Source organism: Lichenostomus cassidix, chromosome 20 (genome assembly GCF_008360975.1).
Source record: "Lichenostomus cassidix isolate B80296 chromosome 20, HeHo_3.0, whole genome shotgun sequence".
Taxonomy (NCBI): Eukaryota; Metazoa; Chordata; class Aves; order Passeriformes; family Meliphagidae; genus Lichenostomus; species Lichenostomus cassidix.
The window spans coordinates 11,581-580,727 of NC_139500.1; the positions used below are offsets into that span (position 1 = coordinate 11,581).

Below are 569,147 nucleotides of genomic sequence, written 5' to 3' on the forward strand. Positions count from 1 at the left end.
ACATATACATATGGTGTATATATATATTTGTGTGCATACATACATATGGGCATATATATACATATGTGTGTATATATATGGGTGAGTGTATATATATGTGTGCATGTATATGTACCTCTCTGTATATATATACATATGTCTGTGTATCCACACATATGTGTGTATATATATGATTCTATGTATATACATGTGTGAGCATGTATATATATGTTTCTCTGTGTACATATATATGCTGTGTATATACATATGTGTGTATATATATGGGTGTGTGTATATATATAAGTGTGCATATATATATGTGTGAGCATGGATATATATGTCACAAAACAAAAAAAAAACCCAACATGTGTGTGTACATATATATGGTGTCTATATAAAAATGTGCGTATATATCTCTGTGTGTCTATATCTATGTGTAAGTACATATATATGGTGTCTATATACAAATGTGTGTATATATCTCTGTGTATCTATATGTATGTCTGTGCATATATATATGCGTAAGCATGTATATATATGTGTGACTGTGTACATATATATGGTGTGTATATACATATGTGTATATATATGTCTGTCTATATATATATCTCTGTGTATATATATATATGTGAGCATGTATATATATGTCTCTGTGTGTACATATATATGGTGTGCATACACATGTATGTATATATATGTGTGTATGTATATATATATGTGTATGTATTTATATATGTGTGTGGCTATATATCTGCGAGTGTATATATACATATCTATGTGAATACATATATGTGAGTGGATATATATGTGTATCTCCATATATATAAATGTGTGTATATATACATAAGTGTGCATATACATATGGTGTATATATATATGTCTCTCTATATACACACATATGTATATGTCTGTATATATATATGTGACTTTATATATGCACGTGTGTCTATACATATATATGTTTGGCTATATATGTGTGACTGTGTATACATACATATGTGTATATATACATATGTATATACATACATATGGTGTATATATATATTTCTGTGTATACATACATATGGGCGTACATATACATATGTCTGTATATATACATGCCTGTGTGTAGATGTACGTGTGACCAGGTATATATATGTGTGTGTGTGTACATATATATGGTGTATATATACATATAGGTGTATATATATATGTGTGTGTACATATATGTGTCACTATATATATATGTGACCATGTATATATATGACTGTGTGTGTACATATATATGCTGCATATATACATATGTGTGTATATATATGTATGTGTGTATACATATGTCTATATGTGTATATATATATGTGTCTGTATATATATGTACTTGTGTCTATATATGTGTAAGGGTATATATACATATGTGTGTGTATACATAAATGTGTGAGGATATACATGTGTGTCTATGTATATATACATATGGACAACAAAAACAAAAAAAAAAACCAACAAAAAAAAAAACAAAAACAAAACAAACAAAACAAACACAAACAAAAAAAACAAAAAACAAAAAAAACAACAACCAAAACAACAAAAAAAAAAACAAAAAACAACCACCAACAAAAAAAAAACCAAACCAAACCACAAAACAAACAAAAACAAAAACACGTATATATACATCTGTGTGTATATACATATGGTGTATATATATATGTCTGTGTATACAGACATATGGCCATATATATACATATGTGTGTGTATATACATATGTGTGTGAATATATATATGTATGTATATGTGGGTGTATATATATATATATATCTGTGTGTCTATATATATATGTGTGTGTATATATATGTCTCTATGTGTATATATATGTGTGTGTATGTACATATATTAGAGTATGTATATATGTTTCTGTCTATATATACATATGTGAGTGTACACATATATATGTGTGCACATATATGTGTGTGTGTATATATACATTTCTGTGCATATACATATATGTGTGTGCATATACATACGTGTCTGTATATGTATCTGTATATATACATATGTCTGTATACATACATATCTGTGTATATATCTGTGTGTCTAAATATATGTGTCTGTGTGTATATACGTGTATATATATACATATATGTCTATATATATGTCCGTGTATATATATCTGTGTGTGTGTACATATATGGTGTGCATATTTATATCTGTATATATATGTGTCTGTATACATATATCTGAGTGCATGTATCTATATGTGTATATATATACATATGTATGTATATATATGTGTGTATATATATGTCTGTCTGTATATATATAGTGTGCATATATATATCTGTATATATATATGTGTGTATATATATGTGAGTGCATGTATCTATATGTGTATGTATATACATATCTGTGTATATATATGTGTGTGAATATATATATATGACTGTCTGTATATATATAGTGCGTATAACATGTGTGTATCTATATGTGTATATATATATACATACGTAAGTATATTTATGCAACCAAATACGTGTGTGCATATATACATATGTGTGTATATACATATGGTGAATATAAATATTTGTATGTATACATACATATGTCCGTATATATACATATCTGAGTACATATATCTGTGAGTGCATATATATGTCTCTGTATATATATACATATGGTATATATAAATATTAGTCTGTATACATCATATGTGTATAAATATACATATGTGTGTATATATATGTATCTCTGCATATATATGTCTGTGTGTGTATACATATATATGGTGTGTATACACAAAAAAATATGTGTGTGTATATATATGTGCATATATATACATATTGTAACATATATACGTGTGTATATATATGTGTATATGTGTATATATACATCTGTGTATATATACATGTCTGTATATACATATGAAATTTATATATGATGTGTATATATATATGTGTGTATATATATACAATGTCTGAAACAAAAAAAAACAACAACAATGTATATATACATACATATGTCTGTATATATATATGTGTGAAAACATATGTCTGTATATACATATGTTATATACATACATGTATGTGACTATACATACATATGTATATATACATACATATCTCTGTATATATACATGTGTGTATATATACATATGTGTATATATACATATGGTGAATATATATATTTCTGTGTATACATACATATGTCCATATGTATAAATATCTGTGTACATATATGGGTGTGTGTATATATATGTCTGTGTATACATATACGTGTGTGTATATATACATATTTGTGTGTATACATTCATATGTGTGTATATATATGTATGTGTCTATGTATCTGTGTGTGCGTCTATATATATGTGTGTGTGTATACATATATATGGTGTGTGTATATACATAAGTGTGTATATATATGTGTGTGTATATATATGTGTGTGTGTGTGCATATACATGTGTGTGTATACATATATACATGTGGATATATATGTGTGTCTGTGTATATATACATGGGTGTATATATACATATGTCTGTATATACATATGGTATCTTTATATATGTATGTGTGTATATATACGTGTGTGTATATATACATATGTCTGTATATACATATGGTAAATTTATATATATATGTGTGTATATATACGTGTGTGTATATATACATATGTCTGTATATACATATGGTAAATTTATATATGTATGTGTGTATATATACGTGTGTGTATATGTACATATGCCTGTATATACATATGTTATATTTATATATGTATGTGCATATACATACATATGTATGTATACATACATATGTCTGTATATATATATGTGTGGGTATATATATATATACATGTGTGGATATATACATATGTGTCTGTATACATACATGTGTGAGTACATATATAGCTGTGTGTATATATATGTCTGTGTATATATATACAAGTGTGTATATATACATATGTATATGTATACATACATATGTGTGTATATACATATGTGTATATATAAATGTGTGTATATATATATGTGTGTATATATGTGTGTATATATACATGTGTGTGTACATAAACATACGTGTGTATATACATATGTGTATATATACATATGTGTGTATATATACATGCGTGTGTATATACATGTGTGTATATATACGTGTGTCTGTATATAAACATATCTGTGTATATACATATGTGTATATATACATATGTGGGTATATATACATGGGTGTGTATATATATACATGTGTGTATATATGTCTGTATATATACATATGTGTGTATATATACATGTGTATATATACATATGTCTCTATATATATATGTGTCTGTATTTATGTGTGTGTATATATACATGTCTGTGTATTCATACATATGTGTGTATATATACATATGTATGTATATACATATGTGTATATATATACATATGTGTGTGTATATAACCATATATGTCTATATACATGTCTCTGTATATATACATCTGTGTATGTATATATATGTCTGTGTAGATCTATATATGTGTGTATCTATACATAGGTGTTTATATATACATGTGTGTATATATGTCTGTATGTATATGTGTATAAATACATATGTGTGTATATATACATCTCTGTATATATATATGTCTGTATATATATGTGTGTGTGTATATATATCTGTGTATATATACATGTGTGTGTATACATGCATATGTGTGTATATATACATATGTGTGTATATATACATATATGTGAATATATACATATGTGTTTATATATACATGTGTGTATATATGTCTATATGTATATGTGTATAAATACATATGTGTGCATATATATGTGAGTGTATATATATGTCTATATCTATGTGTGTATATATACATGTGTGCGCATACATACATATGTATGTATATATACATATGTGTGTACATACATATGTGTATATATATACACGTGTGTATATATATGTGTGTGTATATATACATCTGTGTATATATACATATGTGTATATAAACATACATGTATGTCTATATACATATGTGAATATATATACATATGTATGTGTATATATATGTATGTGTATATATACATGTCTGTGTTTAAACATATGTGGTATATACATATGTGTATATAAACACATATGTATGTATATATATGTGTGTGTATATATACATATGTGTGTATATATACATGGGTGTGTATATACATGTCTGTATATATGTCTGTATATATACTGCACGTGAATATATACATGTGTATATTTACATATGTCTGTACATATATGTTTGTGTATATATACATGTATGTGTATATATATGTGTGTATATATACATGTGTGTGTGTAAATATATATATGTCTGTATATATGTGTGTGTGTATATATGTGTGTATATATACTTACGTGTGTACACATACATATGTATGTATATATACATATGCCTGTTTATACATATGTGTATATATATACATGTGTGTATATATATGTGTGTGTATATAGATGTGTGTATATATACATGTATGTATATATACATGTGTATATATGTACATGTGTGTATATATGCATGTCTGTATATACACGTGTGTGTATATATACATGTCTGTATATATACATGTGTATATATAAAGATATGTGAGTATATACATATGAGTACATATACACATATGTCTGTCTGTCTATATATATGTCTGTATATATGTGTATGTGTATATATATGTGTGTAAATATACATCTGTATGTATACATACATATGTGTGTGTATATACGTATTTGCGTGTTTACATATGAGTACATATATACATGTCTGTATGTATATATATATGTCTGTATATATATGTGTCTGTGTATATATATGTGTGTAAATATACATGTGTGTGTATATAGATGTGTGTGCACATATACGTTTATGTATATATACATGTGTGTATATATACACGTGTGTATATATACATGTCTGTATATATACATGTGTGTATATAAACATATGTGTGTATATACATATGAGTACATATCTACGTATCTCTGTGTGTATATATTATGTCTGTATATATGTGTAAGTATATATATCTGTGTAAATATACATCTGTATGTATACATACATATGTGTGTATATATATATATGGGTATGTGTATATATGTGTGTATGTGTACACTTATAGTATGTATACATATGTCTGTGTATTTCTATGTAGATATATATACACATGTGTGTATATATATGGGTATGTGTATATATGTGTGTATGTGTATACTTATAGTATGTATACAGATGTCTGTGTATTTCTATGTAGATATATATATACATATGTGTGTATATATACATATGTGTGTATATATATGTGTCTGTATATATACATATGTATATATACATATCTCTGTGTATTCCTACATATGTGTTTTTATATACATATGTGTGTATATATATGTCTGTGTATATATATGTGTGTGTGCATATATATGTGTGTGAGTATATATATATGGTGTGTATATAGATATGTGTGTATATATATGTATATATATGTACATATGTGTGTATATATATGTGTGTGTGTATATATATGTCTGTATATATACATATGGGTGTATATACATATGTGTATATATATACATGTGTGTATATATAGATGTGTGTGTATATAGATGTCTCTGTATATATTCATGTGTGTATATATACATGTGTGTATATAAACATATGTGTGTATATACATATGTATATATATACATATGTGTATATATATATGTGTGTGTCTATGTATATGTGTGTCTATAAATGCATATCTATGTATATATACATGTGTGTGTATATATATGCCTGTATATATATGTCTGTGTGTATATATGTGTGTGTATGTACACATATGTGTGTATATATATATATGTGTATAGATACACATGTGTGTAAATATATATGCGTCTCTGCGTATATATGTGTATGTGTATATATAGGGTGTATACAGATGTGTGTCTATTTCTATGTATATATATATATATATATACATATGTGTGTATACACACATATGTGTGTATATATATGTGTCTGTATATATACATATGTCTGTATAGATATCTCTGTGTATTCTACATATGTGTTTAAATATACATATGTGTGTATATATATGTCTCTGTGCATATATATATGTGTGTGTATATATACGTCTGTGACTATATATATATGGTGTGTATATATATGTGTGTGTACATATATGGATTGTATATATATGTCTGTGTACATATATGGTGTGCATATATATGTGTGTGTATATATACATATGTGTGAATATATATGTGTGTGTATATATACATATGTGTGTACACACGTGTTCATATATATATGTGTGTGTATATATACATATTTGTGAATATATATATGTCTGTATATATACATATGTGTGTACACACATGTGTTCATATATATGTGTGTGCATACACACATATGTGTCTATATATACATAAGTGTCTATACATATGTGTGTGTATATACATGTGTGTAAATATATACATATGTATGTATATATACATATGTGTGAATATATATGTGTGTGTATATATACATATGTGTATATATGTATATATGTGTGTATCTATACATATGTGTGTATCTATACATATGTGTATATATGTCTGTATATATATGTGTGTGTGTATATGTATGTGTCCATCCATACATGTGTGTCTATATACATATGTGTGTATATATACATGTGTGTGTATACATACATGTGTGGGTATATATACATATGTGTGTATATATACATGTGTGGGTATATATACATGTGTGGGTATATATACATATATGTGTAAATATACATGTGTGGGTATATATACATGTGTGGGTATGTATACACATGCGTGTATATACGTGTGTGTATATATGTGTGTATATATACATATGTGGGTATATATACATGTGTGTATATATATATGGGTGTGTATATATATGTCCGTATATATGTGTGTATATATACATGTGTGTATATATATGTCTGTATATATGTGTGTATATATACATGTGTGTATATATATGGGTGTGTGTATATATATGTCAGTATATATGTGTGGTGTATATATATGTGTGTATATATACATGTGTGCGTATACATACAGATGTGTGTATATATACATACGTCTGTATATACATATGTGTATATATATACATGTGTGTGTATATATATGTTTGTGTATGTATACATGTGTGTATATAAACATATGTGCATACATACATATGTGTATGTGCATATATGTGTATAGAAACATATGTGTGTATATACATATGTGTATATATATACATATGGGTGTGTATATAAATGTGTGTGTATATATACATATGTGTGTATATATACATGGGTGTATATACATGTGTGTATATATATGTGCATATATATATATGTGTATATATATGTGTGTATATATGTGTGTGTATATATATGTGTGTCTCTATATACATGTGTGTATATACGCATGTGTGTATATATATGTGTGTGTGTATATATACATGTGTGTATAGAAACATATGTGTGTATATCTACATATGGGTGTGTGTATATATATGTGTGTGTATATATACATGTCTGTGTATATATACATATGTGTGTATATGTACATGGGTGTGTATATACATGTGTGTATATATGTGTGTATATATACATATGTGTGTGTGTATTTATGTGTGTGTATATATACATGTCTGTGTATACATACATATGTGTGTATATATACATGGGTGTGTATACATACATATGTTTGTATATATACATATCTGTGTATATACATATGTGTATATATATACATAAGTGTGTGTATATATATATCTGTGTATATATACATATGTGTGTATATATACATGGGTGTGTGTATATATACATGGGTGTGTGTATATATACATGGCTGTGTGTATATACATGGGTGTGTGTGTATATATACATGGGTGTGTATATATACATGTGTGTGTATATACATGTGTGTATATATACGTGTATATATATATACATGTGTGTTTGTATATGTGTGTGTGTATATATACGTGTGTGTATAGAAATCTATATATATGCCTGTATATATAGATGGATGTATACAAGTACAACCGTCTGCTCACGCTTCCGGACTGAAATTTTATCCACGCTTTCTAGTACCTCTCAAACCTCATACCTCGCTCGCCTACGTTGCATCCCTACCATCAAAAATGCTCTCGTTTCCAATTAGCAAATTAGCAAATTGCACCGCTACCAAATGCTGAAAGCGAATACCTTGCGGGCTTCTCGGAGGATTTCCGCTGCGCCTGTCCTACGCCTCGCCGTTTAGCTTCAAACTCTTTACATTGGCCTTACGGGAAAAAAAAAATTAAATGCGACGCTCTCCTTTCTTATGACACAGCGCCTCGCCGGGCGCCTTAGCCGATCTACGATCCTGAACGTTACCTCGGCCCGAAGCGCGCCTCTCCGCGTCTTCCTCGGCCCCGCTTCCGTTCCGCTTTCAATTATTATTAACGCCTGGGAATTACAATTATGCCTTTCCATGCCGCTCTGGGACTACCGTCCCTTCCCGGCAATCCCCGTGCTTCTTATCCTTCCCTCGGCCCGATGACGCGTCTGCTTCCCTTAAGATGCCCTTTAAACCGTCTGTAAAGCTCCTTTCTTTTTCTATAGGCCCTTTGAAAGCCCCGTTTCTGTACCCGCGCCTTTCGGGAGGTGCGATTCGCTAAGGCTCTCGCGTTTAGCGTCCGGCGTTTGATCGAAAATTTCCGAAAAATGTTTTCCCGTCGGCGGAGCCCGGCGTGTCGTCTCGGAGGTGGTGGCGCCGTCGTCCCGTCCCCCGAACTTTTTAACGCTTTAAAGTCACGTTCGATTCCGATGGATACGGGCTTGATGGGACCATTTTTATATCTATTCCGACACATTTTAAAAACCTGAAAAATGTTCTCTAACGGCGAGTACTACCTCAACTTTTTACTTCTACCCGCGCCCGCCGCTTTCTACGGCTCCACGCTGCCGGCTTCTGGCCGGATTCTGTCACGTCATGACCGAGATAAGGAACTAACGCTTCACCAGTCCTACCTCAGTGTACACGTTTACTACCGTGGAACGGAGCGATTCCGATTCCCGGGACCCGACTTTGCAAATGCGGAAATGGCTCAAAACCGTAAAATCCATTTTTTTAATTTCGATCGGGCGCCTAAAGTGGTCACCTAGAGCGAGAGGTCCTGATTTTTTCCGTACAAAACATGGCGGCGGCCGTAAAGGCGCGGGCGCGTCCATTATTATGGCGGCGCCCGTTTCGCACGTGCGCGGTGCACTGGACTACCAAAATGGCGTCGGCATCGCTCGAGCATGCGCAGTGCAGTAGACTACCAAAATGGCGGCGGCATCACTCGAGCATGCGCGGTGCACTGGACTACCAAAATGGCGCCCGCATCGCTCGAGCATGCGCAGTGAAGTAGACTACCAAAATGGCGGCCGCATCATTCGAGCATGCGCAGTGTACTGAACTACCAAAATGGCGTCGGCATCACTCGAGCATGCGCAGTGCAGTAGACTACCAAAATGGCGGCGGCATCACTCGAGCATGCGCGGTGCACTGGACTACCAAAATGGCGTCGGCATCACTCGAGCATGCGCAGTGCAGTAGACTACCAAAATGGCGGCGGCATCACTCGAGCATGCGCAGTGTACTGAACTAACAAAATGGCGTCGGCATCACTCGAGCATGCGCAGTGCAGTAGACTACCAAAATGGCGCCCGCATCATTAGAGCATGCGCAGTGTACTGGACTACCAAAATGGCGTCGGCATCACTCGAGCATGCGCAGTGCACTGACTACCAAAATGGCGGCAGCATCACTCGAGCATGCGCGGTGTACTGGACTACCAAAATGGCGTCGGCATCACTCGAGCATGCGCAGCGCAGTGCACTGACTACCAAAATGGCGTCGGCATCACTCGAGCATGCGCACTGTATACTTCCAAAATGGCGGCCGCGGAGTCCCGACCCCTAAAACGGCCATTCGGCTGCTTGGCGGGCTTCCCCGGCGCTGCGGACCGGTGCGGAGTGGCCTTTGAGGGCCCATGGAGTGCGCGCTGCGGTTTGGCGCGGCCGCCGTTTTGTCCCGAAACCGATCGGCAAATTACGTTCTTTTTCCGCCTCTCGCGCGGTTGCCGCCGCCCGTGGGTGAGGCGGACGGCATATAGGACGCCTCAGCAGCTGTTTGCGGCGAGCAGAAATGTCCCAAAAGCGCGAAATCCGACTTTTTAATTTCGATCCGGCCCCTATTTCGCACATGCGCGGTGCACTGGACTACCAAAATGGCGTCGGCATCACTCGAGCATGCGCGGTGCACTGGACTACCAAAATGGCGTCGGCATCACTCGAGCATGCGCAATGTAGTGGACTACCAAAATGGCGTCGGCATCATTCGGGCATGCGCAGTGGAGTGGACTACCAAAATGGCGTCGGCATCATTCGGGCATGCGCAGTGGAGTGGACTACCAAAATGGCGGCGGCATCACTCGAGCATGCGCAATGTAGTGGACTACCAAAATGGCGGCGGCATCACTCGGGCATGCGCAGTGCACTGGACTACCAAAATGGCGTCGGCATCACTCGAGCATGCGCAGTGTAGTGGACTACCAAAATGGCGTCGGCATCGTTTGCACATGCGCAGTGCATTGGACTACCAAAATGGCGTCGGCATCGCTCGGGCATGCGCACTGCACTGGACTACCAAAATGGCGTCGGCATCACTCGAGCATGCGCACTGCACTGGACTACCAAAATGGCGGCGGCATCACTCGAGCATGCGCAATGCACTGAACTAACAAAATGGCGGCGGCATCACTCGAGCATGCGCAGTGCACTGGACTACCAAAACGGCGTCGGCATCACTCGAGCATGCGCAGTGCAGTACACTTCCAAAATGGCGGCAACGGAGGCCTGACCCCGAAAACGGCCATTCGGCTGCTTGGCGGGCTTCCCCGGCGCTGCGGACCGGTGCGGAGTGGCCTTTGGGGGCGGGTGGAGTACGCGCTGCGGTTTGACGCGGCCGACATTTTTTCCCGACACCGATCGGCAAATGCCGGCTTTTTCCGCCTCTCGCGCGGTTGCCGCCGCCCGTGGGTGACGCGAACGGCATACGGGACGCCTTCGCAGCTGTTTGCGGCCAGCAGAAATGTCCCAAAAACGCGAAATCCGACTTTTAATTTCGATCCGGCCCCTATTTCGCACATGCGCAATGCACTGGACTACCAAAATGGCGTCGGCATCGTTCGCACATGCGCGCTGTTGCCGACTTCAAAAATGGCGGCCGCGGGGGTCTTTTCTGAGGGAATATACGTCTACTGTGCCGCCTGAACGAAATGCCGACTCCGAGGGTGCCACCGCCGCATTTTACGGGCTTTGCGGGCTTCTGCTGAAGCATGCGGTGCTCTGGACGGCGCGGGGGGCTGGCGGGATCCGCCTGTGCCGGGGCGGGCACCGCCGCCGTCGATTATACGGCGGACACGCCCCCCCGCCCCCCTCGGCACCCCCCCCGCCCCTCCAGGCCCCTTAGAAGGTGGCCCTCGGCACGCAGCGGATGGCGGCGGCGGTGGCGGTGGCGACACGGGTCGGGGCGGGGCCGCCGCGGGAGGGGGGGCTGACTCGGCGGCCCCCAGCGCGGGGAGGGAGCGCGGCGAGGGAGCGCGGCGCCGCCGCCTCGGGGCCCCGCGGGACGCCGCTCCCCACGGACCGCACCCAAAATGGGGTGACGTCCGGCGGCGGGGGAGAACCGACAGGGGAGGGAACTTGCCACGCGGGACGGGGCCGCCCACGTGCCGCGAGCGACGCTTTTTTCCGACTACAAACACGCAAATACCCCAAAATTCACCTGCTTCGGAACGCGCGACCCCCTCTCCCTTTTAAAGCCCGACGCAAAACTGCGAACGACCGCCTCGGCTAACACCGCACACACAAATAACATATACTACTTACAAAATACACATACCTATACTCCAACATATTATTACATAGATTATACACTAGCAACCAGCTATATTGCTCTGAAGATTTATTTTTGCATACCCTTTTTTTCCTCTTCAGGACACTACATTCATGCCTGCAAAAAGAAAAAAAAATGTACAAACCCTTTCACATTGGGTCAATTAATATCATTTCTTTCTCTTCTTTAGCAAGTCAAACCACCTGCTTCTACAGCGCTTCTGAACTCCATTCTGACTCTTGGCAAGAAATTCTTACGGGCCTGACATTGTGGCTACAGCTCTGTGATGATCCACGTGAAAGGTGGGTGCTTTCTTCAATTATCCTTTCTTCAATGCAACACTTCCTTTTTACTATCTATCTAGGTCATCTCCTTCATTTTCATAACTATATTTGGAAGGCACTGTGTACTGGGCATTGCCCATAAATGTCCACCCAGAAAGGTAGACAACAGCTTTGCTGCAAGGCAGATAATCTTTTCAATATTCCTGCAAGAGCTGGCTTACCTGCATTTGGTAATTATGGAACATGCTTCAGCTACTCCAGCGACAACACGTGAACAATTACTTCTTACTGATAGTGAGGCTCAAAAACGACGCTTCTGAAGCAACAATGCACTGCAGGCACCTGGACACATGTCCTTCCCTTAGGAAAAAAACCTCCAAGTTCTTTCCCTCTTCCCTGCCTTGCTGGTACCAAGCACAGAAAACTGCACCTGAGGGAAGCTTGGAAGCCTGTATCCTCTGACATTTTGCACTTGGTTAGAGCTTTTTTTTCATACCTCTGCATACTTCTGAAAATTACAGTTCCTCTTTTACAACATAGCCAATGTCCACACTTACCTAGAAAGAGGCACTGGGATTTGTTTTCTGTAAATTCATTCAGGAAACTCCTTGTTCTTTCTCTCTCTCCTTCATGGCCATAGTTTCCCAAAGAATATTTAGCAGGGCCTTTTTGCTTTGATACCCTCTATTTCATTTCCATTTCATTCCCTAAATTCTTTACATCCTGAAACTTTTTCTAGTACGTGGAAGAGCACAATCATAAATGGACAACAGAAAAATTGTAGAACTTCTCTAGCTCAAGATGTTGTTTTTCACTCTTTATCTATTTGCTCTTCCCATCTCATAGCTGCTCTTTTCCATGCACCTTTAAGGGCCTGCAATTCTCACTGCTGCGGAAGGACTTGTGAACTGCTACTTCCCTACCTTGCTCATCGGAGCACGGAATCCGGTCGGAAGGTGCCGGTCCGTCGGTGCGCAAACCTCCAGGTATGGCTAGAAAGAGTAGAAAAAATTCATTAAATACTTTCCCTTGGAGAACAGTTACCATGCTTTGCAAATCTGGCTTCATACATAGAAATATTGGCACATCGAGTCTGTATCAATTTCAATACAGAACAGCATCGCTTTAAACTCTTGAAAACTTCAGGGTTTGGATGATGTTGCTACCACTTCCTACATTACAAATGTGGCTATGCGGATCTCAAAACTGGTACACATGTCTCCAAATATTTTATCTCATACTGGACGGTACATAAGGTGCTTAGCCTTATACCTGCACATGCTTATTACCTGCGTGTGAACTGCATACCACGTGCATAGCCTGCAGAAATACACTTCAGGATTAATTCTGATTCGTAAGGCTCCCTTACGTGAGCCTTACAGAACTGCACCTCATCCATTATCCATGTACAGAAATTTGGCTTTCAAATGGCCTAAGAGAAAAAAAAATAGTTTTGCTAACTCTTTCAATGCCATGTTAAAGGAATAACATAGCTCATGTTGATGAGGAAACAATAACTGCAATAACCATCCTCCCCTGTTCCCTGTATGACACACTGAAAGATGGTTCAGAAGGTTTACTTCAACCACTGTAGGAAATGCCACACAGCTCACATGGTGGCCGATTCTCAGCCTCTGTTCCGCTCACTGTATCACTCGGCCAGATCAGAGAGAAGCAAGTAAAAAAAAAAGGAAAAAAAGTTTAAAAAATATTATCCCAAAGGGAACATTTGCAGGTGGTGGTTGTAGAATTGTTCCATCTGAACGTGTGAGCGGCCCAGGCCACGCTTCTGATAGAACTGTTTGGTGTGGATGAACTCATGTCACTGTGACCAAAACATATGAGCGATACTTTGCTTCCCTTTATGCAATTAACACCTCTCTGGTCACCACAGTTCTGGTATTAGGTTAGCCTGAGATGCTGCCGTCTGACAGGGATCCTTCTCAAAACCTAGGGAGAAAACTCAGGTTTATATGTCAGCACCTTCACTGATGACTTCTTTACAATTCAGTGGCAAGACGTCCTTCATCTATTTTTGTTATTTGCCACGTAAGCCACACAAGATATTTATTCTTTGAAATAGGACTCTGACATCTCTTCCCTGAAAAGGTTTTCATCATTGCTCATAAGTGTGATCTCCCTCCCTCTTCCTGCTGATCAAACCTGGCTCAAACCACTGCCTCTTTTCAACAGCTAGGAAATCCTTGCACACACTGGGCACAACACACCCAGGAGTCCAAGGCCAGCCTCAGGCCTAGTTCCTAGCAGCTCCTGTCTGGCACAAATCCTGACATTTGCACAACTTTACAATACAAAATCGCACATTTCCCCATGGGAACCTGGGGGCAACAATGGCTCTTTTCCACGGGAATGGCACATCACCACTCTCGTGTAAGATAGGCAGTTTGGAGGAATCCAAGTGCACACAGACCTCTGCTTCTTTACACCTTTCATCTGACAGGATTCCTGCAGCATGCACACTTTTCAGGTACAATACCACATTTGGAACCTGGCTGCAAACGGGGCCTCTTTTACACACGTAACAAACTTTTCCACCCTTCTGACCTGCACACCGTGGCAAATGCCTCCTCACATCATAAAAACCATCTGACAACACTTCATAACAAGCCTCAAGATACACTATATCGCCTCTGTGTTACCTCACTCCACTCAGTCAGGTTTTCTGGGAAAAAAAAGGACTGTTTGAACCTTTTACAAACCTGCTGTGGGACTAAGAACACCGAGCTATACTGAGAGCAATCATAACAATCCATTCTTTACATTCATTTCAATTATTCACTACCCACAACAACACCTGTAACTCCTGCTTCAGGACACCACATCTATAGAAATACTGCACCACTGATATTAAAGGAAGTGAGGACAATAACCACATCAAATCTCTTCTTCCCCCACAGCAACGACCGTGGCCACATCTCCTTCTCTCTACCTCGAGGACACGCTCTGGGGAGTACCTGACAGCATAAGAGCTCTCAAGAATCTTCACCACTGTCAAGACAGCCACTTGACCCCAATGAATGCAGCATCTCCTGCAAGGACTGATGCTGCCACCACTGCAGCTTCTCTGCTTCCACACAGGGAACCCGGCAGAGCACGGCCACGACACCCTCTGCACGCTGCAGCTGGCCACAGCAGGGCAGGGTGGAGAGGGAGGCAGCAGCACTTTGGGGAGGCAGCAAAGAAAAGCCAGGAAGAATGACCTCTGAGCCAGGACGAGGCCAAGGCCCGTGGTGGCAATGACAGCAGCAGTGGAACTCCCCAGGTAACCGGTGGCAGCAGATGCACCCACGATAATCAAAGCGCTCCGGCTAACTGACCTGACGCCGGGTCACCCACGACCGTACCTCCAAAATGACCCGCTGTCACCACACCCTGCTGTCTAATTGCACCGGCACCGGATCACCCACGGCCATACCTGCAAACTGACCCACTGTCACCACACCCTGCTGTGTTTGCCAGCCTGGTGCTTTTTTCCATATCTAGAATGTGGAATTTCCGGACAAGGAGGTTGCTTTTTCAAAATTCTACATGTGAGGACGCTCCAGTGCTTTTCCTCAACATGAAAATTATGGCTTTTGGATTTTCTTTATGCCCCTGACAATCTGCACGCTTTTGGATTCTGGCTGCGTCGGTCTGTGTGCTCTATGAAAAACATTCTACCGTTTGGACCTTCCGAGAAACGGAAATCTTCCAGGATTTATGAAGCGATACAACGAAACCTTTTCTCAAAACTGTATTCTTATTCCCACCCCCTAAACTTTTATATAATTACACTCATCTATTTACATTATATCTATTTGCACTTATTATAGAGAAAATACTTACAAATCCATTGACACTTATGGAACCTCTCCTAAGACATGAGCCACATATTTACAATGTTCAGCTTGTACATTTTGACACTTCAATATCACATCAGACTTCTACACTCCAACCGTACACATCTACTCATATCAAACCTCTCTTTACATTAATATCTAATATCTGATTAGACTTTGTACAGAACAGCTAATAGATCTCTTTATTCTTTTTTTACATTCTGTCCTATATATCATCCTGCCTTATAAGTTAAGCTCTTTCATTGGTTCATTTATATACACAACACTTGTGTTTGCACTTTAAAATCTTCTATCTGCTTTGGCCTTGCATGGACAAGCTTATGCAGGACACACATTACTCTCTCTGTCTCATCTGCATGGTGCCCCAAGGAAGATTTTACAAGATCATTGTCTCAAAGGAACAACAGAAAAATGGCAACACCTCCCTAGCTCAACATTTCTTTTTCCTCTTTTCCTAATTGCTCTTCCCATTTCACATGTTGCCTTTTTAATGCATGTTTAAAGGAGTGCAATTAGCACTGCTCCAGAAGAATTTGGGAAGTGCTGCTTCTCCCTCTGGCTCACCGTGGAACAAAATCCAGACGCGAGATGCCGCTCTGTAGCTGTAGAAAACCTCCGGGTATTCATACGAACAATACACTAAATAAATGAAATTCTGTGCCTTCAAAGAAATTCCCCATGTCTGGAAAATCTAACAAAATACATTAAAAAACTCTCCTCATCAAGTATGTATCCATTTCAATGCTGAACAGACACACTTTGAACTTTTAAAAACTGCTGGCTTTGGTGCTACCCCTTCTTGCATTACAAAAATTGCAAATTCTGACCTCAAATCTGGGTTCTGGGGGACCATAGGCAACTACACCACAGCTGTCACCAGCCCAGATCCTACCTAGGCCCGTATGGGATACAGGTTCACCTTGGGGTTACACACAGCTGCTCTGGCAAAAATTCCTCCTGCAGGCACAAGATTACACGGCAGATGTTCTTAGGCACACCGTGAAAGGGGGAGCTTTCAATGGCACTCTGGGATGCAGGGGGCTGCATCACCCACTGCCCTCAATACCTCCAACTCATCCTTCCTTTCAGCTAACGGGCCACGGCCCCCCACCCTCTCCACAGCCCCCTACAGCCCTGTGGTGCCGAGTGCTGCCCTGGACAACACGACACCTGTCAGCTCTGGAGCCCAAATCCTGGTTTTGTAAGCCTGTGGTGGGACTCGGCAATAGGGACTGGGGACTGCACCTCTCCTGGGGTGACCTTTGGCTCCACTAACCTTGTGTGGTGACAATTCACACGGTAGCCAGGACTCTGCCCGTGTCACATGGGTTCACCCCCCATGCCAGTTAGGGCTCGCCGCTCCATACCCCACCTGTCCTGGACACGCTCTCACTCCCCCAGCAGAGGCACTACCCTGGGGCTCTGCACCCTGTAGACATTTACCTGTATCTCTCTGACATCCCCTCCTATGCCACCGCCAGCAACCCGCCTTGGGACCGGGCTCTGTCTCCCACACCCTTCTCCCTTCTGCTGCTCCCCATGCCTCTCCCACAAATGTTTACTAATGCATTCTATTGCTGATCAAACAGAGAAATAATTAACACATTCACACTTTTCATTAGGAGTTTATTTATTAAAGGAATCATGGGGAGTAATAAGCAAAAATAAATCGCATCAGCCTGCACTTACCATGCAGTTTTTCCTTGCTTAATAAGGTGATGCTGAACTCTCTCAGCAGGACTAAAAAATCCAGCTCTCCGGTTTAATAAAAGCCACCTTAGACCCACTGGGCCCAAAACTGTAAGAAATGTCACACTTGTTTTATAGAGCTCTGCAACTAGTCACATTGGATACTGCTTTCGGGACTGCCACAATGACAGTCTTGCCATCCTGGGAAGCTCTGGCTCTGAAGAGCCTGCTTGCTGGCAGCTCCCGCAGCCAAAATTTATCCAGTATCTTCAGCACCACCTTCATGCCACCCTAGGCAGCTGAACCGGGACACCCAGGACATTCCAGGCAGAGGTCCCTGCAGAACCATAAAAATCGTTCAGTGCTTTGCAAAGCAAAGCTCAGAGGGATACAAGGCATTTTTCAGGAAAACCCACCAAAAACCCAGAAATTTTAGTGACCGAAGAACACGCTTTTTGGAATGCAACTGCAGCCCGGCTCGTACCGAACGCTACGCCTATCCACACTTTTAAGGGTGTGGAAAATGCCTTCAAAAACAGGTTATCCCATGACCACCTCCCACTGACAGGATCCTTGGGGCAACTCTTAGATTTTTGCATGTTCAACTGACAATAGGAAAACGGGACAGGTGTTTGGGATTTCTCTGAGCACAGTCTAGCAGCTGACAATACCCTTTGGGCTTTTACTTTGGTATTTTTATAACCTGGGGTTTTAATTATTTTCTGACCTCTGCTTGTCATGGGCCTCAAGCATCCTATTCCAGCCTCTTGGCTTCATTTGCCGTCTTCCACCGCATTTATCCTCGCATGGAAACTGCTAAAAAGCACAAAACAATGACACACGCTTCACACTTCAAACGCAAATAAATTACAATTACGAAAAATCTCGCTGCCACTTTTCTAAACTATTCATCACAGACTTTAGAAAAAGCAAAGGTGATCTGTCCCTGACAGGACCCCGCTGGGACACCCGAGCGGGCTCAGCGGGGCGCGGGGAGGCAGGCGGCTTTGGGGACGATTCACAGACGCGCTGCCGCTGCCCGCAGGGACACAAGCCGTACCACCGGCTGCGGCTCCGCTCCCGCCCGCCCCCGTGGCCGCAGTGCCTCCCCCGGCGCCTCCCCCGGCGCCTCCCCCGGCGCCTCCCCCGGCGCCTCCCCCGGCGCCTCCCCCGGCGCCTCCCCCGGCGCCTCCCCCGGCGCCTCCCCCGGCGCCTCCCCCGGCGCCTCCCCCGGCGCCTCCCCCGGCGCCTCCCCCGGCGCCCCCCCCGGCGCCTCCCCCGGCGCCTCCCCCGGCGCCTCCCCCGGCGCCTCCCCCGGCGCCTCCCCCGGCGCCTCCCCCGGCGCCTCCCCCGGCGCCTCCCCCGGCGCCTCCCCCGGCGCCTCCCCCGGCGCCTCCCCCGGCGCCTCCCCCGGCGCCTCCCCCCGCGCCTCCCCCGGCGCCTCCCCCGGCGCCTCCCCCGGCGCCTCCCCCGGCGCCTCCCCCGGCGCCTCCCCCGGCGCCTCCCCCGGCGCCTCCCCCGGCGCCTCCCCCGGCGCCTCCCCCGGCGCCTCCCCCGGCGCCTCCCCCGGCGCCTCCCCCGGCGCCCCCTCTTTGCCGGGGCGGAACCCGAATGCGGACGGGAGGGAGAGCCAGGGGTGGGGCTGTGCGGATTCAACAGTCACAGCACAAACGGGCTGCTCGGAAGGGTGGCTGTGAGATTTGCGGGCTTCCAGGGCTCTGTGCTTGTGAGGCGCGGGCAGGGGAGCGCGGAATGCAGCGTGGGAGGAGCTCGGGAACAACGCGAGGGCGGTGGGCGAGTCTGGGGCGAGAGCGGGTGGGGACCGCCTTTGGAATTCCCTGTGTATCGTTCCTCGCCTTTTTGGCTAAGATCAAGTGTAGTATCTAGTCTTATCAGTTCAATATCTGATACGTCCTCGATGGGAGGACTTTATATTACAGGATTTTTGGGCTCGGGAGTCGGATCCGGAGCTTGCTCCCTCCGCTCCGCGCGTGGTCCGGGTATTGCGGTGCCTCCGGGAACGGTGCACCCCGCCGGGGACCTCTGGTCGGTTAAAAACACATTTAAACCCGAGTAAACGTGATTATCCGCACTTAAGGGTAAACCGCAGCTCTCCGGACCCCTGAGAAGCTGCCAAAGCTCGGGCGGCTGTGATTCTCTCCTCCCTTCTCCTCGCAGGGTGCCGCGAAATGGCGGCGCTTCCCCCGTGCTTTTGCGTGCTATTTGGGTTAAACTCCGGGATCTCGCCGCTTTCTGAGGGGGTTTCCGATTTATATCAGGGTAATAGAGGACATTAATGTCATTTAAATGAATCTGGGAGGGGATTTGGGGCAGTTTTGTCACATAAACACGTGAAGGAGGTGAGCAGCGGGGCGGGGGAGCCGCACGGCTTTCTTTTTGCAGCTCTTTGACCGCGGATGTTTCTACGATGCAAATAAAAATCTCAATTCTTTTTAAAAACACCGATTTTGTTTATTTGTAAAGTAAAAAAGGTGCAGAGCTTCATCACAGCCGCTTCGGCAGCGGCTGGGAGGTCCTGGGGTGACCTAGGAGATCCCGGAGTCCCCAAAGCCGGAAAATTCCCTAAAGCCCCTCCCGACCTTCCCCGGTTTCCTCAGCAATTTTGGGGGCGATGTGACAATTTTGGGGGATTTTCGGGCGTTCCCCGCGTCCTCCCCGGGATTTACCCCCTCCCCTGCTCTTACCGCAGCCCCGAGGGTCCCTCTGCTGCCCCCGAAAAGCCTCAAAAAGGGGCAAGAAATCCCCGATCCCCCCTGTCCCGAACCTGCCCGGCAGAGCGGCGTTGGCCCGAACCGCGCCTCATGAGGGAATATGCAAATTAGTAGACCATGGGCGGGGTTTGGGGGGCAGGCGTGGTTATGCAAATGAGAGAACGCCGGGAGGGAGTGGCTTCATGGGAGTAAAGGGCGGGGTTATGCTAAATAGATGACATCATGCGCGAACGGCATCTTGGGAGAAACGGGCGGGGTTATGCTAATTTAGATTACCTCATGCGCGAACGGCATCTTGGGAAAAGGGGGCGGGGTTATGCTAATTTTGATTACCTCATGCTCGAACGGCATCTTGGGAGAAAGGGGCGGGGTTATGCTAATTTTGATTACCTCATGCGCGAACGGCATCTTGGGAGAAAGGGGCGGGGTTATGCTAATTTAGATTACCTCATGCGCGAACGGCATCTTGGGAGAAAGGGGCGCGGTTATGCTAATTTCGATTACCTCATGCGCGAACGGCATCTTGGGAGAAAGGGGCGGGATTATGCTAATTTCGATTACCTCATGCGCGAACGGCATCTTGGGAGAAAGGGGCGGGGTTATGCTAATTTATATTACCTCATGCGCGAACGGCATCTTGGGCGAAAGGGGCGGGGTTATGCTAATTTAGATTACCTCACACGTGAACGGCATCTTGGGAAAGAAAGGCGGGGTTATGCTAATTTAGATTACCTCATGCGCGAACGGCCTCTTGGGAGAAAGGGGCGGAGTCATGCTAATTTAGATTACCTCATGCTCGAACGGCCTCTTGGGAGAAAGGGGCGGGGTTATGCTAATTTAGATTACCTCATGCGCGAACGGCATCTTGGGAGAAAGGGGCGGGGTTATGCTAATTTAGATTACCTCATGCGCGAACGGCATCTTGGGAGAAAGGGGCGGGGCCATGCTAATTTAGATTACCTCATGCGCGAACGGCATCTTGGGAGAAAGGGGCGGGGTTATGCTAATTTGAATTACCTCATGCGCGAACGGCATCTTGGGAGAAAGGGGCGGGGTTATGCTAATTTAGATTACATCATGCGCGAACGGCATCTTGGGAGAAAGGGGCGCGGTTATGCTAATTTAGATTACCTCATGCGCGAACGGCCTCTTGGGGGAAATGGGCGGGGTTATGCAAACTAGCCGAAACGCGGCGCGAGTTGCAGTCTCGGTAAAGGGGCGGGGTCATGCAAATTAAAGCACAATCCCGCATGAATGGCGTCTGGGGAAAAGAGGTCCGGCCATGCAAATTAGATCACTGCGCGCAGCGATCGGCGGCATCATGGCGGATGAAGATCGGTGAGGCAAACTCGAATCCTTAGCGGCGCGAATGGCATCTTGAAAGCTTTATTGGGGGATTTGCAGAGTTTAGGCCTCGGTGCGCGGGGGGAAATGGGGTTTCAAGCCTTTCCTGAGTCCCCGAAAAAAGACCTTTTTTCCATTTTTCCCCACACAAATAACCGCAGCTCCTCTCAGCCCCGGCTCGGCAAATCCAACCGCATGGTCCGAGCGGCCAAAAGCCCGAGCGCGGCACCTTCGCCGTGCCTCTGCCGGCCTGTCCGGCCCCGCTGGCCGCGCCGAGAATCCATGAAAAATCTCCTGCAGCTCCCGAGCCTTTCCGCCTCTCCCGGAGCTCCCAGCGCCTCACGAGCTTCCCGCGCGGCCGGCCGGAGCGGCGGGGTGATGCATATTAGAGACACAGAGCACCGCCGTGATTTCGGGTCAGTGCTTCAGAAACATGTGCTGACAGTGCGGGAACACAGCGGGAAAGAGTCTCTAAATTGCTGGAAAGGAGGTGCGGGGCGGCGCGGGGGAGACAGCGAGGTGTGTGTTTGTCGAGCGGGGTGCCGCCGGGAGTGGGGGAAGGAGATTGTCATCGCCGCTCGGCCGTTTGGCTAAGATCGAGTGTAGTGTTTATAGTTATTTATTCGGTTTTGGGTACGTCCTTGGTGAGAGGACTTTATGTTAAGCGGGTATTTGAGCTCGGGAGTTGGGTCCAAAGCTTACTCCCTCGGCTCCGCTCATCGTCCCGGTATTGCGGTGCCTCCGGCAGCGGTGCATCCCCACCGGGGACCTTTCGACTGCCAAACGCAGACTAAATGCATTCGGAAACACTAAACATCACAAGTCTGTGGGTATTCCTCCCGCGAGTTCCTGGCAGGGGCTCGCTGTCATCCCGGAGCTCGCTCTCACGCCCGGTGCATCTTCCCGGCAACGCGGTGCCTCCGGGAACGGCGCACCCCGCACGGGGACATTACGGTAGTGAAAAAGCACAAGGAGAGAGCGGTTGCTTAACTGCTACGTATATTTGTCGCAATATCAGACGTTATTGTGTGACAAAAGGTTTGTGGCGCTTCCGAAGGTGCCGCGAAGGCAGCGCTGTAGGTTGTGGATCCCGTCCGTCCTTCTGCCTCAGCGCCCGCAACATCTCGTGCCTTAGCCCCGCCTGTCCCAGGGGCTCTGTTATAGGGCGCTAATAACGGCGAGATTAATAAGTAGGTTACAGTGAAAAGGGACACCGCAAGTCTGCTTCTGCAGGTGCTACCGGAAATACCCGAATGGTGGAGAGAGCGAGAGTAAGTATGTCAATTCATAACGTATCTTTCTATTCTTTAGCAAGTCAAACCACCTGCTTCCACAGCACTTCTGAGCTTCATTCTCGCTGTTTACAGAAAACTCTTACAGGCCTGTCTGTGACTGACGTGATGGCTGCAGCGCCACGATGGTCCATATCAACAGTGGCTGCTTCTTTCAATTCTCTTTTTTCTGGTATACTTTCTTCTTACTAGATACTTAAGTCATCTCCTTCACTTGGGTAGCAGCATTCGTAAGGCACTGGGTACTATACTGTGGCTTGGGAATAAATGGCCGGCCATAAAGGTAGTAAACAGCTTTGCTGCAAGACAGAAAATGTTTGCAACATCTAACAAAAAGGTGGTTTTAGCCTGTGATTTTGTAATTATGGAACATGTTTCAGCTACTTCACATACAACACATGAAAAATTATTTATTGCTGAAACTCAAAAAGGCCGCTACTTCTGCTGCGACAAACTGCGGCCACCTGGATATGTGTCCTTCCCTAAAAAACAAGAAATGGACAACAGAAAAATTGCAGGAGTTCCTTACCTCACGATGTTTTTTTTTTTCTCTTTTTCTTCCTGCTCTTACCTTCTCATATCTTCGTTTTAATGCACATTGGAAGGACTGCAATTATCAGTACGGGGGAACGAATCCTGAAGTGCTGCTTCTCCCTCTTGCTTGTCATGTCACAGAATGCACCCGGAAAATACCATTCTATACCGTACAAAGTTCCAGGTATGGATACAAATAATACAAAAACTTCATGAATTACTTTCCCCTACATAAGATTGCCCATGCTTGTAAAATCTGTAGGAATACATAGCAAAAATTGCAGATAAGGTCTGTATCAATTTCAATCCAGAACACCATCATTTTAAATTCTTTAAAAAATACAGGTTTGGATGATGGTGCTACCACTTCTTACATTACAAACTTTGGCAATACCGATCTCAAAACTGCTACACGTTTCTCCAAATATTTTCATAAATACTGGACAGTAAATAAGGTGTTAAGCTTTATACCTGAACTTAGTTATTACCTGTGTGTAGACTGCGTAACGCACACGTGGCCTGCTGAAAAACACTTCAGCGTTAAACCCGATTCTTGCGGCTACATTCTGAGAGCTGCTGTGAAGTGCACCTCCTAGAAGAGGCACGTACAGAAATTTGGCTTTCGCGTGGCCTACAAGAAAGAAGTGAAACCTTACTGGTTCTTTCAATGTCATCTGAAAGAAAGCACATCTGTAATTTTAAATACTGAAGGGTAACTGTCTTGACCTTCCTCCCCTGCACCCTCGGTGAGGCACTGCATGAGGCTTCGTAGGGTTTATCTCAGCCTTGGCACAAAATGCTGCATGGCTCCTATGGTGGGTAACTTACAGTGTGTGTTCCACGTGCTATTCCGCTTAGCCGAGTCACACATAAGCGAGGAAGATGCTCTAAGGGGTACTTGGGAGGTACTGGTTGTGTAATCGTTCATTCTGAATGGGTCAGCAGCCCACAGCATGCCTCTGATGGAACTGTTCTCTGAACATTAAGTTGTGTTGCTGCGACCAATACACCTCAGCGATACTTTGCTCTACTTTGTACATTGAACAGCTCTCTGCTATGCACACTTCTGGTATTGGCTTAGCCCAAGAAGCCGTGGTCTGAGGGAATCCTTCTCGAGGCCTGCTGACAGCACTTCAGTTTAAATGTCAGCAGCTTCACTACTCATCTCTTTAGAACTTAGTGGCAGGAAATCACAGATCTGTTTTTCTTATCTGCCCCATACAACAGGCAGTATATTTATTCTTACAAATAGGACGCTGACATCTCTTACCTGGAAGGATTTCCCTCTTTGGTCAGCAGCGTCTTCTGTCTCCCTCTTCCTGCTGCTCGCTCATCCCAAAACAGAACCTGGCTGTCACCGGTGTCTCTTTTCAACAAGTAGGAAATAGTTCCACCCTACAGCCTTGAAGGCAGTTTGGAGAGAGGCCCCAGGACTCCAAGGCCACCCACACCCTACTTCCTGGCAGCTTTTCTCTGCAATAATTCCCACAATGGTCAAAATTTTAGGAAGCGCAATCCCACATTTGCCCGTGGCACCTGCCTGGGAACGATGGCTCTTGTCCACACAAATGACAGATTTCCAGCCTCATCTCTTGCAGGCACATTGGAAGAGCCTCTGGGAGTCCAAGCACACACAGAGCTCTACTTCCTGGCATCTTTCATCTGGGAGGAATCCTGTAACATTCACCACTTTAACAAGAGGAATCCCACATTTGGACCCTGGCTGAAAACACTGCCTCTTTTGCACAGGTAGGAAACTTTTACACCCTACTGTCCTGGACTCGCTTGCAAATGCCACTTGACGTTATGACAACCATCTCACAACGCCTAATAATAACCCACAAGATCAGGTATATAACCTGTGTCTTACCTCACTACATTCAGGTGGATTTTGTGGGAAAAAACCTCACTGTTTGAACCTATCTACAAACCTGTTTAGTGGGATTAGGGACAGCAAGCTATGTTCATATAGGTCATAGAAATCCTTTCTTTGCACTGGTTTCAATTATTCACTACCCACAACAACAGTTCTAACTGCTGGTTCAGGACACCACATCTGAAGAAATATTGCAAGCATGATATTAACGGAAACAAAACCAATTACCACACGAAAACTGTTATTCACCCAGGACAATGAACGTGGCCACATCTCCCTCTCTCCACCTGGAGTACAGACCTTGGGGAGTGTCTGACAGCATAGGGACTACATAGAAGCTTCACCCCTATGCTGACAGGCACTTGACTGCAACAAAAAATGCTTATAATGCATGTATTAATGTTACTTTCTCTACTGCTTGACTTTTCAGGTGCTCTCCACGCCAGACCCCACCAACACGGGACAATGCAGCATCTCCTGGAAGAACTGATGCTGCTACTGCTGCTGCTGCCACCGCCACCACCACCACCACCACAGCTACTCTGCTTCCCTGGAGGGAACCCAGCACAGCACAGCCCCGACACCACCTCTGTGACACAGCTGGCCGTGGCAGGGCAGGCTGCAGTAGGAGGCAGCAGAAGTGCAGGGAGGAGGCACAGAAAGCCAGGAACGACCTCCGATCCGGGCCCAGCACCGTGACCGGCACCGTGCTTGGGGATGAGGAGCGCGAGTGGATCTCCCCAGGGTAACCCCTGGCAGCCGATGCACTCATGGTAATCTGTGTGTTCCCAGTAACCCACAGTGCACGGGATCACCGGCAGCCGTGCCTCTAAGCTGCCCGAGTTTCACCACAAACTGCTGTATTTAGCAGTGTGGGGCTTTTTTCTTTTCTGCTATGTGAAAATTGGGGTGATGGGGGTTGCTTTTTAAAATTATCCATTTCAGCATTTTTCCACTGCTTTTCCTGAGCATTACAGCTACTAGTTTGGAATTTCAGTTTAGCCCACAACAACGTGGAGAGTTTTGGATACTGCCTGCATCATTTCATGAATGACCCACACTGCACCACTTTGCACACATCTGTTGCTCAGTAGATGCACTCACACTGGACAACTTTGCAAACAACCATCTCCCATGGGAGAAACAACAGGTGACCGTAATCCCCGTTCCCTGCTGCCCTGCACTGCTCCGGTAGGTAGAACAGAGGGGCAGAAGGAAGGTGTTTGTAAGGTTTTATTTCACTTCTATGCTCGTTTGCTTAAAAATAGAGTACATTAATATCTATACTTTCAGCCTGTTTTGCCATCGCCCTCCTCCTCCTCCTCTTATTTCTGCTGTATAATTAGGTATCTGCCCTTAACTACTTTTCTGTGCTTCTGTTAAGGATGCAGCATCGTTTCACCCAGACATTAGGTTTGCTGTTTCATTACTCAATATTGTTCTACACCACTGCTTTGGTTATGGCTATGAGAGAGAAAAGCACAATTCCTTTTTTTTTTATTTTTTATTATAGGACTCATAAGTGTGCCACAGCTTTGCAGAAGCAGGCCACAGAAGAAGAGTGAGTCAGAGCAACTGCTGCCCGTGTAAAGCCACATGACAATGGCACACTGGAGGACCCTGGCCTCTTTAACAACTCATGTGAGTACTCATTCACCATTTTCAAGGACTCTCAGATGCCTAAATCATACCACAAAAAAATGAGGAAAGAACCCAAACAGGAACATCCTACTATTTACCACAGGCTTTCTGCTCTCATCCCCTCTATTTTATTGCCATTTCATTCCCTACATTCTTTACATCCTGATACTTTTCTTACATGATGGAAGATCAAAATCATACATGGACAACACAAAATTTGCAGGACTTCCCTTGCTCACAATGTTCTTGTTTACTCTTTTGCTACTTGCTCTTCCCATCTGATATCTGCTCTTTTTGAATGCAGCTTTAAAGGCCTGAAATTATCAGTGCTTACAAAGGAGTTCTGAAGTGCTACTTCTCCATCTTGCTCGTCGTCACGCAGAACCCAGCCGCAAGATGCCGATCCGTAGCTGCATAAACTCACAAGTATGGCTATAAATACGAGAACAAAAGCTTCATGAAATACTGTCCTTTAGACAACATTTCCCATGGTTTGAAAATCTGGCTGAATATATAGAAAAACTGGCATATCCAGTCTGTACCCATTTCAATATAGAACACCATCGCTTTCAACTCTTAAAGTGTGTGAACGCCATCACACCTCGCGCTGCTGCACCTTGGAGTGGCAGGCGGGGGGCGAGGGGCGGCAGGTGGAGAAAGATCCTACCGGTGCTTTCCTCCCCTTCACTGTCTGCCGCTGAAACATCGGGGTGCCGGCTTTTGCTCTCCGTGGTAAAAAACCGGCCTTCTCGTCGGGTATTGTGAACTTTGCTACTTTGCGACTTGGTATCCTGGTGTTTTGAAACTGGGCAACCCCAGGCAGGGGAGGAGCGGGGAGGCGGCCAAGAGGGGCAGGAGCCCGCTCCGGTACCGCGCGGCGCCGGGTGCTCCTCGTCCGCGACCAGGACAGAGCCGCGGCCGGGACAGGCCCCTGCCCGCGCGACTCCCACCCGTCACCGGCGCCGGGGACCCCACCACCCGTGTCCCCGCGCTGGAAAACGCCGCGTAAAATCACGTTGATACAGCGGCGTAGTCCAGGTCGAGTCAGGCAGCCGAATAGCTGCCCTTCTGAACCCGACCGCGACTCTGACGCCGACTCAGCTCCTACACCAGCCATGTCCGCACACCGGAAAGCGCCGCGCGAGATCATGCTGCAAGCGCGGGGTCGGGGTAAGAGTCGGGCTGAGGCAGGCGGAAACACGGCTTCCTGACGAGACGGGTCCTGCCGAGGCACCATTTTGTCCTTCTCCAAAGCGCATGACCGACCGCTCTCTCGGGAAGGACGGCAGTTCCCGCCGGGCGGCTGCAGTACGTCATTCTCACCACCAGGTGGCAGCAGCGCCTTAAGTACCAGCCAAGATCCCAGCCTGTATCACGCTGAGACGGAAAGAACCTCTGACTCAGAGCTGTGTCTATCGCCTTCATAGAGATAAGATTTTCTTGCATTTCAAACCCCTTTATTGTTTAATTTCTAGATACGCGAGAGTTATATTTGCATTTTTAAACTCTCTATATCTATATTTACAATTTCTTATCCTCTAAGGGACTGTATATAATACAGTAGATACAAGGGTTGCATTTCAAAAGCCAATTTTTAAAACAGTTGCAACTACCTATCTATCTATCTATCTATCTATCGAGAAAATGCAAGCTACGTTTCTAACTTGTTTTTCTGCACAAACATACCTCTTCAGCTTGAAAGGATTTGGGAGCTGTAAACTCCCTTTTTTTGCAAGGACCCCACCTAACCCCTCTGATACCCTACTCACCTTCTGCTCCACTGCATCTTCACTCTCCGAGTGACACTGGAGTCCCCCAAATGACATTATCACCCCCTAGACTCCAACTTCTTCCCTGTTCACTCATCCCAAAAGAAGGCAAAAAGGAATCAAACTAGCCCGGACGGCAGCATATTGCTTTAATAATACCATTTACGTACATATATCCCACCTCCGAGAGGGGCCTCTGCTAGGAAAACAAAGGGAGGACAGCCCCCCAAATGGTTAAAGTCCCTCCCCGGCTCCTGTCGTGCGAGATTGTGGCTGCCCCACAGCAAAGGGGCAGTGTGTTCCACGACGGTGCCTCGTCACACGCTCAGGCTCTTCTCTGACTCGCTCCTCCTCTTTTCTTGCGCTCCAGGCAGTGCCAGATGCCGCATCCCTTGCCCGTGATGCTCCCGCATGAAGATCACCTTGCGCGCCTGGAGAACACGGGTGTATGGCGATCGGAGTCTGCGCTTACAGACCCACCGCGACCGCTCCAGCCCTCGCGATGCTGCTGCACGTCTCACTGGCACGGTCGATGAAGCCCAAAGGTAAACTCTGAAAAACTGAAGAGTCACACGAAAGACGATTTTTTGGTCATCCGGTTCTCTCACGGCTGCGGCCACACAAAGGGCGATTCCAACATGCACGAACACACACTGCGCACAAACAAAACAAGAACCGAACACCCCCTAAGAACCACGCCAACAGGACCAGAGATACAATCGTTACCCGCAGCTGGAACCCGCCACAAACAGGGGGGCATCACAAGACCCAGGTCTGCTACCGAACCGTATTTTGAACTCTGGTGCGCAGTAAAACACTCCTTATGATAGGGACGCGGCATTCTGTGACCTCAAGGCGCACCGAGCAAGTGACGCGGGAACGTGCCCGGGAGTGCACGGGCAGCTTCTCCTGGGACCGCTTCCTCCTCCCCGTTTGAGCGCGCTCTACCGCGAGGAGTGCGGCGGTGCGGAGGCGACACCGCAGCGCCGGCGCCGGCCCGAGCCTCACGGCTCCGGCAAGGAGCCCCCGCGCCGAGAGGAAGCGGGTCCCGTGAACGCATGCGCGGGGTCGCACTACAGCTCCCACAATACCTCGCGCCGCCTGGTGTCTCCGCTCGGGTCCCGATTTAAATCCAGGCACCGAAGAAAATGGCGGTGCGGAGCTGAGTGTGGGGGAGACGGAGATGTAGCTCAGCTTTGGCTCATTTCCCAGGTGAGTGGGGTTTGGAGGGAGGGAGTAACGAGTGGAGGGAGGAGAGTTCTACTTCGCGTTCCCCTGCTTCTGCTGCCGGAGTGCGATTGGGATGGCGGAGGGAGGGCTACGCCTTGCCGGGGAAGGGAGAAGCCTGGGGGTGGCCCTGAGGGGCGGCTCTTTTCTGTCTTTCGCCCCCCTCCTCAATAAGAACGTGGCTCCCTCAGGGGAGGAGGAAGGGGAGCGGCGATGGCTTGCGTGTGAGGAGTGTTCCTAGCGCTGGGGATGAAAGGATTCCCGGGGCAACGTGTGCCTGCCTTTACCTCCTTCTAGCTATTGTAACTACCGCTGACTTCAGTTCGAAGGGGCATTCCTGAGGCGGTGGCGAGGAATTGATGTGTGGAGCGAAGACTTCCCGTATCGCTGTGCGATGCGTGTCTAAGTATGGTGATTTTGGGTGGAGGTTCCTCGTAGAACACTAGGAGGCTCGAGGTCGCTGTGAACTTGGCTTTAAAATCGTCTGACCCACGCTTTCTCAGCCTGAGCAGAGGCGGGGTGTGGGTGAAATACCTCGGTTACAATGCCCCCCTCTGCCATTCTTCTGGCTTTCACTGGTACTGAGGCGATTGCAAAGACCTCGATAACTACATTCTCCTGGTCATCCTGTAGCCTCGGTAAGTTTCACAGCTGACTTCTCTTGTCTCCTTATCTCTGGTAGTAAGGACAGGGATGGAAAATACTGCAAACAGAAGGTTGATTTCCATGCTTCTTCATCATTTCGGCCTCGTAGCTCTAATGAAACTGTTTTGTTGAGGGGCGGAGATGAGATTCCCTCCCCCCCCGAGGTCGCAGGCCACTTCAGGTGTTACTCTTTATGGGACATCAAGGAGGTGATTTTGAGTTAGAAGGTAGCGTGAGGTACGTTACCTCCGATCATTGCCACAAATTTCTTTCTCCGGTTCCACAGTGGATTAGGTTCGTGGTTTCTGCTCCTACTCCTAAACGTAGTCAGGTTCTCTTTTAAGAGCAAAGCTTCTCCGTTTGTGAGCTCATATTCGAACTCATTTGAATCCTCAGTATCTCCTTCCTCTTTTACGTAGAAGTACACGGAAAATAGTATTTTGGGTTGTAACTGGAATAACGACACAAAGCAAAAGGAAATATCAGAAGTGTGAGGGATGGTAATATCTACCTATAAGGGACCTATAATAAAGTTAAGCTGTATTATACAACAATTAAACTTGCTACACTGTGAGATGGATTCTTTACAATACGACTAAAATTCTGTCATCATTGTTGTAAAAATAAATATTTTCTCACCAAATATTTTCAACTTCAAACGTGCTGCTTCCCATGAAACAGAGCTGTGTGTTCTGAATGTAAAAGGTAGCTTCATAGAAACAAATAGTATATCAGTGAAAAGGAGAGAATCAAGCCTTGTGTTTAGAGCAAACAGTTTAGAGCAAAATTGGGTGCTTTTTGGTTTTATTTCATTTTTTGTTACTCTTGTTTGTTTTGAACAACGCTGTGCATTACAGCACATGCTTATTGTATTTACTGTTACCTGTTTGACCAATGGTCAGTTCAACTGAGTGTTGTAAACAATGCCTTTCAACTCTCTTAGTACTACTGTGGATTTTTTAAACTAGTGCCGGTGAGTTCGATGCATTCGCTCACGGTGATGTGAAGATAGAGGCTGTGGGATGCAGTAAGTGACAGACAGAATAAACTTGACATTCAGCACCACTTTAAGTACCTCTCCCGATTATGGTGCGTCGTTTCCACTCCGATTTCGTTTGGAATATCGCTTGCATGCATTTTGGCCTCGCTCATGGCTTTGCGTCTAACTGTTCATTTGAAGCGCTCGTTCATCCTGGCGTTGGATTTATTAACTCAGAAGTTTCGCGTTGCCTACTTATCTTTTTTGTATTGTGTCGCTGACGTATACCCTAACGTACACCTGAGACAAAATGCAGATTAGGAAAGAGAAGCGAATCTGGTTGACAATGGAACCGTACCTTTTGGTCGTGTTGCATTTTGTTCATTAATAATGGACAAGAAATCGCTGTTGCAAAACATTCAGGATTGAATTCATAGAAAAGGGTGGGTGTGACTGTTTTTATTTTTCAAGCACCCTGGGAAAGGAAAGGTGTCTAGATTATGTTTGCCTGCAAAATTAAACCATTCGTAGCGTGTGCCAAGGCATTGGATGCTACAGTCTGACGCTGGAGGTTGCTTCAGCTCGTGCATTTAAATTAGTTTGTCTCAAAAAGGTGATCTTAAATGACCATATGATATGGGATCTTCCGTGTTTTATGCTCAAGCTTTTAAAAATATTTAGAAATACCTTAAATATTCCTCTGACTTGTTTTAGTATTAAAATAAAATTGAGGATGGGGGGAGGGGAAGTATTGTCTTCTTTACAGCAAGGATACAAGAGGGTGCTGAAGAATATCTAACCCGAACGCTGGGGGAGCCTGCCTGTTTAGTTTTTTCATATGTTCTTCTCCCCTTCCCCTCTGTCTAGATCTATTGATGTTTCTACATGTGTAGTAGGAAAGAGACAATTATAAAAGACTTTAACTGCTACGGATTTCAGTCTCCAATGGAATATGTTTTCACTCACTCTTGATTTTTGTATGCTGCATTTAGTTGAGCAAAGATACATCAAATTATTTTTGGAACCGTATAAATGCGAGGTGTATTTCAGATGGACGCTGTTATCTTAATAACAATTGATTTAATTGGTGACTTCTTCAAATTTACATTTGTCAATAAAAATGATTTTTGAAAAGTGACGCGAGACAAAATTGCCTTGCCTTCAGTCTCATGAGGGGTTTTTAGTCTTTTTTGTGCACCGTGTGTAATAACAGAATGCCCTGCCTCACTGAAATGTCACAAAGTGATTGAACACGTAATGCGACAGGGATTGGGTTGGGCGACTTTTGTAGCAGTGTCTTTTAATGCAAGGGTTAAGCAAAAGACGGAACTATGCAATTTACTTGCCAAAAAAAAATTAATTACATGTTCTCTCCAGTTTTGGGGAACCTATTGTTCAGAACAGTCAGTCAGGAGAAGAATTCTGCGTTCGTTCGGTGTGAGTCTGGAGAACTAAATAAATCTAAGTCAAAGGTAGCATTCTTCCACTTTTGTCCTGTGCACTCAATTTGTAAGTCTAACACCTTGCTGATTGCCCTATGGAGTCTATTAACATTTTAACATTGCTGGTTTTTTCAGCACATTCTCTGGAGGCTAGTAAGTCACAGACAAAGGTAAACTGCTACTTGCTTTTGGCTCCTATATGTGTGTGTAAGGGGGTAGCAGCTATGCATATAAACTTTTTCTAAAACCTTTTAGACAGACGTTAGGAGCATACGTCTGTGTGTGTGTGTGTGTGTGTGTGTGTGTGTGTGTGTGCACGCACGCGCACACATCACCAATCGGTAGGTAGAAATGCTGTATTGTTTTTATTTTAATCTAATGGAAGAAGTAGTAGGGTTCAAAAATTAATTTCTCCTATTAACAATGACAACTTTAGGATGGTTATTAATTTCTGGCAGCTTACATCTTAAGGAGATGATTTCAAACAAAAATATGTCATTTCTTGGCCAATGATTTGGATACACTTTTCAGATGTCTTCCCTTATAATAATTTTTATTTTCCCATAAAGGCTAGGCTAGAGAGGTTCAATGGAAATCTTGGTTTGTAGGTTTTCTTGTGCTCGGTCCTTCTTTGCTGCCGCAATGAACTGAAGCAGATGTAGCAGCATCTTTTTGTTACTGTACTCTCCTGGGTTTATCTTCTGTGGCAGCCTTTTGATGTTCAGAGTGGAGATTTCTGGCTCAATGGGCAGATGTCAGCATATGGCTTAACATTCTGAGGTAGTAATTGAAAGAATCCCCTCCTAATCAGTGTTTCAAGTATTTATCTAGTCACAGATTCAAAGGTAACAAATAATGGCAACAAAAGCAAGGGTACTTTATCTGCAAACTGTTCACTTGATTAAAATAGAACTAAGCCAGCATCACCTGTTAACCTAGAATGTACATTTGATCCCTGCTTTAAAAAGGAAGGCAGTTTCTCGAATCAGTGCGCAGAAAAATGGATGAAGAAAGCATCTTCACTGGCAGAAGTTGCTTCCAAAGACTTTTGTATTACAACTGTAAGTTTTGTGTTGAACCCCCTGATCTTCAGCAATGTACGTTTGAGGCTGATGAATAACATTTGTAGAGGTGAGGTGCAGAACTAGTGCTTACAAACTTGCCAGACTCTTATCGGTTGCGCAAGACGGTAAGCAGATAATAGGGACGATGCTTGGGATTCAGGAGAATGGAAAATGAGTGCAAATATGAGGAAGTTGAAGGACAGACATCACTCGATAGAAACAGAATGGCTTGTGTTGTCATCCACTGTCACTGTCATTTCTGTTCAAATGTACAGCTACATGGTAGCTTTATCAACTGCTTTGTCTTCTCTTACCTATCTGTCTGTCTGGAGCTGAACCTCATGTGACCTCTATCAACATTAATACACAATATGATAATATTTCAGATGGGCCAAGCCATGTTTTCAGTTTATGATCAAAGTTTTTCCCTTCCGCCTCATTTTAGCCCTGCGTTATAACAGTGAAACTTTTGCTTTAACCTGAAGAGTCTGTCTAGGTGGAAGTGGAAGCTTGTTTGAGCAGTATATTTGAGAGAGCTTTTCAAAAATCTTTAAAAGCAGTGGAATATTTTCTTTCAGGCATATTTTCTTTCTTTAGAAAGGAAAAAATGTTTTAGGTTCTGGCTTAATAACTGCTTTGCAAGAAGAGAAATATGAAAAGGAACCGCAGACATTCTGGATGTCAGCCTGAGAAATTTTCCACTATTTCCTTTAATAATATGCAGGCATGCTTTCGCTGCTGGAATTTCAGTTAGGAATCCTTTTCTGACTGAAACTTCAAGCTGTTTGGTGAGCAAATGCTTGCTGAAAATCAATCATCAGTAAATAAATACGCAAATTTATAGGACACAGTTTCAAATATGGCCATCTTACCTGCAGCTTCACGGAAGTGATGGAAGTGGGAAAAGTGGCACGTAACAGTAATTGACTTTTTTTAAGCTCACGGAACAGTGTTTCCTAGCCTCCAAAAGAAGCACAGCAGAACCCTCTTGTTTGGTAACGGCACTGTAACACACAGCTGCAAATTTTTATTTCTTTTTTCCTGTTTTATGTCTGCCTCTATGTTACAGTTGTGCATGTATACAGTTATGACGAGCTCCTCAGTGATTCCTCAGGGCAGGTACTTGATTGAGTTAACTATGGATGAGACTCTTTGAAGAGTGGACTGTCCAAAAGTCTAATTTCCAGTGTGTGACTTAAAACTGGAATTGCATTTTCGCTGACACGCAGGTTTCACTGGTATGGAAGTTCAGCAAATGTTTTACTTTATGCTACAGCAAACCCGTGACGTGAGCTGACTTTATCAGCGGCAGAACGCTCCTAACATTTGTTTCTGATAAGAATCCACAAATGTTCTACCTAGAATAGGATCTCTTGAACATTAACTGACTATGAAATGTATGTGGTTGGCCTTTCCTGCTGATTTGAGTTTAAGGAAAAAAAATGGGGTCTTGAAAATGCAGTTTACTTATGGAATAAACTTTAATGTCTGACTGCTAGTTTGCTATAATTAACTATTAACCTTTTCGTTAATCCGTCGTCTTTAAACAGAACTGGTTCTCCTTAGTGTTTCTGTTAACTAGCACTCTCCAATTCTGTATGTTTCATTCTTATTGACATTTCAGTAATGAGTCATTTCTTTCTTCCTCTTTCATAGCTCATGAGAACTGTAGCACACTGTATAGAGAGAAACCCTTTGGGGCGACACTACTCCTTAGTGCAGACTTGACTTGAAAGTTTTTTCGAGGTGATGAGCTTGCATGTGTGAGACCGGGAGTATTCTGGCACACCAAAATAATTGTGCCTGCGTTTTGCATTACGTTTGCATTAAGCTTCCATTAACTTTACCTGTTTTAGAGAATCTGGAAGAAGATGCCAAACTTATTTTCCTAGTTATGTGCTATCGCAGGGTTTCTTTGGTAGACTCATTTCCTTGACCGACAACTGCCCTCTGGATTAACACAATGAGTGAGTTAACATTTTTTAATTTTAACATTTAGTAATACATTATTTTAGGCTACTTCATTTACCGCTATGTGGACTTGTGTATATGTAGCCTTAATCACTTCATTTCACACCCAGTATATGGTGCATACCACAGGGCAAGTTTTTTAAAATATTTCTAAAAAACCCCCCAATCTGGTATCTTCTTCCTTAAATATTGAGATACTAATAGAGGGCAGATGTATTTGTTACAGATCTGTTGCACCAGATTGGTGGTGCCAGCTGAGGATGTACTGCATTTGTGGTGGTGTTACTATGGCAACTGCCTCGCAAGAGCTGTCTCAAGGTCACTCATCAGTTGTAGCCGGGGGTGCTTGCTGCTTAAGCAAAATATCTACACCAAAAAATTCAGGAAATTATAATTCTGCTTTGAAAAAGCAACAATACCGGTGCAAAGCAGTATTTTATTTTTTGGGTCAAGGGAGAGAGTCTCTTTCATTACTTTCTTTTAGGAACTATCTTAGAATTCATGAGAGAAACAGACTGATACTCCACGGCTCTTAAAGATTTCTTGAGGATGTAGCTAGTTAATATCTTTTAACAGGAGCAGGTCAGCTAAGATCATAGTGGGAATGTTTTATTCTAATATATGTACAGGCTATAGCCAAAACAAATTCGAGCTTAGGTGTAATAATTGCCTTGGCAGCTTTAAAGGCCTTTCTGTTTGTTTGTTTGTTTGTTTGTTTGCAGTACCAAGGCTGGTTCAACTTTCTAATGTAGTATTTTGAATATAAGGTTGGATACTTTACTATGGTCACACTCACTGCCCTGAAACTTTTCTATTATGGAGCCTTGATATTTAGTAACTCCAGTCTGGTCTAGGGTTTTTATTTTACTGAAATAATAAACTTGAAAATCAACACCCACAGAAGCCACACCCACAGAAGAATACAGCTGAAAAGAGGCTTGTTCTAACTCGCCTAGTATACTAAGGTAGCATTTTTAGCATATTCGTGCTACATTAATGGACTCACCTCTGAGCCAACAATTTCAGAAACTCCTCTGACTTTTCTCCGTGTGCTTGCATTGGAAATCCTCGTGCGTTTCTCACTGTTCCGGTAGCAGTCATCTCAAAGGGTTTCCGTGTCTGCCATATGTATATAAATGTGCCATGGCATCTGCTGCTGCCAAGGCTATGTCTATAAAAAACAGATAGTTATATGCCCATCTAACTTCCTGACTGCTCATAATACTTTCTCACATACTAAGTTACTGTTAATGAGAAAGCAAATGACTAAAGTTATAAATGGACCGTGTTGAACTTCATGTGAACCTTAATACCTTTTCCAGCTTATGTGAGGATTCTATTGTGAATTGTGTATTGTCTAACTGGTTTCTCACTGATTTAAAGTACTGAAATTACTGCCATTGCTTTGTATGCCTTTTAGATATCTAAATTTGTTACTTCACAAATTTGATGCAAAGTTAAGGCTTGAGATGGACTTTCTTAGTCTGAGCGAGATCTTTTTCTTCCTGGCGGCAAAATGCATTGCTGAAGACATTAAGATAACTGAAATGTGTTTATTGTCAAAGCCTAAAACAAACTTGCTGTGTTTATTTGGCCTTTGAATAAAGCTAGGGTGGCAGATGAGGTATTTTGCTGTAGTGTGAGATGCTATGGCCTTACAGAAGTTTCCAGTGTTCTTTGAGCTTGGTTTTATGTGTATCCTTTTTCTGCTTATTGCAAACTCTTTTATTGACTTAAATGGTAAGTTTGCTAAATACTTTTTAGAAATAAGGTGGATCTCAACTGAAACAACTCTGCACTGAGCAAAAGCTTAATGCATATAGATTTGGTCAACTTCAAGAAAAAAACCTCAAATACTTCTTGTTCTGGTGGTAGTTTCTAGTGTGGCTTGGTTACCTCAGTATTTTTTTATTTTTCTCCTCTACAAATTTAGATTTGGTAACTATATGCAATAATTAAAGTCAGTGTGGTGATTGAAGAAGAAGCCATTGTGACTTAAGAGAACTTTCTTTTCAGTGTGACTGACTGGATCTATCACTAGCACTTGATTTAGGAGACTTCAGGAAATTCCTGAACAGTAGATCGTAAAGTTTGAAGGTATGCTAAAACACATTTGTATGCTTTTTCTTTCTAGGCATTCCTACTGGCTTCTGTTGGAGAGAATACTATGCTAGGTAAGTTATCAGTCAGAACTGCTTTGTTTTCTCTGCATCCATTCCCATAAACCACTGGTATTTAGGGAGTTAATAAAAGGAGAAAATAATTTCAGTTCCCTTAGAGAAATAAAGGTATTTTCTTATGTTCCATATTAATACGGTATATCATTTGCTCTCTTCCGCCTCCCTTAAACTTGAGGAAATGCATGGTGTGAACTGGCCTTGACATGCGTCACGGTCTCCAATGCTATTAGGCTTTTGGGGAACACTTGGACCATTAAAGGATGCCCCTCCTAAGCTGTGGGATGGAGTGGTAGGATCCTTGTGTGTATATATCTGCATTTGGTTTTTAATTCTATCACCAGACCTAGAGTTTTCTTATTCCTGAAGTAACCTGTAATTGTTCTGAGCAAAGAGTTCACATGATTTTGAACTTTTCACATGATTTTGATTTTGAAAGACTAGTGATGAAATAGGATTTCTTAGCTAAATCTGTTCGGGGCTCGATACAGATATAATGCTAATCGCTGTTGGGTATTGTCTGTTTGAGGTTTGGTCATCGCTTATGGGGTAACCAATTCAGCCTTGAATACTCGAATAGACTATTGTGTCAGCTGCTACACCTGTGGCTGGAGAGTAGTCTCCAGCAACAGGATGTTGTCTGGACATTCTCTTCTGTGAGATTTTGGTATCAAGAAAGGAAGCTGCTCCTCCTTTGGAATAATCTCTTGTCATAAGTTCGGCCTCTACGCTCAGCAGTTTACCAGGTGCCCTGAAATAAAATTCAGGTGAGCATCGGAGCACTGGTGCTATGCATGGAAAACTTGAACTATTTTGATTTCCTTTCTTCATTAGCTTCTTTTGGTTTTAGTAGTTTTGGATCTTGTACTCTCAAATTGGAGTGTCTAGTTATGCCAAAAAATCATAAACTTCATTGACAGGGCTTTATTATGAGATGAGAGGATACCAAGATTTAAGATTAAAAACAAAGAGGATGTATGGTTTTCAATACATTTTTAAAATAATCTATTTTAGTAGCACGATGGAAAAAGATGGAAAGTAGGGTTCTCAAAAGCACTCTTAGGACACCAGGCATTTAACTCTCCTTAAAGCCAGATTGTGGGATTCAGAGTACACTCACGCAGTAGGAAACCCTGTAATGGATAGATGCCTTCCCCCCTACCCTCTCCCCATAGCACAAACACCTTATCAGAATATGAATCGACATTTTTAAAAATGTAATGTTTCCAGCGTAAAATAATACGCTTGCTGACATTAATTCTACAACTTAATTCTTGTGCAAATGCAGGAATAAACGTTCGTAAGTACTGCATCTGCGAACTAGCAAAATGTCCCTAACACGTGGCAATGTGATCTACGGAGCATATTTCTTTCATGCTCGTGGGCCCACCCTTATGGATGGGTGTAAATATTTTGCGACAGTTAAATCAGTGATTTAAATGCCAGTTTAAGGTCTGCTCTGAAAGAATGTTCTTAATCAGAAGTTGAGATCTGCCATAATATCAGTGTTGTCATATCTGTCAGCATATCAGAGTTGCTTACTCTTCTTTGGCAAGGACCCATGTGTCCTAATTTGAATGTCCTTGGAACTCCCTGAGTACCCGTGCTGGGCAAAGGCCAACTTAAGATACAGGTCCTCAACAGACTTCAGATTTCCATTTATGAGATGATTATCTATTAATATATAGTAAATTGAAAGTGATTGCCGTGTAACTGCTTATGAGACTCCGTGGGACTGGTACCCATCAGTTCACAGGAAATACTATTATAGCCTTATTTGTGTGTTGTATAATCGGCTTAATTAAGAATGTGCAACATGGGTTAAAGAAGTGTTGATAGTTGGAGCTGACAATACTATTTGAAGTTCCTTGAATGACCGCACATCCTTAATATTTCAGTGTAACTTTTTATATGTCTTTAAAGAGCTTATGGAAAAAATAGTATAATTTGCCATAAGGAAATTTCTACTCTGTTTGCCAAGCAAGGCAGTAGTCATCTGGAATCCTGCAGAGCGGGACGCCACCTTGGTCACTGAACTGAGTACCCCTTCTGCGTGGCTTACCCCTTGTTCGCGTGGGCTCTTAGTGCTGTTGGCTGAGACGTCCAGCTACCGTTTCAAATGAAATCTTGAATAAGGAGGAAGTGTGGCCTTTGCTGAGGCCTTGATCCTGCTGCTGCCTCATGCTTTGTGGATGTTGTGTATGGGTGTGGCAGTATAACTGAGAAAAATGTCCCCATTCGCTAGCTGCTGTGATGGCAGGCACTTTAACTGCTTTGTAGCTGGCAAGTTTATAGAGAAGCTGCTCTAGGTCTTGCTAACGTAGTGATAAAGCGTGTTCTGTCCTGTCAGCGTGGAGGGGCTGTGCGGCAGTAAAGCTAACTCAGTTAGATAAAATACTCGAGGATCTTGGCAACTGGTTTAAAACAAAACTGAGTGTGTTCGAGTACTTTAAATAAGGCACTCACCAGCTACACAGATATCTTCATCAGAGCAAGATGAAGTTCAGTTTATTTAGCCATTCAGTCAGATTATCTTCTAAAGCTTTAACTTCTTGGACCAAATGAAAGGTTACGCTTTGTTTAACAGAATTCTCCACTCGGTTTTTTAAATGTCTGAACCAAAAAGTAGTTCTGAGGGGTGTGTCAGAGATAGGCATTAGAAAATTACAACAGGCTGCTGTGATGGATAATGTTAGGCATCCTAGGCAACCACAGATGCAGTTGTGCCTGAACATCCAATGATAGTTTATTTTTCTATTGTAGACAAAGATGGTCACCTGAAATCAACAAAGTTCTTTTCTTTTTAGTGCACCTATTTGTCAAAATTAACTTTCATTTAGTAGATCATCCTAATTTCAGCCTGGTATGAAACATCTGTCGCGATGTTGGGTGTATCAAAGCTGTTTTATTACAGATGAAGTATAGTAAATTGAGTGAGTGGGTGAGTGTGTATATGTCTGTGTGTCCCCAGATGTCCTGGTGGGAAAGTCTATTGATGTACAATCTTAAATGTTTTCCTGCAATAGATTCCTTCCACCCTGCTGCCAGTGTGGTACTCCAAATCATAGAAAAAACAAAAATAATACTATTTCTATTTGAGAGGGTCTTGTTTTAATGATGTGCTGGTTTTAACAGGGGAGGGAACAATACATCTGATTAGCCTCATGCGTAATGCCAATGTGGCGTGTTTTAAAAATAAGTTATTTTAAAATACCTTTACGGCGCTTAAAGTATCTTTACACATTACAGGAGAACACGGCGAATTTCTTATTGTTTTCGTAAGCTAAGTACAGTCTTCAAAAACTGGAAAAATGCACGCTGTACGTAGACTTCTGTAAAGAACTCGCCCGCTTTCCCAAAGTGGGTTTTTCCTAAATGACTTCGGAATAGGACATTGTGGATTGGGTGGAGCCTTGGTCTCAGTAGTACTGAGACATGCTGTTAATTCAAGGGCAGTCTCTCACTAGCTTCACAAACTGCATAATAAAACATACATAGTTTTTTTTTAAAAAAAGCATTTTTGAGGAAATTGTATGCAGTTTAGTAAAGGGTCCTCGGAATTAGTCATTTTTTGTGGGCTCGCTGGTACATCATTGTGAATCTTGTTTGCTTGGAACAATAATTATTTGTAGTTATTAGGTTACTTATGTAGTGATCTAGTAAAAAATTCTGCATTTTACTCAAGTTTTGTAAGAGGTATATTTTTGGAGACACTGCCTGCAATTGACAGTATTGCCTTCCCATCCCCCAGCTTTCAAGTCTAGTTTGCTTGCAGCTGCAGTAGTAGGCATCTTTCTTTCAGGAAGTGACCTTGGCTTGTATTAATCAAATTCAGAAAACATAGAAAAGCTTCTTGGTAACATGCTGACTCGATATAAAATTTTATAGTATTCATTTTCTTTTAAAACGAGGCCATTTTACCAACAGGGAATTCATTGATGATATCTTACTTTAAAATAATTTCTCTAAAATGACATGGTATTTAGAGAAGGCAAAACAACAAAACCAAACTGCACTTTTTATTGAGAGGAACGCACTGAGAGCTTTTTATAAAAGTAATTAAGTTTTGCATTGGCATTGTCAAAACTGTACTTTAACCTAGCTAAGCTGTGAAAATACAGCATTATTTGATAACATTTTCTTTGTTGTCTTTCCATTTTTGAACTAGAGTGGAAAAGCTTGGTATTAGGGCATGAACTCAATCGGCTCCGATCTTGAGATGTCTTCAACTTTCTGACTTTATGTATTTTAATGTCTTCCTGCATCTTTTGTTAGCAGCCCTCAAGGCATTGAACTTAACCTCATAGTAGGTGCATTAAGCTGCCGCTGTGCCTATTTACAGAGATTAAGAAAGGCGTCTACCTGTGTCTGTTCAAGAAATCACTGTTTTACCTTGCCCACTGGCTGGAAATTGGTTTTCTTTGGCTGCTTTGAAATGGAGTGGCTGACCGTTCTTGAAGCAGGTTTTAAGAGGTTTTGCATGGTTATCTTATTGCCTAGAACTATTTTGTGAATTGAGTTGCAAAAGTGTAATTTACAAAAGTATGATTGGCAGTGTTTTCAGCTGGCATAGCTGTTTTGTAAGATTCTTTTATCCTTTTTCTGGACTTACATAGAGGTCTGAGACCAAAGCATCTTTCACCATTGCAAAGTGCCCAGAATGCCTGTAAGGGTCTGTGTAAGATAATTTACTGATTTTGAAACTGCATATCGATGGAAAATTAGTAATAGCTGCCAACTGACTAATGTTTTTTTCACCCTTAGGCCATCATGTGCATTATCTTGAACAATCTACCTTGGCGTCAGGGTTTGGAAAACCGAGTCATATTTTCACAGGCATCTTTAGCATGAACCTTTTCTGTATGTCATTGGCATATTTAGTTGTTTTACCTCTTTGCAGTATATTCAGATTCTTGTTGTTCTTTCTGCATGGTGTCAAAGATCAGAGTATGCCAACATATATGCTTCCAAGTGTTTCCTGATTTGACTGCCACCTGCTTTAGAATGGTTAGTTCAATGTTGTTTACTCTGCAAATGTATCCCATGACTTGCCATTCTACGTGGTATTGCATCAGAGCTGCTCAGATCTCTGAGTGAGCCTACCCCTTTCTGCTGGGTTGAATCATACTGTTAGGCAACGATGCTACAGAATTTGCCTGAACTACATGCTTTATATACTTCTCTTTGTGATGCCTTGTATTATATTGTCTGTTGCTGCACCGAACTGAGAACTGTATCTGCATATTCACGATTGCTTTAGTCCTCTTTCCTTGGGGTCTGCAAGACCAATAAAGGGGTGATAAATCTGTTGCTCTCCTTGCTTAAGTGTAGTTGACACTGAGTTTTTTCAAGTTAAAGTGGATGCCAAAATATAATCGTAGATGGTGTCGTTCAGATTTGCTGTCATCAAAATTTTCACCAGTGTCCCAGAGAAAAACCTGGTGCCAGCACCGATTTTGGGGTACCCCACCGTGGACCGATTCAACGAGTCTGTAATTCCTGAGGTCAGACTGCATTATTAGTGATGATACAGTGCAACAAGAAGCCTGTTCTATGTTCATGCTCTAGTTCTGTAATGACATGAATGAAGATTCATCTTGTCTTTTTCAGTGCTAAACCAAGACAAGTCTATTACAAGTCTCATGTCCAGACCATTTTTTACTTTAGTGGCTACGCACTACTTGTTTTCCTTTGGAAAGCTATGAAGTCCTGAGGATTTCTGTAGCCGAGAGCACAAATTCCACGTACATCCTTCATGGAGTAGATGATGTCCTGTTTTGAAGTCAACTTCTAGAAGCAGGCAATTGTTACTGGTACTATGTAGACTGGGCAGCTGTGTTTCTTGGGCTGCCCAGCCTTACGCCACAGCACTGTGTATTCCTCGTTTGGCACGAAGCAAATAAACTACTGCAGCTCTGGATTGCATACTGAGAATCCTTTCTGACAATTTTGTATTGGTGTTCTCCCTCCCCTTTGTCAAGGTCAGTCTTTCCTGTTCGCCAGCACAATCTCATAGCTGTAACATCTCCAGAGTTAAGTGATGCCTTGATAATGACTAGCTATAGGTTTTACCACTTCGATTACTGCCGTGGTTTTCAACTAAAGCAGGGGAAGGGGGCTGTACTTCCGCAGGTCTCAACTTCTCACTCGCTGCCATACTGCTTCTGATGGCTCCCCCTTTCCATTTATTTCCATGCGGAAAGCAATGCTCGGTCCGCAGGAGGCTGCTGTGCGTTCTGCTGCTCGTTTGAAGGGAGGGGAAAGGGAGAAGAGGCCTTTCTCATTCACTGCCTGCTCCCTGGCGGGGGCGGGCCGGGCCGCAAGGAGTTAAGGGCCGCTGCCGCCCGCGGTTCTGTCTGGAGCCGCCGCACACTCATTGGTTGCAAAAAGGTGAAATTGAAACCACGGTAAACTTTTGACCCTGTAGCGGTTCTTGTGGAACGCCTTCCCCTTGCCAAGGGCAGAGGGGTTTGTTTAATTTTTTTCCCCTTCCCTTTTCCTGTATTTTTTCGCCGTGATCGTGCTGTACTGCATGCGGCCTCTCCCTGGGAGGAGGAGAACGAGAGCAAGCGAGTGGTTTGCTTGTGTGCCGCTAACGGCAAAGCTGGAATATGCCTTAGCGGCTGGTACCGGCCGGCTATCTTCTCAAACTCCCATCGCTAAACAAGTAGGAGTCCATTTTTTAGCTTCCAACGTGCTTTTGTATGGTTAAAGGGAAAACAACCCGACAAAAAGTAACCTGCAAATTGATGCTGACGATCAGGGCCAATTAGAAAGTGGGGAAAGGAGGATGAGTCGGTACTCTGGTTTCATTGAGCTGAGTTGCTTAATAAACGCGTTGAGTTTTTTAAAAGATTGAAGTGGTGTTTCCTTACTGAAACCAGATGTAGAAATGTCTCAGTATTACTACTTAGTACATACGTCCATGAATTAAATATGTATTTGCCTAAATAACTTCTCTGTCTGGCATCTTCCTTAAACAAGAAAACTCCCACCACCTCAGTCTGGGAGAAGAGTAGTGCCAGCTGCACTTCGCTGCCAAATTGCAAAGTGTCGGGGGCCAGGAGTAGCCAGTGTTACGAACTTTCAATTAGGGTGGGCGACTCTAGCACATTCTGGACCTAATTAAAGTGTGTGTCACTTTCATACTACGCAGATTTTATCGCAAACCCAAAATATCTGCGGCCGAGAAAATTCTCCTCCCTTGTGTAGCTGTGCCAAACCAGACAAATTATAGCAGCATTACGTTTTCAGTGAGGTATGAGTACAACATTTGGTTATTCCACGTTTCTTTCCCCTTTTAAACGTGTGTCTTCTCACTGACAAAAGAATAGCTGACTTAATTACTGCGTCAGCTTCCACTTCCTCCTTGACTAGCTCGCAGGCACAGGTATTGGCCTTCTGTTCTTGCTGGAACATTAAATGTACTGAATGTTAAGTGCCACTTAATCAAGGAGTCACTCGCCACCTTACCTAGAGATAACATTCAAAACTCATCCTCAACGAAATAAGCTGGTGCCTGACTACTTCAGGCTGTTGTTTTCACATTGCTCGTGTCTTGCTCCTGCAAATAGTTGCATCAGATTTATATAGCGTGTTCATTTTCCTGATTAGAGATTAAACTGGAGAGGAACTCCCCACTGCTGTGATTTGGTCTGTTTAAAAATTCAGTTCTATAAGCAGTTCAGTGGTTAAGAAGTGTTTTGTTTACAGCGGCGTTAATACAGTGGGACAAAATCGTGGCAGTTCAATGTGGGCTGTTCTTGTAGCGCTGCTGTTCTCGATGCAGCTTTTTCTGGGGATTGAGGGAGTCTTCAGAAGCATTGCCAGCAACATCAAGGGACCAATGAATATTAAATAATTAATAGTAGATCCCCTGCACCCTCTTGTGTGCAGTTCTCCTTGCAACTGCAAAAGAAACATGCACTTACAATGATAGTTTGTGGCCTCCCTGTTTGTTCCGGCTAGTGTTTCTAAGCAGCAGCTATTATATAGGTTTTTTCCCCACTCCCTGTGATTCTTTGTTCTGTCCTCCCTGTCCCTGTCTTCCATTCCTGTGTACATAATGTCTGCTTCTCATGGTCCGTTTTGTGGCAGTTCATCTGCATTTGCAGTGGAGCTGTGGTGAAGCTGCACATCGTGTTGCCTGTTGTCGTGAAATGGAATAGATACTCTTCTAAAGGAAAGAAGAGTGAGTAACAACTGTCAGAAATTAGAAATCACTTCTGAACTCTATTTCTGAAGCATCGTTTTATGTGTCTTATACTTCTCTTGAACAGTTGCATGATTGCATGGTGCTAATGTTGTGTGTATGTGCCTTTTAGTGTTAGAAATCCACAGTCTCTAAAATTGTTGCTGCACGTGCCAGCAGTAGGCTGGGAAACTGGCGAAACAATGAACACTGACACTGAAGGTACAGAAGCACGCATTTCCTTAGTTTTGGAAATCCAGTAATTTCAAAGAACCCTACTGGAAGGAGTGTTTCTGAAGATTGTTATTGAGAGCTTACTGCTGGAAAGGAGGATATCAGGGATACTGTGGAGACATTTTGTAGCCCAAAAGCATTAAATGAACAGTTCCAAACTGAAAATGTATGTTGCTGTTATATACTGTTTTATTCTGTGTGTCTGTTCGCAGTAGATCTTGACGTTGGTTTCATCTCCCTGTATTCCACGGTGGGGACTTGCCAGGTGCTTTGGAGTTGCCCTTTTAGAATTTTCTGCCTCCACAGAGGTTTTCACACAGTGAATGAAAAATTTAAGAAGCTCAAGCCACAGTGTTTTCACCTATTTTTTTTCTGTCTAGAACAAGCAGTTTTCTATCTGCTTTCTTCTAAGCGGAAGCATGGAAAGGTGACCTAGAGTAAGTTCTGGAGCACAGCCTCTCAATATGGAAAGCTATTATATATTCTGAAGCTCATGAGGACTACTACTGCATGCCTAAAACTTCTGCTGCTTTATTTCCTTTCAGACTCCTTTTCTTTCAGGTAAAACATAGTGTGTATTGGTTGGCAATGCTGGCGTTTATCATTGATAATATGAACTTTACTCATTCTTGCGTTTTCAAGCAGCTTTCAGAGCTGTACATGTATACAACTGTTCACATGAACTTTATTTAAGCTTGCATTTTTAGGCAGCTTTCAAAGCTTAAACATGTATACGCACGTGCAGCATGTCTTGTAGCTTTGAACATTTTGTTCTAGAGATGTGAACTCTTACTAAGATGAGAATACACCCATAATGATTTTCATTTATCAAATTTAGTCACAATGTAAGCATTTTATAAACTGGCACTATGATGTGAAAAAGAGTAATGTTTAGAGATTAAAAATACTTTTAACTTATTCAATGTTCTAGTGAATTTTAGGCCGGACTTCCAGTATATGGGATTATACTAAATGTATGATACACTTTCAGAGGCATACATTTTCTAGGAATCATAAAATTAGATACAGTAAAAAGGCTGGTTCTTATTAGAATAAAATGCTAAAGCTTCTCTTTAGGTAAATGGAAGCGCATCTCAGATAGAAGACTCATTTGCTTTCCAGGGATCACCGGTTTTTCAGGGAGCCATTTTGGTATCGTTGTTAAAACAGTTTGCGTTCATTGGCCAAATAATAAAAAAGCTTGTCTTCTTTGCTTTAGATGTCATAAAGAATTATGTGATTGTTTTGGAATGTTAAAAACTCTGCATGTAATTATGCTTGCCTAATAATCCTCTTCTAGAGAAAAATGTCTGGAAGAAATAACTTCTTTCATGTGTGTCACATTTTCTGTCAGTCTACATAGCTTGTTGGTCTATTTTTAGACGTACAGTTTCCTGTTACTTCAGTAACTCAGTGTTGTGCTGAACAGATCACATGTGTCTGCTGCCAGGTAACTTGAAACTGGAGGTGACTTAAAACTAAAATGGACCGGTATGGTTGTGATGATCATAGTTTCAATTACTGATGAATGGTGAAAGATGCATTTTTTTGTACTTACTAATATGCTTAATAATAACATCATACTAACATTACTAACACTGTAAAAGAAAATACATAAATATTGACAGTTTACCATGAAGTCAGACAGGAAAATAGAGAAGCAAGAGACTTAATCTGGAAGTCACCGTTTAAAAAAAAAAATTTAATAAGAGACAAACTTGAGTTTTAATTATATGTAGTTGTAAAGGGGAAATCAAAAAAAGCCAAACAAAAAAACCCCACCAAAAACCTGAGTTGCATAGTTCAAGGTTTCACTGAACTCTCTTGACTGGTCTTTCTTTGACCTCTGGCTCATGAATGGTTGAAGCATTGACTTTTAGAAAATACTGGATGTTCAGAATGATAGTGCCATATTTATCCTGCTAGTTTTTCTCAGGCTTAATATTTTACTAGGGAAGTCTCCTGGCAAAGCTCTGTCAACAGACTTCAGTAAAATCAGATTTCATACTGATAAAGAAGTCTTTATACACGTTCCCCTGAGTAAAACAGATTATATGGGAAAGTATATTTCTGGTGCTGCACTAAAGCAGTTCAAATATTTAAAAACACTTTTACAAGTTTTAGCAAATGTAAAATGACAAGAAATATTAGATCAGTATGAGGATCATATAGGTCACACTAATTCTGTGCAACTTTCTTTTTTTCCTTTGAATTAACTTTCCCTATTCAGAAGTCATGACATGTTGGCTTTTTTTTTTTTTGCAGACTGTTTATTCGTGTGCTCAGTGAAAAGATTCTTTAGCACAACTTCTACCATCTTACTATGGATGGAAGTCAGTCAAAGCATGACTGTCAGATTTGCTGGTCCACTGCTTTTGAGAGTCCCTGCAGATTCCTTTGTCAGTGGGAGCTGTGCCGGTCACTGCCAGTTCGCCAGCGCAATAGCTGCTTGTAGTGACAGCTTGTGCACTTTGTCCAGCGATTCCAAAGATTCACATTTAACTTCCTTCTTGGATGAAGGGTATCCTGGTAACCCCTGATGTGTCTCTTTGGTAAAATCTTCCTCTGTAATTCTTTAAAATACATTTCACTTCTCCAGCCAGTTTTTTACAAAGAAATGCTGGAAGTGAGAATCTCTCCAGTGTCTTCAGTGGTGAAAGCCAACATGAAGAGATTTTCAGAGCTACGGCTTCATCCTCTCTGATTGCCCGGTTTTTCCCTTAGTCCGCTGTCTCGCTAGCTGCTTTCCCGCTTCTGATATGTTGCTTAAATATCTGTCTATAATTGGCTGTAGTTCAGCGCAAGGTACAGTCTTCTCTTTTTTTCGTCCTGTATTTCCAGTTTAAATTAAATTTCAGTTCTTCCCATGTAAACAAGCTTTCAATTTTTTAAATGCTAACCTTTTCCCTGTGGCATCCCCTTTAACTTTCTTATAGAGCCATGTAGGTGGGGTTTTTTTATGTTTTTGTTCTCTGCTTCAAAAGCTATGTAACAGCTATTATCCAGAATTCACTTGGGAGACAGCATCTTTTCTTTCCCTTTCTCTCTCTCGCTGTTATTATTACGATACAGTCATAAGAAGGCCAGTGTAATCACTTTTCTATCTTGAGTGCTGGGGATGTGTGGTGATGTCCTCACATCACTCTAGAGATGTGTAAATTAATATTATACACTGCTTCTAAGCTGTGTGGTGTTTTTTTAAACACAACTAACTTTATAGGACAATAATACAATCTTTCAGAATTTCTTTAATCTGTGTGCACAAGCAGTAACTGAATAATGTGCTGACTTCCCTTTCCTTTTTCTTTCCCTGTTAAAACAATTTGATGAGATACCTGGTTTTAATAGTTTGAACTGGAGCGACAAATGATGTGATGTAATGAAGAAATAAATGCAACATTTTAATGTGCTAGAGACTCTAGAATATATGTCTCATGCAGTGTATATGTCTTTGTCTATTGTGAGAAAATATTTCACAGAATTCTAGGTAGATTTGCTTCATTCAATTTGTGTAATGTAATTCAATACTTCTATGTTTTAAATGGAAATTTTAAATTAAAGATTAAAATAGCTTTGAATTTGTGATGATTCTATCACTTGGTCTTTTTAGTGTGTCACTGCATTTTCCCAGTAAAAAACACATACTAAAAATGAAACATAAGGTTTAAAAGGCCTGTTTGAACTTAGAGCAGGTGTATTCAAAGCCAATCGATTTTATTCTGACTAGTAGTCCTGTTGGTCTTGTAAAAATACCTAAATACTATGTCAAATTCTGAATGAAATTTAGAAAGTCGGCATCTGTAAGAATTTGGTCTTTTCTGTTTTCTGCAACCTTTATTCTAGTATTTTTATAAGGGTCTGATTTACCTTCTCTAATGTCCAGGCAGTAATGATTTTTGCGGTCCGTAGAAGTGCTAAGCATTATTTATTACATGGATTTGCCCTTTTTTTAGGTTCTTTTTATAAAATGTGTCCATCATACATAACTGGTTACTTTTTCTTCTCCTCCTGCAAAAACTCATGTTTTCTTTTCCTGTTTCTGTGTTTGCTTCATGACAGCTGCCTGGGTCGTCTAAAAATTGAATTCATCAGAGAAATCCAGCAAGAAATACTCTAACTCAGTTATAGCGCACAAGGCTTCCTAACTGCATTTAACAAAATTATTCACGTCTTCGTGTTACAAACAAAAAAGGCTTGCGAGCGTTCCTCCCCCACACCCTCCATTATAGCTGCATAAGGCTCCTATTGTCTCTATTCATATTGAGATGTCACAGATGTGTACACTCTTCTGGGTTCTTTTTTCACATGAAACTCTCATGACCATTCCTCTTTTGATTCCTTTCTCAGATAAATTGTCATGGGCTATATAAACCAAAATTTAGGTCACCAATGATTTTCAAATTATTGTATTTGAGTGAATGAAAGATTTAGCTGGCAGTATTTGTATGTACTGGAAATTTATGGCAAAATATTGCAGAAGATCGTTGACCTTAAAATATCACCAAAGGAGTGTGCGGTTTTAGTTAGAAATGTAAGTGTGCAATTGAGTTGTAAAGCTATATTGGTGCTATCCTGAAGATTAAAGGCATGTGTGTTCACCTGTGCTGTTAAAATAACTAGGAGTATTAGGAATAACTAATTTTAAATAAATATTTTTAACGTGTTATATTTTAATTTCAATAAGCATATAGACATTTTTGTTCTATGGTGAGATTAGCTACTCTGGATACCATATTCCCTGTCAGAACCGTGAATAGAGATTTTCGTTCTTAACATAGATGTAGATATCTTTGAAGTGCATGGAACACCACGTGTGTTTCATCTCTTGATTTTGTACATTGAGGTGTCACAGTAGACAATTTGTATTTGCTCGTGGACCGTATTAGTTGCTCAGATATGCAGATGGTTTAGTTGAGCAAGCAGCAGCAGTGGTCTTCCATTCCTTAAAAATGATTTTGGTGTAAGCAAACTGATTTCTTTTTTACATGGTCTTGAGATATGCTATTTATGTGTAGAAAAAGCCAGGGTTTACAGAAACAGGAAACTATTCTGATTTTTGCACTACATGTCTTGTACCAACATCCTTTTATGTTTGACTGCTTTATTTCCCAGCACTCAAAATGTAAAAAAAATCTGTCGGTGCAGCATCATTTCTAGTTGTTTTATAGGATGCTGAGATTAAATTAAACGTTTGGCTAAATTATTTCAGGTGCTTCTCATTATTGTTTGTCATGTTGAATTCAGTTTCTTTAGATGCACGTGCCCTTGAAAGTATTATGTGTTTCAGCTGGCTGCAAATTCATGACAGCGTGCCACCCAGTTTCTGGCACTTTTTTTTCACAGGGTAATCAATGCTTCTGTCCAGTATTGGAGGTTTGGTAGTGTGGAATAGTATGTTTTTAAGAACTGCCTTTCAGTATTTAGAAAGAGGGACTGAAATTACTGTGAGCATGTTTTTACAAAATATAATAGTGGTGTTCGGTCGTTTCCTACCAGTTACGTAGTTAGAAGTCCCACTGTGGTAACCCAGACATGACATCCTGTTTCTTTCTTTGTGGTATTTGAGCTAGAGATTTTTTTGTTTCTGTATATCTCTATATTCAGTAAATTTTAAGTTGTTTTTTTTCAATAACTGTTTACTGCCTCCTTTTGGATACCAGTCCTTAAGGACTTACCTATGTCAAAAATACTCTAAATATATTCTAAAACCACTCAGCTCAAGCCATCAGTTATAATGAAAGCCCGAATTTCCTCTAACAGTACAGTGGCTTGGAAATAAGTCAAGATTGAAGACCACCTTCAATATTTTTTTTGCCTGCTGTATTTGAGCATACCAATTCTCCCTGCTGGGATCATGCAAATAAGTGGCACAGCTGTGTTATGCCCAATTGCCTTTTCCTTACAAAAGCTATATCCTGGACAAACACATCTAGCCAGATAAGTTAGTACCTGTTCGCAGCTGGATTCTGAGAGGAGCGGTTGTTCTGAGGCTAGAATGTCGCTCACATATCTTTGGAGCTGTGGTGAGATGCGGTGACCACTTCACCACAGTGCTTTGTTTGGAAGCTGACAGGTTACAAATTCTTACGAGTCTTTGGTGGTGCATGGTGAAGGCACAAGGATAAAAAATAGTTCTTTTTATAGCAGTGTGTTCACTGGGGCCCTGCTATTCCGTTTCATATATTTTGTTTCCTGTAACGTGGTCCTTTATCTGTTGCAGTGACTGGCAAACAGGGATGCATAGGAAACAAATTAACAAGTAATGACATTAAAAAATAGATCGTATGCATTATTTATCGGAGGAACAGGAGATGAACTCCAAGTGTCTTCCACCTCTGACCACCACCTAACTAAGTGTCCTGTCATATTAATGTATGCAAAGTGAAAAGGCTCAAGTTGATTGTCATTCTGGAATATAGCCCAGGAGTGCATGGTGTTTACTAAACATAAACATTGCAGGGGAATTGGTAAATGAAACCTGACAAGGTCTGAAAAATTAGTCTCCCTAGGATGGAATGTATAATATAAAATGAATGTGCACCAAATGAAAGATATTTAACATGTTGCAACAAGGTGTGTTTCACTGGCATTAGAGATGGCACCCTTTTTTTTTAAAATTTATTAACTGAAAGTCACGTATCAGTGAAGTCTCTGAGTCGTTTATTACCTAGCTAATCCCCTTCTTGTCTGTCAGAGGAACGTGGGAGGGAGAAAGAGTAGAGAATGAACAAATGCCTATATTTTGGAATAGTATTTTATTAGTTACTGTGCTGATGGGAGAAGTGCTGGATTACCATAGTGGTGTATCAATACAACTGATATAATTTCCTGTTTGCTTCATAATTTATGTATAGCTGCTTTCTTCTTAAAAGGTAACAAAAGACTTTTTAGTGTGAAGTAGTTACAGTACACAAAATCTTCTTTATTTACTCTGTACATGAGTATCTGTTTAGGTAGTTTGTTATATTGCACTTTCAGATTCACAAAGTTCTAGTAAAGGTTCAGTGGCATTTTTTGTCTGCTGCATTTTACTCCTCCCTCAGAGGTTTAAAAATGTGTTGGTCTTGTGAACTGTAAATTAAAGTGGTTTGGATTGGGATTCTTTTTTTAAAAGGCACATTAATTATCTCTGAAACATTTAAGGAAGGTTGCAAATGATTGTTATGTCCTCTTTTAAAAAGCAACTGTTGCGTTTACCGTATCTGCCACATTTGACTGTGAATATGTATGTATATTTTAAACCCAAACATGGTGTAGCTTTAGCTGTCCGTCATATTGTTGTTTGTGCCAGAGGTAAGAATATGGCTTGTCACGTAGCCATCCCATCCAGACTGTAATTCAATGATCTTTCATTATGTGTTTTAAAAATGGGATACAAAACCGTACTGTGTTTAAACATAAATTTGGTAGCCAGGCTGTGTTGAATGCCTAGTTTCTCTATGGTGTGAATTAATTATCTTTGTAGCTCATCTTGAGGGTGAGGAAATCAGTCAAAGTATGTTGAGCTCCCTGAGATCAATACATGCCGAATGATGTTTTTGTTTAAGCGCTGTTGGGTTTTGCTTGAGCAGGTTTTAGACAGGAAATTGTATGCTCACGTGTTGTAGGTAGTATGGTGTGGTGAGATCTGATGGGGAAGATGACTGCACAGCCCCAAATGCCAGGCGCTACTGAAGAGTAATACTGACTCTGGGACTAGCAGTGGCTTAGTGCATGACTGTGTTTTGATATAAGCACCCTAATAACCTAAACTAATTCATGTGAAGCAGAAAAGAACACAGTGTTAAAATATTGTTTGAATTTAAGATGTTAAGCAGTTGTCTGATACCTCTGAACTCAGAATGGGAGCACGTGGGTTTAGGGTAGGGACAAGAAAGTTGAATGGTCAGCTTTCAATATGTAAGAGTTTTGGGCTGTTTTAGCAAGGAAAAGACCAAGTATTATTAAAAAGGACTGGTTTGTTTTTTGGTGGTTTTTTTTTTTCATTTAAATGTCGTAGATCATAGAATGCGCTGAGTTGAAAGGGAGCCATCAAGATCACTGATGCCTGGCCCTGCATACCTCAAGAATCACAACGTAATGACTTAGTGCATTATAGACTATATATCCTGTTTTATTTGTGGTGGTAGTAACTTGAAGTCTGATTTACTTTGGATATATTACATACTTTTGCTGTAGCATATTTGTTGTTAACGTTTTTGTTCGCCAGGAAGGGTTTTCATCCCTAAATCAGGTTATTTTAATATCATTTTGGTCTGTAAAACAGAACTGAGAATATGTGTCTAGGTTACCCTGCCAGTTGACAGTTCTTTTGGAATGGTCCTCTGCGGTGTTTGGCCTGACCAAACAAGTGCAAATGCTGCTCTAGTCTTCCAGATTCAGATTATTCAGAAGGGTTTCTTTTAGTTAGTTTACTGCAGTACTACTTTGTAGTGTTCATGGTCTGGAGTTGTATTCTATCTGCTGTTTAAACAGCTCAGATATTGGGAATTATGGAATAAGTATTTACTTCAGAGGAATGTAAAGGCAATATTCTAAAACTAATTTAAATAGTGTTAAGAATTTTATGTGGCCTTCAACTTAATACATTTTCAGAATTCTTTTCTGTCCCCTTGCATTTCCAGTCATACAGAATCCTTTTCAGACTTGTGCATCCACCTTTAAATGACTTTTTATACCGTTCATCTCCTGCATGGGTCGGCTTCCCAGTGAGATGCTTGTTTAATGATTCTGTCTAACTAGTTCTCTTCTTGCACAGGTGTTTTGACCAGTTGATCAAGCCGTGTTTCAAATTTCAGGAAAAAAAGCTGCACATCAGACTGAACTGTGACTGTAATTTATGCTACGTTTCTGTTTTATAAATTCTTTCAAGTGGAGACATCAGAAAATAGCCCTTGTTGGGTATAAAGACTATCCCAGGGAAGCTAGATAGCAAGCTATCACTGAGTAAAATACATCTTGTGTAATATTTTTTACAGAAATGAAAAGCTGAAGGATTTGATTTTCCTTGACCTCCAAATGTTTCTGATCCTGTATCTTAAGATTTCTTAGGTTTTTCTTCTTTTTGTGTGTGTGCGTGTGTCTTTTTGTCGTAGTTTTCATGATTAGCAGGGGTAGATTTAGCATGAAATGATGTTATTGAAGTCTTTAATTAGGAGGAAATTTACTCTTGATGCATACTCTTACGTGACTGTAACCTGTTGATATGAAAATCTTCAGTTTAATTTCTTAAGAAATTATCTACTTGAATAGAACTCCTTTACCTGCCTGCTAGTGATTACCTATTAAGTATTCTGCATGTAAGTATCAGTTTTTAAACTCTTCATGTTAGTTAGGACTATGGCTTGCTTATGTGTGAATGTCTCATAGGTATTTCCCAAGAGCAATTTGTTTTTCTAATTAGCTTGAACAGGTTCTGCCATACATAGCACTTTAAGCAGTTTTCAGAGGATCACTTCAATCACACAGCTGTTGGTTAAAACTTTTCCCAAGTTACTGTAATTCTCCAGAGTCATAGAATCCCACTAATTAGTACACTTAATGGTACCTTGTATAAAATGCATGATAATACGGATTAATCATTCCTAGAATTTCATAGAAAGACAGAGATACAGAAACCTGGGTGTTCATAGCTCTGAAAACAATTTGTTATTCTCATGTATTAGTTACGTAGCAAGCAGTATGTACAGACTGACGTAGAGTGGCCACACACTTAATTTTACTTGCTGGTCATACGTTGCTTTAGTAGTGCGGCTTTTCATGTTAAGATTAAAAGCTGCTAAGATCAAACATCTATAATAGTTTCACTGTTTCCTCAAAAAAAAAAATTTGGAAGAGAGAGAAACATTGCATTTAAAACAAATACTTTAAGTTCTTACGTGAAGGAAAATTACTTTACTGGATGGCACTTGTGATGTTAAGATTCAGAATTCTGATCTGTTCAGCAGCAGAGTTATTTGAAGTTACATATTACATATTATTTTTGTTTTTCAGGATGTGACTTTAAATGACTTCTGATTCTGAAGGTCCTCTGAGAAGTATGCAGTGCTTGAATGTTTGCTAAGGACTAGTAAGTGACTGATCTCATATTTGTACATCTCATATATGTACCTGGACATTTTTAAAGCTACAATTGGATGTAAGAAACATGTACTTAAAAAAAAGGAAAAGGAGGGGAGGAAAGAAAGAAGGAAAAAGCCCAGCTCAGACCAAAAGCCTTACCGCATGACTGCCGGAAAGTGATTTTGCCGCTTATATTCTTGTGGATTGCTATCTGTGTAACTGGAAACATCAGTTGTTTCTATGGCCAGTCTTACAGCAAAAGAAACTCTGCATAATATCAAAATCATTTTGAATCAGAAGCTTCACTGGAAAGCTTGTTTCTGAGACAAAATGTAGTAATTTTTGGTTTTCTGTTTAATCCTATTGTGAGTGATCTCTCAGTAGATGTTAAACCAAAAATTACATTTCTAAATCATTTAATGCAACCGTGTAACCTTCAAAATTATGTTATAGCTGTCCTAGATCAAATTTTCAACTGCCTAATGTGTTTCAAATGCTTCCTTCTCTCAAATAGAATTTACTCTTGGCTTCATACTTGCTTTGCCCACACCCTTCCTGAGCTAGCCTTAAGACTTACATTTTAAGCTCTTCCTTTCTCTTTCTACATTAGCTCTTAACCCTGCACCTCCATCTGTACTCAGCCTGTAAGTGTAGTCACAGGGAGGGAAGCAGCAGTCCTGGAAGTGTGCGCACATGTCACCTACATCATGACTGAAGATCCAGCCTTAGCTGTGAGGTCTGTAGACAACATCTTGAGTCATATATAATGCTGAGTGTCAGCTTCAGATAATCAACTGCTTCTTGCGTGATCATAAGCTATTTTTGTAATCTCTTTTTTGCAACTGCTTACTTGTTCAGATGAGTAGCTTTTCATTCAGCTGCTTAATTGTAGGAAATACAATTCCTGCAGGTGTTCAGTTCTGTACTGTCATCTAGTGGCCCAACAGTGTATTTTTCTTGACCTTCGCATAAAGTAGGGTACTGTACAGGTATTTGAGAATGTTTTGCCCTGGAGAAATATATGAATGAATAAAGGTCTTCATACTTGCACTTCCATCTTTCTGTATGTTGGGTTTGTCCTATTCATCCTGTTTTTTTGTCTAATTTTCAGATGTGAGACCAAGTTCTTATCTCTATGGTTCATGCCCATAGTACAGAGTTAGGCATCTTTTGTAATTGTTTATTTCAAATGGAAGATTATGTTTGATTGTTGAGTTTAATTCGATTGTCATTTTAAAAACACGTTATCCTTCCTTTCGTAATGCAGATCAGTTGGCATGAGAACTGGTTATGAGACATTTTTTTGTTAAGCATTGTAACATTTTCTTAGCTGCAAAGAGAATTTGTGCTTGAAAAAGATGCCTTTTTTTTTCTGATCTTTGTATGCATGCTAGAGTAATCCAGTCCTCTGTCTCGTCTAGCTTCCAAAGTTTTGTACTGCTGTAAGAAGAACATTCTTTTAAATTCTCCACCTGTAGAATTCAAAAGCCCCATGCTGCTTCCTGCAAATATGTTCTTGTGTGTCTTTGTCCTCTCAGTTTAGACTTTAGAAAAAACTGAAGCAGATTTTTTTTTCCCCACAAGAAGCCAGTAAGCAAAAATTCAGTCAAGGTTAATAACCTCAAAAGTATTACACACACCTTTTTTTTTTTTTTTCCCCTCTTAGATGTCTTGTTCTGGAAGCAGTTAGTTGATTAAGTCCCTTTCTGAGGGGTTGGTTGTCTTTGCTGCAAGGATTACACTGCTGACTTGTGTTTAACTAACTTCTTGTTCACCGGGGTGCCCGTATCCTTCTACAGAGCTGCTTGAGTCAGCTGGCTACCAGCCTCTGATACCTTAACATAAACTTCATTTAGTTCTATCAGTTCCTTGTTTTATCCTTTGTTATATCCCTGTGATATGTGATCACCGGCTCCTAGAAATTTGATCATCCTAAACCAGATTCTTTTAACAACCGTCATAATGGTTTTTGCTTGTGGAGATAACCAACTTTTTCTATGGAAGATTTTTTAGTCCCTAGGTTATGTTATGGAAAAGTTTCTCTCTAATTGACAAGTCTAATGCTATTAACTAAATAACTAAATATTTAGCATCATTTGTTGCCGTTGCAGTATAAGGTAAAGAACTGCAGTCTGAACTAGACTGCAGTAAATTAAATTCTTACTTAATTTGGAAATTGCTGTAAAATGATAAAATAATGCTAAGTTTCTAAGTGGCCAGATCTGTTTTGTCTCATTGTAGTACGAAAGACCAAAACCAATTTTTTAGATTACTTTTCAGTTCTGGTTCTGATCTAAAATGCTCCGACTAGATACAAACCATAGATCCGTTGCATTTCTTTCCTCCCTCAGCATGTTGTTGATTCTAGCCTAACAGGACCTGATACAGCTGTCTTCTCTTTTCTGTCCTGTGTCCCATTTTTCTCTTGGGATTGAGGGGACGTGAGTATCATCTGATCCGCAAGGTTTGTCTACCATACATAGACTTCGACAAAACCACCTGATATTTAATTGGGTTATGGCCCAATCTTTGCTGCAGAAGCAATAGAAATAAAAGACGCTTGATGTCTTTGCTTGCCTTGGTCTCAAAGTTTTGGAAAACTGTGTTCATTTTAGAAGGTTTATCATGAGCGATGAAACCTGTAATAGCCTGTAAAGATGGTAATAGTAATCTGTTGGCTTTATACAGAGCTGGGTGTGAAACTGATGTAAGCCCCCTGATTTGCTCCTACGAATGACAATTATTTGTGTCTACAACTACATTTTGGTATAACATTAATTCATTTCTTTCTTTTCAGGTTGTCTAAGTATACATTTCAATACCAAGAAACTTTTTTTTTAGATCAATTGGAGCTATACAGTGGTCCCAGTACAACGGTGCAAATTTTAAATATCTCTGAAACAAATCTAATATGTTTTTAAACTTTACTTTTGCTTACAATGATACAAAGCTCTATAAACCTGTGTTTTGCCTAAATACAAGGTAGATTTTAAAGAAAGGTAACCAAACATTATTCTTTAGTAGCAAAACAGTTTATGGATTTGCAGTGAGAATACTCTCTTGTAATATCACTTTTAAGTCTGATAAAAATAAATTACTTACCTGGGTAAATTCTCTGTATTTTGAATTAGTATTTTGATAGTTTTATTCACAGTTATTATTTCACTGCTTTTAGTTGCTGATGCATGGTCAAGATGAGTGGATTAGGAGAAAACTCCTTGGATAGTTTGACTAATGAGTCAAGGAAGCGCAAGCCATTGCCCTGTGATACACCAGGTGCAAGGTAGGTTTATATAGAACTTTCCTGGTTTTTAATGAGTTTTTAAAAATACTTTTCAAGTTTGCTTTGCAATTTAGAGTAAGTTCTGACTGAGGAATTTGTTCAGTTGAAAAATTCTCTAGGCCAGCTTCTGTTGTGAAGATAGGTAACTTTACTGTTATGTGTAGATATGCCTAAGTTGAAGAACTGTGCTTTATAGTTACACTCTTTTGGAAGTTTTCATACAGTGAACATATCATAGAATGGATTGAGTTGGAATGGACCTAAATGATCACCTAGTCCCAGTTCCCAGTGTCATGGGTCGGGATACGTTCCGCTAGCTAAGGAATCACTTTCAAAGTTGTGATTGCAAGGCCAAAGAAAATCCCCTTGCTTCACAGAAACTCTAAAGGCATTATCTTGTATCTGGTAATTGATTTGACAGGCCTCATTTCAGGTGGTCATGTTTAGCAAAGAATACTGCAAGAGGTGGAGCTTTTTACTGGTTAGTTTGTACTTCTGTTTCTTCGGACTAGTTCTTTGCAAGTTCATCTTAAATTTTGGCATTCTATGCTATCTTCCCGCTCCTCACCCAGCTATATCAGATACTGTTGTCTGAGGGACTCAGTTTTTTGTTCCCCACAAGCTTCATTGCTCTCCACCATGTGAAGTGTTCTCTTTTATCCTTTCTCGTTCTTCCTCCCACAGAGTGTTAACTTCGATTAAATTCATCTTCAGGCATTGTGTGTACTCATATTTGTCCCTTTTATATACATCCCCAGTGTCCCATGCCAATTGCCTTCATCGTTCAACAGATTGTGTATGAGATCCTTAAATGCTTCCACTGTGTCCCAGTGTCTCTTTATGAGTGTCCTCCATTCCAATTTCTCTTTGCCATTCTACAGTGTCTGTCTGTCCCTTCAGGAATTGTTTCAGATTGTCACCCTTCATTAGCTTTCTTGATCTTTCAAACTCCTGCTTTGTCATGTGTTTGTTTGCTCCAGTATTGGTCTGTGCAAACTTTCCTAATGCTTTCACTTGGTTGCTTCTCAAAGAATGATTATTCTCTTTCAATTAGCTCGATGTGTCCATTCTTGCCCCTGCCCCGAGTCCTTCTTTTCCTGTTCTTGCCATACTGCGCGTATGACATTTATCCCTGTTGATTTAGGCTGTAGATGGTCTCTTTACTCAGCACATTAACCTGGGTGGGAATAGGAATTTCAAAGAGACACCTTATCCAGCAACATTAGGTTGTCTGGGATTCTGCTTTTCTTGGATGTTGAGATGGCATTTAGGTCCCGATGCCTAGAAATTTCTGAGGTATCACCTTCTGTAGTCATCTCTTTGCATGCAAACTGAAGGGAGTTAATAGAATGTTAAAATTTAGTTTAATTCGTCTAATAAATTTTAAGCAACTGTTAAGCAACTTCTAAGGTTAAAATATTCTTTCTGTATGAGTGCTACGATTTTATAACAAGCAGCTGATCTTTTCATTAAATCCGACAACCGAGTAAACACATGGGGATTTTTTTTTTATTAATAGCTTTCTTACATCCTCTTGATATCAATATGTACCTAAAATTCCTTTAAAAAATGCAAACCAAACAACAGTGTAATAAAACACACACATTCACCCTTCAGATTCATGTATGCTGGAAGAATAACTACTGCTTAGGTTTAATGGGTGGGTATTATATGACATACATTACAGTTCACAGAGTGAGCGCCGGTTTTGTATAGGATGGTATGCAAGTATATGAAACAATGTTTTTGATTCCTACTCTGACCTGCAGTGGCGAGAAGCGTCGACGTGAGCAGGAAAGCAAATACATCGAAGAACTGGCTGAGCTGATATCTGCTAATCTGAGTGACATTGACAATTTCAATGTGAAACCAGACAAATGTGCTATTTTAAAAGAAACTGTGAGACAGATTCGACAAATAAAAGACCAAGGTACAGTTCCCTGCTAAGTCAAAATAAATAGTTTAATTTCCTTGTGGTTCTTTTTTTGACACGATAGTTACTTGGGAATTTGAGTAGTGGTTTTCTACTCAAATATTGGTTACAATAGCATGTAACTGTGCAAGTCTTTGGACTTCGACTTCTCTCAAACCTTAAATACGCCTTAATGAAATGTCTATTTAAAAGTAAACAAGTACTTAATGTCACTTTTTATTGGGAATCAGGATTTTAAAACTTTTTATGCCTTTCTTACCAGTTTTCTTAAGCTAGTCCACAGACAAGGTAAAGAACAGGAGATGGTACTTTACTATCTCCTTGTACAATATACCAAATATTCACTGATGTAAAGAATACATGTTGTTGCCTTTCGCTTCAAGGAAATTTATGCTCTTCTTATGGGGCAAGCCTCCAATCAGAGATAGTGATTTTTATTGCTTTTCTTTATTGCTTTTTTGGTGTGGTCAAATGTGCTCAAAATATAGCTAGGTCAACAATGGAGAAAATAGCAATGCATCAAATCTTCGTAATTTCTGTCATCTAGGGTAAACCTAAGTGATATAATACTTTTTTTTTTTTTTTTTTTTCTTTTAATGGACAGGTGAATGCAAAACCCATGTTTTGAAATATAGAGTGAGGGGTATATATAATTTTTTATATATCCCCATCCCCATCCCCATCTCCCAATGATTAGTCTCCCAAGCTTATGTATGCCATTTGGGCAGTGAAGTGTTAGAAAAATGGAATATACTGGGATGTATATCTTACCCATAGTGGTAAATTGCCACATCTTATGAAGACAAGCTCAAACAATTTTAAAAAATCATCTTCTGCTTTTAAGGTTTTTTGTATCATCATCTAGTGCATTCTAATGTATCAATATAAAGTTGAAATGTTGTACTTCTCTTGTGGTCTGCTTAACCAGCCAGCAAGTACCTTAAATCAAAGTTTACTCTTTTTTTTTCTGTAATTCTGCTGCATGGTATGGATTCGCATTCCACCTTCCCCTGCAATCAATTAATTTAGGATATTTTGATTTTTGTGGTTTTATTATATGCATGCGCGCACAAACACACACAAACACATACAGACACACAACTGTTAATGTGAATGAAGGCCTTTTTGTAGGACAGTGGTGATGGCATCTGAAGACTGTGACCAGTGATAATGAGATCATCAAAATAAAAACACAAGAAAGAGATATGTATCTCTTATATATAAAACATGTTTATATATATAAATAAACATGCTTATCTGTATAAATCGTGTTTAATGGCTATTGAAAGACATAGCAGGTATTTATCAGACAGTATCTGAAAAACAACAGAAGAAATACTGTTCACAAAGCAAGTTCATCATGTGAGCTTCACCTGCCAAGTCAGTTTTTATGAGCAAAGAGTCTGGCATTATGTGGCTATGGTATTTTTTCTAGTCATAGCAACTAACATTATATGATCCGTCCTCTCTCATTCGTGCTTCTTTTTGCCTTTATTCACATGCTTCCTAGAATCTGGTTTGTAGTATTCAAATGTGGTCTTCGTGTGAAATGTTGCTTTACTGAAATGTATCTTTTGACTTTCAGGAAAAGCAGTTTCTAATGATGATGATGTTCAGAAAGCTGATGTATCTTCCACGGGTCAAGGAGTTATTGACAAGGATTCATTGGGACCTCTCTTATTACAGGCAAGTACAAACTAGGTCCTAGTAAATCCCTATGGAACGAAATACTTAAGGCAGCTGAAAATATTACAGTTAATTATTCAATCCTGTAGTAATAAAACAGGATGCAATAGCCATACAGAATTATGTTTGCAAGGGCCAGGAATAAAATTACCACAGATACTGAATTTTTCTTCCAATTAAGAACATACAGTATTTGGGTAGATCCTCCTATCTCATCGCTTGCTAGTGGAAGTGTCTTCATATTTATAAATCACTACTTGTTTCTACTGAACTTTTTGTTTCAACTTGCTAGCTATTGAAGTAATGTTACAAATTCATGACCTAGTGTTCATATGGATCAAGAATGAAAGAAGAAGACTGGTTATCAATGTGAAAGAGCTGAATGGAATATCAAATGAACATATTAATTATTGTTATTGAAATAATTCCTTACCTGACACACTCTTCCTCAAAGAAGAGTTTTAAACTTCATCTCTATCCTTGAAAATAAGTGAATGTGTTGTAACTTGACATTTATCACCTGCACAGTTTTTAAACTAAATTATGTTCAGAATTAGTCTGTATGTCTTATATGATATGTTGTCATGTTAATACTTAGGCTTTGGACGGCTTCCTCTTCGTTGTAAATCGAGATGGGAACATAGTCTTTGTGTCAGAAAATGTCACACAGTATCTGCAGTATAAACAAGAAGATTTGGTTAATACAAGTGTCTATGGTATCTTGCATGAAGAGGACCGGAAGGACTTTCTTAAAAACTTACCTAAATCTTCAGGTAGTAAAAGTTGGTTTAATACACTTACTAGGCTATTTGAAAGCAATCAGAGAAGAGAGAAAGATCTCGTAATGGATAACCTTTCAAAATAGATTACTTTTATAAAGAATATTTCACTACAAAAATATCTCAATATCGATAAATATTACTGTGTTTTTACAACAGCATGCCAGCAGAAATAAATGTGCTGGAAATACACACTTTAATTTAGCTGTTGCAATTTGTTTACCTTTAACTTTCAAACAGGGCTCCAAAGGAACGCCTTTCCTAATACCACAAGGCTAGCTGAAGGAACTGCTTATTCTTAAAATATGTGAATGACTTTTCAGCGCTCCTTCAAGTGCCTGAAAGTGTCATGCAAAAGAAAAAATGTTTTTTATTTGATTCTCCAGACTCCTATTTTATACCATGGTATATTGATGGTATATTGAGAAGGCATTTTAAAGTAGTCTTTAATATCTGTAATCTAGGAAGAAGGTATCTGAACTAAGAAGAATCAGTTATTAATTGATTGTATCTGAAAATCTATATACGTTCTTACTGTGTTCTTTTAAGTTAATGGAGTTGCTTGGACTAATGAAACACCTAGACAGAAGAGCCATACGTTCAATTGCCGGATGATGGTGAAAAGCTGTCACGATCTCTTGGAAGATGTAGGTGGCCACCAGGATATACGTCAAAGATATGAAACTATGCAGTGTTTTGCTTTATCGCAGCCAAGAGCTATGATGGAAGAGGGGGAAGGTAGGAGTTTTTGTGGAATTATCATGCACACGAATTTCTGTGAAAAGCTCTTTTGTGTTTTGCAATACAATTTTAAGAATGCAGCAACTTTAATCCTTACTGTCTGTACTTCCATTGTAACAATGGAAGATGGTTCAGCTATTTTGTTAGATTCTTCAGTAGAGTAAAACAGGAGACGATGAAAGAAGAAACATTCTTTTTTAAATACAGATTTGCAGTCCTGCATGATTTGTGTGGCGCGTCGTATCGCAACTGCAGAAAGGGTATTTCCTACAAATCCAGAGAGCTTTATTACAAGACACGATCTTTCAGGTAAGAAGTGTGCCCAGGAGGAAGGTATGAAGGGGTCTACTTTGACCGTGTGCTCTTGTTTTAAGTAAATCGAGTATTTATTGTGCTTATGTAGTGACTAACAGAATTCATACTGAGACTTCCCAGCTGCTTTTTACAATATACCATTGTTGGCAGTGATGTATAATAAAAATAGTGGGAGGCATGTTATTGTTTGGTAGCTTGGTAGAAAGCGTTACTCGTCTTTTAACTAGCATTTCAAGTCGTCATTCTGCTTTCCTTTATGCATAAGAAATATTTTAAATCATAACTGAAGCGAATGGAAGTCTTTTAGAATGCATGTATTTTTATACAATGCACAAGCTAATGTTTAAAGGGGTTCGTGCTGTTTAAATCCAAAAGAGTCATGCAATCTAAATGAGACTTTTTCAGATGCCGGGTTGTGATTTTGGTGTTCATTTGATGTAGTTGGTCAGTATTCTGTAAAATTTTGCTGCATGTACATTCTTTAGGTACGTGTAACCAGAGACTAAAGTTACTGTTTTCTAATGCTTTGACATTGACTTGTGGGTGATTAACTTCCTCTTATTCAGTTATATAAATCCATTTGAATAGTGATGCTTTAGCAAGCACCGTTATATTCTCATATGGAAGATAATTCATAAATGTAACTTCTGCGTGCTCAGAATTTGTTGATTAAAAGGGTGATATTGGAGCCTTATGAAATATACTGTATTTATGCCCAAAGAATTGCTGTAGTCATGAAGAGTGTAATTTGTGTATTTTCTTTACTGTTAAGGCAAACTTGTCAACATTGATACAAACTCATTACGATCTTCCATGAGACCTGGCTTTGAAGATATAATTCGTCGATGTATTCAGAGATTCTTATGCCATAATGACGGGCAGTCATGGTCAAATAAACGCCACTATCACGAAGGTAAAAATGACTTTACAATGTTTTGGTCGTATTGCTTCTCCTAGTGGCTGCATTTTTTTCTGAAAAACGAAAATACTAAATTTGGCATGTGTTCCTTCTTATTAATGGTTTTTGTTAGTGTTAATTACTGTGATTCACTTACTAGCTGAAGGAATATGACCTTCTGAAAACTAGAAATTCTGCTGGAATTTGGTTTTTTTTTCCCCAATGTGTTTGTTTTTGAAAATTTTCATGAAAAATATTAGCTACATTATCTGGGGTCCTGAAGGAAGCTGTTTTTCCATAGATGAATACAGCAATGACAGATACAGCTTTATTTTTGTGATAATATGTCATCTTTAATTATCATTAGCTTGTTATTTTTGATTAATGTTAGTTTGACTTTATTTTGTTTCACCTTTCCCTTTTTTAAAGAACCGCTTTCTGAAAGTTTTCTAAAAGTTGTAAGAGTTGTGTTGATGCCTTTTTCTTATTTAAGACACAGGGTTCAAAATATTTTCAGTGTTCCAGTGCTACGTATTTTGTAATGCTAATTTGATAACCTTGATAGGTAAGTGAAGTACAGCCGCAACCTTCATTAAGAAAGACAATGTTTTCTAAGTGTCCTGGACTCTAGTCTTTTTGAGGGATTTAGAAAGTAATTCAAGTAGAGAGGACGTTAAAAAAAGAGAAACTCGTAGTGGCAGAAGACAGAGTTTCCATTCCATTGGAAATTCTTCAGTGTAACTGATCAAATGAATCCTAAATTAACAAGAGATTTGAAGCTCAGATTAAAACCAATGGTTTCCACAATTCTTTTAGTTGCGACAAACTTTTAAACTTAAAAATGCTTCCCCGGGCAGGAGCCATGAAAACTGTAGTCGAGCCTTAGAAGTCTGTTAACAAATGTAGATCTTTGTCAGTTGTGTCTGGTGAGCATAAAGTACAGCAGCATCTAAATAATCCTGTTTGCTTTTATCTTCCCCCTATTGATTGAGGAGAAATGGTGGAATACTTCCTTTCACTCCATATCTGTCTTGGATCTGTCTATTTATTTCTTTATTAATTAAGTTTTATGGCTTTTTGATTTTTTTAATCTTCAGCAAATGAAGGGTATTATGTCAAAAATATCTTTGAATGCATATTAATAATTCTTGGGATTTTAAATATGGACAATTATTTGTATATTCCCTTTACAGCTTATACACAAGGTCACGCTGAAACCCCATTCTATCGGTTTTCTTTAGCGGATGGTACCATAGTGACAGCACAAACAAAGAGTAAACTGTTTCGAAATCCTGTAACTAATGACCGCCATGGATTTGTCTCTACTCACTTCCTTCAAAGGTGAAATTAGTAGTATCTGCTTATAATTTAAGTGTAATAGTTTTTAAAAATACGTCTGACCTTGAAGATGACCTGAAAAAAATAGAATACTGAAACATTTTATCTAATTAAAACTCAGAAGGGGAATAACTTGGGAAACAGTTGCATAGTATAAAAATGTGTAAACCTAACAGAGTCCCATTTTCAACTATGTAGCAGAAAGACAGTCACAGTCAAAAGAGAATTTTTTTTTTCTCAATGTCTGCATGGAACCTGTGTTATGTTTTCATTATTCTGTTATGGTAACATTGGTGAAACACTGAAAATAGAAGTGCTCAGTTACATGCTTTTGCAGACCAATTTAAAAGTCAACAAAACCCTCTCAGATGCTTAAGCCATTACTGAAATATACCTTAAGTAGCGTTTCCTATGACCTGTTCTTGTTCTTTGCAAAAAAAATTGAAATGTCACTTTGGAGGAAATCTCTCTCCTTCTGGCATTACAGTGCCTCCAGCTGCTGAAAAATCAGTAACTGAGATTGTTCAGGGCATCGTTAGGGTGCACAGTAGAATGGTGTCAGGTATTGACTCAGGAAGGGAGTAAAAGAAGGAGGATCTTTAAACTGATAAATCTGATTAATAATCTGACTGTTGATTAAAGCCTTTTGAGGTGGTGATACTATACGTGCTTATGACTGAAAGCCCCTAAAGGGTGAGGCGTGTCCGTAATGAATAAATGAACATCATGGCTTAGTTCTGCTTTTGTGGAAGCTTGAATTTCCACTGCTCTTTTTGGAAAAAAATATTTGGACAATTATTTAATAATGTCTTTGTAGCACTTGATTCCAAAAAAAGTTTTAATTTGTTTTCTTTGGATTTCTGGGGATGATGTTGAATTTACAGAGAACAAAATGGATATCGGCCAAATCCTAATTCTGTTGGGCAAAACATCAGAACACCTATGACTGGAAACACAAGTTCTGTTGGTGGTTTTATGAACCTGTCACCCGGTCAAGCCATGCCAATGCAGAACAGGAACTATGGGATGGGAGATCCCAATGCAGTGGGTCAGCTCGCCAGCACTCGATATGGAGGCCCTGGGAATATGGGGCCAGTGAACTCTGGACCCGGAATGCAGTCCTCCGCTTATCAGAATAACAGTTACGGGTTAAATATAAGTAGCCCACCACATGGTAGTCCTGGCTTAACTTCCAACCAACAGAATCTAATGGTCTCTCCTAGGAATCGAGGGAGTCCAAAAATGAGTTCACACCAGTATTCTCCAGTTACAGGTATATTATTTTTGCTATAAGCTCTTTTGTTTTTAAGCTATTTTTTCTTTTATCTGAATCCCATCTTCCATCCATTTAAACCTTTCTGTATGACTCTATATGTGTTACTTGAATGTAACCTGACTTCATGGTAAAAATGTATTTTAAAATTATTTGCTCTATGTGGCAGTCATTAATAATTCGAAGGAAGAGTAGATACAGGTGGGACTGTAATCTAATAAATTTAATCTCTGTCACATGATACAGGTATGCACTCACCAATGGGATCTGCCAGCAACGCTAGCAACACCACTTTCTCTAGCAGTTCTCTTAGTGCTCTGCAAGCCATTAGTGAGGGTGTTGGAAATTCCCTTTTATCAACACTTTCTTCACCGGGTCCGAAACCGGATAATTCTCCAAACGTTAGCGTAACTCAGCAAAGTAAAACAACTACCCAGGACTCCAAAAGCCCTTCTGGTTTGTTGTATTGTGAACAAAACCAAGTGGAAAGTTCCATCTGCCAGTCAAACAGCAGGGATCTCCTCAGCGAAAGAGATAGTAAAGAGGGAAATCTGGAGGCTTCTGAAAGTCAGAGAGGACCCTCTGAGAGCAAAGGGCATAAAAAACTCCTTCAGCTACTCACGTGCTCCTCAGATGAAAGAGGACATTCTACAGCATCAAACTCACCTTTAGACTCAAATTGTAAAGAATCTTCTACCACTGTTACCAGTCCTTCGGGAGTTTCCTCATCAACATCTGGAGGAGTATCTTCCTCCTCAAACATGCACGGATCACTCCTGCAAGAGAAGCACAGGATTTTACATAAATTGTTGCAGAATGGTAATTCTCCAGCAGAGGTGGCCAAGATCACAGCTGAAGCTACTGGTAAAGACACGTATCACGATGTTAGTAACGCAGCCTCCTGTGGAGAAGGCACTGTCAAGCAGGAACAACTGAGCCCAAAGAAGAAAGAAAACAATGCTTTACTAAGATATTTGCTAGATAAAGATGACATTAAGGACCCACTTTCCAAAGAGTTGAAGCCTAAAGTAGAAGGTGTGGATAATAAGATGGGACAATGCACAAGTTCTACAATTCCTACTTCAAGTCAAGACAAAGAGATGAAAATAAAAATGGAGCCAGCAGAGGAGGTACAGTGTGATGTAAAATGATGGCAGTGAGCTGGTCAGTATTTTATTATTACAGTGAATGATTAAATATTGAACGTTCTACAGTATGCCTGTGTAAACATTTCTAAAAAAGTTCTGTGCAAATGGCACGAAACAATAAACTCAGGTTTAATTGTGAATGAAAAGGCACTACTAAAAAGAACTACGGGATATGTATATAACCAAATCTGATGTCCTGAAGTCCTGGACTAATGCTATTTTTAAGTTATGGTACGATTAAAGTAATATTTACCAATTGTTCCTTAAAATCAGATCTTAAAACATCTGCTCTTTCACACAGCACATGTTTGTTTTTATGGCTTACTGACAAATGGGGCTGTAACTGCCTCTGCAATTAGTTTGCAATACAAGAGCAAAAGGCAAAACATTATTTAATTTTGAAAATATAAACAGTACACAAAAATGCGTAATACTTGAAATAGCCATGATTTGGAAAAATATAGCTAAATGATATCTGAAGTTCTTTGGAAATTGAAAGGTAGCTCAAGATAGTGTCAGTGAATGAAAACATTTGTCTCCCAGTTACATATTTTAAGATCAGTGAGGAGCTAAGTAAAAACGAAAGTACAGCCAAATGAGAGTAAATAATCTTGGTATTTTACTGCATCATTTTCAGATGAATGGAGACTTGGATAATTTGGATGCAATTCTAGGTGATCTTACTAGTTCAGAGTTTTACAATAATGCTATGTCTGCAAATGGAAATAACCTTGGAACAAAGCAAGCATTATTTCAAGGAAATGCCCTGTTGGGTAAGGAATTTAATCTACTATTTGGGTTTTAAAGTTAGTGGTGTAAACGTGATGCATCCTCAAACCCTCAGAGAATACTTTCTTCATCTCCTGTATCTTCCAGGACAAATGTAATGCAAAATGGCTAATTATGCTTTCATAGGCTATTGGATTATAAGCACTAGCAGCTAGTCTTGACAGCACTCACCTATTATATACACAATGAATAACATTCAGTTCCTTGTTTTATGGTTTATTCTGGGTTTGTCTAATGTAGATTTCTCACAAGTCATCAGGAAAGGTGTTTTGTGAGTTGTAAATTAAAACTGAGAATTTTTATCCCTTACAGATAATATATATGTGGGATATATATAGGGATATAATATATATATATAGGGATATAATACGGGATTGGCAACAAGCTTCTAATTTCTTTCTTATTCTGTGTGAAAACATCTCGTGGCCTGTAATCATTACTCCTCCTCGACATCAAAACGAATGCCCTTCCTTAGTAGGAAGCTGCGTAGGAGGGGAGGATGACTTAGCCAATAGTGCAGCTTCATGGCAGTTGTTGCTTCCTTTTATGACACTGGTCATGTCTTGGATTATATAGGGCAATGGATTGCTGAGGTGACCAAAGAAGGTGAAACATGGATAATGAAAAATAAAAAAACAGCTACAAGAACACCTAAGGCCACTGACGCTATTGGCTGTGTAGCACAGTGATTTGTGGGTTAATTGTCCATGTAGGACGATGTGCTCAGGAACACACTGTGTCTGGATTCTAGATGTTCCAAACAGAACCATTTGTTTCTACATCCGTGTCAGAGTTAACCAAAGTCTGGGCAGTCCACTTATATATATATCAAGGAGTCTGTAATACTAAGTGCATTACAGAACTTAAATTAAAATGAACTCTTTTTTTTGTCTAGGGCCAAAGGGAAGTGCCTTTGACTTTTTCTGGAAAAGGTCCTAACTGTGTGTTCAAGATGGGGATTTTTGTAGTGAGAGCATAAGCAAAATAGCTGTTCCTGGCTTGCTTAAGATCAAGTATATGAGCCCATAAGTAGATGAGACTAATTTAAGTCATTAATGGCACATTTTATTTAAAATGTACAGTTGCATGCATCTTTTGATTCTTCAACAGGTGTGAAGAGTCCCCAGTCTGTGCAGACTACTCGCCCACCTTTTAACAGAGCCTTGTCTTTAGACAGCCCCGTGGGCTCAGGTGCTTCAGTGAGGAATGTCAATGCATTCTCCATGTTACAAAAGCAAAACTTGATGGCTGGAAGTCCAAGAATGATTGAAAACCAAGAAAATTTTGGAGCAAATCTGGGTTTGTTGGTTGTGTACAAACAGCTCTCAGTAAAGGAGAAAGCTTTTATGTAGAAAAGGTTGCAAGACTACAATATAAATTTCAATTAGAAGAAACTTAAAAGAATTCTAACTTTACCATCAGCATATTAGTACTTCTGAACTATGATCTTAGCGAAAATTATAGGAACATAACTGTTTACATAACTGTTTACATAACTGTTTTATCTGTGTGTCATTACCAATACCCTAATTTTTCTAAGTAGTTAAATTATTTTTTTACTATTTTGAGTTTTTAGTTTAACACGTGCTGTTGATATATAGAAGCAAGAACAGTTCACAATGACAGCCAGTCATTGTGAATTTTACATACATTTAGACTATACAGTTCTTGCATGATTTGGACCTTGGCACGGAAAGCTCTAGATGCTTTTGTAGGACTTCAGTTGATTGCTCTGATGTTAGCAGGTGCACTTGGTGAAATAGCGAAATAATTCTGAAACCAAAATATATAATGTACTTCAGATGACAAGTTGTTGTATTTTCTGCTCTTCATTATAGCAAGCACTCCCAACAGAAATGTGGCGATGAATCAGCATCAGTCGGGGGACTGGGGTTTACCGAACTCCAAGGTGACCAGATTGGAATCGGCAAGTTCTGCTTCTATGTTGAGACCAGGACCTGAATTTAGTACGACCCTTCCCAGGCCCCTAGAGGGTGGCTCTATGTCTGGGCTGCCTGTTCGCTCTAACAGCATACCTGGTACTAGGCCAGTGCTGCAACAGCAAATGATTCACATGAGTAAGTTCGTAACTTTTTATTGTCCTACATAGCACTGTCTCACTGGTGTGTTGGTAAGCATTCGTCATAAGAATCCTTTCAGTTTTGGTAAAATGCTAGATTTTCATTGAAAGGCTTTTGGTGGTGTTCTTGTCTTCTTCTGGTCCTGTGTGTCTCATACACAGATAACTTGTTCATACGCAGATAACCCCCTGGGGGAGGCGGGGAGGAGAATAATTTCTGTTTATCTTTTTAGTGCAGTACTTCTCTGCAAAATCCCAGGAACTAAATGGCATCTGTGATTTCATATATGAAGATATTAGTATTGTGATTAATTTAAGTCATCCTCCTTGATATAGGTGCTTTCTTTTTTTTGCTATTACCTTCTTGGTAGTCAATGTCTATTGAAGTTTTTCTCTCAAGTATTTAAAAATTATTTTCACATGGAATAGCCTAATTTTATATAAAATGCATTGCAAATACTGTTTCTCTTCAAAGCATTCATGTGTGCATGAGAGAAAATAAGCTATGTGTCTAAAACAGGAGCAGTCTTAAACCATGTGGGTTTTTTCTGTTCTGTATCTCTGACAAAGCTTTAGTCTACAGCTGAAACTGTCTAGTCTTACTATGCCAATGCCAGTATGCCCAAAACCTGCTGAAATAGACAACATTTCTTTCTTATCATGGACAGTTACTGGGGCTGTTATGAGTTCTCTTCAAGAATGAGACCTACTATTTCGATGCAGCAAGTGGATATATAAGGTTAAATATGGAAGAAATTTGTGCACTCCTGAGTCATAATTTTTCAGCTTAGCTTCCTAGAAATCATTGTTGCTAGGTGATTCATACAGATACTGGGAAATAAAGGGGTGACATAAACTCTCCTATGAAGTGCCATGTGTCCCAGCATAGGGGGACGGAAGTACTCTCAAAGAGCAAAGTGTTACGTACTTTCTGTTTCTTTTGATTTCCACTCTGTATTGGGATTTAAAATGCCAAAGTTGATGTCCCTATGACATTTTATTTATCCGTATGATATTTGCTGGTACCCAGATGTCATTGACCAGAATTTTTGGGTTGTTTTTTGGGTTTTTTTTTCCATTTAAAGTGCTGTATCTATCACGGTCCTATTTTAGGGGCTAAAGGATTAGAAATAGCAATTCTGCTCTAACAGGGTAGGGGGTCTAGGTCACTGTCTGCTGTATTTAAATCTGTGTAATGGAAAGCTGCTTGACAATTTGTGTGATCATGCTAATGTGAACACTAGGAGAGCAAGATGAGGCCTTCAGTTTTTAAAAAATACACAAATGTTTTACCTTGCAGGGCCAAATGAGATAAACATTGGCATGGGAGGGAATCCGTATGGACAGCCTGGACCTTCTAACCAACCTGGATTGTGGCCTGACAATATGATGTCCATGGAACAAGTGTCAAGGGGTTCACAAAACAGGTAGAATTAGGGAAGTTTTTAAGGTAATTCTAAATACAAGTGTTCGCTGTCTGTCAGAAGAATTTAAGACCTGGAAAAAAAATTGTGTAGCATACACAGTGGAGATAACAGATTGGAGTAAAAATTCCATTTCTGGAATGTTTCAGAAATGTTTCCACTGCTGCTGCTGATCTGACGCTGGATATCTTTTAACCTAGCTCCACAAAAGGCATTGCTAACAAAATCTATTAATCCTTGGTTTGGGAGGCGCAGAAAAAAGAGAAGGGAAAATCTGATATTATATCTCTTTGGCATGTGGCAGAAGCCAGGAGAAAACAGAAGTTACGTGTGTTCAAGAATGCACGGAAGGTGACTGGACATTTTAGGACATCTAAAGCTGGGACTTAAGTTGTTAAGTCTTACTTCGGTCTCGTGGGTGACTGGAGTACTTAATCACTCCAAGGACAATATATTATATAAAAACTGTCATTTTCATTGTAGTGGTTGTAATTAATTTCTTCAGTGAAAAAGTGGTCAGGCATTGAAATGGGCTGCCCAGGGAGGCGGTGGAGACACCACTCCGAAAGTGTTCAAGCAACGACTGGATGTTGCGCTTAGTGCCGTAGTGTAGTTAACGAGGTGGTATTTGATCAAAGGTTGGTCTCAGTGATCTTGGAGGACTTTTCCAACCTTAATGATTCTATGACTTTAATGTTTGTTTGTTTATAGACAATTAGTTAGAAGCTCTTTGGATGATCTCTTATGTTCGGCACCAAATATGGAAGGCCAGAATGATGAAAGGGCACTTCTGGATCAGCTGCACACACTGCTGAGTAATACAGATGTCACAGGTCTGGAAGAAATTGACAGAGCATTAGGAATTCCTGATCTTGTAAACCAAGTAAGTAAACATAGATTTGGGCCATTTATTTTCCAAAGACCGATATTATTTTCTTACTTGAAAAGAGAGTGAATGGGGCCTCCTCACTTGCTTCTTCTCATCACGTCCTCATCTTCATTTTCATATGTTTGCCTTTGGAAACCTCTACATTGACTAGTGATTTTCATTGGAGAAGCTCAGTATGGATTAAATTTCTTGTGCATTACAAGAAATATAAGATGGCATATTCTTACTGAAGTTTGTTATATCATGCCTTGGAATATAAAGGTGGGTTTTGGGTGTCATTCATTATAATTCTAGAAGCTGAGAATTGTGTTTGGTTTCTTTAGTAACCTCTTGTCAGCTGAGCTTAGGCTGTGGATTATGTGACTGGCAGTGATGTGGACACTTCTCTCTTCCTCGGTTCCAGCTTGAATTTGCATGGCTAGCAAATAGGAAGTTCTGTAAATAATCTGGAACTTGCTAAGACCCACAAAATGGCACTATCGTTTGTACAAATAGCATCAAAAAGTGCAGAAGGGCTTGTGGTCTGCCAGTGTATGCAGTGGGCAGTAAAATTGATTAAAAAATAATTATTCTTATTATTAAGAATCACTTTCACTATTTCACTGGTCTGGAGACAGAAATAACAGTAGATGTCCATGCTGTGTTTTACCCAAGAAACTGCTGGTTGGTGTATGATGCTCAATTAGTTTTATTGCTTCTTCAGGAATTCTGTATATACTGCTAGTGAAAGCACTTTTGTATCTGTTGAAGGGACAAGCTTTGGAAGCCAAACAAGATTCATTTCAAGGTCAGGAATCTTCAGTTATGATCGACCAGAAGCCTTTGTTATATGGTCAACCCTATCAAGGGCAAGGGGCAGCAATGCCAGGAGGTTTTAGTAACGTGCAGGAACAACAGCCGTCTTTTAATGCAGTGATGAATCAGATGAGCCAACCGAGCAATTTTCCTCTGCAAAGTATGCATCCCCGAGCAAACGTGATGAGACCTCGGACCAACACACCAAAGCAGCTGCGCATGCAGCTCCAGCAGAGGCTCCAGGGACAGCAGGTAATTTTTGACTCCTACATTTACACTTCCTTCATGTTTCAGAATTCGTTGCACACGGAATTATGTTGCTTCACAAATACAATGGACATGGCAGCAGATGATTGAAAGGGTGGATTTTTCATTTTGACAGTGCTTTTCATTGAGTGCCTGATGGCTGTAGGAGAGGAAGAACATTTATTAGGACAAGTGTTTCTCCTTCATCAGCCTCCCTAGCTACAAATTGGATTGGTTCCTGCAGGACACAAAACTACTGCTAGTTAAAACAGTACTTTTGTACAACACATTTCTGGATGATCTCTTTATCCGTGTTAAGATTAGTATTTTTTCAGAACCTCACAGCATTAAATGAGAGCTATATTTCTTCTGTAAATCAGGTTTCACTATGTTTTCTAACTAATCATGTGGGCTTATATATGGATTTGCTTTCCATTTAGTGATTTGATGTAATTTTAGGTATTTTCTGTGGATGAAAGGTGAGAGAATAGATACAGCTACATAGGTTGAAAACACTGCTTCGAAAATCAGTGCATGATTTCAGCATTTAATTTCCCACATGGAAATTCAGAGGTCTTGATATTAAATACAGTGTACAAATAAAACTTGGAAAACTTGAACTGCCGCTGTGCAGCATGGTGCGTGAACAGAATATATGCAGGTAACACCAAGGCAACCAAGACACACAGGTGATACGCAAAGAGTAGAATTATTCCATCATCTTGGATTCCAAAAAACAGATATGCATACTCTGCTAAGCTCATTTTAGCAGGGGCAAAAAGCACCAGGCCTGAACCCTGCATTGCATATCAAAAGGGCCTAGAGCGTGCACAGTCCTTCACCAGACAGTAGTTTTTCATCTTCCAACCCTCTTACCTCCTTTCCCTCCCTTTACAAAGAGGCCCAAGTCTGCGGGCAAGGCTTTTAAGTCTCAAAACATCCTGTTACCTTTTGTGAGAAAATTCCATTTTTTCTCCGTCGACAGACAACATCCTGGAGCAAACAGAAATATGTGAGTTTTCTCACCCAGAGTATTTTCTAGCATCTCCCAGGTGCATGGTTGGTCTTTGAGAGAAAACAATTCTAAAAACAACTTCTTTTTCTCTCTCCTTGCCGATCTTCCATTTTTCAACCCTTCCATCTACACATATGGAATGGCAATGTTAGAAAATACTGTGTTCTCTCTTGGTTTTCTGTGACACTAATTATTTGGAACAAATAGGTAGTCTGATCTTTGTTCCTAAAGAGTGCTAATTCTAAGGGAAATAAAAAACCAAAGCCAGTTAGTACTGCACTGTTTGAAAGGTTTTTCTTTTTGTGTATGTTTGAGCTGCTTAAACAAATATTTTGCTTCTTCAGGCACATTAGACAAGGCAAAAATTAGCCATTGCACTTTATGGATTCAAGAGGTCTGTAAAGAAAGTGTTTTTGCAGGAGTTGCCATTTTTTGTTAAGATACTGTTATTTTCAAGCTAATAGTGCTAAAATGTCCTTTTCCAAGTTTATGAATCAGACCCGTCAAACGCTTGAACTAAAAATGGAAAATCCAGTCAGTGGTACAAACTCAGCGATGAGACCAGTTATGCAGCCACAAATTGGATCCCAGGTAAGTAATTACTACAGTAGCCATCTATTTAGAATTTGAACCTTCTTTCATGGTTTTACAGCGTTCCTCTTTGTTTTTGTTCCTCTGCACAATTAAAAAGAAAAATGGGTGTTTTTACCTCACTTATTCCGGGGATTGCACAGGAATTTGTTCATTAGGTCATGCTGTCAATGCAGTATGCCAACAGTTTTTCCATGTAAAATATTGTTATGAGTTGTCTAACACTAATGACAATTTAAAGAAAGCTTGTGTCTTAATGTTTTGATTTTTTTTTTTTTACTGGCTGTGGGTTTTCCTTAACTTGCTGTTCTGATAATGGATATGCTGGGTCTTAGAAATTAGTTTGATTGACTCTGACATGATTTTATTTGTAAAAGCATCTTCTAATGTGATTTTTCTTTTCTTTGGGGGATAGCAGCAAGGTTTTCTTAATGCTCAAATGGTGGCTCAGCGTAACAGGGAACTAATAAGTCACCATTTTAGACAACAGAGGATGGCAATGATGATGCAGCAGCAACAGCAACCTCAGGCCTTCAGTCCACCACCAAATGTGACTGCCTCAGGAAGCATGGATAGTGCTTTGACAGGCCCTCCAATGGCTCAAGTTCCTTCACAGCAATTCCCCTATCCACCTAATTATGGTACTAGTACTAACATGTTGGGTTTTTTCTCATTTGTCTGGTTTTCTTTTCCCTTTTTTTATTAATCCAAACTACCTAAATACCAATCCAATCATTCTGAAAAATGGAATATACTGCTACCAAAAAAGGATGACTTTTCCCCTTCCAGTCACTGCAAGAAGATAAACTAAAAGTACCTGGTGATGATAACTGTCTCCTTTGTTCTGTTTTAAGGAATAAGCCAACAACCTGATCCTGCATTTAGTAGAGTATCAAGCCCTCCCAATCAAATGATATCATCAAGAATTGGACCCTCCCAGAACCCTATGCTGCAGCATCCTCAGTCAGCCACAATGTACCAGTCCACAGAGATGAAGGGCTGGTCCTCAGGAAGCATGCCCAGAAACAGGTGAACTTCAACATTACAACCTGTTTCTCAAAAACGGTTTTCCATTTTGCTGGAAGTAGAAACTATGTTAAATAGCATGTAGTATGAAAAGGATTTACACGATGAAAAAAAATCTGTCTCTCTAGTGTCTGTATTGTCCTTCATCCTGCTCTAGGAAATAGAGTGATTAGGTGTATTTTATGCTTAGCTCCATCAATTCATATTAGACCTCTTCAATCTTTGTAACCAGAAGCAACATTCAGTCTTGAAACATGGAAAAAATAAAGGGGGGGGGCAGGGGTGCAAGTACAAAAGTTCAAATAGTATTACAATGGATGATACAATCTTAATAGGAGCCTCCAAAAAGGTTACATTAGGCATACACATACAACTGTGCATTTCTAAAAACTCAAAATTCCTTTTGGGAGGGAAGTTTCCATGTTAAACAGATACTAGGTAAAAACGGGTAAATGTGAAAATAGTTTTATCTTTCATGTGTTGACAGCTGGTGCAGGGAAGGCAATACATCAGTGTGTAAACTTCTCATAAGGTAATTTTATTTGTCCTTTTGTGCTTCAGTTCTTTTCCCCAGCAGCAGTTCAGCCATCAAGGTAATCCAGCAGCATACAGTATGATGCACATGAATGGCAGCAGTGGCCATATTGGACAGATGAGTATTAATACCATGCCTATGTCAGGAATGCCTATGGGTCCAGACCAGGTAAGTTGTACATCGAGATTGATGAAAAGATTTGCTGACTCTTTTTCCACTGAGTACAGTCTGCTTACATCCATTGCTCTGGCACAATCTTGCTCTCAGTTATCCTGTTTGTGTATGCACAGCCAGAAACCATGGAAAATTTAGTCCCCTTATTTAAGGTGAAAATGCTAATAACAGGCACTGTAAAGAAAGCTGAAATACAAAATACACTTTCACTATAAGCTTTTCAGAAAATACCAAGGGATGAGCAATACAATACTGACATAGCTAAATCTATTCAAATGAAAAGGACCTCATGAAATTTTGTCCAAGGTACCTGAGGAAGCAGTCAGAGTAATCTGAGGACTTCTGGGGGTAAGTAAAGTTTTGAGGACTTTGCTATAACAAATTCCTTTTCTAAGGATGAGAATGTAAATGTGAAATGTCAGATTTTCCAAATCTACATGACATACAGTAAAGATACCGAAATAGCATGTTTAGGAAATTCTACAACAGCATTTCTTTTCTAGCAATTTATTTCCAAAGTGGAGCATTAAAAAGCTATTCTTCTGCTTATAGGCATTGATACTCAGTAGTTTCCTCTTCCAAATGCAGTATACAGACCATGTTTTTCCAGCAAAGATGGTTTTTTCTCTGATGATTGTATCTTTTCTTTAGCAGAAATACTGCTGACATCTAGAACCACATCTTCTAACAAGAATGGCTGAATGCACTAGTGTCAGAAAGGAAAGTGATACATTCTTCACAGCAACGCATACTGGGCTTACAGAAAGCAGTGCTAAATTTCCTTACCCAGAGGAAAACAAACCAAAAAAACCCCTACCCAACAAAAATACATTTTAGTAGAACCAGTCTCTGTATTACTGTATAATGTGGAGTACAAAAAAAGTCATTAATATTTTTGGCACTCTTCCTCTAGAAATGTGAATTTGGTAATGGCATTTTAATAGATTTGATGGGTAGACTCCTGGTACACCTTATCTGTTCACTGCAGCTATCCAAAGCCCTTCAACTACAGGCAGACAAAAGTGCCTGGAGAAGTCACAGTGGTAAGAATTTCCTGATTTCTCTAATTACAATATCTGACAGAGAATGTAGTTCTTAGCCTTGACTCTTTTATATTAATTCCTGAATATAAATGCTGCTTTTAGTTGTTTACCCCAAGAGTCAGGGATTTCCCAAGCAAAGTAGCAGTGCAAAATTAATTGGCACATGCTAGTCCAAAATCCTGTTCATTGAAGCCAAGGGTTAAAAAGAGAGGATAAACAATTTAAATTATTTAAACACAATTGTGACTAATATTTACATATTGCTGTGCAGCTGAGTGCACTTTATAGAAGACTATATAATGGATTGATGCAATAGCTTTGATAAGGACTTAATATGAAGGTAGGGTATACTCATGTTCCTTCTCAAACACAATCTCTTAAGGATTATTTGAAAAGACTGCATTATGTAATGATTTCTGTGTATGGGAATTAGAGCAATAATCTTTCATCTTTTTTTGAAAATAAGAAAACTCAAGGCAAAACACTGCAGTCAGAATCAGAATTTTGCAGTCTTTTTTGTGAATAAATTTTGTAAATATGATCTTTAAAATAATGTATTATATATATGACTTTTGTAGGTCACTAACTCATTTTTGCAGAGTTTGTGAAGCTAAATATTTAACAAAATTGATTTCTGGAAACTCAGTGTAGTTGACATCCAAGTAGAATTTTTTTTTTAAATTAATGTCTTTGAAGCTGGGTGACTTTGGCCCACATATTTCTCTTCTTTGGTCTTCAACGTCGTTTATTTTTACATCTTTAACATACAGCTTTTTATAAAAAAAAAGACTGATTGTTAAATACTTTCTCCACCTGTGAGCACTTTTGTTACACTTCTTTTTACCTAAGGCAATTTGACACAAAGGCTCTGCACTGTAACATCTTATGACTTGTCAGAACGGTCATGTCTGTCTATAATAAGTTGCCTTTTCAGTTGATAAACCTAGATTGTGTCTTCTTTCGTCGATTTTAATGAACTCTAAATGTTCTTTGAAAATGTTTGTCTGTTGCAAAATATTTGTTGTTATATAACATCCTGAAATCTTTAAGGATATCAAGCCACAGTTTAACCAAATGTCTACACCTCATTGTTCTAATAGTAACGAATGTATTTTCTAAGCAGAATTCTCTCATATCAGTATTTAAGTCTGATTACATTTATTTGCTGATACCACGGGGGGTTTTTTCCCCTTCCATTTTGGGTGCTTGAAATGAAGATCCCTTTGCCGTTTTTGCAATTAGAAAGAATTAAACTGCTAAACCTTCATAAAGGATGACCCAGAAATGTTTAACATGTGTGGTGCTTCTGTTCCGTTGTTCACTGTGTAATGGAAAACTGATTTCTCCCAAGTGAGTAAAAAAAAATGAAAAAAAACTGATCTGTGTTCTTCATTGCTTAGTCTTGGTACTGTTAGCCAGAGGGAGTTTTATCATTCAAAATATTCAGTGATCTTCCATTTTAATACAAGTAAGTTTCAATAGAAATATTCTCCAAAAGTTCATCCTTAGCGCCTAGCCAGCTGTGTTTCAAAGGGAATGTACAGTCAATCAATGTACTTCATACAGCCCTGTCTCTGCCATTAGTACTGAGTATATCGATTATCACAGTGTTTATTTGGTCCAATTAATGTGTATTTATAATGCAAAACTCTTAAAAGCCTAAGGAACTTTTATCTCTTCATTTCTTGGAACATACCTATTTGTTGAGTAAGTGCTGCCTACTGAGGGTGAAAGGCAACAATGCCTTGCTTTTTATATAAATGAATGCACAACAATCTATATTTCATAGTTATTCATTATAGTGATGGAAACTACACACCCTTTGCTTTCATTAGGTGAGCTCTTAGATTATATACTGCTATATACATTTTGCAGTGCATTTTTTTTTTTTAATTAGTAATTCTATTTATTCATCTATAACTGGTGACTACCTGACTGATGTTATAAAGGCTCCTCCTTTTCTCAGCTGTTTAGAACGCTGGAGCTTTCCAGTACTTACTTTTTTTTTCTGAATTAAAAGATTTTTAGATAAATTTGATGAAGGGGAAGGGGGCATTTTTACAATGCATTAATGACATCTTCCGTGGCAGCACTAAGCCTAAATAGTACATCTAGTTTGAAATCTGTTGACATTTAGTTGTCACCATCAATTTTGCTTTGGTCCTACAGCAATAGATTTTTTTCTCAATGTTTCTTTAAAAAAAAACCTGTGTAATATTATTCAGCAGTTAGAAATGAATTAGCTAGTACAGCAACCTCTGATCACTGCTGCATAAATGAGTATGTTTTGCTACATGTCTCTGTTACTTTTGTAATCCCAGAAACCATGTGTTTATTAAACTCATATGTAGTGTACTTTTTCCCTTGGTCTAAAATACTGCTTCTGAAGTGAGAAAATGCAGACCACATTTCTGTCACAAGGCAAAAATTACTTGAATGTTGCATCAATTAGCACGTTATTTTAGAATTTATGTGCAGACTACCAGATGACAATGATACAGCAAGTATGAAACCATGTAATTCTGAGAGCAATATTTTTAAAAATTCTCAGGAGAAGCCATACAGTGTTGAGAATTGCATCTAAGTTTAGTTTACATTATCAGCATTGCTTGAAATATCTGTGTCTTTATTTTACAAAACAGAAAAATCATGAGGACTGGTTTATAAAAGGGTTCGTTGTAAGGTATTACTGCCCTTCTGGTTTTTGTGTTTGAATGTTAATAATAATGTAAATAAACATTTCTATTTAAAATCAGAGCTTGGTGACAATTTTATGAGCGGTCTAATACTTTAAGGCTGGTAACTCTACCCTGCAAAGGTCAGAGAAAATTCCCTGCTATCACTGATGAAAACTGTGAATGATTTACATTTTTTCCTAGTTGGCTTCAAAAGCTGAGGGAGTAACAGCTGAGACCATTCGCTTATGAGACACATATTTAGGATTGACACTGACTAGAATTTGCACCTTTTTCAATTTAAAATAGCAGTCTCTAGAAGAGATGGTATCTTCCCCCAAACTTGGCAACAATGTACCTTTCATTAAATAGCAGCTGCTTCTTGTATCATATACAAGTCCCTCAGCTCAGTACTTTCTATAAAGGGACAAGATAACTTCTGACTGACAAGTAAGAGGAACAGAAACACTGGCCCTGCAGGATTTTGACAGTCACAACCTCACTATGCCAATGACTATAGGCTAAACACACAAGCACGTGCAAATTTAAAAAAAATCTAACCTCATATTCTTTCTGCATGCACACTGGGAATGGCAGATGGCTAAAACTTTTCTCTGGAAAGCAGCAAAAATCTGTTTTTATTGGTGAACTGAAATTCAGTGGTTTACTTACTTGTACGGATACAGGATCTGTATGTATAGATTCTTCTGATAATCCATGAAATTTGTAACAAGTTATAAAGAAAATATATAGCGAGATTAAGACAGACATTCAGATTTTACTTCCATAATTTAAAAAAGCTTGCAAAAAAGTTTTGGGTAGTGTATTTGACTTACCACATGTGAAAAAAATACTCAAGACAAGTCTTACTTAGCACATACAAAGACTCCACTTCTGCTTTTTGAGCAGGGCTTTTTTTCTCACTTTCTAAATTCAAGTATTTTTTTTGAGTATGGGGTTGTGGTACCAGGGATCTAAATGCCAGGATATAGTTCCACTTGATTTTCCTAATTGCAAAACCAGGAAGGGTTTCAAAATAATTTCCATGCTGTATTTTCACACTGCATTTCTACAAGGGCATGTTAAGTTTGCATTTTGAAAAAAATACCTCTTTGTTAGGAGTGAAGGCCACAGTTGGTTGAGTCCGTTGCATGAGCACCCTCAGGCATGTGCCTTTAAACACAGGTAGCAAAGTAACATGAAACATATTGTAAATACAGATCTCACCACTAGTGCCTGTACTACAGTGTATTTACTAATGTCCTTATGAAACTATTCAAATAATTCTGCACACTGTGCTTCCTTAGCAAAATTTCAGGGTTTTTTACCCTTTGAAAGCCTTTGAACAGTAACTGTCATTCAGAACATTTACTTTTTTGCAGACTAAAGTATAACTAGATTATTCTTTATTGACTACAAGTATTGAACTCTCAGAGCTGCCTTTTTTAAAAAATAAATGCAAAAGTTACACTGCTAAGCAAACGCTGTATTCTCAAAGGAACAGTTTTGGTTTTGAACATACAACATAATATTACCACATAAAAACTTCATACAAATCTGATTTTGTAAAATTTAAGACGTTCATTTACTGAAATTTTTCAGTACTTACTTTTAAAAATGAATATATTCTGATGTACTATGCAACAGTAATATTTTGAGAAACGGTGTGTGGGCATTACACTCTTTTTTATTAGCAAATTTCTTCACAACCTGAAAGAATTTCTTTTCAAACAGTATACTGATAAATATTTACACAACCCCTCCAAAAATCTGGCCTCCTGTTAGTCAAGATCTTCTCTAATCTTCATAGAGATGGCAATACAATGAACAAGTAGACGTACAACTAAAATGTATCCTCAGAGGAAATTTAAGAAATTCTATGGTGTTGAGAACAGTCAGTGCTGCTGACTTCAGTTCCTGAATCTTTTCAAAGTTCTTTTCAACCATTACCTTTACCCAGTGATAAGCAAACACATCCCTGTTTCCTATATCTTGCTTTAGAGTCATGGCTTTCAAGTTTTTCTTATGACAACTGAAGATACAGGTGAACTGGAAATTGTTTTAAGGTCCCTTCAACTGTCTGTGTAAACACTGCCACTGCAATGGCATAGCTCTTTGGGATGTGGCTGGGTTTCCTCCTCTGTCAGTTCCCGGATCAGCGTTAGTTTAGTCTTCTTGAAGTAAAATGCCTTGTGAAGCAGATGAGGTATAATCCAAAGCAAAAAAGCAGGTACAATAGTGGATTTTCAGAGACCTGTATTTCTGACAGCATTTCCCATAATTTCACTGTTTCTGTTTAACTCACTCACCAGTGCAAACATTCTATCTATTTCAGCCTCAAAGTTTATCCAGTCCTTCAAGCGAATGGTACAATTCATTTAGTCTGTACATGGATTCAAGTCCTGGCCAGTTTGTGTCCTCATGGAGGTGCAGCAGCTGGGGGAGATTAGCCCTCCCAGCCTTCCCACAGTTGTCCTCTTTAAAATGAAACAAATGCAGTTTAGTGTATAACATTCTAGAAGAAAGTAGCTAGAAAGGTATTTTTAATAGTTCCATGCAGTAAAAAACAACAGAAACACTGTGTACCTGTAAAAGCATAGCAGGTGTGACAGAAACAATCCAACTGTGTTTGAAACTTCAGCCTGTACAAAGCTTGTTAATTCGACCTTCATTTTGGTTCTAAAGCCAATCTCTTCAATTAAAAAAAAACAAAAACCTGCCTTATGCGAGCAAATCCTCTTGGGCAAGAAGACCAGACTGTGCCTAGGAGACTTGTACTTACTTTTTACACTGTACAGTTTGAGAGCACTTTATGATTTTTAATGAATTGAAGTCTCTGCCTTCTTTTTAAGGAGAGGTTCAGAGACAGTAACAGGCAACAGTAACTTTTTCACATACTTAAATTTGTACTTCACCTTTGAGTTCTAGCAGTTTGAGAACTGCCAGATCATCAAGTTTTAAAGGTCAGCTCAGTAAGAAAAAAGCAGTTTTAGATACAAATCTGTCTTGTAGTCTACTTTCTCTCTTAAGTTCCTTTTTCTGCTCACAATGTAAGGCTGTAGTTGGGAAAAGAGCAAGAAAATACATGATACTGCCTCACTACTTGTGAGAAATTACAATCGGCTTTGTTCTTTCTGGATTGTGTGAAAAACCACTAGGTAGCTGCTACTAGTTTACATGTAGACAAAACCCATATACTGGTCTTTAATTTGTACTAGCAATTGACCATAGTTGGTTTCTTCAGCTGAGCACCTACCTTTACTTGTTTGAAATTACCCTGACCTTAATGCCCAAAAGACACGAGGTTTTGTGCAGCAGTAGTTGTAAGTAATGATGGCAGTATCGTATTTTTTGCATAATTTAAAAGACTTTCCTCCTAAGCATTCCATGAGAATAGATGATGATGTTAAAAAAGGTGCTGCATGCAAAAAGAGAAGTGAAGGGAAAAGCTAAGTGAAAGCTAATGCTTTTGGTGAACTGCTCCCAACTCACAGTGACTTGGCAGATGATGGTCTCTTCACATCTGGCCATTTTCGACGCTGAAACTGCCTAATTTTCAAGCAGCAAAAGGAGAAAAAAGTTAACCATCACCAAGAAACAACCAGCACTGCAGTCTGAAAGATGAGGAAGAAGAAGAATTCAGCTGGAATTTTGACTGCTGAGATCACAACATGCTGTAACATTGAAACAAATAGCTCCCATGTTTCAAAGTGACTGGGGTGGATGTTTCAAAGTGACTGGGGTGGAAAGATCTCTCAAATGCCCTTTTAGGCCAGGCCTTTCCATGTGGTTCCCAGTCCCACACTTGCTCTTTCAGCATGACGGTAATACTAAAGAATAATGATATCTTTTTTTTTTTTTTTTAAATTTACCTGTACTGCTCGTAGCTTCCATCTTTAAGTCCTAGATGAAGGAAAAATTAACAATGTTACTAACAATTGCCTGTATGAGGTAAATCACAATTTCCAAAAAAAAGACTCAAGAATTTAACAAATTACGTGATGCCCTGAGTTAACCTGGTGTGCCTTCACATCTGACCCTGCACTGAGCGCAAGTTTGGAGCAGAACTGCTCCAGAAATCCCTTCCAACTTGAACTGACCTATGAGCTTCATAGTGGCTGTTAGGGTATTCTCACCCTCTTTCACCTCTTTCACGTTATTCCTTCCTCATCTTCTGCATCTCAGCAATACTTAAAACTATGCTAGGGATCATTCTTCATCTTAAAAACATGACATAACACAAACTGAACACATACAAAAATCTGAGAATGCAGCTGTAAGCCTCAGCAGGACATTAGTAGTATAAATAAATCCTAAAATCTTTTTGACTGATTCAAGTTTCATAATGCTAAGAACAAGGCCCATGTACTTTGGGGAGTTTGTGAGTGCAACAGGAGAGGCACGTACCTAAATCCATGTTCCTAGTTCTTGGATTGCATTGCTTATAGCCTCTGCAGTTTCTGAGTTCCATGAGCTGGACATGCAGTTGATTAAGAACATCTCTGTCGAGCGTATTCACTGCATTAATTAGCTGCAATAACCAGGCGTTTCTTGTTAGTAACTATTGCTCTGCAATTTGGTAACTTTTAGAATACAGGTAGTTTATTTGTAATAGGAAAGACTCAAATTATACTAGTTTAAATGATACAGGCCTTAACTACATCCTGCAGCAATACTGCATTCTTTCAATTTATTGTTGATAAGGAACAACGATGTCTTTCTCGAGCTGTGATCTCAAGGTCTGTGATCAGATACCTGATATGGATCGGTATTGAGATCAAAATACTCCAAAAATCCAGTGGCAAATTCACAGAACAGGAAGTTGTGGGTCTCGTTGATTGTCCTCAAACACCAGTACGTGTTGTTGTTGGCACTGGTACAGGCACAGAAAGGGCCCACTGGAAATTGAAGAGTTACAGAGACATAAGATACATGCTACTGTCTTCAGTGTGGCAACTTACTTTCTGTTTACAGCATTATTTCATTCATAGACAGTTACTCTCACTCTTACTCCTGACCTCTAAAGCAGAGAATGCCTTCCAGCACCAGTTTCTCATTCTGTGCATACCTAACGTAATGACTAATTAAAGCAACATTTTGTCTAGTTGCTTTCTCTGGTTGGGAAACATTCCAGATGGTGAGATGCTATAGACGTCTTTGTACAGTAGTCAATATCTGTAGGTTATTTGCAGTTGGTTTTACTTCCTTGTCTTTTGTGCAAGAATGATTACAACACTGATACAGAGATTATTGACTATGGAGAAGACTGCATGGCTTTGGTTACAGAGCTAATTAATAAAAGCAGTAACTGCTAGCAACCCAACATCCCAGCACAGTCTAGGCAAAACTTATCCACCTATTCCTTAGTTTACAGTATTCTTACGTGTCCACAGGGGAGCAGTTTGCCAGTGCTGGTTGTCATGGGTGAAGCAGGTCAGACCAGGCATGCTGCATGTGTCATTATTTTTAATTCTCTTAAGCAATTTGCGCAGTTTCTTCTTCCGTCTCTGCTCTCGCAGCAGCCACAGCCTGTCTTTCTCCTGTAGGGCTTTCCTGCACACATAAAACATTAGGGTTGTTCAAACTCTGTTAGACTTGAACACATCTAAAAAAACCTAAAGTAACTAATAAAATAAGCTGCTCAGAAGTAAAAAAAATCATAATTTTTTAAATTAAATGGCATTTCATACAAATGGAGATGACTCTGCAATTCAATAGCACTGAGGGGGAAAAAAGCAGCCAAGAGGGGCTTGTAGGCCTGAGGTTTGCAATGCAGTATTTTTCAAAGCAGAAACCTTATCTCAGAATTTACAGGCATTTTGATATGGGATTAGTTCCTCCTTCAGGTGTCTCTGGGTTTATGCTTTTTAATACAGGAGAAATTGAATACTACTACTTTTGCCTAGTGTGTAACCAGTGTGTACAGACCAAATGTTAATGGCTTTGCACATCCTCTTTCAAAGGAACAGGCCTTCACTTACTTGAAAGGATGAATACTTGCTCCTTTGTGTCTCAGTTTGCTTTTCTGTTTTGAATGGTAACTGGAAAATAAAAACAGCATTGTTGGTGAACAATGGAAAGAAACTGCCGAAGTTTCTACCACATTATCAGACTGGATTTGCAGCAGATTTCATCTGGTGTCACTTCTCCCTTAAATTAATATTGTTAGTGTATGTGATGAATAAAGACAGCCTCACTTGACTGAGTTCCCAACCTCACTGCACCTCTGTTTCCACAGATCCTTTGTCCACAGTGAGAGCCGGTGTGCTAACACTGCACTGAAATATATATCCATGTCCAGCTACAATTTACTATCATTTTAGTTTTAACCAGTTGTTTCCCTACACGAGGCACACAGAAGAAATAGATTTGTAATTAAATTACATTTCTGCAACGGAATATTCACTAATGTGTTCACATAATGACAAGTTTATACCACCTTCCTGTTATTTTCCTTCTGAATGGACGAAGTTCAATACCAACTGTACTTTGTAAGGCTGTGGAGGGTTGTCCTCCACTATTACTAGCTGGAAGTTCCAGCAAAACTGTAACAAGATGGATTGAACTGTCCCAGCAAGAGCAGTATATGTAATATATTCTGACATATATAATTCTATATAATATATTCTGCGAATATAATATATTCTGAGATATGCAGGGTGTAAGAAGACATACACATTCTCGCTGGGGCACTACTGCTTTGCCTCTGTCTGCAGAAACTCTTACAGAGTTTCTAAATTTTGCAGATACTTCCTTTCCGTGGAATTACCAAAGTTAAAAAAAAAAAAAAGAGCAGCCGCAGTCAACGATAGTATTTTCTTATTGATAAAGTTACTAAGTTACTACCTACACAAATCAGCGAACTTATTTTAATAAATGTTCTTTTCTAAACAGTACATCTGAATTCAGTTTAGATGTACTTTATTCTGACAGATTGAAATTCCATTCAAAACAAATCTTTTAAATTCTTAATGCTATTGGGATCTTTCATACATTTAATCAATATAACAAATTAACAAAGATTATTAAAGAAATATCTTCTTCAGATTTTTTATCTTGCGCAGATGCTGGGCATTTCATCAACTAATTCTAAATGATAAATCAGTGCAATTGCAATGCAAAACACTTGACCATATATAACTCAGATTATTAACTTCATCGATTTCAGTGGGATTAGTCATTTTTTTAATGCTATGCACAAATACAAGTGTACCCTATATCAGTCTGAAAAAAACCATTTTTTTTACATTTTCCATGCAACATCCACCAAAAAAATACCTTCATCTTTACAGTATATATGAAATAAGCTCAGTTCATGTAAACTCATTTAATCAGTTTTGAAAACAGTGGATTATAAACCAATATAAACTTTCTGTCTTACTTGCCATCTAGAATGATATGTCTTAAGTGGTTTTTGACATGGGTTCCCATAAACCGAGAAATTTATGTTCTCCATATTTTAGTGATCTGGTGCTGAAAATACTTTGCAAAATCCATATGGGCCACATCCACAATCCAAAACAATTACATACCTCCTCCACAATCCACAACAATTATATACCAACATACTCTGCAGAGTATGCTGCACCTACAAGGTTTTGACCATTACGTTCAAAAAGTCATTCCATGACAGCAGGTGAGATAGAGAAGTTTTATCCACACCCTCTCACAGAGTGTACTTGGTAAAAGGTGCTTTAGCCACAGGTAATAGCACAGCTGCCTCGCAGTTTTGCTTCCATTCCGATACAGCTTGGTTTTGCTGGTGATACCTATTCCATTCTGCCAAAAAAGAGATCTGGTGCAGAGTCAGTGGTGGTTACAAATACAGGTACTCTCTACCAACTGATGAATTCCTGCTGCTCACACCTGATGTAGCTGCTAAATAGTGCAGTGATTGCATCCTAAGAGATAATACTTCCAACCTTGAAAAAAAATTGAATGGGAAAAAATTCTCTCATCTCCTCATTCATATACTCCACACATTACTATTTTTAGAACCGATTTGTGTATCACTCCATCATAATGACAATTTGCCCATGTGAAAGTTTTCAGAGAAAACCCTGCAGCTTAAAATATTAATCTCCAATATCTAAGGGCAGCATCTTCAGTACAAGAGCATAACTAACTGGTTTACACACCGTGTCACATGACCTGTTACATCATCACCACTCGATGTGCACAGAGGCAATTAAACTCCCGCTTGGCAAAAGGTGGGCCTTGTACTTGTGCAGCAGCTGAACTTCCCCCAAATGTGTACATGGGAGTACAGCAAGCACGCAAACACTGAACAGACCAGAGTCTGATCTCTCCTGTGGGGATATAAAATTAGTTACAGTTCCACACTACAAAAAAGTACTCTGATGTACACAAAGAAATACCTTAGCTTGTTACAATCACATTCTTCGGGTCGCTTCTTCTTTAGATGACCTCTCACCTCCCTCAGGTTTTTTATTTTATTTTGCAAAGTTTCAATCTGAAAAAAAAATGGCAAATACAGAGGTTGAAAAAACCAGCAAGATTTAGTCTTTTTCTAACCTTCTCAAACACATTCTACCGTCACCAAAAGCTTCCTCTTCACTACCTCCCATCGCTCTCACCACTAACAAGCATGTTCAAATTATCTACCTTTCCAGAAGGAAACTACAGTAGGAGGGAGCTGGTTCAGTTTGCCTGCTCTGATTCTTGACTGTGAAAGTGGAATGCAGTGCTGAGGGAACAGGGGACACACAGCTGCAGGTAGATAGCCACTCCTGCTTCCACTGTGACTTCTCCTCTTGCGCTCTACAGCACATTTGCAAGAGGAGAAAAGTTGCTCAAATGAAGTCCTTAAATTTCAGCCTGTTCTGACACTGGGAAAGGGATGGGGCGGGAGTGATCTGAAATCCGCTCTTCAGAGGTTCTGAAAAAGCAAAGCAGCAAGGTTCCATCACTTTGTACAGCAGGCTTTAGCAATGTCTGGACACGTGCGATAGTGATCAGCAGTTAATTGTGCCACCCATGTGGTTTATGTTTAACTGCCTATTTTTTTCACTAAATGAAAGTGTGACAGACACACAGACAGTTAGCATGGTCCTATCAGCCCACAGAAAACCACGATAAAACACACACACTGACAACATCACTGACCTCATGGTCAATATGAAGTTTATGGTCCTTCCAAGCTTGCAGTGACCTGTACAGATCTGTGTCACACTGAACGGTATCATTCTCCAGGATGTAGCACCTTGGCATGGAAAAGCAAACAGTGCTTATTACAGTGGATATACACACACATACACAGAGCAATGCAAACAGCTGCTCTTGATAACACAGCTCCATGACAAATGAGACCATGGATTGGAAATGACATGCAGGATTCAAAAAAGAGTGCTCATTCAAGAGAATACAAGCATGCTCTGAGCCACGAAAGAAGTCTGGGTTTGAGTTGTCATGGAAATTTTTAAGTAGAAAAATTCAATGAGAATATTTCTATCAAGCAGAATCTGTTGACTGCTTCATTTCTACATGTAAGTGGTAGTGCGCAGAATTCTTACTTATTCACTAGACTATCTACATAAAGAATCATTACTAATTACCAAGCATTGAAAGCATTACTCAGAGGCGATTTCCCAATGCATAATTAAGTGATGCAGGAGTAGGGGCAAGGATAAAGTAATGGCTTGTAAGATGTATTACTACACCATAAAGAACAGGGAAGAAACCCGAAACAACAAACCAGAAGCAAAGAAATTTTGCTATTTCCTGCAAAAGTGATAAGATTTTTCAAGGGTATCTCCCTGACTTTGAAAGCAAAACACCCTCTGACAATAAAAGACCCTTATGTTTTGCTAACTTCTAGTGAAATCAAATTTTTTTAATTGTTTAATAAAAAAGAAAGCAAAAATCACCACTTGACAGATTTACCTGGAAAGTTTATTAAGGGTTGAATATCATGCAGCCATTTCTGAATGCTTGTTTAAATTAAAGCTAAATATTTGCAATACTCCTTTAGTTTCTTTAAACTACCTCATATATGTTGTCCCATGACCTTCTTTTCTACTTGGGACAGCTCGTGAACAATGCACAACCTTCCTGACAGTCCCTTGTACGAATTTGGGATTCAGCCAAGTAAGGCAGCAAAAGTCAGTTCAATTTGTTCCAGAAGAAAAAAACAAACAGTAATCTATGGGTCCTGAACATTCATGAGAGCTGGGGTAAGAGGGCACAATTCTCTGATGCCTGGATTTCCTCATATGAGTGAGTCTCTAATTCACTTATGTGAACAGAAGTCAAATGGAAAACACAGATATCGACAGCAGCTACCTGGCTCCTGCATGTTTGCATGAGCTAGCCATTAAACAATTCAATGCACGTAATCAATAATGATTGGTGGATTTTCTTATAATTCACAAGTGGAAATGGTGACTTAATGAATTAAAGTACAGCTAAAGAGACATTACCAGTCCTTAGATTCAACACTGACCACTGAGGAAATTGTTTTTAGCTCTTACAGTGATCAGACAATTGCCTTCCCTCTCTCTCATCATGTTCCATTTCCCAATGCTCCTGGTCCATCCAACTTTATTCATAATATATATTTTCCTCTCCTATCATTGGTTACAGAAAGCTCTGTACAAAGCAACCAGTGACATAAAACCAGTCCATGCTCCAGTCAGGGCCTTTGGTCTCCAGCCAGGCTAGGTTACTCACTGCACACTGAATTCCAGGGGTAAGGCCTCTCCCAGTTTCACACACATGTAACACAACTGTTGCAAACGGTTTTGCATGTCCTCACTGGAAACACACGCACCAGTGAGTGGTTACTGTCTCCACCCAACACAGAAGATGCAAAAGCACTGCTGCAGCTCTTCAGGAGCTTTGTGCCCGTCTGCACTGACAAAACTAAAACAAAATTGAAGACTACTCTATGCATGGGAATAAGAATTTTAGTGAAGCTAGACTGGCTATCCGAAAGGGACACAACATGCATAGCACACTTCAACCCACCTATTTAAGTAAAGCAATCACTTAAGGAGCAAAAGCTTTTCAAAATCTACCATGTGCACTTACCTGTGGGTCACTTTGATCAGGTTAGGGGCTGTGTACTCTGCAATGCCACCAGTGCCACTGTATTCCCCCATGTCTCTATCTTCCTCTTCATGGGAAACAGCCCTCTGCACCTTGTGCCGCTTGGTGATGTTTCTCGGTAAGATGGGCTGGTATCCATCCTCTAAACCCAGGCTGTAAGCTGCTCCATCCAGCTCAACAGACACAGAACGGATAGAGCGATTCCGGACATAGCTCGGTTTGAATTCTACATGGAAAAAGAAGTGAAAGAGGGGCAGAAACAGCATGTTACAATTTGCTCCTCTTTGTGGTTCTTGGAAGGAAAATCCCCAGCCTGTAGGGTGCTGTTTGGAGTTAACTGGATGACAGTGTTTGTTGCAGTTGTCCTGTAAGCTGCTACTTTCTTAACTTTGGTGTGGACAGATGGATGGATATCTCAGGGCATGAGAGGGCAGGTACAATGCAAACACAAAAGAATGGCAGAGGGCAAAGAAAACGCTCTAGTCCAGCATTAGTGAGAGCGAACAGCTCATTCAAATGGACGCTTCCTCTTCCCCCATGATCACCAGATGGCAGTCACACCTTAAGCACTAACCATCGACAGTCATGACAGCCAGGCCACAGGTTACCCTCAGGGACCAGTTCTCTGGCTTTTCTGCTATCCACCATACAATGCTTCACTGCTAGGATTCCTGCAACACTTTTTTAAAGTTGTCCCAGTATTCCCAGTGTTCAGCCTGAGCCTATTCCCAATTCTATGTTCAGTCTTCAAGGCTAGATCCTTGATTTTTTTGGAAGGGACTAATATTTGAATCTTTACTTTTATCCACACTCAGTTCTTTTCTTTGCAATTATTTTCCTGATGTACAGCCCAGACAGTCAGTTTCTCCACAAAGCACCACCCTCCAGTGCTAGGTACTCCCTCAAACTTTGCTTCTGCATTTGCAACTCAAAAGCAAAATGAAACATTTGCTGTGAATTGCCACTGCGCAGTACTAAATTCTCACTGAATTTTTCCACTATTACTATTTTCCAAATTTCTCTGTTCCAGCTCAAATCCGCAGAACTCCTCTTCTGTTTGGTCTGGAATGGCACAAATAGAACCTAGTTATGAAATCTAAATCTATATCTAAACTTTCCTGTTATATGATGGGGTCCACCTCTGTACGTATTTCCTCCTCACCACTGGTGACTGCTGAGAGTCACTCATTAGGCACAATCATCTTATTCCTTGACAAAAAAGTACAATTGAAGTACCACAGACTCTCTTCTGCTCCCTGCCCTAGGGGAGCCTGAGGCTTTGCTCAGTACGTGAGGCTGAGAGTTATCTCAGACATTACTAGAAACAACTGAGTCCCCTGGCTCCTTTGGTCACCTCTCATTTAAAGAGACTGAAACACACAGCACACATGCGACTTTCCTCTGCAATCCGATAGGAGGAAAGTTCAACCCGTGTGCCACATGAGAAGATCAATCCTTCTTGCAATGCCAAGCTCCATAGAAATGCCAGCTTTCTCTATGGGATAATCTCTCCAGCAAAATAAGGAGGGAGGGGGGAGAGAAATTAAAAAGGGAACCGGAGGTAGAACAACCAAAACTGACAACAAAGTACCTTAGCTGTTACACTCTGGCATTAATGCAGAGTGACTTTTTTCATGAAGCCTTACATTCATTGCAGATAGATTGCACAGTCTCAAAAGCCATTTTGCAGACTGTGGGAAGCAAAATAAACATCTCCTCCCACCTGAAACGGGGCCAAGCACTATTTTTTTGTCAGTGCCACACACAAAATTAGAATACCAGCTGGATTGTCTGTCTTTGCACATTTTCCACCTGTGGTTCAAAGTTTATTGCTTATATTAAGCCAGGTGAGTCACTGCTGAAGGGATAAAAAAAAGCCACAAAAGACAAGCCCTATTTCAGGCACCCATTCAGGAAATGCTTGAATAAATGAGAAGGAAACTCTCATCTTTTCCAAAGTAGGAGGAAGTTCCAAAAAGCTACACCCTAACAATTAGATTCAAAGTATAAACTCCCATTTCTTAATCATTCCTTCATTTCATCTTGTTCAGCTCAGTCAACTAACAATTTATCTTCCTTCCAAGTATAATACGCCAGTCCGACACGCTGAACCTCACCTCAGTAGGTGGCCCCAGGGAACCGTCAGCTACACATGTGCCTGAACAACTAGGAGCTGGGTTACTCCTCTCTTTGCAACCAAACAGCCTTACAGCTAACTAATCACTCTGGCGAGAAGCAGCTCATAAAGGACTGCTTGCATTGCTTTATCCGAACATGCTAGCCACAGTGCTGACTCAATGCTGTGATTAATATCAAACTCTGAAGTGGATAAAATATTTAAGATCAATATTCATTTGTGCTGCAAAGCAGGCATAAATTCTAATGTTTAATTACTTATTAGTCAATCCTCCCCAGGTTTAAGTTTTACTTTCCAATTGATTTGCCTCTGTACACAGCCTACAAACAGTTGATCCAGGGCTGTTAAATGTTTGGCCAAAAACATCTATGTTCCCTTCTTCAAGTTATTAAAGTTTGGCTTTTTTAAGCTCTGTATCCCAATGCCTCTCTTCCTCAGCTACTGCAGAAACTTATAGATGGTACTGCTGAGAAGTTGCAACCTGAAAATTGAGTCTCGAAATGAGGTCCAGAGGAATTTAAGCCAAGAAAGCCAACTGCTTTCAGAGCCCCACTCATCCAGCTGGGTCTTGGACCACTTGACCAGCATGTTTGTCTCTACTGGAACCTGAAAGGAACAAAGTTTTTCACTAATGTCTATATATTTTGCATTTGGTAGACAAAAGAGCTTTTTTTTTTCAGTAACACAAAGTAAAACTGGGCACTTTAAAGATTTTTTTTTCAAAGTATCTCTAGTGTGTAAAAATATGGATAAAGTTTAGAGGTTCTTTCTTGTATCCCATTTCTCACAACTGCCCTTAAAAAAATCATACTTCAAATGCATTATCTGTTAAGTAACTGATTTTTTTTAGCAACAAGGAATGCTATTAAAAATGTCATTTTGCTTCAGCACTGCAATTACCTCAAAAAAAAAGTGTGTCAAGAGAATTTGAATAAAAATGCACTAGCCCCTTTGTACACACTTCTGTTTGTTTACCATTCAGTGTGGCCTATCATCATTTCCCTATATGCAGCTTAAGAATTCCTTTAATCACATACACTTGCCCATCACAGGAAGAAGAGATCAAATCCACAGCAAGAAAAATATAGTAGGCCACAACACAGCCAAAGATTTTAAGAGCTCACTATTACTTTAAACTTTCTACCTACTGCAAAGCTTTGTTTCATCTTTCTTATAAAAATAAGAGCATATTAAAGAAATAGAGAGGAAAAAAACCAAACATTCTGGACACGTAAACCCAGACGTACCAAGTATTAATGCTTATGTGTTTCTGGCACTTAAGAGCTTTGCAGTCAAGTTGTATATTTTCACATGGTCCAAATGGCAAATATATGACATGACCCTGTTTTGAAACTGACCTTTCTCAATTTAGAAAACATCACGGCCTGCTAAATACACAGGTGCACCTGAAAATGAGTTCTAGACCAGGCCTACACTGGAAAGTAATTATTTTATCAAAACATCTGGTGCTCCAGCCCTTCTACCAGCAATTCAGTCTGGTCTTTTAGACCATATGTTCTCACTATATGTAACTGGTTTCAATCTTTCTGAAAGACCAATCCTTACATGCTATTAGGGTTTACAACACGCTTGATGCACGGCATTGAACCCGGTTTTCTGCAAATAACTGCAGATTGGAATCCACCAAAATGACATTTTGCAATCTATCTCTGCTGTGCACAACAGAGCAGAGTGATCAGGGCATTTCCTTCAAAATGCCACTACCGCTTGGAACTACTGGATTACTGTGGACGTGACCCTTGGTCCAGTTGGAAACTTCGGTTTTCTATTTAGCAATGCTTCAAACTAATGAACAGCATTTACTGGCATTCAAGTAGAGCTGCAATGTAATCTCATGCACTCATCAAATTCTGAGTAGAAGACCCCAAAGGTGCCCTAAGAATTATGCAACCCAGCACAGACCAGACTTTATCCCAGGTCTCATGGAACAGGTCATAAAAACCCAAATAAACGTCATGAGCATCCAGGTCACTCTCTTAGCTATCCACAGTCCAGAAAGAAAGCTTTCCACATAAGCGGTTTAAAAAAACCCTCGGTATGTTACCTTGAGTTGTACTGCTTTGTGCTAATTTGCATTTGGTGTGTGATTTATTAGATAAGTGCATGTAGAAGGACAGCCAAGACCAATTGCAAAAGGTCTCTGTCAATAGAGCCAAGCTAACCTCTTCCCTGTACAGCACATCCTGGATGCAGGCAGAGGGAAAAACAAAGCATCTACGGAGGCAAATACTTAAGACGTAAGCAATGGCAACATGATTTTCAAGATCCCATCTTATGTTGCTGAAGTGTATGCCGTAAGGTTCAATGAGGCTAATGAGCTGAAGGGCATAGCATGAACACTGCCCCTTCTGAACAGAACGCAGAGAAAAACACCATTCTGACCCTTCTGCAAGCAGCAGGAACTTTGCCTTATTTTACCTCACCTTCCTACATACATAAACTAAAGGTAATTATACACTTAACCACCTCCTTTGGATGTTGTGAAAATTAGTTAATATTTAGAAAGCAACAATGAAAAGTACTTAAATAAGTGTTAAGTATTATCAGATAGCGTTAAATTATTTTCCTGACCTCATTAAGTGCCTTCCACCTACTGCTGTTGACTCCCCATGACGTAATTTCCTTCTCTGTGACTTAAAAAAAAAGTAGTTAAATAAGTACAAATTCTAGTCTTGTTTAAAGATTATCTGCTGTGGCCCATATTTAAACATTAAGTACAGTTGATGGAACCAGTGATCTTTTTTTTCAACTAAAAATTAGCTTAGCAGCTACTAATCAGCTTGCAAGACAAACATTATGGGAGAAAATCAATTTACACTTTGTGTTTGAAGTTTGTGCCAGGTCATTATATAGAAAGACTAATCTGCTAAATAATTAAGGCTCTGTATTTGTGGAGTGAGACGAAAGAAACATTACAAGTAACTAATAATTCTGTGTTGCCATTTGCCTCTAATCTATAATTAGACTATATACTTCAAATATAGATGTTTGTCTGACTAAGGTTTAAGAGAGTCAATAAAATGACTTTTCTGAAAAGGCACTAACCTGTGCCAAGGAAACTAGAAACAGTCATCCCCTTTGGTTGTTATCTCTAATTAAAAGTCAGCCTTGTCTCTGTTGACTGAGCAGAAGGAAAGGACGTTAGAAGCAAGCAGCTTCTGTAACAAAGTACACACATCCTCACTAAAAAGAAATTACTGAAGTAACAGCTCCAAGCATTGCAGTAGCTACTGATAACTGGAGTATTTGCTGTAGAATGCCATTCATGTTCCATGGCCTACGTAACAGTGCGCAATTTGCCTCTTCAGTGTGGACACTACATTTCCCAGAATAAAACGTTCTTCCTCCAGACCGGTATTTTCAAGTCTGATTGTCCAATATGAGACATGCTGTTTCACAGCTGAGATACACAGGAAATACGCTGACATAATTTAATGCCTGTGAAAGTCAAGACGATTATGTGTGTTAGCAGACAGCTCTCTAAGGCAGAGATGGAAGATGCAGTGGGTTTGCTTACTTTTCTTGGAGAAGAGTTTCTTTCTCTGTCCGATGTGGCTCAGTTTGTATTCATTCTCTTCACAATTGCAGTCTTCGCTATTCCTGTTGTAATACTTGGGCAAAATATTGGAGGTGCCTTTGCTGCTGCCTGCAGCTGCTAAGTTTGCCATTCCCTTGCACTTGTGCAGCTTGAGCTTTCCACTGGCATCTTCCACACACTGCCATTTCTAGAAGAAAAATTTGGTCATTAAAAATCTATTCCAACTGTGCTCTGTCTAATGGCCAGCTCCAGCAATTTATCAGATATTCCTTGTTGTAGTAAAATGGGGCTCATCTATCTCCTATTCTCAAGCCACATTTTTGTAATCTTCCAATTTCAGACAACTCCTTGAAACACCCTCGCATTTGTTTCTGATTTTGTTTCTTGCTGACAGAACAAGTGAAATTGCTTTTTACAAGCAATACTACAGCTAAAAACATGGAGGTGGCAATTGACAGCTTTCAGAAGTGTAACTGTGGCATAAATCAAGGACATTCAAGCTGTATCCTAATCCTGACAGTCTTGTATTTATAACCGTTAACCCAGTGGGACCAAAATCCTCCAGCTTTATGGAACTTCTCCAGATAGGAACATATACTGGTTTGAGTTGGAAGGGACCTTAAAGACCATCTCATTCCAACCCCCTTGCCATTGGCAGGGACACCTTTCACTGGAGCAGGCTGCTCAGAGCTCCATCCAACCTGGCCTTGAACACCTCCAGCGATGGAGTGTTTTCCAGGATTGCTCTGCAAAAGTGCCTATTACTCTTCCATGACCTTTAAAAGGGTCAGATTGGCTGTGGAAGTCTTCGGCTGCACTCTCCTAATAGCTTTTTCCATTCAATACCCTTGGGCTTGACTTGCCATGGTAAGCTGCATTGGATGTCTCTGAAGTGAGAAAGTGCCCCTCTTACACTCAAACTAGAGAAAATAGTTTCTCCCTTATCTCCTGTTCACTCTGCTACTCAAAATCTGAAGTAACTTGCTCACAATTCCCTTTGTACTGCTGTCAGACCTGCACCAAGGGCAAGGGAGTTTAGGTACCTTTGACCTGGCACGGAAGTTCCCAGGTACACCACAAAATTATTTCGCCTACTCCTTAATTTATCAACACTTTACTAGCTACAGAGGCTTTACGATACGTAACAAACCCCTTACAGTAGCAGCTGCTACTGCTTTAAATAAAGTTTCTCAGAAACACTCAGCTTCTTGTTCAGTCTTGAGAAGAGTTCATCTTCTTCCCTACTACAAAATCCTAAGCCTGTGCCTCCAGGACTCACTGGAATACTGACAATTTTCCAAATAAAAAGAAGTAAAAACAGCAGTATCTTCCAAGGAAGATGATACTATTTTACAGCAGCCTGTAGCTCTATTAGGGAGACTTAGCCGCTTCAGTTTGCATGGCAAGGTGTGCAAAGGCTGGGACAACAAAGCCCACATTTTCTGCTGAAATTCACTCCACTGTCTGCAGGACAGCAAAGTAAGAAAACAAGATCACTGTGCTTTTATCACCTGATTTTAACAGAAGTCGAAAGTGAAGTGGCCAGTTACAGTACATTTACCTATCTTTGTAGCAGAATGTCTCATTTAAAATGATCCGTTTTATGGTGTGCCCACTGATTTCCTCAGGCAAATGTATGCCATGTCTCCTGAGCTGTATCTGTGTTCAACATCCTGCACAGCCCAAACCTTGCTCTGATGCAGGTAAACACAGCTTACCTTTCAGCACAATGAATCTTAGGAAATCAAGAAGAGATACTGACAATAAGACCTTTGCATGATTACCTTCATCTTTAAAGCAATATACATTTACCTCAACTGACATCTGAAGAATAAATTGCTCTCTTAATTCTATAAATGCCTAACACTGATTAATGTACAGACTGAGGTGTGAACTAGAGGTTATTTTACTAGAATAAGCAGTGATTTATTTCACAACTAAAAGAGATGTAAAAATGTTTGTTGCCATTTCCCATTTCATCTGAACTTTATTTTTGAAAATATATAAACAAACTTCATTTTCTGCTCAGCAGAGCTCCAAGCTCTAGGTGTCTAAGACATGAAAAAACGTAGTTTCAACACAAGGCAAGTTCAATGCCATGATGAGAACTACTGCAAGTAAGTACTCTGATGTGTGGCCCAAAAATATTTTTTCACTATTTCTTTCATCTCTTGTCAAGAGACTGATGCTCATTTCTCCCCTCCAGCTGAACTGGAAAAAAAAAATCCTTTAACTTTTGGTGCAGCTGTATGCTACAGTGAAAACACCTCAAAGACTTTGCTGAAGGGCACATTGTATGCATTAACAGGCCCCATTGCTGAATGACTGCAGCGCAGAGCTACATAAATTACATTAGAAGCAAACATTGAATGCATGGGAGCAGGGGGAGCAGGGGGAAGGAAAATCTCAAGCTTTTATTTTTTTCCCAGAACAGATATGGGCATGCGTGTGAATATGTCTGGGATTCAACAGCTTACCCTTGATCTGCTTTAAGTCCAAATGCAAATTCTCTAGGTTGATATCCCGGCTCTATCAGATGCAGTCATTTCTACAAGATGCTTTCAAACTTATGGGAAAAGGGCAGGAATTGCAAGACAACTGAAAACCTCTGTTTAACAGTTAAGAAGCTTTAAACACTGTTAATTCTTGCATTTTAAATTGCTTTGTAGTGCACAGCATACCATCTGCTCTGTGGAGAAGGATTGGGGGGGTCCTGGTGGACAATAAACTGTCCATAAGCCAGCAGTGTGTGCTGGGGGCCAAGACACACTGCTGGCATTAATTTCTTAAGATTTTAGCTTTTTTGTTGGGTTCACCCCTTCTGCTGGTACCTTCTTCCCATTCATGCACTGGCAAAGGATTAAGTCTGGTTTCTTCTACTTCACGTTAGCAGCATATGAACGAAGACCACTGCTTGGTTTTCATTCCAGCATGACATTATTTCATTATGCTGCCTCATGATTTTTGGAGATTCGGTCCTCTGAACTCTCAGTTCAATTTTAGTTGTCATACGCTACATACCACTCAAACCTCGAATTTACAAAACAGATGAACAATTTATTGACAGAATATTTTGAGGGCTTTTTAATGCCTCAAACTGTAGCTGACATGAGGCAGGTGGGACAATCATGACAAGCATGCAAATAAAGAATCAGATATTCAGCTAATTTTAAAATTACAATTGTATAATTCATTTATTATTAATCTAATAATTGGATTGTGGTATCAAATGGTCGCAGCTGCTGTATTAGGCATTGCACAAGCTAAAGGAGTGAGTGCCGTCTTAGCAGAAATTGCATCAGTTGTGAAGGAAAAAAAACGAGCAGCACCAAAAGGGGAATTTATTTGTTTAAGGTTCCACACTGAGCCTGTAACAGCGCTGAGAATGAGGCCAGTTTCCTGACATCCAGTAGTCTCTTAACTAAAGTTCACCACTACTCATATCAGGATATCTTGAAAAGTTGGGTTTTTCTTTTTTTTTAATGTTGGTGTTGATTTTAGCAAGCTACTTACAACAACCAATACCATAATGACAAGGAGTTAAAAATTCTCTTATCCAGAAATGCAAATTTCTTGGGTTTGTGAAGCAACAAGCAAAAAAGTCTCATAAGTAGAATAGCCTCTGGAAATCATTTTAGGCTATTTCTAGCTCAAGAAGGAAAACGGTTTTGTTAATTACAGTTCCTCATAAGGAATACAATCCTTGATAACAGCCATAATAAATCATCATGATCTTAATTTTCATAGTTAGTTGCCTCCTAATTTTATCAGTTTCAGGGCTGATAAAATTTTTAATATATGAAGTTATCAGCAAGTCATTTCTTGCTGCAATCACAGATTAAGAACTTGATCCTGAAAGTTGACCACGTGCAACTTGTTCTGAAATTCAGGAACTCTAAAGATCTGCCAGAAGAGCAATGGGAGTTATCCGGACTCTAGCTGGCTTGATATACTTCACTTTCCAACAGAACTTAAATTCTTTTGTAGCCTCAGGATATCTCTGCTAGCTACAGAAGTACCAAAACCCCCAAAAGATATACAGATCCAAAACTTTCTTCCCAATTTTTAAAGAAATTCCTTTTAAAACCTGACACTGTTTCCTAGGTCCAGTTGACATAACCTCAAGCTACAGAGGCCTCAGAAAAAGAAGAAATAGAAGCAATTTTTTTTCTATTGTTCCTCCCTTGGCACTAAACAATGGCTAATAATGATTGTGCTGGAATCAGGAGTATGATCTAGAGGTGCCACTTATGAACTGCTGAGGAAGGCACATGCTAATCAGAACAGTTTTCATTGCTGGTATGACATGTTATGTGAGAGAAGTGGGGGCACCAAGCAAGTAAGCTATGTGCTTTTTCTTATGGTGCCTTCAGGTCAGTTACAAAAGAAAATATCCCTTCATGATCCTGGTAAAGTATAAAGCACTTGGAGGCAAGACTAAGTCAAAACCTTTCATTTGCAGAACACCTGAAAGAAACAAAGTGCTAACGTTTGTATTTTGTTCTCCTGTGAAGACTGCCATATAAAATGGTATTTTTAATGCTATTTAAAGGCAATTTCTACTTGTATCAGATTTGCCTGTAAATAAAGCTTTGAAAATAAACTGTATTTGAAAAGGAAATAACATGAAATCAGGCAATTGTTTCTCTTCATGAGGTGGCAGTATTATTGTACTATGCCAGGTCCTCCTAAAGAAGTTACTGCCTTTTAATTTTGGGAGTTTTTGCATGTACAGCATAGATTCTCTACAGCAATCAGCACGGCTGCAGATATTGCATATTTATCAAACATGCACAAATTTGGCAACTTACTTGGAGATTTTCTGCAGCAGTTGTTATGATACTCTGGGGTTGCTGGGAATGCTCTACAAAGCAATGCTGGTATAATAATTGGCTTCCACAAAAGCACATTAGAGCGAGCTACCAGATAAAAGTGGGTCAGCTTCCCCTCACCAGCCAGCTTCGAATGAAAGGCCAAACTATACTGAAAAAAATTGTGTGGAAGCCATTAGGTACTAGGATAAATGCTTTTTTATTTCATGTGGGAAGAGCTCATCTCATTTAAATCCTTGAATATAAATGCTGAGCTGCTCTTTCATCTGAGTCTACAGTCACCCTTTGTTGGATGCAAATAACTAACACAGAGCAAACCCTAATAACTGAAAAAGAAAACACGGCAACATGCAGATTCCCATTGCTCCCAGAAGAATTTACATATATTAGTGGTGCCAAAAAAATTCCACATAATAGACTGTGAAACAAGGTTTTAAACACCATGAATAGCCTCATCTCCATGATCTTGGTGCTCTCTTATCAAAATGATTATAGGTTAAGGAGGGTGACAGATTTGCAAAGGAAGATCCTTTTGTGGCACTGGAACTGTATTCACAAACTTGCATGCTCACAAAGCAGAATTTCAAATTCTCAATCTCACATTCAAAGCTTTTTTTACCTCTCCTTTCTTTACCTCTCCTTTAAGCTGTGGCCTTGTCTCCTGTCCTTCACTCCCCTTCTGAGTCTTTGTCCTCCATTTGTGCTTCTGGTCTCCTGCTCACACTTCAGATTCCCTGCGACTGCTCAGATTTCTCTGTGCATGGAATAGCAGGTCCCCAAAATTTGTTTAAGTCAAAAGAAAGAGTCACAATGACTTCAGCAAGCTTTCAACTAATTCTGACCCAGATGTCTCTTTATCTTTCCATCTCAATGTGAAAATTCACTTTTTGTACAGAACGCTCCAGGTACTGTTAAATAGAGCGTCCTGCAGTATCAGGAGACATATGTTAAATAACCATTACATCTGCATAACATCAACTCCTCAAGGCAGCGGTTTGTTATTAATTTGGTCTTGTTCTACTTACTTATGTAGAGCTATGAACAGCACCAGCAAACAGACAACACCCATTTGTCATTTCAGAAGCTAGTCTTGAAATGATTTTTGGGTGCACCATCTTTAGACACAATTTATCCTCAAAGAAGCACATTCATTTCCCACTATTTCTACTGTCTAGACAGACTACTAGGACATATTCTCTAGAGTAGGGGTTAGATAGATTGAGACTCCCTTGAGAGCCTTTCACAGACTTTAATTGACTCGATTGTTTGGCAATTTTTTCCAATGTACAACGTGCATTTCTTTTTTTGCTCAATTTCATCCTATCACTTCCAATTATGCCCGAATGAACTGCTCAAAACAATTCTTCTCCTCTCTGTCTCCTGACAAGGAGGATGCAGCACAAGCATCTCTTATTAGCACATCTATACTTAGGAATTTATTGGTAATTCCGACTATGGAGTTGACATTTTATACCCACTTCTTAAAAAGGTCAAAGATATTTTATCATCCATGGAAGAAAATATAAGCCTGTGAATGCGTGTAGACATTATAGGGCCTTCCCCCTTTCTTCCACAACTGAGACATGTGGTAGCTAGAGTAAGACAGCCTGAATGTAGCTAGGTTACCTTATGCAAAGACAAAGACTCAGTGACAATACGGAATTGGAAAGTCTCTCTTCCCTCCGTTCTTACGGTAACGTTCAAATTAATTGGGAGGACAAAGACAAGAAGTTTAAACATTTCTCAAAGAGAAAATAGTGATGGAAAAAGAAAAGCTGTGTTCTCCATACTACAGTGCTACAATCCTTGGAAAGGGGTTCTCTGACCCATACCTGGGTGAGAGAGCAATGGCACAGACTCAGTTTTGCCAAGAGCAGTGAATTCCCCGGAGATAGCTACACTATGCCTTTGCACTGCTCTGGCAGATTTACAAAATCCTCTTCTGCCCATGTCAAGACCATGTATTAATACAACCCTAAATTTTTTTCCTATTAATTTCATCTATGTAATTTGTATCTAAAGTGAACATATTGCCATACCTACCCAGAACAGTTATGCAACACAGGAAAATGTACGCACAATCAATAAGCTTTATGCCCATATACACACGGACTGCCTCCAGTCGTAATCGCACGTTTTCCCGGTGCCTTTTTGTTAAGAGGTAGGATATGTTGAGTTAAAAGAATGTTACTTTCCCATTGTTATATGTAATTCCAAGTAACAACAACAAAATTAAAGAAAAAATTCAAAGCAAAGCAAGCTATATGTATTTGGAGAAGGCCAGTCTGTTAGGTACATTGTAGCTTCTCCTTGCTAATCGATCCCAAACCACATTCTACGTGTGGAATAAAACGCTAAAACAGCCTAGGCAGTTTTCTTAACAGTAGTCAAGAAGCAATACAGAACACTTTAATCGGCAATTTATTGACTAACAGTCAATATCATAAATCCTGTAATAAAGCTTTAAGCAAAGGCCACAGAATGAGCCAGTTGATTTATATTCTGGCATTGATGATGAGGTGAAGGACATTGTCACAGTGAAGGTGTTATGCTTAGCCCAATTACAACTGCTTACTTGCAGTCAGGGGTACAATGTCCTACCTGGCCAAGCTGTTCACAAGCTGTTTGATACTCAGCTCGCTGACAGAGGTCTTTCACACGCTGGTGTTTGGGTAAAAAGTTTTCTTCTTGGGGATCTACCTTCTCATTCTCCCTTTTATGCAGCAGTTTACTACAGAAGAAAAGAAATTAAAAAATATTATTTATTTTGACATTAATATTAATTCCAAGATACAAATACAGTTTGCTGAAAAGACTCAGAGGAGTAGTTATTTTCCGAGTCCATAGCACCTCTAGTAGCCAAAACTTAATAGTCCAGTAGAAACTAGCATTTAGCCTGTCCAATAACACACAAATGATTCATGTCATGCTCTCAAGGAGCATACAAAAACATACAAAATCAAGACAGCATGCAACATGCCTGAGTGACAGGCAGTGACAACAGTCAACATAAAGAGACAAATCTCATTGTACAGGACTGTGTTTTGCAAACCACTCACGCCCCCATTTATGTATTGAGGCAGAGGTGCAGAGGTGCAGAGGGAATGGGCAGCAGATGAAGACGCAGAGATGCAGGGTTATTCACCACCCCATGATACAAGCAGCAGGACAGGGGGCAGCAGCTGAACACAAAATGGGATGCCTTTCCATCTCTTAGTTCAAGTAAACTCCCCTTTCCCCATCACAGCAGCACATTTATGCAGGCTGTAGGCGGTTGTAGGCAAAGGCTATACATTTCCTCCAATCACACAATCACTGCCATTAGGCATACTGCAGCCGTGTCCCTGCTGGCACAGCTAAATGGCTTTAGACTGCAGTAGAGTGCTGCTTTGCCTTTAGCTATTCAATACCCTTCTATTTAAAAAGACTGGGCTTTGTGATTAACACTTTCCTTACCCTCTTTCCACTAGGAATGAGTCTCTCCACATCTTCATCTTTTTCTTTAAATGAAACCTAGGAGGAAATGAGGAGAGGAAGAAGTAATTTCCAAAAAACCAGTAACCACGCTATGGCTCAGTTTTCTCTCCCACCCCTAATTCCAGCAAGAAACATGCCACATAACTGTACAAGAGGACATCCAGCTCTATGAAGCGCGCACATACGCCTCCCCAGTGAAAACCACAGGACATATTTTTCTCACTGGGACAAAATCAACAACAGGTTTACAAAGTACAATGGCTTCAACACAACCATATTTAAGGCACAAGGGATTTACTGAATTGTCCTTGGTCAGAAAGGATCACTAATTAAATCAGGATTTCCTGACTCAGATTTGGGCTCTTAACCTGCACACTACCCACAAAATATTCTATTCTAAAGCAGCTCCTCCTTTCCCCCTTTCCCTCCACCCAACTACTTGTAAAGCAAATGGATCTCCTTCCCTTTTTCTGCTATTGTCTCCTGCAAGCATTGTCTAGCAAGTCTCATTCTATTGCTCGGTCTTTTCCCAATAAAAGTACTGATGGAAAGTCTTAAACAATAACTGCAGCTTTTAGTGCTAGCCTATCTTTATATTGTAGTCTGATACACCGCCAATGCCTTCAATTCTTCTACTTTTTATTCAATATGAAATGCTTTGTTACAAATGATGCCACAGAGACATTTAAAATCTGTAACTCACATAGCTAAAGATCTTCATGTGTAGCCCTCTCACTTCTACACAGACTACATTTAGTATATACAGATGCCATACATGCCATACATCTAGAATATGAACATGCCAAAATGAAAATTAGTAATTGAAGTGAGTAGTACATGTCAAATAGTCTTCAGACTTTCCAGTGAATGATGTACTCAGATAGATGGTGATTTTATTATATTTTCCTTTAAATTTTCTGCATGCAGCTGCACACTTGTTCAGTCTCTTGTACAAACACATGCATGTTTCCACACATTTCGATTTCTTACCTATTTACTGGTCTCTCAGAATCCAGCAGCTTTAGAATGGATTTACCATCCATATCAGATGGAATATCCAATCCAGCAATATCTAGAATTGTAGGTGCGAGATCAATATTCAACACAATGTGAGGATTCCTGCAAAAAAATATATAGGGGATCACAGTTTATACAATAATACCAAGCAACTCCAGCTTCCACAGAGTCCAAGGATGTGAAAAGGCTTGTTTTGTGACACCTGCAAATAAAAGAAGACACAATCTGATTCCTTTCCATGAAGGGAATTAATATATAATATATAGATAAGTTGCATAACCTCAAGGGGACTATTTTTTTACACTTTAGCACAGAGCATTTTTGAGAAAGCTAAGGAGTTCATAAGGCAAAATTAGTTGATTTTTGCAAGATGGTTTAAAAGTATTTCAAAATGTGAGAAAGTATTGGAAAAACTATTTTTCCAGGGTGTCTTACAGAATCAAAATGTCTGCCAAATACACTGATGACTTTCTTAAAAAGTAGATTTGGCAGGTAGCACATGCTTTACCGGTTTTGAAATCTGGTACAGAAATGAGTACCTCAGTTCCTACCACAGTAGGGATGTTCTGAAGAGAACATGAGAAATATATTGCTAGATGATACAGGAAACAACTAAAAGCGGCTGTTAATTTACAGTGTGAGATAGAAAAAAGAAAGGGATGAAGAAAAAAGCAGCACGGGGGAACAGTTATGAAGAAAAAAGAGAGAAAATAACGGCTTTAACTAAAATGATCTTTCAAAGCGCACAAGTTTGCACATTCTGAAAAAAATACAAATAGCACGCTCTGGTACTTTGCAGAGTATGGCATATGCTCCTCAGCCACCACAGTTAAGAGTACATCTGAGCTCAAACTGTCTTCAAATTTAGTTAAAACACTCGCATCAACAACCGAGTAGTCAGATAGCTTCTATCCCCAAATCCACTGAACCACCACAGCCCAATAATGAGTTCACAGATCAGAGTGCCTTGAACGATGAAAGAACCCAGAATTCAGCAGCTAAATGAATGCCCAAAGTTTTTAATCATGTGACTTGGTTTTACTATAGGTCTGGTTTTGCAGAAGTGTTTTCCATTTATGTTCACAGAATCATAGAGTACCCTGAGCTGGAAAGGACCTACAAGGATCTTTGAGTCTAACTCAGGGCCCTGCACAGGACAGCCGCAAGAATCCTAACATGTGCCTGAAAGCATTGTCCAAAACGCTTCTTGAGCTACAGCAGGTTCAGTGCCATGACTGCTTCCCCGTGGCAGCCTGTTCCAGAGCCTGACCACCCTCTGGGAGAAGAGCGTTTTCCTAATATCCACCCTAAACCTCCCCTGTCAGAACTTCCTGCTGGTCCCTTGGGTCCTGTCACTAGTCGTCAGAGAGAAGGTGTTGCTGCCTACCCCTTTGTTTCCCCTAAGAGGAAGCTGTATACTGCTACGGGGTCTCCTCTCAGTCCCCTCTTCTCCAGGCTGAAAAAGCCAAGTGACCTCAGCTGCTCCTCATAAGGCTCCAGACTCTTCACCATCTTCATAGCCTCCTCTGGATACTCTCTAAATAACTTCATATCCTTCTAATATTGTGGCGCACCAAACTGTCCCCAGAACTCACTGTGAGGCCGCCCCAGTGCAGAGCAGGACAATCTCCTCCCTTGCCCAGCCAGCAATGCTGGGCCTGATGCCCCCTACAGACAGATGCTGACAAGAGCATAGATGATTAATTAAAGTGGTGCACCTGATTTGATTTTAATTACTAATAATTATGATGTAGCCTATTTAGTAATAGAAATGAGACGTTAGTAATGACTTGCTGCAGTGATTGCTATTAGAATTTCCCTATCAAAAGGGAGTAATGACAAATATTCTGCAGGAAAAGCATAAGGTTCATACAAAACATGGATGACTGAAGTGCTACCATTTAAAGAAAATCAGGCAGAGAGGGAGGATCAATTTCTTATCTGATGTATTCCCTTTCCAAGGTATTTTATCCTGTTCTTGCTATTTGCTGTACTGTGACTCTGTTCTGCTAAGACTGTCAGGCTGACTATTCCAATTCCACCAGAAACACGTTTTAATTTTAGAAATCTTTGAAAAATAAAATTCAATGGTCAGCTCTTATGGTTATGGTGTAAGATCCTTGAACTACAGTAGACACAATGTGGCTGGTCTACACTGTACAATTTAATACATTTATGCATTAAATGTTGCAGAAGCATTAGCTCAGTCACTTGGGCCATGTCAGCACTGGCTCTCCAGGAAGGCCAAAAACTGCAGTCAAAGGGAAAGAGTATGTTTTTAGAAGGCTATACCAGCTCATTTGAAATTCTGGGCTGCTGCAGACAAAACTCTTTCAGTGCTGAGGTAATATGTTTAATTCCAACAGAGGACTCCCTCCCCTCTCTTTAGAAAAGTAATATTGTTTTTTTTCACATGCACAACTGCTGAAGATAAATTAGAAATGCAGTGCAATATCTACAGAACTTAACATTTTTCTGCCCGCAGATAATGTGAATCATTGAATTTAACCAGCATACAGAATGAGATGTTTTTCATAACTATTTACTATCATATTACACACTAGATCCACTCCTCTGCAGTAAAGGAAAAATCATGTATGGAAGATTGTGTGTGTTAATTATGATAAAACATGCACACACTGATATAAATATTATATTTATATTATATTTATATTCATATTATATTTATTATTTATATTTATATTTAATTTATACTTAAATTACGGCACTCTGTCCAAAATCATTACTTAAGTGGAAATATTTGTTATCTGAAATAATTGCTTAGAAAATGTATTTACTTAATTTTTTAGCTGATCAATGTTTGACTGTTAATTAAATCATAGTCTGCACACTTGTGTTCATCTGACAAGCAGCCCTAACCATGTACTGTCAAAGAACGAGCCAAAAAGAATATTTAGCGAATGATATCATATGAACTGATCTTTATGAACTGAAACAAGTGAGTCTAATGTTCAGCAATAGTTATCTACTGTGGCATTACACAGTGTATTTTTAACTTTAAAATGACATAGTTATGTGTATAATTTGCACCCCTCACAAGAATGCAAGTAAGTGTCTTTTAGACTGCACACAATTCAAAGTGCTTTTCCAACTACATCCATGAAAGTGCAGTGGCTTGTGTTGCACACCCATGCAAGCAAAAAGGCAATTGCCGTGAGTTTGTTATACCAGCGGCTGCTATCAGTTTTGCTTTCTGAGTAGACATATTTTTTCTGCCAAAGATAAGGAGAAATTGAGTCAGGATGGGCAGAACTTTTTGCCTCCATTTGGCTATCGGGTCAAAACAATTAGAAATGCAAACACAGAGAAATTTTCAGGTCAGAACACACACAATAGCAAAGAACTTACAAGGACCCAGCCTCCACATTTGGTCCTCGGACATAGAATGGAACTCTGATATCAAACTCATATGGCATAGACTTCCCTTTCACCAGCCCAAACTGCCCAATATGATAACCGTGGTCTGCTGTGTATATTATATACGTATTTTCCAGTTCTCCTGTTTCAGTCAACATATTGTAAATCTGAAAAAAAGCAAAGCAAAATATGAAATTTATTCCACTGAGTAGCTCTACATGTGGAAAATTAGATATCACTTTCTGCCAATGTGTAACATACAAATAACAACAGCTCAGGATGGCACTGAGTTATCACAATGAACCACTCTGAACAATACATAATCACATCTTAATTTTACTAGCTGAATATTGTGGCCATTACAAGGCAAACTTCTGTTTTACTGTAAAACACATTAGCGTGCCATTTCAAAGATGTTTGGGTTCGGTATTTTGCATGAGAGCTGTCAAGATAGTACTAAATACATACAGTAGCAGAGATAAAAGTTTCAAGGTGTCATTTTGAAATTTTCTCTCTAACTTTATATTTTTCTTCCAAGAAGCAATTTTAATAAAAAGACAGCATTTTTAATCTCACACATATTTAGGCAACACTCAACAACCTTGCCTTCAGACAAATGAGTTCCCACTAGGCAGAATATTTGCAAAACACCTTCCAGATAAATATCGCTCAGTCATACTCTGTCACTATGGAGAATTACAGGGAGATTTAACTTCTACAGATTTACATGAGAAACTACGTTAAATGTACCAATTTGAGCATCAAAGATCAATTTTTATGTGACATTTTCGCTTGTGAAAGGTATGAAGGTGGTGGGATACCACCAAAGTGGTGCCTCACACAGGTGAAAAACCCATCAGCACAGAAGAAAACAAACTCTGTTGTGGTGTTGGTTTGGGAGTTTATTTTTGGTTCTTTTTCAGGTTGTTTTGTTTGTTGGTTTGGCTTTTTTTAGTTTTTGTTTTGTTTTGGGATTTTTTTTTGGTCATCGTCTTTTGGGGCCTTTTGGGTTTTGGGAGTTTTTTTGTGTGTGCAATATTTTTTCTGGGTTTTTTTCTTTTTAATTTTGAAACACTATTAACACTTATAATTCAGTACAAAAAAGATAAGGCTAACTTGGCAATTAGAACTAAAAAACAACCTAACTGATTTTGCCTGCAGTGAATCACCCAGAGCGAAACCATTTTACTAAACAGAAAATCCAAATAGTGTATTAAAGTCACCAATTTCCACTAATGCATGCATCTGATCCATCTAAACAGGTTCATTAACATAAGGCAGAGATCATACTTGCCTGAATCAGTAATTATAAGGCATTAGTAACAAGCTTATGCAATGCCATCCATATAATCTCATTTTTGCCTTAGAGGACTCCTCTAATTTAATGTTCTACCCTTTTTGAATAAGAATGCCAAGAGATAAGGAGTATATTGCAACACCTTTAAATCTGCATAACCACTCTTTTTCAGCACAGCTTTTAGTGAATCCAGACATTTCTGCTGAAGACACATAGTTTGCATTAAAAAAATCTCATTGTTACATGATGCAGACAATTTAAAAAGTACGAATCTGTGTATTTATTTACTTCCAATATTTAACATCCTAGGCTGGTTTTACCCTGTGATCATTCCAGTTAGGACTCCTGTATCATCACTTTTTGCTGCTGTTGTTTTCTTCTCTCAGAATCTCACTGTTACAGGACCAAAATACGCACACATTTAGGTAATTATTTCCAACAGGTTGTAGGATGACTTGTCTTTGCCAGAGGACACATTTTTAGGATTTATGATGTGTAGTTTTTCAGGCAATCCCTTCCTCTTCCCCTTTATCAGTAGCAGTTCTGTGGCAACAAATCAGTTTGTTCACACCACCAAACTCAGGGTACCTGACTTTAGGAGATGAGGAACCTTACGCATTGAATAAAGAGAAAAAATCATCAGAGGTGAGAGGACTACACACTGTTAAAAAACTGATGCAGTCCTCCTCCTTCTTTCTCCCTCATCTTCATATGCAGGACAATGTGGAGCTTAACTCAAGAAAAAAGCACCTGTTTAGCCAAAAAACGAAATAAAAAAAGCAACTATTAATCTTACCATCTCCATAGAGTCATCCACAGACATGAGCGTTTGAAGGCGCTTCCTCTGTAGCATGTTAGTGAACTCCATGTGTATAGGTTTCATGGGACCAGTATACCTCATTATCCAGTGCTTGTCTGGGTTTGGAGCATAGTTGTAACTGGGAGTGCTAAGGAACAGAGAGAAAACTAGAATGTTTTGGCCAAGTAGAAAAAAGTCATAGTAATGAATATTAATTTCTATTTGATCAACACTATGGGAAGTACTATCAGAGGCACACAAGAAAATATTAAGATTACTTTTGAAATGCATTCTATTGTCATGTTACGAAACATGGCAAAATGAAAACAACTCGGAATAAAATCTATGAAAATAGAAAAAACACTAAATATACCTTGCTTTTCCATTGATTTCAGACCAACAAGAACACATTTCAAGACCAAGAGACTTAGCCTCAGAGGTCTTAACTCCACAAGAATGATTGGGATGAAGCATGTATTACATAGCTCCTACTCGTGTAATTGCTTTGCTTTCACCCAGTCCACATTAACACCAAATACCACGTCCTGTGCAAGCTGTTTAAAAATTACTATAGAACTTGCTGTATAGGTTCCACTATGTTCTTTAACAGCTTTTTGGATTTCAGCATACTGGCTACTTGAATATTTTCACACTTATGCACCAGAGGAGCACAGGCACTTTGCCTACCGCTATCCAATTGCACATGAGCAGCAGAAGTGGATACATAGCCGGATTTTTAAGACCTGCAAAGAAAAGCAGGATGAGGGGAAATAGGGCTGTATCTGAAGACTCATTCCAGTCACCAACTCCTTTACTTGAAGTCCCTGCAAAATCCCAACAACAGGGTTCAACATTCGCCTGTAATCTCACTGCCCCTCCAAGTTCTCATGGTCCCAGGACATCTTTAAAGTGATGAGGAAAAATATTGTCCATAGTTTCACATGGTTGGGAGTCCCAGAATTCACTTTTCAATGCATAACCATATTACTTTAGTTCAGCTGAACCTAAATAAAAGACTTATTTTACCACCATGATGTCAACTCTCCGCATCATCAACTAACTAAAAGCTATATCTTACATTTGCAAGAAATACTGTTTTTACCTACTATATTTATTCTTTATTGTTGAAGACCACCTTTTACAATTCTTCGTCACATGGCTCAAAATCACACACAGAGTCTAAAACATTAAAAACTACTTTTCCTACGTAATTTGGTTAGGCTTCCTTTTTTCATTCAAAGCAATAAACTCGGTCTATGTGAATACGCAAGCCAAGAGACTGACAACACAGGAAAACACAGCAAATAGTCATTTACATTCCTCTTAGCAACACTTAGAATTCCCTGACAAATTCATATTTGGGAAATTTCTAGTATCAGTTTTCTGTAGGCAACAGAGCAGTAAGGTAAGTTATTAAGCTAAAAAATAATGTAAGTTGAAACTTCTCATCCAAATACTGCATATCTAAAGTATCTTTGAATATGACAGGTAGTCTTTAGAGATTTAATATAAATATTAAACTAATCATCTGACAGTGAAATGTTTTATGCTGAAAGCCTCTGTTAGATGCTATCTGAAAAATGCACATAGGTGGCAAGTGGAGGCTTCTTCATATAGGGAGGAACGGGCTGGTGTTTATTCTCTCTGTATTGTTAATACTCTCTTGAATTTCAGAATGTTATTGTAGCTGAAATAATGACATTGCTTCTTTGAAAATGCTGACAGTTATGGAAACTGTTGCTATGTGATGCCCAGAATGAATCAAAAATGCTTTGCAAACTCCTTTTCAGCTTACTTTGTGATTTCCTAGCTGATTTGAAACCTCACACTATTTAATCCAACCAAAGTCCACAATATTCTTTGATTACTACAAATGCAACCCTTTTATCCTTAACAGATTTGTCTGTCTTATGCGAAAAATACAAAAATGTAACATTCCTAAGAGTTAGCTCAGTCAACTTCTTCAAATGTACCCAGAAGGAAAGCCCCAGACAGACTGCATTTGACCTTGAAAAAGATTGATGGTAAAATATAGCCTCTATTGAAAAAACATTTCTGATCACTGTTAAACTGCCCAGCTGCCACATTCTCTGCAGCTCACAATATGGGAAACAAAAGAAAACCAGCCATGTAGCTGAGGGATTTGCTCTGTGAATAATTTTCTCCCAAGACCACAGATGCACAAGGAGAGGAGCTCTACAGAATGAGATGAAGAGAAACTGCAGGATAGGGCAGAATGGTCATACCAGCCAGAATATGGTACAGAATCAAGAGAACAGCAGCATAAATTAGCCACAGAACTACATACCAGAGCTCCAAAGCAAAGCAGCACCCAGACTAAAATCCATATCACTGACTTTTAGCTATTACTAGCAACGCCACACAATGCAGTATGTACACCAACCAATGCCAAGAACTACTGTCCCGCTTTTGCTTGGCTTTTCCACAGAATCCACTTGCAGACTTTACCAATGCTGCCACAAGAAAAGGTGGAAAGTCATACCACATCGTCTACTGCCTTTTGATTTGGGAGACTAGGCAAAGACTTCGTTCAGGGTATTGCTTACTGCTTTAGGGCAATTTATAAGTGTTCCACCTGCATTCTGATCCCTCAGAGGTACCCAGAACTTCCATACTCCAGAACCTGAAAATCAATCAAAGGTTTTGTTTTTTCCTTACATGTGTTGTGAGGCATTGGGAAAGAGCTGTGAGTATTGCGGGGCTGAATCTTCAGGGCCATGAGGAGCAGCATGGCTTATAACCATCAGTACAGGCCTGTGAGGATACATCTTCTTTGATATTCTAAAGAAGGTAATACTGTCATTGGTAATCAGATCGGTCAGATAATCCTGGAAGTAGAAGCAAAAGTATAATGTGACACTTGAAAAGGAATTTCAAACATTGTTAACATCAACCAGTTCCACTGTTCTGCACACTATCATCTATTTATTACTGTAGGTGTTTATTATGCAAGAACATGCAAATTATAAAAACATCTGTATTTTTATCAGTCTTATTTTTTTATTTACTTATTATCAAACTCAGTAAGAAAAACTAAAACAAGTGAAAACGTAAACATTTTCAAGTTTTGCAAACACAAAACAGAGCTGAAGATATTGGAACATAAGCCTGCCGGCTCCTTGATACAATAGAGAAGAGAATAGAGAAGGCAAACAGTGCCTATGAAATCACTTGAGTGACACTGTTCCACATAAGATATATTTCCACCATAAGAATTTAGTACACAGCTGTAAAGACTCGCTCTGTCATTATTCATAGACCAGAAGGAAAATAGAAGACCAATAATTCTGTACACTAGTTTGCCCCTTCCCCTTAGCAGTTGGTGATGGAAAAGGTAACCCCAGAAGACTGTGAAGTTTTATCTCTCGGCACAAAATACATTCAATGATAAAAGGCAAGCAGGGCAAAGGAAAGCAGAAATCAGACAGGAAATCACAGATATCTACCTTTTAAAGGAGAAACTGGCTGTGAACAGTATGCTAATGAAACACAAATATGAAGGCAAGATTTGTTCTCAGTAAGAGAAAGCAAACCAAACACCTTATAAACAAATATACATTACAAATCACTTCAGAATGAGTCAACTTCCTTAGCAATACACTAAAACTAGAGCGGTTTATGGACAGATTTATTTACCATCATACTTCAGAGTCACTTCTGCCCATTTCAGGATCTCACTAAAGCTCGTTCCTTTGGAAAGGAACACTTTAAGCTGATATAAACATAACCCCGACTGCAAGCAGGTATTGAGCTGTAATACGTGTTAGATGAGGAAAAAAACAATACCGCCTTTGACAATGACTATCAAGCATTTTTGTAAGTTTGGTCAGGATATAACATCCTTGAAAGGATATTAAGAAACACACACATCTGTATGCACAGAAATACAAACATAGTAGTTAAATTCTCTATTCATTCAGAATTATAAGAAATTGTACCAAGATTCTATGAATACTCCATCATATTGTGGCTTTGAAGAAAGTTTCATAAACTAAAAAAGTTTCATGAACTAGCAGGAGGGAAATGGATTCTTGTCTCATTAATGCTTGTGCAACTTCACTGACACAATAACTAACGTAGAAAGCACAGACATAATTAACATGCAGAATTTAAGTCTACTTTCATATCTTCAGCTCATAATATCTAATACAGTCTCAGGACATTTTATTTGTTTCCATTGCTGCTAACAATGTTTTCAGTAACACAACCCTTCCAGAATGGAAGATAACAATGTCCAAACACTACTGCTACTAGGGGTTGTAGATAATGTTACACATACCAGCTTTCAAGTATAAAAAGAGACTGAAACCAGAGAGTGCAGATTGCTTGTGGTCATGTCCAAATGTTAGTAGAAATAAATCAATAGTACCTACCCTGGAGTAGTCATATCCATGCTTCTCCTTCACTCCATTTCTACAGAGCGTGTAGTTGTAAAATCGAGAGTTTTTAAGTAATCCAACCCATTCTTTCCAACCAGGAGGCACATAGGAGCCATTGTATTCATTAAGGTACTTTCCAAAGAATGCTAGGGGTAGAGAAAGCAGAGGCATAAAACAAGACATAACAGAAACACCATAGTTAAATAGATTCTTTCCTTTCTGTTTTTTCTTAAAATAACTTTGTTCTCTCCATTACAATAGATTAAAGATAAGAGATAAACTCTGAATTTTAAGCTTGCCTCTCATTTTTAAATTTTATTTTTATCTCCATAATGCAGATATTTTGATTTGCAACCTATGTATAGGGAAAATTGGACCACAATTACCATTATACTTTCTCTTCCAGTGCCTGAAATATCTGGGGTAAGACCAAACACCCATCCTCCTAGACTCTTCATATCCTTCATGCTGCTGAGCTGCATCCATTCACCTATTAGTGCCCCATGAAATTACACTAACCACCAAGAGTGTGAATTAAACTCATGTTTTAAGATATTAACACTCTACATTTAAAGATGAATGTTGTGCATTAAGTACTTTTAAAATGCACTTGGAGCACTGCTTTTCTGACATATTTCAACAGCCAATTTTCCAGATACTGGGGTTTGAGCATGAGTCTTAATTACTCATAAAGATTTATTTATACCTCCAAAATCTTTTACTTCTGTATCTAGTACAAATTTTTCCCAGCTCAAAGTTGAACAATAAGCTACACTTCACCAATCCCCTAATTCAGGAATGGGGGGGAAGGGGGGTGCAGCTGGACAGTTCTGTCCTTTTTTCTCATGTATATCTAGCACAAATTAATTCCAGTACCTTCTGTCCCCTGAGAGACAATCAGAGGAAAGCAGATGAGAAAGTACTCTCAGCATTGCATGGAACAAGCAGTAAGCCCAAAGGTCAACTCCATTTTGCGTTCACATTGTGGCCAAATATAGTCTTAGACTGACAGTGTACACTGGAATAAACCGAGTGAAATTAATGGATTTACTGCAGAAATACAGGGGTTCTGAGATAAAATCCTGTCATTTGGTATTAAATTTGGTTCCATGGGTAAGAATTTTTTCAAGAGGTATCAGTTCTTTTTAGGTATCAAAATAACTGACCAGATTTTCCAAAAATCAGTAACACCTAAGTGCTGAAGCCACCTTCAAAATGGTCAACAAAAAGATCCCAGTCAGTACCTTTTGTGACAACAGAAAACACAGTACTGTAAGGATTAGATGATGTGGCATTAGTATTATTACCTCAGTAACTGCAGGAAATCTAATGGAATGCATGAAACATACAATGAGCTCCTAAATCTTAAGAGATTTTCAAGGATGCAAAGAGAGGCTTAAGACTACATTTTGTTATCAGATTCCTTTAGTTCCATCAGTTTCAAGATGCTAGGAAGACCAGGTTCTGAGTACTTTTTTATTATTTCTTGTCACTTGTATGTCTGCAACAGTGTTTGAAATTATGAGTTCATTGAAGTACTTCACCCGGTAGACTAAGAGGAGGAGCACGAGTGTGTATACACACATTTTAGTTTACTGCACATTGATGGCCAATTTTTCTCTACCTTACAGCACACTGATAGCACAGTGTGCTATCACATGCTCCATCCACCATCACAGGGACATATAAAGAGCAGTTCTGAAGGCAAGAGCCTTTACATGCACAGCTCTTCTCTGTAACTGCAATAAAAAATATCATTCAATTAATGAAACATAATAGTTGTAAAAAACATCCTGTACAGTGACTTGTAACCACTGCAGTTAGAAGAGTCTACAGGTTGTTATGCCACAGGACTAGTCTGATATGTAGCAGGACAAAGGCAACCCACAATAATCTTTGCGACACCTTTGTTCTTTTTCCTGAATTTGCATTGCACATTCCTCACTTGTGGCCAAGGATCAGTGCCAAGATCTATTTACTGAATCGGGGAAATTGGCTGGAGGGGAGCAGATGAAGCCAAATAAAACAAAAGTACTCAAACCAAATACCTTGAAATGGTCAACAAGGAATCAAACCAAAGAATGCTGATGGTGAGCCAAGTCTTGCTTGTCCTTCTCAGATAAGCAAATTCCCAATGGAATCAAAATCCTCTTTGACTAATGCCTCTGGCACAGCTCACAAAAGTTAACACACAACTAGAACCTTAAAGCATAAATATCTTTCTGAATATCCTTCTCAGGAACCCTTGGAAAGTTAAAAGGAAATAAATGCAGAAATGGCAATCTTTATATCACCAATCTTTATCCCAATTGAGGACATGATGTCTCGGTGTATCACAACAGCATGATTCCTACACCAGGGAGCAGAACAGACAGCGGGAGTGCTTGCTGGTGCCACGATTGAGAGCACTGCTTTACAACACACCTCTCTAGTGCTCAGTCTGCTCATACACCTTGTGGGCCAATCCTGACCATTCGGATTTTCCATAAAACATTTCCTAATGTCAAAACCACAACAGTGAGACATTTTAATAAAAATTTACAATGGGCATCCCTCCCCCCTTTTATACACCATGATCACAGAAGAATCTTAACATTTAGATTTATCCTCCTCTTTCCACATCCAAGATTTCTTCCTTCTCTACACGTAAAACCCAAAAATATCCCCAACAGTAGATTGTCAGACTTTTTTAGTAACTTTTTTTAAGCTTTTATACTCTAAGCAAGAGTTTATCCAGCTTAATACTGAATTGTAATAAAAGAGCAAAGTCTGCATTATGCTATTTGGGTGACGCCCCAGAGAATTTAATTTAGAGCCATTTTGTCTACAGGATTTGAAGAAAGCCCAATTGCAAGTTTCAGGGAGCTGCTAGGATATGCTGTACAAGAATAATTATTTGCTGTATTTTAACCAAGCTGGTTTTTTCCCATCTAAAAATAAACCAGGAAGAACTCAACTAAAAGCTTTAGTTCATAAATAAAAACAATAAACTTTTACTGATTCCAGTTAGGGGAAAGGTCCAACCACGGTTCAATATGATCACAGGCTTCCTTTCAACAAGATATATACCAAATAAGAAGTCATCTAGATTGTACAGTGGTTTATTGTCTGTACATTTACCTTTTACTTTTGACAAAAAATATATTTGACACTTCTTTTTGTAATAAATAATTCACCCCTTAAAGTTGTGAAATGGCTCCATCTCAAAAGCGTACCTAGCCCTCCCATGCATAACATACAGGCAGGGATGGAAAGTGCTATTGTCTATTAAGAGTGGTAGCCTGAAAATGTAGTATAGATTCACTAAGATCTTGGCTCTAAATTTAAACATTCAGTTAATGAAGAAAAGCTAGGACATATGAACACCAGGACATTTGCAATAGCTATGCAAGTTAGTAAAAACTGCAGCTTCTTGAAATACAACCACTACATATAAATATTGCTACAATAGACAAAGCTCAGTAAACATAAACCAAATAATCTATGAAGAGTAAAACATTGACCTTGCTTTGGTACTCATATGCTCATCAGTATTGGTGCCAGGAATGATAAACGGAGGGAAAAAGCAACCAATTAATAAGGTTTGTGCACTTCCCCTAATTTATTTCTTTCCAGATTAATTCACGTCTTCATTTTAGGAAAACAAAACAAGGAAATCACTTATTTAAGACCAAGACTTTGAAGCAATAACACGTAAAACTCCTGTGAATAGTTAGAAAAAAATAATGATCTTGTTACAATTATTATTCATATACACTCTATATATAATTACACAAATTGAATCACATTTATGCCTGTTTCTCATCATGACAAAAGGCCTTAGCAAGAAATGTAACACAACCACCGTCACAGGCAAGGACCTAGATCCAATGTTTCTGGAGAAAGCAAGAAGGAATTAGGTGTGAAACACATGCTACACGTTTTCTGAAATCCTTTCTACAGGATATTTGTTCCCGAGGATCACTGCATGCAGAGTATAATTTGTTTCTCAGGAGTACATTTCATCTTGCCAACTATTCCTCAGCCATTATTTATCCTAAACACCTTTCTGGGAATTGACTGTCTAGAGAAATCATACCAGCTGACTGCCCCAAAGCACAAAAGGAGCAGTTCCTTCTCCTTCATTCTTAACTTGCTTAACATATCAGTTTTATGAAAAAAGTCAAAACACTAATTCCTTTTCATAGCATCTTTCTTGGTTGTTCTGCACACTCCAAGTAATTATAGGCCATATTTACATTTGCTAGGCCTTCAGGTCAAGCATGCATAGTATTTTATTCCCACCTTCTGAAAAGAAAAAAGAAAAAAAAGTATTGGGCTTTTTGTCGGCTGTTTGTTTGTAAATAAAAATTTCCTCAAGTAAAAGTACAAGGAAGCTAAACCAACATGGAAGACTGAAGCTCTGGCACTATGCACTGCTGCAGTCAAGACGAAATTAAAAACAATGTATTTTAAACATTAGCCTCTATACTAGCAATTCTAAGGAAGCTTTTGGATGGACCCACCCTTGATCTTACCTGTCCTGTACCCTGTATTGTTGAGGTACACTGCAAACGTACGTATTTCATGCTGAGCCTGCCAAGATGGAGAAGAACAGTTCTCATTGTTAGTGTAAGTGTTGTGGTTGTGGACATACTTCCCCGTAAGAATAGAGGAGCGAGATGGGCAGCACATGGGCGTCGTCACAAAGGCATTGACAAAATGAGCACCTCCATGTTCCATGATACGTCTCGTTTTATTCATCACTTGCATTGAACCTGAAAGAGGAAAACCATTTCAGAATTATTTTCTTGTTTCAGCCACAAGAGCTACATAAGAGCTCAGAAATTATATTACAGACCAGAATGAAGCACAGGTAGTAAGGGCGTTGTTATCTCTGAGTGAACCCAAATCCGAAGAGATTACTCGTCCTGCCTCAGTGAAATTCTTCCATCGTTTCAGTAAGGACTAAATACTGAAGTTCTAAGTAAAGATTTGACTCAAGCATTTTAACATAGATTGTAATGCTTCTTTCATTTCTCTCTCTCTCTCTAAATTCAAGATTTGCTACTGTAACTATCTGCACCTTCTCTCCAGCCTTTCTGGAGCTGCTAGTACTGTTCCAGCAGCTGAGGGTGAAATACCATTTATGAAGCAACCCAGTCCAAAGCTTGCATATTCCATAAGTGTTATTTAATCTTTGGTTTCACAAGAAACTTGATACGCTACCTTTTGTGCCAATCTTACGCAAAAGGCGGAGGGTTGTAACTACAGAATCATTTAGTCTGGAAGACTATTCAGTCCAAACTACTGCTCAAGCAGGGTCTGCTAGAGTTGTTCTCTAGATAAATTGTTCTATTCCCTAATGTGAGGTATTAGGAGGTATTGATTTCTGTAATTGTCACTGAACCAAAGATAACATAAAACTCCCATAATAATTTCCATAACGAGTTCACTGAGTTCTAGCTATCTGCCTCATCGATTCTGGTAACAGTCTTACCTACCACTATCTACATTTTCTTAGGCTTGATTCTGTAGAATCAGATTTTTAGATGGCCACCTGGGACAGGTAACACTATGTATTATATAACCATTGTCTAAAAACAAATAAGCAGGGAACTTGTATAAATTGGGGTAACTTGAATAAAAGTATTTTTGGCAACAATTACTGAATGCTACGCTGCTGCCAAATGGTTTTTCTGTTCATTTAAGACAAGTTTTTGGTCAAAGACTGGGCCTTTACCACAGACAACCACCTAGCTAAATCTGGATCAATATCAGTGCTCTTCCTAAACCCAGAAACACCAAGGATCAAAGGAACAAGAAATTTAGTTTCCCTCTTCTACCAGTGCCTAATAGTCAAAACTGCATCAGAGCAAGTTGTGAAAAATTTGCCTGATCTAGGAAAAATTTCAATTTTCTAAAGAATGTCATGGTACCTGTCACCAACAGCATGACCTAGCAAAGGAGATTAAACCTGTTCATCACCAACCCTCCCTTCTCCTTATGAGCAGAGAAAGCCAATTGACAACATGGAGACGAAGGCACGGGCTCATGCTTGAATAGAGTTGGGGTTAACTTACCCAAGGCTGAGTTGGATTAACAGTTCAGCTTTAATCAAAGCATCCTGCAACCATCTGGCACAAACTATGTTGTTTCTGTCAATAACGGGTTTAGGTTTCTTCTAAGCTCTTTAGGCAGGGATTTCATTATGAAATTGCAACAGTAAGTTGATTGATACAGAGCACATTGATATAACCAGGACTCAAAACCTAGAGGGAAAATGGTCATAAGCCACATACAAAATCGGACTCTCTGGCACCATGAAGGAAGATTAATTGCTTCTATAGGTCATTTTACCTAAAAACTGCCCTGGTATTAGTTTGAGACCATTTTGCGGGAATGAGTATTAGGAAAAAAAAAAATCTGTCTGTGCATTTCTCAAGTCAGAGCACCTGTCAAATCACCTTGTGAAAAAACTAAGGCAGGTTATTGCACTGCCTCATTAGAACTCGCTAAATTTCACATATCAGAAGGAGTTTCTGAAGAAAGCAAGATTTACTTTTTTGTTTCTCTAGCTGTGAGTTAAGTGCTGCTGCTTAAAGGTACTAACAGCACAGCTGACAATTATAACAGCTAATTATATATTATGCAGGCCTGAAAACAGTGGATATTTATTTTGCATTGTCTTATGAGCTAGCCCAAGCATTAACAGGCAGTCTGAAAGAATGTTTTGTCATCCCAATATTGAAATACAATTTAACAATCCCTTTAAATGACAGAGGCATCTGTGCATAAATAACAGTACATGTTAAGACTCCCCTTGGGGACAGTAAGCTTCTCTAATAAAACTGCTGTAAAGACAAGGCCCCATATATCAACAATCTTTAACACAAAAACATATGATCTAATCTGCTTCTCCAGCTTGAGAACTAATACAGAGTGACAGGGCAGTGGAAAGTAAAAATCCAGCATACTCTTCTGTCTAATATTAAATAGGCCAGCTTTAAATATTTTAAACAGCATTAAATCAGCCAACCAAAACTTATTTTCTTCAGTTTGCGTCCAATACACAGACATCCATTCTCTGGCAGATTACTTATGTGTTAATCAGCAACTGGAACCTCACTGGATCACCTTTTGAGCAAGAAAACCTTCTGAAGTTTCATTAGTGGATGTACGACATGAAGTCATGCTTTGAAAGTGTCAGTATTTAATTCACAATATGTTCTGTTGCCCATCTAAAACCACTGATAATAAACAAAAATCTAGCAGTTAAAAGCGAAATTTCTAAGCCATTTAAGAAAATACCCACCGGACTACTGTGAAAATATGGAAGTTTAATCAATTTGATGTATTAAAACTACTCAGTGAACAAAGCTAAGCAAAACTTATGTTGAAATTCCACTTCAAATGTGTGCTTTGCATAACTTTGCATAACTTTGCTTAGAATATCTTCACAGTTCACCTCAGGGATAAGGATGATATTTTGAATATTATTAATGGAGAAAATACATCAATTATTTATTAAATAATACTGACTTCCTATTAGTTGTGTTTTGTCGTCAGAGGTAATAATTTACATGTTTTAGGGAGCTCCAGCTGTTTAAGAACTTGTATTAAGTATCAAGTGACGTGTCTACTCTGAAGCACAATTTCAGAAGTGTTTTCCAATAAACTGAACCCCAGAATTTTAACTGTCCCCTAAAGACTTCTCTTTTTATCCTACTTGAAACTCATTTGACACCCTTTTCATATCTTCATTTCCTTTTCTTCCCCTCACATTCAACAAAGCTCTAAAGTCCCAATCTCCACATATGATAACTAAGAAAAATTACCTTCCATGCTAGTTTTGTACGTTTTCATAGGAATGTCTCAAAACATACAAATCACCTCTCACTCAGATTTCCCTAACATGGTTGAAATAACTCCTAAATTACCAGATCTTTCTCCAACTAGATTATGAAATTACCTGGTTTGTTAAAACCACAGCAATACAGTAGGCAGATCCGACTAAACTAAAGATGCTGAGTCCTCCACAAAGGGGACAACAGCATTGTATTAACTTATTTAAATGGCTCTAATGGGGAAAAAATCTTTGCTCCTAACTAATTGTTTCTCCTTTTCACTATATTCCTCCTCTTTATATTATGCTTGTCAATACAACTCTTTTGATTAGACAGTCTACGAAATATGTAGTTTCAGTAGTTGTTAGTGTTCTCATTTGTCTTCTCCCATTTGTATCCCTTACAATTTACACTCACTCTCCTTTGACTTGGAGATTATGCATCTGATCCATTAGCCCGTCATCAGTATTTTCCTTTTTTCAATAAAAGGCTGAGGTTTGGTTTCCCAAGTAAAACTGGTGATGAAGAGTCATACAAAAAAAAAAAAAAAAAAAAAAAGCTGTACTCCTTTCAGTAAAGGACAACATAGTCTTTCTTGTAAACTCCACCCAGTACTGGCACACTGCTAAACCTATCTGTAAATAAATAAAGGCAAGGCTGGCAAAGGCACTTAAGATTGTGTTATATTCCCTTTCACCTCCAAAGTAGCTACAAAAGAACAATAAAAGCTATAACACCCCTCAGTTACAGAATATTCTTAGGAACAGATGAAATCTTACCCATAGCTTTCTCTGCTACACTTTCATAGCTTCCAACTTTTCCTTAGCTTTTATTTGTAACTCACATCTTGTTTTCATCTTTCTAAAAATGCACTAACCATAATCACCACAAATGCAATTTTGGATTGCCATTTTGATTAACTTGGACAGCTCACCAGACAACAGACAGGAATAAAAATTAATTCAAACAAATATTAGGTCTCCCAAAGCCATTAGTGGCAATTGATGAATATCAAATCTCAGCTTCATCAAATGGATTTTGCTTAGTTAGATCCTAATTTGCATGGACATGTGCCCATTATCTTGAAATTGGAAAGCAGCATATTATCAGAGAAGTGAAATATACTGTCCAAAAGACTTAGACAACTGCATCAGAAACACAAAAGCTAGCATAAAAAAGGAGATGATACATTTTTTCGGACCACCTTCCAAGCCTGCAGGATAATGTACTTAGGTTCTTTGGGATATACATTATTGAAATTGCTTCATTTGTGATCCAAATAACCATTAAAAAAAAAGGTGACAACAACAAAATCTTCTGATTCTACTACTTGGAACTGCATTTAATTTGATGAGATTATTTCCATAGCAGGCTTTCTTACCACCTTGGAGAAAAATGTGACATCTATGGTACCGCAGACATACAGTAATATCAATACAAAGGAAGCATCTGTAAAAAGACTGCCACGTTGCTGTGATTAACTTCTCAACAAGATGAGTAAGTGCATGAGAAGTACAAGTTGATTAATTTTATGTTCTGTTCCTTTGCGAGGTCTGTTTTCCAAATTTTCCTATTCATACTAGAAATCCGATGCATAAAAATTTGGTGGCAAAAAACCCCCACCAGACTACACATCCACAAGTTCTCATTTTTCAGATGACCCAGGCTTTATACACACTTCAGAGTGTAATTCTAATGCAAAATTATTAGTGTTAACTGGCTTGTGTTAATCGCTTCTCATAAGTAAAGGCAACATTTGGTAAATACAAGCTTGTTCATGTAACAGAACAAAACCCAAACTCTGTCAGTTAATTCATTATTCCAAATCATTTGGCAAAGCATGTGTTTAATCTTCATCTCCTTTCTTCAACAATTAACATAGCATTGACAACACATTAGAACATTTTCATTCTGTACCATTTTGGTCAGTAATTAACTACACATCTAAATGGACAATTACAAGAATAGTATGACTGTGTCAGGTAACATTTAAGTAAATAAAATGAAAAATGTATGTGTAATGAATGTCTGCAATTACACAAAAGAATTTGGGTAATTACAAGGTGCAACTATCAGTTATGAATTTAAACCTACTGTTTTGGCACATAGCTTCCCAGGTTATACTTGCAATTGCCAGAAGCAAAGTTTAGGTGTTTACATGAAGACAGACAGGCATGAACTGCGTCTTTCCACAGAAACAGGAAGTTTAATTCGGGACTAGCTTTTGCTGTGCCTGAATTGCAGACAGAGGCAAAGGATGTTCTACAAAAACGCAGGTTTGAACTTGTTCTTCCTCTCATTTTTCAAACTGAAAAAAAATTATTTTGAATGCAAGAATCCAGCTTCAAGGAAAAGCAGTACCATGCTTAATGGCTAAAATTCTCTTTACTTTGGGCTCTTACCAAGCTCTACATCCTGATCATCAGTAAGAACAAGGATGATGTTTGGGCGGATGTTTCTACGGTCTCTTTGAAATCTCCCCTTCAGACGCTGATTTAACAGGAAAGTTGAACTTCCATCCAACAGTGATAAAACAGTCATCATGAATAATCCAAGGACAATACCATGCTGTGCCATGTTGTGCTGATTTAATGTTGTCTCTGAACAAGGTAGGTTAATGGCATTTATTTCTTTTTCTTTGCAGGTCTCCTATAAGAGAGAGGGAAACAAGTATTTATCTATATTTTAACCCCTCGGCACCCCTCAAGGAACAGCCAGGTTCTCTCCTAGGAAGTAAAAAAGCAATGTTCTTGAAATAATCTAACTCCTAAGAAAAAAAATAACCAAACTCCCAAACAACAACAAAGCAAACACATTTTTCTCATGCCATCTAGAAGCAGAAACTTGTAAAATTAAATTCATAAGCTGTTATCAGTGCAGGCAATGAAATTTCACCCAAAGCTCAGCAAGTTCAAGGACTTAGCAGGGTATCAAATTCTTTTGCTTTCATACATATAAATAGCAATCATCTTCCTTCCTTCTTCTTCCTTAGTGTTCTGAGATGTTTTCAGATGACATTTTTGTTTGCATCAAAAATGCAGATGTTGAAGAGAAAAACCCTCATATGTATCATTATTTTTAAACAGGACGATAGCAAAATTTACTGAGCTAACAAAGTATCTGCAAAGTCAGAGAACACTCAGACAGAAGATTTGTTATACGCTGATTTATCTTGCAAATTTCATTACAGAGCAAAGTTGCCCTGATCTTGGAACTACGGTATGATACTGTTTGAAGTCTACTATAGCTTTGATGTTATTGTGATATCCCTTTAGCATTTCTGTTGGCTTCCAAGATTCTATTTTTTTTAATACCATTATTAATAATGAACACATCTGAAGGCCCATTACTGAAAATGTTTGGGAATGGATGCATCAAAGTGACTTGAACTGCCTGTGACTTGATTGCAAAACAGAGCATATGCCCCAAAATTTACTTGATTGCAAAACAGAGTAGCTGGTACTACTCCTGTTAATGAGCCAATAAAAAGTTCTTATCAATTCCTACAAGGAGATTACAAGAAATTAATTAGCATACTGAAGAAATCACAGTTTTGTTCAGTTATCTTCAGAATAGAAAGGAATCTTCTCTTGCTTTCAGAAGTCAACAATATGAAAAAGTACTGAAAATATCAAGTATTAATTATTCCATCAGATCCAGCAATCAAAGAGTCTGTTTTGTTTTTTTAAATTCCCTACTTGCTCCCTGTCTTTTCCTGGACTGGTGCCAATGATCTCTTTTAAGAGAAGAAAAATCAATTAAAAATGACACAAGAGAGATTATCTGCTTTTTGTAAAGACCAGAAATGCCTGAGCAGAAAGAACATAGCACAATGAGTTTTACCCAAAGAAACATGTCAGCTATTCAGTCCCTACAGCCACTTGGGAAAACAGTTTTTATTCCAGCAGATTATTTCATAGCCACATTATCACTTCATCTCTGTCAGCAACTGCTCTTTGAGATAAATTTTCTTAAAGTTTTCATGCAATAGCAAAACCACTGGTCTGAAGAATAATATTCAGTTTCTATGCTCAAATAAGAAATACATACTGAATTTCTACATACGTCAACAGATACATTGCTATAGTACGATGGAATATTTATTAAGGCTACTTTCCCAATTTGCACACTAAGAGGGTTTTGAGGAAATGAAAAATCCTCTTTCATTACTAGTCTGTCCAGTGAGTTTCACAAGAAGGTGAAGTTAACTTTTTTCCTAGAAAATACAAATTGATTTAAAATATCCTTGCACTTGTTCCAATGGGTAGGGAAGGAGCTTTCAAATTTTACAGATGCAGCTTTATTATCTGCTGCTGCTGCTCAGAGATCTGCCAGGCTATAGCAAAAGAAACACTGACAAATCTAATCAACATTCATTCCTTTTACTCAGAATTCCATCTGCAGCAGTACAACCGGGAATATTCATGTCAGAGTCAACGTGCTGCTACTGTCCAAAGTAGTCAAAAGCACCTTGAGAAAGAAACCTGGATCTGTTTCAACAGGGGAGGACAGAATGTTTGCTTAGCAGGCACATATGCCTGAACAGGAGCTTTTTGAGGGAGGAGGTAGAGAAATGCCTTCTGCTCTTCAGAAATTACTACTTACATACTTTTGTTAAAAAAGATAAACTGACAGTATAGACGTTTTCATTACACACACACATTTTTCTGAAGATATGAAAGTTAATGTGAGTTTTCTTCCGTCTATACTAGCAAATAGCTTCTCAAAATAATAGCATTTGCTGACTTTTCTTGCAGCACTTGGAAGGCTGCTCATTCTTGCTATATCTGGTCATAACTACCTTCACTACAGTCTTGAGCATTTAACAGCCTCTTACATTTTTTCTTCTTTAACACAAATGCATGGAAGTAACCTCATGACCTCATTGCCTCTCTCCCCTCAGCCTGTCTTTTCCTCACAGTTTATTGTCCCTCACACATTCCATTTGTAACTCAAACCAGAAGTTCTCCCCAGCTCAGAGAGCGGCTTAGCTACCAATAAAACACTTAAGACATTTGGGGAGGCACATAAACTGCTATTCCGCAGCTATTTTATCCACACTTGTATATTTATGGTTAAAAGAATTAGTGATCTCTGAAAGGATACTGCGAGTGGAAGGAGAATTTCATGTCAAGTACAACAGGCATCTTCCACCAAACCTGTTATCTCTTTCTCATTCCCCCTCCTTAATGAATATTTTTCAGCTATTGTGATGTGTTATGTTCCTATTGTTATCAGAGTACATACTCTGGGGAATCAACTCAAAGTATGTAGTTATGTGCAAAAGTCATACCAATAACTAGGTAAAAAAATTAAAGTCATTTTAGAAAATAACCTATTTCCTAAAGTATGTTTTCATGTGACATACATGCCACAACTAACAGCATATATGCAGTACAATCCAAAAGCTAGCTTTAAGTAGTTCTCAGAATAGCAACACAAGAGTGTCCCTCATGGATTGCCAGTGGCCAAATACAGATTGTTTTTTTAACCCCCAGTCTTTGGTGAACTTCCAGGAAGAAACACAACAAAGTTTCTATTAACAGTTCTTTTCCCATTTCTGTCATCAAGGTTAATCTGCAACTCACAGATAAAGCCAGAACAGTTCCACAGCAGTGCCCCAGTCTGCCTTCACATTTAATACAACACCCTCTCCAATGATGCATTTTGATCTGCACGATACAGATGGTCCACTGCTTTCTGAGCCTCTGCAGGCCATCCTCCAATATTAAAGATTCTTAATCTGCAGTGGCTCTCATGAGAATTACGTATGCCTCTTATTTTCTTCCAGATTACCCATGCGAACTTCACAAGTCTAGTCACTCATGTTTCATATTTTGAAAAGTGCTATCAGAAATTTAGGAAATCTTCTTCAGATGGGGCATCTAGCTGACCTTTATTAAGCCTTTGAAACCTCTTAGAAGGCTGCTATAGAGAAAGTCTGATCCTCTTACTTTCTCCTTTGTGGCAACACAGAATGTTAACTTAACTCATGTTATAAATGTTGAAGAGATGCTGCCAGACATTTATTCCATTTATAAAAGAACTAGGCAGAGGGCTGTTTCCAAGTGGCATTCAAACCAAGGAAAGACTTCTTTATAACACGGCCCTCAGTAATTAATGTCAGTTCTACGGCAGCACAGGCAGAATGCACAGGGATGACTGATGTCAGTTCTATCCCAGATGGTATTTTTAAAATGCTATTGATTACTATTGCTTGGCACAGATGTAAGAGGCCCTGTGTGTGCAAAATTAGTAACTGACAGTGGCTGGCATAGACTGAGTGTTCCCAACCACAATAATGCAAGTTCGAGCACAGCCGTTCCATGTGTAAGCTCAGTGCAACTTCACTGAACTCAGGGAATTCAGTTATTACAACATAATCAACAGTAGCATCTGACTCTTCCTGTAAAAGAAAAGGTGTAAACACGTAACAAATTAATTCTGAATTAAATATTTAAGTCTGCTTCGAGTCTACTTCTAGAAAGCTGCTTCTAGTAATGTTTACATTAACTGGGTTTGGGTTTTGTTTGTTTTGTTTTTCTTTCAAATAAGTATACTACAAAACACTAAATACAGAAATAGTACAACAAGTTCAACTCGCCCAGCAGCCACACAGTAGAATTGCACAGTAAGGGAACACTGCTTAAAGAGAAGCAACACACACCTGCTCTCAATACAGCTGGAGCCAGTACCAGGTATATTATTTAAGTAGACCTAGGTGTGTCATTTGTCCAATGTTTAAATTCATTGAAATACAGGGTGCTGGAGCCATTTCCTAGCAACCAACACAATTAAATCCACCCTGCCAGTTAAATGGATTCAGCTGTGCTGCTGCTCTTTCAATGCAAGTCACTCCTATGCATCCAGCTTTGGTTATGCTAGCTCTTTTTTCACTAAAGCTGTCAACCATCACTTCAAACCATTACATTGTAAGAGATAAACACATTTTTATATGTGGATTGGGAAGAATCTTGTTTGCAATCAAACAAGGTTCCCAGGGGAAGACTGTTATCCACATTACTGCTGTAATCTAACAACATGCTGCATTTGCTTATAGTTTTCTACTTTCTGGGTTTTTTCCCCCCAGGCAGTCAAAAATTTAAAGAAATTAAAAAATAAAATCCCCAGTGCTAAACGTGACTCTTGAAGATTACAGTTGTGCTGATTTACAGTCAGGAACAGCTTCCAGACTTACTAGAGCACTGAATTACTATTCGGACACATTCTTCCGACTTGCTGGTGAACTCTACACCAAAACTAAATATTTATCACAGAGAAGCTTGATCACACTACAAAATCTCATTCATACTTTGTAACTTTATTTTAAATAAAACAGAATTATAAATTAGTAATAAATTTCCCTATAACTTGATATTTTAAGAAATGTTTTAAGCATCTCAATCTACTATTTTTTTTGTCCGCTGCTTGCATCTTACTGTTAGAACTTCCCAGAGACACACAGAGAATTAACTAGTCCTCTGATAGGTTAAATTGCTATTTGGATCCCCCAAATCCGCAATAACACGCTTTTCTGCACCATATGCAACAACCAACAACAACTTCAAAAAACAACAAATTATTTTGCTTTTTTACCTATTATCTTCACATAATTATATATAATAGATGCAGCCTTTGATTTTAAAGATAATTATATAAGCTTGTATAAAGTATAGTAATAACCACAGACTTTCACTTCTGAGAATGCCGTAAGGGAATGAATGCAAGCACTTTCAGGTAGAAAAAGTAGGCAAAACCAGTTACCATTACACAAACAGATTCTACCAAGTAAACACTTTTTTGGGTAGCTGTATGGCGGGGAGGCTCACTGTGTTTGCTTGCAGAGATGCATACACACACAGGCGTTCAGATACACATATTAACCCGGATCCGTCCGGTGATGTGCCAAATGCAAAGCTGAGTTCTATGGCATCAATTGTCTTTTAGGAACTGTTTTCCGCATAGACCCGTAGCGGGGCGGCTACCTCAGCCCGCACCCCCGAAACCCCCTGCTGCCAGGCCGGGCCCCCTCCTCTCTCAGGGAGGGCGGCAAACCTCCCCGCCGGCTCGCGGCCCCCGGCGGCAGCGAGAGCCCGCCCGCCGGGCCGGGGCCGGCAGGGCCGCAGCAGGGCGGAGGAGCTCCAGGGGAGCTCTCAGCACGGCTGGCCGAGGCCGGCGGGACCACAACGCCTCCAGTCGCAGTCCCCGCCCGTCCCCTGGGCCCCCTCACCCAACTTCCAGCCTCACCCTGTCCCTATGCAGCGACCGTAAATGCTCCGCCCTGCTTCCCCGCGATGGCAGCCTGGCTCTGTGGCCAGCAACCCCACATGCAAGGGGCACGGCCGCCCCGCCGTCCCCAGCTCGTGAGGCGAGGCGGGGTCTCCCGACCTCCCCTCTAGCGCTCCCCACTTACCCGCGGAGCCGGCGCTCAGCCGTGCCAGGCCACGGCCGGTGCTCCCACCGCCCGCCCGCGGAGGCCAGCGCCCGGCGGCGCGGGGAAGCGCATCCTCCGGACGCGGTGCCGGGCAGCAGCCGAATCCCGTTACCCAAAGCGTTTAGAGGAAGCGCTAGGGCGGGTGCTGCCCCCGCCTCTTCTTCCTCCTCTCCCTTCTTCTCCTTTTCCCGTTTGAAAAGTTCATTTACCTCGAGGATCCTCCTCCTGGGATTGACGCAATGCCCAGCGGCGCGCAGGGAGGAAACCTGTTCCACCAGCCCCGGGCTTGTTCAAAGTCCAGGGGCAAAGATGATGTGCGCAGCCCCGCACCCCGGCGAGCACGGGGGAACTGGAGAGGTCCCAGAGCCAGCGCCGCTCCAAAGAGAAGGGGCCGACGCTGAGCTCCCGCTGGGTGCACAGCGCCTTTATAAGCAAAGGGGATAGTCCATGGCGGGCGGGGGAAGGGGAATTTAATTGCCCCTCATGGTCTGTGCTCTTCTTGCGTCCTGTCGCTAGCGTTTGGAGAGTGCTGCCAGCCCCACGCAGCAGCTGCCCCCCACCCCCAGCGCTGTGGGGCGGAGGACGGAGGTGGCAGACTCTAAAGGGGCTGAAGAGCTGCGTCCGCCCCGGACCCTGCACCGAGACACCTGTGAGGGAGAGCCCGAAGGCTTCTAAAGGTCATGCGAACACAGACCCCGTTCCACTGGTGCAGGTGAAATTAAGGGGCCTAATATTCATTAGTAATTAACAAGAGCTTAACAAAGCTCTTCGAGGTAGGGACTGTGTTCACAGCAGGTGCTGTCGACACTACCTGCAACCAGTTACATTTTACTCCTGGAACTTGTTTGGGTAACTATCTAAATCAGTAATATCTTCAGTGGATTCTTTGAAGTGGATTCTTAAATAAGTATCATTCAAATATACTAGTAGATTAACATGTTTAAAAAACCATAAGAATGAAACGTTTTCTTCTAGCATTCCTATGCTGCTAGAGTCAGACAAGCCAGCACAGGTTGGTATCTCAGAACTTCTTGACACTTCTTATTGCATCTAATATTCTGCTCAAACCACGATTTATTAGGATTTTATCTTTAAAACAAGCATTGCCTCCAATGACCTCATCTGGACTTTGCTGGAGAAGGTTAACAGTCTTAAATAATTTTTCATTGTTGGCTCTGTTCTTGGCTATGCATAGACAGACCCTAATTTAGCAAACAATGAAATGGGACAATTCCTCCAAACACAAGGATGTCACTGTTAAGGTACCAATTGTGCTCCTGTATGGACAGGAATGAGCAATATATGTGAAACACTGTATGTCACTACAACTGTGTTCACATTAGGGGCTGCAACAGCACAACTATATTGAGATAAATAAGCCACTCCCTAACAGAGAGTTAGAGTAATCATAGACCCATATGATGTGCATAAAATAGGATCTACATCTTGCTAACATGTTGATAAAAGTCTTTTATTGCTTTCTGAGATAACATTTGACCTTTTGCTAGCAACTTTCAACTCACAATGGAACAATTTACAGACAATGAATTTTATAACACACCTGTGAGCCACGATGTTCTGACTCTGCATATTTGAGACATGAATTAGTGTCTAAAGGCAGGTGAGTCACCCAGAGCCAAACAGTCTTTCAGGCCATGAACAGAACGAGGAACCCAGCATTGCTCCGTCCTAACCACAGGCCAAGTTTGTCACCCGCAACCTATACAAACTGCCTCTAAAGGGACTGCAAGCAGTAACTACCAAGCCAAAGAAAGTACTATGTTTGCTACACAGTGGTCCACATTTCACGTTGAAGAGAAGAAAATTGACCATCTCCCTGTATTTCTAGAGCACTGTAAAATGGGATTTTCCATTTTAAGAAACACACGACCTAATAAAAAGCTACAATTTCATTAATGTAAGCTACAAGCAACAAAAGATACTAAGACTAGGATTAGTGACATTAGTATAGGAATCTAAACTTGACTTAACATCACTGGAAAATCTGTCGCAATAGATTGCTCATGTCAACAACAAAAGAGTATGTTCACCTCACATGGAGTGCATGTAATTTCCATTAATGTTAATGGGAGTTATGCAAGTGCATTAAGAGGATAATATACCCCCCGGTCTGAGATAACTCTGCAAAGTGAAAGGTGCTTCCCCTTCAAGAGATGGCATTTCCATCTCATGTATTTCAAAAGAACTTCTTCTGGCACCATTACAAAACAGGATGGCTAACAACTATTATGCACCCAAAGTTAAAGCAGTTTAGTGACTTCAGCTAGTTTTTTTTCCTGTTGTCAAAAACTCAAGGGATACAGATGTATTTAAAATACTGTGGTTTATTTGAAGTCTAAGGCAGTAAAATCATGTGAAATTACTAGTAAAACAAGAAGGTCTGAAAACTTACTAATGCAATGATAAATAAACCGTTTAGGTATCTTCTCTTTAAATGAAACAAAGTCACTTTATTCACTACCTGGAAAAGGATTCCACTGATGTATACAGATCATCATGGCTGATTCAGAATTCAAAAGATAAAATGAAAAAGCAAGATCATTCCCTTTCACTGCCACACCAGAGCTTTTACACCAAATAAACTTCAGATCTCTCCTGCAGCATGCCACCAAGCAGCTTGAATTTATTTTACTGCACCTCAAATAACAAATGTTGCCTATTATCTGAATAATTTGTCTAAAATTATACTAGGACTTTCTACAACATCCCAGGATTACCTATTAAGAGTTAGCAGAAAACAGACGTGCAGTCATTTCTTTAAATATCTCACATCCATCTATTAAATATCTAACATCACATTAAATATGTAACATCATTGTTAGCCACAAAATGTTCTCCAAAAATTTAATCTGTGGGTTCTCTGTCCACCTTAGTCTCAAGTAGTAGGCATAGAAAAATGTGTGGAACAATGCATATTGGACTATTAAGTAAACTATGGAGTTGCATGTAAAGGGGAACCACTTTGATCCACCTGGCAGATAGTGGGGGTCCACCGCATTATCTTTTAATCAGTTCTGAGACAGCAGCTAAAACTTAAGGGTCTATGTAACAAGCACTCAGGGAACCGTCATGAGGAAAGGGCAGCATGTCAATGATACAGAGAAACAACTTCTGGGAAACAAGACGACAGAAAATGTCCAAAAGTCATTGAAAAATACCCCAAAAATAGAAGCTAAGCAACATGCTGTGCGAAGCATGTCTTTTTCACTGTTGCCAAATATATTGTATTTTCAGAGCTTGAGTATCATTCTCATACTACGTGAAACAGAAAAAAAGCTGGCTTTCACACTTCTACATACTTAGGCAATGCCTTCTAACTCTTCTTCAGACTTGCTAATCTTTAGCTTTATAGTAACTCATCATACGCAAACCTCTCATACCATTAGTCATTTAAATTTCTCTTCTCTGCTTTCATGTTTCTTAATGTGTACATACATGCTTTGAGCCATCTTCCAGTAGTACATCTTTTCTTCCCTTCCCTTCTCTACAGTTTCTGCAAGTTCTCATTTTCCCCACAAATTCTCAGTTGTGAGCATGTGGCTGATTAAACTATAGGTACAAATCAAAGATTAAGTGTGAGAATTTGCTGCTGAAAATGTGATTTTAAAAAGTTCTACTGAATTTTAGGATGGCCTTAAAAGGTCAAACCAAAAACAAAAGGGCTGACTTTAAGCTGTTCTGCCAGTTCAAACACATTCAAAAATGTCATTGGGATAACTTCATCCACAGAGACTTCGTGCTACATCAGATATCACTTCTCCTCCCATAGTTAAATAGAATAAATCATCCATTTGGTTCAATCTGGCAGAAAGACAGATCCAAATTTAGTTTATACTTCCAGATAATCCAGCAGTGCACAGATTCAATCTTAATGATTTCACATGCAAACTGCAAATGTCATTCTTCTTGCTTTAAAACAAAGCTGGGGATTGGGAGTGTTAATATTTGCTTATCAGATCTAAACATAAGGTGAAGAGACTGGAACTATTTAGCAGACTGTGTCACAAAGTAGAAGCTTCTTAGACCTTTTCCAACTGCAACCTCATAGCCAGGCTTCTCAAAAAAGTTACCGGCCCATTTTTCTTCATTTGGTTTGCAATGTGCCAATCTCCTTATCCTCTCACTGTTAAGACTCACAAAAATGAATGCAGGAAAAAGTTCATTTCACCTGCCTCAGCAACTAGAATAGCGATGAGTTAGGAGCTGAAGTTTTAGCACCTTGGATCAGGTTAGTGGAAAGGAATAGTGAAGTAATGTGGCAGATAATTATAGAACAGCTACAGATACTACTAACTGAAAATGGATTTTTAAAGCTTATGTTGTATAACTGCTTCTGACTTTAATTAAGATACACACCAGTCCCCACTTTTCCCATTTTCTGTGTCAGCTCTGTGACATAAATAATGTGTTATCTCCACGCTTTTTCCCCCACCACTTTTAACCAAAACAGACAACATGGTATAAATGGTACAAGCATGCTGGCCTGAGGCAGTGTGCAGAAAATTGCAGCAACACTATTACATAAGATTAGGATAACCAACCTCTTTACTTTTTACAACCCGAAGCATATGGCATTTAAAAATAGTCTAACAGGTCATTCTGTATGTGTGATGATGACTCTTTCTGAATATTAGGCCCTGAAATATTTTGTAGCCCATCTGACATATTATCACAGTCTGAGGATTACAATAAGGATGGCTATTGCTGGGGACGGTATCAGCTGCATATGAGACTGATGTTGGTAGCAACAATAACGCATAATACCACCATCTCTACTATAACAGGAGCATTACAAGTTCTCTTGCTGACCTGAAGCTCTAAATACAAACACTGAGTGACTTGAATAGCTTTGCAGCAGCTCCAAAGTTAAAAAGACTGAACTACAATAGACAAATGAAATTGTGAATTCTTCAAGTGTGTAATATGAAGCTTTCATTTTCACGTACTTTCATACATACCAACACTCAAGACAATGCTGCAATTCAATATTGAATGCAAATAAGCTACATGACAAACAGGTAATACTCAGGTGTTACACCATCCTGATCTCAGTGAAGAAAAGTTCCTCAAAAATTTGGACAGTGCTCTCATACATTCAGAAACTATTAAACTTGAATAACTCCATTAATCAACAGTGATACATCCTGAAAAACTTGTAAATACTCTCCAGCACCTTTGATAGTCACAATTTTGTTAATACTTCTTTTTACCTTTTCCAACTTAGTAATGCATATGGGAACAGTCTTATCACAGCTAACCACAAAAGTCAAGCATATTATCAAATAAATAATTCTAGAAAACTTGGATGAAGTCTGAGTGAGCATCTTCAAGCAGAAAGTTTATTATGATTTTACATTATTGCTTCAGGAAAATCAGGCCAGAAAAAGAAATAAATATTCCTTGACAGAGGAGTCAACTCGATTGAGATAAGTAAATATTCATAGGAAGAAGAGACAACAAGATCTAGGTAAGTAGGTAGAGGAAGTAGTTAGCAACCCAAGCTTCCTCTCTCAGTTAGCCAATAAAGATTTTCTGTGAAAGGAAGAGGTTAGGAAAACAGACCGTGCCAAATATACACACAATGTTTTTAGACTACATATAATGTACTAAAGAACTGAATACTTAAGTGCCATCTTAGTTCACATCTTCCATTAGTGCTGCCACAATTTCTTCATTCTTTTCTTCATGTGCTGCAGAAAACACTCACAGAATCTCTGGCCCCTGATGAGAACTTGCCAGTACAACAGTATTGCATAGTGGCATCTAAACTGACAATTACTACGTTCTTCTGGTGTTTAAAGAAGCACTGCTATCTATATATTAGAAATTCACAAAGGATTCAGCGTCTTTATCAAAAGTTCTAGAGGCAAGAACTCAGAATTTCATCATTTGAAAGCTCTGGTCCCTAACAAACCAGTTTAAGCATATAAAGAAACAGAGGCAGTAGAGACCGGCCTAAGGCTTTCAATTCTTAGAACTTACATGCTTCTGCTAATTTACCAGTTAGCTAAGCACCCTCATTATCAGTCCTTGTATTCCTGTGGCTGACCACTCTTACCCTTACTTTTTTCAAAAGAAGCCAGCATAAGAAGGTGGTTGTCTGCTCAAAATCACAGTGTGATCCATTGGAAAGCAACAAGTACCTGACCCCTACTTTGAGTGGCTTAGTAAGAGGGTGCAATGTATTTGCATGTAATGCCATTCATCTAATTTCACATATGTAGCAACATAAACAATGATACACATGCAGAGCAACAGAGAATGAGGTTCAAGAATTCCTGATTACTCTAGTTTTTCTGACAAAACCCTTCTACTGTGAGAAAAATTTACACCTAACTTCCATTAAAAACTAGAGTGCATGTCAAAGTTCTGTTTTATAATAAAATTTTATCCAGTATATCCTTAAAGAAATAAATACATAAATCTACTGAAACCAAGGATTGCATTGCACATCCGGTTCTCTACCTAGACAGGGGATGAGTAAGACAAACAATCTAAAGGACAACTACTTATGTGATAACATACTGAAAAACGCCAAGACATTATGCTGGTCTGAACAGTGCAAGAATCAAGCAGGAACAGAATGGCTTCAATCTAAAATCTCAGTCACTTAAGGTCAGCAGACCTGATGGCTACCAGGCTTGCTATATTCAGGGATATGACAAATTATCTCATCTTTCCAAAACAGTTTCTCCAGAATCCTACACAAGTAATACATTTACAGTACACCCAAAAATCAGTGTACTGCCTGTTTCCAACACAAAGCACATACCAACTCTACCTTCCTGATGTTCTCTCATCTTTATCTGTCAAAGCAATGCCTTGACATCAGATATGAGAATGCCTCGTCAAGCCTTTATCCATATTCAGTCTGGTACTTTCACATTTCCCCCCTCCATTCTTATTCTTCAGTTTTGTCCTTCTTTTATTGTCACCAGCATGTTTGGTACGCTCAGAATATGCTTAATCCAACTTAAAAAAAGATGAAGACAAAGAGTATTCTACACAGAACCCACACTGTGTAAGCTGCTTTTGTTCCAGTCAGACCTGAAGTCAAACTACAGCTTTATAGGAAACACTGTTTTAAAGTTTCCTAAATAGTTGGTTGTCTAATAGGAAAAACTCTGTGCCATCCTGAGCACCTTTGCCCTTAAGGAAAATACATTCCTTTAGAATTATGTACAAATGTAAAACACTTACACGAACTACATACCTAATTCCTAGAATACAAGATTTCATTCTCACTCATTGCATTATGCTTCAAAACTAAGCAAATTTCAAGCCTTTGATACTGCTTGCGCTATTGCTCGGGGGGAAAAAAAAACTCTTAATTTGCAAACTAAGGAGCACCTGAAAAAGAAAAAAATGTAATTGAAGGTACTTTCAACACATCACAAAACTCAAGCAGTAAGGCTGTATTTAGTATTTCATTCTGAGCTCCATAGAGCTTTGCACACCAAGTCTGATTGCATGTAGGAACGCGCTCACCCAAATATTTGCAGAGATGTTAAAATGAAGGTTGTATTAACACCTAGGCAGCAGCATGTATTCATCATAGCAATGCACTCTTCTTAGCATGACTTCAGAAAGACCAAATAATGGTTATTGACAATTCTGAGAAAAACCTTGAAGTTCTATTTCTGTTTACACATTTTCCAGTCATGCACTAAATACAGCAGGGCTTACCCATGCCAGCTTTTTGCAAAAGCCTAACTGAACAGCAGGACTAAGCAGATAGGGTTATACTATTATTTTAAATGGTATGGGAAACAACTAGGTTGTATCCAGTAAGCAGCATGCTACTGTGTCCCTTCATCAGTGAAAAAAGGGTTAAAATTAAAACAGCTGATTTTAAAATTAAAATAGCTGATTTTAATGTGATTGAAAGATCAGCAGCAGACCCCATGGCAAACTAAAATTATGAGTAATAAATGACAAGAGGTTGCTGCAAAAATGCTGAGATGTCACTGGGCAGTGAATCTAGGGATCCAAGACAGCTGCAGCTTCCTGACCTCACTGTGAAAGTCAATTAGATATCAGAATCACTAGATGAAAGTTTCACAGAGAAGATGGAAGTCCTCCAGAACAGATTTGTGTAAGATAAGTGGACGCCACATATTTATGAAAGACATACATATGTATAAGATAAGTAGATTCCATGTAAGTACTGGGGGTAAGAAGAATACAAGAGAAGACTAGATCAGAGTAGGAATTTCTCTGACAAGCTAGTGGGTTATGTGAAATATAAGGCATAAAAAGATCTCAATGTTAAAGGAATTTTTTTTTAATAGGGAAGAAGGAAGGAAGCACACAAGAGATATGGCGCTGAAAATAACATCCAGAACAGTGATGACACATCCAAGAAAAGCCACAGGATGAATTTAGGCATCTAGAATGTAACTGTGCAAGAAGTTGATACTGAAAACCAAGACTATTCTTGAACTCAGAATAGTAAAGTTACCCAAGACTTTTTATGCTGAAGACAGAACAAGTCCTAACACCAAGCTTTATTCAAAGACAGAAAGAAACAAAACAAAGAATTCACCGCTGCTCTATTTTCTTACTGAATGAAGAGCCTTTACAAGCCTTTGGTTTGCCAAAAGCTGTAGCCCCTCATCTATGGAGACGTTGCTCTGTGCTGTAACATACAGTCCCTTCAGGACTCTCTGCTATTATGTCTGCCCCAGGAGGAGATTTCTGTGCTTCTCTGAGCTTGTTCCCACCCACATACCTTTAGAAATGCAAACATATTTTGCTGTGCAGGAATGGCTTTGAGATACCTTAGATACTACTCTTTTCCAAGCTGCAAATATAGAACTCTTAAAATATAGAATTTCAACTGAAATCTATAGCACTGCTTCCTGCAGAAGCTGGACTGTCCAGGAAGGTTTTCTTCTCTGACATGGACAACTTAACTCTGAGAGGCTAAAGCTATAAACAGCTAACAAATTTTTTCCAGTTATGTAATATTGACCCCTCGCCATTTCTGTACATATTCATCTTTGGTGAGCAAGGTAAGGAAAATGGTCCTGTCTCTAGCTAGTCTTCTCTGTTGCCAATAACCAAACACGAGGCATTGTGGAGCATGTATAATTAATTTTTTTCCATTATCCCATAAAAGCTCTAGCTTTTAAATTGTCTTCTTTGACTTATATCCTTGGCAAGTTTCTCTCTCCACTGCTTTAGCAACATTCCTTTATCCCCTGTTTCAGTAAGTGTAATTACCATCTTACAAAACCATACGAACCATATGAACACTAGTATCTTCAAACACACATTCATAGTAATTGACACTAGCTATTTTTTCTTCTCTGCCAACAGTCTTGACAACTTTAAACTGTACAAGAAGCAACCAATTTTAACTATGAAGTTTACATACCGATTCCTTTATGCAACATGTATTTTATACCCAGAATAACTGGCCCACAACAGACAGTGATGAAGAGGCAAGATTTTTTCACTGCATTTTTAACTGGCTGCAGCAGATGCCTTTTTATTGTCCTTGGGAGATTGATGATTCCATTATTTGTAGTACTCAGCAATAAATCTCTGAGTTTAGGCTAAAGTGAGCACTTTTCCCTACTTTGCATCTTCCATTACACTGTTATTAATCATGTTTAATCATTCATTTACCTCTCACTGCTACTACACTTTGGGAGGACTGCCACATTATCGATTTTTGACTTTTACTCTTTAGAAGCTGGGTAAAGGGATTTGCAGCTGCTTAATCAAAAGTGACATGACCAGGGCAGGGGAACTGCAGACCTCAGGAAAACAGCAGCTAAACAACACGCCAAGTTATGATAAAATGAAATTAGGAGTCAACAAAGAAAGCAAAATATAATAAATGAAAATTATAGCAGATAACCTCAGGAGACCACAGAGTATGCAGCACTCCTCTGCCTTGCAAAACACATTGCTAGGAAAGAGGAGACCAAGACTAAGAAGGAGGTTAAAACTACAAATTCCCACAAAAAGAAAAAATGCAAACCCATGCTCTGTTACAGAAGTGTCAGATAATGTAATTTGGCTCAAGTAGATTCTCAGTTGCTTGTAAAACTTTTCCCTCAGAGGAAGCATCACTTCAGCCCTCCACTAGCAACTGTAACAAGAACAACACACAATGTAATAGTTTGATAGCTGGCTTCTTCTCCGCTTACCAAAAACCTGGTATTTTTAAGAAAGACAAAGAACTCCATTCCTACCTTTAAAAAGTGCATACAAACCCTTAATTTCTACAATACCCCAACCCTACAATATCTAGCAAATTATGAAATAAACAATAGGTATAAGTACAGTTATCAACTCCATATCAGCAGCAGTAACATTGGTTTCATATTTTAGAGGAGAGGCAGAAAAGGAAAAATAAAAAAAAGCAAGCATAAGAGTGGCTGAAATTGTGCAGCTCCTTGTACAACCCAGTTAGAGAGGAGCAACTAAAAGCAGGATTTGTGGACTTAAAAATAAAAGAGCTCAAGCTCCTCTCGCTCTTTTCCAGGAATTCTCAGCATCAGTTTTTTCTGACCCTTGACATCATGTTTTGTCCTGTTTATCCTAAGTTATGTCACCCCAATTCCACTAACTGCAGTGTAGAATATGAGAGCCAGAGGAAACAAAATGAAATTATCAAGCAATATGTTTCATTAATGTGCTTACTTTTTTCTGCATATTGCATTATTAAAATGTGTAACACACTGGCAAAAGATATTCTCAAGACCAAACTACATGGACCAGTAAAACTCTCATCAAAAGTCTGTCATGTATGCTGCATCTACAGCACTTAGTTGCCAGTAACTGTTTACACTACACCTACTATGCACTAGTAGGTCAGGTCACATGCCAGTGACCTCTCTAGTATCTCCTCCTAGTGATTAAAATAATGTATTTTGGCAAAGGCCGCTGCAAACATTCCAATATAGCTTTTTTTATCATAAATGGAATGGAAATTTGCAAGGGGTATCATCCACAGCATGACTTTAATCTGGCACGAAGAATGCAGGTAAAGTAGTTCTGATACGAAAGGTGACACTACTGCAGGGGAGCTGGTGTTCCCTAGCTTTGTTAACTGAATGAAGGTCATTGATAAACTGTTTATGAAAGTGAGGTTGACCACTTACAATGTGATACGTGATACAACAAGCTCAAGAAAGGAAACTCAATAATGATGCGTCTTTAAACATAGTACACGTAAGCCTACATATGCGCAATCAGCATGGGGCAACTCACCTGGCCAGATTTTCATCTGTCTGGCAAGACACTGTCAGGAAGAGAGGGTCCTTTGGAAAAAATTTAAAGTTGAGTATTTCAAGACTGTACCATACACACAAATTACTAGTAAATTTTCAAAGCCTTGTCCTGTTATACCTACAAGTTCTCCGTATTGCAGTTTCTCACAATCTGCTACATTTTCATGTAAGTACAACACAGGAAAATAAAATTACAGTTTTGTTAATCAAACATCAATAACATTTACAAGCTCTTATATCAAAAAGGAAAGTATAAAGTGAAAGGGAAAGCATTAAAATTTAGGAAATGCTATTGTTCATACACTGTAATTCATGTAGAGCCCACTGACATTAATTGTATAATCAAAAAATATTTTCACAAATGCTTCAGCAAAGAGAATGCAATAACTAAATACAAGGTTTGTATTTTTGGGGGTGTTCAATGTCTTGGCAAATCAGAACAATTAATGGAAAGGCCTTCTGAACTCTGCTTTGCTGGGTTCACTATTAAGGACAGCATATGCAAAAACTAATTGGTGAAAAAGCAAAAAGAAGAGAAAATGAAATTACCAAAAAAAATGGGACTGTTTTGTTGGGTTGTACTTTTTGCCCCCAGAAAGCTGCTAGGCACACAAATGAAACTATGGATCATATAACCAACCTCAGTTTTAGCTTTCATGCTTGAACAAGGTTGTTAAATCAGAAAGACCCCCAACATCCTCAAGCCAAACTGTGTCCCTGCTCCACATGAGAACAGTTCTTAAAATACACAGAAAAAAATGACAATATTTTTTTCAAAGTCTTTTTTTCATTTTCCTAGTAAACTACTGTATAGTCTTTTCTCAAAATTCAACTACGTCAAACTGTGAGAAAAAGCTCAAAGAGACATTAACACATTCCAAAGTTCTTACAATATAAGGGAGAGCAAGCAATGTGATTACAGGAGATAATCCCTGTTTCTTCTGTAACAAGAATGTGTGCTCTATTTCCTGAGGTCTGTTGTCAAGAGAACTGTAAGACAGTATCCTGTAATTGTTATCAGAATTGTGGTTTCAAATAACATTAAATGAAACTTATCTTTTCATCTATCTACAAAGACCTTATTTGATATCTCTTTCATTCTTAGTATTATCATTATTTACAGCAATTCTGAACAGTAGGGCCTCTTATTTACTCAAACAGAAACATGGTGCTTCATACCTGCAATACACAACCATTCTGGCAGGCATTGCAAAAGTTTAGCATCACCTTCCAATCTCACTTCAATGAAGTCATTTAATGAGGTCTTTTACTTTGTCTGGATAGCCAGACTAGCTCACACTAATGCTGTGACCAACTTCAGTGCAGGCGTTTTGTGGAAATGGCAGGGAAGAACAGCTGGCTCCCCAGCTATAAGCAACCTGATGAAAAGGTTACGGCTCACCAAATACTGACCAAAAGAAGACAAATTTCTCTATAATTTTTCCTTATTCTGTCCCCACCCCAGTTAAAAAACAGTATCGATAAAACAAATGCTTCTCACTAATCATTGTAGCACATAAGTAACCTTTATATATTTCATTTTCAAAATAGAAGTGTCTTCATCTTAATAATCTTACCAATTTATGTTATGCATGATTTTCAGTTCCCCACTAACAGAAAAAAAACAGTCCACAAGCTGACAACAACTGCTTTTCTGATACTGTGGCAAAGCAGTGCCAAAGTCAGATGCTGTGGAGTATAACTACACTGTAATAATAATTCGATTCTTTACATGCTACATTTCATAATTTTAGGAAATTAAAGCAAAATGCTCAGTGCTCACACCAATCAGCAGCAGTAAAATGCCAGTAAAACCAGTTTAATCTGGACTACTATTTTGTATAAAATATGTTAGTGTTTAAGTAATGAAGCATTTGGTTGCTTGGGTTTTATGCAGTTGATTTTACATTGCATTGCAGGAAATCTGAGCCAAAGGAGCAGAGTAGAACATAGCTGAGATCGTGGGCACATATTTCCTTTTTTTAACATCAAACATCATTTGAAAATAGGAGCCAAAACTATTTGCCTATATGACTTAAAACAAGTATTCACCATTCTGGTTCAATTCTAATGATTGACATCATTACAGCTCCAGGCAATGAGTTGCTCACACAGCCTAACAGTCTGAAAAGAGGAGCAGCAATATTAATGGAAGACAGGAATAGAATAGTGGATGTTTGTTAGTTACTTAGGCCCCAGAGACCTTGAATTCCACAATTTCTGGTTGGCATCATGCACTGAATGACTTAAACATCCCAAGAGAACAAAACGAATAATAAACTACACTGCATCATAAGATTTCCACTCTGACTAATGAACAGTTAATTCAAACCAACGCTGTTTCGAAAATGTAACAGCAAAGTATCTAAAGCTAAAATAATAAGTGCTGGATATAATTAGGCCATTTCAGAGTGATATGGCTGAATCATTAAACTTGGAACAAGCACACTCTACTACACCGAACACAGAAAAAGCTGGCCTTGCTCTTGCTGTCTCTGAGCTTACATGACAGATTTTAACCATTGCTCAAAGGCTAAACAGACAAGAGTCATGGCATATCTCGTTCTCTGTACCCAGGAGGATACTAACTGGTCAAAAACATTCATATAGGCAAAAAGGTACCTGTCTAATATAGGCAAACAGGCAGCCCCCCTTAACCTGCTATCACAATAACTAATGCACAGGTGGCTTACAGAAGATGTAGCTGCACGTTTGTATTGCTCTTTCAGTGGCTATACATACATGCTTTTCTAGAGTCCAGTTGCATGCTGATGCAGACTCTGGCATGCAGTTTGGAAAGAGAAAAAAGAAAGCTCATTTTGGCAACAGGAGGCCTTCCTGAAAGCAGAGTAACTGAACTCTGACACTACTCAGATTCTCTGAATCAACAGAGACCATTGAATTCGACATCTGTTCAGCAAGCCTAATCACATTCAGTGTTTAAACTTGAGAGTAGACAGCAAGATGAATTAGAAATCTGAATTCTTAGCAAGTAGAACAGGAAACCACTGGCAAGTTTTTAAAGCAAAAAATTCCCAAGGTTCCCTTAGATGAGGAAAAATTGAGATGTTTGCTTTGGAGTTTTAACTCTCCACCCAGTAGACATATATCATCCCATTAGTTGTCAAAACAAGTACATTACTGTCCTAACACCTCCAGTATTTGAATTTTATTTTGCTTTGCAAATCAATTATTAAAACTGCTCTCTCATGAAAGAGAGATCTTTTCCCCATTTTTTCTGCATTTATAGGACTGTAAGTGAACTATTTTACAAAACAATAATTATTTCCAATAAAGCAAATTAGCTGAGGTAGGTAAATCACTGAAACTCACTGACAAGAAGTTTTATGAATAATTAAGTAGCTGATGTACAGCAACATTACCACGAGCCTTTTACTCAGACTGCTGCATTTCTCAGCATGACACAGGCAAGACTTTGTTTCTGAGGTATAAAGAGACTCTTAATTAAATCTTCATTCTTCAGGGTACCAGAATTTATTCTTTATATGAACTGTGATTATTATATTTAATGTTGAAAAATGTTAATTTTCTGCTTAAATTTGCCAAATTAAAGATGGGGTTTCCTTAGAATTCTTTGTTGTTTCCAACTTCCATAAAATAAAGTGCTACACATTCTTTAGGTAGAAATTAATTGCACAACTATTCCAGCCTTCACAGTAATCATCTGAACATCACCATTCTTAGAAAATTTCCTTTTTAACTATTGTTAGTATGTTGTAGTGATCTTAATCCACAGTTATAAAATTCCGCTATTTTATAACTGCCTGTGTCTTAATGACCTTAGGCTTTGTATACAATCACTGGTCTTTGCACACTGCCTGTCACTTTTAACGCTTGAGTATTGACATTGTATCTCTTTTAGGTTCTTTTCCACCCGTTAATGACTATGCCAATTAATAATGCATCATTCTCTCTCCTCTAGCTAATTTTAATTGCTGTAATTTATGTCCCTAGACAATTTTTGCACTACACATGGAATCTATACTGCTGTAGCTGAGTTAGAAGATCACACTCTCAAGGTCCTTAGCAGATAAACACCACAATTTCAAGTTCACAGACATCATCTATAATTGACATCAATTACTGTTCAAGGAAACAAGTCATGACATTACAGGTAAGAGATCATTTTTATGTTTTGGAGCAGTGCAGATGTCAGCAGTAGAAATTTGACAATTAATTATAGCTTCACAGACATTGCTTTATGAAGATACTCAGATGCCTCGAAAGGGAAAAATCCATCTAAAATTAACAAATATGGAGGTTACACACTTCAACAAGGCCTATACTTTTACACAGATATTCTCAGAAATACATGAATGCCACCTCTGAGGTAGTATGTCACTGTTGAACTGCTAGCAGAGAGAAGAAGTCTAGTCTTCAGTGTGGCAAAATGTCTATTTTTATTAATTAATTTCAATTTATATAGACTTTCAAAAGTCACCAGGATTGGTCAGCTCAAAACCTTCCCCTAGGCTAATTGGCCAAGTTTGAACTGTCCATATCTCAAGAGACCGTTTTAATAACATCCAAACTTTATCTCTGTTCATAAAACACAGGAAGAAGAGAGAAAGAATTCTTACGGGAAAGGTCTGTGCTCGCCACAGTAGTATTAGAAGGCAGCATAAAAACTCAGGTGTGAAGCCTGAGTCAGTGCATAAGATCAACTTCAGCTTTTTATTTAAACATGTTTGCAAAGCTCATGGGCACAAAGAAAATAAAGCAGAAAGAAAAACTATTTATCAATAATCTCTATTCAGCTCTACAGATAGCCCAAAATGAAGGGTATAACCATAACTGTGTTTGTCCCATATTAGATTATTATTTAGTTCATCCCCTTGCCAGTATTAGGGATGCTTCACAAATCATATTCCAGTGTTCCGCTTAGTACAACTTACATTGATCCATAGCCCTGTAACGTTTAGTCCCTGTTTTTACTGTCATTTTTTATTACCTTCAACCCACTCCATCAAAACCATAAAACTCTTTCTGCCAGTTGTTTCCACCTCTCTTCCAAAGCCAAGCATCTTTCTGGTCTAGAACATCACACTGTAGTCTCCCTGATAACTTTTTTTAAGCACATTGGCCCATTCATCTCTGTCCAATGGACAAAGAAACATTAAGTAAGCCTACAACCTGTGTGTGCTTCTAAATGTGCACAGTTTAATCCACTCAATTTACCCAGTAGAACCTCACACTGCACTAGAATACTTTCTCTTCTCAAGTGAGTCAAAACCCATTAAAGATGTGTTACAAAGGTCAGTTTTGTAACAAATCATATTTCCCCTTTTATGGGGAATGAAAGCCAGATGAAAGGTTCAACATCGACAAGGTTAGAAATTAATGGAAAAAAAATGCAATGGCTAAGTTGCCTGCTACTTCAGTAGAAAATATATATGCTGGATTTAATGTACTCTTACTTGGAATTCACTGTAACACTGTTGCAGATTACTTTAAGAATAGTCACCCCTTGCTGGGTTCAGTGGTGTACTGAACGGGACTAAAGATCCTGGATGTAATTCGCTATTTCTGTTATTGATATAAGTACTATATTTCATAGAGGACAAATATTTCTGTTATTGATGTAAGTACTATATTTCATAGGGGATGAAAACATTAAAACGATTGCCTTCAAGCACAGTAATAACTGTAATTCTTACACAACAAATGTGCACTCAGTTAAGCAATCAAATAGATTTACCTGTACAAGTGCCACTGACAGTGCAATTTGTCCCAGTCATCTTTAATTGACCCTTTCTCTTTAAAGACACAATATATGAGATGACTGAATGAAAGATAAACTGAAAAGCAAAACGTACTGTGGCAATGCATATATCATCATTCAATTTCCAAGCACCCACTAAAGAATTTTTGAAACACTACAAATTTTTAACTAGCCTATAGTGAACTTTATTCTTGTATGCTATCCTCAGAACTCATCTAAAATGCTCCAAAAATTTACTGGCACAAATAAAGAGTGGACATGTCATAGGTCTTCAACTTGCTTCCTTTCTCCTATTAGAGCCATGGAACTAATTTGCTTTAATTATTTCTAACAGCCAGGAAGGTGAAAGGCTGATAAAAACAGACAAGTAGGGTGGAACAGCATTCAGGGTCCTTTTAGCTATACCTGCATACCTTCCTCTGGAACTTAAAAGTAAATCTAGAAGCCCTCAGCTGCTGAAGCCCTCTTTCTGTTGGCAAAAGAATATAAAATACTAATTTTAAGAGCTTAGGTTATAATAAGGCTATAGCAAAAGATCACGAGTAAAAGAACATGAATGTTCTGACATTCAGTTTTAGTTGTGGTTACAATACAGTCAAAGGACAGCTGTTCAGAAATCTCAGCATCTTTCCATAATGCAAGAGTACACAGAGTTGGTTTCAAATTGGGTTTTTCTAGAATATGGTCTGGATTATTAGTGTAAAGTTAATTTATATATAAAGCAATTGTAAGTGCAAGATGAAGATACTTTTGCCAGTCACAGAATATTCTGCGTTGGAAGGAACCCACAAAGATCATCAAGTCCAGCTCTCAAGTAAATGGCCTAGAAGGGATTAAACCCACAACCAAGGTGTTACTAGCACCATGTTCTAACCAACTGAGCTAATCAGACTGGGTCAAAAATATAATTAGGGAATTACACTAAGATTATTTAATGTAATTTTATACAAATAGCAACTACAGACATCTATCATTAGCATTACTTGAATCATGTTCTACAAGTATGCCAATAGCACGTACTGCTATCCATGGAGACAAGCATCACCCACTCGAACTGCAACCAGTTTCTGGATAGGCGATTAAAAAAGCACTATCTCAATGGGAGCATCATCTAATCCTGCTCTTGTCGTACTCACTCCAAGTGCCAAGATGCAATATTTTGGAAAAAGGCGAAATCCTTTATCACCCTGATAATACCGGTTCAGCCAAAACATGCCAACTTACACAGGTGACATCCATCATCCTTTTTGAATTCTAGAAATTATCAATTTACATCTGCAGATGAGGTCTACATATAATGACTTCAGCATTATTGTCAAACTAATTTTGAATTATTTTTTGTGCCCTACGCCTGACAAACTTCCTACTGTTGTGAACTATCATAGCAGTTGAGTCAGTTAAGAGGTATAGACTTTACACTCATATCTTACTTAGTACTGCAGTTATTTCTTTTTAACATCATTTATTTCTTTTTAACATTTGTATCTTATTCTCAAGCTGGGTGAAAGCTCAGCTCCATATTCATATTTGCAGTTCTCACAGTTCTGGCAACTCCCTCTACTTCTCCCTCTAAAGCACAAAATGTGCACAGATGTACCTTCTCTCATGTCTTTCAGAAGAAATATTCTTTTCTAATCTCTGCTACCTTCTTTTAACCTCACATACTCACTCCTTCTCCACTTTTCAGTCTCTAATCACAAATGTATGGCTGATAGCCACCTTTCTTTCAGTACTGTACCTGGGAATAGCCAACATGTCAGACCCACAAAATGAAAAGATGTTTTTTTCTTTCTGACTACAAAACTCCCCTTCTCTCAAGCTGACAAATTAGGATCTTTTCTTCACATGCCTACAGTCTCTGCAAGCTGCTAACGTGTCAGTGAGAGCCCAACTAAATAAATCACTCAAAACGAAAGAGCTGCTTAAGCTGTAAGCAACCTGAAACATCTGCTGAATTTTTAAATGCTCACATCCTCCCCTCAAAGCAATGAAATATTCTGTATAAACAAACAGCAGCTCTCCAAACCTGCTGGGCTATCAGAAAACAGGGTTAAGAAGGAAGCATGGGAACTGGGAATCAGCAGCGATAATTAATTTTTCTTGAAGGATTGCAACACTGCCACTAATTGCCTTGAAGTGTACAGAGTGGTGTAGGAACAGCCTCAGTAGAAACTGATGTTCAAATACCAACTGTGTTCGTATTTTAATCACATGCCTTGCATATTGATTTTGACATAAATATGTAATACAGAGTATGACGCTTTTATTGTGAAAAATTTTTAAGAAAAAAGGTATATTTGGGGGAAAATGTCAACATTATTCTTTGGACATTAACAAATATCTAATGTATTTTGCAGCAGTTTTCACAAATGTTGTTCCAACTTGAACAGACATTTTTCTTCCAAAATAGAAAACCAGTTACAGATATTTTTCTACAGGAAGGGTCTGTTATTTTTCATTAATTTGTTATTTCTAAGTTTTAGTTTAAATTGGAATGTGCTTACATTTTAAGACCCAGTGCAGAGCTCCCAAAAGCTTGATACTAAATTATTTACATAACTATTTTATTCTGTGGCCTAGATAAAATAATATTTGAAGAAAAAAAGACAAATGAAATTTGTTACCAGTAATATTTTCATAAACAATTTGTGGACAACATGGAATACAGTATTCTCTGCAACACACCGTCAAGGAAAGGCAGCTACTTTCTAAACTAATGGCAGTAGCAAGAAACTGTAACACAACACAGAAAAAAATTACAGGGGAATAAAAAAGGAATTAAGCTTCAAAGATGCTAATAGCAGGCAGAACAGATTGTTTGTAGTTTTTAATTTTCATTGTTATGATCAAAAATAACCATTTCATTTGAATTCAAACAATAAATCCAAAATAAAATGCACAAAGTTCCCTGCTCCTACCTTCATACCAACCATACCAACCACCACACCCATTCTATGTGAATAACTGAACAGAAGAGACATTCTGGTCTCCTCTCACCACTTATCCTTTCCAGCAATTTCAGCTACAACTCCTTTCTAGGCACCAGGATAAACTATGTTTGATGGCCAAATTAGTAAGTACAAAACAAAGTTTCAACCAGAATAACTCTCTGAAGCCAGCAAAAGCTGAAGCAAAGCTAGTGAAGGAGAATGGGAGCAATCAATGAAACAGCACATAAATTCAAGCAAGAAAAAAGTCAATACTAAAATCAGCAGTCTTTGGCTAACTCTAATCTAGTCATTACCAGTGACTCCAGACAGCCATAACCACCTTAAGCACCTTCCTTCCATCTACAGATGACATGAGGACTCAGTTTGATCCCCTCACATAGTAAACAACAAGCATCCAGCCACACCAAACCAAAGAGCTCACAGGACCCCTGTTTTGCATCCTACACTGCATTCAAATCAGGTTCCTCTCTCTTTTCAGGTTGAGTCACTGCCTCTCTTCTATATCAGGCCATCATACAGGCCACCTCTGCTAGAGGAGCAACACAGTAATATCATAAAACCAAACTGGCTGTAACAGCAGAGATCTCCATATGAGCCACATGGTCTCCTTATCCTCTCTAGCACATGCTTTGGTGAGTGGATGATATTTGCAGCATCTTCTAGACTTCTAATGCAGAAAATGGAGCTATTAAAGAAGTCACGAAGTACTCCAGGTTTCCCTAGTAACTTCTCCAACTTAATGTAATAAAGACATCTCTCCATTGCAGTTGGGTATCCCTGTTGCACTCGCCATTAGCAGAGACATCAGAGATGCCCATCTCCCTAAGAGGCCGACTGGATGGATTTAGTAGGTCAGACAAAATGCTACCTCAGCAGAACCCAGCTTGGAAGGAGACAGCTCATATTTAAACCAGGTGATAATTTGGTGATAATTCAAAATATTTTTTAAAATATTTTCCCTTTTTGCAAATGCACATATTATATGAGAGTCATATTCAGTGAAGAGCATTTCTAAAATTTCTTTCTAAAATACTAGTTCAGAAATGTTTTGACTTTTTCCTTTGTCTGTCTTTCTCATGCTTCCATACCTTCACCTTAAAAAGTTAATCACAGTTCATTGCAATGTGAGAAATTGTCAAGAAATTACTTGCGATAAATGAATGCATGATATCAGATTGCCCCATCAACAACAGGGCAAAATTATTTTTACTCACAAAACTTAATCTGAACACATACCACATGAGAACATTATCCAGAACACAGTACAATAAACTCAGTATATTCTTCTTACCTGGTCTTGAAGGAATTCAGATTCAGCCTTTGATCTAAAATAGTTCTTCTTGGCTTAATAGCAGCAACTCTGTACAAATTAACAGAAACATCAGATATATCTATACAGGAATCACTTCTCTCACTGATTACTTTTTAAACACAAGAGAAGACACAAAAGAGATATCACTGAGCTTAGGATTTGAAATATCTGAAAAGCATATTCCTACTCTTTCAAAAGCTTGCAATCTGGTTCTTCTCAACCACTAACCAAGAGAAGCAATTCCCATATGAATTTATGAATAAGGGAATTACACTGTGTGTAATTCCAATCTTCTCAGTCACAGCTGGTTTTCTCCTCTAGCAGTAGGAATACTCAGAGGTGAAATAGGGAAAGGACCCATGGAGACCACCACCGAGTCTGAAATCCTGTTAAACAGCTAACAATACCAAAACTAACAGACCCTGACAGAATAAGCTCACAAAAAGAAAAGACCAGAGACTAAGCTGTGGGGCACTGTAGCTCCTTTTATACATAGAATTCCCTGTACTCTCTGCTGACTGATAGAAAAAGTTCCCATTTTCAAGATGCTCCAGTCAGTAAAGAGAGACGGATTTAATATCTCACAACTTAAAATTCCTTTTGTTTCAACCTAATTTTCAAGAAAACCAAAACAAGACAGAGGTTGCTATTTTACTTCTGCTGCCATAAGAAAACAAAACAAAAAAAAAAACCCCAGGAAAATACAGGATACATTTTCATCATTTAAATTTAGGCACAAAGCCACATTGTAACAAATAACATAACAAACCACAACTTCAGTATTATTTCTACAGAAACACATTTTTCCCCCCCCTCACAAAAAGGAGAAGGGCTGCAGTGCACAGTAGGATACAATGTGGTGGATCCTTCACATACAAGCTCTTAGAACAGAGGAAAAAAACTGGTTTAACCACCAGTTAGAATATATGTGAAGTCCAATTTGGATGGCAGTGGTCTCACAGCAAGCGATAAAGCTTGTACAGTCCTGTCTCAGGAATATTTTTATTACGTTCGGTATGTTTTACAGGTAACAAAGATATAAGGACAGATAAAAGGGAATGCCAGTACTGCCCAGCTGGTGGAAGTAGCTGATCTCTAGCAAAACTGCAGAACATACCCAAGATATACACTGAGCAAAGACGCTGCTTATTTGGTGTGGTGCTCTAAGCCACCTGACTGAACAGACTAAGTTCCCAAGAATTTGTTCATGGAAATTTCTCCTGCGCCTCTTGATATTGCATATTTTTAACGTATGATCATCAAGAAGCAATTCCTACATCACACAAAGTCCCAAAATAAAACAAGTGTCTGAACAAGTGTCCTGTAACAGGCCAAAATTCCCCACTCCCCTGCCAAACCCATCTGTCTACATGGCCAACACAGGACTCAGGATTGATGTAGAACTGTTTCCGTCTGCTTTTTTGCAGAGCACTCAGTAAGTTGTTTCTAGCTGCTCTTGTTGCTGCCACAGGCAAAACAAAAAATAAGGAAGGATCTATTCCCCAAAGGAAATTTGTGGTAAAAACTTCAAGGAACAGAGCAGAAAGGATTGGCACTAGAACAGCTGTTTCTCAAGGCCTCGCCCTGTAAGCACTCGATGTTCTAATTGTCAGAAAATGCTCAGGTTATTCTGGATTATGCATTACTTAATAGATCTGTGCACAGACAGTATGAACTGCTACTACGAATGGCTGTGAACAATCATTTTGCCTTTTTCAGCTGATTGTTGTGTAACTTCACTTCCTTAAGAAGAGCACATACTTCACAGATGAGCCCACCCAGGTGCCAGAGATGCCCATTTGCATCAGAAAAGTGGTATTCAGATCTGCCCTTAGACAAGACCTTCATTATTATTTTATGGTTATATTCAGATTTATTTGCATAACACAGCCGTGCAATAATAGAATTGGATCAGTTGCAAACTTTCCTACCAACATCTGTACTGATTCTAGTTTAATTTAAAGCATGAAAATGAGGGGAGCTCCTGGAAAGCTGCCAGCATTAATGTCCTCCTGCACTTTAAGCAAATAGTCTGTTTCCTCCACAGGAGACAGATCAATATTCAAGAAACAAAAACAAAATCAAGAAAAGCTAAAAGCTTAGACATGTAAATCAGGGTGGAGGAAAAATGAAAGAAAGCTCCTCATTGGCATTCTACAACTTCTGCAGACCCCCATGGCCCATTAGCTAATTTCTGTTAAAACACAGAGCTCTGGAATAATAAATGCCAGTGGCGCATTTCTAAAGGTTTGCGGTAACTGAAATAAACATGTCCCTGTTCCCAGGACATCAAGAAACAGAAAATTAACCAGAGGTTAACTGGGTCATTAGCTAGAGCACAATATAGGTCACTGCAGATTTAATTTAGTTTGTATTCAGCTAGAGAATCAAATACAGCAACCAGTTCTCACAGCAGGAAAGCAAGTAACTTATCAGCATGCTGATGTATCTTAGATACCAGGGCACCAAGTCTGTCATGATTCATACCACCTTTAACTAATTTCACATTATTTTGACAAAAGAAAGTACAGTGTAAACACACACACATGCATACAACTTATTTGGTTCTGGATCTAAGTATTCGAATACATGCATAAATACTGAATAGTTAACATCATACACAGTCTTGGTTTTTGCTTTTTTTTTTTTTTAAGTACACAGGAAAATATTTAAGTAAGTGTTTCCTCCCAAAACAGGGTTGGCAAGGAAGTAGTTAATACCCAAGTCTAAAAGAAATTTTTGTGGGTTAAGAAAAAACACAAAACACTAGTTTTTTAATGAGTTTGATCAGAACCTAAGTAACACTTATATAAGTATTTTGTCTGAATACAATCTCTTATGAACAAAATACCTCAGCAGCTCTAACGTGAGAAGTCCAATAGTACAAACATTGCCCGAACTGGAAATACTAAATAGATTAAACATTTAGAACTTGTTTGTATCCAACAGATTTGCATTCAAATAACCATGAAAATATCAGATTGCACTTGGCTGTTAGTTATCTCAGCATACATCGTATTACACGCCTTAACTTGGGATTCATATCCTAGAAAAATTTGCAAAACAAACATTCAAGAGCAGAGGTATCAGACATCCTATTCAGTGGGACTGATCCATTCAATTTTGAAAAAAATTGACTTCTGGTTTTGTATTGTGTATAGGTTTTTGGGTTGTTTGTTGTTTGGGGTTTTTTTAATAGGTCTTTAATAAACCTATAGGGTTGCTATTGGCAAATCTAGTTTCCAAAGGAAGGGAAGAAAGATACTTTTGCTAGTTAAAAGTTAAATCTTTCATTAATTCTTTTCTAAATTTAATATAACTTAATTGCTTGTAATGTCTCCATTCTTGCAAAGAATGACGAAAAATTTTGAAGTATCTGAAAATTATTTTTGTAATTTTGAAAATGACAGTAACTATCAAGGCTGTCTGGTTCTTTTCAAACTGCAGCCATATTACAAGATAAAAGCAGGATGAGCTTACAATTTAGCTTTATTAGCTTTATTTGACAGCATGGTAACTTCAGCTGTACCTTTAATGAGATAAACAGCAGTGGTTGAAATACAGTACTCAGTGACACTTTAGAACACTGGTGCAGAAGATATAAAATTAACTTAAGCATTGTACTAGGTAATAAGCTAGTTTAAATGCATCATATTGTTGAAGCTTTTATGTTCTATAGATAGTGATATTAGTACTCCAACGTGACACTACAAATCCTTACTCTGACTTTTACTCTTCCTGTGTCTAGCACAAGGATTATCTGAAATTAGATTAAGCCTTTCCCTAAAGGCCTTCCCTAAAGCCATGCTTAATGCATTCATCAATTAAACGTGTAAGTTAGTACTATGTGTAGCCATCTGATGGAAAAGGACTTAACGAACTAAAACTGTTAAAAATAAAAACATAAGACAGTCTCAAAATTTTGAAGATGATTACAGGAGGAGCTAATTGAAGCTACAACACTTTCCTACAGTGAAGGGCTGGACTACTTGCCTAACAAAACCAGGACAAATCCCAATTCAACAGCAGTGCCTGAAAGAAAGGAAGACAACAGCATACATGTTAAGTATGTAAAATAGTCTTCAGCATTTTTTAGGGAGGTGAAAAGAGATAATGAATCCTTCATTGCTTAGAGGGGAACATTTTTGTCTTGCCAGAGGACAGATTCCCAAAGAATATTCACATTTTTCTACAACCTGTAATTTTCTCATTTATCATTTGTCAGGGCCCAAAGATCTTTACTGCACATAGTATGTTTGCACATGTTTAACAATCATTTTACCAAACAAATGTCACAGTCTGAATAAGAAAATCAATTAATATTGCTGATGTTGCTGATTTAACACCATTAATATCATACTGTGAGCAGTTACAGAACCTACAGGTTCACCATATCTACGCTCCACTGGTTGCAAGTCTGTTCTCCAGCAGACAGCACAGAGAAGATAACCCATGCAAATATAACAGGCAAGGTAATTCAATAGAATTTTTAATGATTGCTTTGATCTAATAGTTAGACTATCAGACAAGTGCAACTAAAGACAGATCATTTGACAGAGATTTGGATGGACTAGTTAGAATTCATTTATCTACACTCTTACAGATACCTCCACTTTCATCAGTATGCTAGGATCTGGAGCAGTCAGAAGACCCCAGTTGGACCACAGAAACCATCACATCCATGATACTGCCAGATGCCCAAAAAGAGCCTAAGATTTACCCAGTGAATTAGAAGGCAGAAGACACATTGCAGTGCTGTCTTCAATGGCAACTATACTGCCTCACCCTTTGGTATGCACAACTAAGTTACATTTGTAAAGTAATTTGTCTCTGCACATATTATCTTTTGAAAAAAGCTTTTTAGGAGCAGAAACATAATTTTTCTCTAAGCCACTCAAGTCTTCTACACTGATTACTTCTCCCTCTGATAAAGAAAGGTTGACATAAAGGAGTCCAATTATTTAGGAAGTCCTTCAAATGCTGCTGTACTGTAAGGCAAGGGAAAATAAAAAATTAAGTTCTAGTACTTTCTTATCATGCACCTACCTAGTATTTGCTGTTGAAGAAGTAGTGAAGCTTTAGCTCTTAAGATTTTGGTAACTTAACCTTCCTTAGAAGCAAGCTGCGATTTCCCAGACTGCGTGTTTTAGGCACAGAAGTAAAATGTATGGGTTTAGGATTCTTATATTAAAGTTATAAAAACAGAGCAACAAAAGCCCCACCCTGAAACACTCCTGTCATTTATGACTTGTGTTCTGTCCATCCACTGAATGGCAGAAACTCTGGGAGACCATGCAGGGATAACACTGCAAAAAAAGATGCATAAAGAACTTAATATTGTTACCACAAAGACAGAATCCAGAAGAAAAATACTAAATCCATTAGCAGATCTAAGTAAATCTATATAAGGTCAATTGATCAGGACTTCACATACTAAAAACCCATAAAAAATTTTCCTTATTCAGTTTCCAGACTGAAAATAGCATCAACTTCTGACACAACTCAGCATGGACGCACAATCTTCCTTTCCAAATACTACTGAAAATCACAAGTTCTTATTTACAGTGATTTAATCTATTAAACTGGAGAATCATAGTCAATGACTCACTCACGGAGATTACGAGAACTGTCAGATCATAGTAGAACCGCTCTGTTTACAGTGCTTCCTACCTCAGAGACCAATAATTTCAGCGTTTCACAATAACTGCTGCTTAAAATCTTCAAATAAGACAGGCAATTCAATTGCTTTCTTTTCATGAACTTGAAATAAGGTGCTGTCCATTTCTAAATTGAACATGTCTTTCAGGAGTAATGAAACTTCATCTAATATTCATGTCATTTCTTGTGAGGTATTGATATTTACAGTTGTTTACCCCTCACCACAAAGTTGCAACCTTCATTTCAGAATACTATATACCGGTTAGCAACAACTAATAGCTGAGAGATTAATTTTATTTTGACACTCTCTCCCAACAATCCATTAAATATGGCTAATCAATACTAATGATTACTCATCAGAACTCTTATTTCACCACTAACTGCTTAAACTCACTGAACTTAGAGCTGCTATTCTGATTTTACTGCAGAAGGTGAACCAAGCTGGAAAACAGAGAAATACAACACAACAAAGAAAACTAGAATAGCATTTTTATGGAATTCAGAAATATTACACATCTTTTTTCTTCCTACAGAGGTCAGACACTAATTAACTGAAATCCTCCCTTATTGAGGATTATAAGTACCTTACTGAACTTCTACTATCATTTCAGAATTTCTTCCCACACACCATTTAAGTGAAGGTGGTGGGGACAGGCAGTGGAGAGGCCGTTAACCAGCAACAAACTACTTGAAGAAAGTCAGACAATTTCCAAAAGTTAAACAAAATCCAAGTGCATAAGAAACTCATAAATGGGAAGTGGGGGGGAACAGCAAAACAAAACAAACAAAAAAAAAGTCCCAAACAAAAAAGCCCACACACAAAAAACCCAACCAAACAAAAAAAAAAGATGAAATAAACCCCACCCATTAAGGTTTTCAGGTTTCACATTAAATCATGGCTTGTACTAGAATAAACACAAGGTATTCTCAAAAACATAAGCATACTGGAACATCCATTTTTAATGTCATTCTCTATGATGTCCACTTCAGCCTGAGAAATTGACCCAGCATATTGATAAAAAATGAGAATATTTTCTGTCAAGAATACTGCAAGAGACAACCAAAAAAGCAAGTTTTATCTACTCTTCATGAAAATTGGCAAAGGCATGGAGCATTCTTCACAGAAGTATGATCTCACTGAAATCTTTAACCAAGATTCTCTGACTGGTTTGTAGAAGTTCTTGATTTTACTTTCACTCAATTCTTAATTTCACAATAAGACAACATCTTCAGGTGGCCAAGGGAAGCATGTTAAGAGGAAAAAAGCAAAAAAATACTGTGTTTCACTGAGGAGTTACAACTATTAAAAATAGTTTAAACATATTACGCTACCTACAAAGCATTAAGTTAGAGATATCTGGCATTCAAATTAATTACTTCTAAAAGTGAATTTGAAGGGAAGAGAAAACATATATTTTGACCAAGTTCCAGAGCTTTTCGAGATTAGATATTAAATCTAGGATCTCAAGAATACATATTTCTATTACACAGCAAAAGTGTTTGCTTTATTTGATCACCTCTCTCACAATAGAGAGGGTCTTACTCATCGATAGACGTAAATCAGTTATATTTGCAAATTTGATATCACCAAGTCCGTTTGAATTACTGCTTGTAGATAAGCAACCATAACTCTTCCAGCCTGAGATCCTCGTAACAGAAATGCTCAAAAGGAAGTCACAGTAGTGAAATACAGACCTTGTTTTTCAAAAACAAAACATGGCCAGAGCAAAACATTGTCTATTCCAACTTAACATTTTTTTAATGAAATAATATCAGCTACTTAGGTAAAAAAAAAGCTACAGACATTTTGCTATCCATTTCAAAGAAGGGATGGAAAAGCTGGTACTGAAAGGCTAAACTAATGAAATGAGTTTACGCAGCAAGGGCAAACACTTTCAACTAGAAATTACCCAAAATAAGACTCCTTGCAAGCAATCTAATGAAAAAAACCCCCACAAAAAACAAACAAAACCAAATACAACACACCAAAAACCCACCAAGTATTATATACCCAAAATATAAGCACAATAAAAAGTGTCTTTTTTTTTCCAATTATGCAGGTCTAGGGAAAAAAAAAATTCCACTAAAACATTTGAGAATAACACTATTTTTTGAATGAGACTACAACAAACATACAAACCCCTCCACATTCAAAGAAGAAAACATCCATGATAGAGAAACCCTGTGATACCAGAAACCTAGCCTTGAACTCCATGATTTGTGTTGAAGAGTGTACAGAATTCACCTAACTCCCTAATACAGATTAAAAATAAAGCTGTCCTACTTAAACTAATATTTTGAGCACTTCTCTAAACTTCTCTCATATTCCTTACCCCACCATAAACCGAGAAGAGCGGCTAAGGTAAACTAACACAGCAGCAGGGACAGTTTAGCTTTTGAACAGTACACTTTAAGTTTCGCTGCTATAGGACTGCATTCGCTGCATTGTATGAAATGCGTGGACTAATCATAGTCTATGAAGAGGACTGACTCTGACTACACTAATAATACTTTTAATCTAAAAAATACCCACATAGGTGTCAGTTTTACTTTCACATAATGAGAAATTCAAAAGAAACACTGAACATTAGCAGGAATAAACTACAGAATGTGTTCTTGCAAACTCATTGAAACTATCCTTGCAGAAGAGAGAGGGAAGGAAAGAGAACTACTATGTATATAGTTAGCACCAAAATAATTACTCCAGTTGCATCCTTTGAAGAACTCAACCACATTATACTCTAGTGCTTAAGTTCTTAAAGCATGGAACCCATGCTTTATATCTCACATGCACTGGGAATAAAAGCTATTGCGCTGCTGATCAGTTTTGGAATGCAGCTGCCACTTAACCAAATAAAGGGCTTTTCACAACTCTCTGATGGCATAAGAAGATATTCACTAATAATAGCAAGAAAAAAAAACCCAACCAAACTTACTGTCATGGCAAAAATTTAGGAAAAAACATGGTATTTTTACCATTAATTTCCTTTGAATATAACATTTGTCACAGAAAAGCATGATCACGCATGCATTCATTCACATGTCTGAAGGATGGAGAAAACAAGGGAGATGACACAGATGCTGCACCTCTGCATGCTCTAACATCCATAATTCTGAAACAAAATAACAACAGAAAAAAGTAGCTAAGTAGAGTCCTACTTACAGCTCAGCCAGATTTATGCCTGGTGCCTTGCGGGGCTGTTGAAGAGCCCAGCACAGGGCTAGAAATAAGAAGTTTTTAGTACAGCACAAGTTATTTGCCAGTGCCTCACAGAGTGACCTTGGGCAAGTCATTTCCCCCGCATCTCAGCTACCCATCTGACAGTCCCGTCCTCCCCCACCACCACCACCACTGAGCGGCGAGGACCAAAACCCGGTAATTACTACAGCGGGCTCTGCATCGACGAAACTGGAATAAAAGGAAAGGGGGAGTGGGAGATGGGAGCGGGGTTTTTCCCTTACTTACAGGCGATAAAAATCTCCCCGGCATGGATCCCGGCTCCCGCCCGGGAGAGAACCCCCTCATCCCTTTCCCCGTGTCCCTACTCCACCGGTTAGACCGGAGAAGGCGGCAGGTCCTGCTCACGCGCCCCAAGCGCGCGCAGCAGCCGCGGGAGCCGCGCCCTCAGGGCCTCCCGCCCCCGAAGCAGTCCCGGCGGCCCCGGTCGGCCGCGCGCGGATGAGGCGCTACTCGCAGTCCCGCTGGGCGCACACTCACAGGCGGCTGAAGCCGTGAGAGACGACGCACGTTCCAGAGCCGAGGTAGTCTCAGGACCCTCGCGGGAGGCGAGCAAACAGGGCTGTGGGCGCTGCGCCGCGCTCCCGCCGCGGGGCCGCCGCTACCGCCCGCCCTTCCTCCGCCCGGGCCGCGCCGCTGGCCAATGCGGGCCGCGCCAGGAGCCGGGAGCCGGCTTGAACCATCTGTTGCGAGGCGCCTCCTCCAGCCCTTTGCCGGGGGCTCCCGCCAAAGCGCAGCCAAGGAGAGGGAAGCCTGCAGGGAGCCTGCGGCCCCTCCAAAGAGCTCTTCGTCCTGCGCATCTCGGGGGCTGCGGCTGTGCCCCGCCTCCTTTCCGCTTCCGAATCGCCCCGTCTCAGGGCTGCTGCTTCTCCCTCAGCGTTCTGCTCCCCTCACAGCGCCCTCAGCGCCCGCCCGGACAGCCAGCCGCCTCAGGAGTGTCAGGTGGGGCAGCGAGAGGGACGGGGATGCCAGAGAGCAAGAGCTGCACCTGGGTCTGATCCTCCTCAGGTGTGCAGGCGATAAAGTCCGAACCTAATAAAATTTTTGCAATTCCCAACTAGTAACCGGGATTCTCCACGTGGCATGTTGCACGGAAAAATCTGACTCATCCTGCTTCAGTGTCAGAAACACTGCTAAAATCTGTCTGTTTCTAGACTTAGACATCTCTTGTGAGCAAGCTGTCCCAAAGAAGTCTCTTTCATTATTTAATGGGTTTGAGTTTTAGCCTTCCACGTTCCCAGTTGGAAGGTTTTTCCACAAACATGAGCCCAGTGTGCCCCATGTGCCCAGTCCCTCATTTTCGGTCTCCGTCCCAGGCGACAGTGGTTGAGATACTTGCAGTGCAGGTGTCAACTTTCACAAAAGCAGAGCGATAGTTCCTGGTTTACTTCTCTTTTTTTGTATTAATAATTTCCTTGTTATAGACCTCCCTGATCATGCTTTATAATCAGGTGCCTGTGTTTTCTCTTGATTCTACAGAGAAAATCTGGGGAATAAGACACTAGCTGTATTCCAACAGGTTCTAGAGTAATATTTTTAGGAAGTCATGTCAAGAAAAAGATGCAAATTTAATCTCAACTTTCAACAACTTAAAGTTAACAAAATAATCTTGAGATTCACACTGTGTAAAGGAAAAAAGGTACATTTCTTTAATGGGTTAACAGAAGTTCTAATTTTGTCCATTTTTTGAGGCTGTCAGATTCTTATTTTCTCCAGAACGGTGTCATTAAACTATGGATTTAAGACCAGAGTGTGGACCAGATACAATTTGCAGGATTTGAGGATTTGACATATGGTATTATGTAAATTCGAAAGTGGGGTGAATGTCAAAGTGGCAAAATAAGATGGATAATCTTGTAATTAAATTAATCATGGCTCCTTTTATTATAAAAAAATACGATTTCTGGAAGTAAAAGCACCCGCCTGTATTTTATGCCAGTGCCATTATGAAATGGCTTGTAAGTGGTTCAATATGTTACTCCTAGTAGACACTTTCAAAGATGGGATCTATTTCTTGCCCACTAAGAAAGTTTTATCGTTGCGTCAAAGGTGCTCAACACAGCTGAGCTTTATCTTATGATTACAAAAAAACCTCTCAAAAGAACACAAAATTAGATTATTGTGATCTTTCTTATGAGACTCCAAATGGATGAAATTTTGTCCTCAATATGCATGTGTTATGCCTCTAAATCTGAAGGGATGATTTGTCATTATAACATATTTTTAAGGAACGATTTCTATATAGTTATAATTACCAGAATGACAAATTGGCTAGTGAGTCTTCCATTAATCTTACAAAGCTATTCTCAGGCCTAAGTTATTTCCGTATATATTGTACGCAAGACTGATAATAAAAATGTTGAGAGATATTGTGTCTAACATTAATGCAAGGTTTTGTCTTACTACTTTAAGAGTGTTATTACTGATTTTATTAATATATAGAAATTCCTTCTAACAGCTTAAACAAATTGACCTAGGTGCCAATTATATGCATAAAAATTGCTCTTCACTGAGTGAAGAGCATGCTGTTATCATATATGAAAGACAAAGGATGGCTGGAAATAAAACTATCTATGGGCACACAGTTGACCTCTGAAACAGTGAAAATACAAATAACTTGTTCAATTGTACAAGAAATCTTGGCAAAATCTAAAAGCATAGGCAGATAAGTGTGTTTCAGTCCACTGCTGTAATAAACAATGCTGTTAAATATAAAAAACCCTATGTCTTAAGTCTCAAAGTAATATTTCTCTATTAAATGGTTTAATTTACAAGCAAAATGACTACTACAAAGGTGGTTGCTTACCTTTTTAAAAATATATATTATTCTGCTTGCTAATTACACTTTTATTACTTTTTTTACAGATTAAAAATATTACTACTCCTGCATGCATACACCATCAGTAGCATGTATGTCATGGATGTTAATAGGACAACATCCTATTAACATCAATCAATTTTGTTATTTGGGTTCAAGATCAATTTTGGGTTTTTCTTCTGTATTTTTACTTGCTATTACCTTGGCATGAACTTGCCTGTGAATTGTTCTTTCATCTGTGAGATCTGGGATAGTCATACTTGAAGAAGGGCCCTTTATTAATAATAGTATTTTGTGAATTTATTTATAACAAATTAACTAGTAAATAATGTATTCAAATGTAGGCATCCAGTCATTATGCATCGTACCACGTGGCAATATGTGCTGCAGCCCAGAAAGCCGACTGTATCCTGGGCTGCACCAAAAGCAGGGTGACCAGCAGGTCAAGGGAGGTGATTGTCCTCCTCTGTTCTGCTCCTGTGGGACTCCACCTGATATACTGCATCCAGCTCTGAGGCTCCCAATACAAGGAGGATGTGAACCTGCTGGAGCCCCTCTGGAGACAGACTGGGAGAACTGGGGGTATTTAGCCTGGAGAAGGTTCCATCTCCATCCTACACCCTCTTTCCACACTTGTGTCAGTTAAGGACTGAATCTCCACTGTATTTGAATTGATACACATTTTCTGATCTTTGTTGAGTGGGCTCTAAAGAAGTTCCTCAGCTACCTCTCCGCAGTGTTTTGCTTTGTAAGCAAGTAGCTTTAATCATCTAGGAGGTATCAAGTGCTTAAATCACTTTGAAATAAAAAAGAAACCTATAGTGCTGCAAATCACATGAGACATGTCAGTTGGTAAAACTCAACTCTGCCTAGAAGGCTGATGTCATTCAAGTCTTCTAGAGTGAGTTGCATCTGCTATGGTTGAAATATAAAATTTTATGTAGTTTTCTTAACTTAACTGTGCTATACAGATTGCCTAATGTTAATACATATCAATTTCTTGGCGCAGGCACTGTAGTTCTGATCCTGTTCTTGGATAGGTCATAGCAAAGCTTTCAGAGCAGAAAGTTAATGAAGAATATTGTTTAAAGCTCCAAATTAATATGAAAGCAAAAAAGTTACTCTTAAATTTTAAATTTTAAAATGTGCATACTCATTAAGTTTGCAGCTCCTTTGTATACTTATTAAGTTTGCAGCTCATTTGCAATAGAATAGCTATGAGCGTTATAATAAAAGTAATTATAAAGAAAGCATTCTGCATCTTATTTATCCCTCCAGAAGTTTCACAGTCAAAACATGTCTGTGAAAGTGTGGAAGTTCTCATTTCTTCAGACATTTGGCACAGAAATTCTGAACCAATGCACAAAGAAAATTTTTTCTAGAGGTGCTAAAAATACTTTATAAATTAATGCTGTCACAACTTGCTCAGTTTTAGGTGCATTTTTTCATAAAGTTTTTTCTTTGGGATCTTTAGAAACTGAAGAAGCTTTTATTAAGGTGTTAAACAATATTTTCACCTGGTCAAATATTGCACTTTTGTGATCTTGCTTTTAACTCACTTCTTACAGTAGTTTAATGTTTTTCCTCAATGACTTTATGTTTTGATGAACTTTTATTTAAGCAAGTAAACACATTCCATGAAGAACATTCTTCCTCTCTGGAGGTGCTTTCAACATGTTTTGATTTGTTTTCATCTTTGTGTTCCAGCCCTAAATCAGTATTGATTTTGATGTGAAGGGTAAGTGTTAAAGGACTCACTGTTAATCTTGTGCTGAGAAAACTTGCTCCCTCTTACCTGCAGGCTGAAGGTAGGTCTTGGGAGGTTGGTGGGTAGATAGGAGGTCTTAACCTTCTTGGATTCCTGTTCTTTAAAGACTCCAGTGATGCACACAGGACTTTTGATACAGATAGGCAATCTGAGGAGGTTACAGAAAGGATATTACCCCTGCCAGGAACACGATGGCTTAACGTTAACTTTTTACCCCTTGAGAAATAATTTACTGCTGAGAAAGGAATGAGGACTGATGACTCATATAGCCCTGAGGTCATCAAAAAGTCATTTAGGAATCTTCTGTTGACTTACTTTGATTTTATATTAACTTCTTCTGTGTGCCTTAGTTAATCCAGCAGTAAAATAGATGGGAACCTGGGGACTTGATGGCACACTTGCAGCCATCCCCATCTGCAAATCTGAGGAGCTGCTCACCCCCAACTACAGTGGTGTGCCCCCAAAGCACCAGCATTAACCTGAGCCCAGAAGAAACCACTGTTATCAGATTGGACCCCCAGGAGCCACGGGGGAAAGCAGGGATGGACCTGCCACCTTTCCAGTCTGCCATGGCAGAGATGCAGGGGAGTAGCATCTTTCCAAAGCCACTCAGCATGTGCAGGGCTCTTGCAGCCGGCACTGCAGTGGCAGTGGGGATTAGACCCAATTCACAGATGCAGTGGATATGGGGACAGTGAGGGGTTACTCTCACATGAGTGATTCCAGCACCCTTCTATTCCCAGTGGGTGGTTTTCCCATTCCCATCTCATGTTGGCTTTTGCAGATAACTGGCTTGAAATCCAGCCTGCAATGCCCTCTGAACTTCTACGCAAACAGGTGAGAAGACAAACGGACATAGAGAGTGATTCACTTCCCTTCTCTCTCATTTCCTAAAGGTCTGTGAACTGTGCTTGGAATTTTTTTTACACATTTGCTTCTTATTAAAAGACCAAGTATCCATATCAGAGGACAAGATGTTATTGGCTGTGACAGAGATAATGACACACACTGGTATTTAAAAAAACAGGAGAAATAAATTTATGTTCATTTCATTCATAATATCAACAGCATGCACCAGTTCTGAATGGAAGCAAAATTAAATTGAATGCCCTGCATTATACGATGCATGGCAAACTTGCCAGGGTTTCAGACAGCTGAACACCTTCGTAGTCACACATAATCCCTCTCAGAAAAATAGACTCAACTACTCTTCTCTTGAGGTATTTCTGCCTGTTAAACATTCTGTTTCAGGAATAGATTATCATGGCTGCATATTCAATTAAGCTGCAATCTAGGCCTTATTGTTCAGTACATTTTTTCTTCAAAGCATGCAAGAGATTTTGGTGCTCATTACCTATTAGCATTGAGGAGAGACAACCAGCCAGTTTATAAATTACTGTAGTACTTTATGTTTAGATCTCTATTTTAATCATGGCAGATTCCCACTATTCCAACACTATTTTCTTGTTTAATCCAAATGTCCCTGTGGTTACTGTATTTTTTGCAAGGCTCAATAAATGACAGAACTTTTATTTAGATGAAGGGTAAGATGCCTTTATAAATACCCAAGTTAATTCTTAAGCAATTATTTTTACTGGCAGCAAGATTAATGTATTGTGAAGGATGTGAATGTGTAACAAGATCTCTGGGGTCACTCAGCCAATCCAGATGCTTCTGGCTCTAAATAGATTATTTAATGTAATTATTTTTCTAATTTATTTGTGTGGGAGTTTGAAGAATCAGGGTGATGGTTTGTAGGAGCTCCGGAGGCACAAGAGTCTGCAATTAATGTTGAAGCCCAGGCTGTGCCCCTTGAAATGTGCAATAGATACTTACAGAGGGCTTCATTCCTTTGCTGATTTATGTTAACTGAAGGATAAATTATTGAAGCCAATGCCCTCATCACAGCTCTGGTCCTCAGACACAGCTTCCCATCTTCAAAACACTTGGCAAACATCAGCCTGCTGCTGCTGTTAACCTTGGCCATTCCTTAAGAGGAGATAACACTCCATATAATCATGAAATTAGTTCTTTTTCTATAGTGGCTGTACCACTCAATCATTGTCTTGCTGTACTTTTTGAATTCTTTTTCTTACCCTCCTGTCTGCTACAGATATTCCATTGTGTGTTACATTAAGAGACACTGCATATAAACAGGTGTTCTGCTATAGCCTGGATAGCCTGCTATAGCCTCAAAATAGTTGGTGTTGTCATTTTAATGCAATTTTGCCAGCCAAAACTATTAATCGTGTCAGGCTGCTTTTTCTAAATTTATTGTATCCATCATATCAAAAAGTCTGGTTTTTTTCCTTCCACAACCTTTTCCCTTCTTTTCGTAGTTTGTCCTCCATCTTGTTTAATGGCAAAACAAATTCTGGTTGTGATCTGATTCATGTTTAGAGAAGGGTGGATTCTGGTATTTATATAGAACTGTTTTAAAGTAGGCAGTTGGGTAAATCAGTTGTCTTTTAACTGTTTTAACTTTTAAAATTTTTTTTAACTTCAGGATATTGTCGTGTTGTTTCCAATTTTCTGTGTATTTTGTATCACTTATCTTTCCTGCTTAATCATTAACTGCCAACTCTGTACATGGTAAATACATTTAGTGTTAAAAATGCTTAGCACCAGTGTACCACCCACAGGAATTTGAAAGAGATTTACAGCTAGTACTCAGTGGAGGTTGTAAAAAGCACTGTGATTCTGTTTAAATTGAAACTAAGGCACAGAAGGTGGAAATGAACTGACTGAAGTCACTCAACCTATCTTTGCGGCATTGAGAACAAAATTTTGGATTCCCAGGCTTGCACACAAATTTACTTTGGGAGCCCATTCCAGTAGTCCCCGAGCCCAGTGAAGGAGCCCATGTAGATCAGAACCTGTGAGGGGGCCATTCGGCAGTGGTACAGCACTGGCTGCTGGGCTGTAAACCTTAGTGCTTCCCACATCTGCTAAGTTGTGAAAATCTTTCCTACTCGTCTTGCCTTGTAAACCTCTCATGTTTCTGTCAATCTAATTCCATTAGCAGCTTTATAATTGTTCTGCTGCTTGTATGCAGTGCATTGAGATGATATGCAGTGTGGCTATATGTCTTGGTCTCTGAGTTTTCTAACTGATTTGGCTGTAAAGAATGATGGACAAGATTTGGATGAGCTGGTGCTGCCCTATGTGCCATATCCAAGACGAAACCAATGTTTCTGTGAAATACTGCATTGTGAGCCCAGGCTATTTCTATTAATCTCATACTATGAAAAAGAAAAAGAAAGAAAAAAAGACAAGGTAAGAGTATACTGAAGTTATGTGCATTTTAGGGATCTGTCGCATTGTGAGGTTTTTTGTGTGCCAAAATCATACAGGTGCTATCATCTAGTACAGAATTCATGCAGTTTTTAGTCACCAATCTCCCACCTTATTGATGTGCAGAAATTTCAGTACCAGTTTGGCCCTTTGAATTTAATTCTAGTGTTATTTACAGCCTTGGGCATACACCAAGTGTTATTCTGTTCTACCCACCTAGTTGCAGGAGATGAGGGAATTACCTGGAACTGAGGGAACTCTCTTTGTTGTGATGGTAAAGCAAAAGACGTGCTCATTCGTATCCTCTAAAATTAAAGAGCTGGTTCTTGCATACATTTCACATGACTCTGCTACTGCTCTCATTTGGGCTTTATATCTGGCTCTCCATGTAGGGAATTTGCATGCTGGGATTTGTGGTCTTACTCTTAGATACGTAATTTCTTAACGTCTTTGTCCACAGACTGCTTGCACTGAGAGTAACTGCCTCAGAACCCCATTGTATGTGATGTTTCTGAACGTTTCCTTGGTGCATGCAGGAAACATTTCCAGGTGTTTCCTGGTTTGTTTTCTTTAAGTGCAAAAAGCAAATAGCAAGCACAACATGCTGCAATTTCCCTGTCTTTTGTGAAAGAAAGGAGAGAAAGACTATGTGAGAAGTGAACTGTTACAAATCTATTTTAAAATACAGCTGAGTACATTTACACTATGGATTTGCAAACCAAAAATTAATTAACTGCTTTGTATTCTGGTAGGATGGGCAAATTTTTTTTCTTTTCTTTGTGATTAAAAAAAAAAAAGAAGGAAGAAAGAAGACCTTTGTTCTTAACCTTGTTCATTGTTAGAGTCTGCAAAGTACACAGCATACAAACTAGGTCATACATGGAGCTGTGTCTCAGTGTTTTATTTGTGAGCATTGTTATTAAACACATCTTTGTATTTAAGTTAAAATAAATCAACAACATAAAGATAAAAATCACCAGCTTAAAGGCTGCGTGAACCCTGATGTTCTGAGTGCAACAAGAGCCAAATGCTGTTTGCAGAAAACCAATGAAGCACAAAATATGGCAGCATGTGTCCCTCCCTGTGTGCATTATTATCTCTCACACATTATCTGAGGCACCCCACCTTGCACAGTGTGTAGCTGAATAGCCCCCTGCTGCTGAGTGGATTCATGCCTGCTGTTCATTTTTGAAAAGTCATTTTGTACAATTATCCTACTAAATATTGATAGCTTTCACCACTCCAGCCATGGCTAATTAAAAGACACACTGTGTAAAATTTTAATTAGGATTCATGTCAGGGTGAATAATAATAAAAAGAGGGGGAAAAAAAAAAGAGAAAAAAAGAAAACTGCTTGGCATTTGTGGGGGGATTTTATTTATGACCTGGTTTGTTGTTGAAGCTCTTTGTATCCTCAGATTTATTTCCCCTCTCCGGTTGTTCTCAACTCCTGATCTGAGGGTATGGAAGAAAAGAGTTTCTCAATGTGAGCCTGTACTTCATACATTCCCACTAGAAGGCTATATGTTTTCTACTGTGTTGGTTGCTTTCCTTTCAATTACACAATAATGATTGCAGGAACCAGGCATTTCCTGGGGATTGGTGGCCACTAAGCTGGGACCTTGGCCCCAAGGAAGAGAAGACAGTCATTAAATTCAACTTAATTCATACTCTATGCATTGGTTTTGGCTGCACGTAAGTGAAAATAGTCATAAAAGGGTAATATGTGTGAGAGAGGGAATGAACCCTTATTTTAACTTACTTGCCCCACATTATTCCACTTGCTTGAAAGTGGAAAAAATTATGTAAAATCTATAAGTAGATACTGCTCATGAAGCAATGTGTAAAATTCTAGGCATTTGATTATTATGTGTCAGCTGCATGGAAGATTTGGAAGTGTTTTCAGGCTTCTCTGATAATGTTAAAATTTAATGGATGGAAGTTTTAATTAAAAAAGTAATAGAAAAGGAGTGAACAAGTATCCATCAAAAGTAATTTAAATTCAAAAAGCCACCTACGTTGCGTAGTGAAATTTGTTTCTGCTTGGTGGCTGACTTTGTCTCCTTCACCACTCTCCTTATGGAGGAGTTTGCATTTAGGTGTTAGGCAATTACAAGTGTGTCTATCATACAAATAATTTTTTCCTGTGCACTGAAATAATATTACTTAGTGTTAACTGTCTAAGACTGCCACTTACTAAAGGCCCTGCTAATTATTTTTTTTGCACCCGTTGACTAACAGACTACATTATGTGCTTTCTTCAGTGAGAAAGGTTAAAACCTAGGAGGGCTTGTCCTCACATACAAACCCCTGGAATCTCAGAACATTAATGAAAACAACAGTTGGCTACAGTGGAGCCTTTCGGCAGAGCGTCTGTGTAATACATCATATTTACAGAAGGGGCAAAGTCGGACAAAATCTTTTAAAGGACCTTTTGTTACACTTGTGCTGTCAATTTATATGTGTTCTATTCTCCTCAAACTGTGAGATAAGAATGTAAATTGTAAGTATTGCTGGCTGGAGTATATGAATGATCCAGATTATGTAATATGAATCAATGAAGAGACTTCATAATTGTTTAGAGATAAAGTTAATTGAGTGGGGAGAAAAGGCGATTTGCATTCATAAAACGCTGAAATTATTAGCTTAATAATATTGGAAGAAGGCATATAGGAAGGAATGCTCCAATGTTAAATATTTGCTAATTAAGTCTTTATCATTTGTCAGTATGTATTTTAGTTATGAGTAATTTATTTTTATTGCTGATTTTAGGGGTTCATTCTCTGTAATTCTCAGCTTGCTGAATTCATCAACTCCTGAAGTTGGTGGCTTCTTTGAGCTGAGATTCCAATCCTGGCCCATTTGATCTGTGCTTTGCCTAACTGTTAATGGAATGTGATCACAATATATCTTTCAGCTCTTTTTTATTTTTTAGGTTAAAATATAATTAATAGAAAAAAAATTACCTCATGTTATATGAAGGCTATGCGTGCACCAATTTATGTATTTATAAATAGTGATTGGATGCACCAATTTATGTATAGGGATTGCAGACTAAATTGTAGCTTAATTTCATATTCTACCACAGTTTGGATTTTTCTTCAGATAATATAAATAAGATGACAGGTTCCTAATTAACTGATTTACAGCTCTTCTGGAACAAATGATAATTAATATTCATAAATGTTTGCAACATTTAAACAGATGTAGAAGCCTGACATGACAAATACTTATACTAATTTGTAAATCTAAAAAAGAAAAATGCTGCTGTGACTCTGTCTTCCAGCATGAAGAATCCTGCTTTTGAAGTGGTTGTCTTCCCTGGCAAAACAACAACCTCTGCTAATGAGCATGTTTGTCACTGTGGTACATCTAGTAATTTCCTCTTACCATATTGTTATGAAGCAGTAGGGGCCTGAGCCATCAAACTCATAATCAGTATGCTGCAGTTCATTTCACTCCATCTACATTGGAGGTAATTTCATGTTACTCACCTTCTGTCCATCAGTCCATTCAGTGGGAGTTGAACAAACACTAGGCGCTCCTAATGCAAAATAAGAGATCAGTAGTCTTTGGAGCAGTCTGCAACAGAATATAATTGGGTTTAGCCCGTAGATCTGTACAGAGCTAACATCTTGTCTACTGAAGAAGAGGATCCCCTCACAGTGTAGAAAAATTTGGCTGGTTTGGCTGCCACAGAACATGTAGGGGTGCAATGTAAATATACCCCATGCCATGGAACCATCTCTAAGCCGTGGGTTGCCACAGGTTCCAGATCCTGCAAAGATATTTCAGCTCAGGCACAGCATGAGGCTGATTTGTCTACATTCACATCATGCTGTTGCTGAATTAAGAATCTGCCAGAACTTCAAGGCAGGATATTAACTACCCTCTAGCAAACAGCACTGAGTATATAGCACACTGCAAACGATACTTCACTATGCCTGTTGCCCTTAATTGTAACTCTTGAAATTCCTGTGGCTGTGAATGGTGTTAGATGGCTTGTCCCTGGGAATATAATACATATTGCATAAATGTATTATAAGGCAGTGGAGTTTCTGCCAAATCCAGATAAATAGGAGCTATCTTTATTGGAAGAATCAAAAGACAGAAGCTTTCCTACTCCCACTACAATCTGTCTGAAACAGAATACACAGCAGGCATTGCAGCATGACCATAAGGAATAGCTGTAAAAAGTCATTCTTTAGAATCCATTTTCTCATGGTGCTGATTTACATATTCAATATTATATGTATGGCATGCATAATCTCACAGTAAACTCAGGGTAAATGTGTTGGTTACTATAATTTCATTAGCATATGTGTCACAGTGAGATTAAATCATATGAACTTCATTATTCACTTAGTCTTACACCAATGTTGTACCATTGAAATAATTAATTCTTCAAAACATTTTTCCCCCCTCCTTGTCATAAGGATGAGTAAATGTATAGTAGGAGGGCCACAATTATGGTGTACTAGGGCCAGTTTTCCAGTTCTCACATTGCTGTTACTGAGCTGTATTGGAAACTGTAAATTACTCCTTGTAGGTAAAATTATGGCATCTATCAAGTGTGAGTTAAGATATTTTATCACTTAGACAAGTAAAATCTAGAAGCATTCTGTGCACTGTAGAGCAATGTAATGCATTATACCTTTATTACCTATCTAATAAAATGTGGTAACTAACAAATTTTATCAGTGAACTCAGTTTCAGGAAATTCAAAAGTTTGGAGGTGAGCTTTAAGATCACGTTTGGTTTTCTGCTCTTCAGTTCCTTCCTGCTGAATATTACAAGCTTCACTGGGGGACCAATGGATAAGATTTAGATTTCAAAGCCCTTTGGTACAAAAAAATCTATGTCTTTATGTTGTAAAACTTGAGTTTTCATACTCAGTATGAACTTTAAGTTTAAATCTGGGACACTCCAGCCATGAATTAATAGCAAAGTCTGTGAAGATACTGTCTGAGATATCAAAAATGGCAGTAGAGGAAAGCACAACTCATACCTCACTTGTGTTAACTCAGATAATGTAATAAGAAAGATGTTACTCTCATGTAAGAAAAAAAGAAGAAAAAAAAGAAAAAAGAAAGCATAATCCTGTTAATACCGCAAACAAAAAACTCAGTCTAAGGGAGTGATGTAGCTGAGAAAAAACCAGCTCAAACTGGTCAATGTGCTTTTAATATCTTTTGGAGCTCAGACAATGCAAATACTAAAATGCCAAAATCGAGTTTAAAAGTGTGCATCACATTATTATCATCTCATTCTCAAAGAGGACTCTAACCAAGCTTTAAACAAAAAGATAATGTAAGAAAGGAAATCCTTGTTATAAGGAACAAAACACACTTTAGCAAGGTTGCCGGCTTGCAACTTTTTAGGTGAAAGCATAGTTAACACTTCAATTAGTTAGCCTGTCAGGCTTAAGTCTGTTCCACTGAACAATCCCAAAATCTTTATTGAAAGAATAAGTAACAACTTAAGTCAAGAGTTCTTCTATTCTCACTCTATCCTGTTTGGAACAATGAGTAGCAGATGCTGTAAGGTCAAATTGGAAAACAGCTCTGAAACATCATTCTTTAATACACGTTAATTGCATGTATTAATTTTAGTTGTGAATACGCTTTCTGACACGTGTGATGTATATATATCTATCTCAGAGTAGCCTCAAACTATTACTAATTTATTTACTTAACCTTGCACTGATATTTTCCATGTGAAAATGAAACTGTTTTGTCCAGGCAAAAACCACTCCAATATTAACATATTGACTCACCATTAAGAAAAAAGAATCAAAGATATTTCAGGTTCCTGACTTAAGAGATTTTCTCTTGCTGTTCCTTTTTTATCAAACATAGACACCGACCAAGACTAGGGTAAAAAGTTTCCCACATATTTCCCATCAAAGCTCTAGTTTACTAGAGCTCATTCTTCCAAATTATAACCCAGTTTTCATACCACTACCATAAAATAGCAAAGTAGTGACTTAATTGTAGTATCAGAAACACTATTTGTCAGTTTTGAGTATTCCTAGGTCTGAAACCAGTGGAGTTGGCTCTCAGCAGTTCAGTGCACTGGAATGCTAATTGCATGCTTTCCGTAGCAATTGTGAAAAATTTAATTTGCTTATCAGGCAGGAACAGGATATGGGAAGAAAGTTGTGCACCAGAAAAATTACATTTAGTTCTGTCATGTCTGCCTGCTCATTGCCTGTTGTATATTTTCGTAGGAGACATTTACATAGAGCTTGCCAAGGTGTGTGAGGGTTCAATTTCATTTTGGTTAAAGGTGAATTTACGGCGCACCCACTTATTGATTAGATTAAATCAAAAGTTTCTGATTCCTAAGTTTCTCTGGAGGAATTTGTATGTGGGTACTTGTTTTCAGTGAAGTCTTTTTTTTCATAATGAGGAATATATCGAAGGCTCTAGAGGGTGACCTTGTTAAACTTGGAGGCTTAGGAACAAATCCCAGTAGAGCTGAACATAATTATTTACCTTTTTTAAATTTGAAAATATGCAAATCAAATAGGACACCTACAGAGGTCTCTACATTTGAGTTTCCATGTTTGCGTGTGAATAAACTGAATAAATCATAACTAAGCTTGTTATTACAACATTCTATATCAGGAGTTACTCCTATGTTTATTCTGGAATTTTACCTAAAGCAGAGTATGAGTTTTAACTAAGAATGATTACATATAAAAGTATGTGCAAGTTGTTGTTTAAGAGAGAAAGAGTAGGCAAGAGGATTGTCGCTGTTGAGCCGCTAGCAGAGAAAAGAACCCAGTTTTCAGTGGCAACAAGGAAAAAAGCTTTTATTGTTTTGATTTCAATATATATATAGTTTTTTCAGAGGTCGCCCCGGTTGGTCAGCCTGAGACCTCTCCCTAGGCCTGATTGGCCAGGCCTGAGCTGTCCAAATCTTGGGACACTGTTTTAAAAAACATCCAGACTTTATCTTTGTTTATAAAACACAAAAAGAATTCTCATGGGAAAGACCTGTGCTAGCCACAGCGGATGGTTCATTTTTTTAAAGTAGATTTCTGAGTAGTTTTCCAGAAGTCAAACGTCAATGTGAAATGTAGGTTATTGTGCTGCGTTGGATGCACTCCATCCTCTCCATACACAATCACGGACTTCACCTGAACCTGCAAGAGCCATCATCTTTAAGAAGCCAGTGACTATAGTTCAGGGTTTTCATTATTACTAGAGAGGCAGGCATATTTTGCTAAACAGTACTGAGTGATGCGTGGTGATTTTATGATCTTATCTGGGGATTAGGGAGTTGGAGGTAAACTCATTTACCTTAGAGTCACATACTGGCCTCAAACCAAGGTTCATGGACCATCCTGATAAAAAGCAAATGATTTTATTCAGTTCACATTAAATTCAAACTTCAGGCCCTGGAGTCCTGCAGAAAGAATGTATTAACACTTATCTTACAGAGCTGAATTCTTCTAGGAATAGCATTCCTTCAGCAGCAGAGCAGAGAGAACGCTAAGGCTTTCTGGAGTATGGCATTTTGTCCTGAAGGAAGCATTATGCTATGAATTAAATTTTGAATTTTGGGGAGTGCAGTTGTCAGGGGGTGTATGCTGTTCCCAAAGGGTCGCAGGAATAATATTTGTACACTCTGAAGTTAATTTAAATCCTAATTATTGCTGAAGATAAGATTGAAAGAGTGAAGTCCATTCCTGTTACCTGAGAGAATCCCTTCATATTTGAGTAGGTTATTTTCCCAGTGGACAGAATGAGAAGTGGGTAGGTGGGGAAAGGGTCTCAGAGGTTTTGACTGCTTCTTAATAATTACACCTCCTTTTCCCCCCTTCCTTAAAGCACATATAGTAGCAGGTAATTTATTGTTGGTGATGTGTTGATTTGGAGTAAAGGAGCATTTGCCTGTCAAGTATGATCCTAAGAAGGTAAAATTTTTGTTGTATCATTATTCAGTGACAATGGTGCACTAGAAGACATTGGAAAATTAAAACCAAATTATGAGACACACAATATGGAAATGGGTGGATGTATCACAGGGAGAAAGAAGACACAGGGAAGTTCTTTCTAATGCTGAATCATGTGGAGGAGTATATTCTGGAACCCAGCAATGAAAGAGAGCACATTTCTCTACAGAGTTATAGGCTCATAAATATCTCCAATATTTTGTAGGTCAATGTTTGAGTATTGTAAACTTACAGAAAGAATAATAATGTACTTGTCGTGGAACAGCAATAACCTGTTTTTCTGCTATCCAAAAATGGGTATCAGCATATACAAATCCCTTTTCCCCCCAACTCTGTGCTAACCAGAAAGAGCTTTGATTTCACAGGTGGTCATCATTACGAACTGAGAACTTTCAGTGAGTTACTGGGCTCTGTTTCTCCTGGTTAGGTAAATGAGTGCTATTCCCTGAAAGGATCAAAGCAGGAGTGGAATGAAATAAAAAGATAGCTTAGTGCCTAACACTGGTTAATGTAACTGGTTTGCTAGTGGAAATAAACTGGTTTGTCTAGGATTTCAAAAAAAACATTAAACTAGCCAATTAATGATAGCATAACCAGCCGGAACACTGGTGCTTATAAGCTTACAGAATTTTAAATGTTGTATTTGTGTTTAAGAAACTTGCTGGCATAACAGTGTGAGTGTAAGAGCTAAGCCTGGCACTCTTTATTTATTTAGTTACAAGAATTAAATAGATCCTACTATATCTGTATGTTTCCTTCATGGTTAGGCAAAGACTTAACAAGGACGTATAAGGACTGCAGCTCTTGCATTAGCTTTCTCTACTGCAGCAGGAACTCTTCCTGTAAGGGGATTTTCAACCCTCCCCCCAATACCCACAGAACCTTCATTTGCTTATTTTCCTTTCCTGTTTAAAAGTCAACGTAAGAGTAAGTTAGAGGCTGATTTCACTGAGACGGATGAAATGTTAACCACATCAAAGAGAGCAAAGCCATTCTCTGAATTACAACAAGGAAAGAACATGCAAAGTGTTGGATAATGCTAGCCATATCAGAAAGTGTTGGATAATGCTAGCCTTGGAATCATCACAAATATGAACTATTTTTGATTACTAGCACTTTAGGGCTACCTCATGTTCTTCTATTAAACTGCCTCTCCTTTGGAAATGTACTGAATGTATTTACTGAATAGGCTTTACAAAGCATAGGAGTGGTTCCTTCTTTATGGACAGTTTTATTTTTATACTTTTAATGAGGCGAAATATTGACTACCTTTTCCTGAAGTTCAATTGGGTTTTTCATTGAGTTGAAGTTAGTAACCTTTTAGATGCATAGCTAATTTTTGCTCTGCCAGTCTGGGTAAAGATCTCCTGATTCTCTGTCCTTAAATTAGGTTAATTTCTGCCATGAAACATCTTTTTCAGGGGCACCTTTTACATAACACTTGACATTTTGTGTTACAGGACATTCTAGACAGTCCCATATTTCATTTCTTCGCCAGTTGTGTCCATGTCTCTTGCTGGTCCTTCGCTTCTGGATTTCTCTTACACCATTTTTTCTCCCAAAGGGCATTAGCCCATGATTCCTGAAAGCCCAAGGTTTAGATAACTACTGCATAACAACTATGCATCATTCTCCTACTTCTGAAGCGCTTAGTTAATTTTATTATTAATGATGTTTTATTACAAAATAAATGGATGTAAAATATATTTATGTATGAAACTAAATATCTAAATTAATTACGTACACAAAAGACCAAAATCAATTATTTGTTCATAGTAATTGCATATTGCATTGGATTGCTTAGACTCTGGGCAATGTCCATCACTGGAATGTAGATATAAACTAGAATGTAGTATATATACTAGAATGTAGTACAAACTAGATCTTTACTGGCCAGATGTACAGTAAATATTCAAACCTTTTTTCCAGAGGTTTGGAGACTCACGTTTTTAAAATTAGTGATACTACAGTGATGACTTTGAATTCAAATAGAAAACTGTCTCAGAGAAGAAGGAGTTGACAAAAATACAGTGCTGACTGCCAGATGGGTACCAAACTGCAAAATGTTTGCTAGAAAGTCACACTGGGCAGGTTTCCCCCAGACAGCAGCTGGTGGGATGCAGCTGTGCAGTCCGTTCTGCAGAAGAGTGCACACTGTTCAGCTCTCTTAAGGCAGAACTAACTTCTATTCCACATGCATCAGAAATATTTACCAGATTTTATTATTAACTGGATGCTGCTTTTGTGCAGGAAGAAAAGGGAAGTCTTGCTTTAAAAACACAATACTCTAGCCAGAAACAGATTCTTGTGTGTTGCTTAACATGCTTTTTTTAATGTGCTTTTTTGAGGAGAGGCTAGTTAGAGGGCCATTTTAAGTGTCATTGTAAGTAGCAGAAGAACTGACACATTTCTATCAGCATTACAAGATGACAGCAATTGTCTTAAATAAGGTGGCATTTGCTTTATGAAAATCCATATCAACTCATATCTACTTGCTCTACAAGTAACATTTAGAAATACTGTGGTATAGCAGATATACTAATACAAGATATTTTGAAACAGAAAAATGCCTTCGCACAGATATATATACAGAAATCAACCACAGTGAGACACCACCAGTCACTGTGTCTGAAGCTTACTGCATTTTCACACTTGAATCTTGGCGAGGTCCAGGAAATGACTGTGCTAATGGGATAGAATGGTTAAGAGTTCTGAGGTATTTTTCTAGACCTACTGCAGTTGTTCCACTCTCTGTGTCCATTTTCCTATTTATGTATGAAAAGACATTGATACATCAGCTAGGTAGGAACAAGGAGAGTGGTCTTTTTGTGTTTCAGTATACTTCTTTGCCGTTTTAAAAATCTGTAAATAGCAAATGTTTGAGTTGATTCCTTTTGAAAACTGGGGAATGAGAAGAGAAAAAGGAAGAAACCACACTGCTCAAAAGATTTTCTGCTCCTTTTACCTAATTTTTAATTCTAGATTTTCCTCCAAATTAATATTATTTTGACTTTTGGAAAGATTGAAATATAAAAACATTGACATGTTGAAATGCTTTAAAATTATCAACAAAATGCCATTTCCTGCATCAATGAAACTTCCAATTAGAATGACAGTTCTCTGTGAGTGTGGACTCTTTTCCCAAGAGAAGATTCCACGGTATATATTTACATAATAGGGTAATTCATCCCTGGGATCTGTGCTGCAAGAGTGCCAGCTGGGTGTGCGCCCAGGGCCAGGCACAGACTTGGCTGCACAGCCACAGCAGAAGGCGAATATCTCCAGGAAAAAGGGACTAGTGGCTTCTGCCCTGGGTGCACGACACTGCATGGCCTGGTGCTGGACAATAAGGAATATTTGTTTTGTAGCTCGGGCATTTTGGCTTCTGTCTTACTCTGCAAAAGCTCAAGGGGAAGTTTTCACATCATCTGGTCAAACAGAGAGTTATAATCTTTTATTATGCAGTCCAAAGACTGACATGTTAAAATCAAATCCCTTTCATGCTATAAACTAATTACTGTGCCCTTTTCACCATAAGTAAGGCCATGTCATGAATTCCTTTGCCAAGTATTCTGAAAAGTATAAAAATCACGGCCTAGATGAAGGAGCTGTGAAATGACTGAGAAAGGGCTCCAGCTTTAATAATCTGAACTGTCCTACCAGAGAACACTTGAGCTGCAGCTGAGACATCCTGCCTATCTAGCTGGCAATTAAACACCTTAGTACCTCTTAAATTAAACACGCTAGTACCTCTTCCTGCCGGGTGTTCTTAGGGCGGGGTAGCCGATAACTTTATAAAATAAATATTGCAAGTGTTGAAAGATAACTGACTGCGAAGTCAAGTCACCCAAGAGGAGAACGCGCGCAGCTCGCGCTCACGACGGCAGCTGTCGCGAGGGGCGCCGCGCGCCCCGCGCTGCTCACAAGGGAGCGTGCGGCGCGCGTGCAGACCGCGAGCGGGAGGTGGAGCCATCGCCGAGAGGGGACGGTGGGCTGAGCCGTTGTGCCCTCAGCGCAGAGCCGTGTCCTCCTCGCTGACCAGAACCATCCGGGAGGAGATGTCCCCTCAGCGCAGAGCCGTGTCCTCTGCAAGGACCAGAACGAGACTTCGAGACACTGCGGCTCTGGATGTGCGAGGTCAGTCAAAACATGATGAGGTGATGGCCCATCTATACCAGAGGTGTTGCTAGGGGCAGAAAGGCCAAACTCTGTGTCTTGGTCAAAAGAAAGACAGGTTATAGTTGTAGGTGACTCTTTCCCTTCTGAGGGGAATAGAGAGTCCAAATACCAGACCCTCTTCTTGGGGAAGTCTGTTGCTTCCCCAAGGCTAGGTTAAGGACTAGGAAACCTCCTGATCTGATATGGTCCTCGGACTATTGCCAGTTAGTGCTTTTCCCTGTGGGTGGTGATGAAGCCACAATGCACCGTCCAGAGTCAATCAAAAGTGTCTTCAGGGTCTTGGTGCAGTTGGGGAGGGAATGTGGAGCACAGGTCACCTTTTCTTTCCGGTTGCAGGCAGCAACATTGGAAGAAATAGATGGGCCCAGTCTATTAATACATGATTCCAAGATGTGCTGACCATGCTGCAGCACATTGGAAGTTTTACAGAGAAGAGCCAGGGGCTTCTAAGATTGTAAGACTCACCAGGGAAACATGGATGAAATATCTCACAGGAGTTAAGGAATGTTCCTCTGAGACGGTGACACACATGTGAATGGGAGACGGGTAATAATTTGTAATGCTGTGAGTGCAATTAGTGAGATAAATATAGAGCTAAATTCATTTTCTCTGAAAAGAAGCAATCTGATTGCTATGCAAAAAGCACCTTTATTTGTGATACTGGCTGCTCATAATGTGGTTAGCAATGCACGAAGTGGCATTTTGATTTGGAGCTTTAAAGAATTCTGGGATGAATAAAACATGAAATTAATTGCCAGAGAAGAACCTTTGCCAGACTAGGTGAGATCTACTGTGCTGAATAGAAGCTATAATTTACGACAGGGTCTGTTCCACTCCCAAAGGAGATTATGTCAATACCAGGAAAGGTTAAAAAGCACTTAAAATAGTTTGCGGTACCAGAAGTCCTTCCTCTTCATATCTGGCTTGGGATATGTACATAGTTTAAGGATAAACATATAGTCATGTGTCCTATCATCCTGCAGCAGGTATTAGAACAGAACTATGTAAAATATCACACTCCATGCTTTGTATTAAGAAATTTGAATGAGTGTTGCAGTCAATTTTGACCTGGAGAAAGCTGTTAAGTTGGGAGAACAGGCAAATTTGGATGTTTTGGTGTATGGAGGTGTTAGCAAAATCCTCTAAAATATTTGGGATAAGACTCTTTGCCCTTTTAGTGTGAGTAAGACAGTATTTTATTCTTGTCCAAGAGGTGTGTGTGTGTGGCTGACAAAGTTCAGGCCTCCACACAGACCCCGGTAGAATCTATACAGTTTTAGCAAACAAAAAAATTAATGTTCATTGGTTCTAAGTTGTATAAGTCTCTTCATTAATTATTATTGTTCTATCCCCTATTGGTTATTGATTTCTCACTCTTCAGCTAACCTGGTCCGCATTCTTTAGTCCTTATCTCTTGCTCATATGGGCAGTCTCCAGCTTTCCAGGCCTTAATCTCGTCTCTGTCTTCTGCTTACTCCAATGTCCTTGAAGGGCAATAAATTTAAAATCCCATATGCCCAATCTTCAAATCCCTTTGGCTTTGTTTATTAAAGCTTGTCAGGGTTAGTTTTAACAAACTCAGGATTTGGATGATTTAATGATCAGCCTAACAATAAATGTCTGTGAGGAAACTTAACTAATGCTGGCCAAAAGCAGGCGCTGCGTACAATTAATTAAAACAACTAATTAAAATTTGCTAGGAAAGTTACATAATTTCCAACAAAGGCCTCTAAGTTCCTATGTGAAGTTGTATATTAAATGTTCTGAGTACTTGCAAAACCCTGCTGAAGTCAGGGAAAACTCCACATGCCAATGAGAATCCCCAGTATCAATTTGGGAATCTCAATTCATGCATGTGTGCACGAAAAGGCTGGAAGACTCTGGTTGTGACTCTCTAAGTAGCTGTTGCTGAAGTGAACTTGCCCTCTCAATAAATGGATTTATAGGGGAAATCTAATTATTCAGTTCTGTGTCACAGTAGAAGTCCAGGAGAAATTGAATGTGCATATATAATTTTAGGAAACATATAGTAATGAATAGTATTTGAGGTCCGTTAATTTTTTACAGATCTATTAAATTCAGCTGAGGTTTGTTGTGGGTTTGCCTTGAGTATAGGACCAGTTTTACTTGGTTTTTTTTAGCTTGTGAACAAGTAAATTCTACTCACTTCATGTGGTCTTTTATGCTTAAAGTACACTTGAACGCCCCTTGAAAGTGAAATTCAGAAAACAAACATGTTTGAAACAAAGTAGGAAAAAATGCTACGGGGGAAATTAATAACCAGGGGAAGATGAGCAACATCTATCTTTCTTTTGCCAGATTCTTACACAAAATACACCCAAACTCCTACAAATCTAGTGCTGTAAAATTTAATATTCCCATACGCTTTTAGAAAGTACATTAAAATGTTGTGTACGTGTGTCTAGTGTAATATGATATGGAGGAGGAAAAGAAGATAATTTTAAACCTCCTACTCTAGTGAATGATGTCAGAAAACTCACTGAAAATCACAATCCTTCCAGAGGCTATGACAGAGGGGATTCTTACTGGTGTGAGTATGGGAATGCAACCTCAGTTACACCTTAATTCTTTTGTTTGTAACCTGAGTGATAATAGATATGGAAGAAGGAGATGAAAAGAAGTTTAAAGGAAGGAATGCATGACTGCAGATTTTTTTTTTCAAAATGTGCATAGCTTTCATTAATTTCTATTTATGTCTATGTAAATTATGAATTAAAGGTAGAAAGCTTAGGGGACTCACAACAGCATCCAGCAGAGGAAAAGATAAGCAGGATATTTAGCTAAAGAGTCTTGAAATTAATAAAAAACTCATACTAAAGCAATTTTTGTATCAATATTTGTTGCACTTTTATTGGTATATTTTAGCTGGATGTTTTCTGCAGATCTGTGAATACTAGTGAGATGAAGTATCTTTAAAAAAAATAGAAAAAGAGGTAGAGATTTCTAATGAGAAACGAATATCCATACCCTGGATATTCAGGGTTTTGTCTGCAGTGTAATTAACTAGAATTTGAGCTCTTTCACATGTAAATTAGGTCACTGAGACACTGCCAGTCTTAATCCTTTTTCACATTGTTTACTGGACTTTTCAGGTTTACAGGCTACCTTTTAGTTGGAAATTCCTAAAATTAAAATATTTGGTCTTTTGTGTCTTTTCAGGATTTCACTGCTATCACATTATATTATATGATGTGAATCATGCCATGGTCAATTTAATTTAGGTTTAATGATTATGCCTTTTCAGACTTCTCCAAGGCAGCATTTAACAGAAGGAACGTTCAAAAAAACCTCTTACTTTAAAATTTCTAGCCTCAAGAGTATTTCCCTGGTCTATGGGTATTGGTTCTCTGCATTTGACCTATTGCAGTTGTAATAAATAAATGAAATGTATTTCTTTATGAAAAACTTCAGTTGCATATCAGAGCAGGCATGACAGATTTTCACATACTAGGATCTCTCTAAATACGAAATGTAATTATAAGCCTGTCTGAGCAATTTTAGCTCAAGTATTGTGGATCAGAATTTCAACTGAGGTCACCACATGTGTGTTGTCTGTGGATGTGTTCAGTTTACATCCAGAGGTATAGAGAGTAGTTTGTGGCTGTTGGATATTTTTCTTGCTGTATGCAATTCTCACATTTAATCTCTGTACAGGTGGTATTTCAAAATATGAAAAAAAAGAATGTGTGCAAACTGTATGTGGGGCAGCTGTGAAACAATCTGATTGAGTCAAGACAGGATGGTTTGGGATTCCCCAGACAATATTATGTGGCTCTGGACAAAACCAGTAAAATCTTTCTCCTGTTCAAAGGCCACATGTACCTTCCTGGGACTCTCATGCTTTCCAAAGACTGAGTTGTTTACACACACAGATTATTATATCAAATCAGCACATGGTGCTGATGCAGCAGTGTGGGTATCATGTTACTTGACATTTCAATAGCTGTTCTCCAATGGAGACAGGGTTTATCATACTGGTAAAAAGATTCATGTATAGTTTATCCCATGGTAGGGATTGTGCGAGTATAACATTTTAATTAAAGAAAGAAAAAGGAAAACCCCAACTCTTTAAGCCATGTACTTAATACTGGTTCAAAAACTGGGCTAACCTAGCATAAAAAACCCTAGAGGCAGGGGAGGAAAAAAACCCAGATTCTTCATTTTAAGTAAAGTTGTGGTGAGTTAATGAGATTTTAATTGATGTAAACTAACTCAGTGATTCTCTAGTTTGTGGTTTCCTAGACAAATAGGGCCAGGAGGGACACTGAGAGACCATCACAACATTTCCTGTGTTCCACACCAGGAATAACTGTCCTTTGCAATATGTTTGCTTGGTCTGTACTTAACAACCATCACAATGTCCACTTCGTGACCTGCCCCTTTGGTTCACTTTGCTTGATGTTAGAATAGGCCCATCCATTCCCCATCAAGATTTAAAAGCTGTTGCCATGTTTCCCTTTAGTCTGCTAACACTGAAGAAAATTAATTTCAGTCTTTTCTAATAGGTCTTTGCTCTGATAATTCTTGTTCTCCTGTCCATTCTCTCCATATTTTTCTCATGGCTCTTGATTTTCTTTGGAAGGAGTGGATATTCCACTCCAGCTGAGGTCTTAACAGCACTAAAGAGCCCAGAATAATTATTTTGCCTGTCTTCCAGGTAGTATTGGCCTTTAGGACACCTGGATATATGGTTGCACTATTTTACAAAAGTGTGACATTTTAAATGTACATTGACTGATTTGTGGGGGTTTTTTGTACCATGAATTTGGCCTACATATAATATATACTTATCATCTGTTTCATTTCCATTGCTTCTTTTATTTCTCCACTCTTCCAAGATTTTTTTGCATTGCTATCCTGTCTGTGATCAGAATATGAAGATATTTGCTGATAATTAATCGTACACCATGTAGTGCTTTTGCCAGAAATACCCACTTGTCTGTCTTTGGTGTTCGGGAAGGAAGCAGATCTGGATTCCACCTGCTCTTCTGTTGGGACTCACACGTGGGAAATAAGTGTATGCATGTGCATGTATGTTCTGATAAATAGGATGAAGGATATGAATTTGTTTCTTGTGGAAGATGAAAATTTTGCAGAGGTGCCATCTGTGTAATGTAGCACTGGTAGCAGCAAAGAACTGTGCATTTTGGTGAACTCTGTTGTAGAGTGACTGTACTTCTCTGTACTCAGACTGATCTGATCTCATAACGTGTGTAGTGCTCTTGCCAGCTCACCTTGCATCTGCTCTAGCTACTAGTGGACCTTATGGCCACACAGCAATTTTTCTCTTTTAAATTTGTTTTGATTATTTTGTCAAAAGGTTAATTCTTAAAAGCTAAAGATTGAAAATTCCTTAGTCTTCAAGATTTGCAGGATGTATCAATACACATCTTAATACTATTATTTGAAGAATGTCAGAGTGAATAAGAAGAAATGTATGTTTCTCTAAACTGAGAATGTGACACTGCTAGAGGGAATTTTTCTTCAGTTCTGACAGTTGAACAAGCCTATTAAGAATAAGTCACAAGCTATTTTGTTTTCAGCTATTCAAATCTGCCCAGTTTAGACACATTTCTTGTTTGCTTTGTGGCAGTTTGAAACCACTTTGTTCTACATCTGTATGGTCATCTTGATTAAATTTTAATGTGAAAGCCGGACGCATAAGTTCTGGTGAACTAACAACCAGGGATAAGGTCACCCATCTGCTCATTTAGTCAAAGCTTGGTGCTTAGAATTGCTTTTTATGTTCAATGACAGGCCCTGAATTGCTCTTATAAAAAGTCAAATGAAACCAGGAAATCAACAGAAGGCACCTCTCCATTGTACAGAAACTTGTTGCAGAGCTTCTTAATGTTTGGGTCAGGCAACACAATTTTTGTTTAAGATAGAACTTTTTCAACCATCTGTACCTTGATTCTGAGTCTCAAATTTATCCCTTTTGTCAATCCATTGGCTTTCCTGAAGCATTCTTGGGGATGTTTTTGGCTTTTACTTTCCTTTCAGAATTTTCTCAGCTCGTTACGTCATTGGTATTCTGTACTGTACTTTCACTCAGCTCAACAGTGTTTTCTTGTGCTGAAGAAGATGGGACTGCCTGATTCTCATGGTAACCCAGCCAGACCTTCCTAAGGCAGGAACCGGGACACTGTTAGGTGTTTTTAAAGTAGCCAGCCAGTTCTATCATTGCTATCGTTCCCTGTCTGTGCTTGGAAAGAGTGACCACACTATCCAGTATTTCTCCAGCAGAGCTAACCACTTATGGTTAAGGTACTGTTGGTATGGTTAAGGTATGGTTAAGGTACTTATGGTTAAGGTACTGTTCCGTTACCTTGTTTCCACCAGTGAATGTTTCAAGCTTCCTTATTGAAGACCAAATATGTTCCTGTCCTACATGGACTTATTGTCATCTGAATATTATTTATATCGGGAGCTCTACTTTCAGAAATTGAAGCCAAGAGAGATCAGATTTTTAGTCTGGGCACTGAAGCCCACATCCATTTAAACACCTGTGTTGCTATTTTATTAATACACTCTTGTCCTCATTTTCTTTCTCTTTTCTCTGTTATTAGGTACACTTTCATTGGCAGCCTGACAATATAAGTGCATTTCAATTCCAGGTTAAACACCTTCCACAAAAGTCTTAGTCTTCTGACACATGGCTTAACTCATGTGGCTGAACACTATGAGCCTTACTTTGCAGCTGGCATTAATGTTATGAGTCTGTTGTACCTAGACACTGAGAGGTTCCTCTAATGAGTGATCTAGAGAAGCACAAGTCACTATTTAGGCTTACTTGTTTAAGATGGAAGTTATTCAGCAACTCTCCAATGACATTTTTAATGAAATGCCAACAAGCATGCATGATGGCAGGTGCCAGGTTTAAATTTTATGCATCAGAGGGTTCTTCCCACTCTTTTACCCCCTGGACAATGAGAATGCTAATGCTGTTGGTTAATACATCTTCCTTTTAATATAATTTGTTTAATATTTTCATGCATTAATTCTTAATTAAAGAAGAATTCAAACTAATAAGATGAGGAACAAATAAGTTGGTTTTCTCCTAATTAAAAATACTTCCTTATGAGGAAAAGCCTCAGAAAATTCCATCTGGACTGGATGGATTTATTCTGTATCTCCCAGGTTAATCAAATTCTTTTAACCTTCTTTATTTATGCAGAATAGGACAAAAGCCTACTTATTTTAAAACACTTTGAACACTCTCTTCAGACCGGATAGGTGGCTGCAGTGAATAAGATTGATGACATGAAAATTTTGCATTGGTGGCAATGCATTTTGAATACTCTGTTAATGTACTGTTGCATATTCATAGGGTTTTTTGCAGTAACGTCTCTGTTATGGTTAAAAATGAAAGCAAAACGATTTTTTCTTCAGCATTGGAATTAATGAGGCCTAGTTCATAATGACACTGTGTTGCCACTCACTCTAGTGCAGCAACTCACACCCCTCCACAATGCTTCCAGTTCCATGCCACATTTCCCTGCTCCTCAGCATGTAGGCAGCATTTCTTCACATTCCTTTTTTGTCTGTACCATGAGAGGCAGCATGTGCTATGATTGATGCTAAATGATGCGTGTGGGAATCCACATGATAAATGGGTGACCACAAAGCAAAATAAGATTTGTAGAAAAAAGTGGGAAAAAAAGAGCAGAAATGGTTCTCACCCCTTAAGACTGACTTAGTTTTCTTTATTCAAGCCTTTAATTTAATGAAGGTTATAGGAACTTCCTTATTCTTAAGGCATCTTTCTGAGTGTCAGTGTCACTGAAATCAGTGCAAAATCATTTAAATTGGATTAAACCAGAGTAAAATACCATGAGATCTCAAATCTGCTAGATTCCAGCCTGCTTGAGAAGCATGAACCAAAATCAACAATATCATAAACTTAAAATGGGTTGAAAAGTCCTGCATCATGATGACACTGTGGCAGTGACCTGGTTCCTTAGTTATCATGATTGCTAATTAATCCGGCAAACCTTTGGCTTGCAAGGATTCCAAAGAGAAAATAATGCTCATTGTCTATTTTTTCTACTTTAGATGAAGATCCACTGCTTCATTTCAGACATATCTTTCTTCCTTGCCTTTCAAATTAACCGCTTCCAGGCAATTGTAAGTTAACATTTTTCTGTAATTTCTTCTTACCTGTGAATATTTGAGTTGAAAAAGCAAGACACATTCCTTGTTTTTACGTTGCTCTGTTGTTTAGGATATGTTATGTGTCCAATGGGAATATGCTCTTATGCACTTACTGAAAAACAGGCAAAGTATGTTTTGCCATTTACCCTAAAACTCTCTTCCTGCTCCAAGCAAAATAATCCATAGAAAAGTGTGATTTCTATGTTCATTTCCACGTGATGATTGGAGTAATGAGCAATGCACTAACTGTTAATGTAACAGGTCTGATTTTATCCTTCATGTAACACCCAACAGAAGCCTGTTGGATTTACATCACACCCTGATTTTAAAGTTTGGGGGTTTTGTTTTGAAAAACAGTTTCACATTGGATTTTTGTTCCTTGAGATGGCTGTGTAGCTTAGGAGTATTGGACAGGTTCACTAAAACCTTGACAATCAAGATCTGATCCCATTCCAGAGATTCATGCTTGCCAGCCTAATAAGAGCACAGTCAATTATTTTTCTTTTAATCCCACTGCATTTCCCTGAGAAGCAAGGAAGAGGGTTACTTCATTGCCTGGCATGTCAGGATTTTGTGAATCTACTGCTAGTATTTCGGTCCTGGTGTTCATATGGAGTGAGAAAGCAAGTCTTGAAAGCCTCGTCTACGGAGCTGCAGAGTGTATACATCAGTACTTGGAAAACATATTCTAACATTTAGCCAAGCCCAGTAAATAAATAACGTTAAAGTACAAAGGAAAAAGGATACAAAAATATACTTTTTCATTATGTTTCATCAATTTATTACATATTTTTCCTGTACTCTGTTTGAAATATGTCATCGTAAGGGCTAATCTGGTGGTAGCTAATCTGGCTAATATGGTACATGTAACATATGTTGTATATCTATAAGAACACAGCTGCTCACAGACAATTTTAACTGTGTATGTATTCATTATGAGAGTGTCTATGATTAAGTTACATAAGTGAAGTTTTAAAAGCTTTCTGTAAAAAACAAATTCTGCATCGGTCAAATGCTGCTTAATGGTCTTTTTATTTTGAGCTTTTGAACAAAGCCATCACCACTGTTCTTATGCACTATTACAAGAATTTTTCATAAAATCTGTCTTCCAAAGCACAGTCTAGAGCATCAGCTCTGGTGAAGGTTGATGAAAATCCTCTTGCTTTGATACCTAAGTAAATATGATTGCTCTATGTGTGAGCATGGTGTAGTGTGGTTCCAAATACATGACACCCACAGCTCTCTTAGAGTAGATTCAGATGATTTGTTCCTTCTTTAGATGCTCAGGGAAAATGGAAATTCAAAAAAAAGAAAGAAACTGTAGACAGAAAGAAACTCCACGGTTGTCTCTCAAGAAAAAATCCCCAACTTCTATTTAACTACTTCATGGTATACCTGTGTCAGCTTCTAGGGTGATAGAAACTTCCTTACTGTTGGGAGATGATATTTGATTAGAAGCTCCAGGGTTCATTTGGTCACCCAGTACGCATGACAGTCTATGCTGGGTATGCTACTTTCCTCAGCTGCCATGGGGAAGAGTTCTTTTAGATAAGGTTTTTCTCACACTACACTGTTGAAAAGAAAGCTACTAATCTGTTTGACAAATAATAACTGGTGCCCTGGCCTCCATCAATTGCTATTGTCGCATTTAATTAAATGAAGCTATTCCAACTAGCATGTGCCAAATATCTCCCTGACAATAACAAAGCAGTAAGGTGTAAAGAAATGTAAGAGCCTTAGATCTTACCCACTCTCTACCAAATATTATACATAGCTTCACTGGGTGTTTCTTAGCCTAATTTTTCTCTATGAAGTCTTTAACAAAGCTTTTTTATTAGGTCTTGTTACTCAGTCTCTTCTCTAACTGTTTATGGTTGCCACATGGTCAAATGTCAGCTAATGAACAACAGTTACAGGTAGTTGTACAGCTGTACATATTTCACAGATTTTGCATCAAAAAATTGCAGTCAGCCGGTTTTTTCATTTAGATTTATATCCGAAATCCAAGGGGTTTTGCCAATTCTTCTATAACACAAATGTTGTTTTATTAAATGAAGCTGTAGCTTTTAAGATACATAAAAATTTGAAATGTGAAATAATGACTAGACCCCAAACTAGGCTTTAAACTATTAATGATCTGCCATCTGGTGGTCTGACTTGTTTGAGCTGTTGCACTTCTAATTCCCCCTGATGTAATTATCAGTGGCTTTAATATGCTCTTTGTGGTTAATGAGCTTGGGCAAGAACAACATCTGGTCTGCTCCTCTCCCAGATCTCATCACTGTGACTCAGGCTAGACCTGTGTGATCTGCTGGTGTTCAGACCATTTGAAAAATCAACAGGGAATTTCCTTTGCTGAAGGAGCAAAACCTGTGCTGACCCTATCTGGATTAAATTTCTCTTTAGCCACCCTCATTTGTAATAAATGATGGTCAGAGGTTATGTTACCTCTTAGGTATTACTGAAATGGCTGATAATTCACTTTTACCCAAAATTTTCATGCGTTATTCGTATTTATAGCTAAAAAGCTTTGAAGTGCAGAAAAAGTGAGATTTGTGTATATTGCTCTCCTGTCCTTTCAGTTCTTCCTTAGAGCCCAAAGGCAGGGCATATTTACAGACTGGTTCAGTTCTTCATTTCTGTAATGGGTTTAGATACATTGTACAGCACCTGATCTAAAGCTATGATCCTGTATTATTCCGGGGTTACATCTTATCCTATCTAAGACTGGAATAATTTAAATGGAAAGGAAGGAGATCAATATGATAGAATGGCTGTATGTTTAATTAAATATTTAGAGGGGATGACTTATAGCAGTGGCATAAGTGAAAATGTAGGTCAAGTGTAGGAATTGTAGCAGAACTGATGTACCATCCTTCTCCACACATCTTTCTTCCTCACAGAAGGAAGACGAATATGTGACCACTTGAAAGTCAGTACTTGCTGCCTCTGAAATATCCTTTAGAATTAGGACTTGGACACACAGTTTTAATAATTCCACAAATGGGCAAGTAGAATCTGGTGAAGATGCTTGAACTTTCTTCTCCCGGCCAGCTGAGAATTCCACTTGTGCAGAAATAGGAAATGAAACGAGAAGGAATGACCTGGAACCAACTGCATTTTATCTGTCAAGGAACTAGAAAGAGGGGAGAGATACAAATGTAATGTACTGCACAGTCACACTCTGTTGTCATAATCCGCTATTATGCAATTACATCAATCATGTATATAAAGGCGTATTTTTTAGGAATTGGTTATTCTGGCTAAAGATTCAAAATTGCCCTTATGTTTCTACCTGTGAAAAGTACATACAATCATAGGTATCAGTATTGCTTGGAGGTTCCATGGGTACGTATACCACTGGGCTAATTTGACATACTTCATTCGTGTCAAAAAATGCACCATTCAAGAACACAAAACAAGAATACTTTTCCAAATTCTGTGAGTGAGTTTGGTTTGGTCTGTGTCCTGTCTTTTTAGTAACTTTTACACTAGCAGCTATTTAGTTGATGTGTTTTCTTTCCATTCCAGTCTAGTATGACTCTTGGGGGGAAGTGATATATCACAACTTTATTGTTTTGATTACCTTTCTACCTGTTAGGGGATCTACCTCAACTGCATAATTACCACCAGCTATTTTTGCACCTCTGTGTACATCAAAGTTGAGCATTAATTCTTTGTTCTTAATAGTTCTACACACATGATAGCCAAATTCAGGCTTTGTTTATACCACAATTCATTAAAGCTGGGAAATTCTTAAAGCTTTTGAAGAATTGTTTGGGACTTCATGGTACACAATGTGAAAGAAGTCTTCCATTTTGTAGTGATTAGATGGTTTGCTAATGTGCAGAGAAAGTTAAGAGGAAGTTATATCCAGGAGCTGGCTCACTCACACTGTGCCACAGATTATCCCTACCTTCTGAAAGAAATATCATTTATTTGAGTTGGTTTCTCAATTCTGTATTCTAGGTTAGCCATCATAACAAAAAATTAAAAGTGACAAATCTATTGGAAACTCTGCTGCTTTCTAGGAATGGGACTGAGACCACCAACTCATTTATGGCTGGCCTCCAGAGAGCTATAGAATGAAAATTAGTTTTGATCATTGCTAAATTCTATTAGTGCTCTACATCTGAACTGAAAAATTCTGTCCAGGTGTCAGCCAGCTGAACAAATCATCCTATATAAATAATTGTTGACATGGGTTATTTTTCACTGCTACAGAAAGTTAAAAAAGCAGTTATATATCTGGGTACTGTTACAAGAATTCTATAGCTTTTATAAATACATAAATAAATAATAAACTCCAATACTCCAAAAGAAATCGGATAAATAAGACTCTTTAATTGCTGATGATTGGGTGAAAGCTTCTCTGATTAAAGATCAAAGCTGGTGGAGTATCAATCACTGCTGGTTTTGATTAGGTACCTCACTAATCTCTGTCACTGTGTAATGATGATCCTGGCAAGCAGAGTCTGATAGCTGCAGGAAAATAATTTACGTTAATCAAGTGAAGTAAGAAGGATTCTGATGTACTTTGCTTTTCAAGAAAAGATGCTGATGTCTCATGCTGAAAGAGCTCAATGGACCATACAGCTTTAGAAGGAAAGCCCTGAGAGAATTAGATTCTAAAAGCTGCCAGTATGAGCGGCCACTTTTGCTCTCACTGACCCAGATCCAGATTTGTAAGCTTGCCATAAGCAGTTCATCAACAAGTCAAATTTAGTAGGTGAGATATTTCAAATGTAAGTAGCAATTAACCTGAAATTGGTCTAACTTAACAGGTGTTAGACTTCATAAAAGGAAGAGACCTTTGCTCTTCTGACCAGACCAAAGAAGCAGCAAATCTTGCCTCCTAGATATCTTTGCTACTTAATAATTTCTGGAGTTTTTTTCTTATTTGGGCATGAGAAACTAAGAACATTTGTAGTAAGTTGTTAAAATAAAGTCAAGACTCAAATCTACAAATACTGTTGCCCTTATACCTCAGCTTGTGGATCTCTGGAAAAGCCTCTAGTTATCACTTCCAGGTTTCCAGAAAACACTGATCACTGGTGGAATTCCAAAACATGCGCTTCTCTGCGGCAAAAATCTCTTGGCAAAAATTAGATTCAAATAAGGAAGTATGTGTCTTGTAAGTGCTGAAACCACCAACGTTCCGAAAGAAATAATTCACAAATTATCCCCGTGGGATTTTCAAACCAGGTTTCTTTTCCGTCTGTTAGTCAGATTGATAGGTGTTTTCAGGGCTCTGTCTTGGAGCTTTGCAGAGAGAGGAGCTGAGTATAAAAATTGGTAAATGTACACCTCATCAAACCCAAGAGCCCACTATAACACATTCATTCATCTACAATGTGAGAGACTCAGCCTGATTTGCAGCTGGGCTCTGAAAACAGCTCTGCCCTGTGACAGGAGAACAGCCTGCCAGCAGTGGCCTTGGCTCACCTTATGGAAATTCCTGCAGTGGATGCACTGGATGCAGAGTGGAAGTAGGGCCTTTCAGCACATGGAGAGTGAGGCTGAGGTCCAAAGAGTTGACTGAGGTAATTCAGTATAGAGTGAAATGAAATTAGATTCTTCCAATCCATAAATAGAGCACCCTAAAAATTGGACTGTCCGTCTTTGGGACATAGAGGAGTTGAACTGTGGTGGTAACTGTGAAAGGGTGATAAATAATCAGGATGTGAGTATACAATTCATAGCTGTTGTAGTGCCATTGGAATCAATGATGTTACCAAGGAATTAATTCTGCCTGATGCTAATAAAGCTATCATCAGAGGTCAGAAAATAATGTTTCTCTTCTTGGCCATGATTGAGTGAAATCCTTCTCCTGTCACGTTGTAAGCAGTTATGTACACAAATAGTACAGTAGAAATAATAAATAACTATCTCTATGAAGGATATATGATCAAAGATTCAAGGAACACAGCAGTTTATTTGAAATAGCAGTATATGATTAGTCTTTACAGTAACAATGTAAGAAAAATGAACTCCATTTATCATGGAACTTACCTGTCTCAAGTATAATATGTATCAGGCCTTTGTATTATGGGTGAACATTAAAAACAAATGATTAAAAACAAAGGTGGTTTGTCAATGATAATAAAGCAAGGCAAAAAAGATTTCATTGATACTTACAATCCAAAGCTTTGCATTCCATCACTTCAGAAGCTTGGCTGAATGGAATTGAGTGTCCAATAATCAAGCATAGTTGCTATAGTTTTATGGGCTTGTTGGACATTTATTCATGTAAATGGATGGGCAGTATTCAATTAGTCTGTACAAATCAATATTCTATTTCTATGTTCAACTCCAGTAAATTAATAAAACATTATGCTTTCAAAAATATGAAAATAAGTTTTAAAGGCAGAGAAAGTTTGGAAGCATGAGAAGCCAGAAATGGAGCTGTCTAGTAGGTATCCATAATTTAAGAAGTTCATCTTGACATTTGAGTTTTGGCCCTGAGCATCATAGAGGCTTTTGCCCAGATCTCCTTGGTAGTTTCAGTAAGCCAAGGAGATGGAGTATATAAAATTAACATGTTTACAGAGTAAACATTAAAGTAAACTACCAGGTTGCAGCTCTGCTGTATTCAAATAATGTGAAGACATCTGCAGGGAGGGCTATATTTCGTTTGTTTATGTGAAGTTTCGTGTGTTAATGATATGGTGAGATTAAAATGAAACTAATTGAATGTAAAAAATTGAACTAGAGGGTGAATTAAGAGATCTAATGTTGTGTAAGTCCTGCATGTGCATACAAGAGAGAAACCCTTCTTTAAATGACAACTTTTTGATTATATCAGCTGTAATAGTCTTTCAATGGGATACTTTGTGACAGGCGTATTCAGATGTGACCAAGGCACTAATTTGCTCATTTTGAAAAATAAAGATGCATCTTCACTTTCCTGTCCCCCAGGTGCTCTGTCCTTAATCTAGCACAAGGCACAAAACAATTTGATTTCTTAGAAATTTTGGATATTTTGCTGAATTTTGAAGATACGAACTTTAATGACTTGGCTAAATCTCCCCTAATTAGCTGTAGTTCAGTTATTGTATGTATTCCTCTAGCAAGCAATAGATATTCATTGGTGCCAGTGTCAAAAACTGAGTAGAAGTCAGTCTGAGGCTCATTTTCTCAATACAAGTCCTTGGTTGCTAATCAGAATTCGATAAAAGATTAGACAGTTCCCTGCTGGCACTTGGTTATTAAATTCCACTTACACTGTTGCCCCACAAATACTATAAATTCTCTTTCATTAGCAGACTGTTCACAGAATTCTCTGAAAATAAGTTTCATTTGAAGACAACTGAGCAAAATGGAATCTAATTAGGCTGGAAGACTCCTAACCACCATAATTTCTCACAGTGTAATAATGGCAAAATAATGCTTTTGAAGCTGTCCTGCTACAGGATTTCCAAATAGATGTGTGCCATTTAATTAGGAGGGCTTAGCAAAGCAAACTGGGATGCATAATACTGGTCTGAAGGGCAAAGATTTATACATCTCTATGAAGAGAGCTGGGATTTTTTAAGTTAAATTGTAGCCGTGGTGCATGGCTGCATTTGAGACAACCATTTCACTTCATAGCAGTTTTAGAAGAAAATCAGTCTTCCAGCAGAAGCTACTGGTCAGCTTTCATACAGACAAACTGGAGGGACACAGTCCGTTTACACAGTATCTGCGGGATTCATTATTGAGTGCGTTGAATATAGGCTGATAAGAACACCTACTGCTTCTTCTGTCCTAGTCAAAATATAAACTTGGGGAGGATGAAAATTTTAGCTTGCTCCTGTTTGTCTTGTATGTAAGAATAAGTTTGCAGAAAGAGATGTTCATGTTTCGAAATTGGTTGACCTTGGGGTTTAATCAAATGTCATACCACAGTATCAGTACTGGTGAGCATTTATCTGCAACCATAGTTTCCTATCATATTTGAAAGAATTTTTGTAGATCACATATAACTCCATATTTCCTTAGTACATACTACATGAACATATTTCCTTGGTATTCACAAGTGGCAATGCTGAATCTCGTTGGCATTTATTTGTTATTGATAATCAGACAAGTGGTGCTGATACCTCAAAATCTTCTGCAGAACAAAGAGATTTCTGTTAATGCCATTAATCTTTCATATCTTTCATTTATTTTCTTATTTTCCTTTTCTCTTCTCTTCTCTGCTTACTCGCCAGTCCTTTTTTTGTGTCCCCTTTCCGTAGCTTGGCCCTCAGGAGACCTAGAATTGTTGAAAAAGTATCAGGTCCTTGATCTTTGTACAAGCCAATTTGACTGCAGATGACCACTTGGCAGCCCTGCCACTGATACCTAGTTTTAATTTCACTGAGGGAAATATTTGTTTGTTCTTCATGAAGACATTTATTAATGTGCTAAAAAATCTTTGTGTTTGGACTCACTGGGTGATGTGTGGTATGGTAAATCTGTCCTGTGAAATTATACATACACACTGCAAGCCACAGAGAATGAAGAGCCTGGCAAGCATAAACGCTGCTAAATACACCTTGCATCCAGGTGCTGCATTCCTTCACTCGGTCCTGTGCTGATCTACGGGATTGATCTTGTTCCATCTTAAGAGCAATCTTGAAACAGTCATTCTGATTGCATCTTTGGATGGCTTAATTTGGGTACAGAACCACAAGGGTATTTAGGGACAGGTTTTCTTTACTCAGATGCAGAGTTCTCATTTAAATTATTTGTATTTGTAAAGGAAAAAGATGAGAACAATTAAGATACCTAGCCTCTCACATAAATATGCTGTAATTTTCTATCACTTGGATATTTAGAAAAATAAAAGGACTGTTAAATTAAAAGTTAAGTGTGTGCAGTTTTAACATGTAAGAAGTGGTAATAATGCATTTAAATAAGTTTACGTAGTTAGATGAGCCACTAAAGATCTGATGCAGAATTGAGTTTGACTGAATGAGCTACCACATGACAACTGAAAACTAGTAAAACTACATTCATCCTTCTGACCTGTTCTAAATATGCACCTGAAAGAATTAAGTCTCCCTCACCAAGCTTGACTTTAACTGATTTATCTCACACTTTTATTGGCTGAAAGCATTCATTTGATAATTGCAGTGTAGAGGTGTGTAATGTGACATGTTTCATGCATAGTGAATATGTAGATCACAGAAGATTGATTCTGTGTCCATGTTCGGAAGAGTGTTTAACCTCCAATACTTATGGAACAAATTGACTCAATCAGAATGACTTTGTCTTTATGTCAAAGTTTGTAAAATCAATGGGGAAACCATTCAATTTCTTCAGTAGCTAAAACTATATTCCCAAAACTTTCTGAATATTTTGCTTGGCATTGCTATATTTAGTTTTGTTCTTTAATAAATACTGTTTTCCAGTTCCCACCTGCCTACCTTGCTCTCTTGTTTTTAGATTCATTTCTACAGTAGGGACAGTCGGAGGGTTTTCAGATTCAGAAGACCAGAAACTGTAGGAACAGGATTGAGAAAATGATGTGCTTCCATTACTCCCCATTTCTCTTAAGTCACATCTTGATGAGGAACCTCCTTTTTTGGAGGTTCAGCATCAATAGATAATGCCATCTTAATTTGCAAGAACAGGGAAGCAAAGAAAAATAGAAACCTCCTCATCCTTGTTTTTTTATTACACAATGACTTCCCACTCTTCTGAAATGAGCTCTGGGCAAGCAGTTCAACTGGAGGAGCTGTTCTGCTGGTGGCATCTCCAATGTTTGTCACATCGTAAATCATTTAGCACCTCCTGCTGCAGAAAGAAACTTGTCATTCCCAACAACTCAAACAGATTAGAGGTTTTTCTATCCATCCAAGCAGCCTCTTAGAACTCAGCAATGTCAGATTCTCAGCATTGCAGCTGAATCATTCAGGGTATTCTGTAAACATTGGGGGATGCTATTCCTACTAGTTTACACAAATTCACAGATTTCCTGTGAAGTTTAAGAGTACAAAATATTGCCAGGAGAATGGTAAAGGCAACCCTAAACAGCTCCTAAGCACTTGAAATATGCTTTCCCTTTTGGGCTGGTTACCTGAAGAGCTGATGTGCTGTTGGAAAAAGGTCTGATAGTATCCTGAATCTCTGCTGTTAGAGAAAGTAAGCTAACAGGCTGCTGAAACTGGTGTTGCATTGTCTCCCTGGGATCCCAGTGCAGATACCACAAATCCCTTCTGTCATTTCATTTCTTGCCTGAGAACTCTTGTTGATGGCCTCTCTCCTCCGTGGTCCTCCGAGCAAGTGTCTTGTGACTTTTGACAGGGAACATCATTATATTCAGCTTATTGCATACAGAAGACTGATCCCTCTGTTCCTTTGGATTGTCCTTTTTCATTCCCCGCAGATAATTCAGGCTTAATTTCAGCAGCATGTTTCCAGGGTGTGGTGTACTCTGGGGAACATACAAGCAGGAAACCAACCTGGAATAGTTTTCCAATACCAATAATAAGTCTGTAATCACCAGAAATTATGCTGCCTCTGACAGCAGACTAAACTTTAGTGATCAAAGGGGCAGAAATTACCAATTCTCCCACTAAAATGGAGGAGTTAGTATGATTTTGTAATCTTGACAGCAGCCACATACGTAAACCAATCAGGCTCGGGAAAGAAAGCAGGAGTGAAGCTGAGGGTGATCCCGATCTTAGGTAAAGGGGTGTCTGCTCAGCCCAAAGGAGGTAGCTGAATTACCACTAGGGAGCTGCCCAGCTTGGCTTGAGAAGCTTTGCTCAGCAAAGCCCTTCCCAGGAAGGCTATTTAGCCACTGTGGAGAGCTCCACTAATACGATTATGTGACTTCTGCTGTGCGGGATTTCTTACTCAAAGGTACGTAAAATCTTTACACAGGATTAGCTCATACAGCATAGAAATACTGTTAAGGAATTGCTTGGCTGTATCTGAGGATGTGAAAAGCAGGTCAATGTCCTTGAGAGCTTTGTAGAGCTCAGAGGGAGCAGTGAACCAGCAGCCAAGGAGTGTATGCAGGATATTCATTCTGCTTTGTTTTGCACTCATCCAGTGAAATAAATACAAATTTTGACATTGAATTTGTGAGCAAATGCCCCCAAAGGGAGACTCTCTTGCTTTATATGTTATACAGCATAGCCTATAAAAATTAAACCTGTTTTTATTATTGGAGCTGGCCATGGTAACACCTTAACTGCTTTCAGAATCTTCAATGCTGTTTTATCTTATAGGCATGTGACAATTTTGACTTGGAATTTTTATACCAAAGCACCTTCTGCCTTTCATTTATCAGCTTGGGTGGTTTCCCAAAAACAATTAATCATTCCTGTATAAAAAGCATAGTCTGTAATGATAGTGTCAGAAGTGAGTGGCAGTTCGTGAAAAATAGAACATGCAGAGGGGATGTCTCTGTTCCTTGTTTACAATGAAATATGTGGCAGGAGGTAAAAGTGGATCATCATGTTCTTGTGCATAGTAAACGATAATTGGCATGCGGAATAATCAGCTGCCAGACCTAAAAATGAGTTTTCTCCACAATCAGAGCCTGTGATACTACTCTCTCCAAATCCTGTTGTGCATGTCTTTCTCATTCTGTAGGAATGGAGGCCATTCCCTTTCCGTGGAATCTTTGGAAATCCAAAATCTCTCATTAGGAAAACCATGACTTGTTGCTCTGCTGAAATCCCTGCCTTTCATTGTGCTGTTCTGTATTGAGTAACTACCAGTGTTCTCATGATGACGAATAATGACTTAGATTATGTACAAATGCATTAATCATATCCCTGATTTTCCTGAGATTTTCCTCTACATGTATACCCAACAGACACATTAACAGAGGCTATATTGTTAATAATTTTCCTTTTCAGTGGAATGTGGATCACTGGTATTACTGTGTATATAGCTTATTATAACATCAGTGTAGCATATCACATGAATCTATCCAAATTTAATACAGAACTGTAACTATAAAAGTATTTATCCAAGAAAAAAAAAAAGGTAAAATTTGGAATAGATATGTACACTGACAAACATATAGATTATATCAAATGGACATAAGTGTATGGCAGCTGGATGCATCCACCCTGTTCATTATATGCAGCTCATACCAGTGTTGAGGTACACTTACGTTTTGAGCTCATGGTCAGGACTGGGCATCTGAAGACAATAGGAAAATTAAGGCTTTATTGGTTTTTCACAGCAGGTGGACCTGTCTTCTGCTTAGAAAAGATCTACCCACAGATATTTTTTGTATAATCATAGGGTGATCATTTTCTGTACGATCATATATCAAAACTATATTTAATACCATTGGTTTTCCACAGGTTCTTGGGAGTGATTTGAATAGGAAGATATGGTACTGCCCTGTTCTATCTCTGAGCTTTTTTTCTTGCCTTGTGGTAATGTCATTATGCTTCTAGTTCTACTCAGACTCATACGCTGACTTCACTTGCATCCACATCAGCAAGAATGCTAATGGCAATAATGCTAAGAACAAATGTAGGTCTGGACAGGATTTTAGTCCACGTATTTACAGGATGAAGTGAACATAAGTCCAGGCTTTCAGCATGTTGATTTTACTTGGTGTTTGAGCAGGCTAACAAATTCTGACTTCTGTTTCCACTTCTCAGACTTGCAGGCAATTAAAATAGTAGCAGACATCGCTTCACAACATGGATAACGAGACCAATTCAGGTCGTAAGTCATTTGAGACTAGACTAATACATGTGATTAGTCACGTGTGAACTAATGCTTCACCAACTTAGGAAGCAGTTTTGCAATACCTAGACGATGGTCACCTCCAGCTCACTGACTCCTGTGGAGGATCGCTAACTGCCTACAGAGCCACAGAATGTCTGTAATTCAGCAATTAAAATCAGAATCCTCCAGAATTAGATTGGTATGAGGATTTAAAATCTGTCCTCAACCTACAAATGTAAGTGGTGCCCTTAGATGGCTTGCTCACCCCAGAAGATAATAATAATTTTTTTTTTCTAATTTAGCAGTTGTAATTTTTTTTAATTATCTAGAAACAAGTAGATGTTTTCTCTGTATTTTTTTTAGATACAAATTTTGAATCTTGCAGGTCTTTAAAAACGCTGTATGAGTCATGTGGTTCCTTCCTTCCATCCCAAATATTTCTAAAAGTAGCATTAGTGAAAATAATTTATTGTTTTTTCAAGAAAAATGCCCTTGCCTGGTTTAAAACATAATCTATGCAGACACTGCCTTTCTTACAGCCTGAGAGATGTTGATCACTTTTGCATTGTCCCATTATGATGTCATCCAAAGAGGCAGCAACTATTGTAGATTAATGCTGCCAAAATTGAAGTAATTATACTGTGAAAGCAGAAGGCGAGTTACTATATCCGTATGGCATTATAATAACTTGGAATAAAAAGCTGGGATAATAACTAATAGGAAACAGCAGTATTTCTAGGACATGAATGTTTGGCAACATATACTTGACTAAGAGTCTTAGTATTACAAATACATGCATTTCTTGCCAAGAAACTAAGGGAATGACCTATTCTAAGAGAGGAATCGCAACTCCTTTCTAGCAACTGAAAGTATTTGTGAATTTGAGGTGAAAGTGACATTTGCTGTCTCTTTTCTGATCAGTTGAGACTAAGATAGATCTTACTCACCTCGCCCTCACAGAAACTGGAAAGCTACTAACTTAAAAACATCCCTGAAAGTGAATTTAGCACAATACCTAAATCTTTCTCTAAGTTTCTATTCTGTTGCAGTCTCAGAGTCCACAGTGTATGTAAGTGGCACAAAATGACCTCCTAATGACCTTCAGAAAACCAGAGAGACGTCCTTGTCCCAGGCAGCTTAGTGAGCTACAGGGACAGAACACCTTTCTTGTGGAATCAGGGCAGCTTTGGATGCAGCACAGTCGTTTGATCTGGCCCTTAGCACTTGTGGAATAAATAAAAGCAATAGTAGCAAGCTTTCCTTGTTTCAGATGGGTCATGCACTGCTCTAAAGAGAGTGCAGCGGGACTGGAGCAAGTCAGGGCTTGTAATAACAGACAGAGCACAGCAAAGGAGAGCTGAGAGGGAACAGACCAGCCTCACTCAGAGGGCACAGCACACTGCGCCGTGAGATTGGTATCGAATTTCTTATGTCTTCCTCTCCTTTTTGTCCATAAAACAGCAGAAAGAGGAAAATTTCAGATTGGATTTTTTTTTCTGTCCTTTGTAGCTGACTTTCATCAAGGCAAGGTATCTTCTGCCTCTTTAGGTAGCCAAATAAAAAAGAATAACTACACCTGTGTCAGACTGGGCACTTGAACTGGCACTTTTCCGCTTGTAAAATTGAGCTAGGTATTTACTTGGGAGTTGTGAGGGTAATTTAATTACCATTTATAAAGTACAGATGAGTTGACATGAGTTAGTGTCGCTGTTGAGCCGCTAGCAGAGAAGAAGAACCCGGATTCTCAGCGTGGCATAGAAAAAGCGCTTTATTATTTTGAATCCAACGTACACATAGACTTTCCAGAGGTCACCCAGATTGGTCAGTCAGAAACCTCCCCCTAGGCCTGATTGGCCAGGCCTGAACTGTCCAAATCTCGAGACACTGTTTCAACAACATCCAAACTTTATCTTTGTTTATAAAACACAGGAGAATGTTCTCATGGGAAAGACCTGTGCTAGCCACAAGTTAGATATTTTATAATCATAATATTAATGACCTTACTACCTTACTCTCCCCAGTCATAGAAATTGGTTGAACTTGTAAAAGAAGAGAAAAAACTATTTCTTGTAATATTCTTTTTCACTGATATTGGAACATAAATTATGAAGTGGTTACACAACTGACTGTGGTTTCTCAGAGCTTCAAGGTATTTTACTGTTCCCTTAGAGATGCCACAATGAAAACCCTTCAATGTTTTTTTGGGAGGTACCTCATGCTACTGGTTTCACCTACAGAATGTTTAGTCGCACTTCTAATGTATTTTTTGGTATACCTTCACTTCATTTCTAGGCACTTAAAATGCCAAATGTTCTAATATTTTTAAATGTGAGAAAATGGAGACAATATACTTTTCATATTATAGAAATTACAGAAGGATGAATTCACAAATGCTATTGCGCTGGAATTTGAATTGAGGTAGATAAGAAACTTAACTTAGACCAAGGTAGCTCAAAAAGTAATACTGGTGAGAGTAAATGTACACAGACAGCATAGTTGGTTTTTACTGAATTTGCAGACCGTGAATTATATTTTTACTCCTATTTGGATATTCTGAGAACCAAAAATGTTTTTTTTGTATCCTAACTACATCCACTTTGATCCAGCATGGTGATCCTGTTGCTCAGAACTGAGAGAGACCATAGCAATTCCTCTATTCTTGGTAGGTCATAGAGGGGAAGGAAAGCTTCTCTGCTGCGGTAGACTTTCAGTCTAGTGAGTAATGAGTAACACTGCTGTTCCACTGGAGCAGGTGGTCAAATTACGTATGTTTCTGTGATGATGCTTCCGCCATAGCTGGTCTAACGCATATGCAACACATGTATTCAAGGAAAATAAAAATGTAATAAAATGCACAGTGAGTGTGTGAGCTGTAAACCCTTGTGCCATTTTTGTGACTAAGGCTGGTGACTTGGGCATTAACCTGTGTTTTCTTAGAGCAGGAGGAGAGGCCTCTGGTGTTGAAAGTTGTAGCATTAGTACAGCCTGGATTCCTGTAAATCAGAAATCATCAGCCTACATGCCTATTCCCTTGGTAATATGGGCAGAGAGACAGATGAACTGTAATGGCTCCAGCCCTAGGACATGTTATGGTCTTTTTGCTAATGCAGACATCTGTGGAAATAAATGGCAAAACCTACATTGCAAATGAGTGGCAAGAGCCTGACTTTGAGACCCAGAAATATTTGAGTGAAGGAAAAATCTCCACGGGCATCTATGAGTTTTGGACAGGTCTTTTCACAAGGGCGTTGATGATTGTTCTAGCTGTTAGCAACTGGTGACCAGAAACTGAGACAGGTGCTCTTTTACAACCCGTATAGGAGCCATTACAGCTGACTGACTCTCTGAGAGCTTGCAAGAGCTACAAAGTTGGGAAAGCTTTTTCTCTATAATGCTGTTCTGCCTTGTCTCTGTTACAGGTTATACTGATACCCTTTATGGTTGAAACGGGCTAACCCTGATGCGATATAAAATCCTAGATTTTTTATTTCACAGAGGTAGTAACTGCACAACAACACCCTCTTCCAGTTAGGTACGAAAAATACTGAATAAGGCAGACCAGCTTCTGCTTACTGTTTGACAGATGAATACTTTGTGTGCTGGAGGGCATGATGAGGCAGGGAGGTAAATGGCAAAAAAGACTGGAAGAGCAAGGACGTCTGCTGCTTGAAGACAAATTTGGTGCAATTGGAGTAACTGAAATGTGGGCAGCTCAGGAAATAGGCTGTAATATTACATTATCCAGATACAGAGTTTAAGGACAGGCAATTGTCACTGAGAACAGAGAAAGAGATATGACAGTATGAATGAGGAAGGACATTATGCTGGAAACAGAATAACATTCACATGGATGGCAACTAAGAGACACCTTGAACTTGAGGCTAAAGACTGAAATGGTAAAACAAGTATAATAGAAAATGATTACTGATCTCTCAGGGCTGGATGAAAAGACAGATCAGGAAATATTTATGCAAATGGGGGACTGTGCTTGGGCAAGGACACTGATCATATGAAACTGCAATTACTCTGACATTGACTGGAATGAGAATTACAGAGGGATTTAGGAAGCTGGAGCTGTGTGTATTGACAGATTCTTTTTACCCTGCAGCTTGACAACCAACAAGATTAGAGGCCATTTGGAAAAAACTGCAATGGCTAAGCAAGGCAGCACATCTGCTGATGCCAGTGCTCAGGCCGAAATGACATTAGCTGAAAGTTAGGATGGGAGGAAATTGAAAAATATCAAACTGAAAGCTCTGGGAGCTGTGTGTCTCTCCAAGAATTTTTCTTTCTTTAGAAAATGAATGAAATAGTAAAGATAGTTACAGAAAAAAAGAAAAATTGCTTAGCTCTGCTACCTACAATGTGATTTTGTTCACTGAGCTCAAGTAGGCTGTTTTCTGCATGTCTTTCCCTGTCCCCTAAGTGCCTTGACTGCAGTTCTCTCATTTTGGAGCGCCCTTATTTCTGCACAGGGAATCACTGCCATCTCCTGGTCAAGAGACAGAGAATAATAAAATCCTTCCACCCACTCGTGAACAGAACCATTGCCTGACTCAGTGGAAGCAGGGATTTTCAGTGGGGATCCCATGGATTTGGTGTAGGCCATTCCATGATTATTATACCAGTTATTTATCTGGACATTCAAGGAAAAAGGGACCATTCATTGTATGTTGGCTGTCTGGTCCAACAGGTCCTGACTAGTCAAATTTGTACTTTTGTTCCATCATTGGTGTAATATGTAAATGGAGATAAGTCAATTATTTGTGCTATAAAAGCAGGACAATTTAAGTACTCTTTCCTTAGACAATACCTTAGACTTCTTTAACTATCTCTTTGCAGATCAACAATACCCCTTTATGTTACAGATCCACATAAATTCAGTCTGTACTCTAAGTTTTGCTTCCTGAAGTGACTGTGTCAGCACTAGTCATTCAAGAGCTTAAAAATCTACTGGAGTGAATAACTAAAGGCAATGCCATCAGTCCTCTCAATTAGTCATATAGTGCAAATAAACGCTTTATTCTTTACTGTTTAAGAAATATCCCTGTGACTGCATGGGAAGGGGACAAAATAATTTCCTTTCATTTATTTAAAACAATTGCTTCTATAAGGCCTTTATGTCTCCCCTAAGAATCTAATTTTCAGCATGACTGAGTTTTTTGTGATCTTTCTTCATCAGAAAATTCTGACTTATATTTAAGTCAGCTTAAATATTTATTTAACGAAATACCAGTTTGGAATGATCATTTCCTAATTTTTATCTTCCAATAACTTGCCTTCAGAGTGACCTCAGAGTTCATAGCCAGAAGTAGATTAAAAAACCCACGCAAGTATAGCCACCTTCAGAATGAATCTGCCAGCTAGTGCTATATAAAGGTTGCATTTCTAAATGCCAGTGTGCATTGTATCTTGTGTATCTCAAAAAGACTAATGAGTAAGGAGGCAAAGCTGGAAAATACCAGTACAACATTTTGAGACTTTGGCTTTTGTTTTACAAGGAAAAATAGTTCTTAACGAATGAGACCAGGGGCTTGCAGCCATTTAACATTTAGATTTGTTGTGTTTGTTCATGTCCTTGCTGTGCTTTAATTCCACAGCTCTCTCAATTGACTACATGCAAGAAAAAAATTTGGCCAGAAGTTGACACCACTTCTCAACACAATTAGGAGCAATATTTCATCTCATTTTTTATTGTTCCTAGTTCCCATTCATACATACAATGAAGGACAATAGTTTTTTATGTAGTCCATGCGACTTTCAGGATAAAGGATTTTGTGTATAATTGTTTTCATCTTCTTACTTCTTAAAGAGCAAAGATTATTTTATGGCATTATTTTCATACTCAGTAGGCCTCTGCTCATTCCATTAACTGTTTCTAGTAAACAAATTATCTCAGAGCATTTTGTTATGCCCCAAAGATGCATATGTCTGTATCACATGCATTGCCAAATGTTAAAAAAATACCATGCAGCGGAACAGATAATTGTAAAAGGCTTCTCACTAGGAAATAATTTAGAAGCAATAAATCCAAAATAAGTTTTGGGGCTTTTTAATTATCTTCAGTAGACATACAAGATGAACTCAGATTAAGGCTTAGACTTTTGATATAAAGTCTAACAGCAGCAGACAGCAAAACAGGAATCATGGCAGATTTAATCATGGATTTTGCCCACATTCAGCTGGCCAGCAGGGCACTCATTTCAGAAACTCACAAGATTATTCTTTCCCTGTGAAATTCTCTTGATGCTTTCTGGTTCACTGACAGTATGTGAAAATGTGTTCTGATCTGATGTGGTACCACTAACAAAGGAATTCTTTCTAGCCTTCATTAATAATGGAAATTGCAAGAGATTTCATTTTTAACCTGGTAAATGATCTTTAAGCTCACTTTTAAAAAACATTTGCCAATCTTGCTGAGCTGTGAGATTGAAAGATTCAGTGAAAGATTTCACCTGTTTTCCTGTTCTCTCCTACAATGCTTGCTTTTCTTAGTCAAAGGACAAAATCCAGTGAACACAAGGAATGCTTTTAATCCTAACAGTTTTCGTGTTTAAAACCTGCAACCTTCAGGTTTACTGTAAAGCCTATACTTTTCGAAATCTATGAACAGTACAGAGCCATCATACATAGTAGGCTCCACAGTGTTCCCTTCTGCTGAAAAAGAAATCATTATTATCTTTTCACAGGGTCCTTCATCTAGCTAAACCCCCTCATATCCTTTTCTCCTTTCAGCTTCCCCTGCCTGAGGTTTGGAACTGAAGGCTGTGATCACTATGCAAAAGATAATAGATGTGACCAGCAGTTTTCAGTGTGCCTTTGGAGGAGGTGCAGACAGAGCTGCCAGGGTGTGTTACCCATCTGTTCACTGTTAGTTTATCACAAAGTCAGCCTGCATTTACCAAACAGCATTCAAGGGGGGGGGATAAAGGGAGCCCCTCCAACTTTGCACTGAAGCAGATGAGAGTGCTGGCATGAGCTGTTTGTTCAGCTGCAGTGTCCCGAGCTGCAGCGGGGAGGCCATAATCCCCTGGCAGTGGTAACAGCCTTTGCTGCAAGCAGCCTTCTTCATGGCGATGATAGTGCCTGTACCCATCGACCAGCCATCAGAAAAATCCTTACTTAGGTATGTCTGTGTCCAGAGTTCCAGAAAGGTGAATACTGGGTTTTACTGAAGTGTCTCAGAGTGAAATTACACTCATGGAGAATGCAGTACAAAAGTTCATTTCTATTGAGAGGACAGTGTGCTTCCCCTGCTCCACACTCTGTGCTTTCCTCCAGCACCTTGTAGTGATTCACTTGACCCTGCTGTGAGCTGATTCAGCTTGCTAACTGAGCAGAAAGCACGCCAGCAAAAGAATGAAGAGATTGTTGCTGAGTTAGCGAGTTGAACCAGTTCACAGAAAAGTGGGATGAATGCCAAACCTGGCCCAGGACATGCCAGAACTGCAATGCTGACTGACTCTCTGTGTACAGGTGTACCTTTGCTCTTAGGCAACCCACCCATTTGACCTTACAGCATGACTGCAGTGCCAAGCAATATCTAGAATCAAAGGAAGAGATTTTTCAGGGAACTAAATTAAATAAAGGGAAATCTTTTGGTTTCTGTAGAAGTTCTTATGTAAGAGAGAAGGATTTCCATGTTACCAGATGTGTATCAATGACATGGGTGTCCTGTGTATAAAGCATTGGTGTTTTGTGGCTCTGCAAAGACAGTAATTTATTAAAAATATCTTCCATTTAAGACAGAAGATTGTGAAGAAACTATAAATAGAAAAAAAAGTTATTATTTTACAGTCTGGCATATTTTCATCTTTGTCCTACAGCACCCCACATTAAATCATGCTGTAGCACTTACTGCAGGACTGAAGCAGCTGTATATAGGGTGAGCTGAATGCAGGGATCAGTGGAGATACATTATAAAAAAATTAACCAAAAGTTTCTTAGATACTGTTGATGGGATTCATTTGCAGGATTAGCTATCGATATTTTAGTGGTGTTTAAAATTTTAATAGCAAGTGATCATTCCACCTGTGAAGAAGCTGGCTTAAATGCCAGGGGAAAAAATGCATTCTGACATGGTTTTGTGAAGCAATCATTTCTTATGGTGTTTCCAGTCAGGAAATGAAACAAAGAATGTCTTAGTCTTTCTTTTGGCTGTCCCATGCTCTCCCCCGTTTTGCAGAAAAGAGGAAAAAAACCAAGTGATTAAAATCCCTTTCAACCATGCTCTTTCAAAGACTCTTATCTTTCTCAGGCTTTGTTTTTTTTGTTGGGGTTGTTTTTTTTTTTTTTTATTACAAGAGCTGATGAACTGTAAGGGATTGGTCAGAGAGAGAATTGTGCATGTGGCCTTACCATCTGACTTGGTAATCTTCCAAAATGCAATTCATCTGAGTGCTAACTGTAGTGAATTTAGTGGAACACAAGGTTGAAATGAGAAACTAGAAATAAATCCACTCTATCTAAAGGCCAGCCAATAACAGAAGGACACTCCCAAATCCTGCCACTTTAATGTAATTGGAGTGTATGGAAAAGACATCCTGTTTCAGCACCTTCTAGCAGCAGCTTCCATTACAGGTGACAGTACTCTGAATATATTCAGGCCATACTGGTGTAATAATGTGAAAGGAATGGGCGTGGACAGTTGTGCAGTCTCTAAAATCTATTCTGAGGGGTTTTGTAGTTTTACACAAATAACAGTTTACTGTGTATATCAGTTTTGGGACACACATGGAAGCTCTCAGTATATTTGAAGATTTTTATGGGCTGGTCTGTCTAAAACTAGTGAGGCTGGACATTTTTGAGGGTAGTTATGGGGAGTCTCTGTAGCAGTCCATCATCTGTGTCCTGTCCAGATGAGCAAAAAAGTGATATTACTGGAGTAGTCTTATGCAACAAATCACGCGAAGGACACAATGTGCAAAAAGATACAAAGAGTGAAATTAATTTTTAATAATCACCCTTAATAGTGTTCATTCAGTAGTATCAGTCACAAATTGCTTTCTGAAAACAATTTCCTGTGGCTGCTGGCATATTTGCTTATTACTCCTATTAATAAGAGGGAAAAAACTCGGGGGGGGGGAGGGAGGGAGTGATTCCCTTCATTTCCTTTGACTTTCAGAGGCAAGAAGCAATTTTGCATGTTTGAGTGTCATTCAACTGCAGTAAAGGACAGTCCAGGAGGAGCAGTTTAGGGCAACTGCAAGCAACGGACCTGTGTCATCATGACAGGGGCTGATGGATCTTTCTATATAGGAAAGCAGAGTTCTACATATCTCTTTTGGAAAGCTTATTGTTTTATGTGTGTGTGTATAGCTGTATGGAGTTTGAAATGTCCTGCTGACAAAACCAGCCAAATTATCACAGTGGAGCTAACTGAATTATCTACTTCTTTTATTTACTTAGGGGATCTAATTACTCTAGACAGCATTGCAAACCTGGGCTACTGTTCTTAATGCATTCTCCTTTCAGCTGTAGATATGGGCAGCATAATTGTTAAGCAATACTGGACATTTCTTTGCTTGATAGAGTTTTTTAGTTTTAATTCTGCAGCCCCTGCCATTTTTCAGAATCTGACAATGGAAATTTCAGTTTCACAGCATTAATTTGGAAGAGGGAACTCTGTCCTTTCACGAGTTTCCTTACGCATGAATCCAGAAGTAGATTTTTGACTGTGATAAAAACTCACACAGTTGTAATGGTTACCTAGTATTTGGTTATTTAGGGAGGATAAAAAGCCTGCATGGCCTGTCTCCTGATCATGAGCAACCTTTGGGAAGCCATAAGCCATGTGGCTTGGCCCAGCAGAAAAAGCTCCCATCTGAGGAAAAGAGGAATCTTATTATCTCCTTTTCTATCTTGATGTTAAATACCTTCTCTGTATTTCATTTCTTCACATGCAAAGAGGGATAAGGCTATTTATAAACCAGTAAATGCACAGCTGCTGTAGTTGCTATGGATTGTTAATGCACAGGTATGCTGAAACTGTAGATTTAACTCCATTACTAATTGGAAATTGGGAAGTTTCCTAGAGCCTTTATCAAAAAGAGAGATACTGAGTGGGACTGTGGTTTTGTAAGCCATAGCAACTTGTCATAAAATCTTTTCTCCTGCCTGATTTTAGTCTGGAAAAGGCTGTTGAAACCAGCAGGGGTTTTACTTACTGCTGTTTATACAGGTACTTCCATGAGATTTAATGTATTTTACAATTTTATGAGTATCCATGAATAAAACTTACCTACTAATGAGGAATTAAGCTAGAAATATATGGCTTCCTACGGGTCTTTTTCACCACTTTGAGACCAGACTCTGATGAGTCTGATCTCAGCTATTACGGCAAATTCTAAACAGTATTTTTGATATTTTTTTAATGGTTATAAAAACCCAGACTGAAGGAAACTCACCTGATGGAGAAACCCAGAGCTTCTCATCAAGAACCTTTCTGGAGTATATACAGAGAGGAAAGACAGGAAGAAAAATTGCTTAATTTTAAGTACAGGTGTGTGGCTAGCACAGTTTTTCCCATGAGAAGTTTTCTTGTGTTTTGTAAATAAAGATAAAGTTTGGATGTTTTTGGAACAGTGTCCCAGAACTTGGGCAGTGCAGGCCTGGCCAATCAGGCCTGGGGGAAGGCTTCTGACTGACCACTCTGGGTGACTTTTGAGAACTCTATATATGTGATGAAATCAAAACAATAAAGGTCATTCCTTCTTGCCACTGAGAACCGATGCATTCATTACTCTGCTAGCTGCTCAACAGCGACACAGGTGATTCAGAGCTGAGAAAATGCCTACACTTCCATGAAACTGAGTTATTTCTGTGCTGCAAAAAAACCTTCTTGTATAGCACAGGGCAATATTGCTTGTGTGCAGATTCTCAAGGTGAATCAAAAGGGTTTCATGCCTAAACTAATAATAATTCTCATAGTGCTTAAGACTCAGGGGCACCATGGATTTTGTAAGGTTTTCAGCTATGGTTTCTTTTCTGTTCCTAAAAATTCTAGTTTCTTTGGTTGTCACAAAATGCTGAACTAATGATTCCAGGGAACACTCCATGGAAACTCTGAAAGATTTTCCAAAGCTTGGATATCAAATCTAAAACCTGACCTTGTACCTCCAGTGCCTAATTATTTATTTTGTATGACCAGTACTCTGCAGTTGCTGATACTTCATTTATTGCCATTAAATCACTTCAGACACTCATTACTGCAACATTCTTCTGCACTTTTTTCAATTGCCTTAGGATTTTGTTATCCTAAATGACATTTTTTAATTTTATTTTTTCCCCACAAGACCATTTATCAGATCATTGGTGAACAAGTCCTCACACATCCCAAAGAAATGTGAGCAGTGTAGTGCTCATCACACCCATCCTGTGTGCAGACTACTGTTTGTTTCTTGTCACTCCACAGTTTTAATGCAGTCATTTCAGTTAGATTTACATTATGTTCTCATTTGCCATCCATAAAGAGGTGAAATAGCTCCCTACCTTATAGTTTTAAGCTACTGTTTAAAGAGTTGAAAACTTTTGTTGGGTTTGAGTTATATGTTCAAACTTCTTGGTTGTTGCTGGTTTGCAAGCAACTCTATAACAGTGCGATTCCACTGAATTTATGGAATCTACACCAGAGTAGACAGAAGAAATAAGGCTCAAGGTTTAGTTCTTGCAGCAAGACACACTATGCGTTGTATCAGCTGTAAAATAGCTTATTATTTCAGAAAACTGTAATAAACTCCCTGAAAAAATAAAACTCAGTTCACACGGAATCAGAGATGAATGATGCATCCTTGCCAAATCAGTCTCTGCCTGCATTGCGTTCATGTGATAGCCACATTAACTTTCATGTGATAATTTGCCAATAAATTACATCAAAAAGCAAATATTCAAGCACTTCTAATAATGTGAATTTGACTTTTGCACATTAAAACTGTGATAAAGCCTTACTAATTATTTTCAACTTTCTCAAGGTGAAAATATGTCACTCATGGAAGTAATTACGTAAATAATTTAAAGCTGGTTAAATAATAATGAGTCTGTCCTCATTGCCTTAAAAGGGCTTATAACTAAATTTAATTTTAAGCAGGATCAAGAAAATAATCACTTGGTTCAAACATTAATTATTAATTTTAGTAGTCCTAATTCATTTTAAAACGGACTGACTTTTTTGCAGACTCTGCAGGGCAGATTAATTGACAATTAATTGACATTTTACAAAATGAGTCATTATTTTGGCAAGGAGAAGTGTTCTAGAAATAGTGAATCATGACAACCAGAAGGGGTTGTTGAAGAGCTCCAAGGGAGGTTTGGCAGCTCAGTGAAAGCAGCTCTGTTTAGCAGCAGTTCGGCTTCTCCAGGATGACTGGAAAAGTTGAAACTCTCTGCTCTTCACACCAGCCAGGGCCCTGCTGCTCTCTGCTTTCACTGCTGGCAATGGCAGAGAAAGCTGAAGAAAGAGTGTCGTAAAGCAAAGAAACAGCTTTACTGAGACATGCTGGAACAGGAGAGAGAACAGTTTAGGTCAGTTTAGAAGTGCAAGATTTGGGAAGTTTACTACTTTTTTCTAATCCAGTTTGAAATGGAGAGAGAGTCTGGGCAATCTGCTCAGGTTTTGACCCAGGACCCAGAGCCTTACAACAGTTTTGTTGGGTGTTTTCTGTCTAGACCCTCTGTACCCACTAACCTCCCTTGACAGGAACTGGGGGAATTGCAAGGCCCTCCAAAAACATGACACGGTGATCAGGACTCCACCTAAGGGAGTGTACTGTCATTTTACTGACTTTTAGCAACATTTACAAGCCAGCCTACATTTTTTATGCTTACCAGCTTCACCTTTCTCACCTTTTAGCTCCTCAGAGAATCCATCTTAATTAGAACTGGAGACAGCTTGCATGCTCTCCTGCTCTGCACCAGGCACTGCTTCAGCCTTTACAACCTGCTTTATACAAGCTACTTCTTTTTTTGTCAGAGCCTGATGGAAGAAAACCTTTCAGACAATATTTATCCCTGATCACTTGTACCCCTTTTTCTCCTCCAGGCTGTATTTATGTTCAGATCGAACTGTCTTTACTTTTCTCATTATTATTATTATTTTCTTACAAAGGCATCTGTTTTCTTCAACACCTAACTACTGCATTTTCACTTAATTATTTAGCCTCAGCAGAGAGGCTTGAATATTTCTCCATCATAACTGACCATTTGTCTCCTAGTGCAGGCTGAGCTTTCATGATTCTATCAGATTGCCTGTGTCATCTTGTGCCACACTCTATGATGTGGTCCCTTTATTATCAATTAACAAGAAATACAGCAAAATATTTTGTTCAATCTTCAAGTGCATGACCTAATATTTTTACTGGAAAATTTAATCCCATTCATTTCATCCTCTTCAGTGTTCAAAGTCCTTCAGGGATTTTTTGCGTGTGTACCAGGATCCTCTGCGAAATTAGTGTCTCCCAAATCAGCATCAGCCCAGCCTGCTAATATCTGTGCTTCAGTGGTTAATGATAATGTTCAGCAAACTCAGTTACAAGACACGTATATAAGAAATTCCACTCACAGCTGCCTGCTATAGTTCCCATGTTCTCCATCCTGACTGTTTTCCACATTCCCACTGTATCAGATGTTCCAAATCTACAAAACCTGCACTTCCTCTGTTGTGCCAGGCCTGATTCTTACTTTGCTTTTAGTCCTGGAAATTCTGCAGAGCTAATCCCTCTTTGCTTGCAGGTTGTTTTGTGCATTGCCCTCTTCTTTTTCCACTTGAATCTGTTCTTTCCCAGCACTGGATTCAAACCCCACAATTTTACACCATGAAACCAGTTTTTCTTTTCTGCCTTAGCAGGAGCCTGTGGTCTCCCCCACAGCTTTAGGGGATGGCACAAACAGGAAGAGTTCAGCTCTACACTGCCAGTGTGAGCTGAAATCAAACCCAGCTTTCCCCTTACCATTTGAACTTCTGACTCCTCCCCACACCATACAAGTATATCAGAATTTAAATCTGCTCATCGGAATGCAGGACTAAGGAACTAAAGGGTGTAACAGAAAATAAGATCATACCTTCTTTCCGTATTAATATAAACCAACTTTTAATAATAAAAACTTCTATCAGGGTTTCAGTGAGAATAACATACACACTTCAGTGTAAAACAGTGCACAGTGTAAATGCCCCTGGATACCCTTCTCTGCACCTCTCATGCTCCCAGAGGCTGCAGGCACAGGCCAGGATCCTGCCCAGGCCATGGCCATTCTGTGGAGCACAACTGATGGGGACACAGCCAGGGCTCACCCAATGGGTTCTTTTTCACTTTTGGGTGTTCCTATGGTTCTTGTAGTACTAAGTTCATTTTAAATTGAGGATTCAGTGAAGAAACATACATTTCTTCTTCAAATAGCAAATGATAAAAGTAACTTTTCCAAAATTAACAAAAAGTGCATTGAAATAGTGATCTGCTCATCTGGCTGCAGTCCAGAACTGACACCCAGTACCAAATCCATGTGCCCCTCAGCTGGCAATCCATGGGCTGTCATAGTTTCCTGCAACAGGTTGCTGTAGGTCAGAGGAAACAGTTAAAAGCGAGAAATAAAGAAAGAGATAAAACCAAACCAAATTCCTTGCCCAAAATTATTGCAGTCTGTGAGAGAAGAAAATAAATATTAAAAAAATTAAGAAACAAGATTCAGAACAAACTGCATCCCCCAACTTGCCATAAGCAATTTTCTGTTGAAGATTAAAAAAATTTAAGAGGCCTTCATGTCGAAATGAATACATCCAATTTTAGTTTTTGAGTTGCTCTGGATGTTAATAAAATAAAATAAAATTAAGCCCATTAAAAAGTAAACAACACAAAACCCCCAAACCTTTATTTTCTAAAATATACATTACTGCAAAGTGCTCCTGGGTCTCCTCACTGCGAGCTGGTTTAAAGGAGGCTGTGGAGAAACAGAGGAATGGGGAGTTTCCTGTACACCTGCTATGTTAGGGAGGGTTGGTCATGTTAAGGCACTCACTCCAAAAGAACATTATTTCTGTCCTGAGACTGGTGACATGCTTTGATTAGTTTCAGCCAGTTATTTTAGAAAAAACTACAGTGCTTAGGGTAATACTGACAGAATGGAGAAAGATTTTTCAAACAAGAAAAAATAAAGTACATTATACACACGATTCCTTTTTTCTTTTAACTTAAAAGCATCCCTAATACATCTTAATAACTGTATTAAAGACTACTTAAATATTGAAGGTTTTAAATAATGTAGATTTTTTCAGTAAACTGGGAGTAGTTGTGTAACTGCCAGCATATTGGTCCCATTTTAAACAATATAATTTTTATTTTAATCTTGTATATATAATAACATGATCGAAAACACATATTATTCCACTCCACATAAATAAGTATAGTTCTTCTGACCTGTTTTAAAAACTACATCTGTCCAAATAATCAGATTATAAGACTCTTTTTTTTCTCTGTAAAGTTTTCTTTAAAATCCTACGCTCCTCTTCACTAGCACTGTATTCCAGAGTACATAATCACAGGGCATTAGTAAAAAGAGTTAATAAAAAACCTGAAAGCTAAAGTAAAATGAAGTAAGGATAAGTACTACGGAATGTATACTCTGCAGCATAGAGAGATTAGAATCTCACTGGGCTGAAGTGGAAAATCACTCCACAAGAAATTTGTATGTTCCTATTTGAATAAACCATAGATTGTGCTGTTCTTGCTCAAAAGTGCAGGTCAGTTCACAGAAAAGAGGTGTTTATGAAGCTACTGCTAAAGGATGTTGACCAAAATCCTGCTGGCAGTTAAATGGATACCAGGTGCAGTTCAGGGGGAGGGAGACGTGTCCATCAGGATTTCCTGAACCAAGCAGTATCTTGCAGTCCACAGCTTCCAGGTGGTTGCAAAAACAAGTCACCAATAAAACCACACATTCTTTAAGAATAACGGTCATTGTCCAGGCATCTGGCAAATGGCAGCAGTGTCCATTCTCGCCTGTGGTGCTTGTTTAAAGAATTTTTTCAAGAAGTTAAAGAAATACACAAATCCCTCATGGGCTACAGGAGTTCAAAGGCAGATTCCTGGTGCCTGGGCCAGCAGGTCCCTCTCCTCCAGAGCACAGCAGCACCATCGGGATCAGTTCATAGGGTCCTCGGCCAGGGCTCCTCAGAGCTGAGTGCTCTTGTGGGGCTGCCAAGATGGGCTTCACAATTCTATAAATCCCCATCTGTAGGCGGCTGGCACAACCTGTAGAGTCTTCAGTGCAGATGAAGAGTAGGGAATTAAAGATCATATGGATAATAACAAAGTTACTGGAATTGTACATGAGGGCCAGCAGCTCCTCTGTCATTCTGCAAGCTTTAGACGTATCAAGAATTCCTCTATTTTTAATCTTAATAACTGCAAATATAAAAGTGCCACTAGCCATTTGTTAACTAAAGTATTTACAACCATTGTTTGCAATAATATTTGAGACTCTCCATCACTTCCTCTTAATTTTGGCTCAGTTTGGATTGTTAACAGTTCCTTCTCTTTTTTTCTATTTCTTTTGGTTTTAAACCCAATTCAGCACTTTTCCTGAACAAAAAAGGAACCCTGCCCCCATACAGGTTTGGATACCAAACACATAAAACAACATACCTTGTTGACATGCTTGAACAAATCTTAAAATTAGTGGTCATCTTTTCAGAGAAGTTTTTTGACTCACAAGATTATCAAATTGATAACAGTGGTTAAGTTGGTTAAATCAAGTGCATGTTGACTTGCCATTCATGTATGACTTTGTGAGCTTTTTCTTGGATTTTTATTCTTTAAATCTGAATAAACTCAAGTCTTTTATGACTTCTCTTTCAAGACAGCTGTTACAGATTTGTGCTAAGAAATATAATCCTGGGAGTTAATATTAATTCACCAGATTGCCTTTTAACTTTGCTCAGGTTTATTTCACATTATGATGGAGCCCAATAGGAACACACATATCTGAGCTTTAATGCCCTAAAATAATTCTGGAATGCCCTAAATAGTTCTGCAATTTATCATTGTGATTTAGAGTGTAATCAAAAGAAAAAAAAAAAGCCTCATTTTGTGATTTGTTTTTGAAGTTGTTTCTTTTCGAACATAACATGCTGTTATTGCCGTAACAATGGAGCCAAAGTAACATATGGCCATTAATAAGGCAAAATAACCACACTGCCAAAACACTGATGAACGGCACCCCGGCCATGGTACAGAAGCCAACACTATTGTTTTATTTGTTTTTGAAATAGCAATTACAATCCAACAGAAGAAGGATAAGGTTCTAAATGCAAAATTCTACTCTCTTAAATGTCTCTCAGAAAAGGAACTGAGACTGTTGGAGGAACCATCATCTGTGTCTCTAAAGGTTAAAATTATTTTGTATAAACATTTTGAGAAGTGGATAGGAGAGGAAAAAGAAAACTGAAAGGAGGGTCTAATTTAGACTAACTAGAAATCTTAATGGGTGAATAAGGTATCAATGTTTAAGGGAGTCTTCTTGACACTGAACCAGTGTGCTCTTTGGAAGACTCTGTCACTAGCAAACACATTTGTTCTGGCTGAAGATAAGGCACAGACTTTGCTGGACCTTTTCTGATGCTGATTTTTGTGGGCCAGAACTGTTTTGCCTTCATGTAAGCAATGCCATAACATCAGCAGAATCAGAAGTTTCACTGGTTTTTGTACAGACAGATTCTTTATGTATTGTCATCTAAACCATGACAAATTGTTACTGCCATTGTGGGAAAATGCTGTGTTACAGTTTATTAAAGAACATTCTTTTCTCTCTGAGAGACAAAATTGGAAGAAACTGATTGAAGATAATTTTCTTAAAAGTAAAGGTATTATTCTCCTGTAGAGAGATGAGTACCTATTGTTCATCATGGGGATGAACTGCCCATTAGGGGCAGTAGGATTCACACATGTACTGTGCTTTTCAAAGCTGCCTTCTAGACAAACCTATATGAAACCCTGGGCAACTGAGGTTCTTTAGGGCTGCATTACTGTGTAGTTACTCTGACTGGAAGTGCTTGCTCTTAAACCTGCTCTGCCAGAACTAAACCATCAGACTCTTGTAAGCATACTAAGATAAGATAAAGATATGTATTATCTTTCAATATCTGCAGTCAAATTTGCTGTTCAGGAATTTTTCTTTCTAAGCATTCCAGAGATGACTGTCCATCACTAGCTTTGCCAACTCATAAAACAGTCCAAAAAAGATCTGCTATGTTTGATTCAGAAAATGCGGAAACCTTTGAAGCTGGTGATCTGTAGATCATAAGCAGCAAAGATGATTAATCTACAGTACACTTAGTTTAGTATAGGGAGAAAAAAGAACAGGATTTCTCTTCCTTTTTTTCCAATATTGCTACTAAGATCATCTTTGATTATAGCAGGACCTCCTGCTATATTGTTACAGAAACATAAAACCAGCACTCAGAGAAAAGGCATAATACATAACAACCTACCGAGGTGCACCCTGTGGCATTTGGTCCATCACTTTCAGATTCTTGGCAGAGATTTCAACCCGTGGTCCCTATGGAAACAGAGAATTTATGGTAATGACAGTATTGATAAAGCAAATGATCCTTAGGGAAAAATAATATAATGGGAGTATGGTTGCTATTTGAGAATCCATTAACTTCTTTAGAAGATTTGGAAGCCATTGGGTGGATACATTAATCATATGTGTTTACTTGAAAGATAAATTAGTCCAATAGCACTTCACAAGCACTGCTGTCTAGCACTATGTAATTTCACACTGTGATTGAGACTTGGGTTTTTTCTGTATAGAAATTGTCTTAAATATGCTGCACAGTCTCTCTTTTCTAACTGTCAAGGCATATGCTTAATATACACTGAGGCATAGATTTTAGTTGCTGTAGGGGCTGTACACGCAAAAGTTAACTTGTTCCTGTCACACGCAGGTGTAGTTGTTCAGACATTAGCAGAAGTTTGGATACGTAGGTTTGTAGGGCACAAAATACAGTGCCACACCAAAATAAACTGGTGTTTGTACCATGAGGTTACTGGAATGCAGATGGGAGCATGCAGCAGACACAGCCAAACACTCACCTGCTTTCGCATGATATCTGTAGCTTGCATGATACACTTGGGCAGGAGTCCATGGCTGCGAGCCAGTATGGCTGCTTGCTCCAGGGACACACTCAGTGTACTCCTGAACAAGGGAGCAAGAGTTAGGAAATCACAGACCATATTTTAAAAGCTATAAATAGGTATGTGCAGGACACTTACCTGTTAAGTATTACTTCTGTTAGCTATTTACATTCATTTAGTTTTTTTAGATTTTCTTACATGCAAAACTATTAAATTACCTCAGTCATGCATTTCCAGTCTTGTTGCACTTGCATACTGCAATTGTTTGAGTCTCCAGCATCATTACTACAAGGCTTTGAGTCTTGTGCATTGATAATTTTAAAGGGATTCACAAATTAATCTTTACCTTTCAGACACTGGCAGAACGTTGGTGTGTTCCGAAATCAATGTGTGTACACACCAAGACTCTAAAGCTATTTTTGAGCAACTTCCTACATTTTCAGTATGCGACCAAAGACAATGCTGACTACAAGTTCTATGCCATGAGATCACTTGATCAGTTGCATTGGTTGATGCGCTGAAACAAACTTTTGTATCAATACTACTTAATAACAAAAGTATTAAAGGTTAGAACCTACCCTGAAGTAAAGATGTCAGCAGATTTAGGTCCTTATTACATTCCCTTAAAATTTACCTTATTTTGCTTTGAATAGGATCACATTTCTAGAAAGGACAGTAGTTCTTGTCACAGCAGTAGCACACAGGTTTAACCCTCACCTCTGCATCCCAGTGGCGCACATGGTGATCTGACAGGCTCCCAGCCGGTAACAGAGCTCAGAGGATATGGGCAGCAGGCCAGCTCCTGATGTAGCACTGCTGGAACATCCTGATTGTGTTGCTTTTGTACTAATGCAAGACTTCATCAGCCTGCAAAGCTCATCCATTGCATTGATAGGGCGAATAAGCTAAACAAAACAATACAAAACTACTCAGTAGCATATTAACACTTTCTCTTTATGCTATGTCTAAGCACAATATTCTACATGAGAGTAACTGCCAGAGTAACAACTATTTAGAATATATATGAAATTTGGAAGTAGCAAAATAAAATTACTTAGGCTTGGGACAATTTTTTATCACAAATCACATAGATTATTTACAATGTATATTGCATTTGAAAAGTTGGTCTCTGGCTTTGTATTCCCTGCAATAGCATTTTAATGCTTTACATGCATATATCCACACATCACCTGCCCAGTTAGACAGACTGCCTATTTGTGAGATGCTGGGCAGTACCATTTTCTTGTTTTCTCTGTAACTGTGAACAGAGTGTAACTTGCAAATTGTTTGTTCATTTTCATGCACCTGTGGGAGAGGAAAATGAGCGCATTCTGTCTGGCAGACACTGTGTTTGGCAAGGGCAGACAGGGTCACACAGAGTTTCCTTAGTGCTGCAGTGAAGGTGGTTTGTGTCTACACAGGTTCTGCACATTTTCTTCTCAACAAAAGAATTGTAGCCAAGCTTCGGAGAAATTCAGATCCTCCTTTAAGTTAGGGAACATTTAAAATGCTGTTTGGGTTTGTACAGATCTGCCATACAGGTATCCTACAACTGGAATTTTAGAGATGTTGAAATAATACTTCTGTGAGAGAATTTATTGCAGAAATAAATGCAGAAACAATACCTGGTCAATCTTCACTGCAGTAGTATTGGAATCAGTGGGCAAGTTTGATCTCTCCAGGTAAAATGTCCTGCAAAAAGGCCAACAAGTACTACATTAGTTGGGTTTGTCTTTTTCAAGCACGTATATGTATGTACACTATCTTGTATAAAACAACTGAGAAAGCTATGCTAACAATCTTGCACTTGAAGATCTGCTTTCTTATTGAACCGTTGTGATTGCAGTAATTTACAGAGTCTGTACGAAAATATTCCATATCCCCATTAAGAAAAATGTAATTTTAGCTCTGCGCAAAATTCTGAGGTCAAATTTGCATTCCTTCTGAATAAGCTAATCTAATGGAAGAAAATTAACAAGTTTCCCAACAATAAGGCTCTCCAAAACTCCTATTTGTACAAAAATCACATCAAAAACAGAACCTCTTTTTAATTAAATTTTAAGGTCCTTAGCAAGGAGTGCTCTGAATGTTTCAATGTCTTTTAAGGCAAAGCAGAAGTATGAAATACCTGAGTTTACGGTAGTATTGCTGCACTTTTTCAAGTGAAATACCGTTAATTTGCTGTGGGAGTTCTTCTAGAGATGAGCCAGCTGGTTGTGATTGCCCCTCTGTGCTCTCAAGAGCTGAAGAAGAAAACACTTTACTAAACATATGTTATTAGTGTTTTTATAAATTCATTTATTTATCTCTCTATCATCTCATTGCTCAGTGGATGACTGTTGGATCATGTCAAAGCTGATTCTGTTACTCCATAAATTTAATGCCTTTCCCAGCGTGGAAGTACAGAAGTGGTATCATAAAGGTGAGCTTCACAGAAAGCAGTTCTGACAGCAATTACTCCCCATTAAAGGTCCCTTAAAGGAAATTTCTGTGTTGTATTTTGGTGCAACTATTTGCTTATCAAGTCGATTTCTAGCCCAGATGATTCTGTCATGGTGTTTGCTTTTTAAAACATTTCTCTGTACCCTAGGCACATCTCCTGATTCCACACTAGATCAGACTATCCAGTATCTCTATGGCTGAGGCATAAAAAAGCCCCAAAGAAGCATATCTTATTCTCATGACTACATCTAATTCTAAAGTCTAGCACTCCCCCAGGGCTTCCTAAAATAGAAATATCTGCTTTCGAAGTGTGTCTGCAGGTCTAAGCTGTGTTCTTTTAAGAGCTTCATGGCCATTCTTTATTTTTAATCTTTCAAAATAAGTAGTTAGCTTATTTTTCTCAATAAAGCTTTTTATAGACTTTAATAGCTTTTTACCTTTTGTAAAGAGCACTGTATGCAGTTTCAAGGTCCCCCCATTCTGAAATCGAGCAGGCAGTTTGGAGAAGTAGTAGCTGTCAAGATAAAAGATAACCTTCAAGGCCTGACGACTTCCTTCAATTTGGTAGAAGACATGAGTATCTGGAGAAATAAAGATAAAACACTTGCTGCTTTACCACAGCAGGAGAATCGTGAAACAACTGCAATCTGAGTGTGGTAGATTACCTAATGACATATCACATCTCCACCATAAGGTGACTTAGGAAGAGCCTTTATGGAGAGAATGCAGGCTCTGAAATACTGTATTTAAAGGATCACAGCTAGTGTGACCTAGTGTGATGTTTAATGCAAATACAATAAATATGGTTAATAATTGGAACCCCATGTTGTTTCATGGCATTTCATAGCCAGTAAACATGAAGAGAAATCTGGCAGGCTAGACACTAGACACTGAAAAGCTGGGAATTCACCACAGGGAACGTGATGCTAATTATCTGTCATACCTCCTCCCTCTGTACATAATCCCACAGATCAGGCACACTGGCACAGGCCACAGCTATGCAGCACAGAACATGCACAACCATTCCACCATGTCAGTCCTGCTTTACGGCCTGTGTGCTTGCAGTGGAAGCTAAGGGAATACAACAGTGCTTCAGAGAAGCTCCCTAGTGCTCTCCAGGTGTGACACAGTCTCTTAGATTTATAATCATAGAAGATATTAATCCACAGAACATACCAAAAAAAAAAAAAAAAAAGAAAGAAAGAAGGAAAGAAAGAAAGAGAATACTCACTTGCTACAAGACTTTCATCCAGCTGCTTGAAAAAAAAGGCAACTTTGTCTAGTTCAGCCAGAGTGACCTGGATGTCTTCTAGCATGGTGCGCTCCTCCTTCTGTAGAGCAAGGCAACAGACACAAATAGGTTATTATCTGCCAGAAGATGAGTGGCAGGAAGTTACTGTTGTTATGGGCATGTTTTGGTTCAGGAAACCTAAGGCAGAGTGCAGAGCTTTCCATTAGCTCCATCCCAGCCAGGTAATTACTAACTGCTCTTTAACTGTGTGATACAACTTTAACCACTCTTTGTTAGATGCCATTTGATGTGATTCACAGAGCAGAGAGGTTTACTGACTGAGTGAGTTTGAAGGTATCTCCTTCTCCAAACTTTTTACCTACAAATGTGAAGAACAGCTGATCAGTTACTGCAAAATAAATATTGATACATTCTATTTGATGCAAACAAATAGCAGTTACATGCACAGATAGTTTGGATTTTTTTTTTTTAAATCTACACACTCAGTCTGCAATATCTGCAAAGTAAAAAAAAAATTTCCCTTCTCTGTAATGTCAGAGCTACTTATCTGTTTCATGCCTCTCTTTTCTTAGCATTTTTACAGTTATGGTAGCAGATCTCCTGTAGCTGTGGGTCATCTGTTCATTAGGTGCAGATGAATTATGCAAGCACAGCCCCTCTCCTTAGACATGGTGCCTCAAGCCCCAGCACCACAGACCTGAGAGAGAGACTGCAGTTCATCTGTTTGTCTGAACTCCTGCAATACTCAGAACTTTCTCGCCCATTTGGGAGATGCCTGTCCTCACCAGGAGATGGCAGGGGACACTCATGCTATCAATAGCTGGGCACTAAAACCTCTCTAAATGCAGCAACATGGTTCCAAATATGAAGATTGACCATTTTCTATAGTGTTGTAGTGTGACAGTGGGTCCAGTATTTGTGAGGAGATGAGTATGACCAGATAAGGAATACAGGCACTTGGTTGTCAGCAGCGGAAATCTCCAGTTTGCTGTAGTGAGAGTCTGAATATGCTGCTAGAATGAAGGGTTCTGGCTGTGCTGTGAATCACAAAGGCAAATGTAAGCAGACCAAAGGATACCACAACTCTTCATCTTACCACGGTGGGGGAGAGAAGAGACTGGTAGTTCACTAAAACTCCAGTGGCTGCTATCTGTTCGAGCCATTTTCTGCTGGCGTCTCTGCTGCTCTCTTCGTATTCCCCATTGTTGTTATATCGATGGTTGAGAGCAGCCAGTAACTGCTCTGAAAAGGTGCAAATAGCAGCCACAAGAGACTGACAGAAGATGGAATCACGTCTCAGCTGTAGCTCAGTATCTGTCAAGAGAAGGGGAGTGAAGCATAAAGTCACGAACATAACTCATCTTCTTTCTCACTGCCAACAAAGCAGTTCGTGTGTGTGCATGTGCACATGATGTTTGGCTTCTGCTATAGCTTTGTACTGACTTAACAGATAGCCTCTCCTTGCTGAGTGACCTGGGTGGATAGACAAAGGTGGCATAGCTGGCACATGTGTATGCTGCAAAAGTTTCTAGTCCACTTGATTGTTCATTACTCCATCTGCCATCTGCGTGCTCCTTCTGACTGGAAAGAAACGAACTACTGGAAACCTTAGTTACATATCAGGACTGATTCCCTTCTTTTTATGTTTACAAAAGCAAGAGAATTATTGAAAGAAGGTCTCTGCCATTACTTCTCTCCTGGGCCATTAGAGATTAACCTTCCGCCATCCACCTGTATTTCGTGGGCTTCCCATATGCTTAATGCATTAACTGGGCCCATCCATACGGTACCAATTGGTTTGTGTCTTGGGATAATTTCACCTGTATTAATATTGCTTCCAGTGTGCCTGCCAGGCTGCCACATGCTGGTCAAATCAACCTTGTCATGCCTAAGGGGATTGCAGGCCAGAGAGGCCCATAAATAAGTTACTTCCCAGGCACCCTCGGCTCCTCCAGCAGGCTCTGCAGTGCTGCAGCAGTGTCTCATTGGCAAGGCACCATTCCCTAGAGAAAGAAGCTGAAGACATCACCCAGAGGCTTTGAAGGTCTAGATTATTTTTATAAGCACTGAACACAATAGATTGACTTACACACTCCTGACTAACACACTCCAATGCCTGGATCACGTCAAAGCTGATTCTGTTCAGCTTAAGGGCAACCATCCTTCTTCCCAGTAGATGTTTATGGAAATGCTGCGGTAGGTGGGGTACACATAGAAAGACACTTTCGGAGACATTATATCTGCTACCAGTGAAAATAGCCTTTATGGTCAGTAAACTGGTACACAGCCTGATTTGGACAGACTCACAGACCAGCACTGGCAGGAACTGAGAGGTAAGTTAGAGCCATACAAATCTCTGATCTTCATTGTATGAAGATCTGAGAAACAAGTCTGGCACAGTTAAACAACAATGGCCTATTCCAGTTATGTATTACTTTATTTTCAAACAAAAAGACACCAAATAAGTACTACAATTACAAAAAGACTGTGCACGGGCTCCTTGTAAACACCTGCCCCTTGCTCTGCAAGCACAGCGTTTGGTGCATGGTAACAGGCTTCTGATGTCCCCAGTGTATTTGGGTGCTCCTTGCACATTTAAGGTCTTCATTTGTTCTTGGCTGTAATTTCAGTATAGACAGTCCTAACACCCCACATGCCTGCTCTGTTTGGAAAGATGAGAGTCCATGGGCTCACAGAAGGTTGTGCAATAGATCTCATTTTTGCTGCATGTTCTCACCACAGCAAGAAGCAGTAAAGGCCATCTGGGAAGGAGGGTTGTACAAAGGGAAAAATTAAGACGGGGGGGGAAAAACCCCAGTGCTGATGAAACAACCACCAGCTAGGTAACACAAGCAGGCTACAGTGAAATGAAATAATGTAAACTAAAGAAAAGATGTCAGACCCATGAAAAGGTTGGCCTAGATAAAGAACAGGAGAAATCTTAGCACAAAATGCTGGGGAAAACATCCTAAATGTTAAGGAACCCATCACACTCTGATGTATGCACATGTAAGCATATAAAACTGTTGTAGGGACTTCTGTATGTATACTGTTGTTTTGTAACAAATGAAAATCCCTTACCTGTGCATTTTAACAACGCCAAAAGCAGCTGATTCTTCCCATCTAAAAGAGTGAAGAAAAGAAATGCTGTAGCTAACATAACACTAAGGTAGATGTGATCGCATCTGGTTAGCAATTTCCTCATTCCCCTGCAATCCCTGGCCCCCACGTGGCCAGGACTATTTACTCTGGTAGCCGTCACTTGCACAGACATCCTTGTGACTTAAAAACAAAGTGTAAAGCAAGGAGTTTTACTGGCTACATGCTCTGTTATCTAACATGAATTACTGGAAACAAATCGCACTTGCAGATAAATCCCTAAGGAGGTGATTTCTACCCTATGCTTCGCACTGATCTGTAAACATCAATTTCATCTTTTTCAGTTCAACCAGGCTGCAACAGTTTAGATGTTATAATATCGGATTAGCATTCATGTCACAGTTCAAAACATACCAAGCATCTCTCTCTCTCTTTAATTTTCTAGAAGGGTTTAAAAAGCACAGGGAGATAGATCAGTCTAACATCAATCTGAATGGGCTGATGAAATAAAATAAGGGGGGGAAGTTCTTTGGAATTGCTGCACAGGTGCAACTTTACCATAAAGCACCAGGACCCTGCAAACCATAAACTGCTCTACCTGGTCCACTCCAGAACCTGGGACAGCCTTATTAGAAATTGAGGTAAAGTTACCAAATCAACTGCTAGACTTGATTAAGGTATCTTCTCCCTGAAGCCAATAACAAATGTTTCCTTATTACAGACCTTCCACATGTTTCTGTATGATGTCAATGAGGTTCTTGATGCGCAGTGGAAGGTTCCATGGATCTTCCTGAATGCTGGCTTGAATGTTATTCCGACACCTAACTGTAGTTTCTTCCTTCTGTTTAAATTCTAGAAAACATGGAGTGTGTTAGTCACTTAGGAAATGCTACATAACTAAGAGTGGCTTAGGAGTTAAAATGTGAATACAGATGAAGGCAGAGACACAGTACCAATAGCAGTAATTGGGAATTAAAAAGGTTCTTAAATAGAACTAATAGGGCAAGACTATTCCCATAGTCCCATTATCAGCAGTCTCTGTACATTACTTTCAGGATTGTGGGCCTGGTTGACATGCATAGTGCAGGGAGCTCTGCTCCACTCACTAGAAAAAGAACCCCTTTCATTTCCTCTGCCTTTAATGACCTGCTGGCAGCTATACCTGGTAGATCTAGAATCAGATCAACTTTTTGGCTGCTACTATCACATCCCATAATACTGATGAGAAGTTCTGAAATATCCTGCTTTCTTTCACATGATGGAAACTAACTTTTTAACTGTAGACTAGAAAATGTATTCTTCATGACTTATGTAGTTATGAGCTATGTAGTTAAGCCGGACACCCACCTGTTGGTGATAAAATGCATAAGCAGACAGAGAAACACTGAAAAAGCTATGCCAAATAATTGCTCCTGGACAGGAACAGGAGAGCATTCCAATGTCCACCCATCACCAAAAGGTGTCTATGGTAGCTATTAAACAGACACTGTGGTCCAGGATTCCAGGTGAGTATAAGCAAGGCTTGTCTGTTCCTCAGTGTGATAAGTGTGGAATCATCAGTTAACTAAAAGACTCTCAGGGTAATTAATCTACTTTTAATAAATGAAATTATGTTTAAGCAAAATAAAATAAAGAAATGTCTGTTATTTCTTCCTGTCATTCAAACAGTGTATGAAAAGACAAACATTCTACACAAATGTGAATATGTTGGTAGAGATGAGTTCCTGTAACAGAACTTCACAGGAGTTATTTCTAGAGTCAAGCAAAAAAAAGCAGGAAAAGATCTCTGGTCCTAGAGTTGGCCACCATAACTAAAAACCAGAACCTCTGAGGGGTTGGAGCTCTCACCTCCTACAGCACCTGAGGTACAGCAGAAGAGTAGAAAATATTTCAGATTTGGGGAAAGGAAATGCAGCAAATATTTAGAAAATAAAATCCTGTGTATTTCAGGGAGAGAAGAAACCCAAAACCATTAAGACCAAAGAGTCATCACACTCCCTGAACAAAAAACATGGTATCATCTGTTTGCTCTCTATGGGAACCAGTTTTCAAAATAAGTTATTTATGTGAGGAGGAGTTTATTCTGGCAGTCACCCATCTGAAGAAAAGCAGTGTAAGTCATTAAGCAAATTAAGGCAGATCGTTTTGGTGCTTTGGAGTGGTCAGTCCCTCATCAGCTTATCAGAGCACTCCTTCACCTTGAATCTGACCCATCCCTACTTTGTACCTTTTGAGATATGTTCACATCAAAGCGGGGTTTTGGAGACGTGTGAAAGAGCGGCAAGAATTGAGCAGCATGTAACAAAAAAGGCTTCTGTGTGTTTCAGGAGGAATTCCCGTGAAAATGACCTCTTAGAGACAGAAAATTTCAGTAGCCAGACATAGTACCTGCCTAATGCATGACGGGGTAGACTGCAGAGTTAAGGAACTCTGTGTGGCCATGACATATATGCATTCATGTTAAGTTCTTAAGTCTTGGAAATCACATTATTAAATACAATCAGTCTATTCTTTACCTTGAAAACTGTGGTCCATGGGAAAGTGCTTGGTTTCCTCAAAGGCTTTAGTTATTCCTGGTCCTTTTAGAAGTGCATTGATTGCATCAACCTACAATTGGAATATTAGCAATTGGTGTCAGTAAGACTTTCAGAGGAAAGTCTGAACAGAACTCTTGGGGGAAACTGCCAAAGCCATTACCCTATTTGTATTTTGGAATGACGGTTGCACAGCAGTCAGACTTTGTAGCCATGAACTGACCTCAAAAGCCTCTCACATTTTATAAGAGCATTTTACACAACAATGATCTACGTGCTGATTAGGTAAGAGAATACCAAAACACTCTCTGTGTTACACTTTATAAACACAGCTGTAGGCTAAACTTGTGAGAACCTCCTGAAATCTGCAAATTTGAACCATTTACATCAAACGAAGTATTAGAAATTTGTTCTCACTTTCTTTTTTTTATGAAAGCTTTTTTCCTTGAGTCTCCATCAAGTTTCCTTGATGCCTTAGGTAGGGCAGGTCAGCCTTGCTTAAATCACATGAGGCAACTTGAATAATGCAGACTAAAGTGATTCCTCAAATTGTCCTATAATATACTTGCTTACACTGTACCCCAAAATCTCCATAGTACGCCTTCCTCAAAATACGATTTCGTAACACAATTTAATACTTCCATTTTCTTGATTGACATTGATAAAGAGAAGGCAATTCTGTGTAAGAATAACATGTTACATACCTGGTTAAAAAGGTGTTCCAGACAGCCATGAAGTTTGTCTTGCTTGTCTAGAGGTATCCTCATATCACTGGGAAGCTCATCTCCTAATAAAGGAGAAATTAAAAGATTTTAACTTACAATCTGTGATGAGGCATGGGCACACTTTCACACTGATGTGAAGTAAACAATGATTGCTGCTTTATCTCCAATTCTTAGATCAAAATGCTCATTATTTTCATATACTGCAAGTAGCCTTGCAGTATCACTAAAGAAACTTATCCCTGCCTAATACCTCTCCTATGTTCCAAATTTAATGTGGTTTATTAGAAAAATTCTTGTGATCAGTTTTGAAGAGACCAACTGTGCAAATGAAATATGCAAGTGTTTATAATCAGCAGACTTCTCAGCACTGCTAAGGGATCAGGCATGAGAAGGCTGTCTGTGTTCTGTGCACACACTCACTCACCTGATCCCATCTCATCACTGCCCAGGTAAGAGCTGTTGCTCCTCACGCTGGTGTAGGACAACACGGAGTCCCGGTTACTGTTACACTCACTGCAGAGAAAAGCAAAGACGGGATCGAACCAAAGCTTGTCCCTGCACCCAGTCCCTGACAAACTGACATTCTGCCTTTATTAGCACTGCCTCCCCAAACCTAATTCTGTGAAAATGAAATGACTGTAACTAATGACGTGCAGAACAGCCATTAAACAAGGACTGTGGGGCTGGACCACCACACGATGTCTATTTCTATTTGCAGTTAATGCTGAATGCTTAATAGATCATCCTGCTTCTGTATATAATGAAAACAGATGTCACACCACGGTCCTCTGCTGGGCCACCTCATTAAATTTGCTCTATGGGCATTGAGTAGGGGATAAATAACTGAATTATATGAGAATGGATCTCCACTAAACGTTTGCTACCAGTTCGCAGGATATAACAGCATTCAAATATAGCATATAGGGAGGCTGCAGTAGCACAGATACTGGAGGTAGGAGAGAAAATTTCAGGTATCCATGCCATCGGAGAATGAAGTTCTGCAGATCCTCTCAAGGAAGCAGAGGACTCACAACAGTCAGCTTCACAACAGTCAGCTTCACACCAGTCTTGGCTCATACATACCTGGAAAATTCTAGTCTGAATCTCCTCTCTTTAAAGTTCACTTTAACTAAAACTTCATAAAAGTAATCAAAAATACTATGGATTTCAGGCTGTCCCTTTCCAATGAAGTGACAGTGGTTTTAATGATAAAAGCCCAAAACAAAGCTTACAAAATTCTCTACCGTCTCTGATTTCATTTTTAACTGAGATGAGAGAAAAATGTAAGAGGAACTGAAAGAACCCTAATTGGGGTTCTTGCTGTCATATTTTAAATCTAGTATCAAAGAAATCTGTTTTTTCTCAAGATGAGTAATACTTCTGGCAACTGTTCTGCAATACAAACCCTTATGAATTACACCTCCAAATGATCCCAGAGAAGGAAGCATGGCTATTGCAAACAAGGTATTTTCTTATCAGACTAACCTGTAGGAGTCTCTGAAACTCATTGTGTCATGTCCAGAGTCTTCCTGGTCCTCCTCAGAAACTTTGAAACAGACCTTCTTGATTCCACCATGCTCAGCTTTGTCAGGATCACTCTCCTCTGTTCCAAGGGAAGGTGAAGATGTCTCCTCAGTAGATGGTGGCTCACAGGCAACACCTTCTGTAGGTTCTGTTATGGTGGACAGAAGCCTGCAGAAGTACAGCATACAGCTCTCAGTCCCACATATGAAGTATCATGACTAAGCTATGTGAAATCAGAGCCAACTTTGCAAGCACTTCACATAGACTACTTCCTAACATCTGATCTGAACACACACTCAGTTTAAAGCCATTCCCCCTTCTCCTGTCACTCCTGCCTCTTGTAAAGAGTCTCTCTCCATCTTTCTTGCAGACTCCCTTCAGGTACTGAAAGGCAACAAGTAGGTCACCCCAAAGCTGCCTCTTCTCCAACTGAACAATCCCAATTCTCTCAGCCTTTTATCATAGCAGAGCTGCTCCATCCCTCTGATCATCTCTGTGGCCTCCTCTGGCTTCTCTCCAGCAGCTCCACGTCCTTCCTGGGCTGGGCACCCCAGACCTGGAGGCAGCTCTGCAGGTAGATCTCACCTGAGCAGGGCAGAGGGCAACATTCCCCCTTGGCTTCACCTGCTGCCCACACTGTGGGGATTAGCTCGGGACAATGTTGGCCAAGGACTGAATGATGCTGCCAGTACACACTGCTGGGTCATGTCCAGCCTCTCATCCACCAGCACTCCCAAGTCCTTCTTGGCCCAGCTGCTTTCAGCCCCTTTATCCCCCAGCCTGTACCCCCCAACCAGGTGCAGTACCTTACACTTGGTCTTGTTAAAGCTCAGGAGATTCCCATGAATCCCAGTTCTCAAAAGGTCCTGGGAACCTACTTCCACAGGTACCCTACTTCTGTAAGGTGTAGCTTAATCACTGTAGCCATGGTGGCCTGAAAGTCCTCACTTTCTTCCAAGACACTGGATTTCTCCTCCTCAGCTCATTGCCTCTACCCAACAGCTACCATCCTTCCATATATACATGTTGGAGCCAAGGCTCCATGTGCTTTCCAGTCAGGTGAAGTTTTGGTCATGTGCTGGTTTTGGACAGGATAATTTTTTTTTCCCATTGGCTGGTGTGGATTTGTACTGAACACAGGGTTGATAACACAGAGATGGTTTTGTTGTTGCTGAGATTACACAGAACCAAGGCCTTTACTGCCTATTGTACGGCTATGCTTCAGAGGGGGCTGGGGAGGAGGCTGGAGTGTGTGGGAGTTTGGGAGGAGACACAACCAGGACAGGTGACCCCAAGTGACCCAAGGGATATTCCAGATCATGTGACACCATGCTCAGAATATAAAGTGGGGGGAGAAGGAGGAAAGGGGGGATATTTGGAGTAATGATGCTTGTCTTCCCAAGTCACCATTCCGGAGGATGGGGGCCCTGCTCTCCTGAAGGTGGCTGAAAAACTGCCTGCCCACGAGAAGCAGTGAATGAATCCCTGGTTTTATTTTGTTTTGCATGTGTGCAGCTTTTGCTTCACCTGTTAAACTTCTTTATTTCAACCTGCAAGTTTTCTCACTTTTACTCTTCTGACACCATTCCCAATCCCTTTGGCAGGGACTGAGTGAGCAGCTGTGTGGGGCCGAGTTGCCAGCTGGGGTCAAACCATTATGGTGCACAATGGGCCGTTCATTTCATTCCTGAGATTCCTGGAAGTGGCTATCATCAGCTTAGGGCATCATGTGGCCTCCTCACACACAGCTCATCCCTGCCACCCCTGCTACCAAAACCTTGCCTGTTAGGCACAAACCACAGACACAATACTCAGTCTTTCATTACTGCTACTAGGAGATCTGTGATGATAAAAAGAGAAAGAAAAATATGAAAAGACAAAAGGAAACCATAGGTTCCATAGAGAAACTGGCGTGCAATCACAAGTTTTGCTTAGTCTGCCTTATGACAGACAAAATCTCAAGGGTAGGCTCAATGGGATTCCAAAACTGCTCTTGACATCAAATAGATTCTTACTTTAGAATATGTAGTAAGCAATACATAGTACACTGTCAAATTCAGGTAGACTTTTAGAAACAAAGGACAATAATACATACACTGGTGGATCTGCATAGAAGTAGATTTGACACAACCAGCGAGGACTTGTGCAAGGGCAGGTGTGAACAGGCAAGTTAAGAGGCTGACAGCTGGGCCCAACACCACAATGTGTTTTCTGAGGTTAATGCCTCAATATTATAAGAATTTCTTTCTCCAGTGTATACAGGATTTTGTACTCACTTATTTATCTGAATGACATACTGCTTCATTTCCTTCACTGCAATGTCAAGTTTGTTAAAAAGGTGCAAGTAGGAGTCCTGCATTTCCCAATCTTCCTGTTTCAGCAGAAAACTGAGCCCCCTTTCTTCTTGAATTGTTCCTCCATTCTGCTGGCCAAAGCTACCATGAGGATCTCCATCTTCTGGGGTTGGACATCTCCAGGATGGTGCAGCCATAGTGGTGATGCAATGTTGAGTATATGAGACTGGATTTAAGGTACCTACTAAACATTAAATGATCTAATTAGTATGGCTCTCATGACTTACCCCACTCCATCACAATGATGATCATTTAGGATAGGTGAAATTTTAACAGGAAAAATTAAAATTTCACAGGTTTTATATAATTACATTCTATGATAAAATCATTTGGAAAAAAAACCCCCAAAGAAACTGGGTTTTTTCCTGGTATGCCAACTAGGTGTTTTTAATTTACTGTAGTTCAGAAACTGGCTAAATTATGGAAGTAAATACATCTGTCCACACACATACAGACAACATAGAAGCTCTTCAAAAGCACTTGTTGAAAAGTTTATGAATTTGGGTTCTCAGAAGTTGGTCTGTGTTATTATTCCAGCTCTACAGACATTTACACTTACACCCCCCCCCCCAAAGAAATAGGGCTCTGTCCTTACAGAAGAGAATGCTGACAGTTTTGGTGCAGTACTTGGCTAACCACCTTAGGTCACACTAAAAATACTATTGCCCAAGCAAGCAGGGCTCCTTTATAGACCTCAATTTGAATAGTTAACGCCATTAGTCAAAAGGTTGGTTAGTCTATACTTCCCTCTTCCAAACATTTCCACACTGTGACCTTTACAAGGCAGTGAATCAGAATCATGTTAGGTGAGATCATGATAAAGAAATGGTGGAATTCAAACAACCAGATTGTAGGAGAAATGCTGCATAGCAGCAATTTAGTAGAAAATAGATCCCCTGAGAGAGTAGAGACTTTCAACTCCAGTACATTTATTTAGTACTGACAAATTTATTTAGTAATGACAGTAGAAAGCAGCACTACAATGTGATTGACTTCAGTTGTCCCCCTGAATGAAGCACCAGCATTGTCATCAGTCTCTCTGCTCACTTTTAGTCAGCAAGTCACCTCTGCTAAGGGCAGTAGTACTCCAGACATGTAACTACCATGAGATGCCCATACTGCTTAGGAAGCAAGAACATCTGACCTGAAGCCTATCTGTGCTTAAGTACCGCTTAAAGGCATTACTATTCCACAACACAAGAAGGCTGCCATTTAAATATAAAATTTTAAGGAGGAAAAAGGGTACTGGCAAGATTGTGTTTCCCTGGAACTTATATTTGACCTTGCTGAGCAGTGGAAAACCACAACTTTTTATACAGATAAGATCAGTATAACTTGACAGTTAATTATCACCTTGTTCTGGATCAAGACCAATAATAGAAGGTTTCCGTCCAATGCGAATACTGAACGATCTCCCTGCTGAGGTAGTGCTTTTGGGGTATGATACCTCCATGAGATTAATATGACAGTTGGTGGGGCAGAAATCCATGCTGTTGAGGGAATGTGGTTCCATAACAGCTTGTTTGAAGGCTGGGTTCACTTTTGTTTTCAATTCATCTGCAAACTGGGAGAAATAAAGTAGAGGTGTGTGCTACTTCACTTCAAAAAAAATATGATTCAATACAGACAATTCTTTTCTCTTCCTGCCTCCTATTCCAGAAATCCAGGAATTCAGATTTCTGCTGCAGCTGGAATAACATTTCAAAAAAGCTCATTAAATAACCAAAGGAAAGAAATTAGCAATACCTCCTAGCACTATCTTTTTCAAGCAGCTCAGGTAACTGCACAAGAAAAGCACACATACTTCATTTGTTTACACCATGATTCACTGTACTTATGTTCATGTTAAATAACACGTGCATCAATCTGCTGTCATATTTATTCATTAATACAGTGGAAATGAACCTGCAGTATGTTTTAACTCACAGCTCTGACAAACAGAAAGGAGTGATTTATAGACAAGGTATTTTTCACTCAAAACTTGCAATTCCAGTAACTTGCAGAACTGTTCTCAGGCCTCCAGGACACCCACCTTGGATTGAGTTTGGATTCATTAATAAAGAATACTAAGACCCACTTAACACAATGAAGTACTGTCACAAGATTTCACCAATTACTAGTAGTGTTGTACCTCTTGGTAGTTTGTGAGCCTCCTGCTAATGCTTTCCAGCTTAGTGTCACAGATTTGCCGGAATTCATACTGGGGCATGGTGGCCACAGCACTGCTTAGGGATATGAGTCTTTCACAATTCCTTACGAAGTGACTGTCCTCTGCAGCAAATGCCTCTAAAATCTAAATAAAAAGACAGGACATCAACGATATGAGACTTGACAGTGAGGGAAAATACAGTTTTCTTCCACTGATTGAGTGGCAAAGCCCCATGGTTGAATAAAGCTGCCTCCAGAACAAGCTGCCTTTATTACTGCCTGAGAACCACTAATGTGTTAAGTCCTCAGAGTCCTGTAACATTCCTCAAAATTTTTTAGAATCATGGAAGTGGATCAGAGTACCCACTGTCCAAGTTACCTGCTCTGGCATGCTTTCATGGGACATAACAATAATATTACGGGGATGTGACAAACACTATTAGCTCATTTTTGTCAGATTACCAAGACACTCAGCACTCTGCTGCCTTCCGATAGCAGCAGTTCTACTCAATTCCTCTAGCAACTCATCCTCCCTATCAGATGGGAAAAAGCTGCTTGATTTTCTTCCAATGTAAAACAAATTCCTGCCTGAAAAGATTAATCTTGAATATCAGCAGAGAGTATGTTACCAGGCAGATAAAAGCAAGGATTCCACAGCTGAGGGCTCCCCTCCATCTGCCTCAACAGCTGAAGTCCTGGAAACAGCTGATTTGCTCATACCAAATGAGCTGTTGTAACTCAATGCTTTCTAATGAACAAAACCCTAAGGTGAGCTGGGAAGACCCATATCAACCTCAACTGAAGAGCCAAGCCCACATCAGAATAATAAGCTATATTTTTGGTTTCCCATTCTGTTTAGGAGTAAAGCTGACCATGTATGGTTTTCAGTACCTTTGCAGTGAGATTGAAGCAACCTTTTGGTTCCACAATTTTCTCCAGGACAAAGGATTTGATTCCTGCACTGCTAACATATTCATACACCACCCCGTGCTCCAGATGGGTGTTATCCACAGTCAGGCTGATCAGAGGGGCTTCTTCACCAATGACCAGTGGAGAAATAACAGCCTGTGGTGTTTGGGCTGGAACCAAAGTAAATCATTAGAGGTGTCTGGCAGCACATGTGAATACAGGCCTGCCCAGGGAAGAGAAGCCTGCTGAGAAGAATTATTGAATGCAGAGACACAACCTTTGGCTCAAGGAGTGTCTCAAACTGTGTACTGCTAGAGACTGAGAGAATACTCTAAGGAAGACATTTGCTGTTGGCCACTAATGGAAACAGTGAGAGGTTTAGATAATCCACATGCTCCAACCCCAGTTCTGATGTTCTTCCATCTATGTGTGCACATATCCATGCTCACGATACCACTTCTAGTTCTGTTCATGGATTCCAGCAGAGGCTTGTAAGGGGAGTATGTTAATCTCTGACTCCTGTTGTCTGCAATAACCTTCTGGAAGACTGAGATGCCAGGGCAGGGATGTGGTGAGGAGATAACATTTTTTACACAAAGCAATTCTATTGTCACTAGAGAACAGATTCAAGTTACAGTCAGATTGAGATTTGCCAGGGAATTGCTCGCACGCTTCTACCAAGGCACTGCTCCAGCTGTTCCACTGTGGAACTACACTGTTTGACCATGAGATTAGCAGCTTCACCATATCTTAGATGGGATCCACACAGACATGCACCTGTTCTTGGAGAAGTTGCCAATGGCATTCAGACTGTCCAGGTGCAGTTCTTTGGATTAAATTTTGCTTCAGTATTCTCCCTTAACATCTACTTTTCAAAAAAAGCCCTCAACATGGAAGTAGAACTGGTTTTTGAGCTATGCTTTCAAAAGTTGGAGGAAATACACCCAACACCTTTTCCTAACACAGTGGAAACATGCCTTAAAAACTTGCTCCAGATTGAAGTAATTTAACATTTTAATCTTTAATCAAAAATAGCAGGAAACAGATTATTCTAGGTGGAGTTACTTGCAGACCTCCCTCTCCACCAGCTACTGCCCATAAATGCCTGGTTTGCAGGGGTTACCAAAAGATTCTAAAAATGCTGAGTCCCTTCATTCCCGTAACTGGGCTGTCTTATAAAGAACAGAGTCATAGGTGCATGATTTCTATGTGTATTTCAATTTTTCTTCCCCTGAATAAACTACAGAATACAAATACTTCCTCTGGCAGACATCATTCTATTACAAAGCTTTGCTAAGGCAAGATATATTCTACAATAATAATTAGACTTTATATTTCTACTGCAGTCTTCCTTCTGAAAGCCCCCAAATTGTCCCTAGGTTTTCATCCCCCATGAGAATCTTTACCTGATTCCTGTTGGCTGCTTTGAAAGGGATCCAATTCTGCACATCCTTCTAGTGCAGGGTTGTCTTTGCTGGTGCATGGGCGACTGCCATTCAAACATGCAGGGGATGCTGCCTGCTGAACTCTGTCCTCTTCAGCATCTTCATGTGTTCTGTACACCCACTGGTACAACCCCTTTCAAGAGATATTAACTTCAGCTAGGACCTCAAAATGCCCTATCTCCAAATGTCTGGACTACAAAGGTGAATCTAGCTATCAGTTATATATATTCAAAGTATGCTAAAATATCAACATTCCCCCAGCTTTTCTCTGAACTTCAGAGAAATAAAATCTAGATGAACAGCTTAGTGAACTTCTATTGTTAGTAATAGTTAAAAATTTTCAGTACCCTATGCAGTGTATGCACAAAATGGTTTTCATATTATTTGTAGGTGTTTTGCAACTACAGGCAACTGGAACCAGGTTCCCCCAGTGATAGCAGGACCCTGGCATAGAAGGAAATGAGTCAAACATGTAGATGTTATTTTTCTGAATATTTAGTGAGCATAAAAGCACAGTAAAAGGGGAGGGCAGAAGAAGGGCAGGAATTAATGTACTTCCTTTGACGTTTTGCATTCATACCAGTGCTTCCTGTTGCCTGGTCCTGTAGGCTCTGAAGTGCTCCAGAACTTCCTTGTAATTTCCATGTGCTGCATTATTCCCATTAACTTTCAAAATACACTGCCCTGGATGAAGGCCTACAGCTGCAGCCTCAGAACCTGAAAAATAACAGGAGAGAATTTAGACAGAAATGCCACCTGCCTATGGATGTGAATACTGGAAAGTTTGCAAAAGCTTTCTGGTTAGAAAGAGTAAGAAGAGCTGGGTCAGTGCTGTCATGCCTTCACTACTAAGCCCTCATTCAGAGAGCTTTGTTGTGTAAGGTAACATCATGTGTCCCTCCTTCATGTTTTCAGTAGTGCTGGGAAAAAGTACTGAGACCTCCTAGATCTAAGTGCATTCATGCTAGAAATTTCTGTGGGAAATAGTTTGGGATGCAGTTCTCTTTAGAGCCTTATTGTTCTATTAGCTGAGGTCTTGCTTAAGTATAAACAACTGTTCTATTTGTTTCAGTCTCTTGTATCTGAAAGACAGAATACTTGCATATTACACCATTTGCCACAGAAAAGGACTAGGATGTCAAATGCAATTTGTCTTTTCCAGGCAAAATTTGCCTTTTCCTGAAACAGGACAATCTTCCTAGCTGGAACTTCCAGCTTGCACTCCAGACTGTGAAAAAGTGGTTATAGGTGCTGCTATGAAAGGGTGTAATAAATGTGTGTCCCTGAGAATGCCATCTGTGGGTGCTGCCTAAGCTAACTGCACTCAGCTGAAGACAGACATTTGTTCTGAAGGAAGGAAGTGGTGTATGTCTAAGAAGTTGTCTTTTCTGCATCTGCTTAACATCAAGGTTAAAGCTGCACTTTGCTTGTAGCTCAGTTAACATGCCAGGTACAGAAGTAGTAAATATCTCTGTAAAATTGTGTTTTTTCCTTTTAAAAAGATCAAGGAAAGCAGTTTGCCTTTGTCTTATATTGGTAATTTGTAGCAATATATGCCTCTGTAAAGGGAGAAGTACTCTCCAAGTGTTATGTCCTATTTTGGGATGTCCAGATCGTGTTATGACTTGTCTACCAACCTGCTGATCCCACAGCACCTTCAGAACCCAGTGACCCAAACTGTGGTTGACTACAGGAAAAATATTGAGGAAGCAACAGACAGCATTACCCCTCAACTTTCTCTCAACCATCTCAGTTTTATGGAGTTTTTTCCCCTGTGGCTGCTAAGCTTTACCTTAGTAGTCTTTACCTTAGAAGAAACAAGGGTAGGGTCACTAAGTGCATTTCTAGCTTGCAAGAGCTCAAGTGATAATGCCTTCTTAAGAGGCCATGGTACTGTGGATTGCAGTATTCAAGTTTCTTCCACTGTAGAATTAAATTATTCCTTGTATTGTGATGATGGGATCAGAGACCCAACACAATTCATAAAAGTGATAGCACTGTCTTAGAATATACTTAGATAAAAAGCACATTGAGGCAGGAAATTTCCCATTGTTCTGCGGTTGTATGAGTGTGAATCTCGTCTGTCTTGGGTTCCCATCACTATGGTCACTAAATTTGTCAGAACTTGTATAGAACAAGTTGGACAATGCAACCTGGATCAGTCTTCATTGAAATATATATACACACACACATTTTATATACATGTGTATATCCATTCAGCTGTACTCCCAACTTAACTGTACCACAGTTTCTACTCACCTCTTCCCACTGCATGAACATATGGTGGTGCTGCTCCCCGTATCTGAAAGCAAAGTGCTTCAGGACAATCTGGGATTTTAATAATCCTGCAGATAAATCAAGGAAAAGAAAAAAGCGTGATTTTAAGTTTGGTTGCCAGAGTTCTGGGCAGTTCTTAACAGAATCTTTCCCCAGCATTCACAACTGGGTCTGGATGAATGAAAGCATCCACAGTGTTCACAAATAAACAATAAATAAACAGACCTGAAGAAATATACTCCATCTTCAATCCTCAAGACAGATGGGAGATTCTATTTGTTAATTAAAATTTGGCACTTCTTAATTTATTACATCTTTAAGTGAATAACACTTGACAGAAACTTTCTAAGGCATTTATTTTCACTTCCATTTCTAGGCAAACTTCAGTGCAGCTGTGTCTATACCAGCAGAGGATATTTTCTCCATTAAAAATTGTAAAAAATAGATTAGACAAGACATTTGGACTAGAATTCAGCAACTAGGGGTTCATTGTGACGTTCAGTTCTATGGCACTTTCTGGGACTACAGAATCTAACAATACACAAGACAGTAACAGGGCCAACTCTCATTTTAAGAAACAATAACAGACTGAAAAACTGTAAGGGCTGATATTGTTAGAGCCATCCAAAAATAAGCCAAGCTTTAATGGGGTGGAAATTGTTTTCCCATACACATATAATAGAGTGTGAGAAGTTCACACCTGAGAGAGAATGACAATCCTTGTGATTCAGTTTTGTTTGTGCACAAGGAAACTAAAAGTTATCTGCAGTACAAAGAGAACACATCCCAACGTCTCCTAGCAGCGCAAGGGTCATCGCTAGAAACAAGCCATGACTTGTGTACCTCTCATTTCTGTCATCTGTTTTCCTGTTAAGTGGCTTCTGCAGAGCAAAGTGTGGACACAGGTTTAACTACTGCAGAAATACTACTTAGTAACTGACATTTCTCAATAATCTTCTCTGTCTGCCCATCTTGTCACTTACTCTTTTGATTTGGTGGCTACCAGAAGCCTAAGTGGCCTTCGGGAGCAGAAGGACTGGGATAAGATGGTTTCCACTTCTGAAAACGGGCGTAGGAATACTAAATCCTCATTGATGGAATAGATTTTTCTTCCTGCTTGCAGGCCAGCCATCTGCAAATGGAACAAACACCACAGAGCACTTTGGATCACTGGTGGCGACTCTGAAAGCTCAGGCTTTGAGGTTGAACTGTTCCCTACTTACAGACATTTCTAGGATTACATTCATATGGAATACTCTATAAATGGTGTTGGTTCCCGAAGTAATTTTTCGCTCCCCCTTTACAGTTTTCTGCATTTACAGAGAACAAAGAGATTTCACCAGTATCCTTAGATATGTATCCTCCACATATGTAATCTTAGTTTGCAGTGGATAAATCTTAGTACTTTTCTGCTACAATTTTTTAAAGGGACTATTGAAAAAGGAGACTACAAAAAAACAAAGGGTGGGGGTACATAACTAAAAACTGGGGGACTATAATAGACTGGCTGTGACACTCATGAGATGCAGAAGTGTGACTTCCCACTCCTTGGGCACAGGAGCCATGGTCAGTTTTCAGCCATTAGCCTTACAAAACCAACCTTTACCCAGTTGTGTCAGTAAATGTGACCTGCTTTGAAGTGGTGGCAAAAACCTGTCTCTACTTTAAGTGAAGTACTAGCTCTTCGTTAGCCTAAAAAGCCACAAGATTTTGATTTTAATTCGTAGTTTTTGTACCTAACTTTAGTTATTTGGCAATGGTCACACAGGAAGTCGGAGACAGATCCAATGACAAAGCTGAGTGGGCAGAGACCCCCTGGACAATAGCCTTAAACATATCCCTTGATGATCTCTACCAGTTAAAATGTCACATAGCAACATTTGGACGAGGTGTCAGGTATCAAGGAACCACTAAAAATTATTAAACCGCCCCAGATTAGAATTACTTCCTATAACTTCCAGGTTCAGTAGCTGGGTTTCCTTCTAAATGAGGCAAATCCTTTTCTGTTCTGCCTGGAGTCCAGTGACAAGTTTCTTGACTTGAAAAAGGAGGTCCACACAGCACTACTTTTCCATACCCTCTGGCTTAGAGAGATGCAGATTCAGTTCTTTGCTGCAGCAGTATTATTAGATCAAGTTTAAAAGATGGGCTCATGGTCACAGATAGTTTGTCTTGAAAGATCAAGAAAAAGATTCCTTAGAGAACGGTGTGCTTCTGTTGTCTTAAAACACAACAGATTTGCACATTATTCCCCATGCTTCCAGCCAAAGAAAGAGCAGAAGAATTATCTGGCAGGCAGTGGTTGACAGGACAGGTTTAGATTCATAACATTTCTGGCCAACCCATGTTGATTTTGAGCACCAGATAAAGCACAGGATGGGTTTCTTTGGTAACCATAAACCAAATGAGAATCAGGAGTACTGAAATAATTTAATTCTAACACTAAACTTCACTTCAAAATTCCTTCCCTTTTGACATTCCCAACTTGCTAAAATCAGTCCATCCACTTCAGCTGTTTCCATCAAGCAAGTTATCCAGGAGTTATTTGTAGTCTAAAGGAGTAAGCCACAAATTAACGTGAACATTCAAAAATTCTGTAATGGTTGTCCTGAACTTTTAATTAGAAGCTCTGTCCTGTGTGCTGCCACAATTTACTGTGAAACCCTGGATGAGTCATTTAGCCATCTCTTATATTAATCAGTTTATCTGTTTCTTATTTTGGCAAATGGAAGATCACACGGTGTTATCCGCCCAAGGAGTCTGTGGGTGATTAATAAATGGGTGATTAAGAAATACTCAGACTAGTGACATTTGGGCCGTCTATGTGCTTCAAAGAAATAAAGTAAATATATTCTGTAGAACTCTTAAAGAATTCTGTGGAGAGAAATGACTGCATGCTTTTTAAAGGAAAAAAAATACATATCTAAAAATACAGCTTTCACTCCAAAAAACCTGTATCCCACTGAACACCTTTGCTATCTCAAAAGAGTGTTACTTTCCCTCCCTCCTTAAATTAAAGTTGCTAAGGAAACAGATTTTAAAAGGATGATTTGTAACTCTTCTATGTATTGAAACATTCTTGAATACCAAAATACAATTGTGAGGTCCTACCTCAGCAGAAGACCCTCGTCGAACTGACTTCACCACAATTGCTTTGTTCTTTTCTTCTATGTCAAATCCGTAGTCATCCTCTTCTGGTAAAATCTTAAGCAGAGCACAGTATTTACACATATTTATGCTTCATAAATATGGAGTTCACAGAAAAGGTGAAGACTGGAGATCAGACTTTTCATTGCAAGCCACAACTGATCTGGACTTCTCTATCTTAAGATGGAAAGGGACTACCAGATCATTTGGTCTGATCTCCTACATAACATAAGCCATAAAAATTAATCTGGTTATTTCTGCATTGAGCCCTTACTATATACCAAAATTTTGTGGGGAAGGGGGAGGGTGCTTAGAGACTGAAAGATAAATTTGACATTTTTGGCTATTTTAAAATTTTCAGAAGCAATGCTAGTAGTGCTTGTTCAAAAAAGGACCTTAGAAAATTGGGTAAATTGCTGGTTAGATGGTTAACTTTTCAAGTGGAATGAGATTCAGCCCAACACAGCACGTACTTTTTATCACTCCAGTAAAGTTGATGAAGTTTAGAATTCCAGTCCAGATCTCCAAGTCAGCATAAGAGTTTTGAGAACACTCCAGAAAATGTACACAGGCATCATCTTCAGAACTCATTAAGAATGTTTCTCTTTTGAGTCTTCTGAGACTCCATCATCACGTGTTCAATTAAACCTCTCACACAAGTTTGATCATGGCCAATCTCTACAGGAAACTCTCCTTTGTCTGGTACTCAGATCCAAGCAACCAGATCTGATTTGTGATGAGGTCAGTTTGGGCTAACAAGTGGAGGTGCTGATCACAAGTTCACAGCACACTGCTGTAACCAAATCACAATGCTTGGAGTCACATCAAAATACAAATTTTCTTCAGCTATGCAAAGAACGTTGTATATTTTTTCAGTTTGTCAAGATTATGTCCTTCAATGAGAAATAATTGTGCAAATAAATATTAGATTTTGTTTGAATTGTGTTGTTCCAGACTGAAAGCACGTTGCTCCTTGGCATTTTTAACAAGTATTTGCCAAGGTTTCTGTTTTCAAGGGCAAACTTCCCTGTGATAGAGCAAACTTAGATGAAGCAGGTAGGGAAACCTATCCACTAAACAGCTGGGATTTTACAGCAGTAGAAGAGCATATTTCAAACGCCAGTGCTGAGGAAATTCCAATAAGCTTCCTGTGGTGTGATCAAAAGATGGGAAGGATAAATGCCCTGTTCAGGAGTGTAGAGACAAGCAGTGATGTTCCACAGACAGCAAAGCCTCAGGATTACAGTAGCTGATAATTGCTAAACACAGCATAAAGCAGAAGTCAGGCAAAATTTTTTGTGGATAAGTGTAATGAATTTACTGTACTGCTTTTGCAAGGTCTTCACAAGTCCCTTCATTCAAGGGGCTGCTAATTTATGCATGCAAATGAAAACAGCTCATAACTTAAGCATGACTACTACATATTTGACACAAATCTGTGCCCTCTAACTAGGAAATTTTTTCCTCAGCATGTGCTGTTCATTTGTTTTCTGTTTGAGATGGGACTGCATGTAGACAGAGGGTGACTGATGCACTTCAGAACTACAATAATAGCATTCATATGGCTCAGAGAATGATGCCCTGAAATATCTGTGTTCTTATCAGTCTCTTAACTTACAACTTAATTTACCACCATATATAAAGGTGTTTGAACCATGTTTCAATTTAAGCTGTGTTTAAACTTGATGGCAAATCGCTTCAAGAGAGTAGAGCCCATTACTTTTTCCTCTACCATGCCAACACTATGGTGCCTGCTAAAACATCTCCATCTCCCAGCTCACTTCAGACTCTCGCAAAGGCTTCTTGGGAATGGAAAGGGCTTGAGCTATGCACTGGAAACAGGCAGGAACTTCCGTGCATTTGCACCTGTGTGAAGTGTACACCCAAAGCTCTCAGTACAGCAGGATGGTCATGTGCTACATAAAGGGGCCTGCAATGTAAGGATGTCCCTTGCTACTAGAGTAAGTTATGCAGTCTGTCTAGCAAAGAGTCAGACCTACAAAAGTTGGAGATTTACAGCAAAGCAGATCAAGAATTAGTAGCCTTTACGCAGTGAAGAAAAAACCTTTCTACAGGTGCAATTGCCCATTTTAATTCTACTCTCTCATAATTTTCCTTCTTATTCTCCTCTACTATAAAACAATACCATTTTTGCAGAAACATCAAGGTTTACATTAACGTATTTCTTACCAAAAGATTCTTTCCCAGGATGTTTTCCACGAGCTTGAAGTCATTACGTAATTGTTTGTTCTTGGAACTGGTGCCCTCCATCTCCTCATCAGCATAAAAGCGGAAATATAAGGATTCATCCTTAAACTCACTTTTCTCCAAGACTGGAAATGATATATATGAAATACATACATGCATTTACATGGAGAAACAAAGAGAGAAACAAAGAAGAAAGTCAAAGGAATTCTGAATATTTCCCCAGTCTTTACAGAACACAGACCACATGCATCCCGATCAGTCAGTTTCCCAGCTCTGTATTTTTAAGCTCATACTGTATTTTAGGACAATAATTTTCTTCACGGTGTGTAGTAGCTCATGACATGATGTGACCTCCCTGGTATGCAGAATGTATATAAAATGCAAAATATCCTCCTGGAAGGAAGTGGCTACTCAAAACCTCATGCTCCTTTCCCACATCCAAATGAATATGGTAAAAGTATAAAAGGAGCAAAGAGGGGTAAAGGGGCTGCTTAAAAGCGTGTAAGGTGTCCACATAGACTAAGGCCTTAAAAAAAAATGGAGACGGAAATGAGATCTATACAATTCTGGAAGGCATGAAAAAGTTTTTTATGAATTTTTCAAGTACAAGACCTGGGAGCTTCAAATAAAAGCAGCAAGTGAGGAGCAACTGCTGCATTCAGCACGTACTTATGCAAAGGTCTTCCTTGGCAAAGGATGCAATAAATGCCACAAGTTTCCACGGGCTCAGAACAGACTAAAGTATTTATAAATACAACAATTATTCTTACATTTTTATCAACTACTATGGAAATTCTCCATTAGTTATTTACACCAATATGCTCTCAAAAACACTATTCAAAATGAAGTGAGTAAATGTTATCTATGACTTAAACTAATGTTTCATTTGACAAACTATGTTTACTCTTAACACTTGTATGTTCTATTTGATACTGATACAGATGTGATGTGTTTACCTCCCCCACTTGAGGATGAGTGATGTCTAACTTGGAAATTTGGCACTTCAGATTTGGGAGCCTCAGCACTGAGGATTATGCTTGTTGTCCAAGAGGCAAGAACTAGGCAATTTTACTTTACATCTGTATTTTTTGGGTGATATTTCAGGACAGTACTTGGCTCATGCATTGCTCAGATGGCTCTGGAAGAGATGCAGTGAAAAAACATGCACCTTCTAGCTTGTCTAAACTCTTCAGTGCTTCCCATAACTATCAGCAAGGGGCTTCACTTGGGAAGGTAGCAGGCTTAGACCTGTTTGTATTAGCTCAAGGACTGTGTTCTAGAAGGATCTGCAGGAAGGTCTGCAAATTGTGTACACAGCATATATGGCACAGCCTAGAAAAACTAGTCTGACTGAAGTAAGAGCTCTTTTAATTGAGCAATATCGATGCATTACCGTGATGCATGAAGCCGTTATTGCAGAGTCCCACACCCAGTGCGACAGCTTCTTCCCGAGTCTGACAGTCTCCCTAGAAACAGGAGAATAATATTATACCTCAGATGATTTTCGGAGCTAAATTATACCCCTTTCCCCACCTCATATCTCATGGCTGTGAAATTAGCAGGACGATCTGTGTAGGGAACAATAGCAAGCCATTAAAACAGGTATTCCATGGCCCAAGCACTGTTCGCTCCTACAGACAACATCTCTCTGCCTCCTACAGGAACCAGAAGAACAAGGACCAGGACTGGGGAAAGATACAGTATTATCTCAATGTAAAGACTTTTTATTTGAAATCATAGTATTGGACTTTAGGATCCCTTAGCCACAGACAATAAAACTCCTTCTTAGAAGTTGAAATATCCCATCCATATCCAGCTCAAGAGAGAAGAACCTGAGTAAAGCCAAGGTATGTGAACTCAAGAGGTCAAACAGGTTAAAACTGCAGTGGCAGTTTGCTTACACAGCAGACTACAAAGGCTTCAGTTTCTCGCTACCTGAAGCCATGAGTGTAGTCATTCAAAAGAGATACCAAAGGTGACATGCAAATTTACAGATTTCCCTGAAATGGCAGTCATAAGCTTTACATCTAAAACTCATTTAAATACAAGAAATGCCTCTTTTTTTCTATGTATCTGCTAATTTGCAGCCACAAGTGAAGACTTTACAAACATGGCTGTACTTTTCAGGCAGACAAGTAAGTTCTAAATAATGCTGGTAAAAATCAGTAGGCAGTACTGGTCTTACAAAGGTTGTTAACACCTGTCCCTTGGTGCAAGATGAGCAGCTACCTTGTCCCAAAGGGACACAGGGGAACGAAGTGTCTACTGTCTCAGAGCAGTTGCTCAGCTCATTCCAGCAGGGAGGGCAAGTGCTGCTGTGGCAACAGAAGCAATTTCAGTGTATTACTTTCAGTCCTGCTTAATTAGAGCTGTATCCTACACAAGTATTACACCTTTTCTCCCCTCCATTCTGGAGAACTAGATACCCAAAAGCCCTCACAGCAGCTGCAGCATAGTGTACTGACTTCATTTTGAGCAACCTAACAAACTCTGATCTTGTCAGCAGAACATCAGTCCTACTTCAAATCCTGCTAAGAAGAGCAGTAGTTATTTGCCAAGCAAATGCTGGCAAAGACCATCACTATGGTGTATAATCATTATTTAAATACAGGATAAAATAGGATCAGCTCTGGCCAATCCACAGCACTACTGGCTCTTGTTAAAGAGGCTGACAGCAGAAAAGGCACAATATATACAATTTAAGAACTAAATACTGTTGTCTTGGTAGAAAAGGGATCAAGGCAGTTCTGAAAGAATTGCATGACTATGTAATCACACAAGGAAAGCCAAGAAAATAGGTTTAATAAATCTGAAGTTTAACTTTGACTGTAAACTAATTTCAAGTGTCACAAGTCTTTCCTCATTTCAACATCCTGTCATGAGACAATGCTGTATGCTCAAGTGTTATTTTATGGGATAAATGGGTAGTTTATTTTACAGAGGCTGGGATTTAAAAATCTGATTTATTCTTTCAACTGTAAATAAACTAGAGGAGAAATGCCTTCTAATGTTACCATCTTAAACCTTTAGCAGTCTACTTTTGTTCTAGGCAACAAACTCTTTGTGTACGAAGGGTCTAAACCAGACTTGGCTACTCATTATGACATTACCTTGGTCTCAAAACATTCCCCTAGCAAAATAGCGTTCTCTAATTAGAAAATATAGCTTTAATACTTTCAGCTCACTAAGTACTTCTAAATGTTATGTAGAAATTTGCCCAAATACAATAAAAGCAGTAACAAAAAACTTCAGAAAAGACAGCTGTTTACCATCATCAGTCTTGACAAAATGTGTCTCAACCTTTTCATACAGAAACTAGACGTGAAACTAGATACCATAGTTTTGACAAGATAATTTAGGTTTATTCAACACAATCCCTTCATTTGAGTCATCAGAATTATAGAAACAGTTTACAGTCAGTACCACAGTGAAGAAGCATGTCCAGAGCACATTACTATTACTCTTAAAACTACTGCCACCATTACAATTATTATTATTGCTGCCTACTTTTGGTAATGATATGATGTCTAAAGCCCTAATCATGGTGGCTGGTTGCTTTGGGATGTGTAAACCCAGCAATTAAGATGGTCTCAGACCAACAATGTTTACAACTCCCTTGGAGGAGGAAATAAAGCAGATGCATGCAAGTAAGAACAGCAACCAAACCCCTTTTAAATTTTCTGTTGATATACTGGGAATGGAAAGTTTTAGGATTATGAAGTGCTCCTTAGCAAAGAGCAGTATCTTCAACTTTTCTTACCTGTGCAATAAGCCAGTCCACTAGTTTACTTGCAGGGATTACTGATTTGTAGGTCTTTAGATGGTAGTCACGGTCTCTAATTAAGAAAGAGAATTCAGGGAAAATCAGGACAAAAAGGTACACATTTCTTCTACACTCTAAACCTATATATACTATTGTGACTTACTGCTACTAAGAAGCAGACATCTTTCTTCTCTAGAAAGTTTTAAACTTTTCTAACAACTTGAATTAGGAAGATGCTTCAGATCAACACAAAGCAGTGTTATTTAAAATTTCTCTAAATGTTGTTTCGAGCGATCTTCAGGGAGCTCACATTCCTGCCAGAGGCAAGCAGGAGATTCTTTTCACAGATGTCCTGAGCTGCTGCTGTAACTCAGGTTAAAACACTGCCACCAGCAGTTCCACTAAAAATCACACTTCTCTGGCTGGAAATTGTCCAGTTTCTGTCCAAAATCCATTCATGGCCAGCTTACATCTTTTGGCTCAGTACCAGCCTCATCTATAAGCTTCAGTACTTCTTCTCTAGTGTTTACTCGTTAATGTATTCATAGAGAGGGACTCCACACATTCTCACCGTGCTTTGTTTTTGTGAGGCTCATGGAATTAGGCAGCTTTTAGTGCGTTTTGTCAAGATGGGTTTTCCTGATTATCCACACTTTGCAGATTTTATTTCCTTTAGTAACATAACACGTAGTAGCCAGACACAAATAGACTACACAGTATCCTTTTACGGAATGAGATAATTTCAGTAACTGAAAATAAGGGTTGTGTTATAAGTGTTAGTTCTTATAACACAACTGGCACCAGCTCCCAGCCAGCCCTTGTAAGACAACAGCACTGTTCCTGAAAGAAGGAAAAGGAACCCTATTGTAACTTGATGCTATTTGCAGTTTCCTTTCATGCCTCTTCTCAAAGCCATGGAGATAATTGATGGTTTTAGCCTTTTGTGAGATACTTCCAGAGAATTTTGATACAAATATAAGAGGACTATGTGGCTCAGGACATTGGGCTCTAACACCTTTCACCTCCAAGGTCACTGGATTTAATCCAGCTCCGAAGAGCATAAAAGCCATTTCAAGGCTGTTTACTGGCCCATGTGAAATAAGTTTCATGGTCTCGATCCAGTTCCTAGTTCCACATCACAAAAGCCATTACCACAATTAATTTGCATTAATTGGCTCCCTCTTGTTTAGAGTCTCACTAGAGGCCAAATGCTGAATGGGCTATGAAGAATTAATTCCTCCCTCACTCTTGGGGGTGGTCCTTGCATTTGAAGCTTGAGCTCCACTGGCATGACTGTGGAAGGAAGCACGGCTACTGTGACTGTTTTACAGTCCAGATGTATCTATGAGGGAGGTCAAGAGAAGACTTTATTCTCCAGTTCTGTCAAATCAGCCTCTTTCATTAGCACCACACTATCTGATATTTCCTTTTTCCTAAAAATCCAAACACCATGCAAAACCCATCATACGCGTGTTCCTTTTACTGATCATCCATAGATACAAATATGTTGTGACTGGCTGTTGTAAATAAATTCAACAGAAATGTCTGTGTGTTTGCAGAGTGCAGGGTGTGAGAAATAAGAAAGAGAACCAGGACTTTCAGAACTTGGAAATAAACAACAAAACATGACAGCATTTCCAGAAATATATGTCCTCAGTGCAAAAGCTTTCCTCGTAGTGCTTACACACAGTTTTCAACTTGTCTTCCAGTAATGTGCTAAACCCAGCAAAAAGCTATAGGAGTTTTCTGGGCAGTTTTTCTCTCTCACACTCTTATCTTGGGAGAATTTGCTTTTGAAATGTCAGCACAATAAAGAAAAGCATTAAAATATTGAGCACTAATGAGTAGGGGGTTCCAGATGAGAAACAACTCCCAAAACTTTCCTACAGATGCTGACAGTTTTGAATAAGCTGCCATCAGTCTTGGTCCAAGGCCCAGTCTTTCCCTGCTTGCAGGTCAGTGCTGGTCAGGATCAACGTTAGTTCACTCCCATTTCTCTCCATTTCAATCCACCCTGAACACGAGCAGAACATGAATCGTAGAATGTTATGCAGAATCATGAACTGCAGATGAACAGTCAAATATAGAGGTGGGAACCATTGAACTTTTGGCAGAACCTTGCTGCCTCACAGAAGATAGAGGAATCGAATATTCTTCACAGGATCTAGCCCAGTGATTTGCTGATGTACTGCCCATCACATACGTAAGTGGGAACAAGCTCTCCCACATCACAACTTGCCGGAAGTACATCAGAGACATATTCAGAATTTTCAAAACATTTTACTTTTTATACTTCAACCCCCAAAGTACCATGATTTGTTGCCAGTGGGGTATATAATCTTCCCTCAGAGTATAAGAGTGTCAGATTTTCTTTGATAAAAAATATAGAGGCAAAGACTTCATGGAAATGTCAAGGTTTCTGGGGAATAAAACTTAAGTAAAATTGTATCCCAGGGTTGTCAACAAAATGATTTTGAATTTATGATTCCTGCAGATCCCTGTGGCACACATACCTGCTACTCCAAGCAACTTTGCCAGTTTTCTAGAGGGAAAGTTGCACCAGAAAAGCCTACAGGAGTGAAGGGATCAGCAGTCCTAAGATTCCAGATAAAGCAGTGATCCAAAGGCACAGCACAAAGCAATGGGCACAGCACAACTAACTTGGCAAAAAGCTAACCCACATAGGGTAATGTAGGCTTGTCAGAGGCAAAAAGTCATGATAAGGAGACATAAAACAATGACAGCCTGAGAGATTAGGTTTTCTAACACGGATATAAAAGGAATTCTGAGTAAGAAAGAGAATGGCAGGAAGAAGAATCTAAACACACAGAGAATTAAGTCCATTCAGAAGGATACTAAATCTTCTGAGAGTCTGATACTTTTCATTGGTTATACACAGTTTGGATTCATGATGCCACTAGCACAGATTAATCCTGATATGATGAGATTCTCCAGCTGGGAAGCTGTCACAAAATTAGCACATTAATAAAACACCACAACATGGGCCTATGGGAGTTATTTCATCTTTGTTGATTCCCTAAAGCATTAGAATAGATCCACTTCTGTCTGTTGGTACCCTGAGGTCAGGGACATCTTTTGATCTTCACTTACCATCATTTCAACTCTGCATGTGAATTGTCACCTTCAGGGGTGAGATGTGTCTGTGCAAATACACACATGCACCTACATAACCATTTTGTCTACCACTGGCAGCCATCATGCTTTCCTGCTCTCTCCATCCTTTTCAGGCTAAGTGAAATCTGTGCCATTGTAGAACAGTTATTCTGGGAAAAAAACCCAGAGCTCTAATTATGCAAATTTATGACTGATGAACTGTAACTACCGTTGCAGCTCCTTTTAGCATGACAGTGGCATCTCTCAGTGAAAACTCTGTTGTACAACTCATAGACAAGAGGTCAGTTTTGTTGAATTTGGGAGACCAGGCATCTCCACTAGAGGTTTTTTCTTCCTCATCAGTTTTTTATTTGTGAAAAATTAAGTTCTCCTAAGTGAAAATGCCTTATTTTCCATCATAAATACCTAAACAGAACACCTACACAGTTCAGGGTGGTTTCATTATAGGCCAGAAATGTTCATCTGATGTCACAGTAAGGTAACACCATCTGAAAATCATCTCCTGGGATCTGGGAAGAGAGTTACCTAGCACTTGCAGACTATCTCAGTTCTTCAGCAGTTATTAATACAGAGCCACGTTCTTAAGATTCCACACAAAACTTTCAGGGTTTCTTCAAATTACAGCTTCAGCTTTTATTCTGCTTCAGACTGGCTTTTGTTTGTTTAGAGTGGTCTGAATGACACAATCGTAGCAGTACATTGGAATCTGTTTGCATCACTTCAGCATCTGTTGACATTTTCTATAACCCAAATACTACAGCAGCTACAATCCCACCACACAATCTCCCTGAATCAGAGTCACTGTAACCTTGCCCAGCTGCTCACTCTCCCTGAATCCCCAATTCCAACATCCCCCAGCAGCAGCAGTGCAACTACGGATCTAAGCTGTGGAGATGCAAGACCAGTAAAAGAGCCAAGAAAATTCAGAAAATTATTTTGATTATTTATAATAAGAAACAAGGAAGATTTCAATAGTAACGTCATCCTTTTAAACAAAGCCAGATAATAAATAAAAGAGGATCATGAAGCAGAACTTACTTTACCACTGGAGTATACAGGCAGTGCAGTCGGCAGTACAGCCTCACCCCCTGAAGAAGGGAAGATGCAAAGCATTAGCAGCTTTTTCCTTTTCAAAGAAACACTTGACTGCTAGCAAAACCTGGACATTTATGTCTCCACTCAGCTGAAATTATCTATTGATTAATACTGATATTCAAAACAGAGAGGATAACACTGTCAAACATTCTTTCTTCTTTCCTTGCTTCCAACAGTCAAAAATCCTTTTTTATCTCTAGTCACCTCCATTCCAACACTTTCTCCATTAATCCTTCCTCACAATTAACCCATGAACCAATGTCCAAAAGAAAAAAATCAAATTTATGAAAAGGTATGTGGGCAAATATGGGATCAACAAAACTCATTTGACAGATAATTATGAGGAACAGTTAAATACTGATTTTTTTATCGCCCTGAACCATCATGTTCAGATTTGCAGCAGACATGTTATCACCCTGTTTTAGGACCTTTTGTTACTCTGTTAGGATTGCAATCAGCAGTCTTGGGTGCAGTCACAACTGTATTGTTATTCATTGCAAAACTCAGCTTCCTCTCCCAAAAGTGAGTATCTCCTATGGCATTAGGATGGACAGCTTAATACAACACAGATCGACAGCACTGGGGATCTCCTACAACAGGCCAATGACATTCAGAGGGAGAACAAACTTCTTGGTGCAAATCACAAAGTACAAACTAAAAATGACAATACATACCTTGGACGTGATGTCTTCCAATTCACTTCTTGGCTTGTATGTTCCATCATCATAGCGAAATCTGTACATCACCTGTTCATTCTTAAACTGGTGCTTATCTGAAACTAAAACATCAGCATGATAATTAAAATTAGTCTTCCCACCATGTTCCTTATAGGCGCGTTGGTAAAGACTGGATTAGGCAGACACTAAAGTACCAGGACACAGTCTGAGATTTAGTCTGGCCCTTGCAGAGTGGGCAGGATAAGTGTTCTGAGGGTGGACACCAGAAATTCTTAAGACTTTCCCTCATTACATAGGACATTCTGGTCTATAATTAAGATTCCTGCTTTCAATTATATTTTCCCTTAATTTCACAGGATCAAAACAAATATGCAGGATCCAACATATCCCCTTTTGTCTACAGCTGAATCTCTAAGCTGTGCAAGTTATTGACTTCTCCGAATGTCTGCAGGCTCTGGATTTATGAATTCCTAAATTAAATTGATTCTGTATTTCTAAATCCAATTGAGAATCGAGTTAGCAGACACTGTCGTCTGTGTCTGGCACACAGATCAGGTTTTGATCGCTTCTGTGCCCTGTGACAGGTACCAGAACTTCCCCATCAGCAGTCTCAGATAAAATAGCCAGAACTAAAGAAGATAAGGAGGAAACTGTGGGATAAAACACATGGTGCTCAGCATTTAGCAATCTTCTATGGCCCAGCTTCTCAGGCAAGCTGAGAGGTCAGCAATGTTATGGCAAACAAAAATGAAACACAAAATATATTGCCTAATGCAGAATGGGGTTAGAGGCTTCATTATGGTGCTTATATATTCTTGCTACATTAGGAGACACGTAATAGGATACTTTCATGCTTAATGGGCTATCAAAATCTCAAGGGGTATTTCCTTAAATAAACACAGCATTACAAATACCTTCCAGTGTTTAACAGTAACTTCAGTTGAAGACATGAACATCAGGAACTCTTAAGATCACACTAAAACCAAACCAGATGCATCTTACTCAGAGCATTTGAATAAGGAGAACAGTAGATGTAACAGCACAGTAGATGTAACTCTGAAGTATAAATTTGTGTTTAGAGAAAAAGAACACTGATGAAAGTGTCAAAGTATGAACTTACGGCAAGGTAATCAGTCACCATGAAATAACAAGTCTCAGAAGAGCCTTCTGCACCAGCCATGCAAGTGTGCACATTCAGAATGTAGGCAAGTAAGAGTGTGAGTGCCAAAGAGCATTCCTCATCCCAAGCGGGATCTGTATGCATTGGAGCCAGAGTGTTTCAGTTCTACAAAACCAAGTACTGCAAAGTGTTTAGAGCTTTTGAGCTCATGCTCGAAACTCTTCAAAGTCTGAATATGCCTGAAAGTACATCTTGGTACATGGGGGTGGAAGTGTATGTACATGAAGGACTATGGGACTGCTTGTAATAGATTTCTCTATGTGCTAATTAAAAGAAGGTAACATACAGAATTTCTTTACAGTGTTACTGTCACCTGAAAGACAAGTTTGTGGTGCTGAGTAGCCAAGATATTAAAGGAAGACTAGCCTAATTAAATGGCTCCCTTATTTAAACTGATTTCAAAGAGACTGTATGGAAATGTAGACCACTGGTGACTTAAGACCCATCTACAGTATTTCATTGATACACATTTTGCAGCTAAACTCACCTGAATGCTGAAATTGGGATATTTGCTGTTTAACTAGAGTAGGACTATGTTACTCTATCTGCATAACATAATATGAAAACAGTAGGAAACAGCAGAACAAATCTGAATTTAAACAATGTAATATGGAAAAAGACATTTTAGTAGAAATGCAGGTAGCACAGAGCTTTTTCAAACAATTATACTTCAAACATGCAGCACTGTCATATGTTTCTAAAACACCCATCAATGCAACAATTCAAGGTTCGGTGAGATGAAGAAATGGGGTCCCTCACTATTTTAAAGAGAGACATTCTTGCCAAATGAGCTGGAAACAAAATAAACCCTCCATCATCTCTTTCATTTGCAACAAGCAGTGTCATTTAAACGACCCATCACCTGTGCCCCAGGTCTAAAAGAGCACTGCTCCACTCTTCTCTGGATTGCTGATGTCTCATGTGCAAAGCCATATTTATGGACTGCAACACATTTTCAAACACAGGTAGTACAAAGGAATATATACCTGATAAAGTCCCCAAATAAGATGTTGCAGAGAAATCAAGCAACTGCAGACATAAACATTTTCTGGATACCAAACAAGTCCTGTTTCCATGGCATAAATTTGCCCACTCATTAATCCCAAAAATCACTAAACATTTTGAGGATTTAATGGGTATGGCAGAAGAAAGTATTTGAACATCATGTGAACAGCTGCAGTAAGTTTTCCACCCATGTTTCCAGGACATTACTAAAATCTGGTATCTTTTTATGGCATGGAACACTCACCATGATGAATTATTCCGTTTTCCAATAGTGCTTGCCCCAAGTTGACCCCTTCCTCTGGTTTGCTTATCTCTCCAATCTCAGTGAGCCAGGATACAAACTCGCTGCAAAATGGAGCAGAACACACACAATTAGCTCTCGGTGGCAGCAGGCACTTGCCTCTGCGAGTCATCAGCCAACCACAGGAGATTCCTTGAAGCAAGTGTGAAAACTGTTGTAAGCAATGGTACCTCTACACAGTGGGCTGATTTCCTACATTCCTGGAGGAAATGCTCTGCAGAAGGTGCAGGCTCTTCCCATCATTCCTCTTAATTTCTACACAGTGTGCACAAAAAGGGAAAGATGACCCAGCTGCATCTATAAGGATGATGCATATCCTTATCTTATGGAGCAATTCAGACATCAGTGGGGGAAAAGATTAGCAAGCAAGATTAACAGATGACCTTAAAAACAAGTTCAACAGTAGGGTATCCTCACTTCCCAGCTATTTCTTCACAAGTTCCCCATCCTAGTAGTGTTCATGATTTGGCTTAGTAATACATGCTCATCTTTCTTCACTGGGTCTGATTTCTGTCCCCAGCCCCGTGGTGTAATTGCATTGGCTTTAATGGGATAACAGTAGGACTTAGGATAGAAGACTCAACCTACTGAATACACGCACAAAGCAGTAACAGAGAGCACAAGTCCCGCTGACAGGTTAATTTAAGGTCTTTTTCTGGAGGTGGTACCTGGCAGATACACACATCATGCTTCTAATTTATACACAAAAGATGCTAAGTCTGTCTGCTCACACAGCACAAAACAAAATTTCTCTGGTGAGGGGCAGAGCTGCACATATGGGCAGAATAAAAGCCAAAAAATGGATAGATATGTAGGATGCTACTCATTAGAAACAGTAAGTACAAGAAACGGCCATAGCAAGTCTGATGAAACCAGCCCTGCCAGAGAGCCCCAGAGGACTGAGCTGTTTGCCAGGTTAACTAGCAATTATACTAGAAATGTGTTACAGTCATAGAGAAGAACAAAAGGATTATATGAAAGTAGAGCAACATATGGGAAATGTGAGTTCAATAAAACACTTGGGTGCTTGCCAACATGGAGAAGGTTGCTCTTTAACATAGCCAGTATCCATGTCTCCACTCATGGGCTCCAAATGAAGTATTTTTAGTTTCTTTGTATTTATCAGCACTGACTGATCTAAGCTGTAGGTATTATTTGCATTTTGCCTTTAGAATAACAGAAACAACGTCAGGACTGAAAATTTTGGTTTGCTGAGGGGCTACTCTGTAGCTGTCATAGTGTAGAAAAAGCAGCAGGATCTACATAACTATGCCAGAAGAATCCCATGGGAAGCAGCAGTTTTGTGAAACACCTAAAGCCAGAGTAGTGATGAATCAGACTATGTCCTGAGGAAAGTTCATTCTCAGTTTCCCAGTGATTCTGAGCTGTTTCTGTATTTAAAAGCTGAAACAGAATATAAACTGGAGAGGGAAGAGAAGTAAGAATGATCCTCCACCCTCACTACAGAGGGCACAAGGCAGGCACACTGTGCAGGACCCCATTGCAGACCTGCTGCCAGTGACCGTAACCACGGGGAAGTAACCCAGGGAGATGCCCCATTGCTCTGGAGTTCCCCATCAAGAGCAATGGGTCTATGGCACTTTACAGCACTCAAATGGTTGCCCAAAACTTCAGTGGAAGCTACCATGTTAGCTTTCCTGCTTCTTTTACTTGAAACTGTCTCTGGAGTTTATGTGGATTGTAAATGGGAGGTAGATATGGTGAGCTGAAAAAAGAAAGTAACTGAATGGTACCCTCAGGGTCCTGAAGCCATGGGATGGTTTTCTTAAGAACTGCTTTAGGATTTCTACGACATTTGATTCAGAAGCAAAATCTGTAAGCCCTGAAAAGTGCATGATCCAAAAATATTCCAAGATGTTCTTAAGGAATATGTTAGACTGTTTCCAGAAAGTCATGAACTCAAAAAGTAGATGGCAAAGCTTGATTTGTTTCATCATCTTGTCTGAAGCAGTTCTGCAGGATAATGGAGAGTATCCTCACTTCCCAATACTGCCACGCTCAGTTCTCATCTGGCATGCAGGTCAGGACACCCTCTCCCAGCTACACCTTGGAATTTAAGGGACTTGGAACAGAGCTGGGTTTCTACACAAGAAATACACAGGAAAATCCAACCCGTCCAGGACTGTGCAATCTGATCATATATGGTTGGAATCTCCTGAGGTTACCAGATCTATTACACACTCAAGGTTTTGCAAAGCTGAAAAGGAGCACGGCCAGTGTATCATTTACACCCAGTGGCACCAACACACATCCTTCCAACTGTATCACTAGTTACTTGCCTAAATGCCACAAGGAGTGATCAGGAAAATGGATTTGCACTCAAGCCAATCAGTTGCTGAAGTTAAGTTCAATGAACAGCCTTATAAATAAATGTATGTGATAACTCTGAAGATGATACTAGGATTAGATCATGGGTTTTTGCCCCAAAAAACCACATTTTATCTCTTGAGTTATGAGATGCTATCTGATATTCAAAAGCCAAGAGAAAAATTATTTTTGTGGCCTTGGTGTTGCTCTCAGCTGCATGTAACAGGAAAACACTAAATACATCTCAGCAGAGTTATCAGTGACTCCCTTAGGCAAGAGTATCTGCAAAAATAAAAACGGGTCACAGCCAACATGTGTTGTTCTGGGAAAGCCCTGGGAATGATACAAAATCTGCCAGTCATGGCTGGAATGTACTGACTGAGTAGCACTCAACTGAGTTTCACAGGACTATACCAAAAAGTGAAGGCTGAAAAGATACCAGCAGTTACTTGCTGCGGGAAAGGCTAGAACACTAGGAGAAATAATCCTTTTGTTAGAGATCAGGATACATGTAAGTATCTCGGTCTGGGCTCAGTTAGCCATTACCAAAGTTAGGTGAAGTCCTCACTACTGGAGTATCAGGCAGCTGTCAAGCAAACTGAGGGCAATGAGCATGACATGCTGTAAGAAAACAGACATTTTAAAAGGAAAAGGAGCAGCAGGTAATCCTGGATAAGACTTGAAACTAAGCATAATATCAAGGAACCCACAAGAGACTCATACATAACAGCACTGGAAGAATCAAAGTTTCTGACCTGGTACTTCTTGTTGCAGGGAAAATAGGAAATGCCATTATCAGATCTAAAAGATTTCAGTTTTAATCCAACAAGATCAACTACAGGGGTGGGGGATGTGTGTGAAGAAGAAAAAAGCAACTACTTCTCCAATATCAAGAAAATTTTTTTCTAGCCAAAATATCACCAACCTATGCTACCAGACTGCCTTCTGTCGGGCAGACAATTCCACCCCTGAGCACAAGCAATGATGCCTGCAAACTGCTGCTACACAGACTGGAGAGGGAAGGGAAATGAATGCAGATTTGCCTCTCAGAACTCTTTTTCTTTCCACAGCTGATCATTTCAATCACAAACAGCTGAGGCGGAAAAGTCTTCTCAGGTCAGCTACTGTGTCTGCCCGTGTGTCACACAGGACATGTTCCTACAGCAGCCCCACTGCTGTCATTGCCAGTCGCCAACCCAAGGCACCCACGGGGTCTCTTCTGCTGCCTCACACATCACCCTTCACAGTTTGTAATTATTTTGTCATATCTAACCTGAATCAAAGAGGTTTTCTCCAGCCAATAAAGTCCTATACTTCTAACAAACATATCAGGTCACATAATGCACAAAATTCCATTTGTTACACTGACAAATGGGAAACTTCTAAATACAATCTTGAGGCTTGGACAGTTCTGCTGGATTTAAATATTACCTGGAAAGCATTTGCTTGTGTACAAAACAGAGTACAGGTTAGGCCCCAAACAGCCTCGAGCTTGTAGGAGTTAAGGTAGTTTTTCTTACTCCTTTTGCTGATCTGAAGCAGCAGTTACACCTTACCGTAAAACAGAGTGAGCTGCCACACTATTCAGCCTGCATATGCTATGAAATAAAAATCAGTTATTATTTTTAATAAATCAAAACTGTAATGGGGATTATGGTCTTTTTAATCAACCTGCATCAAAGCACATCTGATCTGATACTACAATGTCATCCTCAGAAATTCTAGTCCACTAATTGGCGTAAAAGGACCTTTTCAATCCAAATGCCACTTACTTGCCAAGAAAGCACTTGGGAACAGTACTTAATTTTCTTCTCCTATCTTTGATAAGGTTCACTTTCTTGCTCATCATCATTTGGTACAGCTTCTCTCCTTTCTCTGCAATCATGACATATGCATCCCTCTCCATTCCCAGTTTCAGACCTGAATACAAAGCAGAAATTCCTTCAGATCTTTAACACCAAATAAAATGTTTGCTCAAATTCAAAAGCTGAGGCCAAACAGCAGAAGTGGTAAGAACATAAAAATTGACTGATTTAGTGACCTGGTCGAATGGGAGGTGTCCCTGCCCATGGCCTTAAATGGCCATTAAGGTCCCTTCCAATCCAAACCCAGCCTGTGTAACAAATAATACACATGTTCCCTGCTGCTCTCACAACACTGAGCTCCCCAGGCTCCAGTGGAAATGTCAGACTGGATTGCACATTCTCCCCAACTCAGCCTATGCAACTGGGAATCTTACCAAGCTTTCTAATCCAACCACTGGTATTGATATGATTTTGCAAATACTCTGATCCAAAGGATATTTTCCAGTACAATCTGGAATCTCTGCCAGAATAATTATGCTTATCCCAAGTTCCCGTCATCAGCTGCAACACCATAAAACTATATGACAAAAAGCATCAGAAAAACCACTCTTACTACCCAATGCTATATCCTGAGAAACTTTCTCAGGAAATCCTCGAGAAATGTTCTATTAATGAACAGGTCTTTTCCCTTCCTAGTATTTATTTCTGTCACCTCCCTATATTCTCAAGCAAGGTCCTTGTTTACATATGGTCTGGTTTTATAGTCCTGTCTTTTTACTTTTTATTGAACCATCTCTGCACTTACACATTTTACTTGATGCATGGGAAATTCCACAGGACCCTAGTGACCTCCCAAAGCACAAACTCACTGATGAAATGGAGACACGCTAAATCTTTTAGAGAGAGGATTTAGCAGTCTGAAGGTAAAATTAAGAGCCAAGCAATGTACTTTTTAAAAAAAATACCTCAGGTGGAAGATCAGGATTCTTTCAGTAGATCAATGAGGATAAAACAAAACTGATTCTCCCTGCTGTCTTTAGGTAGTTCTTTCAAATTTACACCATGCCCAGTCTACACTTTGAAGGGAGTATCCTTGCTATTATCAAAAGGTGTATTGGAGTTTATATAGAATAAAGTATGTTAAAAATGTTTTCTATTCTGTAGTAACAACTCTGAAATGCACATTGAGTTTAACAAGTAGATGAAAAGTATTCAGCATAAAATGAGGCCTTTACATCTTTAATGGAGTTGCATGTGCAGAGAGGGGAACTACTTCTAAAAGTCAAGCACAAAATGTTTAAAAACAAAAAAAAAACTAATTTTCTCTTGCAATGAGCTATTATTGTTCCCACAGGGGAAACAGGGCAGCAGGTTCACTTGTGAAAGATAGCTCCAACTTTTAAAAGAAGCCAGAACTTTCATCATGCACCCTAATTCACAGCTTTGTGAGCTTGCTTCTGCTGTATAACACTGTTTCAAGATAAGCCTGGTTTGTGTTTCATTCCACAAGAACAGATAAAAACAATGAGCCTCTGCACATATTTGCCAGCGTCCCAAGTCTTAAGTGTGGTATTTCACAGAATCATGGAATCACCGAATGGTTTGGGCTGGAAGGGACCTTAAAGCTCCTATCATTCTAGGTTATTCAGGATTATGTTCAGGTTATTTGTTCTGCCAAGGAACAGAGACACCTTCCAGTAGACCTGGTTGTTCAGAGCTCCTTCCAGCCCCGGCCTTGGAACAGCTCCAGGAATGGGATTTCTGAGTTCTTCTCCAGGAACTGTCCTGTTTATTTCAAGATCATGAAGGCCAAGTTTGTGAGAACAAGTTTGTCTCGCTGCACCTGGAAAAAGGCTGCAAGCTGGAATTTCTTCTTTCCTTTCACTGATAAATTTCATCTTCTTCACAAATGAAGGAAACAAAAAATTCATTTGATTAAATGGAATATTTTCACAGTAATTCAATGCAAAGAAATTGGCTCTGTTAAATAAACGTACTTGATAAATTTACTGACAAAAGTCCATAAAATCCCAGGGTACACATTGAAAAATATTTGTTTTCAATCCTTTTCTTCGTCATTAAGTACAGATTTTAATTCTGTCCATGGAGGAAAAAGTGCAACCTTTTCTCTTTGTCTCAAATACATGTACATGCATATACATTTCTCCTACAAGTTCATTCAGTGCAGTACAAAATACATCATCCTACTTACTCTCTCTCTGCTCCCTTTCCTTGATTATAGCATCCAGCCATTTCTGTTTATCTTCTGCAGTCTTGGCCATACAGACAAACCACTTGTTTTTGGCTGTATTGTGAATTTTCCAGCCGTTTGTCACCGTGTAGCCGTTGCTGTGGTAATCTGCTGCAAAAGGCCAAAGCAAAAAGCACACAGTGAGCAGGAAGCCTGCTCTAGCAAATCACAGTGGGATACTTTCAGTAAAATCATCTTCTTTGAAGACCTTGATTTCTGAGGTGTTCTTCATTGACTGCCCATGGAACCAGGTGGACTTCCACTCTGGAAGTACAAGTATCAATAGGCCATTCAAACTGACTGAATGCTTCAGTCTTAAGAGTGACACTTGCTGATTTAAACTCAGAAGAATAACTAACATCTTTTAAATACAAGGACATCAGTGAAAAATATGTTTGTTCAGGTTACTTGTTCTGAATTTTCTGGGGACACGCTATCTTCTTGCACTGTAAGGATTTCTGTCCACATAACATGGGAACTCTTTACTCTTTATGTGTCAACTGTTTAAAGGACGTAATATTAATTCCTGACTTAGGGGCAGGGGCTGGTGTGGCCTTTATGGATGAAATCAGAAACCCACCCAGTCTTCCTGCCTGTGTCAGGATACAAGAATCAGAAGTGCCATTCCCATATTTTGCTCATGGCCACATTCCATGCTGCTAATCTGGATATTAAGATTAGTATTTAGTAGCATTCTAAATGCGAAGAAGATCCAGAAATTCTGTTATTTTTAGCTGTAAAGGCTTAAGATGTAAATTAAAAAAAAAAAAAAAGGATGGAAAAGAAATAGAAGTATCTTTTACTAAACTAACTTGGATTAGGAGAAAAAATAGACAAGCTTCTGGATACATAAATTCTTCATAAGGTCATTCCAGAAGGAAGGACTAGTGCCTGAAAGCATTTCCAGTCTTTCAACCACCTAAGTTAGTCCAATAATGAAGGCACTACAAGTTCCATAGATTGCTTCAGATGTCACTGAAGGAGATGGACAAGTACTTTTGCACCAATTTCCAGCATGAGATCTGAACTTGCTGTGTTGTTGAAAGGCATTAGTCACTTACCTGTTCCATCTTCCACATTCTCTACTTCCATTACTTCTGTATTTATTCGGCCCCTGAAGATATAAAGGGACCCATTGATTGATTTTGTCCTTTTAGAAGTTTTTTTCCCAGTTACTCTGCAATTAGGATGAAGACTGTTAGAAATACATGAGCAAACAGTCTAACATATATATGAACAAGTCAGTCTGAGATATGACTATTAAAGGAGGATACTTAGGGTTTCTTAGGTGGGATGAGACAAAAAAAAATTACTAGGATAAGAAAGGAAGACAACAAACAGAGAACATGGGCTGTAAATGCTGGTGACAACTTCCAAATCTTCATCTCTTTCTCATTCCCCTGGGCCTGGCCTCTATTTAACATTTGCTTACTCTTCCCCTTTCTCCCTTCTTTGTTTTATATCATTTTTCACATTGCCCTCTTCTTCTTAGCATAACTTAACATAAGTTGGCACTTGCACATAATTCCTGAAGACCCATCTGGCCTAGGAAGCTTTTTGTCTGTAAGGAGTCGCCCTGTGCTTTTGTTGCGCTGTTTTAACTCCTCTTCAGACTGCACACTTCTCAGAAGGGCACTCTGTTACTGCCTGGAATATTTATCCTACCATATAGTGACTTCTCTCTCCTATTGCCCAAGTAATAGAAATAGTCAAGAACAGAGGAAAGTTCTACCTGTGACTCAGCCCTACAGAGCAACAGAGAATACCGTAAGTGATCAGTAACTGATCATGCCTTCAACTTACAAATCTTCTGAATGGTAAACCTGAAAACACAGTGGGACTCACCTGGATTTCCTCTTGCAATAGACCAGGAGGTTATCAAATAGAAAGAACATTCTCTCCTGGATGTTCCCTGCTGAGATTTTTAACAAAGTCCCTTGCAGCAAGAGCTGTGTGCAAATATCTGTCAGATTTGACCCCTGAAATATAAAAAAGAGAGATTAACTTTCTTTTATGAGTGCACAATGAAGGTCTTTTACTAAAACACTCTAATTTTATCTGCATGCCACTGAACTGTGAAATAACTGATGCACTCATAAGGAGGAAGCTCTAACACCTTCCTTTCTTTCATAATCAATTTGTTCTGCTACATTTTAGCAGCAGCCTGCACACTCAAACACTAAATTCTAAACTCCTCAGAGTGATGCTGCTCACACCTTCAAGAGCGTTTACACATCACATAAGAAACAAAAATAAATCCCTGTAACACAGCACGAATCATTAAACTCCAGGCCATTAAACTGTGCAGTGAACTGACTCCAGGGAGCTTGCTGGTTCTGCATCGTACCTCCCACCCTTCAATGTGGGACTGCAACTGTTCAAGGGCTTCCAGTTTCTCCATCTGTCTCTTGGTCTCATTGATATTTGTGCAGACTGTCTTCATTGCCTGCAATGCGTTCTGGACAGCTGGGTGATCAGGATGCTTAGAGGGAGTCCTCTTAGCTAATTCCTTTAAAATAAAGAGAAAACATGGAAACTGAGAAGTGGTTCATGGAAAGGTACGAGCATTAGCAAGCAATCCTGCAAGAAAATGCCAGAACTATTGCAAAATTACAGAGATTTTGGGGGCATTTTACTGTGGATACTGTTCCCCATTCTTCATGTACAGGGTTAGTATGAATGCTATTAAATAAATGAGGCAATTGCTCATGTTAAATATGCTACATTAAGAGGGCTCAAGCCCAACATGTTTTGCTGTCATGTGTTTACGTTTATATGTTTAGAAGGCTGGGGCACGTGTTCTGACATAGAGACAAACATCATCTCTGCTCTGAGGGAGTCAATAAGAGTCTGTGCTTCACAGCACAACAGCCCAGTAAACCCTGCCCACTGAAAAACAGCAGAGGCAAAACTCAGAACCTGACAATATTAACTAGTTTGGCAAAAGGAGCAACCACTGTCAAGTCACAATTAATCATTTTTTTAGACCAACAGTACTTCACGGTCAGCCACACTTGGGTAACACATTAAAGAAATCTAAAATATGGCTGGTAATTTTATATTGATATGTAATATGGTGTTTAAGACTGAAATATTTAATTTTCTCACTATGTTTTGCCTCAATATGTTATTAGGTTTTTAGAAGTCCTGTGCTGCTGAATCATATCATTCTGAATGAGACAAGAATGAGTCTGGATACAGCCAGAGAGCCTGCACAGCACTATGATCTGAATGGAGCTAAATTGCTTCAATCCATCTGTGATTTACAGAGTAACATATGCACAGAAAAAGGATGCTTGCTGCTACAAATGTCAGTTGATATCACAAATTAAATTCCCTGTGGAAGACCTTACTTTTGCTGAAAGTGAGGCCAAGAAAAGTAAACGTTTCAAAAGCAAGAGACAGGTGTTACACTTTGGTGACAGCAGCCTCTGCTCCATGATTGCAACATAGATGACTCTCATTGAAAAAAAAAAAAAACCCCCCAAAAAAAAAAAACCCAAAAAAAAAAAAAAAACAAAAAACCCAGTAAAGTTTTGCAGCTCCAGTGTCACCCACACTGCACTGGAAACAGGTATGTACACACTAGCACTGTCTAAACATCCCTTTTGGAAATACCCCCAAAATACAGAGAAAGCCCTCTTCATTCACAGCAGCATGTTCCTGGGTGTTTTATATTTGTATTTTACAGTTTGTAATATATGCCTATATAAAATTAATTTTCCACTTAATGGAAAATAAATGTTACATCAGGCTTCCTTTGTCTACCTGACAATCGCAATAGGTTTTTATTCCTTATACTGTTAAAATTTATAATTTATGTCAGTGTCTCTGCAGGGTAAATACTTGACAAGCAATGGCAGATGAGAAAACAGATGAGCTTCAATGTGCCATTGAACCCATAACATATGCTAATTTAAAATACAATAAAAACATGTTTCCAGTTTTATAAATATCAGCAGTTATTTGTGATTATATATAATGTGTGTAAGACAAAAGCAGGGTTTATAAATTGGCCATGCTCCTTACAGCTCTGTAGGGAATAGACAATTTTTAATATTATGCTACATAGAGTTGGAATTCAGCCACACAGATAAATATATTCAATTATGGGCAAGTAGAAGGTTTTGGTTTTGGAACAGCTACGAGAGGAATAGAGAGAAAGAGGAGGGATACAGTAAGTTAACCTTCCTTCATCCTGTTCTGCAACCACACCACTGGCTTCCCATCTTTTCCTTTCCAAGTGCAGGCAGTGATTCATGGAGGCCTGTGTGTGCGCCTCACTGCTGGGCTTTCCTTTCCAAGGGGATTCTGACTCTGCTGACTGCTCTCTGCATGCAGGTTTTTCTGCCCCTCCCAGGGCCAATGACTCTTGCCCATATGAAGCAATACATAATTGCTGCCCTAATCATCCATGGAGTTGTGTATACTCCGATATTTTTAAGGGATCAGAGGTGGAATGTACATTTATGGCTGGAGTCTGAGCAAATCCTTAACAGACCAGACCTCAGCCAAGGCCCAAGCCCAGTGAGCTCTGAGCTCTCAGGAGCCGCAGGGTGTAGCTGTCATGTGCTGCACATTCCTCCTGTGCCACAGGAAGGACACAGAAGTGACTGTGCCTAATTCCCACACGATGGTATGATTAACTCATGATCACCACCGCCCCAGGGTTTGCTTCTTGCTGACATAAATGCTTTTTATTAAGGGGAAAAGCGTATTTTTGTTCAGAGACTGGTTTATACAACAGCTGCTTCTACTTTTAAGTAGTAGGGTTGAGACTAGTTAATAGAGTCCCATAATGATCATGGGTGAGACAGAGTTGCCTTCAGCCAAACCCTCCTGCTGGAAGCCTCTGCTCAGCAAGTTCTCCAGCCACTGACACGTGCTGGCTCCCCGTGGCTCACACGGCTTATGCTCTCAAGGTCTGGGTGTACGTTTACCTGTCCTATCTTCCTTCTTCCCAAAAACCAATGCCCATCACAACCAACACAGTTTTGGTTTGCTTGAGCCTAGTCCAAGCCCCTTTGTCAGTTACAAGGAACTAATTTACTGACTGACAAATCCTACACTAATTTTCTTCCATGCTGTCTCAAGCAGACAAGAACTGCATTGGGGCAAAAATGTAAGTATCATTACTTCTCTACTTTTCCAGAGATTATGAAATGCCATAGCTAGGTTTGAGTCCCATCCTTCAAATCACACAAAAGGCTTGCAAGTTAGACAGAAAAAAAGAACCAAACTGTAAAACTCAAAAAACCCCAAAAAAAGCAAAAATAACACACACACAAAAAAAGCCCAATACAAATATACCCCACAACCAAAAACCCAACCAAAAACCTGTTTACAGTCAGCCACTTCAAACCTGCAATGTTTGTGTCACAAAAACTGGGAAACTATAAAGAAAATTGAAATTTGTCAATCACCATCATCTGAATCATTGTTGTCTCCATCATTTGTTAGTTAAAAAAACCCAAACAGCTTCAGCAGAGGATGAGAAATCATAAGGTCACCAGTTGTGGGATGCCATATTTTATTGGAATTTATTGCAACATATGCTTAAAGAGTATCTGCACTTGGAGATATTCCAGCATATTATTCCTAATTAAGCAACCCAAATCAACTCCATGCCAGATGCTACCATCCTAAAGAAGAATACGTATATATACATATATATATATATATTATATTAATCAAAACTAGTTACAGTATTTAAAATACATGCCTTACCCTACTACTTCAGTTTACTTTCAAACACAAACAAGTCTGAATTACCTTGCGCATACCAGCTTTATCAAACTCACCTACTCAGCTACACTAAATACTTATATTAGACAAGGTCATATCAAAGTTACCAGAAAATCTGGATGGTCACAAACTTTTGCTAAGAACAAAGTAAAAGCGGAAAGTAGGCTAGCTCTGGTCTATGACTTTTCTCATCAGTTGGAATACAATAGTATCTGTTTGCCCTGGGAATTAGATCAAGTAGGATCCAATCCCCATGAATACAAAAGACCTATTTCAGGAGCAATAACTGATGTTCAGTAGCAAAGGAAGAGCAAACATTTAATTTGAGGGTTGTGCTATTTTTAAATCTTTTTTCTTCCCAGCTTGGAGAGCTCCGTTTTCCTGGTCAGCACAAACAGAATCTGCCACTGTTTTCCCTTAACTGTTCTCATGTCTGAGATATTTGTGTCCACTCTGTTAATTTCATGCTAGCAACTATCAAGTCTTGAACGGGACACAGCTTATTTGCTATGAATAAACTACCTTTGAAAATCAGAATCAACCATGCTTTATAATGGTCACTGATATTTTCTGAGCTGCACAACTTCTAGTTATGGTGTTATCTCACTGACTGAGGCAGATTTAGTGCCTAAGAAAACCTAATTCCTCTTTGCTTTTTCTTAAAACTTTTATTTTCTGTCCAGGAAGTTTAACTAGTGAACACCGTGTGATTTTTATCAGCAGATTTTTTTAATATAGATTCAGAAAGAAATTCATAGAAAAACGGAATGCAGCATCATGAGACACTCAGTCACGGCTCCTCCCTGCAAGGCCACTTGTTCAACAGGTATACGTGGGTCTGGGTGAGCTGCCCCAGAGCCAAGTGTAGGCACAGGGAGGGCAAATTAATTTTTACCACTGTGGCTTGAAGGCAAGAAACACTGTTTCAGTTTTCACCTTGGTGGTCTTGGCTTCGGCTTTCAAAGAAAGGATGTTTGGTCCACAGGAGTTTTGACATATGCAGCCATACATGTCAAGGAGTGTGGGAAACACCAGTTAATTTCCACCAATATTTGATCCCCAGAGCCCAATGACTTCATCTGCCATTTAACACCAAAAGATTTGAATTATGGCTTAGAATTTTTTTTCGTACTCTTTTGTAGTTCCTCCAAAGAACCTCACACTTCCTGAAAGACTGGCCCTAGAATGGTGCTGAGGAATGGGAAAATTTAAAGTGAAAAATACCAAAATGTCATTGCATCAATTATGCTACTACCTTGTAAGCAAAGCTACAAGTTTCTTTTTGGCGTGTTTCTGGAGCCAGCACCTTTGTAGGATTAGATTAAAAGCCCTGAAATTTCAGAGGATTTTATAGTATTGGCTGCTTTTGTCATTCTAATATTTTGAAGAGCTTTTAAAACAGCACAGAAATTTCAATTTGCCAGTCAAGCTACTGTCAGTATATAAAAAGGTCTACAGTTTATCCAAACTGATAGAATCCCAGCACTCATAATCATGTTTCCCAAAAAACTTGGCAAGTTAGGCAGGCCTAATTAGCAATGAGTGATTTAACAACACAGTAGTGCTAAGAAGAGAAAAAGCAGAAGCATTAAGGTGCAGAAGGAATGTAGGAAGTTCTCTAAGACAGCCGTGTGTGGCTCAGGAGATGTGCTCAAGAGATGACTGCTGGTCCCCACATTGCAGGACCAGACCGGGCACAAGAAACCACATTGACTTCAGAGCTGCTCCCAGTTTATCAAGAACACAGAGCAAAAGATAAGAAATGTGAAGTACCAACAGTGATCTTTTTATTTGATCCAAAAGGTCCAGAAAATTTTGGGACAAAATTGGTTAAAGATCATTTTTAAAGAATCACAGCAAGGTATACAAGATACTGACCACTCTAAACTAAATCACCGCAAGGTATCCCAGATACTGACCACTCTATGCTGGACTAAAATGTCTCCAGCATGGAATAAATGGATAAAGGAACCTGGTCTTCAGAATCTATACCAATAATGATTCTCTTCATACAAAGGGTAACTGTGACAGAAAATCTGCTTGAGATTAACACTTCACCTTTAGTAACAGTATAAATGTAGAGATCAAAATTAAGAACCCAGCCACTATTTTCTCTGGTTGACGTTTCTTGGAAAATAGAAAAGGGATCTCTGTAACAAAGCAAATCCAACTCTCATCTTCAGTCTTGAACACAGCTAAGTAACAGTCCTGAAACACACAATAGAGTGAAAACAAGAAAACAAACACTATCTAAATCTTTGGTCAGGAATGCGCATTTTGAAGCCCTCACATCCCCTGGCCTGATTACTGTATCAGATGCCACAGAACCTCCCTTTCTGCGCACACGGATGTTGCTTGTCACGCAGATCCACAGATTAAACAGGCACCAAATTCTCTCCACAATAACCCCAAATAAACACCGCCTAAACTGAGGCATCATTAGGTTTTCAATTATCTCTACCTAACCAGTCCTCTCTGAAGACAGATCAGAGCTGGAGCCATCTATATGCTTTCCTGATCTAAAAGCTTCCAAGCCCCATCTGGACTATTATTAATGCTGTGGATTAAATATTTGTAGCAGTCCCACACATTAGCTTCTCCTGCTGTATCTAGACTGCTTTTGTTTGTTCAAACTGTAAGTGGAGTCATGGATAGACTGACTGATAAACTGGCTGTATGCACATGGGTCCCAGCAGCTCAGTTCATGAGGAAAGCGCATGACTGTGCTGTGAGGTGGGTTTGTGCCCAGCTGTAAAGGCAACATGATGCCACCTGTAGAAAAGACATATTTTGAAAATTTGGCTCTATAAGCTGCAACTGGATGGAAATAAACCATTTAAACATTTGTAAGATGAAACAGTTTTGAGTGGAACAGCAGATGAGTATCAAGTTAGCCAGCTCGTACCTACGAAACCCCTTAATGGTGCTGAAGGGATGGACACAGCACTGCAACAGCTGTCCATGACATGGTTGATTTATGTGGTCAGCCTGGAACTAAGAGCATCAGATCATCACAGAATTCTTACTTTCTTCCAGAACTCAGAAAGAGACCTCTCTTTCAAAATACGAGGGGAAACTCTTTGTATTTTTTTGTAATAATTTTCTTTCAGTAAACACAGTGTTACTCTGGCTGAGGAAGAGATTGATATCACTCAAGATTGATGGCTGTAAGCCACAGAATATCTACAAGGCCATTGGGTGATGCAGGCTCTCCCAGAAACTGCTTTCTCCTTTTCCTCCCCTTGTCCCCCCCAGGCAGGTGACCGAGCCCTGGCCTGAAAGGATGAGGCAAGCCAGCCCTTTTTAGGTCTTCTGTGCCTTATCTTCCATGGTAAGAATACTACCAAGGGGCCCAATCAGTGCCACATACTGTAGTCATTTCTGTAATGACACCTATGCGCCCACTGGGAACTCAGCTGAGACAACTGAAGAGTTTTCAAATGAGCTGCCAAACAGCTGTCAGAAGATACAGGATTTTGATCATTGCTGACCTGAACACCATCACACTAGAGACCCTGCAATGAAAAACATATCCACTTCAGAGTCCCCAGAGACATCCAGTCCTTCAGAATACTGGCACAATTCTAGCTGAACACAGCTTTACAGGAAGTGGCTACAACAGCCTGCACAAGCCTTAATAAACATCTGAAGAGCACTGAAGTCAAAAGGCTTTGGTTAGTCAGTAAGTCACCCTGTCTGTTCTACCCAGACCATTACAGGACTTAGCAGCCTGCCAGCATCATGCAGCTTTTTGCCTGTACCCATAAAAAGCCATTTTCTTCAGAGAACATCCAACTTTCAGAAGTGTAAATCAGGAAAGCAATAGTGGCAACAAAAGTCAGGGCTAAAAAAATGCAGAATCATTCCAAGAATAAAACAACCATCTGAAGAAATACTTTATTTGGTTTACCTTGAGCAGAAGAGGGTATTTGCAAATCCTCTGAATTGGAGTCAGCAGGTAACCCTCTAGTGGAATGTCTGTTGTCTTTCTGCCTCCCAAAAGCATGCAACCCTATAATCAAAAATGAAAACAAATGTTACCTCAGACACAAAGCTTTCAAATTATTTTTGACATAATTTTGTATTTCTAAAACATGCCTTATGGTCAGAAAGCACTTTACTACACCTAAGGTACAAGAAATGGCACTTCATTCACCACTGGCATACAGCCATCAAGCCTGCAAAGTTCTGCAGGCATAAGGAGAAGAGAAATTGCTGTGCATAACAATGGCTGTGCAGAAAGGTATCTTCTCAGAGAAATATTATATAGCTGATGACTCAAAAAACATGCTAACAATATGATGGCAAACAGCAAACCTAGATGGATTATTACCTGAAATAATTCAATCTACCACCACACCAAATATGACCAGTTGTCTTTGTTTACTACATAAAGTTGTATACTGTTGGTCTAGAAAACTCTTGAAGGCTAAAATAAAGCCTACTAACTAGTAATCATGTAATTAAATGCAGTCCAATCATTATGTCTGAATTGAATTGGAATTGAAACAAATGAGTCATCTGCATAACATCCACCAATTCTCTGGCAAAACATTATGCCTGAACACAGCTGGACAAACAACCTGGGCACACTGGCTGGCTAACCAGCACACATGGAACTTTTCAACAGATTATGGAAATTCATTTCTCAGAATTGCTATAGAAGGGGAGTGTAAGAATAAGGTCTGGCATTGGGGAGGTGAGGGGGAAAGCCCTTACAGTCCTTGATCTGTCCTTAATTTGTTACAATAATCCGAAATCTGTGTGACAAATCAATGCCAACCTACTGTAAGATTTTTATACATTTCCCAGAAGATTCTACTATTGGATGCTACCGGAGACACATAGCAGATTCAGGTGGACTTCAAATCTATTTCAGATAAATTATATTCAACCATGAATATGGACTTTGCTCCAAAAGTCACTCCAGTTGCAAACCTGTCCTGTCCACACAGAAGTCGAACTTTAAATGCAGTTCAGACAAGAAGTCCCTTCTTTGGGGCATCACCAGTAACATTTTCCCCTGCGAAATAGTCACTGTGGCTCAGACATACTCTGAAATTTAGTGGGGCTTTTGGCTGTAGTTCAACAATTCTCTTCAAGGAATGTTCACAGACATACATAAAATCTCATTAGCCTTAACTGGTATTTTTACAGACAATTGTCTGTAAAATAAGCCATCCCCAGGCTATTCTAGATCTGTGGCATTGCCTACCCAGCTCACAATGCTCCCTGTCCAGTTTCCCCGTTTCAAATGATTCAGTCCTTCCCATCTCTTCTTTCAGCCCTCTCTCTTGCTTTGGGCTCAAAATTGCCCTTTAACATCTACTGATTTTTCAAACACATTCCCACATTCTTCGTTTCAGCAGCTGTGAGGGGGCAATCAGGCGAAATCTATCCTCACAAGCAAAGCTTTGTATTTTAACGCTGCCTTCTCTGCATAGTAGCATTATAGCACTGGTTTAGGAGGCAGTGGAGAAAGGAAGGGGGGTCTGGAAGAAATTACAGCAGCCACAGCTAAGTAGACACATCAGTACAGGCTCTCTTCCCATATTTACTGCAGTTTTAATAGTCTCTTGGATTCAGGTGCTGCAGCAAGCCACAGCAGACAATGCGACATCTTTGATGTGCCTTGTAATCAGTTTGCCAGCTGCTGTATCTAACACAAACAGGAGACTTTGTCAATCCAGTGGAAATGGAGAGCATTCTGAATGTTGGGAAGGATGCTGTTGATATGCACCTTCCCTCCTCTTTCTCACTAGTTTCCCTGACCAGAAGCACCCAAAAAAGCTCATGATCAAGGAAAAGGTCACTTAGTAATTCAAAGTAATGGTTTAATAAAGTTCATTAAAACTCAGACATGACAAAGAGACACTGCCTACCCAACATCATGAGGGCAGACTCCCTCTCAGGCCTGTATCTTGTGGCTAAAGGAATGCCCTGGCCCTGCTTGAGACTGATGTTTATGCAGAAGTTTTCTTTTGCTGTACTACATTGGGAAACAACAGACCTTCCAGAGAAAGCAAAAAAAGAAAAGCAGAAAGAAGAACAGAAAGAAAAGTGGGTCCTTTGCAAGAAAGACAGCCTTTCTTTCATTTCATAGAATTTGCTAGGAAAAAAACTAACGTGCCAAATTATTTCCTCACCTATGTGCCAACCCTGTTAAAAATGCCATGCATCCATGGCCAAGAAAACAAGACATTCAAAAATCAAGCAGAATTGGGGTGAAAGTGAGGAGGAGAAACAACCAAGAAAGGAAAGAAAAATAAAGAATGCTGGGTAGAAGGCACTGCCAACTGATTGTTTCTTCTCTCAGCCCAGTCTGTAAGGGGTGTTTGAAGGCTGTATGGCCACAGTCCCTCACTGGATGGGAGTTGGGTTACTTTGGATATAAGCAGCAATGATGCACTCAAAACAATTAATCCAGACTACATTTCTTGCCCACAACCGGACTCATAGGGAAAAGGGTGTCAGAAGCAGGCCACGTTTTTCTGGTGAGCATGCAGATGGTGAGTTGGTCAGAGAACTGACCAGAGAATCAAATCCAATGGGAACTAGCCTCAGTCTTGCTGCTGACTTACTGCATTACTCCTTTCATCATCTGTGCTCATTTCTTCTGTTGCTTCTTAAAAGAAAAAAAAAAATCTTCCTCAACTCATCAGTGATTTCAGTACCCCTCCACCCTGAGTGCTCCATACCTGGAATGGGTAATACCTGCAAAATGCCCAGCATTCCTGGGATACCAGAGAGTAATTATGAGCACAGGGCAAAGTCAGATCATTCAGTCAAGAGTGCTAGAGAAGGTGCTTACCAGAAGGAATGCTCTCACTGTTGGGATCTTGTTCAATTCCATCAGCAGTCTGAGTGCTTTCTCGTGGTTGCTACAGTACTCCTCATACACAAAGAATTTGTCTTTCTGCAAGGAAAAACAAAGTAACTTATTGACTCAGACACCACTAGAGAGATTATTTTGCCACAGTCTGTTACCAAATTCTTTACAGAGGTGCACTCCAAGTGGGATTAGCATTGGAGTTTTCATTAAGTGTATGACACTCCTCTGATGTGAATAATGTATATGGTGTTCCACTAATTCCTGACTTATTCTGTTGTAAGTTAACAGAGGCTTTTCTGAGCACTGAGACTTGCAGCACTTCTCCTCTTAATACTTCACTGAGGTCACAGATATTCTTTGCTGAAAGGAGGGATTTTGCTATCTTGGGAATACTTGCATGTGTGTCAGGATATTCCATGAAAGAAGCGAGGAGCAAAATAAAACCAGGAGCAAGGGGGCTGACCACTCCTGCAGGAGGAAGAAACACAGGTGGCTGGGAAGAACCAAGGCCTGAGAGAAGCTCTGAGATATGGAGGGGAACTGTAACACAAAGCAGTCAGCTGGGAAACCCCTGCCCTTCAGGGGTAGGAGCCAAGCTCCAGTAGGTTGACTGGTTTACTTTGTGTTCTGAAACAAGCCGCAGACAAAACTTAACAGCTGCCCATAATAGTTTCTGTAACTGGAAAAATTTTATCAAATACACGCAAAATAACCACCATATTACAGATGTTAAAGGAAGGGAAAGGTAGCTTCACAACTAGATTGAGGTAGTAACACTGGGACATGCCACACCCACCAGCACATGATGGAATGAAATCACCTATTAAGAAATAAAGGTCAGCTGGCATCAGAGTCAGCAAATTCTGCTCTACTGATGTCCAGATTCAAAGACAGTGCAACTCCTTATATCTAAAATGATCAGCGATGCTGAACCCACTGTAAACACCAGACATCTGGAAACACTGGAATGATTCACAAAAGAAGGAGGAACACCTATTTCCATGCCCAAGCAGATGAGGCAAGAGGTAAGTTGATCCTCTCAGAAGCTGGTGTGAAGGGCTGAACATTCAGCAGCTATGTTCAGAGACTCCAGTATTGTGTTCACCAGAATAAAATGGGGGTCATGAGATTGTCCTAGGCTTTAGGCAAAATGAATTATTCAAAAGCCAAAAAAACCACCATTTTTGAGTGCTTCTCACTTTATTTCCTGGTTCAGGTTGGTTTATATGCCATAATGCAGTGCCATGTAGAGACACCCAGACAAACTAGTTCGCATATCAAAAGTAATCTCAAAGCATTAGTGTGGCACTCCATCACGTAATCTGCAAGGCTTTCCAGCACCACCATCTCAGGGCACCGAGCCATGCAACCAAGGCCCTCCAGAGTTTGCTGTTGCATTCACAGCAGGATTCTGGTCTGAAAACATTCTATCTGAACCTTTTCATCTCCCCAGAAACTAGAAGTTAATTTTTTTGAGTTTTGATTGGACTCGTAGCACTCTTAGAGCTTCCTGTGTTAGCTAAAGATATCTGCAGCATCTAGATACTTTTAAGAAAGCTCACAGCAATCCAAGCAAAAAACTACTGCCAACTAAAGGAGTCCACCAGCATGAATCCATGGGAATACATCTGCAGTCACTGGGTATTCCCTTTGCTATTGTCACATGGAAAAGAAATTGTGTTTGTATTAGTTTAGGGGAATTTGACATTCTGGTCAGATGCGCAATGGTAGATATACATGTTCAGAGTCTGTAAAATGCTTTTGGGTTGGGTTTATCACTAATCTGATTTTTTGCCCTTCTTGTACTTCAAAAGAAAAAACTGAGAATAAATAGATGTATGTCCAAACACAAGAACAATGGTACAAAGCAAATAAAACAACAGCCACAAAGGGTATGGCGTAAAGAGCTGGAATGCAGATGTTCAAGACTTTTACCCTTCATCGTCAGCTGTTCATGTTGCTACTGGGGTGCAATACTGGGAAGCAACAAAGGAACAAAAGCTTCTGACCACCAGATGCAGGAAAAGGCAGGGCTGGGTCCACAGCACAATAGAAAAAAAGGCAATAGGATTGTTGTCAACCATTAAAACAGGAGAGTTACAGAGTAAGACAGATAAAAAAATTTTTCCCACATTTTCTCCTCTCACCTCTCCTCAACTCCCTGGATGCACACAAAGCACCATGCTTGAAACTAAAAACAGCAGCCATAACACAAGATCATCTGTTACATTGGTGCACACAAAATGTCACTGTTCAGGTTTCTGACTGCAGCCTTGAGTGCCTGGAGTTTGGGACGTTATATTTAGATCATGACAAAATCCCTTTGCTAAAGCTCAAGACAGTACAATAATTATAAACACACCAGAGCACTTTCCCCAAGTCTTTCCCAGCTGTACCCCAGGCCGGCGACCCACAAATATGAGAACTATGCTTTAAATTGCTCCATGTCTGAAGTGTTTCATTTCCTCTCTGGGTGATATTCAGTCCTGGGCTCTCCCACAGCCTGGTGAGGAAATCATCAGTTACATAATTACAGATGTTAGCCCAGGAATTCTGAACCTGCAGTTACTCTAGGTTAAAGTGCAATTATGGTCAGAGATGTGACCAAATAAAAATGGCACTTTCTTACTCAGCAAATCTGCTGGATACACAGCTAGACCTTCTGTTTTGGTGACAGAAGTCTGTACTATTCTCAGTTTGGTTAAAATAAGTCTTTAGCCAATAGTTTATGCTCCAAAGTATGTTATTTTGGATCCATTAATACTGCCCACAAATTAGTGCAAATTTGAAAACAGTTTTGACTAGAAAAAAGCAATTTGGAACACCGCAACATTTTATTTGGACATTTCTTGCAAGGAATGGCATTTTCTTGTTTCAAAGCAGGCTGAAACCAATTTTGTCAACATGAAAAACCTAAACAGAAGACCTAATTCTCAACAAAACAATATCCCTGATGACTGAGGTAGTAAAACTGATCATTCATGAAACACTGGTCCAAAAAATGAGCATAACACATGCTTCCCTCAAACAAGTTTCTAGTTACATCCCCAAACCTCTAGCAATATGGCACTATCAGAAACAAAGGATCTGACAATTCTTTGCCCTTCTGCTCCACACAGTCACACCATTTCCTGCCCTGCAAAAGTGAGCCCGGGCTCACGACGTGTGGTCACTCCACAGTCAGTGCATGTGCCCTCTCTGATGTTAGACATGTCCTACATGCTGTTTTGTTTAAGGCTGTAGATTGGATTTTGGATTAATATTTAAGTATGTTCTTTACCATCTGTTACAGTCACACTGAACTGCAGCTCCAGAATAAACTCTAGCACCTACCATCAGACAATGAACTTCTCATCACCTGATCAAATGGGCTACACTAGGGCAGACAATGTCTGTCTTTTGAAGGAAAACAGTTTTTCACACCTGGGTATCACATCAAGCACATTTTGTCATCTCTCATAATACTTCAAAAAGACCATGTGCAGTATTTATTTTTTAATTATTGCAAAATCTGCTTGCTTGTTTTAGGTGTTACTCAAGAGTTGAACCCTTCTGAACTAGAGGTCCTTGGAAGAATATCAGAATATCATAACAACTACCATCCCTTGATCTTTTAAAAAAAGGTGTCAGTGTGGCACTTGAGCACATGGTTTAATGGTGAACATGGTGGTGGACCCAGGTTAATGCAGGACTTAATGGTCTTAAAGGTATTTTCCAACCTTAATGATTCCATGACTCTATAAAAGCAATGTTCTGTTTCTGAAGACTGGTGCACCATTGCCAAGGAAGGCTCTTCTAGGCCAAGACAGATGAGAGGAGTCAGGCCTATGTAGACTAGAGCAAATCAAGGCTACACAGATCTCATAAAGAGCACCCAAGCACTGCAGTCTGATGGAACTCTACATGGTGAATCTGGGGATCGGTACAAGGATATTCGATACACAGAAACTTACAGAAAACATGCTCCACTAAAAAAATGCACTGTCTGGAAAAAACAGTGCTTCAAGAAGTCTCAAGCTATTCAACCAATTTATAAGTATTTTTAACACTGAGTTTCTAAAGAAAAGCACCTGTGCTAACATTTGGCTGCTGACAAGTACTGGATTCATAATAAGGACTAAGAATGACCTTGTCAGGTGATCACAACAGCCAATATACCGATACATTGAAGACTCAGGGGACTTATGTCACTTCCTCACTGCAAGCTCCCCACAGGAGCTGTGATTTGATGATAATGAAAAGGCAGTACTGAGGGTGTTCCAGCACTTCTAAGCACACTGCAACAAGAGAACCTTGCCCAAAATGAAAGACCAAAAAAATGTTCCCCATGGTTTCCCTGGGTAAAATGCCAACAACGTGCTGTGAGAAAAGCTCCTCAGCCCTGTCAGGCTCGCAGCGCTGGCAGCAAGCAGCTGCTTCCCCTCCAGCAAGCAAGGGCTTCTCGTGGCAGTAGAATATGGGACACCACTTAAACCTCTGCTTTCAACACCATGGAAGCACCTTCAGGAGTACTATTTCTGAGGCACTCGAAAATGTGCTGGTTTTTTGAAACTTTTGGAACAAAAGCAGACAAATTCTCAGCAACAAAATGTGATGAGATGGATGAGGAAAAAAAGGAAAATAATTCAATGGGAAAAGGAAGAGTTTCTAAAAATACATTGTTGTTTAGCTCAGTTTAATGTGGTGTCCATTGTTCTAACCTCATTCACAAGTTTTTTCCCACCCTACCTACAACTTTTATGTAAGACACACATTGTCACAGTGTTGCTACAAGCCTTAGAGATTAGGGCTTGCTAAGGGGCAGGAGAGCTTATGAAAGGAAACTATATTTTCAGATAGCATTAAGTCATTGTACTTACAAATTTTAAGAAAACATTTCCCAGTTCATGCTGAGACTGGGGTTCTGGTTGCAAACAAAATTCCAGGGCAGCCAGGAACTCCTTGTGAACACCAAGAATGTCTTCAATGTTAGAAAATAAGATCTGAAATATAAGGAGAAAAACATTGCTAGTTTTTAATATATCTCAGAGTTTTTTGCTAAGTAGTAACGCCAAATTACTGTGGAGCTTTAGACTTACCATGATAGGATCCAAGGTCAGACAGGGATTTGTAAAGAATGAATTACACTGTATTTCCACCTTTCCTAGCCTCCTATGAAAATCTTTATTGCTACTTTAGTACCTGCTGTAAATTAAGGTTATCTTTGCAGACTCCTGAGCATGATAAATGCAAGCAACCTCCTTTAAGTCTTGAGAATATTTCCACTGAGAACAGCCAGGTAAATGGAACCACAAGGACCAAAGTCACTTTGCAGGAGACAGAAGCAGGGAGTAGTTTGCCTTTCCTTCCCATGCATTAGAAATCCCTTTCTAGAAGAAAGGGACTCAAAGGTATCATACACAAAGGTGTACCTGTAAATAGGAGACAAAGTCTCTGCCGTATGGAATCCAGCCTTTCTCTGACCTGAGTATAGAATAGTGTACAATTCTCACAAACCTCAGGAGCAGTGTTTAGAGTTCCCAGTCACTGACCTCAGTGACTCCAAAAGGCACATGTAGAGGGAAGAGGCCCCTCATTCAACCCTGTATTAAAAGGTAATGGTGACAGTTAAATGATCCCTGTGATTACAATATACATGCGCTAAGGGAAATAAACTGCCAGGGTGCAAGACGCTATAAACACATTTTAAGTCTTAGTCATTTTCATACAAAACGTGAGAAGAAAGTGTGAATCCACATGTAGGAGATGGAATGCTACCTAGAGAGGGGAAGAAATCCTGATGTGAGGTGACAGCCATCAGTACCAGCAGCCACTGGAGGGAAGTCTACCTGGGCAGACTAAATCCTAGAGTCTGCAGTGACATACAGGTTGCAGACTATGTTTCTATCACTTTGCTTAACTATGACACTTGCAAAGAGATCTGCAGTGCAGTCAAATGAGCTTTCACATTGGAAGAAGCCTCCCAGGTCTGACTCAGTGAGTGGATGACCCTAAAATGTGCAGTCTGACAGAACCAGCCTTCATCTTCCTGGCATTTGGTGTGGGAAGTGATCGAGCCCAGTATCTCCAAACACTTCCCAAAATGCCCTACTGCAACACTAAACTCTTCAACTTTATGCAGTGGAATTTATTCACCAGATGTGGCACTGATTCAGCCTGGTGGCTGGTGATAGGGCAGCAATTCAAAGAAACAATAATCTGTAAATTAAGTCTAATCATTAAAGATAGCAATGAAACCTCAATTCCTGGCTTTAAACAAGTTCCTCTCTCATTCAGCAGGGGTAGACAAGATGAGGAATTTAAGGTCTTCCTCTCTGTAGGTACCCAAGTTCAACTCTATACCTTCTCTTATTCACAAGGATGGGCAGAGTTTCTCTCAAACTCCTTCAAGCTGGTCGCATGTGCAGAGCAGAGCCTGTTGCATCTTCCTTGTCACTGCTTCCCACCCCCTTCAGGAATTCTGAGATAGGGTGGTGTGCATCATCATTAATGCCCACTTATGTCTCAGAGCTCCTTCCTAGCTCTCATTAAGCTGAAAGATTCCAACACACTGAATTTGCACCAATTGGCTCTAAACCCAAAGAAAAGGCCAGGGAGCTAGGATCCTTTGATTGTTTCCAAAAAACTTCCTGTGCTAATTCAAGCAGAGTGTGCGAGTGCTCTGTCATGAGGCTCAAAGTGATGTGATGACGTGGTAGCCCCTGCCTGCATTGCTTTGCCAGAAGCTGCGCCAAAAGGAGATTAACAACCAAGAGGAAAACATCTGTCAGGGATGATTTTATCCTTCAGGAGCAGTCTTCTGGGCTGGTTTTTGATCTAAGGAATATCTGTGCAAGATTCTAATTCTGAGGCAATCAGTAAAGCTCTACTTGCAGCAGAATTTGCAGGTAAGAGTCACTTGAAAATCAAGGCAGCAGACAGACCTTGACTGCACATCCTCCTGTATCAAATGCAGTTACCACCCTTGTGCACACCCTCAAGTTGTACTGCCTTCAAACTGCTGTATCAGTGAAGTGACAGCAGTGCCTGCTGTGAGCATGCATAATATTAACACATCAGGAGAGTTATTCCCACATGAAGCAGTGAATAATCTAAAACAAAATTTTTATGATGTTGCTGCAGCTGTGAGTCACTGGAGCACTCGTAAAATCTGGGCCTAGCACAGGACTCAATGTGGCCTTTCTGGAGGGGGCTACAGTGGCCGAAGATTACTGAAATCTCTGGTGCTTAGTACCAGCTGTAGGAGAAATCTGCAAAATAATACTGGGAGCAATAACCCAACTTATCTTAGAAAGCACTTTCTCCTTTTGTTCAGAGGTAACTGCCAGAATAGCCTATATTTTCCTCTAGACATTTCTGCCACATGAAAAAAGAGAGTAAAGACAGGCTTCTCCTTACATAAACTGCCAAACCACTTTTATAGTCTCTTCTACCATCAGCCATCTCACAGCTCTCTGGTGACTCAAGACACATAATATCAGCAGGCAGATTATCAAAAGTCCCAACACCACCTTGCTTTTCCTGTCTCTACCAGCAAGGAGGGAGAAAGGAGCAGGAAATAAAAAACTAGTGTAGTGGTGGATGATCTAAACTGGAACAAACAAGTATCTTTCAACTGCAGGAAAGACAATTAAATTATTTGGTATAGCAGGAGATGGAGAGGAGAAGGAGGAGATAATATTGACCCTGGAAACTATGGACACAGGAAAACTGCCTTGTGATTCTGTTTCACCAGAAACAGGCATAAGCATTTTATTACTGAAGAGAAGTTCTCTCATTGAAAGCTTTCAATCCTGAAAGCTGATTCAGGAGCTCCAGGACCAAACACAAGTGCAGTAAATCCCCATCCAGTGGCAAACAAACTGCACCCTGTCCCACTCATCAATGGCTTTCACTTGCGCACATGAACAAAGAGGGCTTTGGTTTCACGTGCATATAGGTACAAGGTGAGGTTTTTAAGCCAAATTACTCCAAGAAAGTGTTTTGTGTATTTATGACGTTAATAAACAACATGCACCCCTGTGACGACAGGCACTAGAGAAGCCTCACAGTTCTCAATGTCCCTTAACCCTCTCCGGTGTAAAATTCATTCAGGAACCTCCTCACGCAAGGGTCTCACAATACACAGACCTGCCGCAAGAACTCAAATTCCTTTCCACAAGAACACGAGGAATATTCCCGCCTCCTTCTCATAAGCCTTATCAATTTTCTATTAGAAAACAGCAGATGCAAATTGGCTAACTGAATACTGTCAAACAAAATAAACAAGGGCTGTGGATTCCCTGCCTTTTCTCTCAAATACATTGAAATGGCCCCTCTGTACTCTACTCAGCATTTCACAAATCTTGCCAAAAGTTAGTATCTCTGACAACACTACACTGTTGTCAAATTTTACTAAAATTAGCCAGTGAGATGAAAAATCCCTGGAAGATGACAGCTATAAGAATGGGCAAACAAATTGACAGATAACCTGTCAACATGAGCTCTCTTCCTTAGGGAACCAGCTCAATAATAAGCATCAATATGACAAGAGGATATTTTATATTTATATCCCTGAACCTAGCCTTTCATTGCATATCACTTTCCCTACCAAGAAAACAAGGAAGACAGAAGAAATACCTTCACATTCTCCTCTGTTATGTACTTCTCAGCTTTGTCCACTGCATTCTGTCGGATCCGGTGAAGAAATGCCTGCAGAGATGAAAAAAGATTTACGTTCAAATAGTTTGATTTCACTCTTTTCTTTCTTCTAGGTTCCCATCAACATAGAGTGGCTGATTGCCTTTAAGACTGAAAAAATGTAAACATTTACGAACTCTCCACCACAGATGTCAGGGCAATATGGAGGCACTACCAAAGACATTTCCTGCAATGCTGTTGGGCTTCGCAAGACAATAAATGTATTCCCTTTGTTGAAGCTTTTAGCTTTAATTATGTTACTACCAGTAGACCACAGCAGAATGCATTAGCTTCTTCGAAGGTTTCCTGTGCCTCTAGGATGCAGCTGTTCTGACCCCAGAGTAGCATGCCCAACCCACAGCAAGACGTACATCAGCAAGGGATTGTGAAGAACAACAAAGGGACAGTCACACTGCTGGAGCCATGAGCTGGGGTTAGGGACAAGTTCAACAGCCTCAATACGCAGCGAAGGGAAACGGAAATCACAGTGCCGTTGATACATTATCCTGTTGACTTTATTTTAGTTGGTTAAAAACAGATGAAGCAACGCTGGAACTTTTCACTTAGGTCAGGTTTCCCCTTCCCTCAGCTCTGCACAACTCTGGCTTTAACAGCCAAATCAATAAAAAGCTCCAGGCCAGATACAAATGGCGAGTGATGTGACTATCAGCCTGAGAAGTGTAACTGGCTACTGGAAGTTGGGAGGACCAATTTGCATTTGTAGTGAACATATCCATGACCTATTTGATTCAGTGGGAAGCGTTAAGCAAAGAACACTGCATGGGATTTCTGCCTCAAGACTCCACTGGTTTAGCAACTATTGGCTAAAAGGCACTCCTGAACTGAGAGCAGAGAATTTGCCTATCCACAGGCATCAGCAGAGACAGAAATTCCTGCAGGAGAGACTGAAAGGAAGCCAGTGAGGACAGAATCTGCTGTGATAAACTACATGACCTGTGCAAAGAAGGGCCAAGAGCTTTCCTCTCTGTTCCTGTCAGTGGTTTCTAACTTGCCTCCCGCACAAAGGAGTGAGCCCTGGGAAGTGCAGTGAACAAGGATGAAAGGAACTTCTCTTAGCCACCTGAGACAGTGAGGGGAAGTGGGTCATGTCTTTGTATTTAGGGCACAAAGCAGCTTTGTTACAGCTTGATAATAAAAAGCCTTTATAATGGGCATTGCTTCCTGAGCAATGCCCATGCCAGCTGGTGCATACTCAGCTTTTGCTTTTTCCCTGTTGCCTGCTGGGATCAGCATCAGCATACAACCTGTTAAGAAGCAATGTCACTGAACCAAACTTACAGCTTATGGAACGCCTTTACCTGTGGTGTTTTGCTTGGAAGACACTGAACATGTTCTCTGCCTGACTTTCAGCTCTAAAAGGGGCACATCTTTGTTCCAGCTTAGGCATGGCTCTCCTGTCACTCATCAGCCATCCACACCTCACGGGACAGGCGCCAGTAAAAAGGACATTAATTAATGACGCACAGAGATCTTGCATTTGTTTTTAGCCCTGGATTTTCAACCTGCTTTTGAACAAATTTCAAGGACTGTAACTACATTGCTCCTCTTGTATCGTTAAATAGGAAGATCTTCACTAGATTCCAGCTAGATGTGGACAACAGGAGGAGTTTGTGTGGACTAAGAAGTCTGAAGAATAGATTCCTGCGTCAACAGAACAGGACACATGTGCCAGTGGCAGAAGAGGCATTTTGTAAGAACCAGCCAGTCCACCCTGCCAATAATCTGGTCAGGAACTGTAGTGCAGCAGTCAGGAAACTGTCTGAGATGAAATGTTCAACATGATGACTGATGACAGCAGGAAGAGCTGCTGCACTCCCACTTCAGTGTTGGGTGTGATAGCTGAGCATTAGTAACCAGGCATCTGAGTTATGCTAGGTGGCTCATTGTGGCTAGCACAGGTCTTTCTCGTGAGAACATTCCGCTGTGTTTTGTAAACAAAGATAAAGTCTGGATGTGTTTCAAACAGTGTCTCAAGATTTGGACAGCTCAGGCCTGGCCAATTAGGCCTAGGGGGAGGTTTCTAGCTGACCAATCTGGGCGACCTCTGAAAAGTATATATATATGGAAATCAAAATAATAAACTCTCTTTCTTGCCACGCTGAGACCTGGGGTCTTTTCTCTGCTAGCGGCTCAACAGCGACAGCTCATCATACTAAAGTCACTCATTTTCAAATGGTAAGTCAGGCAGTGATTCTTCCTTGCTTTAATTGCATACCTGTCTGGAGACAACAAACCCAACTGAAATGATCAATTAATGTACACATTTAGCAGCTCCACTGGTGACATAGTTACTTGCACATCAGTCCCAGTATGATGGGTCTAATACAGAGCTGTATACCAAAGTGCAAATCACATTAGCTGTTACAGGCCAGTCAATAAAAAAATGGAGACCACGTTAATCTAAAAGATAGCTTTTCTGTACCGCTTGTCTGAAAAGATCACTTGATGAGAGCATGAGAAAGGGAGAAAAAGAGAGAGAGAAATCAATCAAAAAATAAAAAGAAACCCACATAGAAGCAGAGAAGGAGGAAGCATGAAAGACCTGGGAGGGAAAAAGATAGTCAACTTCGTAGATAGTCTTTCCAATCTCCTACAGCCTCTGATTTGCCTTAATGGTGCATGGACAGCAGTCTCTCCAGTATAATAAAACAAGACAGTTACAGGAAGTTTTGGTCCTACAAGTTTAATAGTCTACTTTCCAAAATGCAATTCCTCCAAAATGCAATTATCAAAACTTAGTGAATGCAGAACAAGTTTATTCCCCATTTTTCAATACCTACTGAGGTGTAAGAAGAATATTTTGCAACATAGGTATTCAAATAAAAAGTATGAAAACCACAAGCTAATCAACAGCAGCTCATAGAGGTAATGTTGCATGTCCTGTTCACGTGGCAACACAACTTTCTTTCCAAACCACTTCCTGCTTGGAAAAAGCAACTCTTTTCCCAAAGATGTTATTCTGACATTCAGGCCAGTATTTCCCAAACTTCTATAGTGATTTTTTTTGTGCTACTTGTTTTATTAGGGTCTAAGCTCATCTGTACCACCACCAGCCCTTTAATCCCCTGGTGATACAGACTCCAAGATCTATTACACAAGTAGTGTGCAACTCTGTTGGGCATATGGAGTGCTGTGATCTTTCATTAGACCTATTAATTTACCTGGAAAATCAGAGAGTTATTTGGACCAGGACATGAGAATAGTGGTGCCAAAAGAGAGAAGGTGGTGGTGGATGAATATCAGACAACTTGCCATGCCTATATCTTATATACATTCCAAAATATTTTGTTTTTAAAGAGGAAGTAGTTGAAAGGGTAAAGGCTTGTCTGGGCACCTAAAAAGTTACTGAGACAAATTCTCTCTCTGGCTGCTCCAACCTCTTCACATTCTACACAACTCCTATATAAATTCAAGGGGTCTGGTCCATGGCATTTTACATAAGGAGCTTTCAGGGACCCACAGTATAACCCTTTTCATCTGCAACACTTTCAATCTCTGTAGAAATGAGTTTCCTATCCTCCAGGGATATGGGGAAGCATGGGGGTCAGCTTTCTTGGGAGATCTTGAAAGTGTAACCTGGGGACTCTGAAAATCATTCCTAGGACACTGCAGGATGATCACAATCATGTCTCCATCACAATCAATAGCAGAGCACTCTACTGTGCTGTGCTGTTGGTTTCTTCCTCTTTCAAACTACCAGGGATTACTGAAACAACAACCAACTGCAGATCACCAAGACACTGTTGAAGAGCTGAAACTGATGAACAGGCAACAAAAGTAGGCTCTGCTTCCTTCTATCTTCTTCTTGTACCCTGGTCAGGACTTATAAGGATAAAGATTTCACAAAAAGCAAAGAGAAGAAGATGGCTGACAACATGAGATCTTTCCTCCTTATCCCCCCAGACACTGCCTTGCTCCCCTGCCACTCCCAGTGCTCTACTGTGGTCACACGAGGCCAGGTGCCTGAGCAACTCAAGCTGGTTGCTTGGGCAGCAGAGGAGGAAAGAAGGACTGGCAGAGCCCATGGATACAGAATGAGAACAGGTCATGCCACAAGGCAGGGAACAAGATGGGAAACCAGGCTGATAAATTTTCATGCTTCTCATAAAGACTGTAAAGGTCCCATCTTCCATGTTAATGTAATCAGCATTAGGAAAACAGTCCACAGAGGACTTGTTTTGGTTTAAATTTCTGCTGTGGTATCAAAATTACATTTATTTGTGGCTTGTTGTCCTAGGGGTCTGCTACTTCCAGACTCAGCTGGCCACAGCTGATGCTCCTCATGCATAAGCACAGTCTATAACTTGTCTTACAGCACAAAGCCTTGCAGGATTCAAACAAATCTATCACAAATTAGAATGAGCAGAGTGAAATGCTTCCTTTCTGTTTCACATCATGTTGGACAAGTTTCTTCCAAAAAATACTAATAGAAACATATTACAAATCTAGAATGAAAATTAGGTATAAAAGTTCATTTAATTAAATAAGTACTTGTTAATGGCCCCTTTTGTATGAAGGTGTTTTGTTCTTCTACTCACGATCCTCACAATCCCCTGTTTCAATGAAACCTCATTGTTTTGATTGTCTTTGCAGCACCTCTAAACCACAAAAGCACAGAGCATATTTTAGTGAAAGAATCTGCTAACTGTGAGTCGTTGTCACATGAAACAGTTGCACACATGAAACACATGTGTGCATCCCAAACAATTGGGATTTCTCTCAAATGCTTTCTTTTCAAACGGACCTCGTTGAACTCAACTTGTAACCTTAACTTCATTAGGGAAAATTACTTTTCCATCTTCTATGTAGCATAAGTAACACAAGCCAACCACTAGTGACAAGGCAGTGACAGCTTGCTCATGCCCCTTCTCGAAATTCATGTTTAAGGCAGATACTTCCTCAAACATTCAGAAATAGCAAGAAACTTCTTACTAAACAGCAAGGCAGGCAAACTGTGCTTGCCCCTGAGGGAAACGAAAAGGAGAACAGAAACATCAGTGAGGCAATTGGTCCCTGTGTTGCTGGAGAAGGAACAATTTAAAGCACAATCCTGTAAAACCTGTTTCCTGAGCAGCTGACGGGAATGTCACATTGCACCTTAAGAGACAAGTGAGACAATTTTGTTAAACTCATCAGCGATCAGGACTGGTTCAGAACAAGGATCCAGGGATCTGGATGAGCCTAGTGTTTTCAGGGTTAATATTAATAAATTGCTTTACACTTGCGCTATCAATTCTTTAAAACTTCTTGCAAGTGCAGATGTCTTGTTTCCAAGAAAATGTGCTCACAGTGACAAATTAAGAGGTGACATGAAAAATAAATTCCAACATTTGATCATCACTAGCATCTTCACCTTGTAACTACAGCACAAGGGCCATACATATGAACAAGAACTTGCAAGTGTAATTCTAGTTTTTTTCATCATCATTAGAATTTGTGTTGCCACTAAATGTGGCTGTTAGAAGTCTTTGCCTCCATACCAAAAAACCCCATTGTCTTTAGCGGTCCTGTGGGAACACAGCTCTGCTGAAATAGTCTGACAAATTAAAATTAATGTTTACTAAAGTTCATGTCTGAAGAGCAGGTGCATCCTTGCTCATGTTATTCAGTTGTTAGTTTGAACCTTGTCATCTTGATCATGTTCTTTTGCATTCTATCAGATATGCAGTTTATAAGCTAAAGCTTTACACAGATTATAGGAAACAAATATCCTGTTGTTGGGATGTCATCCCACATGTCAACTGCAGCTCTCACCTGCACTGAAGTCTGAAAGACAATGCAATAAATAATCTCAAAATAATATAACAATGACTGAACAGGGCTATATAAATCTTTCAGCATTTCCCTTCAAGCATGTTGTAACTACCTGACTGCAGGGCTTCCACTGACTGTTCACAGCTTTGGCTCACCACCAACTGAGAATTGAGACACATCAGCATGGGGTGAACCTGCTTCAGTTCTGTTGGTCCTGTCATAGCCTGCAGTGTTGTGCACTGGTAACCAACATCTACTGACATCCATCCAAGAGGCAGCTGGATTTTAAAGACAGATGAAGTGATTTTGAGTAAATACACATGTCTGGTTTGCCAAAATCTCTTCCTGTCCTGGACAAACGCCTGCATACAATGTAGAATACTGGGCCTGACTCAGGTTTTTCAGTTGTGAAATCTAAGTTAGAATATTGGAAACCAGAAGCAGCTCCTTTGACATTACTATATTACACTTGTAAAATGGAACAATACTGAAGCAATTGTACTACTACTAAAGAGCATATTACTGTACCTGTTACTGGCAATCCAGTATTCCCTCATTGCTCAGTTAGTGTCTGCTATACTAATATTTCTATAAAAACACATTTTAAATTATCAGTATCTGGAGAAGGAAGAACTTAAGCATCAGATGAGCACACTATGCTAAAATTCCTGTGTAGACGATTTCACCTATGAAGAATATTTTCTCGATAGTCTCTTAAAACAATAAAGAGCCACAGCTGTGAGTGAGAGCAACTCTGCAAAAAGATAGTAGCTGTGGCTGAGATCTACAGGCAAATTAATTCATCAGCTAACAGCTGAACAGGGACTTGCCTGATAGGCAGAGGTGTTTACTGAGAGGAAATAGCACCAGAAATATCTTTTATTGCCCTAATTTCAGGCTTCCTGTGTATCAAATTGGCTTTAAAGCCTCAAAGCTTATTGGTACATTTTATTTTTTTTTTTAATCTATCCCCTGAAGAGAAGCTAAACTATTAGATAGCCAAGATGATTAAAAAAAAGAAAAAAGTCATGCGCATCAGGGAGTGTCAAGCACATTCTCTGCAAACAGCTCAGGTAGTCTGAGCTGTAGAAGCTGTACCACTACTACTACTAAGCAGCAGAAGGTTAAATAGACTCTACTGTACAGGTTTTTAAATGACACCTTTTACAAAGGTTACAGATCTGCCATAATCCTGAGCTATGGCAGACATGAAGTGAGGTGAACTACTTATGGAGATCACCTATGTGCTAGAATATTCACAGCTTATGAGCTGCCACTTTCTTTGCATGTTCTTCACCCTCACTCGCTCACTGCGCTTGCACACACAGATGGGTTGCACGCACAGCTGCACTTGCACAATCTGCCTTGATGTATTTGCAATTATTTACACTCAAAAAAAAAGGAAAAAAAAAAGAAAGAGCATCTTTCACATGTTGGTTTTAAAAAAATTAGGCAAATTAACCTCACAAGAACATTTTTGTTACTACCCCAGAGCAGGAACCAACAGTTTGGCTGAAGGTCCAGTAGCTGATCTGAGTTGGTTTTCCTAACCAGTCTGCACTGTTTCAAAGTATGCACCACTGGGAAGGGCTCAGAGTTTTTCCACCAGATTTCCCATACTTCAATAAAGTAGAAAGCAGAGACTATTGGGGAAGAAAGAGGCAGGAGAAAATCCTTAATTAATTATGAAATATAATGCCAAAATTTTAACAAATTCAGAAATCTTCCTGAAGGCAGAGAATGTCATTCATGGGCCTTGGGTTTCTTTCTTCTCTTTCAGAAACAGCACTACAGCCCTAAAGCCCACTGCAGAGTGGTCTGGAGCCAACCTCTGGCCACAGAGCACCTCAGAAACATCCTCAGAAGGCTTACTCATGTCAGGGTTCCTGCCCTGCTTTACACACCTAGAATATTTAGGTTATTCAAAAATACACCCATTTGGGGTGCCCAGAAAGACCTAAACTCTTCACTGCACACAATGCTCAATGGTAACCAGTCATATTTCCTCTCGCCCAAGTGGAAAATTATGCCATTTTGTCAGGTCAAAGAGCTAGACTCGTCTAAAAATACCGCCTGTCTCACTGCCCCAAGCCAGCCCAGAGCCAGGTTTCATAGCTCCCCTTCAAATACATTTGTTTTATTCTGACAGACTGAAGAAAACCTCCCTCTCAATTGTGGCATTCCTCCTCTGCACACAAGTTCTTACGGAATACAATCATATCACACACAGTCTTAGACTCCAGCTTCCTGTGAAACAGAGTGAAGAATTAGCCCATTATATTTTAAACATAAAGGGGAAGTTGAGTGAGTGAAGCTTGCTGCAGCCCCTGAACTGAAGGGCTCCAGCAGGCAGACTGCCACCCCACCAGCCTTGCCTTGGCCTCTGACTGGACTGGAAGGTTGGTGATGCTGTGCTGGTACCGCCGGGGCACTGCGGGCTGCAGAAAAGGCTGGCTCCACTCCCAGCTATTCACAGCTGACGGCTCCAGTGCTCTGGGTTGTGGCAGGAGGGTGGTGCTGGTGTTTCTAATCAATGCATACTCTAGAGCAAAGCTAAAAACGGAGCTTTGGTACACACTTGCTCTTCCTTTATGAAGGTGCAATTAGATGGGAAACCTTAAAAGGAATTACTAAAATTTTAATTTTAGAAGGGGCTTTGTGATCAAAACAGTTTGTTCGAAGTATTATGATGTAATTAAATGAAAAACTGATAAAATTTGACCTTCCTTCATCTAACGTCAACTGTGTTACATTGCTAGGAAACATGAAGCACACCTCTCCAATCCTAAATCTGTTTCTGCAACCTGCCCATTTCTCAGTACTGCCACAGCTTTCCCCCCTGCATTACAAAATCAATTACTAAAGCAGCTTGGGGACCTATCACCAGGACAGTGCTCTGGAAATTGGAACAACTATTTTTAAATGTAGGTACCTCATAGCTGCAGAGCTGCAGTTAGGATTAGGTATGACTTTGTTCACTACTCCACCCAGGCACAAGATTTGTCCCTGGTGAAGAAAAGGCATCACCCACACTGCCGGCATGCCAATGCACTGGGTGGTACATTTAGCAAACCATTCAGTCAGGCTGCCATCTTCTCTTCTCCAATACTTTCCCTTCAGCTGCCTTTTCATTAGAAGCTGAATAGTAGCACCTACTATCTAGCAAAGAAATTCATACAAGGACCTTCCTTTAGAGCCAATCTTCCTGCCATCCATCCTATCTGCCAGTGCAGCAGCTCCCAATCCAAGTCCATTGCCAGTCACCTCAGACACTGCTGGCACTACTTCCCCAAAGGACCCATCTCTATCAGTACAAAGAACAAATCTCTAAATATGCTGCCAAAGTTCAGGCCCATGCTGGGCCAAAGCAAATAGCTTGTTTAAACCTCATCTACATCTACAAAACCACATTTACACACTGGATTGAATTTAGCCTTCGCAAGAGTCCCAGCTGCATCTGTGAACTCAGCTGATTGCCAGTTACTGAGTGCACACACATAGCAGGGCTTTTATTTGTAATAAAATATTTAGAGTGGGAAAACATCACAGAATTTAATAAAAGAAACACTCTCAGACTGCCTGTGCCTCGTAGTGCATCTATTCAGATGCTTGGAATTCCCTACACAAATAAAGATGGAATTCAAAGTTCTGCCAATTAAATAAATGTCTGTTTCAACTCAGTTTTGTATTAAAACAGTAACCAACTTTACTTATACAAAATAAAGTGTGAAGTCCTGGATTGTAAATAGGCTCCAATTGTGGATCGCTCTTCACGGTTACTCCGCCTAAATAGCTGACTATTCAAAGATAAAACACACCCGATTTGCATACCTAAGCACAACTGCATAAGCCAATTTAAAGGCAAAACACATACACAAAATTGCATTTAGACATCAGAGTTTTGAAGTGTTCATCATTCCCACAGAAAATACAGTAGATCTAAAAGCTTTTTAGGAATAAGTGTTCAGAAGCTTATAGAGACAGCATCTTTTCTAATGAATGGTTTCAGTCTTCCTTCTATAGCAAAGGTACCAGAAAACTAATTCTGGATGCTCCATCAACTGTCACATCAATACGGGATCTTTTATCAAATTCTTTTTTATTTCAGCCATGTACCAAATTAAGGAACTGTGTCTAAATGCACTAGAGATGGTGGACAAAGCAAAAACAGGAGGAAGACTGGAACTGTTACCCTTCCTTCTCTGCAAAGAGCACAAGCAGAGTGTGCTACCCTCTGTACTCTGGGAATCACTCTTCAGAACTGAGTCCATCTTCCTTTTTTCAATCTACTGACACTGAAAGCTGTCCTGTGGTTTTCTTGGGAGGAAAGCTTAGAATACTCTCTGCTAGTCTTCTAGCAGGAAGCAAAAGAGAAGCAAAACCAGAAATAATAATTTAAAAAAAAAAATCTCCAGGGCACTGAACTGCATTTTGGAAATCCAATACAAAGCCTCTGACACCAACATCCCTGAAAACAACACATAAACAGCCATGCCAAAGCACAGGGCCTTGCTCTTGCTGTCAGCCACTAGGGACTGAAAGCAGGTAATACAAAACATCCATGAGAAACACCGAGAAACCACAGCAGGAAGTAATAGGCACAGGATGCCACAAGAAGTATTTTTATTAATTTTACTTATTCTTTAATTGACCTCTAAAAACCCCAAAACTTTCTTCAGGGCAATGGTCTACTGAAAGCACCTCCCAACTGGGAACACATCACCACTATAGCTAGGTGGCTGTCTATGATTTGATTCTGATGCTTGCAATCTTTTCAGTTTCAATAGAAAATATGGTTTGTCATGCTATTAGTGCCTCTAGATTTGAGTGGAATGTATAAGCATTACAATCCCTTTATGTATATATACACCTGGCAATTTTTGTTTTGACTTTTATTTCTCCCCAGTAGGATAATCCTCCAGGCACTGCAAGATACCTCAATGGGAAAGGGCTGCTATCTGCTCAGAGCTTTTTTCTGTGACTCCTGGCTCTCTCCAGCTAGCAATTCAAACACTTGTTGGCTTCACTTACTGTTCTACAAAGCAACATAAGGCAAGATGCGATTACCCACAAGTCTCTATGCTACTTCTTCTTTTATTACTTCTAGCAAATGGAGTAGAAAACAGTAAAAGCAAAGCCTTTGACTACTGCTTGCTAAGTACAGAACCTGCACAGAGCCTCTTCGTTTACTGAATACCACAGTAAAGCTATGCATGACCATATGGTCTGAAACAGACCACACACATTACTCCCTGCTCGCTGTATTGGCTCTCAGCTGGTTGCTTTTCCATCATTGGCACCATATAATAAAGCACCAGTCTCTGTTTCAAATGCACATGCTGATTGAATGGGTGTAATTCCACAGCATTAGGAAGTGCTGACCTCAACCTTAAAGGTGACAGGTCCCTTGCTACTGATGGGATTTCTGGCTTATTGTCATAGTGCTAATTTACATGGCTTTTACCCCATCACTCCTGCTGCTTTGTCAATGACTGATTGGAAAGGCAGGCTTGTACCTCATCTTTACCTTATCCCCACCCTGGGGTTTGCCAGCAATGCTTCTAATCACAGAACTATTACAAACTAAACTCCATCCTTAGGGCAGAACTCTTACAAGAACGAACCACACATGAAGGGATGCACACAATCTTCTGAGATGTAATACATGGCACTGGATCCAAGGTCCTCCTGTACATTATAGTGCTCCTTGCACTTCATACAGGAGACAGGAAGCTACTAGCAATGATTGTTCAGAATCTACATGATTAATTATGGTCCCATACTTACAAAACAATCCCTTTATCCTAGCACTCCCTTCAAAATCCATTGTTTTTTATTAAATAATGTTAGTACTATAACAAATAATAATTAAGCTTTATTGCCCAAATGAACTAATTTCTAGGAAATTCCTTTCTTCCATCATAGATGATGTTGACATTTTTATTTTCTAAAAATTTTTATTTTCTAAGAATTTAATTTTTAGTGTCTGAATGCTGAAGGAACAAAATAACCACAGGGTTATTTCAGGAAAATCTGTTTTGAGTGCTACTTGCATTTGTTATCTTTCCTACAAAAGCTTAATAAATCACCACTAATTTGTAAGGGAGAGATAGCATGGTTCAAGCAAACTCTGCAAAACAGAATATTTCAAACCCTCTGTAAAACAAATAGAACATTGATCATATTAATATAGGTGAAAACTGAGTCTTTTCAGGTAATTATGACAGGAACTTTGATCAGAAACTGGGTAACAAAGTAAATGAAATCATAATACAGCCAGTCAAGAATAAAGACATGCTATAGATACTCTACTGATGCCCACTGTTCTCATCAAAATAGCTTCTCATCAAAATACCTATATACACGTTTCACAATTGTCCGAAAAGGTCAGGTAAAAGGAGGTACAGCACGAGTGACAGCTTCCTTCCCAGAATTCAAACTTCTTTCCTTCAGCTTTTTCCAGAAACAGCAGAAGGAACAATAGAGAACATGGGTGAAGGAGAGAGGCAGACCTTTGAAGAAGCAAAGCGTGCGAACAGAAGGCCAGCTTTTCCTTACAAGTTTTCACATGTGGCCTAGGCGTAAGACAGCACTGGAGTGCTGATGAGCCTGCACCTGAGGGGAATGACTGCAGAAGTTCCTTGCTTAAAAAACAGAATATGCCTAAATGCTGTCCCTGAAATTATTAATTAATTTTGACATAAGACAGAATTAAATGGTGTCTTTGAAATGATAAAATAAGTGATGGTAACAATATGAGCACTGCCCAGGAACGTTTTGACACACCTTGCCAAGATTTCTGTGCTCCACTACTTCTTTTTTCACTCTTTGATAAAACCAGTTACAACATCCTTGCTTTTAGGTCTTTAATATGTGATGGGGTGTTTTGTTCTAGTTTAGCGGCAAAAGGAAAGCAAATGCATCACTTGTATATCAGAAGGTGGTTTTTCTGCTAATGGGACAGTTTTTTCCCAGGCTTCACTAGCACAGGGAACACAACCCACCCACCCTGGCTCCATGGTGCCAGTTTGTGGAGGCCTCTCTAAAGACATGCTTGACTGCTCTGTGTCTTTTGGTTCACATTATTCCAAGACATGCACTTAGGTTTAGGATCTGGCAGGACCTGGTCCTCTTAGTCTTGGTGCCTCTGCATTTGGATCTCCAAATTTCATGCTAAGCATTCCCCACCTACCTCTTTCTTAAAAAGATATTTAATATGGGAACTCCCTGTCAGTAAGACCCTGTGGGACACTTGCATGTCAGACCACCAATGCAACTTACAGCTAGTTGAAAACCATTTTGATTTTATAGAAACTGTGGCTTTTACCAAGGTTTAATTTTTTTATATTAAAAAGTACACCAACAGGTATATATCTTCTGTTCTTCTAATCTTTGCTATACTTTCCCTCTCTTGACTGTCCAGGAAGTGTGAATTGACACATACAGGTAACCAAGCAGACCACCAAACCACAGCCAAAATGCAAGGAGCAGATATATTTCATTACATTGCTAACAACACTGGGCAGCAGAGACACATGGTCACACAGGCTCATGTCATCCCAGCGGACAGTGGCCGGGGGAGGGAGGCCTGGCCTGCCCCCAGTACATCAAAGGGCTTCACGCATGCAAAGTTTATCACAAGGCTGTGATTTTACAATCTCTCTCTCACCCAGGAGGAGGCTCAAGCATGTCTGTGAGAGTGCATTATCTTTACACAGGAATTCTACTTCTCAAAGCAGGCAGATGACGAACACCACAAGGCATAATAAATGGAGTTTCCCCACACTCTTAGCATTCTCAGCTGCAAGGTCACTTTGCACAAAATTATTCCCGCCTTGCCAAATCTTCCAGTTTTAACCCTTCCTTCTCAAAACAAGACTTGTTTTGGCTAAGAATTTCACAGGAAGTATAAAGAAACTTTCTTCTTACTTGCTTTTCTCCTGAGAGTCCAGCTTATTCTTATTTTTTTGTGTTTCTTGTGTATTGTTTCTAAAGACTTCAGCTTTCTTAAATCAACATGACTAGCTCAAGAGAAGGGAATTACTTCATCCCCTGACAGAACACATGGGATTATTTAGAGAAAAATATTTATGCATTGATGAAAATTATCTTTCGGTGTCAGGGGTTAATTTTTATTGTTCTATAGTCACAATCTATTCACTGTTGTTAAATTTAAACACAGAATGACAAACTAGCAATTCCTGAACATTTACATGGTCTCATTGATGTGCCTGGTAGTTCAACAACCCTCCCTTCTGCAAGCTAGAGCAATGATGGCATCACCAGACTAACTCCAGGACTCCTGAGAGCCTCCCAAGTTGTTGCCCTACTAACTCAAGACACTGAAGAGAGCATCACCCACTAGGGTGAAATATGAGGTGCTGAAAGCCTCCAGCACAAAGAAAAATAGGCTCAGTTACCAAAACATCACATGGCAAGATAAGCTGTCACTGACCCAAAAGCATCAATTTTACATTGCACTAAGTACAGCGAGGCAGTCACTGAGACTGAGGTAAGTCTCCCCTCACAAGCAGTATTCCTAGCAGTATTTCTGCACACAGCAGACCTTCCCAGACAGCATGCACTTCTCTCTAATTCTGAAGTCTTACCAACAAAAATGCTCTTATAACTTCAGTACCCACAAAAGAAGCCACAGGAAATCTGGCTATCAAATGCAAGCAAAATTACTAGTGCTGGGAGCACTTAAAAGAAGAAGTGTGCATGCTATTTAAATTTTGTTATAAATAAGATGAGCAACTGATCAGCACAGGTGTCTCTAGAAGAATCAAGTATTATGAACCATTCTGATAATCAAACCGAGACATGCAAAACAGTCCAGGGATTTTTAATGGTAACATAGGTCACGTGACAGTGCGTTAGTCAAATGCCCACAAATCTCTTAATTATTGCACTACAGTGAATGCAAAAGAATATTGAAATAGAGATAAAATGTTACAAGCAAACAATGCAAGAATGCACAACAGGAATGATGAAGGTCTTTGTGTTCCTAAGGAAACCAGCTGCCTCTCACTCCCTCCCTTTCATTAGTATCTCCCAGAAGAATGTCAGCTCAAAGTTCTTCCCAAAGCATTCAGCAAATGAATCTTGGAAACATGCCTAGAAAGTTGAATATGCTTCTGATGTGAGGGGTGTCCTTCCCTGGAGGTTTTAAATTTGCCTGTCCGCAAGGAATTTCAGTGCACTGGTACAATATCAACAGGAGAGGACTGGTGACATTATGCCACCTCCTTCTACAGTGGGCAAGAAGCAAAGCCCCTTCAACTCAAGAGTGACAGTGCAATAGCAAGAGGCTTCCGGCTTTCCCCTTAACACAGCAGTGCACTGTCCTGGACCCTGACCAAGGCTTGCTTCCCACACTCTGTTGCCCTAGTTACTACACAATGCATTAGTTCTGTGCATCAATTATCTGTAGCAGTAACACTGATTTTGCAAAAAAAAATACTACGATTGGAAAAAACATTAAGGACTAAACAGACAATGAATCATGTTGCAAAAGCCTTAAGAGCTGTAGCTCCTAGACAGCCTCGATCTGTAATCCATTTCCACTATGAGCAAAAGGAATGCTGGTTAATCCTTTATGTTAGAAGCCACTTCTCTCATAATTGGAACTAGCCAATTAGTCCTGATTTGGGAGGAGAGAACTTTCTGAAATATTTGAAGTTATTTTAAGAGGATCGATCTGAATTTCAACCAGCTCTGCATGTAGGAGATACTCAGACAGCTTCCCAGAAATGCACTGCAATAGGTCTGAGAGTGGCTGAGAAAGACACAGATTTCCACAGATGCAGGATTCTCAGTTTTATCAATTCATCTTGAAAATAAAGGAGATCTGACTTAGACATAAAACTCTACTTATTCTTCTGCCTACTGAAGAAGACAATTTTGGGGGAAAGCCAATTAAATATATATATAAGCAGTAGCCCTTAGGGTGAATGCATCCAAAGCTACATATTGTAACTTCACTTAAAAAGAAATTTGGATTGATTTATAGTTATAATCTGGGATCCATTAAGAGCAATGCTTTGTATTGATGTGACTAATGACCAAGGTTCTTGTAATAAGCAAATGCAGATGCCCTTGACAATGGAGAAGTCTCTGGGGAGGAGATGAGGATTGCATAATGAAGTTAACAAGGAGTGGAGGACACAATGTTTTGTAGAGGATCTCCATGAAAGCACATGCAGTCTCTCATCTCCCAGTAAATGCTATAGAATGCTTTCATAATTACAAACATTTTCAGGCCACATGTTTCACAAGAAGATACTTTTTTAAAATAAGAATGAAACTAGTACAAACTTTACCATTACATAATTTTTTTACTCTGAAAGGGCCTTCACTTGACCATAATAATATTGCTCAATATACATACGTATTCACTATGCACTTCAGAAGTGAAGACTACTTTCAAGATGTAAACCTTGTTTCTGTGATAACAAAAATACTGGAAGTCAGTATTAATGATGACCTGGAAACGTTATTCTTTAATACTCAAAGCTGTACTAATAGAGAAACAAATATTAACAGAGAAAAAACGGTTTATGCCAGCAGTTTCCAAAACAGAAAACTTTCAGTTGCTCCAATCAGCTTCAGAAATCTATGTAATTTTCCAATATCCTGAGTATGCATTTTCTCAGTGATATCAGTAATACCTGTTGGACACCAAATTACTCAAACTCAGGTAGTGCTGCTTGGATAGATCATGGGTGTTTTTCCTTTTTAATAAGGAACACCTTGCAGGACTTTGCTGTCAGTGAGCTGGGTTACATGATCTGCTGCCCCCCAAACAGCTGCACCAGGGACACTTTTGCTGGGGGCTGAGAAAACCAGCACAAAACATCAGTTGCATTCAGCTCGTACTGCCTCGGGAGTAGAAGCGTTTCTGTCTCTTAAAAGGTGATGCTGAAATACAACACCCATATAACTGGACCAGACATTGCTTAGAAATTAATAGTGGGAACTCCACATGTAATTTTCTGATGGTACAAAGGAGATGCTGCTCACCGTAAATTCTGCAGGGAAGTCCTCCCCTTTATTCACATCTCAGAAAAAAATGTTTACACAGTTGCTATCAACAGAATTACACAACCTGATTTCACCCTTTTACAAAGATGAGACTTCACTTTAGTCAGGAATAAAAAAATAAGCAAGGTTATCTAGAAAAAGGTAAGATGATGTTATGAGTTGCCTCAGTAAGAATTAGAATTCCATGAGCAGCATGGCCAAACTAATTCCAAGATTTTCACATAAAACTGATGGACATCATACCTGAAATGTGCCATCTTTTGTCAATGACTGTCACATTCTGGTAGCCAAGACAAGCAACTTTGTACCAGAGCCGTCAGCTGATCGCCTTCCCACTATCAAAGTACAGCAAACCTTCAGGGATATTTTATAGCATCATTTGCCCAACACTCTACTTTGATCTCTCTACTCCTTCTGGAATAGGGACTCCTTTGTACTCCTTTTGGTACACATGCAGTGTAGCCAGTATTTCCTAGGAAGTGATGGATTCTTGCATGCTACTCCTTGGCTTTGAAAAGGAAATCCTATGCTTCCAAACACAGAAAAAAGATAGCCTACCTATCCATCAGGTTTACTATGTCTAACTTAGAGTATCAAAAAGTACAACTACCCTCTCAGCAGCAAGGCAGTTGTAATTCTCACCTGGGGCGAGACGTGTGACTAGAATACACATGCTGATACATCCTGCTGCTCTATAGCTGCTGATCAATTAGAGTATTGGGAAGAAAAGACAGGGTATAGGGGCTTGGAGCTGGTAAAGAATATTTAAAATCTATCCACCTAAGTATTTTTCGTATGATTTGTCATACAATAAAAATTTGTTCAAGTTGAATTTAGCTCTCTTGTAATGCCCTAGCACTTGTCTCAATTGACAATTGTGTCAGAAAAGTTCTGTGACTTAATTCTTCCAAAACCCCCATTGCTGTAGACACCCATCTGCATTCTTGGTGGTGGTCTAAGTAGAGTGAAATGTAACTTTCCTCTCAAACACAGATTAGGCGTACTCCACCGAACATTAGAGTGCATTGCTGCAACACAAAGCCTCAGTCTCAGAAGGCGTCAAACCCATCAGCCTCACCAAAACTGCATGGAAGTGAAACAAGTAAGATACCAACAAAAATGTCTGATAGGGAACATATTTTCAGATACATATAAAACATTACAATGGAAGGCAGTGAGGGAGAGTTACCATGTACCTATTAAATCCTGTACAATGCCTAATAGTATCACACTTAATGTTGTATTTGCTTTCCAGCATTATGAAAGCAGCCATGGGAAGCTTCACAATGCTGTAGAGGTTAACTTCTGGGCTTGGCTAAAATGACAGTATTCTGTGAAATTTAACACTTCAGAAGAAGATGACACTCTAGTGACGCCTGTAAAAACCAAGCCAGATGTTCAGCCTGTAATGCATCACAATCCTAAATGCATCAGCAGCAAACAGTGAGTCTCAAGGCCTCCATAAATGAGTAACATCCATACACTGCAAGGCACCCCAGCTTTTTTCACTGCAGCCACAATCATTCCTCTGAACCAAACAAGGCAGGGAGTATTTCAATTTTCACATAACATGCAGAAAACCCCTAGGTTTAATTTTCTGTATGTCACTTCATTCTGCCCATGGGATCTTCAGGGATCCCAGGGGAGCTATACAGTAGAAAAGTATGATCTACCCTCCAACTGTGTGCACATCTGCTATAACAAAGACACAAGCAAATGGCCACCATGTCAGCTTCTCTTTTGCCAAAAAACATAACAGAATAATAACCTCAATTTGCCCCAACAGAGAAAAGATTAAATCTCTCTAAGCAAACCATTCTAACTAACTTCTGCACTTGACTTTGTTTAAGAGAATTCCTACTCAGTCAGTATAACTACTTTGGATTTTTCCATAGCCCTGGAGAAACTGAGCTAGGCTCTTTAAAGTTTAGACTCTTTTGCAAAATGATAAAGCACTGCTTGAGTCTGACTCCTTGCAAAGATGTCTCAGCCATACAGGCAGCTATGGGCCCCAGAAGTCAGCACCATACTCTTCCTTTCACTCTAATGAAAGGAGGCTATAGATACCTGTGATCTACAGCCCACTGATCAAAGTCACCTAAATCCTCCTCTTTTCCTGCTCCCTCAAACTGCTGCTACTTTACTCTGCACTCCACTTCCTCCAGTGTAACACATTAACCAGTACTGCGATGGTTAAACATGGAAGTGCATGGTATGGAAACGACTCCTTTCCCTCTTCCCACCTGTAAGAACAACTTCAGAACCACACCTCTAATTTAGGGGTAGCTTCTCAGGATACTCCAGCATCACAGCTCTTTTATTTACACCACAGTCTATGATGTGGCAATAAATATATGCAAGTAGGTCTATAAAGCCGGCATGCTGAGGGCAGCTACACCCAGTCATCGCTTCAGCCATTCGGCACCACGATATCCATGGGATAAGAGAAAAGGAGGCCAAGCTACAGAGCTCTGATGAGCAGTACTCCCCCCAACACACAGCACAACCTACTTCATCCCCCTGTGAAGTGATGTAGATGCCTCAGCAGGAAATCTGCCATGCCAATAATGTGATGAGTATCTACAAGGACATTCGGATCTATCAGCCGACAGACATATATATCACAGACATCCAGACTGCCAGACAGCGCCTAGAAATTAATTCAGAGATAACTGGTTCCCTGCATGCAGAGTTTGGCCAACCTGTGAATAATTTCAAACACAGAGCTCTGTGGGGGATCTTAACACTTACCTGATAGGTGCGGAGCCCTGGATTTCAGGCCAGCTTTTAATTTGAATTGAGATACTAGCACAAGAAATCACCAAGACAGATTCCCCCAACCAGAGAAACACAAAGTAGCTCTTTTCAAGTAGCTCTTGAGAAATCATTTTTAACCCTTCAGGGTGAGAGGACTGCGACTTACTGCAGTAATTAGTCACACAAAACAGGAGGGAAAGGTGCAGGAAAACCATTCCAAATCTGTTGTAGCAACGGAAGCCTCCAGCTGGCCAGTAGCTGGGGCAGGAGCTCCTGAGGGAACTGCTTGCAAAAGCCTTATACTTTTTGATGCTCTAAGTTAGACATAGTAAACCTGATGGATAGGTAGGCTATCTTTTTTCTGTGTTTGGAAGCATAGGATTTCCTTTTCAAAGCCAAGGAGTAGCATGCAAGAATCCATCACTTCCTAGGAAATACTGGCTACACTGCATGTGTACCAAAAACCTGATGTTTCTGGGAGGCCACATTTCTTGGCTTGTACACTAAGGCTAATTCAGAAGAAAAGGCAAAAATAGGTAGGCCATAAGTAAAAGCTATGGCTCTGTGTCTATCTCCTTCAGCCTATTTCTTTTCTGTCAATCCACTCTTCCTAATGGTGTATATGAAAAGAGGAGAGTGTTCCCAGACCAATCCTTACTGCTTCACCATCTCTACTGCTTCTTCCTCCTAATACCTCCATGCAGTTTTCACTGTTATTCCAGCTATCCGCAAGCACGCATCTACACTGCAGAGGGAAATACTCAAAGTCAGTAACACAGACCATTTGGTTACACATATCGGTTACACAAATTTTGCCTCAAAACTGCCACATCTAGCACCTTCTAAAAGAGTTATTTGCAGTCTTCTTGGGAGCCCCATCTGGTCCAATTAAAGGAATACAGAAAAACAGGAAAAAAAAAAAAGCTTTTATCCAGAAGTGATGAAACCCCAACAGATGAAAGAAATATTTTTCTGCACAGAAACGTGATCCACACTACCATGTAATTCTCTTGAACTACAGAATACATTTAGTCCAGGCTCTTCTTTTGTTGCAGTAACCACGAGACCAGATCCCCTTTCCAGTAACTCAGAGCTCTCTGCTAAAGATCACAGATGAGAACGCCTGCCTTTGTCTGTCTCCCTCCTGGCTACCAGGCGGCTAAGAACACATCTTAGTCATCTCTAGCAACAACATACAGCAATTAAAACAAGTACTGAGCAGCAACACCCAGGAAGTCAAAGCTATCTACAAAAGCAGCCTGTGGGCCACAACATGATTTAGAATTCAAAACACCTTTTCTGACTCGGCCCCCAGAAACACACAATTGATGCAGAAATTATTCTAGTAAGATACATGAACGCAGGAAAAAGGAATAAGGGAGGTGTAAGAAAGCTCCAGAATTACTGTGGGCAGCATCCAGTTTGTTAGGCTTCATTAGACCCACTGAAACAACATTTTGTGGAATTAATTCAACCACAAACAGTGAATTTTTAAAATATAGGGGCTACATAATAAAATGACAATGACACAGGTTAGGTCTATTTGCATAGACCAATGCTTACACTACAGTAAATATTTAGCAGCCACACTGTCTTGCATGCAGAAGAAGGCTGTGGATAGGAAACTATTCTCTGACCCAACTGACTACAAGAGAAAGCAGCACACCTGGAAACGTCGGTGAAAGGTCAGAGCCAGTCTATTAAACAAAACAGTCCCCTCAGTACTCATGGCTGTAAGTAAGATCTTTAGGCACCTGACTGAACCAAGATGCCATATTCCATTCATAGAAAGCACTAAGGATGAAATAGCATTTAATTCAATAGCTGACAAAGCTTCTTCAGGAAGACTGCTAAAATAAAATGATATTTTTTTCACACCAAAATAGTTGGTGGTGAGACTGTGGTACCTCATTTATTACTACATGTATTAGTAAAGACAATACATGAAAAAATACTGAAATAACACCACATAAAGAGACACAACCCATCTGGGATGTCATTAGACCAGGATATAATGTACACACCACCTTCAGATTTCCTATAGCTGCTGTGACAATCAATGCCAAAACATCCTTGTGATCTCAGGCTGTAATCAGGGCTACTTCTTTAGACTTTAGATAGATAAATCCTGTGAGCAGCAGTGATTGACTTCCAAACTCTGGGATCTTGCTAAGTATTTTTATTATTTATCATTATCTTTGCAGACAGAGGTTTAAACCTTGTAAGTGCTGCACTGAACAACTACAAAAGGTCTTTAAGATGAAAGGAATACAGGAGGACTTAAAAACACCTCTGCATTATTCCTGAGCTCACTTTGATTTGCTGTCTGTAACAAGTAACGCGTGAGAAGGAAACGGAATCGCAGCACAGCGCCTCTCTGCAGTGGTCTCATATGGGAGAATGTACCACCAGGCAGAACCATCTCCTGGAGATTTGCCCTCATTTTCTTCCTGTGAACTTGTATAAAATTGTCTCCACTCGACTGCTTCTGAATAATGTACAACAACAGATGAGCAACATCAAGTGCCAAGGGAGCTCCAGCCAACGGCAGCTCAGTGAGTCTATTGCTGTGCCCCAGCTTCCACAAGCATTCTGAGGGAGCCAGAACAACACACATTCAGTCAAGAAAGATTCAGATTGTTAAAAACTGCACGTGCCACAGGAAAAAAGAACACCTGATAGTTCACTCAGGACTGAAACAAAATTCCCAAATCACCTTCTGCTCACAGTTTTCCCAACTAAAATCCAGGCAACTCCAAAACCCGTACCAGACATTTCAAAGTGAATAAATTGTTTTTACCGACTTTTGTATCCCACTCTACTACCCTTGGTTACTTCATCCTTACAGAAAACTCTGTTTGGTGACAAACTTAATGAGATAATTTTTATTTTTTTAATTTTTTTTTAAAATAGGATTCAAGTGCGGACAGAAAAGCTGGATTTACACTTTGGAAAATTAAATCCATCAAAAGGGGAACATAAGATTTATTACACTTACATTTGAGCTGTCAAGACTGTCCAGTCAATCCATAGTCAATTCCTCAGGCAGAGGGAATGGTATATGTATCCATGTCACAATAGCCTGAATTTGTACCAATACTAAATGAACTGCTAGTCAGAGGAATCACTGAAGAGAGTCTCCTTTCTAGACAGAACAAGGCTAAGGTGTTTCAGCTTGAAGAGTTTACTCCCACGCCCTATCACCTCACATCAGTGGGGCAGGTCAGGTGCACGTATGCAAAAGGATGAAAACTCCAGAACATGAAGGAGTCACAGCAGCCATGGAACACAAAGAGTACAGTGGACATAACACACTCCACAAGCTGCATTACTGAGCTCCACTGAACTGCACTTGAGCTACACACAAAGCCCATCATCTAACTCACTCCACCTCAGATACACTGAGTTAGGAGCCAGGTGTGTCCCTTATTCAGTCTCTGAGAGAAATGGTTCCTTCCTGAAATACATGGACCAGCATCACCTGTCTGCACTGCATCCAAGAGATAAGTCAGGCAGTTTACAGCAGAGGACAATCTGTTTCCAATACATCCCTTCACACAACTCAACTCTAAGAGCTTGTCCCAACACATGCCAAGATATTGGCTGATATTACTGTTTTTCTTGCCCTCTTTTCTTACTTCCCCATGCACACATGTATTTTTAAAATGCTGGTCCAGATACCAAGGGCATTGTAGCTGCTGCATCTGTTTGTAATCTGTATTACATTACTCAAGAGTCCTGCTAACACACAGTGCATGTTGTCACTGTGACACTGTTTCTTTACATTGGGTCCTTATTACAGAAAAAAGAAGAAATATTACCTAAACTAAGAAAATAATTTATGTCTCCTTATTTTGAAATTACAGTGACACCTAAATAAGAGTGGGAAGGGGAATCTGTTTACACTGAGGCAAGAGTTCATATGAAGCCTGGGACAGCTGGAATTTATCTAATGTGTAACTCCTTTACAGTGCATCATATAGCTGTGGGTGCAGGACTGCAACAAAAGAGACCTTTGACACATGTCAATTCCAGCTGCTAATATACAATCAATCTTGCCGGGAACAGAAAGGTTTATTTCCTCTACCTGACACCAATTCCCACTTGAACCTAAAGCCTTGTCTTTTTTCCCATTGTTCATCCTGTCCTCCCATGAATGTGCTGTCCATTTCCACCCATCTCTGCTCAAGCAAAGAATCAAGGGTTATGTGCTGGCCAGCTGGTCACAGTGACAGAACTAGAAATGCGACTGGAACCAACTGTTCTCAGAAACAGACAAATCACTGCCTGCCCCAGGGTAATAGTCCTTCCTGGGATTTGGGTTAGGCAGCAAAGACCACTCATGCAGCAGCCTGAAAGGCCTCATGAGATAGAACATTCATGCCAGCAAAGCAAAATGCAGCCCCAGAGGTTTTGATTAAATCATGTACGTGACAATGCAGAGTAAATTTAACCAACATTGCTTATTCCACAGTTTTTCCATATGCTAGGAAACAGAGAGGAAAGAAATAAAAACTATAAAGACACTTCTTCCCTTAGACAGGAATCTTTGCACAAAGGCCAAATCACCAAATTTGCCAGAAGTACTGAAAGCTGGAAATAATGGGAGAGATGAACTACTGTGACTAAAACTCACAGCAATGCTTTCCCTAACCACAAACAAAACTTTGGGAGACATAAGCAATGTCAGTCTGGGGACATGCTTTACTTCACATTCTATCCAAGCCTGACAATGTTGACTACAAGCAGCAGGCATATATTGATAGCATATATTTAGGACAGATCCTGTTCTGTGATTGCTAATCCGTTCTTCTGCAAACTTGGAAAGTTCTGTAAAGCTTTTAGGGGGCTCCTCCAATCCAAAGAAAATGTGATAACATACTTGAGACTGCATGTCACTCCCAGACTTCCAATCACGTGATAGTTCACGATCAGAGCAGTTGCTTATATTGATATCAGCAAAAGGTGAAATTTTCAATGGTTTCCCAGTCACATCTGGCCATACCTTGCAGAGTGAGGGAGTTTATTATGTGGATTGCAAGGTGTGTTGCGCACAGAACCCAAATGCGCTCAATCCACACAAAGCTGGTCCTACCATGCACCTGTAGAAATCTGTTCAACAGTGGGTAGTGCAGCACTACTATCCAGTGCCAGCATATTTGACTGTAAGAAGACATAAATGCAACAGCTACATTTGCATTGTAGAGACAATTTGCAGACAACTGGCATGACGCAGCCAAATGTCTCCTTTACAACAATGCCTAATCCACACAGCACTGTGGCAACAAAAGGAACGACAAGCATCAGCATTCTGTATCTCTGCTCTGCCAAATGCTAACAGAAAAACCTACTTTTTGTCCCTTCCACAGCAGCAGCAACATGGGTCAGCATCTCAAATCCAATCCTGTACATGTGAAAGAAATAAAATAACCTTCAAAATCATCAAACAGACACAACCTTTGAAAGAGAACCAAGGAACAAGTAGAATGTTATGACAGTATCACTCAGAGAGGCTATCAAAATAACCAGCTCCATTCAAGGGCTTCCCTCAGCTTGATTTCATATGCTGAGACAAACTGGTGTTGGAGTTGAAATTCTACAAATGACTCAATGACCTACCTTCACTCTCCACAGGCTAAGACACACTGTAGTCCCTACTAATAATATACACACTTCAGTTTAAATCCCGTGCTATAATCTGAACATTGCTTCAGTCCTTAGAGTAATAAAACCCCCAAAAACCTATTTCACAGAACCATCTTTAATACATGAGCATTTCAGATGCTTGCCACAGACTCAAAAGATGAGGCCTGATCCTAAAGAATGTGCTCCCTTTCTGTTGACTCCTTACTGAAGTTAAATCTCCTTTACTTCAGTGAGTTTGGTAGATTATGGCACAAGAGCCCCCATTCTGTTCTCACAGGTTATGAGTTTTGTACATCTGACACTGTTAAATTCAACAAAGCATCCTTTTTGTTCCGCTAAGGCCTTCACAAACATTAAGAAAAATCTATTCCCATTCCATTACTTAAAAGGTATATGCCAAGAGAATAAATGTGACAGCTTTATCCCAACCTGTCAAATCACTGTTTGCTCCTGGTTCCCAGGAACCTCATACACACACCCACCCCACCTTCCAGCCAAAAGAATTTCAAAATGCTTTCAAAGCTCTAGGCAATGTTTTAATTGTACTAGTTTACTTTCTGACCAGGGGCAAGAAGCACATGGACTCACAGGAATAAGTGGGGATCACCTATCACCAGCACAGGTTGCTAGAAATGTGTGTGAACCGCCACTAGGAAAGTAGACAGGCTTTAACTCTGTCTTACCAAAAAAATCCCCCAAAAACAAAAAAAAAAAAAAAAACACCCCACCAACCAACCAACCAACCAAAAAAAAAAAAACAACACTAAAACAAAAACAAACAAACAAACCACCTTCAGAACCATCTGGCTGTTACCACAAGGTAACAGTCCTGACTCCTTTTGAGTGTCTCCATACTGTGAAATAATCCAGGAAAAACAGATCAGGCACATGTAATTTTCCAAAGCAAAACAGGAACCAGTTGAGGTTATCTAGGCAAAAGATCAAGAAAAATTCAAGCAGCAAACAATGCACTTCCAAGCCAAACAACAATCAAGGTTCACAGAGCCTCTCTGAGAGCTTGGCCTGGGGAATAAACCCCTTGCTTAGTAGAAAGAGGCCTGTCGACTCAGCACCATGAAATTGAATAAAACTTCTCTTTGTGGCAGCATCCAGGGGAGAAGGACAAAGGGTCTCTGCCACTGCAGCGCTTCTGAATGACAGAGGCCTCCAGCACCTCCAGCACTCCTCCCACCCACAACAGAATCCCAGGAAACTGAGTGCTTATTCATGACTTGGGCTCTGTCCATTTTCTGAGTTTCTCTCTACATCCTCCAATGCCGACTATTTAACAATATCTTCTTTTAGCTCGTCTCTTGTTTGCCACTTCCGCATTTAATTGCAAGTTCATGGGTATAAAGCGGCCTGACAGCTGAATTCAGTCATCCTGATTTGAAGGCTCCTTTTCCTCATAAAAGGGGAAACAGTTCTTTCTCTGTCTTTCTGTCTGTCTTCATTTCCCTTTCCTTGGCCACTTCTACCCTTCCCCCTCCACCCTAGCAATTTTTCTCTTTCCTGTTCCCTTTGCCATCCTGTATTTCTTTCTGTGTCTCCCTCTAAATTAAACTGGTTGTTCTTAGAGATGTTGATGTCTGCAGAAAAGGGAAGGCAAAGCTCTCAGACACTGGCACCTGTCCTTAAAATGTCTCCCAGAGTTCTGCAGCCATTTCTAGTCTGCATCACAGTCTGGCAGAACAGAACAACCTCCTGCCACCCATCGTGCTGAATGCATGGGCAGACGATGATGGCTCATGTGATAACAGAGCTCTCTGAAAATGAAACCTCTGCAAAGGTAGCAGATCGTCTGTGTTTTACAGCAAGTTTCAAGGGAAAATCTGTACATTGAAGCTGTAACTTCTGCATCAGTTAACTGGGAGGAAGCAGCAGCACAAATAAACAGTGCACTTGAGTTCCCCATTACAACATGAATTCTGACTGCACTGATGTCATCAGTTCTCACTCACTGGGCAAAAGTAGTTTATTAACACTGTAGTGTGCAAAAAAGGAAAAACAAAAGGAAACAAAACATGGCAACAGCTACCAGCTTGAAAGGACCTACAGTCCATGGTGGCACTGAGAAACCCCATCCCCTAGTAGAGCAAGAACTACTGTCAAATGTGTCTTGGTATAAAGCTAGTAATTACCAATAATTGTATCATTAATTGTCACTTACTACAGATCATAAAATAGCATTTTCTTCTTATTAAGCTCAAAGAGCACTAAGCCTTTTGGAAACAACTATGACAAAATAGTAAGTCAGTCTAAGGAGAGTTTAGACACTACCTGTGCTGCTGTGACAAACAAAAGGATCCAGTTCCACGGACTCGAGGGATTTAATGAATCACAACTTTGATACAGCAAAAAACAACCCAGGAATCCTGAAAGGAGATCTCCCGAAAACAGATGAATAGGCATATGCTCAGGCAGATCATATCTTGCAAACAGATTTCAGAAGCAGACTTTAAAAAACAGCACCATCTGGATCAAATTTGCAATTCTATCCATAAATAAGAAGGGATAGCTTATGGCACCATTGCAAGCATATTTATAAAGTGTGGGAATACTGGGCTGTGAGGCAAGAGTGCTAGGGGGAAATACTGTCTACAGGAGTGAATAAGGCAGCTGAACCACTACGGAAGTAGAGTGAGGAAGCCACTTCACAGCAAAAGAAAACTATCCAGGACAAAGATGAGTGGAAATGAGGCAGCTGGATACCAAGAATTTAGAAAAAGGTGAAGCCAGCAAGGTTCTGGAGCTACATCGTAATTTATGAACAAGGGCAAAATTCTTCTGACTGCACAGCAAACTTCCTTTCTGCTATGGTGCTCCTATGTGTACAGAGACACATAGGACACTATGTGTACTCTCCTATAGCAGAGCCAGGCATGCAGGGCAAGCTAACAGTGTCTGGTTTCCTCAGGAGAATCCAGAAAGAGAATTTTAGCATACAACTGAAAACAGTGCAGTGATTTGTATCTCTGAGAATCCAGGAAGACAAAGCACACTGTTATTCTTTTGGCCCAAGTGACTAGCCAGAAATGTGAGGGAATTACACACTGTCCCAATTAGAAGGAGAAAATTCCTAAACAAGTTAGGTCATTTTGCTTCAAATTATCGAGGAGATTAGTATTCTGACAGTCACATCATAAATTTATACTGTCATCTTTTGGACTGCCACAGAATCTTCAACTCACTGTATTTTGAGGACATATTTGGAACCAGAAATAAATGAGCTGGTAAAAAGAGATGACTTAGGCAGTAATTTCACATTATTAATCTCTCCCAAATATGCAACACCCACCCAGTATCACAGGATGTCCCTCATGGAACCTTTCCTACCACTGGTAACAGCCTCATAAAACTGGTTTCCACATTTTCACTTTAGTGAAATTCATATTTCCAAGATTATTTTTGTTTTACCTGTCTTACTTTTTTTTTCTTTTTTTTTTTAAAGAAAAATACACACTTTTTCTGTGTCTTTAGGGATTTGTTCTGTTTTTAAATATGCTTGGCTTTTGGAGAAGTCGGGACAAATTATTTGGATTGACTTGCAAAAGTAAGTCACATTTACTTTGCTAAGAACTGGAATGATTTAGGACTTCAACACCTCTTTTCTTGGTTAGTCCTCTGCTGCTGGAAGCTACTGTCCCTGCTCTGAGCCAGTTTATGTGAGCTATTCCTCCGCTATGCTGCATAGTGTCAGCACACTCAGTTTGAGGTACCAAAGAAACACCTCAAGCTAAACTTTCTAACTTTTCGCTGAGATACATTAAAGAGCCCTCACAAATCTCAATAAGACCAAAAGCATAAGTGTTATGAATACACAAAGTCAGGTAACAGGAAATAATCAGTCAAAGCTGCCTAAAAGCAATTTCAAGAGCCTCTGACTAATCCTCTCCGCTGTTTAAAATCAAAGAATGAAGGAAATCAGGACTAAGAGACCCCAGAAAGCCACTCTGTTACCGAGGCAGGCACAAAGCATCTTTTACACTTCTCTCATCAGTCTGTTTCATTCATTCTCAATAAGAACTAGTTTCAGACATCTTTTCAGCTAGAGCAATCCAAATTCATTCAAGTTTTGCTTTAGAACGCTCCTGTTGTTCATGTTTTGCCTTCCTTGTGCTCATACATGATGGGCACATCGGTCAGACACAAAGACACACAAAGCCTAGACTGTGGCACTCGGTGGCTTATTCGGTACATTACGATCCCCACACTCATTTCTGAAGGAGCAGAGCCAAGGCTGGGCACACCGACTGGCCCAGCATCCAAGCAGGACATCCTTGGTGGCAAATCCAGACAGGGAAATATGGATTGGCTCTTTGCCTTTGTATACAAACACTCGGTACAAACAGGACAGGGTATGAAGTAGCATGTCAGACAAATGACTTTTCAGATGCTATTGAAGGAAACAATAGATCTCAGTTCCTGACATCTACTCATTGGATTTTTTAGCCTTTTTCTTCTCTTTTCTAAAATCCGCTCTTTTAATTCGCTTCTAGGGGCTTGCCTACACCTTACTGTCCCTATCTGTGGCTCTGCTTTGAGCACAACTGTTCTCCAACACAGCAAGCTATCATGCACAAATCAAGAGAAATGCTTTCTTGTTGCTCCCTCATACCTGGCCCTTGGAACAATCACCTTATTCTGCTTGAATTATTTGTCTCTGAAGAACTGGTAGCCTCAGATTCCTCCAGTCATTTATAGATTACATTTTTTCCTCTTAAAATTCAAAGCAGCAGGGACTGAAGTTTCTACTGTGTTCCCACCACTGAAGTGAATCTATACCTCCCTGGCATTTTATTTAATGAAAGACTGGCATGATATGAAAAAACAGCAGGTTTTTTTCTTGGTTTATTTTGATGCTTTGCTGAAGAAGCAGCCATTGCAACTGTAGAATTCAAAACCTGGAAAGCAGATATGAGCTGCTAAGAAGGAGCAGCTTCATCTAATATTTAGCATCACATTCTTTATGAAAGAATACCCTACATAACCCACTTTAGATTCTGCCAAGACTTCCAGCTCATGCATGCTTTAGTAGTTGTACCACACATCAACAGGTTGTATGTTTGGAGTTATCACTGCAATGTAAACTCATCAAGACTCCACTCAAATCAGCAACAGACATGAATTTATTACAAAAAGAAACAAGAACCCCATAATTCTGCTATAGCCTATCTGCTATAGCCTAGAAGGTACCTCACATTAACAAACAGGCAAAGTATATATACATGTACATATATATATACACGTATGTCTGCGCCTATGTGTGGTGTGGGAGGTACTATTCTGCCACAGGTTTTAGAAACTAAAAACTGAAACATATAGAAAGCAGGAAACTGCTCCAAACTAGCAGCAATTTACTGCCAAACAAGATTTTTATGTAGGACTATACAAGTACTCTAGCCAGGTTTTATCTCTTCTCTTCCTGGGCAGTAAGCAGGGTACAGACCCTTCTGCTCACAGCATGCAGCCCCCAGGCCCTGTGCAGGTGCAGACTTGCACACAACACCTCTTACTGTGCAGGTACAAACCTAGCAGAATATCATTCCTCTGCTGTTGTGTATTCCTCCCTTAATGCACAGAAACCAAATTTCAGAGATACTGCAGAAGTATTAGCATTCCTGTGTTTGTAAAACTGTCTGCAAACTTAAGCTTTTACATATATACACAGACTGTAAATTCAGCTGAATCTGAAATACGTAAGACATTTTCTAATCCGTTCTCTTGCCATCTTCTTAATGTCTTTGGGCATGTAATTCCCTTGTAAGCCAAATGACTGATAAACTTTACATGAAGGGAAAACATACTTTATTCCTCAGCAGCTCATAACCTTCTGTTTATCACCTTGGAAGTTAAAGTAAGTACTAGAGTCATGTTGAAAATAGTTATTTTATACTATAATCGCTATAAAGGCAGCTCCAATCAAAGCTGGAAAATGAAGAGCAAGGGCAGATGAATCCTCAAAAAAGCAGTTTTGTGCAAATAACACCAAAAATAACAAAAACATATGCTGCATAGATCTGAAGATTAAATTAACAACTTTTTTGCATTCTCCCTTAATCCGTAATCAGGAAACCTCTGTACAATTACTTTCATCAAGTTCTGGACCAGATACACTGGTATCTTTCTTCTTATACTAACACTCCCCTCCTCACACAAGTATCTTCTTCAAGAAGAGACAGAACATGAAGAACTGGCATTTCATGGTCCCTCTCCATCTCTCTCCTGAAATATATTCTGCCTGAAAACAATGTGAACTTCTTCAATGGATATGAAATACTGGTATGCGCAACATGCACACTTCACACAGATCTCACTGCTGATTAAAGAAAGATGAGGAGACGGAACTTGCTATAGCATTTCACCATGTCTGAACTTCCCACTTGAAATTAATCTGAAATTGATACACATCTTTTCTCTTCCTTCTCCTTTACTCCTGCAAACATAACAATTCCAGCAACAAGGTGTCACAGAAGGATTGCCTCATCAGGCACCAAGTGCCCTTTTCAGAACTTCTCTTAAGGAGATCTACATATAATGAAGCACCATACCTTTTTCTTCCAGGTACTCCAAAGCAGATAACCCTTTTGGAGAAGCATCCCAGAATTCTGAGAGCATCACAGAGCCTCACATGAAGTATATGCAGGAAATCATGCTGATGTCTGGCACTGTGTGTCCTACACAAAGGCTTCTGAAGGCAGCAGAGTTACCCCAGAAAAACTAAGAAGTTTGTTGACTGCATATTACAGTACCTAGATAGGGAGATTTGTAACTAGCTCCTGTCACTGACTGATGTTTAGACTGCTGGAAAAAACAGACTTCTTTAAGAAAAGATCTGTATAATGATGAGTGAAGGCAGAAGTTACTCACATATTCAAATTCCACTTAAATGCACATTAAAACAGACAGGTAATAAACCTCTAAATAAAAAGCTTTGCAATGAAAAAATTGTGGGATTTCTGTCACTAGTGCCACAGCTGGTGTATCATTAAACAAAAAACGGACACTCAAGCCCAAATTACTCCCCACACACAAAAAAAAAAATCCCCACATAGGAAATCTGTTTTCACTTCACCCGAAAGTCTCAACCCTTCTGACCAATTCCACCAACTCAGATGAAATTTGCTTACACAGCAAACACAAGAAAATAACATAAGCCTAGAAAACAGAAGCACACCAAGACAGTATGTTTCTCTTCCTCCTTTGAAACTGACACTTAAATATCATCTGTATTTAACATTTCTTGATTCTAAAAGTCAAGGTAAGTGCCTAATCCTCAGACATTGCCATCCCACAGTCAACTACAAACTGTTAATTAATGTGCATTTGGGCTAAGGACTGTGACTCTCATTTTCAAACTGATTTAAACAAGATAACTGAAGCAATTTTTGTCCTCTATTCTGTTCTTTCCTCTCCTGAAGGTCAGACCTCTGTTTCTGACAAGACTGCATAGAATGTGCGTCTGTTGCTTAAACACTGTCCCCTACAACACAACATTTAAGCATTTAAACAAACCACTGCAGCTTTTAATCTGCATTTATATAGAAAGCTGTAGCAGATGAGGATACAAACCCAGACACCCATTCACACTACGGGAATTCGCCTCCAAGCAATGGGACCAGGCAAACAGGCATGGCAATAACTAACCTGGTCACCTCACCTTAACATGCAAACATAAATCAAAGCTCTAAGCAGTGTGTAAGAGTGAAACTGGTGGAAATATCTTCTGGTTTGGTCTACTGTACTCAAAGATAATTAAGTGAAATATGGATTCCACGATAACAGGATATCATACGTAACATACACCGGCATTTCCAATTGTTTGCAATGGCCAATACTGAAATTATGATCTCAAAGTATGCACAATATTAATGTTATGTTCTGCATCAACCAGTCCTGGTGGACCTTCACCTGTCCACCTCCTTTGAGCCACGCAACAATGGCACTGCCCTGCTCCAGCAGGAGGCTGAAAACACCGTATTCTCTTTTCTCCTTCCCCTTATACAAAGGTACTTGCACCCCGCCTCACAAACTGCTGGAGTGAAGCAGAACAGAAACAGATGTGGGGACAACCGGGAATTTGTGATGTGGGACACAAAATGCAACAGGATGCTGTACTGGCACAGAGATACAGAACTGAGCAAAGCAGTCCAACCCCACCTTGTGCTACAGTACCCACCAGACCAGGTGTCTCAGCATAAGTCTTTGTTTTCCAGACAGATCATATTAGCTGGCATGTTTGAAAAGGCAAATAGTGTTCCTATGATTGCATTACTCCACCATTCCACATACCACTCTTGCTCAAAATCTCACCAATTGCCTACGCAAACAGTTCAATACTATCATGATTTGCCGAGATATATCATACTACTGTTTTTATTTTGATACTGTGTTGGTTTGAACAAAGTAGTCGTGGCCTCTCAGAGTCAGAACTGGTGAACAAAAATCTTTTTATGCGAAAATAAGTAGAATTTTTAAGGACAACACCCAACAAGTGTTGACTGAAGAGGTATCTTCAAAGTGAATGAAAAGGAAGGAGGTGAAGCCTTAGAAGATCAGAATTGTGCAGAGGGGTACAAAATCTACCAAAAATAAATGCTCTTGCCCCAGAAGAGAGGTTTTCACTATGAATTTCAAGATTAACATATTCCTTTAATTCACTTTCCAACTTCAATCTGAACCTTGGAGCTAGAAAATTAGAGAGGAAGAAACTTCCTTCTTGTGGCATCTCTGAAGTTCCAGCTGATCATTAAAAAAAAAACAAAACAAAAAACAAAACAAAAAACCAAACAAGTGCAGAGAAGCCACACAAGTTAAATACCCCAGATACTGACTTTTGTGACAAGTTTTTCAAATTTTTTCCTTGGATTCAGCTTGGTGCTAGACAGTTTTACTCTGCTTGACCAGACTGGGTTTTCCTAGCGAATGCAGGAGCATTCAAACCCCTGTACAGCAGTACATTCAAACCACTGACACTTCATTTCTTTTACACCCCTTGTGCTCAATGGTTGCAGAACTCAGGTTTGCAATTACTGCTTTAAAAAGTACTTCTGCATAGCATTGAGCAGGATTTGTTTCAGCAGCTAGCACACAGACTAGGCAAGTGTGAAACAACCAGACATCCAAGTGTTTGCACTTTGATTTGCTGAGATTTCAGCATAAGCACAACTGTTCAGACAACTGTCACTGAGTAATTCTGAGACCTAACACAGCTTCTTTGTTTACATTTTTATTACTCCCTGAGAGCATTGGGAAAGTGTTGACTGGCAGTTCCTGAAGGGCCAAGACTGAAGACTTACATTCTACATCTCATGTTCACACAGAACTTTGGCAGGAAAACTCTCCCAGCACAGTCTCTTCCATCCAGCAGAGGTATTCCCAGAAGGGAAAACAGTTAATGCCTCCCATCCCCATGGATTCTTTGTCTATGCACAGAGACTGCTTCCAGTAATGCCTAACAGTCCTCCTGGAATTGAGCTAAGACCACCAATTCATCGAGGGCTAACCGCCAAGGATGTGTCAGCTGATTGCCAGAAGACTGAATTAAAGAATTAACATTTTTTTGCACTTTTTCACCAAAAAAGTCACGTGGTTTATGTGACATCTTTTGCTCAGCTTTTTCTCCTTAAGGAGGCAAGAAATGGAGACAAGGCTCTGTTCGTTACTTCACCTGCAACCTTTGGGCAACTCATTTTGCCTTTCTGCACCTCAGTTGCTCCATCTGCTAAATACTTGTCCTCTATTTTGAGACAATCCAGCCAAAAAAGTGCTGCATAAACCAGTATCTGCATTCTTAATGCACTTCAAAACAAAATTTTCTTCTTCTCTAAGTGAAATAGTCTGAAACTTTTCTTTCCACTGGATTGAGCTGGTTTTTGATACTACGCTGCCCCAACAGCTCACCCAGAGCCACATTAAAAGAGAACTAATATCATGCAGCCTTGCCTCCACACACCACCTGGACATCATAACTGCTGCCACTGCAATTTCATTCTTGCCTGCTGTTTGCAAATTTCAGTTCCTCTGGTTGTATGCTGTAAAAATTTTGATTCATACTTTACTTTCCAAATATTGTGGCTTTTCTTGTGCAACTGCTTAAGAAAGACGGCCTGTATTGTGCAAAAGGATCTCTTATGACACAGTGCAGGCACAGTATAACAAAGCCCATCAAGAGCCCAGCTGTTCTTTCTAGCTTTGTGTCAAGGTGCATATTAAGCTGTTTTTCAATAGGGAAGAAAACAGAAGTCACAGTGGAAATACCATATCTATCTTGCTGTTCATGGTGTTCACATTCAACAAGCAGAAGGTGCAGATACTGCAAGGTGACAGGCAGCTGCTAGAACTGGCTGAGCTTTCCCAGCTTCTCCTGGCTTCTGCACCCCACAGGATAAAGTCTGTAGAGGTAGCAGAATACCCAAAAGGTGCTCTACCAGACATCATGCAAAACAGAGTATCACCCTACATAATTGTCCTTTTTTGATTTTCCTCTGCTACCCAGTGTAACTGCAGAAAACTTCCAGCACCCTTCACCAACAAATCAATCCATTAAGCAAAGTTTCATCCGTTTGATCTGCTCACCATGCCAAAAACCAAGATGAAGCCGAGCATATTTAGGGACAGAAAGGCTTGCTTAACGGTCAAGAAGAGGAAAACATACATTTCTTCAGGGAGGGTTTTGCTCACTGAGTAACTGCCCCATTTGGCAAACACACAAAAACCCCAGCCCAATCCAACAACAGAAATCAAAGCAAAGTAACAAAAGATGTGCACAATTGTTAATTTCTAACAACGGGAACTGCCCACAGCTGATTTTTTCACAGAACCATCATAGCTGGTGAATAGTGAAACATTATATAAGGATGTCGTATGTCTGAGTGACCATTCTAATTGCAGCATTTACTTCAACACAGAAGTATTGATCTGTGTGTCTTTTTGACTCCTTCCATTCATCTAAAACCAAACTCTTCCCAGTTGCATTTAGTTCAAAAGCCTGGACTACACTTTCAATTCAGTGGTCCAATTTTGTTTCTAAACCCTTTTCGCTCTTGTTCCCTAACTTCTAAGTGCTGTTATTCTGGCAAGAACTTCTTCTAAGTGTTGAAGGATGACTCCACAGAAGTGAAAAAAACCCGTCTATGGTAAGATTATCTGTCCTTACACATGGGGTTTGCACTCATTGGAAAGGAAGGCTGTAGCATGCAAGAACATGGAGGCAATGTGACAGCCAGAGGACTTAATACAGCACAACCCTAGAAATTCAGTGCTGGCAAAACTGAAGGACTACTCAGTAAAAAGCCCAGCAAAACAGATACCGCAACACTCAATGTACCATATTTCACATCCCCTGTACCATTTAATGACTAAATTAAAAACTCCCGTGTTACTTCCTTCTTGTAAAAATAACTTAATTGGTAAATCTCACTTTTCAACTATACCTCCCAAAAATATCTTTCGTCCATATAGCCTGAAAATCACTACTTATTTACTGACAAGTTTTCAGAACACATTCTCCCCCTGCAAACAGGCAACTTGTGCCAGCGCAGAGGAGGAGACGTGTATTTGTAACAGAGGTAGCTTCCCAAGTACCATTTCAAGAGCCAACACAGGAAATAAAATGTGTGAAAAGTGTCTCCCCAATATGCATCTCTCCTTTTCCTGTTGAGCAGTCATGCCTCTGACAAACCAGTGCTCAAAGAAAACACATTTCTGCAGCTCTTTGGGAAACATCCCCCACTGTTCTTCTCTTATTGTCTTTCAACACCCTCTCCTCAAAAACAGTTACTTCCCATCTGAACTGATTTCTGAGCACAGTTTCAGTAACACAACAGGCAGAACTATGAACACCCAGAGGGATATGAGCTAAAATATTATATGCAAGTGTCCAATGATTTTCATTGGAAGCCTTTGATTTTCTTCAACAAGAAGGGAAGTAAATAAAAGAGCAATGATCAAGCACCCTTCATATGAAGGACCGAAGTGCTTTCAGTCTACAATATCTCAGCTGACACCTGGCAATGATGACATTGAATTCAGTAATTAACATCCAGCTCCTTTTCACACTGTCCTGAAGTAGTTGACAGCCATTCAAACTGTATTTCCTTTCTGTCTCCTCCTCCACAGATTAAACAAAATAAAAGATTTCACATAATGATGGCAAGAGTCAGTAATAACAAAAAACAAAGGAAGGCTGACAAAACATATTTCTAGCGCTTCTGGCCTGGCACCTAGAACTTTCACATTACAACAAAGCATCAGAAATAAACTCATCCACATCAACCACCCTCACGGAAAAGCTAGCACTGGGTCTGAGTATGAGCTCCAATCTACCAGAATCCTGCTTTACTAGTAAGCACCAGAGCCTGGTGGGACCGTGCCTTGGTGAACCCACAAGGCTGGGACATGCACCTGACCCTTGTAATTCTGGGAGAAAACTGGGAGAATGTTTCCTGGCATGCTCTGGCCTGGGCCTACTAGCATTCTCCCAAACAGTTCTCAGGCATGGTGCCAGTTAGGACAGGCCAAGAACCAACCCTAGTAGACAGTCTGAATGCAGCCATCCCGCTTTGCGACTCAGAGCACAGTGGTACAAGACAGGACCAGATCATGCCAGTTGGCCTCAGGGCCAAAGAATAAAGCCTGGCACTGGTTTTTTTACTGCATTTGTAGCCTGAGTCTCTTACTTAACAATACACGGCATTAACCACTGATCAGCTCTAACAGCACAGATAAACTTTTGCATCCATGCCTTCTGCTCTGTGACCTACATATTAAATAGCACACAGCCTACTCATGTATATCTACATTAAGCTTGTCCATTTTTCCCACAGCAACATGAATGCTATTTAAGAATCAGGTTTGAGAGTCCAAAAAACTTTTACAACCTTCCATTTCTGCCCCTTCACACAAAATGGAAGGGGCTTCTTTAGCCACCTAGTGATGAGGTTAACAGCCAAGGCTCCCAGTGAGATGCTGCATTCAAAGCAGTTGCCAGATTAGACAAAAAGTCCCATGGGACTGGAGCCTTTGCTGTCTAGATGAAACCCTATCTGAGATAAGAATTTGCATTTTAGTGAGTTCTTATCAGGAGTCTGCCGCCAAAGCAAGGCCCTCCACCAGTGACACACACACTTTGAATATCAGGGAACTTCTCCCATTGTCAGCTTCCTCTGCATCCAAAATAATCCCTGAATGCAACCTTTTATGTTTTCCCCTCTTTCCTGACAAGTATTTCCCTCATGTATCCCATGACAGGTTGTTCCAAATTACCCAAACCATGCTAAGATGTCAGAAGCACGAGCAGGCAAAACTTTCAAGACAAAAGTGTTTTCACTAATGTGATTTACTGTAGATAAAAGAAGGTGTAAGAGGATATGGATGATATTGTTAGGCTTTTATAAAATCTAAGCCCATTCTGTCACGTACAATGGTACATGACAAACATCTGGCAGACATCCAGTGAAACAAGACTAATGGGTTTAAAGCTGTTTCTTAATAAATTGCTCAGACCCCAAAGATAAGCATCACTCCTTGGTGGCAAGCTCAGACATTAGGGTCACTGGTGTAAAGAACTATAGCAACCTCTCTGTAAAAGTGGTGCTCAGGGAAGGGCCAAGCAGCGTGCCTTTCAGGGATCATTTGTTCATTCTGACACCCTGGGCCAAGACATGTCAGCAGAAAGGATGTGGGTTTGGTATCACTGGCAGCAGCACTGGTTCACAACTAAACCAGAAGCCTGATTTGTGCAAGCCAAACTCCTGCCCCAATCACATCAAATTTCACACCCAAAACATACAGTCAAACAGTTCCTAATATATGCTTGAAGCAGGAGCCCCGGAAATGTTGGTCCTATCTTATCTAGTGGCAACTTAACAACTGACAAATCCACAGAGAATATATAATCACCACTCTTCCTATCAAATTGTTTGCTCCTTTTTTTTTTTAACTGAAAGCATATTACTGAGTCAAATAAATTATGACTAGTTCACAAAGATTTCTAAGGACCAAACAACACCACTTGTTTAAAAAAAAAAAAAGTGTCCTCATTTTAGATAAACAAGTGGTTTAGGAACCAACAAATTAACCTGTTGGCACAAAAACTGACCACAGCAAAACCAGAAGTACAAAATGAAAGTCAGGTTAAGAATGGTCACAAAATTTACTCCATGAGTCATGAGACGTCAGATTAGTTGCAACAAGGTATTGTTTGCGTGGCTGATACGGTTCCATAAAAGTAACTTCAGCAATGGGAATAGCAGTGAGAATGACCCAATACTCTTATATGAACCTTAATGTTCCTGTAACTCAGTTCCACAGTTCCAACATTTCAATAATCATACTAACTTTGAAATAATCAGGGTTTAGAAATCTATTGCCCTCTCTACAACTCAGAAATATGTGACATAAAACTGTCACTGTTTCCGGAACTGCAGGAAGTGACATTGCCAGCCGGTTTGTAACAAGTTCTTGCGCTGATAGCACTGGGTGAAAGGGCAGACAGGCCTAAGGCGTAAGCCTCACAATGCCAGATCAGTCAGTATCTGTCTTTCTGTCCCTAGGTTTGAAGGGACCTATCAGAGCACCATTCAACTTTGGGCAGTCAGTGTCTCATGGCCTGACATATGGCATTCAGCTGTGTAAGCAAGGAGGAAGACTCATTAGGAAGAGTGAAGGAACTGTTTTCTCATAGAGCTGTTTTCTCTTACTGTGTTGTTGAGATCTGCAGTTCAAAGGGAGCCAAGGTCTCTTCAGATGAGTGGAATCTACAGAAGGGTGAAGGTGATATGCAGAACTCAGTTTTTTTTAATCAGACAGCTACCCTGAGGTTCTGTCACAGTACAGATCCACTGCTGTTCTCTATGTCTGCTACAGCTTGTCTCAATCACACCTGCAGAGGTAGTGTGACACTTTAATCACACCTGACTGGCTAATTAACAAGACTCTTCATCTGCAGTAATATTTAAATCCAAGATTTTGGTCAGATCTCAGGCATGGTGTCAGAGCAAACCCCAGTCCAAGCCTCAGTTTGTGATACAGAAGGGAAAAGCCATCAAAGGTAGCGTTCAGTTTGGATGCGATGGCTTTGCGTGCATTGCATTGCTCCACAAGGAAGTCACTGCAGCCAACTGAGACATGACATCGTTGCTTATTTCAAATTTTTTCTTGTCTCTAGCTATACTCACTCCTGGTAACCAGGTGGCCATTTGCACAGAAGTTTCAAGCATCATCGAAATCAAGACACATCACCATTCACATACTAAACCACACTGCAACTGTGCAAGGCCTTTACCATTGCAGGCTGGAAATCCATTTGGGGAGACAAAAAGAGTAAAGGGATTCTACAGCTGGAAAGAAGACAGAAATTCACACAGCCCCTTTATATTTTCTTGCAAGTGCCTGAAGCAAACAATAGGCAGGCAACAGAAGTAAGTAATTTCTTGGAAGTTTTATCTGTCACAGACTCATCTGGGTGCCTGAAGGCAGACACTGTGCTTGGGAGATCCTGCTTTTTCAAGCCTCACATACTCTCTGTGTCGGATGCCTCTGGGACTGCCAGGATCTGCACATAGGAAAGCTGGCCTGCAAACACATCACTCCTGTCTCCTTAGGAGGGTTCAGTCTTGCACTTCCAGGGTACCCTCAAAAGTCTGAATACTAGACTGCTCCTGTAAATGGTTTATGCCGAGACCTAGTCACAGTCACTGGTATGAACAACAAGTTGAACTGAAATGCAGGTACAAATTCAGACAAACCTTTATCAAGGCTCTCTTGTGATAATAATACTCTGTATGCTGTACAAAACCTGCGAAGTAATCCCCTCCCTCACTCAGTACTGCTAAAGTCTTGGGAGTGTCTTGCACCTGGTGCTTTGGGGACTAGACTTCAGGAAACAAACAGACTAGAGGATCCAGATAACAGCACAGGAATTATCAGAAGCAAAATTAAAGAAAAGAAAATTAAAGAGAAAGAAAAGTTAAACAATTTGACAATTTAGACTGATTTGAAGCAAAACGTGAAAACATTCTTGAAATATTTAAGGCATTGATGCAGAGAAAAAAAAGCACTGCAAAAGAAGATTAGACATTATGTTAGGCATTAAGAAGACATTTCTAATACTAGTAACATATAAACACCAGTATAAACCATCAGAAATTAAGATCTTTGCATGTCAGAACATGATAGGATTGTTCGTCAAGATTCTCTCCAAGGCTACTTTTCATGATTCTATGACATGATATAAAATTGAAGAATCGCATTTCCCACTCCTGCAAGCCAGTACTCCTGCCTATGCCAGAAATACCATGTGACCTGGGGAGTGGAAAATTATCAAAGCTTTTAGACTTTTTTCTTCCTATATTTAGGGATAAACAAGCTACCATAATGGGTATCAGTCTGCTTCCTACAAATATCAGCCAAAAATGTTGTAAAATCAAACATGCATTCAGCTATGTACCACGCAACTCTAATATTCTGCTCTCTGTGATGCTTGGTTCACCCTTCTGATCCCCATGCCCTTTCCTACCAGAGCCCAGGGTCACTGCTCCTCCCTTCCCTCAGCTCCCAGACTGCTACCGCAATAGAGTTTTGTTGCAGAGGCACCAGCATGGCTCTGGGAAAGCCCAGGGCAGTCAAACGCTACCCCCTGCCTCAGAGATCATGGCACATGTTCAAACAACAACTGGCATCCCTGAAATGAGAGGGAGGGACAAACAGCAAAAGGGCTGATTGATCACAGCACAGCAACCAAGAGGAGGGAGAGATGCAGAGCCAGAACAAGATCAGATACTTCATTCTGAAGGATGTCGCAAGACCAAAGTAGGTCTGAGTTAAAGGCTAACAAGGGTCAGGTGCATACCAAGCTGGAATGAGTTCAGGGAAGCAAAGAGAAAGGAGTTTTAGTTCTCACCTGTGTGGCAGTAAACTGGTGAAACTACACAGGGGATTTATTGATATTTTCTCACTATGGAAATTCTGTGAGAGAAATTTAGTGAGAGTGCAAAAAGAATAACCACCTTTGTTCATAAAAAACCTCCTGTACTCCTACATAACTCTGATTTGTAAAGCCTCACTGCAAAAGGCATGGGCTGGGTACACCATTTTCAAAGTAGCACACTAAGCCCATACATCTCAGAGCAGGAGAGAACCTGGGTATTCCAGATCCTCCAGCCCTGATCTTAGACCTGTGGCTGTGAGTTGGGCTCTCTAGACCACAGGCTCAGGTGAATAAATATTTTCAGAGCTTTCTCTTTGTTCTGGTTTGCTTTTTCAGTTTTTCACTTTTGCTTCATCTTTCTACATCCAGACAGTTTTCTACACTTTCTTTCTTTGTAGCCAGGGCAAAACAACCTTTTAGTCCATTTGCATTTCAGTCTTTAGCAGCTAATTTTGCACTACATTTGGTCTGATAGTAGAGAAAACTCTACTATCAGAACTACCAACCCCAAATTCAAGAGTCATTAACAAAAGCCCCTAAAAACTCAGACGCATTTTTGTTTTGCTAATGTTCTATCTTCAATTCATGCTTTACAACCAGAAGGGCTACAAACATGTAATTTAAAATGAAAACTGTGGTCTTCCTCAACTTCCAAACATGATGAACCAGGCTTTAAAAAAAAAAATGCTCCATGACATTAAAACTAAACAGAAGAATATCTTGATCATTTGCAGCCCTAACAACTGGCTATAGGTGACCAACTGACTCAAAGTAACAGAACAGCAAAGCTAATAAAGATCACTTCTAAACAATTTCCCATCTCCCTCCTCTCCCCCAGTTGCCCTTTTAGCTGCCTCAAAATAAAGGAGCAACATTACCCAAATCACATGGTTCACCCTCCAAAATCAGCATTTATTTTTATCTACTGAGGGTGAACAGGCAGAGGACAGGGGAGGACAGGAAACCACAGCTCAAGCTGAGACAAATGGTCTGTTAGCTACTCTATTAGAGCACCAGAGCCTCATATTGGATGCAAAAACGATTGTGAAATAGAAAAGGGAAAAAAAAAAAAAAAGAGCCTGTGATGCTTATCATGTTTCAAGATGGGTGGAGTGCAAAATCCAGAGATATTAGACCAATTATAACTACAAAGAAAGCAAGAAAGGGGAGCAAAACATAAATATTTTGAGTCTGTAGGATGTGGGCTAATTTATCTGATGTCACGTGTCCTAACCTAACATTTATACAATCAATAGGATTGAAGACTTCTGGTTTCCACACAAAAATAGAGGAATGCATGATACTAAAACCTAAAAATAGTACTGGTGCAATTACTTATCCAATTTGATACCTATCTGGTAAAAACAATTCAACCTTCCTACTGTTTTCACATCTGCACAGAACAAACAGCAATTGCTCAAGCTAAAAGTACATCCTGTCATTCTGACATGAAAATTTACAAGTTGGTGGTTTGTCTTCGAAAAGATGAAAGGGACATGTTTATATACAATGTAGACAATAATTTGGCTTTATACATTTGCAGTTATCTAAGCTGTGGGAGCTGCATGTGCAGATTTGAGCTGAATGTTCAGTGAAATTAAAGAAGGGGGGCGGGAAAGTGATGCAACAAAATACCTACCACTGCAAACCAGTGGATTGGATAACTACTGCTCCTACACTTCCACACGCAATTCATATATCTACAAACTGGTAAAAAAAAAACCTTTAAAAAACTGGCAGCTAACTCTTGTGAACTCACTATTCAATCTATTTTCAGAAGATGGTCAATGAGTACGTCTGAAATTGCTCAGGGCTCCTGCGTCTCCTTCCTTAAGAGCTGGTCTTTATTAACTGAAATATTAGTGCTAGATTTGACTGGGATTCTGTGGAATGACCCTGCAGCAGTCAAACACACCACAGCCTGTCTTTTCTCAACAAACTGTTGCATGACTTCTCCATACCAATTAACACTACAAGCAAGAAAAGTTACCTAGAGACTTAGTAAGCCTGAGGGCTGCATCCTGCAGGTACTGCACCTCAGTACTGTGCTGGCAGCCCCACATTCCTGCACAGAACTGTATGCCACCAGACAGATACTGACATTTATCCGACTGGTCACTCTAATTAAATTATCACCTGATTTGATTCTGCCATACAAAAAAGAAATATTTACAAAATTATGTAAGACAATATAAATATTTCTGTACATGTTGCAGAGTTAAAAGAGGCCAAAGGATTCATTTAATCTTAAAAGTCTGGAGACTGAAAATCCTTACAGTTTATGATCACACCAGCAACTTACAACAGAATTATCTGCCTTTATGCCTTTTAAGTTCATTGAAGAATTATCTGCCTTTGAAGTTCATCTTACTACTGAAACTTTTACTGAAGTTCCATTAGGTTCTGACAATTTTCCACTTTGTTTCTTCTGTGATCAGTAGTTCTTTAATGATGTTAGCAGCAGTATGTTTCCATCTGCTCCAAGCAGTTCTCCCTACTGCTTAAAAAGTTTGGCTGTGAAATGAGCCTTTACTAGTACAGTTAGCAACACAGGTGCGTAACTGCTGTATTGTCTATTAATACTCCTGATTTATACAGCATTTCTTCAAGGATGATTCCATATTTTGCAACACCATCCCTGACTAACAAAATGGCAAATAAGACAGGACACAATATAGTGTGTGTATGTTCATAATTAAATCAGTAACTTCAAGTCATCAGCTGTGAGCTGGCAGAAAAGTTTTCCCCTTTCCTTCCTTATTTTGAGGAAATATCTAGGACAACTAGGAATACTGAAACGATGGTATGCATATAGTATCATATCTGTATTATATTACAATTTACTATAAAATCCAGATTCTGTTTTAAAAAACAGCTATATGCCTTGGAATTGATCATCTCACCTGGTAAGATGTGGAACAAACCACAGGGTAAAGGGGTTTCATTCTTCCCATGGTTCTATTACATTTTACTACATTATAGTATAATAGATAACACACATATACTATATGTATGTATATACACACACATAATACAAGAAACAACAGGAGTACCAGAAACTAAACAGGAGCAAAACTGACTAGGAATGCTTTCTCATGTCCAAAATTAAATTGAATAAAATTATTACAAATCACATACAAAGTGAAAAGCGATGGGACATCTAAGTTAAATTTGCAGATATAACTCCATTTCTCAAAATTACTTTAGGTATAAAATATAACAGATTCTAAAGACTAAATTTTATTTAAATAAGTAAATATCTGTAGCATTTTCACTAAATGAGTACAAAACTCACAGCAAAATATCCTTAACAGTGACTAACACAATTTTTATTGTTGGAAAAAAGAACTCCATGTTCTAAACCTTTAATTATATTCACTTTATTAATTTACGAAAGCAAAGTATGGACCACAATCTTTTAGGCAAATCAAATAAGGACTAAGTCCTCAGGCTAATAATGAACCTATTTTCCCCTGCAGCTTAATGGAAAAATGGTTCTGAGCATACAAAAAGAAAAGAAAAAGGAAATCTTTCCTTAAACATGATCACATATTCATCTCCTAAAACGGATTAAAACACTGTCAATAAATTGAAGTTACTTCGATTTATTTGCAAATACATAATATGAAATACAAACAAGATTCTAAATACTTAAGAGATTTTTTTACATTACCAGGGAACACAGGAAGCTGCTGCTAGCAAGCAACTTCAGTGTTGTGAATAAACCCTTAGAATTTAGTTGTTTGCTTTTTAAAACATGGTTTATTGAGAACACTTAATGAGGACTAGGGCTTCAATAGCAAATATTTAACAAAGAGCACAGATTCCCTCACATAAGCACAACTGTCCCAGCCTACTTGGGGGGAAACTCATTATGATGATGGAAAGATATGAGATTCAGCCTTCCTTTATTTAACCCAAGCTACTGAAGTTTCTTAAGCAAAAGAACCCATACCCCACCTTTCTCTCATATCATTTTTGACAGAAACAAGTTTCCAGAAGATCTGGACACTGCACTTCTCCTGCACAGAACTGCAGCATTTCAGTGCAGCCAAAATTACTTCTGGATCCTATGGAGTACAAACTACAAACCATTTCAGTACAATTCCAACTATGAAAAAAACAACTAACCTTGCCCAGTCACACTGAAGTGTTAACTTGGTGCATTACCCCAGGAAGTATAATAGAGTCCATTTATTTTGCACTAGGTAAGTGCTGCTCACAACAGAACATGAGCTGGGCAGAAGGAGACCCATGGGGCAGGAGCCGGTGGTTCCTATGCAGCGAAGCCAGCATGCTGAGGAGAGCCAGCAAATGGGAGTTTTGTTGCCTGCATTTGTGAGGCCAAAGAGTGGAGAATACAGAGTCCCAGGACTACAGTAGTACTTTCATTAGTGTCATAAGGTAAACATTTTGGCTTATAACTGCACCTAATCCCAGTGATTATATAGATGATATTATCCTTGCATGTCGTGTCAGCTGTGCAGTGTGGGAAGCAGGGCAGAATTCTTTCCTGTGGGCTGTCTTGTTAGAAGGATTAAATTATGGCCATCCACATAATTTGTGCATAAAATATTTCACACTCCAAATTTTATTTTAAAAATTTCATCCCACTACTGCTTCTTTTACCCTCACACACTGCAGTAGATGCTCATTCTCCTTGCCTTGGGGCTAACACCATTCAGCTATCCAAATGCAGCTGTACCGAGATTCCATTCATAAGATGTAGGTCAATGACTGAAGAAACTGACATTATTCAAGACAGCACATGAATATTTCACACGTGCATGAAGTTAAGCCTGTGTGTGAATGCTGCTCTAAACTAAGGCCCAGAGATAAGAAAGATTATATCCCTCAGTGCTTTATTCAAACATAATTACCAAAACACAAACTCCACGGGGGGGGTAAAGCTGCACTTCCAGAACCAACCTGCAAGATAATACTACAGCCACTCTACACGCGGTAACAAAGTGCCCCGAAAGGACTCGGACTGCCAGCAGTGCCAGTCAAGACCTCAGCGAGTGCACTCTGTCAGGATCTTCTTCTGCCATTACCTACAGTGTATCACTTACCTCCGCTCTGATGAAAACTGCCAAGTTAATGAATACAAATTTTAAAAAAAAAACTGTTTTTTTTTTAATATATGAAAATGCCATTTAGCTAACACTGTGAATACATTTAGTTGTAAGAACTGAAATTAAAAATACATGTAGCTTGAATCTACATTCTAGCCTGCAGCTAGCAAAATCTGAAATTCAGTACTTAGGACAGAGGAGTTTTCTGAGGGATTTTGCTTTTGTTTTGTCTGTAGGGTGGGGCACTTCTACAACTTACAGCTTTTATAGGAACCTCCTTGTACTGAGACAGAACCACAATTCTAAATGAAGCTAACTGGCACTTCAGTTGGAAAACTCAAATTAAAGGCTCTGAGTTTAACTACTGAAGAGAGAAGAGGGCTCAAGTAGAGACTAGTTCATAAAGAAACCACATCCTTTTCGTTTATCTTTTATGCTAGACAGTTTGCCACTTGAGTGAATCTGAAAAACACTAAAGACAAACTGATTTTAAAAAACAAATAAACAAAAATCTTGACAGAAGGACAGGTCAAAAGGGGCCCAGGGTCTAAGCCCATTTAGATGAAACCAGAGTTTAGTACTCATCTAGGAAAACACCAGAAAGAATTTCTACCCTGACCAATCTTATAGAAATCTCTATGGAGACTCCCTTTGCTTTGATTCTTAATCTCTGTGTGATCACAAGTTTATTCTTCTTTTTTCTTTTTAATGATATATCTGTTATCTAGTAGCTTTTACTACAGGGTCTTCTAGTTATCTGCAGGAATGTGGTGGTGTATTGATGAATTCCACATCTAGAGCCTATACAGGAAAATGGAAATATCCAGATGGATTTTTCTCTTTTGAACTAGCCCGTGGATAATTTCAGAGGCAGGTATAATTGTTTCCACATGCATAGACACACCCGGCACAATTACAAATTTATGTTTACCATTAAACAAAAATATATGTACAATATTTATTTATAAATAACTGGCAGTAAGGGTAGATTTCCCAAGTGGGTGTAAAAGCAACTTCTAAACAACAACAACCAAAGGGACAATGCATTCTGAGAGCAGATCCATTCCTGGGTCCGTCCCTGTCTCCCCGCAGAGCCGGGAACACTGCGAGAGCCGGGGCTGACCGCGCTCCGCGCAGGGGGCGAGAGAACGGCGGCTCTGCAGGCCCCGCGCTGCCAGGCGGCCCCGCGCCGGCCCCTCGCCCGTCCCCCGCCCCCGCAGCCTCTCGAACACAAACTCCCTCTCGGCGGCACGGACCCGGGCACAGGCACTTCCACAACTTGTGCCCCACAGTCTTCGCAGCGCCTGGCCCGCCGGGAGGAGCTGCTCCGGGCCGTCCGCCCTGCCCCGCGGTGCTCCCGCGGGAGATCCCACCGCGCCCCCCCCCCCCGCCCGGACCCGCGGTGCCCCCGAGGGCGCTCCCCAGCCCCGCGGTGCCGCTTACCGACTGGAGGAAGCGGAGGGTCCCCACGTAGTCGCGCTCGGTGCTGAGGATCTCATTGAGGACGCAAAGGCGGAGGCGCAGCTGGCGGTCGGTGTCCTTGGGGCAGCCGGCGGGCTCGGCGGCGCTGGGGGCGCCGGGCGGCGGCTCCATGGTGGCGGCGCGCGCCGGGCGTTCCGCTCCCCGCTCCCTCAGGAGCCTCCCATGGCCCCCTCGGCCCTCCCTCGCCTGCGGGTGGAGGCGTTACAGGGGCCGGGCACTGAGCGAAGCCCGGTTGCGGGACATGCACGGATAGCGGCGCGGCACCGCTGAATGGAGCGCGAAGGGAAGTCCCGGTGTCAGGGAGGGGGAGCGAGGGGAGGGTGGGGCGGGGCGGGCACAGGCAGCGGAGCCCGGCCCCGGGGGCCTATCCAGGCTGGCGGAGGGCAGCGGGGCGTGGCGAGAGCGGTGGGAGAGGGGCCTCCTCATCTCCTCGTCCAGCGCGCCCTGACGGCCGCGTGCCCTCATTTCCTCGTCCCGCACACCCTCACAGCCCTCACGGCCGCGTGCCCTCATCTCCTCGTCCCGCACACCCTCACAGCCCTCACGGCCGCGTGCCCTCATCTCCTCGTCCCGCACACCTTCACAGCCGCGTCCTCCTCACACTCCGCCCCGCGCGCGCACACACACACACACGCCGCCTCGCACCCACATTCCCTCATCCGCCTCCCACACACACTCCCCTCAACCCTCTTGCACTGCAGAGCCCCACATTCTCGCATCCCTGCACTCCACACGCGTGTTCCTGCACGGCTCGCGCGGTGCAGTCACACAGCACAGCCGTGCCCTGGACTCACCCCCACGACACACGAACGCAGCACGGGGCGAGGAACACCACGGCTACTTGCACGAACAGGGAATTGCCCCCAGTCCTCCAGGCCCCCTGCCCTGCCGGGCACTTAAGGGTGGTCATACACTCAATTGTCGCGCAGGAATGCACACTGCAGAATGGACACAAGTATGAAGAAATAAGGTATCACAGACTTCTGTGCCAACAAAGAATAAATACAAAAAATACGTTTTGTTGCTGCAAATCCAAAATGCAGAGGTTTTAAATTGGTTGCAACTGTGCAAAGTGAGTGCATTGGCATAATGGACGCGGAAAACTGCACACAAGACCAGACCGAGGGCTGCAATTCAGCACTCTCTCCCCATTCCCAAAAGAACTAACTTGGTTCATACCAGTGGAGATTCTCCCAAATATCTTCATCCCACGACAAGAATACTGCCAGGCTTCTGTCAAACTATAAATACATATTTATATTTTTTAATTAAGGAAAAAGATTTCAAGAGGAAAATTTTAAAACGTTGATAATGTGAACTCTTAAGAGTCATAATGAGAGACACTTATTGGAAATACTATGTTAAAAAGTAAACTTAGCAAAACTAAACAAATAATGTAATACATGTGCTCTTCCCCAGGCTAAACCAAAATACCACTTGGACTTTTTTTACCTTAACAAGGGCTTTTTTTTACTGTTTTGACTGATCCTTGTTCTGGTTTTTAAGTTTTCTATTCAGGAGTATGTGCTAGTACTCTTAACATACCCAATTGTCATCTCAAGTCTTCGTGGATATCGCATTACACTGATTGAAAAAACCAGCTCTTGGGTCACAATACAGTTGCAGCAGACTGCAAGTCTGCAGTGTAAAAAAACATATCTCGAATTCCTTCAACCCTAGGTTTGGAAATTGTCTTTGTCAACTGTCAATATTTTATTTCTCCATGTCTTCTAATGAGGTAGTCTTGGGTCAAGGTGTGCAATTATCATGGCTCTCATGATATGCTGCGGTGACACTTTCTGCACCCTCATCAATGACAAACCTTCCCCTCACTCCGAGTCAGTCTGAAACATGAGTTTTCAGAATGGGAAGGAATGTGTGGGAAAGGTCTTATTTCCTTAAATGTCAGGGGTCCGAGGGAAAAGCACCGAGGGGAGGGAATGGCCGGGATGCCTCTGGGTTCTGTGTGGGTCTCAGCTGTGCTGAGAAGCACTCTAGGAGGTGGGAGAGCACTGCAGAGCAGGTCTGGGACATGAACAGGGAAGCAGACTCTGCAGAAGGTCAGATTAGACTCTAAATTCCCTGGTTTTCTTGCAAGTGATTTACATTTAACCTTTCATTTTCTTCTGAAAGGCACAACAGCATTTTCATTTATTTACTCATTTTGTGTTCTGTTCATCTCTTTTTAAAAATTATCAAATGGGTTTCTCTGTTTGGGGCAAGAGGCAGGAGGCAAGACTTCCTTCTAAATAACAATACACCCTGTTAGGAGAAATCAGCATCACCAAAGCTACGCCCCCACCCTGTGGCTGAACGAGAAAGTTGTTAGTTTTAAAGTTAATTTGTTAACCCTGTCTCCCGTGTTTTCCTCCAAAAAATCTTATCATAATTTCATTTCTGTAGCAAGTGCTGAGACAGGATCCCATCGCAGCATAAGCAAGATGTTACCAGAGTGGTGCCTCCACTGCTGGAGGGTGAGTGCCTTTTTTGTAGACATGGTGTACGAGCCATATTGCTTCAAAACACTCCTCTAGCTTTAGTGGCAGTATTGAAAGCATTACTGTGTAAGAATTTAAAAAAGGATGTTATTTGTGACCGGAAAGATTAAACTGTTAAGGAGTAAGGCTTCCATTAAAATTAAAGGCACATTTTTCACTCTTTTTTTAGAAATCGTTTTCTTTTAGTTGTAGGAAAATTCATTTCGGCAAGGTCCAAATTACTGCAGACATACATATAATCCTTACTTTAGAATGGATGGTTAATTAGTTGCTAGCATGGATTTTTATTTTAAAGAAAAAGAATATGTAATTAGCCAGCAAGCTCTTTTATAATTGAAGGGCTACTATGTGTTAACTGATTGAAAGTCTAGCTGAAAATATGTTCCTTCTAGCTGGTTTTCTTTTTGCTTATTTTTAATTTTTTATATTTTTTAAAAGTAGTTTACAACTACTGTTCAGTTTTAAAGAAGACTTTTACCACCAACCTGTGTTTTCAAGTGAGCACTTCAGAAGCAAACAAAAAAATTCTGCAGCTTTGTAAAATTTCTGCTACTTTGTAAAACTACTTTGGTCAGCGAGTCAATTACCAGGAGTCTGACACCAATTATCATTAATTCAAGGCCTTTCGTGATGGTGTAATTCATTTACATGTACTTGTAAGTTGTTTGCAGCTGTTACATTTTTATCTTGTCTGTCCCGGTAGTAGCAAGGCGGTAAGGTCTCCACATGGTATCACAATACCAAAGAAAATAATCATCCATTATGTGTTTGTCCACATACTGGTTGCATTCAGTTTTGTAAGAGAAAATATTATTCACTGTTGGCCTGCTGAAGGCTCTAAGAAAGTCCCCCGAAAGTTGTGTGAGATGTGATTGGTACCCTATTTGCTGTAAAAATAAGATCTAGAAATTCAGAGTGATTGTAGAGTTTCTTGTTTTATACTGCTATACCTTTAGACTCAGCGAGAAAGACCTGATAGACCATGCACCTGCCTTTCCCCCACTTTTTTTCTTTTCCTTTAACCACTGCTGTTCTTTTCTAAAAAACACTATCTGTTCATCAGGCTTCCCAAAAGCATACTGTTCTGAATTTTGCTAAGTTAATAGAAGTTTTTTTTTCTGCTAACTTTAGGAAAATTTGAAGCAAATCTCTGTTTCTGGCTTACAAGAGATTTGCTGTTCATGCATAGTTTCAAAATGACTTGATTACTAAAGCAAATGTGGGAAGGCATTACATATTTTGCATGACCCTTTGTCTGTGCAGACAGTGTATGTATGATTTATATCAACTAGTTCCATACATTTATTTATTTTTGTGCTGCGAAATAAATTCCAGCCTCTCATACTTTAAGTTTATGAAAATGTTTATACAGCTTTTCAGTAGAATTTGGCACACCACAATTTCACAGTTTATTGAAGCTCTGTGATTAGAGGATAACACAATACACACACTCAGTTAAACTCTGAAAGCACTTAATTAGACACATGGTGTGTAATAGAAGGACATTAAGTATTACATCCATTTGAAAACAGGGAAACTGAGGTGCATACATCTGAAGTGGCTGCGCAAGAACACTGTCAATATGTGCAAAACAGAGCCCACTCAAAAGGGCCCCCATGATGTCACATGAGTTTCCAGTCAGCAACTCAGATTTACCTATGGGGTCGTTAGGCCATATGTGATTGAGATGAGACAGCAGTGCCCAAGGCTTGTGCTTCTCCTTGGCATCCCCAAGGACTTATATAATAGCTCTGATATACTTGGGAAAACTGAAGGTTAGTACAACTTCATGACAAAAAGGATTCAGGATTTGAGAAGAAAGAGGGAGCTACAGCTACAAGCTGTATTGTGGGACCCACACACAAGCTTTTGTAAAATATTAAATCACTGTCCCACTTGGCAGCGGGACAGCCCAATGACAACAGACAGTTGCAGCATTCCCATGAGGTCAGGGGAGGTGGACAAAACTTTTTGAAAATATTCCTGATAATGAACTCGCTAATTAATTGGAAATTCATCTTATTTCCTTTTCATAGGTTTCAGTGAGATTTGTGTCAAATCCTAAATGCATATAATTGGGAAAGAATCCTGTGTTATTTCATACATTCTCTAGTCAAGTCAAAGCATTCAATTTTGGAAGACATTCTGAGAGAAGGCTGTATTTGCTATTACTCATTCCTCTGATACCTCTTTTCTTTCCACTGTCTGATTCACTTCTTTTGTCATATTTCCCCTCTTTTGCTCTTCCTCAGTCATACCCACCTACTTAAAACTAATCACATACTAAAAAGTGCATAATTAAATTTTCACTATGCTCTTTCCTGACATAATTTTTGATTATGTAATTAAGGGTTCTCATTGAGCTCTTGAACTGAGAGAAAATTTTTGGTTTAATTAATCAAAAGGTCCTTCTCAATTCGGGGTATTTTTAAGCAGTTTTGTTTTCCAGGCAGGTGCAGAAAGTGTTTCTGTTATTTCTGACATTATGCTGTACGATCTGATCTTTACCCTCTAAAGCCAGCAATTGAGAAACATTGCCTGGACAGCAGGCTCAGATACATTTATCCAAAGAAAAGAAGATGCATCAAACTTCAATATGCTAGAAGTAGGACAATTTTTAAAAATTTTATTTTGCAATTTTTTTCTTTTGCAAATTGGAAGTTTGTCAGATTTTGATGAAATAATCAATGAAACTGGGGTTGTTCCAAGTGATTTTTTTTTCCCCACAGGAGGCCATTTACAAATTTGCAATTCCTTACACCTTTTTCTGTCAAATTAACATTCTTACTAAATTTATTCTTTTGGGGAGTACTAAAAAAGGCTGCTGGAAGCTTTGCAGATTGTATGCAAATAAGTATTTGCCCTGAGCTAACACAACCAAGAAAAGGTTCACTTTCTGTATTTTGTTCTCTGTAAGTACATGAAGTAAAAATAATATGAAAAATAGTGCTAGTTTTTGTTCTTGTTATAAATTGCTTCTTCCTGACTGCATTTGCATTATTTCCTCTGTCAGTACATTGAACAGGAAAAGCCACCTACCTCTGTGTCAGCACAACCAATGTATAGAAACTGTAATGAAGAGATGGAGGCTGGAATTAAGTAGGCAGTACAAAACTTGTGGTGTTTTCACAACCAGAGCCAGAAAGAATCTTCTGCATGGAACTGAGAGTTGAAGATCAGAGAAAAAAAATGTTTTATTGAAAAATGGCATCCATCCATCTGCTCTTCTTTTCTCCAGTTCTATTCTCCATTTCCCGATGCACATCAGTGCTTTTGAAGATGTAGATCATTATTTGGGGGCTAGGGACTGGCACTAACTCAGCAGTCTGTTGCCTGCTGCCTTTCAGTTGCGACATGTGCTGAAGGGGTTTGGTGGATTGTTCACAAGCTTAAGATCAGACCACTGACTCCGTTGGGGCCCACTCTGCATGCTGCTTGAGGAAAAGGAGCAAACATCACAGATCGTGATGCTGCATCTCCTGCTTCTTTGACACTCAGTCTTCCAAATGCAGTTGTACAGAGTTGTAATTTCTGGGATTCATTGTCTGCATTTGCAATTTTGGTCAGACTTTTTTTTTTTTTTAAATACTGGAGTGTATGAGTAAAGTAACTTGCATTTGTTAGATGATACATGAATTCTTCTCCACTAAACACTAAGAGTGATGGAGGTCTGCATTTGATAAACTAAGGATCTTTACTAAGGATGAACTGAACCAGTTTGATATCACATTAGCACAAAACAGAGAGCTTGGTCATAATACATAATTTTGCCATTAATGGGCTCCCTGTGCATCTTGCATCCAGGATAAAACTCTCTCCATGGTTGTTGTAGTACACAAATTTTATATCCATAGGGCTGAATTAGTGTAACAGGGAAACATTTAGTCCTGTATGTAGCTTGGACTGTTTTCATTGTTGAACTTGAGTTAACTGAAGTGTGAGCTACTCTTTTTCCCCTTTCGACATCGCTGCATGTTTCCACCACTTCCTTTGTGACACTGCGGTGCACAGGATCAGGAACTGATCAGCTGATCCAGCTCAAAATTAACTGGAAGGCAGACAAACAAAAGGTCCTTTTTTAGTTAGATTTGCTCCTTGACTGGCTCAGCGTGCAACCCCCAAGAGCTACTGCTGGCATGAGAGGAGGTGTACAGTCTTGTGGTGAGGGCAGGGCTGGGAGAAGGATGGGACTGCTTCCTTTGGCAGTAACTCACCTGCAGATCAGTTTAAAGCCATTTGTGAAACCATAGCCTTGCACAACTGCCTACATCAATGCTGGATGCAGTCCTTGGAATTATAACCACTTGTATAAGGTCAGTGCATGGGCTGTAAGCTCATAGTGTTGGGGGAGAAAGACGTTCTAGGAAATCATCGCCAGTTCTAACAGAATACTAATTGACTACAGCAGTCCTTCTAGGGAAGGGGAATCAGACTTTTTTTGCACTATTGATATTTTCAAAACAGGCTTTTTTCTTTTTCTCTGGTTGATCTTGTACAGAAACATTAAATGTAAGTGTAGCAATAAAAATGCCATTAAACTGGCAGTATCACTTGTGAAATCACAGAACACTTTCATTTGAATTACAGTGTAACTGCTGCACAAGTCTTAACAGAAAGCCATTGGGAACAGAGTTAGGAGGAGACCCATGTTCTTTGCCACAGAACATGGAACTGGAGGCTCAGTGCTATGCTGAGGAAGCTTTTCAAGGGAAAAAGAAAAGATAATTTGAAGAAAATGTATGGTGAAGCTAGGGACATCTCTTGATGATACTCTGAGTTTCTTACATGATGAGAAAATGATGAGACATAAAGATCAGATTAAAGGTCAGAGAGAAGTTAATTTATCAATTTAATCCCTCATAGAGCTACTCATAGCTCTCCTTGTGACTGAAGTCATCCTGATAGAAAGCAAAATCAGGGCTGATGCACAGGCATGTGTGTCAGAGGTGGAGAGCAATTGCTAAAATACTGTAAATCTGCAGTGTTCAATTCCTTTCAGTTTAAGAAATTCTGACAGAATTTTGTTATATTGGTGTATCTAGCCAGGGTCAACCCACTACAATTGGAAACCAGGATCTTCAGTAGATTAGTATTCTGTTTCCTTTGTTTCAACTGAGTACAAGGTTTCAGTCAACAAAATCTGCCTCATTATAATCTTGCCTTGGGGAAAAGCAGAGTGTTGTGCAAAGCAGGCTGTTCTGTGCACAGATACAACATGGAAGAGTCAGTCCTGTGCCATTCAGATACACACAACTCTAACTAGCACTTGCTGTGTGGCAAGTAAAGTCTCATTATCACCTCTCAGACAGGAAATTTGCAAGTGATTATCCAGCCCTCGGTCTTCCACCTCTCCAGCACCTCAGGGTGTGGGAGTTACTCCATTGCATTTGCATCTTTCTGAACAACTACAGTTGTCACTCTGCAGGCTTAAGCAGGAGTTGGCAAAAATGTTTTTCCCAACTGCTCCCTCACTCTGACTGCTATTTTTTAAAGATAAATACACTTTTTGTTGTTTTCAAAGACATCTTGTTTCTAATGTTTTTCTATATTTAGGTAACTGCAGACTTTTCTGGCCCATGTATGGTTCTAAAGACTGTAAAATGAAAATAGTCTGAAATTTTCAAGCCTGAGTATGTTGAGCTTCTTAAAGTGACTGGGTTCAGGGCTGCTAGTCATCGGAAGCACATGCTGCTACCGGTGAGAGCAGTGGTTGTTCAGTAATACGAGTGGTGAAGGCGATTGTATTTGGTTATGCAAACACTTTGATTTAAAGTCTGATCTTCAGATTCTGTTGCATCTCTGGTTGTCTGAACACTGTTACATTCCTAATACATCCTCTTATGGTTACATATTATTTGTTGTTGTGACAAGGGATAGAGGCTGCAGTTCAGCATCAAAGGGTCTGTATCTGCTTCTGTCCAGCACATGTGGTTTATTGCAATACTGTCATGTGAGTCTGGTACCACAACTGATCTCAGGAAGCCACTCCTTCTGCCAGGACAAGGGAAAAAAAAAAAAAACCCTTTAACTTGGTTTTGATTGAAAAGTGGGATTTTAACAAGATTATTCTGTGGGAGAAGTGTCTGCTTTCTTTGGACAGGGTGCTGATCCTTCAAAATGTGAAAAATATGAAACCAGCAAATTTTGGGTAAACCAAAGTATGTTTTTCAGATTTTTTTATAAGAAAGTTCAGGTTCTCTTGTGAGAGAGAGAACTGCTAGTCTGATCTGTCCTGTTGGCTTTATAAGGAAAGAACAACTTAATTTGTTTTGGCTTAAAAGTGTATGAATTATAAATCTCACATATCCCAACTGCTGCTATTATCCTTTGTAAATGTCTTCAAGGTAAAACACTGGGCTAAAAGGCAAAATCTCAGCAGTGAGCAGCAATGCTGCTGTCAGTTCTGGAGGCTGGCTGTGGGCGCTGGGAGCAGTGCAGTGCTGGCTGCGGCTGGTGTTGGTCGCTCTGGCACAGCACAGCAGACAAACAGCTCCAGTGCCTCTTCTGCTGAGTGATTTTTCTTTTCATCTCATGACATTGCACAGTGCTGTTTAGATATATTGTCAGTGTCCTTTTTTCACATCACCGAGCTTCTCTGGGCAGGAGCGCAAGTTCAGTGTGAGGCTGCTGGTGGCAAGTTGGTCAGAAGACATGGAAGGTCGAAGATTAGGACTTGAAGATAATAGTGGGAACAAACATCATGGTGAAATACAAATACTTGTATAATTATCCACTTAATAGTTACCTCAATTATACTGCTGGCAGTGGGAGAATTCTTTACTATGAGGATTTATTGATTTTAAGGCATGCAGGGTTGAACTGGAAAAAATTAGAGAGCTGAGATAATGAATCAAATGGGGAGAACCCTGGGAAATCCACTAGTAAGTACATTGCTGGACAGCAGGGAAAGTGCCTGGAAGCCAGGCAGAATAAATAGAATCAGTCCCGATGGAAATGATTAAAAATGGGCAGAAGAAGAGAAGTTCTGTGCTAATGCTGGACTGGGAGCTAAGCTACTATGCAAACTGGTGCTGGTTTTCCAATAATTTTCCTGTCCATTCTACAGCTATTTTTAGAGTGTGGTTTCCTTCCTAAAGGAAGGAAATATATTCCTATGTAGCAATATGCCAGTGGGAAAGTGCGGCAAGGTTAGTCCTGTCAGTCAGCACAGAGCACCTGGCCTCTGGGCAGAAATCCAGAGAAGCTTCTTGCCAAGGAAGTAGCTTGTATAAACTGTGAACTGTGTCCACCTGTTAAGCATTGTTTGCTCATGATTTATGTCTGGCACTACAGACGTACTTGCCACAATGAGCTATTTACAGCAGTTTAATAGTAATTCTTGTAATTGCCACTGAATCCACTGGCAAACATCTGCATGCAGATACATGTATTTCTTCCCCCTTGCTCTGCCTTTTCTCCCACTGGAAAGGCTTTCTTTCCTTGCATACCTCCAGCCAGGGACATACATAATGCAATTACACTCTGCAGCACAGTGCTGTGTTCAGTAGTAGCATTAGACTAGCCTATGTTGCTTTTGAGTTAGCCAAATAACTCACATTTTCCCTCAGAAAATCAGCTAGTGTAATCTTAAAATACTTTGAGGAAAAGAATATTTGAAAATAGTTGTAAGAATGATACCAACCCCATTATTCTTTCACTTGCAAACAGTCATGTCAGTGTGAGAAGAGCACTGTTTGCTGAGGGGGCCTAATTAGACATTAGAACTGTCTGTCTCTGGTGATTGAGACATTCTGTGGGCCAGCAGACACTGATACATTATATGCCCCATGCTGGAAAGTCCAGGTGCATTTGGATAAAATTATTCTAACTCAGTCTCCCTAGTCAGAGCTATTTTGAGTGACACTGGCAATCAGAAAGCTCATTGTAACTGAGGCTTGCTATTGTCTCTTGGCTCTTTGGAATAACCTCAGTGTGCCCCTGCACCTAGAAATTCAGATACTACTCTATGATTTGAAAAACGGGTTTTGCCTGATAGACAAATTTTTAAAAATCTCTGTTAGACCATCTGTTCAATCTATTTTCTAAAAACTAGCCTTTTTTTTGATTCTCCCTTGAGAATTAATCCTGTCCCACAATAAAAACCCTAAAATCAGAACTGATAATTTGGCTGACAATACATGAAGAGCTCTGCTGCTTAATTAGTTCTGCAATGCTGCTGACAGTAATTACAGCCTCCTTTTGTGTCAATAACTAAGTCAGCAACCCTCAAAAAAGATTCAGCGCCTTATTTGTCATTTAGTTATGTCACTTCTGCATCACCGTAATTTCAGTGATAACAGTAGAATTACCCTTAATATACAGTGGTATAAGTGAAAGGAGAATCACATGTCCAGACACGTCCAGACATTGAGGGGTTGGGTTTGCAGTCACATTTCTGTCTGGGAGCATATTTAAAAAATACGTATCTAAAAATACAAGCACTAGTCAATTTCCCCTGGGAAGTAATACTAAACTAATGTTTTGCACAGGTGTTTGGAGCATTTGTTGGTGGTTTCGGGGACAAAAATTGCAGTTCTTGACAAATTGACACTAAAGGTTCATTAATGACATTTTAAAGGGTTAAGAGTCCTGCTGTTTGAAAAGAAGGAAGCAAAATTGCAATCTACAGAATCAAATGTGCTCCTGTATTGTCTGTTAGATGTGGCCATTTGAATTTGAAGAAGACCTTTGTGGAACTTCATGGAAGAGATGGCTGTGTGCAGTGATGGTTGATAGACCAAGGAGGGAGTCAGTGGAGTAAATATGGATGATTTTCACGCATTGTGCTGTCTTCGGAATCCAGAACTGCATTTTGCGTGTAAGGTGCCTTACCACCCAGGCAAAGAGTAAAGGGAGAAGATACAATTAGGTTTAAGGTTATTAGAGGAGGGTTAATTTCTGTGGCTGAAAATTTAATTTTTACTGAGTTCTCTTTAATGTACGACTTTGGGTCTTTCACGTGCTCTCTCTCCATGCCTCGTCACAAGACTGTGAGTTAACAGGCATAATGCGAATGGCGAGATGCTTAGATTAGAAGCATTATAAACCCGAGTAGTCTAGCAACGTGACTTCGCCGTCGGCAAATTATAATTCCGTTCGACCAGCAGCGTAAACCCCCGCCATCTCCCCGGCCGTCTCCCTCTCCCCGCCCCTCTCCCTCTCCCCGCCCTTCTCCCTCTCCCCGCCCCTCTCTCTCTCCCCGCCCCTCTCCCTCTCCCCGCCCCTCTCCCTCTCCCCGCCCTTCTCCCTCTCCCCGCCCCTCTCTCTCTCCCCGCCCCTCTCCCTCTCCCCGCCCCTCTCCCTCTCCCCGCCCTTCTCCCTCTCCCCGCCCCTCTCTCTCTCCCCGCCCCTCTCCCTCTCCCCGCCCCTCTCCCTCTCCCCGCCCTTCTCCCTCTCCCCGCCCCTCTCTCTCTCCCCGCCCCTCTCTCCCCGCCCTTCTCCCTCTCCCCGCCCCCTCTCCTCTCCTGCCCCTCCTCCCCGCCCCTCTCCCTCTCCCCGCCCCTCTCCCCGCCCGTCACGCACGGCTCTGTGGACGGGACCAGGACTGGGCTGTGTCACGTGACGGTGCCAACATGGCGGCGCCGTGGCGGCGCCGCCGCCGCTGAGGGAGGCGCGTCCCTTCCGGGTGGTGCCGTGGGCCGCGAGTGCCCGCCCGGCTCTTGTTCCCGGCCCCCGCCTCACTCCCGGCCCCGCCATGCAGCCCCCGGCTCGCGAGCAGGACGCCCGCACTAAGAGCATGTTCGTGTCGCGGGCCCTGGAGAAGATCCTGGCGGAGAAGGAGGCGAAGCGGCCCCCGCACGGGCAGCTGCGGAGAGCCTGCCAGGTGGCGCTGGGTGAGTCGGCCCGGCCCGGCCCGCGCAGGGCGCAGGGGGCGCAGCGGTGGAAGGGGCCCAGCCCTCCGGGACATGTCCTCTCCACCTCGCGTCCCGGCGGGGTGCGGGGAGCCCCGCGCCCCCGCCTGAGCTCAGGACTTTGGAGCTGAGGGAAAGTTCTCTACGTAGTACAGGACGTGCAAATACGAGAGGAAACCCCTCAAATACCTGTTTTATTAAGTTCTGGTCTCGGTATGAAACAGGAGGGATTTGGGCTTGCCACTTCGGTTTGAGAAAATGATTTGTAAACTTTTAGACTAGGAAACAAGACTTTTTAAGGCCCTTCGTTTACGGAGACCCAGAGCTTCCCAGGCTGTTAAATTTGACCTCTAACCTCCAGCTCGTATTCGGACTGGTTAAGGTCTGTTAGCAGTGTGGCCAAGTCAAGTATATCTAATGTCTGTGATGTTTTTAGAGCTGAAAGCACTTTTAGTGAAGTTGGTGGAGTGGTCCTGAAATCTGCAAGTACAAGCTTATGTAAAGGTCTCTATGTTAAAAGTTCTGACAACGTAAGATGTATCATAAAGAAGCAAAAGATAAACTGGGTAGAACAGTAGAGCTCTGCAGCTGGAGTTCTCTGTGACCCTTTCTTATTTTGCACAAGTGGCATCTCTCTTTCAGTTTTGGTTGCTTTCTATCAATATTTTTATTTGAACTGGGAACATTTAGTGTAGCCAGGACAGAAAAAAGGACAGATTGGGTCTGTAAGGAGGCTGGGCAGGGGCAAGTTCTGTCCCAGGAAGAGAGAGAGTGAGCTTAAAGAAATGCTGTCATTTTTATCTTCCTCCCTGCAATCTTTACTGTCAGGAGATCTGTAGGAGCTACCTGTAGTGACAGTATATCCAGAGAAGGATAACCAGATGGAAAGGTATTTTAATTATTATTTAAAGTTGGTATTGTAAGCAAGAGAATAACACGTGTGTCCCAGCACTTAGAGACTGCTTTTCCTAAAGAATTCCTTTTCCTGATCTCTTCCCTAACTGCCCCCATGCATCGAGCACATTTACAGGACGGAGAACCTGTTTTGCTGCTATGTAAGTATATCTAGAGGCTGAGAAAGGGAACTTCCTTGTAAGATGCCTAGTGAAGGTCTGTGTTTGCTAACACATCGCACATGATGATTTTGGGAGGAGTGTTGTGCAATAGCCGCCCGTTGGCACTTGCCACTTGGATTATGACTATTCCATGCCTGCATGTTTTAAGGCACATTGTGTTTGAGGGGAGCTAATGCTTGTGATGGTGGACTTTTTTTTCCTCATCTTACTTGGAAAAAGTCCATAGGCTTTCCTGGACTAAAGCAGAGGTCAGTCTGAAGAGATAACCTTCTGTTGACCCACTGTCAGGGGCTTGGATAACTGTATGGGAGAATCTCTGTTATATTTGGTGTAAATTATTTGATCATTTTAGGTTGCCAACAGGAGTGGGGTTTCTTTTATTTACATGTGACTTTTTTTCCCCAATCTTTATTGTATTTTGGTTAAGCCTATTTTTTTTTCTCAAGTGAAAAAAATCAGTTTTATTTTCATATATTTGGTTTAAATTAAGGTTATACTTGATATTAACTAAGACTATGACCGTTCCAAATTTTCATAGTAGTTAATTGACAGTTGTCAACTTAATTTTCAAGCTCTGTACAATAGTAAATATGGGAGGAAATGTGGGAAGAATGTTACTGGCAGTCTGAAGAATTCAGGCCAAACTTAGTAACCTATACAAACTGTCATGGATGAAAGAGGCTTCAATGTTGTAAATAATAATAAAAAGTCCAGTTAACACTGAGTAAAAATAAGTCCGTTTGAAAGAAATGTAGTTACTTTATGAAAGTGGTCATTGTGTCAGATGTTGTCTGCTGCACTTTTCTCTAAGTCATACTTTGAATAATCCATTTCTGCCTCTTACTAAATCCCTTTTGCTGTGCAGTCTTTTCTATGCAATGGTGTTTTTATTGGAGCCTTGAGGCATTGTACTGGTTGTAAACCAGGCAACACAGGCACAGAGTACGTGTAGATGATATCTGCTCCTGGGACAAGGAAAGTCTAACATTAATTATTTCTTCCAAGTAGAAACTGGTGTATTGTATAGCTTCCTAATGGAAATTAACCTGTTTTTATGGCTTCTGCTGTGGTGTTACTGTAGCAGTGTTTCTATTACTTACCTATGCTTTACATTTGTTGTTTGGTGAGAGGGACAGAAGTTTCTAATAGTGGGAATGATGCTCTTGTTTTCTTTCATACAACACATGAGTGCTGTATTGGTTTGTACGTGTAACTCCTGACAATTTAAGTCAATCACTACTGAATTTTACTGTTTCTCGTGTGTAGGAAATATAGGTATTCTTTCATTCTAATTTTAATTAGCTTTAATTGTTCTAAATTTAAACTCTTCTTACCCTTTTTTCCTTGTTCTTCAGTCCTTTCACTGGACTAATACTGATCAGTTTTGGACTGCAAAGTACACATGACCTTGTAGAGGTCAGTAGTAGCATAGGCTCAAGTAGGATATAAACGCAAGAAGTGTGGAGGAAAAGGAACAAAACCAGTTCCCAGTGGTGTTTTTTAGAAGTTTTGGGGTTTTTTCCTCCTTCGAAATACACTAATACTTCTAATGTTCAGTAAGCAGAGTTTGAATAGATTCCTTCATTCAATTTCTTGCTTTATCAGTGTAATGGTTGTCTCCTGTACTTGTAGTGCCAGTAAACCCCAGAAAAGACTGGGAGAAATGGAAGGTTTTAAACAGAGAAGCTGTTCTGCTCAGCTTTAGAAAACAGTGTTTTTAAGAAAATTTGTTTTCAACAGACCATTGTATTGTATAAAAATAGTTGTTTAATAAGCTTTTACATGGAGCTCTAGGTACATGATTCTTAAAAATCTACTGAAATTATCCTGAAAAATTTGCAGTGAAACACCGACAGTGTGTATCATAGCAGTTCATATTAGTCTAATGCTAATTGTGCACCTGAGTCTCTCACATAAACTATTACTCCTGCCCTATTGGGGCTGTTTTTAATGACATACTGTGCAGCCAGCCTGGTTCTGTGGCCTTTGATTGCCTGGGCAGCTCCACATACATATCTTTGAGCTTTGTAAACAGCAGAATTTGTTTAATTAGCTTGTTAACAAGTTAAAAAAAAAAATCTTTTCAACCATGCCTTTGCTTGGGAATCTGGTTGTGTGTTTAAGAAGTCTCTATGTATAAATGACAAATGTCCGAAATAAGTTGTGTTTCCTAGTTTGGTCTCTTGGCCAGTGTGTTCAGAGAATGCTGGGGCAAAGAGAAGACTCTGGCTTCCCCACAGCAGACTTTTCTGAAGGACTCTAGGGATGGATGTGATCACTACTTGCAGGATGTTGGCGTTTTTATGAAGTTGAAGGCAGGCTGGAGTTGGGCAATGTGGTCGGGTTTACTGGACGGGAGGAGGGAAGCTTTGGCTGCTCCTCCACGTGTTTGTGTTGGCACAGCTGCCTGCTGCTCGGCTGGACTATGAAAGGACATGGCCCGTGTCCTTGTGCCAGCACAAGCCATTTTCTGCACAGGAACTAGCATGTTGTCACTGACACAAACCTGACTCTACAGCCACAGAGGAGGCATCGAGTTGCAGGCAGACAACAAATGTCCTCTGTTTTAATGCTCAGTTTTCAGTACAAGCAATCTGAGCCCATCCATCTACTATAGAAAGGCAGCTACTCAGTGTGAGCTTCATCTTGCATTTATGACGGGAAGCTCTGGAAGAAATTGCTGCAAGGCCAATCTTTTTCCAGTTTTGTTGCCTGAAAGGAACGCTGCAGGACTTTTGTTGGGTGGGCAGCACAGGGGTTGAAGATGTTTCTGACTGAAGGAGATGCCATGAGAGTGACAGGGAGCTCTTTAAATATAAAATTTGAGAGATACACTTTTCAGTAACTGGTGAAACTTTGTGACCTCTGAAGCTGAGGTGTTACAGTATTGGAATAGCAAACACTAAAGTGCAAGACTTGATTTGAAACAACTTTGCTTTATTACTATGTTACTGATAATGATGACTGAGGCTTGAATTTTTTTCTTCTTCCAGATGAAATAAAAAGTGAGCTGGAAAAGCAAAGGTAAATTATTAATTACTATAAACTGTGTGTGAAAAGAGCAAATGGAATAATTTTGTGGAAGTGTAAGAGTGTATATACATTACAGCAGTTAAGTTTGTGAATACCCTTTCACCCATTTTTCTGCCAAGAGCCTATGGCCTGTGTGTTTTGCTTACACAATGTTTGTAGCTGTACTCAAGCCATAACTGCCTCTGAATTTCATCAGGAAAAAATTGCAAAATTTCTAAAAGGTGCCAGTTTTTTGCTTCCTTTTACTGGACTCAATAGCCTGATAGGAAATAATGGGGAGCAGTATGTAACCTCTGTTTGATAGCATGTGCTCTTTATTACCTAGATCAAGAACGCCTATTTAAATATTACTTAAATAAAATTTTTAAAACAGTTTTCCAGCAATGATTAAAAATGAACAAATGGTTCTCCAAATTTGTGTCTATTTGCTTAGTATTCCTCTTATGGGCTGTTTTATCAATTTTGAAAAGCATGGGTAGATTTATCAGTTGTGTAGGAGTTTTCCAGTATTTCAGGTAGTGGGACAGTGTTGGAGTATACTGAGGGAAGAGTTAAGCTAAAGAAGATATGAAAAAGATCAGAGAGAGTATAAATAAATGTAAAGTGGTTTCTGTGTGATTTTAAAAGAAAATTGATCTTCCTTTAAGACAGTATATGCAAGAAAGCTGCAGTGCATTTGTATGCTGCTGTACATTATTGAGCTTTAAGTTTAGAAAATGGAGAAGGTGTAGATTACTGTCATACATGTATTTAGAAAAATTAATAACTTCTTATCTGACCTAGAGAAGGCACTGCGGCTCCACCAAAAGCAAATTTCATTGAAGCAGATAAATACTTCCTTCCATTTGAGCTGGCCTGCCAGTCAAAATCTCCACGCATTGTCAGTACTTCCCTGGATTGTTTACAGGTAAGTGTTCTGGTTAAGTGTGGTCAGAGTGAGATGGAGAAAGCTGCAGTTACCAAGTGCGGGAGGAGCAGCCCTGCTCTGCCCCGCCCTGCTGTGCTCTGGCCCCACACGGCAGGCAGAGTACGTAGCCCCTGCCTGGGCTCACTGCTGGCCTGGCACGTGGGCACAGCGAGGAGTGTAGCTGCTCTTCTGTAGCAGGCCTTTGCTGAGGCTCAGGGATCCTTACCTTAGTCAAGATGCTCTGTCTAGAGTGTTCTGCAAGGAGTATTACTGTGGGGTTTTTTGTGGTGCTGATGTTGTGGTGGAGGTCACACTCTGGAATCTATCTTTCTTTTTCCTCTTTAGATACCTACAGAATTCTTATACATCTTCGGCAGAACCCTTTGGTTTTGAATAGGTGTAATACAAAGGTGTAATGCAAAGACTACTGTTTAAAAAATTTTCTCTGGTTATGATATGAAGAAATTGTCTGGGTGGAAAAAGCTTTTGTGGCATAGTAAGGTCTGTTTTGTCCACATATGTGAGCAGTCGAAGTATTTGGTGGCCGGACTATAGATTGTGTTAAATTTTTGTGTTAAAACTGGTTAAGTGAGGTATGCTATATAAACAACCCTTTTTATGCTTTACTAAACTGTGTTTTTCTTAACAATATATGGTCATCTAAGCTGCATTCCTTCTCTCTAGAAACTCATTGCATATGGGCATATCACTGGCAATGCTCCGGACAGTGGAGCTCCTGGAAAACGACTGATTGACCGAATAGTTGAAACAATTTGCAATTGCTTTCAGGGTCCTCAAACAGATGAAGGAGTACAACTACAGATAATTAAGGTATTTTATTTATTTTGGTGCAATAACTATTTGCTTTCTCTGTCTTTCATTTTGTAACTGAAAAAAAGAATGTGAAATATTACTAAGGGCACAGCTGCTCCATTATTTACACTGTTCCACATGTCACTGTGTTCAGGGAGGCTGTCACCAGGGCAGAGTTGGTGTGGAAAATGTATTTCCTGTTGGGGAAGCAGAAAGTAAGGGAATATTTTATAAATGTTTATCCTTCTTTCTGAGATGAGCCATCTTTCAGACAGCTCGGTGCTCCTCTTAGAAGCTCACAGTACCCACTTCCATCAGGCCAGGGAATTGCTCTAATCCCTGATGGGAGACCCTGGAACTGGGATGTAGTGCCATGGAATGCTGTTCAAGCCTGTCTGCTCCCATGACCATTTTTCCAGACAGCTGCCAGTGTATGTTCTCAACAAGGCATGGGAGTGTCTGTGCTGTGTGTTGTGGCTCTGAAATCTTCTTGGGCTACTGTAGCAGAGGTTGGAAGTTGGTGAACATTCTGGTAATCCAACTTGATGTTAGTGGAGGCCAATTGGCTCTTGTGTGGAAATGAAGCTATGGAATATAATAACTTTGATTTGAAGATGGAGTATCTCCATTAGTGGAAAATTAATTTTGGTAAAACCCTCTAAGAACAGCTCAGGAGAGAACAGAGATATGGAAGTCCTTTTAAACTTTCTTTGATTTGAAATATTGTTTCTTTTAAAGTCTTTAAAAAAGATACCTGTGTTTTGTAGCAAAAACACTGTTTTTTCTGGAAGACATGCATGAAGAACGTGAAGAGCATTGCTGCCTAGTTGCTCAGATATAATTTTTACTGTGTTATGGGCTTTTCCAGGCTCTCCTCACTGCAGTAACATCTCCGTATATAGAAATTCATGAAGGAACAATTCTTCAAACTGTTAGAACCTGCTACAACATCTATCTGGCCAGTAAAAATCTCATTAACCAGACAACTGCCAAAGCTACCCTGACACAGATGTTAAATGTCATTTTTACACGGATGGAAAATCAAGCCGTAAGTAACTATTACTTTTTCTGATCTCAAACATTTAGGCTTGCAAATGACTGAAAACTTTTTAGGTATTGTTTTTAATGGGTCTGTCATTGTAGTTGCATATCTGTTGGTTCATCATGTTAGAAATCCTGCAGTGAGGCATACTGACTGATTTGAAGATAAAAGGTGATGCTCACTGCTGATGACAAGGTTTCACACTGTAGCTTCTGTTAAATGGCATTGGAGAAAGGCATCATGCTTTTAAAATAAGCTTGAAAGTATCTTTTTAATCTGATCGGCCAAGTGATTATAGTTTCACTGTTTCTTGCTAACACGTGAATTCACAAAGGAACATCAGTCATCACAGACAGGATTTTCCTTACCATGTTCTATGCTTTGTTGAGCCTTTTCACGTGGGTTTTTCAAGATGCAGGAGTCCAGAGAAGCAGAGCGAGTGCCTGTGCAGAAGCCGCAGTCCCCTGCAGCACTCGTGTCACGCTCCCCGCGGCCAGGACAGCGCCAGCCCGGCTCTTGGGGAGGCAGAGCTGCCGCCGGCGCCGCGCTGACCAACGGGGAGCCAGGCGGGGCAGGCACCGGCCAAGGGGAGCTGCCCCGGGACCCTGCCTTGCCGGCATCAGGTGAGCAGGAGCACAGTGGGTGTCTGTTGCTTTCACTTCCAGCCTTTCTGTTGGAAAGGGCTCTTGGAGGCCACTTTGAGGAGAAGTCACTGGCTCCCTTGGCTCTCCTCAGTAGTCTTTCAGAGTGTGCTGTCATCCACGGCTTGTGTCTACGTTAAAACTGCTGCAGAAAGACTCCTGTTTTCCCTAGAACTCTAGCTAAACTATGTGTGCTTTGTCTATATAGAATTTTAATGGAATTTGACTTGAATAGATTGATAAAGGGGAAAGAAAGGAAGAGAATTGTCATGGTATGTGGGAAGTGACAGAATCACTCTCAGGTAGTTGAAGTCCTGTGGTAAAAATGGTCCATATTATGAAGATCATATCATTGGCATATACTGGATCCAAATTAGGAATGTTTGTAGCAGTTGATAAATATAAGTGACAAAATAACTACATTAAAAATAATGATGCTTTAATTTAAACAACATAAATAACAGCAATGAATATTTTTGTATGACTTCTCAAAAATTACTTTCCATGAGAACTACTGAAGAAAATTGATAACTTCTTACACTTCTGTCTTTGTCATGTTTTTCCTTTTAATCCTCTTCGTAAACAAAAATGCTAAATTAAAAATTCTCTGTGTGTTTCATTAGAAGAAACAATTGATGGAGGAAAGGAAATGGTTAAAGACATCTTGGAAGATGTGGTCCAGTCAGCTGTGAAAGGTAGCTACGTCTTCTAAAGTAAAATAGTTGCATATGTGTTGATTGTACAAGCATGGAGGTTATTTTTGTTACTAAGTATCTTGACAAGAACGGCTACTGAGGCAGCAACAATAGGTTTCCACTGTATCACAATATCCTTCTGCTGATAGGTGAGAAACTTTGTGGGTTACTAGTGCTACTTCTGTCCCACTCGGTGGTACAAAGTCATGGGATAGAAAACACCTAATGCGTGATTTTAATAATTATTCCTTTTTTCTCTTTAGTGGCTGAAGAAAAACAGGTAACAGAACCAGTCAAGGCTCTGCCTGCGTTAGAGACTGCGGATACTCTTCTTTCTGTTTCTAGCAATGAAAATGTACAAACAAACGGCATTCCAGATGATGGGCAGTCTGTTTCCTCCACTGATAATCTGGTAAATAACTGCACTGGATGCCAGTATACATCTGGGAAAGGAGAAATGTTTTTATTATGCCAACTAATGGAGTGGGATTTCGTGGAAGAAAGGGATAGAAATGTGTGTGTCCTGTTCAGGTTCAAAAAGGAAGCAGCAGCTGCAATTTAAGCATGTATCGAAAATACCTGTCCTTGATGAAAAATTGGTTATATTAATTGTATTTTGATGCAGTGTGGGGACAGAGATAAAGGGTCAGTCAACCTTTGTGAAAAGGTCCGGATCCCTTGTAATCCTGTTTAGGTTTAGTTTAAACTTTGCCAGATGTACTATTTTCTTCAATCTGTAACTGATTCTCAGAGGAGCTGTGGAATCTCCTAATTGCTACATTTCTTTGTCTCACTGAGTAATCTGTGTTGTGTTTCTTACTCTCAAGGAAACAGATATATCTGGACATCAAGCTGCTGCCAGATTTTCCCATGTTCTACAAAAGGATGCCTTCCTTGTGTTCAGGTCACTGTGCAAGCTCTCCATGAAACCGCTTGGGGATGGACCACCAGATCCCAAGTAATGAGGCTGTATTTAATATTCTGTTCTCTCCAGGTAGCTTTTGGAAACAGTTCAGTAGCTGCTGTATAGTAAAGCAGGTGTTCAAAATTCACTTGTCAGGCCCCTGGTTTAGTTAGTTTGATGAATCTAGGGTAGAAAATAGCTTCAAATTATTAAAAACTTAATATTTGAGATTTTTGGTTTTTGCATAATAGGTTTATTAATCTTATCAGTTGAAGAGGCCTTGACTCTACAGTATTTATGAAGATTTTGACGGGAGAGTGGGGAATTGCTTAAGTAGCACTGAGCTATATCTATTAGGCTAGTCTAAGATGTTAATATTACTGAAAAAAAGTTCAAATTTAGGTGGTAGTTGTTCAAAAATCACTTGGCTGATTTCCACCCCTCTTTCCCCCTGCACTGAAATGAATTAAAATAGCAGTAATTTCTTCTTGATGTGGAAGAAATACTACAGTCCTAATGTTGAATACAAGTATATACTAAGAAATATAGAAATACATTTAATGTTGAATTTTTTCTAGATCCCATGAATTGCGTTCCAAGGTTGTGTCTCTCCAGCTGCTTCTCTCAGTGCTGCAGAATGCTGGTCTGGTTTTCAGGACACATGAAATGTTCATCAATGCAATCAAGCAATATCTTTGTGTAGCATTATCTAAAAATGGAGTCTCTTCTGTTCCTGATGTGTTTGAGCTCTCTCTTGCAATCTTTCTCACGCTGCTTTCAAATTTTAAGACCCATTTAAAAATGCAGATTGAGGTGAGAGACTTTTAATCTATAATTTGCATATCCTGTAGTTCACAAAATACTGTAATGGTGAAAGGACAGCTGGAACTTATGTTTTAATATCTTAGTTTGGTTTGCTTACTAAACTAGTATATTACTATTGTATCCAAATTCTAATATGCATGAAATGTTACTCTTCAAGAGAAATGATCAAACAGAAATGAATCTGTACATTTGATGTGGTTCTAATAAGTTTCAGATCATCAGGTCCTTGATCTTATTTATTTTGCAGGTGTTCTTCAAAGAGATCTTTCTGAATATTCTAGAGACTTCTTCAAGTTCCTTTGAACACAAATGGATGGTGATTCAGACTTTAACTAGAATTTGTGCAGGTATTTCCACTGTATAAAAGAATCACTTCTTCTGACAGCAGATGAAAATTATTTTGAAAACAAATGCCACCTATAATGTTTAAGTATGAAAATTTTAATTTGATCCTAGAGTGCTTGGGTTAAATGTCTGGATTACTCCCCACTGTCTGCTCTAACTGGCTGATTTCTTTTAAAAATGCTATGGCACAAATCCTAATACTTCCATTTTCTTTTATTTTCAAGATGCCCAGTGTGTAGTGGATATTTATGTTAACTATGATTGTGATTTAAACGCTGCTAATATATTTGAACGCCTTGTAAATGATTTGTCCAAAATCGCACAGGGACGAAGTGGGCATGAGCTGGGAATGACACCTTTACAGGTAAGGGAAACATCTTTGAAGATAAGGTACTATTGTTTCATAAACAGTGCTATTTCTGCATCCTTACTGATACTTCCAGTGGTTCATGGTGTCTGTAACCTACTGATGTTACTTTTTATTAGTTTGCTAATTTGCAATTGGATGCTGAAGCAGTGCCATTAATTTACTTGGTGATTTTGCTGCCTCTTTGCACTGTGAGACCAGGCTGGTTCTGGTCTCTTTAGTTGGACTGCCATGGAGAGAAAACCAAATGAGTCTTCCTCTGCCTCACACAAATGACTTACCTTCTTGAGCTCATGAACTAGTAGTGCCTTCTGTGGGATTTGCGTTGTGCAGACTTTGTGCCATATCTCCACCATAAGCATTTTATTTTCAAGATTATACTTTCCCAGTCCTTAGAAGGAGACTGGTATGGAGACTGTTCTCAGCACTGTTTGTTGGTTTGGTTTCTCTGCTTTAAATTTTATTATTATTTTTCTTCATGTTTTAGGAGTTAAGCCTGAGGAAAAAAGGACTTGAATGTTTAGTTTCTATTTTAAAATGTATGGTAGAATGGAGCAAAGACCTTTATGTGAACCCCAATCATCAGACTAGCTTGGGTAAGATTGTTTCCATATGAAGAGACTAACTTGCTTGATCAGTTTGTTCTTTCATTTATTCAGTGTTTAGAAGCTATTGAGAAGTGTGGATGCCAGGTTTGTACCTAACAATTTGTTTATACAAACAGTTTTGCAAACAGTTGTTAGTGCTGTTGCAGTATGCAATTCTCCAAGTGTCTGATTTGAATAACCAGGCTCTGTTGATGAGCTTTAGCCAGGTCCTTGTCTACACTATAAAAGCGCATGTTGGACAAGACATGCAACCAGTCTTGGCGTTACTAAGTTGAAGTGCCAGAATTTCTCCATAGATGCTGCTGCTTTTCTGCCTTATTTTAGAATTGCATCGACAGAGCATCTTCATGTAGTGTAGTGCAAACTGCCAAAAAGTATACATGGTAAAATAAGAACATTGACTTATAGATTTCTGCTTCAAAGTTCTGTAACTAAAACCTCTTGACTGAATAAGGATAACTTAAATCTGACCTTGTTTGTAAATAGGTTCATTTAAACCATCTGAACAGGAAATGGCTGAAGGTAAATGCCTGGAGACTGGTGGGAGACGGAGTAGTGTCAGTTCCTTGGACTCCACTGTATCGTCAGGAGTTGGAAGTGTTGGTACCCAGACTGCAGTACCAGATGATCCAGAGCAATTTGAAGTCATCAAGCAACAAAAGGAAATAATTGAACATGGGATAGAACTGTAAGCTCAGTGTGACAGCACAACTAGAGTTCAATAGTAATAAAATGTATTGTTTCTTATGATCTCACACAGTCACACCTGTAGGGACACTTACAAATTGGCATTAATGCAAAAGACTTGCCTGCTGTCGTCAAAAATCAGCGCTGGAGGCTGTTGTAGTTGAAAGGAATTTCCTAATGTCCTGGGTGGAGTGGAAGGTGTTTCCACAGTTTTCCTTTTTGCTGGCTCAGCCACACAAGAGGGCGTAAGCCTAGAGAGAAATTGTTTGAGGGGCACAGTTGTCTTGCAGCTCTTACATGGTTTGTTGTCTTTTATTGAAATAGAGTTTGGAGCATTAAATCATTGTCCAGTTATGCTTTACTTCCTTTTCATTAATTTGAAGATCTTCATGTCTGTAAATGTAAAAAGGAAGTGTCTTGAACAGCAACATTTTTAACATTTTGTGTAAAGTCTCTAATTTTTAATGTTCAAAAAGGTGTGAGTTGTTTTGAAATGAGTTTTTCAGCAATAACTTCTAAGGTTATCAGGAACTCAATGTACCTTATGAGATGGAGCCTATGGTGTGATATAGGTAATAGATCTGTTGCATGTTCACTTTTTTCTAACTAGAAAGAAAAGACACAAGCCACAGCACAGAATCCATGATCTATAAGGACTCTGTAAAACTCAAATTTTATAGGCTGTGATATTTTTAATTGTATGTCTCAATTTCCCCATGTTTTTGTCTGAATAGGTTTAATAAAAAACCAAAGAGAGGAATACAGTACTTACAGGAGCAGGGAATGCTTGGCACTACAGCAGAAGACCTGGCACAATTCTTGCACCAAGAAGAACGCCTCTGTTCTGTAAGATTACATGCAGCATAATTAACCACTTGCCCCAGTGCCTTCAGCCCTGTCCCCTGGTATCTGTGTGTATCTCTGTAGTTCAGATCTTAGAGAAATGAATGTGCAAGGCTTCACATGGACACAATGCCAAAGCTACTTACTGTTTACTTGCTGTCCCAGGCTTCTTAGTAAAGTAGTGTGCTACACTAAAGTGCTGGAGGGCTCCCCATCAATGGAATGTGCATTTCATCTGTCCCTGCATTAGCAATACCTTGCCAGCAAAGGAGTATCATGTACTGCAGTGGCAAAGCATTCTCTGCTGCATGTGCAACTGGATACAGTTCAGCTTTCCTTGGCTCTGCAGCAATGCAGATGTTGCCTTTGGAAGTGAGGGAACCAGGAATGTGCAGCCTCAGGGGGCATGTCTAGCACCCCTGTCCCTTGCCACCCTCCATTGGCTGCTCTGTCCACTCAGCAGTGTGTCAACATCATGGAGCTGACAACTGTGCAGCTCTCGGCCTTGAAACCTTCTGGCAAAGCTGGCACTTGGATTGCACAGTAATAACTGTCTCTTGTGTTTTTAGACTCAAGTTGGGGAATTTCTTGGGGAAAGCAGCAAGTTTAACAAGGAGGTGATGTATGCCTATGTAGACCAGCTGGATTTCTGTGGAAAAGACTTTGTCTCCGCTCTGCGTATATTTCTGGAAGGTTTTCGTCTGCCAGGTGAAGCCCAGAAGATTGATAGATTAATGGAGAAGTTTGCTGCTAGATATATTGAATGCAACCAACGGTAATTCAAACCCTTTACTCAGATCACTGTCCAAAGAACATTCCCTGGCTGTACTGTTGTGGCCCATAGGGGCATGGGATAGATTAAGCTCATACCAGGCCAGGAACTTCTGCAGGCTTGTGTGAAGAGCAGATCTTGCTGCTGATATTGGATAGGAAGTATACTGATGCTGGCATTTCCTTAAATCCCAAGTATGTGCTAGAAGGAATTACTGGAAGTGGGAAGCCAAAAGTATGTTAAGATGCACCAGCTAATACAGAGACAATTTTAAACAATTTTAGATCTGTCAAGTATGAAAACCAGTAATAAGCAGTAGAAATTGCTAGAATTAAAAATTCATTACATAAACAGCTAATAGGATGTTACAATGCTTTTATTTGCCTGTTAGATCTGGAACAAAATGTGTATGTGTTATTTGGTACCAAATAGGCAAAGTTGCTGTTGTTTCTAAAGCAGTAAGCACTGAAGTTTACCTACACGTCAGGCTTAATTAGTTCCCATTCCTTAGTCCAATTGGTGTGTCAGTGGGTTGGTTTTGTATCAATCTTTATGAAACTCTGGGAGTGAAAAATAAGCTGTCCTTTAACTTTTTTATGATTATATGTTATCTTTCTTTGGGTAATTTTTAGGGAATTGAAAATCTCGGTCATCACTAGTTTTCAATATTGTAAAGATGATGCTTTCTTTTCCCGCTTTGTATTTTGAACTGCTTGGGGCTTGATGCATTTCTAATGGCTAGCTTTGGGCTTTGTTAGCTCTGTGCTTGAATCCGTAGCACTTCTGGATATTTTTCTTGCATATGGAACTAGAGCTAATGTATTGAGGAATTGGGAGTCTATAAACCTGTTTTGTTTTCTTACCTCCCTCAGGCAAACACTGTTTGCTAGTGCTGACACTGCCTATGTTTTGGCATACTCCATTATAATGCTGACTACAGACTTGCACAGTCCACAGGTAGAAATTTAAAAAATCCAAACTTATAGAAGTTCACATTTCCCTGGAACTTGCATTCAGAATCTGATATCCAATTTATTCCTTCTTACAGGTGAAAAATAAAATGACAAAGGAGCAGTACATTAAAATGAATCGAGGAATCAATGACAGTAAAGACCTGCCAGAAGAGTATTTATCCACAATCTATGAAGAAATAGAAGGAAAGAAAATTGCAATGAAAGAGACAAAAGAATATGCAATTACAACCAAGTGTAGCAAACCAAGTAAGAAGGAGCCAGAAACTGGAAAGACTACAATGCTCTTGAACTGTTGCAGGAACTTTGGGATGGTATAGTGTGTGTGCAGTGTCCTTGTGAAAATGCCTTGGTGCAATACATAAAATACATTTAGAGAGGCTGATAGAGGTACTTAGAACGAAACTGGCTCAGTTACGACTTAACACTGCTTTCTGTGGTGGGAACAGCTGTGTAGGTGCCTCTGGCACCACTGCAGAGCAGCACTAGAACCTAGATCTGTTGGGGTTTTTAAACATGAGTGTGGGGGGGAAAGGGTGTAATAACTGAAGGGGGAACTTTGCAATTAATTTGTTTTTATGTGCTAGACAGTGGGTGAGGGCTTGATTTGAAGGTTTTTTGTCTCCTTCCTTGGTTCAGTGGTTGGGAGGTGTCATAGTCCTTGTGATAGTGTTTGCACAACAGAGAGATTAGAGAGTTTGTCATGATCTATAGTCACCTCTCCTCCTCCAGATCAAATGAGGGCTTCTTTGTGTAGCATGCAGTAGAAACCAATATCCCCAGCTGTACCCTACTTTTCCTCAGAGTAGCTGGTACTACTTTAATTCAAATTAGTGAATTCTGAATCTTCAGCATAGTGGTTTTTCCAGTGTTTTCATGGTGTTTGCAAGTTTTCTCAATCAAACTAGGAACAAAATTAATTTCCTTGAATATTGAAGTTGCACCCTGTAGTATAATGATAATGAAACTCTAAGTTAATAATTTATTTATCATGTTGATGAGGCCTTGTTTTGTTTTGGGGGTGTGAGCCTAAGAAGATACAGGATTTTCCATCCACTTTTACAGGCAGAATGACTTAATAGAGTATGCACGTCTGATTTGGAACGATTAAGTAATAGCATGTGTTACATAGTAAAGGGCTGAATTAGTTATTTTGTACAGAATAAAGTATTAAGTTTGGGTGTGGTTTTTAGTGCTGGACTTCCTTGCTTGCAACCTGGGGCAGCCTCCTGACTTCTAAGGTTTTTCAAGATTTTTATCTTCAGAATTCATTTACAATTCCTTTATTTAACATTTTGTGATGCTCAATGCGAAGGCGTGGAATGTGCTCTTACAAGGAAAGCAAGCAATGCATCTGTGTGGTGTTCCCCTTAGGTGTAGCTAACGAGAAGCAGCGGAGGTTGTTGTACAACTTGGAGATGGAACAAATGGCAAAGACAGCCAAAGCCCTCATGGAGGCAGTGAGCCATGCAAAGGCACCTTTCACCAGTGCCACTCACCTGGATCATGTCAGACCCATGTTCAAAGTGAGTGTTGAGTTCTCATTATATCTTCATTATGAAGGGTTTTAAGCATGGGGAAAAAAGTGGAAAATCACTCTGAAGAGTTTGCTAATGCAACGGGTGGACTCTGGATATATTTGGCCTCAGTGTCCCAATGTTTCGGGCTAAAGTTGTAAGAGACTTCTGAACTTACTGTGTTCCTCTCTTTAGCTTGTCTGGACTCCACTGCTGGCAGCTTACAGTGTTGGCTTGCAGAACTGCGATGACACAGAAGTTGCATCCCTGTGTTTGGAAGGAATCCGCTGTGCAATTAGGATAGCCTGTATCTTTGGAATGCAGGTTGGTGCCAGACTTAGCCTGGGACTTGCTAAGGGCCGTCTGGGCTCTGGGAGGCAGATGAAGACTTACAAACAGCTTATACATAGAAGATGAAGTGTCTCATCTGCTTTCTTGAAATGGTACAAGATCTTGATGTAAACAAGCTTTTCTTCAACTCTGCTTTTCTTTTTCTTGCTGAATCTTCTATTAAGAGTTTTAGTTAACTAGCCTCCTACTTTCCTTTAGCTGGGAAGTGCTCTAATAGTGCTAGCTATCCATAGAAGGAAAATTTGTAGGCAAGTTGCTTTCTCAGTATCTTCAGTGACTTGATTTTGATGCTTGTTTCTCTGTCTTGTAGCTTGAACGAGATGCTTATGTACAGGCCCTTGCTCGTTTTTCCTTGTTGACCGCCAGTTCCAGCATTACAGAAATGAAACAGAAGAACATTGATACCATTAAGACACTTATTACAGTTGCTCACACAGATGGCAACTATCTTGGGAATTCTTGGCATGAGGTAAATCTTGATTAGTTTAAACAGTGAACACGGTGTCCTGTTTTTTCTTCTACTATCAGCTTCTAGAATCCTCTTGAAAATGTGAAGGAAGTGCATTATATTAAGTTTCTGTTTTGTTTATATATATGTATAATATATATAAATTATACACTACATTTTTTTAAGATCCTGTGGAAACTGTGTGACAATATTGTAATTTTTGTAGGTGCATTTGATAGGGAATTTAAACGATATGAAAAAATCTCATTTGGCTTCAGAAAATTCTGCATATAAACTGTTGTATTCTTAATAATGGAAAGAAAAATATTCTAGCTCACAAGTACAGACTTGTCTGTGCAATGTTTGGTGACATTTACACCATAAGTGCATGAAAAATTAGGGCTAAAATAATTTGGTGGGGGATAGGTAATCATGGGCTATCAGGATCATATGTATTTTCTTAAAGCTTATTTTCCAGGGGCAATTTTATCAGCTCTAAATCCGTGCTGCTGCTAAAAGGGGCATTTCTGCTGCATTATGTTCTCTGGCACTAGTCTTGGGCTACATGATACGTGACAAAAGGTGCTAGAGCTGACAAATGCCTCGGATCTGGTCACAGCACACCCTCTTGAGTGCTTGTGCCAGCCAAGGGATGTGACAGTGGGTGAGGAGGAAGGAATGGAGTCAGTTTTGTGCTGTGGCAAGCACAGCATTGGCATTTATGCTCTCTAGGTTGGAACATCATTACTCAAAGTGGTGACAGCTGCAATGTTTCAGTCTTTTCATCTTTCTGGGACAATGAAGTCTCTAGAAGATCAGCTCCAACTTGTTTATTGTCTTGAAAGTCGATGCTGTGAAAAGTAATGAAAAGGTTTCCTTTAGTAGTTAGAGATCCAGGTTAGACTTTTGAGCACTATTTATTTTAATATTGTATTGGAATGATTCATGGTGGCTGATGATATTGAATGAACCACTCAACTTCATTTTTGGTTTTCTTAGTAATGTCTTAGCTCCATCGAAGCTGTTATCATGGTCAAAGTTATTTTAATGGTCAGAGAACCTGGGAAGGTCATAAATATTAAATACAAATACATGTTAGGAATAAAAATAAGGGGTGGTGTCCAGAAACACGATGTTTAATTTCTTTTGATTTTAGATCTTGAAATGTATTAGCCAGCTGGAACTGGCACAGCTCATAGGAACTGGCGTGAAAACTCGGTATTTGTCTGGTTCTGGGCGTGAGAGGGAAAGCAGCCTTAAGGGCTATGCCTCCGCAGGAGAAGAGTTTATGAGCCTGGGATTAGGTAAGATTATTAATCTTGGACCTCACAAAGATGGACATATAAGTGGGGTAAGAATGGGTAAGAATATTACCCATCAATATTATAACATACTCAGTATATTTCCTTGCTTCCAGGAGAAGCTGTATTGGATTAATGAAACTGTGTATTCCAAGATGTGTTTATAATTACCAAATCTGTTCTAACTTTGGAATTGAGTTAAGCTATTTGATAACTAGTTATCAAATAGCTATTCCAGATTTATTTGTTAGAATATGTTGTTGTCAAAACTGTTTTGCCATACAAAGTCATGATTTTGTTACAAGTATCAATTAATAGGAAAAAAAAAAGAGATTTGTTTTTAGGAATTAACAAATGTTTCAATAACTGACAATTGGTTTTCCAAAAGAATTTTTATCTCTGCGTGTTGGGCTTGCTGTTCCAGTTTCTATTGTTTCTGCAGTATGTACATGAAAGAAACCTTAGATTTTTGGCTGTGAATTAGAGGAACAGGGCAAGTTGTCTTAATCTTTGGAAAACCATTAAAGAAACATTTTAGTTTTAAAAAACTCTAGAGTGGATGCTATACATGGTGACTATGCTGAATACAGAAGTGTGCCCAGCATTAACTACTTGTAGCTGACTTAGAGTTTGTATTTTAAAATAATGTTTCATTTGTTCCAATTTCAGTAACAATATTATGTCATCTTAAACTAATAAACATGATGTTTACTTGTGTAATAATCTGGCACAGATCTGGCAAAGGCACCATTTGCTCCAAATAAATTACATGGTAACTAGAAGCAGTAGTCACTTCTTTGTTTACTTGTTTGATGTTGGAGTTAATATGAAGTTGTGATTTCCTGATGCCAAACTCTGTTTTTTAATGGCTTTTATTGCAGGGAACCTCGTTGGGAGTGGGGCTGACAAACGGCATATGGCGAGCATTCAGGAGTCCGTGGGGGAGACCAGCTCTCAGAGTGTGGTGGTAGCAGTAGACAGGTACTGAGAATGTAATTTCTGCAGTCTTATCTAAATGGTCATCTTTGTCATCTGCCCTTCTGAAATGTTCTCTAAAGACATTTTCCTATCCTAAACCATGTGGTGGAATGAGACTTCTTAATAACTTCTGATACAATTGTGCAAATCTGTACAACTGTATATTCAGACTTGCAGTATTTATTCTAACCTTAATGTGTCTGTTACCACATCAAAGTCTAAAAGATTTGAGAATGTTCTCCACTTACCAGTGTTCTATATGGACTGCTATCAGTAGTCTGAACTCCTCTCAAGACTGAACTGCTGAAGGGGAAGAAGGGACAACAGTGCATCCACAGATTGTATAGATCCATTGACAGCCACAGATGACCATATTCTCAGAGCATGTAAAGATCAAAGGTGGCTGATAACCACTGAAGTCTTGTAGCAAAACTTTCCTAATGTATGTTTATTGTCCCCATGAAATTTAACATACTGTCCCTCAAATGAATGTTCCAGCATAACTTGGCCCAGGTAAAATTATGAGCCTGTGCCTGTTCTGCAGCAGGGCAGGAGCACAGCAGACTGTGCCTTGGTGCAGGAAAGAGCTCCTCCTTCGACTAAGGAGCAGTGCATGTACTGTTGATAAAGGAGCAAGAATAAAAGAGGTACAGAGTTGATGGCATGGAGGATTGTGAAGTAGCTCCAGATGTGCTGCCCTTTTGCTGCAGCACTAAGATGGAATTGACTCTTGGGGATGCACAGCTGGAGCTCCAACTCCTTTCTTTGTTCAATAGGATTTTCACGGGCTCCACGAGGCTGGACGGGAATGCCATAGGTATGTATAGTGGGTTACAGGGCCCCTGGCACTGGAGCAGCCTGGCTCACAGCAGGCTTCTCGTGTGCAGTTGACTTTGTGCGGTGGCTGTGTGCTGTTTCCATGGACGAGCTGGCATCGCCGCACCACCCGCGCATGTTCAGCCTGCAGAAGATAGTGGAGATATCCTATTACAACATGAATCGCATCAGGCTGCAGTGGTCGAGGATTTGGCATGTGATTGGAGATCACTTCAATAAGGTATTTCTTAAAATCAAGTTACACAATATGCATGAATAGCAGGACTTCTTTAATCAACTTTGGCTTTCTGTGTTAGTGGCTTAAGCTCTGATATTGAAAAAAGTGCCTTTCAAGGCACCTAAAAGAAGCACCTATTTAAAAATCTAAAGTGTACAAATAGAAATGTTTATGGGAATGATCTTTAATCACGTAATTGTCATGATATGATTTGGTATTTTTGTAATTTTTCTTTGTCTTTTCCTTATGATCAAATGCCAAGTTAGTTTTTTTTCTAAAATGCACACAGGTGATCCTGGAACTAGAGTTGTTTTCCTTAGGAAATTGAACTATGTTTGGATGAGATTTTTTTTAACCAAAGATTTTATTTATTTTATTTTACTGTATTTTAATTTCAGCATCTAGCTGGCTTTTATAGTTCTGCATTGATGCATTCACAGTCCATGGGTCTGTTTGTTTAGGACAAAGTAACAGAAAGCCCCTTCAACAGGAACCTCTTCTTTCCCAAGTATTTGAACACTGGAATATACTAGTGATGTTTAATGGGCTGAGATGGAACTTGAATGATGAATTTGTTACTGATAGAAATGACACATTAGCTGATAAGTGTTTGAAAATATGCTTTTCTTCTAGGTTGGGTGTAACCCTAATGAAGATGTTGCCATCTTTGCTGTTGACTCATTAAGGCAGCTGTCAATGAAATTTCTTGAGAAGGGAGAGTTAGCCAATTTCCGCTTCCAGAAAGACTTCCTAAGGCCTTTTGAGCATATTATGAAGAAAAACAGGTGTGAGACACTGCAATTTCTGCTTTAGCTTGCTTTAGTTCCACTTAAGCATGTCAGTTGGTGTGGGTTAGATGGTCATGTATGGGGAAGGGGAGCAGTTACTTCGTGCCAGTGTGAAGTAGTCTTGCATTCCTTTTTCTTTTTTCTGTTTAGATCTCCGACTATTCGAGACATGGTGATCCGCTGTATTGCTCAGATGGTGAACTCTCAAGCTGGTAACATTCGTTCAGGCTGGAAAAATATCTTTGCAGTCTTTCATCAAGCAGCATCAGACCATGATGGGAATATCGTGGAGCTGGCCTTTCAGACTACAGCGCACATAGTTAGTAAGTAATACTTGACTTTACTTACTTACTAGCTAGTAATGCTAGCACTCACACAAATTAGCTTTCCTGCTGAGAGTCTACATTAAAACGCTCACCTGAATAAGGCTTTTGTATTTCCAGGCAGATAAACACACAGCCTTGCAGCCAGACTGTTTAAACTCTGCAGCTGGGTAATACCTATTAAGTCTCCTGAATGCTATGGACAGGAAAAACTAGATATAGATATTCTGCTGTAGAACTTTGGAATGTGATTGGTGAGGTGGGACAGGGAAGAATGCAAGAGAGCACAAAGAGCCATATTTAATGTAGCAGATCTGGTCCTTTCATGTCTGTCTATTCCACAGCAGTATACCATGGCTGGCATGCCTATATTGGTGCAGTTTATCTATGGATTTTAATATCAATAAATTTTAAAAAGTGTATTTGTTTGTTCTTCACAGCAAATATTTTTCAGCAGCATTTTCCAGCAGCAATTGACTCATTTCAGGATGCAGTAAAATGCCTCTCTGAGTTTGCCTGTAATGTTGCCTTCCCGGACACCAGCATGGAAGCCATCAGGCTTATTCGCTATTGTGCAAAATATGTCTCAGAAAGACCACAGGTATGTTTGAATTTTTACCCTGGTGCATTTTCAAACTCTCTTCTACTGTTAAATGGAGACTAATCCAAGAAAGATCTTTCAGACTCAAACTTCAATTGCAAGTGTTTGTATTAAAAGCTAATTTGGATTTAGGAGAAAATTCGATACTATATAAGCAGTAAACTAGGTCTAATTAAATAACATTAAGTCTTGTAAGTACAAATGGGAAATAACTGATATTAAATAGTCCTTGTTGGGTTTTTTTTTAGTTTTTGTGGTGTTAAGATGACTTGGAAAGCAGTGCTTCCTGTTCTGTTATGTCTAGTACAGTTGGTTACAAATATGTATATTTTTCTACATCAGACTATTGTGTGAATACTGAATATAATAATCATTGGCTGAGGAGAGCCCCGAGTTACATTGCAGTTGCATGTCCCCACTGTGTGCTGCATTCAGTGTACCAGAGAAGTGTAGAACTGATTTCTGCCAGTTTTAGATTGTTGCCTGTATTGATGTAACAGTTGTCTGTCACTGTTGACTGCTATATGTATGACCATATACGACTGCCTTCTAAGAAGTCCAAACCTCAGCAACTTTAAGGCCTTTAGCTGGACTGAATTAAAAAACAGGTAAAGTATTTCCATATATTACTTTCTAGTATTTTTGCAAATAGTTACATCTCAGAGCTGTACTTATATTTTACAGTTTTGGAGTGTTACAGTAGGAGCTAAGCTAACTTTCCAAGCCTGTACCACTAGTAGTATCTAAATTTGTCACATTTAAAGATTTTTAAGATAATTTTTTTCTTTAAATCTTTGTTTTCCTGCTGATCTTTAAGGTATTAAGAGAATACACAAGCGATGACATGAATGTGGCTCCCGGGGACAGAGTGTGGGTCAGAGGATGGTTTCCTATTTTATTTGAACTTTCTTGTATCATCAATCGTTGCAAATTAGATGTTCGTACAAGGTAATAAAGCTTTTCTTTCTATCTTTTAATTCATTTAGTGAAGAGATTACAGGAGCACATTTTAACATCTGTCCCTATACCTGTTTGGGTTTGTTTATAGAGGCTTAACAGTGATGTTTGAAATCATGAAGAGTTATGGGCACACCTTTGAAAAGCACTGGTGGCAAGACCTGTTTAGAATTGTGTTTCGGATTTTTGATAATATGAAACTTCCTGAACAACAAACAGAGGTAAAAACAAAACAAACAAACAAAACAAAAACCAAAAAACCCAACCCAAAAGGCAAGCATTCCTTAGAGTTGTCTTTTTAAGAACTCACACATCTGAGGCAGCAGTTTGTATTGTCATCAGATATTGCCACCCCATATTGCCCCAGACTTAATTAAACATCCTGTGTTCTGCCGAGTTCAGTGGCATGAATGAAACTTGCCACAGTGTCCAGTGAACTGTCTGTGTGTTCTGTCTGATTATTTTCAAGGAGAATGTTCTCACGCTGTGAGCATGTACAGCTTTCTGGGCAGTGTTCATGTGGCCAACTAAGTGCTTCTGACAAGGCATCTGCAGTCATAAGGCTTTAGTTCTGAGTTCTCTCCTCAGACCTGTGTCTTTTGTTGAACAGCCATGTATAAGCCAAGTGTTGTCATCATGCAAGAACTTACATAAAACCAAAGATTTTTCATTTTCTGTCCCAGAAATCAGAGTGGATGACCACGACATGCAACCACGCACTTTATGCCATCTGTGACGTGTTCACACAGTTCTATGAAGCTCTACACAAGATCCTTCTTCCTGACATACTTGCACAGTTACACTGGTGTGTAAAACAAGGTACCTTATTTACCTGTATCTTTTGATTAAATTTATTTTTAAATGTTCATTACTTAAAAAGGGGAAGGTTAGCTGAATTTTGGAAGAATAAAAGTTCCCATCAGGAAAACATGTGTTGCAATAGATTGATGAAATATCTTGAATTTTTGAGCACCAATCTTTTTATTGAGTTAAGCAACTTTTTCGTTACTGTGTTCATAATGTGCTCATGATGTTAGTGTGACAAAGCAAAACCTTGTGGGGAGTGGTGTCAATCTTCTGAATCTTCTGCCAACAACCTTTCTTTGTTTGACTGCAGTGATACATTACCTTCTTTATTTACACATGTAGATACATGCATGCATTCTGATTTTTTTTTCTTTTTAACTCATACATGCTTCCCCTGCTTCTACCAACCATCTAGTATTTTAAAATACCACTTTCTAAAGAACGTGCTTTCTTTCTGGCTCCAACTCCTACACCTGAAATCCTGTATGTTACTAGCATGGAATGTTGGGGGATGATCTTGCAGCAAATCACAAGTTTCCAATTGCTGCTTTTCCTTTCTTTTTCTCACCGTATGCTTTCTTTCTGGTTCTGCCCTGTCTTTCATCTTCCCTGCTTGGATTTCCATCCCATGAAGGCTATTTTGAAACTTTCTTGAGATTCATTAGGTTCCTCAGCTTCATATTGTTGTAACATACTGTATAGGTAGGCTTTGAGCCAAGACATCATGCATTTCACAGTATTGGTAAAAAATTTTAATGGAGCAGTAATAGGCAATGCTTAATTTTTCATTGATATAGTAGAGGTTGACAAATATGGAATGTTCCTTTCACAGATAATGAGCAGTTGGCACGATCAGGTACCAACTGCCTAGAAAACCTAGTAATACTCAACGGACAGAAATTCAGCCCTGAAGTCTGGGGCCAAACATGCAATTGTATGCTAGAGATCTTCAAAACAACTATTCCTCATGTGTAAGTTCCTAAGTTTAGTTCTTATACTGATACTCAATTTCAGAGAAACAACATTTACCATTTTTTGTTTTGTTCTGTTTTGATTTTTTTTTTTATTCCATGAAGCTTGCTGACATGGAGGCCTGTAGGAATGGAGGAAGATTCATCTGAAAAACACTTGGTAAGGATTAACTCAGGGCAATAAACTGATTTGAAACGTTTTGTGTTAGGTCAGCTTTTGAAATATTCTGTGGTAGTCGATACACTTGACAAGGAATTGACAATAGATCATATTTGGTGTTATTGTAAAAAAGGGTGTAAAGAATGGATGCAGGAAGCCTTTGAATCTAGGATTAGGGAAGTCATCTGAAAAGTGATAGCCGGTTGGGAGTTAGTGTTTTGGGTTGTTGGAATTGCTCTGCATTCTCTTCTAGGATTTGGACTTAGATCACCAGTCTTTAAGCAGCATGGACAAAAATGCTTCCGAAAGAGGACAAAGCCAATATTCAAATCCAACAGATGAGAGCTGGAAAGGTGGTCCTTATACAAGTAAGGAAAACATACAAGCTTTTTCAATGTACTTTTATAGCCAGGCTTAGTTCACTTCTCTAGTTTCCTGCAGAAAGTTTTGGGGCAGTTAAACTTGGGATAAGTCTTTGCAACTTGAGTTTATGCCTTGCAGAGAGATTTTCCCTTTAGAAGATAATTCACAGCATCACTAAATATCAAATTGTAAATGGAAATGTCATATTTTGCTAACCTGTTGTAATTGAATTGTCATGAATTGCTTCTGAAAGTTGTGTGCTCCATTTTATTAGACCAAAAACTATTTGCTGGCCTCCTGATCAAGTGTGTGGTACAGCTGGAGTTGATACAGACCATTGATAACATAGTGTTCTATCCAGCAACAAGCAAGAAGGAAGATGCTGAGCACATGGCTGCAGCTCAGGTACCATCAAACTTACTTGTAACCTTGTTGTGACAGGGAAGTACAAACTATGGAACGCTCTGATGTGTGTTTACAAAATAGAGTGTTTTTCTGACTCTCAGCAATATCCTACATGTGTGTTTAAATTACTCTGAAGTTGTGATTTTATTGTCTGCCTCCAGTGTTGCCTGCCGGTCTGCCTGTTGCAGTATTATATTACCTTTATTTTTATTATCAATATTGTAGATGATAATTGTTTCTGTAATGCATACATACTCATCAAAAATGTTTTTTGTTTGTTTGGGGGAAAGCATTGTTTTCTGCTCATTAGACTGAGTATTTTCATTTAGCCACAGCTGAGGCTTTGCTCAGCTTCTGGATGTTTGCACAGGAATTGTTGCAGAAGTTGAACTTTAGCAAGGTCAATGATCAAGATTTCACTCATTGCCAATCTGGGAGATGTCCATGTCCCTGAAAGTTGTGATTCTGGGCAACAGTGCACAGTAGCTCTGGCTTGGCTGTTAATAAAGCCCTAAGCTGGAAGTTTTGGTTAATGCATTCAGGTAGTATTTTGTGGATGGCATAGTTAAATTCCTAGTGAAATTAGCTAAAAATATTGACTGATTTAATTAAATTTGACAGGAACCAAAGGTGGGGAATTTCTACACTAGGCAACTGTCGCTGTTGAGCCGCTAGCGGAGAAGAAGACCTGGATTCTCAGCGTGGCATAGAAAAAGCGCTTTATTATTTTGATTCCAACCTATATAGACTTTCCAGAGGTCACCCAGATTGGTCAGTCAGAAACCTCCCCCTAGGCCTGATTGGCCAGGCCTGAACTGTCCAAATCTCGAGACACTGTTTTAATAACATCCAAACTTTATCTTTGTTTATAAAACACAGGAGAAAGTTCTCATGGGAAAGACCTGTGCTAGCCACAGCCAACATTTAAACCCGCAATATTTTTTTGTTCATTTTGATGTTTTTCAGAATTCAACAGACTTACCCAGTCAGCTTCTAGAGAAGAGGAAATGTTCTGTATTTTATTGCTATCAGTGCAATGTCTTGATAAGGGAGTTCTTCCCTTGCTTGCTCTTGAGTCTTATTTTCTTATCAGTAACTAGGATAGATCTTAGTTTCTCTCTTCTTAAGTACCCTACTGAGAAGAGTACAACTCTGATCTTTGACAAGCCGCTCTACTGTGTTGTACTGCACTAATGCTGCGTTTGCACCTGCAAATGGAATTAGAAGTTACTGGAGTTTATGGCATGTGCTCTCCCTCTCTCTGTTCCTTTCCCCTTGTTCTTTAGCGAGACACATTGGATGCAGATATCCACATTGACACAGAAGACCAAGGAATGTATAAATATATGTCTTCACATCACCTCTTTAAATTACTGGACTGTCTGCAAGAGTCTCATTCATTTTCAAAAGCCTTTAATTCAAATTATGAGCAGAGAACTGTGTTATGGAGAGCAGGTGAGCCTTTTATTTTTATTTGATAATAAGCTACACTTCTAGCTTTAAGTATCATGACACAACAGTGTGCCATTGCAATCTTATCTAGAGTTTATTGGACATTCGCATGCTTTTAGTGTTTGTCTCCTTTCTGATGACTTGAATAATTATGTTTGCTAAATTACCTCCTTTTTTAATAAAAGTAGAGCTGTACTGCTGTATACAGGTATAGCCGTAGTTAAGTATCTTTGTAAATAAATCAGAACTCAATCAAAACCAAGGAGGAGAAAATACTATCTGGACAAGAAATAATTACTGGTCACTAGTGCAGGTACTGTCAATAAAATTTATTTTTGGCTAGTAACGCCAGCTGTGGATGTTCCCTCTCTTCCTGTGTGGGACTGATTTCTAGGCTTCAAGGGTAAATCAAAACCCAACCTCTTAAAACAAGAGACCAGCAGCCTGGCGTGCTGCCTGAGGATCCTGTTCCGCATGTACATGGATGAAAGCCGGCGGGAGGCCTGGGATGCTGTCCAGCAACGACTACTCAGGTAGGACAGCCCTGCTCAGGTGGTAAGCAGGCAGAGAGAGATGTGGTCACTCTTGATTAAGAGTTCATTTAGTAGTAAGGAAGCAATCTGCCTAGAATAGATGAAGCACCTTCTTGTGTGACATTGGCTTTTCTTTATAGAAGTGGTGGTGTCTGAATAGTTTTCCCATCTGAGTACACAGTGATAGAGATATAATAGGATACACTAATTGAAAAAGATGCAGTATAAGCTGCTGTATACCTGGAATTTAAACATGTGGAAAATTATGCTAAATAAATATAAAAAGGTATTTGGTTGAGTTGGTACATAAAAGTTCAAAGTACTAATCTCTTATCAAATGTGAAGATCTCACAACTTGTTGTTGGTACTAATACAGTGGATTCTGATCTACCAGCATGTCTGGCCATGTTAATCTGCTTAGTCCTTCTTTAATTAAAAGAGTGTCCTAAAAATAGCCGTAGTGAGTGGTACACTTTGTACCTTTTGTTGCTAGTCTGCAGCAGGGACCAAAAATTTATTAATACAATAAAAATTCTTCCTTAATCTGTGATGCTGAGCTCTGCAAATCTTTATTAAACCAGTCCAAATTTACAGGGAGAGCTCTCTCATGGTGCTGTTGCCTAAGCTGTCCCAATGTCAGGGTCAGGAAATGTTTGCAGGTTGAAAGTGACAGCACTTCAATTAAAAAATTTTATGAGGCAGATTAGACTTTTCCATCTCTGTCTCCATGGTTCTCTGTTGCAAATATATAAAGTATTTTAGTTCAGTTATCTGGAATAATTCCTGTACCAGAAAAAGCAAATTTGCGTATATAAAGTTGTTGCATGTGATTGAAAACTTCCCCATGGAAGTGCATCTTGCTTGAAAACAAAATACACTGAAAGGACAAACAGAGCATGTAATCAAAAACTTTATAAGGGTTTTCTTTATTGTTTGTGTGAACTGTGCCACCTCTTCAGTGTCTGCAGTGAAGCCCTGGCGTATTTTATTACTGTCAACTCAGAAAGCCACAGAGAAGCCTGGACCAATCTCTTGCTGTTGCTTTTAACAAAAACGCTAAAAATCAGCGATGATAAGGTAAGAAGGGCTGTAAGTCATGTCTGCATTCAGTTTTTTCTTTTCTTTCCTGCTTCAGTCTGAGTTCAGTCCTTATTTCCACCCGGGTTGGAGGTGGGAGGTTCCTCAGAGCAAGTGTTCTCCTTGCCATACAGCAGTGGCAGCTCCACTGTCTGCAGGCGTTCTGCATGTGGAAATGGGGCTGCATCTATGCAATTCCCAGCTGTGTGGGTATGTGGATAGAATTACTGAACAGGTTTCATATAAAAGCACAATGAGTGTGCAGTAAGGGATGATAGGCTTTTGCTGTATTATAGTTGCACAGGAACGGTAAGGGTGAATTTCACTACTGTAAAACTGGAATTCCAGTTCCTTGATAGTGATGGCAAAAATAATTTTCAGGATCTTGGCCCTTTTGAGGAAAAGGGAATGCAAATATTCATGTTGCTGCAAATAGTCCCTGGTACCACCTCTAGGCTGAGAAGTCCCTCGGTCACAAAAAATCTCTGCTTAGGGAGTAATAATACTAAAGGCAGGCTCTGTGTGCACTGCTGCTGCCGCAAACAACCCAGAGCTCGGTGCCCTTGGGCCATTGCGAGGGCCTTGGGTGAGACCTGGTGTTTTAACAAGTTGGCGTACCCGTGAATGTGTCAAAACTTTGCGTTTTCCTCTAGCTATAGAGAATGACGCTCTGGTTTTGTTTCTTGGCTAGTTCAGGGCACACGCTTCCACGTATTACCCGTACTTGTGTGAGATCATGCAGTTCGACCTGATCCCTGAGCTGCGGGCGGTGCTGCGCAAGTTCTTCCTGCGCATAGGCGTGGTGTTCAACATCTGCATCCCGCAGGAGCAGACACTGACAGCTGGGATGAACCTGTCTTCCTGGTAGCTCTAAGTGAGGCCGTTACACCAGCCTGTACGTAAAGCTGTGGCCAGAGATGGATTGGTGTGGATGGGAAAAAATGGGACCCTGGTGTATCACCACAGGAGCAAGTTATTCTTACCACAACGGCATTTGGGAACGAGGAAAAAAATCCTGTTCTGTCCACCCTACAGAAGTGTCAGCAGTTTTATTTAAATTATTGCTTACGGAGTTAATACAGTAGGTGTGCAGTTTCTTTGTTGCAATGCTAATCATCTGTATGATCCAGTATGTCTCTTCTAGTCTTTTATCCACTGCTCAGTCTTGCATCCCAGCTAGAGCTGGGATCTGTCCAGCTGGATCCCTCCACAGAAGTTATGCCCCTCGGAAATAATGACTATATTTGTGTAGCCTTGTGATGTTGGCACGTGTTCATAATAAACTCAACTGCAGTGGCCAATGACCACCTGAGATCCCTTTGGGTTTTCCTTTGTGTCCATGACCAGGCCAAGCAGGACACCAGGGTGTTGAAGTGGACAGCCTGTAGGATATTTAGAGAAGGTTTTCTTCCTGTTTAGCAAGTGATTAAAAAAAAAATATATATATATCAGTACTGCATCTTCTGAGACTTAGTTTTAATTTTTTGGAAGATTTTACATCAGGAGCATCAATAGCATCTACTCCCTTTAGCTTAGGCTTGAGTTAAAGCCATTTAAGAAAAACAAAAGGCTTTCCTTTTCCTTTCATATATTGGCAGATCATGGACAGAACATACACAGGAACATCAAAACCAAGGCTCAGAACAAATAAAATCACCTTTTTGACTCTCGAATATAACATATTTAGCAGTAGTTGTGACTGCTTAGCAAAAAGTCCTGTCCTTAACACAAGTTTGTCTCCTTTTACTGCAGATCTGCAACTTCTGATTTGTAATTTTGTGCAAATGACTTTTTTTTCTCAACCGTTAGTTCCTATTGGGATCTAAAAACCCCAGAATTTCCAAAAAAACTGCTCTAGCAAAATTAGACAAGTTCATCCATGTGCTCCAAGTTACCAACACAATTCTGTGGTTTGAAGGTATCTGTGAAGCAAATGTGACATAACGGCTTTGCTTGACCAAGAGAGTTTTCTTTCTTTCTTTCCTTGAAATGCATCAGGTTTCTGTGGCAATGTTTCCATGGCAGAATACTGTCTTGACCTTTGAAATAATTTTAAATTTCAAGTTAACCATGAAAGTTTGGCAGGATAGGAGGAGAGGCTCCACTTCCTAAAATAATGCAAACAAAGTGTTACATTAACTGCTGTGCTATCCAGAGTAGCAAACTTAAAATATTAAACTGAAAGTATTTAAAGAAAAAAAAACCAAACCAACAAACAGTGAAACAACCTATCTACTTGAATGGAACTAAGTGTATAACCTTATTATTTTGTTTTTTGAGTTGAGTTTCCTGGTAAGATGGCCTCAGGTGAGGTTGTCTTGGGATACACTGCTCTGAGCTGCTGGGAATGTGCAGTCTTTGTGGAGCTTTTTGATTGCCATTTTGTTGGTTGGTTGGTTTGGTTTTTTGTGATCTATTTCCCAAGGGTTTTTATGGTGCTCCTCAGTACATCAGCTTGTCCAATGTAAGCATTGTTTGGGAAAGGCTTTGCAGTCAGCAGTAGTGACAAGGCTTTCAAAACTTATTTTTCCTCTTCATTTTTAACCAAAGAAGAGTCAGTGGTGGTTGAGGCTCTTTGACTTTTAAATGCCTATTAGGTTAAATCTATACACTGTTATTTAGTAGAAGGGAATATATGGCTATATATGACAATAGGAGAAGACTGAAAAATAAGCAATGCTGGTATTTAACTTGCTGCATTTGAAATGTCCTTTTGTGTTGCATCTCATGTAGCTGCTCATTCCCTGGGAATGTCACTGCATCGGTTACTTCAGAAAATGAAGTATTTATTTTAATTCTATTTAAATCTGTAAGAATATGCTATTCCTTTTCTTCTGGTTGTAGGTAGTCTTAAGGAAAATAATTGAACCATTATTTTTCAGATTTGGAATGTGTCACTGCCTCATGGAATGTATTCCCTTGTGTCCCACCAGACACACCTAGCCCAGCTGCATGTTCCTCTATGTGTCACAGGTTTGAAAGCCCTACAGTTATGTCTGGAAACAAGTCTCAATTTTGAGATCCTAAATGACTTCACAGTTGCTTCATGGGCTTCCTTTACTGCAAAGGGCAGCATTTGTACTCTCTGCACATAGCATAAGGATGTTTGATCCATGTTTCCCTTCAGCCTTTGGTCTGAGACTGTTCTTTTCCTTAAGCTTTTGTTGTATTTATACCAGTTACAAACTGCTGAAGTTGGGTATGTGATACCCAACCATTCCAGAGTCTGCAGTGCATGAAGGAGAAGGGGGACTGGAATGCAATTGCATTGTTGGAGCCTGAATCCTGTCCCATTTCTGCAGGCGATTGTCCCCATTAGAGCAATAATCAGGATGTGTCCAGGTTACATCCACAGCACTTGTTGGTTTTACTCAGAAAGAGCAGAACCCACAGCCATCCCAGTGAAGCTCAGCCCTCCTGGAGTGGTCCCAGCTTGTTCCTTCTCCCCACCTCCACTGACACGGGGGTTTATTTGCTCCACTGGAACTAGGAGTGGATCCGGGTTCGCTGGCTGGAGAGCATGACTGTGCAATATAGGGAGTGAGAGAAAGTCCCCTCTTGGACGTGTTGTGCAACAGATGAATCTGTAACTAATCTACCTGTAATGGCATAAATAATGGAGACTCCATGGAGTTTGTTGTTAAGAATTATTTCACACCTCCCGAGGGAAGGGAGAGGGAGAGGATGCTGAGGAAAACTCTAAACCCTCCCTTTCGTGGTGATTGGAAACTTCCTCCATGTTGCCTCTGTTGTGTCTTACAGTCCAGGAAAAGGTTGTTTTTACAGCAGTTTGTTATCCATGTCTGGTATCTCAATTTCCATACTGCAAACAGAACAATCTAAAGAAATGTCCACTACTGCAACCAACAACCCCCATATTTTAGATGTCTTACTATTCAGGAGAAAGATTAAAAATAGTAACTGTGTCAAAAATGCATCTCCCTTTAATCTGTAACTTCAGTTTGTTCAGCACCTTTGTTTAAAATGTATGTTTTCATATACTGAAAACGCCTGAGTTTTAATATCTCCTTATTAAGTGCATTTACTATCAGTAATTTAAAGACCATTCCTTGCCAATGGATGTATAGAGTTCTGAGAGAATACCAAAATTATATAATATGAAAAACTATGTAAAGTTTTCTACATGAAAATACGATGTATAATAGTTACAATATTCCATGCTTTAATCAAGTGATAAACCAATAAAGTTTTACGAAGTGTTGCTTCTTTGCTCAGGTACTTCCTCACTCGCCACAGAGGCTTCGGGCGTCTCTGCAGGGTCGGGGGGTTCTGGTTTAGACCCCCCGCAAGTTTCCCGTTCCGCCGCGGAGCCGAGCCCGTTCCCGTGGCAATGCAGGAGCTCCCGCGCTCCGGCTGAGCGCTGCCGCCGCCCGGCCCGCCGCCGCCGCCCGGCCCGCCGCCGCCGCCCGGCCCGCCGCCGCCGCCCGTTCCGGGGCGGGGCGAGGCGAGGTCGCCGCGGGGCCCTGTGGGAAGCACCCGGCCATTGGTCGCCGCCCAGAGAGCGCGGCTCGGATTGGTTGCCGCCGGCGCGCCCAGGGCTGGCGCGGCCGCTGATTGGCCGGGTGGCAGCGCGATGCCACCGCCCCGCGCGATGCGGTCACGGAGCCGCCGCCGCGCCCTCGCCCGGCGGTTTGAATGTGAAGCGCAGCCGGAGCGCTCGGAGCCGCAGCCGCCGCCGCCGGGAGGAGCCGCCGGGTAAGGCCGGGACGCGCTGCCCCGCACGGCGATGGGGCCAGGGAGGCCTCGTGCACCGGCCGCCCCGCGGCCGCCCCCGGCGCCCCCGCCAACTCGGCGCCGCGCTCGGCGTTGGGCCCGCGGCGCGGCCACAGGCGCAGCGCAGCATGCTGGGCCCTTCCGCCCGCCTCTCGCGGCTCACGATTGGTCCGAGGCCGCTGGGCCTGCGCAGCCCGCGCCCCTCATTGGTTGTGGCTGCTGCCAGTCTGGGCTGTCGCGGGGCGGGGGGGGAGCGAGTTACTCTGGGGGTCCTGGGGCCACTCGGGATCTCGCCCGGCGCTGCCCCTGCCGCCCCCTCACGGCCCGGCCCGGCCCGGGCCCGGGGTCTTTGTGCAGGGGCCGCCGCACGGGGTAGCACGAATGGGGCAGGCAGGGTCCGGCGCCGGGACGGACGGAGCAGCCCTGACCCTTCCGCGGGTGCACGGCCTGGCGGGGCCGGTCGAGCCGCGGGAGCGCGGGAAGGCGCGCGGCCGGTCCCCGCTGGAGAGTCGCGGGCCTCTCCGGCACGGCCTTGCCCTGCGGGTCGCGGGAAGGGCGGGAGCGGGTGGGAGTGCGGGGCTGGTCCCGCTGCCGCCGCCCCTGGCGCTGCTGTTGCGGCCCTGCGCTTCGGGGAAGCGGGAAGTGCCCGTCGGGATCCTCAGAGCTGTGTCAGGATGGGCTTTCCCGTCAGATCTGGGCCCTGAACATTCTTCGGCACCTGGGAGAGGTGTTCGGTCAGTGCTGGGTGAGGGGGTGGAGCTGCGTGAAGCTCTTCCCTGTCCGAACCCCAGGGGCACGGCCGCGTTCTGCGTGGGTTTGGGTTTGTTCTCCCTAAGTGGTCTGCATTAATTTGGCTGAAGTAGGTGATATATTAAGCGCGTTTTATGGGTTTTCCGAGGCCTTTTCTGCAGGCACACGTTACAACACAACACAAAGCATCATATCACTTCAGCTAAAGTACCACCAATGTTATTTGTACTGGAAAACAAATATGAAGAGTTAGAGGAAGAGAAGGAAATATGCATACGTAGGTAACAGGTCAAAATATGTTGGTGGATGTGAATTGGTGAACAAGACTGTGAACAAGTAAACCCCAAAAGCAAAGGGAAACATGAGAGGCAGGACTCTTCAGGTAGATTTTTACTTCTTGCAAAATATGTTAGGATCTGAATTGCTTATTAACATTCATTAATTCAAGAGGATACTGCAGGTGTCTTTTTAAATTATGTAGATACCATAGCTGACACAAAAATTGTGTCATTAAAGCTCACTGCCTTTGCAAGCGTGCTTGAATAAAACTGTTTATTGCACTGATGATCAGCATAAAACAACTCCAGTGTGTGGCAGGTAAATTTCAGTCAGTCTTACTAAATAGAAACTCCAGAGAAAAAAATGGAAATTTTTGCTTCTGCATAATATCTGTAGGGAGGGAATTGTGCTTCTGGTGGTAGGAAGGACGGGCATTAGTGATGGTGATGTCCAGAGGAACATCTCCATTAAAGCACATTTTATTGTCGTAGTGTTGCTGTAATTTTAATTATTCCAATGCAAGCTGTGAAGTAAATATATAACTGTGGTACAGGTAAGAATGTGTGTGGGAGGATTACTAGAGAGGAGCAATATGGACTTATTGCACAGAGTTATTCTGTAATAAATATTGCATTTAAATTAGCTCCCACCCTAGTTTGAACTAATTTTACAGGGAGGACAAACTGTCTGGCTTTGCACAGTCTTTCATCTCTTTTTTAAAAAAGTATTTTCTTTTGAGATTTTATAAGGAGTATTTGATTTTTTAAAAAAGCCTTGACTCTTCAACACACTTTGAATTCTTTTATTTACAATTATGTAGGGCATGACTGTTCAGCTTTTTCAATCAGGAGCAATTTCTGGGGCTGACAGCAGTCCTCAAAAGCAGAACCAAATTCCAGTTGTCCTGAATGGGCAAGAGATCACCTTTTGTCTGTACCTGGTTCATGTTTGCTGGACGTGTGAGCCTTTTGTGGAGTTTTAGGTCCATAAACCAGACAGCAGCAGTTACCTGTAGCTTGAGAAGTGGAATGTGTCCTGTACCTGCTGCACCCTGCTTGGGACTGTGCTTGTGAGGTATTGTTGAAAAGAGCTGATATTGCTTCTGTGGGATCTGGTTTAGATGTGTAGCTTTAGGATAGATTTTCTGATCTCTGGTTGTAACAAAACTACTTGTGGGTTTTAGGTTCTGCCAAAATGGAGCTCAGTGATGCCAATTTACAAACTTTAACGGAGTATCTAAAGAAAACACTAGATCCAGATCCTGCGATAAGACGTCCTGGTAAGTGATTCTCATGAGTGAGAACAAAAAAGTTCTGTTTCTTTTTGGCTCTTCTGTCTCTGTGTAGCAAACTTCAATGGATATTTATGCAATAACCTCTTTGCAGGAGTTCTGAGTATCCTTTTAAAATGAAACCCAAAAAAAACCAATGAAGGATGGATAGAAATATAAATAATTTTAACTGCTTTTTGTGATTTTATTTTTCTGTATTGGCTTTTTTTTTGCACTGTTGTTATTTTAAACAGTGCAGCTGTTCACCACAAGCCAGGATTTATTTCTCTCAGGTTATGGCTTTTCCAAGGCTGAGGAGGCAGTATTTCCCCATCCTGCTGGGGATCTGAGAGCTGTTGTTGACAGCAGGAGTGTTGAAGAGCTCAGGAGCAAAGAAGCTGTGATACCTTTTGTGAGACTTGTTCCTGTGAAGCTCTGGAGAAGTGTTTATGTGTTGGGTATCTTAAACAGGCACTTGAGAAATTTTATGATTCCCTTTAGAGAAAGGAGTTCAGCTTTTGCTAACCCTAGTATATTTTCTTACAGCGGAAAAATTCCTTGAATCTGTGGAAGGAAGCCAAAACTATCCATTGTTACTCTTAACGCTGCTGGAGAAATCACAGGAAAATGTCATAAAAGTTTGCGCATCTGTGACATTCAAGAATTATATTAAAAGGAACTGGAGAATTGTAGGTATCCTAGTGAGCAATTGTGCTAAGACTTAATCATCCTTTTAAGATACAATAAGGTATTGTGCAGTAACCCTGAGGAATGTGTGTGTCTGTACTCTGGGGAATGCAGTCGATCATTTGGAGAACAAACTCAAGTTGTAACTTACTGATGAGGGACTAAAACCTGGGTCATTGGAGCCCATTCTACTGAAAACTACTAGAGCTGGGTGATAAAATGATGAACAAATAATCTTCTCTAACATTATATACATATTTTGCAGAAGTACAATATTTAAAGCTCACGCAACTAATATTATTTAAACTGGAATGATTATGCATATACCCAAAGATGGCCCATTGGGCCTGTATTTGTGGTCATGGTGTTAGAAACATCTCTATCCAGCCCTGTAGTTCAAGGTGATGGTACCATTCATCAGCAAGTGTTGCTGGGGCACAGAATTGCCTGGGTCAGTTTATTTTGGTGCTCCTGCCAGTTTTACACTTGGAAGTGTTTGTAGTGATCAAATACAATTACACTGTCGTTTAATCCCATCTTACTGGAGTGGTGGAAGAGGAGAATTGGCTAAATGTGGGCATTTTCTTGCCATGTGCACCCACCCTTGCTGCTGCACAGTTGCTGACCTGTAAACTCCTTCTCTGGGGAAGGAGAAAAAAACTACTTCAAAGTTTTACAGAAAGACATTATTTCTTTCAGCTTTTGTCAGATACTGCTGTTCCAGGTTCATTGAAGGCAGTGTCTCTAACAGGTCTGCTTCTTAGGTTCTTCAGCAATGTAATAATTACATAAATCAGTATAAGCGGTTGGTTTCTGAAAAGCTGATAATCTCTCATTGCCTAGAGAGTACTGATATGCTCATAATGTAATTATTTTCATTTTAGGTTGAGGATGAACCAAACAAAATATGTGAATCAGACAGAATAGCCATTAAAGCCAACATAGTGCCCTTGATGCTTAGCAGCCCAGAACAAATTCAAAAGCAGGTAATACGTCATTCCGAGTTGTATCCATGAAACTTTGGGAATATTCTAAGCTGGGTTATTTCTTATTCTAGGGGCTGTGGTTATTGGCAGAGCTCAGTTTTCTTACCAGTGAGCTCATCCTGATCCAAATAACTTCAAGGATGATGTTACAGGTTATTCTACCCACTTTGACATTTTTATAAGATAATTACTGTATAATCTTACAGCTAAGTTCTAGTATTAGGCAAACAGCAATTCTGGAAAGTGAGACTGTGTGTACACATTGAACTTAGGGTGAGACTTTTGTATATGTGTGAAAAGTAGTAGATATTTAACCCAGTGATTTTTGAATCTGACAAGAATAACCAGCATTTTCTTGGATGTTTGCAGCATCTGGCATGACAATTCCGTTTCCTTTGCAGTTAAGTGATGCCATCAGCATTATTGGGCGGGAAGACTTCCCTCAGAAGTGGCCAGACTTGCTGACAGAAATGGTGAATCGCTTTCAGAGCGGAGACTTCCACGTCATCAATGGGGTTCTTCGCACTGCTCACTCTTTATTTAAAAGGTACTGGAAATAAGGGAGTTGGTGTATGGATTGTAAAATTTCTGTTCAACTGGCACGTTTTACTGTTAGACTTAATTTTGGAGATTTACAAAGTCTATAGTTGTGACTTCTGCATATGCCTTTAAGTAGTTATCGAATAGTACACCTTTCATGGTTTTGAACTATGTTGTTTAGTTCTTGTATACTTGACAGTATTTGTTTCAAGGTTCAGCAAACCCCAAAATTCTATGTGAGTTAATTTGGTAATAAATGTGAAGACTGGATTCTGTTTCTCATGTGTTTCTCTCTTACTTGTCAGGTACCGCCATGAATTTAAGTCAAATGAATTATGGACAGAGATCAAACTTGTTCTTGATGCCTTTGCTTTACCCTTGACAAATCTCTTTAAGGTATTTCTTGTTAAGTCATTTGTAAAACAAGTTTAATGTTCTGAATTGTTTGTTGTGGATGCCTGTAAAATTAAAACTCAAGAATTGTTTTTTGAAATTGTTAAAGGCATTCAAATTCAAGTAATGAAGTGAGATGTAACAAGATCGATAAGAGGATGAAAAATAACTATCTTTTCTGGCTTAAAAAAACCATTGCATGACACTTTTCAGTATTTTTTGTTGGTGTGGGTTTTTTACTTGACAATATTGCATCTTTTTCTAGGCAACTATTGAACTTTGCAGCACACATGCAAATGATGCCAGTGCCCTGAAGGTTCTCTTTTCTTCTCTCATTCTCATTGCAAAGCTGTTCTACAGTTTAAATTTTCAGGTGAGTCTTCCTGTTCTGGGGTAGTTTCTCTTTGTTCTGACAAAGCTGTTACTGTAGAATTCATTTGAGGCAGCCTTTAAGGCTTTGCTTTATAAAGGCAAAAAGAAAAATCAATAGTGCATCTGCTGGAATAAAAGCACAGTAAGGGTGGATTATTTAAGACACTAGCTTGGCCCTATGTAAACACAAGTTCAAGAGAGTCTGAGCTGATGTTGCTTCAAGGAAGTGTTGTCTGGGGCCTCTGAGTAGAAGCTGGGAAAAGCAAGAGTCCAATGCCTGAGTTTCTGTTCACTGTCCCCCTTTATAAATTACTGTACTGACAGGAACTGGGTCATGTAGGTGAAAGTCCATTACATGTAGCTCTGTAGAACAGTAGGAGCAAATAATTCTGGGAGCAGCATGGGTTGTCTGGGTTTGGAATCAGATCTACATTTTTGATGTTAATAAGTGTGCTATAAGGAAAATGGTGAAAAGCTTCTTTGCTGAGGTGACATCTATTTAGTGTCTCAACATGAACATAAGTCTGTGAAATGTGATTGTGCCTGGATTCCTTGGGTTGGTCTTCAATAGGGGGCAAAAGAACAAGCTGGAGTTAAAAGAGATGTGTGCTCTCTTGTTCTGAGAGTAAGAGGTGATAACGCTCGTTCATTATAAAAATGTGAGCTGTTTAGGGTCAAAGCAACTAGTTTATTTTGCTCTGCCAGGACAGTTTTTGTCTGGGAGAAGGAAGGGGCAGTGTTTCAATTTGAAGATTGTTTTCCACAGGTTACTGTCCCTCAGTAGATTATAAGGTGAATGCACTACTTCCAGTGTAGGTATGTTATCTAAGCAGTGGAATCAGAAGTAATAATGTAGATTTATACTTTTCCTTCACAGGATCTTCCTGAGTTTTTTGAAGATAACATGGAAACATGGATGACAAATTTTCATAGCCTTTTAACTTTAGATAATAAACTCCTGCAGACTGATGTAAGTACTGCATAAACCTCCTGGTTTGCATCTGTAGGGGAGAGGGTGGACTGACAACTTAGGTCTAACTCTGAACAATGCAGTGGGTTTTTTGTAGAATGACTCTAAGAAAATGGAGTTTAATAGAAGTTGCTCTGCTGTCTAAAGAATTTGAGGTTCAGTTCTTAAAAGTTGTATGACAGTTACAGGTATACCCAACTGCACAGAAATCAAATACTCATCACTGAGTTAATCCTTTCAAGAACAGCTGCTGAAGTAACCCTGACCATTAGCATCACAGGGCTCAGAGTTTCTGTACCTTTCAGTTGGTTCATGCACTGTGTTCTAGGAAACAGGGTATCTTAATGAACTCGAAACAGTTGAACATAGAGGACAAGACATCTCTAAGTACTTCAGCATTTGCTGTCTTTGTCTATTTGAAGAATCAGTATTTTCACTGGTGAAAGCTGATACCAGATCAGCAAAGCTCCAATTATTTTTGTGCAGGCCTTCTGCATTTTAAATGCTGGTATCTTCCAGATACAGCACAATAGTTTGCCACTTGATGGAGCCAAAACAACTCCTTATATATATCAACTTCTTCCCAACACGTATGGAGGCATATTAAGTCTATCTTGTGCTCTGGTTACCCTGCTGCTAAAAGAAGCTTTGCTGCTCTTTTGTCTTGTGTCTGTGGGCTTCTCCCAGCACAAGCACTCGTGCAGCTGATTTGGGATGGGCAGTAAAGCTGAAAGGTGGGGGTGGAGGGTGGAGGGGCAGACAGAACTGGGGTGGTGTTTGGTTTAGTTGTTTTTTTTTTTAACTCCAGCTCAATTTCCCAGTTCACACTGGGGTTCTATAAGCATCTATGCTGATCTGGGGAAGTGGGGGGAAGTACTACAACTACTCAAATTTAAAGAATCATGGTAATAGTGGCTTCTAAGCATATTTTTTCAATGCCTTTGAAATACAGGTATGATTTCTAACTTGAAGAGCAGTTTGAGTACAGATCAGCACAATACAGTAGTTCTAGGGATGAGAGGGATTTCTTTGACTTGTTTAGAACATGGTAAAATGGTGATGTAAATATTTTACTTAAATACGTTGATACTTTTAATGTTTAAGTAGTGTTGAAGTTTGGATGTTTAAGTTCTTAGTTTTGTTTTATGTGAGGATGAAGAGGAAGCTGGATTGCTGGAGCTCTTGAAATCACAGATTTGTGATAATGCTGCTTTATATGCTCAAAAGTATGATGAAGAATTCCAGCCTTACCTGCCACGTTTTGTAACAGCAATCTGGAATCTGTTAGTCACGACAGGCCAGGAAGTGAAGTATGACTTGGTGAGTTGAAATAATCTGATTTTGTCAAGTTTAATAATAAATTATAAATTGATCAGTCATGCTAAAGCTTTGTGTTCTGTTTGTGGTGCTGTAGCTGGTCAGCAACGCAATCCAGTTTCTGGCCTCAGTTTGCGAGAGACCTCATTACAAGCATCTGTTTGAAGATCAGAATACATTGACAAGCATCTGTGAAAAAGTTATTGTTCCCAATATGGAATTTAGAGGTAACTTTTTGAAACTTAAGTTTTCAAAAACACAACAAAAATCTAACTAATTATAATGACATGTTGCTTTGCAGGCCTAAGAATTGAGGATTCCCTCTTGTATACCTTAGTGCTAGATTCAAACCCAAGTTTCTGCAGCAGATTACTGTCCTGTGGGCTTTGTAGAATTGTATGAATATACATAATTTTTCATGTTGAAATCCCAGTGAAGGAAGTCTAGGTCATGTGCCATCAATAAATTTCCACACTTAAAATGAGTATCTGAAAAATTCAAGGAGCCTAAATAGGCAGGAATGTCAAATTATAATGTTTAGTTCTCCAAGTTTTGATGGGCTCATATTGACCCTCATATTTAAAATGCAGTGAAAATATACTGCAGTGGTAAGTAGCGCCTCTCTCTTAAGTCTATGACTCTGAAAGCCTCTTCAAATATACCTGGTGTTGAATATGTGTTAGAGGTTTTTCTTTGAATCAGTACGTCAGCCCATGGGTATGAAAGACTAAATTGTGGGACAGAAGCTAAACAGACTACTCTGGCTGGATATTTCTGATTAATTTCTATTAATGTGGTAGAAAAGTCCTTGGAAAAAAATAGCAATTTGATAATGATACAACCTCTTACCATAAAAACCAGAGACCTCAGTACTTAAACTATTTTTTCTTTTATATTTTCAGCGGCTGATGAAGAAGCATTTGAAGATAATTCTGAAGAATATATAAGAAGGGATTTGGAAGGATCTGGTAATCCATAGATTTATACTAAGAATACTTGGTCTTTAAATATAGCTCTAAAGAGCTGAAGCAATTTACTTAACCTTTTATAACTTCATTTTGAAATTGAGAATGTTTCCACTCACCACCCCCAGCTGGATTCTATCCAGTCTAAGCTCAAATTTACTGTCACGATATGCTTGTCACAGTGTCTTTCTGTTTTGAACAATATTTTTATAGGGCTTTTTCCTTAATTGGATTGATATGTCTTCTGCACTGCCCACATTCTCATTTCAGCAAATGCGGCTTGTAAGTCAATGTTGAGTAGTAGCCAGTTGTGTATTTATTTCCTATGTGTGGAGTTTTAAATAACAGGGAGAGACTCTCATGTTTAAACTGAAATTTTGCCTGCAGTTGCATACAAACTGTGCTCAGGCTGGCTGGACAGCAGCCAGCCTTGGACATGGCATGTGTTCAAAGCAGTGACTGCCCTGGGACACGGCTGTGCTGGCCCAGCTGCCTGGAGTGCTGAGGGAGGCTGTGCTCTGCAGCCAGGCCAGAGCCCAAGTGAGCCAAACCTAGGTCTCCCTGACAGTTCTGGGCCACCAACAGTTCACTCACTGACACTTCTGAAGTAATGACATTTCATAATAGATTTAAGAAATTACTGTATGCTTGCAGTGGAGGACAAAATTGGGGGAGAATTTTTTAACCTTTTTTCAAGAAAACATTTTATCATTGTTTCCCAGGATTGGCTACATTTTAGGTATTTGTGAAGTTCTTTACAAAAATGTTCCATCAGGTGTGTGGTGGGCCAGCAGCTGGGTTGTGCTCCACCCTGCTGCAGTTGGATGGGGGAGAGAGTGGGAGGGGTAAAAGTGAGAAGACTCATGGATAAAGGCAGTTTAAGTGAAAGAAAGAGTAAAGGAAGAGGAATTGACACACCACTGCCCACAAGCAGACTTTTGCCCAGTCTGAGCAATGGCTACCTCCCCCCAAACCCTTTCCCCACAGTTTTTATTGCTGAGCTTGTCATATGGTATGGAATATCGCTTTGGTCAGTTTGGATCAGCTACCCAGCTTGTGTCCCCTCCCAGCTCTCTGCCTGCCCCAAACTACTTGCTGGAAAGGCAAAGCAGGAGGAAGAGGAAGCCCTGATGCTGACAGTGCACTTCAGCAGCAGCCAGACACTGGGTGTTAGCAGCAGCTTTAGTCACTGGTACAAAACACAGCACCATATGGGCCGCTAGGGAGAAAATGAACTCCCTCCCAGAGAGACCCAGTACACTTGGGTGCATAATGTCAAGCCAGTGCCAGCCCCCCTGCATGTCTGCTGCCACTGGTCAGGGGTAGGTGTCCCTTCTTGTTGGTGTACAAGTAGTTCTGTTGTGACAGTAAATAAAAGGCTTGCATGTGTTCTTACACATCAGTGTGCAGGATTGCAATAATTAACATGGACTGTGGCTGTAACTTGAGAGGCTGTAACTTGTGTCTGTTACTGTGTTGATTATTATGTTTACTAATATGAAAAGCTGTGTGCTTTCTCATATCCAAAGAGTCTTTGGTTCTCATGCAGATATTGACACCAGGCGCAGAGCAGCTTGTGATCTAGTCAGAGGCTTGTGCAAATTTTTTGAAGGACCTGTGACAGGGATTTTTTCTGGATACGTTAATTCAATGCTGCAAGAATATGCAAAGAATCCATCTGTTAACTGGAAGCACAAAGATGCAGCTATTTACCTTGTAACGTCTTTGGCATCCAAAGCTCAAACACAGAAGGTACTTCTACTTTCTATTCATTGTAATCTGTCTGCATTCAGATATTACAGTGTAGGTTAGGCCTGTGATTCATTTTAAGCTGCTTCAGAATGGGAGTAACTGTGTGCAGTAGTTCATGTTCATGAGATTAAAAGCTGTCCTTTATAGAATCCTATATCACAGTTGGTGGTATTTGGCCTTCAGGTAGATGGGGCACAGTGTGACCACGTGGCAGGCCTGACTGGCATGTGGGATCCCGCTGGACAAAGAAACAAAACTGGTTTGGGTCTGGAACCTCTGAGCTCTAAGTGATCCTGAGGCAGTCTGGAAGCCATGGAAGGCAAATAGAGCTGTACCGAAGATGATGAGATGTGTTAAGCAGACTGAAAGGAATTTAAACAACTCTTGGAGTTCTTGTCATCATATTTCCCAATGTTTCCTGCTACTTGAATATTTGGTTTCTAAATGACATGTGAATGCTAATGATCACTGGAAATAGACCTCATTATTTGTTGGGGAGAAAGCAACTAATAGGCTGGAGACTCTGAAAAACCACAGCTGGGCTAACCTGTATTTGGAAGCAGGAGCATAGTATCCAGTGTCCTATGGGACAAGTTTAGATATACTACTAGATATTTTAAATGTTATTACAGTTCCAATCTCAGTGTCTTTACAAGACAGATTTGAGGCAAACATAGTAAAACATGTAGAGCATTTTATGCAATTTTGCTGATGGTTCTCAGTCTTTTCCTGAAGCCAGGTGTATACTGCTGCCCAGCAGTTGTTCTTAATAGTGATGTCTAATGGAAACCAGTCTGCTAGCAGTTGGGAAACTGCAAAGTGTGCATCTTTTTCTGTGCTATTTAATGGCAAATATGGACTAACTCAGAATAATTCATTGAAAAATCTCCATCTAAAACCCTTGGTTTAAAAAGAGGTTGCGTTTTTTGTAAGAGAAAACTAAGTAGTCATTATTTAAAATGAGTAAGAAAGCTAGCAGTTTATATGTCAGCATATAGAAATAAGAGTTACTTTTTGCTTCTTCCAGCATGGAATAACACAGGCCAATGAACTCGTTAATCTGACAGAATTCTTTGTGAATCATATTCAACCTGATTTAAAGTCTGCTACTGGTAAGTTAATGTTAATTTTGATGTGGTATTTTTGTGATTTATCATAACCTTGACAATGACCATTGTTTCTGAAGTCTCAAGCACTCCTTTATCAGCCTAATCTCTGTTAACAGGGGCTGTTAACACCTGGCACAGAGTAGGCACAGAGTAATTAATTTTTGTTTGGCCTGCAGTGAAGGAGCTATTACAGAAAGGTGAATTGCCACCTTACCATCTTCTGTCTGCAAGATCAGGGCATGTATGCACATGGTTGCTATCAGCTACATGCTTAAACTTGTTGAATCAAAGTAATTTGTTTTTTGTATTTGAGACCTTGTGGTAAACTTCTATGCTCTGCAGAGCCCTGAGAAGGGAAAATACAGAGGCCAGGTTGTGATCTGTATCAGCCCCTATTGATGAGGGTGTGGATGTCTAGATTTAGCCACAATATTTATTTTATACTTCAACAGTTACCTTACTATATTTGAAGCATAGTGGGCTGTCTCAAAATGAGTAATTGGAGGCTGTTAAAGTTGAAGGCATAAGATGAAATTTCTTCTGAGCCGGACTGTACTCTTAATGGTACTGGGGTGTGATTTGTACCTAAAACTGATATTCTAACAGTGCCCATACAGAAGTGCAGGAACTAAGAAATGTAGGAAAACATTCTGTATTATTTTTTTTGGGAGAAAATTATTACTTAGTGCCAAGTGTCACCTGTATATATAGTACATGTTCAGTAATCACATTTGTATGAGAAGTATCAACAAAGTTTGCATATTTTTCTATTTCAGTGAATGAATTTCCTGTGCTAAAAGCAGATGGTATCAAATATATCATGATTTTTAGAAACCAAGTAAGTTTTTCTTTTACTCTTATGGTAGAAACATACTGTAGTTTGTTACTTTATACTTGCCAAGCCTAATTTATCGCACTTGGCCATATGTTAACTCAGCAGGTGTTTGATAGTCATATATAGCACTTCATGCTGAATTTTTAGTTTAGAAAGTAAATTATAGTGTTATAAATATCCAATTAACATGTAGTCTATATGCTGTCCATATGCTGTGGGAACACTGAATATCTTAGCTGCTTAATTTTGTGACACACTCAGACTTTTTCAAGTCAGTGTGAGTCTAAATATGCTTGATTGCTCGTATTATTGCATTAGTTGTTACAGAGTACAGCAGTTTTGTCCTTTACCATTTGTGAGATGAGGTAAGAAAATATGTTGAATATTATTTCTAAATTTTAGATTACTTTTATTCATTTCTTACGAAATATCCATGATTTTGGGCTTTTAAACCTTGATATTTTTAACTACCTATAAAGACAAAGCAAAATGGAAAGGGAAATATACATTAGGATTATCTGCACTTACTGCTAATCAAATGTGCCATTGGTGTTCAGGGGAGCTATATGAGCGATGACAGAAATAGGTACCTCCTGGATGTGAAGGTGTGATGTAGCAACAGGAGGATCCTTCCAAGATTTCTCCCTCTGCCAAGCTCTGCATGTTGCTGATGACCCCAGCTGTGCTCTAATGTTGAACCTTCTGTATTTTTTAACATACATATGATTTGTTGCTATATTTTTGTAGGTACCAAAAGAACAACTGCTGGTGTCTATTCCTCTCTTAATCAATCATCTCCAAGCAGAAAGTATTGTGGTCCACACCTACGCAGCCCATGCTCTTGAAAGACTGTTTACCATGAGAGGGACAAATAATGCTACCCTGTAAGTTTTCGAGCAGAAGTAAATTCATTGCTACATAGGTTTTGTGTATTAAGGATGAGAAATACCTGTAGGGGATCCTTCATGTCATATATTATGGTATTGTATAAGGCTTGAAGTTTGTGACTCTCTTCCATCATTAAAGAGCTGTGTTTCACTTAACAGCATTACCGCTGCAGAAATGGCACCGTTTGTAGAAGTGCTGTTAACAAACCTTTTCAAAGCTCTGACGCTTCCTGGCTCATCTGAAAATGAATACATTATGAAAGGTAAATGCCTAATGAGTTCTGCAATATAAGAATAACTTGGTTGACTTGAGGTAAAGGCTTAAAGTTGCAGGCTCCTGAGATTTTTATTTGCAAAACCTGTTTTATGCAAATGTGCTGAAGAGGTCCACACAGCCTTCAGTTACTCACCAGGCTGTATCATGTCATCTTTGACTAAACTTACGGTACCAAAGAGAAACACTAAACATAATGGTACTGTGGGAAATTATTTCTCAAATTGTAGCCTTTGTAGTGAGGACAGCCATCTGGACAGTGTCAGGGCAAGATCTGAGCAATCTCTGGTCATGGCGAGGAGATCTGGTCATGGCTAGTGAGAGGATAGATTTCATCATGACTAAGGGGATGCTGAGATCTGAGACTTGTCCAGGACAAGTGGTGGTCTTTGTAGAAGTTATTTAATCTACTGTGTTCCATCTATAGAATGGGAATAATCAGGCTTTGTTTTGCCCTTTGTCATGATTGTAGACTGAATGTTCTTGCAGCAGGTGCTCTTTCTTACTGTACCTAATTCCTTGGGATCCTATTTTAACAGTAAAAGGTAAAGGATTTAGGCATATGATGGGTGGCAGAAGTGTATTTTGTTTTCGGAAGATAATATTTTCCATTTATTTGCAGCCATCATGAGGAGTTTTTCTCTGCTACAGGAATCCATAATTCCATACATCCCTTCTGTCATCACGCAGCTTACACAGAAACTGCTGGCTGTCAGTAAGGTAAAGAAACAGTGCAAAAGGGTCACCTTTTACCTTTCAGAGCAGTCTTGCTGAGGATTTATGTATACTTGTTGGTGGTGTTCTGTTAGAATACTGTAAATAGTTCAATATTTTCTGACTCAACTAAGTTGAGGCAGCATTCCAGTGAGGTACTGCCTTCCTTTTAGGACACATTTTCAGATCATTCTCCCTGCTCTCATCTGAAATTTAGAAGCAGCATATTAACTCTTTCTGTAATGCTAGTTTATTGTAGTCTAAATGTTTGCTTATGCAGAGGCCACCAATAAAATAATCTGGTTTTATCACAACTTCTGTATTCTTTGCCCATGAAACTTCTGAAGCTAATAATAAATACTGGCATTTAAATGTGGGATTGAATTAAATAAATTGCCCTTCTACCGTTACCTGGTAAATAAATTACTAAAATAAATATTTTCGGTGGGTAAAATTCTCATTAGTTTTTTGTTTAGACTGGCCAAATTCTTAACCATTGACATTAGGGAATGCCTTAGATTACCTTCATCAACTGTCCAAAAAGCTACTTCTCTGTACAGTTTAAACTCAGCTGTAGCATATAAGAAGTGTTCAGTAGAGAATTGATTGGACACTTAGAGGATTGAAAATTAATCTTTTCCCAGTTTTTGTTCTGTGATATTTTAGCTGTTTGCTAGTTTATATAGAGCTTCTGAAAAACACTTGTAGTCATAGAAATAGTTTCCAAAAAAACCCTCTCCTTTATGCCTGGGAGGTCTTTATGTTTGCTTTTATTTATTAAATTAATTTCATAAGCATATTAATGAATAATTTACAACTATCCTTAGTAAATTAGTTACAAATATGCTACCTTAGTCTTCAGTTGAAATTAAAAAAATTATTCGGGAACATAAGTGACTTGTCTGCAAATTTGGGTTGATTTATCTGTTTATAACTTGTTTTTAGAATCCCAGCAAGCCTCACTTTAACCATTACATGTTTGAGTCAATCTGCTTGTCGATAAGGATAACATGCAAGGCAAACCCAGAGGCAGTGGGGAGCTTTGAGGAGGCTTTGTTCCTGGTGTTCACAGAGATCCTGCAGAATGATGTGCAAGGTAATGACAGTCAGTCAGTGCCTGTGCTCTCTCCACTGGGGTTGGCTTGCTAGCATTTACAGCAGTTTTTTTCGTAGCACAGGAAATTCAAGGGGAGAAATAGCATTTTCACAGTCCAAAAGTGTCTAGATTGCTCCATAGGGTATGACAACAGAATTCACTTATTTTTAAATTGCATTTTAAAAATATCTAGCAATCACTACTCCAAAGCCTCTTCTTATTATTCTTAATTCTATTGCCTTGTTTCTAGTAGTTTGTTTTCCATATTCTGAAACATTAAGGGGTAGGGGAAATAGAAAGTGTATATATGCAATGCTTGTTAATTTTTGGAATAATGACATTTGGGAAGATACGTATCTTCAAAGTTTTATTTATTGAAATCTTTGTGTTAATATCGTAAAATTGTGGGTTCAATCCATAGATTTGTGTTTTCTGGGAACTGACAGTGACCGTGTTTTCTGACTTTGTAAACATCATCATTTCTTTTCCAGAGTTCATTCCATATGTGTTTCAAGTGATGTCCCTACTTCTAGAAATGCATAAAAATGAAATCCCATCATCCTATATGGCGTTGTTTCCTCATCTACTACAGCCAGTGCTCTGGGAAAGGACAGGAAACATTCCCCCTCTGGTCCGACTGCTGCAGGCTTACTTGGAGCGGGGTGCCACTACCATCGCCAGTGCTGCTGCTGACAAAATCGTGAGTTGCTGGGCTGAGTCGCAGTGTTTGCCTTGATTTGGTGATTTCAGGTTACCAATTATGAGGAACTTCAGCAAAGAGTTGGATTTGTGCAGAATTTGGTGCTTACATAGACAGACAAACTAATACTCTGAATGTAGATTTTTGGGTACTTTTCAATTATGTGGATAAGATGAATCCTGGGCTATTATGCTTTTGTCAACTGAGATGAAAAAATACTGCTCTTAGTTCTTGCAAGCAGATAAGTTTCCACAATTTTCTAGTCTTGTTCGCCTCATGTTAAACATGTGGATAACGAGAACTTCCAGGTTCTGTTCAGAAGAGTCTTGGGAAGAGTAAGTGAAAAGAAACCAAAATGTGTCTTCCTTGACCTTAACTGCAAAAATGGAATCCTGGCTTAGGTTTATGAAGGCTTTTGCCTTGGTGTATGTCGTAGATGATAATGGCCAATTTTCTGGTAGGTCACATATGAAGGACTGTTGTCTAGGCTTTTATATTTGCTTTTCTTGCAGCCTGGATTGTTAGGTGTGTTCCAGAAGTTGATTGCCTCTAAAGCTAATGATCATCAAGGGTTTTATCTTCTAAACAGTATCATCGAGCATATGCCTCCGTGAGTATGAACTGAAATTTCATTTAAAGCTAAGTTCTGTAGACTTTAATTATGAAGTGAATAAACATACCAAATGGTAAATTTTACCATCTGAAGACATCACATTTTTCAGTCAAATAGATTTGAATGATTCCATACATGTTTTCTGTGAAGTGGCATCCGTAAAATCCTAGTGTGAATTGAATAACTATTCTTTTAAATTTCCAGTGAATCAGTTGACCAGTACAGGAAACAGATCTTCATTCTGCTATTCCAAAGACTTCAAAATTCCAAAACAACAAAATTTATCAAAAGTAAGTTCCTTGCTGTGTGAAAACTCTGGTGACAGCAGCAGTTCAGAACAAGTATCTTGGCGCACCTCATGGATACACGGATGGAGGGATAGTGGTGACTCCAGGGACTTGCTCCAAATTACTTGTCATCAAAAGGGGTATATGGGGCAGTCACCATAGCAGGTGACACTTACTTCATGAAATTTGAGGGAATGGAATTAAAATAATGGACAAGAGTTGTGTATTTCGCTTCCTTTTGTAGTGTGTGTGATGTCATTATCTGAAAATGTCTCCATTTACTCTCCAACCAATAGCAGCAAACTTTCCCTCTTACGCAGCACAGCAATACTGACTACAGTTCCTGTAGCTGCCTGTAGTTGTGTGTTAGTACTGTGAAATACTACTGTGATTTTTTAGTCATTTTTGCCTTAGTACAACTAAATTGATTGACAAGGTTTTATATTAAACTGGCAAAGCTGTGACAGATTATTGAAACACAGATTCTGGTTATTCCTGCTGTCAGAAGAAGATTCTCGAACTGATTAAATTATTTTAATGATACTATCAGTATATACAAGTTATGCAGTGTCTGTTACTTAAAATCTGGTTAATGTCACCTGATAGAAACAAGAACAATAGAGCTGCTTATAATGGTCTTCCACAAACAAAGTTGAAGTGGTGCTTTTAACACACTGCACCTGTGCAGAGGGGCTTACAGCTTACCTCATAGTCTGCATTGCATGAAGTTTTCTGCTAAAAGTATTAAAGAATTCTTTTGGGTCTTGATCTGAAAAATTTTGCAAATGGCTTTTCTATTGCTTTTTTATAAATGCTATAAGGGCAAAAAGGAATGATTCTTGTACCACCTTGATTTTGTGTTGCAGTATGAGAAAAGATCAGTTTTTAGGCAAATTTCAAGGCAGTAAGTTTATGTACTTCACTTTAACTGAGTATGTATAAAGACTGCCATTTCTATCCCCTTGAAAAACTTGCTTGAATGTATTTTGCTGCTAATTCTAAAGCTATTTTTTTGTTTTCACGTTGAGGTGTACTTTGACTTTTTTCTTGTTACAGGTTTCCTCGTCTTCATTAACTTGTACTGTGTAAGATATGGGGCATTAGCTCTGCAAGAAATATTTGACAGCATACAGCCAAAGTTAGTATGTTTTGTTTGTTTGGGTTATCTTTAATACTGCTGTGTAATTTTTATCTTTTGAAGTAGGAAGGAGTTGTCTCTTTAGTTAAACTGTCAAACTACTTTTATCACTAATTTGACTGGTCAATGTTCTCCTAATGTGGTTCATTTATTTGTCTAGCAGGTCTTCTTTTTTTGAATTTCTGGCCACAGTTCCTCACTGACAGTTCAAATTAGTAATCCAAACAGATCATAAAAAGGAAAGATTGATGCCTTTAGTCATTATCCTTTGTGGAAATTTTGTTGCAGCAAATGTCTGCTGCATGAGGGCAGCATCTTAACAAATTATGTGGTTGTCTGTATTTCCTAGTGATTCATATTGTTTCTCGTTTTCTTTTGTCACCATAAGGCTGATAAGGCTTTCTAATACTTTTTCTCTCAATGTCACAAGGATGTTTGGAATGGTGTTGGAGAAAATTATAATTCCTGAAATCCAGAAAGTGTCTGGACAAGTTGAAAAGAAAATCTGTGCTGTTGGCATAACAAAAATATTAACAGAATGTCCTCCCATGATGGACACTGAGTACACCAAGCTGTGGTAGGTACCATGCTTCTTCAGGTTTTGCTAGTAAGGCTGAGTTTTTGAAAATGTGAGCTCTCACCAAAATAGATCCTTGAAATAAACTCCATTGTGATCTCTTCAGGTCCACTGTTGCCATGAGGCTGTTTTAGGCCTTTCATGCTGCTTCCTTTTCACAACAAATGAAAATGTATTTTCAAAGCAGATGAAAGAACTTGTTTGAGATGTTTTTGATGGAGGTAGCACGGATTTGGCTAGCTGGGATTGCATTTAGGGAAATACACTACTTTCCTACAGCTTGTCTTCTTTCTGGAAAGTTAGGCCCAGTTTTGACTTATAACTGTTCTAGTCAGAACACCTGAGCATATTCATAACCTGACAAAGAAACTGTAATATCTTCACTTGGGAGTGGAATTTTGGGGAAAGCTACCTGGGAAGTTTGATTTTAACCCAGTCCAGCAGTCTAGGATGCCAGGTAGTCAGAATTTGATGACAATAACTGGATCCCGGACTAGATCCCTGAACTAGATTTTTTTTTTTCAATGTACTTAGAGAAGAATTGTGATCCGGAAAAGAATTGCTATTCTTAGGTATGTGTCATGACAACTTGGCCTGATAAAAAATAAATTCTTTGCTCATGCTGTTAATATGAGTACCCACATTATGACTGTAAAATACACAGACCAACAGTGTACAGTTCTTCTGGTCCAGCTTACCATGGGCATTTACCATTTCAGTAGCTAAACAAGTACCTGCAAAGGCTAAATTATAAAGGGTTCCAAATAATTTCAGCATCTTTGTAAAATACACCCTGTCCTAATATATTTTAAGCACTCCAATTCTGCCCTGCCCTCTTTACTCCCAGGATTCCTTTGCTGCAGGCCCTCATTGGCCTTTTTGAGTTGCCTGAGGATGACACAATCCCTGATGAAGAACACTTCATTGACATAGAAGATACTCCAGGCTATCAGACTGCATTCTCTCAACTAGCCTTTGCTGGGAAAAAAGAACATGATCCTGTAGGTCAAATGGTCAACAATCCTAGAATCCATCTGGCACAGTCTCTCCACAAACTGTCTACAGCATGCCCAGGCAGGGTAGGTGACTTGTGCACTTACATGCTGCATTCTCAGGGAAGAAATGCCTTTGTGAGAATGGGTCTCTTTGCTAATGTTTGATAATCAGCAAAATGAAGTAGGTCATAACTAGAATGCAGGATCTTGCTGTGTTTTATTCTTTATTGGAACATAGCTTTTTGTAAGGTTTTTCCTTAGGAGCCTTAGAAAGGCCTTATTTTCACAGCACTTAATTTTGCTTAAATATGCCATTTTAAAAAAGAATATTTACCCGCTTGATGGTCTATAACTAATATTTGTCTTGAGTTTGATTAATTGCATGTACTCAGGGAATTCAGGCAGCTCATATAAAATTAGACAAGCTGAGTATACAGTTAACTCTTTTAGCCCATAGCATCTTTGTTTTGTCCAAGATTTTGGTAAGTAAAGATTGCCTCAGAGCTACTTTCCCCATGGATAACTGGTGTTCAGTGTCTGACTTTGTGCCATTTCTGGTTTCTGGAGACAGCAGTGGACTAATGTATCACTCACTGACACCTGTGCTCCATCCTGTGCTTTCAGGTTCTGTCCATGCTGAGCACCAGCCTGAATGCAGAAGCATTGCAGTATCTCCAAGGATACCTCCAAGCTGCAAGTGTGAGTCTGCTTTGAGCTGCAGATACTCCACAAGCAAGATCAAAAGCTGGTTTGTTATGCAGAAGGTTGACACTGACTTTTTTATAGCAGAGCTCAGACAAAATGAAAACTGCTTGAAATTGTGTTGAAGATTCCATCTTGAAAAAGAGAAGTGTGGCTTTAAGCATAAAACTGAAGATTTTGATGGTTTGTGTACTCATAGATAAAGGTGGCTAACTTCCATTCCCAGTTTAATTTCAAAGGGAATAGTCATAGCGGTTTGTTATGGGATTTATTTGAAATCTGCATCTGCAGTGTTTGGATAATATTTGGAAATGTGTGGAGAGCACTGGCTGTAGAAACTCACTTCAGTCACTAAAATTCCTTTTCATTTTAATGTTGTCCTTTGTATTTCTTTTGTCTTTCCTTAAACTTTATCTAAATTGTGAATAAATAAGAAGTACTTGTTTAAAATACCTGTCACTGTGCAATTACTGTTTTTGAAGAGTGTAGCTGTTTTAAAAAAAAGATGTTTTACACCTGGGATAGAATATGAAATAGTGAGATTGTGAGTACTTTTCTTTAAGGAATAGCTTAAGTACATTGTAGGATCATAAAGAGCAGATCTAAAACTTCGGGAAAAGACCAGAGTTATTGTCACTCTTGATACTCACCAACAGCCACATCCCTTCTGGAACAGGTCGTATTAGTACCATGCACTGAGGGCAGTGGAGCTGGGGTCATTCAAAACATGTGGGACAAAGGGACGCTCGAAGCTGTACTCTGCAACTTTGCCTTTTTCTTTGGATAATGGGGAGAACAGTTCCAGAGAACTTGCAGACTTTTCCTTGTCACACTCAAGGAACCAAACTGAACTTGGCACTGGTGGCAACATGCCAGGAATGTGATGTGCTCCTTTGGGTGTCCTTGAGCTGCTGCCCGTGCTGTGTGTGCTGGGAGGGGACTCTGCGGCCCCCAGCGGCATTCCGGGGCTCACCTTACATCATCTCATCTGTGCATTTGAAATTATGAGGTTGCTGAGATTCGTAAGGGAACAGATTTTTCTTGTTTTACCAGTACAAGCATGGATAGAACTGGACAGGATTCACAGGAACAACCCAAAACCCTTTTTTTGAGAGGTAGCCAAAGAAAAGCCAGCTCTGAATGGAAAATTATCAGTGAATCTTGATGTCCACTGCCTTGCACTTCTTGCAACATGTGCCTTTGTTGTTGGACAGACATTCCATGTGAACAAGTGCCTAAGTGACTTCATATCAACAAATACCATCCATATTTGTACTTCAGTCAGAGCTGGGTAAGTCAAGACCGTGTAGACGTGGCTGTGGCACCATCAGTGACATGTTCCTTAGTCCGAACGCATTCTGCAGATTTCATAAGGTGTGGAGAGTTTGTACAGAGCACTTACCCTTCCGGGCAGTGAACTGCAGACTAGTGCCGTCAGCAGTGCCCTGGCCCTTCTGGGTGACACTCCGCGCCCATCGCGCCTCGCCCCGGCAACAGCTGCGTTCGTTCGTCTCACGTTTCTTTTCCCAGAATGCACAGATGCCAGAGAAAAAAGTGCATTCGATAGAGTCGCCGCTTCCCGTGCCCGGAAAGGCGCTGCGGGCACCAGGGGCTGCAGCTGAGGCGCGCCGGCGGGCGCGGGGCGCGGTGGGCCCGGAAGCAGCGGCGGATCGGCCTCACCGCCCGGCCCCGACCCCGCGCGGGACGTGCTGGGAACTGTAGTTTCCCGCTCTGCGGCTCGCGCGGAGCACGCCGGGACTTGTAGTCGCCTAGGAGGATGCTATGATCCCGGCAGAGCTGCGCGCCCATTGGTCAGAAGCGCGGTGAGAGGCGGTGCCGTTGCGGGCTCGCCCGCTGCCTATTGGCTATGCGGCGGCACCGCCCCCGGCGCGGTGCCGTCAGTTCCGGCGGGCCGCACCGCCCCGCTCATTCTCTTTGGTGTTTGCCCTGTGCCGCCCCGCCGGTCCCGCCCGGCCCATGGACTGAGCGACCCCCGCCCGCCCCGGCCCGGAGCCGAGCCCAGCGCAGGTGAGGGGGCGCGGGCGGCCCGGGCCTGGTGGGGCCGTAGGCGGGGGATGGCGAGGCCTGGCGGGCCCGCGCCGCGCCGGGCCGGGGCCGGGGCCGGGGCCGTGGCCCTGGCCTTGGGGAGGGGGCGGCCCGGAGCCCCCTCCCCGTCCGGGGCTCGCCCCTTGCCCATTCCCGGCCCGGCGCTCACCCCGCGCGTAGCCGTGCTGTGCCCGCTGCCGCGGCGGCGAGGCCGGGAGACAGCCCCGGTGGGGAGCTGGGACCGGACCGCGATGGGCCCGGCGCTGGCGCTGACGCCCCCGACCCTCGGGGAGGGAGTGTCGGGGGTGGTGGTGCTGCGGCCGCCCCGGCGCGGACACTGCCAGCGGCGCTCCGGGGATCCCGTAGTGGCACCACCGCACTCCAGTGCCGTGGGCGGGGGGTGCTCGCTCCCCGCTCTGCCCGAAATCCCCGTCGTGGCTCTGGGGCGGCAGTGGGGCCCCCCTGGCACAGGGGCCGTGGCAGCAGAGCCGGTTCAGCTGCCGGAGCCCGGGGAGGCGGCGGCGGCCGTTGCACCCCGCGGAGTGCCCGGAGCCTGACAGCGCTCCCGGGCTGCGGGTCCCGGGGCACAGCATCGCGGTACCAGAACTCTGTCTGAGCCAGACTGGTCGGACTGTTGGGACAGCACTTGGGGATGCAGTGACAGCAGCAGGGACAGAATCCACAGATTCTTAGATTCTGTGCTGGGTTTCCCAGCACGCAGGCACAGCTGAACGGGCAACACCGGCTTTCCCCTCGTTCCCACCGGGTCTGGCAGCTGTCGCTGCTCCAGGATCACCTCTCTCTGTTTCCTGAGAAGAACACTAGTTTTTAGGGAGATGTAAAGCAACAAGTTCCGTTTAAACCTTTCCTCTGCCTCTGTCTGTCCTAGAGACAGTGCAGGGTTTGGTCCTTCCATTGATGCTGTGCATGGTAATGTCAGAGCCATTTCTGTGATGCATTCGTCTGTTGGGTATTTTTGTCATTGCTTTTCTGGCAGGTTTAAGGCAAACCTGGGGGGACATCCTTTGGAGTGTCAGTGAAGGCTAGGGGGGTGTGTGTGTGTGTGTGTGTGTATATATATATGCATATGTATATATATAAGTATATATGTGTATATATATATGAAATCAAATATCTGAATGAAGTCTGTTATCTGCTTTTGGAAGGGTATATGTATAAAATCTTGTTTCTTCTAACTAGAACATGCACGTGTACTGCACAGTTCCCTTTCTCAAACTGGAATAAACGTTTTGGGTTTGGTTTTGTTTATTTTTTTTGAATACTAGAGAACTTGAATTCTAATTATGCAACTGTGGCTGCAATGTAATAAAATGATTTCTGATTTATCTGTTGATGATCTCATATATGCAACAAATTTGTTCTAACTTTTACAGAGATTCACTGAAAGTCTGTCACATCTTGATGAGAATGTAAAGAGCAAAGGGGCTGAATTTTTTACTATATTTTCTAATTTCTGAAATTAGATCAGAAACTTATATCAAAACTCTTCTAAAATGATGTATGTAAGAAACAATTATTTTTTATATTGTTATTTTAAGCAGCCACTCTTTCTTTGTTTAGAGTTTTTCATAACATCATGAATCATGTTTTCACTATCAGTGCAAGTCAGTCAAAATGTGTTTTGTGGCAAAATTTTTCATAGGTTGAAATAAATTTGAGTGAAGTGACTGTACAAAGTCAGGTTCTTCATTTAGAGGTGCTACAGATGCCCTGGGACAGTGAAGGAGGTCTGAGCATGTTGGGTCTCATCAGTGTCTGAGGGTTTTGTGACCTGTTCTACTGCAGGTAAAAACCCCCAAATCTGTAATCTATTTTGTCACAGCACTGAGCTAGAAGTAAACAGTTAAGTGTTCATTCAGTGTATCACTTCCTGGTTTATCTATTTGCATTATATTTGGAACTGTCTGGTTTATGTGTATGTTTGCTAGTTGCCTCTTTTCCTTGAGCTTTTACTTTCAAGTTTTAGCTTTTTTTCTCTATTAATAATCCATATCTTGGCTCCCAGACTACTTTGCATAACATTTAGTGTTTGTGCCTTACCAAAAAGAGCAGCATCTTTTCCTACGTTACTTTTGAGATGAACCTTGCTGAAAGATTGCAGAAGATTTATCTAAGAAGAAAACATTGTTCAACCAGTGTTTTACATTTTGTGCAAATAGCCTTAAGTCTGTAAAATTTAGTCTTTGTTTCTCAATTTATAGTGAGTATTTATTTAGACTTTCCCGTTGTAAATAGATGCTTTGAAACACTGTTGCAGCAGCTTGAGAATTTTGTGCTGTATGTTACAAAGCTACTCCTGATGTGGGTTTTTCAAAGGTGTTTTAGCTAGCAAAGCATCCCAACAAACCTCCTAGAGTTTGTGAAAATTTATTTTTTGTGCCTCAGAATAGTTGAGTGTGGGACAAAAGAGTCTCAGCCAGCACACTGGAGTTATTTAAAACTCCTTAAAAACAGGATGAGAGAGGGAATCGTTCTAGTTACTATTTTATCTAGGAGTGAACACACTGATGTATTCCCAGTCTGCAAACAAGGGGAGAAAATGTTGTTCACTAGTGGGTCTGTGCATGGGGTGACCATGAATTCTGGTGTTAGCTGGGCCTGGTCCCTCTCACACAGCTCCAGGTTGTCCTGCTGGCCACACGGGGCAGGGGCTTGGGGTCAGGGCTGTGTGTTGCACACCCCTTCAGCTTTGTGAGCTGAACCCCCCTGGGTGCCCACACCCTTTGGCAGGGATGGGCTTGCAGTTCATGTTCTGGTTGCCCATCTGTGAAATGAGGATAAATGAACTTTCCTGCTCGGGAATCAATAGTTTGTTATTGATAAGTAACAAGGAACGTGCCTTGCTCTGGCTGCCATGGGGTTGTGGCTCCCCTGGTGCACTGGGTCGTGGAACATCTGCTCTTCAGAGAGGTGCTTCATTTAACATACCATTTCCTATAACTAAACCTGCTTCTTGGATATTGTTTGTCACATGATTTTTATTTGGTGATGTCAGGACTCCTTGTAATATGAACTTGATGGCTGTGTCTGGCATTTGTCCTGCTTCTCAGGCTGCTCTGCCTGGTGCTGGTGGAGCAGGAGTAGTGAGTGTGTGCACATGGTGGGAATGGGGGACACAGCTGGTTCCTAACAAGAGGCACAAGTGTCAGAACCCGCAGCATTCCAAGTCTGCACTTTCCGAAAACAGGACACCTTTCCGTATGCTGGTCATGACAATGAGTAAAACCTTTTTCTTTGAGGATTTAGTCTTAAATCACTTAAACCACTATTTGCAAGTGGTTTCTCAGAGTTCAGAGCCAGTCTGTGGCAGGACCCACGTGAGATCCTGTCCTGCCAAACCTGTTGTCTAACAACAACCAGGCCCTTTTGTGCCTCACGTAAGAGATGGAAACGTGCAGGTCCAGCCAGGTGTACAGAAGTGTGTTTAGTCTGGGGCATCTGGCCTGGGAGTCACTCAGAGTGAAGTGGTCCATCCATCCCCCTGCAGTGTCAGGTGTGCTGGCCTCATCCGTGGTGGATGTCTATCAATGACTTAAGGCTTGCCACCAGTGGGGGACCCCTCTACCACCCAAAGCAGGGTACTTCATTGCAACCAGTACTGTCAGAAAGTGTTTTCTTGATGCACTTGAAGCCTTTTGCCTCTCGTTCTGTCACTTTAACCATAAAGAACAGATTGTTCTTTTCCATTCCAAAATTCTTTTAAGTACGTGGACTTCTGGTTCTCAGGCCCCAGTCAGCCCTCTCCTCTTCAGAATATGCAAGTTCCAATCCTTTAGCAGTTTCCCTGTAGGTTATATTTCTCTGAAGCTGAGTGTTTTGGGCTTTTCCTGCTTTGATTGTGCCTAAAGCATGGTGCCCACATGGGTGCAGTGCTCCAGCTGAGGTCTCAGTGTCTGAGTACAGAGCATGACTTGCAGACAGACCTTGCTTGGGCTGGTTCTTCATTGCTGCATCTCAGAATGGTGAGGGCTTTTTCTAAAGCAGCCTGTCAGCGTTGGCTTGTGTTGGGAAGTGGTGTTGGTTGTAGCTCTTCTCCACTCTTCTGGTGCCCATCAGCACTATCTGTGCCATGGTTACCAGCAGGCAGTGCCCGCCCAGCACCTTGCGCTTGTTCTGCTGAGGTTGAGGGGTTCGTTCTTGGCAGGGCCACCAGGGATGGCTGGAGGAGAAAATTCCATTGTCTTGATGCAACTTGGTCTTGACTGTGCCTGCAAATACTATCCATTTCCTTGTTTTTCAGATGCTTATTTTAGGCTCCAGAAAACCCTCTAGGAGAAGAGTTGAACCGACTGTAATCCTCTTGTGTTGCTTCTTCACTCTCCTGTTGGTAAACAACAGGTGTGATGCCTGCCTGTTTCAGGCTCTGCATCCTCCTTTGTTCCAGCAGAAGAACTGCTCATAGTTCTAGGAGTCATCCTAAGAGTTTGAAATGCCTATCTGAAATAAATTCAAGAGCTCTGTCCTCTTCTAACCTTAATCAAGATTGAGATCTCCCCCATTTTGTGGCTGGTAGTGATGTTGCTGGCATCTGCACACAGTTGGCTTAGGCATGGAAAAGAAGGATTAAACACTTTGTGCTATATTTGTAAGCAGAATAAAATAGGTTTTGATTTCCATTTAGAGCAGTCCATGCAGTGACAGGTTTCTTATGCAGCACTGAGATAATTTTATTCTAAAATGGTTTTAGCCTATTTGTAAGTGAAATCACTAGATTGGAAAGGTTACCAAAAGGTCGAATTGATAACAATTTTTGCAATTAATAACTACCAGAGTTCTTCAGTTTGTGCTTGCTTTTGTTTTGGCTTTGTGAATTGGTCTGAGTCTAATTTTGGGAGCTGATCTCTTGGCTCTTAGGAAGAAGAGCCTCACTTCAGAAAGAAAATTGGCAAGTGACTCTTATAATTAGTCAAAGAGCACGATTCTGAGATTCCACTGCTTGGGTGAGAAACATCACTTGGGTTTGGGGAAAGAGTAAGGATGGTTCTTGGATCAGGCTGGAAATTCTCCTTGGAAAAGCAGCTCTGTTGAGCAGTTTATCAGTAGTAATGGAAGGGTTGTACAAGTCCTTGTGATTGAATGGATGAGGCAAAAATTGTAGGGTGGGGTTTTCTATAGAAGATCTTTTTGTGGCTTTTAGGAAGCAAAATAATAACTCTCTGTTTTTTCTTTTAGGCATTCTCCATCATAAATATCCTATTCAGAACTAAATAAAAATCTTCACTCTCTGGATCTCCAAAAGGTACTGGAAACTTACTTAAAACATTAAAGCTTCTTACCTTTGTATCTGCATCATATTAAAAAAAATGACCACTTGTTGTAAAGCACAATTATCCACAGGAAATGTTTGATTTTTGTTTGGTCTTCTGGCTTCTATCTGCAGTTCTGGTGTGAATTATGACACAAAAAAAGCCCCAAGAAAACTTGTATCTAAAAATGTTACATTCTTTCTTTTATATGTGAAGATTTTAATTTCTTTTTGGCTAAGTGGACTGACCATGCTCACATCTTTGTGCATTTTTTTGGTTACCTTAGTGACACCCAAACTTTGCATTTTAATATATTCAAAATTTCTGGGAATGTTCCCTAAAACCAGGCAATGGCAAATATGTGAAATGTAGTGCCTTGTTTTAAAAGTAAACTGCATGTAGACGTTTTCTGAGAACAATGTCAGACTTCCTTTCCAGCATGATCAGAAACATCCTGATGTTTCTGACTTCAAAATAACAACTTTTGGTGTTGTCTTCTCAAAATGGGTGGCTAAAAACTGTAACTTCACTTCCTTAGAAAGACATTGCGCTCCAGCAGGAAAGGAGAATTTGCTTTTTTCATTGCAAGACTTCATTGCATTTCTTCATCTGCAAGACTTTGGTATAGTATAGTCTTTGCCAGGCAATTATTGTTTTATTATATTGGAAAATTTTCAGTGATTATAGTGATGCTCGTGGGAATGAAACTTAGTGATTGTAAAGTTATTACCATGTAGTCTTATTCTAAATACTTTTCTTTTTTGTCTTACGACTTCTTGGATTTCCTTTGGACAGACTTTTGAATACCACTCTCACAGTTGCAATGCACCCAATGTGTAACTGCTGCAAATTTAGTAGTCAAATACAGGATTTGTTTTGAATATAATCTGCATATGTGTCTCTTGGACTAATGAGATCTGAACTGTTTTTGCTCTCTAGTGAAAACAAAGTTATCCAGGTGGTAGTATGATAAGTATGACATGTTTGTGATGTTTTTTCCAAAGTAAAAATACTCCAGATGGTAGATTTCGTCATGTAACTGTTTCCCAGTAGCTTCTTACCTCTTATTTAATGAGTAATTACATCTTTCTGTCCATGAATGTATTAGTCTAGGTTGTCCTCTTAGGCTTGCTTTGTTAGTAACTATCTAAAAACTTCCTTCTGACTCATTGCTGCTCCTCTCACATTTGGAAATCCATTCACAGGTTCAGAATTTGACGCTCACAGAGCACTACTGAAGCTGTGTTGCTACTAATAGCCCCCTGGTCATAGCTGGAGCAGTGATTTCGCCTTTGCACCTATAAATTAGGAAAGAATAAACCTTTGTTTGCTGCCCTGATCAGATCTGTAGGTGACCAGGGTCTGTGTGCATGTGTGAGTGCCTTTGTGTGTAAAATGGATTTACTTGGCTGTAAAATGTATTTTTAATAAATAAGTTGATATGTGGCTTGTAAGTGGATATGGACAGCTGACCTGTTTGTGTCTATTTAAGTTCCACTGGCTGAACATGAAGATAATTTTGCATCCATGTGTAAAAGAAATCTAATACTAATTTGTCAGCACAGGAAAGATCTGTCACAGCACTGCGCAGGGATCCTGCTATGTGAGGGAGTTTTTCTAAATGGCCATAGGTGCCCATGAGCACTTCCAACACTTGTTTATAGTGCTGTGGGACTAAGTGACTTTAAATTGATGGCCTGAACTGTGACTGAGACATGTCTTGACGTAAATAGAGGTAACCTTCAGAACACATGTGGCTTATACAGTTTATGAACTCTCTCACCTCTGCTTTTTCCAGCCAGAGCCCCTTTGGCATTTCCTGCTGGACTCTAGCTTTTTCCCCTCATAAGTGGCTTGGCATTTATGGTGATACTGGGGGAACCTATGATAATAGTAAAGGATGTATGCTTTAAATAGTTGCTTTGTAAAGACTGCATTTATTTCTTGCCCTCCAAGTGAAAAAGTTTGACTTCAAATGGTAGAATACATGAAATGTAATTTGTTCGTGGAAGTTGCTCTTTGCGTAGTATATAACCAGTGTCTCTGGGTGTAAGTAACAGGATTTGCTTTCTAAGTGGATTCAGTGATGGGGAAAAGAGATGGACAGTAATGACCAAGTATAAATAAAACTTCTGTAGTACTCTTTTATAAATGAAAGAAGTGTGAAACATAATGGGGTATACGGGTGGAACTGTGCTGTGCAAACTGGATGTGTGAGTGACTAACGGGACAAAATGGGAACAATGGGTGCTTGGTTGAACACTGTTTCCCATTTTGCTGATGGAGGAATAATTTCAGTGGATTGTTAGTTAGAGAATGCTAAATATTTAGTATAATCTATTTTTCATCTTTATATTTTAGGTCAGCAATTTGGCATCCAAAATTGGAGTTTGTCTGCGTTCAAAGCTGTTTGCTTACAGTAATCTGCTCTGGTTGGAAGTGAACATGTCTCAAGTTCAGATTCAGAATCCTTCTGCTGCCCTTGCAGGGAGCCAAATATTGAATAAAAACCCATCTCTTTCACAGCCTTTGAGTATTCCTTCTACTACCAGTTCTTTGCCCTCTGAAAATGCAGGCAGACCTATCCAAAACTCTGCTTTGCCCTCTGCTTCAGTTACGTCCACCAATGCAGCTGCAGGTAAGATAGAGAGTCAATAACTGTATATATTGTTTATGCTCATAGTTTGGCATGATACATTCTTGATGTCTTGCACCTACACGTAATTTAGAAGTAATATTTATCCAACTGCAGTAGCTTGCAATGCTTTCTCCCTATGGAATGAAATCTGTTTGAGATGGGTGGAAGCATACTTTTACACAAAGTTCCAGCAATTAATTGATATGTTTGTAATGGTAAAGAATATTTTTAATTGTATGACATAAAATTTTTGAAACATTGCTATCAATCTTTTTTATCAGTGACTTAAATAAAAAAAAGTGTTTGAAATAATTTGTTTAATTATGTTATCTTCAGTTTTTTTATAACCAATCTAATGATAAATATGTTATGCTAACAAAATGCAATACAACATATAAAGAGTAATAAATAAAAAATAGCTAATAGAGGAAAATAGGAGAAGGAAAAAGAAATTAATTGAGTTTTTGAAATTTTTCAAAGCAAGTGGTAATGATGAATACTTGGAAGATTTTATCCTTGAAAAGTACTAGATAAGGTGCAAGCTGGATGTCGGAGTCTTCCAACTTCATACTTCTGGCTTGCATTAGAACCTTGAATTTAATGAGGATGCCTTTTAGACATGAGCGTTGCATGGAAATCCCAGAGTTCAATAGATTGTTACCAGTCTGGCCAGTGAGCAAAGCTGTCTATTCCAGCATTGCAGACAACTAGATGCTAAACCACTGAGATTTCTTTTTTTAACTAAAATTTGCAGTAGAGTTCACAGTTATCAATTCATTTATCTGATGTTACGTAACCTTTCAGCTCCTTCAAACATGGCAAACCCCAAAGAGAAAACCCCCATGTGTCTTGTGAATGAATTAGCCCGTTTCAACAAGATTCAGCCTGAGTATAAGCTTCTGAGTGAGCAAGGTCCAGCTCATTCTAAGGTATATGTTCATACTTAAAATAAAAGTTTCTTCTTGCTGCTGCTCATGCTTTTTCATCTTCAGGAATGGAAAGGCAAAGTATGTGCTTTTGGTGCAAGATAATCCAGAGTAATGGAAAGGAAAGGGAAGCCCCCTAGAGCATCGATGATAGAGAAGTGTGAAGCTGGTACTTGGGAATTAAAAAGTCGGGTTCCCAAAATGTCAGAGAGCTTCAAGGTGTGAAGGAGTTGGCATTTACAAAAAAAGTATTGGAATAACATTCAAAGCATTTGTTCAACTGTGTTTCATTCACCTATGGGCATGTAGAAGGTTTTATGGTACAGTGTGAACTTAACTTTCTCCAAACTGCTGAAAAATATCTTTAAAAAAACCCTTCAGAGGGTTAAAGCAAGAGTGGAGTTTTGTGGCACAAAGAAGGGTGGATTTCCAGGCTGCTGTTCTGTGGCGTGAGCACAGCAGCTGCCCTGGGACTGTCACCTCTCCCCACACTGTGCTCTGAGCCTGTCAGATCTCATGCAGGTTACTTGCCAGATACAATTGTTGTGAAATTCTTAGTTCAGTAATTGGGAAAATCCTGTTGATAAGTGTTGAAAATCTGGAGATGACATGGGAGTTAAGGAGAGCTTGGATTACCATATTCTCAACTCATGCATCACTGAAAAGATTCATTGTTTTGTGTAAGAGGGTCTAATAAACTGTGTGAATTCTGAAGCATCTTTTTTACAAAATTCCTGTTTCTGGTTTTGAGGTGTTTACAGTGCAGCTGACTCTTGGGGACCAGCATTGGGAAGCTGAAGGAACTAGTATTAAAAAAGCGCAACATGCAGCAGCTGCCAAAGCTTTGGAAGGGACAAAATTCCCTAAGCCTACGGCTCGTCCATCTCGTAGTGAAGGCAAGAACCCAGGTATATGCCACAACAAACTGATTAAAAAAAAATTACACATAGAAAGAATACACCTTTCTGCTTTTGGTATGTATTGAAGTTGTATAGGGATGAATAAAAACGGTGATTCTGCCTGTTTAACAATGGCAATTGTCAGGATTTGTGAGAACTTCATCTTGATTTAATCTTTGATTGTTGTAGGTGACATGACAAATACCAGCATATTAACAAGTTAAAAGTATATTTTTTTTCATCAAATAATTCTGGCTTGGAGAACCTGCTGCTTGACTTACTGTTTTGTATTGTAACACAGAGAAGTTTATTTTCTGCAGACCACATTTTTAGATGTGCTGTAAATGTAAATAAATTAGCAGCTTCAGAAATTAAAAGCAAAATAAAAAAAAACCCAGAACAAAGCCAAAAACAGCTCCGAGCAAATTCACTTTTTTGTAATAGGATGTGGCATAACTGTACTCTGCTGCTAATTTAATGTGCATCATATGGACTTATTATCTTTGTGTTCATTAGCAGTTTTGTTAGGAATTCAGTTGTTTAAGATACTGCATGTGGCAAAAGTTGAGCTCATTTTTCCCTGCTGTGAGACAGCAATAAGAGTTTAAATTGTCTCAGTTCCTTATGACAGCTGGACAACCCTTTCTATTCCTTTTTATTTAGACAGTGTAACCCCGACAGTGGAGTTAAATGCACTTTGCATGAAGCTGGGGAAGAAGCCCATGTACAAACCCATCGACCCTTACACAGGGATGAGATCCACCTACAACTACACCATGCGAGGTGGTACTTACCCCCCACGGTACGTGTTGGCTCGGGGGGCTGCAGGCTCCTATCTTTGAACCTCTGCTCTCACCACCCCATGCCTCCATGCTGACTTTTGCAAACTGGCTGTGTCCCCTTGACAGGGACACTCAGCTGAAACATGGCCAGCTTGTGAGGCAGGAGGATTGGAGAAGTACGCCCACCAGTATCTGTAATTTGCCTTACTTCCAGTGCTTTATTTCTTTGGCATGGGGCAAGGGAGCTGGACCAAAAGTTGAAGTGTTTTTGAGGGCATTCAGGTATAGCAGCTTCATTAAGCAAATAGCTAAATATTAGGTAAATATTTCTTGCATTTCCTTTCTGTGTAAAAGCAGAAGTGAAGAAAATGTTGGATGCTTTTTCTGAAACTATTTAAATTAAAGTTGCAGTTTAAAGAATTTTATATAGGCATAGGAATTTAGAATTCAAAACTTCTTGGCCTGCCAAGTCTGTAAGAGTGCAGTTATGTTGTCTTTGTGTAGTACTTGGTCAGAAATGTGTTCTATTGTACAACAAGGAGGGACAATATTTGTTTTGGGGGTTGCTCACTGAATTCTGTTAGGCTCTAAATCAAAATTTGGCTTCTTAAAAGTACTGCTTCAGTGCTGAGTTGCAGTTACTGATATCAAAGAGATTGACCCATGTCTAACTTAGGTGTCTGTTTACTTTGTAGGCCAAACCATTTGATATTTTACCTCTCTCTTTGCAGGTACTTTTACCCATTTCCTGTTGGGCCTTTACTTTATCAAGTGGAGCTTTCAATTGGAGGGCAGCAGTTTCATGGGAAGGGAAGAACAAGACAAGCTGCTAAGCATGATGCAGCTGCTAAAGCACTGAAAGTTCTGCAGAATGAGCCCTTGCCTGAGAAACCAGAGGTGGGAATTAATCTTAGTGTTGTAAGCATAAATTGCTAAAATAAACTGGGATGTTATTATAGATTTTTTCCTTTTTGAGAGGAAGGGTACAGTTGGGAAATTTACTTCTGTGTAGCAGTGTTGACTTACTTATGTCAATAGAAACACTTTGATTTAAAAACATAAATTTCTGTGGAACTAGGATTTTCCCAAATGAAGTTATGTTAATTTTTTTACTGTCATATTTTTCCACAGCAATGCTGTAGACCTGTGTCAGATATGAGCACTGGAAGCATAGATAGGAATTAATATCTTACCAGGTACAGATCATACACAAACTTCTGAAGAAGTGCATAAATGGGCAACATAAAACTCAGGCATGGATTTACTTCCTGGGCAAAATCCCTACATGATTTTGGAAAGAACCATGGAAGTTCTAGAAGACCAGGAAGTGCATGGAAGTAGTAAACACATACATTTTGATAGGAATATAAGAAGTCAGTTTTTATCCCTTCATATTTTTAATGGATGCCCAGCACTTTCCATTCCAATACCGTTATTGTTTTTTTCATGCTTTTTTGTTGAGTGGCTTTAGCAGAAGGTCTTACTGTGAGCACAGGAGTTGCTCTGCTGCTGGGCTGGCTGGGAGCTTGCACCCCCCCATGTGTGTTGGCTGCTTTGGCCACAGACAGAATTGTAACTTGCAATCTGGGGAGTGTGAGAACTTGCTGGATATGGAGCCTGGCTGTGTGCTGAGAAAGAAGGAAAATGAAGAGTTGGGCAAGAAGGTAACAAGGGGTGTCAGATGGAGGAAAAAATAGCTGGGAACTACCAGGAATGGAGCAAGAGGCTTGAGGAAACATGTTATGAAACCAAGGGACATTGAGTTAAAACTTGGTGTGTGTCGGAGTGAGCATTGTCCAAGTGATTGGGCAAAAGCAGTGGATCTGACAGTTCAGGGAAGAGACTTGGGAGGCATGGATGGAGGTGCTTCAGGTAAGGGAAAGCTTTCTCTTGGAGGAATGCAGATTATTGAAAGATGGAGGCTGCTAGGGATTACAGATGCTGTTGGGAAAAGAGAGTGGTGCTGGGATCAGGAGCTGGCAGTCAGAGCGAGCCCTGCACTGAAACTGGAAGTGCTGACTGGCAGAGTGTGGGCAGGGGCCAGCTGGTCTTCATGCAGGAGAGGCCAAAGCAGAGGAGGATGTTCCCCTTCAGTGCTTGGAACCCCAAATTCTGGAATATTGTTCTTTTTCAGTGAACATCCCCTTTTGCAAGCAGAACATCCCTTTTTGCACCCACTCTCATAACAGATAAGTTGCTCTCATGGGCCCTTTTTCCCCTTGGAGCACAGACCTAGGGAGGGCAGCTCTGCAGGAAGTCATGGGCTCACATGTCACTGAATTATTCTCTGTTCACTGTTTTAGAAATGCTTCAGTACAGGTGACTTCCTGAACATGTATAGAATTGTGCTTTGGAGTTGGATAATGTGAGATCTTCAGAATAAACACTGCAGTTGTTTTAAGATATCTCATTCTGTGTGAGGGGTATAAATCCAGAGGTAGGGGAACTAAATGATGCAAGAGACTGTGAGAAGGGAGAATTATTTTATTAATGAAATAGGACCTGAATGGTGTCTTGACCCTGAGAAAACTGCACTTGTCTTTTTTTTTTTTTTTTTTTCCAATTTATATTTGACTTGTCTGTAAAAGGAACGGTAGGAAATGCAGCTTAGGGAAAGGAGAGTGGGCCTTGGAACAGGGGGTGCTGGTTTAACAAGCATTTGGATAAATCAAAGTTTTCATTTAAAGTTTGGTGCTTCCATTCATTAATATTTGTGGCTTTCAAATGTTGCAGTTTTAGGAATGTCTGATGGAATTGTTATTGTAGCAACACTTCATAGTAGCCAAGACGAAGGCAGAATAAGGAAGGTTTTGGTGCTAAGTGAACCCTGATCATTCCTGCATCCAGCGAGGCAAGGGCCTGAAAGGATACAGGAGTGTGAGGTCATGAGAGATGCTGTTAAAAATGCCTGTATACAACAGAGGAAAATTAAGGTTCACAAGCAGACATAATCCTGATACTTCCTACCAGTCATTTGATATTGCCAGTAATTTTCCTTTTAAATGGAGTTATTTTGGTGTATCCCATTTGTGTGTGTGCTTGTGTAAACAGAATATTCTGAAGTTTGAACTCATGTGTTTTAAGGTCGAGTGATTTTGTACATTTTTTAGTATTATTTGGGATTTTTTTAACAAATTTTTGTTTTTATGGAATTTTACTTAGTATTTTTAAATTATAAAATATTCATTGCATAATAACAATTTGGCTCAGTGATCTTAAAGGTCTTTTCCAACCTAAATGATTCTGTGATTCTAAGAAGAATTCACTGAATAAAATGATTAGACTTTAAGGGAAAGAATGACCATTTCCCACATGTTTTCGGGCTGCAGATCTAGGAGCAAGTGGCAGGGAAAAAATGTAACAGTATTTGCCTCTCGCTGGCCCAAGCCCTGCCTGAAGAGCTGAGCTGAATGTTAGAGCTTTGCATTGAGTGGGGGCTGTAGTGGGAGACCTCAGAAGGCCCTTCAGTGTGGCTGGGGTTGGACATGCTGGTGAAGGGGTAGGGTGGGGTTTTTTGGCCTATTCAGAGACAGAGATGATAAAGCATTGATTTAAAGCTTAGGAAACATAGAAAGCTGGGCTTCCTAGCACAATTCTTAGACGGGAATTCTAATTTTGCCTCAAAATTTGCTTCTATGTTTGTTGCCAACTCACTTGGTAAATATGAGCTGCTCTTTATACCCTTAATGTGGCAGAACAGGCTCAGACTGATGGCTGTGATTAATCGGTGCAGTTCTGGGCAGCACCTTCCCAGGTGTTCAGTGTTTGCTCACAAGCAGTCTTGAGGAAGAGCACGTGGGAGGAGTTCCTGGAAGAGGGCAAGTCCCTTGTAATGGAGTACAGTACTTGTGGAATTTGCTTGAACAATGTGATGGGGGCTAAGAGTGCGAAACACTTATATTGGGGTCTCATTCTGATTTAGAGGCACATATTCCTTGTAGAGTTTAATCAATGCAAACATGCAAAATACTTCAAAAGCAAAGTTTAGCCATTACCTGCCTTGAAGCGTGAAGGGAAAGGAGGAGAGTGCACTTGTGTGATTATTTTGGGCTTATAAAATAAACTAATCCAAAACTCAAGCAGAGGCAAAATAATCAGTAAAACAGCTATAGTCTATTAAAGGTTATTTTGCTAATAATTTATTCTTCTCAAATAAAGGTATTGAGGACAAGAACCTTTATTTTGCACTGTGCACAGAGACTTGGAATGTGTTAAGAATATACACTGCAATAGAGCAAATAATTCCATGCTATTTATTTGTATTCTCTTGAGAGTATATTATGTGGGAAAAAAATTAACCACATAAAGAGAAGTCCTGGTCATGTTCACAAAGAAAAACGTTGGAATTTGAAAAACTAGAATATATCTGAAATTACAATGAGAGGAAAAATACTTGTAATCAAAGTTGTTGTGCCAGTGTTTGTGAATGAGGGCAGTGACAGACCCTTGCTGGCAATGCCAGAGGGAACGTAGCCTTAGGAGTTCAAATATTCCTCCTGGGAATGTGCTGCTGTTCCTTTTGAACTTAGCAATTGCATTGGCACTGGGGTTCAGGAGGTGATGATGGAGACTTTAGGCTGCTGGGCTCGATCTTAGTTTTGCCCTGTGCAGGACACAGTGCTGGGCTTGGGGCTGTGCCAGGGCTGTGCCAGGGCTGTGCCAGGGCTGTGCCAGGGCTGTGTTGGGTGTGGGGCTCTGCAGGGCTGTGCCAGGGCTGTGTTGGGTGCAGCTGCCGCAGGCTCAGCTCCAGAGCGGAGTGATGCTCTGGGACAACTCCACACCCACCTGCACTGCCTGTGCCACTGGCACTAGCAGTGCCAGGGCTGTGCCCAGCATGCTCCCCTGCAACTGCAACTACAACCTGATGGACAAGGTCAGCCCATAAGAATGGTGGGAAGTCTGCCAGGGCAGTGGGAGGAGTGAAAACTTCAGATTAATTTTACTAATTTTTTTTTTTTTCTGATGGGAAGAGGCTGTCTTAACTGATGGGATAAAAAAATCCTTCCTGTTTTAAACTAACCTGTCAGTAGCAGACATGGGGGATGTTTGCTGTCATCAAACAAGTTTCAATCCATGAAAGCGCTCTAGTTCAACTCCCCTGCTGCTGCTCCAATAAGATACTTAAATAATTTTTATTACCTGGTTGCATTATGAGTACTGTGACAAGATATAATTGGTGAAATTGTTGCTGTTCATCTTTATCATAATCCTTCCAATATAATTGCTGCATACTTGGTCCTAAAATTTCTCTGTTGCTGTTGACATGCCTTAGTTCATGTTGATGCCAGCATCAGTGAAGACATTTTTGGAATCACAATCAAAGTTTTTACCTGGAGATATGTGGAAGTGCCTGTAGGAAAGATGCATTGGCACTGTTCTTCTAGCAGGTTTGAGTTCTCAGAGATGGCCAGTGATTTAGGACAAGTTCCTGATAGGATGTTCTTTACATGAGAAAACAAAGCTGTAGATGATGCACTTAGAAGGGAACATGAGAAAAACAGGACTGTGCCAGGGGCACATCAGCCATCCCTCATTCACATTGGTCCCACTCTCAGAATCTTTATTTTTTCTGCCCTTTCTCTTACCTGATACTGTCTTAGTGCTTTTGGTGCAAGTGTCCAATCAGTATATGAAAATTGTATTTCATAAAGGTACTTCCATTTGGAAATCAGTTCACTTAGCACTTCAGTTTGGTTTTCTATAAACACATTTTTAAACCCATTTTTAAACCTATTGGTCCTTATTCCATTTATTCTTTCCTATAATGAGCACATGAAAAATATGAAGGTTTGCAAGCTTTTACACGCACCTTAATGAGCTTCTTAAGATTTGGTTCCATAGTATGTGGGCTGCTTTTCTCCACATTCACGTAACACGGCAGTAAAGGTTAGAAATTTAAAATTTGGAGCGTTCAGCAAAGTGGTTGAATGGATAAAATTCAATTTAATAGGATCTTTATTTTAAATAGAGTATGCTTCTTTTAGGTTAACGGAAAAGAACCAGATGATGAAAATCTCAATAAATCTGAAATAAGCCAAGTTTTTGAGATTGCACTTAAAAGGAACTTGCCTGTGAATTTTGAGGTATGTTTATTTTACAAGCTCTAGATTTGTTTTTATTAGAGTATTAAGAGTACACATTAAGTTGAGTCTCTCCTAGATAACCCAAACAACTGACTTTAACATGTCTTGTTAGTTGTGAATACACTTTTACCTTTGACAGTCACCCTGATTGTCTTGGAGTTTATATGGTAAAGGGAAAAGAAAAATCCAGCTGTTCATGAATTCGTGCCCTAAAATGATCACATGGAGTGAACAGCTAAGCTGTGGTTGTCTGTGCAATCTTTTTCAAAGCTTTTTGAAAAAACCACATTGCAGCGAAGAACCAAAACACAACCCCACATTAATGGTTAGAACACAGAAGTGCAGAGTTGAGGCATAAAAGTAGAGCTCACTCTGAAAGACACATATGGAAGTATTTGCTTAATTAAGCACTGATCTGGACTACCCTCAAGGTGCAGAATCTCACAAGTAGGTTTCTTTTCTTGCCATGAGGTGACCTCATGTGCATCTGACTTTCCTTTCCCTTTGGCCTGGCTACCTGCTGCCTCTTTGCCCCTCCTTGATCATTTCAGTTATCTTAAATCAGGAGCTTCCACAGTAGCATCTCTGTTTCACTAAAATATTAATTTATCATGCTGCTTTCCTGAGCTGGCAGAGTAACATTTCAGCCAACTATCTGAATTATAGTAAGAAAATGCAATTGTGTGTAACTAAATTGCTTCTGAAACCATTCTATGAAATTTTACGTGAAACTTTCAATTATTGCAGATTAGCCTGAGCATCACTGGTAAAAATACACTGTCACACAAAGCCAGTTGTGAGTGGAAGCTCTTAATTCATTCTTACTTTCTGACTATATGGATTTTTTGAAGTATGATGTGTTATGAATGGAATTAAAAGACTAAATGTGTAGTGGGCAGCTATCTCTTAAATGTCTCCAGAATTCTTCAGAACTTCAGAGTTCAGAAGTCAGAATTTCTAGACTGAAATGCTAGATCCTAAAGAGTTGCTTTTTCTGTAGTATTTCATTACTGTACCATGATATATTTAATGAGGTGATATTAACTGTGGGGAAGTACACACTGATGAAATACAACAGTCCTATTTTAATACTGAAATGTAAATCAGTGAATTAAGATGGGTTAATGATTTGTGTAAATACGGTTTACTGCTTGCTGCATTTGATCTTTTAAAAGTCTGTGCTTGGCTGGGTGGGAGTATGTTATTAGAGTGAGTATGATTTACTTTTTGGATTGTATGAGAATCTAAAATCTCTTTATCCATAGTTCTTGAGAGAAGTTTGCTATAAACAATGTGCCCTGCCATTTTTAATAAGTGTTTATCACGCTTTCACTCAGTTTTTCCCTCTGAAACAGGTGACCAAGGAAAGTGGTCCTCCCCATATGAAGAGTTTTGTAACCAAGGTATCAGTTGGAGAATTCATGGGTGAAGGTGAAGGAAAGAGCAAGAAGATCTCAAAGAAAAATGCTGCAATAGCTGTCCTTGAAGAACTGAAAAAATTGCCACCCCTTCCTACAGTTGAGAAAATGAAACCACGAATCAAAAAGAAAACAAAATCAATAGTGAAGGTAAGAGAGAAAAGGTTGGAAATTTGACTGTGCAAATAATCATCAGAGAGGCTTTTCTGAGTCAGTTATAAACATGCTTCAGCTGCTCAGCATTTACCAGCTGTCTGGTGCAATGAGTTGGTATTCTGCTCCCACTTTAATGGGGTTCTGACACCACTTTTACAATAGATATTAGTAAATTCAGGATGAAAGAGAAACTTTATAAAGGAAAGAGCAGCACATAAAAATCAAGCTCTGACTTTCAAGCCTCAGACTTTACAGCTCTAGGTTTTGCTTGATTTTGCTTGTGTAAATTCTCCTGCAAGCCCATCCCGCCTAATATAGCAGGATTAGAATCTGTAAAGCTCTTAGTAGGGTAGGTTACATGTGGTCAAGTGTGACAGCAGAGCCAAATAAATTCAGTATTTCTCTTTGGCTGTGACAGTGTTTCATTAAGCAACTTTTATTTCAGTATTTTTAAATTCTAGAGATTAATGAATTCAGTGGCATGCTGCATATTAAACCAAATATTCACAAAGTTTGGCTTATTTCCTAAACATTGTTCTATGTAGCTGCAAACAAGTCCAGAATATGGTCAAGGAATGAATCCCATTAGCAGACTTGCCCAGATACAGCAGGCCAAGAAGGAGAAGGAACCCGAGTACATGCTCATCACAGAACGTGGGCTGCCCAGGCGCAGGGAGTTCGTGATGCAGGTTGGTGTGACCATTGCACAGATCTGATGGCATGTCTGGGATATCTTTTTTTTTTTTTTTTTTTTAATGGCAATCAGGTTGTCAAGATGATGTACAGAATTAACAGATTTACATTACATGATCTAACAAAATATCTTATGGGCTGCATTCACAGAAGATAAAGGTACAAGGAGAGTGATCTGAGTCACATTAAAAAAAATGCATAGGGCACCAGTAGTCTGTGTTGTAACTGCCTAATGTTTTAATTAACAAGAGTATTAATATTCTCCTAAGAGATACTAAGCTGCTTATATTTTGTAATGTAGGATTTATTAACACTAACCTGGGTGCCCAAGGTGAGATGATGAAATGCAGTTCCTTGTGTGACTTCTGTTTGGGTTTTTTGTTTTTGAAGGCCAATGACCATTGATAATAAATGACAACTTCCTTAGAACAACGATCACTTGAACTATTTTGTGACTCACGGTGTGTGCAAGACACAGATCACCAATAAGGGAATCCCCATACTACTGCTTAAGAATTGGGTTTTCTTCCTCTCCTGTCCAGGTGAAAGTTGGTGTACACACAGCTGAAGGAATGGGCACGAACAAAAAGGTTGCTAAACGCAATGCAGCTGAAAACATGTTGGAAATTTTAGGTTTCAAAGTCCCTCAACCTCAACCTCCAAAACCAGCGTTAAAGACAGAAGAGAAGGTGAGTCTTGAGGAAGCAGCAGCTGGTAAATGCTTCAGCAAAGGCTGAGCTGAAACAGAAGCAGCTTTGCAAGGCAGTAGCAGGGTAGGAAATTCATTCCGTCTGCCCTAGCCAGGAAACAATTGTAGTATTGACGGGACTGTTCTCTGAAAAATATAGTGTATTTTGGATACATCAAGCATTTGGGTTTTCAAGTAAATCAGAGTCTCATCAGAAGGCTAAATTAATGTATTTCTCCTTTATGAAATGGCTCGGAACCTGTGATAATGTGTTGGTCTTAGAAACTTGCAGACCCTATATGTTATGGGACTCTAAGAGCAATAGTTTTACACAGCCTTGTCACCAGTTGCAGTGGAAAGTTTGTAATGGGTCTCTATGGTGGGTCCCTTAGCAGGGAAGGAGCCTTGTGTTCTCCTGGTGATTCAGCAGATATTACAGGGAGTAATAGTTCAAACAGCAAATCTAGGGTTACATGTATGTGCTCATTTGTGTGCAGTATGCTCCCCTCAGCAGTACCAGTAACTAATAGCAGTTTAGCTGGCTTTTTTCTGGAATCTAGTTCTGAGTAGCTGTGTTCCTTATACCACTCCTATGGGATGTGGATAGTTTTAGTCCTTCAATGAATAAGAATCACTGAACTTCTCTTGATAACAATGTAATAATTGAGGTTTTTGAATAATAACTTTTTCAGTAAAATTTTGGTTGGTCAGATCACCTACATTGTGAAAACCTTATAACTTAGTGGGGGAGGAAGTTTTAAAGGGATATTGCATGTTGAGTTCTTTTCCTTCTATTTTTTAAGACCCCAGTGAAGAAACCAGGTGATGGAAGAAAAGTAACCTTCTTTGAGCCGGGCTCTGAAGATACTTCAGCTAGTGAGTAACCTGGTGAAAGTAGCATGGCCCTGTTGGGAGGTGTCAGGTCTGTTCCCAGTCCCTTCAGCAGTGCTGTTCAGCACTCTGGGATGAGCAGAGCTGTGCAGCTGCTGCCTTGCAAACTTGGGAAGATGTGGTTCAAGCCCCAAAGAGCTTATTCCACCTGAGGCCCCCTGTTCCTGGAATGAAGATGAGAAAGGGTGTGCAACTGGTCAACCTAAGGCAGAGTTGGAGAGGGAAGGAATGGCCTTGTCCAGAACCACCTCTGTCTGTGCCTGGTCTCTGATGACTGAGAGCAGGAGCTGTGCCTGCACTTGTTTCAGGCAATCAATAGTTGTGGTGGTCACACCCAAGGTGACAGGCTGGAACCAAAACACCCCAAACCTGGCCACCCTGTAAACAGGCATTGCTTTCTGGAATGTCATCTGGTGGGAGGAATCATTATGGAAAGTTTGTCTATCACCACAGTTTGCTGTTCTGGAGAGCATCTTTCAGGTACTTTATGTGTATAACTTTGCTGTTTAAATTATAAGTTGGGATTGACTTGGACTTTAGTACTATTTTACTGCATCTGTAAGATCTTAGGTGAACTTTCTGACTTCCTATTCAGAGGTTGCTATCTGTATTTTCTTCCATCTACAAATTTTGGCTTTCATCCCTAGACTTGAAACAGCTCAGTCCTGCAGAACTTCATTAATCTGTTCTGCCATAAAACTGACTCCTTGGTTGATATTGGTGGCACTGTCTTTCCCACCTTTCTTGAGCACACCTGTGCAAGTTTCATCCATAGCTCTGTGTGAGTTCCCCTTAAAAAGCTGTTCGTATCCCTCTTTAATCTAACTTATGCCATAATGTCAGCAAAGTGCTATCAATTGATTGTGGCTGGACATTTGCTGTAAATAGTCTTGCCTCTTTGTGCTAACGTTCCATTTTACCTTTCCTACCTGCTTGTTCTCACAATATACCGTTTAAACTTTGTGGACTGTCACACTCTACATCATTTAACAGTGGGTCTGGCTATTCTGTGATTTCATTATTTGCTCCAAAAGTGACTTTTGGTGCCTGTGTGTGCCTGCAGGAGGACTCACAAACAGCAGCTCTTCAGTGTGCACCTCTCTCTTCCCAGGTAATAAAGAAGATGAGTTTAGGATGCCTTATCTCAGCCATCAGCAGCTTCCTGCTGGAATTCTTCCCATGGTCCCTGAGGTTGCACAGGCTGTAGGAGCCAATCAAGGACACCACACCAAAGAGTTCAGTCGGGCAGCTCCCAACCCTGCCAAGGCCACAGTGACGGCAATGATCGCCAGGGAGCTGCTCTATGGGGGCACTTCTCCTACTGCTGAGACCATTTTGAAGAGCAACAACTCCTCAGGCCATGTCCCCCATGGACCTCTGACCAGGCCCTCTGAGCAGCTGGACTATCTTTCCAATGTTCAAGGAATCCAGGTAAATGTTCAGCTTTGCAAGACTTCTTCCAGAGCTATCCAAGCTGGTCCATCCTGTTGTTTGTTCAAAAGCTTTTTAGTTCTGCTGGTGAGAGATGAGTTCTGAGCCTGCTGAAATTCATATAAAAGTTTTACTTTACCTATGACACCAACCAAATTTTACAGCTGGATTGTAATTTGTGGATTTGAACTTGGCTGATCTGAAATCAGGTTCTTTCACTAATCTGTCATACATTAACATTTGCTGCAAACTCTGCATTTTCTTATGTTTGGTCCCTTTAATGAAAATTGCATTACATTCCCATGTTCAGATGACAGATGAGCTCAATGGATTAAAAAGCATAATAAAGAAATTTGAAATGCAGACAGCAGTGATCAGAATAAAGGCCCCAGAACAATCATTATTAAGCAGCCACTTTCATTCAGGAGGCTCGCCAAACTCTCTTGAGTACTAAAAAACATTTTAAGTGAGGTTAAATTTCAAATAGAGTGGTTTGGTTGGCTGACAGAATGATGAGAAGACAGGCGCAGCTTCATATATGGGCAAATAATCTGTAGCAGTTGTGATAGACTTCCTGTACTTGGTTAACTGAAAAGAACTAAATCCTTCTCTTTTCTTCAGGTTGAATATAAAGACTTCCCAAAAAATAACAAGAATGAGTTTGTATCTCTTATAAACTGTTCCTCTCAGCCACCGCTGATCAGTCATGGGATTGGAAAGGATGTGGAGTCTTGCCATGACATGGTACGATGAACATTGCTGAAATGCTGCTCTTGGGCCTCCCCTGAGGGGAGAGCAAGGTTTTACATCACTGCTGGGAGCAAGGAATTAGATGCTGTACAGTTCCCTGGCTAATTTTTGTCTAATATTTCAGACGTTTCTGAAATAATGATTTATAGTATCAGAATCTAATCTAAATATCGCTTAATATGCTGAACATATGCTCACAGTTTGGTCTATAAAAAGCACATTTGCTTCATCTTGATGTTATTTGCATGAGTCCATGACAGTAAATGCACAAAAAGGAACTTATAAATCATAAGGGCATCTCAGCTTATTTTCTTATTATATCAGAATGGGCTGATGTTTCACTGGGAACTGTGATACTTGGGCTCATGTTCCCAGATTTGCCGCTAAAGCGGAATCTCCAGTGGAAGAAATGCAGTTCAGCATTGGATAGTAGGAGACACTCTAAATCTGCTCAGCTCCCTTTATAAAAAAGACTTTATTACAATTGGCTGAAATATTTCTTTGTGAAAGAATGAGCCTGCTATACTGAAACCTGCGGGGGACTTTGGCTATAAAAGGCTTTAGGTGGAGCTGACAGGATGTTCCTAGTCTGCTCCCATTCAGAGGGATTGTTCTTGATCTTTTGGACTACAGAGGTGACTCAAGTGCAGCAGCCTGAAGGAATCATTTGCAATAGGTGAATACACTTAGGAAAACCTGATTTTGCTGACTTTTATACTAAAAACTGTTGCAGTATTTTTCTAATGGACATAACGTGAGACAGATTTCTTTGTTCTTTGTCACTTTGGACATTTTCATGCCCATCTTGACATCCTGCTGTGCAGAGCTCCTATCAGACTGAGCCCAGGGGTCAGGGCAGGAGGAAGAAGGGGAAAGAGCAGCTGGTTTGGAGCTTGAGCACTATGAGCCCCCTCAGTTCAGGGTTCAGCTCTCACTAAGGCATGTGCCAGAGTCAGGGATATGCTGGAAAGCTGCACCTGAAATTGGCCTGAATGAAGTGGGGAAAAAATGTCAGTTCTCAAGGGAGGTGACTGACCTTGGCCTGAGCCGTGTCACAGTGACCCTGTTAAACAGTCATGTGGACCCCACCTGTGTTGTATTTTTTATTCTTATGTAACTTATCTTTTTTTGAAAAGGGCTCTGATTCAGTGTCTTTTTCTGTCCTTTGTCTTAAGCTCCACACAGTTTGAGCTGTTACTAATTTAGTGTCTTTTTTCTTGCTGTTTCTAGTCCTGGTGTTTTGGTTTTCCTCCAGTGCTGAAACAAGCGCAGTGGGAATCCCCAGGCACAGCACCATCCAACTGGTTAATGCAGCAAGATGAAATTCTACACCATTGCATTTTCCACTATAATTACGCAACTTAAAAAATAATATTGCCAAAACAACAACATTTGGTTGGGTTAAGTGAGTGCTTTCACTAAATTACTGAACTGGCCAGAGGCTGAATTGCTGAGTGCTCTCTTTTCTCTTTAGGCTGCACTGAATATTTTAAAGTTGCTGTCTGAGTTGGACCAACAAACCACAGAGATGCCAAGGACAGGAAATGGACCAATGTCTGTGTGAGTGGAACCCACTGACTTCCCTTGCACTGATGCAAATGACCCCCATGAGAGTTTATAGACAAATACATGAGGGGTTTTATTTGACAGAAAGGTTGAAATGTCAAGGGCTGTTTGCCCTCCAGCAGGACCACAGGGGGCACTGGATGATCAAGCCTGACACTTCGATGTGTCAAAGGCAAAGCACTGAGCAGGAGCGAGTGCATGAAGTGTGGTGGCTGTGATGTGACCCCAGCAATGGATGTCCCCAGCCCAGTGTGACAGCTCTGGGCCCCAACAGATTTGGCCTCCCTCAGCTCAGCTGCCCCTTTCCATTTCTCTGTAAGGAGTGTGACTGCAGTGAGCTCAGGTTTCCAGCTGCTCCTCTCTGTCTCTTGCAGTCTATTCTGTCACAGGTAAAGGGATGTACAGAGGTCAAAGCTCGTTTTCAACAAACATGGAGAGGCTGCAAATTATTCCCTTGGTTTGGTTTGGGAGGAGAGAAAGTAGAGCCTCTCATTGAGATAATAAACTCTCAAATTAACAGTGGTGGGATTAACAAAGTGCTAATAAATTATAAATTTGGGCAATTATGTGGCAACAAATTAAATGCGTATCAAATTATTTGTATCCAATTAAAAGTGTTTTGTCTCCTAAGTAACAGATGTTTTCTCATTTTAGATGTGTGAAACAAGAAATGGAAAGTGACCCTCTCCTCAAACCGGCGAGCGCAAACCCTTTGGGACAAACACTGGACAGCACTGCCTGAAACAGGCTCTTGACTGAACCCAAACCTGAAAGCACCAGAGAAAATCAAATGCTTCCTCTTAATGTAACCTAACTGTTGGAGTGCTACAGTCTCTACAACCTACTGTAGTGTCTAAATCATAACTGTTGCTTTTTATTCAAACAGTGATACATTTTTAGTTTCATTATGTTGTTTTGATTGAAATGACACTATAAATTTTTCATTTAAAAGTTTCTTAATTGTATCTAGAACCATAGCACAGTTTAGAAACTTTGTCTTCTGAGGCTGACATTACCTGTGAACTAACTTGGGAAGATCATATCCATGTATGTGGTTTTGGTTTTATTGGAATAGCAGCGTTTCACTGGAAACAGGCTATGTCCCACCATTTTTAAAAGCCCCATATTTTTGCAAGCCAACCCTAATTATCCAATGGTTGAATGAATTGAAACACTTTAGGAATTTTAAACTTGGTTTGATAATTTTTGGTTAATTTCTAGTTTTCTTGAGTGTGGGGTAGGGGAACTCGAATGCAACGTGACTTTCAGTGATCTCTGAGCTGTGTTTTAGGGACTGTGTGTCAGTGGCTCACAGCTCACTACAGGATATGATCTCAATGTAGTGCGTATAAAACTGCAGATTGATTTTCCTTGAGTGCTTTATACTGTTTAATTACATCTCCATGTAGGGCTGAAAAAAATTACCTATGTTTATATATAACTGTGTTGCTTTTGATGTTGTGTTCTTGCGCACGGCCGGTGCGCAATGAGGTTTGCATTGGTCCAGGTACAGCACGATAGCCGCGCGAGTTCAGTACTGCTTCCGTTCATTGTTTACGCTGGAATTTTTTCTCCCCATGGAATGTAAGTAAAACGTAGTGTTTGTCACCAATAAATGGTAATACTAAATTTTTTGGTTAATTTATTCTTGTACACCACCACAGGGGCTGCTTTTTTATAGATTTGTAATGCTTGTGCTCTAGTCTGGGCAGTGTTTTAAGCTATGGAGTAACTTCCAGTGGTTCTTGAGTGCATAGAGAATGTTCTCTGTTCTGTGCTGTGCAGGGTGTGCAGACCTGGCAGGGCAAGGGAGTGCAAAGTAAAGTGGGTACCGTTTGTGCCACAGCGTTAGTGCAGCTGTGTTAATGGGAGCTTAAACTGGACTTTTAAGTGAAACTTTCAAGTTAACTTAAACGAGGAACCTGGCACAGCCTGTGGATTGGACTTCAGAATTTAAGTCTCTACTTTGAAGTTTCCCTGTTTGCTTGTAACTTGAGCCACAACCTTGCCTTGCCTCAGCGATGTTGGGGGCAGTGCTGCAGAGCAGAGCTTTCCTGCAGCACTGGCACCAGCCCTGGCACCGCAGGCTGACACTGTCAGTGTCTTGTTCGAGTGTGAGCTGCGTTCGGTGTTTCGTTACCTGTGACCTGCAGTAGCAGTTCCTACACCTGTGTGCAACGCCCGCAGGAACTCCTGCCACGGAGCGCAGTTCCTGCAGGTGCTGTCTCAGAGCTAAATGTCTTGGCCATTTTATTTGCATCATCCAAAGCAATCGGGCCACAGGAACTGCAGACCAGATTGCATTGAATCACGTTGGGTGTGATCATTATAAGCAAAAAAACCCCAAACATTGTAAAGGAGTTTTTTTGTTTTTAATTTTTTTTACATTTGTAGAACTAAAATGCTGTACATTTAAAAATTAAAAGAAACTTGCTAGGCTGAGGCTTTGTATTGCAAATTTTTCCAACTCAGAAACTCCTTACTAAACAATTTCTACTGGAAAGCAGGGAGCACACTGACAGCAGTGGGCCCAGGTTCTCCCTACTTTCACCTGCTGCTGTTGAGTTTTCTCCGTGGATGGGACTGGTGTGTACTCTTGGGACTGTTCCACAGCAGTCACTTGTGGCTAATGGTGTGTTTTATTAGGAAGCTGGATTAAGGCACTTTGCCACAGGAAGCTGTTCAATGCGGTTAAACACCCTGATCCCCTCGAGGGGCTGTGTAAGAGAAGTGTCTCCTTGCCCACACCTTGCTGCAATCACATCCTTGTGGGAGACTCCATGGCACCACGTGGATTCTGGGTAAGCTGATGTGAGCGCTGGATAAAAGTGGGGCTTTTCTAAAATACTACAGTCCCTTTTCCTGTTGTCTCGTCTGTGCCTGATGCAGCAAAGGCAGGAGACACAGCTGAGACAGTGCTCTTGTTTCCTCTCAGAACTGACCCCAGTACTGCCCCAGCCTTTTAAGCTTGCAGCCATTTTGCAAGCAGGGCTGCCCAGAGCAGAGTACGGAGTTGGACCTCACTCGTGGTTTCAGTGCGTGAAAGCCCGACTACCCAAGGAAGAGATGTAACTTCATGATCCATCATTCTTGGTTTCAAGGATGAAGACCTAACAGCATTTGTGCCAAATGTTTTTGGGAATGTTTACTTGCAAGATAGCTAAAATGCATCTTTTAGCTCTTGTAAAAGGCTCTGTAGGAGAGCTCAATGGGAAGCAGCCTGGAGCCAAGGCAATGATCCATTCTGTGCATTTTGTGTTTGGGATTTTTCCTGTTCTAAAAGAACAGTGTGTGTGATTTGGCAGAAGCTCATGAAGCTTTTTTACCAACCCCCATCGTTTGCTGACTGCTTCATTTTGACTATCACAGTGAAGCTGCTGACCCACCAGTTCAGAGAGATCTTTTCATGGCTTTCTTGATGCCTACCTTTTTTTAAACAAAGTCCGTTTGCTGGAAAATCACAATCTGTATTAAAAGTGTCAAAAATATTGTAGGCATCAGGTGCTGATTTTCTGGTTTATGTTATTATTTTGGGAAAGCAGAGGTTGTATCCCATCTAAAGTTTGGATTTCTTCATATAATCAGTTCTCATTTAATAAAACCCCCAAACATAACAATGTAGCACTTGGATGATGGCATGTGAAACATTTAATCTAACAAGGCCTTGTTTAGCAATCCACGAACATTTCTTCTTTTGCCAAGTCTCCCCTGCCCAGAGAAAAGAATGATTCTGTCCTGGCACTTGTGTGCTGGCACACAGGAGATGCTAACACAGTCCCTGGGAGGGCTGACAGAGAATACAAATACATTCTTCTGGAGCTGTGGTACTTTAAAAAACCCAAACATGACTTAGCCATTTACCCTCATCCTGGACACACCTGTGAGGCTGGGCAGGGGCACAGGAGAGTCCCCCAACACCCTGGGATGGGCTGTGGGGCACTAGAGCTCCACTGCATGGAAACAAGGAGGAGAACTGGGACTGGAGAGACTTTGAACTCAGGACGTTCCTCAAGAGGCAGCCAATGAGACTGACTGAGCTGAAGAACTCATTTAGCTAAAGACATTTTCCACTTGGTTTTGCCAAGGAGAATAAAATCCAAACATAAAATCAAATAAATTTAATACTAAGCTCTGCTACAGCTGTTGACTATGTCAGACCTCCCCACTTTCCCTTCCTTGCCAAACTAGGCTATACAAATCACATTTACAGTTCCTTTTGTGTTATGCATGTGACATGGGTTTGCAGTGTAACAAGATTAGTTTTCCCTGTAATCCTCTTAAAATGTCCTTCCTTTGATTGTCTTTTCATCTTTTGGTTTTCTGGAACTTGGATTAACAGCACTGAAATTTATTCCACAAGTCCAGTTTGATAAGCTGCTTTCAAAAATTAGTTGCCTGCAAGCACACTTAATTTGGAAAAAGCATTTTAACAGTAGCTGAATTTACTCAGTTTCTGCCTGACCTCCTGCCTGTCCCTGCAGAATGTGTGGACAAGAAAGTGAATAAAAAAAGGCAAGCTTATCTTTCAGAGCATCTAAAACACCTCCTGTGGCTGCCCCAGGCATATTTGCAGAGCTTTCGCAAATATGTTTCCATTTCGAGATGGAAACCAGCCAACAAACTGACCAGGTGCCTTTCCCTGCTCTCATCCCATTTCAAGCATACCCTGCCCCTTCCACTGGTCCAAGAGAATGCACTGACCTCCCAATCAGCTCAGGCAGGAGCCCTTGTGACCAAATCCCTGATGAGGTGGTAGGACCTGGTACCAAGGTCATGTCTGGTTTGTGAAGTGCTTACAGGACAAGTCACACACTGCTGACCCTTCTCACACCTTGGAAGGAGGAACCAAGTGGCTGTGCCTCGAGTCTGGGTAGAACCTGTGTGCATTTTACAAACAGAAAAAAACAAAGCATGGAGCCATGACATGATTCTGAGCTAGTCTGGACCAGAGCTTCTTCCTGCAGGACATAGCTGTTCATCTCCTGTGTTTAGTCCCAGATGATGTAAATGTTTCTGGCTTTGTTCTCTCCCTGCCTGTGCCCCTGCGTGACTCCATTTCAACCTCATCTCCTCAGCTGGTGCTATTCCAGAGACAGAAGTTCCTGCCTTCCCCGGCAGGTGCCGGGAGGGAGGGAACAGCTCGGGATCATGCGGTGGCAGCTCCTGCAGTACAGCCACCCCCTCGTTATACACGAAGAGATGCACACGCTGCTGGAGTGTAGGGCTCTGGGAATACCTTCCACGAGTATTCAGGAATGGCATGTGGTAGGTCTCCACTAGAGCCGGATGACTGAATTCCCACCCCCTTTCCAAGGTGAATTTTTAGCTATAAAAATCACCACTCACGGCAGTGGCTTGGGTTACAAACTGGGCTGTCTTCATTTAAGACACGTGCCTTGCTCTCTTTTCCATTCCTGACATAACTCAGGGGCAGATTATTTACCGCAACATAATTTGCCTGTCTAAAGCACCTAGAAGCCAAGCAGCTGACTGTGATGTGTACCCCAGACAGGGGCAGTGCTCCCCCGCCACACCAACCCCAGCCGAGCTGGGGCGCAGCGAGCAGCCCCGAGCAGCCTGCTGGGGCTGCTGCTCCGGGCTCGGGGGAGCACGGGCGTGATGGATGTTGGCGCTGCATCTGCGCGTGCCTTTGGACAAGTCACTGAACATCTCCGAACCGGTTTTTTTCCTCTGTAAAAGAAAATTAAGTGTCCACAGCCACGCTCCTCCAACCCGGTAAAGAACAGAAGACGTACCGATACCCCGGGTTCCGCCGCTCGCCCCGCTCCGCCGCCCTCCCCCGCACAGCCAGCCCCGCCATGCGGCGCAGCTCCCACACCGCACGGCACGGCCAAATGGCGGCCGCGCCTCCCGCCGCCTTCCCCAGCTCCGAGCTCGCGGTAGCGGCGGGAGGGCGGCCCGGCCCGGCCCGGCCCAGCACCTCCTCGGGAGCGCAGCCCCTGGCCAGGGAGCGCAGCGAGACGGGGATGGCGCAGACCAGCTCGCACACCCCCACGACACCGCCCGACATGGCGGCGAAGCGGCGCCCCCAGCGCGGGGAGTGGGGCGGTCCGGGGCGGAGCCCGCGGCGCGCATAAAGCACCTCGCGCGGCCCGCTGCGGCCTCTTGCTCCGGAGCGGCCGAGGTTGGGGTAAGTAGTGGCGGGGCTGGGTGGGTCTGGGATTCCTCTGCCCGGGGAGGGGGGTGGCGGTTGGAACTCTGCGGGCGGCCGGAGGCGTCTCCGTGCCCTCCCGATCGCCGAGGTATTCGCCGCGCCGTGTGACCGCCTCGCTCCCGCTCGGCCTCGGGGCCTGTCCCGAGTGGGCATTACCGGGCTCCGGGCGCTTTTCCCGGGAAGGTCACACGGAGCTCCCCGGCCGTGTCCAGGCATTCGCTGGTAGCTGTGATGACTCTTTCCCCGTCAGAGCGACAGTGTTGACTCTCGCTGTCCAAGCCAGGTCGTGTCTGATGCACCAGTGGAGCGGCCGCGGGCCGCTGCTGCCTGTCTGCTGCTCCCGGTGCTCACTGCCTTTTGTTTCCCCCCAGGGTGCCTGCGGGAGCTCTGGGCCCGGAGCCAGGCCGGAGATGGGGGCATTTCCGCGGCGTGTGCCTGCAGGCCTGAGCCCCTGCCAGGACCGAGCGGTAAGTAAAACTGCTCCGTGCTGATCTAAAAACACACGTATGTATATTCGCTCTTTCAAAGGAGTCCCTGAATTACTTGGGCCTTGCATTGCCGGGATGGTGTCACTGGAGGTGCCAGGTGTGGTCCCTCCCGCGGGCGGTGTTTGGTGGCTCCGGATGGCGCTCGGGGCTCCTGCCCTGCCGTGCCCCGGGCACCGCGCGGTCCTGGCGCTCACGGCCGCATGGGCAGCGCCGCGCTTGCCTGCGGGGAACGGGAGCCTCACGTGGACAGCGGACCTGGGGCTGCAAAAGGCAATGACCTGTTGAAGTCTGCCTGTTGCCTCTTTTCCTGTTCAGTGTCTTGGCTGTCTTACAGTCTGCTCTGGAGCCCCCATACATCGGTGTTACCAGTGTTTTTGGAATATTTCTGTGTCCAGTGAGCCCGTAAAGCATGCCAACCAGCTACCTATTTTGGGGGAAGGATTTACATGAACTCCCTCTTTACCCATAGTTCTGCCAGGGGAGGTGAGGGTGTGGCAGAGCTGCCTGGCTGTGCAGCTACAGCTAGAGACTTGCTAGTGTAAGTGATGACTGAATTTTTTCCCCATCAGAGCGACAGTGTTGATTCCTTGCTGTTCAAGCCAGGTCATGTCTGATGCACTAGCAGGGAAGTGCTGCTGTGTCCCCCACCCTGGTGTTGCCAGATGTCCAAAATACTGAAATTAAGGGCATGATGGTGACAGTTCCCTTTGGCTTTACCCACAGGGCACTGTGAAGGCAGAGATGGGGGGTTGAACCTTGGGCAGACCTGAAGTTAAGGTTGCAGCTGACAGTGAAGAAGTGTGTGATGAGGGCAGTTGTCTAGTTCGCTCCATCATGCCTGAAGCGCGAGCAAATAATGGTAAGTCTTTGAAGTAAATATGAATCACATTTTTAAATTAAATTTAAAAAAGAGGGGAGGAAATACCTTTCTGCAAGGGAGTTGGTTTCAGTTTATCTCTTGAGACTAGACTAATGAGTGTTAGCCTAGGTATTGTAAAAGTGAGAGTACAGGGATTTTCCTCCTTGCAGAAGCATTGCAATGAGGTTCTTTGGGCCACCTGTTCCATCACGTCCAAAGTGCCAGGTGTGGCTACTTAACAGCAACCAAACCAGCAGGGCAAGGAAGCTGCAAGTTGCCCCTGTGTGTGCTGAGCTGGAGCAGGATAGGGATTACAGCTCTGTCCTGTTTGCTTCCTTGCTCCATTGTGTTCAGAGTTCATTTTAACATCACTGCACAGAGATATATGGGCGATGGGCTGCCCCAGTGAGGAACAGGAACCATTTTGGCTGAAGTGTGGCCCTTCAAGAGGTACTGCTGGCAAGGCTTTTCTGCCCTGACTCATGCTGGCCAGCTTAGAGCAGTGTGAAGGGATTGCAAATGTCGGCACAGCTCTGCCATTTCCTCTGTCATTTGCCCATGGTGCCTGTGGTTCTGCCAGCGGAGGTGTGGGTGCAGCTACAGCTCCTGGAGACTTGCTAGTGTAAGTGATGACTGAATTTTTTCCCCATCAGAGCGACAGTGTTGATTTCTTGCTGTTCAAGCCAGATCATGTCTGATGCACTAGCAGGGAAGTGCTGCTGTGTCTCCCACCCTGGTGTTACCAGATGTCCAAAATACTGAAATTAAGGGCATGATGGTGACAGTTCCCTTTGGCTTTACCCACAGGGCACTGTGAAGGCAGAGATGGGGGGTTGAACCTTGGGCAGACCTGAAGTTAAGGTTGCAGCTGACAGTGAAGAAGTGTGTGATGAGGGCAGTTGTCTGGTTTGCTCCACCATGTGTGCCCCTTTGTCAGGGGAGAATGGTAAGTCTTTAATTCACCTATGTTCACTGGCTTTAATTAAAAAAAAAAGGAAAGGACGCATTTTATCCAAGGAAGTTGCTTGTGCAGTGCTCTGACAAGGTCCACTTCCAGCCTTGTGTCGCTATTAAGGTGCAGCTGCTCTGTCTCCAGGGAGGCTGAAGTCTCTGAAGAGCAGGATTGTGCACTCTCTCTGTGCTTCCGGATGCAAAAGGACTCAAGTGCTCAGTGTCAAATGGTAGAGCTGGTTGAGCTGACTGAATGTTTCTCTGGCACTCTGCTCTGTGGGATCCCCCAGGCAGATGGCAAGTCTTGCTCTAAAGGCTCCCACAGTGCATTTTGAGTTCATCCTGTTTGGAGTGCCATAGAGGAAGCTTCTTTTTTTTGCAGAGCAGCCCTTGTCTAATGGTGGTTTTTATGGGGGCTGGGGTGGATTTGAACGTTGTGTGTTTGCCGTTTGTGGTAGAGTTAGTAGACAAAATGATGTTGGATGTTCTCTTGACAGGTTGAGACTTGTAAGAAGTTGTCCTGGGTCCTGCTTGTGTTTCAGTGTTCTGCTAAAGAAGATGGATGGTTCTGCTGCTCCCATGCTGCTGCCTGGGATCCTCATCCAAGCCGCAGTATTCACATCACTCTGTGACAGCTCTGGCCTTTCCTCAGCTGTCAGTGATGAATTTGTGTCCTGCCAACTGAGATGGAGGGTGTTACATTTTTTGTCCCCTGGGTACAAGGCATGTAACTGGAATATATTCTGGAACTGGCTGCATGTTTAATGCAGTTGGATGCCTTGGTCTGCAGGGGCTGCATTCCCTGCCTGACAGCTCATGTTATCTTGCTGCACAGTCATTAGTGGCAAGGAAGCTTCTCAGCGCAGTTGTCAGGTATGGGGGATGGCTTTGTGTGTAAGGAAAGGAGTCAGGGCTTGGTTCTCCCCTGCCATCCAGAAAGCATTAGTGGTGTATCCCTGGCAGCCTGTGAAATGGCAAGGGATGCCTGGGATGCTGCAGCACAGTGTGTTTCTGTACTGTTGAGAGCCTGTTTTTAATAAAATCTGAGTACTGCATGAACTTGTCTAGTAACTGAAATTCTTTTGACCCATGTTTAACTGCCCCATTGCCAGATCTCCCAGTTGTTTAGGGAGTAGGGCAAGTGTGCTGCTGTGAGTGATGAATGGAAGTAGCTGTTCCCCACGTGCTGCTGCTGCGAAGCAGTGTGGCAGGTCTGTGAATCAGGGATGGGTTAAAGCCCTGCCCCTGCAGCCTCGTGGCCACCTGGCAGCCTTGTTCTGCTGGATTGGAAGTTACTTACAGTGACTGCATGTTTGGTGTTAGTGGAGTTTGTGCTAGTTGAAAGAACAAATAAAAGCTTCAGTGGTTCTGGGGCAGGATTTTTTTATGTCTGAGCTGATGGTGGCCTTTGACATGCATGCTTAATAGGAAACAGCAATGATGAAAAATCAGCTATTATTCAGCATTGAAAGCAGTCTTCAATTAAATTTGAGTAGGGATTTTTCTCATTCAGTTAATGTAAGCAGCATGATCTCTTGAAACAGCTTATTGATGATGGACCAGAACTGCTGCTAATATAATTACTTCCATTATTGTAGTGAGCAGACCTACCAGCCAACATTCTCTAGGGAGGGGAAAGTGCTTGTCCACTGGGAGCTAGGAGGGACAGATGCATCTGAAACATGTTCTTGGCATGTTTTATTACCTCTGCAAGAACAGTTGCTCAGGCCAGGTTTCAAGCTCCGCTGCTATTGCATACATGCATCAGATGAAATTTGAAACTGATGGTAGGTTATTAATCCCCTGTAGGCAACCCCTGAATGCCAGCGGCGGGGTTTGGCTAGCCTGGGGCGGGGTTTGGCTAGCCTGGGGCGGGGTTTGGCTAGCCCGGGGCGGGGTTTGGCTAGCCCGGGGCGGGGTTTGGCTAGCCCGGGGCGGGGTTTGGCTAGCCCGGGGCGGGGTTTGGCTAGCCCGGGGCGGGGTTTGGCTAGCCCGGGGCGGGGTTTGGCTAGCCCGGGTCAGGGTTCTGTCACAGGTACACCTGCATCCCTGCCGGCCGGCAGGGGGCGCTGTGTCGCTGTGCCGCCCCTCAGGGCTGCCCCGGCCCGCCGTGTGCCCAGAGATCTGTGGCTCAAGACCTGGGAAGGGGAAGACATAAAGCTTCCTGGGAGGTCTGCAAGGCTAACAGAAGACAGGATCTCTCAGGCCTTCAGGAATGCAGCACTGGGTTCAGCAACAGGTGAGTTGTGGTTTCCTGTCGGTTTGCCTGGTTAAAACTATAGAGGGTCCCTGAGAGATAGTGAGGCTGGTAGCCCTGTAAGAGAGAGTTGTAGCAGTGTTCATTGCAGGGTTTATTCATCTTCATTTCCCTCATAGTGAGGGTAAAGACCTCAGGAACTGGAAGAATAGGAACAGTGCCCATGTCCTGTGAGAGCTGTATGCATGCTGCCTTGTGCTCTCGGCTTCTGCAGCTGTAACTCATCCCACTTGCTGTCACAGTTTGCTGTGAGTTGTTGAAAGCAGAGCAGTTGACAGCCTAACTTTTCTTGTGGAAGCAAAAACTGGTTTTGCCCTCTTTGGACCATATTGCAAAGGAATGAGCACATCTTGACTGCACATCTGGACCATGCACATCTGGACTGTGCAGTGCTGATAAGAGATGTCACTTGTGTCAGTGCTTTTGGTTTCCTGCTAACATGATCTAGAGGAATGTAAGATAAGAAAGTTTGCTCCTAAGAACTTGCTGGCGGGATTGACTAAAAGCTCTACTGAGATGCCTGGACCCAGATCCAATTTTCCTAACAGCACAGGGGCAGTCAACATTGCACTTTTGATGTGGACCCATAGCCTTCTGAAGCTAATTTTCTTTCAGTCTGTGTATCTCAGAATAATGTGAAGGTGTTCGTCCTACCTCAGTTGTTGGCAGGGGATGTGGAGCATGGCAGCAGGAGAGCTGGGCCTGGGAAGTGTGCTCTGTTACTGCCCCTCAGGAAATTGCGCAAGAGCCACTCCCGGTTCTTGTGTGTGAACTAATTAGCTGAGTAATGCAATCTCCTTTTGAATGTCCTTCCTGTTCTAGATCAAGAACGAGACATACATTGGTTAAATGACTTACCTGATGCCACGTAGTAAGTGACTCATTGGCAGAGGCAGGAGTTAACACCTGGTATCTTTAAACTCCTACTTCCTAGACCCCATAGCCACGGATTTCTTCTCCCCCCTTTTTGCCTCTTGCCCACAGAAGGATTTGTCACAAGTGCAATTTCCCAGGTGACAATATCTGACCACTGCCAAGAAAATGAGATGTCTGTTCTTTGGTGCAGACATCCAGTGATATACAAAGAAGCTAAAGTTCATTTTATTTCTTATCTTTTTGTAACATTTTACCATGTTATGCCCAAGCTGATGCAGTGCCAGGTCTCCTCTGTGTCCATGCCTCCAGAATTATACATACTGAAGGTGTTAACCTGTCCTCTAATGTTATTTTCTGTTTTTTCTAGAAACATCTTTGCTTCAGTTTCCCTGAAATGGGAACACTCTGTCCATACCCAGTTTTAGTACAATAGCATAATCACTTGCAAAGAAAATCAGTGTGTGGGTTTTATAAATCCCAGTTCAGTGTTCAGCAAGGTATAACATCTGTTGTGATCAATATTTTAGAGCAAGCTCCTTGATTAAAAAGTTACAGTAAAGCCTTTTGCTTTGTAGTGAATAGCTAAATAATTCACAGGAGTGGCTGTAATCTCTCTAAGCTTCTTGCATTTTGAATTAAGAAGAAAATTCAGGATAATTCTGTAGAGGTAGCATAGCCAGCTGGATTGTGCTCCTTAGGAGCTGCTGTACTGACAATGAAGTACTTTCCATTTGTTAATGGATTCTGAGGTATGCAGGAGTTAAATCTGGCAAAAAATAAAATTGTCTCCTTGATCATCTGTTTTTGATGATAATATTTCGATAATCTGTAGGGTAAATGTCAGCAGCCAGGGTTGAAGAGTTTTAGGTTTGATGAGTCCACAGGGCTGTCGGGTGCTCGGCCTGCGTGAGGTGCCACAGAGGGTGCGGCAGGGGATGAGGGTGTTGGTATGAGCCGCACTTGCTGCCCCAGGGCTGCGGACACTGCGGGCACTGGACACCCCAGGGCACTGGACACAGCCCCGGCACGGTCCGGTACAGCCCCGGTACAACCCCAGCACAGCGGGCACAGCCGCGGCACAGCACCAGCACAGCGGGTACAGCGGGCTGTGCCCGGTCTGGGTACGCGCTGGCACCGCGGTCCCGGGGAAGCGGCCGCCACAGGACTCGCCCCGGCCCCGCCCAGTGCGGCCACCTCCTGCGCCGCTCCTCCGCCCCAGCGCCCCGCCACAGCCGGACGAGCGGCGGCAGCGCAGGTGGCGGAGCCCCGAGGCCATGGCCGGCAGTCGCCGCTGGCTCCCGGCGCTGCTGCTGCTGCTGCTGCTGCCGCCGCCTGCCCTACTCCGCCGCTCCTCCGGCTGCGCCGCCCGCGGGCTGTGCTGCCCCGGCCGCGACCCCACGTGCTTGAGCGCCGGCCGGCGGCCCGACGGCTCCACCGGGCCCTGCTACTGCGACCAGGCGTGCGCCCGCACCCTCGACTGCTGCCACGACTACGCGCAGGCCTGCCCAGGTGAGGGACTGCGGCCGCAGCCGCTCCCGGCCCCGCGGGTCCCGCTGCCCTCGAGCGGACCGGCCCTGTTCACCTCTGGCCGCAGTCCAGGCACCGCCGGACTCAGCGTGCCTTGTGGGGAAGGTGGAGGAGCCTGGAGGAGAACTACTGAGAACTGCCCAAGACAGCTATGGGACAGATCTGAAATAAGGACGGTTGTACAGAGCTATGCGAAATAGTGGTTTTTTTTCTGGAGAAGGCATCTTACTGACATCATTCCGGTATCTTTCCACATCTCCATTTTTTGCTCTTCTCCCAGTTATCCCCTGTGTTGTATCTCAGTGGAGCGCCTGGAGTGGCTGTATGGAGCCTTGCAAGACAACATATCGTGTCCGGATGAGGCACATCATCCAGGAGTCCAGGAACGGGGGAGAAGCATGTCCTGCTCTGGAGGAGAGGGCTGGCTGAGTAGAGTATTGGACTCGGCAAGGGACAGAGTGCCAACAGTCCTTGAGTAAGTCCACTGAAAGGTGTCAGGGTAATCACAGGGAGGACTCTGGTTTGGATCAGCAGAGCTGATTTTTATTCTATTTGAAGAATTGTTTTTGGACACCGATATGTTTGGCCTGGGCCTGACTGGGCTAATTGAGAACTGAGTTCTTCACACATGGGCTTAGACATGTCCTTCCCAGGACACTGTTGGAAGTGGTGCCTGCCATTTGCTGTGACATTTTATGAGTTATCTGCAAAAAGTTGCAAAGGAGTAATACCTCCTATGGGTGAGATATGACTTCTCTGCACTGGAATAGAGTGCAGGCAGATGAGACCTCCACATAGTTTCTGGAGAAAAACCCTAGGTTTAGTTTGTTCAAATCAGATTTTTATGGAATGCCTTTACTGATTCTTTTAGAAGAATCGCTTGTCATTGTGGTTGGTATTTTGGGATCAAAATCTGTCCAGTCTGGATGTCAGCTGCAGCTGACTTCTTCAAACCTGTTGAGTGTTGGCATTAAGTGAATATTGCCTCCTCTTTCGGTATACCTATAAGTAGGCTTACTCTGCTCAGGCAAAAATCTGGCAGCTATACAGATTCTTTTCTCAGTGAAATGGTTGACAGTCATGGATAATATGAAAATCAAAGTTAGAACTGTTTCTGTCTCCTGCTGAAGATAAAACCCTATGACATTAAAAGCCCATATTTGCTGTTTTGCAGACACAAAGAGCCTTACAGCAGCATTGCCACTGACGCTCTGTACCCTTTCTCTTTGGTATACACAGTCCCAGCATTAATAACTACAGGAGGGTTTGGAAAAGCGAGGAAGAAAAGAGCTGCAGCTGATGGCAATGAAAGGGCAGGGTAAGTTGGAGGCTCAGCCCAGGGACTCAGCCACATACCTGCAGAGTTTCTCTGGTTGCAGGAGGAGATCATCCCAAGGAAAACCTTTACAGACCAAATCTTAACTCCTGTCACAAGCTACTCTACAAAACCCATTCTAACTAACTGAGAGGAGGTGATAGAGGAAGTGTGGCTCAGCAAGCAGATAACAGACTTGGAATTAGATTAGTCAAATGCTTGACCAATCTGTGTCTCTGTTGGTGAAAACAGATGCCAGTTATACCTGATATTTTTGATATGTTAGCTGAAAGCATCAGAGTAGTTTTATTCCCTATTTAACCTTGTCAAAATGCAGGTACACTACATGTTCTGCTTTTAATGACCTTGGATGTGGGGATTTTTTAGTTTGGTTTGGTTTTTCTTAATTAGTGATCTGTGGTCTCACCAGGTGAGTGTGGCTCTGGCAGCCCCGTGCAGGGCCTGCCCTGGTTTTTGAGCTGCCCTGCACGGTTGCTCGGTTGCAGGTACTGTGTGAAGTTCCAGCTTGTGGCCATCACGCCAGGTTGCCTGCACAGCCGCCACTCGTACACCCGCTGGATGCACTACCTCAGGGAGGGCCACACTGTCTGTGTAGAATGTCAGCACCCAGCTCTGCACTCCGTGAGTCAGCATTGCTATGGCGATGGCACCGGCAGCCAGAAGTAAGAGTTTTGCTCTTGTTTTCATGTTGAATTTTTCATTCTTCTCCCTTGATCCACTCGTTTCACAATGCACTGCATGCAGCTCTGTGGAGCACTCTATGTATATTACTCTTCTCCTTGCTGCTTACCATGAATTTCTTGCAGAGTTTTAATGATGTGGTGAAGCTCATGTAATAAGCCAGGGCCAGAGCCAGGACTGCACTTCGTCCGCTAAATCTCACTGACTTTAGGGTGGCACACTTGTGGAGGGTAAAGACACTCCAGCCATGTCTCTAAGGTTAACAGTCCTGTCAGATGTCAAATAAAGCCAATTCTGTTTTTGATTTTTTAGCACTGGGGATTTTGTTTCTACAGGTGACCCTTTATGAGTATTTCTGGTGAGTGGTAGCTGGCTTAGGAACTGGGGGTATGTGCTGGCACCTGAGGTTGGATGGAGGTATTGTTAAGTCTCTGCACATTCAGCATCCTTTCCCCAGAGAACTGAAGAAGCTTTGAGGTGATAGATGGGGACCACCCAGGTTGTACAAATTGGGTAGTCTCCAGTGAGGATGAAGGATGGCTTGAAGCTGGGAAACACATCTGGGGCAGAGCCAGCAACAGAAAAGTCCTGGCTCCAAAATCTCCGTGGTGGTCACTGGAGGCACAGTTCTGCACTGTCTTAATCCTGGTACCTCCTAATCCCATTGTTGGTTTACTAAAGGCATACTCTGAAACTGGTTAGCAACCCTGCTTGAGAAAATCATTGCCCATCAGTGCTGGGCAGGGATATGTTTAAAACTTATGTAAAGGTTGAAATAAAGAGGTTTTTTTGGACTGGAAATTCTAAAGTAGGATTGTCAGGCCTCAAGCACACAGCATTGCACTACCAAGACTGCCAGTAATGGCCTTTGTGGGCAGGATTTTTCTCAGTCTTTGAGGAAGAGAAAGTCATATTAGAGTTTTTCTTCTCTTCCTTAGCTTGTTATGTAAGCTTTTAGATAAGGAAGGAAAAAATCTTAACTGCTGTGGCCAGGAGTAGCTCTTACCTGCATTCAACATGTAAATTACTATAAAAGCTTACAGTAATGTCATTTTAATAAAACTCAAGCCAGCCAAGAGCAACAGATTAAGTGAAGTAAAAGATATATTCAGTAATTAATTTCCTCACCGGGCTGCAAAAAGAGGGGGGCATTGTCACCTACCTGATCTGCTGAATAGCACTATGTATGGAATGGAAGCCCACAAAAAAGGGGACTGTGTCCTGTGGGAATGATCCTCAGATGTTGGCAGGCTGAAGACTGGGGAGAGAGGCAGCAGTAAGGTAGTTGGGATGAGTGGGGACTGCTTCACTGAAATCAGGACTCAGTCTGCATCTCAGCAGATATTTTAAATATTTTCTATCACCTTCTTCCTGCAATGGCTGTGTTTCAGGAATCAGCTGTTGCACTGGCAGGCGGTGGGGAACCATCAATGCAAGGGAACCTGGAGGAGAATTCGTCAGCTAGACACTTGTTCCTGCCCTTCTGTCCACAGCTTCTTGTTCATCTGACTTCCCCTGACAGCCCCAGCAAGCCCCAGTGTGCATTGCAAATGTCTCTGCATCAGCACATCCTAAAAAGTGCTGGCTTCACCTCCACACCTTGTGTGACTGTACGAACAAATTCTGTTGGTAAATTCCTGGGGGAAATGTGTGTGAGAGAGAGCAACAGCGAGCCTTTTGAGTAGAAGGTAATGAAACTGTCAGATCACTTTCTCTGCAAGTGAAAATTAGCTGATTGTGTTGACACATACTGGATCTTGCCTGTTCCCCTTTAGGAGTTTTATCACCATTCATCATTATAATCTCTGTAATTTCTACTACCTGGGTTTTGGAAAAAGTGAAACTATTGGAAATCCAAGGTTAAATACTCCTAGAAAATGGCTTTGGACTGTAAACAAGCAAGGCAGTCTCGCATGGAGGAGAAGCTGCTCTCTGAAGATGATAGCTGTTCCCATGACAACGCTAAAAACCTTTCACTACTGGTTATCAGCAGGAGAGCGTCTCCCACAGCAAATGTGCAAAGCCAGGAGCTGAATCCTCATCTTCCATAAATCATCCTGTTTGGCTCCAATAATGTGGCACTGCCAGTTGTGCACAGGCAGCTTCACCTTCTAGGCACCCACCTGGCTCCACATGAAAAGAAGAGCAAATAAAACCAAAACACCAGTGAGTCGGATTTATGTAAAAGCCAAATTAAGCTCAACTGATGTTCCTACACTTCCCTCTGCTTTCCAGCTGAGGATCTCAATTTTTAATGATGAAAAGTTAAGCAAAAAATCCAGACTGGATTGGAGCACAAACAGAAGGAAATCAAAACCAGTTCTCCAATCAGCTTGTGTTCAGTCTGCTCCTTGGTTTCTGTCATAGTGAGGAGGTGGTAAAGCTTAGTGCAGAAATTTGTTTTACCCAAGATCCTGGCCCTGTAGATCACTGTGTTATAATTGACTGTTAATTTGTGTGCCTAGTTTGCTCATTTTCTTAATCTTTGCATCTATTAATTATTGCAGAACAGTTCTTGCTGATAACTCCGTGACAGTTTGCACTGCTGTTCCGAAATTATATAGTTAGCAGAATAGGTGCAGACATGTACAGTTAATTGGCTTTTTGCAGAAGGAAAGCATAGTATAATAATATGCCCAGGGTGCCAGGGGAAGTGCAAGTTCTGAATGTTTGAGTAAATAGGATTGGAGAATATGAGTTCTAGATTGTATATTGTCTCGGAATTTATCTCAAAGTTAGGAACAGTTTCAAACTCCTCTCCCTGAGCTCTGGAGTCACAAACTCGTTGCTGGGAGGGTTCCTGTTGGGTTCCCTCAGCTCACTCATGTAGGCATCAGGTCTAACTGGAGAGAACTGGGGTCACTGCTCTGCTCGGGGGCTGTGCCTGGAGGAATCACACAGTGGGAAAACAAGTGGTGGGTCATGGGGGCTGCTGAGAGGAGAGCTGGGAAAACCCAGAGCTTTGCTGGGGGGACAGAGCAGTTGTTTTCTCACCTTGTTCTTTAGGAAGTAGGATTGAAATGATGGAGGAGATTTTTCTAAATGAGGAAGGTTGGTGAGAATGAATGTTTTTAATTTCCTGCTAAATGCAAGTCTCAAAACCAAGGCTTTTTTGTGTTGTTTTTTTCTTTTTTCCTGAACATGAATGCACAATCTTGGGTTGACTTGGAAGATGCTACACCAACTGGGTAGTTTTGGTGTCCGCAAAGACTTTCTTAGATAAAAATGTGAACAACTTGAAGGAAATTCAAAGAATAAACAGAAGTTGAAAGTTTATTTCTAGTAAGAAGCCATTTCTTTTGAAAAGGATAACTCACCCCCCAAAAGGTTCAAGTAGCAAATGTTCATTATTGCTGCCTGCTGCCTTATCTGAAAATGTCAATAATTTGATATTGGGCTCCCAAAAAACCCCCCCCAACAACCCACACACCCCCCCCACCCACAACAACCCAAAAAAAAAAAACAAAACAAAACCACCAACCCACAACACAAAAAAAAACAAAAACAACAACCAAAAAACCCCAACCACCCCCCCCCCCCCCCACCCCCACCCCAACCCCCCCCCCCCCCCAAACAACAAAAACCAAACAAAAAAAAAAAAAAAAACAACAACCACCCACCCCCCCACACCACCCCCACAACCCCCCCACAACAAAAACAAAACAACCCCCCCCCCAAAAAACAACCACACACCCAAAACCAACAAAAAAAACAACACAACCAAACATGGGCTCAGCACTTTGATGTCTCACAAGTGGTGCCAGCTGCAGCGGCGTGGCAAGGCTGGGACTCTGCTGTCTTTTCAGCTCCTGACCTCTTGCAAACCCCCAAGACTGCACCTCCCCTCCCCTCCCCTCCCCTCCCCTCCCTCCCTCCCTCCCTCCCCCCTCCCTCCTCCCTCCTCTCCCTCCCTCCCTCCCTCCCTCCCTCCCTCTCTCCTCCCCTCCCCTTCTTCTCTTGCTTCACCTTCTCAGCTGTCAAAGGGGGAGTGTAAACTTTACCATTTCTGTGAGGGGCTCAGGATCCCTCAGTGAGATGCTCTGGATGCTCATCCCCTCCTGCATGTATGTACAGTAAGCAGCTCCACCAGCCTCTCCACTGATCCCATTACAGCTCTGGTTTTAGCAGTTCGGGATTTGTAATTTTTTTTGCTGTTGTTGCTGCTGGTTTTCTGCATCAACACTCATAATTAAAGTGACAGCTCTTGAACTAGTGTGTCAAAACAGCACGATTTAGTCAGAAGAGTACTGGGAAGATCATCTCTAATCAGACTACAGTGATTCATGTTTAATTAGGTAAAGGTAAACCCTAGATGCTGCTGGCTCCTGGGAAAGCTTCCCCAAGGACAAGTGTTGTAACGTGTGTCCGGTGTTGGTCTTTAAATCTATCCTGCTTACAATGCCTGCTCTGCAGCATCCTGGTCGGTAGGGTGCAAGAATCCTGGATTAATGGCAATATTTTTCAGCCAAGAGCTCTCTGGGACAAGCAAATAATTAATGTATTTTTCATGCCTTGCTAGATGTTGAAGTTTTAATTCCATGTCCTGGGAAAAGGAGTGTTCCTTAAATTTGTCAGCGAAGTTGAGATGTATATGAGAGAGACAGCTGGGTGGAATCTCCCACTCACATACTTGTCAGTGTGACTCTTCCCTCTCTCCTCGGACAGGGGTGATTTAGACAGCTGGGCCCCTTCTGTGCAGAACAAGGGAGCTTCATCCAGGTTTGCAGTGAGCAGCCAGGGTAGGTGCAGTTAGTTCAGAGCTTTTGGTGCTCTTCAGGGCTTTCAGAAAGGCCTTCAATTCTTCAGAGCCTTGAAATTACAAAACATTTAGTTTTGCATTTCTCAGACATTGTGAGGTTGAGCAAAATATTTATCACGTGAAGCTTGACTTCAACCCCTGCTTTATTTTCTTTGAGAGAAAATCTACAAAAGTCTCCTCTCTTGCTCTCTCGTTCAGTTGTATGTGTTGCTTTTCTTCTGGGACCAAAACCAAAAGAGATGAAGTGCAGAGAAAATAATTTCTTCCCAGTTCTTCCTCGCTACATGAAAAATGGAGCTGTTAGAGTTACTAGGGGTGAAAGTAGTCCCTCTTCCTTGGTCCCCCTTGCTTAATGCTGGCTGTGTGTCTCTGCTGGGAGAGACTGGCTGATCCAACCAGTCCTTCAGTGTTTCACCACTGAGCTCTGGTGATGCTCTGGCAGCCAGAGGCCACCACTGACACATCCTACTGCTCCTCTACAAGGTGGGGCTAGGCAGGTCAAGAAACCCTGCCCGGAAAACCATGAATAAAATATTAGAACTGATGAAAGACACCATCTTATGGTACCTGGCCAAAAGTTCACCTGAAATGTGTCTCCATAGTCTCTAAGACCTCATGTCTCAACTTTGCAGCCTGGAGAGTACTGAAGGAGATGGAAAGGAAGGAATTAACAAGGAAAGTGAAACAGAAAACTTTTTGTTTCATTTCCTGAGAAATAAGACTTTTGCAGCTAATGAATTATTTCTGAAAACACTAGTAATAGCTGCAGGCAACATTAGCTTCAAGCTTCCCAATGAGCAAAGATCACTTATGTACTGTTTTAAAATTCTAATGTAGTTTCATTTACTGTAGCTCAACTCTAACATGACTGGGGGTCTGGAAAGAGGCCAGAAAGTAGCCATGTTTCCAACAGATTACTGTCTCCTCAGATGAAGCAGTGGAAAACAGTTCCTGGATCCTATTGAAGCCTGGGGCTACCAATTATCTCAGCAGAGAGGCTCCAGAGCCCTTCATTAGTGCTGGGAACAGGCGCTTTCAACTAAGCAGAAAAATTGGTTGTGTCAGAGGTTAAATAGCTCTGCTGCTGCTTAAAAACAGGTTTGCTCTGGACTTCAGAGGCGCGGGGGCTTCTGCCTCCTTTTCAAAGAAACCCTATGGCCTATCTGGAGCTAAAACCCAGCCAGCAATGGGGACTGGAATGCAGTGATCCACCAGCACATGATCCCCTCCCTGTCCCAGGGGGGCAGGTGGTTTGAAGTCCCACCTCCCACCCAGAGCTGAGACTGGGGCACAGGGAAGAGGGAAGGTGCTGCTCTGGCAGAGTCTCCAGGGTTGGTTTGGCTTGCCATGGCATTGCTCAGTGACTGAGGGATGTGTCATCTGAGAGAAAAAGAGAAACAGATGGTAGAGGGAGTTACAGTGGGAGGAAAACCCAATTAGAAGTTCCAGCATGGTTTGTGTTGGGGATATGGATCTTATACCTTAAGTAACAGCCAGGAAAAGAGGGATACCAGGCTTTGTCACCCATGGTGGAGAAAATTCTTGTTTCAGGCAGAGAATGGTATTTAAAAAAGCTTTTGTAAAGCTTCTGGGAGATTCTTCTCTGAAGGGAGAGTGAATGAGGGAGATACACAATAGGAGAGATGGCCTTAATATATCCAGTGTGTGGGCTCAGTATTCCAATAGAGGTTTTCATTTTCCCGCTCCTGGAAGAATGTTTAATAGTTAAAACAGCAGCCTGGGGTTTGGAAGTCTGTAATCCCACCTCTGGAAATATCCCCAGCCCCTCCTGGCATCAGTCTTGGGGGGGCGTGGGGGGCTCACTCACATCGTGCTTTGGCCATTCAGAAGGTAATTTTCAATAGCAGAGAGCATTCCATGAGCTGGACTCGGGCAGTGGCACCTCTCAGCTTCAGCTGCTATAAAATCCCTCATCCGTGAGACAGAGTTTGCAACCTTTTGCCATGCACATGGATGGGGCTGTCTGGGAAACCCTCCTCCCTGGGAGGGGCCAAGCACTCAGGAACAAAGGGTCAGAGTCAAATACAGGACCAGAGCTCAGGCATTCCCAAGCCTCACTGTTATGTTAAAGCCATCATGTCAGCCTAGAAACTCACAGAAGCAACCCCAGTGGAAAGGACTGCCCATCCTTAAAACTTTTTGTTCTCTACAAAAAAAGTCCAAGAAATGCTGTTTGGTGAGTTTTTTCTGGAACTTATGAGAACATCAGTTGCACAAACTATTCCTGATGTAGGCATACATTAAGAAAACTACAACACGGTAAGGGGTGCTTGGTGTCCTGGAAATCCTCTTTCAGTACCTCAGTGTCTATAAACTGTTCCTGCAGCTCAGGGTATGGCCCAGCATATCCCATCTCAGCTTCCACCCTGACACCAGAACAGCAAAGGCATTTAGCTAGGAAACAGGCACTTACAAAATTCTTCCGTCACTTTCTCTTCATTTCTGTTACATAAATTTTGTATTTCCTGGAATAGAGGCTCTGAACTGCTGAACTCAGTCTGAAGTCAACCCATATAATGAGCTCACTTACATTAATAAGAAATCAACTGTTCCTTTTTGCTGGATTCCCAGAGGAACAGCTGGTGGTCTGCGTTTTCCATGCAGCCATTCTTCTCCATACTGAAATGCCTCAGAAATATTTGTTTGCTGGAAAATCTTACTGGAAGCCGAAATCACTGATGTGAAAAACAAATAAATAGAGAAAACTACAGATTGTTCTGGTCAATTAGACCTTCAGAAAGTGGTCAAATACTTTGTATATTATTACATAACTGTTTTCAAGTCCTCCCGGTCTTAATTTACACTTCCTCATGCCTGGATCACTCTATCTCGCTGTCCCCAGGTGCTTGCCTCTCCACTGTCCAGGACAGGGCTAAAAGCTGCATCACTGTGTGGTTCATGTTAAGATTTATCATCGAGGCATGAAAACAGCATTTTACATTATGTAATTTTTGTGTTTGCAAATAGACCAATTAATTTTAGCTTCAATTATTATTAACCACGGGTCTGCAGACATTAGAAAAATGGTACTGGGTATAGCAAAGTGTAAACAATTTTTACTTTTTAAAAAAAATCTAAATCTATTTTCTATAGATTTAAATATATATCTTATATATATATATAAAACAAACAGATATATAAATAAATATATATAGCTCTATAGATACAGATAAAAAAGATCAAATCTAAAAAAAATAGATTAGCAGTGTGGGTTAATTGTTTAATTATATAAGAATTAAGCTCAATGATGCAATGTTGCACATATTTGCTTTTATTTTTCAAAATTCAGGTTAATGCTCAGTACTTGTGTTTCCAGGCAGAAACCACAAACTTTCACTGCTGTGACACATTAGTCTCAGCTTCTGCCTGGATGGTTGAAAATGATACTCTGGGGCAAAGTTACCTCTAAATGCTCTTGCTTGCTGAATAATAATGATGTTGCATCTCTTAGTAGCCCAATTTCCTTGCAGAAAGTAGGAAGGAAGATAAGTAAGTAGAAAGAGGCAGTCTGGAAAAATCTAATGCATATTTTATAAATTCCTTGTAAATTATTTATATTATTACTGTTTCATCTGAAATGGTCAAAATATATTGAAAAGATGACCCTTTACTCATGTTTATCTGTGCTGAAATACCTAAACATCCTCTTTGGGCTTGGTGACTCAATGTGATGTTAGATGGGAGTAGAAAGGTCCCTGAAGAGAGCAGTGACATCCCTCAGAATGAGGGCTGTGCTGCACTTTCAGCCCAGCTTCCAGCACTGCCCGCCAAGTTAAACTCTGGAAAAATGTCACTGGGTTTATTAAAGAAAGAATTTGAAGTAACACAGTTCAGTGCCCATGGCTGCTTTTCTGGGATGCCTCTGCCCTGCAGGGTGATGTGAAAAGGCTGGAGGAGCCCCAGCAGTGCTCGGGAGAATTGCTGTGACTCTGTGCCCTGACTTGCGTGTGCACTTCCTCACCAGATGGTTTTGTTTGATTAACCTTTGGGATTGTTGGCTGTCTCCTGGCTTGGTGTGAGTGAGGCACACATTGCTCTGGGTGTTCAAAAACAAGATATGGTGGGTTTGCAGGTGGTTTAGGGGATGGTGTGCACTGAAGAAACAAAAAGCTTCCTAGCTCAACCTAAGTAAGAAGAATCAAAGGAAAATCCATTCAGATGAGAAAGAAGAGGCGGTGAGGTTACTGCTGCCAGAGGCGGAGAGAAAAGGTACCTGAGGATATAGGCTGGAGAAGGAGGAGTGAAAAAACTCCTGCATTTCATTGATCTGTACAAAGCCTGGAAATGCTTTATGGTGTTGGTGGAAAATGAAATCCATAGCTGATGGCCCCAGTAACTTTGGGCAGCTGGTGCTGAGCAGGCACTGGAGACTGGGCTGGGGATCCCTGCTTTCCAGAGGGAATCACTTTAACTTGCTCCAGTCAGTGCCTTGGCATAAAGCACATGAGAGTTATGGGGCTGAGAGGATCTGGGGTGAAGGGTCCAGGCAAGGCAAATCTCTGTAATATATGCTATCTAGGGCAAAAATATTTCCCATCTATAGATTCAGGACACAATAATGAACCACTATGCCTCAGGAGATGTGCATTATTTTAACTGACTTTAGAAAGTAAATCAACTCATAGAGAAAACCTCCTTGGACAGTATAATTACAGATATTGGGTTATAACTCATGAGCTTGCACACTCAGGCTGGCAGGCAAATAACAGGAGAAGTCATTAACAGAAAGTGAAAGAAGAAAATATATGTTACAGGAATTTCTCCACTTTCTAATTATTTGTAAACTTCCCCGCAAGATCAATGCCTTAGTCTTATTAGATGTCACTGTCATTGCTTGTGATGAAACACTCAACTGATCATTTAGTTCTTTCTTTTGAAGACCTAGACTGAAAATGAACACAAATAAATGCAGAACCATGCTATTAAATGCATGGACTTCTGTGATATTTGTCCACTTTTATATTTAACTTTCTGGTTTTCATTTGCAACTGTATTGAGTGAGATGTAGAACTGCACTATGCACTTAGCCTTTTTCCTTGGAATTGTTTGTGCAGGAATCTGTACGGGTATGTGGAGTGCAGAACTGCACAAAGAAGCGGATGGTCTAGATACAACATGTACTTGTTCTTTGTTCTTCTCATTTTTTAATGGCCATAAATCAAGGTCTCCATAAGTCAGGGGGTTTGCATTAGAGCTTTGAAGACTCTTACAGAAATAGCATTCCAATATAAAACAACATTTGATGTAATAAACTTAGAGAATATTTCTGAGCAGTTTGAATTACCCTTGCTCTGATGACTTGCATAATTTAACCAACCTAATCCAATGGAGCAGAAAACCACAGTGGCACTCGCAGAAAGCCCATTTCTGTCTCAAGTAGCAGCCAGATCAGCCTGTTTGTGTAATTTCTGCACCCAAAGCTCCTTGTCTCCAAACATCAGCTGTTCTCCCATTTGCATCTGGTTCTGCATCTGCACAATTGCACAGTCAAGATGCTGATCTCCTGGTATGGCGTGAGTGACAGGGATCATGCATGTGCCAGGGACCACATATGAGCCAGGGAAAATGTGTGTGCCAGGGAACATGTGTGTGCCAGGGGAACGTGTGTGTGTGCCAGGGATCATGTGTGTGCCAGGACTCCGTGGGTGCTACACATCCCTGGTCTGTGCCCAGAGGAACTGGGAGATGCCCTAGTCCCTGAGCCTGGCTGTAGTGCCACAAGATGCAGATGGATTTTGTCCATGTAGGGTGAGGACTAAAGGTTTATGCATTGAATCTGTCAGATTTCAAACAGGAGGTGTCGGGTACTGCTTTCCTGAATCATGGCCTTAGCCACGAGCAAATAACATATATCTAAACTTGCTGTCAACTGCAATGAGCTGAAGCAGAAACTCACTGTCAGCCGATGGGAGTTACATTTTTGGCCAGTGTATGTGACCGTGAAGCAGAGAAATAAAGGCTTTAGGTTTTTCCATTCCTTTTTATTTATTTCCGTAGGCTGTAGTAAGGGACCATTGCTTTAAAACCCTTAGACATTTGGACATATTTTACAAGACAGTACAGTTTCTGAATGTCACACATTGATCACAGTTTCATACTACTACATGCATATAAAGACACAGATTTTTTTTAATAATTTGTTTTACAGAAACAACTGGAGAGGTCAATAAACTTCAACAAATAATGACTAAATCAAAGTTACAAAAAATGTAAGACTCTAAGTACACTAGTATATGGCTAATGTTGCTGTAACCACCCCAAAGTGCCAGGGCATTGAAACATTTCTTAAAAGGGAAGAAAACATCTGCTGGTGCGTTGGACAGTGAATTCCAATATAACCCAATGAAGAGATTGTGCAAGACATGCAGGATCTGCTGGGCTATTGGGCACAAGCACTGCCCTTCCTTGCAGACATGCTGAACTGGGCTCCCCATTAATTCCCCACTGTGCAGGTTAAAAAATAACCTGTGCAAGGCAATGGAGAAACCAGTCCCAGTCTGACCTTTCTGGGTCACAGTCAGTTTCAATTTCCAGCTATAAGAGCAACTTGATCTACAACTTGACCTACCAACAGAGCCACATGAAACACATTTTCCAGTTTTCAGTTGTTGTTAAGTATCACATTTTTTTTAAAGGACCCCCACAGTTTTCCTGTCCCTCAGTGACTTCAGATGCTCACAGCTGCCCTTTGGAGATGTCACTGGGAAGCTCTTGGCTGGGCTCAGGGGCCCTGCAACTGCTGGGCTCTTGGAGAAAGAGGGCCTGGGGTTGGTGCCCAGCCCTGGGAAAGCAGGGCAGCCACTGGGCAGCACAGCCCTGGTGCCCTCGGGCACGGGGAGTCACTGATCAGCACTCAGAGGGCCTCACTGCTGTTTTCTCCCTTTTCTGAAACTGCTTCACTAGCCTGATGAGAGAGCAGGATTCTGCTGCAGGAAGTGGGGGTGTATTTTTTTAATGCTATTCTAGTTGGAAAGCGAGTTTGGTTGGTAGCTGTGGCTGGCCGTTCTGAGTACAGGATCATGGCTTCAAAATTCAAAGTAAAATGGAGATGCTGCTCCCCCACACCCCCCAAACACACCAGTGGGGAATGGTTCAATGCAAAAGGAATTTTCTGCACCCACCACCAAAAAGCCAGAGAATGGGGAAAAAAATGTTCGGCTCAAGCCAACAAAACTGACATAATCAAAACAAATCCCAGGGGTTGCAGGAGCCAATGTGTGGCTAGTGGTGTGTGGAGTCAGTAAAACATAACAGGAAGAAGAGTCATAAATGGCAGAGCTCCTAAATGAAAAACACAGAGTAGAGAAGAACAGATGAATGGTGTTAAATATAGATACCAACAGACCCAGAGGTTGTGGCACAGTTCAAAGTAACCAATGGCCCATCTGCCAGCAGTGTCCTCCCAGCTTCACTAAGTGCCTGACTGAGGCCTGAGAGCATTGAACCATGTGGCTGAGGTTGGGGTCCTGCTGTAGGGACAGTGACCTGTGAGTTTGGGATGCTGCTTGTGGCATCAAGTTCACAAAGAGTGAGTTGACATGGAGGGATGCTCAGTCATGTCTGGAATGACTGCCTGAGGATTTGCTCCTTCCCCAGGCTTTCACTGACCTGCCTCTGTTTTGCATTTCCTCACCCCATTGCTTTCCAAGCAGGTGCTGTGGGCAAACACCTCCAGCCCTGAGGTCATACAAAGCTATTAGTTTTCCTAAAAGTCCACCACTAGAAAAATTAATTTTTCTCAAAGCTATCAGCTTTTAGAGATATGGGTCCAAATTCTTTACTGGTCTATAAATAGGGCATGGCTCCATTGGCCTCAATAGGCTTTAACTTACAGCAGCAAAGAATATGGAATTTCATATATATTTGGCTCCCTGGCTTTCATAAGACTGTAGTTTTGAGGGGTCTTTGTACCTTATTATTAATTTTTGAAGGTAGTGTCACTGAAGTCTTGGAAAGACCCCTTTAAAAATAAAGATGAATCCTTTTTCAGTCCTACAGAGCATCAACAATATTATTTCTAGAGAACAGGAAAAATGAAGGTTTTGCTTTCTCTTCTAAGCCTCTAAGACTGAAAACTTCTTGTGCGATGAAGTCAGAATCAAGCAAAGCAAAATTCTTAGTAGTATTTACAGATATGGACACTTGTGGCACCCAACCATTGGTGTCAAAGGACACTTATTGTGGCTTAGGTAACACCAGCAACAAACGGGATGTACATCCTGGATGCAGACTTTCAGTTTTCCTAAGGTTTCCTTTGTCTGGCCAAGACAAAGTTTCAGTGCAAGAGCCTAAATGTGGTCAGCACGGGGTGCGAGATGCATGCTGGAAAAGAAATATCTCTTCTTCAAAGGGCTAGGTGATATTTGGGTCGTTCCTGTCCGGGTGTGGGAGGGCAAAATTGAGAGTAGTCAGACTAGAAGCTTTCTGTGGTTTTGTTGACTATGCTCTAACAAACTTGCTGACATGGAAGGTGCCTTTTGAAGGGATTTATGTGATCGCTGATGATAGATATGGCAGGCTATTGCATTAATTGCTTCCTAAAAAAGAAAAATCCCACCCAGCTTTAATACCTTCATATGTGAAACGGGTCTTGCTGATAGTTAATCACATGCAAAACTGAGTCTACTAGTCCTTTCATTTGAGGGATACCTTTCTGAAACACATACCTTTCCAAATTAAGTTTCACGTTTATTGGCTACTATGGTGGGCATGTAAGAAAATCACACAAAACAAACAAAAGGAAATGGAACCAAAACTCCATCTTTGGCAAAAGCATGGTCACTGACCAGACTGCTGGGCAGAATCAAAAGGAAATGTCTGTGCAGAGCTAGAGTGTGTCTGAAGCTCTTCATCCTGCTAAACTTCAACAGGCCATGAGAGCTTCAGGAGAACATTTATCTCATGCACTTTTATTCAATTTCTGTGAATACAGCTGTGGGTACACCTATAAAGGAGCAAGGAGGATCATTAAGTAAGCAAGTACATGGACAGATTTTACCATAACTAAATCAAAATCTGGTCCCTTTCTGCACGTTTCTGTTTCTCATTCCTCCATAATTTTTTCTCATTTCCTGATTTTCTCTGGGACCAAAAATAAAAGCTCCAAAACCCAGTGGGAAATGAATGTCTAGACACTTCTGTTTTAATCCAGGAAAAACTTCTCTGAAAGTGCCTGAGTATTGTCAGGTCACCACCTTGAATAAGAGCCTAAATTTTGATGCTTATCCCAACTCCATCCTAACTATGAGGACAATTAGATTCAAATCCTGTCTCTTCTTTCTGTTCTCAGCTCAATCAATGCAAATCTGGAGAAACTGCAGCCAGTGGTGTTGGGTGACTTTTCCCCTGCCGTCACCAAGGGCAGAGTCTGGCCTGCTCCGCATTTCTCAGCAGGAACATCTCAGTTTCCACAGCCAGTCCCTGGTTAGTTTTAAGTACCACACACAGGAAAATACAAAAACGTAACAACATCAGACAAACCCCATGATCTTTCACAGACGCACTTCCAGGAGGAATGTTGCAGGTGTTTATCAGAAAAAAAGAAAGTAATGACAACAAAAAGGTTGGGGGATCAGCTGTGTAAATGAACACTGAGAAAGCATCTAATATATTATTCTGTAATACAAAAAGAAGAAATCTGACTCGATTGCCCTATTATAAATTTGCTAAAAATACAGATATATATTTATATTTTTATATATATATAACTTTTTTTAAATCTGAACAGAAAAATAGACTACTCTGGAATGCATGAAAGTCACATGACTTTTCCATACATCAGGTACTTATAAAGCCAACACAATGGCAAGCAGGAGGTACAGAGGTAACTAGAACATCTGTACTTTATTCAAGAACTATTTAAAGCCATATTCTCCCCAAGCAGGTGGTCCAAAAGCAACCCAAGGTAACACTTGTTCTGTCTGATTGCCATAAGCAGAAGTGACTGAGCAAACACAGAGGAGTTGGGCTAATGTGGAGCCCCAGGGAAGCTCATCTTGCTCCAGCTGTGCCACACAGTCTCCTTCACTCAGGAACTGTAGGATTTGCTTTAGAATGAGGTGTTCTGTGGAGCTTTCCAACAGAGAGAACGTGGCTTTAGAAACCTTGTCTTTGTGATGATTTTTACATAACCTTGTTATTTACTATAAACTGTACGGGTCATAATTCTGTCAAGACATAAATATACAATAGGTACAAATATTAACAATACATTACAATTTTACAGAAGAGAATACTGTTTTCCTTAGAAATGTTTATCTTATTAGCTGCAAGGGAAGAAAAGGCTACAGTTTATCACAGCCATAGTTGCCAAACAACCTGACTGCCTCAGATGTGTTTCTTGTGACTTGCACAGGCAGATATTCCCCAGCATTTGACACACACGGCATGTTCAGAAAGGGAATGTGCGTTCCACGGATTTTCTTTTCCTCTCTTGTTTTTGTTTTTCTTTTTTTTTTTTTTTTTTGCCTTTCTTCTACCTTTTTTGGCTCTCAAATCTTTCAGAAAAATGTGGATTTCACAGGAGACTCTTTTGTTTTGGGTTGGGTTTTTCTCCGTAAGTGTGCTTAGGTGAAGTTTTAAGAAAAGGCACTGAGAAATCTACTGCAAAGTCACTGCTTTTTCCCTCTGTTCAAGGTTAAAACTCAAAGAATCTTTGCCTCCTGGTTAAGAAAACTGCACTCCCTCCTTCCACACACACATATATATATATATATATATATATATATATATATATATATATATGTGTATATATATATGTATATATATATATATGTATTTATAGGTATGTATTAAAAATTATGTTGATATGGCGTAAGATGCAAGTGCAGACATCACACAGAGAGTCCTTTCAGGTATGATGTCTTTTGCAGCAGCAGGTGAGGCTCTGTCAGCTTGCTTGATACTTGGTGCACAGTAAATTTGCAGACCTGAATGCCAAACATCAGTGATTAAACCACACGCTTTAGCTTGATGCAAAAGATATTGCCTGTTTTCCCCAACTGCTGTGAACTTGGGAAACATGTATCAAACAAACAAAAATTAAAATGTCTTTCTAGGATCTACAGGATTTGGTGAGCATTATGTTTTCAAAGCACTGCTTTTTCTTTGCAATGAGTAAAGATTTAGTCTACCATAGCTTTAGGTTAGAGTAGATTTCCCAGTGCTTACATTATATATATGTGTATTATGCACGCACACACATATATAGATACATACTTTGTATTCAGACTTTATTTCATTAAAATAAATTAAACATACTTCCTTTTTAATTGGGCACAGAATGAGAGCTACATCTTCATACACAAATAAAAAAGAAATGCTCTTCAAGCATATTATATGCTTAATTTTAAATTATTTGCTTTCTATAAGAAATCTATAGGACTTTGGCTATTCAGATGTAAAAGGTAGATTTTTAATGATACTTTTGAATTTGGCTTTCAAAAGTGACTCAGTAAAATGCTACTTTAAAGGTAGGACTAAATAGATGACATAAGGTGTGTGTCATGAGCGATCACACAAGGCAGACAGAGGGCCTTTGGTTACAAGGAGAGTTGCACCAGTTGACTATCAGATAAAAAATTAGAGAATTGTTGATTTATACATTTTTGTCAGTGCCATCCATAAACCAAATACACCAATTTGGATGAGAGTGTGGTAAATACTACACTATATGGCTATATTTAAATATGTTCACTTTTGTGATATGTAAAATATGACTTTTTATCCACATGAAAGCATCAGCTCTAAAAATATTTAACTTGGAAATCACTATTACTTTATAAAAAAAATTTCCCTGATTTTTCTTCTTTTTTTACATTTGTGCTGATGGCAGACATGACTGATCACTGAAACACAGAGATTATATTAAAACTGTTCTCTTTAAGATTTCTCGTTGCCACTCTGTGGCCTCAGAAAGCCACAGAATAAATCAGTATTTAAAGCTTATCTGCTGGAAAGTTACTTTACTTTTTTGTGACGACTTAGTCTTAACTAGTAACTCAGCAATACATCGGTTCCTCTAAGTACACTTATATTTACTATGGCCAAATCCTAAAGTCCTTCACCAGGCAAAGAGCCCACTCAGAGGAATGGTGGTTTCAGCTGAGGGAAGGCGGAGTAAAAGCGATCAAACCTCAGGAGCTGGCCCTATGTAAATACCCTGGGGAGATTCGCCTGCACACACTGTGTCTCCCTTGGGCACCTTCCGCGTCCATCTCTGCTGGGCACCAGGGCTCTCGCTGCCCTTGGGATCATTCCTGACCTGCTGGCTCAGCTCTATTCACCCTCCGGGTCTCACCGTGCTTCGACACCTGGACAGCTCTGAGCAGAGCAGTCACTGCACCGCTTTGTGCCAAGGAGACACCTGACAAAGCCATCCTCACAAGCCCTAGTAGGGCCCAAAACAGATATGTGCTTATTGCTTTTGTCCGTACATGCTGCATTCACTACTACGGGATACAGACAGTGCTGCACGGCCGGGACGGACACACGGCTACATTCAGGACTAACCAACACTTGTTTTTTATAATAGGAAGGAACAAAATGCAGCGGACTCGAGTGGCTTTGGGGGTCGTCCTCCCACCTGTGCCCCTCTGCTCCCACGCCCCGTGTCTCAGCTCATCCCCAACCCGCTGCCTGCAGATTGCTACACACCCCGGCAGGAACTCAGGGATAGGTCAGGAAACGCTCATTGACAGAGTTATTTACAACTGAGTTTTACAGTAGAAACAGAGAACAACATAATAGGTTACCATCACAGTTATCACAGGACAAGTTGTGACTTGCTACAGGCGTGTAACAAATCACAGTCACAACAAGAGGCACAAATTAAAGTAGTGCTTGGTTAAAGTGCTTGATTGTTACACTCTGCTATCCTACTCCAGCATTGCAACAACGACAACAAAAAGTCAACGTAAAGTGCTTTTCCCCCCAAGATTAAAAACCAAAGACAAATTATTTCCTACACAATTTGACATAACTTTATTGAAACAATAATATTTTAAAAACCTAGGCTGGTGGCTGCTAGTTCTGTTCACTTAAAACGGTCAGATTTTTTTTCCTCTTTTTTTCTTGTTTCATTCAAAAATGATTGGATGTCATTAAAATGTCAGGCCTGATTCTCCTGCCTCTCGCAGCTGCTTCATGCCGTGGCCCTGCAGGAACCTCTCCTGCCCGACCTCCTGGCAAGAGGGAGCACAGCCAGGCCTGGCACGGGTCACTAATAAATCCCTCTTTTTGCATATTTATGTAACACTTGCATATCTTTCACTGCGCTGCTTGGGCGCAAAAAGCTTCGGACCAACCTGCTCCTCTCCTACCATGGGCAGACTCCGGCTGCGCCTGGGTGGGTGCAAGGGAGCCCAGGGCAGCGTGGTGCCCTGGCAGTGGCACCATGGCATGGGATGGGCAGGACAGCCACGGCTCCCTTGGGCGGGCTGCAGGGTGAGTCAGGCTCTCCTGCACCCTGTGCTCCCCGGCACTGCCGAGGGGCTCTGGCTGCTATGCCTCCCAGAGTCCTGCTTCTGCATGGCTCCTCCACACCTTCCCAGCGTGGGCTCTGGGGCAGGGACCGGCTTTGAGCAGAGGGTAAGTGCGAGTCTCACTATGTCTTAGGGTGTGTTTCAAATTAGATACAAGTGGTGCAACTCACCCTGCTGATATTTCAAAAGAAAACGTCAGGTCCTACAGGATATCAGATTGTTAAACACACAAAGAGCATTTTAAAAATTGGTTTCTCTAGACCATTATTTGTTTCAAATGCTTTTCGGTTGGATTTTCCAATAATGCAGGTTCTCCCTGTTACCTTTAGACATAATATCCATCAGAGAAAGCTGTAGATGGGAAACAACTGCCCTGAAGCAGTGAGAATTGTGTTTTTGAAAGCTTTATACCAACCCCAGCAATTTATTCCAGAGTTCAAATCTGGCTGCCTTGGCATCCTTTATGGAATTAATGCAAATCAGATGTTAATATTTCCAAAAGGAGCTCTAGCGTTCAAGGGGAATGGATGGATATTTGGTCACATTGGCTTCACTGGACAACATGAAAGGAGATCAATGTGTGATCATGATTTGCAATCATTTTTTTGACTGATGTGGGCAATGTCTTTAGAGTTGTTTCAGAGAAGGACATTTTCACAAACCCACACTGGACCTCCCCCAGACTTTTAGAAACAGGTGGCTTGTTTCAGCCAAGTTCATGCCATGCAGAAGCTCTTTTGTTTGTGTTGACTGTGAAGATATTCCTTTAAACTCTCAGTAAGTTCTTTCAGACCCCACCTCAGATGCTTTGATCATGTGTGTTAGCATGTCCTCCGCTGCCTGGTAATACATGGACTTCTGGGGAAATGTGATTTTCTAGTCTGACAGTCTCCTGATTGCCCTGGGTTCTTCCAGTGATACCTTCCATAGAGTAAATGCAGTTCTGCCCTATCAGCTTAGGGGAGGTGGGTAAAGCAGCAGCTTCTAGATGGTTCTTCTCTGTTCTATAAACATGGTCTTTTTGCTTTAGATACCCACTGTTTGCAACATGGTACTTGGGACTCACATTTCCGGGGGGACTCGAATCATACATTAGCTGACCTTCATCGTCAGTGTCAGCATCTATATATTTGTGTATACCAGCATCATGGAAGTTGAAAGCTATGGCTGCCTGCAATTCCGGTGACTTTGGGGGAGTTCTCGCACTTGCAGTCGTGTAGATCGAGGTTTCTGGGCTCATGAGAGATCTGTCAGAGAATAAGGAAGTATCTGTGGCAGCAGCAGCAGCTCCCCGGCCCTTGAGAGGGTCTGGATATGTTCTCAGTACATTTGATGCTGGTACTAATGTGCTGGTGTCCTCTTCCATGAAGTTGACTTTCAGAGATCTTAGTTTTAAGGGGTTACTGGCCTTTATGGAGCTTTTGGGACTTTCTATGAAGAAAGCAGACCGGTGGCTGCTTTCAGAGCTTGGGTTCATTTCCACATACCTGGCGCTCCCCTCCGGCCTGCTCTGCTCCTGAATGACGTTAATGCCACCCTTGCAGGGCAGGGCAGTGAGTGGGCTGTGGGAAAATCGCCCGGAGTCAGGGAACTCTGCTGCACAACTGATGAAGCTGTCGATGCTGGACATGCTCCTCATGTCAATGATCCCGTCAGTGCGAGTTGTCAGCAGGGGCACCATAGGCCCAGGAAGGGTTTCCATTTCTAGCTCTTCCTTTTGCTTTCCAGATTGACTCAACTCTTTAGTGTTAAGGTTTGGCTGGGACTGAGTCTTTGCCATTTTGTTGTACATGTCCTCGAGCTGTTGGACGTTCAGGTGTTGGGGACTTGAAGATGACCTGGTTTTTTCTGGGGATCCTTGTTCCTTAGTTTCAAAAGATTTACTAGAACTAGTTTCAGAGAGTGTTCTCTTGGTCCATTTCCATTTGCTTGGAGATAAATGATTGTCCTGAACTTTATCCTTTTTCCCTATGCTTTCTCCATTCTTTTCAACCACAATGTCCATGAGTTCTATGCTACGGGCAAATGCATCTTTCATGTTCATGGAAACAATACTGCCATTCCTTTTTGCTCTTTCAAGAGCTTCCCTGCGCTTAATGGCCTTCTCCTGCCTCTTCTGCTCTTTATAGAACTCAGAGAAATTATTGACAATAATTGGGATGGGAAGAGCTATCACCAGCACACCAGCAATGCAGCACAGTCCTCCTACTATTTTACCCAAAAGAGTTTTGGGGTAAATGTCTCCATAGCCTACTGTTGTCATGGTGATTGTTGCCCACCAGAAAGAAGCTGGGATGCTCTTGAATTTTGTATCATCCTCATCCTTTTCTGCAAAAAACACCAAACTGGAAAAGATCATAATGCCCATGGCCAAAAACAAGATGAGTAATCCAAGTTCATTGTAACTCCTCCTCAGTGTAAACCCCAAGGACTGTAAACCCGTTGAGTGTCGGGCGAGCTTTAGAATCCGGAGTATCCTCATAATCCGAAATATTTGGACCACTCTTCGCACATTTTGGAACTGAAGTACACTTTTATTGGATTCTGTGAGGAAGATAGTGACATAGTAGGGTAAGATAGCCAGCAAATCTATAGCATTTAGTGGGCCTTTGAAAAACTTCCATTTCTTAGGCGAGGAGAGGAACCGCAGGAGGTATTCCATTGTAAACCACGCGATGCACACTGCTTCCACGTGGGCGAGCTGGGGGTTATCTGTGGTCTGCCCAAATTCATCCACGCCTTGTAGTTCAGGAAGTGTATTAAGGGACAAGGCAATTGTAGATAGTACAATAAACATGATGGAAATGATCGCCAAAATCTGGAAAGGAAAGAGAAAACACTGAGTTAAGCTCGGAATACAGTACACTGTCTCTTGCTGCCATTAGCACATGGCTGCATTTTCACTTACAAGTAGCAAGACCCAATTTGCTCACTACACAAAGACAGGTAACCAATGCATCCTGAACTGAGTTTGTTTTGGAAGCTGCTTTAGTTATGGCAGATGCATAAAAGAGATAAAGCATCTACTTCAACTCCTGTGCTTTCATCTCCATATACTCAAAGAAGACGTGAGGAACAGCTAGGATGCCAGGAGGACTGTGAAGCTGTTCACAGCAGGAATTTTTGATTAACTACTAATTAGGTGCCCAACAAGGCCCATCTGGACAACAGGCTCTAGAATTTAAGCAAGAAGGAATGCAATTGTGAATACATGATTTGATCAGAGCGATGTCCTCCATTTAATGCACAGTTACTGCTGTAATTTGGGGTGCCAATGGCTAATTACAGAGACGTGTGTACAATTCTACTACATAAGCATGCAAATAATGCACTCCTATTTAATGACTCATCTCTAATTTGAAACTTGATGGTTGTGAAAAACATAAAACTTCACCAAGCTTTCTATGCCATTCTGAGCTCTGAGCTGTTCCAGGAGAGAGCAAAAATCCAAGCAAAACAAACTGGACGATGCTGAGAGAGCCAAGGTAGGGCAGGTCCAGCCACTGGAAACCTCCTATGTTGTTAGAAACCAGCTGAACGAGAGGAGAGCACAGTGCCCTGCAGTGAGCAGCCTCTCTCTGTCCCAAGTAAATCTGATCAGAGCCTGGGCCACCAACTCTGTGCAGTGTGAAGAGCTGCATTAGTGTTTGCAGCTTTCCAATGGCATAGCCAGGCTGTCCTTCTGTACCTGTTTTATATAGACATTAATGCTATACTTTCCAGTTTTCCCTAATTACATCTCCTTTTAAAGCCATTTTAGGGAAGTTTTTGTGCTGACAGACAATTTGAGGACTGTTTTTTCCACTAGTGAATTCTTTTTCTAGTTTATTGATTGTGTGGGATTATATCTAGTTTCTTAGGTAATTGCCAAAATATAACAATGATTTCAAAACACACATACATGTGACTAACATCTGGTCTTTGCTTCAGTGTAAGCCTGTCCCTTACACTCACTTTTCTCCTGCCTGAAAGAACAGCAGCATGCAAGTGACTGCAATGTATATGCCTGATGAGCAGATACACAGCCTTATACAATGAATTATAAAACGTATGACAAAACTTCTGCATCACAAATTGCAAATCTGATGCACTCCTTCCTTGCCAATATAATTAGAATTTAGGTTTCCTCACAGTGACTTTTTCTCAGCCACCTTTACAACACCAGAATATCCAGTTACCACCTGAGCCACTGGAGAAAAAAATTCTTGATGGATTTCTCTTCAGCCAAGCCCAGTACAGACATCCCAACAGTGAGGAAATACCAGACTTCTGAACATTTATCCCCAGACAGTTGCTGCAGTGGAACAAGTCTTGTACAAGAAACATGCAGGTCCAACACTGTGGTCTTCTCAAGAAGGGCCTCCTCACCTCTTCTCCATAGCTGAAAGGCAAAGCTGGAAGCTTCACTTGAATTAAGTTCATATAACAAACTTAAGGTATGGTTTTAGGAGAACCCCTTCAAATTTAAGGCAAGAGTTTCAATGTTTGAAAGTTTGATTTCAACATGTGTTTTAAAATCCACTTGCTGTTAAGAAAATCCCTTCCAAATCAATGCTATAAAGCCATTTACCTTTTAACTCACCAAGATGTACTGTAAGTGTAATTTTCATGTGACACTGCAGAACTAGTAATTTAATCTGAAGAATGAGATTTCATTAGAAACAGAAATTAACTCCATCAAATGCATCAAATTGGATTAAGTGCAAGTGGTGCATGCAGTAAATAGCCTCTTATGCAATGCTCTAGCACGGTAATTTTAGAATAGCCCCACTTGCAGTTACTAAATTGTTATTCCAAGGAAAAAATGCTGTGAAGATTCCTTTTCCTTTTTAAACAGGCTGAGTAAAATATTTGTTGTTTGCTCTGCTGCGTGCTTTCCTGCAAACCTTCTGCTTCCTTGCTACCTTCTTCTTCCCTAAGTTTGCTGCTGAACTATAAACAATCCCACAAGAACCTCTGCAATGGGTGTTTGCCTCATTGAGAGGCTTCTCAGGTCAATGAGCCAAAGAAGCTCTGGGAAAGACCTGAGGGTTGCACAAATGTAGGAAGAACCATGGGGTGAAGAGGAGCAGAGAGGGAAAAGTGCTTGAATGGATGGCTTCAAACTCAAGAGAATAAAATGTAAGTCAACTGTGTCCTGGTGAAGTGTGGGGAAATTTAGATGTTAACTCCTACTGCATGGTAGCTTGTTTCAAAATACCATCTCCTGGAGACCAGGCACTACCCCCAAGAAGCGGAGAGCCTGACTGCTTTCCTAGAAGGCTCTTTTGGTGCTGTTGCTGTCATTTCTTTGTTTACAACCCACCATTTCTGAAGGTATTTGGGATGTTTGCAATGGTAATTTCAATTCTTTTTGCCTGGTTTTATCTCTGCCCACTATACACAGGAGAGCTTATTTGTAGGCTTAGATGTACGTACCTGTTGGGTTTTATCTCCTTCACTTTCAGTGTAAATATTAACACTCCATCTTTATTCAGTGAATGGCATCCAGCAGCAGTAATTGGTGTCAAACCTTCTGCTGCCTTTGATATACTTTTCTGCTTTGAAGATCAAGGCAATGCCAGATGAATATAAATAAATAAACTGGGAGATCTAAGGGTAAAATTTAGTTTTGGTTTAGCAGATTTGGGCACAAAGCTAAGCAATAAACAGAGACAGAGGTTTATGATTTCCTCCACAAATTGCAGTGAGATGTCACCTGTGCTCCAAAGATACAGATTTTCCTCGTTACTTATCTCCTGCAACCACCCCTTTGGGAATCTTGTCAGGCTAAGAAAAACTCCTGAATGTGAATTGATTGTCCTCAGGTATTCAAGGCACTTTTCAACTGGAAGCTACATAAAACTGAGATGGAATATCTCCAGCAGAGTTTAGAGGATCCTTCTCCTTCTGTAAGAGATACCTTGCCCTGGTAGCATCCACCATCCACTAAAAGCCACCCAAGGAGCAGTTGTGCACAGAAAACTGGATCCAGCTGCTGCTATCAGGCATTAGCACTGTTCAGTTGCACAGGGCTCTGTCCCAAAGTATTTACAGTCTGGGATTTCAGATTATAGAAATCACCATCTGTCTCTCTAATAAGGTTTCCCATCTTGGCTGTACTGAACCTCTAGCTTGGCAGCTCTTGTATTTTCCACTGTCAGTAATGAGACACAGAAAGCTGAAGGGAAGGCGTTTACACTCCCAGGAAGGTCTCTAGGGATGCTCTGCATCGCAGGCAGCCTTTTCATTCCATTCCTGGCCTTTCATCCTCCTTTTACCATTCTGGGTTCAATTTTCTTTAAAAAGAAAAGCCAGTGGGACCAATTTGGACTTGAGCAGAAACAATCCCTCTGCAGTGAATGAGGTTCCAGCTGCTTACGAAACTGGAAAACTTTTTTCCAGTCGTTGGAAGAAGCACCTGCTGTCCTTGTTCCAGAGTAATGACCCCAAATCTCACTGCTGCTCCAGCTGCTCACGGCTGCATGAAATGGAAGCAAGCATGGGAGAGGACCCCTTCCTGTGGCACTGATCTCCATGATTCCTAAAAAGGCTGAAACATGAAACATGGCCCTGTGCTGGTGAGAACTTTGAAGACAATCAAAGAGCTGAGGCTGAACATGCTCAGGCACAGAAAGGTCCCTAGAGCTCAGGCTTGGACTGGCAGAAGGAACAGGGATGAGACAGTTCAGCATCAGAGGCCTTTTTGATTTTGTGAATGCTGCTGAAATGTCCATGTTCCCACTTATGGAGCAAGCTGTACCTCTCCCAGGCCTGGCTGCTGGCCTGTATGGCATATGTGGGCTGGTTATTGGGATCAGGAAGGCACCTCCAGCATCCCTGCAGGAGCATCCAGACCTTCTGACTTGGATGGCCATGGCTGCACAAGTCCTATAAAATGCATAACTGAAACGGGAGAGGCTTGCAGCCTAAAATTTGGAAGCATAGGAAAAAATCTGGAGTCACAAATAGCTAAAACGAGTGATGTGAGGACACATTTGTGATACAAGCAGGGGCAAGAGTCCCTTTATTGTGAAGCCACAGCTCTGGCAATTGTTCTCCACTGTCCTCACGTGGGCTCCATGGGAGCTGAAGACAGACCAGGTCATATAGGGCAGGCATCCTCAGCAGAGCAGCACAGACACTCCAGCTGCTCATAAAGCTGACAGGATTTAAGACTAGTTTTACCCTGCACAACTTTCAGGCCATTTCCACTAACAGCTCGCATGAGAGAAGCTCTGCAGCCCCCTTCCTCTTTGCTTCTGCATTTACTCTTATATTTTACCTGTAGCAACACACCATAAATTGCAAACACCTTCATCAGGTACTTTACAAGGTTACTTCCAGAAGGCATTGGATGGACTCCTAACGATGGCACTGGCTTGTGCTGCAAGTCTCAATATGTATGGGCAGAATTTCAGGAAAAAAGCTTCTCTTCCACTAAACTGGCTGTTTCACAAAGTGAAAGATTCACAAAGAGTGAATCTCTGAATTGTTGCTATGGTTACTTTGTGGAAGCTAAATAACCCAAGGACAGGCAGGGCAGGGTTTTGGATGAATTTAAAGCAGTTGCCTCAAAGTGATTAGCATGACTGTACATACATGCTGGTTATTACACATGCAAATGAGACAAGCCAGCTGATTTTGGGAGCAAGTGTAGCCAGTTTGTGCAACTGCTGCTTCCTGAGGCAAGATGGATGTGCCATGTTCGCAAGCCTTTAATCCCCACCTCCTCCAAAATCCCCCCAAAAACTAGGCAGGCTGCCTCTACCCGGTACATCTCAGGAAATATCCACCTGGCCTGGGCCTGATCCTGCTTGCTGGGTGAGATTGCTCCCAGAGATTTCTCCTCTGTGATGGAGATTTCTCCTCTGTGATAGCAAGGTCTGTGATTGTCCCTGGGGGAAGAGGGCTCCTGCCTGCTCAGAAGTTTCCCATCTCTCTCTTTCGCAGCAGCAGTTTGTGCATTCCACCCACAGGTGGCACACAGAGGGGTGAGTTTTAGGCAGCAGGACTAACCGAGTGCTGAGGTTTGGTGATATTTATTGCTTGGCTATTTTCTTTGCCGTGCTAAGGACCCTAGCTGAGATGAAGGCATAAGACAGGAGACCTTCAAGGCCATTAAAATTAATGAGAACTGGCTGTCCCAATCCCATAGATGGCTCTAAAATCTCAGAGTAAGCATCTGAGTTCTCTCTGCTCATGGCAACATGCCCTATGCTTTTTCTGTCTTCACACTCAATAATGAAGCTGATACAGCAAGGAGAAGGGGTGGTGTGTGGGAGAGAGTAGGAGGGTGTTTGAATATAGATTTGATATTCTTGGAAATACGATGAGGAAATTGTTATGTAATCAAGAAGTTCAATAATGGTTTTGTCTAATGCACTTTTTTTAGCTCCATCAAGGCCTGCAGAATAAATCTGGCATCAGGACCAGGTTTCATTCATATGATACTGAGGGATTTTTCCTGCAGCCCCTCTGCTTGCCCAAACTACAGTATACTTTGAGTCAGACTGTCCAGCTCCATCCTGCCACGCCTATGCCAGCCTCTGTCTCTCCAGGCTCTGAGAAACAGAGATCTCAGTGTATTTTGAGTGATATCCCACGTGCTGCACAGTGCAGAAACAGATGGAGAGTTCCTTAATCTCCTCCCCACTTGATTCTGCACAGGAATAACATCTTCTGCTCACAGCAGCTATACATGTCTGTGGTATTTATTGACAGGAACTTGTTTTAGGAAACATCTCTTCACTAGAAAATTCCTATTTATTCATAAACTGAAAGAGTTTGCAGAACGCAGTCACTTCTGACGTCAAGATTCTGACCACTGAGCTTTTTCTAGAAAATGCTGAGGCTACAATGAAAGGTAGCACTTGCTTCTTGCATCACAACAAGGTGATGCCAAAGTTGGGGATACAGTTGCAAGGGAAGTACAGAGAATTTTTAATCTGCTTTTTTCACGTGGAAGGATGTTAAGATGGAAGACCTCGAATCTCCAAAACCCTTAAGTCTTATTGATTCCTGTGTAGTATAAACCTGTGCTTTGGAGTTTTCCCTGACCTGCACTTTCCATGTCACTTCTGCATGCTGCCCCAGGGGGTCCTTGGGAACTCTCTGCCCCAGGAGCTCTGTGCTCTGCGGGGCTCCTGCACACACTAGCTCAGCTCCCCGTGGTGCCCCAGGGACTGTGAGCACAGTCTGTAAGAATGAAAACTCCAACACTCCTCTGCAAGCATTACTGCACAGGATAACATCCATGAAAACAAAATCAAGATAAAGCCACATATTTTGCTTTGGAAACATATGAGGTCTTAATTTTGACATTTGCCTGGAAATGTTTGAATAATTGAAAGATTGAGTAATAGTCAATTATTTTATTTCAATTATAGCTGTAATAACTTTATCTATTGAGAGGTTAAGTCTATTTACTTTAAAAGGGGATACAATACTTTTGCTGATTCTGTGTCAATGCTTCATTTGCCTACAGGCACTCAGAGAGCTGCAGCTACAACTGCTGCTGACTAAGCCATAGTGGGCAGAAAGTCGCCTTCAGGCATAGCTGGCTGTAAACTCTTTAATACTCTTAAGAATATGTTTAGTTGTCAGAGAGCTATCAAACCCTATTAAATGATAAATGGTGTCAGTCTTCTTTCAGAGCAAAGCCCAGATGCAAATGGTGTGCTGGAGAAGAAAATGATAGATGAATGAAAATACTGAAAAGGCAAACTTGAAAGACATCAGTGCAGTGACAGTTCTCAGGAGAGGATGAGAGGGAAGCATCTGTCCTATTTCTGCTGCTGCTAGCATGGCGGAAATCAAAAAGAAAACAAATGAATGGCACATGGAAGCTGAAGTTTCCCATTTTTCTCCCCACCTCGCTTTGTGCCCAGGATGATGCAATCCCAGCAAGCAGCAATAACAGGGACTCATCCAGCCCCAAGAGCTGTGGACAGACCCAAACCATCTGTGTGTCCTCCCTGCACATCCATGCAGACAAACCTGACCTGGGCTCTCTCTCTAGAGTGCTCCCACCATCAACCCCCTTTGCCACCCTGTTGCTGACTCCTCTGTCTTCATCTTGTTCATACATTCCCACCCTTGGTGCCACGCCAAATGCTGCTCTTGGAGCATGGAAGTTTGGATGGCAGTGTGGTTTTGCACAGTGTGGCCTTTCCCTAGAAGGAACTAAAGACATAGACCTGGATGGTGACTCCTCACCCTGCACAGAACATCCTACCTGCTCTGTGTCTCAGCAGCTCCTATCAGGCCAGGCTCCATAGCCCTGCCCTGACTAAACCTTCCCCCAGTGTGGGGCTCCTCTCCCAGATGCACCCCTCATTCCCACCATCTGTCTTGTATCCAAGTAGACAATGGTTAGGACTCAGAAAAAGCAAAAATATAAAGCAAAAAAAAAAAAAAAAAAAAGCCTTCTACCTCAGCACTGGTGAGTGCTTAGGAACATCTCTTCAAGAATGCCTTTGGGATTTTACCCTGCACCAGGGAGAGACGATGCTCATGATCGACTCCCACCATGCAAAGCAGTCTGCTCAGCCTCAGACACTATTTACAGAGGATGCTGAGCTCAAAGTGTTGGTGTTTGCAGGAGTAGTTGTGGGAGGGTTTTTTTTTTAATGGTTAAATTCAATCAGGAATGTGCCAAGATAGCATGAAATCAACTAAATGTAATTAAGCAAAAACTATTAGCTTGATTGCTAAACCAGTCTTCCTCTCATGAATATGCATGAGAATAATTGATATTAATTCTTTTCAAATCTGAGGCATATTAGTCCTGCATATTATAGTGCAGAATTTTTTGGAAGACTAAACCAGTTCCACTGCTGCTTTCTCACCAAAAGGCATAATTAGTCTTGCTGCAGGGAGATTTACCAAGTCATTGATACCATCCTGAGTTGCCACATAGAGAGGAAATTAGAACAGAACTCAAGTGATGTTTTGCACTCAAGTGCAAAAATGCTGAACTCTAGTGATGTTCTGCAAAAAAATGATGACCTGTTTAACATTTTTTCCAGAAATGTGTTAGGAAAAGTGAAAAATCCATTTACCACCATCCGCCACACTAATGATGTTAGTTAGACAGGAAAGCCTGCAGGAACAGTAAATCCCTGCAGACAGAAAGGCAGGGGCAATATCCTCTGCCTGTTTAATGTGCTTGATGCCAGCATGGAGCTGTTCTTGGGGGTGCCCAGGTGACCCTGGGGCTCTTCTGACTTCTGGACGTTGACACAAGAACAAGCCTTTCCAAAGCACAAGGGAAAAACACCTGCTTGGACAGCCCTTGGCTTTCTGATAGCTTTGCCATCCCCTATCACAGCCTTTCCGATGTCCCTGCATCCCAGCGTGCTCCCAACAGGCACTGCACAGCCAGCAGGGCACCTGCCTCCCCCAGAGCAGCTCCTCCCTGCTCTCATCCCCCTGCAAAGTGCACTGACAGAGGAAAAAGAAACATAAAGCCCCACTGGCCATTTCAATAAGGAGCAGATCTGGGGTTTGTTTTGTTTCTTGGAGAGGTTTGGCTGTGTGATTTTTAGTGGCTGGTTTACTGATATTTTGCATTTTCCCTTAGAAAAAGTCACCTGAAACTGCTTGGAAGATGCAGCAACAGTGTGCTGCCGTCTAGTGAAGGTTCACTGAAGAGAGGGGAGGGGAAGACAAAGGTTTCCTGTAAATGGCAGCTGAACAGTGCCAGCTGGTACATCTTATTTTAATCCACATGGACAACAGCAAAGAGCAGCACTGAAGATTAAGGGAAATTATACCCCTCACTGGGTTTTAGTGCATTTTTCAGCTACCTTATTTTTTTAATTTGGGTTTCTGTGTTAATATAGGATGGTGCCACTCTATACACAGTATGGCAGAAATTAATCTTGTCATGAATGTACTTCTCTGAAGGGCTGAGCCTTCCTGAGCCCTTAATTTGAGCTGATTGGACTGTCTCATTATCATAGCAGCAGATTTTGGAATAGCAAAGTTGAACCTTCCTTGAACTTGTTGGCTACATTAGCACTGTTCCTCTTTCTCACCCCCACCTCCAGCCATGAATAATAATACCCACTATCACTTTTTTAAAAATCCTACCAACCATCCTAGTAACTGTTTGCTAAACAAACACACACTAACATGGCGTGCTGGGGGAGAAGCGCATTAAAGAGCCTGAGTTTTGTTTGGCAAAGATAGAACTTGTCAGTCCAGGGAAATGTGCAGTTTTGATGTCCTGGGAAACTCGGAATCTTCTGTCAGGCAATGGTCCTGTTATCTCACACATCAAGCACACTGAGAGCGCGACAGCTTTGGGGTTTGCCAAATACACACAGTGTGTGGCCTGGGGCCAGGTCACTTCTGCTTTGTGTTTCTGGGCTGAAATGTCATTGCAGTTCAGCTAGACACTCCTTGCCTGGACTCACTATATTCCTCTCTGAGCAGGTCTGTGCCTGACTCATCCTGCTGAGGTTCCAGGTCACTGCAGGGAAGCAACTCAAGCGTGGTCTGGACGTTTCAATTCAGGCTCTGCTTGGCCAGCAGAAAATACCCCATTCTCCTGAAAAGCCCTGGGCTGGGACACATCCCAGTCTCTGCAGTGCAGTCTCAGCCACCTGAAGGAACTGTGCACAGACAGAGCAGAGTTGTAACCAGAGGCTGTGACCAGGGAGAGACCCTGCGGTGCAGAGCAAGGTCAGGCAGCCTCCCTGTGCTCCTTTAGCCGCTGGATAAAGCTCTGTCTCCCATCAGGTTGCATTATCCCTAACGAGCTCTGGCAGATGCTTCAGCTCGATGCTCTTCCATCAAGACAAAGAGTAAGACCCACCTTCTCGAGGGCAGCTTAGCCATTCCCACATTCCCTGCTGCCCCAGGGGAGCTCAGCCTCTGGAACTCGGCGGGCGAATGGCTCTTGCTGCTGCAAAATGCTGATGGCTGAGCTGGGGAATTCACCTCACAGCCTCCCCGCTGCAAGAAGCCATCCCAGGGGCTCCTGGTGTTCCACGTCTGCACAAACAGCACCTATTTCTGTGCTGCCATTTGGCCTCATCCTGAGTCCAGCATAAAATGGCAAAATCCCCAACAGAGCAGGATTTGCAAAAGATTCCAGCTCCAATGTAGGTATTAAAACATGGCTTTTCAATGCATGCAGTATCCAGCATCTCTCCCTGACAGCACTTGTGACAGTCACCTGCTGCCTGGTGCCACTTGCTGGCCCTGGCCTGGTGGGAACTTGCTCAGCACGTTTGGAAATGAGACACAGGCTGAGCTCAGCACAGGGAGAAACCTGCTGCTGAGTGGGGAAAACAAGTCCAGTCTAAACTGGGAATTGTTTAAAGAAGGCAAAATAATAAAGGAAACCACTCAGCATGCCAAGGAAATAAGTTTATAGGAATTACCAAGGGATCTAGGAATAACCTTTCAGTGGTTGCAATCTGGCACAGATGTGAATGAGCATCCCTGGCAGCTGAGGTCGCTCTCCATGTGGTTATATGGAATGAGCTGGCATTCCTAAAGCAGTCCTGAGCAGCCAGGCTCATCAGAGCAGCTAATATTGGCTAATTGTTTTCCTTTAGTTCTTGGAGAGAAAAAAGAGTCCTAAGGGCAGTGACACTGGAGCCATATGTCCCAATTAACCTGCTGCAGGTTGTGTCAATCTGCTCTCTCCTGCATCCCCTTTGAGGGGCACAGAGCATGTCTGTTCCCATGGCCACTGTCCCCTGGGAAAGAGAGAGGAGGGAAAAATGTGCTGCTCTCTAGTTATGATTGTCCTGCCTTTCCTGAAGCCAGGCTGAAGGGTCTGACTTTTTTGCACTCTCTCATTTCTCTGTCAATTGATTGCTCACTGCCACAGGGTATTATTGGCTTCAAAAGATTCATTTTCTAGTTCCTGAGCTGCTCATCTGCTCCTTGCTCATTGCTGTTACTGCAGGTCAGTTTCAAGTCCCAGAGTCATTAGGCTGTTTTGGATTTGACCTTGAGAGCTTTTGCTCATCCCATCACATGAAACAACCCTTTGATCATTGTAGGCACATACTTAAAAAAAAAAAAATCCAGTGGGCAGAGATTATTTAATTATATCAGTGGTGAGTGGAAATAAGCTGGAAGTAAAATATTCACAGCCAGGTTAAAAGAATTCCCGTGCCTGGGGCACTCCTGCTCACTGTGGTGCTGAGGGCTGTGGTACACACCAAAAACTTGCTTCAGTCCTGTAACTGAGCACTAACTGTGCTCTGCTCCTAATGTCTCCTGTGCAGAAATTCAGGGGTTGCAAGATGCAGTTATATAATTTGCATGAAAATTACAGCCTGTTCCTGAAGCATTTCCACCTGGATTGGAAATTCCTAAACTGTAACTTTCAGTGAGTGGCCACTTGAAAGCACAAGGCAAAAAAACCCCAAAACAGGAGTAGTGAATCCTGAGCTTCTGTACCTTGCTGTCCAACCTCACCTGGCTTGGCTGGAGAACCACAGACAAGATAGTGGTAAAAACACAGTGGTAAAAATGCCTCACAGAAAACATTTTTCTTAACTAAGCTGCTTATATACTGTTCCCTGCAGTACTCTAGAGAATTAACTTGTTCTGCAAAATCTCATAAGATTCAAATCTTTGACATGAGGTTTCTGCTATCTTCTGGGCAAAAACATCTCTATCAGACTATTAGGAAATTGTTCCTTGGATCAGCATTACCAGGAGCAGACCCTTTTCCTGGGCAGGCAGCAGGCTTGGCACAGACTCTCTTTATTCCTGGGGTGAACAAGCCAGACATGGAGTTGCTACTCCTGCAGCTGAGCTTGACTGGCTTTGGGCAAGTTGGATGTCAAACCAGACAAATGGGGAATTGTGGCTCACACCCTGCTCTTGGAGATGTGTGGAGGTACTTGGCTGTATTAAAGCAGCCACATGTAAGAGTGGACGGTAGTGGAAAAGAAATAAAAAATTGAGAAATACTTTGTCAGCAGGGCAAGAGGGGGAGGGATGGTTCCTGTTTAAAGATGTCTTAATCAAATCCATCCCCTTCTACGCCTCTAGGTTTTGCTCCAAAATCCAGTTAAACCATGAAGTTACTGAAGGCCCCAGTTACCAAAGGGAGAGATAATGAAGATACAAAGGAAGAAAATTAGAGGCAAAGCTGTGTTCCTGGATTGTTTCAGTACTCCATGGGAGAGCACTGAGTTCCTGACAAATTACCTTTCAAATCTCTCAAATAAACAACTCTTGAAAATTGCCAAAATATTATTAACACAAACAGCAACAAACAGCAGGGTGGCTTTGTGAAAGTGACAGCAAAGGCTGCTCTCTGCAGTGCCAAGAGCAGTGAGTGATGCCACACCGGGAAGGTTTGGCTCCATGTACTTGGGGACACAGGATGTGGCACACTCCCTGTGCCACTGCACCACGAGCGGGAGATCATCAGTCTTGCTCACACCCAGGGTGTGCTACTTCTGCCCCCTGAGCAAAACTCGCCTAAGCATTTTCCTAAGCGTGGAATCTGGGATGTAAAGGGTCTCTTCCTCTCAGTGCCACCTTCTGCAAAATCTCCTGTCTCTGCACCAAAAAATAATGCCCAAAGAAATGCACTTGAAACTAGTGTGGGACCATGCTCAGTCCCTGTGAAAGGCAGCCTGGCAGAAGGGGTCTGGAGTGCATCTTGCAGGGCTCACTCTTCTCTTCCAAGACTTTTCCCTCCAGCCTTGGATGCTCAGCAGAATCCCACTTGGACTTTGTATCCCCTTCCAAACTTCCTGTTTGCAGCAAACAATTGCAACTAATTTCCTTCTATGTGAAGATGGTGGAAGATGTAAAAGAAATGGGAAATTTGGAGGGAATGGGACAGTGTCTCAAAGAAAAGTGTAAGTATTATTGTTAAAAAAACTCTGTTGAAGAGAAAAATAAAAATCACCAAGTCTCTGTTTGCAGTGCAGCAGCTGTGATGCCTAAAGATTTTTTAGCTTTTTATATATTTTTCATACATTTGTAGTTTTGTAGATTTTTAATATATAGTTGTATGGTTTCTAGTACTTTTCTTGTCCTTTCTCACAATAAGCTAACCCTTACTAACACACTCTTGAAAATCTATTTAGTCTTATTCTTAAGAAGAGAATTTCTGACAAGGACATCTTGTTTTCCACCAGAAAAGTAAGAGACATAACGAAATGGGGCAAAGAAACTCCTGGACCAACTGGAAAGGGCTGACCCAAGGGCAGGTAACTGGGGCAGCTGATGTCCTATTGGATGTACCTGCTAGATATACTAATAATTAACCTTATCAAAATTGTACAAATCCTTTATCATGCATGCACAGAGCTGTATTTGTGCACCTGAAAGCTTTCATTAAAGAATTGCTTTATATATTATAACTCTTAATACTGTTTGGAAAATTTTGTGTTTTTATTCCAGCAACAGCTGCTGCTTTGAAACCAGGCTCTGGCAGATGTTATTTTGGGGTATTTAAGCCAGATTCTTGCTGTCACCATCTCAATGTTCTTGGCTTTGTTACTGTTCCTCTGGTTTATTATTCTAAAGAAAAGAACTCTGTTAGTGTTCTTTTTCTGGCAGGGAAGGGCTGTGCCAGCACCAAGTGGACAGACTCCAGGTGGCAGTGGCTCAATGCACGAGTCCTGTCCTGCTGCCACAGGCAGGTGCAGTGTCCCTGGGAATTCCATCCTGTGGCACACGGGTTTTATGCCTCCCGTGGTGTCTCTTGAAGCTCCTGAGCTGAGCTGCAGTCCTGTGGCCAAATCCTGCCAAAGGCTGCCCCACCTGGGTGGATGCTGGGGCCAGGTAGGTGACAGCAGAGCATGCAAGTGTGCATATCCTCTTATCGCTTTCAAGAGTTTATCAGCTGCCTGCTGTTCCAGTAAAGGTTGGTGCTCTGACAGTCTCTTGCCTCCTTAACTGTCCCCTGAAAACCCCACACACAACAGATACCCAGGTAATTTACCAGCCAAGGCTTCAATGCCTATATTTAAAAGGGTGACCCTAGTTTTGGAAGCATGGGGGGCAATCTGTAATTTGAAACAGTTTAAACATATTTTTAAGTAACCCTGCAAAATACAGTGCTGCTAAGCAAGAGCTTTGGGTTAAATTATACCCCCCAAAAATCCCAGCATGTACAGGCAGCTGCTGGAGCTGTGATTAGGCAGCCCCAGTGGGTGACACTGCAGCAGTGCAATCAAAGCTCGGGAAAGCTGTGCTCTGAGGCCACAGGGCCATCCTGTGCTCCCGTGCACACCCTGCTCCAGAGCCCTGAACCATGTTTGCACAGGAAATAGCTTCAGAAGGGCCAAGTGTGTCTGCTTGCTGGGGGAGGTTTCTGGGCTGCTTCTTTTCCCAGTTCAGGCTGCCCCAAAAAATAAACACAGACTGCTCTGCACAGTGTTTCTTGACACAAAGCCACTGCTCTGCTGTGTTGCTTGCAACAATGCCACCATAAAATATATGTTCCTTGTGCTCTCCATTCTGACATTCCCAGCTTGAGGCCTAAAAGTTGACTTATTCCCCCTTTCTCAGCCCTCTCCCACATCACCTCCTATGGAGCCAGGAGTATAAAAACACTAAGGCTCCTTGCTAATGGTCTAAGCAAATAATTTAATCAGTGATATAAAAGGAGTGACGAGCCCGTAGGATGGAAAAAATGCTGGATAGACAGTAAGACTAATGAGGTAATGTGTAAATCCAGGCATTTTCTAACAGATGGGATGTGGCAGAACTGACATGTATATTAAAAGGGACATAAAAACATAGACAAAACAATAGCCTGGCTTGGCCATAGCTTGATTTATGCAGTGGAAACATTTTTTCCTCTGAAGGCAAAGGCAAGATACATAGAAGGCGATGCTTGGTAGTAAAGTCACAGCATTGTGACTGGAGATGTAAATGCCTGTATTCAACCACAGCCAGACTCTGCAGCTCTGGGGTGAGGCTGAGGTGATCTGTCTCATGCAATGAGTTTCCCAGGGCTCTGCGAGACAAACCAGCATTTTTGTCCCCACAAGGAAAGGGGAGCCACACACCCTGAGACACCTCAGTGTGACATCTTGGTGTTTTGAAAGCAAATTCAGCTGCTCTGCAAAGTGAAATCCCTCCGTGCAGAGGGTAACCCCAACTCCCACCTCTGGCTGCACAGGGTGATATCTGTGTGCAGACAAACTCCCAGCTCACACCATGGTGCAGCTGAGCAGCTGGGCAGTGCTGATGGGCACAGTGACCACACCAGTACCACACCAGTCCTGATACTGGCATGAGACATCTGCTTCCCACCCAGACTGGGCACTGCCTGGCAAGAGAGCCAAGCCACACAGCTCCTGGGGCTGCCAAACACATGGTGTGAGCACTGTGCACGCTTGCCAAAACCACCAGCTGCTCAAGGTGAGGGCTGAGTGCTGGGGAGGAGAGGAGACCTCAGGGACAGGAGCACATTTCACTATGGGATGGCTAATGAGGCCAGTCTGTTGCCTGCTCTTACTGGAGAACCCTCTTGGAAATTCCTGGTGGTGAAATGCAGAAAACTGTAAAGCAAAAACCCTGAGTCATCTGTCTCAAACTGTCATAGCAGCTTCCCCTGTCAATCCACATGACCCACTCAATTCTCATCCATTTTCTCCATTTTGGGGGAGTTGTGAAAAATAACTACAACCATTCCAACTGATTGGTTATAACATATGCTCAAACTGTAGTGATTTGGCCAAATTCTCCTAAGGCTGTACCACAGCTTGGGCTTTATATAATCCAGACAATAGCACTAGACACAATCGGGAGACTTGGTCTGCCCTCAGTGCTGCTGTACCCTGAGCAGATGGGCCACAGCTCAGTGCTCTGCAGCAGCTCTGACAGGGGAAAAAAAAAAGAAAAAAAAAAGAAAAGAAAAAAAATTCCCAACAAAGAAACAAAGAAAAATAACGTAGTTACTAATGTCATGTTCCATTGAGATAGTGCATGAAATCAATCTATCATGCTAAATCTACAAGTTCCAAACTGTATAAATAAGGTATATTAAGGGATTTGGAAAGATTAGGAGTAGCTCCTATGTGTCTGTGTGTGTATAAGCACTGATTGTTTTATCTGTGAATTACCTGCTGCTGCAGAAAAGGCAAAGATAAGGAAAGCAGCCTTGTTGGAAGCAGCATCAGTGGGACTATTCACTCCCAGCTGAGCTCTGCCTCCTCTCCTTGGGTGATGTGAAACAATCCCGGAGGGGTGTTGCCCTGCAGAGCCAGGGGAGCCTGAGGGATAGTGTCACCCTAAAGCAGCTGGCACTGCCCTGAGCAGCACTGTGGCTCGCAGGGGTTGTACCCAAGCTGGGCTCTGACCTGCACAGCTCCTAGCTCTGCACAACCTCTGCTGCCCCCAGCCAGCTGATGTCCCCTGCTAACCAAGGTGCTCCCAACATCTCTGCCAACTGCCTCCTCCTCCTCTAAAAAAGGCACTGATCACCTCTGTGTTAAAAAAAAATACAGCATTAATAAAATACAGCAATAAAATGCTGTAGTGACTGGAGCCAGTGGGAAGCAGCTCCTTGATCAGAGCAGGAGGGGATCTCAGCGTGGCCTTCCCAGGCAGCAATTCCTTACTGAGCACTTGGGGCAGCCTAAGAGAGAGCTCAGCACTGGGTACTTCTAAAACTCCCTCTTTATGTGGCGCAGCTGGCTCCTCCCTGTGCCCCCAGTAACCACCAGGGTTTGTGGCTGCTGCCAAAAAGCGACCAAGGGCTCAGCCTAGCTCTTAGGGAGCTGTCAGGGCTGTGGCTCTCGCAGGCAGCACCCAGCACTCCTGTCTGCTGCTCACCAGACACACAGATGAAGTGCTGTTCACAGCACACAGCCCTGCTCTCGCCCTGGCAGCTGCTGCCTCCCGGAATTCCCGCGGGAAGGCTGGGGGGATAAACCAACACTGCTGCTGCTGGCTGAGCCTGGGCAGCAGAGCTTTGCCAGAGCTCACCTGGCCAAGGCACCTGGACTGTAGCCCCAGGATGATATCAGGGAAGTGCTCACAAGAAAAGCTGTTCCACAGGACAGCAGATCCTGACTGTCGCTGCCAGCGGCAAACCCTGACCCCTCTGGCACCATGGAACATGTGCTGCTCCAGAGTAGTCACCTGGGCTGCCTCCAGCAAACCTGTGGAAGGCAGGATGCCTTTCCCCAGCATCCATGGCGTGCGTAACTGTGGGTTATAAAAAGCATCTTCTGAAAAGATTTTCCTACTGGGTAAAGGCCCATTACGAGGACTTCCTGGCTTAGGCAGCTGTATATAGCAGCAGTAATCCTATTATGCTTATCCTAAACTGTCCTCCACCGAGCAGTGAAATGAACTTTACAGAACCCTAGAAGCCTAATTAAGCCTCCAATCCTGCTGTGAGCAGCTCAGTTCTGCCTCTGTGCAGCAGGGTCATGTTATCACAGAAAACACAAACACCTGTACCACACACGCCCCAAAGGGTGTTCCCTGTCTGCAGCCAGCTGGTTCAAGTAAATGCAATCAAGTTCTTTGTAGGAAGAGCTGTCCTACTAATTCTTTATCACTGAGAGCCCAAATCCATGACCACATACGTATGGTAACAGCTGTGTCAAGCCTAAAGACTGCCAACACACTTCTGTATTTTTGTTGCACAGCTGTGAGGATAAAGAAACCTGGTACTGATCAGTGAGACCCCGAGCCTTGGTCTTCCTGGAGAGGCTGTGTAAAGATGCAAGATGACACCTAGAGCCAGGGAAAGACAGCTGGGCTGCAGCAGCCCTGGTGTGTGAACAGCTGCCTCAGGCTGTGCCATGGGTGTCGAGGCAGATTTGAATGGCCCAGCTGCTTCATTCCAGCTGGATGAGGTTGCATGAAACACCCATGTTTCTCCCAAACACCTTTTCCCACCTGACAGTCTTTGAATTTCTCCAGAAAAAGCTGAATATCAAGGAACTCTCCTGGAGAGAAACCAAAAGGATGACCAAGGGGAGAGAAGCTGCATCTGGAAAGGGCTAAATGGGTGATTACACTGAAATCTTAACATTGCTAACTAATGTCTTAAATATTGCTTTTAAAACCAACAACACTCAGTCCTGGATAGGACCAGACCTGACCCAAGGGTATCACAGCACATTTGCAGCACAGCAAGAGGTGCTGGCATCACCCTGTGCATAGCCAGCATGGCTTAACTGCTAACCACCACTAAACATGGATTTCTGTGACTTTTTCAGAGTTTCCTTGTGCCTTTTTCTAATGGAGGGAACCTCTGACATTTAGCTCTAGAAATTAATATCTTCACATGCTTGGTTTTTTTGGTGTAACAGACTGAGACAGGCTAAATATTTGTGCTCTTGTCTTGGCTGGCTGGTAACCCAGATACTATTAGTGAAGCACAACTGGGTCATGCGAATTAATATTAGCATCTGTGTTAGCTGCTTTATTTACAGCACTGTAGCTGTCAGGAGTTGTGGTAGCTTGAAAGGAACATGGTTTATTCATGCTGACACTAGCGCTGGAATAACTGGATGAGGCTGGCTGGCTCATCAGGAGCAGGCAAGGCCTGTGGCAAGCACAGACCCAGGCTGGGCAAATGCCCTGAGAATGGTCTGGGCAGAGTGGGGTGAGTGGGACAGCTCATCCCAGTTCACAGGGGCCACAAAAAGCCTTGGCTGGCAACACAGCCTAACATCCACTGGTCTTCTGTATTGCCCCAAACCAGAGTAAGAGCTGCTGAAAGAGGAGAGGATGGAAGGACCCCTAGGTTGAGCTTAAGTTATAAAAACTCTGATCACTGTTTCAATATAATTAAGGAATTAATTAACTTTCCAGCTTGGCAATTATGGAAGCTTCAGTCCCATGAAGTAGCTGCACATTCCGTGGGTGCCTGTGGGTCTGACAGTGTCAGTATCTGGGAATACCACGCAGGTCCCGTTTGGAGCAGAGAGCATCTCCTGGTGCTTCACTCCTGGGAGGTGCCCTCTACCTTCTCAGGGGGATGCCACCTCCCTGCCATGTTTTGTCTCCTTTCCAAAATCACCTGTGACCAAGAGCCAACCATCCTGTAAACAAAACCAGTGCTGGGTTTCAACTTTATAGGAACTGAGATAATGCAAATTTCTGAGTAACTGAAGTTTCAGCAAGGAGATCTTTAAATAACTGTTGGCAGGGGGCTTTTTAGAAGCAGAATTATTAGAAATGTTTTATCAGTAAAAATTGTATCAATTTATTGTCCAATCTGCTCAGAAAAACCTTGAACAAAGAAAACTAGAAAACAGTTTCACAAACTAACTTAACTAGGCAGCAACACTGTTAATTCTCTGGGTACCTAAAACTCATGTTAAACCAGTATGAAACAGCAGAGCAGACTTTGAGACATAGCCATTCCAGACAGGAAAGGAACTTGGGAGCTGTGAGGACAATGCAATATTGCAACAAACAAACATCTCCCTGGTTTCCCTTGACCATCTTAACTGGATTGCTCATCCTTTCACCACGTGGGTCAGGTAGATCACCACTAGTCCCAGCAACCTGCTTGGGAATGCAACTGCTGCCTGCTGGAGAGTGCAGCAACCACTGAACTAAGCAAAGCAGGAACAACATCACCTTCATGGGCCACAGAAATTCTTACATCCCTCTTACACTCCTGTCAGTTGTTATATGGATAAATTCTTAAGCCATTATATCACAACAAAGGCAACATCTATTTTTTAAAGTGAGGAATCTGGCAGTCCCAGAGCCAGAGGTATTGTTCTCTGTTGGATGTCGATACATCAGCTGCTGAATTTCTTTTTTCCTTCAGGACACACAATTAGCCATCTGGAAGCTTCATCATCACATCAAAACAGCAGCTATAACTGTGCTTATTAAATAAGAGTCTAAATCTGTCCCAGAGAAAGCAAAATCCTCCCTAGGACTGAGCACATGAACCCATGGCAGGTCTGACCTGCCGTAACCAGCAGTAACTAGTGAGAAGAGAAACTGTGCCCAAAGCATGAAGCTCAGAGTCAGAGGGATGAACCCTCTGCTCTCAGCTTTGCCAGGGGCTGTCTGGCTCATGCACAGCCCCACCAAAGCCACCAGCCTGAGTACAAACATTCCCAAACTACAAAATACAGCAAAACCCAGTGACTTTCTCAGTGTATTTTATATGGCAAGGTGATGCCAGTCCTTGGAACTCTACTGGTCTGCTTAAGTTAAGGATGAGCAGAGAAGAGGCAGGAGCAGTCAGACCTTCCCCCAGCGTGTGATTTTGTCTTCAGGAGCACAACAGGGACAACACAGCATGCTCTGCACTTCACCTCGGCAAACACCCAGGGACAGCAACATCATGCCTGTTCCACCACCTCATCCCTGCTCATCATGCAAACCCAGATCCCATTGTGCACATCCAGGGACTGGAATTTGTCGGCAATGGCTATTTGCATACAATCAAATGTGATTAACCTTGAGTACACCTTACATCCCTCCTCAGCTTTCCAGAAATCCTACCCTAGCCCCGCCAGTCCTGCTGACAGCAAACTGAATTTTCTTGAACAAGAAGGGCTTCCAGAGACCAAGGTGATGCTTCAGTGCATCACCTCCCACAGGCACTTGCAAATCCCACCCAGTGATTATACAGATTCCTCCCAGGAGTAAAAGCTCCAGGAATACAAAGTATTTGGAATACCTGAAAATACCAGCAAATGCTGCTCCTGATCTGAGGAATGAGTTGGAACTGTTTTGTTGCTCTCTGCATTGCTGTTGTAGGGCCAAGAGATTGGTCCAGGGGTTGCTCTCCTCATCCAGAGGTTCATGGGAAGGAAGTGAAGGGAGAACAGACAATACATGAAGAACTGGTGGAAAAAAAGAGTTGCTCTGGCTGGTTATTTTTGACAGAGAGCTCTGAACTTCTGCTGGCTTTAGTTTTGCTAACTGTACTTTTTAATTTTGGCAAGGATGCCTGGAGCCCAGGAAAGGAATGCACTGTATATATAATTATAAATCAAAATATAATACAATAAGTAAAATGAGCACTGAAAAATACCACTCACTATCTACATATTACATCTACCTAATTGCTCCAGGCTGTGAGTCACCACTTGAATTAAAGAGGTACAGTGAGGTGGTGGAGGGCCAGCTCTGCAAAGGTAGTTGGGCTCTAACTCCCCTGGCACCTACCTCGTGTTGAAGTTAAATCCAAATCCAACCCAGCTCCCCCCCAGGGCCCTGAGCTCAGCCCTGTCCCACCTCAGTGCCCTTGCAGAACCCTCAGCACCAGGCTGTACCTCCTGTGTTGTATAGGCAAAGAGTTAAATGCCTGAGAAATGGGATCACAGACCTGAGATCAGCCTAAAGCAGCACAAGAAATCCCGGGCTGGGGCAGAGCTAAACATCACCATAAAAGGCAGACACTGGAACTTCCAGGAGAGGGACACCTACACCAGGGCAGTCCTTTCTCATAGGAAGAAAGGGAGAAAGAGAGGTTATTGCCATGCTGTGAGGGCTGGAGCACATATTTGTGACTAGAGGAGCAAGTCCAAACTCTAATCCCTGCTCTGCTAGGCTGGAGCAAACCTTGCAGTGAGGGAAACGACCTGACAGTGCTGCTGAGCTTTAGTGCTGGGGCATGAAAGGCTGTGAGGAACAGAAAAAGCTGGTGCAACTGGTGTTTTTAAGTGACCACTTAATCACAGAATATCCTGAGCTGGAAGCAACCCACAAGAATCATTGAAGTGCAACTCCTGGCCCTGCACAGGACAGCCCCAAGAATCCACCATGTGTGATGAAGTATTCAGAGAATGGAAATGTGAGGGTGAGAGGGACAAGGATGCAAATTCAAGAGGTTTCTGCTGCTGACCTTAGTGCCCTGAAAGAAAGACCAAATTTGCATGAAGATAATGAGCAGGAGGATGGATATAAGAAATAAACTTCACCCTGTGTGCAGTAACACACTCCCCAGACACATCTGCACACACAGACCTGCACCCGGAGCTGCAATGCCCAGGCCAAGCCACCGGCCACAGGCAGGAGCCTCCCTGAGCTCCTGGTGCTCCTGCCACAAGTGCTTGTGGACTTCCAAAAAGCAGCAGTGCAAAACAATTCAGTGCTGCTTCTCTGCAAGATGTTAGGATCTCATAATAATAAGTCATGATGATTTCACAGCAACTTTTTTTCAAGCCATTTTCCATCCTGCTGTCAAAGCCATGTGTCCTTGCCTTTGAACTGCTTTTTCCCCACTGGAATTCAGCCACCTCTGCACTGGGACACACAGGATTTTAATCTTGTAATTGACAGCATCAATCCTGGCCTCAGGGGCTTCCCTGGGAGCGAGGAACGTGCTGCAGCATCCTTCAGTTTTGTTTTCAGACAATCAAGTATTTCCAGCAAGCTGTTAATCTTTGAGAAATGAGCTGGGCTTTGGTCATCATTAGTTAAATGGAGTGGATGGCAGAGGGTAGACACCTGAAACCTCAATAAAAACCCCAGCCAGAAGTTGTGAATATTTCATTCCTATGCTAGAGCAGCAGCTACAGAAAGTGACAATGCTGATGGCTTGCTCTGACTGGCAAAAAGAGCAAAAAAAGACATTTATTGCACATTTTTCTTTACAGGATTCCAGAAAAGCTCTTGGTCTTTTTGAAACATCAGCAACAACCTCAGAAGAGTGCAAGTCTTTCCTTCGCAGCAGTTTTAGTTCCTAACATGCTCTGCATTTGGGATGCTTGGGATGGCAATGAGAACCATTAAAGCCCATAAATCGAAGCTCCCAACCACCTTGTGTGTGGTTTCAATGAAGCAGATTTGTTTACAGCATATTAAGGGCACTGGGAGGTTTGAGCATTTTTACCAGCTGTTCCTTGTGATTTTTTGGCAGCTCTCAGGATGTCATTGTCATTCCCAACATATCTCGAGAAGGCTCTCAGAAGCCCAGGGAATGGCAGCCAGGCACTTGGGCATCCTCCTGGAGGTTCATTGTGCCTTTGTAAAAGGAAAATCCCCCATGCTGCTGTGCCTTGGAGCCTGAGAGGTCTGTGGGTCAACCAGCTCCTCTCATGTCGCTGTTGAGCAGCTAGCAGAGTAATGAATGCATCGGTTCTCAGTGGCAAGAAGGAATGACCTTTATTGTTTTGATTTCATCACATATATAGAGTTCTCAAAAGTCACCCAGATTGGTCAGTCAGAAGCCTTCCCCCAGGCCTGATTGGCCAGGCCTGCACTGCTCAAGTTCTGGGACACTGTTCCAAAAACATCCAAACTTTATCTTTATTTACAAAACACAAGAAAACTTCTCATGGGAAAAACTGTGCTAGCCACACTCTCACTGAATGCAAGATGCAAAGATGGAAAGGAAGAACACTTCCTTTCTAAGGAAAAATATTATTTTAGTCCTTTCAGAGCCTTTCACTAGAATCTTTTGAATGAGAAAAGGCATTAATTGCAATGCTGAAAATAGAGCCGCTTGCTCTTGGGCTGAACCTGGACAGAGACTTTCCAGAAGATTTCACAGCATACCTGGTTCATGGGATTGTCCCTTACAGTTACTCTTTCTGACCTTTTGATCCATTTTCCTCTGCAGGAAATTAACTGCTGTGCTTGGTGGTTGCTCCTTCATCTGGTGAGGGATGGATCTTTACTGTTCTCATAAGACCTTCAAGATATACAGGCTGTAATTTGGGTGTTCCTTTCTTGCACATCAAATTCATTTTTTATTTGCTCCTGCTACAGAGTTTTTTTGTGGTTTGTTAACATATTTTCTTTCTTCATTGATAATGCTTCAGGTGACTGGGATACATTTACCTGTGAACTCCAGCAACATACAGCATATTTTCTCCTGGGACAAGGCTCACTCAATACAAGGAGTTAATTTAACTCAGACACTGCTGATGCCCAGGTTGATGCAATACCTGCTCTTGACACTTTCAAACTTGATTACAGGCAAAAGGGCCCTTTGCAGGGCCACCAGGATAACCAGAGATTGAAGGGCTTTACTGTGTTCACAGACCGAGCTTATCTCAGCCACACTTTAGGCTGATGAAACAATCAGTCCCAATACTTCACAGAACAAGCTTTTAAAACCCTGTCATTATTAAAGGTTAAAAAAAGCTGTAGTCTCTCAGTTAGCTCTTCCCAATGCAAAACAGAGCACGAATTAGTATAAATTGGTGCCTCAACACAACCATGTAATTTGCATTTAGACTGCTAGAGAGTCGAGCACAAATCTACATTGAGACTGAGAACATCAGAGTGCACAGTGACACTGCTGAGCCAGGAATGAAGACATGGGGTAGGAACCAAATGACAAAAGGACTGGGCATGACAGGGTAGGAATGATGGAATGCCTGGGGGAGAGTAAGTCACAGTGAGGAGGAATAGCACTTGCTGTTAAACCACATGAAGTGGTAGTCTGGGTCCTTTTCCCAATTATGGCATTTTGGATTTTTTCTATGACCTTGGGTAAATAATTTATTCTCTTTGTGCACAGTTTCCTCATCTGTAAAAGAAGGTTAATAACCACTGCTCAGAAAGGTTGGCTTTTCTTGGCTTAGCTGAAGGTATGAGTCAGGGCAGACTTTGGCAGATGTGCTAAGAGGCACCATAGTAGTAAAAAGAACAAAAAATTACTATTTCTTTTACCTGAGGTAGGTGTTAATCACAGACATGACAATGGTGCAGTGCTGACCAGAGGAGTTGCCTGACATGGGAGCAGGACAAGCTGCCAGGCCAAGAAGAATAATGGAATATTGCACTTTGTCAACCTAACTGTAATGCATAGTAGATGTACTCACTCAGAATCTTGCGAGCTGGCTGAAGGTGGTGCAAAAACCCCTCACACACAGCAGTTTGGGTCTGATCACATTTCCAATCCCTTTCTACAGAAGCTGTTATTCCTAGTGCACATTCCTAGTGCTCCCTACAGAACCTTTGTGTTGGTTTTGCTTAGGCCAGTTTTTGTTAGTGGGTGGGTTAGCCCAACCTTCCTGTCTGCTTTTGGTACCAAAAATGGATTAGTGGGATCCTCAAGCAGTCATTTTAACTGCACTCAAGAGTAACTGAGGGTATTGTGCAGTGGGACAATCACATAACATTCTGTGACTTGATCAACACAGACTGATGAAGCTGACAGCATGGTCTGACAGAAGTACTGGATTTCTGTGAACACCCAGCATTTGCACCAATATACCCAAGTACAGAATTTATTTCCCAATAATTAGAAACCCTTTAAAGTCAAGCTGTAATGCTGAGAGCCCATGTAACTTTATATTTTCTTTTTGTTTCCAGTACTACTGCTAAGTACAGAATCTCCTTCATGGTAAGTGCCTGCAGAACACTATGAATTCACTGTACTACTCACTCTACTATTTCTCAGTGGTGTGAAAATGCAGAGCCCAACTCATTCACAGTATATTAGTGCTGGCCTGAATCCCCATGAATTCACTTACTTTCATCTCAGCACGCAGTAAAGAGAAAATCCAAGAGCAGTAATGCTGTTGGTGGCATCAGCCTGTGGCAGCCTCCATGTCACCAAGGAGACATGTGGGAATTGCACTCAGGGATTGCCACTGGGGGTCTGGCAGGGCAAAGTCCCTCTGAGGGATCATGGCTGGTGCTGCTCTGCTTCCTGAGGGGCATAAAACAACCACTCTGTGCCCCACCAGGGTGCAGCCCATGCACTGCTAAGGTGAGTAATGAACCAGCCTGGACTGCAGATGATTTCTCCTGGTCACATAACAGCAAACAGCACTCATATAATTTTATTGAATTGCTTAGATTTCCATATCATTTATAAAAAAGAAACCATGTGTGCATATAAGGGAGCTCACATTTTAGGAGTTTCCTATTATAGATGTCATTCCCAATGGTTAACTCATCGAAGTGTGACTTGAGTAGCCCACGTCATCAATATTAAATGCGACATTTACTATCAAGAGCAAAGTTTTGGGGCTGCTGCCAGCCCCACTCACTGAGCCGTAAATATTTTGATCACGGAACAGGCAGAAGAAGGAGCTGCTCAGCCCTCGCTCATGGCCAACACCAGCAGGGAGCTGACACTGTTTGCTCAGAGCCCCAGGGGCTCAGCAAGGGCAGCCTTGGCTGGAGCCTCCTCAGCTGGCAGAGCCAGGCAGTGAGTAACCCTGTGGCCAGGCTGTTCCCTGTGCTGCTGAGCGACAGGCAGGCAGGCAGGGAGGATGGAGATGTTCCCTGGGTGTTATCTGCATGGGAGCACTGCAAATGCCTGCACCACCCTCAGACCCAGCACAGCCTGCAACAGAGGAGCCCCAGCGCCCTGAGGAGACCTCCTGGCCACCACAGCACCCAGCAGGTCCCTCAAACAGGATCAGCAACATGTCACCTTCCCTCCTGGACACCAGTTGGAGTCTGGCAAGTGATTCCTGCAACGATTTGACCCTCTGGTGGTGTTTTACAGTTTGCTCGTGGCTGTGGCCAACCTGGAGCTGCAGTTGTCTGGGGTGTTTACACATCAGTTAAACCACACACATTCATTTACATCCACATCCATGGAGTGCCCACCTGTGCACTGCAGGTGCTCTGACTGGAGCTGTTGGATGCAGTGGGATTCCTGCTAAATAATACACAAAGGTACAAACCTGAGGACCTGCTGTTTGAAATGTGTTATCACTGTGATTACACCTCTCCCTCAGCAGCAACGCTGCAGAACCTGGGAGAAGAAAGGCCCTTGTGAGGAACCTCCACATCAGAGCTCTCTGTATTTCACCCTTCCAAAGCCACCTGAATCACACTTCTCAGTGCTGCAGACTGAACTCTTCCCTGGCTGCAAGCTGTGCAATGTCTCCTTTCCTCTTGAAGAGGAATATTTTGGCAACTGCATGATTTGCTAAAAAAATATATCACTCAGCTATGGCAGTAAGGAAACACCACAGAAATACTGGCAAATAGTTGTTTTCGTTTTTTTGGATTTTTTTGCAGAGGTCAGTATTTTAAGGGGAAGAATTTTGGAAGACTATCAACTGTGTTTTCATGAATGTGACCCTACGACTAGACATTATGAAGATGATTCCTCATGACTAAGGAATGGCAATGTATAATAAAGACTGCAAGTACCAAATAGCTTCATTACTCCCATTATAATCTTTTATCTTTGTTTCATTGTATGTATCAATTTTTAATAAAGAAACTTCATGTGCCTATGAGCTAGATCTCACTGAGAGAGACTTTCATTAATAGCAGAAATACAGCCAGGCTAGCTGGGTCATGCAGACAGAGAAACAAGGTGAAGCAGGATCGAGCATCTTAGTTATTCTGGTTTGCATGAGGAATGGAAACACTTGTTAAACTTTACTTGGTGTCATTTAATGTTATTAGCCCTTCTGGACCAGAGGGATTTTACTGCTCCTCCCAATAATGACAAATGGTGCAGCTGGGCAGAAATGAGCTATTCACTCCTGTGATAATTGCTGCACAATGATATTAAAGAAGCATTCACCAAAAACTTCCCTGGTTAATGATGTTTAATTCATTATTAAATGCAGCTCATTACTGTTGGAAATAAGGCCATTTAGCAGCCATCAGCTTTGCTAATATTGTTGTGTCTTGCAGTGGTCAGACAGCGGGGGGGAAGGCATATTTTAAAAATATATTTTCACTTCAGAATAAAAATTGAAAAATTTCTGCCAGTGTTTTGTAACAAAATAATGTGTAATAGCATCTGAATCTCTTGCTTCCTTGTAAAATCAGAACAGTCAGTTGTTTGCTCCTGGAACTAACATCTCCTTTACGTGAGATTTTAAAGGTTAATTCCGGTGCAAGAAAATCTCTGTATTCAGTACTTGTTAACCCCCTGCTCCCCACATGCTGTTCCAGAGGTACAAATGTTTAAACCACAGCCTTTCCTCAAGCCTTTCCTCACTGCCACTGAGCCCACAGGCTTCCCCCAGCAGCTATGGATGCTCCTGCTCTTGCAGCCTCCATGCCAGGGGGTCCCAGGCTGTCAGCCCTGGCAGGCTCCCTCTGCACCCCAACACTCTGGGGCTGCTCGTGTGCCAGAGGTGCCTCAGGCTGGGCCAGATGGTGCTCTACTTCCGAAGCTCATTAGGGAAAGGTGTTCAGTGACTCATGTCTAATACCATGGAAATGTTTCTCCAAGCCCTCGAGTATAATTCCCAAAGCCTTTCCCAAGCTGGAGACCTCGCTTTTGATCTACAGAGCCTGCATTGCCCAGGGCAAGAGCTGTGCTGCCAGGTCAGCTAGATACCTCCGATATAATACCCCCTAACGTGGAGAGCAAAGCTATAAACTGATCTGTTCTGGGGTCTCTTGTCTCAAGGCCCTTGTCCATCCTGACACCACAAAATGCCACAGTTCATGACAGAGATGACTGAGGTTGAGGGGTGGGAGACACAAGCCACCCTCCTGCAGCGGCCCGTGGGAGCTCTGTGGTTTGGGCAAATCCAAAGGTCTTTCTGACAAACAGATATGCTAAGGGTACTGCCTCCCTTCTCTCTCCCTCCTCTCACTGGGGATGGCCCTCAGCTCTCTCACCCAAATCCTGGGTGCTGCAGCTGCCTTGGCAGACAGCACCTGGCATGTGGAAATGCAGATAAAACCAACAAATCAACCATCAGCCAGAATAGCGACCAGCAAGTTGAACAGACTTGAATCAAAGCAAATAAGAAGGCATATTTAGTGCTTTGCAATATACAATTCCCCAAAGCAGCCACCCAGGAGCACCAGAGGCAGTGGGCAGGAACTGGACTGCCATGGAGGAGACTGGTTTTACCGGATGGGATGGGGCACATTAGAAAGCTCAGCTCAGTTTTTCACTCATCCCTCCTCAGACAACCAGAGTACTGCAAACCAAGGGAACTGAGCTGCCAATTTCCTCCAAGAAGATATCTCAGCACTAATTCACATCTTTTGAGCTAAAAAAAATGTACAGGGTAATGTCAGGTTATAAAACAGGCCCTTGACTTGCCCTGGTTTAATTAAGATAATGAGAAGTGTAGGATGATGAGCTATGGTTCCAGACAGCAGGAAAAAAGGATGAAGAGCAATTACATTTGGAACAGACAAGAGCCTATGGAGCTAGGAGCTGGGGAACAGGCTGTGACAAAAGGGATGTCTGCAGGAGATTTATTGGTACTGAAAATAGAGCAGGGCAGGACTGGGTGACTGGAGAAGTTTGGTGAAGCAGAGCCTTCTGCACCTGGAAGGCAGGTGTTGGTGCAGCCAGTGGTGTCTGATGGGTGGAGGAAAAAAGAGCTGGCAGCTCTCACAGAATCGCTCAGAGATGCAGTTGTGGGCAGGTCTGTATAGCAGGGCTGCTCCCAGAGCTTCCCCAGCCCAGGACAGCACTGCCAGCCAAGGGAACTCGGTGCACACAGGGTGTGTTGAGCACTCCCAGCAGGCTCTGACAAACAGCTCGAGCATGTGTTTAAGTCTCACAGATTTCACTGGGACTTGTGTGGACCCAAGCTGAAGAATCTGTTCATCATTTTGCTGAATTTAGCTCAGCCACTCCCAGTGCCCAGACACACACAAGAACATTTCTTCCTTAATGTAAAATGCTGAATAAAAGTTGGTCTTACTGTGAGGCACTATTAGCTCTGCTAGCTCTGGATCAAACCCAGAAGAGGTTCAGTACTTTGTAGTTTAAATATAGTCTGCCCTCTCCTAAGCCCTCCTGTGTATTATTTCTGTTCCAGCTCAGAGCCCACTGTGACAGCATTTGGGTGAAGGTGTGAGAGAACCTGGAGCTCTTTACTGATGCTTTCCTAATTGCAATAACTATAATAATGTAGTAAGACCATCCCCACCCTGCCAGCACCAGAGCTGGTGTGACTGAAGTTACCATTCTGCAGCAACTAGAGTTTACTTCTCCTACACCACCATTTCCACTCATTGCCTGGAGAAAGAGACCCCTAAATCACAGATCTGTCCTGTCCCTGCTTAACTTGGAAAACAGCTGAAAACTGTACTCCAGGAAATCAAGATCACATGCTGCACTGTGACAGAGGGGAAACCCCAAACAGGTCTTTATGTGTATGCAGCATAATTCACTGGCACCATAATTAATCCAGATCATGTAGTTTTACAAGTGCTTCTGCAAAGTAATTAAGCTTATGAGTGAGCAAACTGGGTTCAACTTCAGCATTAAAGGAGCAGCCTGAGAAACAACAGGGAACAACAGGCCTGAAGAGTTTAGACAAGTGACAGTTGATCAATATTGGGGTGACACGAGACTTACTACATACCTGCTTTATAAATATGCATTTAATTTCTAGTCTACTGTGTCAAACCCACTTGTCTGACACTAGATTATATTCCATTTCTATGCTGTTTTTATAGGTTCACTCCCAAGAACCATAATTTATTGACATTACTTTATAAATCTTTAAAAGGGCAAGAGAGACTGACTTAATCAGAACGAATCATTTCCCTTTTGTTTGGACTAGTTTAAAATCAGTTGCTTGCTACTTGATACAATTTAAATGACTAATTATAACTCAATTTTCTCCCCTCCCTATCCGTTTGAATCATAATCAGTGCTTTCAGCTAATGAATTTACCATTCTCAGAGCACTATTACAGAAAGATTTGGTCTTCTCTATGAATACTCTTATTTATGCAAGCTCCCAATCGACTTCAGAGAGCAGAGTGATTAATTCACAAATAATTTATCTGACAAATGTTGCTTCCCCTCTCCCCCTCCCCACCCTTGCAAACTGCCTGCGGGGGTATTATAAATTTCTAATTTATCCATTATTCAGAATTCTTGCGAGTTTTTCCTCAGTAAATAGTTTTTGCCCTGAACACTGAGGAGCTGCAATGCCTGTGAGCACACTCTGTGCTCTTGGGCAGCTTCTGAATCCACGTGGCCTCATTTCATCCCACAGCCGGGATGGTTTCCATACCTAACCAGCACAGAGGCAATGGGGAATGTTACTTTCTGACATACAAAATTACAGCTAATTCTGTATTATCTTCAATTATTTATCTATAGGCCCACTTTGAAGTATTTTAGGCAAGAGTTACATAAGAGGAAAGTATTGTTATTCCTTCACGTGCCCTCCTTTTCCCGGGACGGTGCTCCTCGCTCCAGCGTGGGCAGCTCTAAGTGCTGCTCTGGGAACTGGGGGAGCAGATCTGCAGGAACAGATCTGTGGGATCAGCTGGGGAACGGGATTCACTGATCTCCGAGTGCTGCTTCTCCCTGTCCCACCAGGATGCCCAGGACAGGTGAGTTCCCTGCAGCTCCCTGCTCTGACACCCTGACACAACAGATGCTGAGCCACCAAGAGCAGATTTTGAACAGCGATGGATGGAGCTTGTGGGGTTGTGTGATCCCAGGGACAGCCCCAGGGACAGGACTGTGCCCCCAGGAGCAGTGGCAGCCCAGGGCTGTGGTGCTCAGCACGTGACGAGGACCTGGTGCCATGGGTGGGCTGCCATGGGTGGGCTGCAAACAGGGCTGTGCCAACACCCAGGGCTGTGCCAGCACCCGGCAGAGACCTCCCCGGCACCAGAGCTGACAGAAAATGTGTGCACGCTGGGCTCTGGGACATCTTGGGACATCTGTGCCATTGCCATCCCTCATGCCTGGTGTCACCAGGCCTCATAACACCCGGGGCTGACCTGGCAGAGCTCAGACCTCTGTGCAGCAGCTTCAGGGAGAAGCTCCCGACTTGTCAGGAGATTGGATCCTGATCTTGACAGTGAATTCCAGGCAGCCACTTACTCCACTCTTTATGGGGAGGGTTTTTCCACTCTTTGGACTTAATATTGCATGTAAATAGAATTGATTTATGTCTGGAGAATAAGCCGCTCAGTGAAGGAAAACAACCAAGGTCTGCAGAGGGAAGCTTGCCAGGGAACATGTGATATCTCTCCTCCAGCAAGGGGCTTCTTCTGTAGAAAACCCTTCACTTGGAAGTGCTCAAGGCTGACAGAGCTTCATCCAATTTAAATCAAATAACTCCCTCTATTTCCCTCTCTGACCTCTGGTCCTTGCTGGTTGTCATGGAAAATGGACAGATGAAACCCAGAAAGAATTTAAAGGAGAACTTAACTAAATTGAAATTGTAGCCCTGGAGCTTTGTTTGTCAGCCTGTGTGTGGTGGCCCAGCTGTTAAATAATTGAGCAGCAGCACTCATTAAGCACATGTTAGAAATGGAGTCAAGGGAAGGCAGGTAAGCAAAGGCAGCCTGTCAAGCAGCACTTTGGTCCCTGTCAGGCTCTGCTCTGCTTGCAGACCAGCACAGCTCAGCCTGCGTGGAAAGGCAAGTTGGCCTGTCTGGCTGTATCTCCACACACCTTCTGCTGTCACTTGTTCCTGCTGGAGGAAGGGATGGACTGAGCCATGTCAGCCAGGGAGAGGAGGGAGCTCTGCAGGGCTTATTAGTGTGTATGGGGCTGGGAGCTTCCTGCCCCAGTTCATGGATCCTCTGACCCTATCTTCACCTAGGAACACTGGGGGGAAGGGGGAAAAAAAGAAAAAGAAAAGCAGGTATCTATTATGCATAAACAACCTCGTTGCCATGACAGCAGCAGCATCTGCAAGCAACTATCAGTATTGAGATCTTGTAGGTAAATGAGACCTGACACTGCTCACAAAATCAAACTCTTGGGTTAAGCAGGTGAAGAAGAAGTCAAGTCATCTGCCAAAGGGCTGTACAGAAATGCTTTGGTTTCGAAAGAGATTTCTGAGCACAATAGATATTCTATCACTATGCCCCTGTAAGGAAACCAGTGTGTGAGTCGCAGGCTGGGCTGTGGCAGACAAGATGTCACAGCAGTGATGCAGCAGATGCAGCACCATCCTGTCACCCCTGGTGGCCCTGGTGGCCTGGGCTCACCACTGTGCACCCAGTCCAGCCCCACAGCTGCTGTGACACCAGGCACCCATCGAGGAGCTGCTGTCCCTGAAAGATTGCAAACACTTCCCAAGTACCCTTTTTGGCATTCAAAAATGAACAATGAACAGTGACACACAACAAACAGAGCCAAACTTTGAGCAGGGACACAGCGGGGGCAGGTTTGGTCCATGCCAACAGAGAGGGACACAATGGGTCATCCCAGTGCTCTAATTCATCATCATCATCTCTCAGTGCAATCAAAACCAGATGAAGCTTCTCAATTTCCCCGTTTTGTTTGCAGTGAGCTGCTCCTTGCTTTCAAGACCCCTTGGAAAGGAGAAAGGGAGTGCCAGGAGAAGATGGGGTCACTGACACCTTGAGATGGGAGACTGGCCTTTTGCAGAATACTCATCTTTCAGAAATAAGGGAATTGCAAGATGGATGCTGTGGCTCGGCTTTGTGTGTATGCTTTATCAAACTCTGAACCTCCAGAAATCAAGCCAGACCAGGAGAACACAGAAGCTGTGCTCTCCCTGCTGCACAGTCGGGCTGAATCCTGAGCTCTGAGTGCTGTATGCCTTGGTGACCCTGCCTTTTTAAAGTCTAAGGAGTGACAATCTTGGATGAGGCATTTCCAGCCAGTGGAAGTCCTTTGCTGGCTCAGGTGACAATCAGCACCCAAACACCTCTGGGGTCACGTTTCTCCTGCCTTCCCTGTCTCTAAACAAATACCTAATAAGCTTAATGCCCCAGGTAATTACTTCAGGAGAGCTGATCTGCTATTCCACATGGGCAGCAATAGTCCTGGTATCAACCAAAACCTGCTTGAAATCTCTCTCACACATAAGGCAGCAAGGACAATGTCGCTGTTGAGCAGCTAGCAGAGTAATGAATGCATCGGTTTTCAGTGGCAAGAAGGAATGACCTTTATTGTTTTGATTTCATCACATTTATAGAGTTCTCAAAAGTCACCCAGATTGGTCAGTCAGAAGCCTTCCCCCAGGCCTGATTGGCCAGGCCTGCACTGCCCAAGTTCTGGGACACTGTTCCAAAACATCCAAACTTGATCTTTATTTACAAAACACAAGAAAACCTCTCATGGGAAAAACTGTGCTAGCCACAGGACGAAGCACACCAGAGGCTCCCCCTCACCTTCAAGCACTGCTTCAGGGACTTTTCCCCCAGAGTTTTTTTTTTTAATGATCTGCAAGTATTCAGTGCAACTGAGGGGTTTGGTTTTATCCCAAAAATGTATTGCTCAGTCTTAGGTTTGTGCTTCTAGAAAATGATGTCTGTATTGAGGGGATCCCTGTGCCATGCCTCCCCCCTCCTGCTCTCCACTCCCTGTTTCCATGTGTCCAGCACGATGGTCAACTGGGCCAGTGCCTGCTTCCAAGTTTATTTTTAAAAACCATTTTGCTCTGCGTGATCACTGGTGCCAATGCAAACCTCTGCTGGTCCCAGATGGAGAAGAGAGGCCAACAGGTCATTCCTGCCCCAGAGGTACCCCAGCCCCTTCCTGCAAGGAAAAAAGCCTTTGCCAGGGGTTCTGTACCCATGAGCTCAGCCCTGAAAGTGACCCCTCTTTTGTGAACTACTGACTCCAAATTTTCCATGCAGAGTACTCCAACAGAAAATTTCCCTCACTGACTGCTTCTGCTCTCCAAGGAATCACTCCAAAAGTTCTCTGTATATCCGCTTTGGGAATTACTCATGCAACTAGTCTATATTTTCCCCAGAGAAAAACCAGAGGCTTTTTCTGAAACATTTTTTTTCCTTGAAGGAAAAAGTTTCACTACTGGAGTTTCAAACATGAGGTATAAATCTTTCTTTTAGACCATTAACTCTTCCTTGGCTCTTCTTATTTTTTCAGCTGTCTCTTAAAGACATGAAGGTCCTGGAGGAGGGAAGACATGCAAGAGGAAGCCTCTGTAAGGAGCTTGTAGAGGGAACAGGAACATACCTGTTGGTATGAGGCCTGATGGTGTTTTTGGCCTCTTTTTTGAAAGAAAGGGGGATCCAAATGTAATGTCAATCTGTGATTTGCAGCTTGGATCTTCTAATTTAATTTTACTGAAAATCAGCACTCATCACATACTTCATGCACACCTCTTTGTCAGACAGCATGATCTGATAAAGCTGCAGCAGCTGGTGGGTGCTCAGGATTGTTTGGGGAAGACACAGTGAACAGATTCACCCTGGCTGTACAAGCCACTCAAGACTTACACAGCCCATGGGATGTCCTACACATTCCTTCCCCTTTCTGGATGATGGATACAGACTCATAAACCACTAAGGAAACCGTCTACATTCACCTACTTAAGACAGAAATAAGTACATCGACTTAAATGGGAAATACTCAGCATGCTTTTTCCAACATTAATATCTCCTTGTACAGTAACCTTATTACAGCCAGACAAGTGACCAGTGCTGGCCTTGTTTAGGTTTCTCAGCAGGTATAAGAAGATTACTATATACATCTTATTTCTGTGGTGATAAGCAGCTTAGACAATATGACTAAGGGTCACTCCATACAATATCTCTGTGGAATTATATATAATTTTCTGGTGGGCAATGAAGTGACCTGAAGGTTTCCAGCATGCAGCCTAAGGGTTTGCCATTAACCAAGCAGCTCCATGCTAAGACTAGAGCTTGTTAAGAGGCTGATTGTTTTGATTCCCATGGGAAATAAGGACATTTTGACATTTACTGCATGACAACATTACTGAAAATATGTTTCAGATAAATAAGAACCTTTTGAGAATACTGAAAAAGTTTGTTCCAATCACAACCTTAAGAAACACCATGTTACCTGTGTGATAGCAAATAGGATAAACCTTGGAAAGAAAAGTAATTTCAAAACCAAAGCAAAGTTGGACCATATCAGCTTCATTGAACACTGTATCTCTTGCTGTTTTCTTCCTCTGCTGATATCTCCTCTCCAGGACAGGCACAGAACACACCTCACCCTGCAGGTAACCCAGTGCTCAGGCAGGGAGTAGTTCCTGATGGACAGCAGTACTGACTGAACCCCCTCTTCCCCCCAGATCCTCACCTCAGGGGATGCCAGGCAGGTGCTGCCCCAGCACTGGGTGCAAACACATCTCCTTGGCCTCAGCCCCAGTATGCACTGGCGATCTGCTCCTTTGTGAGTACATCAGCCCAAACGAATCCCCAGACTTGGAACCACAAGAGTGCAGAAAAACAGCCAGATCTGCTTTTAGCATGAGCTCCATGGGGGCCTGGAGCTGTTCACAGGAGCCAACCAGGTCCAGGCAGGAAACACTCTACTCCTCTCTAGTTTCCAGAGTTATATAATTCCTTCACTCAAAACAGATGGAGCCACAGTTCACCTCCACTTCTCCGGTGTGTTTCTATCCTGCAGATTTAGTAGCACTTCAGAGCTATGCTGTACCATCCAGTAACCTTTTGAGGCTGCAGTACAATGCAGTAGAATACAGGTCAAAATGCCATTGACTGAGTTTGTCAAGGGAAAATGCAGTGCAACATTAAGGAATTCAATAGATAATGTGGCTCTGGGCCCAAGCAAAGCCAACTGATCCATGGTCTGACTCTGAATACTTGCAAATGTCAAGTTATGGGTTGCAAAAGGAGAATTTGGTGTGTCTCTTATAATGCCATTGTTTGCCTCAAATTCTTCCATCCTGTTTCTACTGCTCATTGGGCCTCCATGGGCTCAGAAACAGGATAGGTTCACCTGCAGCTTCTGCTGGACTGACTCCTGGGGTGTCTGCACAGCCTCCAGCCCTGTGGGACATCAGGGATCCCTGTTTTCCTCTGGCCTGGCAGAAACTATGTATTTATGGAGAAAGCCATGCATTTATGGAGCAGCTCCCCCCTTCCCCTTCCCTGTGGCCCTGGTGAAAGCCTCTCACGTCCAGCTCCATGAGTGACCCCCAGGCCTTGCTGCACCCCCTCATGTTGAGGTGCTGGAGGTGTGCAGGGGAGTGAGCACTCTGTGCCTCTGGAGGGCAGGGAGGAAGGGGGAGGATGTGTGGGGTCAGCATGTGCCTGGGTTTGGGGAGAGAGAGCCCAGTGCAGGTGGTGGGTTTGGATTTACAGACAGCACATTCCCACTGGGAAGGGGACAGTGTCATTGAGAGGGAGCGAGAAAGGGGAAAGGAGATCATGTTTCCTCAATGCTCTTATCTGAAGCAAACCCTTAATAAGGATTGGGATGAGCCTAGATAGAAGGGAGGGTTACCTGTGATATGGTGAACAGCTGGTGGCAGGTGGGGGGCAATTGTGGGGGCTCAGCTGGCACAGGGAGGAGCACAGGAGCACAGGGAGGAGATGCACACTGCTGTGCCAGGCTGCCAGCCCTGCCACTGCCAGCCCTCACCACTGCTGGTTCTCCAGTGCTTCAGTTCTTGTGACTCTTGAAGTTTTGGGGCAAAAGCTGAAAATTCAATTTTTTTAAATGAAAACAAATCTTTTCTCCAATCTCTAAAGAAAGAAAAGCCAGAAGTACTACAAGTAAAGCTATCAAGTACTACAGCCTTTGTAGTACTCAATGTACCATAAAGAGAGCTGAGGAAATACAGGAGGCTTGGAAAACACCTCCATCAACAAAGTGCTTTCCTTACAAACCCAGCATCGATAGGAGTGGGGATATGGCAAATTTGCAGGCAACCCTGCAGAGTACCATCCTGCAAACACAGTCCTGAGCTCTGCTACCAGGGGGGACACTCTGGGATGGGTTTTGTGCCCAGCACCATCTTGACCTCAGCAAAGGCAGAGCCAGCTCTTCCCAAGTGTCCCAGGAAAAGCCACTCCATGTCTGACTCAAGGAAGAGAGGTTCAGCAGCATTGTTAGTGGGGCACGAATGGGAACTGCTACCTGTCCCTCACCCATCAGTGGCTGCTCTCAAAGAATGAATATGGGGATTAAAGGATTGAAAACTCACTGGGTACTAGCGCTACAAAAATACCTGTGGTGTGTGTTGGTGTCTGCTGGGGTGTGCTGGTGTGTTGGGGTGTGCTGGTCTGGGGTGTTGAGGGGCAGTGGCAGAGCACAGTGTGGGTCTCCATCCCCTGTGCTCAGGGTCTGACAGTGATTCCAGCCCCCTCTGTGTTTCCATCCATCCCGAGGAAGCTTCTGCACTGACTGGAGGCCAAATATATCAGGAAACATCAGTTGTGACAGAAGTTCCTCTCTGAGGGATTGGAGAACTCAGAAGTGCCATTATTTCCTGCATTGAAAATGACTGGTAATCAAAAGCCTTGTTTGGGAAGCCCCATTTGTGCCTCACACAACTCTAGGCTCTGATGTATACTAAAATCTCACATTAATTATGCATGAAATGTACATCTTTGGCTTTTAGGGACAGAGGAAACAGTTTTGTCTTGGGAATAACCGAGAATTATTTTGGCCTGGAGTCAGGAACACACAGCCCAGTTTTTGTTCATTTCAATTGGTTTTGGGTTCTTTTCTAAGTGCAGGCAGCTATTTTAAAGGGGCCTGTTTCCTACAGAAAAGAAAGTTATTGTGTTCTCAGCAGATTCTTTTAATGCAGCATTTCAAAATCTGAGCAGGCAGTGCCCTGCTTGTTTCCCTGGCTCTGGGGCTGGCACTGATCTCAGGCGACTCCAGAGGACATGTAACTCAGTTCTGAGCTGTAATCCACCCCTCTACATCTGAAAATCCAGCTGGGAATCCTCCAACACTCTTGGGCACCTCCTAAGTAGTTTATAAACAGTGGGCTAAGGAGCCTGAAAAGGGTTGCAAAGCACAGAAGTGATCCCATTTAGGATGGGGGATGCAGAGCTGGGAGGGAGCAGTGTGGGGAGGGAAAGCTGCCCATGCTGAGCACAGCCAGACTCACCTGGCTCTGTTTCTGAGGGTAGCACCCTGGTTTCCTGGCTGGCACCATGTGCTGAGGGGGACTGAGTGCCACACAGGGACAGGCAGAGCCCTCTGGGACACCAGGCTCCAACACAGGCTTTGCTTTTGCCCCAGCTATACAGAGCAGTCTCTCCAGCGGTGAAGTGAAAAATCATCACAGTTGTTCCAGTCCAAGGAACATCCACATGGCTGGCCTGTTCTCCCCCACCCACCGACTCCAGGCACCAGCTCAGCCATTCCCATGGTTTTGGTGGGATGTGGCACAGAGTGCAGTGTTTCTCCCTTAAAACTGGCCCCAGGGAGAGGTCAGATGTGGCTGCAGGACTCTGTGCTGCTCCCAGCACAGGCACCCTGCCCCTGCACCCTGCTCACCACTCGCCCTCGGCTCCAGGAGCATCCCAAGAGCTGCCATCTCCTTATGCTTCCAAGGAAGAACAAACAATGCAGAGCTGCCATGATATATTTAACGATGAATCATTCTCTTAAAAATTATCAGCTGTGAAAGGCTTTCACCACTGTGGGAATAATGCAATGATGTATTTCATGTGAATCAGTGCGGAGTGTATCCATGGCAACTTCATCCTTGCAGTTTGCCAACAGTTAGGGTAACCAGCCTGGAAGAGCTGCAGAAAATAAACCCGCATATTATGGTTTATGGCATAAAGGAAAAATCAGGCTTGTTGTGAATTACAAGTGGCTTGTCTGTATGCTCAGCTTAGATTGGGTTGGCTGGCACATTGTGGGACCCCCGGCAGGTCCCTCCCAGGGGTCACTCAGCCCTCCAGGCAGCCCCTGCAGCTTCTGTCCCTTCTGTGCCACTTGTCACACCCAGGCACAGCTGGGCACCAGCCTGGCACAGGGCATGGCCTGAGCTGAACCAGCTGTGGTGCTGTCCCCTCTGTCCCCTCCTGATGGGACAAGGCTGCAGCACACAGAACCACACAGAGCCCATGCCTCCCCAGAGGCCATGGAAAAGGGGGTCAGGTGCAGCCACAGGCACAGCATTTCTGCCTCTTGGTAGTTTCAAAGCAGCTGAAATGCCTGTGATGTGCTCAGAAGGCTGTGCCCAGCAGGTGCTCCAGAGCCTGAGGTATTTGGGAAGACAGATCCCCATGGAGGCTGGATCCCCAGCATGTATTTTCCCCCTGCTGTGTTCCCTAGGCTGGTGTGAGCTCCAGAAATGTGGTTTGTAGAAAGCTGCTGCCCCTGCTTCCCAGAAATGTAAGGGCAAGACACAGAAATTCCCTGTGTCACTGAGTTGTTCTGAGCAGCCTCTTGCATTACGCAGGAGCTGAATTTTGAAAACCATACATAAAGCACTGGGGAAAGCCTCAAAGAAAAAAATATATTCTAATTTGCTCTTTGCTCTGGCACAGGTGTCAGACTCTCCCTGGTTCAGCAATGTGAATCCTATAGAACATGAAAAAATGTAATTTTTCTGTATGGTAGCAGGATTTTCATAAAGTTGCTCAAACACAGTAACTCCTGAAAGAGTGCCTTGGCTTGTTTGACTCTTGCTGTGTCTGTCTGGGGTCTGAGTCTGCCCCAAGGAAAGAAAAAGCAGAGAAGAGCAAGTTCCTTTAGGGAATGAAAGGGCTGGTTTGATGCAGATCTAGGGGCATTTCCAGGCTGCCCTGGGTGTGCCTCCCTGCAAACTCGGACCAGGAATGCTCAGGAACAGGGAGACCAGCAGAGCTGGACCATCCCTCTGGAGTGCTCATCCCTCCTGAGCCTCAGTCTACTGGTGCTCTGGAGTCCTGGGAATATCCAAGCCCTGCTGAGCTCTGCTCAGATACCTAATGGGTTTTATGCATGGAGTGTGGAGCTTGAAAGTCCAGCCTGAGGAAGCATAAAGCATGATTTTCCCTTCAGCAGTATGAGGTGAGTGACTCCAGCCCATCTTTATTTTCTCTGCAGCATTAGGAAAGACTAGACACTCCAAGAAAATGGCATCCATTCACAGCATGCCAAGGCCACTGGTGTGCTAATAAAAATTCTAATTGCAAGAGGGTAACTATCAATCTCTCTGACTCATGCTACAGAAGATGCTGAAATGGCACTCTTGTTTTCATCTCTCAAGCATTCTGTCGCAACAATCGTCTCTTTATGATAACATCCATAAAGCACATGCAGTTCCTGATAGGCTTTCTAATTTCACTGAACACATCCCTTATATTTCCCTATTAAAAATAAGGAAAAAAAACCAAACAGGGAAAGGATGAAAAATGGTGGAGAGAAAAAAAGAGAGGGAGAAAATTGGGTAAAGGAGGGTTAGGAAGAGAAACAGTTTGGCTTCTGCCAACCTAAGATTTTTCAGTGTTCTAAAAAATTAGAACCAAATATTTATCCATTTCTCCATGTTTCACCTTTCCAAAACATCACCATCCTGTGTACCACCAGGTCAGCCCAGCTGCCATGCCCAGCCCCTGGCCTGGGGAGCATCTCCTCTCCCAGGCAGTGGACACAGGCCAGTTGTCTGCACTGTTTAGGAGATCCAGTCCTTCTGCCCTGGGGAGAATTTCCAGGATGGTGGGATGTATCCCAAAAACCAGCAAACCCAGCTCAGGGAAGTAAATTTATGGATGAATCCATTATCATATTAATCCCCAGACTAACTTCCAGCCAGCAGTACTTGTCTTGGCACAGCTGCAGAGCTCCTGAGCCATCCATGCTGTCAGCAGCTCAGCCTCGGCCTCGGCCAGGACCAGACAGTACAGCCTCAGGGAACAAACGTGAGCAAAATCTAATTTTCTGCTGGATCAGCCTGCATTGTAAATCAAGAGTTGAGTTTCTGATTGTTTTGCAGGGTGTGTTGGCACCAACCAGGACACAAGTTCTGGACAAGTCCTGGTGCTGAGCCTGGCACAGGTGGCAGGATCTGCTGGGTTAGGGGTGACGGATGGGCACAGGTAGTCAGAGCTAGGAAACCCCTCCACAGGCAGCTCCTGACATTCCTGCTGCATCACGAGCACAGACATTATTAGTGACCTCACAGCACCACAGGGAGGCTGCCTGCAACTGAAGTACGTGAAATAACAGGAACTGGTGTTCTGGGAAGTGCTGGGAGGTGCAGATGCATTGATCCCCACAGCCCCCTGCCTGCCCCGGGAAGCTCAGCCACTGAATAGCTCCTGCTCAGTTTCCAGCAGTGCCCAGACCAGTGGTTTGTATCTAGAGAAGGGAGAGAATGTAAATATTCAGATCCTCAGATGAACCTGGGTGATGCCTGTCTGATTGGTAATATGTCAGGTGACTGCAATATTTCATGTTATTGCGTTATATGAGGTGTGAAAGCTATTTATATACACATGTGCAGGTATATTCTGGTTTTTGAACAATGCAAACTCAACCACCCAGGGCACAAGGGAATTACAGGTGCTCTGTCCATGCTCTCAGTTTGGACAATGGCAGAACCAGGATCTATGACTTAGTGTAACTGTAATTAAATTGCAGTGGCAGTGCCAGGGCCAGAGCCCAGATATGCTGTCTCTCAAGATATTGCCTTCAGACAAGACCATTCTGGTTGAAATTCTCCATGGAGGAGATCACTTCCTGAGAGAAGTGGTGATAGAATGGAGTGGCCAGGGCTCAGTCCATGTATGAAAAGTTTTGTCCTTTTTGTCCCTTTTTGTAGAAAACCATGTCTGCCCACCTTAGCCTGGGCCTTACTCAGACCCCATGCTGGACCCATCCATACCTGGCTGTGCAAGGACAGCAGGAAGGGACCAAGCTGACCAGTCTGTCCCTCTGCTGCTGCCCACGTTTTATTGATAAAACTTCATCACTCCCTTTGGCAGGTGACTCCAGAAGTCTGACTTACAAAGCAGTGTCTCACCCTTCTCCATTTCATTTCCACTTGGTTTCTGTCCATGTCTGCTCTGTGCAGGTCTGTTCCAGCCAGGGCAGGACTCTGCCCGCCAGCTGGGCTGGATTGTGCCAATGATCACCAGAAACACTGAAATTCTTCAAATTACCAGGCTCTGCAAAGCACTGCTAGCCTCTAGCACCCTGCAAACCTGCAATGCCCATCATGTCCAAAAGAGTAAGTTTTCTTTACCCACATCTGCCAGGAACTACTTCACAGACTTCTCTGAAGTAAAAATAAACCCTGGTGGATAAGGCAGACCTGGACACAAACTCATATGGAGCAAAAAAACTTCCCTGTCCTCTTCTGCAGAGGCACTGTCGCTCTTGCTGGCAGTACAGAAGTGCATGACAGGAATAAGATCAACAAATTTCTACCATGGCAGAATGAAGAGACTTCTTTTAGAGGCAAAGACAGATGCATGTTTTCTGAGCCTCAGTCTGCCATGAGGTTCCCAGAACAATTGATATCAGCAACAAAATAGGACCTGACTGGTTTTAAGGAGCCAACAAAGCACATTGCAGTGCAGGATTGGGACCTGCAATGCTATTTTCAGGGCTGTGTTCTTTTCTGATTCATGCCATTGGTGGATCTGCAGCAGGCAAGCAGGCAAGCCACAGAGGGGAGGTTAAAAATACTTTTTCTGAACACATAGCCCTAAAGACTGGAGACTGAATTTCAGCCTATTGAGATAAGCAAATTGCATATGCCTTTCTGATAAACATTATTTTCAAAAGGTGAGCTTTCCTCTGGAAGTTGCCACCCTATTAATATCATATGTCCAGGTCTTACCTTTCATCACTTGTATTTTTTATCACCAAGTGGCATCTGTGTGTGGTGGAGATAAAGTGACCATTGATGACACCATGTCGTCCAGAGGGCAAATGACTTTATCAATGTTCTATTAATAAAGATTCCATTACTCTTGATTGCCTGCTTCCTTCTAGGTACCCTGGAATCTGGATTTCCGCCTTGGCTGAGAGCAGAGTCCTCATGTTCTCAACTCTCAGCTGCCTGGTCAAGCCCCGAGGACCCCCAACCTCCCATTAAAGAAGCAGTAATGTAATTTTACACAAGAGCTCAACAGTGTGCTTTTACTGTGTTGCCGTAGGGCTGCGAAAGACAGTCATGGCTAAATTCCAAATGCTCACTTTTCTTTATCCCTCTGACTTTGTTTGTTTCCTGGACTGTGTATGCAGCAGCATGTGCTTGTGGGGTTTTAAAGATGGTTTTTGCAATCATTCTTTGCATGAGCATGCTCTGGAGGAAAACAACCTGGGCATCCTCTCCCTGGTCCTCACTGCCCCCAAAAGTCAAAACTCTGACAATGTCTCTAAACCTTTCTACTGCTGAAGATCTGGCAGCTAAAGAACCATCAATTTCCTCAAAAACCAACCCATGAAATGAATCATTTTGATAGGTGCCAGCATAACATTGTCCTATTTTGTAGGAATTTATGTTCTGAAATGAGTTGAGCTACAAACAAAGTAAGGAGAAAAGCAGAAAGGTATGTGAACACAAATTTATATGGTTGGTATGACAACAGGGATGTTTTGTTTAGATAAGACTGAAAGGCCTTGAGGAGACAATGAAAGAATATGTACACTCAAAAAATTTGCAAATCTGAAACGGCTTCCCCAAGATAGACAAGAATTTATTAATAATTTCCTTCAGAGAGAAGATAATGTTTGCACACAGGAGAATTAACCTGAGACTAGTCAGCTCTCAATGAGCTGAAGCCAAGTGGTGAACAAAGCTCTTGGTTACATCAGAGCTGCAGCTGGGAGCTAATTGTTAATGTATGAACATTTCCTTTGCCTTCATTAACAATGTTCAGTGTGTTTGAGAGATAAAGATCTACAGCCCTTCAGAACCATTTACACTCAGCCTTGAAAGTTCCCCCAAGGTTCAGCTTTGAGTGAATGTGCCAGAAGCCTCCAGGAATCCCCATTTTTGCAGGTGAAGCCCTGGAGATCTCCTGTCCCTCACAGAGAGGCACAAACTGGGGATACACTGCAGTCAAGAGTCCCACCCTGGTAGTGTACGACAAAAACTGGCCCCTGGTTTTGTCACTTAGAGTGATTTTTATTTCAGAGCTCCTACAGGAACAAAGCATCAGGACTGCTTGGAGCAGCTGCCGCCTCCCCCAGTGTGGTACTTGCATGATGGAGAAAACCCTATTTCCTCCCCAGGAAACGTGTGACGGGGGCTGGGGGGATGGTGGGTGGTGGAAAACGCCACCAGAGCGAGTCTGTGCTATTCCCAGCTGCAGTAAAACAGACGTGAAATCAAAGGCTGCCTTTCCTTCCCAAACTGCAGTGCTTTCCAGCTGATTCCTTTCTTTCTCTTCCAGCCAGCATGGTTATAAGGTCGCGGTACACTCTCGTTTTAATGCCTGACAGGAGCTACTTTGGGGCAGTGCTGGGGTTGTTTTCCCTCTTTTCACTGCAGGGATGCAGTGGGATGGAGCAGAGGCTGTCCCTGCTGGGAGCTGGGAACCTGGGCATCCCATGGAGGGAGGCAGCACCTGGGGAAGGTTATTGGAGAGATGTGGAGCATGAGAAGTGGAAATAATAGCACAGATGGGTTCAACTTGAACCACGAGCCAGCCAGTGGCAGCACTGCAAATACCTCTCCAAGGCAAATCACTTTTTCTATGCATAATAAAGGAAAAGAACACAGGTAGATTCTGATAAGCCCCACCAGTGCTCCTCCCAAAGACTTCTGATGGGGGAAGATGGACAAACTACAGTGGAGAGTTTGCACATTTCCCACTCTGGTATTCCCTGATTTTATGCACAAGAAAGAGCTTTCAGTTCTCCAAACTCAACAGGTATGACTGGTTTTATCTTTAATTTAGCAACGTTCATCAGAAAAATCTGTTTTGTGGCAACTTGTGATAGTCTGGAGAGCTGTCATTTTTGTGTTTTCTTTGGAGCAACAGAAAAGAGAACTGATAATGGGCTTTGATAATGTTGAATTTTTTCAGTTTGATGAATTATGATGTTTTGTGCTAAAACTACAAAGTCATAATCCACTATAAAAAACTAAACAGCTTATGTTCCTTATACTTTCATATATTCCCATTTTAGAGCTTGTATTTTCATCTGCCTCAGAAACCAAAATTGACACAAATTGAAATTATCAAATCAAAGGGAAACATTTTTACCTAAACAAAATGAAACACCTTTGATGTTATTGAAACTAAACAAGAAAGTCAAAATGATTTGACATTTCCCATAAAAAATTAATCAGTACTGACACACTTCTGTGAAATGTTTGTAATGTGAGGATCCAGAGGCTCTGTGCCCTCAAAGCAGAGCCTCCCTGTCCCTCCTGCCCTGGCTCCCAGCTGCTGCTCCCTTGCCATGAGCTGCCTCTGCTCTGGCTCATTGGGAAACCACTGTGCCCAGCAGAACAGCTCAGGTTTCTCAGCCAGAGCTGACTCTGGAGGCTCTGCAGGGCTGTCTGTCCTTCCCCCAAAGGTGCTTTGGCTCCTGTAGCCTCCCCTTGCATCCCTGGGCCCTGCAGAGGAGCAGGATGGGCAGGCAGTGCTCTTGGGGACCAGGATGTCATTGTGCCCCTTGGCATCCCAGAGGAATGAGAGTTCCCACTTCCCATTCCATGGGAAGTTCCTTCCATCCTCTGCTCCATCACCCTCTCTACAAAAGCCTCTTAGATACTTGTAGGGACAAAGTGGTTAGAAATTAGCTCCACTGCTGCAAGCATTATCTTAAGAAATGCAGGCATAAATAAAAAGAAATTGGAGAAATTTATGCAGTGACTTATGTGATTCAACTAAGAATTATACTTTATCTGTATCATCTTATACTGATTTAAGAAAGAAATTAGAAACTCTTGTTTAAGAAAGGTTATCCCTTGTAAAAACGTATAGGAATTTTTATGAGACTTAGGAAATGAGAACTACATATTCCATTTGATTCATTCAGTATCCGAGAAGTATCTTAATAAAGTTAGGAAACAAGCTAATGTAGTCCAAAAATACTAAAAGCCTTTCAGTCCAGACCTCCCCAGTTCAGGCCAGTACAGGTAGAATAAAAAGAGGAATTAGCTGTAAAAGTGATTAGTCTGTGATTCTATTCCAAAATGCTCAATATTTCTTGGTCTGCCCTTCAATATTCTAGGGAGGAGAAACCTTAAACACTGATTTTTGTGTTTTGACTTCAGGGAACTCCTGTTTACAGAGCAGTGTCTGAGTCAGCCAATTATTTAACTATCACAACAGAGACATCAGCTGTGACTCAGTTAAGCTGCTTCTCTACCTTTGCAACACGAGAGTCTCCCTCTTGCTCTGGGGCTCTTCTCTGTCTGGCTGCTAAAGAAACAGCCTGGCCAAAACCACTGCCCTGAGCCCTTCCTGCCAATTCCCTCACAGTGCCAGCCTGGCACAGCCCCTGCATCCCTGGGGACAGCAGTGGGATTGGGGCACAGCAGTGCCAGCCTGGCACAATCCCTGCACCCTCCAGCAGTGCTGTCCTGCCCAGCCAGCACTCTGCTCCTCACCCTGACAGCAGCTCCTGGCTCCCTCCTGGACAGGGTGCAGCATTAAAAATGGATCTCATGCCATACATAGAAGCAGAGAGACCCAGAAATGTCACAGGCTTGGCCGGCAGCTCCCGGCTTTATCAGAGCTTCCTTCTCCCTCAGAATATCTGAAAAAGGCAAGACTGAAATGAAAACATTTTATCAGATAAAGATTCTTTTCCTTTCTTCAAAAAAGATTTAAAAAGAAGAGGGAAATATTCAGAATAATTAGCCCAAATAACACCATTAATCCTGAGCAGAAAAAGACATTTTTCTTCCTGGATCCCTGGAGTGGGATGAGAACATTTTATCCTATGCAGTGTATAGATTTTCCTTGTTTACTTGTTGCACATTGTATGCTCCTCTTCCAACAAGCACCAGCCATTGCCAGTCCTTCAGCAGAGCCCAGCCTCAGTGTTCAGCTCATATTCATCCCTGTTTCAGAGCCAAAATGCTGTAAATAATCTACCATTCAAGCTTACTATTATCTGGACTGCCAAAGCCAGCTGCTCTTGCTGCCTAGCATCCCCTTCCAAAGGAAACACCATTTCTCCCAGCCTTGGGTCTCCTTTCACACACTGGTGGAAGCAGGACAGTTCTTCTGAAGCCAGTGGAGCTGAAGAGATGTGAGTCTGGGGCATGTGAGAAGGCATTTATTGCTGCTGTGTTGTCTCTGCTGCCATAACTCCCTCAGCCCCTCAACCAAATCCATGTTCCAGTTGTACTGGGAGTTTTGAATCCTTGCAGCACCTGGACTCAAAACAAGCCTGTCTTGTTTTCTCTTTGGTGAGGAGCCACCTCAGCTGATGCACCTCAGAGGCCTGGAGCCTCAGGGTTCAGATCACTTGAGAATATCAGCACAGCATCAGCCCTGGAATCACTTCACTCCCTGCTGACCTTCTGCCACTGCTGTCTATTCATTGCATCCTTCAGATGATGTTCCTTCCACAAGCTGGTGGCTGTGCCAGCCCTCCTGGGGCTTGGAGACACAGCCTCAGAGGGTCCTGCCAGCTCCAATCCCTTTCCAGCTCCAATCTGTCCTTCACATGAGCACCAGGGAGGGAAAGAGCCCAGGGCACGGGTTGGGAGTCTGCTCTGCAGCATCTTCAGTGCTTTCATTATCCACACTAACCACAGTGAAGACAAGCCTCAGCTATGCTGCAGTCCCCATGGAAACAGGTCCAAAGAGCTCTGGTCAACTATTAATCAGGGTGTATGAATGCCCTGTCTCTTCCAAAGGTCCTGAGGAAAGGTTCTCCATTAGGAGCCCCAGGAGCAGATGGACATGCAGTAGGACATCTACCTGGGACAATGTAGCTGGGGCTGGCAAGGGATTTTATCCGCTTTACCCATGAGGGGACGGAAAGGAAGAAACCTGTTTGAATCTTCAGCAAGTTTCCTCCCTTTTTATCCCACAATATACAGCAATGAAATTGTCTAGAGACATGAAGTCACACTTTGTGTCCTTGGTCTTGGTGCTTGAAGGCCAGCAGTGGCATTTTCAGGGATGGTGTTTGGGATAACAAAGTGTTTGCAAGCAGGGGTGAATCATTTCCCTAAGGACACCCTCACAGCTTGTATTCAGGAGAAGAAAATGTTCTGCCTTTGGCCTTGACAGTCTTTTAGCATCTCCAAAGTCCACCCATCAGACATGTCAGTCACACAGAGTATGGTCTCTGCTCAGCTGTACCACTGCTGATGCTCCCAGAACAGAACAAACACAAACCCCAATGCCAAACTGCCACCAGTCAGGAGCTCTGGGGCACCTTTGAGACATCCTGAGCAGCACAGTCAAGAAGGGCCTTTAGAAAGCTCAGACCCCTTTTCCTTTGGAGCAGATGACAGTCACTATGTTCTCCCCTTGGGAAGCCTCCACCTTCCCAGCTGGTCCTGATGGCCACTTAGTGCCTGCTCTACAGGAGGTTCTCCAGGATGGAACTGGCAGTGGCAGCGCCCAGCACCAGCAGAGGCAGAACTGGAAGCTCTTGGCCATTTCCACCCACTTAAAACTGGTGTCTTGGCAGAGCTGTGCTGCCTCTCCAGGCGTTGTCTGTTCCTGGGAGCTTTAATTCCCTGAGCAGAGCACTCCTTGTATCCTTCACGCTGTGAGCCAGGGACCTATGGGATCCCTCTAACCTGCTCTTCTGAAAATGAAAGCGGTAGATTTCCCTTCTCCATTGCCCCCTGTTCTTTCTCCCTTAACATACAGGGTTCCCTGAGGAGTGAAAAGATAAATTCCTTCTTCCCTCTGCCTCTTTCATGACAAGTTACAGTCAGCTTTGCTCATGAGATGCAACACACCATATCCACAAGCTGCCACAAAAATAGGCCACTAGGGCAGATCAGTATTGAATGTGGCTATAAGGCCTGGAGGGAGGGGACAGGGCAGGTTTAGTGCTCAGCTGGAGAGAGGGGTCAGGGCAGGTTTAGTGCTCAGCTGGAGGGATGGGACAGGGCAGGTTTAGTGCTCAGCTGGAGAGAGGGGTCAGGGCAGGTTTAGTGCTCAGCTGGAGGGATGGGACAGGGCAGGTTTAGTGCTCAGGCCCCCGCAGTGGGCAGAGGAGCACCACTATGTGCTCTTCCCAGGCTCTGTGTGTTCCCTGCCATGGCAGCAGAGCAGGGCATTGAATTGCCTGGAAACTCAGTGAGATCTCACTGTTAGCTCATCTCAGCTCTTTTGTGGCTCTTGGCTCCTCATCATGAGCCAAAATGGTACAAGATGACAAAGTCACCGATCATGTTCCCCTCCCAGGAGTTTCACAAGCTTTAAATGCCTAAAGCAAACAATACAAATAGAGCAGCAATTATGTACTGGAAGTTTCCTCTCATGTCTTGCATAAAACAAAGCCTTTTTTCCATTCTGTCTGTGCTGGGAGATTCACATCTCCCGGCTGCACTGGAGAGAGCTGCATCCTTCTGCCCACAGCCAAGCCGTGGCACTGATGATGTGACCACAGTGTCACAGTGAGCCAGCGTTGGGAGGCTGCACAAAGAACAAGACTGGGACTTGATCCCAAAAAACTTCTCTCCAAGTCTTCCCAGATACAAGACTATCTTCACTGAGTCATTACATGTTCTTTAAGCAATGACTCTGAAAAGAAGACCATGACAAATGAAAATAAAAATCAGCCAGTTTTACAGAGTTACACATTCCCTATCTCCAGTTCAGAAATGGCTGCTCAGAAGAACACACAGATCCTGTATCTATCCTCCAGGCAAACTCAAACAGGAATTGCTTGCCCTGTGACAAGTGACTCTGTTTTGCACAGTTTCCAGGTAAAGTCTGAGTCAGAGGCATTTTTACAAAGAAAAGAAAAGGCCCATCACCATCTTTTTCTGGGCCACAAATGGAAACCTGAGTGGTTTTGAGAGCACAAGATCGGGGTCAGAACAGGTCTAAGTTTTCTATTTCTAGTCAAAAGCTTTACAAAATAACTCTGTGCCAGCAACTCCCACAACCCTCTTTGCATGGAAAGGGCAGTGACCTCCTGGCCAGCTAAAAAATGAAAATATCCAAGGTCCTGCTGACCTCTTTTCTTTCTTGCAGAAGAAGAAAGGCTGAGAGAGGAGATGGAACCCACAGTGACTGGGGGGTATTCAGGATGCCCTGTTACCCTCCTTCCAAATGACTCCTGAATTCAGCCAGGCTCCAGCATTTCACAGCAGCTTCAGCACAAAGCAAAATACAGGAGCTAATCCTCAGAGGCAGCAGCTGAAATAACTGGAGGTCAGACAGCCAGATCCTGCTGGGTATGTTTGAGTCTTTCAGAGGATTATGAAGTTTTTCATAGAAAGAAAAGGTTATGTTTGAGCTCCTGTCTTTGCCCAGAATTAAGGTATTCTGGTCCCTCCTCGCCATCCTTTGCTCTGCCCTGCAGGGAGCCACAGTCAAGTCCATATGCCAAGGAACAACAAAATATTTAGGTACTTATTTCCTAGTTGGACTAATAGATATGGGCTGTTAGGCATTTGCATACAAAATAGGGCCGTTAGAGCCTTTCAAAACTGGACTTAAAATTTGTTTTATCCTTACTGTACCAGAAAGCCTCTGGCATCATCATGAGAACAAATTACATAGGGTTGGCTATTTTCCACATCACTGCCTTATCCCTTAGGCATTAACAATTTTGAAAACTCATGGGAAAAAACTCACACATGAGACTGCTTTGGGCAAAAATCTCTGGCCTTAAAGAAAATACAATGGTGAATGATGATCTCAACATGAAATTAATGACCTGAGAATATTTTTTACTTTTCTTGCCATAATGATGTATTTATAGATCTAAAAGACAGTGGATAAATGGTTAATGTTCTCCTGAAGATGCTCACAGTTAATTACTATTATTACTATATTACTATATTATTATCATCATGATTCAGAGACTGGCAGGGAGAACCTGACTAGCAGTGCAAAATGTCTTGGAGGTGAATGTCACATCAAGTTTCTCCAGTACTGTCCCTTCTTTAGAGCTCTCTAACACAAGAGTTACACGAGAGCCTGCCCAAAAATTCACCCCTATAATTTGCCTGTGCTTCCTCAAGGATACAGACATAGGAATTTCTGCAGACAACTTCCTTTCTGAGCAGGCACAAGGCCCACAGGCTCTTGCCAAGCACACTGGCAAAGTGTGATGGTGCTTTTCAATCCCATACAACTAGAAGGAAGGACCTTTTCCAACCTATTAGGATTTTAAATGGGAAGCAGAACTAAAATGTTTCATAGCAGCAAAGTTTCCAGAACTTGACTTCTAGCTGAGCAGCCTTCCTGAGCACAGCTCAGTTGTCCTTCCCAAAATACAACGTGTACTGAGCACTCTCTGCTGTGTCTGCACAGCTATACTGCTCTACTTTTCTCTTCAAAAACATGCATATTCTATGGCTGTTTTTCTTTAAATAGTCTGGTCCAGCCTGGCAGGAATGAAAGGCAGACACGGGGGAACAGGCCAGTTCCTGCTCATCTTTTTGTCATGCATAATTATGGATGTGGTCCAATCTCCCTTTAAGCGAGTAGGAATCTTTCAGGTTAGGCAAAACCAGGACCAGGATGAGTTTCACATCTGAGGGAACTGATGCACAGAGCAACTTTTTTCTGAATCAAGCCTTGATCTTGAGTCTCTTAGATCAGTGCCCTGGCTGACAGCATCTCCTTCCCTGATCTGTCTTGTCTCTCCACCAGCTTTGCTTACTCAACTTTGAGAAAGTGAAAGACTAATTTAGCCAAGAGAGAAGCATTGGAAAGCCTCTGTACATTCCCAGCCAGGGCAGACAGGCGTGGTTTGCATTGCTGCTGACAGCCAGGAGAGCACAGGGGAGCTGAGAGCTGCCAGCAGCCGAGAGCAGCAGAGCCCCAGGAGAGCCAGGAGCCACCAGTGATGGGAAGGACCTGATCTGCTGAGCTCAAAGCAGCACAGGAAGCACATCCAAGTAAAAGCTCTTGGACACTGCTGCCTTAAATGCTCCTGCTCCATTACCCTCCCACTAAACCCAAACGTGTCTGATGCCTCTCTGCTGGACTTGAGCTGCCTGTGTCCCCAGCCAGCTGCCCACAGCAGCACATGGACTTGCACTGCACAGCCTGTCCGATGGCAGTGCATGTGTTAGCTGTGTTCACCCCAGGACAGCATCTATTATACAAAGCAAGGAATAAAATTCAAAACAAAATAAAACAAAGCTGATTTTTATTACTCCAGAGATTTTAATTTGGTGGGATTGCCTCCTACTATTGACTGTAAAATGTTACATTAAAATCAAATGATATTACAAGAGCATGTTAAAGACTAAGAGTGTGAGATTAAAAGGCAGCTGTAATTTTAGCAGTCTTGTCTGTAACACCAGTGCTCCTCGGACTCTGGATGAGCATGATGCATGTTTTACAGACACGCTTTTATTGACTATAATTTATAGCCTGAAGTACTATTGTCTCTGTATGAAAAGAACAATTCTATTTTCCAGTGAGCAAACATCACCCAAGTCCTCCAGAGAGAGGCAAAGGCAACAAAATGTTTAAGGCAGAATAAAGAATTTACTGCTGTACCAACAGAAACTATATATACCCTGTTTTGCCAGTGACCTTTCCTGAACAACATAAACAAGAGATTGCAGCCTGACAATGAGTACAGCAATCTGGCAATCTGCTGCTTGAATGTGCAGTGTCTGAGAGGACAGCAAACTCCCTTTTCCTGTAAAAAGGGATGTGTTCTCTGCAAAACACCAGCTCTGAGTGGCTGTGCAGGGAAGCAGCCCCGTGGGCAATCACATTCACTGCCCTTACCCAGCTGGCACAGCAGCAGTGCTGCTCCCCTCCTCTTCCTCCCCCTTTCCCCCAGGACATCCTTCAGCCCCACGGAGAGCTCAGTCTCCACTCCATTTCCCACAAGAGTCTTGGGGAACGGGGTGGAGGCCAATCTCTCGTGCATGTCATGACTGTGGGGTGACAGAGAACAGCCCTGAGGGGATCCTCACCAGGGTTCTAAGTGATAACATTGATCAGCAGCACTGAAAGAAAAAGAATTTTGCAGAACCAAACTCAACCTTTTTTGCTCCACAGTAAAAATGGATTTGTTGCACATCAGTTATCCAGTCATAATAATAATTATTATAAGCCATCTGAACTCTAAGTAATAAAGACGTGAAAAACTTTCATTTCAAACATGCCTGTTTCCCAAAAGTGTACCTAATTTATGCACATTTAATTACTGCAGTTGCAGAATAAAATAGCCTTTGCCTCTGTGTTCACAGTAATTGCACATGGTCATTAGCATAGTCTATGCATTAAAGAACATCTTCATATTTAGTGGTAAAAATAGTATCAGCTCTGTAGATGGTATAAATGAATGGCTATAAAGCTCTCACAGTTTACTTCCAGTAAGGTTTGCTCTGTAATTTTTAACCAATCAACATATTTTCAGTTGACAAATGTGAGCCTATATGGATCGTGTTGCTTGGCGAGGCTCAAAATAGATTTTGCAAATATGTCTCAGGGTGCGGAGGTGGTTCATGCAAGTGAAGGAAAAGATGAGGAGAGAAAAGATGGACACGTTTTGGTTCCTGGGATTGGATTTGAGTCTCTCATCTGTCTGTGCTCATTAATCAGACCAGAAAGGAAACACTGATTCTATTCACAATGTGCACGACTTGTACTCAGAGCAGAGAGCACCACTGGGAGTGACAGAGCTTCACCTTCCTACGAAAGGATACAGCAGAAACACCACCTCATGAATCCTACTGTGTCACACCATCAGGTAAAACAGTAGGCACTAGTGCTCAGAATCCTATTTCTAATGGAGCCTATGGGATTTGCCAAGTTGCATTGACTTTTTTTTTTTCCTTTAATCTAGAGACTTGTAGATTTCCTGTGAAACAGAAAAAAAATTGACAGAAGTGCTTTTTAGTTTCCAGTCATATTTTGCATATATGAAAAAGGCAGAGAAGGGCATTGCTTAGGTTTCCCACACACACAAAACCCACCCAAAACTTCATCAGACTTTCTGCAGTCTGGGTCAGCACAGTCCTTCCCCTAGTCTGGCTTGGGGTAGTGGGTGTGGAGAACCAGAGGCTGGGATGTCTGTGGGCACGAAGAGGGTGAGGATGGAGAGCCCAAAGGCAGCCCCCACCAGCACACAACTCAGCTGAGCCACACATGCTCAGAAAATCTGGTGTTTAAGGCACTGAGATCTCAAACCCACTGCTCTTGAAACTTAAGATCCAAGGTAGCCCTAATATTCATGTAACCCAGATACAAATTGGAAGTTTGATTGGGTTTTACTTGGAAGACAGTTTTATGATGTAAAACCAAATCTCTACTACTGCTTAATATTTTTGTCACACACCAACTTTTTGTTTCTTCCAAAGAAAGAGAGACACTTCATTGACTTGCTCATTCATTTCAGGAAGAGCAATATTTGAGAGCTCTGAAAAATGTTCAAGAGCAACTTATATGAAGAGCTGTAACAGCTGGAGTGGAACCATTACTTGTCCAAAACTAAAATTTGCTACAACTGTACAATTTTATGTCTGGCAAAATATAGTAAAATCATCACATAATAAATTACTTACAACTGACCTATTTTTATTTAGCGCAAGCAGACAAAAAATATCTGCAAATGAGCTGAAGGAGGAGGAGGGGCTCAGAGAGTGTCTACCAGAGCTACAGGGAGCTAAGCCCACTGAAGAGGAGATACAAGGAAAAGTCAGTCTGTGTCTCAGGGATTCCTTCACTCCCAGAAGAAAGAGGATGACTACCCGAGGATCCAACTGCACAAGCATGGGCATGAAAAGTACCTGAGTAAAATTAGTGTACCTGTCTTCCCCACAGCTTTGATTTGGGAAAATTTCAGTGCATGGCTTCCAGCTCCTGGGCCATGGAGCCATAAGGAAAAAGGCAGTTTTGTGGGGCTGCAAACACAAAGAACTCCCAAAAAAGCCTGGCCCTTGGTAAGAAACAGGATGAAGAAGCTGGTGAAGCAAGGCAGCTCCCTGCCTTGAGTCAGTGTCCGAGGCTGTGTCAGGCTGCCCGAGGAAGAGCTGGAGAGCACCCAGGGCAGCCACCCCAGGAGCTGCCTCTTGTGCCAAAACTGGGAGTACATGGAGGTCTCATACCAGAAAGCATGACCAAGAGAGCACACAGCGTGCACTGAAGTCCTTAGTTCATTTGTACACAGCTACTGCAGAGCAATGTGTTTATTTTCCTATGGTTTGATAGATTATTTTTTAGTTTTAAAGTACCCACCTAATTTGCTGCTGAAATGATGCAGAGGCAGGTGAGCAACAGGCTCTGGAGTTGTCTGCTGGCGACATCTATGCATGTTTCTAAGTTTTATGATCTTAAACAACACATATCATTCTGTGCCTAAAGGACACTGACACAGTGAATCATGTTCTCAAAGCAGCAATTTTCTGCCTTTCTCCTGTTACTCAAAGTAATGTAGACACTAAATGAACTTCTGTCAAGTATCTTAAAATATCTGTTACATACCAGCACTCATCACTGCCTTTTAGCTTAGCTTTCCTCAAAAATCAAAGCTGTAGTCTTAATTCCATTAAAACTGAGGCAAAATACCAGTTCAAAGACTGGTGATACATCCTTTGTACTTAGTCTGCCAATGTGATTCACCCCAGTCGAGCTCAGAGACACTTCAGAGACCAAGTCAGAGAAGTGGGTATTTGCTTTATTCGGTGCACCGGATGTGTGGGAATTGTTTCCACCAAACACACATACCAGTAGCTCCAAAGACACAGTGTTATAGGTAAAATTCATGAATATTCATTACATTCTTCAGGATAGGAGTGGTTATACAAATTACTTCTCATAAGTCATTAATATTATTAGCGATTTCTTGTGCTCAATGCCAAAAGGATTCCTTTTGCCCCCTTTTATCTTGATAAGATTAAGGGAATCCACAAGGCTAGGACTGATGGGCACTGTGCAGGTGGAAGGGCTAAAAGCTCAAAGAAACAAGAATGGTTGAAGTGCAAATAGATTTGGGTTTTCTATTTGACTACTCCTTTCTCATGTGATAGGAACAAATAAAATAAGAGAGGAGCAGAAAAAATATACTCTGATGGGAAATGCCCTTTTTCAAATACTGAAATTCTCCAAGTTAAATTTTATCCAAATGCCATTGAAAAAAAGCCCATCTGTTTTATGGTTGCAGCTGCCATGCCCTCAATTCTATTTATGAATGCTTTTTAGAAAAACCCTTTTCCCCATTACAGCAGTGTAGCATTGAATTTTTTTCTGAGTGACAATGGAAATGCATAAAGGGGTAAGGAGGGAGAGAGGGAGGGAAGTAATTTCCATTTCCTGCCTGCCCTGTGCTCTCCTGCACTGGAGCTGCTGGGAGAGCTCACACCGTGGCACAGCAAGCAATAAACTTGCACCACAAGTGCAGGGACACAAGGCAAACTGTTGTATCTGACATGAGATGACACAGGGTGTCACAAAAGTGCTGTATCAAACAGACAGGGAAAGGAAATAACAAGAGACACTTCACAGCTGTCTGGACTGAGGTTTGCAGGCGCAGTCGTTTCAGCATTGCAGGGGCAGAAACTTTTCCTCAGGTCTTGTACAGAGCACATATCCTTCTATTAATGGCAAAACCGCACCAGAATTAGACATATTCTTCTCTGGAGCTTCTTTCTGCTCCTGTGTATTTATAGCCTCTTTCAATCCAGATAACGTGGCTGACAAAGCAGGATTGATTTGATTAGCATGTAAATAAAGCCTCATTGCTGCTCCTAGCCTGTCTGTCACAGTTATGTTTTGATGGGATTTCTGTCTGCCTTTTCTACTTACATCTGCTTCTAAGAATCTTAGAAACATTCAGAGTGGAAAAGACCTCTAAAATCATCAAGTCCAATTATTAATGCAGCATTGTCGAGGCCACCACTAACTCATGGCCCCAAGTGCCACATCTACACAGCTTTCAGATCCTTCCAGGGATGGGGACTCCACCCCTGCTCCGGGCAGCCTTGTTTGTGGAGTTGCTGAGCCTGTTTTTTGGGAAGGGATTGGGTCTCTGGGAACAAAGGTTCTGAGCACCTGACACTTGCCCAGATGCCTTGCTCCAAGGATGGGCTCCCTGCAATCAGATGTGCAGGCAGCCATTAGAGCAAGGGGACAGATAAGGAAAAACTGAGCTTCTGATTCAAGCTGGAAGCAAGAAACCACGTTTTTGAAGTTCACACAGAACAGCATTGCAGAAAGGTTTTGCTAAAGCAATGCCACATCAGTTTGTTTCCCAGTGCTGGAGCAGCCAAGGGAATAAACATGCTGAACCTTCACACTGCTTGCTCTGGAAACACACTGGAAAGGTTTCATCTGATGTGAAGAAGAAACAGAAGCGCAAAAACTAAGTTTATCTGATGTCTCTCTAACACAAATCCAACAAAGCTGGGCTTTCAGGTGGAATATTACTCTTTATTTTAAAACTGCTCCTTTACCATCCCTGAGGAAGCCCAGCAGAGGACCCAGCACCTGGGGCACTCTTGGCCCTTCATGCATTGCCAGGCTCCTCAGGTGGCCTTGGCAAAGCCGTGCTGGGTGCCTGATCCCCTTCCCGAGATGGAATAATGGCATTTCTGCTCCCATCACAGACTGCAGGCAGTAACCACACTGATGGCAGGGACCAGGGACTGAGGAGCCAGCCCAGCTCTTCATGCCTGCACTTGCTTAATAACCCCCCATGTAATGTTGGGGGGGGATAGTTGTTTATTTTTATTATTATTATTATTACTACTACTACTACTACTATTATTGTTGTTGTTATTATTATTATTATCCCAGCAAAGAAACCACCTCAGAAGCACTCCCTCACTTTGGTGCCCACTCTGGGCTGTGGGAATTAATGGAATGTTAATTAGTGCCCAGAGGCACAGCGTTCCCTGTGGACTGCTCCTGTGCAGGTGCAGGTCCAGGAGCTGTGCCTTGGCTCCTGCTGTGGGGTTAGTGCTCCAGCCGTGGCAGATTCAGCACGGAGGCTCTGCAGCACAAGCCCTTAGAAACTCTGCATGTTGACAAATTTTATTATGAGATAAATCACAATATATCCGATTAATCTCCCTGTTTGTGGCAGCAGGGTTAGACTGCAGGCTGACAGCCTGCATGCTTGGATTATATTATCCAAAGGAAGCACAAGCCAAAGACTGCCTAATGTCATTTTCCCTCATTAGAAGGTTATTAGTGATTGCACTCGCAGTGCTGCACCCCGACGCTCAGCAGTATTTCAGGGGATGGCATTTTCCACTCTCCTTTAGAGGAAAAGGGAAGCAATAAAGTTCACCATCATGAACGTTCATGCCTGCCCTGTTCACGTGGTCCTTCAATCCAGGTTTGACGGCCATCAGGTGGGAGGGCATTGTCACCAGGATATCCCTGGATGGGGGTGAGCTGAGGGACCAAACCCAGCACAGCCCTACGGCAAGAACAGCCCTACGGCAAGAACAGCCCTGACAGGGCATGTTGGGCACTCCTGGAGTGACCAGAGGTGAGCACAGCCGGCCACACACCTCCACTGCTCACACAGGCCTGTGTCCAGCGGTGTCCCACCCTGCTCCACCCGGCACAGCAGGCATGTGGCTGCAGCAAAGCCCGACGAGCTGTGTGGGCAGGAGCCACAACTGCCAGCCGCAGGAAATCCGGGTTATTATAGGTTTAGAGAATAAAATCCTTCTGCCTTGCAGAGAAAAAAAGCTCCAAATCTTGAAATTTCCTATGGAATGAAGTTCAAGGGACAGCTGACTCACTGAAACGCTGTGCTTTAACCAGATTGGTATGCATGATATGAATATTAACTATAATAAGGAAATTACAGTTAAATACAATATCCGTATTTAACATAAAATTAAACAAAACAAGACCATCAGTTCATTTGGGCTATTCCAGTGGGGAATTCAGACTAAATTAACACAGCCCACAAAGCATCTTAATTTGAAGATGTGACTGAAATATTATGGTTCTGCTGGCAGATTTCTGAACAAAACCAAAGTTTTTAGCTAAGTTATGTGGTTTCAACTGTAAAACCCTTTTTCCTGGGGCACAGTCCTACCCAAACAAAACCCTGGACAAGATCTGAGCATCTCCAAAGCCCAAGACTGTTCCCAGTTGGTGGGACCACAGTCTCTGCCTCCATTTTTCTCTCCCACAGCCTCGAGCTAACTTGAAAACATGGAGCAAAACACCACATTTAAGCAGACATTCTCCAATTTATCTTCAGAATAATTTCTGCTCTCTTCTCAAGGGATGGGCACCTCTAATCACTTTGGTGTTTTGAATCCCTCCTTTTAAAAGCCAACTCCTCCCTCAGCAGCCATCTGCCAGCGCTGCTGCAATCAGACATCGCAAGACATGAACCAGGACAGCCATCCTTGGGGCAGGCACGCCTCTGCCTCGCTTATAACATATTAGCTATTTTTATCCATTACAGAGAGCTAAAAAAACCTGATTTTTTTTTTTAAATAAATACTTCAGGGAAAAAGAGACTACACTGAAACCTGCAGTAATTTCTGAGCAGCTCGTCCTCCACACAGGCTCAGTGCCCCCAGCCCCTTCCCCTGTCTGCCTTAGCAGGGGACATGATGGGAAGGACTGGGGGGTTCTGCCTGCTTGTCCCCCTCTGGGGCTGCTCCAGCCACTGCACCACCAGTGTGCCCCAGTGCTGCTTGCCATTTTTGGCAGTCAGGCCCAGAAATATGCAGGAGACATAAATAATTCCTTTTTCGCATTCGGTCAAGAGGACAGAGTGCTGGCTGCGGCAGCAGGGCTGGTCAGGAGGGCACCACGGGCACACCAAACACAGCAGGGCTCTCTGAGAACTCAGCTGTCCACCCTTTCTGGGATGAAGGAAAGGAGAGAAACCCAGAGATCTGATGGCAGCCCTGAGACAGAACGTTTTTTTGAACAGGAATTACTGCAGGAGTGCTTGGGCAGGGCGGCAGAGGCTGATCCAAGGGGCTGACTTGGTCTGACCACAACCTACAACCTGCAGGCCCTCATCCAGCAGTGGGAACCCCAAACCAATTCAAGCTCAGAAAAGTTCCTGTCGTCTGTCTGGTATCAAAATCCACGGTGACATCTCTGCTCTTGCCAGCTAGACCAGCACGGTGTGAGAGCAGCTGCTCACAGGCAGAAGGCAACACTGACTGACACAGGTCTGATTCTTAACTCAGGACCTGTCACATCCAGGCTGCACTGAGGAATCATAAAAATAGGAAAAAAGGCAGGAGATGTGCTTTCAGAACACAATGCCTGCTCTCATCAGTGGACACAGCCCCACTTGGCACACCAGGGCACCAGAGGGAGGAAGGAGCTGGTGAGAATCAGAAAATGGACCAATGCTGGTCCTTGGTCAGTTAAGGACCACACTTAAATCTGGTCAGGTCTTCCCTCTCTGCTCACTGTTCACTCACTTCTCTAGACTCTTGCAAACAGGATCACCTCAGCAGCTCTGTAGTTCCTCCCCACCCCATTTCAGCTCCACCAGCACTGCTCCTACCCAGACTGTGACCAGCTCTCCGTGCAAACAAGAACCTCCTGTAGCAAAGGATGGAAGTACTCAAAGCCCATTGCAATTTCCCTCCAAATTAAACAGATGTTGGTGACAAACCAGGTATCTTCACGCCCCACATCTGCTTCCCTTTGCCTGCAAAGTAAAACCAAGCACAGGGCAATCCAGTAATAGTGAGGAAAACTGCAGGCTGGGCAGAACTGCTGCTCTACAGGCAGGGATGAGGAAACTCTTCATGACACATGAGGCACCCTGCCTCCCCAGCTGGGAGGACAGAAGACCTGGGAGCTTTGCTCCCCTCCCCACTGCTGGGGTCCCTCAGCTCAGAAAGTGTGTTCACCACCACAGGGACCTGCAGTGGCATCAGATCTGGGCTCACAGTGGGAAAATCTCAACCTGAATACCTGAACAGGGCTTCTGAAACTGGTCTGTGACCAAGTGTCATGTGCAGAAATAACCTGCCCCCTTGAAACACCCTGTGCCTTCCTTATCTGCCAAAGAGCCTGTCCAGCAGAACCCTCAGCACTGAGACAGCTGCTTCACGCCAGTATTTACTTCAGCTCTCCAAATGCAAGAAGAAAAAAACCAACCCTGAAATATTTTCCTGGTGCCCTGCAAACAAAACACTGCAGAGTTTTGGCACCACAGGCTGATCCTTAGTAGGTGGAGATTTGCATTGACTCCATCTGAGCTCTGCTCTTTGACATCAGCACAAGAACTCGCCTGCGTCTGCAAATACCCTGCTTATGCAATGCCACTAAGTACATTCCCTTGCTGCTACTCCACCAGCTCATAAATCCAGCCTGCTCTGGCCCTGCACACCCTGGGCCTAAGGAGCACCAGGGGCTGTGGCTGCTCCACGGAACAGGGATGTGCTGGGAAAACAGTTTGGTGCCTCAGCACTGGGGGAGTTGACAGGTGGAAATCCTGAAAGGTTGCTCTGGGGATAAAAATGTCCTTTTCTCTATGAGAGGACTTGGGAGGGTTTTCCATGTCCTGCCCTGCAGCCCCCAGAGAGCTGCTCCTCTGCCTGCTGAGGCACTGAGCTCCCCTGAACCTGCTGCAAACAGGGAAGAAACTCATGCTTGTTCACTGTGGGTGAAAAAATATTTGCTGAAGGGCCCAGTTAAATGAATAATGAGGGGATAAAAGGGCTGCAGCAGCCCCAGCAAATCTGTGTCATGCTCAGTGGTTCCTTTTCCCGTTGCAGTGTGCTGCCCGTGGCACTGACAAAGGCTCTGTGTGACACACGTGTGACGCCAGCAATGCTGTGCTGCCAGCAGGGCACAGCTCAGAGGTGCCACAGGGAGGGTGCTCACAGCCCCTCCACCTCCACACAGCCTGGGTTTCCCCCATCTGTGGCTCCAGCCCAGCTTCTCTCCAGAGGCAGACGTGACGCCCACATCCCCAGCCCTTCCGAGCTTCTCCAAAAGCTGAACCTGACAGATCACCGCTGACAAAATGAGGTCCACTAATGGCCCTGCAGGCTTTGCAAGTGATTGGGGTGTCTGGAATTTCCTTCTTGCGCTTTTGAAGTGTCCCCAGTCGCAGCTTGCAGCTCCAGCAGTGGGAATGAGCTGCCATGGAAACCTCCAAATGCCCTTTTCTGACAGCAGCTGCCTAACACACAGCTCAAGAGCATTCCCTCCCCAAGACACACAACTAGGAAATTACCCCTGCTATCGCTGCCAGGATCATCTGTGTGCCTGCAATGTTAAGATAAACGGTTTGGAAACCCGTTGTGGAGCAAATTCACTGCAAATGAGGTTGGGCACAAAAGGATCATAAGCTATAAACTCAAAGAAATCCAGACATACACTATATTTCAGTCTTGTCCTGGGCTAATGGATTTTCTTCAGTAACATTTGCTGCCACAGAGGCATCACTTCCTGGTGCTCCAAGACTCCCAAGGAAAAAAAGAAGTATTTCCATTTATTGCAGGTAGACTATGATTCAAATCTTCTCCCACCCACGTCTCTCTTTGATCAGGCCATGGCAGAGCACTGTCAGTCAGCCACGAGTCGCTCAGCTGAATGAGCTGGAATTCCAAGTGCCAAGTTACTCGGGAAGACCCTGTGGGTACCTGGAAATACCAGGAATTCAGGTGGGCTTGCTTTTCTCCCTCTTTCTGACTTGCCAGCCTTGTTCCCATGGGATGTCTCTCTAGCCTTGCAGCACCAGCAGAGCAAGGGCACCATCACTCATGGCTGAGAACAATCGCAGTGCTCTGTGCTCAAGCTGAGCAAGTAAGTCCCCTCAGGAATTTTTTTTTCCTTAAAAGACTGCTTGCATGGAGATAGTCTGACCTCTCCTCAAGGCCTTTGTGGGCTGGCAGTAAAGAAAACTGTAACAAATTCCTGGCCTGGAGTTAGAACTCTTCTGGTCTCATTTCAGCCAGGGTCTGATTGCTCTTTGCCTGTTTTCTTTTTCTTTTGTAGGTGCTTTTTCAGCCCCATCCAGCTGCAGCTTCCCTTGTTTAGAAAGCTCTGTCCTGGTCAGAGGTCCTGTGACTCTCCAGTCTCCAGGGAAGGCTGCACAACTCCACCAATGTTCAGCTCCCCTTCCCAGGACAAACTCAGCTCTGCCTGCAAGATTTCTTACAGCCTCTCTGGGAATCTTCCAGATGCTCCTTTAACTCCTTTTTTTTTTTTTTTTAATTGCAGCCTACAGCTCTTTATTAGAATTTGCTCTAATCTTATTTTAATTCCTGTTGCAAAGTCTCTTGCTGCCTTAGATCTACTTTAATTCCTTTTGCAAGATCTCCACCTCTTGTTTTATGTCTCCATTTAAAGTCTTTTGGCCTAAGGTCCTGGGCTCCGTGCAGGGCTTGGGTATTTGCTCCATCAGATTCAGCAGCAATTCCAGCTCACAGCTTGTTCCTTTGAAAGCAGCTCCTACTTCTGATAGCCAGACTTATCCCTGTTTGATCTGGATCAAAGTTTGGAACCCCGCTAGATGACCCAATTAATAGGAAAAACTGACAAAACACTTAGGCATTTCTCTGATGAAATCCTACTTATTTATGCAGATTGAACAGCCCTGGTTCCCTGAAAAGAAACAGGAGTGAAGTTTCCTTTCTCAGAGCTCCAGGCGTGCATCAAACAAGACAGTTTCCCTCACTGCTCCTTTTAAACTTTTCTGGGATAACCCCCCAGGATGCCCCTCCTGATTTATTCCCCTTCTTGTCTCTGTTTCTCCATTCTTTATTCTCGTCTTGCCTGGATTGATGAAAATTCATCAAACAGCTGCCTGGAGGTCTTTTCCTCAAGCTGTCCCAGTGAGGAGACAGGAGGAAATGGACAGATTTTGGAGGCAGAAAAGCATGGGGTCACCTCGTACTGACCCCGCAGCTCCCACCAGTGCAGGCTGGGCTGAGTCACTTCTTCCCTCTGAATTACATTCTCCCATTGCAAAAATGAGGACATGACAAAGCCTTCAAGAAAATTCTGCTCTGGTTTGGACAGAAACCACAGACTTTGGAAAGAAACAACTTCCCCAGTTGTGCCAGAGCAGGGACTGTCACTGCCCTGCACACACAAGATCATTTCCAGATCCTCTGAGGCTCCTGGCATTTCTCTCTAAAAGCAGGATCTCCAAATAACATCCCAGGTTGCCTTAGTCCCCCTGGAAGCAACTGCAGAGGGAATTCAGCCATCCTGCAACCGCCTGGACTTACAGAGGGGAAAGAGGGAAGGGAGAAGGGAGCTTGTTTTAATGCTTGTCAACTTTTGGAAGTGAAACCAGCAGCATTAAGAATTGCACTGGCAGACAGAAAGACAAGTTTTCACTGGTGGTAAGACCTTAAAAGACAATTGTTTATTTAAACTAACTCAAGGTCACAGAGATGTCCAGTTTGAGAGAACACATTATTTTTCCCTTCAAAATTCTGCATCTGAAGTTGCTCAAAAGATGAAGCAGGACGGTATGTACATGTGGCTCCTGCTGATAGTGGGAGGGCAGAGGAGGGCTGGGAAAGATGCTGGAGCTTGAAGAAAAGCAGAAGCTTTCTGTGAAAGAGTACAGATTTGGGCAGCATGGGAAGGTCAGCCCTCCCTCCCAGCAAGAACAAAGCTCAGAGGCAGCCAGAGGATTTCATGATCTCGTCTTCTAGTTTTGGAAAAAATTTAAATCTCTACCCTTTGAGTAGTGAGGATTTACATGCTGGGTGTTCCTCAATACCAGAGTGTATTTCCCAGGTTCCTTGCAGTGGCAGGTGGCTGGGCATGGCCAGAGTGAGCTGGGAACACAGCACAGCCCTTGGCAGAGTTTCTGAGCAGCCCTGGACACAGCATTCTTGTGACCTCAACCCTGGAGGAGGACACCATGTCTCTGCAGGGTGCCTTCTGCAGGCCTTGCTCCTGAACAGAGCAGGGGAGTCTCTGAGGAGCCACATCTCTGGATTTGGGGGTTGGGTCATGGGCATGTCACTGACCTCTGAGTGCAAAGGAAAAACAAGAGCCCAAATCATCCTATTTCACCAAGACCACGACTGAAACAAACTGGTGGTGGCTGTTTGCAGCTGGGATGTGACTGCCCAGGAGGATTCCTTGTGCAAAGCTGCTCCACTAACCTTTCACTTGATGCTCTTTTGGAAGATGCAAACCATTATCACATCTACAAATCCAGCATCTCCGTGGCCAAAGGGAGGAAATTTCTAGAAGTCCTGTGGCAGAAAAGAGGTTTGAGCCTTTTTGTTGGAAGAGACTGCCTGAAGTGCTGGAATGAGAAGGTGCCTGAAGAGAGCTTGGAAAATCAGATATTGATTGTAAGCACAATCAAAGTGAAGTCTCATTTTGTAATTGAAAAGACAAAACAGTCAAAACTCTTTGGATTTATGGCTACTGGAAACCACCTTCCAACTATTTTCTAAATTGGTTCTCTCCAAAGTCAAAAGAAAGCTCTAAAGCTCTGTTTCTGCAGAGATTTTGCTAAAGAAGAAAAGCACAGTTCTTGGGATTTAAATTTGATTTGTTTTCTCAGGGATTGGGAGATTTTTTCCAGTACAACAGAAATTGACTGATGTCAGTACCATGCGAAATGGAGAAGCCAGGTTTACAAGAGTTAACTCATACTCTTCCTAAGCTTTTCTTCATGGATTTATATGCTTGTGATCATGTGCTGAACAGACCCATGACTTAGTCACTTCTTGGAGTGTTCTTTGCAGATAAAATACCGTTTCAATTTGGCCCTTCCATGATGCAGAATAAAAAAGACTTGAAAATGGGCATAAACCCAGCAGCCTGATGCAGTGAACAGATGGGAGCCCCAGATCCCCTCGGACACCTCCCAGTCTCAGGGATGTCCCTCTGGCAGCACAGAACTGTCTTGGAGCCTTTCTGCCTCTGCTTTTTTGAGTCTGCAGTTCTCGTCTCACAACCTCTGCTGATTTTCCTTGGGAAGGAGGTGATCAACCCTCCCAGCACTGGGCTGTTGCTCCAAGCACACCAGTCAAAGGCAGAAAAGATCCTATGACAGATTCCCAGCCACTGGATGGTGATTGGCAGTGGTAATTAAAAATTATGGAGCAAAGCAATGTCAGAGATATTGCATATGCTTTCTGGACAAAGCTGGATAGCTCCAAACTGGAAATTGTGCTGTTTACTCTTGCCAGAAAACCTCTGCAATTTTGAACCCATCTTCTATCCTGACTGGTCAAATATCTGTATCCACATAAATCTGCACTTGCAGCTCCAAACAGCTCTGTGAGCTGCACTGCAGGAACAGTCTGTAAGTACCAGGGAGATCCAGTGGGTGAACATAGCCCCAGTCAGGAGAGGATCAGCAGCTTTTTGATGTCTATAAATATAGGTATTGTATATATACCTGCTCAATAAATATAAAGATGCAGTCTTTTGGTCCTACATAATGAACCACCTCAAAATAATCCCTGATCCAGTGCAGTCTGGAGACACTAAAACCTCCATGCCACATCCCTGCCTGGAAACCACAAATGTTTCATTTTCCAGTTCTAACAGTCCTGACCTCTCCCAGCCTTTCGTACACTCCTGAGACTCATACTTTTCTCGGGATCACAGTGAGCTTGTGTTTTTCATTCTCATGTGATTAATAAATTATGCTCCACAGATATTTAAGCAGCTTGTGTTTATTTTTCTGTCAATAGAAAGAGAATGTTTATTTGATCTGGGAGCACTATTTTCCATTGTCTGAATTTAAACTTCAAAACAAAAACTTGAGATATTAGGTGATTTATGAGCCTCTGCTAAAAATAGCTGAGCCTGTTCTCATCAGTGAATCTCCCATTTTGCTCTTAGCAGTATCCCAGCAAAGCAGTGGGGGAAAGAGGAATCAAAGTCCATGACTCCCCAAGAAACGTGAACAGGTTTTGTCCAAGTTATAATAGCTCACAGCTTTAGATCTTGGATTTTTATTCCATCAGCTGCAGCATCTAATGTGTGAATAACTCTTAATTTAATCTTCACTTCTGGAAAACTCCTGTACCTCACTTACTACATGGCTCCCCCCTTCAAGAACCCATGTGGTACACCAGGGAGAGTATGTTCTACACTGGGATCTCAGAGCAGAGGGAGGAATAGGCAAACAAGGCACTGCACTACAAATTCCCTGCAAAAATATTTCCAAATTATTTCAGGTTTTGGGAGGAAAAAAATCCAAATTATCTGTAGGGGAAAAAATCCCAAAACCAGCCCATTCCCAGAAAAACCCCAAACCTGTTGTTTTGCTGAATTACACTTTTCAGCTGGCAAACAGCTTTGCTGGATGTTTTTCCAGCCGTTGTAGCTGTACCAGCCATGCTTGCAGGGGCCCTGGGAAAGGGCTGGAGGGTGAGGAGCTGCTCTGGGCCAGCAGCAGGGAAGGTCCTGCTCTGTGCTGGGCTGGGCTCAGGCAGCACCTGCCGAGGGCCACCTGGCTGGGCACTCCAGGAGCCACAGCCCGGGCTTCCTCCTCCTGCTGCTGCTCCTGGGAAGGTGCTGGAGCCATGTGCGAGGCAAACCCCGGCGCCGGGGCGGCTGGGGAGTGTGGTTCCCACCTCTATATAAAGTCTCTGATTTCCTGTGATGCCGGGCGTGTGGGTGTGAGCGAAATGGATGTTTTCTGTCAGGGATGACAGTACCGGGGTGAGCGAGTGCTTCCCGCAGCCAGGCAGCCGGTAAGGCACGAGCCGGGATGCAGCAGCTGCGGCGAGAGGATGGCAGCATCCCCGGCGAGACCATTTGCTCTCCTCTGCCCTGTCGCTGCTCCCATACCCTCCTTCCCCCCACGTGTGTTCACAGCTCGATGGAATGGCCAAAGGCTCGCTGTGCCCTGGGCAGGGCAGGGCAGGGCTGGGCTGTGTCTGGAGCTCGGCAGCATCTGCCAGGCACCCACCTGGGCTCCCCTGCATCCCCGGACCATTGCTCGGGATGAAGAGCAAAACACAACTGGTATTTACTGGGCAAGGAAGGTCTCTCAGCTTGTGGGATAAATCATGAAAAGCAAACAAGCCAGTCTGCTGGCAGAGCCAAAAGCTGGGAAAGCAAACCTCAGCCATACTGCACAACAGGCATTGAACAGCAGGGTCCCCCAAAAAATCAATCCATTTGCTTGGGTGCCTAGCAGGGGCAAACAGGCCGCTGTTTTCTCCTGCACGGATGCTCATCCATGGGTAAACTGTCTTGGGGGGCAGTTAGTGGCTCCCACATTGCTCCCTCCAAAAATCCACCAACAGCAGCTCCATTTGCCTGCTCTTTGCCATCTGTACCAGTGGCAGGGTTTCCTTTCCATGGAGATGGGACAGGACTTGTTCCCACCACACTGGGCTGTGACATGGCAAGTCAGATCCTACACGGGGTCAGGACTGCCTGGATCATCCCCCACCAGCAACTCCCTGGGGTGGGCAACCCAAGTTCATGGTGTCTTTCAAGCCTTAATTTCCGGAATACGTCAGAAAACTATAATTAAGGAGTCCTCCCCTTCTGGTGGAAGTCTGCTTGTGTCAACAGAGAGACGGGAGTATTTAGCAGACTTCTTTTTCCATCCTGCTAATTTTAGCCCCTTATATAACATTTCTTTCAATACAACCCAGTTTCTGTAGCCCACTGAAGGAACGGCACTTCTCATTTGTCTTACACCAGTGCCTAAAATATTCCCCAGAGCCCGAGGGCTGGCTCTGTGCTCCCCACCACACATGGGGGCAGCTCTGCCCACCACACCACGATGTTTAAATAGACCAGGATGGAGACGGACACACACACACAGCCAAAAGAGAGGCTGTCTTTGCATATTAGCAGTGGGGGATGGAATAAAATCTGGTTACCCCTGTCCTGCAGGACCCCAACTCCAGGTATCCTCTGGCAAACACTAGCAGAGAAGAGAGTTGTGGAGGTGACACCTCCTCAACCTCCACATGCTGATGCCTGAACCTCCACACGATGATGCTTCAGCTTTCAGCCTTCACTGCAAATTCCCTCAGCTCCTTCCTCTGCTGTCATCCTTGACGGGAAGCGGTTCTTACCTTCCTGAGTAAACCTCAAAGTTTGATTGTGATGCTCCAGAGCACATCAAAAATACATCAAAATAACTCAAACTCCCTTTGACGGACCACATAAAGTTTGCAATTTGCATTTCAAAGCCACGGTAAGGCATGGAAGGCAAAAGCAAACAAGGCAGCAGCAGACACCCAAACCTGTCAATTATCCCACTGATTTTTTTGCACAACGCTGGGAAAGCTGCAGAAAAAACCTGCCTGCGGCCAGCTCATCCCTGCCCTGGTGCTGCTGAACTCAGTGACTCTACATGTGTGACAAGATTTGACTTTTCTACATACTTTTCCATGTGAAAAGGCTGCTTATCAGCATCACACTGCGGGGCAGCCTCAGAGCACGTTGGTGTAGCACAGCTGCCAGGTCAGGGGGGATCCAGCCAGTTAACTGGTTAAAAAGGAAGGAGTCTTCACTACTACTAAGGGGAAAAAAAAGGAGTTGGAGTTGCCTGAAAGCACAGAGAATGCTATGGAGATGCCACTGAAATGAAACGTGTGAAAAAGTGTCAGCAGTGGGAGCAAGGTGTGGTGATTCCCTGCGAGAACAGGCTCTTCCCACGCTGTGGGTGTGGATCTGTCCTGTGGCCGACCTGCTTCCCTTCCCTTCCCTTCCCTTCCCTTCCCTTCCCTTCCCTTCCCTTCCCTTCCCTTCCCTTCCCTTCCCTTCCCTTCCCTTCCCTTCCCTTCCCTTCCCTTCCCTTCCCTTCCCTTCCATCAGTGTGGTTATCCAGACCCACCTCCATCCTTTCCTCTGCACTGTCACACCTCAGAGCTCAGTATCCACCAAGGATTTCTAGTGAAGCTTTGAATAAATAATGAGCACCTGATTTCACTTTACAGTAATTAATCTAGGGGATAATGCACTAATTTGCCAATGCTGGGAGCATTTATCTTTTCCTCAGAAAGAAGTTTTTGCTATGAAAGTTTCAAGCCAATAAAACCTAAACCTCTGTATCCATCTCACACTAAAAACTGATTTTAGCACCAGCCTGGAGAGGGGATATTTTCTCTGCAGCACAGTGGTGTGGTCCCCTCCCCGGTCCAGGGGAGTAAATCCTTCCCGGAATCTCCTATGAATATTTGGCAAAAACACAAATGGTATTTGCCAGTCTTTGTGGATGACTCTTGCCCTTCCCTGCCCTTCTCTTTCCTCTTAGCAGCAATATGGAAGCCTTTGGGCCAGGATGCTGTGCAGCACCTAACTAACACAGCAGGCTCCTGGCCCAGGACTAGACCTCCCAAGCACTACCCTAATATAAATAAATATGATTCATAAAGTCTAACTTCGAATTTGGCAACTGATCCTCTGAACAAAGCTGGTGAGTCAAGCTCTGAAGAGGTGGAAGCAGCCACAGCCTTCATGATATCGTGGTAGTCAGCACGAAGGAAATCACTGCAACTGCTCTGACGTGTGAACTCGGCAGAGCTGATGTAAGTGTTGGCAGAAAAGTATTTGCATCATAACCTTCAACTGCTGGACTGTCTCACTGAAAATGATACCAAAGAAAGTATATTTTTCCAGCTACCCGAGCATTGGCAGTGCCATGCCAGAGCCTGAGCTGGCATCAATCAGCACAAACTGCACACACAGCGGGGCTGGAAGAGCTCACACAGCTGGGACACTGCAGGGCAGGTGGGCAAGGAAAAGGACAGAGGGGTTACATGGGGATGTCCCTAACACCTCCCAGGTCAGAGTTAGAGTAAGTGATAAAGGACCCTTCTTTCATGGCAGCCTGCAGTTCTGGATTAAAATCATGGACAGCATGTTACCTATGGCTGTTGATAGCAAGAATAGAAACATGCAAAGATGCCCTGGCAGCACCCTGGGGATGGGCAGCATCCTACAGACAGCTGTTCTGAAAACAAAACTCCAGTCTGGCAAGGACACTGCTGAACAAGGCTGTCCTATCCATAATTATGCTCATTTCTAACCAAAACATAAAAAAACTACAGTGACCAAAGTGAACCATTTAGCCAAAATGCCTACTTAAGCTGTTTTCTAACAAAAATTCACTTGGGACTCTTGGTCTCCCCTGGTCAGTGTACACAGGGAACCAAGTCCACCCTCCACTGCAGAACCAGGTTTAAATTCAACCTGAGCTGGTAGGAAAGCAAACCCACCTGCCCTCAGGTTGGAGTGAACATTGCCACGTCCTCCCTTTCCCACTCATGAAGAGCTATGAAACCCAAAGCTTTGTGTGCTGGGATCCCACAGGTTCCTAATGGGAAAACAGCACACCGATGGGAAAAGGCTGAAAACAGGATTGCAGGGGAGCAGAGCAGACAGAGGCCAATTTCCTGGTGAATATTTCTGATTTCAGGTTGTGTCGATACAGTTTGGGGGTGTGGATGGGTTGTGGGGTGTGTCTGTATGGGATGTGTCAGACATGCCCTGCACTTCCCTGAACTGAGGGAGAGAAATGCAACCCCAGACACAGCATTTCAGCCTTACAGGAGCTTTATGGGAGCTGACTTCCAGCCTCACTGCATTCATCCTCTCAGTTAATATTTGAAAAGCTCAATATTTGTGCAGTGTTTTGCAAGGGGAGGAATATGAACCAGAATGTCCGTGGGGCATCCAGGAGAGCAGCTCTTGCTGCAGGCCAGGCACCATGGGGCACCACTGAAACACAGGAGAGAATCATCAGAGGCAGAGTTTTAGCCCTGGGCATTTAATTCAGGTTCCATGTGCAAGTGTGGCTGCAGAGGTAAAGGGCAGCCAGGATAAATCCCAGAGCACAGTAGCTGAACTGCCAAAATAGAGTTAAAACACTGCCATGTTCTCAGTACTGAAATACCTGGAAATCGGGCCAAGAAACCAGACTTTAGGGAAAGATCAAAGGATAAGTACATCTCACCAATATGTTTCCTTTTATTTTATTTTTTTTTTAACTGTGATCAAATTTGCTGGGTTTTAAAGAGGCGAGAACAGGCTGCCCCTCCTGAGGACTCTCCCTGCTCTGCGGGAGCTGCATTAACTCTGGCGAAAAGGAGTAGCCATGCCATGACTCATACTTTCCACTCCCCATAATCCCTCTCAGTAGGGCGCAGACTTAAGAGTTTTCCTCTGGCTTCTGACTTCTATTTTGTTTTAATTTATGCACCTGCTTTGGAAGAGCCTTTGAAAAATCTGACAGTGGAGAAAAAAGGATCCTGTTTTATCTGTCTGATGGACAGGCTGAAAAATATCCCAGAGCAGTGAAATTCTGCTTTACCAGGAAAACAACGTCTGTGTCTACAGTTTTCTACAGGCTGTTAGTAACAAAAACTAAACTACTAGAAATCCTTTGTCAGAACAAGGACAGAGCTTAAGTGAAAGAATAAGCAGTTCAACTGAGTCAGAAGCGTGTGGCTGACACAAGACAGAGCAAATGTCTTTTTAAAAAAACACACCAGTGAATTATGTCCAAACCCATGCTCAAGGGCCCAGATCCCACGTCTGGCTTCAGTGATAGCAGCAGCAGCCATGCAGGGTCCCACATGCCTCCTGAGCCTCCAGAGCCAAGCACGAGGCAGCGACTACTTCTGTAAAAGGACTTCTTTTTATGGGTTTTGGAAAGGTCAATAAATAAAATCTAGGTTTTGACATGCCAGCTATTTTAGGAAAAGTGGCTTTTTTCCATTGTCACTGGGTCTGAAGCAGGGAACACCACTGCTTCAAAGCCACTCTGCAGCAGCAGCGTTACACACAACACCAGACTGTCACCACTGCAACTCACAGTCTGCAGGTGACATGGGACCTTCCCTGTCCCCAGAGGGCCCTGAGCTCCACATCCCTGTGGTTCACACCTCACAGCCTCTCTGCAGCCTGTCCTCAACACAGCCAGTGCCCTGCTCCCTGTCCAGCCCCACTGCAGCCCCAGCTCCACGGCTGCCTTTCCCTGGCTCCAGCCTCCAAGCTTTCCCAAGGCAAAGAGCCATTCTGGGGCTCCCACGCTCCATTTCCAGCTCTCTGCTCTGTGCCTTGCTGCAGAAGGGAAAATATAAACTGCACCTCCTCTTTGGCTCCTAGCAAAGCCGAGTTCATCTCAAAGGACAGATTTCACTGCTCACATCCCACAACAAAGAGCTCCCAAGGGCAGCTGTCCTGCTGTGTCCCCCCTGGCTGTGTCCTCATGCTAAGGGACATCCCTAGAGCACTGGCCAGAGCCCCACCTCCAATAAAATTCTGCCCTATATGCTTTTCTGCCTCACCCAGAAGATAAAACTGTAATGAGGAAGATTTCCTTGAGTTACTGTTTATTTAGCATCCTTTTACAGCTCTGTTGTTCTAAGTTGTGTATTTTTACTGTCTCAGATTGCTTCTTCCATCTAGAGAAATAACAGTGAGTGTACAACATGTGCTGGAAAAACAAACAGTGTTACTGCTGGCTTTCTGGAAGCTTTTAGTAAATAGCTGCACCTGGTTCCTAGTGTACTTTGTTCTAAAGTGCTGGTACTACCTGCCTGATGTCATGCTCTCTGAGGTTGTTAATTAAGAACAAGTTGTGTTTTATTGGTGTTTGCATTTGGGTCTGTTTTGAACAGATAAATGAATAGTGCCCCTAGAGAATATTATTATTTCTCCTGCAATACAAACTGAAGAAATATACAAATAATAGAGAGAGACACTCTTAAAACAGCTCAGTTTATCCAATTTCTGGAAAGCCATATTATCCAGCTGAGAGTACATCAATGATGCAAAATTGCCAAGGTGATGAGCTATTTCAGGGTATTCCAAACCCAAGTAATAACATCTTGGTACTTCTGTGATGGATTTACTGAATGCTAATCCTTCTGCACACCCTTGTCCTGCAGTCAATGAGCAGCTCTGCTCTGAAAAGCTCAGGAGCCTTTAGCATTCATCATCCTGATGACTGCAAATCTCTCTTTAGCAGCGCAAGCCCCAGGAATGATTTGCACCTATATGAGTATGACATTTTAAGAGTACTCCTTTCCCTGGAACTTCCCTGAATGTTAATAATGGGAAGGGGGCAAGAGGGCATTTGGAAGAATTTTGGAAGCCTGCTGGTCTGCATTAAAGATGGATCCCATAGGTAACATCTCCAGGTTACCTGTGACCTTCACCACTGTTAGTGCTGCTAATGGAAACACCTTACTCCACACAAACCTCCTCGTATCATTCAATAAATCTAAAAAGAGCAGATTTGACAGTTTAAGCACTTTTCTAGCCATCCCCAACAGTGGGGGAAGTATTTGCTCAGAAATCTCAACGATAACCCTACTGTTGGCTCTATAATTAGACTGGTTTGGTCATTTTGAATGCAGTGTGTGTTGCTCCCCTCAAGTAGCAAATAACCTGCCATCCCACCCACACTCTGTGTACCTTCCAAAGGCTTAGCAGCCTTGCTGCCTGTGTGGTGCCATGCAATGACCCCGATCTGCTGGGGGATCTGGTGAGGAGCCCTCGTTGTGGGCTCAGCCTCAGCTCAGCCCAGGGAAAGGACAGAACTTCTTGTTTTCTGCAGCACAGAGCTCAGGTGGAAGACTTGCTACAGAAATGCTGGCACTGCTGGGGGAGGCCCTGTGGGGGTGAAGACATGGAGGCACCATCAGTGCAGAGCTTCCTCAGGCTTTGCCAGCACATGGAATGCTGTCCATTGGCACTCTGGAGCACCCCATGCCCAGTTGCCTCTGACCACCTCACAAACCACCAGAGAGCTCTGAATAGCAGGAGAAGTACAAACCAGACCAAACCACAAGCCCTAGCATTAATGCTGCTACACCATTGACTGCTGAACCCAAAGAAACTATTTTTATTTCCTTTTTTTTTTTTTTTTTCTGAAGGTACCAGACAATCCCACGGCAACCAGCCTTTCAGAGAGGCTGTCATTTGGTCAATACAGCTTAATTCATCAATCAGAAAACCACGTCCTTTCACCTAATCTGCTTCTTTACAAAGTAATTTGGGCTGTAGAAATGCTCTGAAACTGCCCCATGACTGAGTTATTTTGGGATAATGTGCAGTGGGGTCACAGAGCACAGACTCTTCTGCTGCATAAGGCTTTCATGCAGCCCCAGTGAGTGCCTCAGTCACAGACACAAGGCTGCCTTTGCAGTCCACTCTCCACGGCTTCAAACACACAGCTCAGGATTAAACTGTCCCACATCAGCCCAGGGAGTCCCTGAAAGCTGGTGGGAGGTAAAGCCAAGCCCTGGCTGCCACCAGCCCCACATCCACCCTGGAAGCCTCAGCAAGAGCCCACTAAGCCCTTCTCCTTGCCCCAGCTGGTGCAGCCACTTGCTGTAGAGAAAATGACATAATTGCTCACCAAGCACCGAGGCTAATGAAGCCACATTGATTTTGTTGTTAAGGTCTATGTTTCTAGGATTGCTGGACTACCAAGATGTGTTTTCCAAACAGAGACAGGAAAGGGCAGAGAAATCTCATTAATGACAGGACAAACAACCCAGCAATGCAACAAGGCTTGCTTCAAACTCAGATCCTGACAGTGACAGATTTTAATGTGCCAGCACCCTGTGCTCATCACTTGCTGGATAGTTTTGAGTGGCACAAGGTCCCTGGTCATTAATTAGAGACAAATTTTTTATTGTGACCCTACCAACAGAGGATGAGGGCTCACAATGCCCAAACTCCCCACACACGAGCACTGAGAGAAAAGAGAGGTATTTACTCCAAGGGTGATAATGAGAAGGGATTTCATAGGTGAGGGACTGCCCAAGCTGAAAATCTGTGCCCAAGTCCAGAGCTGGGATGACAACCTCTGTAATAAAATAGGTCAGCTTCTCTCCCCTCTCTGCATTTTTCTTTAGTACCTTCATTATTTTTCAGTGTTTTTGAAGCACAGAGTTGCGAATGAATGTCTAAGAGATGACCCGAGAGTGAAGGCTGAAAAATGGCAAGTCTGGGCAGCTTGGAGGGGTGGAAACTCCTGTGGTCACATCTGGGTGTGAACACCTGGAAGAGGAGGAAAATGAAGCACACCAATGTTGCTCCAAGAAAAGCCATCAAGAGGAGAAAATAAAATGGTGGCTTCACCCAGCATTTCAGGACAGGAGGTGAATACTGAGGCAACATGATCAATCCTCATATGGTCTTCTGCCACTTTGGGGCAGGGCCAAATGGAACTCTGCTGCCACCACTGTTGCTAGGAGGGTTTATTGGTGATAAATCTCTCTGACACCTTTGTTTTTCTGTGTCATTGCAGAGCTCCAGGCAGTCTCAGTAGACATCCAGCTCTTCCATGGCACAGATCCCCTTCAGCAGAGCTCAAGCACACCTTTAGTCAGCTTTGGGGGGATGTACAGACCTCATGAAAGCACACACTCAGTGAAGCCTACTTGGACATGCTGGGTTGAATCAGACTGGAATAAATCAGCAGCAGGGAAATTGCGTTCAAAGCTTTTCTGTGGGTATTTGCAGCTAAACATGACCATTGCCTCCCATAAATATGGCACAGACAGGGCAGAGAGCTGGAGATCAATGTCAACAGATGTGGTTTCTCCAGCAACCTCTCCATCTCAGTGTAGTCATGGCAAACATTGACTGTCTTTATGATAATCACAGCACAAAGACTCAGCGCCAGCTACCTGGAGGCTCTGCACGTGCTGGGGAAGTGCTGCTCTCCCAAATTTGGCTATTCACTACCTTTCGTTTCCACACAGTCTGCAGGGCAATAGCTTTCCAGCACAGCCTCCCCAAGAAAGTCTCTTTCTCAGCAGACAGCAGACTCTCATGCTTACAGTCTAACACACAAGCATGCAGAAGGACACTGTCCAGAAGGAAAACAGAGCCTAGGATACATATTAATTACTGGTGGCACAAAGCCCAGGCAAGGTTGCTGCTCCATAGTCAGGCTATAAATCTGTCCAAATAGGATTCTGACCACATCTGCCTTGTTTATATTACAAAATTTTATGGCCATGTGATTCTTCACCTGGAGAGGAAGAGTATCCTTGCAGAGCCAGTTAAGGGCTGAGATTTATGACCTGCTGAGCAAGGCCTGGCTGTTGCCCTGGCCGAGCAGTGTCTGTGTGTGCCAGAGGCTGTGCTCCTAGCACCAGGGCTTTCCCCCTGCCCACCACCTGGCTGCAAGCTCCTGGAGAAGTTTTATGCCTGCCTTTGCCCCAGCAAAAAACCTGCAGAATGACAGAAAGCTTCAAGCCCCCCCTACCAGGCTCCTGAGCTAAGCAAGCTCCTGCAAGGGCATCCCAGCCTCTACCCTGGGAGCAGCCTGGCCCAGAGACCTGCTGGCACATGGATTTCTGCTTTCAGAGGGGCCTTGCTATGCAGTTTGGGAGGGTATTTCCCAAAGAGGTCAAAAACAGGCTCTCCCCACTCTCTTGCAATGACACTGGCTCTGCAATGCCAGCAGGATAGAGAATCAAGTGTTGCTTTCACCAGGGAGGGGAAAGGACTTGAGCTGAATGTGCAGTGGCAGATGGATGGCTGAATTAGAGAAAAAAACATTTCTCACAGCTCCTGGGCCCAGCACTGTCACAGTTACAGGCACAAAAAGCAGATGACAAGAAAGTGTCCAAACAGACAAAAACATAAAATAAAATTCGGATTGTTAAACATCTGTTCCACAGAAACAAATCTCTGTAGGCTTCTTGGATGTTGCAGATGTCACATTAACCTGAAGCACTTAAGAATTTTAACTGGAGGAGGAAAATGTCCTTATTTTTATAGAAACTTCATCAGCACACACTCCTGGCCTCCTCAGTGAAATGCACCATAATTCACTCCCTCTTTGCTACACACTTAATGTTAAGAAGATGCTTAAGACTTGTTGACTTCCAGAAGATCACTCAGATACTGAGTTATGTGTGTGTTGAAGTTTCCCACTCCCAGCAAGGGTTTCATTTTGCCTCTAGGCAGGTCCAGCTGGAAGGTCAGCTGGATCAGAGCCCTGTGCATGCCCAGAGGCAGACAGAGGGGATCAGCTCTGCCTGACACTTGCTCTGAAGAGAGAGCTTTGAAAAAAGGTGGGGGAAGGCATCTTTCATCCTTGTTATTACATGAACATATAGCTCCAAAAATCTCTATTCTGTATGTGTCCCAAAGGAAAACATTTGAAATAATCCATATTCATTGGAGTTTATAATCCCTCACAAACCAGAATTCAGCAGGCAGCTAATGAAGAAGACAATTATGCAGCACTTCACACAAAGAGCAAACCAGAACAGGTGCAAAGGCTGGAGCTTTGCCACACTTGCTCTGTTCTTTGGCACAGCCATCGGAGCTTAACTTAAAATGCATTCACACATCCCAACAGTTTAAGGACTCAGTCTGAAAGGAAAAGAGGTGACATTTAAGATTAATCATTAGCTGTGGACCACCTAAGATACTAAATCAAGAAGGAGACAGCTGGCCAAACTCAGCTTATTTGTATTCCTTCTGAAGAACACAAGCAGAAGTGGAGCTGTACCAGCAGGGCAGGGAAAACACAGGCTGTGTTTGGTTTGCCCCTGGAATTAGGACTCTGATGTACAACTACAGGGCAGAGGAGTAGTGTCCAAAGGATTTATGTCCTACCAAGACAAGCATGGCAAAAGCAAAGAGAGATTTTTCAATCTCTCAAAAGAAAAGGGAGATTTCTGCAGATATTGGTCAGAGATGCAAGAAAGTAAAAATCACCTTTTGGAGGTTGTGCAGGGAGCTCAGAGCAAAGCCACGGGTGAAGAGTGGAGCAGAGAGAAGCACAGGGGATAAGCAGGCAGAGGACATCATCCTTCTGCCACTCCTCCTGGGGAAACAGGCCAGGTTGCTAATGGGATCAGCAATTAGGGAAACTAATCCCATACCTTTCTACAGCAGCTTTTGCTTTCTCTGTAAAACATATTTATTACTAATTTTTGGGGTAGCATACATGAGCTGTGAGTCAAGACCCTGTTGCACTTAGTGCTATGTAAACACAGAACAGAAAGACAGAACTTTCTGCGAAGAGTTTATGGATTAAATTAATTACATCTATAACTCCTGGAAGTGGCATTGCCATGCCCAACTTATCTGGACCATGAAGCAAATTTTTCAGAAGACAGTGCAAACTAAGAAGTATTTCACAGCCACTTTACAGAAGCACTTAGGAGCATCTTTAAAAGTAACTATTAAGTCAAGTGGGTTTTGTTCATGGCCATTCATTCATAGCCAGAAACTTCAGCAAATGAGTTCTTTAGCTTAATGAACATGCAGAAACAATGGAATTGTGCCTGCTCCAGTGCTCAGCAGAGAAGAAAGACAGGCCAAAGATCCCTCCAGTGAGACCCGATGCACTTGCTTAGCATGATAAAAATCTGATATTTCAGCAGGCATGTGCTGGAGCTCTGGCCAGGGCTGCAGGTGTTAAATGAGACTATTCCCTGGGATTGATGGAAGTCTAAAGTTACACCTATAGAATAACATTGTGTGTAAATACAGAGAGAGCACAAACATGTCAATTAGCAAAATGCATTCAGACACCTCGTGTGCTAGAATGCAGCACATCTTATGTTTGGTGGAAATATCTCCTAATCAGGACAGCCCAAAAATGTCCTGTCCTGCTGAGACACATACATGGAAAGGTCAGAACACATACATGGAGTATTGGGTCTGTTGCTGCCTTGGGTGGCATGAGGAATGCATGAGGTTCTGAAATACTCCCTTTGATAACATCTGCTTCAGCAGTTCATTCCAAGGACTGAGGAAAGAACTAAGGTGAGCTTTGGAGCTTGCCTGTGCAGGACTTTATAAAGTTTGTGAGCAGAATAGAGTGAACTACATTATGTGGGGACACCACAAACACTGTGAAGGTCCCTGGGGCGGTCAGCTAAGGGTTAAAGAGACCCTTTGTGGGACACTACTTGCCCTTGCTGGGCTGGCCCTTGAGGAGCTCTCCTGCCCAGGGTAACCAACAGAGGCTTTCTTGGGGCAAGGATCAGTAAATCCCATTGCTGAGGCTGCTTCAGGGAGAGCTGCTGCCACCAGCTCTGCTGCTCCCGACCAGGACACAGTGTCTGCTGCCAATCACAACTTTCCTCTTGCCAGCACAGAAAATACTGCACTGGTCAAGAAAATCTCCTCCCTGCTGTGTCCAGCCTGTGTCCAACAGCCCCGAGCTCCAGAGGGAGTGGTGCTGATGCAGGAGAACTGCTGGATTCACACGAAGTCCAACCACAGAATGACAGCATCTGCTCCAGCCTGCTTTGCCTTGCTAGACCAGCTTTGCTCTTGCCTGCATCTGGGAGATTTTCTTATTTACTGTTTCTTCTGCACTGTCATATTTCAGTGCAGATTGATAGCAATAGTTACTGCACCAGGCAGGCGTGAGGATTACTTAATTAATGTTTGTGAAGCACTTTTAGATCCTCACATGAAAGCAGCTAAGAAACGCAATGTATAATTATTATGTATTATTAATAAACTTCTGGCACATTGACAGGAGGGAAGACAACGCTTCTGTTTTTTATCCTTTTATTTTCTAAAAGGATTCAACTTTTATGCTGTGAAGGACAGATTTACCAAAAATTCACGAGAAAGTAAACAAGGAGGGAAAGCTCCTTATTCCACCGGGAAGGCAGACAGCAAACACTACCTGAGGAAGCGAGTTCCACTCCTTGTCTATGCAGACACTTGAGTTATCTGTAGTTTTTGAGAGTGGCCAGATATGGAGAAGTACAGGGATGTTACAGACATTGCTAATAGTGGAATTGGTCAAATGCACCAATTACAGGGAGTAGAGAGTTTGTTTAATGTGTGGTCACTATGGTTGACAAAAGCATGGACTGCAGAAGCAATGAAGTGTGCAGAGCAAGAGACAGACATTTTCAAACAAACAGAAAAATCACAGCTGTGTGAAACAAGTTTTTCAGAGCTGAGAATGTGCCAGACAAAAACCTGATTCCCAGAAATATGAAGAAACCAAATCTCGCATGGATTCCTAGGCAGCTCTACAGAAGTGGTCAACTGTCATGAATTACAACTGCCGCTTGAACACGTGGCTGGGATCCAGCTGACCAGAGAAAAAGGGGGCCCAGGGAGTAGGGGTGAATTACAGCTCTGTCCCTTGCTCCACCACAGCCCCTGAGAAGCCTCTGTAGGCTCTCCACATAAAGCAGGACAATCATACTGCTCTACCTGATAAGGCAGCTGGGAGGACAAACACATGGTGCACTCAGGGAAAGGCAGGGATGGGCAGAGACCAAATCACTGCAGAGAAGGTTTCAAAAAGAGTGGACAGTGATACAAAAGGGTCCTCAGGGACCCAAGCTGCTGCTCCTGGTGCCTTGTGCCACTGCATGTTTCCATGCCCAGTTTACGCTGCCATTGGATGCTATTGAACCACCCAAGCATAGCTGGCAATTGGAGGAGATTCCTTGTCATGGGAAGTGTGCTTACTACAGTTCCTGCCCCTACAAAAGATTTTAAGTGGTGACACTGCACAAGACCTCTTTGCTCACACCTTCAATTTATTATTTCAGAGGTATCCACGAGGAATCTTGAGCCTGAATATTTGCTAAGCATAATCATGCTTTAGAAACATTTTGCCTATCAGTACAAGTGAGAGAGCATTTCTGGTGTTTATGCTGTTTATGTACTGCAAATGAGATTTACAGCTCCATTTTGTTCAAAAATGAGCAAGAGCAAATGGACTTAAATAAAATAAAACAAAACTAATCTGTGCTTTTGGCTAGAGACTCTGCACGAATCCTAGTCCAAACAGTATTGAGTAAGTTCAACTCAGAATAACAGGAACTGATTATGTACAGCAGAGAAAAAAGTACTTTCAAATAAATTGTTCCTTCAATTTGCTTTGACTGTTCACCAGCTTTTGTTAGTGACATAAGTTTTTTATCAGATTAGACAGATACAGGACGGATGTTAACAATATCATTTGGGTACCAATGAGTGCTTTGGTTTTGGCTTCGCTGTTCATTTGTCTTGCCCAAACACACAACTAAGAGCCTGAGTGCTGAGCTAAGGCCACCTTCCCCCCACTGCAGTGCCAGCAGCTCAGGGAAGGGTCACAAATCATCCACAGTCCTTGGACCAATGGTCCACATCACTGGACAAGAATAACTGTAAACCTCAGCAGAAACACAGGAATCACAATGGGACTGGGAGAGACTTGTGCATAGAGAAAGGGGGAACACACAAAAAATGCAGACCTGTCTTTGAGGCCAGGCTGAAGGGACCTCCAAAGATACCCATGCTCTGACTCTCTCCTTCACCCCAGTACTGTTTCTACCAAAGGTGGCAGTTGGGGTGTCTGAGGAGACACTGCTCCTGTCCAGTAACACTTGAGTAATTCATTACATTTGTTGTGCTCAAAGTGGAGCTGGTTGCACAGATTTGCTCTTAATTGAAAATAAATACCTTCTTTATACAGGTTAAATTTGGTGAAAAGGAATTCCTGTGTGGACAGGCAGGTTTAATACAAGTTCATACATATCAGTATATGGTCTTGCACGTATTACAATTTATTTAATCACTTCACAACACAGCTTTTTTCTGTATGTAAGTCTGACATCTGCACTCCCTTGCCATTGAAAACACTTTAGCAGCATCCCCTGCCTAGAACCAGAGCTGAATCAGAGCATGCAGGAAACACCCCAGTACAGACCTCCTGCTTTTAGATCTACCATAGGAAAACCTGCTATTTTCTGTATCTGCTCATCCCTCAAACTTGACAAAGGATTCCAGCACTTTCCAATGCAGGCTGGGCTCATTTCAGTAGGAATACCTGTGCTTAAACAAGGAGTGGGTTGATTTCTCTCTCCATCCCCCTGGACAAATTGCCAAAGGGCTGCCAGCACCTTTCCCTCAATAAGATCTCACCGTGGGCAGTGCCCAGTGACCACGGGAAGCTCCTCTGTCCCATGAAAATGTCCTGGTGACACGGGAGAGCAGGAAGCCAAGGTCCCCACAGCCCTGCCCAGCCTTCCTCGCTGACCTTGGGCAATGGTGACCTCATCACTTTAAGGTGGGGATAATACATATATCACAGGTTTGTCCTGCCCTTAACTAATCCATCTTTTCAAAGCACTTTGAGAGCTTTGCTTGATGAGTGCAGACATTGTAATACTCATCTGTTCCAAATACTTTCAATGGGAGTTTTACCCCCCACAGAAGCAGGAGTGGGGCTGCTGGTGTAATTGGGGGACGTAGAAAATAAATCTGCTTGGGAATCTAGTTCTTGGGGAGGGGCCATAGCCATGTACAAAGGCACAGTGCTTACCTCAGCCTCTCTCTACAATGAAGGATAAAATTTCTCATTAGAAATCAGAACAAGACTTCACCAAGGCTTACTGGAGTCTGATCCTTGTCTGCCTTAATGTGACAACATAGATGTAGAGCTTCTTGAGAGAAGGCTGATATTAATGCCTTGCTCAGATTCACCAGCCCCATTGTGCTTCTGCTGCTGCCAGATCTGTCCATAGAGTAAATCATAGTGACTGTGTTTATTGTAAGAACTAAGCGATCAGCTGTGAACTTTCTTTGACATAAATATTTTGCCATTAGCAATGACAAATAGCAACGCTCATGCTGTAAAAGTAACATTGGATTATTCCTCTCCATGGGGGCATTCACATCAAGAGAAATCAGAAGGAAATTGTGGTTGGAGAAATGGGTAAAAAGAAGAATGTGATGGCAAGGATATTTATCTCACTGTGTAAGAAGAGTTAAGAGAAGAATGGATTTTTCCAGAGAGCTCTGGAATGTGTGTGCAGAGCCAGCTCCGGACACTGCTGTGGTCAACATGGCCCTGCCACCCGTGAGGTGCTTCACTCAGGGACCTGATAAAGCCACCCCTGCACACAGTGCACATTACACCACACCAGCACATCCTGGGGGGATTGGGCCCAGCACTTTTCTCCTGAATCCCATTATTACTAAACCTCTGCAGTTACAGCTGAACAGGAGAGGAATTTTCCATTGTTGCAAGATTTTCCACTTTTTGACTGGTGACGTTGGCACCTCAAACCCTGTCTGCTCTCAGGCTGAACAGGATGGGAGAATACCAAGCAGCGAGGGGAATTAATTTCTCGGAGATTTTTTCAAAGGTACAAGTGAGAAGATGGTGCTTTAAGAATAGCATTGACTATACTTCTATAGCACACATCCTCCAAGGAATTCAGCCCAAGCATGTAAGCTTGTCGCTTCCCTCCAGAGGCAGGCAGGCTCACATGGATGGGGATGCTCAGACTCAGGGAGGACCATGAAATCACTCCAGGCTCTCCTAGCAGGGAGTTACAGAGAAGTTAAAAATCCAGGAGTTGCCAACATATACGTGTTTGTGCATACTGGTACTTCATGTACGGGATGGCAAGTGCATCAAAAGAAGTATGAGGCCTAACAATTAACTTTCCTTTTATGAAATTCTCTGGAGACTGCAGAGCTGCAGGCTTGGACTGGAAACTGCTGGATGCAGGAGTGCCAGGCAGTAGCCTGCCTGGGTCCAAGGGCTGAAATAACTGCTCTGGGAAAGGATCACCTTTGAAAGGGGAGGATCCCACCTGGAGAGCTCAACACGAGCTAATTGTTGGCAGATACATCCCATGCAGGATACAATGCCTTTGGCCAGGGTGTGTTAAAAGGACCCCCAGCAAGACTCTTCAGAACCAGGACAGAATCACAGGACACAACTACCAAGCTGGCAGTTTTACTAGGGTTTGGGTGGGGGTTTTCTCCCCAAACTGGGAACTTGTGAAGGCTGTAATGGAGAGGAGTTCTGGGAACTGGCAGCACAGCAACACATTGTGGGAAGGTCCACTGGTGAGACAGACACAGAGGACAGATTGCAGGGAACTAAACATAGGAAGTAGGGCTCCCCAGACAAAAGATTTAAGTCCACTGGAAGGACAAGACCCGGAAAGCAGCTGCAGGATGAAAAGAGATTGATCCAGAACAGCAATCATTTGTGTGTCCACAGGACAGTGCTGTGCTAGAAAACCAGAGATAAGCTACAGACCAAAGTGGCAAATCCCTGAACCTAGGGGACAGGCTTTGGAATGAGGCTGTGTTTTTGAGGATCTCTGAAGAGAGGAGCTCACTTTGAATGAAGGGAAAAAGTCTCCTATATATAGCAAGAAAAGCCAAGGCAGTAGCTGCATCATACTAAAAAAAATTACAGATGGAGGCAAAATATGGGCAATCTGGCTTTAATAGTCAAAGTCAACATGTGCCCTGTGATGAGACCCTTGGAAACAAACAAGACATGGCTAAGATGTGACCCCTGCAATTCGGGAGAGGGGTTTCCTCTGCCAAATGCTAAATTCAGGCAGGTTTAGAGATGAATGAAAACTGCACACCATAAGGGAGGGCCAGGAATAGAAAGCCCATGTGGGGGAAGAACGCTCTAGATGTAGCAAATGCATCTCCAAGAGGCTTTTATCATTCTTATTTTGTCACTACTATCAACAATAATAAGAAAAGAGCTTACAGAGCAGCCTCCCCAGTCCCTAAGCAATGCATCCAGAGATTAGCAGCAGAGAGCAGTGGGCAGCAGAGAAAAGCTGTTCAAGGAATGTAGAGGCATGCATAATGAGATTACCGAATTGGAGTTGCATGTTTTCAAGGATAAATGTGATATTATTGCACTGGCAAAGGCATAGCAGGAGCAGGGGAAAAGATGAGAAATAGCCTGTCAGAAGGGAAGGATCACTGCAGCTGAGCTCCCAACAGGACAGGGACAAGTGGGAAGTGGAGGCAGTGAGGAGGAAAGGAAGTGCACATCCTACTTGACATGCAGATATGCAGAGAAGCTTTTTGCAAAGTGGGTGATGTCATCGTGTTTTTCTCAGCCTTCAGGACAGCAAGAGAAAAATAGATGAAACCAGCACATGCAGAGGAGTCTGTAAGACGAGCAGACTTCCCCCCCCCCGCCCCATGCAACACTAATTGCTCAAATATTGATTGGGGAAATCATTTGTAAAGGACTAAAGGAGGAAAATAAATACTTTCCTCTTAAGAAGCAAAAAGGACAATGTTCTTGCAGAGTTGCTGGAAAGGTCCAGGTGATCAGAGAATTTCCAGAACCGTGGAAGTTAATCTAAGCTATTGAGTTGGTCTAGTTTGTTATTTGTTCATATGGCAAAGCACGAAACAACTGCAGTCTTTTATTTTTCAGGATACCACATGAAGTTTAGTTGGAATTACAGCTAGGCTGGTTCTCCCAAGGGCCAGGCAGGTGGGAGACCCACAGATCCTGACTAGCCTTGGTTAGTGGAAAGCAACAGCTCCAGAAGGTACTTTGGCAGGCCAGGACTGGGCTGAGGGTGACAGGAACCAGCTGCCCAGGCTTAGCCTTGGCAAGGGAAGGAGCAATTAGGATTAAAAGCCCAAACCAGAATGCTGGAGCAGTGCTAACCACTACTGCCCTGGCACGGATGCTAAGCCCCGAGGAAAAGCAGCAGTTCTGCTTGGCTTCTGGAGAGCTGCTTTTCTTTCCTGAGGAAAGGAAAACTACCATGCGACAAAATGTAAGAGCTACTCCAGAAAATATCTGCACCTCGTCATCTTTTAGAGTAAACCATGACAGAAGTGAGCACCAGAGTTCTCTGTGGTTAAAAATGGATGTTGTGAGTACACCAAAGTACATGAAGAATACTATTGAAAAAACATAACGAAGAATCAACCAAACTATTAAGATAGATTGGGAGAATGATAAAAATAAGCATGAACATGCAAAAACAGTGATTGCAGGAAGAGAAGAAAGCATGCACAAAACCTGCACTGAGTATTTCTCAGGGACATACAGGCGAATAACCACAGGAAACAGGTGAATCAGAGCCTTTAAGATATATTCTAAGGTTAGAGGGAGATGAATGGAGAGTTTTATTTAATAACTGCCTGATAAATATTTTTTCCATTTGACAGAGGGCAAGTCCCTCGGTGCACAGAGATTTCCCTCTGGGTGAGGTGAGCACAGGGCAGCACAGCCCAGCCAGGGCATCCCAGCTCAACGGACTGGGGCTGAACTGAAACCAGTTTGGGCACTGGTTGTCCTGTCTGCCCCTGGGGCACAGCTGGAGAGCAGCCATGGCTCTGACACCTCGCACGGGGACAGTGCTGTGAGTGCAGCTCGAGGGACAGCAGCACTCAGCGCTCTGCTGATGCAGGGTGACAGCAGGGCTGCAGCTCCAGCACCCTCCCAGTGCCTCCTCTGCAAACCTGGGGCCTCTCAAGGAGTGGGAATTATAAAATCCAAGAGAATCTCTCCAGTCACCTACAGGACAAAGCCTCGCACATAAATAAGACCCTGCTTGCCACGAGGTGGTTGGTTTAAAAGCCTGACAGAGTAATCTAAAAATATGGATAGATCTCCAGTGGATAAGAAAGTAACAAAAACTAAGGTCTGGGGGATTATTCTTCTCTTATTTGAATGCTGTTTTCCACCCTGGACACACCACGTATCGTCCCATTTAAATAAGTAATAAAAATAAAATCCACGAAAACCAACACCAACGAAAAACATCCAAGAATAAAAAAAAGGCAAACCCCACAAAACCAAAGAAATAAAAAGGAACTCTCTCTGTTTATCTGGTCCCAGTATAACCATGCAGTAAGCTGGTACAGAGGGTCAGGCGAGGTGCTGTGCGGAAAATGTTAAAATACAATCAATGCTGACCAGCCAAAGTCCCTGGTTTGGCTTGGGGAGAACCTGCATTTGTAGCTATTTTCTGGACTTCTTAAAGAAAGCATGAAGATATCTTGCATTTGTTGCATGGAAAACCCTTTGCATTGAGTGGCACAAGTCTGAAGAGAAAAAATAAACAAGAGTAGTTCAGATTTCCCCAGCAGTGGTTTTAGGACCTTGTGTGACATTAAACCTCACAAGAGTTTACTTTGTTCCTTTTCCATAGGAACAGTTTGAGCTCCCAGACCTGGCAAAGCAGATGGAATCTGGCTTTAGGAGAGGTGACACAAGTTCCTGGGGGCCCATGGCCTCCACTGAAGTGCTCCACCGAGCAGCCAGCTGAGGAAAGCTGGCCAGGAGCTGTCAGGCAGAGGCTCAGATTCAGCAAACACAGCCTGAAAGGGAGCCTGGGCACAGCTGGATAGGTCAGATAACAGGTCAGGCTGCCAAGTCCCTCTCCCCATGTCCTTCTATCAGAAGCTGAAGAGTCCAACCTATTCAATATGTGGATTGAATTCTCAGGAAGGTGATCAAAGCAAAGGGCATACCCTGGCACGAGGGAAAAGCTATCCAGCAGCAGGGAGCAAATCGGATAAAGAATAGGCTTAGCAGTGCTGCTGTCCCTGCCTGCTAAGCTAATTGTTCATCAGGCCTGTTTGCCCTGCTACACACGAAATGAGTGGGAATCTGTGTTTGGGAACTGCTGAAGTATTTGGGGTCTGCGAACACACAGCATCACTTTCATTGCAGTAATGAAGGCACAGAATGGCAGCTTTAAATGCTAAGGGTAATGATGCATTACCATTCCCTCTCAATTAATCCAGAGCCTGCAATGCCGAGTGCACTTACTCCGAGAATTTTCTCAGAAAATGAAGCTAGAGTGTATTTCATTTATAAATCACAAAAGACACTTATTTGGCAAGAATGACCCTTGCTCATATACAATAAATCATGAACATCAACAGTCTCTAATGGATTTTGAGTCAGTGCCACAGACAGCAAAGCCTGGGGCCTGTGTTTCAGGATTCCAGGACTGTGCCAAAGGAGCCTTATAAATTATTAATGCGTTCATCACCGTGTCATCTGTGCCACTGGAGAGATAGAGACACTCTGGGGCTCTGTTTGTCATTAAAAAAGTGATAATGGGTTCAGCAGGCAGACCATGCTGCCCCTTCCCCTACCGAGATGAACTGCTCCACACCGCAAATCTCTTGCCCAAAGTTCCATACATGCTCTTGGTTCATGATGTGCAGCATTTTGAGAACAGGAAAAAAGAAGTTAAGAAGTCTGTGTTTACAAGGGGTCCACTCAAGCCAGACTTCCTAAGGGATGGAGCCAAGGTCTGTGTTTGCAGGTATTCATAAAAAAGGATGTGCATTACAGAGGTAGCGAGGGCCTCTTTCGACTTCTGTGCCACACAGTGAGGATGTGGGTATGTAGAAAATTCAAGTTTTGGTCCCTACTGCTCAGTCTCTCATGCTTTTCAGTTATTCATCCCACAGTTTTCAACCTCTCCCCCTTCACTTTTGTCCCCATGGTTACTGAATCACTGTGTTCGCAGAGATTTTCCTCACTAAAGAAAATGTGACTAACATGAGGCAGCTAAATTATCAGAGCCAACTCTGACACTGGTTTCTCCCAACATGGATCTTATCTTCAAAACACCTTCAAGTAGATCTGCTCACTGGAACCAACTTCAGAGTCAGCAGCACTTCAGCTATTGACAGAGACAGAGTTGCATCACTTGCACAGGGAACACTTGAAATAGGCTGCAATCAGGTAATGGATGAAATTCAACTATCAGCTTTAGCAGACATGCAGCCTAGAGCGCTTGATACAAATAACTAGGAGATGCATTTCACCACAAAACAGAAAATTAAATTAAGCCCTGGAATGGAAGGCATTATTTCCTCACTGTACCTGGGTCTAAGAGTTCAAGCAGAACTGGCTCTTGAAAGCCAGTTTGGTTAAGCAGCAGAAGACACACGTTTTAGGCCCAAAGAAAGCCCTATTACAAACTGCACTAACACAGGCCAGTGGCTAACAAGTCTAAAATGTCCAGCACACAGCAATGTTTGTGTGCTGACCCACTGCTCAGAGGAGCTTCTCCCATGCTGAGCAGCCTAGGCTGCCCCAGGAAAGTTCAAACCAGATCCCTTCCAAACTACAAGAAAAAAACACCAAAAAACCATTAAAAGTAATTTGTATATGAGAGGCCTTTCTCGCCTTCAGTGTCAGCATCCATCCAGCCACAGGTGCCCAGACACTAAAGCAGGACAACACCTTGGCTAAGCATCACCACAAGCCAGTGGACAAGAGAGATGTGGAAGTCTTACCTTGGCCGCTACGGAGGAGTTGGGCTTCTCCAAGAGGTCCCAAAGCTTTTTCCTTTTCTCAGCACAGCAAGTGTTATCGAATTCCTCCCCTTCCCTTTCCCTCAGGGTCTCTGCTTCTCTCTTCAGCTCCTCATTCATCTGCTCTTTCTTCTGGTGGTAGCGGGCCTGGCAGCAGGACTCCAGGTAGATCTCATCCACCCCCCAGTAGTCCAGCTCCTGGCTGAAGGACAAGGCGCACATCTCCTCCATCATGTGCAGCTTGCCAGTACGGTAGAAGTTCAAGATAGAGGTGAATGCCCCGGGATGCCTGTCGAAGAAGTACTCGTTCTCCTCCAGGTTGTAGTCGTCGCAGATCTCCATGAGGGAGTCATGCGTGTTGCAGTCTCTGAGCTTACCCAGCCTGGTCCGCGGCAACCTGTCCAAGGTCCGCCAGAGAACCTCGTGGGCCAATCCCCCCACGTTGAGCTTGACCCTTCGGGAGCAGGCCTTGCTCCTGACGATCTCGGTGGGGTCCGGAGGCAAAGAGGTAGTAGAGCGAGATCCATGCTTATTCATCCCCAGAGGCATCGCTGGTCCCCCTCAGGCTGGACTCTGCGAGGCGCGGCGCGGGGCAGGGCGCGGGGCCGGCTCTGCTCACCTCTCCTTCCCCTCCATGCCCCGGAGCTGCAAGAGAGGCCGCCGTGGGTCTCCGCCCGCCGCCCCCGCCGCGCCCGCGGGAAGAGCGGAGCGTTAATCCGCCGGGGGCGTTGGCGCTGTCCGCCCGCCGGTGCTGAACCGCGCCCGGCGCCGCCGAGCGCCCCGACCGAGCCCTGCCCGCTCCACGTGCGGCCGGCCGCTGCCGCCGAGCTCCCCCGGGCGGCTGCCGGGCTCCCCCCGCCCCGCCGGGCCCCCGCCTCCGCCCGGCAGGGTCCCCGCACGCCCCGTCCGGGAGGGCTGCGGAGGCCCGGGAGCCTGAGCCGGCTCGGGAGCGGGGCTGCCCCGAGAGAGGACCCGGGCCGCCGGCCAGGGACGCGCTGGCCCCGGGCTGCCATCCCGGAGCGCTCGGCCCCGCCGGACCCCGCGCGTCCCCACGACCCAGGCGGAGCCCCCGGCTCTGCCCCCCGCCCTCCGGCCGTGTAGGCTGCGGGAAGATGCGGAGGCTCTTGGTAACTCCAGCCTTAGAGATTTCCCCAGAACAGAGCTGGGGCAGGGAAAAGAGGGGATTTACAGCCGCTCTAACGAAGCGCTCTGCCTCTCTGCGCTGCCCAGGGACGCCCCCCAAGCCCCCCACGCCGGCCTCTGCATAACTGGGAAAGCGACGAAAACGGGAATAAGAAAAATCCCCGAGCCTGCCTTAGGGAGCCGGCTGGCTCCTGACAGCCCCGAACACTGTTGCTTACACAAGATGGCACGAAGAGAAACCCCGACGCAGACAGGAGCGAGTCCCCCGCGCACAGCCCGCACAGCTCGGCGCTCGGCCGCGTCCCCGCCGACACCGGTTCCCCCAGCCCCAAAATCGCAGCCCCGCCGCCGCACACGGGGAAAGGCTCCCGCGGCTCGGCCCGAGCCCAGCCCTCACCTACCTCCTCCCGCGGGCTCCCGGCGAGGCGGTGCGGGGCGTGCGGGGCCGAGGGCGGCTACATCCTGCGGCGGGGCGGGCGGCAGGGGCGGCCCCGCTCGCATCCCCCCCGGGCAGCCTCAAGGCGGAGGGATGGCGGCGGCGCTCCCGGCTGGCCGCGAAGCTCAGGGGGAGGGGAAGGGAAGCGAGGTAAATCGGATCCTTCGGCAGGAAGCTTTCCGAGGCCTTCCCTCGGCTGCGTCTCCTCGCTCCTACCTACAGCCAGCGCCGGAGCCGCGTCTGCGCCCGCCTCCCAGCCCTGTCTCCGGGCGGACACAAAACAAAGCTCCGGAGCTCCCTGCCGCCGCCTCGGCACGGGGATCAACAAGTGCAGCCCGAGGCTCCGGCGCGGCCGCGCTCGGCTGTCCCGGCGCGGGGCGGGCGGGCGGCAGGGCCGGGGCTGGGGCCGGGCAGCTCCACCGTGAGCTGGAGCGCAGCATTGCAGCCCCGGGCCGCTCGCACCGGCCCGACAGCCCCCTCCCTGCGGCGGGGCTATTCCGGCGGCTCCCGGAGAACAGCGGCGGCGGTGCGTGCCGCGGAAAAGCGCGGAGCACAGGCAGCGCGGCAGGGCTCCGCCGCCTCGCAGGCAATTCCTCGGGAGCAGCGGAGCTCCGGGAGGTTGCTCATCACCCCTGCTGAGAGGGCGAACCGAGCCTCGCCCCCACCCCGGCTGCCCCTCAGTGAAGAAACGAGCCCACAGCGATGGCTGCAGATACTGGCAGCTGTAAACAGATAGGAGGAATTGTAGTGGATCCCTGCTGCCGATTAGGACTACAATGTAAAGTAGCATTTACAAACCTGAAAACAGCAGAAATAGAGAAAATGGTGATTTTCCTGGCAACAGCACAGCAGTCAAAGTATTCCTCTGCCACACTGTCCCTCTTGCCTCCCTCCTTCACTCTCACTAGGGAAATTGGCCTTCACCAGGAGCCTGGAGCTCCATTAGTAACAATTAGCACCTGGGCTGCTGTCCCAGACGTACACAGCTGTGCCCTTCTCCCCTTGCCTTGCCTGACCAAGGCTCTTGGGCCCTAGTGATAGTTCCTACTGCAACGTTTCTGAAACAGGAGCCTGGTGTCTGATTTTATGTGATTAACTAGGAAAAAGATTCCCAGTGCTGCTTTCCCCCATTTTCTATGTTTCTCTCGCCCATGCCTGGCTCCTGATGCCCAGTGTTATCAATGTCGGTGTTAGACTATTACATTTCATGTTTGAATGTCTACATCTTCCTTAGAAGTTGCCTTTTGAAATCCCAAACAGCACTTTTGTCCAGTACTTCACACAACTGTGTATCAGCTGTATATTTAGTAATTTCTTATAAGGAGTTGGTCACTACCTTCCTTCTGGAAATGAGAAAATTAAGATATAGAAAAGCAAGATCACCCAGAAAGGGGGTGGAAGGAAGAATTGGGAATGAAACCTGTTGACCAGCTTAATCCCAGCTGTCCTAGGTTGCAATATAGATGTATTTAAGTATTCTATTTCCACCAGCTGTGGGCCGTTAGCTGTTATCACCTGCTAATTACCCACCCCGGATGACAGACAATGGGCCATCAGGGACCCACCGCATGACTCATGGACTTATCCCATTGTGGGATGCTCTGCCCAGGAGGGAGGAGCCAGGTGTTCCCACCTGAATATAACCTGGCCTTGGAAGGGCCTGAGCTAGCCCTGTCTACTGGGTTCCCAGAGGACAAGAGCTACCACTGGATCTTCAGCTGGAGACTAGACCTTCACAGGATCACTGCTTAAACTGAACTACTTCAGTTGGACTGCTACTACCACCCTAACAGAGTGTTAGGTTGTATCTGGCTTTGTCAGTGCTTTTCCTTGTATTATTTCACTTATTTTTAATTTCAATCTTGACTTGTGATCTCCCACTGGTTTGTTTTCAAACCAATACACGAGCCCAGTGCCCCTCCAGTGAAGGAGGTCCTCCTACCCAATGAATACTTCCAGTACAGGATAGACGTTAGGGCAATATTCAGAGCACTTCCATTCTGTTGCTTTCTCATCATTTCATCTCCAAACCCTACTTTACTCCTCTTACAACAAAGACAAAACCCTCATCAGGGCTAGGAAGATAAATCTGTTAATGATTACAAAGCGTTTGAAGTTCCATCTGGCAGGTGCTGTAGGAGAGCAGGAGTTTGTCAGCACTGACCTCCCGAGCACATTATCTCCCCTAGTGATGCCGGGAGGGAGAATGACGAGTAGCCTAATGCAGGGAGACACAGCAGATTCACCATGGTTAAATCACTGGGAGAGAAGCACCTTGGCTTTGTTAGCAGGGCATTTGTATCTCCCTGCATTGCTCAGGTTCCCCTGCCACTGCCATTCCCGTGCTCTGCCAAGAGGCTGAAGAGCAGCCCTGGAGGGGCAGGGCGGGAGCACAGGCTGTTCCAGTGCTGGGAGCTCCCCAGTCCATATGGCTCTTCTGGCCAGCACTGAAAATGGTACTGGAAGAAGCTGGGAGAGGGAGCCCTGCCCAGGACAGCCCCTCCAGCTGCCTGTGCATGGGGTGATCCACAAGTCTGGGGAGAGAAGAGGATGTTTCCACCCCCAGGACATCTGTTCCCTGCAGCATTTCTTGTCCCACACGAAGAGTTTGTCAGCAAGGGGCAGTGCAGGCCTGAATATGCAGAAATGTGCATCCTGCTCACTCTTCTCCAAGGTTATTTCACCCACTCTTGGTTTGGATACAAATTTCAATAGATATTTTTGTACTCTGAGCCTTGCAAACTTAATTTATGGTTTGTTATTTCCCCCGACTATGGAGCCAGCCAAATGTTTGGATGCAGTTTGTGCAAACCCTGTTTCTCTCCAGGTATTACAGCAGTTATTGACAAGGAAACACCTTAAACCCCAAGTACTTTAGGGGAAATAGGCAGAGTACAGCAAAGATATTTTCTCCTGGACTCGCAGTCAGTGGCATGGACATATCTGGATTTCACTGCCAGGCAGAACAGGTCTGTAAGGCAGTGTTTGTTTGAGCTACATGAGAGGCAAATAGGCTGAGCCTAAATGTGAAAATTAATATCCCTCTGCTGATCTGCAGTGACTCCTCCACCTGCATAAAGAAAAGTATCACATCTTCCCAAACACCCCTGCCTGTGTGACAGTCTGGCATCTTCCTGTCCATCCTGTGAAGCAAGAGGGGAGGCTGGTTTGCATCATTTTTCTGGTTTCAGCAAAACAAAGGGCTGTGAGGAAAGGAAGGCTCCTGGCCTGCCTGCAAATCAGTGCTCGGCCCTGTAACAGCAATGGCATGTGGGACAGAGGGTGTCCCACAGAGAGGGGAGCAGCAGCTTTGGTGGCCCCTGGGTTTTGGCTGGGTCACCATTGCCGAGTTTCACATTCTGAAATGAGCTCTAGGATGTAACAATAACCCCTATTGTTCTTGCAGCCCAAGGGCCTTGTACTTGTCCTTGGGAGTGGGAAAGGCAATCACACACAAGAAGCTGCCTCTGTTACAGGGTGTTTCTTATTATGCCCCTTTAAGACTTCCCTCAGTTTCCAGGGATTTTCTTTCCAGAGTGGAAACACTTTGGGTACAATGGAGATTTTCTTTTATTGCCCCAAATTCTTTTCCTTAAATGGGAAAAAAAATTATCAGGTTTCTTGGCAGAGATCCATAACAAGTGTTGAAAAGTGCATAAAGAACAGATAGATAGTGCTTGTGCTACTGAGAGCCCAGGAACATGGAAGTACCAGGGGGAAATACTGGAAGCAGACAGCAAAGTACGATCCAAAAATGAGCCATAAAGAAAGGTAAATAGTTGAAGTTTTCAGCTTGTCTAAACTTTTTGGATGCATTTTGAGGTTCCAGGAGTGCCCCAAAGCCCCTCATTGCAGGCTGACTTCCCTGCCTGCTGCTGCCTAGAGGAGGGGCTGGCAGAGCTGCACCCCTGCTCGCCTGGCACCACTCTGCCCACGGCTCCTGCTGCCTTCTCACCCTTGGGCTCCTCTGGCCTTCGGAAGAGGGCAGGAAACATGCCAGTGCATATTGGTTACCAGAGAAGCTTCTGGTTCAGGTTCCCAGAAAGCATATTCAGAGCCATCCCCCGTGGCTCCAGCTTTCTGCCTTTCTCAGGATGTGCATTTCCTCCCGTGCATCTATTCAGTGATAGTTCCTACTATCACTGACCACAAGCACAGAGCCTGTGGCTCCTCTTCCCAAGGATGGTTCCATCAGACCCACCTTTCCTCTCTTCCTGATGAGGATGATTCTGGGGGACAGGCTGGAAGCTGTGGACACACCAGACTATTCCCCAAGGTGTGTAAAACATCACCTCCTGGCTGTGTCTGTCTTGTTCGCGTCAGGTTTGACACCAAATACAATTGCTTCAGGAAGGAAAAATACACAGACCTTTCTGCTGGTTGAGGAATGAAAAGCCCACGGTGGGCTGATTTGTACCTGTCACCCAACTGCTTGGGAACTTGCAAAAGGATCTGAGAAATCTTCTCCTGCCATCAACACTGTAGGCCAAATACCTGAGGCCCCAGGTCCCTGTCCTTCCCAGGGGGGAGCAGCAGCAGCAGCAGGACTCCCCCAGCCCCTGCACCCCATGGAGGGGCTGGGGGGTGTTTCCTCCTCTCGGCTTTCACTGTTGGGCCAGGGCTGGCTCTGAGGGAGAAACAGTGCCTGTAATACGTTATCTAACATTTAACTTTAAGCACTGAGCCCTGGGAAGCAATTGGGCTGCCGTGTTATTGAACAGCTGTGGATTAATTAGCCCCTGAAAGGCTGAGGGCTTGCATTAATCATCACTCAGGAGGGAGGGCAGCAGAGCAAAAGAGGTCGGCAGGTCTTTGCAGCTGTGGACATGTGGCCTCCTCCATCCTGCCCCTTTCCAGCTGCTGGGGATTGCAAATGGCCCTGCAGTCCTTCATACGTCTGGGGCTGTGGCACAACATCCCCAGTGGCTGCAGCAGACTGGGCAGTCTGTGGGGAGAGTCAGCGTCCAGGACCTAGAGGCAACAAAGCTCCTCTTTAACAAATACAGGCTGAGGGCTCAGCCTTAGAGGCAAAGCAAACACTGAACTCAGCCACAGACTAAATCTGCTTCGTGGTCTAACGCTGGAAAGATGCCATCGCTTGAATGTCCTGAAGCACAGAGAGTTTCCCTAGGATAATGAGAACAAGAATTGCTCTGTTCTTGTATATGTGGATCCTAAAAGTGGATATGCAGTCAGAGACCAATCTCACATGGCTCCTGGGAAGAAAGTACCCTAATATTCCCTTTCAGACTGAGAGAAACTGAGACTGAGAAGGTTTAAAGCAAGCTGCCAAAGGCACCATGGGGTGGGGGATGAATGAGCAGCTAAATGTACTTTAAATCTGAAGAGAGGTCCTTTAGTAATTCCTACCAAGATTGTTTGCCTTGGCACAGTTACTGCTGACAGAGGCTCTTGCCATCAGTGGCAGAAGCTTTCATGAGAACTGCACATCGAGGTGAGAATCATGCTGATGGGAGTATCCAACACGTTAAGCTTCTTCTGGCTCACCTTTTATGAGACACTGGCAGAAAATAGGCAGGCCTTGAAAAAAGTTCACAAAAGCAGCCCTTCTTGGGCACTCTGATCTCAATTGTCCTAAGCCTTGAGTAAACACTCTCCTCCTTCTCCCCTCCTTTGTGTCATTCCAACAGTAAAAGCTGGAGCTACTTTGGGGCCAGGAAGCTTCATACCAATGGCTGTGAAGGGACATGGCGAGGAGGGCATCAAATTGAATTTCAAGTGACTACTTAATGTTACTTCCAGTGCTGAGGAAGTCCAGCTTCGCTGGGGACAAGGCATAGGGAAAGGCTGGGCATCTCGTGCTGCTGATGGGGTTGGCTCCTTGCGGGGGACAGCTCTGATCTCAGTGACACCCGGTCACAGCACAGGAGTAGCATAAATTGTCTCTGCGAAGGGTCACTTCCAGCCTTTTTTGGGTTGTTTTCCATCTGTAACTTGTCTTTAATAAACTACATTTTAATTTGGAGGATTATGAAGATCATTTCAAAGCAGCTTATCTAACACTGTTCTCCTTCCTTATTTTTCCCCAAAGTGCATGTGGGTGCTGCAGAAGGCTGCAATAAGCCTTTCTTGAAGGCTGTCTCAGATTAAACTTCTTCACATGGGACAGCACTGCTCCCCGTGAATTTTAATGATCTCTTCCAAACATGCCCTTTCCGCTGTGTGTGAGTTCTGCAGGGGAACAGATCCAGCGAACCAGAGAGAACAAATGGGGTGTAATGACACAAACTGAGAACCCTGCAGCAGCCCACCCAGCCTGTGTGTTGGTGATCTTTGCCTGCCTTGCCCAGACCAGTGCCTTGGATTCGGGAAGGGCTGTGCAGGGGGGCTGAGGAAGCCAAGCAGAGATCCAGCTCCTCTGATCAGCAAGGACGACACAAGTATCATTCCAGTAGACCGTAAGCTCCTTAAAGCAGCTACGATTTATTCCTAGCCTAAAGCCATTGGTCCTGCAGGGGTGTTTTTCTCCTTTCTGCAGTAAGAGTCCTGATAAAATGTGAGCTGGCTTTTGGGGTGCTGCCTGTAGCTGCACAAACCCTCTCCACTTCCAGAGGAAAGGAGGAAGGGAGCTGGATGGCAGCTGTCTGAAGGCTAACGTGGGCTGAGGGAATCTCAGGGGTTGTGGCTTCAGGGAATGTGCTACCTCTGGGAGCAAATGCCCATAGTCCCTGCAGCTACTTTTCCACTTAAAGCAGCTAATAGCCCCCAGAGCCCCTGCAGACAAGGGAATTCAGAAAAGCTGCATTGTAAAAAGTCAGAATCAGCAATGTGAACAGCAGGTCTCAGACTGTTCTTAAAGCATCTGTCTTCATGGATTTCAGTTTAGTAAGCCAAGAAAGGCCAGTTCAATTTTGCAAAAATTTTACTAAAACAAGTTTCCCTGTGGAAAAAGTTTAATTAGGATAGGAACAAGCACAAACAAGCAGTATTGTCTAGGGAGCCTCCCAGGAACTTCAGTGGCTTGCTTTACAAGTCTTTGCAGTGCAATTTGAAACCAAACCTCCCAACCATTTGCTTAATCAGGAGAAATGTGATGCTCCAGCCCTAATATGGACTAAAGCACATTTTAGGGGGGTGACTTTGAAGATACAAACAAATCCTGTAGCCTGCTCACAGTTTCCGGGTTTAAATTCAGTGTTCTGGGATCCTGAAGGAGAACCCCTCAAAGAGAGCTGGAGCTGCACTGAGCAGCTGGAAAGGCACAGCCTGAGAGGAGATGGACCTCCCAGCCAGTGCCTTGCAGGGCACCTGTAAAAATCCATAATCACAGCCCCAGCAAGCCCAGTCCTTCAGTGCCTCTGTGGTACTGAAATGGATGAATGTGCAAAACTAATTGCAAGTTGCAACCTATAGATTCTGACAGTTGTTTTCTCTTGAAACACATCTCCAGGATGAGCTGTCCAGTGTTTAGACACTGGGAATGACTGCAGAGCAGGCAAAGCCCCCCAGGCACCCTCAGACAGCCTCAAAGCTGCAGTCCCACAGCTACAGAGCTGATGTAAACAAGGGGAGTGGGTTGAGGGCAACTTTTTCTGCCAATTAATCATCCCAATGCACTGGTGAATTCATGTGTTGGGTTAAAAAGTAACAATTCTCAAGACACAGCGGTGGAAAGGGAGTTCTTGCTGTTTTACTCAATTTTCAATTAATATTGAACCCTGATGTCCTTTTTCTGGCTGTGATATCCCAAAGCAGTATCTTTCCTTGTTAAACCCCAAGATTTATGACCTAACGTCTTTCAAGTCTAGTTCAGAAGAGGTCAACAGAAGGAAAGTGTATCTAAAAGAATAAAGGAGTCAGTTTGGCAGAGCTGCCTCCTATTGCTGAATTTGGGAGGTACCTGCCTGACCTGCCCAAGTTGTTCCGTATTCAGTTACTTGTAACTTTGCCAAAATTAAAATTCTCAGGGTGGAATTTTCCGCCATTTGTTGATCTCTAATAGGCATGAAAGGCCAGTTCAGGAAAGATAGCTACTTTTCAATGACTCAATCAGGAGAAAATTACACAGCATTAACTGG

General features: G+C 41.6%; 9 protein-coding genes, 3 long non-coding RNA genes, 5 other non-coding genes and 1 pseudogene across 40 annotated transcripts; 14 read left to right on the forward strand and 4 right to left on the reverse strand.

The window, feature by feature from the left end:
- Positions 1–15,538: 15,538 nt before the first annotated feature.
- On the forward strand, positions 15,539–17,700 carry LOC146428476 (uncharacterized). The gene is made up of 3 exons (XR_014856005.1): positions 15,539–15,707; positions 16,087–16,451; positions 17,533–17,700. It is a non-coding gene; the product is annotated as an uncharacterized LOC146428476 (long non-coding RNA).
- Positions 17,701–20,561: 2,861 nt separating this feature from the next.
- Positions 20,562–20,751, forward strand: LOC146428477 (U2 spliceosomal RNA). Its single transcript, XR_014856085.1, has one exon. It is a non-coding gene; the product is annotated as a U2 spliceosomal RNA (small nuclear RNA).
- Positions 20,752–22,697: 1,946 nt separating this feature from the next.
- Positions 22,698–28,662, forward strand: LOC146428478 (uncharacterized). Of its 2 annotated transcripts, XR_014856021.1 has the most exons (7): positions 22,698–22,787; positions 22,955–23,209; positions 24,027–24,064; positions 26,218–26,368; positions 26,926–27,268; positions 28,009–28,136; positions 28,441–28,662. XR_014856021.1 is itself a non-coding variant. In XM_085079390.1 (6 exons), the coding sequence occupies exons 1-5, from the start codon at positions 22,732–22,734 to the stop codon at positions 27,242–27,244; spliced, it is 819 nt and encodes a 272-aa protein (XP_084935516.1). In that variant the 5' UTR covers positions 22,698–22,731; the 3' UTR covers positions 27,245–27,268; positions 28,009–28,662. The 2 variants fall into 2 exon arrangements, 1 of the variants encoding a protein (XP_084935516.1); XM_085079390.1 differs by having other exon boundaries at positions 28,009–28,662.
- LOC146428479 (U2 spliceosomal RNA) lies at positions 23,364–23,554 on the forward strand. Its single transcript, XR_014856086.1, has one exon. It is a non-coding gene; the product is annotated as a U2 spliceosomal RNA (small nuclear RNA).
- A 69-nt stretch (positions 28,663–28,731) lies between the features above and the next one.
- LOC146428480 (uncharacterized) lies at positions 28,732–30,761 on the reverse strand. The gene is made up of 2 exons (XM_085079391.1): positions 30,632–30,761; positions 28,732–30,465 (listed from the first exon to the last, which is right to left on the reverse strand). Exon 2 carries the CDS (start codon positions 29,371–29,373, stop codon positions 28,732–28,734), a length of 642 nt encoding a protein of 213 aa, XP_084935517.1. The 5' UTR covers positions 29,374–30,465; positions 30,632–30,761.
- Positions 30,762–30,998: 237 nt separating this feature from the next.
- Positions 30,999–81,155, forward strand: NCOA3 (nuclear receptor coactivator 3). Its single transcript, XM_085079392.1, has 24 exons — positions 30,999–31,117; positions 37,171–37,229; positions 39,368–39,407; positions 57,829–57,904; positions 61,073–61,180; positions 62,950–63,110; positions 64,699–64,799; positions 65,398–65,572; positions 66,128–66,316; positions 66,527–66,628; positions 67,407–67,547; positions 68,726–68,873; positions 69,755–70,143; positions 70,390–71,273; positions 71,929–72,064; positions 73,191–73,379; positions 73,919–74,158; positions 75,461–75,587; positions 76,296–76,467; positions 77,224–77,520; positions 79,016–79,120; positions 79,536–79,761; positions 79,975–80,149; positions 80,708–81,155. Exons 5-24 carry the CDS (start codon positions 61,083–61,085, stop codon positions 80,991–80,993), a joined length of 4,341 nt encoding a protein of 1,446 aa, XP_084935518.1. The 5' UTR covers positions 30,999–31,117; positions 37,171–37,229; positions 39,368–39,407; positions 57,829–57,904; positions 61,073–61,082; the 3' UTR covers positions 80,994–81,155.
- Positions 81,156–86,240: 5,085 nt separating this feature from the next.
- SULF2 (sulfatase 2) lies at positions 86,241–167,730 on the reverse strand. 9 transcript variants are annotated; one of them, XM_085079387.1, is made up of 23 exons: positions 167,442–167,570; positions 166,704–166,840; positions 130,765–131,011; positions 126,599–126,787; positions 125,054–125,293; positions 120,531–120,682; positions 118,816–118,985; positions 116,134–116,284; positions 114,032–114,207; positions 110,636–110,764; positions 109,625–109,681; positions 108,770–108,899; positions 101,316–101,523; positions 95,623–95,866; positions 93,700–93,796; positions 92,952–93,046; positions 90,555–90,614; positions 89,957–90,126; positions 89,329–89,471; positions 88,981–89,104; positions 88,446–88,476; positions 88,066–88,122; positions 86,241–87,050 (listed from the first exon to the last, which is right to left on the reverse strand). In XM_085079387.1, the coding sequence occupies exons 5-23, from the start codon at positions 125,286–125,288 to the stop codon at positions 87,020–87,022; spliced, it is 2,460 nt and encodes an 819-aa protein (XP_084935513.1). In that variant the 5' UTR covers positions 125,289–125,293; positions 126,599–126,787; positions 130,765–131,011; positions 166,704–166,840; positions 167,442–167,570; the 3' UTR covers positions 86,241–87,019. The 9 variants fall into 9 exon arrangements, with proteins under 9 accessions (XP_084935513.1, XP_084935510.1, XP_084935507.1 ...); XM_085079384.1 differs by lacking the exon at positions 126,599–126,787 and adding an exon at positions 158,049–158,117; XM_085079381.1 differs by lacking the exon at positions 126,599–126,787.
- Positions 167,731–186,725: 18,995 nt separating this feature from the next.
- Positions 186,726–273,914, forward strand: LOC146428483 (uncharacterized). The gene is made up of 3 exons (XR_014856022.1): positions 186,726–186,945; positions 195,064–195,135; positions 273,697–273,914. It is a non-coding gene; the product is annotated as an uncharacterized LOC146428483 (long non-coding RNA).
- PREX1 (phosphatidylinositol-3,4,5-trisphosphate dependent Rac exchange factor 1) lies at positions 222,678–340,996 on the reverse strand. 3 transcript variants are annotated; one of them, XM_085079380.1, is made up of 40 exons: positions 340,488–340,996; positions 291,759–291,830; positions 287,999–288,121; positions 283,119–283,223; positions 280,218–280,319; positions 272,910–273,071; positions 272,408–272,541; positions 271,624–271,739; positions 270,524–270,670; positions 268,279–268,426; positions 264,122–264,222; positions 261,690–261,793; positions 260,959–261,008; positions 256,783–256,858; positions 254,416–254,488; positions 253,005–253,147; positions 250,779–250,871; positions 248,651–248,799; positions 247,650–247,735; positions 245,971–246,107; positions 245,352–245,523; positions 243,928–244,115; positions 243,020–243,181; positions 242,242–242,452; positions 240,811–241,072; positions 238,496–238,702; positions 237,435–237,523; positions 236,990–237,072; positions 236,268–236,358; positions 234,475–234,603; positions 233,734–233,775; positions 231,749–231,966; positions 230,632–230,731; positions 229,838–229,981; positions 229,087–229,201; positions 228,584–228,650; positions 227,676–227,863; positions 226,917–227,019; positions 226,310–226,377; positions 222,678–224,081 (listed from the first exon to the last, which is right to left on the reverse strand). In XM_085079380.1, exons 1-40 carry the CDS (start codon positions 340,635–340,637, stop codon positions 224,039–224,041), a joined length of 4,953 nt encoding a protein of 1,650 aa, XP_084935506.1. In that variant the 5' UTR covers positions 340,638–340,996; the 3' UTR covers positions 222,678–224,038. The 3 variants fall into 3 exon arrangements, with proteins under 3 accessions (XP_084935506.1, XP_084935505.1, XP_084935504.1); XM_085079379.1 differs by having other exon boundaries at positions 240,811–241,069; positions 270,524–270,673; positions 340,488–340,995; XM_085079378.1 differs by having other exon boundaries at positions 270,524–270,673; positions 340,488–340,995.
- Positions 340,452–346,167, forward strand: LOC146428485 (uncharacterized). The gene is made up of 3 exons (XR_014856024.1): positions 340,452–340,574; positions 342,930–343,000; positions 346,038–346,167. It is a non-coding gene; the product is annotated as an uncharacterized LOC146428485 (long non-coding RNA).
- A 6,401-nt stretch (positions 346,168–352,568) lies between these two features.
- Positions 352,569–385,712, forward strand: ARFGEF2 (ARF guanine nucleotide exchange factor 2). 5 transcript variants are annotated; one of them, XM_085079438.1, is made up of 40 exons: positions 352,570–352,857; positions 356,945–356,975; positions 357,768–357,891; positions 358,576–358,722; positions 359,573–359,752; positions 360,159–360,369; positions 361,011–361,082; positions 361,346–361,494; positions 361,910–362,040; positions 362,565–362,799; positions 363,059–363,158; positions 363,381–363,520; positions 364,011–364,119; positions 364,618–364,819; positions 365,553–365,664; positions 366,231–366,436; positions 367,306–367,390; positions 367,482–367,653; positions 368,779–368,930; positions 369,117–369,245; positions 369,583–369,741; positions 370,877–371,024; positions 371,903–372,002; positions 372,776–372,816; positions 372,887–373,056; positions 373,687–373,838; positions 373,992–374,164; positions 374,605–374,765; positions 375,583–375,713; positions 375,814–375,943; positions 376,406–376,541; positions 377,362–377,500; positions 377,606–377,660; positions 377,914–378,028; positions 378,298–378,428; positions 379,715–379,883; positions 380,275–380,413; positions 381,373–381,490; positions 382,182–382,385; positions 384,373–384,506. In XM_085079438.1, the coding sequence occupies exons 1-39, from the start codon at positions 352,719–352,721 to the stop codon at positions 382,356–382,358; spliced, it is 5,370 nt and encodes a 1,789-aa protein (XP_084935564.1). In that variant the 5' UTR covers positions 352,570–352,718; the 3' UTR covers positions 382,359–382,385; positions 384,373–384,506. The 5 variants fall into 5 exon arrangements, with proteins under 5 accessions (XP_084935562.1, XP_084935564.1, XP_084935563.1 ...); XM_085079436.1 differs by lacking the exon at positions 382,182–382,385 and having other exon boundaries at positions 352,569–352,857; positions 384,373–385,712; XM_085079437.1 differs by lacking the exon at positions 384,373–384,506 and having other exon boundaries at positions 382,182–382,802.
- Positions 385,713–386,083: 371 nt separating this feature from the next.
- On the forward strand, positions 386,084–406,882 carry CSE1L (chromosome segregation 1 like). Of its 2 annotated transcripts, XM_085079635.1 has the most exons (26): positions 386,107–386,206; positions 388,437–388,532; positions 389,070–389,212; positions 390,095–390,196; positions 390,268–390,348; positions 390,598–390,743; positions 391,042–391,132; positions 391,395–391,502; positions 392,379–392,471; positions 393,624–393,791; positions 393,886–394,015; positions 394,691–394,756; positions 396,303–396,505; positions 397,533–397,617; positions 398,391–398,452; positions 399,197–399,333; positions 399,496–399,599; positions 400,233–400,330; positions 401,270–401,420; positions 401,912–402,120; positions 402,633–402,730; positions 402,938–403,023; positions 404,077–404,158; positions 404,589–404,735; positions 405,583–405,814; positions 406,355–406,882. In XM_085079635.1, exons 2-26 carry the CDS (start codon positions 388,448–388,450, stop codon positions 406,442–406,444), a joined length of 2,997 nt encoding a protein of 998 aa, XP_084935761.1. In that variant the 5' UTR covers positions 386,107–386,206; positions 388,437–388,447; the 3' UTR covers positions 406,445–406,882. The 2 variants fall into 2 exon arrangements, with proteins under 2 accessions (XP_084935760.1, XP_084935761.1); XM_085079634.1 differs by lacking the exon at positions 390,268–390,348 and having other exon boundaries at positions 386,084–386,206.
- A 1,434-nt stretch (positions 406,883–408,316) lies between these two features.
- On the forward strand, positions 408,317–434,295 carry STAU1 (staufen double-stranded RNA binding protein 1). 7 transcript variants are annotated; one of them, XM_085079011.1, is made up of 16 exons: positions 408,317–408,460; positions 413,672–413,738; positions 416,107–416,383; positions 417,188–417,312; positions 418,061–418,217; positions 418,872–419,010; positions 419,722–419,887; positions 424,975–425,073; positions 426,411–426,641; positions 427,193–427,336; positions 427,883–428,029; positions 428,832–428,904; positions 429,983–430,350; positions 430,972–431,094; positions 432,575–432,660; positions 433,321–434,295. In XM_085079011.1, the coding sequence occupies exons 3-16, from the start codon at positions 416,191–416,193 to the stop codon at positions 433,406–433,408; spliced, it is 2,139 nt and encodes a 712-aa protein (XP_084935137.1). In that variant the 5' UTR covers positions 408,317–408,460; positions 413,672–413,738; positions 416,107–416,190; the 3' UTR covers positions 433,409–434,295. The 7 variants fall into 7 exon arrangements, with proteins under 7 accessions (XP_084935137.1, XP_084935142.1, XP_084935140.1 ...); XM_085079016.1 differs by having other exon boundaries at positions 433,335–434,295; XM_085079014.1 differs by having other exon boundaries at positions 430,031–430,350.
- Positions 434,296–437,814: 3,519 nt separating this feature from the next.
- LOC146428489 (uncharacterized) lies at positions 437,815–451,092 on the forward strand (annotated as a pseudogene). Its single transcript, XR_014856080.1, has 9 exons — positions 437,815–437,931; positions 438,571–438,817; positions 439,213–439,308; positions 440,053–440,097; positions 445,245–445,781; positions 446,080–446,274; positions 447,039–447,117; positions 447,621–447,797; positions 449,208–451,092. The product of XR_014856080.1 is annotated as an uncharacterized LOC146428489 (transcript).
- On the forward strand, positions 439,060–439,144 carry LOC146428490 (small nucleolar SNORD12/SNORD106). Its single transcript, XR_014856089.1, has one exon. It is a non-coding gene; the product is annotated as a small nucleolar SNORD12/SNORD106 (small nucleolar RNA).
- On the forward strand, positions 439,862–439,952 carry LOC146428491 (small nucleolar SNORD12/SNORD106). Its single transcript, XR_014856088.1, has one exon. It is a non-coding gene; the product is annotated as a small nucleolar SNORD12/SNORD106 (small nucleolar RNA).
- On the forward strand, positions 440,805–440,895 carry LOC146428492 (small nucleolar SNORD12/SNORD106). The gene has a single exon (XR_014856087.1). It is a non-coding gene; the product is annotated as a small nucleolar SNORD12/SNORD106 (small nucleolar RNA).
- Positions 451,093–458,556: 7,464 nt separating the features above from the next.
- KCNB1 (potassium voltage-gated channel subfamily B member 1) lies at positions 458,557–561,588 on the reverse strand. Its single transcript, XM_085079010.1, has 3 exons — positions 561,074–561,588; positions 559,512–560,174; positions 458,557–468,895 (listed from the first exon to the last, which is right to left on the reverse strand). The coding sequence occupies exons 2-3, from the start codon at positions 560,076–560,078 to the stop codon at positions 466,877–466,879; spliced, it is 2,586 nt and encodes an 861-aa protein (XP_084935136.1). The 5' UTR covers positions 560,079–560,174; positions 561,074–561,588; the 3' UTR covers positions 458,557–466,876.
- Positions 561,589–569,147: the final 7,559 nt, after the last annotated feature.

Coding starts and splice junctions, on each gene's coding strand:
- LOC146428478 (XM_085079390.1), top strand. CDS start 22,732: ATGCAAATTAGATCACTGCGCGCAGCGATCGGCGGCATCATGGCGGAT. Junction 22,788..22,954: donor ATCATGGCGGATGAAGATCG/GTGAGGCAAACT, acceptor AAATAACCGCAG/CTCCTCTCAGCCCCGGCTCG. Junction 24,065..26,217: donor GAATGGTGGAGAGAGCGAGA/GTAAGTATGTCA, acceptor CATCTCTTGCAG/GCACATTGGAAGAGCCTCTG.
- LOC146428480 (XM_085079391.1), bottom strand. CDS start 29,373: ATGGTGCCTCGGCAGGACCCGTCTCGTCAGGAAGCCGTGTTTCCGCCT.
- NCOA3 (XM_085079392.1), top strand. CDS start 61,083: ATGGTCAAGATGAGTGGATTAGGAGAAAACTCCTTGGATAGTTTGACT. Junction 68,874..69,754: donor TCTACTCACTTCCTTCAAAG/GTGAAATTAGTA, acceptor TTGAATTTACAG/AGAACAAAATGGATATCGGC. Junction 70,144..70,389: donor CCAGTATTCTCCAGTTACAG/GTATATTATTTT, acceptor CACATGATACAG/GTATGCACTCACCAATGGGA.
- SULF2 (XM_085079381.1), bottom strand. CDS start 166,763: ATGAATGCATGCGTGATCATGCTTTTCTGTGACAAATGTTATATTCAA. Junction 110,765..114,031: donor AATGTGGAGGCTGGGTCCTT/GTAAGTTCTTTG, acceptor ATTTTTTTGCAG/GAATCCTCACATTGTGTTGA. Junction 88,477..88,980: donor AACTAGGAACATGGATTTAG/GTACGTGCCTCT, acceptor TCCTTCATCTAG/GACTTAAAGATGGAAGCTAC.
- PREX1 (XM_085079378.1), bottom strand. CDS start 340,637: ATGGAGCCGCCGCCCGGCGCCCCCAGCGCCGCCGAGCCCGCCGGCTGC. Junction 264,223..268,278: donor CCCAAGTGCTTTCTTGGCAA/GTAAGTGGCATT, acceptor TCCATTTTGCAG/CGAGTTTGTATCCTGGCTCA. Junction 230,732..231,748: donor CTCTTCTCTCCCCCACCGTG/GTAAGATGAAGA, acceptor CTTGCTCTACAG/AAGGAGGAGCGCACCATGCT.
- ARFGEF2 (XM_085079436.1), top strand. CDS start 352,719: ATGCAGCCCCCGGCTCGCGAGCAGGACGCCCGCACTAAGAGCATGTTC. Junction 362,800..363,058: donor ATTTAAAAATGCAGATTGAG/GTGAGAGACTTT, acceptor TTTATTTTGCAG/GTGTTCTTCAAAGAGATCTT. Junction 368,931..369,116: donor ATGTCAGACCCATGTTCAAA/GTGAGTGTTGAG, acceptor TCCTCTCTTTAG/CTTGTCTGGACTCCACTGCT.
- CSE1L (XM_085079635.1), top strand. CDS start 388,448: ATGGAGCTCAGTGATGCCAATTTACAAACTTTAACGGAGTATCTAAAG. Junction 390,349..390,597: donor CTTCAAGGATGATGTTACAG/GTTATTCTACCC, acceptor TTTCCTTTGCAG/TTAAGTGATGCCATCAGCAT. Junction 396,506..397,532: donor CCAAAGCTCAAACACAGAAG/GTACTTCTACTT, acceptor TGCTTCTTCCAG/CATGGAATAACACAGGCCAA.
- STAU1 (XM_085079011.1), top strand. CDS start 416,191: ATGTCTCAAGTTCAGATTCAGAATCCTTCTGCTGCCCTTGCAGGGAGC. Junction 425,074..426,410: donor ACTTGCCTGTGAATTTTGAG/GTATGTTTATTT, acceptor GCTTTCACTCAG/TTTTTCCCTCTGAAACAGGT. Junction 428,905..429,982: donor CTCTGAAGATACTTCAGCTA/GTGAGTAACCTG, acceptor GTGTGCCTGCAG/GAGGACTCACAAACAGCAGC.
- KCNB1 (XM_085079010.1), bottom strand. CDS start 560,078: ATGCCTCTGGGGATGAATAAGCATGGATCTCGCTCTACTACCTCTTTG. Junction 468,896..559,511: donor ACTCCTCCGTAGCGGCCAAG/GTAAGACTTCCA, acceptor TTTCCTTTCCAG/ATTTTGGCGATCATTTCCAT.